General features: G+C 37.7%; 20 protein-coding genes, 3 long non-coding RNA genes and 1 other non-coding gene across 91 annotated transcripts in view; 12 read left to right on the top strand and 12 right to left on the bottom strand.

Moving 5' to 3' along the window:
- Positions 1–30679: 30679 nt before the first annotated feature.
- vtg3 (vitellogenin 3, phosvitinless) lies at positions 30680–41121 on the bottom strand. Of its 3 annotated transcripts, none has more exons than XM_077716797.1 (28): positions 41003–41121; positions 40889–40909; positions 40652–40803; positions 39976–40227; positions 39737–39898; positions 39430–39578; positions 39196–39346; positions 38637–38794; positions 37990–38155; positions 37786–37911; positions 37268–37486; positions 36873–37090; positions 36669–36766; positions 36484–36608; positions 36299–36394; positions 36086–36205; positions 35803–35992; positions 35617–35704; positions 35353–35538; positions 34337–34478; positions 34094–34262; positions 33928–34010; positions 33779–33844; positions 33449–33655; positions 32643–32788; positions 32426–32564; positions 32201–32330; positions 30680–31168 (listed from the first exon to the last, which is right to left on the bottom strand). In XM_077716797.1, exons 1-27 carry the CDS (start codon positions 41040–41042, stop codon positions 32241–32243), a joined length of 3759 nt encoding a protein of 1252 aa, XP_077572923.1. In that variant the 5' UTR covers positions 41043–41121; the 3' UTR covers positions 30680–31168; positions 32201–32240. The 3 variants fall into 3 exon arrangements, with proteins under 3 accessions (XP_077572923.1, XP_077572924.1, XP_077572922.1); XM_077716798.1 differs by having other exon boundaries at positions 30680–31147; positions 32205–32330; XM_077716796.1 differs by lacking the exon at positions 30680–31168 and having other exon boundaries at positions 32180–32330.
- A 1744-nt stretch (positions 41122–42865) lies between these two features.
- On the bottom strand, positions 42866–52397 carry adgrl4 (adhesion G protein-coupled receptor L4). Its single transcript, XM_077716799.1, has 16 exons — positions 52216–52397; positions 51874–52023; positions 50085–50234; positions 49214–49363; positions 48928–48998; positions 48227–48406; positions 47922–48105; positions 47748–47861; positions 47250–47449; positions 46495–46674; positions 46082–46285; positions 44927–45147; positions 44468–44534; positions 44288–44379; positions 44042–44210; positions 42866–43683 (listed from the first exon to the last, which is right to left on the bottom strand). The coding sequence occupies exons 1-16, from the start codon at positions 52259–52261 to the stop codon at positions 43621–43623; spliced, it is 2241 nt and encodes a 746-aa protein (XP_077572925.1). The 5' UTR covers positions 52262–52397; the 3' UTR covers positions 42866–43620.
- On the top strand, positions 42982–206303 carry adgrl2a (adhesion G protein-coupled receptor L2a). Of its 36 annotated transcripts, XM_077716758.1 has the most exons (33): positions 42982–43316; positions 58491–58613; positions 101381–101450; positions 102623–102732; positions 106508–106594; positions 109360–109584; positions 109724–109763; positions 113565–113656; positions 149488–149657; positions 161728–161941; positions 165830–165939; positions 167371–167430; positions 172697–173497; positions 181754–182053; positions 182462–182565; positions 182843–183028; positions 184187–184225; positions 186574–186757; positions 187318–187440; positions 187552–187751; positions 188407–188580; positions 189227–189433; positions 189936–190156; positions 190693–190759; positions 195156–195247; positions 196302–196346; positions 196528–196554; positions 197412–197580; positions 197691–197819; positions 198719–198815; positions 200171–200299; positions 202047–202064; positions 204201–206303. In XM_077716758.1, the coding sequence occupies exons 9-33, from the start codon at positions 149597–149599 to the stop codon at positions 205088–205090; spliced, it is 4647 nt and encodes a 1548-aa protein (XP_077572884.1). In that variant the 5' UTR covers positions 42982–43316; positions 58491–58613; positions 101381–101450; positions 102623–102732; positions 106508–106594; positions 109360–109584; positions 109724–109763; positions 113565–113656; positions 149488–149596; the 3' UTR covers positions 205091–206303. The 36 variants fall into 36 exon arrangements, with proteins under 36 accessions (XP_077572884.1, XP_077572885.1, XP_077572904.1 ...); XM_077716759.1 differs by lacking the exons at positions 42982–43316; positions 58491–58613 and adding an exon at positions 83845–83881; XM_077716778.1 differs by lacking the exons at positions 42982–43316; positions 58491–58613; positions 101381–101450; ... (3 more) ...; positions 109724–109763; positions 113565–113656 and adding exons at positions 131937–132601; positions 203610–203648 and having other exon boundaries at positions 204201–204220; positions 204292–204416.
- A 512-nt stretch (positions 206304–206815) lies between these two features.
- Positions 206816–316622, top strand: LOC144196528 (uncharacterized). Of its 5 annotated transcripts, XM_077716802.1 has the most exons (9): positions 206816–206907; positions 212563–212608; positions 221156–221325; positions 267872–268026; positions 269338–269402; positions 277003–277097; positions 310088–310215; positions 312194–312344; positions 316493–316622. In XM_077716802.1, exons 6-9 carry the CDS (start codon positions 277070–277072, stop codon positions 316564–316566), a joined length of 381 nt encoding a protein of 126 aa, XP_077572928.1. In that variant the 5' UTR covers positions 206816–206907; positions 212563–212608; positions 221156–221325; positions 267872–268026; positions 269338–269402; positions 277003–277069; the 3' UTR covers positions 316567–316622. The 5 variants fall into 5 exon arrangements, with proteins under 5 accessions (XP_077572928.1, XP_077572926.1, XP_077572931.1 ...); XM_077716800.1 differs by lacking the exons at positions 206816–206907; positions 212563–212608 and adding an exon at positions 220609–220774; XM_077716805.1 differs by lacking the exons at positions 206816–206907; positions 212563–212608; positions 316493–316622 and adding exons at positions 220609–220774; positions 313803–315612.
- On the bottom strand, positions 265461–269294 carry LOC144196530 (uncharacterized). The gene is made up of 3 exons (XR_013326344.1): positions 269043–269294; positions 266315–266524; positions 265461–266160 (listed from the first exon to the last, which is right to left on the bottom strand). It is a non-coding gene; the product is annotated as an uncharacterized LOC144196530 (long non-coding RNA).
- Positions 289939–304841, bottom strand: LOC144196529 (uncharacterized). Of its 3 annotated transcripts, XR_013326342.1 has the most exons (7): positions 304666–304841; positions 298045–298200; positions 293792–293959; positions 292229–292303; positions 292052–292140; positions 291286–291478; positions 289939–290017 (listed from the first exon to the last, which is right to left on the bottom strand). It is a non-coding gene; the product is annotated as an uncharacterized LOC144196529 (long non-coding RNA). The 3 variants fall into 3 exon arrangements; XR_013326341.1 differs by lacking the exon at positions 289939–290017 and having other exon boundaries at positions 291242–291478; XR_013326343.1 differs by lacking the exon at positions 289939–290017 and having other exon boundaries at positions 291242–291478; positions 292255–292303.
- Positions 316623–316686: 64 nt separating the features above from the next.
- On the top strand, positions 316687–318194 carry LOC144197015 (uncharacterized). Of its 2 annotated transcripts, XR_013326456.1 has the most exons (6): positions 316687–316757; positions 316837–316938; positions 317580–317629; positions 317716–317919; positions 317984–318025; positions 318104–318194. It is a non-coding gene; the product is annotated as an uncharacterized LOC144197015 (long non-coding RNA). The 2 variants fall into 2 exon arrangements; XR_013326455.1 differs by lacking the exon at positions 316687–316757 and having other exon boundaries at positions 316776–316938.
- A 38-nt stretch (positions 318195–318232) lies between these two features.
- Positions 318233–374627, bottom strand: ttll7 (tubulin tyrosine ligase-like family, member 7). Of its 12 annotated transcripts, XM_077717299.1 has the most exons (34): positions 374511–374627; positions 374201–374420; positions 373097–373286; positions 369345–369527; positions 368783–368914; positions 366774–366895; positions 365367–365434; positions 364883–365041; positions 362195–362411; positions 360279–360443; positions 359032–359190; positions 350097–350191; positions 348763–348910; positions 347672–347745; positions 345771–345906; positions 344425–344511; positions 342170–342392; positions 340046–340341; positions 339499–339633; positions 337538–337618; positions 336206–336366; positions 333716–333889; positions 332269–332375; positions 329127–329212; positions 328532–328948; positions 328410–328458; positions 327862–327964; positions 325990–326064; positions 325444–325510; positions 324608–324687; positions 320121–321669; positions 319841–320042; positions 318853–318906; positions 318233–318774 (listed from the first exon to the last, which is right to left on the bottom strand). In XM_077717299.1, the coding sequence occupies exons 4-24, from the start codon at positions 369367–369369 to the stop codon at positions 329130–329132; spliced, it is 2847 nt and encodes a 948-aa protein (XP_077573425.1). In that variant the 5' UTR covers positions 369370–369527; positions 373097–373286; positions 374201–374420; positions 374511–374627; the 3' UTR covers positions 318233–318774; positions 318853–318906; positions 319841–320042; positions 320121–321669; positions 324608–324687; positions 325444–325510; positions 325990–326064; positions 327862–327964; positions 328410–328458; positions 328532–328948; positions 329127–329129. The 12 variants fall into 12 exon arrangements, with proteins under 12 accessions (XP_077573425.1, XP_077573428.1, XP_077573424.1 ...); XM_077717302.1 differs by adding an exon at positions 368988–369044 and having other exon boundaries at positions 327862–328948; XM_077717298.1 differs by having other exon boundaries at positions 325990–326067; positions 328410–328948.
- Positions 374628–374997: 370 nt separating this feature from the next.
- Positions 374998–383988, top strand: prkacba (protein kinase, cAMP-dependent, catalytic, beta a). 5 transcript variants are annotated; one of them, XM_077717308.1, is made up of 11 exons: positions 374998–375355; positions 378333–378395; positions 381173–381234; positions 381437–381565; positions 381727–381825; positions 381948–382030; positions 382320–382446; positions 382581–382676; positions 382897–383019; positions 383121–383285; positions 383369–383988. In XM_077717308.1, exons 1-11 carry the CDS (start codon positions 375310–375312, stop codon positions 383492–383494), a joined length of 1119 nt encoding a protein of 372 aa, XP_077573434.1. In that variant the 5' UTR covers positions 374998–375309; the 3' UTR covers positions 383495–383988. The 5 variants fall into 5 exon arrangements, with proteins under 5 accessions (XP_077573434.1, XP_077573436.1, XP_077573435.1 ...); XM_077717310.1 differs by lacking the exon at positions 378333–378395 and adding an exon at positions 380439–380471 and having other exon boundaries at positions 374999–375355; XM_077717309.1 differs by having other exon boundaries at positions 374999–375355; positions 378357–378395.
- Positions 383989–384955: 967 nt separating this feature from the next.
- Positions 384956–390901, top strand: samd13 (sterile alpha motif domain containing 13). The gene is made up of 5 exons (XM_077717314.1): positions 384956–388355; positions 388799–388910; positions 389106–389148; positions 389802–389913; positions 390005–390901. The coding sequence occupies exons 1-5, from the start codon at positions 388290–388292 to the stop codon at positions 390146–390148; spliced, it is 477 nt and encodes a 158-aa protein (XP_077573440.1). The 5' UTR covers positions 384956–388289; the 3' UTR covers positions 390149–390901.
- Positions 390842–393505, bottom strand: uox (urate oxidase). 2 transcript variants are annotated; one of them, XM_077717313.1, is made up of 8 exons: positions 393348–393505; positions 392815–393027; positions 392365–392481; positions 391945–392023; positions 391675–391861; positions 391301–391424; positions 391139–391222; positions 390842–391057 (listed from the first exon to the last, which is right to left on the bottom strand). In XM_077717313.1, exons 1-8 carry the CDS (start codon positions 393366–393368, stop codon positions 390986–390988), a joined length of 897 nt encoding a protein of 298 aa, XP_077573439.1. In that variant the 5' UTR covers positions 393369–393505; the 3' UTR covers positions 390842–390985. The 2 variants fall into 2 exon arrangements, with proteins under 2 accessions (XP_077573439.1, XP_077573438.1); XM_077717312.1 differs by lacking the exon at positions 393348–393505 and having other exon boundaries at positions 392815–393285.
- A 707-nt stretch (positions 393506–394212) lies between these two features.
- trnal-cag (transfer RNA leucine (anticodon CAG)) lies at positions 394213–394295 on the bottom strand. Its single transcript has one exon. It is a non-coding gene; the product is annotated as a tRNA-Leu (tRNA).
- On the top strand, positions 394265–397534 carry rpf1 (ribosome production factor 1 homolog). Its single transcript, XM_077717305.1, has 9 exons — positions 394265–394900; positions 395104–395160; positions 395238–395318; positions 395390–395485; positions 395555–395708; positions 395933–396015; positions 396398–396579; positions 396663–396789; positions 397146–397534. The coding sequence occupies exons 1-9, from the start codon at positions 394391–394393 to the stop codon at positions 397185–397187; spliced, it is 1332 nt and encodes a 443-aa protein (XP_077573431.1). The 5' UTR covers positions 394265–394390; the 3' UTR covers positions 397188–397534.
- A 55-nt stretch (positions 397535–397589) lies between these two features.
- LOC144196830 (guanine nucleotide-binding protein G(I)/G(S)/G(O) subunit gamma-5) lies at positions 397590–398737 on the bottom strand. Its single transcript, XM_077717315.1, has 3 exons — positions 398546–398737; positions 398273–398418; positions 397590–398175 (listed from the first exon to the last, which is right to left on the bottom strand). The coding sequence occupies exons 1-2, from the start codon at positions 398624–398626 to the stop codon at positions 398293–398295; spliced, it is 207 nt and encodes a 68-aa protein (XP_077573441.1). The 5' UTR covers positions 398627–398737; the 3' UTR covers positions 397590–398175; positions 398273–398292.
- On the top strand, positions 398312–403555 carry spata1 (spermatogenesis associated 1). Its single transcript, XM_077717304.1, has 13 exons — positions 398312–398981; positions 399188–399351; positions 399434–399540; positions 400003–400120; positions 400216–400269; positions 400372–400666; positions 401301–401442; positions 401523–401583; positions 401667–401784; positions 401863–401988; positions 402468–402643; positions 402793–402891; positions 402980–403555. The coding sequence occupies exons 2-13, from the start codon at positions 399304–399306 to the stop codon at positions 403139–403141; spliced, it is 1506 nt and encodes a 501-aa protein (XP_077573430.1). The 5' UTR covers positions 398312–398981; positions 399188–399303; the 3' UTR covers positions 403142–403555.
- A 58-nt stretch (positions 403556–403613) lies between these two features.
- ctbs (chitobiase, di-N-acetyl-) lies at positions 403614–406901 on the bottom strand. The gene is made up of 7 exons (XM_077717181.1): positions 406578–406901; positions 405793–405931; positions 405422–405630; positions 405188–405359; positions 405011–405108; positions 404770–404931; positions 403614–404046 (listed from the first exon to the last, which is right to left on the bottom strand). Exons 1-7 carry the CDS (start codon positions 406692–406694, stop codon positions 403849–403851), a joined length of 1095 nt encoding a protein of 364 aa, XP_077573307.1. The 5' UTR covers positions 406695–406901; the 3' UTR covers positions 403614–403848.
- A 178-nt stretch (positions 406902–407079) lies between these two features.
- Positions 407080–414562, top strand: mcoln2 (mucolipin TRP cation channel 2). The gene is made up of 14 exons (XM_077716979.1): positions 407080–407450; positions 407854–408007; positions 408828–409001; positions 409175–409331; positions 409461–409539; positions 409606–409702; positions 410163–410262; positions 410526–410638; positions 410710–410859; positions 411495–411596; positions 411672–411794; positions 412254–412460; positions 412754–412887; positions 414143–414562. Exons 1-14 carry the CDS (start codon positions 407407–407409, stop codon positions 414177–414179), a joined length of 1671 nt encoding a protein of 556 aa, XP_077573105.1. The 5' UTR covers positions 407080–407406; the 3' UTR covers positions 414180–414562.
- Positions 414563–417217: 2655 nt separating this feature from the next.
- lpar3 (lysophosphatidic acid receptor 3) lies at positions 417218–425415 on the top strand. The gene is made up of 3 exons (XM_077717726.1): positions 417218–417623; positions 418911–419656; positions 422258–425415. Exons 2-3 carry the CDS (start codon positions 418915–418917, stop codon positions 422584–422586), a joined length of 1071 nt encoding a protein of 356 aa, XP_077573852.1. The 5' UTR covers positions 417218–417623; positions 418911–418914; the 3' UTR covers positions 422587–425415.
- Positions 425416–426609: 1194 nt separating this feature from the next.
- Positions 426610–433213, top strand: LOC144196674 (atrial natriuretic peptide receptor 2-like). Its single transcript, XM_077717045.1, has 21 exons — positions 426610–426748; positions 427175–427298; positions 427450–427554; positions 427668–427770; positions 427944–428089; positions 428169–428241; positions 428402–428546; positions 428909–428995; positions 429064–429207; positions 429673–429794; positions 429863–430007; positions 430507–430555; positions 430649–430756; positions 430901–431020; positions 431077–431197; positions 431390–431477; positions 431556–431695; positions 431881–432033; positions 432127–432225; positions 432456–432547; positions 432819–433213. Exons 1-21 carry the CDS (start codon positions 426624–426626, stop codon positions 432927–432929), a joined length of 2400 nt encoding a protein of 799 aa, XP_077573171.1. The 5' UTR covers positions 426610–426623; the 3' UTR covers positions 432930–433213.
- A 351-nt stretch (positions 433214–433564) lies between these two features.
- Positions 433565–438825, top strand: LOC144197194 (afadin- and alpha-actinin-binding protein-like). Its single transcript, XM_077717842.1, has 14 exons — positions 433565–433651; positions 434637–434746; positions 434935–435086; positions 435274–435507; positions 435675–435785; positions 435885–436020; positions 436095–436170; positions 436239–436419; positions 436746–436893; positions 437010–437134; positions 437201–437374; positions 437470–437587; positions 438270–438402; positions 438486–438825. The coding sequence occupies exons 2-14, from the start codon at positions 434728–434730 to the stop codon at positions 438613–438615; spliced, it is 1737 nt and encodes a 578-aa protein (XP_077573968.1). The 5' UTR covers positions 433565–433651; positions 434637–434727; the 3' UTR covers positions 438616–438825.
- A 491-nt stretch (positions 438826–439316) lies between these two features.
- On the bottom strand, positions 439317–447489 carry LOC144196907 (vitellogenin-1-like). The gene is made up of 34 exons (XM_077717416.1): positions 447389–447489; positions 447139–447156; positions 446819–446970; positions 446482–446733; positions 446254–446415; positions 446022–446170; positions 445789–445939; positions 445543–445700; positions 445305–445470; positions 445103–445228; positions 444800–445018; positions 444441–444658; positions 444262–444359; positions 444074–444198; positions 443898–443999; positions 443699–443818; positions 443344–443530; positions 443161–443254; positions 442898–443083; positions 442690–442828; positions 442404–442614; positions 441880–442322; positions 441762–441803; positions 441622–441690; positions 441323–441529; positions 441091–441233; positions 440884–441019; positions 440684–440807; positions 440418–440598; positions 440247–440341; positions 440067–440161; positions 439818–439983; positions 439566–439727; positions 439317–439486 (listed from the first exon to the last, which is right to left on the bottom strand). Exons 1-34 carry the CDS (start codon positions 447426–447428, stop codon positions 439386–439388), a joined length of 5037 nt encoding a protein of 1678 aa, XP_077573542.1. The 5' UTR covers positions 447429–447489; the 3' UTR covers positions 439317–439385.
- Positions 447490–450364: 2875 nt separating this feature from the next.
- vtg2 (vitellogenin 2) lies at positions 450365–458536 on the bottom strand. Its single transcript, XM_077717415.1, has 34 exons — positions 458406–458536; positions 458271–458291; positions 458039–458190; positions 457693–457944; positions 457459–457620; positions 457242–457390; positions 456949–457099; positions 456712–456869; positions 456465–456630; positions 456256–456381; positions 455956–456174; positions 455654–455871; positions 455457–455554; positions 455252–455376; positions 455042–455143; positions 454826–454945; positions 454551–454737; positions 454378–454471; positions 454096–454281; positions 453865–454012; positions 453579–453783; positions 452990–453501; positions 452860–452904; positions 452708–452776; positions 452426–452632; positions 452208–452350; positions 452001–452139; positions 451787–451913; positions 451489–451672; positions 451315–451409; positions 451141–451235; positions 450907–451072; positions 450644–450805; positions 450365–450559 (listed from the first exon to the last, which is right to left on the bottom strand). Exons 1-34 carry the CDS (start codon positions 458443–458445, stop codon positions 450447–450449), a joined length of 5136 nt encoding a protein of 1711 aa, XP_077573541.1. The 5' UTR covers positions 458446–458536; the 3' UTR covers positions 450365–450446.
- A 1974-nt stretch (positions 458537–460510) lies between these two features.
- On the bottom strand, positions 460511–463460 carry LOC144196908 (sphingosine 1-phosphate receptor 4-like). The gene is made up of 2 exons (XM_077717418.1): positions 462817–463460; positions 460511–462001 (listed from the first exon to the last, which is right to left on the bottom strand). Exons 1-2 carry the CDS (start codon positions 462890–462892, stop codon positions 460701–460703), a joined length of 1377 nt encoding a protein of 458 aa, XP_077573544.1. The 5' UTR covers positions 462893–463460; the 3' UTR covers positions 460511–460700.
- Positions 463461–464863: 1403 nt separating this feature from the next.
- Positions 464864–488196, top strand: part of LOC144196404 (myosin IXB) — a 36626-nt gene continuing 13293 nt past the window's right edge. For 3 of the 8 annotated variants that reach the window (XM_077716556.1, XM_077716552.1, XM_077716548.1), the window contains exons 1-17: positions 464867–465509; positions 476460–476683; positions 476764–476983; positions 477266–477775; positions 483218–483312; positions 484744–484806; positions 485250–485349; positions 485432–485532; positions 485822–485951; positions 486039–486128; positions 486223–486339; positions 486424–486558; positions 486651–486772; positions 486894–487035; positions 487102–487297; positions 487752–487827; positions 488159–488196. The exon at positions 488159–488196 is cut by the window's right edge and continues 55 nt beyond it. In XM_077716556.1, coding sequence (XP_077572682.1) covers positions 476523–476683; positions 476764–476983; positions 477266–477775; positions 483218–483312; positions 484744–484806; positions 485250–485349; positions 485432–485532; positions 485822–485951; positions 486039–486128; positions 486223–486339; positions 486424–486558; positions 486651–486772; positions 486894–487035; positions 487102–487297; positions 487752–487827; positions 488159–488196 — 2296 coding nt within the window. In that variant the 5' untranslated portion in view covers positions 464867–465509; positions 476460–476522. Of the gene's footprint in view, positions 465510–465611; positions 465685–476459; positions 476684–476763; positions 476984–477265; positions 477776–483217; positions 483313–484743; positions 484807–485249; positions 485350–485431; positions 485533–485821; positions 485952–486038; positions 486129–486222; positions 486340–486423; positions 486559–486650; positions 486773–486893; positions 487036–487101; positions 487298–487751; positions 487828–488158 lie in introns of all 8 variants that reach the window. The other 5 variants (XM_077716553.1, XM_077716551.1, XM_077716549.1 and 2 more) reach the window with 4 other exon arrangements.

The raw sequence follows: 488196 nt of genomic DNA, 5'->3' as shown, positions 1-488196 counted from the left end.
TTAATTATCCTAATGAGACGATGCAAATATGGAACTTCAGGAAGGTTTATCACAGTCTTTTTCATTAAAAGGGCCAGTTAAAGATTTCTTGGTATACATATTTATAATAATATGCTTCCATAGTAAAGAAATTGACAAACAAATTATACTTGACTTTCTTAGGAAATTTAGGATAGTTTTATTTAAACATGCTTGTGCACATGTCCTTGATTCTTTTCTTTTTTTTTCATTTCACGCTCACACCCACATACTTAGTGAATGACCCCCAACATATGTTAAGGTGTTGCAAAAAATTCTATGATTCATGTTTTTTATAAGAAGAAAAAATAGTTTCAGTCACTGTATTATTTTATTTTACTTCAGCACACACACATTTTTCAAATGAATATTAGATTGCCTGGGTCAAAATTGCAATATTATAATAATACAAAGAGCTTGGAAAAATAAAAAGGAATGTGTATAGTATTTGAATCTATTGAGCAATGGTCACTTCTATGTTATTTTTTTTCCCTGGAAAAAATCCTCCATGCATATAAAAAAACTATAAATATACAGTATGTTTGATATTATTCCAGAAAAGTAATTTATATACTAGCTCAATCATCATTCAGGACTGACACCTGGATTTCTTGTTTTGAAAGCTCATGTCAGACTTCATTGATATTTTGATTGGTATTTGCATTTGTGACACCTTTCTGTTGCGATTAAAATTCAGTATTTACTAGTTGTTGTTGGTTGTCCACTTGCTGGAGTACTTCATTTACTGGGCGAAAATCCAGTCACGTTTAACCATATAACTTGGTGTGTGGTTGTTTAAAAAGATAAAAATAGAGCCAAATGTATTAACACACACACATCCATTAATTCATACAATACATTTAACCCGTGATGCACAGTATATCTCACTTCTCACTCACAGTACTTGGTGCACCCTCCCTCATGCCAAAGGTCAAGTGAGTAAGGGTCAAGCACACCTGTGACCCCACAATATAAAATGCATGGTGGGCGGTGGATAGCACGTTACAATTAATTATGCAAATGTGAAAGGCAGTTGACAAAATAACACAACACTGTGTCTGAACCTGATACTGAACAAATAACTGATGGCACATACACAATGTAAACACTCCACAGTATTATAAAATACACACATTATATCTTTTTCAAACATTCCATCCGGTGTTGGATTGATTTATGAAGGTATTTATGTGTGCCCAAGTGAAATCCCCCCCTACGCACATATGCATACAGAGACGCATACACACACACACACACACACACACACACACACACACACACACACACACACACACACACACACACACACACACACACACACACACACACACAGACACCAGGGACTTAGTAAAGTTTGTTTTAGAGCAGTACTCCATGCATTATGCTCCTGTAAGCCTTTCGACTTAGTTAACATAATTCCTTACAGGCTGAACAAGCGTAACCATGGGAATGACATACATTTCTCAGATATGACATGTTGGAGTCAATCCCAAGAGTTATCACAGACAGAACACTATTTTGTGCGCAACAAGATGTGCCAAAACGAAATTACTATGATGTGTAAAAGTGAACAATCAATCAAGTTACAGTCAAGAAATGTTAGGTATTTTCTCATGACATAATTTCACACCTTAATATTCTACTGATATAATTTCTTCATTTGTTCATTCTTGAGTAAACGCATTTCTTCTTTCACACACAAATGCATATTTTATTTGTTTTATTGATTGCATAAATGTTCCCTGGCCATTTCCCTTGTTTAGAATTCTACCAATTTTTATATTATTATAACTAATATTCTAATTACTATATTAGCGTTACCATCATATTGAAATTGCATTTCACTGACCACATAACGAAAGTTACTACTTTTAAGCAACACTATTATGGGCAGTTGCAATGAAAGTGGAGTTGGTGTACTTTGCCTCAATTTTCATAGTACTAACTACATTTGGCTTCAAATCAAGGAATGAGTTTCTACCACAGAATAGTTGGCTGGAAAGATTCCTTTTCCCATTTGTGGTATTTATTTATCATGGGACAACCATTGTTTATCTTAGTAAGTATTTGCAGGACTACAGTGTCACTCTTATTTGAAAACAGTTTCCCAGAGGTTACAAAGGACAGTCACCAGTGGAGTCAACAAATAGTGTCGAGCAAACAGTTCTGAAAAGAGATGAAAAGTTCAGGCTTTCAAAACATCATTCAAATTTGCTCAATCGAGGCACCTTAAATGGTTTGACAACCAAAATAAGGGATTTAACAAAATATTTCTGCTTTTTAAGACGTGTTTTCCATTGATTTGCTCTTAATAAAATGTCTTTTTTGTTTGTTTGTTCTGCTTTTCATTTAGCCTTTACAAATCATCTCAACGCTTCTCATCATGCCTGAAAGCTACACTGTAATTATGGGGACTCTTGTAGTAGTACTCAAGTGTTCCGTTGTGACTACTGGGGTAATCAGTCAGACTATAATTAACTGGCTCCCAATGACAGCAATAAACGTCCAATTTATTTCACATGGGAAGGTAGGTAGGGAATATCCACCCCCAGTTCAAATTAATTCAACGACTACTAGACATAGACTAATTTCAACTTTGCCCAAAAGCTGGTTCTGTGGTGTGCATTACAGATTCAAATTCTTCTAATATTCGTGGGTTTTGTAAACATGTTTACGTTTTGTATGCTCATGGCTTTGAAGAAGAGTTTAACGATGAAGAAACAGTCCACTCTTTTAGTAATGGTGGTGTTCTGTATACACCATATCTAAACAAGATGCTTTTTATTGTGTTGTCCAAAGATATATTTACATTTTGAATGTGACTTTATTAATCCATCCATTTTCTGTGGTGATTAGTCTGTTGGAAATTTTGGGCATCTGAAATTGATCCAAACTGAATTCCAGTATAATGCTGACAACACCCTTGAGTTGTTGCCAGTCAGTCACAGAACATATTTTGACTCTCACCCTCATATGATTATCAAGAGGGCCCTGAACCCATGGCGATTGCACTCAGTCATACCATCAACAATGGCATTGTAATCCACTGTATATTTAGCACAGCTAATTAAGCATTGCCCTGTAAAAGCCATTGTTTTTTTTTCCAAGTACTTAAATGAATGAGCATTTTCCCTCTAATAGTGATTGAGCCTTCTATTATGTTAATGGATGACATCCAGCAGAGAAATGTGCCAGTTGATCATAACAAACACCGCAGCCTGGTTAAATGGATCCCCGCAGCCCCATCTGTGGTGGGATTATTGGAATATATGTAAAGAGCATTGATATCTCTTTCAAACGGTCAATTATTATCATACATGCACCTGGATGTTTCATCTATAACCGCTTAAGCACTGAATCTGATTGGAGATAATATTACATTCAATGTATAGCTTTCTCACCCTTTATCCTAATTCTATTCCTCAAAAACTAAACTAAAGAAAAAATATAATAGATGATTGATCATAAACAGTGAATATTGTGAATATTGGCTCATTACCTCTGTAACACTGAGACTGGACCATTTTGGGTAGGGGGTGCTTGAGCCTATCCCAACTGCCTTTGGGCACGAGGTAGGGGGACACCCTGAATTGGTGGCCAGCCAATCGCAGGGCACAAGTAGACAAATAACCATTCATGCTCACACTCATACCTAGGGGCAATTCAGAGAGTCCAATCAGCCTTACCATGCATGTCTTTTGATTGTGGTAGGAAACCGGAGTACTAGGAGAAAACCCACGCAAGCCCAGGGAGGACATGCAACCGCCACACAGGTGGACCGATCTGGATTTGAACCCAGGAACCCCACTGTGAGGCCGACACAGTAGCCACTCAGGCGCCGGTATGCCCTTATATCATATACTAAACATTAAAATGAGGAAAGTGCTGATGCACGAGACAGATCCATTGCAACTCAATTACAAGAAACTTTTTTAGCTATTTGTCTCTGCATAGCAGAAAACCAATGATATATAAAAAAGGAAGGATTCCAGCAGGAAGCACATGAGTCAATGAAAAAAGAGAAGTCAAGACTCCTTGACTTTATTGTGTGAGACGGAATACAAAATTGAAACTGAGACATAGGAGATTGTAAGTCTCGAAGTACAATTCTACCATACAGGTTTGAACCTAAGGCCGAATTACCATCAAACCTTGTTGTTTGATTGGAAATATTTCATTCAAGACAATGTTTGGATCAAACAGCAGAATACATAGCTATCCAACTGTACTATTCTTAATGTGCTCAATCTACTTGGCTCTCAGTTTGGCCACACATACATTTATAGAGAGTTGGCAGTGTTTGTGTTGGAGCAATATCATTTGAATCTTATTCCCAAAGAGTATTTGATAATATTTTGATAACATTTATCAATATAAAAAAATAATAATATTAATAACTATCAAAATATAAAAACACCATTAGTACTAAAATGCTTTAAATTAAGCGTTGATAAAACAGACATTTCACCACCTATAAGATCGAGTGAAATCTTATAAATTATTTCTTCATTTTCATCACACATATTTCACTACTATAGCTTCTTATTTCTAGGGTTGAATCATAAACAATTGTGATATCATTTTTTTTAACGTGCCACCCTTTATAACTGTGTGGAGGCACGGGAATTTAGAGGAAACGTATGACTCACACAGCGGTATGCAAGGCAATAGTCTGACAGCAACTGACTGTGACAAGTGTCCTTAAATACTGAGTGCTCCTAATGCACAGCAGGTGCATTGCCTGAGCCCGCACATTCAGCTAACCCAAGTGCAGGAACACAAAGGGAAAAAAAAGGACAAAACTGAGAGTAAGACACACATTGACATGTTACACAATACATAAATACGACCACACTCCAAAATCATTACAGTGACAAAACTACCATGCATGGCATGTAAGCTGATCGCAGTTGACTTAACAGCAATGTTTTTGGTTGAGCTCGTTTGTATTTGTCACCTCGCATCAAGTCAATATTTGTCACTACGTTTTGAAAAGATATGTGATAGGTGTGTGTATCTTTTCCACATACAAACAAAAATCCTGGTTTGACAGTGGACTGAGTCATTTGCTAGATCAAGCTTGCTATATTTTTTCTGATAATCAAAGCCTTACACTAGAGGCAGCAAGGTGTGAAAGGTTTCTGGAGCCATGAAAAGGGCTTTACTAATGGACCGTTTACATGCAGACGCTGCGTCTCTGCATATTGGCCTCGTGCTCTGACGGCAACAGTGAAATCAGAGTGCTTTCCGATTGCGGATCTTGCAATGCAAATCATATACACAAAACGACAGCAATATTGGGCATGCACAGTCGTAACTAATGATGCCTCCATAATCCTAAATAAAATCCATAATTTGGTCAAATTTTCTCAGATGATTTTAAATTTTTGATGTGAACATATTCTATGTCTAGAGCATTTCCATGTAAATGGACCCGAATTTTGTAGAGAACATGGATAATTTATTGTCATTCCTTAACTACAGTTTCACCCAAAGCACAAAGAAATATAATTTAGACTCAGCATGAAGAACATTGTAAGCCCCTTCGTCTGGAACAAATTTAGTCTCCTGACAAGTATGAACTGTGTTGAAAAAGGACGGATGGCATTCTCGATAAAAGAGAACCTTTAAGAGCCTTTTTTTGGGGCTCTTTTTAAAGCAAGGAGTTGCAGACTTCCATAACATTTCTACTTGACAAAGAAATACTCCCACACAGACTCACATAGACACGGGGTTGAAATACATAGACAGGGTTTGAGAAGCCAATTGGGAACATCTGGGTCACATAAGGGAAGGATCACCGGAAAGAAACAGCAGGTGAAACACATTCTCAATCACAAGGACAGGACACACAAGGGAAAACACGCCCAACCACCAAACCCCAACAAACCATGACAATGGTAGGTTGGTTACACCATTTAAATTGTCCCTTGGTGTGAGCGTGAATGGTTGTCTTTCTCCTTGTGTCCTACGACTGGGTGACAACCAATTTAGTGTCCCCCGTTTACGGGTCACAGCAGGCCGGGAAATGATCAAGCACCCCTGCAACCCTTGTTAGGATAAGCGGTACTGAAAATGAATTCATGAAAATCTGAAGTAGTCTATGTCAATAATCTTGTCACACAGTGAATGCGGTGTTTTTTTTTTAAACAATTTGAACCAAAATAGTCAAAGTACAATTTACATAAATAAAACATACCAAAGATCCCCATGACCGAGCAATAAAGGTCACCATTTCAAAATTAATCCTGCTTTTCAAGGGATGCTGACCCGACTTCTTCGGAAATACGAAACAAGAAAACATAATACCTTTGGCTTTCATAAGAAATTCCATTATGTTCCAATTCCACAATCCCCGCTTGTCCAAGTTAGACTAATGTATTACATTTCTCAACCTTTACTAGCTGTCGAGGCCTAGATACACATTTATATCATAGATGCAGTGAACAAAACGCAGTTTGAATGAACTTGATGTATGTAGCCCTACGGCAGTGATTTAAAGCCTTTTCTTCTTCGTCTCAACTGCACCGCCCATGTGGGACCAAATCTACAGCGTGCATAAGTTATTATAGATTTGTACTTCCAAAGAGGACCTACAACATTGTATCCACAGAGGAGGGTTCAAAAAGCTCACATGAGTCATTAACTATATCAAGCAACATCTTGGGCTCCCAAGAGGAGCTGTGAGCACAGCTCTTCTACGATGTAGTTGAAGTGAAATGAAAAAGTGAAGAAACAAGGTCAAAACTTCATGTTATCTATCACAAATCCAGAATCATGATAGCAAGTGCCAAGACATAACTGACCACTATTGGATATTGTTTAGTTCCTTTTTCTTTTTAATTGCTTAGATGTGGAGCAGCTGTCTCGAACAGTTGAGTGGCCAGTTGGCAGAAGGCTGAGTGTTCGGCCGTGCAGCGAGTTTGCTTCAGGCTACATGATAATGAGGCTCTGGGAGATGACACTGGATGATATTGTTGATGAAACCTTCATAAAAGAAAATATCTCGTTAAGAACTTTTGTCAGAAATGTTACAAAAGGCTAAAACAGTGTTCATTTCAGATTGTTTGAATATAATTAGAAGATAACTACCATATTTTCTAGCATATACGCCATATCTGTAACAATAGAAAAGGAAGACTGAATCAAGGGTACAGCTTTTACGCGCACAAATTAAACTTGACATGTACGAAACTGCAAGGTCAAAAAGACGAAACGCCATAACAACAATGCAGCCAATACGGTCATTTATTTCAAAATAGAGAAAGGATAAACAGATACAACTTTAAACAACATTTATTTGGAAAAAAATGTACTTTGCATAAAACTTGAAAAACTAAATTACTTGTGCCTGCCATTGCTCGTTCAGGGCGCTGCCATCTTACCGTAGTTAAACGTGTTCTGACTGGCTAGATGAGATACGTGTGTTCGTTGTGTTTACCATGTCGACACATCCCAATAGTTGTTAAGGCTGATCGAAGGTCTTTCATCCCAATGTATAATCATCAAGCATACACACAGTTTTTCCTTGTTTTGATATTCTATTTCTGCCTCCACCACACTTCAAGTATAACATCTGGGTCTTTATATGCCTATTTTCCAAAATAATGGTCTCTCTCCCCTGAGGTGATAGAGGGAGATTGTTGTGAAAGCCGGTAAACTTCAAACGATTAGATCTATCAGGGCACTGTGAAGTTAAAGCCATCAGTCATGCGATCGCAAATATGCACACATTCAAAACAAGACAACAATGACGGATGAGGCAGAACATTCACTTGCTATGGTGACACAATTTCGAAGTTACTTTAGACAATTTAGAAGATGATGAAAAAGTCAGACTGCAATCCATAGGAGTAGCTAATAAAATCACTTCAAAATGGGCCAATTCTGAGTCGAATTTCAAGCTATTAACTGAAAACATGCATATATATATATATACATACACAGCATATTTGCAGCAGATCAAATTACTTGAGTATTTAAAACTTCCCAATTCGTACGAGGAATTATGCTGTGGATGGAAAACAAAAATGACTTTAACCACGATTATGTTCATGGATGCAGTGAACAAGACTGAAAGGCTTTTACAACCATATGTTCTTCCTCTCTGTGGGGGTTCTGGGTCTTCTAAGTCTACATTGATGGAAATGCCTCTTCTCTGAGCATCTGAATGTAATACAGCCATGCTCAATGTCAGAGTAAGTTTTCTTATTTCTGAATAGGAGTCAGCACTCTGAGCTTTTCTTTTATTCATTTTACATTGTGGTACATTACAATCCACATCCCTTCTATACTTCAACTGCCATAGTCCCTTTTGAGGCTTTTTTCTCTTTGTTTACTGTAATGAACAAGATATACCTTTTTGCATAAATTGTCTGAATTCCTTTTGTATGTAAAGTGTAGAGTATTCCATTGAACACTACAGGTTGTTGTTGTTTTTCTAACAATAACCCTGCCACAGGCAGTGCAACAGTGCCAGTTTGATTTCTTTGATTGCTTGAGTTCCCATTTCAACCCTGTGTCAGACAAACAGTGTTTGTTGCATCTAGTAAATGTTTGCCAACATTTTCAGTTGTTTTTGCAACAAAACCACTCTGCAATGTCCAACTAACACATTGTGAAGTGAGTCAAGTTGTATTTTGGGTTAAACACAATATTAATACTTTCATGCTTTTGTTCAGACTTATGGTAGGCGGTTTTAAATGGTAAAACAAACTGTTATGTGGTTGGAACATAAATTATTTTTTCAGAATCACATAGTTGTCTTGTCCATATTTTCTTCTTTCTTTATGTGGAAAACTTACATTAGTTAAGAGACAGTCTGACAAGCAAGCCTGAAGAGAAACTATAAATAGTTTTGCTTTTATTCCTGCTGCGGCCATCATAATTTTAGTCATTGTTTTTTGAAGTATGGTCATTACAATCTCTCTCATTTAAAGGGCACCTAGACAAGACATGTTGGGCTATAGTTTCCCCTCTGTTGATGATTTTCACAGTCCATTATGTAAATGCAAGTTTTCCATCATAGTATCCACCTTGAGGCCAATCTCTAGTCTTCTGTGTCTTATTGCAAAACTGTTCCAAATTCATGAGTGACCCACGTGGGGCCAACACAATGAATCAAAAGTGCCAAATGTAGTTTGAGTCATGTTCACCCTCTGTGTATTTCGAACTACATTTCGCACTTTTTATTGATTTCTTTAAAGACAGTGATAAAAAAGCACTTTGTCAATGTAACTATTTTTAACCAAAAGTGTGGTTTAGTAAAAAAAGGAGAAAATAGTCAAGGCTTCATCAGATACCCTGAAGAAAGACTTATGCAATAACCCATGTCTTATTGATTTCTGGTCTACATAGTTTTCAAATGCATGTCAATAAACAATACAGTACGCTTTCCATAGAATAGTTGCCACCAGTTATATTCAATAGGAGGGAATAGGTTTTGGTGGTATAACATTAAAACATATTCTGTTCAATCTTGTCGGTTGGCTTTCTTTGTGAGTGAATCTTTTGTGTTGATCCTGGAGAAAGGATAAATACTGCAAACATTTGCAGCATTATAGTTGTTTTGTCGTTTATTTTTTTTTTGTAAGTGATGTTGGCTAGAAGTCATCTCCTTGTATATGTTTCTTGACAGTTTTCTTTTAAAAAAATGTTTTTTTTATAGTTGAACTCCACGTGGTTCCGATGGAAATTGGACTACTGTTGGTCAGAAAAGGATGGGAGGACGGTGTGTTCATAAGAAGCGGGAGAAGAGGCAGCTGAAAGTAAGGATTTTTTATACTGGAACAATGACAGGAAATGGTAGCGAGCAGGTTGATATTATGTGGAGGAGGAAAGTAGATCTACTGTGTGTCCAGGAGACATTGCAGAAAAGTAGAAAAGCTAGAAGGTTAGGAGCATATGTATACATGTATGTATGTAAAAAAAATACATATATATGTGTGTGTATGTATGTATTTAAAAAGACGTCATTGTGTGCTGGATTATCTTTGTCCCTCTACAAAAAAGAAAGACTAAAGATCCCTGGTATGGCTTCCGCCTTTTATGTCTTTCACAATGCAGAATGTCGACTTTAACAAATGGCATTGATGGGAATGAAAAAGTGTTCCTCGGTTAGCAAAATATGACCTTCACAGCAAATACTGGAAGTTAATTTTACATCTCATTGAGAGTTGATTTTGAGCTGTGTGGCTCCCCTGCAGCTGTCCTGAAAAAGTGAAATCTGCATAGCGGAGTTTAATCTGGTTGACCTTTTGCCACGAAAAATAGATTACCTACTGCACTCCATGAACACTCACCTGCCTTACCAAATGTATTACCATTAGCATACCAAAAAGTACATCAGGCTACTTGTCAATCATCAGAGTCTTTGCTATTCTCGTACCTTGTCAAACTTGAAAAATATATTATTGGTCACAATTTTTACAAATGCCAAATATAAAAACCCAAATGCTTTATTGGGGGTTGGACAATCATCACACACTAATAGCAGCATGTGATGAGAAACTTCAGTAGATGTTAATATTAACTGTGAGTGGATTTAGTCTTTCTTATCAATATTGCAATACACATTGTTAGAGGACAATGTTGGCAAAAGAAGGAAAGAAGACTAATCACATATGTTTCCATTTATTTGAAAATAAAATGTTAATTCAAAATACAAAAGGGTCAGAGTCAAATATCTTATGAGGACAGTTTGACCCTGGAATAGATTTTTTTTTAAAATACAATAATACCCAAGAGCTGCATTGATTAGAAATACCAACAAATCAGTGGTCAGCTGAATTGTTTTTGACTGCAATTTGCTTTATTGGCAGCCTGACCTTCAGTTGGCCAAAAGCTAACAGAGATACTACATCAAGAGAATATATTGTCCAGACAATTGCCTTTAAATGCATAGGTCGACAAGATCAGTCGTTCCAGTTTTATATTTCATATACCTGCAAAATAGGTCTTAGAGAAACTGCATTGAACCATTTGGGTTCATTTGAGTCTCTGGGCTATTTTATTGAAAACTTGAATTGATAAAAGCACCAGCGAATATGACAACCAACTCAAAAGAGCCATACGATTTTAGTACTGTATCACTCAGTCCTCTGGCTACAAATGTACTTTTCTTGATGGTTTGACTCCGTCAAAGCTCAAGTTATAATTATTATTTATATATTTTCCCCTTAGTTGACAGTTCCAGCAAGCTTTGGCAGGATGATGAGGGTAGAGGTGAACATGTCAGTGAGGGATGAAATGCTTCATATCTCCAGAGGGAGATCCCTCCGCTAAGGCTCACCACTCAAGGAGAAATAACACAGCAGTGTACATGGATTTGTGAAGCAAACTGTGTGAAACACTAATATATTTGACTGGGTGGTATAAGCTTGAGGAAGCAAGTGGGAGAAGACTGACAAAATGTGTTTCAGTGTTAAATAATGCTGTTAGCTTTTGACAGTGATTGAGAAGGAACACTAAAGTGTGGTCACTGATTGTGGACGTGGATTAATCCACCACAAGTGTGATTGAAGTGTCATGTGTGATGATAGTTTTGTACACTGCTTACCAAGGTTTGAAAATGAATGTCAAGCTCCATTAGGGAATACAATGAGATCTAATGAGCTTGGAAACCATTTGAAATCATGGAGCCTGTTGAGGGGTCTATCAGGTGCTGTTTTAATCATATACTAGAGTGATGTCTTCCTCTCTCTAGAAGTGGAAGGTCCAGAATTTCTGAGTTTTAGTTGTTGTATAAAGATGTTCCAATGCATGTCTACTGTTATTTTGTTTGGAATTATGCATTTGTAGATGAGAAGTCAAATTAATCAATCGGGCTCCAAACCTTTGACTGAGGTCGTTATGGCCAATGACACACAACTAAGAATTAACCCAACATGTTTTTTATACACTTCATCTTTTGTCATGAAAAAAAATCAATGAAAAGTTGAAGTTAATATTTCAAAAACTGGGCCAACATAAATAATCAGTCAATCAATAATAATAAACAGCTCACTCTGCCAAGAAATGGTCCCGGTCGTACCTCATTCAAAGCTGGAGCCTCGTAACAGATCTTTTAATCACCTGCTTTGTTAAGTCATTATTGGAACTCTGATTCTGGATGAAATCCTTTAATCTCCGTTTCCTCTTGAGACGTGTTGCTTGGGGTCAATAAAGAATTGGCTCAGGTCACTTATAGTAAAATGCACCTTTGTGTAGTAAAGCTATCTGTGAAATGTCCAATGTTTCATTTTGTAAATTTGGTTAATGGAAAAAAACAGTGGCAGTAAGTACGGTATTTTTTTTTTATTTAATGACTAATGCCTTCCATTAATATTCACAGGCTGCGGCTCTTCTACGGATACTCCAGTTTCCTCCCACATTCCAAAATCAAGTGAGTTAGGCTGTTTCAACACTCCAAATTGTCTATAGATCTGAGTATGTGTGTGATTGCTAGTCTCCATTCCTCTGCAATTGGCTGGCGACCAATTCAGAGTGTACCCTCCAAGTGCACAATCCGTTAAAACTGAAATTATCTCGGGCACTCTCGTGACCCCTATGAGGATAACTGTCTGAGGTAATGAATAAATGCAGGTTTAAAACAGATAATTCGAATGGCTTGTGAGCATGTTAAAAGTCCTTTTTCTGTAAATCTACCCTTTTGGTAAAACAAACACACTTTCTAGTATAATAACGTAGAGGCAATTCATTATTGGCCAACTGCTCGGTCTTAAACAACTGCTGTTAATTAGGGTGCTAAAATAGTATTTTGCTTGTAAATTGTAAAGTAGTAAAGTGTTTCATTAGGTAAGATTTTATATTACAACATGGCTATGTATTATAAGGATGTTTTGTTTAATGTTGTGTCAAGATTTTACTGTCTGAGATCACATGTAATGACAACCCACTTCCTAACATCACTTACTTTGAAACAATCTATACTGCATCAGTATTTTATGTCGCTGGGAGCAATTATATTTCTCATTCAACCTCTTCAATGTTTAATTGGACACGTTTTTCCAAAACATACAAATCTACACAGTTTGTGAATCAATATCTTTTACAATATCTTATTTAAATCAAATAGGGTGTCGTTATATTACAAGAGAATTGGGATATTTAACATCTCCCCCGACAATTTGGGGGCCAGGATTCTTTTCTTGTATACGCATTCATAGAATCAATCCTACATGCTGAGATAGATTCTACCTGTAATAAGGAACACAAAGTATTTGGAGAAAATGAACCGTGATTTCCATTGAAAAATACAAAGGTTTAGGAAAAAGTACCTCTATATATTTTTTTCAAATTCAGTTTGGGAACATTTTATATGATTTATAAGCAAGATACAATAGGTGCAATTAACTTTATCTCTATTATTCACTATGTTCTTATCTACAGCTCCAAAAGCTACAGTTCAGTAAAAAAAAATGGGATTGGGGTTGTGTGTGCTAATTCAGAATCTTCCTGCCAGTCACCACAAACATATTGCACAGCTGTGTCCCCCTACCTAGAGTGACCTAGATCTTGGTTCTCACCAACTGCTGTGCTAACCTCAGTGTCACATATTAATGCATTTAAGGCATTAAATACAATCATTTTGTATATCTAACATTGATACAAATGCATGTATATAATTAGAATACATGTATATTTTCTCCACTAGTCCAAATCCAGAAATGTTATTTCTATAATTCATATTCAAAAGCATGAGCTGTAAAGGAAAATTATATTAGTATTATATTACCAGCAAACAGTATATCAGAGATTAAAGAGTTGAAAATGAGAGTGCAAAGCTAACAATACACATGGTAATAATTGGCACAGAACTCAGTCACAATTTTTATCAGCGGGTTATTTTTAATATACATTTAGTCTCCAAATTACTTTGAATAGATAATTATTTTAATCAGCTGCGGAACCAACACTGAGCACTGTGCTGAATTAAATTTGTTGCAGAATGTTTCCTTTTATTTTTCTATCATTTCTTTTTTGCATTTTGTAATCTTGGTGCTATTGTTAGATACTTTTGCTTTCAATCACTAAACAGCATAATAACTTGTAAGAAGAAAGTACTCATGCACAAGAAGGTATTTTTTTATTGTATTGGTAAGTGCATATACAATACTTTCAAATGCATACTCCCACTCATTACACATTCCCTTAAAACTTTCTAATAAATAAATAATAAGTCCAATGATATAGTAGTGAAATGCCTGAAGACAGAGGGAGGCTGGGGAATCAATAAAAAGTCAAGGCACAATGATGGATTTCCTAAAAAGTGGAACACTTCACTGCTGACTCTCCTGAGAGAAAGAAAGACTGACATGTGAAATCAAACACTCCATTTGTAGCGCGCAGAGGCTCTGAACAAAAGCTTTACACTTCTCCCCTTTTTCTAAATCAGTAGACCCTTATGATTAATTTCACACGTGACCGCAATTTACTTACTTGCTGCGAAATGAAAAATTGTAGCTATTTCCTGGTTGAGGTGTGTGTATGTGTGTTCTTTCACTAGCTTTCATCATGGGTTATGTATTCGGGGCAGCTCAGACCAATGTTGTCGTGTAAACCTCCAAGTGGGTATAATCTATCCTCACAGTATGATCCAAAGCGTTGGTATTTTTTTACTGTGCTGTGATTTGACAGTAGAGAGAAAAGTGACTGTGTAGACGCACAAATGGGGACTAGAACACAGTCGTGTAGCCTTTGAACTCTCGCATAACTCACATTTTGATATATATATATATATATATATATTTTTATGACAAATGTCATACCTATATATATATATATATATATATATATATATATATATATATATATATATATATATATATATATATATATATATATATATATATATATATATATATATATATATATATATATATATATATATATATATATATATAGATATATATATATATATATATATATATATAGGTATGACATTTGTCATAAAAAGGAAAAATATTTCAAAAGCTGACTCAATATCATTGTTAAAGTTTTATAGTTTGAGTCAGTACATTTTGAGTAAAATCCATGAATGTGAAACTCAGAGGGAACGGAATGAGACAGAAATTGTACATTAATCTACATTAAATAACAGGGCGAGATAAATCACACCTAATGAATAGATGTCTTGAGGAATGAAATATAATAGCAGGTCTCAGGAAGCCTAGTTGCATTAGAGGTGGGAGACATTTGTCATGTTCAATGACAATACAGAAACCGTAACTGGATTTTGCATTATCTCCTCCATTGTTCCCCGTATTTGCTACCTTGTTGTGAGGAAACAGTGCATTCACAGACTCTGCTAATGATATGTGCCCCTCTAGCGGCCTTACCGTCCATCGAATGCTGTTATTTGTCACACACACACACACACACACACACACCAAACCAGTCAACCAACTGAGGCGAACGTTCGGTCAGGGAGGAGAAGATGGAGTATGTGACTCCACCCTTTCTGTCTCAGGGTGACAAGGCTTCTCCCACCAAACCTTCACATTCTCCTAATGAGGTGATAAAGTGAAGGAATGAAGCATGAAAGGAGTCGTGCTGCCAAGGCCAGTGTGTTCCCCCGACACCACTCGCCACCCCACAACCTTTTTGCTGCTCTATATTTTCAGAGCGAGAACAGTAGAGAGAAATCTCAGGAGAATGAAGCAATTTCAGCTATGTTTCTGCAACACATTTATCAGTCATGGGTGGCGTGCAGGCGGCCCAGGTGCTTGTTACGATTAAAGGCTGAGGAACAGGAGTTAGTGAAGATTTGTGAAATCATTGCCGCCATCCTACACTTCTGTCATTGTTAACTCCGTTTAGTGCTAAAATTGACAAATTATTGAGCTTCACACTCCCCACAAAAGGGTATTGTTCTTCCAACCTGATGAGTCTGTTTAAAAAGACAAAATAGAAATATGAAGCAAAAGCCTCTTTCATTTCAACGGCCCAACCAAGTAAATGGCCCAGTTTTGGAATGTTCTTTGTCATGTGTAGAAACCCATTTAAGCAAAAGAATTGAGTAATCATGTAATACAATAAAGGCAGAGAAGGAGAAAAGCTGATTTATGAAGCGAAATTAAATTCAGATGGGTTATTTAAGGAAATTTGCAATCCCAAAATACCTTCCACCATTATATTCTACTGATTGGCTCCACAGCCCAATAAGTTATTAGTTTCATAAAATATATCTTACCGAGAGGGACCATTTTAAAATGAATACATTTTGTCGTATGCATATTCAAGTTTAAATTGCAGTACCTCAGAATGAAACAATTTACAAAAGCAGAATTTTAATGCAGATAATGCCCAGTACAAAAAAGTATTTTATTTTTAATATCAAAAGTTACATCTTTATATATGACAGACTCCAAAAGTAAAGACTTTTCTAGCATTTACACGTATTGTGTGTGAATGAAGAAAGGCAGAAACTTATTTGTAGATGGTGAGCCTTGCTAAGTATTTCCAATTGGCATGGAAGTCGGACAAAAGACTTGAAACATTTGATGAATGGATGATAAGATATTATTTTTCTAGAAGTTTTTCTTGTTGATGTTTGTTCAATTCCAAAAACACAGAATGAGATGCTGTTATCTTTGTGCAAGCACAATCATAGTCTTGGTGGTTTTTCCCTTGGCAAATGATAGGATGAGAGAAAAATAATAAGGGTTAAATACTAATAGCTGTGGTCTGCCCAAATTATTGAGTCCTAACAAGGTTCAATCTTAACTATTCAATTTTTCAGCAATTAGAATATTTAGTCGGAGGGAAACCAGCATTCCATGAGTCACAGTTTTCTGTGATGACAAAAAGTAGTCAAACAATCGTCCTGACTGACAAACAGGTAAGCAGTCCAACATAAAAACAAAAATGAAAACTGTGTTTTGAATTGAAATGGGTTGCCCAGAGAGTCAGACATAGCCCAGATGTGTAGTTATTTCATGCCATTGTATTCTACTAGTCCTCCTGCTATGCTGGTACAATTTCAGAAGAAAACGACATTCATTATAAGCACACAGTGAGTGATTTGATCTATGGAGCACAGTGGTTAAACTGCTTACACATTGAGGCTCCACATACTGTACGGTATCATTTTTATTGAACCATAAAAAGATAAGAGTGATAGTCAAGGTATAAGCAGGTTTGTAAGAGTGAGATGTGCTCTCGAAAATGAGAGCAAGAGTGGGGATATTTTGAGAGGTTCATCTTTCCTCCAATCACTTGAAAGTATCCAGCGCACAACTTCCATTGATCATTTTGATGATGATGAGTCATAGCTTTGCTACCCCTCATATATGCAGAAAGTTATGCTAAGCAAACTTCCGCTGTATGCTCCAAACACACTAACATCAATACAGGTTGAAAGAGAGGATGTCTGAAGACCAAATGGTTTAAATGGCTTTTTTTATGGCTTGTCACTCCAAACAAAGGTTGCAGGTAGAGGGTTTTTGCAATGATACAATATATGAAAACAGGAAGAAAGCTGAAACATTGGATGTCATTGTTGTGTTATCATTTGTGTTGAAATTCAATTATCGAGGACCTTTCTCTCTTTTTTTTTTTAACCTAAACCGATGGATGATAATCTATGGCTTGTTTCTTTCAATTGGGCCTACTGCTTCAACCATTGGGCGCCTCGCATTGGCACCTCTCATGTTCGCGACATTACCTTGTTCGCATTCCATTGAATAATGGCAGTTTCGCAGAAATTAAATGGCACCAATACTGAGCAATGCTTTAATCATATTTTTTTCTTTTCATGAAAGTCCCTTGCACATGGTCTTATACAGGTTGATCAGAAATATCGTCACAATGTTATTAAAACAGTTAAGATAATAATTGTACTTTAAAACTGTTGAAGTTATGGGTGCACTGGTTTTAGCACATTGTGAAGAAAAAGGCTGTTATGTGACAGTGCAGGGAAAAAAATGCTATCTTGAAATGGTGTTACATAAGACAAGGTGAAAGGCCAAGTGGCAACATGTCGAACTCCAATGCGGCATCACAATCCGATCATAAATTGATGGATATTTTGGATCTTTCCAGGAAAGTGAAGATAAGAGAGGTGCTGTAGAGGAGGAAGCTTTTCAGCAAGAGTTTGGGGTCGAAGCGTATCGATTTGAAGCGGCGTATGACTGATGATGAGGAAAACCGATCATTTTTCTTGGAAGGAGATGAGGAGCAAAATGCACTACGCCTACAAGAGCACTGCTGGTAGGTGTTACGAATACGATATAGAAAAAACAGTACCCTTTTTTTTTAGCCCTGATTAAAAGGATTGAAATGCATTATGTCAATGTATGACTGTCAAGTGAAGTACGTGATAACAATAATAGACGCCAATAGCCAGAGCTGAGTGTGGAGGCAGTCATCACCTCCGCTCTCGGCAGTACACACGATGAGGCTATAATTTGAGTGAATGTGAAGTACTACAGGCCATTGTACTGATATATTTATATCTGACTATAGTTTTTTTGCTTACCTCACATTTCTTGGCGGCAGTTCAGAGTTGGTTTTGGTGAAGGGTATGGGCCACTGTTTGTAAAACTGCACATGCTGCAAAATGGTGTAGATGTGACAAATGTTGCCTTTACAACTGGCACCCCAAAGAAGGTCCAGCAGTAGTTGCAGTTGTAGTAGTAGCCGATAAGTTTTGCAATTATAGCTAGTGTCCCAAAAATGATTTATATATATATATATATATATATATATATATATATATATATATATATATATATATATATATATATATATATATATATATATATATATATATATATATATATATATATATATATATATATATATATATATATATATATATATATATATATATATATATATATATATATATATTTATTGAAAGTATCTAAACCATATGAACTTAGGATTTAAAGTCAAGTGGGTTCCTTGTTCTCGAATCAGCAACAACTATGCCTTCTATACTTTCTTTTGCCATCACCTTGCCATAAAAATGTGATAAAATTATGTCATGACCTGTAAAAATAGGATGCCTTCAAGGCATCTGCAGGGTGTGTTTGAATAGGGAATAAATAAGCTTCAAATGGAAGATGACATTCAGACCGCATTGGAAGTGCTTAGGCCAAACAGCAGGCCCTGAAGCAGGACGGCCGGCACCAGAACTCAATTGGTATTCCTGCCTGAGAAGCATCTCAGATGGCCAGACCTCATAAATAATATGATAATGTCATATTTCCATTGTGCTGCTGAGGTTAGCTGTATGGCAGGGGGAAACAAAGCACCAAGCTATGAGTGTGACCTAAAGTGAGCAGAGGGGATTGGGCCGAACCAGGAGGCAGGGTATGTGTGCTCGCCACTAGTCAAAAGCTTGGCGAGCTGAGGAGTGTTGACTCGTTAAATCAAACTGTGTTAGGCTTGACAAGCTCAACATTGGCATTATACGCCTGGCTCAAGGGGAACAGGGCCAGGCAGGAAATGCACAGTTTTAAGGATCTCTGGGAGAATGGGTCTCATTTATGCAGAAAGAAAATCTAGCTTTGGTTGGGGTAAATAAATGGCAAATCCAGGCAATATCCTAAGTTCAGCATCTGTTCTGGGACACTGATCTAATTTGTCCCAATTTGAAACAATTCTTACTTAAGGATGTAATGGAATCAGACATAGGACCAACATGACACCATTGTAAAACCTTCATTAACTGTGTGGGGAATAATGATTACATGTGATATTTTAATGGGCCAATACAAATTTCAATTCAAATAACAATAAAGGGTAGATTAACTTGATGGGTGGTCAGACAGGTTTTGAGGGAACTGGCAATTCATTGGCTCCCATGTAATTTGAATCCTGCTGATGTGTAACATCAAGACACATTTTTATCCCCCCCTGGAACACCACAATGCTTTGATAAAAAATCTTCAATTCGCTCTAAAAGTTATTCATTAATCTCCAAAAATAATTGAGACAAAACAAAAGTAAAAGAAATATAATTACAAGTAAATGCATGAGAGAGACTCCCAATTCATCACTTTAGAATCAAATCACTGTTATGTGTAAGAGTTTACAAATGAACGACAATTAATTCTTTTTTAAATCAGCGAATATTGTTTTTCTTGAATTCCTGATGATATATTGCTTTATAGGAAGCAGAGAAAATGTGAATTGGGCTACATTTAAGTTCATTTAAGCCTGTGTGGGTGACCAGTCTGCCTTTTGCCTGAAGACAGCTGGGTTAGGCTCCAGCAACCCCCGCAACCCATTCGAGGACATGCGCTATGTAAAATGAATGAATGACTGGCTCAGTATTGATGCCTTAGAAATAATGCTCAGCACTGTCCTCACTTCTTCCTTCCTACATAACCAGAATTATCATAATCAAAGGCTGACTTATTGCACGGGTGTTCATCACAGCCACCAAGCTTTAAAAGCTACATTCATTTACACTCATTTATAGATTAATCATCCAGTACCACATTAAAGGAAGCAGCACGACAAGAAAAGCACGAAGAGCACTGCTGGTGTTTAGTCATTTATTAAGCTTTATTAACATATGCAAGCTGCCAAAGTAAATAATGGCAGTAATAGCTATGTGAACTGTATAGCTTTTGATGTTGAAAAAATTTAAATGTTTTTTCAATCAAACTGATGACGTGTGTCACCTTAAGTGTCACTGTAATTAAAAGAAAGACATCCATAATAACATGCATTTACATAACCCTTGCATTTATCCTCTGTATGCCCACACATTAGCCTGGATGTTTATTGAAAGGCATCTATGATTGCACTCCTAAGTGCACCCCTAATTAAGGCTTGATTTACAATGCAATTGAAATCACCATATTTCAATTTTGGGTATATTTGAGCCCGGATAACATCTGTATTTATTTCAGTTATTTTATTTTTCCTTTGATTTTTCTTGTACATAACCATGACATCAATGCAAATTAAGCCAAATGCAAGCATATACTAATTGTATTAAACTCAAATTGTTGTGCAAACACAATCTCAAAAGGTTGTCCATCACCTTGTTCCCTGCGGTTGACATGCCAACAATTGACGGTAGTATGGTGTCTATAGTTGGCTGAGATAGACTCCAGCACTCACGCAGGCCTGGGGGGAACATACAAACTTCCAATTGGAACCCTTGTCAAAAGGCAAGACCTGCCCTATTTGAATGATTGAAAATAGCAGTACATAAAATGTGTAATGAGTTATATGGTATTTCCATATCTTGTTCCTCGTGTTCATTTTACCTTTGAATACCTGCCACAGTTGCAAAACCCTGTCATACAGCAATTACCAATACAAATGAATCTCTTTGGCAAAATCCTCACAGGATTCATATATTTAACGTCTTTAATGTCCCCACTTTGTGACACTGTAGAGGAAATCGTAATGATTGCCAAAGTACCTGAGAGAATTTGATGTGGCTGTGGAGCATGACAAGGCTTTGCTGTGCTGAATTCACTCAGCATTGGTCACGTCGCTGGGCGCTATACTCTCAATCCAGGTCACTGCCGGGTGCACTTGACTTGAACGGACTGCAACATCCTCACTGGAGTAAGACGGAAGAAAAGCCTTGTAAAACCTGGGAAGAATTGGTGTAGGAGAACACACAAAGGAAAAAAAAATGTGTGACTGACAAACCTAAGAAAGCAGGACATTGCACTGAAACAGACTTTTACCCTCTGGTTGAGAGCCAAAGTTACAGCAAGTCCTTCTATGCTCACACACATGGTTGGTCATCCATACACAGAAGTCATTGGTATAGTGGACAATTGTTACTTTTTCTTTATTTGTAAATCATATTGGGATGTGTAATTTCTAATTTTGGAACAAGTAGTTCAAGTAGTAACAAGTAGTATCACACATAGCATTTGTCACACATAGTATTTATATTTGCATATTACTTTAGGATTTCTTGTTATTCAGAAGTACTATTTTTTCTTGTTATTATGTCTTTAAAATTTAAAGTCAGATTTTTAGACAATCATAGGGAAGATCGATCATTTCAGAGATGACCAGGAGACATTAATAGACACCTTACAATGAGGGGAAGTGACAAATATATTTGCTAAAGAAGATGGTTCTTCACCAGGAGCTGTATCCTAGTGTACTTGGCTGGATTAGAAGAAATATTATTGAAACTATCTTCTAAACATTGAAAAAGAATCGGGTAGGCTTTGTAGCTTCTGACATTTACACTACATGACATGAGATGTAGTTTTTCTCATCTTTGGTGTGGAGGTGAAGAATCTAAGTCATGAAAGTAATGCATATTGAAATCAACCCTTCACACTTCATTGTGATTACTTGGGTATTACTGCATAATAAGTTGACCTTAAATTGACATCTTTAACAAGTTTTGATAGTGTATTGCCATTAAGTAAGAAGAAACACCATGACCTCCGACTCCCATTTAGGGTCTGTGATAAAAGAACACTAGCCAGAAGACACTCTCGTGTTGTGTTAGAGCTAGTGTTTCTGGTGACATTTACACTTTACAATTACCTACAGAACTTCACAATGACAGGATGACTCGGATCCAGTTTTAACACATTCACTTGTTTTGCCACAGTGTGGTAAACATAATAGAGCAATGTGAAGGCCAAACAATCCTCAATGGCCTTTATGAAAATTGTTGCACAATTGTTCTGCTGAGGCAATATTCCACTCCAACTAAGGTGAAGCTGCATCTGATGACTCTCCATGGAGACCCCAACACTTGACCCCCAAAACAAGTCGACTTTAAACGACAAAAAGAGGAGATAGATTCTGCAAGGGCAAAATAGCACCTATACGCGTTGTCATCATTATACTTTGGAAATGTAACAATACAAACACACCAAATGTCCAAACACTTATGTTAATTGAATTTATTCATCAGTATTTCACAATGATTTGGATCTTACTCATTATATATTTAGAACAACATGGTGAAATACTTTTTTCAGTCTGTCATTCTGTGTAAACCCACAAACAGTTGTCGATGCCTGGCAGTGAAACTCTGAAATGGGGTGAAATAATCAAATTCCTCCAGCCCCTTTAAGCAATTCACATTATGAAATCAGCTCATATCTTATAAGTTGGACAGAAAAATGTCCATGTTGCATCATAAAGGAAAAGAATCAGATCAAAGCAAGAGACTCTTTGATATCAGCCTGAGGTTTGTAGTTTAGAACTCACATTTTGAATAGTTGTCGATTTGCACAGTTTGAAAAGAAAACGTAAAATGTTTTATTATTATTATTTTTTTTACATCGCCCCCATCCATTAAAGACAGGCGAGTTGAACAGGAGTGCAAAGGTTAAGGCAACCCAAGATGCCCTTGGTTAAAATGTGCATTTTTCGAACCAAACGTGAGATCTAAATGGAATTTCTCCTTTGGCTTAAGCGCTTTATCTTTTTCCTGCCTGACAAATTAATATTTAAACAAATTGTGAAGTCTCTCTTTATCAACGAGCTTCCAGAAAGAGGTCAGCTCCTTAAGAAAACATGTTTCCAATTCATATATAAAGTTATTTTACTGTGAGGATTTTTTTTTTCTAGATTAGAAGATATAAATATGATCAAAATCTGTTTAGAAACCCCAGTGCATTCATATATTTCATCAAACGTATTGAGGATTTTTTCAGCCTTATTTTTCCTTTGTGCAGTCAATAATAAGTCATTAAAGAATAAAACGTGCATACAGCTACTCATTAGACATGAGACACAGCTGGGCTAGCCTTTGAACTGTTTCAAGCAAAAGATTTCACATGTGGCTGAGAAACCTATTTCAAAATTAATTGTATTTGCTTAGTTTCTTATGAAAATCTTGTAGAATTCCATACAAAATTAATGAGCGGAACGAGTTCATTGCATCATGTCAGCCATGTCAGTAGATTGTGGCGCTACAGGGTTCACGAATAAAGAGTGTTCCCTCATTTATCTGGGAAAATACCAGAATAATATATTTTTGTTCCTTGTGTCACTTTGTTTTGTAAGATATCTGAATAATTTTAGTATGTGGGCATGTTTTTGGCTGACTTCATTTAGTCAAACAAGTTGGATTTAAGATATTTCTTGATAGAATAGATCTGAAGATAACCAGGCTTGGGTGTCTTCAGTAAAAATAATTTCTATCCCTCTCCTACCTAAAAAAAAATAACTATTTAAAAACAATGGTAAATGATTCATTTGGGTAAAGGCAAAATCTTAAAATCTGGAAAAACCACCCCAAAATATTTAATATACAATAACATTCTTGCCTTTCAAACTTTTCTTACCAACTTTGGTTCAAAAGATTGACTTCAATTTGGAAAAAAAAATGCCACACATGGTTTTGAATTCAGCCTATGCAATTGGTTTCATATCAGTATTTTTGGCAACACACTTGTTCATAGCTAACTAGAAATGTAAGTAGAGTAACAGTGGTATTTTGATTAGCTGTCTAGGATGTATGATAATTCTGAGTCAAAATTTGCATTCCACATGTTTTAGTCAATGTATGGTGCCATTCCTTTATTTGGTTGAGAAATGGTTACGATTGTGGGATCACATTATTTACTTAATAAGTTCAAATTTATTATATATGCTACACCGATGAATACATGTAATGTTTCTGTAAGAAGCCAAGACAAAGTTCCCCTTCTAAGTTTACCCAGCACGTGCTTCACAGACTCCTCTTTTGAAAACCTCCCTTTGTTCGGTCTTTAGTTCCATTGAGATAAGGTCAGCAACAGTACAGACTTGTAGCTTCAAGGTAAATTGGTGGTTAGATGAAATGAAATGAAATATAGAAATTCATTCCCACATTGAATATAAGTTCAACTAATACCTAATTTCTTGATTCAAAGACATGCATTGGTCTCTTGTTCATTTCCAGCTGTAGGATGTGATTGAATATGAAAGGCTTATCAGAAAAGTGGATGGATAAGGTTTCCGTGACACTCATAATCCAACAATAACTCATGATTCACCAACTTCACGAGGTCTGTGACATTACTTAATTGACATTTGTTATCGGTCTAGAATGTACTGGTCCAAGTTCGCCAAGTCGGATGAGAAAGTGTCTAAAAATCTTTGACCGCAAGTCTACACTCACATTTGCCTGAGGCAACTTTTTAGATCTTTACCCACAAAGAGCACCTCTATGCCACAAGCATTCAGCTTCGCGCATGAGCTCAAGTGGAGATCTCTTAAACTTTCCCTTTTAATTTCCTTTGTGTGTGATCTCTTGTTGTGTCATTTATGACACTCAGTTTTAAAGTGACCTAGGGAGACGGCTCAAATTTGACTCCTTGCATTTGGAAAAATAAACTTGATCTTGGCCCAAATGAAGCCTCATGAACTACTGGTTCAATGCTTCAGTTTGAGCAGGGTCCATTAATACATGCTAAGTATCAAATAAACCATACATTGAGTTTCCAAAAGAAATGTCTGTGTCAGACTGTATTTGAAGAGTGCCAACCACAGCAGGCATGGCACAGAATTGCTTCTTTTCTGCAACTTTAATCATGCTGCGTCACTTGGAAGAGACCTGACAGCAAATATGCCAAGAATATATATATCCAAATCTGCCAAGCCAGTCTAAAAATGTTTGGCATGCATGTTCTTAATTAGTGAACGCGAAGGTGGTGACTTGTGTTAATTAAGGATGTCATGTTCTTTTTAATACAGTTTCCAAAGATGTTGGCTCATTGTCATGTGACATATAGCCATTTGAAAAAGTTGGGAAACAAAGATACAAACAGGAATATTTCTATAATTTTTTAAATGACAATTTACTTTTTTTCTAATGCAGAAAGACAAAGCAAATACATGATTCTTATAATCCTACCTAACCAGGGCCAATTTGACTGTAAGTACAGTAGTGACTCTCAGCACTTTGTTAATAAAACAGGCAAACTTCCAATTGCCTTTGTGTATTCTAAGAGATACCAGTTCTTCCTTCTCATGAGAGCAAAGTAGCACTCCCATCTTTTGAGGTGGTAAGACTGCTGAGATAAGACACCGGCTTTCCACGACGCTTCATCAGGGAGGTTCACACTGTGAGGGGGGGTTGGTTGCTAAGCAACGGGAAACAGATTTAGGCCCACAGAATCACTTTCGATAAGAAAGTTTCCTTGTCTCTCTCTTGCAGCAAACATTGGAAGTAACAAAGACTGCTCATTATGAACCAATTGTCTATTAACAATCAATGTTTTAACAGGGGTCATGAGAAGTAACACAATCTTAGTACAAAGGGATGGTATAGAAAGGCTCCAGTCAAACTTATTTGACTGGAAGTGCAGTATCATCTGATCTTGCGTGGTGTACACCTTCAATCAACTTGTAATATGTATATTTTTTATTTAATACTAATAATATGAAGTTATTATTCCCAAAACCTGCCTGTTCCTGCAAATGTTGAACAGTTATGTTCCTTTTGGGAATTGTAAAAGTAATAATAAAACAGAGCTTTCACAAAGAAAGGCTACTGCAACTTTATCCTTTTCCCTGAAAAAAAGGGAGAAAAATGCTACATTTAGTAGTAAAAATAGGTTGCCTAATATTAATTATATTAATATTTCATGGCAAGTAAGAAAAGCCTACCTGAACCCATTCCAACACTGATAAGCCTTCACAAAATTACTGCCGCAATATATAAACGCATTGTTGACCTTACTCTGCCACCTTACAAGAGGTAGAAAAAAAAGTGTTAAATACTATCACTTGATGAAAATCAGCTAAAAGCTCAGGTCGGAAACCAAAAAAAAGATAAATTATTAAATAAATGACAGATTTACTGGCCACTGCCTTACGGGCAAAATGTAAACATTTATGGGCAGAGAACAGCACACTATAGTGGTTTGAAATTATTATTTCTTTAGTTTAGGGTAAAAACAATGTTGCCTTTGTTTTTGATCTACAGAATTTATTTCTCTTTACATGCATTGGTTTTCCATGCCTTCTTAGTGCATAATACATCCAATTAGTTGGATTGAAGGTGCTAAACATCTAGGCAACTAGGCCAGGTCTTTTACCACCTATTCACCTTTTTCTCAAAGGGTTAGGGTGTAGTCTCTAACACACCACCAAATCTATTTTTTTCCAAGCTGTTTGCTTTTGTTCTCTCCCTGTATTACCAAGTTCCATTTTCCAGGCATAGTAATTACCAACACAGATCAACTAAAAAGTCTTCAAATGTTTGTTTCAATATCAATCTAGTTGTGTTTGCATGGGCAAATATGGGTATTGGTTTAAAGTATGGCTATACAGTCGTTCATTTAGTCAAGGTTCATTTCAAGTCAACAAGATTCAAGGTTATAGGATTTGTATATTAGAGGAGTTTTCTGCTTCTTTCCACAGAACTCCTTTACTCATACTTAATGGTGCTTCTCTATTACTTTCAAGCACTGCATTAGGCGAAAAACCTTCACTCTACTAAAGTGTAGTGTGTCCTCTTCCCTGCGGCTCGCAGTTGTCTTTTCCATCCATCTCAAGCACACTTGTGCCTGAGTGACGATCAAACTTTAAAGCCTTTTTTTTTTTTTTTACATTGAAATGGGCAAAAGCGTACAAGCATTGCCCACAGTGACATTCAGAATGATTGTGTTTCTGTTGGTGTCAGCAGGCAATATGAGAGAAGTCTACTGAATGTACTGCCTCAGCCGTATGCTGTTTGGATCAACTTAAAAAGCCAGTATATCAGAGTCAGCGAAAAGGCTCTGAATACATGGCATACTAAAATGATGGATCCCAATATTACACAGGGTACTATTTATATAAAAAAAGATCCTTTTGGGTGAAATGTAATGTTCTAACTTGATCAAAATTTAAGAATACATTAACAATCTGGGCAATATATTCAAGTATTGTCACAAATCTCCAAATATGACAACACCCCTGGTTCAGATAAGAGCCATAGTCAGTGGACAGAGTAAAAATCTGTCTTTGTATCAAAAAGAGAAAAAAAATTAAAGTAAAAAGGCATCATCTGTGGTGGTCTTGTGTTGATGCCATTAGTTTCGTAGTTCATATCATGGAATTCCTTTTTTAATGCACAAAGTGAGAGCAGATATCATTGAGAGGCATCATTTTCTTTCAGTTAACGGTTTGCTCTCAAGCCTGCTAGGACATGCAGTTCATGTAAACAGTGATACATTTTCACAGTCTCATAACCAGTGTGAATATCACCAAGATGTGGTTTATTTAACACATTACTTACGCAATGCAAATTCTGGGTGAGACCTACAAGCCACCAGTCATGCAGTTAATCTCTAATTACCCTGCAACCTGCTTGCTTGTCTTTAGTATATAGATTTGTGTGTTTCTTGTGTACATACGTCTTTTAAAACTACATATTTTCATGACTTGGTTTCTGACATCCTGCTGAGGTCAAGACCAAAAAGCATAGACAAACTCTCCAAACCTCTTGAAATGCATTTGTCAATTTGTGTTGATATGTATTATTATCTTTTAGTTTATTTTTCCTGGAAATTTCAGTGTTTTTAGAGAGTTTTGTTGCTGTGTGTTCTCTCGTGTTGTGCTAAGTTAAGTGTGTGTCAAAAACATCAGTAGCCACTCTCAGAGCGTGCAATCTTGATAAACGGGGCAGTTGCCATGGTTACTGAATTTCACAGGCTGGAAGGTTCAGCGGTCCTCTTTTGAGGGTGATACTGAATCTTTAAGACTACACATGAAGAGTTGCCATATTCTCGGCAAGAAACGCTCAAGTGACTTTGCCGGATTTTCAAAGAGCCCTTTGATTTGTCATTCCGTTTCTCCTGGAAGAAGACGGAAAGTTTGTTCTTTTTATTTGTTGCCGTTTTATATAATAATTTGATGATGGAATAATAGATCATTATGGAAAACAAGAACATTGTCAGTTTACCCTTCTTTTAGTTCTTTAAAAAGTAAATGATGACAAATCATTCAATAGAAATAAAGTTTCCCAAAACATTTTTCACACAAGGGATTGGCATTCCCTAAACTGTTGTATAACATTGGGGGTAGAAATGGTGCTCTAACATACTGAACACACTGTGGGAGGTTTTACAACATCATCAGTCAGCGTCATGACACTCATTTTGTTGTGGGGTTTGTGAATTTCTGGGTCAAGTGTAACAGAATCATTCCAATGATCCGAGCAAGGCGGCATCCATTTTTCACATGCAGTAAAAATGGGGGGTGTACACAAGGGGTATACAAGAGTCTAAAAAAACAAGTCTTACATCACTAGTAGGAGGTAGAGTGCCTCCTCATGGCCAGGAGATTGCACATACATTATTTGTGTGACTACAAATCAAAGAACTAGATAGTGTTGGGAATATATGTGAACCATAGATTGACTGATTTGAGAATCAAGCATGAATACAGTTAATTTTTAGATTGAAGATTTATTATAAATGTTATAAATTGCGAACATTTTATTGTATTTGTTTGCATTTTTTAATTAGAATACCTTGAAATGTTTGTCAATTGGAGTTTATATTAATTAAAATGGGCTTTTATGGAGAACCATGGAGTAATAGGGTGTACTGTAGTGTTAGTTATATATAGAAAATGGATGAATAGATGTAAATTAAAAGCCTCTTTCAAGGAAGAACATGCCAAATGTGTAATTGCGATGTGGCATATATTTTAGGAGTACTCCAATCATTGGAAATATTCCATACATATAAATAATGAATATATCCATTAATACAAGTGTTCCAAATACAGTATCTTTCTTGTTTGTATTTAAAGTGGAGTTCTGTCATTTTTTGAATAAGGTATTGTGTTATTGTATTGACTATTTAATGGAATTTAACAACATTACCTAAAAAATAGACAATCAATTTGTTGTTTCATTTTCAAGGTTTTTGTAGTACTACTAGGAAGTATTACTATAGTAAAGATTTCTTATCTGGCTGTCAAAATATGTGTAAGAAGTTCATTTTCACAGGTTTTAACGGTGTGATATCAGGTTAAATTAAGCAGCTGCACGGATGATGTCACATTTTGCAGTCCTGGGAGGTGAAAATCAACTGACGTTCTCATCACATCAACAGAGGCAATTATATGAGCTCATGATGATTTTCATGGTCCAACGCAAAATGGATCATTCCGTGTCACATTTATCTACCAAGTGTTGTTTTTCAGTTTATGTTGTGTCCTCTCTTAACACACTACAGAGTTGATGCTGCACAGTTCCCAAAGAAAACTAAACTACAGACTAAATGCCAAGCATATTTTCAAGTCGAGTGAATACTGTCCTCTAGTGCTCAACATAGGTACACCTAGGTTCTTACTTTTAGTGCAATGCTCTTTGTTTTAAGGATTTACATGATTACCATAATACATTTGGTTGATAGGGTTTCCCATCTTACACATCACATACAGACAACATTAAAGGGATCCCTATTAAGATGATTAAATAAACTTAATTCTCAGCCTTCTTGTATGGAGTTGCGTGTTCTTGCTGTGCCTACATGGATTTTCTTTGGGTACTCCGATTTCCTTCCACATACTCAAAACATATTGTCAGTGCATGTGAGCACAAATGGTGGTTTTGCTATTGTGCCTGTTATTGGCTTGCAACCAGTCCAGGAGTTAGCCCGCCTCCTCCCCATCATCAGCAGGGAATGATGTCCCCCACTGGATTAGGTTGTTAAAATAATAAAGAAAATATTGTGTATAAGTATTGGAATTTGGGTTGACATTTTGGCTCAGTGTGATATTGCCTTAGTCCAAAAGAAAGGCTTTATTGACATGATCAGCAGGTTACCTTAAGTAGACATCTGATACATAACCAATTGATTTCTGATTGCAATCCGATAGTATCAAATTCCGGACATGGTTATCTCTATCCTGCCTCTGAGTGAGCAAATGGTTTAGGGGGAAAACATATACAATATCTACTGTGCAACTTCCTGCTTTTAATGACCTAAGCCTTCTCATTGCACAAAGAATAAAATAGGAAGACTAGAGTCCAGTATATCTGCAGATATTTTGTTGTTGTCAGCTCCCGCCTGATGGCTGTATAGCCTACCTAATGAGGCTCATCGCCATCTCTCGACTAACAGCAAAGTAGGTGGGAAGTGTTGATAGCTCCTCCTCTAAATGACCTGATCGGTCATTCACGGTCATGTTTTCTTACCAGCTGAGTTCACTTAACATTTGGTTGTATAGCACAAGGTCATCTTGTGCAGGGACAGCGAGAGGGGGGCTTCAACATGATTTGGACACAACACATTTGAATTCAGACATTCAGGCGCCTCTTGACAGTCCACAGCATATTAGAGATTTAAATGAATCATAATGATGCCATTAGAATTGTGTTCATTTCACAAGCAATGTCTACTCTATGCAGTTTAACACCATCTGGCTAAATCAGTGCAGGCAGTAGATGTGGTGCCATACGTTTTCAGGACAGCCAGTTTCAAAGTAGACACTAATTATACAAGCAATGACACATACTATTTGTAGTCACGGCTAGTTGATGTGTACTCCTCTTGTGGTAGTGGAAAACACCCGTGAATCTGTATATTTTACGCTTCAGATATTTCAGCATCAAGCGCATGGAATCGGAATTATATGTTTATGAATTATGCAAAGCAATCATTGGAATATCCTTCAATATGTCATGAGAAAAGTAAGACGGTGTGATACATTTTTAATTGTTGTTGGTCATTTTTATGGCACTCTTTTGTTGTGGTTTTCACCTTGAAGTTGAATATCATTTTACAGTCCTCAAAGTTATATTATTCTATTGATTAGATACTTTTGGCTATGCATTTTGTCTATTTAGATTGTACTGCACCTTTGACATAAATTACAGACCTCTTACATGAGTTTGAGTAGATGTTTTACCCTATTTTACAGTGTAAAATACACAAATTAAACACTGAATTGTGAAGTGCCCCATCTCATATAACATTAACAGTGCTGAGATAATGGATATTATTTCTACTTGTATATAGCATGCCAAAGCATGACTTTTTATTCTCTATTTTTGAGTTTTTATTAAAATGGTAATATATATTCTCTGCAAGAAATATATGTTGACTTTTCTTTCTCAAGGCTCTCATCAGGAAACATCAAATACATCATTGTAGTTCATTTAGTCAGTGACTCACTTGTTTATTTCTTAGTGGTAATATATATTCTCTGCAAGAAATATATGTTGACTTTTCTTTCTCAAGGCTCTCATCAGGAAACATCAAATACATCATTGTAGTTCATTTAGTCAGTGACTCACTTGTTTATTTCTTAGTTTCTTTTTTGTATATTCAAGGGCTCTACATTGTTGTGTTTCTGGCATTCAATTGCAACTCTTGAAGACTGCCACGTGGCAGAGGAACTGGGATGGATTGGCGGTAGACTGTATACTAAAGAAAATACAGAGAAAAAATACAATTGTATCAATAATTCACAACTTTAGAATAGCTAAGCTTTGCTGTAGTCTGAATATTTCCAAGCACACCTCTGGCAATTGAATCCTCACGTCGAGGCTGTCTGGAGAAGAGACAACAATTGAAGCAGCAACTTCCTGTATTGGATTCTTTTCCAGTTGCTGGTTAAAGCCAAGTAGAAACGCCATGCCTGGGATGTAGGTCTTAATACTGGAAGGGGAAAATATCATATTTTTCAAACTGGTCAGTTACAAGAAACTAAATTTAGTGAGTGAAATGTGCTCTCACCCTCTGAAAAACTCTGCCATTGTCTCAGGGATTTTGTCCCAGTGGACTTTAGCCCTAAGCGTTGGCTTGGAACCAGGCAGACGTACAGTATCGGCTCTCAATGACATGTCAAAGGACTGACATTCAGCTCCCCATCTAAGGTGTGCCTGGAACAAATATAGGACATCAGCCAAGTTTGACTCATGACACTTGGCTGTGGTGCCAGCATGTCATTTCCTAAATACCAACACAAAACACATTAGCAACTGTAACCCCAGTGCAATACTAATCCATCATTTGAAATGTGATAATTATTAATGGACTTCTACAATGCTTACATCCCTACAAAACCACTACTCCCACCCTCTGATTGGTAGCAGTTCAGGTGGAGTTTCACAGTACCTGCATGCAAAACTAACTTTGTAGCAGCAGCCAATAGTTCTATCAACAAAACAAAAAACATAAAACTATAACATGTACTAACTTTGTCTCACTCTGCTGCTACTGTCTCTCTAAAATTAATTTCGCATAGAGCACGATACATATTCTTAATGCAATATGCTGGATAAAGAATCCAATCGTATTGTGTATATTTTTTTCAGTCTCGCTGCCATTTTTAAGAATACAGACTACATGACTGTATGATAAGTGTGGGTCTGAATGATTGCGGTCCATATGTGTACCCATTCGTCGACCAGTAACCAGTCCCCACAATCTCAAAAAAAGAATGTCAGCTGGGATATCATTCAGCCCCAAGCATTATCAGTAGTAAGACGAATGGATAGATGGTAGAAGACAACTACCATGTTTTGTGTTTTGAGGTATACCTTTGCTTCTGCACGGGCCTGCTGCTCTAAGTCCATACACATTTTCCAGTTGGTATTGTCTCCCACCTGGGACACAATGATTTGGGTGTTTTTAAGGCTGGAGGTGGGTGTGTAGAACACAGCTGTTTCATAACCTTCCGGCTTGAGGTTCCCACTCAAGGCAAGAGCTCGGATGTTGAAAATAGCTTCAGGTGTTGAGTTGGAGGCCTGTGATACCAAACATGTTGTCAATGTTTCATTCTAACTAGAAGGATCACATTGATCAATTAATTCTGCTGGATAAGACTTTGGGACACAGTATTATTTCAGTGTTTTTTTTTCTCCATTTACCATTCCAGGAGGGCTCACATTAACATCTGTTTCAGTTGATTCTGAATCTGAGAATATTTGCCCTTCCTGTAAACAACCAAGTGGTATTATAGTTATAACAGCTGGAATCTAAAACAACGGGCTGTAAAGTTGCCTGTATAGTGCAGGACCTTTGAGAGCCTTATCGTCGGGTATTGGGTCGAGCCAGCATTGACCTCAAATCGGATCTTGTCAACAGCTTTGGTTCCCTGGACTTGAACAAGCATACTCAATTAAATATATTGGAACATAGTTTTTAGTGCAATACTGTTTGTTGTGTTTCAGTTTTGAGCTTACCAGGGACTACTTTAAGTGCTACATTGCTGTATCCCAGGAGATAGTACAACGGGTACTCTTCATGGTAATATGTTCGTCTCAACTCGGATTCAACACAGAAAACTGCTCCGTAAATGTTTTTCTCGGAACACATTTTAGACATTGGATGCCAGTTATTGGGCCTCTGTATCTGTTTAAGAACAATGATTTTAGTCTTTCATAAATGTTGTTTTTAAGTGATTCTCCCAAGTAAGTTGATTATACCTCTTCATCAAATTCAATCTTCACAACTGTGGGACCCTTGCGGACAATTTCATTATTAGAGTCGATAGCTTTGGGCATCATTGGGGTCATTTTAGGTAAAGTTGGGGCTCCAATGTTCCTCGAAATTGCATATACATCAGAGCTAATGTTTGGAAAAAGAATAAGAAAAATGTTAGCTCTTTGTCTACCACAAATGTATTATACTGTTAGCAGCACAAATTGCTTGAATACAACTACGATATTAGTACAGAATAAAATAATTATCTTAAGTCATTCGAGAAGCAACATTCAAACTGGAAATTATGGCAATGTGAATTCTGGCTTTTGATTGTGTGCAAAATCACTTGGTTTTACTCAGTGAAAATGATATCCACCAAATTCTGGCTAATTATGGCTTTTATACCCACCATACTTGCACTTCGTTTTAAACAGAACAACTCAGATGTTTGAAATCAAACAGGTTTGACTGAGCCAAGTCATTTGCTACCAGCAAATGTGGCACTCTGTGAGTGCCAGAATCGGCCTGCATGCAACCCAATGTGTACACACACTTTGCTCTGCTCAATTGTTACAAAACAATCCATTAATTAGTCTGTACCACAAATTCCACCATGCAAGTTATTTATCTAATTAGCTTTTTGATACCACTTTGGAGCAGTTAGTAACAATTGTTGCTCTCTTCGCAAAATATATTTTCACTGCCGGCATCGATCCAACTTTTGTTCCATTTATCCCCACAATGGTCGAAGGGGTGCTGTATCTGATCCCAGCTGACTATGGATGGTGGCTGTATGATTGGGGGTGCAAATGGTTATTTGTCTCTCTGTGTGCCCTACGGCTGACTGGCAACCAGTATAGGGTGTTTAATCAGCTGAGGTAGTCTTTGGCAAACCATAACCCTTAAGCTCAATACAGGGATCTCAAATGGTGGGGTTCAAAAGACTATGAATATTTGCATCAAATATATGTATTTTTCTCTCTTTTATGATCTTTGACCCTACATCCACAAATCTTACCTTACTGCGATGAGTTCAATTTCATTTTTGCTCAAAGGGAAGTCAAGTTGAAATTTCCTTTCTTTGATGTTAACCCTAGTGTTTAACTTCCATGGAACAGAATATGGTATTTTGCTTTTAAACTCAACACCACTCTGGAAAAGTTCAGTGTTGATACCATAGGACAACCAAAGATCCTTTGTGCAACTGTTAAAAAAAAGCAAAAAAATGTAATTCAATAAATAAAATAGTTGTAACTTTTGATAATCAGGATTTAATATTTACCCAACAAAGCCATCAGTGTCCAGTGAAATTTCTGAGTTCAAGAGTTGTCCAAGGCTATCAGTTACTGGTGGATTTAAAGACGTCTTTGCTAAAAATAACACAAAAATATGATTATAAAAGATAAACAATGCATTCAAATGTATTCACCATGTTAGGTTTAAAAACCAACAAAAAAAATGTTGTCACCATTCACAGTGATGTCACTAAGAGCGTGATAATATTTGCTGATCTCGATTGGTAGGCCAAGAGTGGAAGCCTGGAAGTAGCGGGTCTCAAAGATTAAGAAAGACTTTGTCCAATGCCATGAAATTCCTTTCTGTAAATTCTGAATGATTGTCCACACAGAGCTGCCTTTCCCTGTCAAAGGACCTACAGCCTGCAAGTACAATAATTTGTTAGTACACTTTACTGTGGAATGATTAAAGTGGAATCTTCTTTGCTTGCACTTTATGATGCTTTATGCACTCACATTGATGATATTGCGAATGAACTCTTTGTTGATATCAGCAAACAACCACTCTTGTCCAGAAGCACGAGAATAGAAATTAAGAAGTGGTTTAGCACTGTTTTGAGATTCCCAGTTTAGAAACTAAACAAATAAATGAATCAGACACAATAATGCTGGTTAGCGACATACTATACGTTGACACATTCCAATTAAAAGTCAAAATTAAGCACCAACCTGACGATAAAAAGTCTGGAAGTCACTAATATCTCCTTTCAATTGAGAGGCGATTGCGCCAATGATATCCTTGATTCCATCAGCACGTACCCCCACCTTGGAAAGAGAAACAACAAATCAACATCAATGACTGAGGATGGTTGTCTTGAATGATGTATGCATGATTATACTCTAATATAATTTACCTCCATGAGTTGCAAAATCCTACCAATAAAATACAACTTTCCTTTCATCATAATTTCAGTAGGAATCATTTCTGTTGCATTTCTCAGCATGAAGAATTCTCCAGCCATGCCGAGGCGTAAATCATCTGAAAAATAGTTATACAGAATCTTAAATGTGACAATTATATTGTTCAACTTCAACATACCATCAAACCAATCCAAGCGCATAGCCTTGCTGAAGCGATAGGTGAGGCGACCAAATTTTGGAGCCAGGATTTTCACTGCTACGTTGCAAGCAGTGGATCTTTTGAGACACCACCCAGAAAAACACAAACAAAAACAAAAAAACAACATACACAATTGATTCACAGTATGATAAATTCATAATTAGAATTTGTCGGTATACCCACAGATATTGATTGTCGGGAGTTCTGGATTTGGCCATGCTTCTCAAGTAGGTGTACACAAAGCTAACTACATGGAGGTCCTTTTCCTCCTGCAGGTGTGCAGTTACTGTTGAAACTAGCGCCATCGGTGGTTTTGTGTCGAATAAGATCATGATGGCCAACATGCGCAAATCAGCAGGAAGGTCCTTTTGCAGATAAAGACTCATGGCGATGTCTTGCACCTGAAGATTTCAATATCACAGCATAGCTCTTGTGTTAGTTTTTACCAAAAGCCTACACTGACAAAAGTAACTGATTTTACACATAAAAGCTTATTTTTCCAAAAATGTAATGTCTACTTTGGGAATATTACCTACTGATATTCAAGAACTAAGGGAATCGGTACTCTGTGTTCTTACACTGTGTGGGTCTCGTGCAGCGATGAGTCTCAGGGATTGGACAGCGGCACTCAGCACACGAGGAGGAAGCACCACTGGGTTGGCCGACACTCCAGGGAGGAAGCGCATTATGGTTTTTATGCTGCTTGGGTGACCCGCATTGCCAAGAGCTTTTAGGGCCAGAACTATGTCGTCCTCATTGTTGTTCTTTAGACTGTCCATAGCAAAGTCCAGAAGTGGCTGGGTAAAGAAATGAAATGATTTAGTCTTGACAATAGTTTTGTATCTTCTTCTTTCATCTTCTGCATGTGTTCAGTACTGTAGTGATTCAAAATAGTTCAATGTTAAACATTGCAGCAGTCGTGGCAGCCTGCAACAAAGTAAGGGAAGTGAACCACTATAACCTCGGGAGGCCGCTCTAATTATATATTGGTGAGAGTTTTTAAGATATATGTTTAATATAATTGGTCTGACTGGAGGTAAATGTTGAGTTTTATCCAAAACCAAAGCAAAATGCATCTTTTGGATCGTTTCAATACCTGAACAGCTGACACAGGACAAGGTGTGTAGTAGGCGCAATGCTTGTACACCAGTGAGCCGTAAGAAAGGGCCACAGTATGCCACACAAATTTGTTTGATCTACTGTATGGCAGGTTAAGGAACATCTGGGAAGAAAATGCAAAGGCAATGTTATATTTTGGCTGGGTTCAAACATTGTTTTCCTCTTTTTTCTCCATCCTCACTTTAGCCATTTCAATCAGTTCCGTAGTTGGCTCTAGATGGTTGAAGCCCAGCAACAGCGTTTGGAATGCCTCGAATGCACTTAGGTCTCCATTCTGGAATCTTGTTTGCAAGAATTTAAGGATCCTGGCATCATTGACTTCCACAATCGTGTCCAAAAACCAACGTCTAATAAGGGCAAAATCAGATGAAATTGGTTAAGTAGTTCTAATCTTTTCCATCAAAGATTATCCTTATGCCTAATTTAATTAATTAATTTAAAAGATTGCCATGAGATAAAGGTCAGAGGTTTTCTTTAATCAAATATAATGGGTCAACGACTTCTTTGGTTTTAATAAAAAATTAAAAAAAACGACTTTTTATATTAACCTTTCTGCAGTCAAAGCCAGCATGATAATGAATATTTAATCAGGCAAATGTCAGGCGGAGGACATTCTCAACTGAATGAAAATGTACCATTCAGTAATTACTCAATCTGTTGATGTGGATAAGATTTGACTAAATGTGCATTAACCCCAAGCACTTCAGGTGCTGTCAGAGCGAACTGATTAATCGCAACACTTTGTCATGTTGATGTCCCATATAACATACCGGTGGAATTCTCAAGTAAAATAGGTTTCTCAGTGGCTGTGACTTTCAGATACTGCACCTGTATTCGTCATTGGCACCAAGCTGCTTCCACATAACTTCTAAGTCTTCATAAGGCACCAGTCGAAGGAGTTGATACAATTTCATTACTTCCTCAGTTGATGCGCTCGCAATTTGGTACTTATTGGCGTCAGCCAAATGTTTGATCATCTCAACAGCCTGAGGAAAGAAGATTGGTGTGTTGTGGTCATTTGGACGTTTAACCCTATACGTCTACCTTTTACTATATGGCAGCCATTAATGCTGTTAGATGTCAACAAACAGAGTGTATTTAACTTTTTTTTTAATCTGATCTGGAGTCCCCATACTGATAAATATAGGCCACACTTGCATAACAAATGTTAATAATATGGCCTTAATACCCTCACTTGTATGCCAAATGTTAACATTAGTGTGTAAATAACCCTAAATGTGATGCTCGCTTGACCAATAAAGGGTTGAGGATATTCATTTTTTTTTGTAAAGTGAAATGAAATGTTTAACTTTTTTCCACTCAGATTATTTGTATTTCCATTTCATATGTATTGATATTTAATTCGCTTTAACCGTATGATGATTACCTTTGCTACTGGGTCATCCACGTTCTGCATGACAATGGGAATACCTGCTCCTGCTTCGACAAACTTGTAAACAATGTTCCCTCTGTTTTTCAAGGACCCAGAATTAACAGCAGAAGGTGTTTCTCTCACATCCAACAATACTATCTCCTTCCTTTGGGATCAAGAGTTTCAAATTATTAGGATTGCCAGGTGGTTCACAGTAACCAAAAAAAATTACATCTAGTAATATCTTACGTTGCTTTCAATTTGAAGCTTCCTCCCTTCACATTGAAAGGACTGAAATGTTGTTGCTCCAAGCCATGAGCCCTTGAAATAAGTCCTCCTTCAACACTTGGTTTAATAGTGTACACATATCTCATAGTTGAAACGATAGAATCTCCTCTCTGGAATGGTAGACACCGCACATTATAAGATGTTTCATTAAAATTCAGCAGTCCAATCCCAAAAATAGCCAAATATGCTACATTATGAATTTTGATTATTTTCCCTACAATGTTATATTCCAATAAAATATTTGCTCCATAATGTCAAACAAATATACCTTCTTGGAAATGTCATCAAGCACTGCAGTGGCCATTCCACTGTAGCGTTCTGCCTTCTCTCTGCAATTTGTGACATCCACAACTTGAGTGATGGTCATGTCGTTTGTTGCCTTGTTTTTCTCAATGGCATAGTTACTCTGACACATGCCATGAATACCAGCCTGTAAATAAAGCATATTTTTCAGTCACACTTAATAAGACAGATGGACATTGACCATAAAAATGATTGTTTTCTCACCTCCTCAAGCTCATAGAATGTCTGTGTGGTCTTGACAGTGATATGGAAGAAGCTGAGTATACCCCTAATGATGTTCACAACAGTATCCGATACCTCAGCTGAGGCGTGGATGTTGCCTACATGGCCGGCGGTAAAGTCAAACATGAAGGGTTTGACGAGCTGGCCCGCAATACGCTGGGTGACTTTTGGCGCAGCCATGAAACTGTGTTTCCCTGGGAAGCCATTAAATTCTTCAAAGGCCAAATCGGAAACCTTTAAAGCAGAGAAGAACAAACCTTAATACTACTGAGAGCTTTACACTAGCATGAAGAGGAATATTTTTAAAAATAATTTGACAGATGAAAACACATTGTAGTCAATAGACAGTTACAAACTGGTGGGTTATTGACATCATAAAACTGCTTTTGTCAAACTGACTGCAGTGCTGCTATAACAGCAATTCACTGAAACATAACATGATTCAATATAAAACTTTTTTAGAGGCGAAAAAAAATAAAGGTGCTCATTTTGCTGAATTTTCAATTGTCTTTTAAGAGCAATATAAAACGCTTCCCTTAATTTGGATAATAAAAGAAGCAGAGCATGATTTAAAGAGAACCTTTTACATATATTGTTTTGTCACAACCAACTTTATTGTTCTTTAGATTATTGTCATAGTTTTTTTTTTTTGTGTTACCTGAAGAAGGAAGGTCTCCGCAGACACACCAACAATCTTAACCTTGCATGTTATTTTGGCCCCAGATTCAGCCATGTTTGGCATGCCCAGTCCAAAATTGGCCAGACCTTCATATTTGTACTCGTAGGTTTTCTTGGGGTTGAGGCTCAAATCTGGAATGAGTTTTCAAAAGTATACAATGAAAACAATACTCGACTAAGACCTATTCAGTCGTACATCATTTGTTGAAAAACTCACCATATCGGAGACTTTGACATGCTACAAAAAATAATATTAAAACAGTTAACATGAGAACATCATATGAATACTAAATATATATTTGTAATATTTTTTTAATTAAAGACAACTTACTGGCTAAAGCCACAAGGCAGCAGAGGACAAGCCCTCTCATGGTCAAAGTAGTCAGGAGTAAACATTTCACATCAGCCCCTTAAATAGCTGAGTGTGTTTGATTAGGACCCCTGTTGACCCTTTTAGAGCAGGTCATGTGCGCTTTTAAGGCAGTCAACATCAATGCAAAGTCAACACTGATTTGACTGCAACACAGTCACACTGACATTGTCAGAATGACACGAAAGAGACAGATTATCATTAACAACTGCATCCGTATGATAAAAAGCTGCTCTTAGACAAAAATACAACATACTGATATATACTTTAGCAATATTTTAAGGTCGTGTAAAATTGGTCTGCACATTAGTGATTACATTCTATAGGACTCCACTTCAATTGCACTGAAAATAAGTATAGCATTTAACTATCGACAAAAAAATAAAAACAAAAGATGCACGTCCAATGGTAGTACTTTTTATGTAACTCTCTAATGACGAACAAAATGCCCCTGGCCACAAAATAATCAAGGTGGCTATAAAAACAGTCTGCACATCCTTCTGTCAATGTCAATTATTGTGATGTAAATAGACACCAAAATACATATTTTCTACCTTTAATATTATCCCGTACATTCATATAAAAAGAAACAAAAAGCATACATTTCTACCTTGAATAGGATTCATAACCTCCATAACTAAACTACAAAAAATAAACTGAAATATTTTGAAGGGAGAAGAGAAAAAAAACACGCACACAAACAGACAATAAGCATTTTGTATCAATATGTACACCCGCAATTGGATACTTTGCCCTTCCACTGTGCCATACATGCAAATATGTGCTTTTATTTCAGCACTTAGTCAAAACAGTGCTGGGGTTAGAAGTCTATTTTTCCAATGTGGCAATGTTTACTCACTCACTGGATCCCCTCACAAAAAATAAATAAAAAATATACCCATACTTTGCCCATTCCAGATCACCCCGCAGATGTTTGTTGGGAAAAAATGAAACTGCTTTCAACAACATTGGGTTGGCTTATGAAGATATAATTCTTGATTAAGGGATTTTTGCTTGATAGTTTATGCTGTTTATAAGATGGGTTGCGTAAATTGAACTATTTCTTATTACATTTTCTTCATATATGGCTTATTCATGTCATTTATAATTCATGACTAAATCATTAAAACACAAACAGAACTCTAGAAATGGTCTTGATAATGACTTTGGCTTATTTGTGCAAAATAACACATCCAAGATATTGAATTATTTGTCACTGAAATGCCGATATAATTGACTTTAAAAGTAATATCAATGTGGATCACATACACAATTGTGATCACCCAAGTACAGTTACTCAGGAAGGTACTGCCATCTAGCGAGGCAAGCTGGACAATATTGAAGGATATTGTACAATAATTTTCACTTTTCTGCAGATAAATTGTCATATCATATCATTCCATTCCCCTGCTAATAAAATATTCTCACAATTTTATTAAATTACTGCAGAATACTGTTTTCAGATGATATAATGAGTCATGATTCTTGATATATATATATATATATATATATATATATATATATATATATATATATATATATATATATATATATATATATATATATATATATATATATATATATATATATATATATATATATATATATATATATATATATATATATATATATATATATATATATATATATATATATATATATATATATATATATATATATATATATATATATATATATATCTGTTATTATATTTAATTATAATGTATTTTTAGTTTTTAATGAGCCCTGATGAATTGGACTGTTTTTTTTTAATAGAGAATAAAAAATAAGAGAAACATGAAATGAGGCAAAGAGGCACTTTATATACAAAATATGATAAGAAGCAATGGAAAAAAACAGTTGACAGGGACCCCATGTGGCTCGAGATATATGGGATAGGATCCAGCACCCCCCACTGAAAATTGATTGGTTGGGTGTTTAACTCCTCCCATATCACACCTGAATCAAATGATCAATCAACAAACCAGGAAGCTGTCCAGAAGCCTGATGTGGACACTGATTATTGGATTCGTGTGTGTTGGAGGAAGGAGACATGCAAAACAAGTGTCGTTGAAGATCGGAGTTCGTGACCCCTGATCAAGGGGTAGAACTAAAAAGTTTTTCTTATTTATATTGAGGTGCGCTGTTGGTACTAGTAATTGTATTGATATTTTAGTCCACTGGAGAGCGCTATTGCTCGCAATTTTCCCATGAAGCGCATCCAAGGTGCGTTAAGTTTCCCAAGCAAGCAGCAAGTTTGGACTAAGAAAATAGAGTAAGTTTTTGCTAAATTCATTTTGATAATTAATTTAACATTTTGAAACAATTGTAAGTGCATTTCTGTTGTCTTAAGTAGAGTACAAACGTCATTAAATTAAAGAAAACAAATCAAACCAAAGGTAAGTGTATGTTGAGTACAGGGTTACTCCAGAAAATATTGTTGAATTGTTGTTTGCATGTATCAGAACAGAAATATTAACAGGAACGATGAAGTATGAGATGTTAACACTACTGTTCACATTTACTTGAAATCTGTGTTATAGGACAGAATATTATTCACTTTGATCTAGTGCATAACTTCATCTGAAGCATTCAAAACAACATGGCACATTTTTAAAAAGTCTGTAGTATTCCTCTTGAACCTAGAAAAAAAGAGAAAGCTTTACTATTTTGCTGACATCTGTTATCATAATACACTGTAAAATTACATAGTGATGAGCATACTTAACCACAATGTGATGTTATTATTCTTAGTATAAGTCTCATAGTATAAGCAAATTATGCTATTATATATAAGTATTTGAAGTATTTACAAAGTTCTTCATTATGACTACTACTTCACTCACATGCCACTACCAATTGTTTAATTTAAAACAGTGAAATTATATTTAAACAGTCAGGTTAACTTGATCTGAGCTGTTTTCCCCAATAGGAAACAATGAGGGCAGAGTATTTAGGGTTTAAATTCTTGTTGCATGTGACAAAAAAATGAATGCATACCTTCCTGGAGAGCAGACAGAGAAATATGAAGATAAACATGCCCTGAAAGGCATTGGTAATGGTGAACAGATATGCTGTCAACGTGCTTTCGTAGAGGATGTGCAGCACCCCGAAGGTCCAAGTGGCACCCAATACAAAGAGCAACGCTATGGCTCCACGGGCGCATGACCTGACAGAGCAAAAACCAAAACTGATTGCTATTTGACACATTAGAACAAAAGCCTAGCAAATAACTGTTAATCTAACCTGATATTCTCATAGTGGCTTATGTCAGGTTTCTTCACCACCGTGTGCCGGTAAACTCTATAGATGATCACAACAAAGGCCAGCAGATTCACCTGAGTGGAGATGAAAACAATCACATCCCAATTCATGTCCATTCTAGTTGGTATACATACTTTCTTGCTGCTGACTTAATTAAGTTACCAGAATGATCAAACAGGCAGGTCCAATAAAGCTCCATATGAAGTGATTCTCTGTGCTCAGCCAACACCTGAAATACAAAACAAGACATCCCACTTAGCAACCTTGATTAATTGAATTTTGCCTGCCTTTTATCATCGGCTGTTAGTTTCTATCTCTCCTGATCTAAATCAATAGTGGTTTGTTTGGGTCAGCACTCAACCAACCACACAAATGCAAATATACTTTCGTCCTCTATATTTTCAAAGTCAATTTGGAAATCATAAACAACGAACATGCATTTATTTTTCAGGACTGTACTGTAATAATGTCTTTTTTTTTACTTTATGGCCTAAGAAGCCACCTGTTTTTTTCCAGGATTCTGTCATTTGAGTTGTAGTTAAGGGCTTGGCGTAAAGCTTTTTATTCACACTTTCTTCTACTGTGAGTCATCAAATAAAATAAGAAAATATACATGCTCACATTTTATCAGTGCCATAATACTTGGAACCGAGCGTAGCTGAGATGGCCACGACGACTGCTGGGCTTCCATAACCAAAGATGTAAAAGTTACGGTGCAGAAAGCCTTTGTTGTAGATGACGCCAACCACTATTAAGTACAGATGGATGCCCTCGATGCACATCCAGGCAAACGCCGCTAGAAAGAAATAGTGCAGCAGCCCCGCAATAACAGAGCAAAAGATCTGACAGGAAACAAAAAGAGAGAGTGTGAAAGAGGGAGAGAGGAAAAAGAGAATATTACATCTGAAAGGCCATTTGAGCAACCTGAAAAATGTTGATATTCATGTTAGTACCGCTCATTCTGGGCACCACAACCAAAGAACCATAAAACTTGAATTACATTGCTTTATAATGAGACAATAAAAATGAAGGATACAAATGTTTAAAGCAATAAGGTGAATTTCATATCTGCAAAAGATTGTTTGCTCACAGTGTAGAATATGAGACTCAATTTTGAATGGCATGGTAAAATATCACTAAAAGGAAAACAACTTCATAGTTCTTATAGCAAACGAGCTACATGTGCAATATCAACATGTTTATTGTGCATCCTTTCCTTTTCGGTAGTGTGTCACTATGTCTCACTTAGAAACAATGCGTCGGATTGGTGTAAACATGTGACAGGACACAACAAATAACACCAATCGAAACAAATACTAGTAGCATTTTAACTGAACTGAGTAAATGCAGTTCTTCTTCATAGTAAAAAAATGTAAGAATTATGTCTTAAACCTAGTCTGGTATATACATTTCAGCTAAAAAATTTAACTGAGTACCAGTGTAAATATAATTCTGTAATCATTGAGCCCTGGGAAAAAAATAAAAGCCAACAAGGCACTTTTTTTTGTGTTGTGAACATTGAAACAAATTTGAGACTATGCAATTATTGAGGTTTGACTCTACGTACTGTATTTTAAAGCAACAATTCCCGATTTAGTGAATGATACTTTCCGAATTCATTTGCCTGATATGGAAGTGTGTATAGTATTTTTTTCCTTGTTTTTCTTCTCACATGAGCATAGTTACCTGTGAGATGGTGAATTTGTCTTTGGTTAAACATATGGATATTGGAGAGGAAGAATAATGTTCATGGCCATCCTGGCTCTCTTTAATTACCTTATGGTTGCTCATGTTGATCCCCACCAGAAATATGAACTCGGCCATAAATAGACTGCAGCACAGATTCTTGTGAATGGTAGTCCTGGTGCTCTGGATCTCACTGAAGAACCAGAAGGTGAAGATGCACATGGACAGACAGATGAGAGAGATGATCATCCCCAGCTGGGTGATGCGGGTCAGGACTGTTTGGTGGTTGATGAACTGACAAGCAAAGAGAAATTAATGATATTTATTTACAGTTTAATATTTATTTTTACTTTTAAAAAAATAGCAGCAGATTCAGAAGTGAATACACCTTTTATCAAAACTGAAACGACTAAAAATGAACAACTGTGGATCATTTTTGGTCGTGTATTCTTAAAGGTATGTTTGGGGTGCTGTAAGAAATAAAAGTAATATACACTACTTACATTGGCTCTCCCCGAGGACATGAGGATTGCAAAATGTGTGAGGTGGTTGCAAGTGCATGTGGTCGTATTAGTGTCGACGTGGATGGTCTTGCAACCTTGTGTGGACCAGTGACCCTGCAGAGTGTCGGTTGTGTACTCCCAGAAGGCGCACTTGGTAAATTCAGCTTCAGTGTCGATTGGCTTTGAAGTAGATGGAAGCAGAAACTTAAGTAAGATAGATATTTGAATTAAATGTGGATGACAATTCATATTACATTCTAGCAGAGGGTGGCCAAAAAGTATTATTCCAAAAGTATTACAAGTGTGTATAATGTGTAGCATTATCTTAAAGGGTCAAAGGCTATAAAAATTAGATTGTTTATGGTTATAAAAATAACTAAAGCTCTCATGTAACAAATACCCCTAAATGCATATGCTAATAATTGTTTACCCTGATTTATAAAAGTGTGACTTTCGATAGTAAACACAAAATTGCCTGTTTCTTTTTTTTCATCAACTATGAAAACATACGTTATTACGAACACAGCAATATCAGATGGATGCAAATCTCATAGTTGATATAATTATTGCTGTTTTGGTTCTAGTATGTCAAACAGAATAATACTGTAAAGCTATGGTTTTAGTAAACCATTGCACAAAGTGCTTACTGCTGCAAAATGACGGGATATTAAGGGGAACTCCCCCAAAAGGTCCTGCACTGCAAATTTGCAGCAGTAGCAAATTGAGTGAAAGACAGCATGTCCATACATTTTTACCTCAAGGTGTGTCAGAGTAAAGATGACATGGTCAAGCTGGTAGACGTCAGCAGGTTTGACGGCAGCTGCCACCACTTGGGAGTTGACAGTCATTTTCGCCATTTCTGCATAGCGCAAGTAGTCTGTGTCACCTGGGTCGATGTTTGACTTCAGGATGTCTCCCATGCTGTCATATCGCACAAATACCACTGACACGCTTTCTGATGGACAAAATAAGTTCAGAGAATGAATTAGAAATGTCACATCTAAAGTCCTTGCTTACTGACATTGAGTGTCAAGTGTTGTAATAATTAATTTAGCACAAATGACTGGAAACAGAATGTTTATCTTGAATTACTGGAACATGAATGTATACATTGCGCCTGGAGAAGAGTCTATGGCCCAAGGACCTTTGACCATTGATTCAGTTTCAACATTCAATACAGTTGCAGACATGTAAATTATTATATAACAATGCTTAACCATCAATTGCTATCATTTGATTGAGGTTACACTTACCATTACTATCATCCGCTTGTCTCGTTTTTGGCGTTAACGTCATGCGATTGCCTCCCATGGTGCACGACAATGTGGCTTCTTTGTGACTGGCATCAAAAGTGAACGATCTCATTTCTATGAAAAAGGATTAGTATATAAAAGGGAAACTCTGCAAAGGATAAATGATCACTTTACCCATTTGTGTCGTTTTAAGTTGAAGCTCATTTGGAGTTCCGAGTGTGTTGGCTAAAATGAGAGCACTCTCTTCAACAGCATGTAGTAGCTTTGTAACTGTTTGTCCCCGGCGAGCATCTTTAATCTTGCTCCATGCCACTAGTTCATCTTTCTCCACCAAATTGCTCACAGATTTAACTAATTTCTGTTGACAAGAGCAAGCTTTTCTTATACTTTAGTTCTTCAATGAATCATGCCTTGGTTTGACAGGTGTATCATGGTCACAACAGTGAATGAGAGGAAGAAAACAAGTAAGTTAGGATTACTATGAGAGTTGAGTGGGCAACAGCCGGTGCGACTGCCTGGTCCTTTTCTCCTGTGGCCAGCAATGACATGGAGCGGCTCAAGGCCTCGACGAATGCAATCACTTCCACTGAGGTCAGATCCCCAGACGACTGCTGAGCAATTTTGTTCAGTAAGCTTAGGGGCTCAGTCAGGTTATTCAACTAAAAGGGCAACAAAATAGAAGATATAATTGTATTTGGCGAGAAAATTCATTTTGACTGGTGAAATACACACAAAAAAAAGCTTTGGATATTTTTTATTGAAGGCAGCCTGAGTGGTTATATCGTTGTCGTCACAGTTCTCGGGGTCGAGGGTTCGATCCCAGGTGAGTTCTACTTTGCATGTTCCCCCTGGGATTTAATTGGTTTTCTTTGGGTACCCTGATTTTCTCCTACATTCCAAAAAACCTGAAGGGTAGGCTGGTTGAACACTCTAAATTGCCACTAGGGATGAGTTTGAGCGTGAATTGTTGTCTGTCTCCTTGTACCCTGAGATTGACTGGCCACCAATTCAGAGTGTCACCCGGCTAGTGTCTGAAGTCAGCTAGGATGTGCTCCAGCACCCCCGTGACCCTTTTTGAGTTCCACGTGTCAGTGGACCTTCTATTGTTCCATATTTGTCTTTGTTTTCATGGATAAATGTATAATCAATTCTATTGAATTCCATTAGAAGAGCTACTTACATTTTCAAGTGTTTTGTTGACAGTCTGTGTGATGCACCCATTGTTGTTGTGGCAATATTTTAGAGGATGATCTGGAAAACAACAATGCAGTCATTACCCTCTCTAATAACTGTCTTTTTACATTTAACATTAATCTTGTGAATTTTATGCGACATCATCTCTTTCGGAAGTTTTTTTTTTACTGTGGGTGCACCAGCAACATTTGCAAGCAAAAAAGTATGCACCAAATTGGCAATATGAGCAAATATAGGGAAGGTGCTTGTATTTTCTTCCATCCCTCACTGACCTTTACATCTTCCACCTCGCTCTGGATGAAAGTGCTTTGTGCCAGAAGTTGGGATGTAATCACGCTGACAGGTGCAATAGAAAGATCCATTGATATTATGGCAGTGTGAGTTCGAACCGCAGGCCTGTCCTCCCTCACATTCATCAATGTCTGAAAAATGCACACAAAGAGCGTACTTTCAGTTTAAAGCAAATGCAATGTGATTAAAGGAGATCATGCAAATTAGAGAGGGCCAAGTATAAGGGTTTGTAATGAAAAATAATAAAATTCCCATTTAACTTATAGCGTAATTTCATTTGACATAACGTTAGGAATGCTGACTTTTATGCGGGGTACATGTCCCCATAGTGTGTATGTGTGTGGGCAGCGAAGTACAGAGGAATTGTTGTACATTTGCACTGTTTTTCATGGTGAATATTGAGCCACAGTTCTCGAGTGAAATCTTAGATCAGCAGATGGGGATGAGGCAAAGCGCCTGGGGAAGAAGTACCTCCAATGTGTTTATCCACCATAGTTCAGTGAAAGACAAAACAGTTTACACATTCACACACAATTCCAGCAGCTAAACATCTAACAGCTGTTCAGTCCACATGCTTTCACACCTAATGAGAAGGTAAATCTGTAATTCGCAAAAACATGACCATTATGACAAACAGGAAATCATTTATCAAAACATCAGCCAAGATTCTGAAAGCTACATTTTCTGGATGTATTGTTCAGTGGGCTTTGTCTTTAGTCGTTGAATTTAAATGATATTTTTAAGTCAATGTATTTGGGTTTAAATCCAGGTCGGTACACTTGTATGGAGTTTACATGTTCGCTCTGCGCCTGTGTGGGTTATCTCCGGGTACTCTGGTTTACAGCAGCCTACCTATGCACTGTGTGCCATCATTTGTCTGAAAATTAGCCTGTCCAGATGATGTGTATCCAGGCAAACATGTGCAGTAGTAGCTGCCTACTGTATTTGTGCAGTTGGCCTTTTTGCCACAGATATTTGTCACATTTTGACATTCGTTGTCATCTGGGGAAAGAAAAAAAAACATTGTAGTTATCTGGGAAAACATTGTTGCATAATTTGGCAGTTATCGATTTAGACTGAAAAAAGCTGATATCAGCCAGAAGACAACAGAAAACATACATTTTTGGATTCAAGAAAATAAACCGCATATTTTTCATTCATATGCAATGGCTTTTTAAACATTGGGAATTTTCCATTCACAGGCACCAGCGTTCAAGTTTGAAAATTGGCCTATTCCTTTTCGCAGAGCAAAATCATCACATTCTCTGCACATGATGAAAATCGTGAAATTTCCGCTTTCTGTCAAACCACGGAAACTGTAGACTTCTTAATTTTCTACTGACCCCCCCCAAAAAATTCTATTTATGTAGATTCTGTCTGTGTCATGTTGGAATTTACTGGAAGGGTCCAAGTAATTATAGTGTTGTTTTCCTGTTTCTATGCATGACAAATATTGTGCCTTTCCTCTCATCTTTACTTTGTGTACAAAGGTTATCCAACAGGGGATATCCTGCCTTCTCATGAGGTGACTAGGATTCAGAAGGGAAATAGCTTGCACCATGCACAGGATGCTTAAGCAGTGACTCTTACACGTGTGTCACTTTTGCATTCACACTTTCATGTTTTATCAAAGTACACTCCTCCACACATGCACAACATTTTAGGCTCACATTAAAGAAAGAGAGAAAGAATGGCAAGCTAGATTGATTGTAAAATTACATTTAGAGACTTTATTAAACCCTGTTCATCCCAACATTATCTGTCAATGTTTATCTGGTGTAAAGTTAAATTTACAATGCTGTTAAAAACAAGTAGGCCTCCATTTAATGTGTTGTATTAACAGTGTTCTACAATGAGTATATCTCACAAAATTAGAATATCGGAAGAGGGAGTCAATATTTTTGTTAAACATTTTAGAAAGCGAAACTTATTTTTTATTCAAAACACATTGGCTTACAGATAATGCAAAACTAGAATATAATAAGATAAAAAAGTAAAATAAGTAATAATAATAATAAAAGTTAAGCCCTGCTTCAATGTGTCCACTTAGAGCAGGGGTGACACTTATTTTAATTATTTCAGTGCCAATATAAAGTATTATGATTACAAAATTACATCAAAGTATTACTGATTGATTTTGGGGGCAATGACACGGAATAAACTCAGACATGTGGTTGAACATTTTAAATACACATGCTATTTGATGAAGCTATTTTATGCGATTTGCACATCTCATATCGTATATTCTTACTTTGACTGACTTCTCTCAGTGGTATCTTCAAATGAGCAAATCCAATGCAACCCATGTTGTTTTTACTAACAAAAAAGTGTATATTTTGTGCATGTGTGCAAGGAATCCAGAGATATTTCTGGAAAAACTGACAAATAGGACAGTTTTGTAAATTCCCAAGTCTATGGCTCTGGTAAGTGTACTTTCATTTTCTTACTCTCCATAAAAATGAACTTATGGTGCAGTACAACCTAAAAGGTTAGGAGCCTGTGTAAGGCCATCATAATGATGACAATGTGACTGTTTTCTTTGCAAAATGTGCAAAGATCAATATTACAAACATGCTCTCTTTCAACATTAGAACCAATCAGTAACTCTACTATGCCAATATGTCTGGGGAGTAATATTTACCATTGCAAAAAGTTGTACCGTCTCCGGTATATCCGTGGTCACAAAAGCAAGCCTCATTCGAGCCATTCAAAGCCTTGCATCTTGCCAGCTTGTGGCAAGATTTACAAATGTCAGAAAATCGGCAGGGGTCCATCAAACTGCAAAGCCATGCTGCAGAGGCAAAAGAAAAAAGAAAGTATATACCTGCATTTGAAAATATTCTACAGCATAGATGTATTTGATGAATACCTAGCTGAGTTTTTTTGTTGTCATTACAGTGTTGTTACATACAATATTTGTCTGCAATATATATGTATGTACAGTCCATGAGTACAGCATATAAAGTTTGTTTAATTCACATACCTGTCAAAAGTACTAGTTTCATTGGTGACCAAAGCGACGTCTCCATAATTGCACTGGTTCTGATTTTGGCTTTTAGCCGACTGTCTGGTGTGGGCTGGCTTCTGACGTGGTCCACTTCCTTACATCACTTTTCCTGTTTCTCTAAACCTGGCCCTTCCTGTCTTGATATTTAATCTACTCCTTGCAAAACAAACAAAAACACACTAGTAAAGCCCCACTGTAACCTAACTCTTCCCAAAAATTACTTCATTTGATTAAACCTACCATATATAATGTTTTGTAGCATTTACGTAGGTCGTTTAAGTATTCTTGTGGTTCATCGTGCCCTTTGGAAAACCTCTAGTATTTCCATTGTTCTCATTGTCCAATGAGCTTTTAGTAAGCTGACCAGTATTCGGACTCTAGCTGGAATGAAGGATGACCTCCTCCCTTCCGCAGCTAACTTGCATAACTTGATTGTTGCCAATGTCAAGGCCTGTGGAATTTAGTGTCTTGTCACCTGCTGTCCTAATCATTCCAAATAACAAATGTATTGATAAATGTCATGTTTTTCTATACCCACATTTACAATACATACTGTACTTACTTTGCTCTCCAAGTATCGTTCTCAAACCATCATTTAAATGTAAATATTAATTTAACTATGGTAAACTATAAAAAAATGTCATACTTAGAAATTACGAATACAATCCAAACGAGTAAATAAACAGCATTTTTTAAATTTATTTGAAAGACAACCCCCCCCCCCCAACCTAAGATATCAACACATTTCTATACTTCCAAGCTATAAATATTAATGTTCCAAATAGTTTTTTCCCAAAACTTAGTTAGGAAATAGATGGCATGAAATAGGAATTCTATAAAGACAAGTAGCCATTCAGGTGTCACTGAGGTCTTTTTATACCCGATTTTTTTTTCTTTTTCTCACCAACCTCTTCATTGATAAATGCTCTCCTTTGGAGAACTTCTTTGTTGACGTTATTGCAATCTGTGAAGGCGGTTTGAATTGCTCAGGCAAGGCGTAAAGTTGTTTTGAATGCTACAGTTTGATTTGCTCAGCATTATTGTTCTGGGAAAGAGCTCAGTGAAAAACGAATGTTAATGGGATGATTTGAATTCATTCCGAAATCGTAAGGGGGAAGAAAAATAGGATCTTGACTCGGACACATCTGGACTTATAGGACCCTTCCACTCATCTATTCCTTTGTTTTGTGGGTGCATACATTGAATGAGACTCCTCAGGGGTTCTTAATTTTCTTCATAGTTTCTATTGTTAATGGAAAAAAAGAAGATTCACTGGGATTTGCTTTAGAGAATTAGGCTTCCCTTCTTTTGATATGGAAATTCTGACTCTGAAGACTTGCCCATAGATTTGACCTGTGAGATTTTGTGAACCTATTTAGACAACATTTGAGAATTGGAGTGAAATGTTTACTGTATAATCAGTTTTGATACTTGGCACACGTGAGATCCACCTTATGGTCTGCCTGATGGGAGCACTGTTTACTGGGCCACAGATGGCCACAACTCTCACTCGTAAACTGGAAGCACTTTTTTATTGCAATACACAAGAGAGGAAATGCGAACTTACTACTGTGTGCTGCTATGCGACTGGGATAGTCATGCACAAGTCTCTTCATTTGTTTATAATTTTATATATATATATATATATATATATATATATATATATATATATATATATATATATATATATATACATATATATATATATATATATATATATATATATATATATATATATATATATATATATATATATATATATATATATATATATATATATATATATATATATATATATATATATATATATATATATATATATATATATATATATATATATATATATATATATATATATATATATTTTATTTTTTTTTTTAAATTAAAAAATGTGTGAATTAATATTTGAAAAGCACGTCATGACAATGCTACTTTGTACTTATGTATTGGTTTGTCTTCAGTTTAAATGTTTAGCAATTTGATCCTTACATAAGAACTCCTATTCCTGCTATTGTGATTTCAAAATAATGATTTTTGATGAAGTTAAAAACTGCATTGATGTATAAAGTATGATGTGTTCTAACCTTTGGTGAGATTGATTTATGCAAACTTAAAGGTGAAGCCACCAGCACTGTGTATGCCACCTCTCCATGAGGCCAATTCTGAATTTATAAAATTTCCAGAAGCTTGATAATGTAATTTGGAGTGGCCTTTTATAGGTTAGGTCACCTGCAGTGCGCCTTGCAAATTGAATAAAGAACTGTAATAGAAAAAGGATGTCAGGTGGGCTCCCTGCTTATAAAATCATTAACAGCAGTATGTCTTTTCTAATAGAGGAGCTCATTCATTCTGAGGATAAAATATTGTGAAAGTATAGGGAGAAACCTCCTTTACTTTTCGTTTAGCACTCGCCTCAGAACAATCCCAGCACAGGTTAAAAGTCATGTGTACATCAGCAGTGGGGTCTAATATGTTGAGTTGTATAATCCCTGACTTCACTTCGACTTAAATTTTGTTCAAAATACATTTTTAGTATTACCATATTAGTGCATCGTGTAAGGTACAGTGCTTTAAGGTAGTGGTCCCCAAACACCGGTCATTGGACCGTTACCGGTCCGCGAACCACCTAGTGCCGGTCCGACAGAGAAATAAATATTAACATTATCAATCTCGCACTCCTACTTGAAATGAGAAAAGTTGTTATAATAACAATAAATGGTTTCTAATATGCTTGGGACTTGGTTTTTGGCCGTTGTGGATGTCGTCTGTGTAGCATACAGCCTTTATGCGGATAGACAGTACGGAAGATAAATGAACGAAGTAATGATTGCTAGAGAATTTTAATATACAATGTAATTCTGTATCCTATATCTGATTTTATATGTAGTAATACAGTTACTAGTTGTTCTTGTGATATGTAAATTTGAAGCCCAACTCCTCTCGTTATTCATGAACTGATAACTGATGAAAATTTGGTAGATTTATGGGACGGGACGGTATATGTTGATCTTCTTTATTTATTTATTTATTTTATTTATTTATATCTGGGCTTATTAATTGCTGACTTATTGTGCCTGCAAGCTCAAAGTTAGCCAGGAGAGGGCAGTTCAGTCAAACAAATGTTACCTGTTAGTTACAAGTGACTAAATTTTGGGCTGCCTTCAGCCTGTAATAGCACCCATGTATTTTTTTTTTATGGCCCAGTATTTATATATTTAATGTCACATTTCAAAATGCAAAAGACAGATACTATATACATCTAACAATTGAAATGTATATGCCGTTTTAGAAAACAAATCTGGAAAGGCCTTGTTTTGGTAGAATTGCTTACAAATTTGATTTAGGAGCAGAAGTGTTCCAATAATTGATTATTTTACACTTGATTGTGTTTTTATGTTTGATTTTTACGAATATTTCTCGGCGCCCGCCCCCAACGAAGATCAAATTGTCCAAGCTCAGTGGAATAATTTGTAATCCCCTTAAATCTTGTTTAAAGCAAGTATGGATTCTTTGAGACACAGGAGGTGGTATGAGGACAAATAGTACACCCCCTCCTTTGGTCCCATGCTGATGGCTTTGTTTGGGTCATATCGTAATAATACTGCAGCTAGGTCAAATGCTGGCGCTCCTTCCACAGAACTCCCAGCGTTCTCAGCAGGACTTGGGCCATGTACAGCAGGAGGTAGAAAACCCTGTCTAATCCTTTCAATGGTTTTACAAATATCCACATTTCCTCACTGATTAATGCAGCAGGATTTTTTACAGCAGTGTTATGGAATGTTTTTCCATCAGCCTCGTAATTTATTTTTGCTGCCATTGTGATGGAGAACACTATAAAATATTGTCTCATGATAGTTGTTACTTGTGATTTCATTCAATAGACAAATTTGGATTAGCTCTGTGACTTATTATAGGCCAGTGGCATAACCATTTTGGACAAAGCAGTTCTGCACTGATGATAAAACACTTTAGCACTTTTTTTGTTTGTCAACTATTGTATTCTAGTGTCCCTGTAATGTATTGGCTATAGTAAAAAAAAATACTTGTGTTATTTACTGCATCCAGACAATGAAACATTATGAATACATAATGCCAAGGGTAATTTTCTCCATGTCTATTCATTCAAAAAAGGAGAAATGTTTTACACGCTGTCACCTGCTTATTATGTTGTCTAGTGCAGGGAGCCTTCAATTCCCAGTGTGTATTCTTTACGTTCCTGTTCATTAGGCCATTGCATCTACTCTATGCTTGTACACGCTATGCATTAATTACTATGATATGCCTCTTTTATTTAAATGTTGTTTTTTTAATGATTTTCATGTGTATCTAAACATATCGTTCTTTCCATGCTGATGAGCTGCTATCAAGGCAAACACACATTATAGATCTAGATCTCTACATACAAATGTCCTTTCATAATTAGTGCTTTGACTAATCCTAACAGGTTTCATTTTAATATTATTTACTTTTTTACGTTGAGACTTGGTTACAAACAAAAACACAGCAACAAAATAATACTTTTTATCCATTCTTACTTTTAAAAAAATGTCATAGTGAAAGGTTTTTTCCTCCTTGTGCGAAGAGAATTGTCTTCACTTTGACCTTTTCAGAAGAAAGCTTTGTCTGCCTTTTTTTGACCCTCTTTCAGCAGTGTCAGGGACTGTCCTCGAGCGGTCATCCAATCTGCCCTGCTGACATGGAAGAGAGCTTTTACTGGCCTCTCAAAGAGGGAACCACAAACCACTGACAGTTGCCCTTAATGTGGCTTCCTTTTTCACAGTGGGGGATAAAAAACAACCCTTTTATCATGGTTTACGCCAAAATATAGTAACTAACATACCTGGTGGTACCTCTACATACAAAAAAATTAGGTTACGTAAGGCTTCGATGGAAACGAATTGTTCCAGTATATGAAAATAATAACTCAATTTTAAGTTGGTAAAATATGTTTACTCGACTAGCACTTGCAATTCCAGCCTAGTGGAAAATGTCTTTGCATTTCTCATTCATTTAATTGATTACTAAATCAAATTTGGATCTTTTTCTGTTTCTTTTTGCATACTTTATACAAAAATGCTATGCCTTCATCATTTATTTATTTGGTAATCAGTTTTTTTTTTCACTCTTTAAAGTATAAACATTTTTAAAATTTGATTATTATTTAGAAAGTAGCAGAATGATTTTAATACTATTGAAGGGTGATTTGGGGAACCTTTCCTTATTTACTTTTGCTGATTTGTCATTTCCAACTATTGCAAAGTAGTTGCCAGAATAGTTGAATTTATGAGATTATCAATGTATTATTAAGAAAAAAAAGAAACTTCAGTTTTTGCTATCTCTTTTTTTTCACCTCTTATATACATTACAATAAAAACTACAAATGGTCAAAATGCATATCATCGGTTATTTCTGAAAATCTAATTTTATCATTTATTTTTTTATCTTTCAGTAATAGGACTGAACAATTAAAGGGGCAACTCTATAAAATAAAATAAGACAATGAATGAAATATGGTCAACTGCCATTTATGCAAAACTTGTGAGCACAAAGCCTATTTGTCATTAATATAATCCTGCCCTGAAATTTCAATATAGCATCTGTTTATTTTGATGTTATATTTCAATGAAGGACTCTTAAAAATACAAATTAGAACAGAACAATCTTGTTGTCCTATGGCTCCACTCCTTTTAGATTATAAATTTACTAAAATGATGCTCTCCCTAAGAATTCCTTCATAAACACAAGCTAAAAGTAACCAGCATTTAAACATCTCCTTTACACCAAACACTGTCTTTTGTGAATTGGCAAAAACAGATGGACAGTAATCTACTTGCTCACTAAGGAGTCTTTTCACTCAAAGGTCATTCAGAATAGGAGAGGAAGAGAAGATATACCTAGTTGCTTTTTGAAAGACTAAATGTTGCACGGAAATAGACCACTGGGAGACTCAAATGACTCAAAGGACTATATCAGCATGCATTTGTGGTTGATGTTATTTATTTATTAATTTGAGGCCTGTCTACTGACACATCTGAGTGGTCTAATTGCTGCGAATTGACACCGGTTACTCTCCATAATGGGATCTTGGGAGTCTTTCCTGACCGCATTCATTCAGCTGCCCCTTGCTGCATCTTAACTGCCCTTAAAATGTCTGATTGCAACACAGGAACTGAGTGAGCAATGCGGGTGGAGACAGGATTATCAGTCTTTGTTGTTTGACCGTCTATTATTCTGACCTCTATTCACATTAGGCCCCAAAGAGTGTTACTCGAGGACGCATGGCCAACTCGCCCATCTACGCCGAACAACAAGTGAACCAGAAGACTCGCCCCACTTTACGGTTCCAACAGTAGGGGAAAATCACACCAGTACAGGTAAGGCTATTTAAACTTTATTCCAAGAGATAAATTGGACCAAGAAAGTTTTTCCACTTTCATGTTTGGCTTCTACAAATCGCAAGGATTTGCATTTGCATTCACAGTTTAGACCATTTTGGAACAGGTTTTTAATTAATCTTTTTTGGTTGTAATGCCCAGCATTGTTCCTATTTCTTTTACTTTGGTTGTGGCGTGATAGTGTTGATGGAGGCAGTTTTTTAATTATTTTTTTTTTTTATACATATACGCAAACTAGTGGGTGGCTGCCATCTTGAAAAATCATGCAGAAAATGCTGGTGATTTAACAAACGTTGGTTGTTTTTGCATAAAAACATTGCATAATCATGCACATTTTCATTATTTTTATTTGGAATGTTTATTACAATTATTGTATATCTTGTCATTGGATTCTAAATGCTGAACACCAATGGAAAATATAGTTTGTTGAAATTATTTTGAGATTGGTCAGTAAAGGAAATAAATTGTGAAACTTTGATTAGCATGATTGTTTAGATTAATTTCCCAATCAACATTTTTATTTTTATTATGGATGTTCAATCTGTTATTGCAAGACCATAATAAATAGTAATATTTATGGGCTTGACTGTTTGTGCACCTTGGAACTAAAATATGCATAAGAGTTCTTTCCTTCCTTGAATATTTTAAAACTGATACCGAGTTTTAATAATAAAGTGAGTTGGAATGAATGCTTTACTAAATCTAGCAATAGGAAACATCTATGCTCCAAATATGAACTGTAAATTTAAATTCTGTTGGTTCGCAGTAAATAAAAACAAGCCACAAGTACATTTTTGTGCTCCTGAAAAATAGTCATTTTTAATTTTCAAATAATTAATAATAATAATTAGTACCAATTTTTAAAAAATCATATTTCTTCTTGAAAAACTTACCAAATTTAATATTTATTGCTATTTGGTTGATTAGCAAATATCACATTTTAATGTGAAAATGTTTCATTTGACTCCTTGCCATAATTAGAATATTTGCAAAGATACAGTCAACGTGTTTGATAAATGGAACATCCTCCACTTTACTGCAGTTCGAATTAAACATGTAAAAGTTGTCATGCTGACAAACAGACTGCAGCCTCACTTATCCTCTCTCTGCCCACTACATTAGATGGAGATGATTGCAGTCTTGAAATCAATGAAACCACTAACCTCCCTGATAATATTCCCTCTAGGGGTGCACTTGCAAATGTAGCCCAGCCTCACTTTATCTATCAACTGTAACCCATACTGTAACTGTGAATACTTGTGGTCTTTGTATATTGGAAGCTATACTATGATGATGATTTGACACCCCCCCCCCCATAATCTTTAAACCAATTCATTGTCACGTCCAAATTATTAGGTGTTTAGTGTTTTTTCAGTTTTTGTTGTTGTTATGAGAGTGCCTTCCTTCAAGGTCAAGCAAACCCTCAGAAGAATCATTGTTTTAATAGTGTCTGCTGACCCTGAATATCAGAGTTTTTATTGTGGGTCGATGAATGTCTTGTTTATGAATTCACCAAGCTGAAGTTTAGTTCACTGAACATACCAGACGCAGGCATGTCTTTTGCTTATGAGGTTTCTGGTGGATAGCAATGCTCTAAAACCTAATTTTGCACTTTTCTTTCCTAAGAGATTAGTGGTGCATTCTTCCTACATGACCTCTAGGGCTAAAAAGGTACTATGTGAGTGTTTTGTGATAAAGCAGACAATGCTGTGGCAAACCTGTCTTTTTGATGCCACGCTCATCCACTTTTTGCCTCTTTTGTTGAAGGCATTATGGAGCTACCAAATACACCATCATCAGTAACCGCAGTTCTTGACTGCTTCTGTTACTCCTTATCAGCATGTGACTTTGGTGCTAATATCATTAAGTCCTAATTGTTTTTTTAAAGTCTTTTCAGCAACAAACAGTCATAATATTCCCCTTTGAATACAGAAATTAATTATATTTGGCATTCTGAACACCAAAGTGTTTTTATTCTCTTAGTGTGACTATAAAACAAACCCAATAGTTTAAAATTGCGACCATTATGGTATTTAAATGATTTCGTTTTGTTTTTACCTATAAGTTGGTTATAGATCATTTTCACACGTTTGCTTAAAAAAATTAATTAGTTCTATAGATTTCATGCCCTGAAATATTCACTTTATCTGAATTATTCTGCTCATTTTTATTCATAAAATCAAATGTAAGGTACCATAGATAGTTCTCTTGTTCCTAACAGTTTCTCCATTCATAAAATCAAATGTAAGGTACCCATAGATATGTATTTGGTTCTTATTAACAGTTTCTCCCCGATATTGTCAAGAGGATCAAACATTACAATTAAGCAGTTGGCTACGAAATGTCTGTACGGCACATGCTTGAACAAGAAGAGGATCGCCTTAGGTCAGCTCATGCAATGGGTTGCAACTCCCTTTGGAAAGTCATTTGGTGCTATCAGTCAGCACAAGTCGTATCCCCCAAAGGAAATATTGTCTATTTATTCTTCAAGATGCTTTCAAAAAAGATTTTTTTGCAATTTTGAATATTTTAGCACTGGCATGTGTAGAACTCTGAAGGTTAAATGAAGAATAGTTTCATTATTATTCAAATGAGTATTATAAATGAGTTTTTTAGTATTTAAATCTGGTCTTTAGTGTGATTAATATACATTATTAAAATGTGAAAAATATGGGGAAATAAATAGCACCCTGTTCTGTTATTTGGATTTTTTTTTTGCAACAATACGGGTAATGCTACTCCAAACAATATGTCTATGCTGTAGGTATGTAATGCATCTATATAGTATTTTTGCTTCTTAATTTAATGGTACTATGTTCAAAGATTATGAGCATATTTTTTGGTGTGCATTTCTCAGCATTTTTTCAACCAATAATGCAATATTTTAAACAAACGAGACAAATTTCATGAGGAATATTAGCATCATGTGTGATTTCCAATATATAAAACATGAATATTTTCCCCCATTACCATTTCTGGTAGCCTACTTCGATTGTTGCAAAAGGTATTCTGCATTTTATCATTAACCCAAACACCTGACAAACAGACTGCCAAGTGATCTATATGCAGTCTTCATTATGGGGCTTGCAGTGGCTTTACAGAAAGAGAACCGGACTGGTGTTAATAACCATATAATTCAAGTTGTCAGCCCCTTTAACACGGTGCAGTTTGAAGCCAAAGCTGTCTATCGCATGCAGTGCTTTACCTTTTTCAAAGTATCTTTTTATGTGATGCTAACTCCTTGACCACTTGGATTCCAGCGCCATGCTTGGTATTTTCATTATATTGCAATTTAAAGATTTCCTCCACTTTGAGAGCAGCTGAAAAGGATACTATCTGCGCTGCTGTTAGCTAAATTGAGCAAGCGGTCAGGACCTGAACTCAGACTATCAGTGATAGAGCCTTTCTTCAAAAGAGACCATTACAATATGGCTGGCCACAAAGATGAGCATTGGAAGTATGGCATTATAAACTTAGCTGATCATATCCAAGAGTGCTGCTTCATAATTTGCTACTGGGGCCTCGGGCAAAATCTGTTTGTGGATAGATACAAGCCCAAATGTGTGCACAACCAAGATAACAACCTGGAAAAGTAAGTGACCAAAATGTGTATGTGTGCATTTGTGTGCATGGTGGTGGTGGTGGGATCCAATGATATTTATTTGACGTTCCCTCATATAACGTGTCAAATATTGCAATCATTAATAAGGGGAGCAATTGCCCGGCATTGATGGGCATGTACATAGGCTATTCAAAATATGGCATTCTTAATGTTTTGCCAATTGAAAAGTGTAATTTTATTCTGTTGTAACAGTCGATGTATTTTTCCAATATTTATTGTACAGCAGGAAGAAACTATGAAAACCATGAAAGGGAAAGAAACTAGCATAATACATTTTCAAGCTAATAAAACAACCCATTAATTGTAAGGAAGTGTTATATGCAATAACTGCATTTATTAAGTTTTTTTATAGAGAAATGTAATGAACACATATCTTGATCTATGAGCTATTAAGTGAAAGGAACAATGGTAGTCCAAGACTTAATTAGAATAGATTTCATGATGTCACTTTTCTTATTTTGTATAAACTTTTACATCATATAGTGCGTGTGCAATTATCTTAATGAACTGTCATCCTTTTACGTATGGGGAATTCATTGATGTTTTTCCATTGTCAATTAAACACAACCCCCAGGCCACGGACCAGTAACAGGCCTTGGGCATTAGCAATCTGGGCTGCAAAGCCCCCTCAGGAAAAGAAGAGACAATTTATTTTACTAAAATATTACTGTCTCTTAATTGTTATGCATAACATTTTTTCCTACAACTTTGACCAACAATGAAATGTAACAATCATTGAATACTGTAATACATTTTTTTTCTTGGACACAATGGCATAATATGCATGTCATTATTAACATGGTTACAAATGATTGTTCACAATTCCAAAACAGAATATTTTTGTATATTTTTTTTATATGGATGGATAACGTTGGCTGCCTGTCCTCCTCTTATGGTGTGGGATTCTTTTTGTCATTTCTGACTTTTTTTTTTACAAATATCTGGTCCCGAAAACTTCTTTGTGAAGCAAACTGTCTCAAAGTTGTTGTTGTGGGTGTGTACACTATAATTTTTGTAGGCTGAAAGCCTGCCAAGGGAACAATCGAATAGTTGGTATTCTTGCCTTTTGGTATCTGACTTTATGGTCCTCACATTTAGCCTTTCAAGTCACCATTCATTTTGTTTTATTGGATAGATTAGGTATATTAAAATTGAATTGAAATTTGAATGGTATGTCCTTGGAATACACAGCGATTCACAAGCATAATTTTGATTTTTTTTTTTTAGGGGAACTATCTATTTGTCTGTAGATACCCGGAGAAAACCCACATCTCACGTGTGTATAATATATAGATGTAGAGAGAGAAGGATATTTATAAATTAAATGTATTAAAATATGATAGCTTTTGCATTCCCTAACAATTGAAAAGCTTGATTAACAGTAGATGGCACTAAGTGATCATCTTGTTAGGTCACTTTTCAGCAAGTACCTTGAATCCAATAATTATGGCTTGCTGAGGATAAAAAGAATGTTAATGATAATCTATTATTTCTTATAAAACATGAATTTTAAAAATTCTAATTTGGGAACTAAAGGGTTTTGCAATTCCCCGATTTTAGATTCTCTGAGAGCAATAATTCTAGTTTTTTATTATATTTGTGAAATTTATTGAACCTGAGGGTTCATCATTTATGTTACTGTGGATGCGGAGAGGAAGCTGCTATTGTTTACAACCACCGTAAAATACAGTTGCTGTCAACGGATGTTGTCATTTCCCGGAAGAAATGCCCCTTGATGTCTTTTATTCTTCTTGAGTTAACTGTTTTTTTAGCCTTGTTGATCTATTTGTTTTTCTTTAAGATGCCTGTTGGTCTCTAAATGGCCGGTGCAAAGGAACAACGGTCATCCTGTTTTTTGGTTTGCTTGTTGTTGTCTCTCTGGTACATTGTCTTAAGACATCTTTTGGCTTCATGGTTGGGTACCTTGTCTGAACGAGGACACCCAAATATGTGATGAAGGACTTTGGAATTAATCATTTTTTTCTGGCCAGCACTCTAGTAAATATTTTATAAGTCTATTCCACTCTATTTATCTTGCTTTGTGACAATCAAGCCATTGGAAAACAGTTTTCAATCAATTATTCACACCTACTCAACAAGATCATTAAAATTGATGAGACCAATGCTTGAATGACAAGACACCTAGTAATAAAGGAAAAAATTGTGTTGAACATTCTGTTTTCCCAAATTAAGGCTGTGGACACTACACGGACTCTGAAGATTTACTGAGGACAAAGTGTTTGATTATTAGATTGCTGAATTATAGTACCATGTGAGCAACTGATCTATTATACTGAGTAAAAAGTACAAAAATTGTACACTCTTGACCAAATATACGTGCATTGTTGGCATGTTCACCTAATACTTCTGAGATCGAGGGTTCAATCCCCAGCGGGTTCCAACCATATCCACAAAACTTGCTTGGTAGGCTGATTGAACACTAAATTGCCATCATTAAGGAGTGTGTGTGAATGTTTTTTCCACTTTGTGTCCACCTTCTACTGCCTACAATTGTCTAGAATAGGCTCCAGTACCTATGTTAAAATAAGACAAACAAAAGGGGAGAGAGAGAGAGTGAATAAATACACATATTTTATTCATATTCAGAGTACAGGTTATATAAATACAACAAATACTACTAAAAAATAGCATGAATTGAGATGGTGCCTTTTAACATTTTTTTTAAAAGATCTTTGGCAAGAAATGTGATATTTAATTGTAATATTTCTAGAATGTGACATTTGACAGGCATAAAATAATAAATACTTTTAATGAATATTATTACCCGCCTGTTGTAGTGGTGTGACATATTAGACCATAATATAACATTTGTTTTGCAATATTTATTTAATGATAAATTTAAATAGCTTAAATTACACCTGCTCATGCTTTAAAATAGAATATTATTATTATTAAAACCCCCAAAGCACAGATGTTCCTCGTTTGAGATATTGCTAATATTTATGTGTCCGCGTTTTTTAATTTAAAATCATCGTCTAATTCCTTTTTTAAAAAGATTGAGTTCTAGTGCTTTAACCTTATCCTTGATTATGCTCTGCAGCCATGTGAGTATGTCTGTTTTAATTTGGGATTGGTATTCAAAATGTTTAGTGATGAGAGCTCACTGACATTAAAAGAGTTGGTTTTGAAGCACTTTATGTTAATTTTTGGTATCATTTTTTACAACAGGCCAAATGCTGTAAATGGGTTAAGCACGGTGATCATAGTCTATCTCGTCCTTACTCTTGAGACCCTACCAACAGCATTACTGCTGGTTTCACTCAAGTGTACTTTAATCTTAATGTATTCAACGTTTTTTTATCAATAAATTCTGCATATTCTCACCTAAAATATTGATTGGTGAATAAAATGAATACATAATCACTTCTTATTCATCTTCATATAGTATGTACTACTGGGCCCTTCAATGTCTCTGAGGTTTATAAGCTTAGACCTCGTTTTATAGCGAAACTTGATGCAAAATCATTAAATGTCATGGTTGAATTCAACCCAATTTTGTGTAATTACATTTAAATGCTTTTGTGTTTAAAGAATCTTTTGTTCTTGTTTCTTTTTCAACTTTTTTTTTTGTTGGTTGTTGATGAACTTTTGACTTTATCGCCAACTTCTAATGATCAAGAACAGTTTTACGCTTACAGCCGTAAAATCTCTTTGGCCATTTGCTCAGTCAATGTTGCAAGAGATAATGACATGTTGAAAATAAATGAGCCCAATCATAATCATGCCTAATCTGCCATTGCAGCTCGTCCTGTGAAAAGCATTTATCATTTTGTAATCCAATGGGATATTTTATTTGCAGCCCCTCAGGATTATTTAGCAAGTTGAGTGGGGACACTCTAAAAATCACCTGCCATGATATACTGATCACTAATTGCTAATTATCACATTCTCTGATGGCTTGAACAAAGCTCCATTGGCATATTATATTAGTGTTCATGACTGATTATATGAAGGCTTCTGATAAAAATGTAATTTTATTCACAGGACATACATTGTACCCAACCTCGAAGCGTAACAATTCAGTTTTATTCACCCGATACAAATATACCCTTTAGCTATAATCATCACAATATGTATACAGCTCCAGATACAGTCATTGTACATGGACTCTGCAAACAAAGCTTCCAAAGGGCTTTTTTCAGATGTGCCATTTTGTACCCTTAATTGAATTTAAACGGTTGTTTCCTCGGAGGGCCATAAAGTCTCTAAAGCAAGCCATAACATCAAGAGTCTTTAAAACAGTCAAGGAAACATAACAACAAATCTCAGCACTGCTCAACTGTAAGACATAATTGTTATTGTCACTTCAAAACTCTTGCACAAAGCAATTCAGCATTGGAAGAAGACATGGCCAAAGCAAATCTAGGGGATGAACACCGCTCCTTTGTCTTCCTGCAATTACTGAATAGTCTACTGCCTTCTCTTGATTGAACAGAATTTCAATGCTTGCAGAACAATAACAGCTACTTATATTGGCTTTGACATACAGCTCCACAACCATTAGTGATCATACTTAGAGCTATCTACACAGCTGAGCAGACAATGCCCACATTGAATTGCCCTTCCCTCCTCGATTTGCATGAGAACCCTGCCAAATTACTTCCGAGAGATGTGGACACAACAGTTTTACTTTTTTCATCGCCCAAGAATGACACAATCATTAATAATAACTCAAAACCTGCTATCAATTTCCACCTGCTTGCAGCCCTTTACACATTACAGGTTCATGTAAAGTCATTTATTCATGTTCAGAACGTACTAGCATGAATCAATAAGATCCGTGTGGGAACGAGAGATACATCTTTGTTACAAACTATCTGTCAGTTGATTTTGCCAACTTTGGTAGGATGAATTTACAGTATTTAGGGGAATTTATTTATATAGAATACCTTGAGGTGTGAGGAAAAATCTGAGATGCATATGGCAAAATATGGGATTAATTTTAAAGAATCCTCTTAAACCTGACATAATTTAGTTGGTCTGGACATTGTGGTTGAAAATGAGATGGTAACTTATTTCTATTGAAGCATAACAGAGGTTGCTCATGTATTAACTCAAAGGCTGACATTGACGTCAATAGACAATCCAAAGATGCTTTGGAACTCAACAGTTTTTACATTAACCACAATTGGTTGGGTTGGTGGTCGAGGTCTTTCTCCAACGGCGCGAAATGAAAATGTAGAAATGGTAATTTTCCCTCTGTTGGAAGCCTCAAATGGAGTAATTGAGTAGCGGTAGTGTGTGCTCCAAGAATTGGCGTGATTTGCTTGACATGACGTGGGTTTAGCTAACCTCAACCACGCCCATGTCTTGCATGCATCAGACAGATATATGCCTTGAGTGCACTTGTCATCTTGGTGGACTGTTGAATAAAGAAGACTGACATTCTGTAATAATATGGCAGTTTTTTCCATGTCGCTGAACTACACAAGAATGTACTTCGATTGTTCGCAAGAGTTGCCATAGCAAATACACAAGTTCCTCATGTTTCAAGATAGTTGTTGTTTGCATGATGTTTTTAACAGTTGTAATTGTATTTTTTTCTTTAACCACTCAGTTCTTATATTCCAAAACCTTCTGCCTTTTTCAGTTGCTCATTTTTGACATTCCAATTATCTGTGAATCAACCATTAAAGTCTATTAACATTTAGCACATCTTATAGATCATTTCACTCTGTAGCTGTATTTATAATGGTGGAAGATTTTCTGGCTATTTTCCATTAGTACTTCTCTCTCCCAACAACATTGAGGAGCATACACTTAATGTATATTGTATATTCTCAGAAAGGTTAAAATATGGCAAGACCAGTTGTTTTATACTATCCTCTATTTCTGTGTTTTAGAAAAAAATATGTTATTTGTAATTTAGATTTGTTTCATTAGTTCTACCAGTACTTTTAAGCATATAAGAATATATGGAATTGCATTGAATTAATTTCACTTACAGATATTGAAGAATTCAATTGTCTGCAATAATTCAAATCATTTAATTGTGAACAAGAAACAATGCATCGCAAACAACATTCTCACAGTCTTATGAAACTTTTATGGCCTGATGCAAATAGAGATTCAGGGTGGCGTAAAAACACTCCTAGGTATTACTGTATCTATTTACATAATCAAATTTGCAATAAAAGAATGTCTTCTGCTTTACATTATGGGGGGGAAAAAATCATCCTAGTATAGGCAATCTCTCTCGGGCCTCTGGGTGTCGTCATTATGTGGTGTTTTTTCTCTCTTTTTGTTATACTGTCATTTGCCATGTACCATCTCTGATGATGAGGCAAGCTGGACATGACAATTTCTATATACACTCTGCAGTTGGACACGGCTAGAGAACAGTATAAAAATGTACCGACACGCTGGGGATTGTAAACAAGACGGCAAAACCAACCATTGCAAAGTTCAAATTTCGCATAACTCTCAACTCAACCCCTGAGGCCTTCTCCTCAAGATCACCGCCACCAAGCGCCAATGTGATAACTACTTGAGCATTAGCTGGAGCAGGGCTTATGGAGCCTGGCCAGAAAGAGATGGAATATAAGATGGAAGCGGGAGAATGTGTTTGTGTGTGTGCGCAGAGTGGGTGGCGTTGCCGAGAAGTTTCAAAATATAATGTCAGAGTAGCTAAAAGAGAACATCCTTTAATCATCCCACCCAAATGTAATGTTATTATTTTAATATTTCAAGTTGTTCGCGGTTAATCATACACAATTGAATGCACATGTGGCAAAGAAGAAAGATGCCAAAGTAATAAGTGTGTGCAAACTGTTTCCAATGAAGTACGTGGGAGTGCAGTGGAAAAAAATCAAATGTAGTCATGTATTTATACCCACATTTTGCAAAAAAACAAAACAACTAAATAGTTTACCGCAATCTAATTAAATTATGTACAATTAAAGTACATGTTTGACTATTAAAAAAGGGGCTATTGGGTTTTTCCGCTAATATCAAAACCTTGTATGAAATAGTTCAGATTTTCCTCAACACTTGTAATTTGGTGCCCTAATCTGGATAGTTTTAGCAAGTGGGGGAGTGAGGGTACCCCAGTGGGAAGCAGCATGGTTCCTTTCACCTTTGTATATCTCAGGCTTGCCATTTCAATAAATGTACCTTACTGTACAAGTCTTGCAACATTGCTAAATGTCATGTCATTCTCTTCACTGTGGGGAGAATAACAAGTTTGATGGTTGTCATGGAACCTGGAGCATGACAGTTTGCCATGAATTAAATAAAGAAACATTTTTAAAAAATAATTTAAAAATTGTGAAATAAGTAGAATATGATCCCTTTTGTGATATATATCCAAATGTTTTAGTGTTATGCTACTTGCCAATTGGGTAAAAAAAATGGTCTCATGTCCTGGTAAAAGCCAAGAAATAAAATTGAATCAAGAGGAGTTTTGAAAATGGTCAGTCTTTTTTTTTTTATTGTTAAAGTGGAAAACCACTTTAACAATAAGAGTGCTTGTTACGTGCTGGTGCTCAGGATGTGTTGGTCTTTTTCACACGCTTCACAATCAGTATTTTGCTTTCCTTTAGCAAATGAGCCGAACTGAAGCCATGGGTCCCCATAATAATCAGCGTATCATTACATTAGTAGTAGGCAGGCTGGGATGTGAATGTGCAGGGGGTCCAGAAATGTACTTTATCTTTATATGCTGCATGACACACATCAATAAAAAATAGTTATTTAGCTGAAGCCAGTGGCGTTAGTGTTTCTGACACAAAAGTTAACACACCACAGCGAAGAGAAAAAAAGGGGTGAACTACACTTCGCTCAAGTCAAGTGCTCTCACGTCAACATTATGGGGCCTCCTTTGTTTGCGGGCAGGTCAAATCCAGTGACTGTAGCTGTAGGCAAATGTGAGCATGTACATGCATGTCAAAAGTTGGTCAAAAGTAACTGACTCAATTTTCTCCAAGGGTGGAGAAAAGAAGCCACTATATACCAAGAATTACATTTTTTAATGTGACTTCCATCAAACAGTACGTCAATACAATGGCCATGGTGACAAAAAGAAAAGTGCAGCATACCTGAGCCAGTACTCGCAGCCAGCTATGGTGCGGAATTTATCACTAAAATCTACTCACACATACAGCTGCCATGTATACATATTCAAGATTTTCACATATATTTTTGTGATCTACAAATAGATCTGTGATTTGTGTGTAAACGGAAGAACACACAGCAAGCTGGATAAAGTTGAGTAGAGTTGTCAGTATCCCGGGCTCCATATGTACAGCACGTCGGTGCAGGTAATTGTTACCGTTAACAGATGCGGTCAGATATTTGGAGACACTTTACTATCCCCTTAAGTGACGGAACTGCACTTAGCATTGTCGTCATGATGTCCACGCGAGTGTACTGGGTGAGGGTCGTCACAATAGAAATGTCAGGCTTGGTGTGGCACCGGTGTGGCTTCTTTTCTATACTCCTTGGAGAAAATGTATGACAGTTGATGAAGTAGGGTAAGAAAGAGTCTCGAAACCTTTGAACACGAGTGTACACGTTTACATTTGCCTGCGGCGACTCATTTAATTTCAACCATAAAGAAAAGAGAACCTTTTGATGCCGACGTGATGGGCATTCAATGTAGCAAATGAGTTTAAGTAAAGATATTTTTCCCCTTTTTTATTCCTTGGCCTATCGTTGTGGCACACAAATCACGAATGCGTGAATTCTAATTGTCACAATAACCAGGGTGTTGTAGTATTTGGTCTTTAACTGGGCCTTGTCTGGTCCAGCAGTGAGTTGGTGTTCATTAAACATCAGTTTTTACTCCCCTGGGCCAGTGATTGTTTAACCGAAACAGAAATAACTGGTTCTGAGCCAAACATGAGCCTGGAACAAGCATTAATGCTATAGAAAAGGGACCACTGAAGCAGTTTGTCTAAAGCTGAAGGCCGAAGACCGAAAACGCTCTATCCCCAATGAGTATAAGAAAAGAGATGATCCTAAATTGTGAGGTAAATTATTCTGTAAAAAAAAAAACACTTAAATAAATTATTTTGTGTCCTTTTACCCCCAAACTGCAGTTTAATTATCATAAATGACACATTTTGAGCAATCACTTCTGAGGAGTGTGGTCATTTTTCAGCCCGTTGAGATGTTTGTCTGCACCTTAGAGCCTGAGGACATTTAGCTTTTATGCAAAGATTCTACGACATGCTTGCAGGCAGGGTGAAATAAAGGTTATAGAAGCTCTTCAATATTTTACAGACGTACCCCTCCCTTGCTACAATTAGATAGATTACCTGTTAGCCATGCGTATGTGTGCAGAGATGTTTTTAAACGGCTGTATCCTCCAGGCAATGGAAAAGCAAGTCACAAAGAATTTCACGCTATCCAAGCATCATCGAACATGCCCCCCTTTCTTAAAAAAATAACCTTCCTCATGTTGAATAGTGATAAATGTTTTAGAGGTTTGGAGTGAAAAGTGGTTGTTAAAAATTTAAAGGCCTTGTGGCAGTTCGATGTTGAGACTTTATTCACTTGTGAGCAACTCGGATGTTGCCATTCAAAAATCGTCACACTTTTTTTTTGTACTACATGGTATGTACAGTTACACTAAGTGTAAGGAAATTGAGTCAAGAGCAACATGTTTTTGTAAAAGAAAACAAAACAAAAAAAATCCCCATTTTTATCACAGAGGGGGAAGCAATTCCAAAATGGAATACATTCATTCATTCATTTATTTATATTTGATTCCACTTTATTAAAACACAGCTGGGAAAAGGTTGTAGTGGTTCAGTTTCGACATTTAAATATTAATTTAAATATTTATTAATAAGGAAAATGACTGAATAATAAAAAAATTAAACATAAAATATTCATATGCTCTTTTTTAAGTTTTGATGATTACTGATTTCTCCAAAATGGCAGTTGAAATACACATTAAATTTTGTTTTTTTTGTCCTTTTTAAATTTTGGCATCATTAAAAGTTTGCCTCAAATCACCAACTGTGTTGCACAAACAGAATGATCTTAATACCAGAGAATAACTTCAATTAGATGGTTTCAGTAGTCCTGGCATTAGTCTGTTTATCCCCAGCCATAGATGGATGTAAGTAATCAGCTTGTATTGCTTGATTTGCATAAACAACATAAAATAAGCATATTGTTCTCATATAGTGCTGGAGTAATTAATCGTTTTCCACCTTCCTAATATAATCATTGTTGTGTTAGCCTATATATATGCCAAATACAGCAGGGATGACTTTTTCCCTGTGGATAGTAGGACCATCTGTGTTGTGTATTTATACAGATGAGTTCTTCAGTTATCCCATGCTTCTAAAGCCAATTTTATTCAATTGTTGAGGTTGCGTTTTCACTTTAAGGTGATCATCCATTATCAGAGACCCCTTTTTGATAATGATTTTAGTCTATTTTGGTCTTTTTGGAGGAAGGAATACATTTAACATTAACACAGTTAAAATGTATAGTTAAACATATTGGTATATATATATTCTATCAATAAATACGGAGTGTAATGAATATGATCTGTTGGTTTTTGGCATTTGCATCTCTGGTATTTGCATATTGATGCACCTTCTCGAGGAATGGAGGTGTTAAACACAATGTGCTAAATCATTGAACAAAACATTGCAGTAATCTAGATATAGTCATGTCTAGTGGTTAAGTACAGTGAAACGAACTGTTGAGTGAATTGTTCGCATTCTTAATGCAGTTGAAAACAAATACTTAAAGGGGCTTTTCTTTTTATTTTTTTTACTCTTTTGAAAGTCAAAACACTTTAAATAACTGTTTGGACATCTGAAGTAATCTCTTGATGAAGCCCTGTTGCCTCTTTTGGAATAAGAACAAATACACACACACAAACAGAAATCAGATAATTAATTAGGTGATGCTCTGATCTTAGACACTCACAGATCTTGAGTTTGCATGAGCCCTATTATTAAGGAGTACGAATGACAGAAATTACAATGCAATATTTTATCTTCTCGAAGAAAAAGCAAGCCTACCGGAATTAGCAAGACTATACTGTACTGTACCAAAAACACACCCCATCCCCACACTATCAGTATGAAAAGTATTAAAAAAAGAGGCTCTGGAATCGCAAGTGTGATGGGAATATATTGCTGAAGGATTGAGCATATCCAAGTCTACTATCCTAACATTTTAACTACTTAGTCATTCCTTTTTGTCCAACACTAAGGAAGATTGGACTGCATAAAGATGATCTGATTCAAAGAAAGTGAACGGAATATGCAATGTCACTGCCAACCTATCTGGAGATTATGCTTTTTTAATCAGACTTTCCTATCATAATGTCCACAGGCCTTTAGTTGTTCATTTGCAACATTAGAGAGAGCTGCAAAATGGCTGGTCCAGTGAATGCATACTCTCTCCCAATTCTAGCCACGGGTTTTCCGTATATGGCTCATCTTTGATTGACCCAATTAAAGGAGTCCACTGGGTGGTGCTTGCTGCTTATTAGTGGTCCACATTGGCTTAATCATTGGCTTTGGATGGTGACTGATGTGTGGAGCAACCCGGATGAAGTCTTCCACAAAGAACCTTTCAAGTGCAAATGAAACAACCGGTTGGACTTTCCAGCTGCTCCAATATTTACCCAAAATAACTGCTTTATTAAATGGGGGAAGGTACTTTTCTTTTGGCATTGATATTATAGTCAAATTTCAAAATACTGTAGGTATTCTTGTAAATGTGTACACCAAATCAACCTCAGAGATGCAGTCGAGTTTATCTGGCCAGTAGTATAGTTTGAAAGTCATCTTCTGCTGCTTCTTGAAATCATGTGCCCTGAAAAATGCAACTTTTCAAGATTGGTCATCTAGACTTCAATTTTGCAGTGTGTACAGAAGTAAAATGTTAAAATGGACGCATTTTACAAAGCCGTCACCCTATGTTCTCATCTTACCTTCTTCGATATTATATGCATTTGAGAGTCGTTGGCCCATTGAGAAATTCTGACTGATTTTCATCAGTATTGTTGCATATTAGTGCATTATGTATGTTCTGTTTATTATGTCATCATAATTCAAAGTTTATGAGATAATTTACAGTATAGTGGGATCTGAATGAGGTGAGTGGCAGCACAATCTGCTGGCGATGCAGGTGAAGTCCCATGTGTGAAGGATGGAGAGGAAAAGTTAATTTGCGAAGAGACTAGCCTGCCAAAATGATGAAGAGTTCTCTTTTGTTGATTTTACCGCAAGTGTCTCCCAGTCAGGTGGTATAAAAGAGCAGAGTTTACAGTGATATCTAGGAGATCTAGTAGTGTGTTCTAGAAGTGTGTGTTTGTATGTGTTTGTGGGGGGGTGCTTGTGTTTAGAAATATTATATTTGCAGAAGTAATTGTTTATCTTTTTGACACTTGTCTTTGGGCTCACCCTATTTCAATAAATGTAAATAGATTATAGTTTCATCCAGGAATAGGGCTGGGCTCTTGTACTCCTCTACTGTACCTAACCTAGATCAGCCTATCATGCATTTCTTTGGAATGCGGGAGGAAACCGGAGTAACCATTTGAACCCAAGTCCCCCACTGTGAGGCCGACACGCTAACCACTAATCCACTATTTATTTTTATTCAATATAAGTATATGCTCACGTTTTCTAATTACACGGTCTCTTCATTCCTTAAAGATAATGTTTTTCCAAATCTGCGTTATAGCTTACAAGGATCTGATTACTAGCTCCACACTGCAGTGGCACCTGTGTCGCACATGGTGATGGGCATTTGGAGAGAAGGATGTAAATATTTCACACCTGGAGAATTGTAGACAGGTGTTTGCTTTAACAAACGTGGACCTAAGCACATCCCCTTAAGTGAGATGCAGTCAGGAACACATCAGGATCCCCATCTGTCGAAAAGAGATGGAGGCTGCCCCTGAGGAAGTCACACAGGTAAGGCACAGTAAAACCAATAATAGTGCTCCCCTGTGCATGTATAATGTGCTGTCAAACTTTATGATGGTGCAACGGCCTGATGGCTTCTCAGTCAAATGTCTAAAGTTGTAAGTCGTAACTTCATGAGCAAATGAATGCGGGTTGCACCGACTTCTGATCCACAAACATGTTCTGCAGGGAATTTGTTAAAATATATTTTCATAATTTCTTTATTTTAATTTTTTTAGATTCAATTTTAATGCCAAATTCCTTCTCATTAAATAAGTTTACACATCTGGGGAAAACATTGAATTGTGAATTGAAAAGTTGGATTCACGTCTTTTACAGATAACTTATTAGGTTATTAAAAAATGAAATAACAGGGAAATATTATACATATATTCACCTTTGTTTTTATGTAGTAAATGTTTTGTTCAGTGTTATTGTATTTCACTCATTTTTTTGTTTGTTTTAAACTTTTTCCAAGTACCTATTGCACTTGTTGAAAAAGGAACACATACAACAGAAATAGACTATTCAGTATGCTCAAAATAGTATACGGTATACATTTTGAGGTACATTTGACTCCCTGACATAGCTGACAAATTATAAAAACAAAATAACTCGTGTATAAATATTTTTTTTAATATACAGTATGTAGTAAATCTGCAATGTAAATAAATGTGACATTAAGCAGCTCAGGAAATGACTGAATGAATAATATAGTCTACACCAGATTTTAGGAAAATAAGAAGGTAACATTTTGCTTTATTTGTTACCTATAATCCTGTCTGTCAGCAGTGTGACGGCCTCGCACAGTTGTCACAAGCACTCTGTCTTGTGTGTCCCCTCGGACTGCATTACTGTCAGCATGCACTCTGCTCTCCTCATTGTGTGTAATTGTTGCTTTGTCTCTCGTGCCCTGACACACACCTCACTGCATGCAACTTCCGCAGTCTCAACGTTTCTCCACCAGCAAATCTCGCGCTGTCCCTTGCACCGCTGAACCTTCCTTGTCTCACACCTAAAGGGATTGCTGTCAAGTTGAAAAGGCTGAGCTCGCTATGCCTGACAACTTGCGTATTTGTACCAACGTTGCAATGCAAATGTTGTGATATTGTTTCACTACTTGGCGGTTGACCCCCACTAATGGTCCATTAAAAGTGAGGCATTGTAGCGAAACGCAAACAAAGTCTTTCGGGAACCCCGCCTACAAGGGACATCTTCCATACTTGTCCTTTTTCTTAGCTATGTGCCATTGTATGCTACACAAACCCATTTTCTGCTTAATTCGCCCCCTGCTACATGATCCTACAAAGAAACTAAAGGGGGATGACACAAGACCCATCCCCACTCTCACACTAGAAACTTTCAATCCTTGTCCTCAGTCTTATTTCATTGTTAGAATGAAACATGGAAAGACTCCCTTTGTTTTTGACTAACTCATTTGGATTAACCACTGTATTAACAGTCAGAATTTAGAGCAGATTCAATTGTTTAATGCTCTGAATCTATTAATATACATTTGAACAAAATGTACAAGCTTAAGTCGACCAATGTGAATACTAGTCAATTATGTTTTTTTTTCCTGGTTTCTTTGAAACATTTGTGTCATTTGGGCATCACATCCACATTCCCGCTACATCAGGGATTGGCCTGTCTTGTGACATAGTATATAGTTTACCCTGGTACCTGTCACCACCTCAGCTTTGAGACACTCCATGTCAGCAATCACTGTCTCCAGTCACATGCCTAAAATAAAATTTCGACAGTAGCTCTTTGAGCCTCTCAATTCTTTTCATGGTTATGCGCAGGCAGAGCTGTCATAAAACCCTTACGATCTGGATTGCTGGAAACAATCATTTGCAAAGATTTTAAAGATTTTTGGTCCTATTTATAGATCTACATTGTTATTTCAGATTGTTGTATATTGCTAACAGCAGTATAGTATGGTCACTTATTGATTTAAGGAAAGGAAATTCCTATATATTTTTACACATTTTGTGTTCTTTGCATTTTTAACCAGTTTCTGTTTTTCCACTTTTAAATCTGAACTCATTTGATGTGATTTATTTTCACCATATTTGCTGCTAATTAAATTTCAATACTGTGAAAAGGAAACAAAGCTAGATTTCAAGGACAAGGCACACCTTTCATATAAATAAATACCTTGGAGACTTCTGTTCTGTTTTAGCAGTGTTTTTAATAGTATATAGAGTGAAGTACATCCATGTTTCAGCACTTTTTAATTAATTGTGAGGACTATGATGTTTGCATACTTTATGGAGGCAGCCTCTAAATAGGTGCAGAGGAGAGAAACCATATGGTGTTGTCTGACATGAAGAAATTAGGCCACCAATACTGTCTTTGATTGTCATCAACCTCCCCACCTGCTTTGCTTCTGCAACAGCTAAACTACTATAGAAACTAATGTGTCCTCGCAGTTTGCCTTGTTCTGTTTTTAAAGGACAATTTCCTAAAAAGACAAATGATTCAGACACGAGCCCGCATTCCATTAAAAATAAACAAAAATCCAATAGAGTGCTTTGGATTTAACGCCTGCAGTAATCAATGAATGGATGTCTTTGACTGTTTTCTGACTATTTGTGATCCTGGTGGCCCAAGAAGGGATTCATTTATTCATTTTCATTTGGAAAATATAGATTTTTAGGATTTAGGATAACACTTGAATTGCACCATCCACTCTGCATGGCTCTCATCAAAATTTTATGGAAGCATAAATCTATGAAAGGGGACTGATTCCCACCATTGTCGATCTATGCTGATAGTATCCCACTGGGGAAACTCAAGCAAAATATCAGTGGAGATACTTCAGATATTCTTTGTTGGGCTAGAAAAGTTTTAGTAATATCAATCGTCTTTTTACTCGGTGGTAATACACATCTGAGTTTTTTTTAAACATGTTTTCTTTAACATGGTACTTCACATCTTATTGGAATTGGCATTTTAGTCTTTCATATTGAAATTGTAAAATATTTTGAGACAACCTATTTTTTCTAATGAATACAAACTTCATGAAGAGAGCCTGGGGGTAGGAAGAATACGGCACGTGGGCAGGAGTGCGCCAAGGTCTAAGTGGAGGTTAAATAAAGCTACTCCGGTCCAGTAAGATTATCTGGCATTGCTTCAGCAAGTTCAGGAGTTTTGTCTCATGTCAAAAGTAAACAGGTTTAAGCATGATGATACAGATGGTTTGCTTGGCCCCAACGATATCCGCTTTCATTCTGTCCTTGACATTGTTGTTGTTGCTGTAAATGTCGTGCCAAAACCGACATTGTGAGTCATCTTACTTTCAAAACGCATTGCAACTTGCCATTCTCTGAAGTGTGCTTCCGTCACCGTGCCCGGTGTCATTTCCCTTTGCTCTTTCCTCAGAGGAAGACTCGCAGGACACATTTTGTTTGCACAATAAACATTGACTTGAATCCACTGCATTGTGACTTGTCAGTGAGAAAACATATGGCGGGGCTACGGCTCACACTATCAGTCAGCGGGCAGTTACTTAGGTCACATTACAGGCTGCCGGCTTCCACTCAGAATAGACACATTTAAAGCGGACCTCAATGCCGAAAGAGTAACCTCCAGGGACAGACAACACGCGCTTCCAGAAGCACTTAATTTTTTTTCTGTGTCTGAATTAATATTTCATTGCTTAAGCTCTAGACTCAGCAAAGACTCTATTGGTTCACTCATTTCTGTTGGGGAGAAGTGTCACATCCGTTTGGCGACGAATCACAGGCTGCACCCCATTGCTTTCTTTGTGGCTTTGTTACGATGATACAGATCGTTCGTTAGACTGTCTTCTACCCTGTCATTTTAGAATGTGCTCATGCTTAGGAAAAAAAAACAACAAGACACATAGCACGAAGAAGCTTTTGTGTCCCCTTTCAACTTGTTCTTAACATATTGCTGCCATTATTTCTTGAGATGATTTAGTTTTTAATGACTTTATCTTGACTTTGCCTTTATATGAATAGGTGGCCAACAAATATGTTTTATTTTTCGTCAAAACCAGTCCTGTAAAAATGACCAAAATCTACAGTTGAGACAAAAGTGTTGTTCCATTGGGTAACAGGACCTAAATGCTCTCTTTGCATCTGTCAACAAGTGCACTCGTCCTTTTATTGACCTTAAAATACACTATAATCTGGCTTTTTCTGAGGTTTGCAAGGTTTTTACACGCTGTAGTCCAACAGAGTCAGATGATGAATTAAAGATTGAAGAGTGCTCTTAGAATCAGTTTATTGCTCTGGAGATCTTCACATGTGGTATTAGTGTGAATTTTGCTTTGCTATTTGGTCTTTTAGTACAAGAGGGCTACATAAGGTTAAAATACTAGCAAAGTGTTTGGCAGTCAGGGTTATTTTATTTATTTATTTATTTATTTATTTTTGGCACATCAGAGAGCATCTGGTTGTTTAGGAAATATGTGAGAAATGTAACCCAAAGGATTGGAATGGGTAGCGTACATTACTCTTAATGTTTTAATTTTTTTTTTGCTATAATTCTGAAAGTCATGAGTGCTTAATTTGCAACTTGTTAGTCCATTTTGTGCCTGGTCTAGTCTCATTTTGACTTGAAATTCGGAAAAGAACATGAAATGCATCATTTCAGCATTTATGGAGAACTAGCATGCATTTTATTACCTAAGCAACTTGACGTACTCGTGTAGAGGCCAATTAATTTATATCACTGGTGGATTAGAACATTAAACCACAGAGCTTTTCCTTTTTCCTAAAATGAGTACAAAAAAAAAACCTTAGGGACTAAGATGGGCAATGTGTCATGACATAATTATGAAATTTTGACAATGCCATAAGAAGAGTTAAAATAATGTGTTACCACTTGTTTATAGTATTAGTTTATATTATTTTGGTATTTTAAAACGATGTGTAATGGCTGTATTGTAAAATGAAATTAAGAACTATTTACTCGTATGGATTGTCAACTATGAGCACATAATAAAATATTTACTTCAAGAATTGAAGAGAGGTAGAGAATTTCCATAATCCTTATTATGATAGGCACCACGTAGAACCCTGTCCCATCTATACCTGTTCATTGAAATATAATAGAGAGAAATCAAGTTAGATTTGTGTTTAAAATTAGAAAGATATTTTAATTTAAAACATATCTTAAAAGATTTAATATTAGGTGCCAGAGATTTTCAATTTTTTTTTTCAAGAAGGTTACTACTGTAAGTCAGAAAATGCAGTTGTACAAAATAATTTATTTACTATAACAAATGTATACCCGGGTATTATTTTAATGTATTTCATGTGTAATGTGTTGAATTTTTATTTATTTATTTTTTTTTTTATAAGCATACCAGGCAAACGAATGCACTTTTTAAAATTTGCCATCGGTAACATGTTTCAAATGCAGTATATATAAACAAAAATAGTAATATGAAATAAAAAAAACATTTTTGGGGCATATGATACTATTTATTATAAAATTTCTTTGTATAATACCAATGCCAACTGAAGTTTTATATTCTATCAACTAGTCAAATAATTAGATTTCATATTTTCTTCATTCTGAAATACTCCTTAGGCATAATGTTTCTTTTTCTGTTTTGCCTTTTTCCCATGTGACTTCTTAAAATACTGAAAATAATTCTGGGTTACTGGGGAAAACGGGAGCTCAATGAAGTTGTCTTGGAAGACGTTACTGGTGCAAGCCGGTTTCCACGGAATGGATGACATTCTTACCCACTGATTGGCTGGCATAGCCTTGGAAAAACCAATAGAATTCCTTGAATTTGTGTGTGGTGCCTACACACACACACACACACACACACACACACACACATACACACACACACACACACACACATACACCAGCGCGCACAAACACGAATCAGGTGAAGAAGTATCATCCTCCATTGCACAATGACAGAAATATTTCCCTGAGTTTTATTGTCAGCTGCTGCCGGTTTGCAATTTTTAGAGATTATGACCTACAGTAATTGGCAACAATGGCACCAGGCCTCCACAGTATTCTTCTTTAACGGCAGATTAATCCAATAACCCACGGGACCCTGCAGTTGGATTTGGCTTTACAGTAAGTGTGCAGTGCTTATGATGTGCCATGTGAAGCAATGGAGGTACATTCTGTATGGAGAGTAAGGCCTCGATGACAATCAGGCATTCTTTCAGAGGCTTGATGAAAGCTTTGGCCTCTCACAGCGAAATGTGATAGGGTTAGGATTACATCAAGAAAATGAAGAGCCTTACCAAAGTGTGTCCAAGGATAAAGGAGAATATTTTGTATTTGAACGACTGCTATTGCAATTCATTGAAATCAATATTGAACATTTTGATTCATTGCAATATACTGCAGGTATGAATAATTGCTGTCAGTTTTGGATCACAGGGAGGGCTTCTTTTTTTACTTATTTATTTTTGGCTTCACTCGATGAACGCTTCATGTCTGCTCGTCATTCCTTCCTGAACCTCAGTGCATACTGCAGTGGCGTGGTGTCTAAGATCCTGTACACATCTTTTGTATTCATTCATTCATCCTAAAACCTCCACTTCACTTCATCATAATTGAGCTGTGAACTGGACTGCCTTGCAACCTTAAACACTGTACCCATCCCTTTAGTTGACCGTGTGCGAGACCAGGAGGTTCCTACTATGAGAAGGCCTGACCTTTCTTTTGTGGTGCAATCAAATGGGGTTGCCTTGGTCCTTGGCTCTGAATAATTAATTCCTCCCCTCAGTCGGGGAGTTTGCTAAACAGTGGGGTCCTCGGCAGTTCACTTTTTCTGCACGACTGCCACCGCACCCTTGGGGAGGCACAAACGTACACTTCAGTCAGTCTTGAGATATGCCTTTCAGTGAAAAGGGGGGATATCCGAAGGATCCTCTTTGCTTTTAGATTTATAGAGAGGCGAGACAAAGGGAGACAGCGAGTAAACGTTGTCATTTTTGTTGCTTTTAATGTTGCTTATGACGACAAGCCTGATCTTCTGTAGTTGATAGGAGGCCAAACGAAGCTTTTTCTCGTTAAAATGTAGGTGAACATACAGTAAGGTTCACTGAAAATCAGTGAGTTGATACTACTTTTGACAGCTGTCTATGGAAGGTCAATTTAACACTAGTGTGCTGATGAAGCATTCAATCTTCCAACGCAAACCATTTTTACTCTTAACACCAATCCCCAAAGACGGGAGTCCTCACGCACCGCCCTTCTACGAGATTTGCCTCGTAACAGTGTCATAACCCCGCCCACCACCAGCCTCGCTGTAGTGTACAGTGTATGCGCTCAACTATCGGTTGTAGGAGAAGAATTCATAAAAACTGTTAGATTTCTTGACCAATTGTCCACCTGCACGGTCCTCAGTTTGAAGAACACTTGGATTTCAATATGAATAATGGCGTAGAATTGCAAGTGATGGCAGGGAAAAAAGAAGGGGGAAAAGATGGTTTATAAGGTTTATATTTACACGTAACTGTCTGTGTATTGTAAGAAATGAATAATAGCACAGTATTCTGTACCATGATTTTATCATGAATACGTGGAGAAAGTATAAATATGTTTTCTCTTCAAAATCATACAAATGTTAAATAAACCCTCACAATGTTTCACTAGTAAATTTATTGTATCTACGTTGATGAAATGTCATGTTTCACAGCATACATTTCACATCTCAGTTTAGTGTATGTAAATTTGAAAAGCACAAAAGGAATACATTTATGAATAAGACAAAATTTGACAGTTTACAATAAATTATATTAGTTAACTTATAAGTTAATGCATTTTAATCTTGCATGAAAGCTATTATTTAGGTAATATCACAGAAAAACTCTTCAACGAAAAACTTCAAATGAAAAATACATAATGCATTTCAGATTTATCTATAACTCTGAGATTTTATTCATTGACTTTTTATAGTTTTAATGAAGAAATCAAGTTTAAGCAATTTGTCTAACATGTAATTGTACCGCTTAAATGAACAAATCAACTCAATAATTGTGTTTTTTTTATGAATACATAAATACAGGGAAATAAAAACACACTTTAGGTGTTGCAAAGGAAATAAATAATAAAAGGAGATACTTGCATAAGTTAAAGTAATATACGGTCGGTAATAAACATGGTGAGAGACCTAAGAACTGGGCACACATTCACTTTAATGAAGACATATTAGCCCATTGAAATGTTATTGCTCCTGTAGGGAGAGGATTGTATTTTTTCTTCTCATGTGTATTTTTTACTTTCTTTTTTCCCCCTCTAGTCAGGAAAATGTGAAATTGTACTGTTCTCAGAAGTGGGTATGGGTCTGATCTCATCTCTTTGGCATGAAGGGGGAGCTGTGGCTCCTCTCCACTGGCCAAGGTTACAGCTACACTGCACCTCCCACATTTTCTCACACTTTTCTGGCTGCGCTGTGCCACATTGATTAAATGTATCTGTTGAGGGCTACAATAATCAATGCAAATTCCCCAGTAGTGCAGCCAACAAATAAGACATGTCTGATTCATCAAGCGGACATTGCTATAAAGACCACACTCTCTCCTTTGTCCAATTTTTCCCCTCTCTCTCCCTCTTTATTTTGGTTTAGCTATTGGCCTCTTCTTTTTGTGTGTATGTACTCTGTACACCTTTTTAGTATCTGTAAACTCACTTTAGTCTGACTTGGCGGATGGAGCTTATGCCCATATGTAGTTGAGGAACCAAAGGTTAGCCATAAAATGAAGGTAGGTGGGAATATATTTATTTGACAATTCAGCTTTGATCTTTTATGGCTTTTAGAAAATCATATTTGATTTTACATTTGTTTTTCAAATTTGCTATGCCCAAAACTAGAAGTATTAACCCCTAGAAATATATCAAGAATTTCCCGATCATAGTGTTCATGCATAGAGAGAGTATTGGTTTCTTAAAAACTATAAGGAAAAGTAAGTCAACATGTTGAGCAGTACGGAAGTCTCACCTGACACCTAACCTAACATTTTGTTTTGCTCTGACTTGAACCCCGGTCAAACGCTGTGGTCACTAACAAGGGCAGAGTGGAGTCTGTGTATGTAAATTCACTACATGTGTGAGAGAAATAAGGACGGGGCTATTTGGAAATTCCTGTGTGATGAAAGGAAAAGAATATCCCCCCAAAAATGATTAATGTGGTGTTCAGGTACACAGAAGATTGAGTGATCCTGTCATCACACCATATGGTACCAATTTATTCCGGCAAGCATAAGGCAAACTCTGTGGAGGAGCTCTCACAAGTCTTCTTGACCCCCCTACCTCACCTAAAAAAAAAAATTAAAAAAAACAATTGCACAAAGACCTAGTTAATAAATTGTTATTAGTACAATTTCATTTTAATTCATTGGGGAGGTAGTTTCATAATTGCTCTGGACATATTTATGTAAAATGCAATTCCTTCATTTCCATTATTTGTGTTAGCTTACTGCTAGATTCTATTTATATATTTAATGACCATAATATTCCGTAATATTATTCACAACAATGTACTTTTTTAAAAAAAATGTGAATGTTACCCTATTTAAAGTTTGCAAACCATTCACATTTTCTATAATTTTAACTCCATCTGAATTAGAGTTATAGTTTTAGTGTCAGTACTGTATGGTAATATTTTTTTTAATGTAGTGTGCTGTATAGTATTCATGTATCATTATTATTATTATTATTTTGCCTATAAAACACATTGCACAACTTCACGACAGTCATACGCTTGTGACGTATTCTATCACCAGGCAACATACGTGCATGAATTTAGATTTGTTTTTTGGGGGGGTAATGGGGGGTGTGCATCATGTCACATGACTTGTATATTTCCCTCTAACGCTGCTACAACGTGACTTTCAACTGTTTCTAATCTCCCAACTGGAGTCACAACCAGAAATGAGAGTTTTTGAAAAATGCAGATGGCCATTGGCTGAGGGCAAGCAAGTTAGAGAACTAGACTCCCAACCACTTTTCGTTTTCACTGCCGTATTATTTGTCGCCTCACCCCTGCAGGCCACGCTGACAGCAACTGATAAACCTCTTTATGGGCTGAACCGAATTGGCTCCTATTATCCAAGGTTTGGAGCTGCTCAATGTTGGAAATAAAAGACCTTATCCACTGCCCGTCTGTCCACCTGTCAGTTACTGCCCACCTTTTGAGATTCCTTGAAGCTAGACTCCTATTTGGCCTTGTAATAGCTGCATAATATAGCTTGTGGGCGCTTTTCACTTTTTGGCGGCAGTATATATTTGGCAAAATTCTTCATTTGACAAGTGGCCTAATAGCTGCATCTTTGCCATGATGAATGCATTGCACTCATCAATGCCTGACAATAAATGGTGGTTACTGCTAGTCTGTCATGTGGGTGTATGTTTGGGTGAGCCGAACGCTAAACAGTGGATTTGTTTTGAGAGGAATGGCTCCAGATTTGCTGTTTGACTTGTAATTACGGATGTTAAACCTTGTAAATCGTTTTTTTAAGACAGTTGTGTGGCTTTTGGCTCCATAAATGGTCTGGCTGTGATAGCAAATTGTAACAGTTTGGTTCAGAAGTTCAGGGAGTCCATTTCATATTAAATGATTTTATTTAAACAACAAATGAAGTCTCTATGACACATCCCATATCTAGTGTTGAGTGAATAAAGTTCAGTTCATTTTTTAATGGGTTTGTGTGTCCATAATCCACCGATCCCTGTATGTTCTGATTTCTTTAATCTGGGAAATTTAAATACCTCATCATGATTGGGAAAATGCATTGCAATTTACATGTTATTTAGTAGCGCTACAAATATCATGATGGAAGGCTATTGCCAGATAAAACTGGATTTCCCTCCAAAAAAGCATGATAATAATCATATCTCTGTATTACACCTTGAGAGTGGCAGAGTGTATCATTTTTGGAAGTTTTTCTGGCACTTGACTGACATCTACAAAACATCTTGAATATTTCTCCCTGGTCATCTGGAGTGACTTAGTCATTGAGTCAGTGATACTCTATATATTTTTTTTCAAATGCCGTGTTTGAATACTTTTTGAAGTATATTGAACAGAGTGACGCTTTAATTTAATTATAGGATTTTTTTCTTCTTTTCTAAACAATATAGCTAACTGGAAATTCAGTGTGGAGCTCCCCCTTACAGATAAAGATGGTTTGGTATCTGAGCAAATACGTAAAATAAATAAAATATTTGCAATTCTTTGACATGATAAACAACATGTAATCACATTCAATGTACTATTTTTGAAGAGATGCTTTCTCTGTGACATTTGTATGTGCTAATCGGTTTCATATACTATGTCTTCTTTAATTTGCTTCACTTTGCCACATATTTAGCACACCATCACGGTGAGAATTTCTGCGCTCACTCATGCCAGAAAACAAGATTGCGACCACATTGTCACATTTTGACGCAATCTGGCATTTTCAGTTTGTGAACCCCTTCTAAATATACTGCATGCTTTTAATGTGTAAATAATATTTCACTTTGGCAACTAAAAATAAATCTTTTTTTTTTCTTTCAGGCAGACATGCTTGCTAAGTTTTAAAGATTGCATTTTCATTACATAACATCTGGGAGAGAAAAATCCAAACATAAATCCCAATTGTAATTCTTTGACAAATAACGGTACCCTCCAGCCAAGTGTTGAATGACTCTGTTTGCATGCAAGTATGAAACAAATAGAGTCAAAGATGCATTTCTCATTTTGGACTATGTTAAGCAAGTTAACCAGGCCATCTGTTTTGTGCCTGTGAGCTAAGGCTGATCAGTGTCGTTGCAGAATGAGTGTCACAAAATTACATCTATTTCTCCCAAATGTCAAAAGAATTCAAACCCCTTTTTGAATTGTTTTGGTATTCAATCATCGAATTGGGTAAAGGAATTAAGTGAATGCAAATACAGAGACTTCAGGGTATATAATCTAGAGGACTTGTCTTCATGTAGAAGAAATTAAAAAATGTGCAAAGTAATGGTCACCCTTGGTGGAAAGTTGTACATTTACATTAGCAGAAAAAGTACATTTTATGACTTAAAGGCCATGAAGAAAATAGCAATTGTACAACAAATGTTGACGCCATTATATCAATTTGCCACACTTCTGTAATTCCATTTGCATTACAACTCAAGGTAGCAGTAATTGTAAAATGTCTTAATTCTCTTATTAGCATTTATATGGGCAAACTAACAAAGATATTGCACATTGGTCACAATGTAAGCACAACAGCTGACCCATTGATTAAGTACTTAGAGCTTAAAATACATCAATAAAAACAATTCCGAGAAGTTTGACACTGCTCATTCTTGCCATTTAATTTATTTCAATTCAATTTAACTGCAGTGTTCCATTCTCAAGTACCAAAGCAACATTCAAAGTGCTTGGTGACTTCCTATTTTGGACTAATAATCCAGAAAACAGATTTCCCTTTCAGACCAGTAAGTTAAGCATCAATTGATAGTTAAAGGAAGACATTAGCATGAGTCGGTGCTTAATGACATTGTTTAATGGTGTGTTCACTTTGTTAATATGGCTGACAACACAGATGCATTACGCTCAGGAACTTTGTTGTACGCTGCTGTGAGTTCCGTACAAAAATTGACTTTCAGGGCTAAGTTTAAACATGTTCTGAAAGTTATTTGCAAAAGTCTGTCCGTCTCTAAATGACTTCTTGCCTGGAGGCATATTTACAAGATGTCAGGAAAAACTGATGGCTGGATCTATCCCAAAACAAAATAACCAAACTGGGAGGGCTATAATGAATCAATTATTTAAAATTTTATTTTAATCAATGCAAAATTAGCACTACACCGCATGAAACATTTTTTCATACACACTTTCAAAGATATGCAATGAGTGCACTTGACAGCTTACTTTTCGAACGACTACAGCGTAGTCAAGACTTTTTATTATTGCATTGCAATAAGTTTGTCATTGACTGCAGTGCTTTCTGTTGTACATACATATTAGTTTGTCAACAATACCAAAATGTTGGGTCTCTTTATTATTTCTTTTTAAATTGTCATTCAGAAAAATATTTTAACTTGATTAAATGTTAAACATGTCTTACGTCAGAAGTAAACTAAGATTTAAAATGCTCATATCAATATTGTTCAAGTAATGCTGTACCCTAAATCTTTTCACGATTATATAGAGTGTCTGAAAAGTATTAATATTTTTTCTACAATATTAATACTTCATGTCGCTGTAATAACAATGCTTCAATATGTTTTTATTATTCAGTTAATGAAAATAAACAAAGGCATTTTGTTCCTGCCGAACATTTGCTGTCTGTAAAGGATGTACGTAATCAACTCGACTGTACGAACATTTATCTTCAATGTGTTCCTTTTCTTAGATACCCTTTTAAATCCATTCAGAGCAATTTAGAAAGCCTGGTTCACTCAACCTTGAAAATGTATCAATAATTCAAAGACATCATCCTCTCATGATTGAGGGGGGGTTATAATATTGCATGCACATTGTCACATGTGACGATAGCTGTCACCTGCGGAATCATGCATGGAGACACAAGGCTAATAAATGCACAGACCAAGGGAGTAGATTGTCACACTTTTCCCTGCTAGAACTGATGTCCTTAGTGGGAACGGTGACTTTGAAATCCTCGTCACATACTAGTTTGTAGTTGGATGGCTCTTAAACGGATTTTGATGTGTGCCCTGTATTAATTAAAAATATAGGGCCTTCTAATACATTTTCAACACAGTTTTTTTTCAGCATATACTTTGCACATCGTTCTGTTTTCAGAGTTATGTTTTGTTAAGTGTCCTATTCTACCCAAGAAGCAGTTCTTTTTTTGATGGCCATATATGTGATCCATTAATTTATTTTTGATTGAATGTGAATTTCTTGTTGACTGATTATGTGCACAAATTTAAAACCTTATCAAATTATGCATACACATATTTTAGGGACACATGTTTAAAAAATAAATTACACACCTTTTACCTCAATGCAATACATACTTGAAAAAATATTCAAACACATTATTATAATTGAATCTGGCAATTTGTTAAAATGTTGTGTTGATATACTTAACACCATTTTGACACTGGCTGTCTTTTTGTTGTGGTCATTCAATTAACTAAATATTTGATCACCACTGAGTGACCCTTTCATAATCGAAATATTGACAGAAACCTTGTTACGTGCAGTTATGTAAACATCACTAATGCTTTTCCAGAACTGTAATAGTAATATTTCAGATTTTGGAAAAAATAATATAACACTGTAACTCAGATAACTGGCCATCTGAAGTAAAAATGGCTATCAGGATACTCCCTGTAAAATGATCATTATTCTACATGATCCATGGCAAAACACACAGTGAAACACATTTGGAGTAAAGATGAAATCCACCATCTCATGAGTGTTTTGAAATACCTGAAAATGTTCTTTCTAAGAATGTAAGAATGCTCACAATCATCAGGAATATGTAAGTCATTGAGAAAGACTGGATTTCATAAACACTTCAACTAGTCTCTTTCTTCCTTGAAAGAATGTGAATGTAAAGCACAAACGGTTTGCATTCTGAGGAAAATAAGGTAATTTGTTTGAGGGAAGAACTCTTTTAACACTGACTGTTGTGTTGAGTGATTGTTGCGTGGGCTCTTCATAATCTAATCTATTTAGCGAGAAGGATTGTGGTATCTAGACAACCATTAAGTGTGTTTTTTTTTCTAGTGGCTGAAGAGAAGTGGAACAAACACTTTGCTTTTAAGTTTGACTATGTCTTTGTCTATCCACTGTGGATGACATTGTACAGGAAGTCAAAGATATATTGCGAGAGCTGATGCTTCCCTACAAATTAGTAGCAAATTGGAACTACGTAATGTATAGGCTGACATTCCTAATTAAAATTAATTACAATCTCATGGTCACAATCTTGGTTGACATATTTGATAAATGATGAGTGAATATGTTTAGATGTCAATTAATCAATTCCATTGATATTAAAACTATCATGCAAGACTTCCACTCAAAATGCAAATAGTTGAGCATGACATATATTAGAGGGCTAAAGATTTTGGACAGGATTTGACCTTGCGTGTACTGATTGTCACTTTGGTTGGAAATTTATGAATTTTATACAAAATGTACTGGCTTGCCCAGTGGATGACTTGAAAGCACACCCGCGCCTTACAGAGACGAAATTTAGCGAGGAGTGTGTAAAACTGACTTGTATTTGTATTCAAGTTAACTTCCAATTTTCAAACAGCTAGATTTGAATGTAGGTTGGCTTATTTAACTACCATGGGTTTGCTTTTTGATCAAACAGTCATGGCTTACGGTGAAATTGCTGCTTGAGACTTATTTATTTTGGCTCTCTAACAGCTATGCAGCTTGCATAGTATGTTATGGTAAGTTTTTACTCGCGTTCCAAAATTACACATGCCAGGTTTGCCTTATTTGTTTTCTTCATGGGTTTTTGTAGCGTATTTTTTTTCACTGTGGATTCTCAAGGCTCCATAGTATAAAAAAAATGTATAAACGAGCACATGAGTTTTTCTTCATTGTCGTTTGCAAAATAGATTTTTCAGCTACGGTTCAGCTTTTATAGACAGTTAAATCGGCCAAATATTTGTTGTGATGGTCATCTGCAATGGTATTTAGGTATTCCACTATCCAAACCAGATTAAGGGCAAACTATAGTAAATCTTCAGTGTCAAAAATGTAGTTACCAGTAAATGCAACACAAGTGAAGTCAAATCTTTATTCATTCATTTATCTTCCATACCACTTATCCACACAAGGGTCACGTGGGTGCTGGAGCCTATCCCAGAAAACAATGGGCCCCAGGGAGTGGACACCCTGAATTGGTGGGCAGCCAATAGCAGGGAACAAGGAGACACCAGACCATCCATGCAAACACTCATACCAAGGGGCAATTTAGAGTGTTCAACCAGCCTACCATGCATCTTTTTGGAATGCTCTATCTATCTTTATTACCGGGCTTTACGTAAAGAATACAGCTATACATTATAAAGTCCACAAGAAAATGAATCCTTAGCAGTAGGTTATTTCAAATACAAACAGTCATTCTCTAGGTAAAGGTAAATGCAATGCTTGGTAAAGCAAATTATGCTACTATTTGATATATCTAGACATTTAAATTTAAAAAAAAGCCCAGAATCTAGACCAATAAATCATTTAACCTTTTAATGCATTTCATAAATAATCTGCTCGAGAGTGCAATTAGTCCAGGTGTTTACATATATATATCTACCATTAGGCTGCATAGTTAGATCATAGTTGAATGAATACACTTTAAGATATTAAATTGGGCCCCGAGTAGCAGGAAAAAGATGAGTTACAGTTGGGCAGGTATGAGACGCAACATGTCTCCCTATTCATCTTCCTTCCCTGGTTAAGTTCCCCATATGTAGAGCATCTTTAAGGTGGGTTGTGAATGCTTAGAGAGTTAGGCACTGAATGTTAATATTATACATTCATCCTTGAGTAAGGGACTTGGTCTGCAATTGCTGTTAAAACAATAGTCAACTATAAAGTGCTCATGTGATGACAGCGCTATCCTCTGAGACCAGTCTGGTTATCCTGTCCCTCCTCCAACCCTGGATGATAGACAGCAGCCTTACAAAACTGTTCAAATATCCCACTTTCCATACTTGACAAACACTTGATAACAAGTTATAACTTGGTCATAGTTGTATTTTCCTAATGCCTTTTAGGTTATTGACTATGAATTGAATCCACAACAAATTTGTATTCTGGGAAAAAGAGTTCATCTGTTTGAGTGTAGAACTCTATTCCCTAACCTTGAAAATTGTGTTGAGGGATTGTGGCATAGGTACTCTGGTATTTATTCAGTTTAGTTAGAAGGGGTTAGATGACATGTGGACTGCACTTAAATTTTTTTTTAGTCCCTTAAAATCACAGGAAGTCTTTTTTTAAACATTTGGGAAGCTGTAGTTCTCCTTAGAGTTTCTTATTCTCATTGTATCTCTCATACTAGTTGAGGTACACATATGATAAAAAATTATAGGCCTCACTCATATTTTAAGAGGAAGAACATGAACAATTGGTGGGTAACCAAATGCTTATTTTCGCTACTTGTTAATAGTCAGAAATCTTATTTGATGTTTTCTGCAGTCATTTAATTGCCTGCCAGTGGTCCAGGAAAATAACATATGTATATCAAATGTCAAATGTGGTTCATAAGACTGGCTCAGGTATGCTGGGTGATTGGCATCTAGTGAAGATCTCATTAAGAAAAGCCTGATCCAACACTGCTCCATGCTCCATCAGATTGCTACCATTGGAATGTGGCTTTACAGTAGATCAACTTTAATTAGAAATGTTTTGAAGTTAGACTGGACATTATCTTGAGAGCAGAGTCTATTTTCAAAGCTGAATAAGATATGCAAGGTTGATAATTGTCATGGAAGACATTGTTGCTAAGCCTGTCTTCAACTTTACAGGCAATGGGAAATTATTGGCTTTCCAAATGCTTTGCCATAAGAAGATGATGGAGTGTTTGCCACACTAACAAGAAGCCACAATAGAAATGTTGCAAACTATAAATCTCATCAGTCTTTCACATTTAAAAGATTAATCAAAATAATTCATGCATTTCAAATGTGTCATGTTCCAGACAAAACATGTATTTAAAGTTTTACGGTTTTGTTTTCTCAGACAGTTTTTGCACTGACTTCTGATAATAATCATCATAATGTGTGCTTCATATCTTTCTCCATTCATACATCCTGTACTAGTTGTCAGCCACTCACAGGGCACAATTAAACAAACCATCCATTAATGCATACACTCGTATCTAGGGGCTGGCATTTAGTGTTCAATCAGCCTAAAGAAATTTGGTAACGTGCATGCTCTTTTCTGACAATTGCAAATAACAACATTACATATTCATTAATCTATATATTTATCCTGCTGCTATGAAGAATGAATAGACTTCTTATTGGCCAAAATGTATACTTGAATGCCCATGAAGTGTTTTTATTGGAATCAAGATTGAATTTTCACAATGTGATATAAAAAATATTGCTATGGCTGCAAATGATTTGTAGATCATTCACTCAGTATAAAATACTATTTTTCTTACTCTGTATGCTCCCTTATTTCCAACACACTGCCTTTAGCATAATTTGGGGGCCAAGAGTACAATCGTAGGTCTGTGCCAGGGTTTGACCTTTCATTGATTTACATCTGATAGTGTGCGGAAACCCCGTTGGCCGTGTGGCTTGGTGTCTTCAGCTGTGGTCTCTTTAATTACTACACGAACAATGGGTCAGTTGTCTCCATGCATCTCAGAGCGTAACATCTCTCCAACACGGAGCAGGACGGGGAAAGCAGCTGTCACCAAGGGTTTCGTTCACTCGATCCTGATTTGGCGTGTTTACTAGTGTGACAGTGGACGAGGATTCAGCAATTTGGGGGGAATTTGTAATGCATTTAACTTATATAGTAAATTACTTTGGTCCTCATATGAAGCACTGCTTTCGAGGTTGTTCTGATTTATGTTCAATCCCATTTATGTGCTACTTATACATTAATATGTCCATTTTCCGTACTATTTCACACTGAGGAAACTCTGAATTAGTACCCAGAACACAGTTGGCCCGCAGGTTGTAGTTAGGACATAGTATATGTGTCACTAGGTCTCTCGTAATGTAAAAGATCATTTTCAGATGAATATTGGCTAAATGTATAGTTTGGTTAGATTTGAGCCATTTTTATAGAGTATCCAGCTGTGGTGTGAATATGCATTTCCTTGGGGAGTCAAACTGGCCCACTTTTGAAATGCATAAAAATACAAGCTTCAAATAATCTTTTAGCTGGTTTACACCCATATGTGAATTTTACATTGCGCTGCCAAATTGAACAGAACAAAGTAGTGTCAAACTGTCTCCCCTGCAGTGTTGAAATAATAACCCTGTTTTTATTTCCCCCAGTCGTATACTGTTACTTTTTCCCATCGCCTTAGTATTTTCAGTCAATGAAGAGATGTTCCTCAGCGGGTGTGGAACTACTGCACATTGTGAAACACGGACATGTCATGATTCTTATTAATGAACCTCCCTGCCAATTTTCTGACTAGTGATTTGAATTCCAATTGAAATTTTAAACTACATGTGATTACCTATTATTTTCTAAATGCTTGAATGAGAAATGGGAGGATATATGAGACTGGTGTGAATATGTGACAGGTATAAATATCTTTTAAAATCAAAAGTTTGCAAACATTTTTGTTCCAAAATCTACTTTTCAAGAATTGAATCTCCCCACAATCTACTTTTTTTCCTGCACCACTGACCAAGCTCAGCAGTTGTGTTTATCAATTAATGAGCAAATATAATATAATATTCCTTGGAAAACCTATTTTTCCTAAATGCATTATTTTACTTGTTTTTCTCTCATACAGGGGAAGAGAATACTTCAAAATTTGACCCATTTAAAAAAATATAGTACACTGTTTTAAGACTAGTATGATTGTCCAAAACCAAAAAGTGTTGTTAATGTAAATCATGTATCATTTACTGTGCTATATATGTTTTAATTGGGCACAGTGAACAGTCATGGGGGATGTGTCGGATGGTTATTTTTAGTAGAAATCAATTAGTAGGAGTGGTAGTCGCAATGGACACCTTGACAACATTTTCTGCCTTTCTCTAGACTTCCCTTCTCATTTGTGACTCCTTGTCCATCATTGTGGTAGCTATAATTAGGTTTCCTGAGGTCTGTTGTAACACAGTTCTCTTTTCACTGATTTGAATTAATATACATCTATGTATAAGCAAATGTAGGTTGTTTTTTTTAAGCATTCCATATGTGTAGTGTGTTCCTCTAAATTATTGGACACTAATTATGAGGCGATTCCGAGCAGGTAAACCAAAAGATCCGCACTGGAAAGATTGAAAATAGCAAAATAATGTCAATGGTTTCAGGCTGCAAATTGAATGAAAACCTTAATCATCCCTGACACCTTAAATAATCCTATCCTCATGAATGCTATTATTTAGGTAAAAAAAAGTCATGTTCTTGGGGTTTAATTCTGAGGTGGTTTTCCTAAGTCAATAATTTAGTTGATAAATCTATCAAATGTATACATTATTTTACATTTTGGCATCCTGTTTTTTTATTTCACCTAGTAGCTTGCTTTAAAACTGAAAATCTTTCAAAAAGGGTATTGATATACATAATTAAGCATTCATTACTGTCTACCAATAGAGATATCTGAAATTATTGGACATGTGATCGTTGCAATATTAACATAATATTAAAGGCTTTTCATAACAGAGTTGATAGATATCTTGAAAAACAACTTAATAGAGACACTTTTAGGGAGGGTAGATATTTAATCACTAAGTGCAGCTTCATTATGACATCTATTCTCCAAGACTAAAAGTTGTTCCCCTCTAGTGTGATAAGATGGTGTGACGAAGGCGACATATTCCAAAGAACCATTAGTGTTCTCTTCTTCAATTTTGACACTGAATTCTGGGTATCTGCCATCCCTTATTATATTAAGATAAAAAAAACACATTTTATCTTTATTACAGGGCCATAATCTCTCATGGCAGCTAATCATGTTACAAGTTCTTTGGGTCACTTCATCTTATCTCAGTGCATTCATATTGTCTTTGTGTCTGTAATTCCATAATATTTACAACTTGGGATCACTGAATGGTTCATTATACAATGCTACCCCTTGCCAAGGGTTCTCATTTAAGAGAACCCAACCATGTTCCCTCAGTGCTGCTTAGCTAGGCTGTGATTAATGTCTTCATGGTCTGGTCAAAGTGTCGATATCTTCACCAGCTGGGCCCATCTGTCATGTTTTTCCTGTGACACCCCTGAACGCAACTCTCGTCCTATAAGGGAGGCCATCCATCAAAGTGGTAAACAGAGACATCTCCCATTAGTGGCCCTGAGCACTCCTTATCATATACCATAACAGACAAGTAATCATCTAGTATTATGTAGCGCCACAGGCTAATGTAAAATATTAACAAAAATCCAGCACTACAGCTGCTGATTGGATGGAGCATCTGTGCAAAATATAAAGCATAGTTACAATTATCAAGGCAGCAGATTGGTTATGGAATGGAAGTCGTTACAGTGACACGCTGATTTGCAAACTGTTTTTTTTCATTAAGACTATTTTGCTTGCACTCAAAAGAATGTTTTTCAATGGATACTTGATGATTGGAATTGTGTGTGGAATAATTTTATTACACTCCTTGTTTTCCTTCATGAGAATCTGTCACTTTGAATAGGGATGTGTGTATACTCATAGTCATTGATAAAGAAATTGTTCAATACTAAAATATTTACTTTTATGCCATTTTGAAAGCCTCCTCTGTAAAAATACATGACCAAAATTCCAAATATGTTCATACCATATTTATTGCTTTTTCAAACTGCACAAAGTGCTCAATAGTACAGAATCATGTCCGTGCAGTACATCAGCCAAACAAAGAGGTTTGTTGCAATGCCAAGGTGTTCCCTGTGGGGGACAGTACGTTCAGGCACAGTACTCTTTCTTTACATGTGTAAAACACTATTCCGGAGCCATCACCATTGCTACTCAGTTAAAAACTGAAGGGTAGAGACCAAATTAACATTTACCAGGGATCAACCAACTCATTCTCTCTCCTCTGGGTCACCTCTGAAACCTTGCCTTAGATAATGCTGACAATGTAGTGGTTGGAATAAATTCACAATGAAAGTGAAGGTGTAGCTCGTTTCCTGGCATGTTGCGGCATTTTAGAGATCGACAAAGCTAAAATATGTTTAACTACGCAGCTTTTGCTGTGGTGCTATTCATATGACAAAAGAAAGTGAAACATTCAATACTTTTTGATTTGTCTTTGTTTGATAAAGATCCGAAGGATAACATTTAGAGTCCAAGAACAAACATAGAAAAAGGACACAAAAGACATACACAAAAAATATCATGTATTGTACATGTTCTCAATTATTTACATATAGAGCACAGTTAACCACAAGGCATTTAAAAGAAAGCCTTTATTAGGTAAAAGAGAGAAAAAAAATAAGGAGAGGTTTCCAGGAATTGAAGGAGATAGTGTTTCTCTCCCTCTTTGAAACCCAAGCATGATCTGGCACACATTTCGAAGGAAAGGCTAATTGCTTCAGCACCTCTGTGCAAAAATCCAGTCACTTGTGAAACCATAATGGGAAACAGAATTCCTCTATGTAATACACATCATTTCGACCTCCTCAGTTAGATCTTTGTCCTCTGTTTTCTGTGTTGAAATCAGACATTGCATTTATAACAGTCAGAGTGCATCATATAAATTGAAGAATGACCGAAAGGACAGTTAAAAGTAGATAGATTTGTTTTCTTTGGCGTAAACAAATACCCTATGTCGTCCCCAGACCAACACAGTGGGTAATTGGCTGCTATAACTCAACTGAACGCTTTGCCCTGAGCTACACATAATACTTCCTGCACTTAACTAAATCCATTTTTCAACCCTCAGAAGAGTTATGACACACTAATGCATTATTGTACAAATGTCAGACCAAGTTAAACCTTTACCAAACATAAAATGAAGGAAAGTCTAATTTAAGAGAAAGTTCATTGTTTAAGCAAATCATCGAAAAATATATTCGCATTTCTAGTAGATTATGTATCAAATATGCCTTCCCTTTATTTAGTCACAATTAAATAAATAAGGTATATCCAACCGTGAAGAACTGTGTTGATTGTGAAATCTTCAGGGCCTTTTTCACACACTAGGGCAGTAACATTAAACATTAAAAATGCTGGTTATACACCTACTTTAAGTGGTTTTGATTTACACATTTACACATATGATAAAAGGGAGTGTGTAATTAAGACGGCTTAAATATGACCTTGACTCACAAGGCTTCTTCGAGTGGCTGGTGAGGAACAAGATTTACATTAATGGATAGAAAAGTATACCCTTGAAATGTCATAGTGGGCTTATGACCTGTCTCATTCCATAAATATTACAAAAACATGATTAATTATAATTATTTATCAAAAGACTACCATGAATTATAGAACCTTTCACCTCTACATCTTGCCATACCTTTTATGCTCATTCCTATTTCATTTTCAGAAGTTTTAATATACATTATATTGGTCTTGCAAAATTAATTATTTATTCATTAAACCATCAAAGCGATTGCTGCTGGTTGTTCTATTAAAGATGAACAACAGAGTGAGAGCTGCACTTCATTTGATGCAGGTTAGATATTTCTATATACCTTTTTATTGGCAACGTAAAACAGAGCAATGTCAATAGTTCTGTTTTAACTTTTAATATCATTAATTATTTTCACTTTTCCTTGTGCTTCCATAGATACGCTTACATTTTTTACCCACAATATTTGCATTAGCTCTCTCAGCTAGGAGATGTGTACCAAATTTGATTAGGTTTGTATCTCACACAAATTAGGGGGATGGGGTGAACAAGTTTAATTTTTCATTTCTCTTTCTAATTAATAAGTACTGTTGTGCTTAATGTACATACAGTGAACCTTTCCATTTTCTATAGTGATGACAAGAAGTAAAATGCAAAAAAGACAATGTAATTAAAAGCAGTTTTGAAGAAATATATGATTGAAAATGACAATTTAACATCACATTATGGTGTAGTGCTTCACTCGCCTGACTATTGTGCGAGCAAGAATAGGATCGATTTCCACTCGGTGGTGGTGTGATAGTTGATTGCCTCTGTGTGCCCTACGATTGACTGGTGCCCAGTCTAGGCTGTAGTCCGAATCCCTTCATCACTGCTTATCCTTGTTGGGGTGTTGTCGCCTATACAAGCTGACCTTGGGCAAATGGTGGACTACAAAGTGGTTGCCGGACGAAAGTGGTTGCCCGTCAGTCAGTCATAAGGCACGGGGACAGACAACCATTCACACCCAGAATCACGCCACCACTGAGGTGGAATTGATCCCACGCTGAAGTCAGGCGAATGAGTCATGACAACATCAGTGACAAGTTTGCCGTCTATCCCCAAATTTTCTCTATCAGCTTTAGATCAGGGAATATCTGCACATAACCAGTAACCGTTTGATGAATGAAAAAGCAATCCAGATCATACTAAAATAAACTGGAGATATTTTCTACCTGTCGTAGTGTCAATCATTGTCCGAGGGGCTTTTCTCATTAATTCATGCATGAATCAATTAATTATTTAATTCATTAATGTATTCATTCATTCACTCAATTGCATTCCCTATCCTAAACTGAATTTCTATTGATGTAAAATGTAGTGGTGGAAAGGTTTATTAGCTGTCTTACTTTAATCAACTTCCCAAAAATTCAAAACTTTTTGTTTTCTGTTCAATATGCCTCATTAAATCGATATCATTTGTGCTACTTTGAATTCATTGAACTTGTAATGATGCTCGTCGAACTACCAACGCCTGCATGTTTCACTCTATATCTCAGTAGTGAAGCGGTAGACAGGTTGTCCATGTTCCTACTGTGAGGCAACGGTACATAAAGCACACTCCAGGTGAAAGCACACAAGGCCACGCTCCATTAGATTACTCCTTGTGCTATTCCCGTGATGGCATTCTCAATTAAAAGGCCGTTGGATCTTTCATTTGAAACACAGATTTTACGGCCCTCATAAAATGTACTTCTTTGTTAGCTCTTGTAAAACACGGTCGGGGCATACAGTATATTAGGAATATATGCTGTAATTGACACTACTTGGGAAATGCTTTATGGCTTCAAATTGTACCACTGTTTTCTCCCACTCCACTCTCCACCTTGTCTTTGGTTATCTTCTTGTTAGCTACCTGCATTATCTCCCAAGACAATGACCTGTTCTGCTCATGCAGATGATTTGGTCATAGCAGTAGTGCCAAATGAGTTGGCTGCCAATTAGGGAGGTATTCCACTTGCATTACAGGGCAAACTCCCTCCAGTAACTACACCCTGTTGTGATTCACCTTTATAAGTAGGCTCCAAAAGATTCTGCTATGCACAGTAATATTATAATGTAGTTTTGCAATTCTGCACTCTGAGGAGACAGAGTAGTCTAAGTCTGGAAATGCACCACATACTCCTGTAGGATGTGACACTAAAGCCTGTGATTTAAAGATACTGTAATGTAAAATTGATGATTTTTTTCTATTAACAGTGGTACCTTTACTTATGAATGCTTCTACGTGGGAAATATTTAGGTTATAAAAAGGTCTGATAGGAAACTAAGATCTAAAATATGGAAAAAACGACCAAGTTATGAAACCAAAGAGCCCCTGAATCATAAATACACTACCTTTATGCGTTATTTTATTTTAAACAAAGAATGAAAACAATAACAATGTTGCGTCTCGCAGATAATCTTTTAAAATGAGTAAATCTCAGCTTACTCATTGGTTAATCATTTTCAAATGACTCTCCCAAAATATGTTCTGTTTCTTTAGTTTGGAATAATATAAATTGAAATATTACAATCATTTAATGAATAATTGAAGTGCAAATCCTACATGATCTGTCTTTTAACGCAGAAAAAAATAAATCAATGATTTTTGCTTTAACCGTCAGGATAGCTGCAGGATATAATGCTTCTTTTACTCCATTTAAGTGGTTTATTACAGACACACAAGAGTGACTGGTTAATAATTATGCACATGCATAATTATTAACTAGTCGCTCTTGTTCCCTTAAGAGATCGGCTGCATTAATTGAATGATACAACTCGGTGGTCTAAAATGAAATAATAATGAAAAATAATTTACATGATTTCAAAAGATCCAAAATATTTTTTTCCTAAATCTAAATGTACAAGGCAATGCACGGGTGAACTATCCTTTCAATCACCCTGTTTGGTTCTCCTACCACTCAAAGGGAAAGCAGTCAGAAGAGGCTTACGGGTGTAAATCTCTCGGCTCTACCTCTATGATTGCCCAGGCCACAGTGGGATAACGATTAGGAAAAAAAAGAAAAAAAACTAATCACGGCGGATGTCATTAGCATATTACCAATAACAGCATGCAAATGGAAGAAAAAAAGGAAGTGCTTTATAATACTGGTTAAAGTAGGAATTAATGTCACGTATAGATGCGCACAGCTGCTTGACAAACAGAGACATTCACTTCCAAACATAAGTCAAGGAAGTGTTTCAAATTTATGCTTTTTTTCTCCACATTTTTGTCCGTGAGTGACTTGCTTATTACTTGATACTAATATCGCATTCCCTCTCTTTCTTTTGATCAGCTTTTGCAGCTGGGCTACCCTGCCTCACTTGGATGCAGCAACAAAGCATGAAGTGGCCACTCAAATATGGGTAAGTATTGCCTGGATGGGAAGAAATTACGCAAATTCTTTTAACTTTTCAAACAAACATAATACAGTCAATGTTGCATGTCGATATGAATCACTTAGATGAAGTGAAGATTTTTTGGGATGATTTTGCTCTAATTCTGATAAAGACGTCTTTTCAAAATCACACGGCTGTGTCATGTCACTTGGCAGCTGTGTTTCATTGCAGTTGAATGAACATATTAGGCCTTTGAAGGTAAAATCTTTCAAGGTGAAACTCATTGATATTTCAATAGCTGATCAACACATATTTTTGCTCAATAATCTTGTTTCATTGGCTTTTGAAACCATCCCCTCCGAGACCAAAACGGTTTGAATCTTAATTCATATAAACAAAAAGAAACCTGCAATAATTTAAGGTAGAAAGATTAGAGGAAATATTCCAAAACACAACCCTCATTGAATATAACCGTTCAGAAGAGCATATGAAGAAATGGAAATATAATTACAGAAACAAATAACACTAAATTTAGTAAGTATTGGGATTGAGTCTTTACAGTCATGCTTCAGGAAATTTAAAATTTTAGGTTTCCACGTTTAAAAGACATTTAACAGGCACAACATTAAATACATATTTTAAATCACTTGAGCAAGAAATGTTTGCAAATCCTTAAAAAAAAAAAATGCTTAGCTTTGATTGAACATTTAAGAGCCATATTGGCTCATGTAGTAAAAATATTTTATTTAATTCACTGAATTAGAAAAAAAGCTTTTACTAAAATGCAATTTCTTATTGCACCCCCGCAATCTGCTTCCATTATAATGTTCTAATTATTACCCATCAGATAAAGATAAAGAAATGCCAACTTTATTGATAATGTTTCAACTGTTATATAGTATTGCGATCATAAGGAAACATCAACAACCAGTTGGTTTATTTGGTAAAAAATAAAATAATCACAATGCACACATTCTGGCTTAGCTCCTATTGGTTGTTTGAGACAGATTGTCTCAATTTTTCAACTTGTCAAAGCTCTTTGTTGAAGGTAAACCCGCAAAATCTGTCTTGCTGCTTATAAACTACCATTATTCCCCTCAACAAGGCTGCGCTCATTAATAATGCTTCTGTCAGATGCCCATTCTCCTCTGTGAAAATAGAAAATATCATTAATTACAGTTTCTGTCACCCTCTGACAGCTTCTGCAATTGTTCCAGTCCCTGAGTTCTGTTTCATTGTGTCCACACCTAGTGACCACCTATTCTTTACTGTCTCAATGGAGATGTCCGGCATGTGAGAGGAACAATAGGTCAGTGAGATCTCGCCACACATTGCAAAGCTTATGTCCCAGTAACACATTAGTCATCGAGAGAGCAATCGAGTCTAGTGTGAAACTCAAAATGCAGATTTATCACTCTCAAGCAGATATTAAAGTGTCTTGATCGAAATTGGGTTGGCACATTCTATATAGATTCGGTTGCTTTATTCCATTCTTCCATTCTTTATTTCTTTTATGCAAAAGTTAAACGTACAGGAGCCTATCTATGACAAAATGTAACTAAAATAATAAACTTAATTTGCTTTATATTACACTACATTATACTCTTTCATCACCACCACTATCTCTTCACAATTATCAATTAATAATCACATTTAATTTGCATTCCACATAATGAAAAAACATTAATAAAGCTTGGTCCTTCTTTGATACACCATTTTGTCACAATATAATATGTAACTTGACAGTCAAGGGAAATAATCAAGGTAAAAAGTCTAAAACAGTGGTTCTTTTTATAGCAAGTACCCCAACACCTACAAAAGTACTTGGATCTCCAAATTCCACTTTAATGACCAACATAACATTTCAGAAGGTGTAAAGAATAGTTGTTTTTAAATCGATAGATTTATTTCTCTGCTTCCCTACTACTAATGTAACCACAGGCCATTGATTTGAAATAGTTTCCAAAAATATGCACTGTGCACGCATGATGGTAATCCAATACACATCAACCACATAGAATGGATTGAAGAGTAAACACAATGTAATGTGAGAGAGGAATGTATTTTCAAAAACAAAAGTCCATGAATAGGGTAATAATTATTAAATAATAAAAAAAAAATATTAAAAACAACAACTATAGCTCTGGTAAGTGTGAAATTTCACACGCGGTGGCAAACAATCTTTAACCAGTTAAAATTACAACTTCAGGCTTTGAAAAAGGCATGTGTTCTTTTAATGACAAATTTGTTAATTTTATTTTATGACATTAATCTTGTTGTGTATATAATCTTAGTATATTTTTTGCAATGTCTAACAAAGCACAAAATCGTCTTTTTTATGCATGGGGAATTATTTGTCTCACACAAAGAAAGCGTATAGAAATTGAATATCAGATATTACATATGAGCATAACACAAGGCTAAATCTAAATCAGTCTCAGAAGAGAAGGGAGAAAAAAAAACAGATGCTTCTAACCGTAGATCTAAATATGCTTTTTATTATTCATGTGCAGTCCAGGAAACGGGCAAATAATTCATTTTATTATGTGTGGCTGTGATAAACCATATTTATGGACAAGCTGTCAAGATTGCATTCGGTCTCTTCAGTTATTGCTACTATCTTCTCCTGTATGCAGTATACTGTCACACACTGGATTATATGACACAATCGCATAATACACTTCGGTTTGAGTTTCCCAAGACGGATAAGCTTTGAAATATATGATAGCAGACCCCATACAGGCATGCCATTAAACAAGGGCAAGTGAGTGTACACTATAATGTATCATCCTCCAAAGCTCTTGTTTTACTAGTAACCACCAGTACCAAAGACGTATGGCTTCAGTCACAAGTGTTTCTTTTAACTTTGCATGGTGCTGTCACAGTGAGGGAGCATAGGTCTCATAACAGTTGTGGCCCAACCAAGAAAAATGGAAAGCCAAGTAGAACTGAAAAAATGTGGTTTATCTTTTTGCTTTTTTAAAGTGGATGTGAAAAAGCTTGTTTTATATTATGCTTAGATCATTTGCTCTTTACCACATAAGATATGAGTCATACATTCTTCTAGAAGTCCTTCACAATGACTGTCGGAATTTTCAAACTGATGTAATAAGCACATGGAGGTGGCGAAACCCATTCTGTGAATTTAAGTTGGACAAAATGCACAGTTGGTTTAAATATGTATTTTCAAGTGACCTAAATTTAGACACTCATTATGGTATCTAGTTGCAAATGGTGCTTATCTATCTTTCAGTAACAGGACGCTGTGTTTGGACCATCTATGCAGGAACTGCTGACACAGGGGGATTTAGTTCTTATTGCATATCATTACATGAATGAAATATGTGTGTGATTAAATGCACAAGTTGGAAATCTGAGTTGCCATTTTAGCTTGGTTAGAGTGAAGTAAAAAAGATGAGGTCTGTAGTTTTCCCCTTCGATATCATCTTAATGCATTATTTCATTAGCGGTATTGTGAAAAACTATTGTGGATTCATAATCATATTATTAAATGTAAAAATATCCTGTTTACAGCAGCAGCTGCTGTAGCTTTTTTTTCATTTACATCGAAAAGCATTGACTTGTTTTTTTCCTCCCAAATTTCAATTATAATTCTAGTATTACAATTTATCTGTGGTATTAAAACCTGAATAGTCCCTATATCTGAATAAAAAAACAGAAGATACTCCCATCTCTGAAGGCTGTCTCCCTCCCTTCTTTTCTATTCCTTCAGCCTATCATCCATGTATTGTCTGCTTTGTAATCCGCAGTCTTGAGGCTCCCGAGGTATTTGTGTTCATTTCAAACACAATGGCCATTTCCTTCAAAGACCTGCAGTGCTTCCAAAATCATTTATTGCCTCTTATGACCTGTGTATCTCTCCAGGGGGCCCTTCACAGTGTTAGGGGAATGCAAAAGAGCCTTAACAGACCTGTATCTTTTGCCATACCTGGGATGGATTCTTGCACTCTAAGAAGCTCCCAAAGGATCATTTGTATATATTTGTTTTCAAAAGGCCATCTGGGCTCAGCATTGTTTGTGGTGGAAGAGTGGGTAAACTCTTATTTCACCCCATCAATTAGTCAGTAGTTCCTGATTCCCACAAGTAATATACCACGATGTGATATGCTCCTATGAACTGAAAGACGTCAATTTGTTTTATGAGGAGGTCAAAAACACAAGATGTATGCTTTAATTACTTGTGCATAATTAGTATCAGACCAGTAATAGATTAACCGACACATTTTGGTAATAACATAATTCATTACTATAAAAAAAAAAAATACAGTGTTGAAAATGCCCCATAATTGTAAAGTCTTCATTATTTGTAGAAGCAAAATTTGATGGAACATTTGTTTTTTATATACATAATGAGAAAAAAAAACAAATAATATATTCAACCTAACCTAATAATCTATTATTCGAACATAAATGTCCTATTGATGTAGACTACCGTTAAGATTTGCTTCAAGACCTTAAAAGACCCTAGGGAAATGTAAACTTTACCCACTGAAAGATAGCCCCAAATTTTTCCACTTTGTCTTTTGTACTTTTTCAATTCTTCACCTAGAAATCCCACTGTTCGTTAACAACCAGGTTGAGGAATTCTCAGAAACATTTCAAAGTTAATAGGAGCCACGAAGGTCTGTGTTTCATGTAAGCATGTCATCCAATTATCCATTACGCATTCTTTTTCTGTGTCAGGCAGTGCAGAATAGATGAATCCTCCTCTAGAGGAGATAAATTGTGTGGGTGTAGGTTGTATTTATATGCGCAGACAAGGTGCCGTGTGAAGGCCGAGCGCTGCAGATTGTAAGAACGATTCGCGTTGTGATGCCACTACAGAGAAAATGACTCATAATCCCTTAAGAGCTGCCACATATGTCTGCACTGTAAGTCCATTTGTGATACCACAACATGACCTTTGGTTTCAGACCCATCTGTTTTGCTTCAAATATTTACGTAACTGAGTACTTTAAATTTGGAGCGCAGTTTTGCAGTGTGCCTCCTACAAATGGTGAATTACACACAAAAAATGCTATCAAGCAGGGAAATAGTTATTGTCCTTTTTTGCTTGCTTTTAGAGCTAAAACTGGCAAGATGGAAGAACTTTTTACATGGAAACAACACATGTCAGGAAAAACCTACTCCAATTTCTGCAACATATACCAGTAAGAGGCATATTTCATGGTTAAAAATCTAGGATGAATGGTGTGTGAAAGTCACACTACTGCTAATGACCCTGATTATAACAATTGGAGTGAATATACTGTACAGGTGCCAATTAATAAAAGTAAGTAAGCCTCTACATGGATTTTTTTTCAAAGGAAACCACAGACATTATTACCCTTTGTGAGAAATTTTGTAAAATTGTTGTTTATATTTTCTACAACCACATAATTATTATTTACATTGAAAATAATTGCTGTTTGGATGCTTTGAAGATAGTACAGACAAAAAAATGTATTTGATAAATCTTTTATTGTTGAAGTCATAGGAAAACACTCATTGTTGTGAGGAGTACCTTGGAAGAAAGGCACGCATGTTTTATGGCTCTCATTTAAACAAAATTTGGGGGGGATTAAGTGCTGTAACTCTCAATGCACTCCAAGTATTGAAACCTCCCCTGTTTTGAATTTATTTATGTATTTATGCCCCTGGGCATGTACAGTTCATAGATGTTTTTCAGTTTCCTCTCCTTTCCGATATCTATTTTTATGGTGTTTTATTTGAGTACAGTATATTAAGTTATTTTGGAGGTATAAAGATTTCGAGTTAAGTTAAAGTAGAATCAATGTCATTCATATGAATCTACTGCCATTTTGTTTTTGGGTTCTAAGTGCCTAATGCCAGTTTAGGCTTCCCACTAGTGCATTCTACTACTTTTGAATTCTTATGTCCTTTGCCATATACAGTATATAGTGTGTTGTGTTTATTCCTTGGTAGCAGAATTCATATGAAATGACATGGGCTCAAGTATGTAGTTGAAGTTATTTTTTATCTGGCTCATCATTTTGAAACAAAAAGATTTAAGTGCACAACAGTGGCGACATTCGAAACTGTGCATTGAGAAAGCACAGACATATCCAAATCTTAAACAAAGCTTCCTTTGACAGTCTGTTAAAATCAAGCTTTTGCTGTTGGTTCAGTTGACGGTTGTCATTATTCATACTTGTACACTAATGGAAAGTTATTCATCATTGCCAAATAGCCATGTGTTCATCATGAGCTACCACTTGTTCGACCTTGTAAGTAAATCTGTACCACAGACCCGTTGGGTATTATGAACTTTTGGTCCCACGTTATTTTTTTGGGGAGTCCAAGTCAAAGTTTGTGAACAAAATAAACCGACCTATAACAAAAACTGCCAAAATCAAACCACAAGAGCTTCTGCCTGTTACTCACAAATGCAGCACTCACTTGACCTCAGCTTGTGTTCATGTTTTCAGCACATATTCTCAAAGAAATTGTGTATATTCGGAAGCCAATCATCAAAACTAGTTTACTGTCTTGTTAAATAAGTCTCACAGAATCCAAATAATGATAGTGTAAAACGTAGTATGGAGTTTGATCCTGATTGGCTGGTTTGTTTTAGGTCAGGAAATGACTGCCCTCAAACCCTGGAGAAATTTGATCTTAGAAGGGGGTTCTGCAGCTTGCTACAATTATGTTAGAGGTCCTTTTACATCATTGTTAACTCTCCTTCACTCCCAATCAGGAGTGTCACGGAAAAGGAACAAGGCACTTAGCAAAACCTTTATCATCCCATCAGCACTACTGCATACAACAGGAAGACATTCAGATATGTTTACACATGAACTCCGTTTTTTTGTCCCATTCTACGATTCGGTAGATGTTTCACCGTCAAATATTCATTCATTCATTTTCTGCTGCTTATCCTCACAAAAGTCGCAAGGGGTGAAAGAGCCTATCCCAGCTGACCTTGTGCACCAGACGGGAGGGGACACCCTGAATTGGTGGCCAGCCAATCGCAGGGCATGGGGAGACGGACAATCATTCATGCTCTAGTCTTAAACAGGTATCTGACAGCCAGTCTAAGATGGATTTCAGATTTCAAATTCAGAAAAGAAAATATTTGAAGTCTTATATGTATCAAAACATTAGGGTAAATGAACATTAATAATAGAATTATGCATCCATTTAAAATATTGCTGTCTAATAAATCCATTCATTCCCTTTCCCAATGGATCACAGTATTTTGACAAGGTTAGTGCTTGAGCTTTTAGATGTTAAACTCACATATACCTTATTAATCTAATTTATGTACCATGTACGTCTTCTTAGGGATGGGATAGCTAATTATCTCTACAAGATAAATTATATTGTAGTGCTTTATTAATGTGTCAAACTACTGCCAGGGAAAACCAATATATACGACACTGGGGATTGTATCGAATGAATGTGAAATATTTCAATATTTTAATGAAGTGGTGTCAATGCAAACCACATGTGCCCTTATTTAAATTATGCACATGCTATTTTTACAGAGGTATTATACAGAGGATGTATAAGTGATGGTAGCTGGCATAGGGTTTACAACCGAGGAGCTTCTTTGCCGTGTTTTGGGTCCTTCTTGGTATGAAAAGTAGCAGCGTTGCATACAGATAAGCTTTACAGCATCCTTTTTATGATGATGATATTGCTCACTAGGTAGAGATAATTAGCACCTTGGGGCCCTGGCGTAACTAATGTAGATTTTTCAAGATGTCTAATTCCATGACAGGGAATAGAAGTTCAGCATTATAGGGGTGGAAGAGCAATGGGTCAGGACATCAAAGTATTGGGCTTGATTTATCTCGTCTCTCATTTGAAGATAATAGAAAATCAAACGTCATTATTGGTACATTGAACCATAAAAGACAAATGTGTTACTGCTCACACTCTGTTTACTTCAGTGTTTTATGTGATCCCCTAGGAGGAGTTTGGCCTGTTGCAGGTTGGCTGTAAATCCTACATTTATCCACGCTTTCAATCGCAGAGGGGGGGTTTGCTGTCGGCCTGAAGATGGACTATGTCTCAGGTCTGGGTAGAGACCTCAGTGACAAGCCCCACTGAGGACTAAATGGGCCGTCATGTCTGATGAATGGTCAACCTCCCCCACAAAACAGAGTTCTCCGAAGGAGACAGCAGCAAAAGTTAGGTTAGTAGTACAAGGCAAGTAATGGGATGTTAAAATTAAAACATGTACACACTGTAGAACGTCATACACTTGCTGAATGAATGCAAAGTTATTACAATAAGAGTATTTTGTAATTTTTATTATCTGATCTGTTTGGCAGGGGACACCTTGACTCTCCACTAGTTGCCAGTCAATGGCAGGTAATACATTATGGTTTACATTTCATGACCAACAATAATGTTTAGAAATAACTCCTCAAAAACCTGCTCATTATTTTAGGGTTTTTTTTAAGAAGAGGTTACTACATTGTTTCACCAATACTATAATTTCATACCTCTCAAGTGAGGGTGAATTGGATCTTGCCACACACTATCTTCATAATGTTGTGATAACCAGTTTAAGTGGATTTCATTTTTATCTACAAAATGTAATATATTATATGAATATTATATTTACTTGACTAAGGATTGATATTTTAAAGCTACAATAATAAATTAGCCTCAGATAATGTGAAAACCCAATAATGAATTTCAACAGTGCATTTGTTCAAATGCTGACAGCATTCTGTGCATGTTTTGAACATCTCTCTTCTAAAGTACTATAGCATTTTTTTCAACAAAAGCTTTTAAGCAGTTAGTGAGCCTCCCATTTGACAGCTAATTGTGAAATGCAAATCCAATGCTGTCAGTACAAAAAAAAAGGTGACCCTAAATGTATCCTTCAATGGCTACACATTGAGTCAAAAGAAACAAAATTGTCCTTCAGAACCTGTTATTATTTAAGGAAAGCTATTGCAATGCACACTGCACAGTGATCCCGGCGCAGCGGTTGAATTTGCTGTACACTCCACTGCAAAATGAGACTAGTCAAGTCCTAATGTAACCAGCAAAAGCTGGATAAAAATCTATACAAACTCAATTATGAATCAATTTGAGTTTGTGTCAGACAGTCTGGTGCCAACAGAGTGGATTTTTTATTAACTTATGGTCTGGAAAGAATGAAACACTTTTCATTTGTGTACTTCACTATGTTGCTTCATGATTCAGGGGAAGGGTGTTCAAAGTTGGGCTCACATGGAGGGTTGGCTTGACATTGTCGATTAGAACAAAAAAAAACTTTTTTCCCCATCTTTTGACTCATGATTTGACAGCAAAATGATGCTAATATAAGAGGAAGGTCTGTTTGTTGTGCATCAGTAGTTCATTGATCATTCAGATAAAAATCCCTTCCATTTCTGATCAATGGGAGTTTAAGTTCAGATGGCTTTTACAGAACATCATTTTGTCCTTCCTATTAAATTAGGTCACTGGCTTGAATATGCATGATTCATTATGACAGGTTTCTGTCTGTCAGTCTCAACCTACAGTATGTTAATTCTGGGATTTGCACGGGGGCCTATATTTCAATGTCTTTACTACCTCCAAAATTTGATAATTAAATAACTGCTTATAACTTTTTAGGGTCGACAATCATCTTTTAAAATTAGAAAATGTCAACTTAACCATTGAAAACGGTTTTAGAACAATTTCCACAAAAACATGATTCATTAATTCATACTTGAAATGAAAACCCTACATTACATTCCTTTCAGCAAGTTTGTAATTGCTTGATGTTGCCTTTAATTTTTTTGTTTTTGAAATCATAGAAGCCATATCTGTGATAGCTCACGAGTTTACTGATGTTGAATTGGGCAGCCAGGTGGCCAATGGGCTTCCACAAAATATTATAGTAAAGACTGTTGGTCCTGCTAAAAATGGATGATATCCAGATGTCAACCAAATAATGATTAGTATTGCATTTTTATGGTATTGTAATGTCTATAGATAAAGCATCTGGACTCACAAACACACAGTTCCCATTGGTTCAATTAAAAATTGCCCTACAGTTGTTTGTTGTGTTTTTTCCTCTAACTCATACACATTCTTCTTGGCAGGAATGCCTGGATTGTCCCATAAGGTCAATAAACCACAACCAAGAAATGACAGTATTTCCCCCTAGACATTTATACCCAGAGTGTGATCGCCTCTCATTAGTAAGAAAGTGGGTCACAGAGGATGTAGTAGTTATCAGTTGTTGGATAAGAAATGGAAGTTTGTCCCAGCCCCATCTTGGGAAGTAAAACAACCCTCAAAGTACGATTTTACACCGCCACCACCTTCTGCCAAAAGCAGCAAATTAGAAATGGTATAGAATGGTTTTCATGCCCATTTCTAACAAGCTGACAATTTGTGATTTCCGCCAAACCTTAGCTGGATATGCAGAAGTCAACAATAAAGTTTAATGGCACTGTGCAGTAAAAATATAAATGACATATTTCAGTGAATAGATTACCCCACTGATCTAAATTAACCTCATTTTAATTCAGGAAGTATGTTTATGTTTCGGCGGATGTTTGATTCCACCAATGAATTGGGTTGTTTTGGGACTAAACCACTGTAAAATGTACTTGTGTTGAATGGGTAACTCTGTAGCTGACCTTGTTGGCCCCGTTATTGTCACAAGTGCACTAGTAAAAAGATAAATTATTGGTATTTCAATTGCTTGTAGAGTTGCATTGAATTGTAGAAGTAAGATATTTATCATTCAGTGTGAATGGAGTGCAAGATCTTTTGATATCAGGCTCTCCGGTGCTTTGGCTTCGGTTTGAATTTGTGCGGTAAAATCTCATGTCCTTGCGAGTACCATCCTTCTCTGACCTAATTTCAATTTTGTATTCCAGCACATAATCGTTTTCAATTGAGTTATTTGTCCTCTATCGGATCTTTTCCTCTGTGTTACATCATTAGTTTTAAGAACTCTTATCCATAACCTTATATTTTTTTATAATTTCAATAGTAATGGATCTGTTTATGATAAATTATTTTTGAATATTCTTTGACAACAGTGTATCAGTTAATTTGTAAAAAAAATTACGATATCTGGACTTCAAACAAGTGAATTGTACTCGCAGTATGAAGCAGTGGTGAAATGTACAGTCCAATTGTTTTTCTTTATTTTGTCTTTGCTTTTCCTTTTATTTTAGGGGAGGGGAGTGTTGCCTTTAACATTTATTTTTATGCCCCAATATGCTCAAAATCACACACTGTTGACGTATCTTGAAGATCATTATCCACCGAGATTGACTTTCTCTAGCTTAACATGCCCAGGGGAGTCTCATCACCCTCGCTGTAATAGACAAGAACAAAAGGAAGAGTGAGTGAAAGGCATGAATTCCACTGAGCTACAACAAAGACCTCACTCAAATCTTTAACACCCCCTCCTCACACTGTCTATAACAGCCATTAAACCTGCGTGCCACAAAGATACTTCATCCTCCTCAACTGACGTGCGCCGTACAGACAAATATTGATCATATTATGTTTACAGCAATCATTAATTGACAGAACTTTGTTTCATTATAAGTCTTCCCTCACATACACATGCATTTATATACATTCACAGTTGTTTACATGTCTACATGTAGCCTACACACATTATTAGAAAACAGATTATAAACTTTCAGGTCCTTCTATACCTTCAGAAAAGGACAAGGAAGTCAGAAAAAAAAGTATTGTACATAAAACCAGAGATGCATTTAACATTTTTAAAAGTTTATAACATTATATCGTTTAAAGAAAACAAAACAAAAAACACCAGATCCTGATTGACAGATTAATCTTTCTTAGTTTACCACACCATTATTTTACATAACTTCTAAATATGGATTTTGCATCAAAAATACAAATACAAAAGGTTTTTGTTTTTGGTTTGTCATTTGGAAATACAATGACATGTTCTACACAAGTTTTAAATGTTACTGAATGTTGTCAAAACATTCAGTTTTATTTCTATGCAAGAATTCACTATTAAAAAAAGGTAACTATTTTAAAAGCATTAGGCAATTTGATAATATTGAGCTTTATTTTGTATGCATCGCTGTTAAATGCCACTTGGAAAAAGGGTCAGAAAATCTGAAAATTCTCATTGCCTACTACTAAAATAAGATTTTTGACATTTGGCAGCTCTGCGATCTTGAGAAGGTCACGGGAACCTACAGATACCACCCGAGAAGAGAGAGAAAGGGACAACACTTGAATAAACTCCACAATGTGAGGTGAGAAGGATGATTGGTCCATTGATGTACTTAAGATTGCTGTCATTATAATTGTTTTTGTTTATTCTTAGATTTAAAAAAAACTCTCACAAATACATTTGGTGCACTTTCAGTTTGTTTTCCTAAAGTGTAATTCACTTACCAAAATGCTGCAACAGGTGTGCTTTGTCAAAGCGGAATCACCCTGTGGGTGAATGGCATCAGTCCAAGTTGTTAATCTTTTGCCCAAGGCTCTAGACATATTTTTAAAGACAAATGCATCCTCGCCAAATTGTGTTTAATAATTTGGAAGAAAAATTCTGATATTCTGAAATTGAATCCAACTCAGCAGGCCAAATTCAATTTCAAAAGCCACTCGTCATAACATAAGGTAAACAACCACTTTTGAAAGACGAGTAAACTCAATGTGAATAGCACAATTTCAAACAAACACATACAGCCAACTTTTGTATATAAAGTCATAATTCCTGATTAAATTGGGTGGTAATCATGCCAGTGTTGGGTGCAGGTTCTTTCATTTATCTTTTGTCTAACTTCTCTTCGTAAGGGTCATGGGGTCCTGGAGCTAAACTATTCCATCTCATGTTTGTATATGTTTTTCACATCAGACAACCTAGTGAATGGCAACTATATCGACACGAATCTGAAGCCTTCCTTCCCGCCACCCTGGCTTGAAATTCAAATAATTACATCTCGTTTTCCATGGTCGATCAGCACCAAATAAAAACAACTTCGCACTATCAGACAAACTTGACGGTGGCGCCGCACTTGGATGACTTGATTTTTTTAAAATCATTGTTTCAATGTCGCCACGTCATAAGATATTTTAACTTCATTGTCAGCCTCTGAAAGTTAAAATCACAAAAAAATAACACAACTCATTGATGCTGCCAATTTGTGATAAATGAAATGTCACTTTTCCCCAGTCTTGCCTTCTCTACATGTTTTGGCTGCCCATTTTAGTGTGTGCGTTTATTGGGAAAAACAAGCTTAATGTACGCAGAAATTGAATCGGGCTTTGCCACACACATTGGATTTTGCTTTTCTTTGTTTGACCATTTTCTTTGCTGCAAATACTTCTGAAAATGATGAATGACTCAAATGTAAAATACCACCTGTTGCTTCGGCATCTATTTCCAATTCCATCTGATGTAGGCAAACACACAGTGTTTATGGTGTTTTTGCAAGTTAGTTGAAAGGCTTAAATTATTTCTTTTCTCCGCATTTTTGTCCTATTGTTGCGTTTGGATTCATTCATTCACTTCTACATAACCTTCTACCTCTTGTGACATGGATGCTAATGTTTTCCTTTCCAGGCCAAATCCAAAATTTAAAGATTTATCTCTTAAATGAGAACCTGTGGTAAACAAGCTAATCTGTTTGGCATTGCTCACAGTCATGACTGAGTAAAACATGACAACGCTAAGCTCCAGAGTCACCCTATCTCTTTCTGGCAAAAGTCCTTTCTCTGCTTTCCTTGGGGGCTTCTTCATTGTTAATCCTACCGATCACATTCTATGTGCTTTTCTTTTGCCCTGGCCAAGTGTCTGGGCATACTTTTGTCTTGTCTCGCCGTCCGAGAGTTCATTATACGATTGGCGACCAGCTAATGCAATAACATGCATCACGTGTCCCTATTGACCATAGGAGCAGAACGCGGCTCTGCTTCTTTTCCTCTTTTCCCTCTGTCTTGTGGAGCCAGCCTGCCACCTCTACAGAGATGACAGGTTTTATCCAAGGTCTTTAACCACTTATCTTGCAAAAACTCACAAATTACTCAAATGATGATAAAACAGAAAACCTTATGGAGCACATATCTATGGTTAGATCTTGTCTATTCTGGATTAACTTCTCATCGTTTGTGATTAATGTGCGACAACAAAGCACGCTATAGTAAACAGTCAGGAAGGCTTTACATGGTTTTTCTCTTACCAGTTCAGGGTGTCCCCCACCTGGTGCCCATCGTTGGCTGGCATGGGCTCCAGCACCCCCTCCGACACTCGTGAGGATATTAAATGAATGAATGTTTGTGAAACGTGTATTATTTTTCTCCTAAATTTTGATAATAATCATTCTCTATTGCCGAACCACCACTGTCTGAAAGTGAAAGAGCCTGTAAATCTTCCAAAATACAGCCTGTCTGAAAAAATATATATTGTGGATAGATAGTGGGCCATATGATATGGTATTTTTGCAGGGTTGATGTGTGAAAGAGGCTTTGACATGGAAATGGCTTCCATAGCAGCAGTGTTGCCTACTGTGTATGAATGTCTGTGAATGGGTAAGTGTTAGTCTGTATACAGAGCTTTTGATGCACTGTAATGATATAGAAAGGAGCCGAATAAGTCCTCTCCATTTACCATCTAAGCCAGGGGTCTACAACTTTGGTCCTCAAGGGTTCCTATCCAGTCTGTTTTCAAATAATTAGCTCATTATCAAGCTTCTGGACAACTTGCCGATGAGTTGATCATTTAATTTAGGTGTGTTGGTGGATAACAGACTGGTTAGGGGCCCTCGACAACATATATTTGAGCAAAGCAGTTGAAAAGCACTTTTATACATTCATTAAACTCTTCTTTGGGCTGCACCTTCATGACATTGACCTGAATGGCCAAGTCATGCATTTCAGAAAGAGCTGCAGACGATCTATCAAATTGCACAGACTCAAATCTAAACAATTTAAGTTCTATATGAATGTCCAAAACATTACAAATTTAATATCTGGGCAATCACATTTTCCCTTTTGATATCTTTGGAGATGCATATGGTTCAATACCACATTTATATTCATTTCAAGCCACAAGTCAAGTAAGAGGCATTATCGTTGGCCTTGTGGGTTTTCAAATGAAATGCTTTTGCAGCATTCTCATCAGTCAGCATAATTAGCAAAATGCTAATTTCTAATTTCAAAGGTTCTAGCCATCAATGATGATGATATATCCCATAATTACATACACACACACACTCTCTCTCTCACACACACACTCACACACACACACACACACACACACACACACACGTGAATGCTTACATAAAAATCATTGAGACAAATTAATAAAATGAAAACAATAACTACAAACTTTGCTGAGAAAATACTTCTATTTTATGTGGATATTGTAGCATATTTCCATGGTGTAAGGCAAAAAACAACAACAGAAGTATACTCATGTTCATCAAGTCTGCATTGTCTTACCAATAGAAATACACATCTCCTTGGTTCAATATCCCTCCTTGTAGCACAGCATGAAATTGAATCCAACTCAGCAGGCCAAATTCAATTTCAAAAGCCACTCGTCATAACATAAGGTAAACAACCACTTTTGAAAGACGAGTAAACTCAATGTGAATAGCACAATTTCAAACAAACACATACAGCCAACTTTTGTATATAAAGTCATAATTCCTGATTAAATTGGGTGGTAATCATGCCAGTGTTGGGTGCAGGTTCTTTCATTTATCTTTTGTCTAACTTCTCTTCGTAAGGGTCACTGGGTCCTGGAGCTAAACTATTCCATCTCATGTTTATATATGTTTTTCACATCAGACAACCTAGTGAATGGCGACTATAACGACACAAATCTGAAGCCCACCTTCCCGCCACCCTGGCTTGAAATTCAAATAATTACATCTCGTTTTCCATGGTCGATCAGCACCAAATAAAAACAACTTCGCACTATCAGACAAACTTGACGGTGGCGCCGCACTTGGATGACTTGATTTTTTTTTTAATCATTGTTTCAATGTCGCCACGTCATAAGATATTTTAGCTTCATTGTCGGCCTCTGGAAGTTAAAATCACAAAAAATAACACAACTCATTGATGCTGCCAATTTGTTATAAATGAAATGTCACTTTTCCCCAGGGTCCTTTTTGCTGGAGGTAATTTAGAGACTGCAAGCCAGGATGTGTCAGAATGTTAAAGAAGGCTGTGGGCTAATAAGTTTTGGGCTGCAAGACACAATACAATGGTGGATGAGGATCCGATCTCATATATTTAAAGCATTGAGTCTTTCAGTTCTCCATACCTCTACCACTGCGTACTGTGTTGATGAGCCAAAGACAACTTTGAATTGTAATTTAACTGTTTGAGATGAGCCGAGAGAACCATTTGATTTAACTTCTCCTTTGGAAGAAGAATGCATGCCATTATATATGTGTGTGCCCATATTTGATATGTCATATCATGGCAAACTCACAGACAAATTCTCATTTTTCAAGTATTGATTTTCCATGTTGCCAGGAAGAGCCCTAAGTCATTAAATAAACTTCCATAGAACAGAAGGTGGACAGCAGATGAAGAATTTTGTGGAAAGGTAAATGTTTCCGGAAGCGGGTGAAATACCGCAAGGCACTCAGATGGCCCAACAGAACTACCTGAGACTCCAGCCTGTATGAAACAGGAGTGCTTTGTTGACAAGCCATCACAAGGAGTCTCCGACAAGGGCTTTCAGCAAACTCCTGTCTACTTTGTCTATCCCCTCCCCTCTAGAGCCTCCCCCTGACACACCCGCTTAAACCTTACACCACAATGTATGTCAGCACTGTCATTAGCGTAATTGCTGATCACGTACACAATTGTCTCCGCCAGATGTGTTAGGCATACATCCATCCTCAAGTAACTTCTCTTTATGATGATTGATTGAAGTTGAGCCTTTTCTTTTGGCTACGGAACAACATTCGCCCACGTTTTCCTTTTTCAGGTGTGAATGTCTAAATGTTTATGGCCTCCACACCAAGTCTTTTGTAAGTTTTTTCCTGTCATACTATGTTGCGGTCTCTGGATGAAAACTGACAATTTGATTCTGAGGTATGCTGACGGATATGAAGACAGTGTGTCACGGACAGGTAGCAGTGAAAAATTGTCCTTGTTATTCTTGTCGACAGTCATGCGTTCGGAATTCAAAGCAGTGAAAGTCCTTCTGGATTACTTTTCCATTTTCAGTGAAATATACCTTTTTTCTGACAGTCTCTCATGCTTAGTGACAGAGAAGTATTTTAGGCCTCAGAATTAGATCCAGCTTTACACATACTGAGCTTCAGTGCAAGAACGGTATCATCATTTCTGTCTAACAAAGCTTATACTGTTCTTTCCAATAGACACGAGTGACAAGTTCACAATGGTTTTCTTTTCAATGCAATTTTAGAGGCGTGGTGAAGCTACAATTAGTTTGCTTGATAAAGCTCTATGTCAAGAACTGTCTTAGGTCACAAATGTAACACTTCATAGCCTCTTTGATATCATCATGCAAAATAATATTCACTCAAATTTTTAAATTGTTTAATTGGACTATTTGTGAGCTCTCTTATTAGAGCTCTCACCTTATCCCAGTTGTGGTCGTGTCAATTTTCCCTAAATTATCACAATTATAGCCAATTATTTGATTACATTAGGTTTGGTAAGGACTCTTAAAAGTTAAACATTTTTCATTAGTTCTTGGGCAGAATCTCCATGTCTATTTATTTGGAATTTTCTTAAATTCTAAGAATATAAAACTCAATTACCATGCCATTCCTGATTGAAGCATCTTTGATGAGATGGTGTTAGGGAAGAACGATTGAAAGTCAAACTAAATTATTTCTTAGGCCAAATCTGCATAACCAAAGAGTTTGAATTCCCTCAAATTTGTAGTACTATATAAAAATAAGTAAAAGCATTCCTTTTTTCATTTCATACAAGTCTCAGGTTTATAGAAAAGAATAATAATAGTGGAAGAAATGAGGACAAAATGCAACATGTGTGTGTGTGTGTGTGTGTGTGTGTGTGTGTGTGTGTGTGTGTGTGTGTGTGTGTGTGTGTGTGTTTAATGAGGGTAGAGATGACAATGGGCATGAACAGTGGTCCATCAGCATCAGGTGATGAGTTCATTCGTACTCACTACTCAGAGCCCCTGAAGCCATGATCGTAATACTTTACATTACACAGTATACTTTCATTCACTTCCCTTTAATGGGCTGCAATCAAGATTTTCCATCAATGAAAGAAAGACTGCTATGCTTGTTGGATTTACATGCAATTTTGCCAATATGAGAACTGGCGGTGAACTTTGAAAAGCCTTTGCGCAGATATATATAATAACTTCAGAGGTCATGTCAAAGGGTCACAAAAATCATTTGCACCTTATCCTGCATCCTAACTGCTTTATGCAGTTGGTACTTGAACAGATTGACACGTGCCTTAATGCTCATATTTATGCATGTTCACTGATAGCACATGCTCCCACAGTGACTGACTTTGTGCATTGTAATATGCTCAAGACCCTGTATAAGGATTAACAGCTCATTTCAGTGGCTGCGCAGTTGGCCCTCACAAGGGTCTCAAGGGAGAAAGACAGCTGTGCTGGGGGGGTTGTTTAGTGAGACCGTACTTGCATGTGTATGTTCAAGAGGGATGAGGTTCCATGGCATATATTTATCTGACACCACAGGGCATATTCCAGTTTAACCATTACACAGCACCGGACATAACACAAGCAGCTGACTTGCTTCTCTTGTATATGATATCCCTGTTTGAATAAACTACATGGTGAAGAGGATTCAGAACAAGTATGTGACTTGGACATTCTTTTGGGGGATCTCATGGGACCCAGATTTCATTTTAAGGAACATTTAAACTTAGGGTGAAACACTCGGTCATCCAGAAGGGGTGTAGGGTCCAAATGCTGCTCCCGCGTATCGACAGGAGTCAGATGTCGTGGCTCAGGAATCTGATTAGGATGGTGTAGTGCTCTGGGCATGTCCCAACAGAAGTAGGCCAGCGTCACATCAGGACATGCGAGAGAGACTATCTCCTGGGAACCACTGGATTCCAAATGATTTGAAAACAATATCAAAAATGTTAGTTTTTTTCATTTTAACAGAGAGCTTGTTTTGGCCCGAAAACTTTAAAATGAATGGTGAGAATTGGGTGTAAAATCATATTAATTTAAAATTAGATATACGAAGACAGTCTGTTGCATAGACAGCCGGGGCACTAGATGTGGAACAAGGCCGACAGTGAAACAGGTGCGGGGTCATAAGCCACGGTGTCTATAACGTTGGGTGCAGGGAGTGAGAGGTGAAAACAAGGTTCTGAGACAAAGAGATCAGTACACTGTAATCAAAAATCGCGAAAAAACAGTACCAACAGTAAAACGAGCGAGCCGATCCTGCAACTCACATGTCCAGCCGTGGGCCTGACAGTTCTCTGCTTTCACAAGCCCTCAATCTCTTTGATGATTACTTGTAAAACAATTAAGTTTAATAACATTGTGCCCGGTGGCCCACTGACCGAGTGGATAGCGCGTCAGACTCACAGTTCTGGGGTTGTGTGTTTGATTCCAGGTGCGTTCTCACTGTGTGAAGTTTGCATGGTCTGCTGGGGCTTGCGTGGATTTTCTTCAGGTACTCCGGGTTCTTCACACATCCCATAAACATGAAAATGAGTCTAGTTAAACACTAACTTGTCCCAATCAATGAGTTTATTCGTGAATGGTTGTCCATCTCCATGTGCCCTACGATTGGCTGGCCACTGATTCAGGGTGACCCCGCTTGACTTAAGTAAAAAGCTTTATGTAAATGTCTGGCAAAGTAGTAAATCATTATGAAAAACAACCACAAACTAGAATTCCAGCTTTTAAAAGTGAAATTCTAAATAATACAATTACTACTTTAATGTTTATCATTAGTAATTTTATATTTTCTTGCTTGTGCTGTCGAGGACAGGAATTTACATGAGAATTATGACTGGTGGGAAGTCTGGACTCCAATGCACAGTTGGGCATCTCCCTAATCCAATCTAGTCGCATGGTGCTAGCAATGCTGTAACACTGTTGCAGCAGTAGGGGACTGTATTATGAGGAGAGTAAGAGTATTATTATATTTTAATAGCCAAACCATTCAAACACGCTCTCTTTCTGTGATGCCACACAGTATGAGATCAAGTGGCATTGTGATTTCACACTTAGTATTTTATCGCTTGTCATATTGAATTAAGAGATGATGAAACTGTAATGAAATATTGCTTAACAAGTTGTTAAAGTTGAACTGAATTTGGCAAGTGTCAGATAGTTTCCTTCAACATGGAATAAAATGTTTTTTTTCTGGGAAATTCTTTTAAAAGAACACAGCAACGTAATAACAAACTATTTTGTAGAAGTTATTTTTGTACTCAACTTGGAGGAAAATGACACATTTTCAATACTACCCTGTCTATACTATCTCGTTAATTCGGACAAATACCCAATCATTATCCACAATATTGATTGTTGATTTTTAAACTATTTTTCTTTCATACTATTATACAAAGGCTACAGCAGAACCCTTGCTTCGTTGTTCTCAGTGCAACGGCTGTGATTTAATGAGTCCATTTCAAAGTGCTCAGCCTTTGCTCAAGTCTGAGCTGCTTCCATTGGTGCCTTCTCATTGACCACATGACCAATGCAGCCGAGGTATTCACTGGGTCTTAATCGTAAGACACACAAGAATGCAATGGTTGCTGAGCCTTTGCCACATTGTGGCCTTTCTTGAAAAGCTTGTGAACTTAATTCCAACAGCTTATGTTTACCATGACAAACCAGTGACCTGAGGGTTCATGCTCCTAATTTAGGGAGAACCACCCACACACAAATGTTAACTTTCTCATGGCAACTCAATCATTTGCCAATTTATTCAACTGTTTTTTTCCCCAAACTATTAGAAATTGGTGCTCCTTTTAGAAAGGCTGATAAAGTACAGGAAGTATAGATAGTTTTGTGTGCATAGCGAAATTCCAAAAGCCACAGGGAGTTGTTACTCCAGCTAAGGTAAAACATAATAAAATAAGGTGGCTTGTGTCTGCATTGAGTTATAATTGCTATCCACTTCCTGAATTATTTAATCAAGTTTTATTCAGTATTTATGAATAAATACTGATACAAAAATGGACTAAAACATTATCACGTTCCCAATGTCGCATCTTCGAAACAGAAGTAGCTAGGATGCTGTAACCACAATGAATAAGACATGTACAAGTACGTAGTTGTTTGACTCATTCTCTTTCCTTTGCAGACTTGACAGTGAGAATACTAGTGACGATAGGCAGCTATGACATTACTAGTACATCACGGGCGTCCTTTTGGAACCATGTAAAGCATTCCATTTCCTACAGAGAGTAGATTTCAAATTGAAGATTTGTTTTCATCAAATGATTTATTCACACAGACGCTCTAAGATTAAAATATTGTAACAACGCTAAGAAGAAGTATAATAACGTGACCGGAATTTTCAAAGTAGTGATCTACATTCAGTCAAGTGGTACAGCTTCATTTCTTCAAGTTTGTACCTAAGGAATCAGTCTCTGTCACAGTGTGACACATATGCATACAAATTGATGTGCTTGTGTGTTAGGGCCCATACAAACAAGGCTGTATTACATGCCAGACAGAATTATGATGTTAAACAGCCAGGAGTCACACCCCCTTAACCCCAGGAAGAAAACAGCATGGAACTGTCACTTCAGTCAAGCGTCATTATCGCTGCAGGTTTGAGTTCTTATTGAAGGCTGATAACTTTATGATTTCATTCACTTCAACTGTGAAGTAATTATAAGGGGGTGGCATTGAGACCCCATAATGAAAAGGTAATATTCATGCATCTATCGTATGATGTTATGCAAAAGTACAAAAATATGTGTGCAGTAAGGACACACAAGAGCATAACTTAAATCATAAATTTCAGCAATTGTTCATCTTTCACTAATCTCATCGGAAATGTGTCACTAGGTTTCTATTAAAAGATGACCACAAAAAATATCACAAATGTTTTATTTAAAAAAAATACAGTATTTATTTTAGTGTCCTCTCATTGTGGAGTCTAACTCTGTCCATCCATTTTTTTCATGTACAATAAATCATGCTATTTAGTAAAATATAAAAATACTTAAAAACATGGACACAACATATGCTAAAGTCCCTTCATTTTTACAATTTGGGCCACAAAGTCAAAGTAAAGTCAGATTTTGTGGCTTCCTATGCCCTCTCAAAATAATGAAGTACCAGGGCATTTCTCCACGAATTTGACAAATACAGAGTAAGAGACATAATATTAAAACACTTCTTCATCAAGAGATAAAAATTTACGTTTCCCATGCCTGAAGGCAGTCAATTATATGACAAGTAGGTACATCTAATGAACAATGCAAGACTAGTGAAAATTTAATCAAAAGGCAGTGGCATGGTCCCAGTGCAGATGGAAAATGATTAACACAGTTAATCAAACATCCTGGCATTAGGTTAAACACGGCCAGCCTTTGCCATCATCAGCAATATGGATGTTTGCTGTGCACTTCTCCATTTGCTTTTTGCCTTTGGAACATTTTCAGTATTTATCATGTTGACTCGGTTTATTCTTTAGCTTTCAGATAGGTATTTTTTATTTTGTTAACCGTAACATCACTCACAAATGTTTTGCTTTTGGGAACAAATGCTGACACATTTGAATGAGCAAATATCTCCACAATTATTAAACACTATTGCAGCCAGCCGGTCAAAGCATGAGTGTGCAGGCACAGTAACAAAAAAAAAACCAAGAGATTCTTCTTAGAATCCACATTATTCTCAGAAAAACGACAAATTGCTTGTGTATTTTTATGTCGTTTCCAGTGGTTGAATGTTATTCTTATTAATCCGGATATTATTTAGACATGCATAGATTTATGCAAGACAATTTTAATGTGTCATCCTGAATGATACTTTCAGTGGGGTTCGCTTCAGTTCTATATTCTGAGATGGTGAATCAAAGACACCAAACTAGTCCAACTGCGGTATCAAGCGGTATCAAACGGTATCAAAACAAAGTGAAAAACTATAATTAGCTTTGGAAGGCTCAAAGAGAACCACACAGGATTTTGTTTTTTGAGAAAGTGCTTGGTAAATGTACCAGTGTTACTAAAATAATTTAAACACATGTACGCTTAATGATAATGTGTTTGTCGAGTATACAATATACTGAATAATTCATCAATCTCAGTGAGCTGGGCAAAATCAGATACTTTGGATGTGATGACACTGCAAGAGTAGTTTGTAAAATAAGTCTTTTAGAATTTGATATTAAATAATGCAGTGATGCAGATTTGTTGTTGAAGTGATGTACACAGGTGTACGTGTTATGTTCTCATTCTTCAACTCTCAAAGCAACTTCTATGCCGTTCGCAATTTACAACGCAACAGTAATTAGCCATGATTACAAAGTATCTCTTGAGAAATTGGGACAGAACAATTTAGTCCTTTGTCCTCAGAAATGAAGAGATGCCCTTCTTTACATGTCGATTTCCACCGTTGGAATCATTTGCTCTCTTCAAGAAGACACAACTAATCAAGCAAACGATTTGATTGTGTTCTTTTGGAATAATTAAGTTCAATAATTAGGGTGACTCATTCCAGACTTTTAACTTAAAGTGAAAATAATTTAACTTGTCCATCTGTGCACATTTTAGAAGCACACATGTATTTATTTTGCAAAACCTTTGGCAAAACTTGGTAGACTTGGTTATTTTCTTAAGCATCTGTAGCTTGTATCATTTATTTCTAAACCCTTTGGGATCTGCCTGTTTGGAACAGTAATGTTTTATGGAAATAAGCTATATGTACTCAAAAGTTATAATTGTGTTCCTTTATACTTGAACAAAGCGGGACCTTTTAATTTGGTCAAATTAATCGGAATCCCAAATTGAAGGCAGGAATGTCTGTCCACATTGATGAATGCATAAGTAAGATTTTGCCTCAATTAAATTTTAGGCAATTATTCTGGAAGATTATTGACCTCTAAAGGGACTTCTGAGGTCACAAATTGTCCTCTGTCTTTGCAGTCCAGTATTCATCTTCATTAGGGAGAACAATTGAAGTTGTTTCCTTCCCAAATGAGAGAGTATTAACGTAGACAGATTATCCCCTGCACAGTTCAGTAAGAAAGTTGATTTGGAATATGGTCAGCACAGGTGAAATTAGTTTTTTTTTTGCACAATAGACCAGTCAGACAATTTTACCCAGCTTCTTTAGAACTGTATGTAATGAAGTCAATGGATTTTTTTCAGATTATCTCGCAAAATAATGTCAAAGGTCTTGAAAAGCCCACAGTTTCATGCAAAATAAAGGATTTAGAAATAACCCAATTTAGGGGTAAAAACAAGAAACCTCATGAGAGGAACACAGATGGAGGGATTCATCCACATGATCTGGCAGAAATGGATGCTGAGTGCCCAACATTGAATAATGTGATGCTGTACTACAATATTATTTTAAAAAGCACAAGAGTCCATTTAATGGAATAAAATGCCGTGGGCATGTATATAACTCGAAGTGGGAAAAAAAATCCTATACAGGCAGCAAAGTTGCAGTTCACCAATAAATTTGTGAGTTACCCATGCATAATGTAAATGTGGCAGAATGTTGTCTCTATACATTTATTGCCCCAATCAAAGAGAAAAAGAACAGAGCAAACTTGAGCAGCATCCATATAGACTTTCAGTAAGACAGCATTACCAGATCCTGTTAATATAGTTTACTACAATAGTCACTGAAATAAAACATACAGGGAGAGATTTTTCCACCCTTTTAAATTTGATTTTATATTATCCCTCTAAAACTGTACATGGCTTAATATCTCCATTGGCAATCAAGGAGATTTTGTATAATGCCCACCCATAGTCATTGGTCATAGGTAAAATATGAACTCCTTTTCCCACACAAGTTGATTAAAGTGAGGTCATGAATAGAGAACCAATGAGGTCATTTGTCCATCTGTCAATCTGATGTCATCTGTGACTAATTAACCAGTGTGTCAGAGGCATGATTTCTTTGAGTATTACTAATTTTGTTAGCAAAAAGTAGATTGTGTTTGGGTAAGCAGCATTTCCCCAGATTCCTCAGGTGGTAGTCATTTTTGTTGTGAGTTTTTCTTTATTTATTTTAGTGCATCCGATTGCTACATTACTGTTGTTGGCCTGACATTGCAGTCTTACAAATACTGCAAGTCGTGTGGTAACAATTGGATACTGATCCTCAAATCTGGAGATAATTGAATAGTAACAGCCTGGCAAAAAAAAAAAATCTGGTTTATTATTTCAGATTTTTTTTCTAAAGACTTGCAAGAGGATAAAACCTTGCAGATGTTCTCATTTGTTGGCCAATGTTTTATAATTCCTGATTATGATACATGAGCTTGATGAATTATAATCATGATAGCTCCATTTTTTTTCTTCTTCACAGAACGCTTGTCTTTTTTCCTCTCCCAAGTCTTACACTTGTGACTAAATGGGAGTCTCGCTCAATCATTTTAAAACACACTGAGAAGAGAACAGCATTTACTGTGAAAATGCTACATCTTTTGAAAAATATGTCAATTTTTCCTCCAGACAGACTTATTGGACGGCAAAATGAAGCAAATTGGAACTGCTGGCCTCTGTTGAACTATATTACTAGAGACTATATATCATTTTTTTATAGGTCACAAGCGAAGCACATCTGTTTCCACTTGCCTAAGTTTCCATACAAAACATTTGAATGGACATTCTTCATGTACATCCTTTGGCCTCCTGCTCTTATTTAAAACAACATGTGCCCCATTCACCAGGCCACCTGAGAAAAAGCAAAAAAAAGTCTGATTTCTACTGAAACGTTCTCAACTTGTTTGATTAAAGAAGGTAGAAGGTGTAGGATGTTTACGCCGCAACACAATGATTTGTTTATGCACTGCACTCTCTTAGCAGTTAGGTTTTCTGACAGTTGTGTAATCCAGAGCCCAACACAGCCATGCTGAAACTGGCTTTTTCGCTCAAATTTGATCTTAAGGCTTCTCCTGTGTTTGACTTCTTTTTAATTACTTCCTGTCTGCTGGGTCAATTATAAGTCCTGGATTCTTTTAAGGTGAAGCACAGCATTTCGAACAGACTGGGTGATTAAATAACTTAAATATGAGCACAATCATGAGATCATCTATTGATGGTTGATTTGATGATCTACTCTACACCTATTTTAAGAAAAAAAAATGGCAATAGTTCGGCAAAGGTTGATTACTACCCTATGCCACCGTTCTTGACTCTATTTTAATTAGACTAGTAGAAAAGGCAAATAAGTGTTTATTGATTGCTTGACCTAGACTGAAGTATTTTAAGCCTTTGTTTTTCCTATCATCGATTTCAGTCGCATAGGTGGCATGCCTTGGTCATTTAATTAAAAGAGGGTATTTAACAAACATGTTTAAACGCTCAAGACAGTCTTCCATTGATACATTTACATTTAAATTAACCATAAAAGCAACGAGTTTGTCACTATAATTTGGACATAGTTGGACAATTTGGGTTCATGAGAAATTTGAATGCCTTAAGGTTGTTTAATTCAGAATTCAAAAAAAATAATAATAGGCCTGTCAAGATATACCAAACTTATGCGTTCACAATGGTCAATGACCCTAAAACTAGAATTTATTTTAATTTTAATTAAGTAACCTATCTGGGATCAACTGTTTGACCTCAAATTTCCAAGATATGGAATACTAATATTAAAGGTTTAATCTAATTCCAAATAAACTTGAACAACTGTCATTTTAACTTTGTAAAACATATGAAGTTTAATAAAAGTTAAGTTTAATTTTACATTTTACAGTTTTTTTCTCAAAAACACCAACTAACTCACTACGTAAATAATAAATAAACCTGAAGAGACCAATTGCTAACCCAAAGAAAGCCCAGGTCAAGCAGTGCAAAACAGGGCAAGTCCTTGTGGAGGTAGAGAAGTAAGGTCAAGTCTTCAAGTGGCATGGTTGCCCATGGCTACATAAATATTAAACAACTCGCCTGTGTCGTGAGACAGGCCTTCTTTTGATTGAAAGTCTGCTATTAGAGTTGGATATCCAAGGAGACCACTTCAAAAACCTTGACCAATTTGAACCGTGACTACCAGGAGAAATGATGTGGAGGTATTGTGGAGAACTATCCTTTGGGAGATCCAGCTGCTCTTTATCATGCAAAAAGAAAGAGTTAAAACAATTCAAGCATGCATTTTTTTTTTTAAAAAGACAACATTGGCATTGGATTATTTGTATATATTGTAATTACTTAAAATTAATGTCTAACTAGTGAACACTATTTTTACTTATCAGATGACTTTCTTACATTGGGTTGAACCAAAGTCATTCTAAAGGGTGGGATTTGCGGTGTGGTCTGAATTTGTTGACTGGGATTTCTCATGCACCGGCCAGTTGCTATTGACTGGTACACCACATATTGTTAAATTTGTAATCATATATTGCTGTTGATAAAATTTACTAATCTGATTCAAGTCAAATGCTGTGAAATATTAAGGCAAGAGAAGGATTGCATGTTTTGCCTGGGCACTACTGTATAGGTCTGTTGAGGTGTCGCACAGAGTCACTAATCCCCACCGCCACACACACAAAGTCGTAGCGGCATGTTTGACTGAATGATGGTCGGTGAAGTGGGACATTGACTGACTGAGACTAACATCAGATTATTCTTGCCTTTCTCTTATTCAGTGATTCCAATATATTTTATGCCCACTCTGCAATATTTTTTAGGTTGGTTGTGACATGTCAGTACTGCATCGAATTCGAGCTTCTTTTTAGCTGAGTATCCCAATAGCTCTGCTTGTAAATTTTCACCGTACCTCGATTTGGAGAATACTACAACCTTTCAAATCCTTGCAACCCATACACATTCATTGACTAACATTATGCAAACAAATGACCTTTTCAGTAGTATTCATAGTGTATGTATGTTACTACTGGTTAACTTATTTTTTTTCCAAGGAAGCCAAAGGCCAAAAACTTGCAGTTATGTGAAGCCCGGCCACTTGTGTGCTTTGGAAAATTCAACTGACTATTGTGACAGACTTTATATATTCATATTTGCTGCTGTATATATTTTTTTTCTTGCACACATCCTTTGATGCAAATCGGTTTGCTCTATTTTTGAATAAACTTTTGTATGAACATATAAATATGTGGGTCAAGGTCGCGCATAGACTGAATAAGTAATATTAAAGGTCATCCAATTTAAATGAGTTAGTGGGCAAACGAAGCTTGCTGCTTACAAGAAGCTTTGTTAATTGTGCTCTGAAACCTTAAACCAAAACCTTTGCCAGTCACCAGCAACAGAGCTCTAATTTAAAAAGGGTCAGTCACAGTCCTGTGACTGGTCATGTGTGCCTGAGATGTCAATCATGTGCAAATATTTTAGGAAGGAACCAATAAGCATTGTTCCTGTTACAATTCAAGGTTGAGAGCCAGGTTTTGAGCCACATGAGAAATTGGATGGTATGTTAGTCCACTGGGGCTGGCTGCGGCCAGTCCAAAATCACCCACCATTATCTCTACATGAGGGGAGGGGGAAAAAGAGAAGAAAAAGGAAAGGGAAAAGAAACAGTAGTAGTAGTATTTTTTTGGTGAGAATACTGGAGCTTGTCCTTCATCTGTTTGCTTTGAATTTTGTACTCAGGCAAGTGGAAAACAGAGTTATGATCAAAATTTGCTAACATTCCTTCATTCCTCAGTTACAAAAAAGTATATACAGTTGAAATGTTTTTACTCAGCGTGCAAAATGAGCTTAAATGAAAAATTACCATATTGGGCCGGTCAATTTCCTTAGATTTTCCTATATAAGGTCTTCAGGTTGACACATCTAAACCAAAAGGCAAGAAAATTAAAGTTGTGAGGGGTGGTCCCAGGACTTTTAATATTTTATCATTTTCAATTACATTTTTAGAGGTTTGTGAAATACCTCAGAAACCCGCTGTTCATAGTTTTATGCAAAAACCTTCGGTTGACGTGACTCATGCAAAACAAAAGGACAATTACACTAGATTTGACAATGATTAGAAAAAAGTATCATCAGGCAAGTTCCTGGTTTTGTTTTCACTTTCCGTTGTTTGATGTTGAGTTATCTTTTCAAAGGAATTGTTAAATTCCCACTGTTGTCAATTTTGACAGACTAGTATGCATACAAAATTACATTTTAACAAAGCCATGAAGACACCATGTGTTTTTAGTCTCTTCTTATAAATAAACATTTTATTCAGCTATGGATGCTTGCCACTAGGTTACCTTTTATTACATCTGTTTTCTCTTTTTTGTCCGACCCCCACCCAAAAAATGGCATGTATTATTATGTAAAATTATGCTTATAAAAACAAAAGCCAGCCCCTTGCCTCCATTCACCTTCACCTGGTGAGCATGACTCAACTTCACATTTCCCCACCGTAGCTGAAAGACAGTTTTTATTGAAGCCAGGTGTTTAGCCAAGTCCTGCCTCATATTTCAGGACAGGATTGCTCAGCCATTACAATGCATAAGTCCTTGTGCAATGCATAAATAGACTTAATTCCTGATTTAGTTTTATCTAAGTGAAGGGCAGTTTAACTCAACTACTGTCTAAGTTAGGGGTGACCAGTCTGTTTTCCATATCTCCCTTTACCAACACACCTGAATCTTGGAGCTTGTTGATGAGTTGATCGTTTGATTCAATCAAAACAGAAAAAGAAATATTCTTGTGTTGAAACCTTATCGTGATGAACTTGTTTTCTTTCAATGCCCAGGGTTTTAGTTATGTTTTTATTTTTTTCAGTCAAAGTAATTTTCCTATCTTAGTAAATTAGTTTATGTTATCAACTTGGTTTATGTTATACATTAAATGAATACATATAATACATTTTCTGGCCTGTGTGTATACAAAACATTGAACCATAGTTTATATTAAACAGTGCTATCCTTGAGTTTTTATTTCTTTATTTATTTTTATTTGGGGCATCATGTCGGATGAGTGGTTAGCACGTCGGCCTCACAGTTCTGGGGTTGAGGAGTTGATCCTTGGTTCGGACCTCCCTGTTTGGAGTTTGCATTTTCCTCCCAGGGCTTGTGTGGGTTTTCTCCAGGTACTATGGTTTCCCGCTGCATCCCAAAAATATGCAGTGTAGGCTGGTTGGACACTCTAAATTCCCCCTAAGTATGAGTGTGAGCATGAATGGTTGTCTATCTCCTCGTACCCTGCGATTGGCTGGCCACCAATTCACAGTGTCCCCCGCCTTGTGCCCGAAGTCAGCTGGGATAGGCTCCAGCACCCCCTACAAGCCCCTGTTTAGCAGTTCAGAAATTGAATGAATGAATATTATTATTTTGCTCTTGTGCCTTTCCCCCAAAATGTACTACTATATCAGTGGGGACCAAATACTTGTTCTCATTGGTTGACGAGACAGGACTGCCCACAAGTAGTACATCATTGTTTGCACTATAGCAAAGAACACATCTCAATGCACATAAAGAGCCTATAAATGGCGTATTGATAACATCCTCGCTATGAATTGATTAGAATTTCCTCCGAGTACATGAAAAAAGATGGCAGGGTAAAAAATAAAATAAACCCCCCTGCTGTTTCCCCGTCTGTCACCCAGTCCGTAACCAACAGATTCCAGTCCAGGCTTTTGTCCCGCCTCTGCCCTCAGTAGGTGTCCGCACACGGCAGCTTGCTCCCGGCCGAAGCACTGGCTTGGCTGGCTACACTTACTGGAAGTCTGCCGCTCATCGATTCTTCGTCTACCCAAGTGAGCGTGCTTCATTTCGCCTTCCAAACTTCTCGCCTACGGACGGAGCACAAGCTGTGTAAGATCCAAGCAAGCCCCCGCTTTCACTTTTATTTGTTTTCCTGACACAAGAGGGGGACTAAATGCCGTCCACGAGGTGCCGGCAAATGTGTTGATGTTCCCGGACAAAGCGGCTTTTGGCTATGGAAGTGCGCCCCTGGAAAAGAGACACGGCCGGGTTAAGATTGAGAGGCGGACCCGTCGCTGATTGAGAATCAGCCCGAGATCCATGAATAAGGGCATGACATAGACCCGAAGATCCTCCCAGGACTCACCATCATATTTTATCAGACTTTTTGTTATCATTTTTGCTTTTTGATTTTCCCCATACCACCACTGCAAGGTAAGTTTATTTGCCTTCTTCAAAACAAATCTTGTTATATTTCAATCCGGGAAACTTTTCCGACTTTACATTGCATTTTTAATCAAAAGAAGCTTTTTTTTTGCATGGCAAGTTGTCAATTAACTGATTAAAAAGTCGCCGTGACAAGGAGATTGCGATCCGAAATCTCCAAAATACTGACAAATTCTGGAGCAACAGATGTGCGGCCCCGTAGTTTTATCATCGGGTTTCCAATATGAAAATACATATTTTTTATGTCTAATAGTCCGGTTATGTGTAATTATGCCATTTTTTTACATACACATCGATTTCATCCTTGGAATGAATGAGATATTTCTCGTCAAACTTTGACCTAAAAAATGATTTTTGAGTACTTTCAAGGGCTAATCCTCAATAATTGGACCGAGGCTACCTATTTATTCACAGACATGCGAGGGAAAAGTGGAATAAAATTAGCCTTGCAGTGTCATAATGACTTTAAACACTCGTGGTTTAGTTAATGGAGGCGAAATGAGGCAAAGGGAGAAATTAATGTCACTGTTTAAGTCTAAGGATCATGCTAGGATGATTTACTTAAGTGACACAGTCAAGGACGGGTATGTGTTTAGGAGACGGACGGACGGACGCGCACGTACGCCGCACCGGGTCGGTGATGCATGGCTCCCCCTGAAGCACAGCCGCACTCCTTGGTCATCCATCACTGGATTATTGGTCAAATTTAGCTTTGCAATGGGAACCATCTAAACTGCAGTTGAACACAATGCTGCGATGACCGAAATAGATTTAGGTCCTTTCTAAGTGATGTACAAGTCTCTTTCTCAGCTTTGAGAAGAATAATGTGGCTTTTGGTGCCTTTAATAGGCATATTGGGGTCATTCGAGATGATTCTTTATTATAAAACAATTCAGTTGGTGAGTAGTAACAAAATATGTAAAGTATTAAAAAAAATTCAAAGTGCCATTTTTTTGCGTACGAGTTGTTCCTACGGATCGTCTTGTTTTTTGAAGAAATTCCACTTAGTTTGAATGAATTCATTATTATAGACTTCTAGAAGAGTGATTCTCAATTTTGGAGTTGATGTTGGCTGTAATGTTCTCTCGTCTCAACTCATTGTATTTTGATGTATGTGCAAGCTTTTTTAGACAATTGTACATTGTCTCGCTGATAATAAGATACTCCGCCCTTCAAAAAGAAGGGTCAATTTATAAAGATAAATAATATATTTTTTATTTTTAGACTGTTTAAAAATATATATAATCTATTTGGATTGTCCTTCATTTGTAAAAGCAAATATATGAGAGCATTGTTTTAATCATGTTCGAGTGCAATTGCCTGGTTCTGTAGAAGTCGTCACCTCCTTTCTCCAATTTTATGTCGAGCCATGGATCAATATCGGCCAGAATCACGTCTCCAAAGGGTTTGAGACAGTCGCAAGTGTTTCACATCCATTTTCTCAACATTTTTTTTTCCACCCTCAATTTCACACTCCTTCCAGTATGTATGAAAGAGGAGGGTGTGAGTGAGAGCTCCTCAGAAATTTGTGACATTATGGGCTGTTGCACCCTGGCCATCCTGCACTTGCTTTCTTCAACAATAGACAATCGCACCGGAGACTGTCTTCTTTTGACGAATTCTACACTTGAAGAGACCGTTATTTGGTTTTTCGCTTGATAACCAGTCACGCATTTGCACTTAGGCTTTATTAAGGTCATTTGTTATTGATTTAATATTGAATAGCTTAGATAGACGGGTGGCAGAGGCAATATTTGCCTGCCAATGTGAATGAGCTGTTTTTCTTTATCAGGGATTTAAAGGTTAGTTTGCCACAAGCGTCATATTACAGGCATGCAGAACCTTAAATGGCCATTGATCAAACGTGATCTGCCCTTTATTGTCTCCCCTCGTACTCGACAATCTTATGAGAAGATTCTATGCTGTTTTTAATTGAGGAGCGGAGTCAAACAAAATATATTTCGGGAGTGGACTCATTTTGATTTACAACCTGTCGGTGATTTTGGCATATAAATTGCGGGCTTATGTTTTTTTTCTTAACCACCTACATGGAGTCATGCTGAGCAGATAACTGCTTGCCATTAAAAGGACTAAACAAGGCTGTAAAGAACGGCATGGATTGAAGGCGTGTAGTTTTTCTATGCCAAGTACTCTCCCTTCTTGTGACTAATTTTATTTTACGATAGCTAATCAGTAAAAGACTGGGCACTACTGCGCACAACACTACTAACCTTCGACACCATCAAACATTTGTACCCTTGGTCGGGGGGGGGTTGATGTGTGGGTTATAGCTGAAGAAATTTCCTGCTTGCCAGAGTAATTTCATAGATGTACGCGACGTGAACGAGATGGTTGCTTGCAAAGACTCCATTTCAACACGATGATGAGAAGCAACATGGCGGCCTTCCTAAGCTCTGAGCACTATGTATTCCCCTTTTGCGAAATGTTACTGCAAAGTGCAGTACACTTCACTCTTAAACGGACCCACTCTGTGGTTTTTTTAGTCATTTTATGACTTACTGCACACATGTTTGGCTTCCACATGGCTGTGCACAATTTTAAACTTAACATTGGTCACATCCAACATGTCGAAAAGAAGAACATATGGGCTAAATGGAAAGATGAAGGAAAATTTGCTATATTTTCATCAAAATAATATTTGAAATCAGAGTCGTCCCAATGTTGGATGGTGGAATTAATATGAAACATATAATTGCAATTAAGGAAATGTGTGACTCATTTTAAAATCACATCTTTAAAGACCAATGAAGACAAAAAAAACCTACAGGCAATTCTTGTGGTATACGTGCTCAAGACGTGCGCTTATCTATGCACAGCTGCAGCACTGTTTGGGAAAAATATTCAATTTGTGCATGTCAGAGGAGATGGAGGCTGTGAGCAAACATCAGTTATTGCGGCTCTGCTATAGCAGCCGTAAGCAGGGCGTGCATTGGGAGAAAGGGGGGATCTGCACACGTCTGCCAGGGGAAGGGAGTCATGTCTCCGCTGGATTATAGGAGAGCGAAGCACTTAAAAGCCCCTCTGCCGACAGGACACGGGCTGTTATTCAGTGATGGTGTGGCTAAACATGGTATGGCAATAGATCTGGTCTTGACTATTGTGACTCGTTGCTACTGAGAGAAGTTTGACTTGGGTACATTTTGCGTTGAACAACAAAAAAAGTGTTGTTATTTAGTTTATTCAGTCATGTCCGGTAGTACTTTTAATGTGCGGAAATTAGTTTTGCGAAGATAATTATGTGATTCAAATGCAGAAAGATACATTTTCTTATTTGGCCTATATAAAGAGTTTGTGCCAAAAACAAAACGCAGTAATGTTGAAGTCATTACGTAGTATTTTAACATGTTCACTTTTTTATCCTATTGTATAATCTTTAGTATGCATTTTTAAACAATTCACCACCACAGGACAGAACAAAATATAGACAACAGTATTTCTATCATTTTTTCCACTGATACACAATCAATTAACTGTACAGTACATTAGTTTCAGTGATATATTGCATAAAATGAAACGTGGTATTAGAACATCTAAACAATAGGTCCATTATATATTTATGAACAATACACAATGTCTAATTTATTAAAAATAAATCCTGTCTAATGGATTAGGTCTGCTAAGTTGCTACTAGTCATGCATTGTGTACTTGGCTGTGTTTTGAGCTTTGTTCTCACACTGTAGTTAGTTGCCAAGTCAGATGGAGTGGAGCGTCTGGCCTGGGACTTTCAGAGGAATATCACAATATCACAAGCCTGTTAAGTTGCTAAAAACTAAGCTAATCAACAAAATAATTATCTGTTCAACTGCTTCCATGCCAGAGACATAAAAAACAGTGGAGGGATGGAAGAAAAACAATCAAATTACATGATAATAATTGCTCATGCTGACAGAAGGTGTTTTTTTGTGTGTGTACGTGAGAAAAGAGGGCGCTTGAAGCTCCTCACTCACAAAATTGAAAAAAAAAGTGTGTACATTTTGACAATGAGCAAACGTCCATCATCGCCTCTAATGAGCTTCTTATGTGAGTTTTTTTTTTGGCATTAAAACAGAGAGAACAGTATTAGTCGATTAATTTCCTGCAGTGAATCATGGAACCCGCTGCTTTTATCTTCCTACTGCGCTCCATGTGTGGGCCACCAAAAAAGGTTTATGTCTGCACTCACAAGTTTGGCCTGCCTTGCGTCGTCGCCCTTCTACCTCCTGCCTACCCTCTTTCACTTTGGGCATAGATAATGTCTAAAGATATGAATTAACCGCCTTCTTAGAGCCTCTTTCCAGTAATTGAGGAAGCAGACACAGTAAAACCGTCATCATATATCTGATATGTTTTTTCTGGGTACTTTGACACACTGCTGGGGATCTTCTTTCCAAAAAGAAATAAAAGTACTATTTTTAATTTTCTGGTTATGCTTTGAATTTTGTGCATGATTGAGATCTGGCAGGGGGTAAAATGTAGCCTCAGGATGTGGAGCACAGGTTGCACTAATTGTAAATAGGATGATTGAGAAGAAATGTTTTTGACAGGAAGATTCCCCCTAAAAATACTGGATGCAATTACACTTCTTTATTAACCACACTTAACGCCCATCCATTTTCTTAACTTATATTCATTTGATTAGATGAATTTAATTATGTTCTTGCATCTTAAATAAAAAAATGTTCATGTTTTATTCTGATCATCTTTCGGAGCGTTTGTTTTTACTTATCTATTAAAATATTACAAAACAATACTTATATGATCAAACCTGCCAGTATAATCCTCCTGGTTCTATAGTAATACTTCAGTTTTATTGTGCTTTGTTGTCTTGAGATAAGTTTTTGTGATTGTGTGATTGTGTTTCTGTAGCAGCACAACATTTTCATGCGCCTATGTGTTACATTGAAGTTTCCACTCGGTACAGTCTTATAAACACAGTGCAAAATGGCCTGTGGAGGAGTCTTTCCTGACAGCGATGCATTGTTTGAGGCAGCCAATAAAGGCGCGCGCTGAGTAGCTACATCTGTGAACCTCATCTTGACTACAGTGTAGGCCGAGCAACAACACGGCAACTGTCACAGCTGCACCTGCTGCTGTGGCTTGTGCATAGCCTTTCGTTCTCTACCCGCTAGACGCCAACGCCGCTTCGTCCTTTTGTGCCGTGACCAACCATAAGCCCATGGCCTTTACTTGGTTCAGCAAGGAGGGGAACCTCTTGGAAACAAAGGAGGGAGAAAAATGGCTGGTAGAAAACTAGAATTGAAATTGATGTCCCCAGGGGGATGCATGTAGTTCTGCGGGAGTGCAAAAATCTCTGCCTGTAAAACAAAATTGGTGTTCAAGAGACCTGGTTTAATATAAACTGACCAGTCTGGAGAATAATAGTAAAGCTAGTTGTCTCTCCATGTTACTATTGTAAATTTAGACTGCCTGAGATACTCTGGATGTACACACACACCATAACACTCTCGTACACATTTACGCGCTGACTTTTTTACGAGCAGAAACTGATTTTTAAATATACTACTTTCAGAATATGCTCAACTGCTATAAAGTCCACCTCATTTGGCAACTGGCAAATTTTATATTTTATCCAAGTTATTTTTATACTCTTATTTTTATGATTTTTCTTTTCATGACTTTCACCTCTGTCTGAAATGATTGATTATCTATCACATTACCAAGTAAATTATTCTGTTGTCTAGTGTTTACTATTAAAATGCAATGTCATCCCAGTGGTTCAGAGAGAGATTGTTCCGGTGTCTTAAGTGTAATGAGCTGTTGAGATTGTGTGTTACTTATACTTTAGAATGTTGTACTAAAAGTCATGGCAGTTACTCAAATATTGGGTTTCATTGACTTTGCAGAACTTAAGTTTACATATTTGTGGCCTTGTGTATTTAATGTTAAATTTGCCTTTTCCAAACAAAGGTACGGTATAAATCGTGTCTACTCATGCATTGTCTAATAAGAGCAGAACTAGGCTAATGACATTCAGTAGGCGTCTGAGAAGCAATGTTGCGCTGTGAGCTGATGTGTGACAATAGCGTGGACTCACACATTGGTGGGGGCTTTGAGACTTGACTCCCCATTTTCAGGTTTGCTTATACAGCTGTGCCAGGCTCGCTGGCATTGACGGCTGATTGTTGGCTTCAGCTCCTCCACCTACGCTGTGGGGGTGCTCAAGTAATAAGCATCCTTAAAATCGGTGATAAGTAACACTTCACTTCCGAATCAGCAATGAATTGATGGAGATGTCAAATGATTCATGTATTAATCATGAACATTGGAAAGGAGCATATTGACACCTCCGATCTTTTTAGCATGTGCAGAGGAAAAATAGCTTGCTGGTAGGCTGGGTGGCCCAATAATTCTGCTCACTACTGTGGCTCACATTGGCTCAGGTCTGTATTTACTAGGTTGATGTGTTTGTTTTTCAGACTAATTTCTAAAATGATGCATATGCAAACAGTTGAGTTCACATCTGGTTTGTTTGCCGATTTAGGAAGACAAAATAATCTGTTTTCCATCATTTTTACTAAGTGACTTGGAGGTACTTCCATATTGAAACAATTTGAATGCAATATTTTTGATATGTTCAAGGCTTAGATCCAAGAATGACACATTAAAATATTCATATTTTTACATGAAATGTTTACGGTTTAAGGCAAAACTGTATTTTACTGCAACGGTATCCTGAAGATGAAGCATTTCTCTTTCTTTCAATTTGTTGGAAAATGTGTCTTGATAAAGTCTTTAGCTTCTCCTTCCATGAATTTGTAATTGTCAAAAAAAGTAATTTGAACTTTAGGGGAATCTTTTATGTGGCTGTAAAAAGTGATTACATATCCCAAAATTAGCCAGTGAAGTACCACCCTCGCATCTAAAGATCAATGACTTTACAATTTTTATGAAGTCAATTTATGATTATACAGATATTACTGTTTCTTGTATTTTTAAAAGGCATTCTTACTTAAAGATATTAACAATCAATCAGTGCAACATTAATTTTTTTGTTGTGTTTTGCATGACTTTTTTTTTAAATATAAAGGGAGGTCACTAAAACTTAAAAGCCTTGTTTTATTGTTGATGGCTTCCTCCAAAAGGCCAGCATTGGTGCCAAGGAGGAAATGGCAGATTGAGTCAGACATTCTAAAAAATGTTGGGAAGGAAGTAAACAAGGAAGCCTTTCAAAGCTCAGAATTGTTATATTTTTAAATGTTATTATGACCGCACTTCACTTTTACAAGCAATGGGTATCACAACTAAATTTAACAATAAGAATCTAATCTCCCAACTTGCATGTGGCACTTGCTGCACCTTTATAGTATTATGTCCAATACTCAGAGATTTGCACACTTTTTACTTCTTGTCATCTTTTCATGCTGCATCCGAGCGAAGTACATCATTTTTCCAAGAACTTGAACAGTGGTTCCGTACTGTGATCAGAGGAGTTCCATATCAGCTGATGAAAAAATGCTGAAAAAGCACCATAAGGAGATCAATCAAGTAGGATTTGAAAAGGAAAAGACTTAGTTTTTTTTTTCATTGCGAAGTGGAACCGAAATTTGAAGCGTCGCTCATCAGCTCGAGCTGATTACAGTAGAAGCTGGTGAAGTGAACTGAGGATGCGGCTCCTGTAGCCATTTCCATCACAAGTAGGTCTGGGCCGCCCGGGGGTAGACAAAGATATGTGTCTCAGTTGTGGCCGAGACCTGCCTACAGGATGTGAAAGTTTTCACTTATTTTGCGTGATAACATCTCCCTCACAGTGGAGGTGAGCCATTTTCTGTTTAGCAAAATCCACCTAGGCTGAAGCATTGGACCTTATGCTCTGTAAATAATGATTTGAGAAGAAAATTACATTGCAACGCCTCCACACATTTTGCACAGAATCTTATTTTCTCACCTGAAGCGGTCCGAGTTTCCTATGCATATTGCAGTTGGAGACATAATGTAACAAAGGGCCTATAGACATTCTGTATTGTGCTATTACTGACAGACTCCCACTGCTGCATGCATCCTTCCAACTTGAATGAAAGTTTTTGCCTGGATACAAATGTCTAATGAAGCTTTGGGTAACATAGCAGATGTACAGTAAGTATAATGTGCAGCAATGGTTCCAAACTGAAGAGATAATTAATGGTTTAGATATTTTTGGATGGGGGCCCAAGAAAGATGATGGTGATGGAGAATTTATTCTAGCTGCCTGTCTTTTGAAGTTGTAATGTGTTAGATTAAAAAAAAACACATCATTGTATGTTAAAGGGCACTCCAGTGGAAGCCAACATCAATAAATAATTTAATTGGGTCAAAGAAGAGTGTTGTTTAACAGTCATTCCTTCCTGTGACAAGATACAATTCTTCAAACAATGCTGCTTTTTTTTGCTTAATATGTGTTGTACAAGTATGCATGACCGTAGAACTGTAGTTTACAATACATGACCTCGCTAAATGAAAAACGGGAAAACTTCCTATTTAATTGGCTAGCCAATGGGTGAAGGCTTCAGTGCAGTGAGTGCCGCATGTTATTAATATGAAATTCCAACATGTAGAACATAAGACCTTGTTATCGTATTCACTTTATATTCCAAGTAAGTTGTCTTTTGCTGTCATGCTTTTGCATGACATACTTCTGTCGCAATCTCACTTAGTGGATCAACTAACCACAGTTACCTAGATTCACATCTGAACTTTATACACATTCTCAAGCCACGATTCAAAACATGCGACCTGAAATTGTTCTTTATTTCTGACTTTGCTTTGGGAGTTACAATCCCTTTTGTATTCAAAGTGGGAGAAGATAATTCTCTTCAGTGATTTTTTTGTTTTTTGCATGCGGTTTGGTGGTGTCCTGTTGCTCCTCAAGTATTCTTCTCTGAAGGAAAAATATACCTTACTATCCTTCTTTCTTTTACTTATCATTGGAATGCAAACACATATTAAACACACAAGGTATAAAACAAGCGATTGCTGTATCTGCTGCCCAGCTGTGGATGATAAGGCAGGCCATGAATAGAAAATGTCTTTCAATTATTCTTGAACAAATGCCGAACGGGGATATCTATTTTTTCTCCTTTCAAAAAAACACAAAAAGTGTTACTTTTATTTTTTTTATTGAAGTTGCCGTCATTTAGCTTTATTCCACCAAGTAATGCAAAGCAACTATACTTTCATCATCTCAGAAAATATACACAACTTTTCTACTTTTCTTTTTCTACACGTTGACGGCTGCGGCACCAAACCACAACGATTGTGTTGCAGATTGGTCTTGTGCTCTCACGGTGACTGTGAAAATGGAAAGCAAAAAGCCAAGCTTTTGATTCTGGGCTTCAAAGTGGAACAATTCGGTTGCTGGGCTTGCTCCACTGCCGTGTAAATGATAAACGCAGCAGGACTCTCTTGCTCCGATAACATCACCAGAAGTCGCGCATCATTTTGGCCTTGCACAGTTGCTCCTTCCTTTTCTCCCTCCTGCATTTGGACTCCTTGTTTTTATTTTATAACATAAGCTACGTTGCCAGCAGAGAAACATTTAATATAAGGCGGAAACACTACAGTAGTTTTGATTACGCGAGCTGCAAAACTTTATGGAAACACCCTGCTGTCATCGCTGGGTATATTCACTTGGCTTAACCAGCTCGACATGTGCATGGTTGGCGCTCCTTGCTCGCTTAGCCGCACTGCTCGGTTGTGGTGTGGCTTGGACTAACACTCATCTCCCGGGGTTTTCTCCTGCCCTGTTTGAGCTTCCTTTTTTTGCCACAGTTGCACTCCCTGAATTCCACATCCTGTTGTTTGTCCCCTATTAAAAGCCGACAGTAAGCGCTGAGACAATGTTCGTTGAAAAGTTTTGAATATATTTAGTATTTAATGGGTCCTTTTAGGAGTCTCAAGAACCGGAAAAAAATATACATATATTATATATATTACTGTTTTGATTGCTGTAGTATCCTTACGATTATGCTGTATGTTTATTAAATAAGCAAGTTTGTACGTCTTATTTATCTTTAATTCTACTCTTAAATTATGGCAAAAAAGTAGCACTGTATTTACATTTTGTGCAATACTAGACAGCAACTTGGATGTTGAAGCGCCCCATCATGGGGAATTGTTACATTGAATTTCTATGTTTTGAAGGTTTGTGTAATGCATGTAAAAATTCTAAATATCTATTTTTTCAAATAGAAAACCACCAAGCTCTATTTATCATTTGGCTCCTAGAAATGTTGAAAAACAACGTTGGTTTTATGGGCTGGCCACTTAAGCAGAGGATTATGTTTTCAGATAAGTGTGTGTATTGGCTGTGACGTTATAAAACTGCACTGCCTCCGACTGCACAGCATGAATACTACATCACTTTATTGCGGGATGGCAGTGTCGTCTGAACAGAAATTGTTGTCATGTGCATGGGGCGATACCCTACTAATGCAATCAAAATACATTAATAGCACTTCTCCTTTTTTGAATTGCTGTGAATAAATTTAAATGTATAGTTGTAGTACCTATGTATAGTTTTCAGGGGCCAAAATAAGCCAAATACAGCCTCATGATTTAACAAGCCCCTTTACCAGTCATGGGCTGTGATTTAGGGCTGTCAGGTGATAGAATTTGGGAAGGCGACACCAAGCTCGTGTGAGTGTTTGTTCATGCTCATATTGCCTGACAAGACACAGACAGTGTTTTAGGTTCTCAAGCTCCATTGTTTCAGATGATTGTGATAGAAAATTGATACAATGGTGGTATGGCATGCACTGTAACAAGCTAAAATTAAGTTGAAAAAATATTCATGACTATAATGGTGTGATGAATTTGTCTATCATTTTTATATTTTTGTAATTTACATTTCTCTTAAAAGTACTTTTTTTTTTTAGGTACATACATGGTGAATCCCATTTCGTCAGAAGTACATAGCAGTCCAAATCAGGTTTTCAGGCTTTGTTCCATTTTGGAAAAGTAATGTGGCACCTATTATCTATTGGCCATTTGTCTTTCATTTAGACTACTGAAGGTTAAAAGCATCAATTAGGCACCAAGTCACAGTCAGCCGCCACATTATGGCCAAAGCCTTTAATCTCAAAAGCTTTGGCATGTTTCAAGAAAAAAAAATGGGACACACAAATTACTGGTTTACAGCCTATTTGCAATTTATTATTGTGTGTGGGTTTTTTTTAAGATGGTGTGATTTTTTTATGATGCGGAGGCAACTAAGAAGTTAACATGGATTCTCAGTGTTCACTATTTTAACAATAGCACTGAGAAATTGCCTTTTTTCACTTGTGGTTGAACAGCACCATCATCTCATTTACCTTACTCGTGTTTGTGTCACGCTCCTCTTTAAAATTGATAATCTTCCTTGATACTACTTGGCAATCACAGTACATTATTAATGATGCGGCCCTTAATAGAAAGACAGTGCAGTGTTTTTAACCACGCAGCTGCTCATTTTCAAAGAGGGAAGAGGTTAGAGGGTCATGCAAGCTGCTTATTTGTGCATGTCCATGTATATACAGCAGCATTATTATTGTACTCTAAAATGCATCCAAAAAACGTTGCTTGTTTTGACAGACCAACATGGACTTAGAAATAAATAATCACACAAGGCTGTGTAATATTCAGTGAGGATGGATACATGTTTTTTTTGTAGGCTACATTTATGCTTCTACAGTTCCCGGTGGCCCTTGCAGCACATTCAGTATGGGATTTTGAAATAGCTTTTTTTTCCTGTGTATTGAAGTTTTTCATGGTCAGTTATGGGATCCATAAAGAGTCATGAGTTAACGGACTTGAATCACACTGCCGCTCAATAAATGTTGAAAAAAAGTTAACAATTAATCTAGCCTGTACAAAACGTAGAAAAGCTTTTTATTTTTTTTTAAATAGTAACTGCACAGTGAACTTACAGTGCATGCCGATTCTTTGCTCTCTCTCTTAAAATGCACACTTTCGACAATAGGTTTATAAATTAATTTTTCAAGGCTGGCATTTTAGGGAAATTAATACATGGCTTAGATTGAATAGAGTTGGAGCAGCAAGTTTGAAATGCCGGGGAATACACATGATTCAGATCCTTTTATGGGCCACTCCCAGGTTAGGCTCTGCATAACCCTTTCTAGTTAAGTTCCACGAGTCGATCTTCCTGTTTTTGTACATTGGTAATGCCACACTAAAAATTCCTTGGCAGGGGTTACATTTGCTAAAGACATTCTTTAATAGACCTACTGGATCATTGTTATCTCAACAGAGCTGAAAATAGTTTTGTGCTATCAGTAAGTTAAACATTACATTCTGAAATTCCTTTCCATATAATCCACTTCAGGTGCCAGTAAAACACCAACATTACAACTCAAATCTATTCTATTCTAATCTATTTCTCCACTTTGTTACTGCATCGAATCATTTACCAATAATCCTTTTGGACAGACAGGTGTAGAAATCTAGCAGCTCTAATAGGATTTTCGGTGCATTGCTGAAGTGATTATATGGCGAAAGATGTCATATTGAAGCAGAGAGCAGCACTGCTGTATCACAGCCCACAAATCTTCCCATTTAACTTATATTTGCTGTTAGTTTCTCCATGAAACCCTATCTAAACTATGTTATGCTTTTCATTGTATATTTGTTCTAGTTTTGGCTCTATCAATGCACCAAATAAGTTGTGTTGTTCCAACCTATGGTTCATGATTGATTTATTTATTAGTGTTATGTCCTGATTAGTAGGGAACAGTGCTTGCTCATAGACGAATTAAGTGACTAAAGTTATAAATGATGAATGCATCATAAAAGCAGTGAGCCTTACGAGCACCATGCTGATGTCATAGTCTTTGTCATTAAATTCTTTAGGCGTATGAAAGTGAAACTTATTTCACAAAACAAGTATCAGAAAGAAAGACATGTCCATGTGTTGATCATGTACTTTTTTCCCATACAGTAGGAAAGCTTGGGCTCCATTGTTTCTTTTATCTTTTATATTTCTAGTTGAGTATCTTCTTTTATGGAGTCCCACCCTAAACCCCCTCTATTTTTTTTTAAACAAGTACCCCCACAGCCCTCCTTTCACCCCACTCTCTGTGCTGATCTGTCTTGTTGCACTATGTCTAAGTTTGACCTGATATTCCCCCTCGCGTGATCTCTGGTCATGGCCGTTGTTTGGGGTGGGGGCAATATCGTTGGGTGTATGTCACTCCATGGCTGCTCTCAATCATTCCCTCAGCAGAAGGGGTCATTGACTGATTTCTCCCTGCCCCATATTAGGCTCAGTGGGAATCCAGACCCATCTGATCACCAGTCAGATCTCGTTCCCCATAGTGTGAATTTTCCAGATTTCCGCTTTCAAATTGTAAATCTCGAGCCATAACAAAGCCCAAACACAATCCCTTCTCGAAGGAAGTATTTTCCTTTGGCGGATTCTCTGAGTATTTGCCATCTTAGCTCTTTCTGACTCAGTCCCCAGGTACTTTAGCCTCTTTGAGATCTAACATGAGAAGGGGGTCGTACAGTATGCATGAATTCCTGCTTGAACATGTCGTTGGGGAGAAATAATAGAAACAACTTCCTTATTCAACATGTGTTTGTCTCTTTACTCTGATTTACATTTGTGTGAAAGTCCAAGCTTGTATTTCCCCCCTTGTTTGCATCTCTTTGATCTTCACTGACAATTAACATCCCAACTCTTTCTCGGGGTTTGTTGAAAGCTGAGGGACTAATTCAAGGGTCAACCAAGACTTGCAAGCTGTCAATCTTTTTATTGTAATGCCATTCCCCTCCCCCAGTGAAGGGGTTTTATTCTCAGACACCCCACACCCCCTTCACTCTCCCAGACCTCGTTTAACAGAAAATCCCAACTCTTCCTCTATTCTCTTGTTGCCCTCTAACTGCCCAAGAGGGGCAACCAAAAGCTTTGTCTTGGAGAAGCCATGCATTCTTTCACATCTGCCTTTTGTTTTGAGACCGTTGCCTCCCACCGCCCTAATTCAAATTTCAAACTGCTCCTTTGAAACAGCCTTCCCCCTCTATTTTAATCACCCCTTTCTTTTAGCTATTAATCCTCAATTTTACAAAACAACTGATGTGTCTCAAATAATTTTGTCATACACTGTACATCCCCTGATTAATTTATTCTTTTCAGGATAATTTAACACCTGCTAGTAACATTTATACATACATACTAGACACAACAAAAAAAACAAAATGTATTGATTTAAAAAACTGGCAATCAGGGGATTCAATTGGGTCTTGTGAGTGAAGTTGCTCTGCTTCTAATGCCCTTCATCATCTGTCTGTCCTGAAATTGTAGATACAAACACCTGTTCTTAGATCATGGTGGTGTGGAGGTGGCTCAGTGTGTCACGACTGGCGGTGTCTCTCTTTAAAGGCATGAGGAGAGAAGAGCAACCTCCAACTGAGAGGGGAGACTTAGGCGCTTAATGAGGAGAATGGCAGTCAGACAGTGTCCCTGTGGCCTGTGTCTTTGCTGTCTGTGCATATTGAATATTCACAGCATGAGACAAAATACATTAAGTACAAGTAACTGTAATAATCATTTTTGAACAGCCTTTATATGTACGAGGGATATACTTCATACTTCACTGTTCTGTCGTAAATCCTGTAAGAGCTATCTGTTTTTCATTTTAAGACACAAAAGGTATTTTGATTTGATCATCTTCACTACCGCGCATCCTCGTAAGGGTAGTGAGGGTTGCTGGAGCAACCTCGCTAACTTCCGGCGAAAGGCAGATTACACCCTAGACTAGTCGCATGTCCGCCATAGGGCATCCAGAGAGATTGACAACCATCGGCATTCACAATCATACCGCCACCCGTGGGAATTGAGCCGGCCCGCACCGAAGTCAGCCAAATGAACCTCTTCATCACCAGGCAGCTCATGCCAGAAGATGATTAAAGAAAAAAGTAATTTGGCTTGCATATCTGTTGATTTACAGGCAGAATACCGGATCAGCTTTTTTTTAGAAACTGTTTATGTGCTGTGTACAGCTGTTTGGATTAAAATAAATACAGCAAAGCATCCATGCGGTGAATTCATAAGGTTTTGTTGAGGTGAGGCAATTTGATTTGACAGAAGATTTACAAGTGTCTCCCCTGATAACTCCTGATGAGTTTAAGGTTTAGCTTTTAATTCAGCTCATTAGTCTCAACCAAGCCACATAAATCTCTTTATTTTCCATTTAAAACAAGAACAGCACAGCACTCATTTGACATGCATGTGTTTGTATAAGTATATTATGTATATTTATGTGTATATGTATATATAAATATATATATACACAAAAATATATAGAATATATGTTTATCCCAGAATTACACAAACCGTGATGTCATGTCTCTTACACCCACTAACCTTATTTTAATGGATTTGAAATTAGAGGTCACACATGAAGCATACTGTCATACTAAATAGGGTGATTATGGCAGGCTTAATTACAACTTCGTTGCCTAATGCGTGCATCCTGCATGTTTTTATCCCCATAATGTTCTACGTTATCTGAGAACTTGCAAACACAAAATAGATCAGAGGCACTGCTGTCAGTGGATTTTCTCTAGTGAGAGAAGCAGTGTTTTACACCTCAGGCTGCCACGACAAGTAGAATGCCCCAGTTGTTTTTGGAAGCTAACATTGAGAGAAAGGTTGCAGACTCCTAAAGAATGACATGGCTGTTTTTGATTGGGCTAAAAAAAGATGAATGGGACAGTTTTCTAATGGGCTTCTGTGTGCCCCCTTTGCCTGAGTGATGCCATATCCCTTGGTAAATTCGCTAATGGTTCATGGAACCAAGAGAACGGAGTTGAACCCGACCGTGTAAACATCGGACAAAAGGGAGCCGTTAGTAGTGTGAAACGCATGCCTGAACACAGGTACGCCTTAGGTTTCACCCACCACAGCCCCACAAGTATATCCATGACTTAGGAGGAGGCTATTTGCTTTTGTAGTGAAAGAGGCAAAAACAAACATTCAATGTCCTATTATTGGGACAGGTATGGATGAGGTTGGGAGACAAGAATCCTGCTCAGGATAGATGGGGGGAAAGGGCAGGGATACAGAGATAAGTTTGTGGTCAGTCACAACAAAGCATGTTGACCAATTGCTCCCAAGTGTTTGTTTGTCGGTATCACTGGGAGACAAAGACAACTTATGTTTAAGTTGCCTTTGTCACCCAGATTATCCATTGCAGGCATGTGAGCAAAACTAGTCACATATATGTACTATATTGCTAATTTGGTGCTGTAATTTTGGACATTAGTGTGCTTCTTTGGACTTCATATGTAACGTCGCTCTTTCACCAGGCTTACGTTTGAAATGCGATAAATGAGGAGGAAACAAAATAAGGAACTGCACGTTCAGTTCCTAGGATGAGCACATGTATGTCATTGACAACCTTCTGTCCACCTTGTATATATTCTTGAACACAATTCATAAAAAAAATAATAATCAGGTTTCGATACATAAAACTTGTAAGAAGACCATTTGTGCCTATTATATACCTACTAAAATGATCACTTATTTCAATCTTTCTATTTGCTCCATATTACATGTTTTAAAATATAAATATGGTCGAACATAGTAACCACTTTTTAAATCAGTTTACCTTTTTTCAAATTGTACTGCCTGTGTCAAATGTTGGCCCCCAAATAAATGGAACAACCATCACACACACACGCACACACACACACATATAATATAGTTTTGGTAAGGTGTAGAATCTCCCATCTGTTTGAACATTGGTTACACCCAGTTCCTGGAGATGCTCAGCTTCACCCCCCACACACACAGACACAAACAAATTTTGGAGATGCCTTGTGACAAGTGACTTTTTCTGTTGTTGAATTGACGTTCTTTCTACATGTCCTTCATTTACAGGTGAGAGGATCCACAATGACTATTTCTAACAGCATTTGGATTGGACTTTTTTAGAAGCCTTTTGTCATCACATAAAAAAACCTGTCAGAGACCACCAACACTTGGCGACATGTGGAAACTACACACCTTCTGCTGGCTTGTCACGCTGGCCCAATTCCACTCCACGGAGGGTAAGTGCCCGTGAAAATCTTTGGTCATATAAAAGCAGACTGTTTTGTTTTCATACCACCATTTTACAGCATCCCATGAATGAGGGTTTCGGCTTGCTGACAGTTAGTCACTCTTTGGGGGATTTTTCTTATACTATAGACTTATTTAGAAATTCTCGAGTGAGCACTGAAAATAACGCTCACGCGGCTCCTCCAAGGTCCCACAGTGCATGTCTAAGTAATGTGGCTCTGAGGACCATAGGATTAGGCGGATGGGGATGATCAGGAGCGCTTTCATTAGTCTGGATATCTCAGACAAATTGTGATTTGCCAAAGATTTTCTGCTTGAGAGCGCCAATTGTTCCCAGTGGCATTGGGGCTAGATACATTTAGAAATTTAGGGCGAAAGTGTTCAGTTCTGTGCCCAGTGCTTTCATATTTTGCGCTTTCAAAAACACTTATTTTTCTTTTTATCATGGCGTGCTTTAGCTGTGATTAATTAACCTCAGCGGTGTCTTTGTGGTCAGATCTATATTTCTACACTGCATATTAAAAACACTTATACATATTCTTTAATCACTGAAATACTGGTGTACCAATTAATGATTCGTTTTAAAATTGGCTTCTGTTTTTGGTACACTTTATCACTGGAACTATTTCCTTGTCTGTTTTTGAAAGCCAACTGCTGAAACTATTTGCCAGTCTTGTATTGATTTCAAAAAGTGTTCTACATATTATCAATGAATATTTAGGGTTATTTTGCAGTACGTCCCATACATGATTTTCTTGTTGCTGTGTCACCTGGCTTAGAATTTTACAGTCACAAAATTAACTGATGAGTATGGCTCTTTTCTCTCATAATGGTTTTAGCAAACTTTGAGAAGCAGCATTTCAGCATCATTGAACAATTAGTTTTGAACTTTTTTTCACTTCTGCGTGCTGCAACTTTGTACGTGAAAAGTTTGGCCCTTAAAACAAAATGATGAGGAAACCCCAGTCTTGTTGACCTTCGGACTGAAGTCAGCTAGTCTAGATTCTATGCCGCAATACGATGAATTGTAATAAAATGGATGGGTGAAATGAGTAGAGCAGGAAAATGTATGATGTACTTTATTTAATGGCAATATACCCAGGAGATGCAAAGAGCATTTCCAACAGTTTAAAGCTGTTAAAATTCCATCCTGATTAACCTTTTCAATATTCCTCCCATCCAGATCCACTTAATAACACACATTCTTTTGTCGGATTTTAAAGGTGTGGACTGTTCAATGTACTAACAGCCAAAACAATAAGAACTAACTAAGCAAAACTAATAAATAATGCACACCTAAGTTTTGTCATTGATACCATTTGTCATTTATGTCCGTTTGCATTTCGTACCCCCTCACGTCAGTCCCATTTCCCGTCACAGCTGCGGGGATCAGCCTCCGAAACAGTTCATTACAAACAATATCCCCAAGTCCGCACACTTCATTAAACTACGTCTATGCCTAATATCTTTTTAATGCATGTTTTATAATTGAATTAAATGGCCTAGTGAAATGTTCTAAGTAGTTTAAAGTTTGTATTTGGAAGGAAGACCTCCACAAACAGCATTATTCCTTTTTCTGAATAGCTTTCTGTTATTATATAGAGTCACTTTATAATGTATGTTTCATGCACATCCGGCGATGTCTCTTGGACTGTGGTCACGGAATATGTGCCTTTTATCTATATTTGCACAGCTGGCTCACTGTCATCCCTTGGCTTTCATCCCTAAATGTTTTGTTTTTTCCCTCGCCACTTTACCTATAAAAGAAATATAGACACAAACACAAACATACAAATATATATATATATATATATATATATATATATATATATATATATATATATATATATATATATATATATATATATATATATATATATATATATATATATATATATATATATATATATATATATATATATATATATATATATATATATATATATATATATATATATATATATATATATATATATATATATATATATATATATATATATATATATATATATATATATATATATATATATATATATATATATATATATATATATATATATATATATATATATATATATATATATATATATATATATCAATAATTGTTTTTTTTATATGGCATGTTTTCATTCTTTTATGATGAGGCTTTTGTCATTTAGGAATGTCACCTGTGGGGTATGTAAACTGTGTGTCGTAATATATAAAAGGTTGTTACAAGGAACAAACTGTAAGAAAGTGTTCCTCCCCTCCCCAGCTCTTTTTTTCTTGTCACAGCTTGACTTGTTTGAAGTTCTTGAAATATCTCAAGGGCATGGAAGGAGGGCACCTTTAAAACTCCTCTTTTTGGATCATATGAACGAAAAGAGAAGAGGCTTTAGACCTTAATCTCAAAGTGAAAGGAGTGAAATAGACAATCAGGGTGTTCCGAAATGTAATTACTGGAAGTAAAAGCTCAGGGTTTTATACGAGCCAGTACCTGTAAGAGCACCATCTTGCACCACCTATTGCTGTTGTACCATTTTCAATGCTATAATCTTTATAATCTTTCCACTAGGGACCTTCTTCAGAACAGCCAGGCTTATCTTTAAAAAACAAAAGCATAATGTTATCTTTCAAGCAAGTGTGACATCCATTCAGTCATTCATTCATTTTCGACACTGCTTATCCTTGTCAAGATCGCGGGGTGCTGGAGCCTATCCCAGCTGACTTCGGGTGGCAGCACCATAGAGTGGTGAATATGTTCCGTCATTACATTTACATTACACTATTTGGAGCAATTTCAACATCATTAAGCTCTACACGTAGTACTCAAATCTGTTGTAGCTTGTACTCATTTTTAAACACCATGATGTAATTTACAAATTTTCCATTGGATTAGTGCTAACAGATTTTTGAAAAAACGGGTGTAAAACAGACTTTTAAATATTATGCTTGTTCAATTAGATTGTTTTTGTTTGTTTTTTTCTCCTGTGGATTTAGTCAACAAATTACGTTATTTTTGTCTCCCTTCCTCTTGCTTGTTGTCATTCGGGTTGTCCGTGGCCGACTGTTGAATATGGATCCCCATGGAGCCAAGTGGGCTTGGGGGCCTTGTGTACCAAGACCCACCATGCTGTCATGTCTCTTTCATCACCAGCCAAGCTTGGAGATAAGGAGACAATAAGCAGTGGCAAGGTGTAGCCACAGCCCCTGGGTCTCCACCCTGCCGAGCACTTCAAATCCTCATTAGGATTTTCAGAAAAGGAAGGAGGGATTTTGTTGGATTAGTGCTTTGTCACAGCTGGCCTCAGGTTAGTGTTTGTTATGCAGAGTGCTGACATGCTCCCACCCAACCCCAGCACAAACCTTCTTTTACCTGGGCATTGAGGAGGTTAATACATTTATTTTTCCCCAAGAAGCAGAAATTTGCTTTATTTTGTCTGCAACAAATTGATGTTTCTTTTTAAACCCGGTGTATTTGTCAGTCGTTGTTCGATCGTTTCTCATGTCAACTTCTGTTCACGTATAGCTTACTTTCCTCCTTGCTACTGCATCACTCTTTCACCGTGCCTCACGATAAGGGTATTCTTTGTGCAATTATGATATAACTCCTTTCTATAAATAAGAGCTACTTTCCCGACGAAAAACATGTTATTTTTTTAAGAATGTCTTAAGAAGTTTTATATTTCTTTTGAAGGGGAAATATGAATTCTGATGAGGTTCCGTACTACAAGGTAATCATGGAGATAATGATGATACAAGTGTACACATATAACTGTACCGGAAAGTTTTCTTTCAGCACAGTCAAACAACATTTTATGAATATTAGCCCTGTTTTTTTATGAGAACCCATCTGAACCTAAGCTAAGCTTGTATTTTATACGGGCTAGTGTTCATGGATGTTTTTATTGCAGATGAAAGACATTTTGATCTCAAGATGAAAAAGTGCAATCAATTTCGTAGTTTCTTTTAAACATTAAAATAATACACTAAAAGATGCATATTTTGTTGATTTGTAACTTTTTCTTTGGAATAAAAAGCAGGATGTTGTATGCATTTACATCTGTCTATATGCATTGCTTTCCTTGATCCTGTTTTAGAGTGAATATATATATTCCGATAAGGATAACTGTAAATGCAGGATGGTGGAACTGGGGTTGTAAATATAAAGGATTTAAATCCAGGCCGGTGGAAGGCTGTGTTCCCATTTAAGAAGCTTGTTAAGTAGTTTTGCTGGCACATAATGATATAAATGGGCAAATATAAAACCTTTATTCACTCAGGGAAAAGTGAACCTTTCTTTAGAGGAATATATATTTTTTTGAATATGTGGGAAATGATGAACTCTTCTGAATATTCTAAGATTCAATTTCAATGCCAGTTTCAAAGTAGTAGTTCAATAGACAAGGTCTTGCAGTAATGTAGCTTAATTCATCATACTTTCTTTAGGCAGCAAACGAAGGTGAAAGCACATCTGCTGGTTGCAGCGAAACATGGCTTTTACTTTTCCTGAGTCAAAATAATCAAGAAAATACTAATAATCTGAATCTTGAATTAAATGATGAATGAGGCGGCTCAGTGACGCAAGTGGTTCGTGCATCGTCCTCACAGCTCTGGGGCCCTGGGTTCAAATCCAGGTAATGTCCACCTGTGTGGAGTTTGCATGTCCTCCCTGGGCCTGTGTGGGTTTCCTCTGGGTACTCTGGTTTTGTCCCACATTCCAAAAACATGCATGGTAGGCTGATTGGACACTCTAAATTGCCCATAGGTATGGGTGTGAGTATGCATGGTTGTCCGTCTCATTGTGCCCTGTGATTGGCTGCCCACCGATTCAGGGTGTCCCCCGCCTAATGAGATTCAGAAAATGAGATGAGATGAGTCATAATAAATGAAAAATATAAAACTTGACATTTGTATTCGTTTACTACCTTTGGTCCTAAACATTTTTTTCAACCATCCCCTTTTTAAAAGGCACCACTTAGAGTTCATGAATTTCAGGTTTGCATTCTGTCAGCTTTAACTTGTCAGACCAGTCCATTTGTCCTGTGACAGATCACTATGTCTTGACCCTGTGTGACTCAGCAGTTGACCTTGTGAGTCATTATGACCTCTAAGTGTGTCCATATGTCAAGAGCTTGGCTATCTTTTATTAAGCCCCTAAAGTAAATGACTGCCTGAAAAAAAGAAACACTCCCAAAGGTTTCCCCATGTGGAAACATTACAAATCAATACCAATAGGGTAAGCCATTTTTAATTAACTGGGATGACTATCCATACAAATACTGACTCAGCTTGGTGGACTTGTTATGCCTTGCTGTTGCTTAATTTATAATCGCCTGGTTTACATACTAGTTTAAACGTTCAGAATTTGTTTGAAAGTTGGAAAAAAAAGTACAAGTCTTACGAGTTATCTCATAAATCAATACTGGAAGTATCAAGGTTTTCTTGCCGTGACTGTGTGATGGAAGGAAAGAGCTCATTCATTAATTTTCTGAACTGCTCATCCTCACAAGCGTTGTGAGGTGTGCTGGAGTATCTTCCAGCTATCCATTGGCAACAGGCAGGGAATAACCTGAATTGGTGGCCAGCCAGTGGTGGTTTTACCTAGAAGCCAATATAAAGCTGTTGTGTACGAAACTAAGAAAATTAAATCAGGTGGGATAACATTTTTGTCCTCACTAGCCCCTTTTCAACTCAGCTGGTGTTGGTGTAGTGAAGTATTCAGCAGACTTCAATGGCAGGTGGGGGTCAGACGAAACACTAGCTGCATAATGTGACACAAATGCATAGGCATGACAGTGTCGTCTCAGAAAAGGAAACAAGCACTGTGGTCCTACTTGAAGAAGCGCTCTGGGGGAATGCAAACCAAGCAGATAGACCTATCTCATTTGTGTGTGCTGCCACATGTGACCTACTGGGAAATGTTTCCTTATTGAATCAGCAAGCATCAAATGCTTCATTGGAGCAGAGCGCGAACCAAGCCATACCCATGTATATGAAACAATTAAATAAAAAAAATGATGATGGAAATAGTAGCATTAAAATGACAAACAAACCCCAAATGCCGGTTTGAAAGGTCTTTCAAAAAATACTCATGCACATAGACTTACTTAATATAATATTAAATATTGTTACCAGGATCAAAGTTTCACTAAGTGACCTGATTATTTGATTAACTGCTGAAAATCAGTTCTGTTAAAAAGTAATACTTGTATCATGTCATCACTAAACCTACAAACTAAAAAAGCTAAAATACACTGCTGAACTATATTCCCTCTGATATTGTTGATTGTCTTCTTGGCCATTTGTATGACCTAAAACGAAATTACCATTTGAGGCCCTCCACCCAAAAAAGAATAATGAAAAAGAAAATAAATTTTACACACACATAGGCTGGCCTCAGGGCTATCTGATATTAGATAGTATGATGACAGTTTGTACTCGTGTCAGTGCAGCCAGCTGACATGTGCTGATGATGGTAAGTCAATAATGCATTATGAAAAAAGTGATAATTTATGACTTTGATGAACCCCATTGAGCTTAATTAGGCCTAACGGTTCATTTACATGTAAGCGTGTTGGATGTTTCCAAAGGATACACAGCACAATGCATTCCTTTCAGAAACAAAACTTAAGGAACGTAATGTCCTGTTTGATTAATAAAATACATCAAAAATATTTTTAAGCAGTGGAAGACAACACACAACATAAAATCTCTTGTTTGTAGCACTTACATATGATCATTTAATACTGAACATTAAGGTCGGCTTTACCACATACCATTTACTATGTATTATTTTGGGCTTATATCTTGGATGTAAGGTGGAAACGGCTGTTAGAAATCGTACATAGCATGGTCCATTTCTTGTGAAAAAACAGTACAAATGTCTCCTCGCATAGAAATGACAAGATCTCTTTAACGTTAGTATATCTACAGTAAATTAAAATATCTCTTGATACCCCCTGCTGTTGCTATGGAAGTAGCAGAGATGTAAATGAACTTGAGGGAGTTTGATGGTGTGGAATACAAATGAGGTTCAAACACTTGTTTACTGCTGCTCTTTGCTTATCTTCGACTACTACAATCACCATGGTTTTACATTTCTGTCATTTGCAAATGCATTGTCCATTATCCTATACAATAACTGATATTGAAATTACATATAATATGATTCAGAACACACAAAAAGTCTCATAACCCTGCACTAGAGTTAAAGCATTGGTGAAATAAAAATAAAATTAATTTACTACACTTTAAACCAGAGGTGTGCAATTATTCCACAAAGATGCAGCGTGATGTACATGATGTAGTTTAAATGTAATCAGTAGTATTTTGCAGCTAGTTTTATCTCACTGTAATCCTTAAGGCTATCTTAACTTTGCAGGGTATAATTTCCAATTTTAGTTAGTTGCAGTACCTTGGTGTAGGTGGTCATAGTGCACAGACATTTGCGACTCAGTGTGACGAAAACAAGTTACTGAAGTCACACACGTACGTACTGTTAGAAGTGTGACGCGTTATACCTGGCAATGTTTACAGAAGTAAACACACTCCCTTCAGGAGGTATTGGCTCTCATGCTTTTGTGGTAAATTTTGAGGTTTTTATGCTATCAGAGCGGCATCACTAAAGCCTCGTCAGACTGGCAGACAAAATCCAGATTAGAACTGGATGGCTCTTTTATCGTCTGTGAGTCACAAAACACAGAAATCAGATTTTTGAGAGATTTATTGAAACCACATACGGGAGGTAGTTTCATGTGAGATATAGACATGATGCATCTCAGTCTGAGAAGCCAAAATATGTATTGACTTCCTGTGACATCACTTTACTTTGGATGACATTTTTGTTGGCACAGCAACCTGCCATTCAACAATGTGGCCTAAGTCTCAACAGACCCAGATCAGATTTGAACACTGGCTACAGACTGTGTGAACTGTCAGCCCTAAAAGTCAGTTTTGAAGGGGAATCTGGTTTGAATCAGAGTCTGAACACAATCTTAAGTGCTCAGTGCCATCATTGTCTTTCTGTTTCTAATCATAGCTCATAAGAACAAATGTGTAACATTTCTATACCAATATGTACATTGACTGAGATGAGATAAGCAGTAGACACAACTGTGTGTGTGTTTGTGGATATGTTATAATAATTGATTCATTTTTCCTCACCATTGGGTGGACCTCACTTCTAAAGTTGTAAAACACTTGTAGATTATAGAGTCAGCTCTGCCAAAAGACTCTTAACGTTAAAGTTCCCTTGGGGGGCTTCCTTTATTTTGGAGGACTCAAGCTGTGTTTCCTGAATCTCTCCACTAATGCTGTGGGCCACAATATCGCTACCCACCACAAATCCTACCCTTGCAAGAGACCTTGTCGGATTGTCAAATAATAGTAGGTCAAGAAAGCTGCTGCCTCTAAAATGCAGCCTTTTGGTCCTTTCCAGATTGGTAGCCAAAGATGTACATTAACTCTAGATGACAAGCATCTAGAGTGCTGGTGTCACAGTCGCCACAGAAAAATTATCTGGTTTCCCATCAAAATAGCCTGGAGACCTTTGTGTTCTGGTCACACAGATGCCAGGGGTAAGAGGTTTGAATGAGCCTTTTGATCAGTCTTATCCCCTGGACTCTGTCTGGAAGCATGGGTTACTCAAGTTACAAAGGGTCATTTTAATAAGAAAAACTTCACTTTGTCTAAGACAGTTCCAATGAAAAGCTGAATAGGTGCAAACATTCCAATATTTTTGCTTGTTTTATTGTGTTTGTTGACTTTTACCAAGTAAACAGAATATAGTTAGTAAATAGTTTAAGGAAAATAAATGTGGTTTGTCTTATTTTTTTTTAATTTCCATTAACACTTTAACTAAGCTGAAGGTTACCATGTTTGTTTTCACTTTGTCAACCCCCTTCATGTGAATACATTATTTACTTATATTACATTCTTAAGTTCATTTTCAGATGGTTAAGGTTTCAGGGTCCAAAATACTCTAGTCATACAAATTAATGGTAAAGATTCACTCACATTTGTAACATCCTTAAATGCACAACTTTTCAAAGAGGAATTAGCTCTTAACTGCTTCATATACTTTTTTGGGTCAGTGTGCTCTGATAATGACTTGTTCTGTTCATGGTATCAGTTTTTTACCGGGCTGATGAAGACCCTAATGACTCCATATTCCAATGAAATAGGGAGGTACTTTTCTCATTACCCCTGCTCTAGTGAAATTCATGTCCTACCAGATGGTCACTTTCCAATTGATTGGGCTCATCTGGGGTAAAAAAAAAAAAATCATTATTATATCATTGCACTAAATAGACTATGCATAATAGATTCTTCTTACATATGGAATACTCCCACAGTTCCTAAACTGCAGATTTGGTATTGACATAATGTCATTGTAAAGGTTATACACGGTTATAAATGTCAGCATAAGAAACTTTAAATAGAGGCTCCTCAATGGTCTAATAAAGTGCTATAACCCATGGAAATAGAGTTCCTTTGCACAAATTGGAGTCAATTACCACCATGTTTTTACCCCCGTATGAGCAATAAGCAGATGTTTAAAGGTTGAATTATCACAGTTTAAGATTCCATAATAGTCCATAGTAATCAGAACATAGCAAAACTCACCAAGGCCAAATCTTAATTTGGAAACATTCTCTTGACCTCCAAAATAATTTAGAATTTTATTTTTTTTATTTCCATTAGTGTCCCCACCATCCCATGGTTGTCATTTGCTCATTTTAGCAGTTAATCAATGCCAACTCGTAAAGGAGGTACAGTATTTATTTTCCAATATTGATACAGTATCTTCAAAGTACTCATCTTGTCATCGTATGGCATATTTGCCTGATCAATAACAACATCTTTTGGATACTAATGCACTGAGGCCGCTGAGGAATAAGGCAAATTTCAGGGTCATACGATTTCATGCAATGTCTGGATTTTTACTCAATAATCAAGCATTTTACAGGGTCTGTCATCAGCATATATTCCTATTCATGAAATACATGACTGAGAGCCATAGGGTGTTCATACTTCCATGTGTCTGTTTTAGGCACAATGACTTCATCAATTTAAAAAAAAACAAGAGTTTTCAAAGGGTCTTTTTGCTGATTTAAGGCAATCGCTTCACACTGAGTAAAATTGGGTTCCAAGTTAGCGCTTAAACTCAAAGGCTCTTACACATGATACAAACCCTGATTAGTTGGACTGAATAAAGACTAAGAGAAGTTGAATTAGGTTCAGAAAGTCCAATGCTCAATCACTGATCACAAATGCACTGTTAGCACAGTTATTTCTCTTTAAAAATGGATAACACATTTCTGTTAAAATAAACCATCTTACGGTTTCAACTATAGATTTCTTTATCTGTTGGCATGATTTTACAATACCTCATTTTTGTTCATAAAATTTGAGAGTGACTGATGTTAAAGTGCTTTTACACATTGCACTATTTTCGTTTAACCGCGCTGAAATAGTCAAGTTTGGCTGTGTAATGTCTACTGGTTTAATTTTCAATCCCCTCACAAGAGGTTTGTCACGATCCAGCAGATTAAACTGATAAGATTGTTTAGGACCTCAATTGTTTTTTTGCGACTCCACCAAGAGGCTTACAAAAATGATTTTTTCTTAAACGTGTGAATGTGTCATTGCTATTGATGCACATTACACAAAATATTTTTTAGAAGGAGCCGGAATAGGAAGGAAAAATCCTTCCTTAAAAAGGTCCCCTTATAAAGTCTTATAGCGAGGTTAGTTTGGCTGTGACAGATGCCCCACTCCATACAATCTTTTGTTTGCTCTAACCTGTACACTACACTGAGCACCTTTTAGAAGAATGCCTTCACCTGATTAAGGAAACAAATGGAGGATCAGGCTACATAATGTGACTTTTATCTTCCTTTAGAAAATACCACAACAGCAATTTAGGGTGAGGGCCTTAATTCTGCATCGTAATCCCCTCCCATTGTAACATAGCATTTAATCAAGCAAGGGTAATTGTATTTTCACTTAATTGATGGAGTTTCCAATAGGGTAAAATAAACGGAGCCATTCCAAGCGGTTTTAGTAAACATGTAGTCAGTAGTTAAGGCAACTGCGGTCAGGAAAAGTGCTTTGTAAACACAAGCAAGTACACATATGGATTTGTCTCATTTGTACAGGTGCCAATGAAATACGGCAAAACAAGTGCATGTAACCCAGCCATGAAGACCTCATTAGAGAGCTTGCAGCTCTGGAATACAGCTAGCACACTGCCATTTAAAGGACAAAAAAAGGCAACAGATGCTCAAAAAATGGGATATTATGATTCAGTGCAGCTTGTGGTTTAGAACAGAGAAGCAGCTGGCAATTTGGTTAAGCTTTATATCGCTGTGCTGTAATACTTGATGATATGGTAAAGCATGAGTTACCAAAATGTTCTGTATTTGATACTGCTTGCTTCTTTATATTCACTTTCAGCTGGTGTTTTTATGACATGATCTGGATTTTGATTTATTTTTCAAGTTTCTGCCCAAACAGTTTCATCCAACTACTATTTGTACTGCTTTTCCTTGAACAAAAGTGTTTTAATTGCATCCACTTAAAGTTGATTTCTTTAGATTTAAAAAAAATCCATTAATTGATTTCTTTGAAGAAAAAAAATCACATTGCTTTTCTTTTGTAGTAAAATACAAAATAGAAATCATGGCTAAATAACACTCACTGTACTTTGTGCTGAGGGGAAATGCCTTGGATGTATTTTTTCATTGTTTACATTTAAACCTATACATTTATTGATGATTATAAAAGCATCCAGCATGCGGACAATATACAAAAATCTGTCTTATATCATGTCATCATATTCTAATATTGTAAATCATTTGTTCAGTGTTTATTGCAAAAATGCACTGTGTAAGAATCCATGGTATTAATATGTTTCCTTAGTAGACTCCTCGCAACCTTTGTAAGAATAAGCTGTATGGAAAATGATATTGTTGCCTTAGTTCGCATCCATCTTTTCCATCCAGTCTGATGTTATTTTCTGTTTGAGCCTGCTTCACATAGATTCCGACTGATAAAGCTCTACTTGTACTCCCCCAGGATTCAGTCGGGCTGCCCTGCCATTTGGTTTAGTGCGGAGAGAGCTGTCTTGTGAGGGCTACCCCATCGATCTGCGCTGTCCAGGAAGTGATGTCATAACGATCGAAAGTGCCAACTATGGGCGAACAGACGATAAGATTTGCGATGCCGACCCTTTCCAGATGGAGAATATCAACTGCTATCTTCCAGAAGCATACAAGATCATGTCACAGAGGTAAATCATACAGTCTGTATTTGAAGTTTCAGTGTACAGTACTTTGCTTGCCCAGAGCAATAGGATCTGGAATCCTGTCAGGTGTTTCTTTTTTGTGAGTTTACCCTTTTCAGTTACCTTTTTTCTCTCACCATTGGAAGAAATTCTTTAACATGGCTGCTTGATCGATTCCATCAAAAATAGACAAGCTCGATGGAACTGAGGAGTGGGGATAAAAATGGGCAGCACCATCCTGGCAGCATAAATAAAAAACATATTATATATGTATGTGTACACACACACATATATATATATAATATTTATTATACTATATTATATTTATATATATGCATTTTAGGCAGTGGCCTTTTGTAATTTTCTTTTTTTTAAATGGTGTAGCGAGCATGCCTGGACAAATCTTTAAAAGTTTTGAGCCCAATTCTGTTAACCCAATCAACTGCATTTGGGATACTCCGCAAGACATATTTTGCTCAAATGTTTAGCAGACTATTTTATTATTTCCCCATAAGTGTTTAGACACGTTTTACATTTTGTGGATGTCAATACAATTTAGTGTGGAAGCGTGCATTTACTCTAGCATTGACATGCAAGTCCTGTAGGATTACAATACCACTTGTAAATGTGAGCCATTGAAGATGAGATGTCATGTTGAAAGGCTGTCAACGGCAAAATGCATTGGGTAGACTGACATGAATGTCACTGAGAGACTGGATTGTACGAGATCGTCAGCAATTTTTGTAAGCCGGCTTGGGAAATGAAGAAGACACAAAACTGTGAAATAAACAGTCACGTTCATGTACAGAATAGACCAATTGTGAAGTTAACTTTGATAAAGTAGGATTGCTGACTCACAATGTCTCGTTTCAAAGGGTGCAGCCTATATGCATACATGTTCCATAAGAAAAAGAAAAAGGAATATAAGTCACAATATCACAGTTAAGAATGTTTGCTACCCGACAATATGAAACATTGATTTCACATGCAATCTAAGTGTGCGGCAGAAAAATGGTGGCCATCTGGATATCTCCGCTAATCTGTCCACTTTCCAAACTGATGTGTTTTGGAAATGAGAAGAATTGGAATGAGGCTTGGTCATGTTTGATAAATCCTGGTGGTGCTCATATCAGTTGGGCATATTACATTCATGAGCACAATGATTTAATGAAAATCGCTCTAGGACTGCTGTGGCTCGATTAGAACATTCACCTGGAAGCAATTAGTGCACTCAGGTGGCTGTTAATCTGGACACTTCCCAAAGAGAAATTGCATGAAGGTATCGTTTGAAATAATTAATATGGTAATAGAACTTTATGCAAAAACAATCCTTTCGTTAAAAATCTACTTATTATTATTATTATGACGATACAGTCATTATTATTGGTTTTGGCAGTAATATTTATTTATTCATTGTTACATTTTTACATTTACAACATTGTTTATGCAATGAGTCCCAAATGGCCTCTTGGGATATTATGACAAAAATGTCATTATTATTCATAGTTATATTTGATGGATTTAAATTAGAAGGAGCGGGGTATAGTAGCTACCCTATATACTAGCATTTTCTGTGCCAGACCAATCACACCTTGACATGAATCCCAAAGACCATTGTTGACTTAATCATGTAAGAGATCTATTTTGTTCCAAAACATAAAAGCTCTCCACATACACAATGGCTTCGATTACAGTTAGATGTAAGATATCCAATTACATCTATCCTATTAAATCCAATCCAATTATGCCTCTTTTTGAATTTAACATGGCAGTTGAGAAGGTTAAGTTGTAGAATTGTGGCATCAGGAGTGCTCTATTAAATTTTCATCAAACTTTTGTTAAGCCCGGGTTTGCTCACTAAAAGAGATGAATAATATACAGATTACAGCAAAATTTGCACTGTTTCCCGTGACCACAACTGCCTCTTTTCCCCACCAAAATAGTACAATGACTGTGGGATCTTTTCCACCCTAAGATGTGCAATATGGCTCAGTGCGTATTCAACCAGCTCAGTCCGTGTCCTCAAGGCTTGTCGTATGTTGAGGGTGTTTCTCACTGTCAAGCTGCTTTTATGTTTGAAAAGTGGCTCAAAGACATTCAGCATTAACCAATTTTTGTCTCTTGTTACCACCTAAAAAATATTTGGCAATGTTAGTCCATTGTTGGGCCAAAATTCAATAATCAATTTAATGTACAAAAAAAACCCAAAGAAACAAAGGTACCCATCACTATTCAAAAATATATTTGACACTGTTCACCAGTTAACTTGCATTGCGAGCAAATCTCTTGTGTGAGCTGTCGGTAAACACCGGCTTCCTGTCGGAATTACACACAACGTTCAAGTTTTGATGCACTCTATTACAGACTGTCAAGTTTGGTTTCATGCATTCTTTATTTTTTTACATATGTATTCATTATTTTATTTTATTTTACAGCCAAATAGGCGTATCTGCACCGTGACTGCAATAGCAAATGTTTTGACACTTCAAACAAAATACCGCTGGTGCCCAAGGCCTGTCACACTTCCCATTCCATCCTTTGCCTTATATCAATCCTATGTTTTCCACAGTTGCCATTACCCCTGGGGTAATTGTTTAAATTTAGCCTAAACATAAAATAAATAGATAAATAAATAGGTAAAATCAGCAAAAAAATAAAATAACTACATAAAATGCTAAACTATATACACCGACACCCAAGATAAAAAGGCTTGCAGCTTTCGTTTCTTTCTTTATCTTTACTCTTAATTAACAATTACATCTTGACTTGAAACAAGAATGATGAAATAAATAAATAAATGAATGAATTACCTTTCATTTGTTGTTTTATTGTTGTATTATTAATCAGTATATAGCGAAAAAAAATCATAGAACAAATAGTGTAGATGTATTTAATTAGAGTGCACTCAAATATTGAACTTTTTATGCCAGGAATTTCAATTACATCCACAAAATGGACCAAAAACTATGCATAGAAGTCATTAAGCTTGTTCGATTGGTCTCAGGAGAACCCTGAAGTTTCACAGATGAGTCTTGGCTCCAATAGAACAGGAAGGCTGGGTCCTTAGCTCCAAAATGAGGACAATGCGTCAGAACACTATCACTACTTCTGTCAATATTGTTTCACATTAAATAGGGAGGATTTTTCATTTTTTCTCTCTCTCTTCTACTGCTGATGTCCTGTTGTTTAAAACATCTGTCTCTGGAACATTGTCATGGCTCATTAGTGTCACCATTTTTATTTTTAGTATCATTCTGTTTCATAAGCCAAGTGTGAACTAGGTAGTATTCATTTTCCTTCTCCCATTGGAACGGGCAAGATAAATACTGTAATTTGTATGGCAAAGCTGGGAGGATTGTGGAAGTGGCAATAAAATGTTGTGTCGTTCAATATAGTATGTGCCTGCAGATTCATGCTGCATTACTGGCCCTGTAAAATGGAAGTCAATGTGAAACAATTTGACACACCAACAAAAATTGTTATTTTATTAGGCCTTCACAATTTTAATCAATTTTAAGAAAAATAAAATTTATGTGATTATCATGTTGCCCTGACAGTTCTGAGTTTGAGGGTTCGATACCAGGTCAGTTCTCACTCTATGGTGTATGCCTGTTATCCACAGGCTTGCGTCGGTTTTGTCCAGGTACTCCGGTCGGTTTCCTCCCACATCTGAAAAACTTGCAGAGTAGGTTGGTTGAGCACTCTAAATTGCGGGATTGTGAGCACTTCCGTCCAAAAAAATTAACTGGAATAGGCTCCAGCACCGCCTGCGTTCCTCTGCAGTTATATATAAGTGTGTATGCGCGTGTGTTATTTACTGTAAGTGATTGCAGTACTCCATTTGAGATATGCGAACTCACCTTTTCTTCATTGTTTGTCTGCTTTTCTTCACAGGTGCAACAATCGGACCCAGTGTATCGTGATTACAGGTTCTGACGTCTTCCCAGACCCTTGTCCTGGAACCTACAAGTATCTGGAGGTCCAGTATGAGTGTGTGCCCTACAGTAAGTATAACCCAGCTCTCACCCAATGTTCATACATTGTAAAGTCACCCTTCAAATCTCCACACCACTGTGCACCCGTCTTTAGTTCATTTCTCGGCATCATGGCACATCACCTTCCCATTTCCAGCTCTAACCTTGTCCCTATTGTCTGTTTTCTTTGTCCGCAAGACCTCTGAGTACCCTTTTCCTCTCCCTCTTCTTCCATCTATGTCATGCCATGAACCTTTCATGATCTATGACCTGTAAAACATTTTGGTTCTGCTCTGCACTTGCTTGTATTATTAATGTACTCACCATGTTTTCAGTGATCCAATGACCTGGGTTTTGAGTTAGTAGAGCAGAGAGGACGTGGAAGAAATCATGCTGACTTTCCACAATGGCAAGCTTTTCATTATTGTTGCATGGAGAAATATGGCAGGCAAAAGCACCGCTCAACTCCATAGCTAAATGTATGTCAATTAAGCAGATGCAGAGGGATTCAAACAAATGTTTCATGATGTAAGACAACATAATAGCTGCACTTAAGTCACCAAGATAATCTTTTCTCTGAGGAGAGATTGTCAGCATTTTGTCTTCTGCCAAGGTGTAAAATAATCATTGCCATTCAGCTCTTAACCAAAGTTCAGACTGGCCTTAACATTGAAAATACACTTTTGTCATCGAATCCGCCAGGTTCTTTTGCAATCTATGAATACTATTCTGCCAAATTACCTTCACAACGTGATTAAAGGGAGAGTTACATAAATTGGCAAGATTTGCTCATCAAGTGCAATAGGATTTATTTCAGTAGAAAATGATGGAATGATGAGATTTCCCCCAAAATTCAGCTTGGTATAAAATGACTAAATAAATCCGGTGACCCCCATGAGTATAAGCAGTATGATAAATAAATCAATAAGTGAACAACTAAAGAAATTCAGGCAACTCTATACAATCTCCCTGTCATACATGTTCACCAATGTTTATTTGTATTACCTGTCCACGCTGCCCATTTGTCTGCATTCAGATTTCAGTATTCGACATCATTAAACATCTTAAAGGTCAACTTCTCCAAGACTTGATGGGACTGTTGTTAAAAAAAAACAGTATCCAGAAATGAGTATCCTGCTTGAGGTTTTAAAATCACCTCAACATCTTTTGGTTACCCACCTCATTATTATGTATGGATTATTTGTCTTACTGTGCCACCTTAGGCATTGACAGAAATATTAGCCTCGAGACACACTGTTGTCCACCCACAGTTGACTTAAACCGCCTTTCTTTTTCAAGGATACAAACAAGACTTCTACAATGATGGATGTATAACAAGAAAACTAGCGTACATTAAAATATATAGCAACATTTGAACGGGGTTGGCATGGGGGGAAACATTTATATCTGAGGAGTTTCAGTCTGTGCATGTCTGCAGCACCATGTTTTTGCCTCTCAAAGGTCCGTGCCCGACCAGAATAGGAGCAAGAACACAGAATGTGTCCTATCGCAACTGTCTTGGTAAGTGTTTAGTGTACTCCAAGTGTGACCACTCTAAACCAATCCATCCTCACAATCCCAGTTTATCCTACTCAAGTCCCACAAATGTTTTGTAAAATGTGAATTGTTTTGTGACTCTCCCTGAACCAATCCCCTGTTTACTAATTAATGTACAGACACACATGAGATACACCTATATATCTGGCTTTGCGTGAATACAGGTCTTGCAATCTCACTAATTCTACTGATGAGATTGTTATTGATAAAAACAGGTTTTGACAACTGATTTGTCCGTTATAGACGGCGAGATATTTTAAAAGTACAATGTATTTTTTTGTTGGGATGCTCTATAACCCTGTCACCATATGAAATAAGTTAATTAATCACACAGTTTAAAAAGAAAAAAAAGAAGTTGTTAATTTTCCCAAACTATGATTTATGCTTCGTGCACTCAACACGTGGTGATTAAAAATGCATCCATTAATTGCATTTGAGACTCCAGTTCCTTTTACAGATATTTATTGGTCATCACTATCCCGTAAAACTAAAGTACAGACCTATACAAAATAAAAAGAAAGAACAGTATCTTCCTTAGTAATGGTACATTGAGGCCAATGGTGAAAGACTGTAATATTGTACTATACACTTTTGCTTTAAATTGACCTGCAGTCTTCTCCAAAATGCACTCTTATTTAACCGACACTAAATATTGCGGTGGTCACCTGATATTGCAGTGGTCTTCTGCCTGACTTTGGTGTGGGAGTAAGTTTGATTCCCACTTGTTGGTGGTGTAACTGTGCTCATGAGTAGTTGTCCATTTCATTGTGCCCTGCAATTGGCTTGCAACCAACTTTTATATCACACCACTACATAGTGTTTCACTTGGCCCGAGCAAAGGCGTTTTCTGCTTCTAAAATAGAAACAAAGAAAAAAGAACCCAACATTAAAAAAGGTACAGTAACTTAAAGCAGTGTGAAACTATTTTATTTGCTTCTTTATACCTGTCTTCGAGTATAACAGTGTTTGTGTTGAGCAGTAGCATTGCCTGCTTATGTGCATAAACATCAGAATATTTGTGGTTAAACTCAAACGTTTAGACTTCAGCCTACAGCCAATACACAGTCAAGGGGGAACTTAATTTGCCATTTACCTAACTTTGCTTCGCAGCCAAAATTACGTCCGGCACAAAGGAGCTTTGGGAGCATTTTTTTACCTCAATTTTCTTCCAAAATGTCAGCCCCGAGGAGTTTTTCATTGATGATAGTAATTACTACTGCTTTAAAAAAATGTCTTTTATTTACTTTAAAAACACTAATACATTATTTTCTGTTCAATTTTTTGGACCCACTGCTTTTTTTAAATGAAGTCTGTTTGTGTTAGATTAGGAACAGACAATCAAAGTATTGTTTGCCGAAATTACACTCTGAAATACTGATCTAACTATGCATGCATCTTATAGCATACGCTTCTCTAATTTTGGCAGACAAGGCAGACCCATGCCAAATATTAAGATTTGTGATTAAAACATTACAGTGGCTCAAAGACTTAGATTCCACTGGATTTGCTGGGGGATACAAGACTTGAGAAGTTGATTTACAAGACAACATATTAAATCCCCATTAAGCTGATCAACAGCGGGCTTTCAGACAGTGTCCTCATTTTGACTGTAGAACCAACAGTCCCTCAAAAGCTTTTACCAATGAACTTTTAGCCTACACAATGTCATAAATGTTTGCTTTTTGGCTTTGCGGGCAGCTGAATGTAAGACACTCTTGAATTGAAAATGTGCATGATCACACAAGCAATTTATGGATTTTTCACTTAATATATGTGCATGTAGCTGTTGTAATTTCATCATTTTGACCTTTTTGATCTAGATTTGATCACGTGGGTCCTCATTAGAATCCTTATCTTCCAGCCAGGGAAACATTTGCCTTCGTGCATATCTATTTCATCTGACACCGAATTTTTCTCTCATTACATTAATACTTGAGTCAAACAAATATATATATTTTTAGCAGAAGAGAACTATGCATGCTATTTTGATTTAGAAAGACCGGCACTACTATAGACACTTGTTATGCTCAGTTGTTATAACACTTTTATTGTAACATGCTAAACAGCTACTGCACTTTAAAAATACTAATGTTAAATATTAAAAATTAAATAAATTTGGGGGGGTTGTATTCCTGTCTTACATTGATTGATATGTACTAATACTCTAGTTTACATTTGTCATCTGAATTCATACTAATGGAAGTTATTTCTTGTGATGCTTCTTTGGAGAAATAACCTTCTTGGTCTTTCAGTAGCCAGTGGAAACGGTACACAATTCAGGGCTTTATGACACGGGAGGACCTTGTGTTTCATTGTTACTTTACTTAAAGTAACTGACCGTCTTCCTTTCCCCTGTTCAATCTGCAGGAAATCTCCTTGGCTACAGGATTCCCCCTTCCATCTGCGGATTTCTGATCAAACTTTTTCTTTTTTCCCCCCTTATTAGTATGTTTCAGATTTACAATGTCAGGTCTCCTGTCATTGATCTACTTTGCTTTTTCAGATAACTCTACGTTCCATTCTAGTTTGATCTGATTTAAGAGGGTTCCTACAATTTAAACTTTTTGGTCGACTTTCACTGTTGGTTTTACAGATTGCTGTTCGACAGATCCTTGCTAAATTATTTTTCCCAACTATAAATACAAAACTTCATGTCAAATTGTTGAACACCAATACCCACTTGACCTAATATGAACTGTCTGGCTTAAAATTGTTCTAATGAACCCATAATGGCACATAATGCTTGCCTTCTATGATAATAATATATTGGATTCTTTTGATTTTTAATGCTACATCCCAGTATACTGTTGAGTTCATCATTGGGGATTTGATTTTTTCAGCAACACTGAAAAGTGATGATTGTTTTTTTGTTTTTGTCTCTACCCTCTAATTTGATAGCAGTCATGTAGTGCATTTACCTTAAATAATAATTACTCTGTGGTTAGTGTTACAACAGGCATTACAATTCACAGGGCATTAAGCTAAAAAAAATAGAACAAAACAAAACAGCTCTGCATGTTTTTGCTTAAGTGTATAGCGAGTGACATTAAACCCTTCATACCACTTTATACTTGACCAATCAGATTAGTTGCCAATGTTTGTGATCTTGAACTTGAAATGAACCATGCCATAAACATATTTTATTGTCACAGTTTATAATAATCAGCAACTTTCATTCTTTACAAAATCCCCTTTAATAGCCAGTTGGTAAATTTTCCATTCAGAAAAGATGCTTGAAATATATTATTAACTGCTATCAAGTCGTGAGAATGAGGGAAATAATGTATTACATAAATGTGGCATCATTTGTCCTTAACTGACCATAAAACTAGATTGTACTAAATGTTTACCTTTTCATATTCTAATCATGTCAGTTAGTTAATTTAACTATTTTCCTTCAACAGGACCATGATGATATCAACGTTTTCAAACTTACTCTAATTAGGAAAACCCATTGTTATCCATGTGTCAGCTGCGTCTTTGTGTGTAACCGTAGTGATGGAAGTTAATACATATTAATCTTCTTTTTCTTCCCCCTTCCATCCTTTAATTCTCTCTTCCAATGCTTAAAATAGAAGTGGAGCAAAAAGGTAAATAACAGACACAATCTGAACTGAAGCTACTTTGTATTGTGGCATCGAGTTGTAAACTTTTCTGGGTGGCCCCATACAACCCTCTTGTGGACTACAGTGAAACCTCTAAACTTTTTAAAGTAATAAAAGTAAGAGTGACTATAAAGAAAAGATAGTACACACACAGTTAAATTATGTAACTGGTGGCATAATGGCTTCACTCCATAAAGGTATTTCTTCCTCATTTTGCCTGGGTGCCTTTGCAACTCAGCACAATTTGCCTGGCTTCCAAATTGTTTTCCATAGCATGCCTTGCTTACAGTGAAGCTATTGCTTTCTTCCGTCCTTCTCTTTCTCCAAAGCTTCTTTCTGGCTCACTTATCTTCCATTTTTCCTCACCTGACTACATAGTGCTCATACTGTATTCTGTTGATCCCCATGTCTAAGAGCCTCATGAGACCCATTACTGAGTTTATAATTTTTAATTTATTTTAATGTGATATATCGTGTAGGCTATGTTTTACGTAAGCTTTAAACGTCGCCTTTATCAGTGCACTACTTCCTGATACAGTGATTACTCTGACAACCACATTTGGTAGCGAGCATGAAAGATTCAATTAAATCCATTTGGCACCTTTAATTAAAAAGTGATACTTTGACAAATAATGCAGGTTTTGCAAGTTGCGCTCGTCTTTGAATAATTTACCCACTTAACTGTAGGTTGTGAATGTTTTGAACTTCTTGTTGCCATGGCAATGTTTCCAGTTTTCTTTTTCCTGTTACAAATCATTGAGCACTAAAATACATATATTAGTCATTCATATCAGTGGCAGCGACATGAAATCAGTAACTTACCTTCCTCATTAAAAAAAGAAGTGTAGGGAACTTTATGTTATTAAAAACTCTTGCTAAAAAATTTTGCAGTGCACGTTTGTGTGTATTTGATTCAATGATACACAAATATTTATTTAAAAAAAGCTTTTTGTGACAAACATTTTCATGTAATTAAACTGTGATTAATTACTATTCATTTATTTAAGAATATTTTAATTATTATTTTTTTCTTTTATGTGTCCCATCCCTTGACATACCCACATAGCTTTTTCTAATGATTGTGACATTTCCGCCACTTGCTAATGACATCCCTCTACGGTCTTTACTGAAGAAGAGTTGAGGTGCATTTAGGCACACACACAAACACACTGTACATATGTTTCTTGAATTTGATGACTCTTCCTCTTTCATAACCTTTCACGTCTATTGCGAATTGACTTTAATTGGGCTTTGTATATTTGTAATTGCAGGACTGTTTTTATTCTGTTACATTTCATTTATGTTTCCTTCATTTTGTGTTTTTCCTCTTTCACCAAACAGCAAATTTAAAACCTCTTTTTTTGTTTCAGACTATTGAAAATATATATACATATTATGTTTGATGACTTCTCTATTTTCTTATTCCTTGTTGTGCACAAAACTAGAATCCTTATTCTGCTTGCAGACATCTGTGTTAACTTAGCATTATTTTAATGTGCCTGTCCTCATTCTGTTTTTTGACCAGTCATTAGATAAAAATGTTATTTCTTTTCATATATTTTGAGTGGTGCTTTTGATACCAGATTAACATACATTTCTCTTATTCTACTTTCTTCTATTACTAGTTTTTCTTTGTCCTGGGACTCTGAAAGCTGTTGGGGAACCCTCCTTTCAGTTTGAAGCAGAGCAACAAGCTGGCGCCTGGTGCAAAGATCCACTACAAGCTGCTGACAAAATCTACTTCATGCCTTGGACTCCTTATAGAACAGACACTCTGATTGAATATTCCTCCCTGGATGACTTCCAAAATGCCCGCCAGACAATTACATACAAGTTGCCCCACAGGGTGGATGGGACTGGATTTGTGGTTTATGATGGTGCGGTGTTTTTCAACAAAGAGCGTACCCGCAACATAGTCAAGTTTGACCTGCGAACTCGAATCAAAAGTGGAGAAGCCATCATCAACAATGCAAATTACCATGATACATCACCTTATAAATGGGGTGGTAAAACAGATATTGACCTGGCTGTGGATGAGAATGGATTGTGGGTTATCTATGCGACAGAACAGAACAACGGCATGATAGTAATGAGCCAGTTGAACCCCTACACACTACGTTTTGAGGCTACGTGGGAAACGGCCTATGATAAACGCTCTGCCTCCAATGCCTTCATGGCTTGCGGAGTACTCTATGTGGTCCGCTCCACCTACGAAGACAACGAAAGTGAAGTCAGCAAGAGCATGATTGATTACATCTACAACACGAAGCAAAACCGTGGCCAATATGTTGATATCCACTTTCCCAACCAGTACCAGTACATTGCATCTGTGGATTATAATCCGCGAGATAACCAACTGTACGTGTGGAATAATTTTTACATCCTGAGATATAACCTGCTGTTCGGCCCACCTGATCCAGTTTATGGTAAGTTTTTAATCCACTAGTTTTGATGTTACGGCACCTTAACATCTTCATCTTGTTAAATGCACTAAAAAATATATCTGATGAGCATGCATGTGTCATAAAAGTGTAGGATCCAAGGGTGTGTAGTCTCTGTGGTGAAAAACATCTTGAAGCAAACTTTCATATCTTAGTAAATCAGTATCTTGGGGATTTAGGGAGGTTTTCTGTGTGAGGGTTGCCCAAGTTGTTCCAAAAGCCCAGGGGACCACTGCTAGTGCTTTTTTTTCTTTTATTTGAGATACTCTCAGTCCTGGTTACATACATGCCCAGACAGGTGCCAAATCTGGCCCTGCGGCAAGGTTAGATCATTCCCAGTTTGATGCTGAAAATCTTAGTCTGATTATAGTACTGGCCATCAAATACATGCATTCACTGTGAAAAAAGTCAGGGTTTACGGATGTCTATACTAGAAAAAATAATATATCACCCACCAATATTAATTCAAACATTTTCTTCTAAATGAGGCATGGACCTGAGAAGTTGACCTGCAATATCTGTACTCTATAATAACACAGTGTGTACAATAATAAATATAATCAGTTAGGAGTCAGTGGGTTCACACACATTTTCCAAATAAATACAATTTGTTTAGAAATTAATTGGTATTAATTACAGTACAGAATTTTGGAGAACTTTTGTCTGTTTTGTGTTTGCTATGAGGTCCTCCCATCTTGAAAAAAATATATATTTGCTTGGAGTTGCTGCTGACTAATGTGTGTAGAGCATCAGTCGATGAGCGCAGGGGAGAATAGCCTGAAATGATCATCAAGATGTCAGTAAACTTGTCCTCCCACATGGCTGATGTTGACACATAAATGATGGGCACTTTGCTTTGCCCGTCTCCAGATAGCCTACTTGCGATATCTTCATGCTCGGCTCATTGACTTTCCCACAATCACTGTGTTCGAGCTGAACATGTTTTGAGCTACAATATGATTTATATAAAAAAATAAAAGAATGCAATAATATTTTGAATTTGCTGAAGCTACAAATCGCTGATGGCAATGCTTAAGCATCTAATTGTGCAGAAATATATTTTATGTGGCCAATAATAAACAATGATAATGTTGAAGCTGCAGACAAATGATCAAACGCATGTTTTAATCAAAGGACACATGCACTGTTGAGTATGTTACAGCTCCTAGTGATAAATTCAGCAATCAACAAAGAATATATACTCTTAAACTCCTTACCCCTCTCCACATTTGTCAAGTTGCAAAAACACGTCACGTTACTTTTCGTCTTGGAATTCATTCGCTACAAAATGATGTTAAGACTCTGCATGGCAGACAGTTGGATTGTTGTCAAGTCTAATACCGCTACTCATGTTGAGGCTAGATCATCTTTTGTAGGATTATAGGGGAGTGGATGGGGTCACATCCAACAAGCATCTCCACTGGAAGTGGACATAAAATGAGTCAGTAAGTCCCTTGCCTGGCTTTGACCAGACACATTATAATCCACTCCTTCACTCATGGCTCTTTGCCTTTGTTTCTTTTTTTATACAGGAACTAAAAAAATAATGTATTCTTTCATGTTTGTTCTTTTTAGCAAAATCATTAATTTGACTAAATTGTTTCCTTCTCAAATAAATGTGATAATAAACCAATTCTATGGGGACTTCAGACATGGCAAGCTCTGAAATGTCGTTTTAAACTGTTGAATAAGCATTTAAATGAATATTAGAATTACTTATGTATTTATTTGTATTAGTGTAGCTGGACTGAATTTTGAATTACTGCCTTACACTGTAAAACCCTGGGCAATTTAGCATGGACATATTCACTATATTCTATTGGAAATCACACAAAAAAATGATGACTGTCTAAACTGCAACTTATTTCAATGTTCGCACCCCTCATTTGAGAGGGTATATCCACATTGGCAATTGGTAGGCTTTTTTTTTTTTGACACAATTCCTAAAGTCAGATCTAAAGCCCTCATCAAACTGTTTAAATCATTCCAGATGAGCATCGCAGACTAAATGACAGGATTTAAGTAAATCCTTCGCTGCGCCTTTGGGAAACTTCAGAAAGAAGGCCATCACGCATGTCTTGTTTATTTATTTTTTTATGTTAAGTTCAATACATGATTTTTGTTAACTGCAGTACATTATTGCACTTAATCTGTTTCTGAGAACTTGTTTTCCATGGTTGCAATAATCTTAGTTTTCATTCCAGTGTGCATTTTTCATATCCATATATATATACATACATATATATACATATATACATATATATACATATATACATATATACATATATATACATATATACATATATATACATATACATATATATACATATACATATATATACATATACACATACATATATATACATATACACATACATATATATATATACATATTACACACATGCACAAACTGTATAGCAGAAGGCATTTTGAAATGCCCTTTATGTGAACAAATGCAGAAGTCTTGTTGAAGGTTTCTAAATTGCCACCTGGTCTTTACACATCGCATGATGGGTAGAATTTCATCTCAGCTTACTAGAGATAACTAAAACTGTGAAGTACAAGCTAACCCTAGCAATGGAAAGGAATGACAATGTACAAAGGTCAGCTTTTACTGCCCCCTGTCACTTGTTTTTCCCATGTACCTTTTTTTATCTGCTCTCATACTTGAATTGCCTGCATCATAAGTCATCACGCAAAGTTGTGGTATGTGGGGAAAGTTAACTGAAGTAATAAAATCCTTCGTTGTGGATTTAAAGTTCTGCTCACAGCTTTGTGATGTAATGCTATGGGAAAGCAACTTAATGTCTGTTAAATTCATCTTAAATTCAGGGACTGAGACACATCACCTGTTTTTTGCACGTAACATCATAAGACATATAGGCCAGTTGTCGTCTGCCCAAACGCTTCCTATTTTACCACACTTTTGCTCAACTACACTTCAAGAGGGTTTCCTAAATTCTGAAGTGACATGTATTCAAGGGCTTAAAACTGAGGCTGAATGATAAAAACCTTGGGTCAAGATTTACACGCAAGTGTTGTTTTACATGAATGAGCAAGCATAAAGGGCATGATTATAGTTCCACTGAGCTTTACAGCCAACAGGATCTGCAGTCTTTGGTTTGATTACTGTCTGAGTAGTAAAATACTCATTTTGGTCAGCCTTATTTTTTACTTTTCTGATTGCAAAATGTGTGTGGAAGGCATGCGGGCATGGGTGCATCAGCATTTGAGCGTGTGTATAGTCTTCCCAAAAATAGACTTCCCCTTGTCTGCCAAGCATTAAATATCAGTTTGCTTGGCACATTTGGAGTTAATACTTGAAATTTGAGGCACTTACAGTCCAAAGAAAAGCTGCGGGAGGGGTCGGGCAAGCAGTACTCTGGCAGCTGTTATGTCTGCTATGTCTGTTCTTTTTATTTTGATGTCAAGGTGTTGATTACTTTGTAATATATAAATCTCCTCAAAAATTCACATTTGATGTATGGGAAATAATAAAGACAGCAATAACTGACATATAGCTACTAGGTTCTATTCCGTGAGATGTGAACATGGAGTATATATTTTTGCCCCATTTCTAATGCAGATGATTCTGGCGGAAATTATTAGTTGGATCTTATTTTTTCTTTTTTTTTTTGTCCTTATGCTTTTTCATATGTTGTGCTGATACACAAGCAATCAAATGAGGTTTTTCCCACTTTCCATCCGCAGATGCACAGAGAGTGAAAGACATGTAATCCAATTTCCTTTGGGTATTATCGCTGTTATTGGCAGATATCTGAATACATCACCAACATAGTGTTTTGATTTACAGCTCTGCTTTCTAGTGAAGAACAATTCCATAAGTCTAGAGTATAATTAAAGAACAAACTGAAATGTAAGGGTGAGATATAGTTGCAACAATAAGAAGAAAAGATTTGCAACTGTATCACTGATCATAACCCAAAAGCTACTGAGTTCTTTATTATACGCTTTCTCAATTCTCAGTAAAAGACCAAGCAAGGCTTCTTTACTAACGCATCACCAGACTAGTCAGGATTGCTGTTATATTCACTTTTAATATTAATGGTATCTCCCCTATTACTAGGCTTTTATCACCAAAGAGCCTTAGAAAAAATTACATAAGTATAATTCCCAAAAAATGGCCAGCCCTCTTTCAGACATTTCTCACGTTAAATCACCTGGCGATTACTCTCATGAAAGTGGAGAAATGTATGCAGGTTTATGCTGTGTAATAATGATAAAATGTGTATCCTATTGTGCCATGACTGGAAACTGAAAAAGCAACACTTTTTGACCGTCGTCTCAAAGTGGATTAGGGGAGATTTAGATTATCCTACTGAGCTTTAAACTCTTGTTTGGGGTGTATTTTTTATTTTCCCCTTGCTTTTAGGGACTTACTGGCTCTAATACAATAAGTGTATGACATTAAATTAATTCATTCATTTTCTGAACCCTCACAAGGGTCACGGGGGGTGCTAGAGCTTATCCCATCTAATTTTTGGGCCTAAGGTGAGGAGGTCAATATCCTTTTATTTAATTATTTTTTAATAGGGGATATATTTTCACATGAAATTCTGATTAATATGTAGCCATATGTATTATTCAACGACAATATATTCAATTTGTAATCTGTAATAATTGATTATTGTCAGAAATATATTGTCTGCCACAGACACCAGTTGTTTGCATTTAGCAAGCTTGATTTATGATTTAATCATTTCAAACTAAAGTTTTTTTTTTTTTTTACCTGGCCCATTGCATCATCTCAGTGAGGAAATCCTGGATCTATTAAGTTGTCACAAATGTTTATGTTCTTTAAAAATACAGCATACACTATAACAAGGTTCTGTCAGGCCTTTCGGTTACACTTTATTGGAATGTTTCTTATGGCTATGTAACAAGATTCTCATAATCATGTCATAAATATGAATGAATTATGACAAATGAACTTGTTACACAGGTCATTGAGTGTCATGTGCGCAATAATTTCACTTTTGATGCAAAGTTGGCATTGTTTCAAATGTCTTTAGGTTTAGAATAAGGCTTAAAGTTAAGGGTATTTTATTTCTTCATCAATGTGATATATAATGTTAGTTAATTTGCTACAACTCCAGAGGCAAATGCATAGTTTGTTAAATCCACTTGCATTGAATCAGTGAAGAGATAACACACGATATATGTGATTTTTGTCCATTGTGAGATCAATGCACAATGGATTTTTTAAAATATTGGAGCTACCTTTTAGGTTATCAAAAAAATTGAATGCTGTGGTGTTCAATTTTTCAACCAATTTTATGAAGACTGGCTTTACAGAGGGAGAGCCCTCTTAGATATTGTTGTTGTTGTCTGTGTATGTGACACTGATAATGTCAGTAATGAGATGTACGTGCACATCTTTGTGTCTGCTCTCTAGTACACTAAGTACATTCAACATTGAAGTTATTGTCCTCACTTTCCTCTTTTGCGTTCCCGTCTCATTGTCTGACATTAGTTGTTTACCTTAATTAGGTATTTCACACCACTTAATAACACAGCTGTACTCGAGTGCAACATGTTAGTGTGGAAATGCAGAAATATGTTAAAAAGTGCCTTGATCTAGATATTAACAGTGCTTTGGAGAATATTGTTGCATGCAATCCATTTATAACTGGTAAGAAGAAGAATATCTTGGGCATAATGCAGCACCACGTACATTGTGATTAAGGATCTTGTCCTTCTTATGACACAAAGCTCAAAATCCGTTTGTTGGCAGACTTACTGACTACACAAGTGACAAAAAAACTTGCCCATTCGATTTCAGTGAAAAAGAAGCAATTATATTACATTTGGATTAAATCATTATTTATTTTATTTAATTAAATTAAACTCAGCTATTGCACAGAGATAACAAAATTATTAGCTGTTGTCTGGATTGCAGACAGGCAGTGAACTCAGTCTACACCAATATCGATGATCAGTGGCTTCATCGTTGATGCATAAATCTTTGTAGGCAGTACACACTGCATTCACTTAAGCCTCTTTCTCATACAGGAAAGTTGATTTGCATTATGATCTCCCTAAAGGATTCATTTAGTAGTTTAATTAATACTCGTTGCAAAAAGTTTTTCATTCAGTTGGACATTTCATTTTTGGGATTCGCTTGTCCTTGCACAGCTGCCAGAGTGGTCAGTTTTTTGGTTGATGTTTTTTTAATTTATTTATTTTCCAATAAAATCCTTAATCATGTCGCCTAACCCTGGATGACAGTTTCTTTCAAAGACAACACATTTTATTCTGCCCATTACCTTGAATTGATCAAATGGACCGTTGTGGTTGTCTTCACATTTTGCCTTAGGCTGGTCCTAACTACCAACTCATGAAGCATGAGCTGCTTGCTAGATGTGGCCTTTAATGTGCTATGTTCTGCTTTTCCACAAGGCACTACGTATAGTTAATGAATGCTGCTAAGGGAACTGAACTCAGTGTACATGGATGTGTCATTGTATAATAATAACAGTTTGTTGCATTGTCTGCGTCAATCGCAAAAACAAATGGGGAGAATGTGAATTACGTATATTTTATGATGTAATAGGATTGGATGTCTTAAATAGCTTCTCAGTTGAATGAAATATGCTGACAAGAGATAGTTGTAAATTGACATGCCAGAAGAATGTACTTGGATTACGGTGAATGTCGCGTTGATCTACTGCCATGAATCACCAGATCATTATCTTGAAAAACTCTGCCAAACTGCAGACTGTTTCATTTTATTTTTATAGGCATTCCCCACACATGAAGGGCTGTATGATTCGTAGATTAAAGCCAACAAGCACATCTGATATAGTGCGTGTTTTAAAGTATATCAGCCTAAAAATGACTGTACGTAGGTCAATAGAATTTAATGTTGTTTAATAAGGTTAAGACTGCCTTGAAGGATGACATTGATATTAGGGTTTGTGCCTAAAGGTTGGATAAGAGGGTTTGCATGCTTCAGTCACTCAAATTATCTAGTGGAGAACAATATAGAAATGTGGGTGTTTTCTGTCTCTCTTCCAATCCAGTTTGAAGCCAGAGGCTGCCTTCTCCTTCCCCAACCGTACCAAATTTGATCAGGTTTATATTTATGACCAGAACATGCTCCATCCCCTACTCTTATCCCTTAGCTTTTCGTGTCCTGCTCCGTCCTACCTTTACTGGCTCGCTGTCAGGTTGTCTCATCGATGTTTTCACCACAGGGGTTTACGCCGCTTCAAGCAGCCAGGCTCAGTTGGCGTGCTGCAGCAGTGACTCTCGCCGTACGCTCCACAGGCAGCCTAATGGAGAAAATCAAAGTACTCAAATAGGATTAGATATGCCGTGCACATTGCATCCCAATTAAGGGCCCTGCCAGTGATAAAAGATGCCCCTTTTTCAACCGTACCTCCAAATATCTTGACATTTTTGTTTCGTAGTTAATTTATATGTAATGGGGCTATCATTTGTTCAGTGTCATTGTTTAAGTATTTCTAGTTACAGCTTAGCCGAGTGCTTATCATAGTTAGTCATGTTCAATGTAAGGAGTGTTGTGTCACATTTTCTCCTTTCTTGGGACTGAAACATATGTTTTTTGTTTGCGTGTGACATTGCTTGAGTCACTGCACACCTCCCTTATCAGAATTAAAGTTGCAGAAAAGGGTGTTGAGGTAGCTCGGCAACACACATTTTTTGTTGCTCCAGTGAAATTTAATCATCCATCCCTCACAATATACCAAGCAGAAATGACTGTGAGCCAGGGGAAAAAAATACTATAATTATTGTCTTGTTCACTGCAGACGGAGTGTCATATATAAGCTGTCGTCAACGGGAAGGCAAATACGCTTGTTGAACAAAGCACTTAGCTGCAATTCACACACCGGAATGGTTGGATGTATAAGCATTCGAGTGTTGAACATGGCGAGGAAAGGAGAAAAAAGTAACAAATGTTACCTTTGGGTCGACCCATTAACTTTTAAGCAGCACACAAGGGTGGGCATCTGCCCACTAGAAGGTCCAGTGTTGACTAGCTGCTAAAATTTTACCACTATAGTTGATATATTCCACATTAAGGACTGCGGGGGTGCCACAATAATGAGTTGACCTTAAAGCGCACCAGCACAGCATAACATGTTTTCTAGTTTGATTAATTAATGTGAATCATGCTTTCTAAGTTTTCAATTTAAATCGGTTTCAGTAAGATATACATTGTGTAATCTTATACAATCTCATCTGGTGTTATTGCAGGTCCATTTTTATCTCAGGCCACCGTGTCCCCTCAGCCTCTGAGAACTACAACCACCACCACAACAACCACAGTGCACCGGGGAGTGGCCAACAACACCACGACCACCACAGGGCCCAGAGAGGGCAGCAAGGGAGCTGCCAGGCCCCCTCCTGTGATTTTGCAGACTGTTTCCCCTCCGCCCCTTGAGTCATTCCCTTTGCCCGAGCGCTACTGTGAGGCCACCGAGAGAAGGGAGATCATGTGGCCTCAGACCCAGCGGGGCATGCTGGTAGAGCGACCTTGTCCCAAAGGAACACGAGGTAAACAGGGCCCATCTCATCTCATGAGCCTGCCAGCATTTTGAGCCCCTTGAGAGCACAGCCAAGTTTTCTAGATGTGTCTGATATGTCAATGTTCCATGTCCCCCAATGTGTAGAAGCCTAATGAGTGTGTACGGACTTAGTGAAGACAGTTTCTAATAGAGTGCCTTTTACCGTTGCCATGGCCAAACATAATTAAGCAATCAGTAATGGGTCTGTTGCAGGCTCAGCTGTTTGTGCATAGAACTCATGTACTCTCTTTGGATTGAGTGTGAAATTCTTTTTTTGGCCGCCTTACTAATTAGGACAGAAACTATACTAATTATGAACAAAAATTGACATGGTTTAGGGTTTAAAGAACTACATAGCTTTGTTTGATTGTGCTTTTGCCCTTGTTTTTCCTTAAAGGCACAGCATCTTATTTATGTGTCCGTTCCACTGGGGCCTGGCACCCTAAGGGCCCTGATCTCAGCAACTGTACCTCTCACTGGGTTAACCAGGTAGCCCAGAAGGTGAGTGTGAAATGTTTATGTTTGTCTTGGCAGTGAGCACTATTACTTCAAAAATAAAATGAGAAGCTAGGTATGCAAAATAGGCAGCTGATTTTACGTCAATTATCTAACACCAACATTTTCATGACAGCGGTGTATTGTATCTATCATAAACAGCCGTCCAGTAAAATACCCTATTTGCACTCTACTGCAGGTGGAAGTAGTTAGGAACAAGGTTGTTAATAGCTCCATGTCTCTATGCATGCTTGTAAACAACGCTAATGCTCCCTCCCTGCAGATCCGTAGTGGTGAAAATGCAGCAAACCTCGCTAACGAGTTATCAAAGCACACGAAAAGTCCCATCTACGCAGGAGACGTCAGCTCTTCTGTGCGCCTCATGGAACAGCTGGTAGACATCCTGGATGCACAGCTGCAGGAACTCAGACCTAGTGAGAAGGACTCTGCAGGACGAAGCTTCAATAAGGTATGTTAAAAAGCCTGTTAAAAGAAAAAGAACCAAGTGGATCCCTCAAAACTCACTACAACATTTTACTAACTTTTTTTTTACTAATCTGGCACCTGGTAAGAGATCAATTTGCAGCTCGGTCATTTTTGCTCGACTCAGCAGCATCTTTAAGTTAAATTTGAAAATAAATGTTGCTGATCCTCAAAACGTCCTGCACTTTCTTTTTTATTTATTTCTTTTTCAACTTTGAACACTGATGCGGTCAGGGAACAATTGCATTTCAGTTATATTGACATTTTCTGTAGACTCTATTTACTTCATAAAACCTTAGTAGTAAGCTATTTTTCGGTACATTTTTTCCAATATCCGTTTTTAGACATGCTGCTGAGCTGGGAAACTACCTGCACTTTTAAAACAGTGTGTGTAAAAGGTTTCTTGTCTTAGATACAGAGGCAAAAAATAACATTACATTTGCAAAACTGATAAGCTTTTTAAGCAATACTTGCTTTAAGGCATTTTGATGAAGTGTTGGAGTTTGTATTACCTACACTTTTGATACTAGCATTTTCCTGTTCAAAAGAACATCTTCTCAAAATGTCAACCTTCTTGACTACTAATATTGATATCTCTCCTAGAATAAAAGCATGCTTCAAATATTTATGGTCATGATCACAGTTTTACTTTGTAATATTAATGTATAATGTATTTCATATTATAAAATCCACCAAAAGAGTAAAGAAAAAGGCAGATCCGACTGGAGATTAGATATAAATGTTATGTCTTGCATAATGGTAGTTTGACCTTCAAGGATTTCTAGGCTTTAGAGGCATGTTTTGTACCACACTCTAATTCATGTAACTCATGACAGAATTTCTGAGATACTGCTACATATGGGTGTCAAGATTCTGCTACATATGGGTGTCAATCTGCCTCCTTTGTTTTTAATGTCTAATGTATAAGAAATAACAATATTACAGACTCATACAGTTTATGCATTGATCAACATCATCCAAATGCCTCATTATTCATTGACATTCAGTTAAGAATGTAGAAGTCATTCATGAGATGGGTTGTGTATCCATTTTGCCAGGCTTACTTATAGACTTCAAATCATTTGTCTTTCTCTGTCTTATCTCTTCTTTTTCTTGTTGAATTAAAACAAACAAACAAAAAAAGCTTCAAAAACGAGAAAGGACATGCAGGGCATACATGAAGGTACTGGAGCAATGCTCTTGCCCCCGAAACCCCATGCTTGCTGCCGCCTCCTCCTTTATGCCTGTGCTATAAAATCAGCTCACAATCTACAGCATGAACCTTTTTGTTTGTTATATTTTATCTTATGTTTAACCAATAAGCATTTGTTCTTCCCTATGTTGGTTTTAATTTACTTCCATACACACAACTACCTCTACATTCAAGTCAAATGTACACAATGTAATCATTTCCAACTGCAAAGTTTGCACCGTCTCATACATTTTCCTATTAAGGGTTTATCTAAATTCTGGCCCAAGATTGCACATCGGGAGTCTTAAAATCCAGTCCGCTATATTTTGTCCTTAAATTACACTTGTTCGTGTTGCTTTGGTCATTTTTCAGGGTTATTGCAATAACATTATTTGAAAACTAATCCCACAATACATATACATTTTTTTAAAGGACAACCATCACCTGACATTATCATATGCATAGTCACAACTTGAGCTTGTATTTCACATAACAGGTTTCAGGTCATAGGAGTAATTGTTTTGTCTAAATGGGTGCAATTTGTTCCACCTGGGTAATCAGGATGCTTAGGCCAAACTTATTTTTTTCCATGAATCCCGTCAGGTTGTGTTTATGCATCAGAGTGTTTTGTCCAAATATATCACTCCACCACAAGGGACGTCACCGTCCTCTGCCTGCCACCAAAGTCAACACCTTCCTCCATGCAGATCTGTCTTTTGGGACGATATTAAAACAGATTGAGCAAAGTCACAAGCCACCCTTGTGTATGGGGAAGGACTAAATGCATGATGAAAGGACAAATACCTCCCAATATGTTCCAAAGTATTTGTCACAGTGTTAGAACCATAACCCTAAAGGCACCAAATATTGTGTAGATACTACATGTCTTCCCTCACCTCCTAGAACTCTGTCCAGTCTTCTGTGAATAATTTTAGGGACTCTGAGGTGTTTTGTCTTTTCATCTTATACAATATTTCTGAGGGTGAAGGTGTTAAATGGGGTTGATAACATGAACCATTACTTGTTTCATTCAAACTTACCGTATTTTCTGCATTATAAGGCGCAACTAAAATACTTCAATTTCCTCAAAAGCCAGCAGTGTATTTTATAATCTGGTGCGCCTTACTTACATTTTTGATCAATATTGTTTAATTGTTAGATGAAATTCCCTTAAGGACAGCTCCATCTAGTTGATGTATAACTTCTAACCACTACTAATACAGCTGCGTCCACTAGACGTATAACACAATCTCCTTATACTACTACCATCACTATCTCTACGACCACCACTACTACTACTGTGTCTTATAATCCGATTTGCCTTATATATGAAACTGATTTTAAGGCCATGGCCATTCATCAAATGTGCACCTTATTATCTGGTGTACCTTATAGTGCGGGAAAATACGGTAGTTTTACCAAAGCCATGGAAACAAACGTTTATGGACCTCACATTTTGCAGTCGGGCACAATGAGTGACAAACTCCCTTACTATTGCCATCAATGTTTGGATATGTCCAAAATATCTTCGTAAGATGAATAATTACTTCAACTTGCTCAACCACTTATTGATTACATAATAAATGAAGAGGATATCTAAATTAATTTGTCAATACCATGTCCTTATACTTACTGACAGGGCTACGGAAGTTCTGGCATGTGGAGTGATTACTCAGCTTTATCTGATACCTGCCATATTTGATGCACACACCACTTTAGATGCCCTCGCCATGGACTGCATCATCTACATTATCCAACACTGGCATTGATTACTTGATTAGACATATTGATCTAGTGATGGAGAAACTTCATTTAAATGCACATTATGGTATAGTTCAGCCCCCAATTTTAGCGGGAGGTGGGTCTAGATAGAGCATAAACTTTAAGATCAGGAAGTAGACTGTTTCTATAAACAAGCCAACTTTTCCAATTGCAGTAGAGTGAATTGAATAAAGCTCTTGAATTGTCATCATGGATTCGAATTAATATGTCACTATTGTGCCAGACCTGATCGCTCTCTACTGTTTGACGAGAGGATACCCTGATGAGACATTCTTGAAAAAGAAACAGAATCTGCCTGACCTTGTATTCCATAATTTTAGTTTGCCACTCTCTTTTCATCATGCCATGCCTATTACAACCTGCATAGTTATTGAGGGCTGGTAAATATATGTAATTTACTGTCTGATCATGTTATGTTCTTTAATTTGTTGCTTTTGCTCAGCTTTTTATTCATCAGCGTCTGCATGCTCCCTTTCACATGTGCTTCATTATGTTGATGTTTCCCTAACTCGGTGTAGTTGGTTTTGGTCTTCACTTTGTCCTATGGTTTGTCACAGGCCATTGTGGACACGGTAAACAATCTGCTTCGACCAGAAGCTTTAAAGTCCTGGCAGGACATGAACAGCACGGAGCAGACGCATGCCGCCACCATGTTACTGGACACCTTGGAGGAAGGCGCCTTTGTCCTAGCCGACAACCTAATGGAGCCCACCATCGTCAAAGTTCCTGCAGACAATATAAGTGAGTTGGAAATAGTAAATTGACAGGCGTTCTAGATTGACGTCAGCTCCACTTAAAATAGTGTGATTAAATGAAATACTTGTTATGAAGGTGGCATAAATAGTAGACTGTTTTCAGAAGCGTCTCAATATCAGAAAACAGCACAAAGATGTTAACTGACAAAATGAAGAATATCAGTTGAAGAAGCTAGATTCTGTGATTATATATGCCTAATTCATAAATAGAGCTTGTAACTTTATAGATTAATGAATATTGTTTAACCACAGCCTCGTTCTCTGCCCCACATTGTGGCAATTGTCGTAATTAAAGTGCACACACGGCTTCATTTTTTAGTGTAATTTTTCATTGCTTCGTTAAGGAGGAGTATTACAAAGATATATAGATACAGTTTTAATGTAGGTTTGCAGTATTACAACTGCAGGGCTATCAAAGAAAGTGTTACATCAATATCCATATCTCTGTGAAGCCTTATAGTCACATAGCTAATTAAACACCTTGTTATGACTGGTGTTTTTTGTTTTCTTCTGTTGACGGCCGTCTTCCGATTCCTCCCCTGACAGTCCTGGATGTCTACGTACTCAGCACAGATGGTCAAGTACAAGATTTTAAATTCCCACAATCCAACAAAGGGGGTATCTCCATTCAGCTTTCAGCTAATACTGTCAAGCTAAACAGTCGCAATGGTAAGGTCTTTGAAAGGGTAAAAATCATTGCTTAAAAAAAAATGACAAGAAAGAAGAAATTTCCTCACACAGTAAGATTCAATTTGTCCTGTTCTGTTTTCATCAATTTAGGTGTTGCCAAGCTGGTGTTTGTTCTCTACAAGAACCTAGGCCAATTCCTCAGTACAGAAAACTCTACCATTAAGATGGCCAATGATGCGTATGGGCGGAATGTGTCCGTCAACTCTGACATCATCGCTGCCTCAATAAACAAAGAATCCAGCCGAGTCTTCATCAATGACCCAGTGGTTTTTACGCTGCAGCACATAGATGTGAGTAATGGGGCATGCCCCCCCCCCCCCCCCCACACACACACACACCCTGTAAAATTTAGTTACACAGCAGACAGAAAGATGAATTTCGATTCTAAATGTCTGACTAGGTCAGTCTCCAGTTTATTTAAGTCACTGAACATCAAATTAAAGCAGTCTATGGATCCTAAGTGAATTCTTAATGAAAACTAATTCTTTAATCAACATTGGGATATAAATGATATCCATTTTCTTTTATTGTGGGTGGAAATTACCTCCAAGATTAGCTGTACAATCTAGGATGAAATTACTGCAGGACCAATTATCTCTCTTCTTTTAAAGTTGTCACTGAGTTCCCAGAGGGCCAAGCAGGATTCCATTCTTTATCAGAGAAATTATGCAATTCCAAAGACATGGCGTCAAACAATTATGTGCTACCGTTATTAAAGCCTCATATATCCAAGAATCCTCAGCTTGATTTGCTAAGCATGTGCTAAATGAGATACAACATATGAATGGCTTCATAAGAGCTGTGAAGTGAGAAATCCTCATCCGTATCAGTGCGGAAAAATACTTTGTACAAGCAGGGGGTAAATGGCCTTTGTGTTGTTCATCTACTTCAATTTCAGTCAGTCAATTATTGGGACACTTTAGCATATATCTTGTTATCTTGCAGATGGAGCACTACTTCAACTCCAATTGCTCCTTCTGGAATTATTCCGAGAGGAGTATGATGGGACACTGGTCCACGCAAGGCTGCAAGCTGCTTGAGTCTAATAAAACACACACCTCCTGCTCCTGCAGTCACCTAACTAACTTTGCCATTCTTATGGCCCACCGAAAAATCCCGGTATGGAATTTTTACATTCTGTGACATTCAGTATGTTTGAATTTTTTCCTCAAATCAAAACATGTACATTCTCTGAATGTATCTGAATCTGCCTGGGTATCACATCTGAATACATCTTAACCCGAGAAGAAAAAATGTTTATTTTTATCGATATGTATGAGTGCCATTGGTCTGTCTCAATATTCAATTTTTATTATTATTATTTGTGATGTAAGATGGCTGTTTTAACTTAATGACCTAAGGGAATGTAGTTAATTTATTTCTACTGTATAAATTTAGTCCAAATGATACTGGATGCAAAAAGTGAAGTTAGTACGTAATCAGCTTTGACCCTTGAAAGGTCCAAAAGTTAAAACACTTAAGTATGAATTGCTGAGCCAGGAGATATTCAAATACTTTCAACAGCAGTCATAATAACACCCTCCATTAAATGCTTTCAGTGTAAAAGTGTTCTGTAATTACCCTATCATTGTGCAAGGCTATGGTTTGACCACTCATGAAAGGTAAAACCTTATATAGAAGGTTGTTGTATATTTACAGAAATATTTTATAAGAAAACTTCAAACGTTGTAAACATGAAATGCAAACAACACATCTTGTTGTTTAAAATATCTTTTAACTTATGTTTTTTACATCTTTCTTATAGGTCAACAGATCACATGAGCTGCTATTGACTATCATCACCCGTGTGGGGATCGTTGTTTCGCTTGTCTGTCTAAGCATGAGCATCTTCACGTTCTGCTTCTTCCGAGGCCTACAGAGTGATCGCAATACCATTCACAAAAACCTCTGCATCAATCTCTTTCTCGCAGAGTTGATATTCCTAATTGGTATTGATATGACAGAGTCCAGGGTAAGGATGAGGGTGTGTTTCTTAATGCTTTACTTTGCATTTGTTTGCTTCCATGTTATCGCCTCACAAATCCCAAAAGAAATCAAAAGACTTCAGGGTTAAATGGATGAGACTTTACGTTTTGTTTGTTCCAAAGCTTCTCATCTGATCCATAACATGTCATGAATAAGACAGCACCGTTATTGTTGTAGAGAACTAACAAGCTGTGCTTAACCCCTGTTTTTTTGGGTTGTTTTTCATTTAAAGCCGCCATGGTTTCACTTCTTTCATGTTTTGTTTTCTCACCTAATACACTCTTTCGTTATATGTTTCCAGATAAAATGAATGTGTTTTCCCCCAATTGTAATCTCACTTTTGGACTATTCAATTTTCTTAAAAATGCTGATATCTATTTATTTCATCTTCATCTTTCACTCATTCAATGTGAACTCTAATTTAAAAGAGAATGTATTTTTTGGATCAGTTGCATATATTTTTAATATGAATATTTGTTTTTACTCAGATTGGCTGTGCTATCATTGCTGGGATCCTTCACTTCTTCTTCTTGGCTTCCTTCTCATGGATGTGTTTAGAAGGAGTCCAGCTATACCTCATGCTCGTTGAGGTCTTTGAAAGTGAATACTCGCGGAAAAAGTACTACTACGTCTCTGGTTACCTCTTTCCCCTCATCGTAGTGGGGGTGTCTGCAGCAATCGACTACAGAAGCTATGGAACAGAAAAATCGTAAGGAAATCATTTGGACTTATTTTATGGCACAAAAAAATGAAATATCTGTTTTTACTTAACCAATTATGCAAATTCCCAGTTGGCAGCAACAAACTACCTGAGCTGAGCTATTCAAATTTTCATGCCATTTGAAAGTGTCTGACTGACTCAACACTTTGGTTTGAAAAGGGGAGGGGTTTACAGTGGCTATAATAATGCATTTCTGCTTAAAGACCTTCATGTGACTTCTTGTTTGTAAATGCCCTATGCAGGGAAAAAGCTAAACATTTTATGCAGATTAATGACCATATCATTACTAAGACCATGAAGTGGGCCTACTGAGGGTTTTTTTTCTGCACAAATGGTCAATCTCTAAATGGGTTTTGCATCAATATTGATAAAAATATAATTAAGTAATTTCAACCACAAAAAAATCAGTCACATTAATTGATTGTTGATGATGGAAACACAATCAGATAACCATCATATGACAATATGCAATCTATTGCTCTTCCTCAAACTAAAGTATGTTTTTCTGTCTTTGCCTCTTTCAGGTGTTGGCTAAGTGTGGATAATCATTTCATCTGGAGTTTCATAGGACCTGTCACCTTTATCATCATGGTAAGCTTAAAGTTGTATTTTCTCTGAAGAATAAGGCTGACAGAGTGAGTCGGTGAGATGAAGGAGATGCAGGGAAAGAGATTAAGGTAGAAGTGAGAAAAAATAATCAGCAGGATTTCCTATGCTCCGAACCTCCTTGTGCCTCATTTTTGGAGTCATCCTACAATAATCTCTCAGCAGCTGACACAGATAAGGGTCGTATAGTTTGTTTGTGCCTTTACACAGTGGAGAGGAAAGGTTACAGATGTGAGTTGTTGTTTTACAGTGAAGCGCTATGATGCGTGCATTCAAGTAAAATGGCACGTTAAGATTTTATAACTGCTGTGTTCTTCCTCTGCGCCGGACTCCTTGTGCGTTGTGTGTCAACTGTAAATAGTAAATGACAGCATCAGTGAAAGCCATCTCATTGTTTGGTCAAGGACCATTTAGGGTGAAGGACATGTAGCATATGTCCCATTGAGCCATACAATTATTTGCTGGTCATGACATTATTATCTCTCACTACGGCTACTACAGGCCAGAATGTCCGTTGCTACCTCTATGGAAGGGGTGGGGATAGAAAAGGTGAAAAATATCCATCATCCTTACTTTAGCTCACCATGTTTTTGCTTGCCCTCATGTACACTTAGAGAGACAAGACAAGGCAGCTCTGCAAGATCTGTCTGCCGTATCGAGCTGAGGGCTTGTTCAGCACTGCGTTTATTATCAAGCACCATGTTTGGTGCTGTATCTACAGTTGCGGTGACTTCTTGTTGAAAATTAAACTGGCATTGATAAATGTTTCACCGAGAGAGTGGAAGGGGGCATCCATGTCAAATACAAGGAAGCCTGTGGGTTTGAAAGCAGAGATATTCCACAGTTGTGTGTCTCTTGTGAAGCAGATTAACATCTGTATCTCAATTTTCTAAAGCCCAAATACTAAAATGCATACAAGTGCAACAATAAAAAAACAATATCATTCACATCAAAGCTTGTGTTGGCAGGTACAGCATGTACTAATACACATTTTTGAATAACTGGCATGTTTCCCTCATGTTTTTCATTTTAGTTTTTTATTTTGTTATTTATAAGTGTATACCGGTAATTGCAAAACAGTACTTCTACAAGCTTATTTGCTTCTTTGTCTTAGCAAGCACTCTGACAGCCACCCTGGCACATTATTTTCTTCTTTAAATCGGACCTTCATTGTTTTTCAATCACATGTTGCTTCTGTAATGATTTGCATGAACAATGCAGTAGAAATGTTGATCAGGATCCCAGTGGTGATGACCGTGGAGATAGAATCATGACCCTGCGAGTTGCTAATGTATTGGAGCGAAGCTAAAGTGTGACATAAATTAGGTTTTGCGGAACTCGCTCCTCTGATTCGGTGCAACAAATGACTCAAGAAGACAAAGTACTGTGGGAAGGCTGATCCCCGGGGATTACGCAGAACGAAGGTTTGCCTTCACCACCAGTGACCTCGGGCTTTTCGACAAATTGCCTTTGTCCTTGTCAACGAAGGAGAACAGAAGCGGCCCAAGCGCAGGAAGAAAATGAGATAAAACAGCGTTTTGTGGCTATCATTTGAATCCAAACCATGTTTCATTGATCCGTACCCCCACTCTCCTTTCAAATATTTTATCTCTATTGCCTTCTTCCCGTTATTATAGCTCTATATGGCCGATGTATAGCACATCTGTATTTCATTTTTTTGTCTGTAATTTCAATGCCAACGTCATTGAAATTTTTACTGCTAGAAAAACTGTAAATATTGAGCTATTCATATCATACAATGAATGATTGAACAATTTTAATTAAGTACCATTTTCAATAAATATATGCTCATGAGCAGCACATTAAACAACATTATATTAACTTAGGTTTGCATTAATTGTAGAAATGATTAGCAACTAGTTGCCAGCGTTTTAAAACTGGCGTGAAGTAGTTTAGGTTTCTACTATTAAACATAGAAATACATATAAGGACTGTACAAAAGGGCAGCCTGGCGGCTGAGTCGTTAGTGTCTCAGCCTCACATTGGGAGGTTCAAATCCAGGTCGGTCCACCTGTGTGGAGTTTGCCTGTTCTCCTCGGTCCTGTGAGGGTTTACTCCAGGTACTCCAGTTCTCTCCCACATTCCAAAGACATGCATGGTAGGCTGATTGGACACTCTAAATTGCCCCTAGCTATGAGTGTTAGCGTGAATGGTTGTTTGTCTCCTTTTGCCCTGCGATTGGAAGGCCACCAATTCAGGGTGTCCCCCGCCTCTGGCCAGAAGTCAGTTGGGATAGGCTCCAGCAGCCCGCCACGACCCTTGTAAGGATAAAGTGGTACAGAAAATGAGATGAGACTGTATAAGAATTCCGATTTAATTACATATTTACTGTTTGAATTATCTAGCATTTGAACATTGGTGGCATTTAAATCAGATAACTCTTCAGAACGATACACCATTGTTAAAATTCATTTGAAATCATAAAAATAGCAACTTTATTTTTGATTGAGTAACGAAACCCCAGCAGATTCTTGTGTTTTTTGTTGGTTAAAATGAACATTTACCAAAGAATTTACGACTTCAATTCCGAATGTGGAAAAAGATTTAGAGGTTGCCTTTCGGGATACATACCAGTATTGCATCTAATATTTTTCCTGCCACCCTTATACAGAATAGCCGAATCAAACATAAGATGGTGGTAGGCACTTAGATCATTGACCTGTCTCTGTGCACTGGGGGTATTAGCTCTCTGAAAGGGCTACATGGAAGTAATGAGTATTTGCTTGTGGTAGTTGGGGATAAGCCATTAGTATGCTTGAGCTCGCATGAACACAAGGCCTTTTGGATCATGACACGTCGCAAGCAGTTCTTATCATGTGGACAGCTCCATCTGCACCTTTAATATTTTATTCCAAGCAGTTCATTTGGAGTTCATTGTGTACACACGCAGGCCACAACTACAAATGTGGAGGGGGAAGCTTTCTCCTAGTGTCCCAGTGTGGAAAGGTTGCTTCTGCATGACTTGCAGTGAGAATTCCCAGACAGGAAAGGCAGAGTAAAGGATGGAGGACGAAGAAGGACCCCACCCCCCTAGGGAAGCATTTTGGTGGGGGTAGGGAACATGTGCCATGCAGCTAGGCTACTTTAAAGCTCTGTGTCATTTTACTGTCTCATTGGATCCATGTCACCACTCCAGGCGGTGTGGAAAGGGGCTTTTGAAAAGTCCTGCTGTTGGTTGAACATGATGGAAATAATGCCAGATACCTGCAAAACAAAACATAGATTCATTTTCATTGGTGATATAAACCAAGACACTCAATTCAGAGCTTTCTCTCAGCCATCTCTCCCTTATACAGCCTGTGGTATTGTGTTTCACACTATGAGTTGATTGCATGAGGGGTGATGTATCGATCACGGGCAGTCTTTTCATAAAACGCGCACACACACATGCAATCTGTTTAGGAATGAGTGGCCATGGTCTGAGTGATACCCACAAAGGTCCTTTATTTTGTTCCCCCCCACTAGGCAATGCATGCATCTCAATTTTCTCTTGCCAAGGCTCGATATGCTGCAGATAAACTTAAAGTCTGGCTACATGCGTTGTCTTTGATAGGCACGTGCACTCCAATTCATCTTTTTTTCTGATCGTTTTTATTTTTCATTTATTTTATTTTATTTTTTAAGCCTCGTCTACTCGTTTGAGTGCTAGAACACGCTGCGTCAGGGTCTACTTTGTTCCAGAATAAATATTTTTTGAAGTGAATTTATTTGAAGTAGATCCTTGCTGTCGGTCCATCCAGGCTTTGTGTCTCTAAATCATAGTATTGATTTTCAAGGTAGCAGGAAAAAAAACCTCTCTGAACTCTCAGCATGTCTGATTCCTTTCTTTATTTTATTTTTTTTTATTCCCAGTCTACTATATGCCACTGATTCCCTTAACGTTTAATATACTAAAATGCTACCCAATCCATCCCATCCTCATCGCTCTTATTTGTTTCTTCCCCCAAGAGCAAGCAATGGAAATATGTACCATACTCTCTTAAGCCTTTTGTAGCTGGTTATAAAGTTTCAGTATGTGCATGAAATGATGATGTTGTTTGTAAAACACAAACATTTCTTATTACTGCTTCTCCTTTATGTTCCCCACTGAATTTCTCAGACAGACGAGCCTGTTTTTCCCCTTGTCTCTGATGGATTCTAATGCTTTCTCATGCTTTTTAATGATATAGAATGACACTAAATTTGGCGCCAGCTGGCCCATCTTCTCTGGAGTGATGGATGTTTATTGGATTAGTGTGTGGATATGCAGAATTGTCTCCCTCCTTTTCAATTTTGATATAGAATCGACGTTAGATGTATATATCTCCCGCACTTTCAATCATTTTTTTGCACTAATACTGCTTTTTCTCTGATTTGACAGCTCAATTTAATATTCCTGGTCATCACCATGTATAAGATGGTGAAACACTCAACCACCCTGAAACCTGACTCGAGCAGGCTGGAGAATATCAAGTAAGTAAACTTGTCCAGTGCAAAGTAGCAAAATCTACTTTTCTGCTACTTTTCTACTACAGTGCTCACTCATGTTTAATTTTAATTGTGTTTTTTCTCTCGCTGAAATTCTGATTAATCTCTTATTTCCATTTCTTTGTAATCAGTTCTTTAAAGTGGCAAACTGATATCACTAGAAAACATAAATGCAGTGGTACCATTAATCACGTAATTGCAGAGTAAGAGTCAAGCCTCCATTTTATAAAATTCAGTTTTGTTGCAATATTAAAAACAAAAAACTGTCCTTGTCATATTTAAACGTTCATTAAAATCTCTCTTTCTAAAATCTTTCACCAAACAAATTCAGAAATGTCAAAATAAACATTTACATTCCAGGAGAAAAATAACTAAATAAAACTTAAGAAATCCAGAAGAGACGCACAACAAATCTCAAGGAACAGACATGTTCTGCTCTGAAAAGTGTGGGGAGGGAGCAGCCAAGTTACCATAAAAAATCTTTCTCCATTTTTTTTTAAATCCCAGGTTCTAATCAACTGAAAAAAATGTGTGTATTTCACACAACCGCAACAGATTGTCAGTAATTGTTTGTTTGTTGTATACATTTGAAAACAGCATTTACTGGCTTCTAATAAGGGGTTAGAATTAGATGGTACTAGTTCAACCAATGCATCGCCAGTCTCGCTAATTTCAGTGTGATTTCATTATTTACTTTTTCTCAAAAATTGTATACCGCATAATAACTCTGCGGTGAAAGTGCAATCAAGAAGAAGCAGACAGCAAAATGTCTTTTTTTTATGTGCCCGGATGTATTCAAGCACTTCCACTCTCATACTAAGTGAACTGTAATTTGCACCTTTTTGCTGGGAACCATTCATTTCAAAGTTTTTATTCCTGCATGGATATCTAGTATGTTACAAGCGCTATTGAATATTCTGTGTTTTATGTTCACACCACAGTTTGTAGCTTCAGTGTCTTTCCATGTAAAAGCAAATTTAACATGGAGCCTCTCCTTTCTCTTCTGTCACTCTCTTCTCTGTGGGGCAATCCATGCCAGTAATTACCACGTTTGTGATGGTTACTATAATACCGATTTGCCTGGGTAAGCTTTGACTTTCCAACTTGGCTAATTTTATACACACACATATTTAAATGTGACAACACATGGCCAAACATAGTTTAAGAATTCTCCAATAGAATTATCAGCATCCAAATGTAAGCTTTAAATACTTAAGCCTCACTGTAATCTAATTGTGTCTCTCTTTTCCTGCCTCTCACGCTAGCTATGAAGATAATAAACAGTTTATCAAGTAAGGATGCATTGACCAGAACTCCTCAATTCCTCCTTAATTCTATTTCCTCTCCTACCAATTTATTTTTACTGTTTCCAGTTGTTTCTGGGTCATCCGTCCTCCCGGGAAGCAACCTTTAAGTCAATCATCGTAGTGTTTGTCCTTGTGAATAATTCCTCTCACTGTGTGCATCATGTTGATGTTGTACTACCTCACACCAGGTGGTATTTGTCCTCTCCCTTGAACTCTTTCCTCATCTGTCGGTAGTTACTTGTAAATATTATGCGCACATTTGGAGTTAGATGCGACACCTGTGGGTATTGATTTCTACTTCACTAGTTTTCGAAAAAGTTAAAATGAGAATTTTAATTGCTGCCTGTTTGTGTTTGTTGTAATTGGTGCCAATATTTTGATCCGTATAATATTGTATAATAAATAATCCACCTTGCCAATTCAATTTTAGTTAACTCCTAACTTTAACATATTGATAATTTATTTAGTTATTTGTTTTATTTAAAAGCCTTGATGCATTTTGATTAAACCACGTACGTTTTGGTGCAGATCTGAAAAATTAAAAGCATTGTGCTGGAACGAAAATAACAATGGAATGAAAAGGTCTTTCCTAAGACAAAAGATGTTGGGTGCCTTGAGCAAATGTTACCGCATAACTGTTTTTTGTTGTTGTCAATTTCATTCTGTACACAAAGTAAGTATATTAGATTCACATTGATTGCTTTGATCGCAACTGCCCAAACCTTTTCTCAGCCCTTTCTTAGGACTAGTCCCATGTGTTGATTTCTTACAGCATTCATTTTAAGTTATTCATACATAATTCAATGTCTTCTGCTATTCTTTTTTTTGTTGCCATCTTTTAGATCCTGGGTCATGGGCGCCTTTGCTCTTCTATTTTTGCTGGGCCTGACGTGGTCCTTTGGCCTTTTCTTCATCAATGAGGCTTCCATTGTTATGGCGTACCTCTTTACCATATTTAACGCCTTCCAGGGGATGTTTATCTTCATTTTCCACTGCCTTCTACAGAAAAAAGTAAGTTTAATTCCATTTGACAATACCCAGCAGAATTGCTGGCAAACCTTTTGGAGCGCTTCAACATGTCTTAAAGATTTCTTGCCAGTTGCATTTATTTTCTCTCATAGGTCCGCAAGGAATACAGCAAGTGCTTTCGTCACACATACTGCTGTGGAAGGTTGCCAACTGAGAGCTCGCACGGCTCGGCAAAGACTTCAACCACACGGACAAGCGCACGCTACTCTTCTGGTACCCAGGTAGACCGACAAGCTTGCACGAGCAGATTCACAAGCTGCGTCATCTGAGCTCCTTTTATTTTCTGCCAGCTCTCTTTTTCTGCTGCCTAGTTCTTCTCTAACGCCATGTGCATGTGAAATATAACTGCACCTTTTTTCAATATCGCAGCATATTATACTGAGGGTCAGGTGAAATTACATAATCGTTCTAGGTTTTACAAAAAAATCCTATACAAAATAGTTCTTAAAATTAAAGTTCAACAGCAACACTGTCTGTTCTGTGTTGCTGATTGAGTTCAGTTGACTTATGGGTTAAACAATAAATAGTAAAAGCTAAACAAAACTACAATGTAAAAAGATACCTGGATAAAAATACTTGCTAACCCTTTAACCTGGTTGACAGATACATATCAAAGAATGGACAAGAATAGGCCAGTAGAAATGCATGCTCTGACATTTTAGGAACGTAGAGTTAAATGAGGTTGTTCTGTCCCCAAAAATAACAATGCAGGAAAATAAGCAACACATGCAACTTTCAATTTCAGCATTGTATTGGGAAAAAAATGCTGCCTCGCTATTTGAGCCATGGAGCAGATCTGTTCCGATGTGGTTCAGATTCCAATGTTTTACAACAGGGTCTTCTGTAGTCTACTCACCTATTTGGGGAAAAGTAACAATGTCTCTTACTTGCTGTCAAATAGTAAATATGATTAAAGAAGAACATTTTTTTGCACACAACAATAATTATGCCCATATCTACACAGACAGAACTGACGAAATCAAGGCAAGAGATTAGCACTGTTCTCGCCTCAATTGTAGTAATAAAATGTGGGAAGAGGAAGACAATTTAATAACAACATTGAATCTGAGCAACAGAGATTGTTCAAAGTCCTAATGACTGTCTCTTGTTGACCTGACAGAGTCGAATCAGGAGAATGTGGAATGACACCGTAAGAAAGCAATCTGAGTCCTCCTTTATCTCAGGTGACATCAACAGCACCTCCACCCTTAACCAAGGTCAGTTCACACCTCATTACTTTCCACATCTCTACACACACTCTTATGCACACATTTCATCAGCCGGTTTAAAAATACTCCACGCTACTGCAAAAGACAGGACCTAGGAAATCGCAATAAATGTCTGCAGTTTAAAAAAAACAGCTATGCAGTTGGAAAGGGGATAAAATATTATCAGCCTTCCATCTCATCTTTTTGTATTTGTAAAAGATTAGAAAAATCCAAAAGTCCTTAGATATTCTGGCAGGTTCAATTTAAAATAGGGCGAGGATAGACATAAGACATAAAGTAAACATGCCCCGCGCAAACGAAGAATGAGGAAAACTGAATGTTATTTTAAGAAAGCAGCCATTTGTTGCCTTACATCTGAAGTGACCTCTGTTGCTTTCAATAGGGGGGTGGCTGTCATTTATTATTTAGCTTGAGCACAAATATGATGATGAGAAGATGATGTTCAACTCTAGATGACCCAGAATGCTTAAAATGTTTCTTGGCTTTCTGCTGCCTCTTAAATGGCTTTTTGGGCATATTCCTGGCTAGTTAACATCCCACCCAGCTTCGATGCCAATTTTTGCACATCTTTGACTTCACTTTCTTTTCTTATCCATTTTTTTTTTACTTTGTTACAAGGTATTTCATTGCACCTTCAGATCCGAGAGACATGTTTGACTCATACATACACCTCTAACAAAATAGTATTTTTCTCCCCCGAGTGTTGAGTCGTGAAGTTGTTAATGTAAAGGTTCAGTATTGATCAATCCAAAGTGTATAAACCTAGCTACCCTGGAGAGTCGCTAAAATAAACGAGGTCTCTATCTCTTTGAAGCACATCCTGTCATTAAAAGCATCCCTGAAGTCTTCCCAACATGACATATGGCATTTAAGACAGGTGATTAATGGAGAAGCATTCATTCCTCTAAACACATTAGAAGCTATTAGAAACAAAAACAAATGGGCAGCATAATGTGGTCTGGAGGAACATTTTAATTCCAAATAATTATGCAATATATACTTGAAAAGTATCTCATCTGGGTTCTCATTTACTACTGTTTTCTTATTGTGATAACATCTTTTTCATGGAAAACAAAAATGAATATAACAACTCTCTTATTTGCATATCATCATGCATTTGTACAGTCCCGTTAATATTATAACTGGAGTATCTATCCAGGTGAATGACTTGAGTTAATATTGTAATATGTCCATCAGTGGTAGACAAAAACTCATCAAGTCTTTGCTCTACTTACTTTTTTTATAATTGTTTCCACAAACAATGATGCAATGAACATGGTTCTCATTTATTATATTCACTGTTGGCTGAGTGCACCTTCTCCTCTTCTGTCTTTCAACTCCAGGAATGACTGGGAATTATCTACTAACAAATCCTCTTCTTCGACCCCAAGGCTCTAACAACCCTTATAACACCTTATTGGCTGAGACAGTTGTGTGTAACACCCCCACAGCTCCAGTGTTTAACTCTCCAGGTGTGCTTACTTATTCTATCCCTCTTTTTTTCTGTTTAATTCCTCCTCGCTCCAAAGAAACATGCACGTCAATGTTGTGCTAACTAGCTGAACAAAAGGCAGGCTACCCCAGAGTTTGCATCACAATAGTTAGTCTCACTCCCTCTTTGTCTACCATTAATTTCCCAAACTGAACAATTTGTATGGGTTGAGCTGTGAAAGAGTATAAATACTATAAGTGGGCATGGTTGTCCGTCTCATTGTGCCCTGCGATCGGCTGGCCACCGATTCCGGGCGTTGTCCTCCCCCAGAGACAGCTGGGATTGGCTCCAGCACCCCCCTATTGAGTATAAAGCGGTTCAAAAAATGTGATGAGATGAAAACAAAAATATTAGTATGTGAGTTTTGCTTCTCCATGAGGAGCTGCAGAAGGAAAGGCATATAAAGAGCTTGCCGATTAGCTGTAGCCATTTCGCCATTACGTTCAAGTACTACTTATAGAATACACACACAGTGCATTCCCAATGATTTTCTCTCTTTTCAACAGATAGACTGTACATTAGATGACCACTTTGTGTGTCTCGGTCTTTTAAGTCCCATTGCCAGCATTTTTTAACTCTATTCATGTAAATGATTGAATCTTGTCAAAAGGTATTCAATCATAAACAATACTTCAGATCCATAACTATGGAAAGTGTGCAACAAAAACAGGTAGCAGTTTGCCTCAGCATAGTTGATGGGGTTGAAGTCTTTGTTAAGACAGAGTTTTTTTCAGTGTGACGTGTCAGAATACAAAATTTAAAGTAGGTCAGCCTAGTACGTAAATCCCGGAGAACATGATTCCATAGAGATTCCCCCTCAGAGGTTTGAACAGGAGGCTGAATCACCATCACACGGCACAACTGATGAGCCTGACACGGCAGCATTAGCTTTTGCTTCATTTCCATTCCTCCTGAATACTGAATGGTTTATATCTTATATGCCTTTAAACTCGAAACAACAGCAAGCTCAGCAGTTAAAGAAATAATGTCATTGTCAACAACTCTTCATTAGAAAAACTTAATTTTTCACTTGGTCAAAACAGTCTTCAGTCAAAACTGGGATCAGACCATAGAATTCTCCTCTGGTCCACTCCACTTTCTTGTTGTACTCAATTGAGTTGGCTGTCACCGCTCACTCAGACGGAAATTTCGTGTTAGAGCTAATGTCCAATAATATAACACATATACTTTGTATTCATATTCTTACAATAAAAATGGATAGGTTCCTTGAACAAAAAGAAATAAAACGCTGGCCGCCACAATAATGAAAAGACGCAGATGAGACCGTTGCATGCAAAAAAGACTGCCTACTTAAATGTCCCCTTCGGCTACTGGGTCTGGCACCACAGGCGAACAGTGGTAGATTTAAACTCATATTAAACGTGCATGTTTTATCCACTTCTTTAGTTCATTTTACAAACAAGAGTACTGCAGCTCATGGCTAAGTGAAGTCCAATCTAATTACCCCATGACATGACAGTGAGACTTTAAGATACATTTTAACACATAATTATTTATGCCGAAACAACACCGTAGGGTACTGGTACGGCAGCTAATTCATACAAAACCTCTAAGAAATTTACAACCTGAGGACAACAATTCATAAATATATTTAAAAGTTGGTTTATCCCAATCTGGTTTTAACTGTATGTTTTCCCCCACCATGTTGAATCTGAAATGGCATCTTTTGTGATGGTTCTGTATTCTTCCCCTGTGCTTTCCTCTAGTGACCTACAGAGAGACAAGTACGGGAGTCAAACTTAACTTTGCCTATCAAATGTAAATTTCTTTTCAGCATGCTTACTTAAGAAAAAAAAAACTAAAGAAAACAAAACAAACATCCCACCCCTTCCCTGGTCACTGGTTAGGCCATTGCCATTAACACACACTCGATGAGCAAGTGGTTCACAAATGTTACAGCAATGACAATGCAATAGAAGCATTGTCGTTGTTCTCTTGCTTCTATCCAGCTGTGGCTTTCAACAGTGACAAAGTCCAGTAGCACTCACCTGGCAGCATTTTCAGTTCCTTTTTTTTTGGATGTTAAACACCCACCTGTTGTGGCAGCAGCTGATTAATTTAATAGTGTGGGAATGTTTCGGTTTAGCATTCTCCCCAATATATAAAGTAAGCCGTCCTTTTTTTCTTTTCCTTCTTCCTTCCTTCTTTTTTTTTTACAGAATAGTCTTTGCAGTAAACGCACCTCCATTTGTATTGCTGCAATTGTTGACATTTGGTTTAGTGTGAGAATTCACATTGGCCTTTATCTACTCACTCCATCATTGAATAACTAATATTTATCTTTTTTTGGGTGCTGCTTTGCATGACCTCCGTGCTTTGAGGAATTCCTAACATGACTGCGTCTGACCTCTGTAGTGCTTGTGTTATTCCTCAGCTGCTCTGCCAGTGACTGGAGTCTCACTGGGAGCTGTCACTGTGACGAATGCCAAATGCTGGGCTTTTGGCGACCCTTGACCTTAGCCAGCTATGATCGCACAAGCAGCCAAGTTTCAGAGAGAATCTTTACCTAATTGGACAAAAACAACTGAGAAAAGCAATTGAATAGCTATTAGGTTAAACATTGTGTGTGTTCAGAATAATAGTAGGGTTTAAAACAAGCAAGTAATCCTTAAAATAACTCTCAGAACACATTTTTTAAATATGTTAGGAATTATGAATGGTGTACAAACCACAATTCCAATGTACAATCGAAATTAAAATGTCCTTCAAATGCTTTCTAGCGGAAATTGTATTTATTACACTCAGAAACGATAATGTTAAGACTTAATTTGATTTCATTTTTTTAAAGTGATGCCTACAACACATTCTGACAAAATGGAAGAACATGTCTACACAAACTGTATGTAGATTATGGTAGCACAAATTCAGTAGCTCCATGATCTTTAAGATTTACAAAACCAATTTGAAATATGGACTTCCCAGAAAACAGCACACTTTTTTCACTTTACTTCAATTCATTCCAGATAATCCTGGGCCCAGACAAGACGGCAGCAATTGTTGGTGCCGTTTGACAAACATATTTGTTTTGCATGCCACAGATATAACATTTACTTGTAAATGTAGTGGCGATCGAGTGGCTTAAGCTTTTACATATCTTGTTTAATAAATTATTCTGAACACAACTGTTAGTGGAAGTTAATTTCATTTGCTGAACCTTGCTCTTGTTATGCTCCAGTTTAATCCTTATTTATTCATTTTTTTGGGTTGCTCTTTTTAGTGATCTTTTTTTATGTTACAATAAATCATTTTTTATTTCTTTTTTACATCAGCTGCTCTTAGACCAGATAGGCTGAGCAGGCAGACATGAAGTGAGTCTTTTCACCTGCTGTGTGTGGTGATGGTGGAGTGCTGCTTGTGGGCTCCCCGTGTAGTGAGAACAAAGATGGCTGTCTCATATTTACACATGACTACTTTCCCTTTCTTACCATTCCTTCCTGTTTTTGTTCTTTTTCTCTTACCCTGCACATCCTACCTATATTTGGTGTAATGTAGCTTGTCCGTCTGTAGACCTCCACTCTGCCGGGTGTGTTGTGATGGTGGTTACCATTCAGTTGATTCTCTTAATGTTGTTTGGGATCCCTTTTCATTGCTTAGTCTCTTTGTGGCATACTAATACACACAAAGCTGACATTTATCAGTTTTAAAAAAAAAGAGAAAAAAAATGCACACAAAAATTAAAAACTATCCCTCAAAATGCATGCTAAGCATTGCGCAAAACTAACTTATGTATATGGCATGGCTTAGTGTTAATTAGATGCATCCTAAACAGCATTAAATATTCAAATCAAGGTTAATTTGATATGAAGATGTTTGAATAACAGAAAATCATTGTCTTTTCTTTTTTTTTTCTCTCTCTCAAGGGCACTCACTGAACAATGTGGTGAGGGATACAAGCGCAATGGATACACTGCCGCTAAATGGTAACTTTAACAACAGCTACTCACTCCGCAGAGCGGACTTTGGAGACAGTGTACAGGTGGTGGACTGCGGACTCAGTCTAGATGACGCTGCCTTTGAGAAAATGATCATCTCTGAGCTTGTTCACAATAACCTGCGTGCCTCTAACAAAACCCACCAACAGCAACAACAGCAGACCACCAGTTTGCATCACCCTTCCCACCATCCCCACCACCACCACCATCCGCAGCAGCAGCACCAACCGCCGCCATTGCAGTACCATCACCATCCACATCACAAAATGGAGCAGGCCCTACCAAAGGTGAAGATGGTGGGCGGCAATTGCAGCAAAGATGGCGTCATTGTCCCTGACGCTTCTTTGGTGCGCATGGGCCATGCTGTGGGCCTCGGGCTGCATCACCATCCTCAGCTAGAAGCGCCACTCATCCCTCAACGGACTCATTCGCTTCTGTACGCCCCTGAGAAGAAGGTAAGAACCGACGGGGGAACAAACACAATGGTAAGCCAGCTGACACCCACCAACAACGACCAGGAAAGTTTGCAGTCTCCAAACAGGGACTCCTTGTACACTAGCATGCCGAACTTGACGGACTCTCCTTGTCCTGAGAGCAGTCCGATAATTGCGGAGGACTTGTCCCCATCTAAGAAGAGTGAAAATGAGGACATTTATTACAAAAGCATGCCGAATTTAGGAGCTGGCAACCAGCTGCAGGCCTACTATCAGATAGGCAAAGGGACAAGTGATGGTTACATTATTCCCATTACTACAGACGATTGTATACCGGAAGGCGACGTGCGGGAAGGACAGATGCAGCTCGTTACTAGCCTTTAAGTCTATTGCGATGATCACCCAAACCTCGTCCTAACCATTTTCAGCCGTGAAGATTTGGTGGACAAAATAGTGAAGGAAATAGAAAGTCTGTCATTCGAACTAGCCTTTGACCACGCTTTCTCCCCAAACAGGTCAATCTTCCACTCTTTTCAGCCATTGCTATACAGCATTTTGTTAAAAGTGTACATAAAATACAGAGTCAAATTTTCATTTTTAGAGATAAGCCAATTGTGTATTTAAATGTGCTGCTGCTGTCAAAAAGTATAATAACATAAAACATACAAAAGAACAAAAAAATAAACTGAACAACTACTTGATCCTTCAGAAAAGCATTTACAAACATTGTACATACACTTCTCAACGTTCTGTGTTTTTGTTGAGGGTTTTTTTTTGTTTTTGTCTGTTTTTGATTGTGGACAAATGACACTCATGGACAAGGACAGTATCAAGCCTATATCCCACCACAAAGGAATATCCAGTTTATGGTCTTGATCTCCCTTCATCTTCTTGCTGTTTCGATTGTATGACCACTAGCAATCAAGCCCCTAGCCTTACATTTTCTCAACTGTACAATGAACTGTTGTCAAGAATAATGGCTATAAGAATATATATTTTGTTGTATGGCTGTTGTAAAATACAGATTCTTGGCAAATCATTATTATTAAGAAATTGTTTAACTACCAAATTACCGTTTGAAAGATTGTCTAGAGGCTATATATAGTGGTTCCAACTGTTGATTCATTGGTAGTCAGTTTGAACATTTAGGGCTTATGTAAAGAAAGAAATATACACATGAAAAAATACATGGATGTGTCATCACTTTTTCCACCTGTCAACAATATTTATAACTGTCAGGATTTTATTATCACCCGCTCAACTACTATGTTAATTTGATATTCCCTGATTGCAGGTTCATAACATATGCATAAGTACAGTACATATTTTCACTGTAATGGGCAGTTTGAAAACTAAGATTTATTTGGGTTATTGTTAATCATTAATTACTTTCACTGCCTCTGTTCGAACAGTTTATTTATTTTTACTATTTTTTTGTAATGAACGGGAATTATTTCTCAGCACTGGTATACATACTGTACTGTAGGTCAAGGTTTGTGTAATCATATTAGAACGGGCTCTCCACTCTTAAGACTGATGTAAAGTTCAACACGTGTTTGACAAATACAATAAATGTGAGATTTCTTTTTTTTCCAAATGTCATGTTGTTCATTAATGACATTTTTCTATTACAGTAAATGAGATTGCCTTGACTTATTTTGTTATTAATAACTATCCTTTTGTCCCGGGTTATAGGTCCTGAGCATCTTGAAAGATAAATTGGTGAATATATCTATATATGTCAAATGTATTCTCTCAATTATTGTTTTTCTCTTAAATGCCTCCACAGTTTGAAAAGCTTGTTTTACCATTTTTTTCAGAGGCCGAATTTATCCATGTAATTCAAGGATAAGAAACTCAGGTAGGAAAACTGCATTGTAAACAATTCTTTGTGGTTGTAACACTAATAAAGGTTCACTGACTCGGCTTTACAGTATTATATTAAGTATATTTTGAAGTACTTAGCACACAAACTTTTGGCATAGTGAACCAGCACTACACAAATCTTGATTTTGGCTTTCACATTAGCATGTGGGAGGGAGATGGGGGAGTGTAGCTGCATAACTAACAATTGGTCAGTGTTACACTTGGTTGGACTTGTAGAAGTATATTGAACAAGATGTGTGCAATCAAGTCATATATTTGCTCTAATTGTCTGTTGCAGCTGAAGCCCACAGTCCACTGCTATCCATCTTATTCAGGTAATGCAATTTTTTACACAATACTGCAAATAACACCGGTTGAGGGGGAGTGACAACATTTCAATGGGGAGCTGGAAATTGCACTTTTAATCAATTGGCATTGATTAAAATGCTTCAACCTTTAAAAAAAAAAAACATGCACTCTTGTTAGAGGTACACATGACACTGAGTGGGCCACTGTTTTGACTCAACTCCCACTTATGTGACATTTAAAAAGTGGCGCCACTGAAAAATGTGTTTTAGAACTAATCAAACAAGGAGAACAAATCGGGTATTTGATGGATGAGCAATGCTGGGTTTGGTCCATTTGATGATCCCACATGTGTTAGCTGAATTACCGATGGAATGTGATTTCCCTTGTTTAACTCAATTTAGCCTAAAATAGGTGATTTTTTTAAGGGGTTTTGAGAGTGCTTAATATAGGAACATGTGTGCTTTAGGAACATTGAAATATGATAAGGGATTGGATATTTGTCTGTGATGGAAAGTATGGACTTGGCACCCTCTGGCTTTGTGTGGGGCCTTCTCGCTACTCGAGAAATTCGCTAGATTCTCTGCCTCTTGCTCAAGAAGAGACTCGGTCTTTGTCGAACAGGAATTAAAAGTAAGCCAGGAGCTTGTTTGGAGGCGCTGAGGAAACCCAAGTAGGGAATACTGTTAGCAGAAACGGCCTTTTGTTGTAAAATGCAAACATGATTTTGATAAATACAGCGGCAAAAGAAAAATAGTTGTAATTGCTGAATCAACATTAACAAAGAGAATTGAACCTCTGGAGTGCATGATGCAATTTTGTGAAAAGCATTTTGCTTGATAAATATGGTACAGAAAGTGATGATTGCAGGCAAAGTTGCGACAAATAAAACTTTCAAAAAGACAGATATTTTTTTTCATCTCTTCAGTGCGGGATTTATGCTTTCTTTCGTCTCTAAACTACATCCCAACTCCTTTGTTGCTCCAAAAAAAGGAACATACAGAGAAACATTTGCACCCTGGTTAGAGTTAGTAATTTGAAAAAGTCTTGCTGGATCAGGAGTCAATAGTCCCTTCAATTGTATATGCGTCTGTAGAACTCCTGTGATTGGAAAACAGCGGCACTTACAGATGTCATCGGCATTCATGAAAGGGATTGTGTTCTCAAGTTGCACAGTATCTGGCAGCGCAAAAGTAACTTAAGTCAAAGGGGACCCTTTTATTGCTGTCGCTTTTCTTCTCTCAGCCTCTTTTGTCCTGTCCCCAACTTCAAATGTGCAGATTTGCGACCCATGAGCAACTTAGATCCGGTCCCACAGAGGTGAAAAATCCAATTAACCTGCAGCTAGATCTGCCTTCATTATAATCCCTTCCCATAATTATGAAATAACCAGATGCAGGGTTTCAAATGAAAAAGGGATGAGAATAACTGGCCAAAGAAGAGAAAATGAATTGAAGTTTGGTCTTGTGTTATGTGTTCTGAGTTCCAATTTATCCCCAGGAGGAACAGCATATTTTTAAGACAGTTTTTGAAAGTGTGACCTGCAAAGGCAGCAGATTCATGATAAAACATATCCTGATTAAAAACTAACAAAAATAATATGGTTGGATCAAATTGAATGTTATGTCGTAAGACTGAATAAATCCTCCAGAAAAATGAGATTATAAACTGCAGCACAGAGAGCACAATGTAATCATTGTCAGTGTACCACAGATGCTCAAACAAAGCTTTCAAATGATTAAATACTTTGCATTGGGTGAAAAGAGAAAATTTAAGTTTTCAACAGTCATTTGTCTTCAATGCTCAAAGAGAATACATATATAACAGAGAAGTAAGACAAGTTTGGTTCTAAATTACATGAATATAAAAACACCTTGAGCTTCACCAATTGAATTTAATGATGGATGCTGCTGCAACCATTTAGCCTGATTACAAGGAAAACAAAGTTACACTTCCATTTTGGATGACTCACATTTATGTACGTGCTGCCCCCTTTTTTCCTTGATTTGCATAGACCATAAGCACTCAATGTCTTTTGAGTAGGAACTGCACACGCTACTAATGGAATGTAAAATAACGTCAAAAGCCATTTTCAATATGTACAAGAAAATAGTCGTGTCAAATTTGTCATTGAATTACATTGTTATATATTGTACAGTCATGTAGTAGAAATCCTACTTTTAATCACATAATGGTTTTCATGATAAAATGTACCTTAATAGTACAATGTTGGCTTCAAATAATACTTCACAGACTGATTATGTAATTGATTACATGTTGAGCCTTTCCACCTGGAGGTGTAAAACAAATGCTGTTAAAGTTCAATATAAAATACCTACTATAGTAAAAATATAGTATGATAACTGTGCTATTTGAATGTGGAAGATCAACACATTGGCCGAGCTATCCAAATACACTGGGAGCTTTGGCCGCTTCCACCAGGACATGGATGAGATCCATAAAGCAGTCAATGGACTCTGCTCTACGTTTATAATTAATAAGTAGAGGGAAAAGAGTTATAACCTTGAGTGCAGCTGCGCATTGACATAGAATATTGATTCAGAATTTCCTTGCTGGTGGCAAAGGTGTTCTGCGAAGACAAGATAGAAAATATATTATGAATGTCTCTGTTGGACTGTAGTTTCTTATTACCATTCAAAGGAGACATACAAGAGAAAACCTTGTCATGGTGATCCCGGCCAAGTGTTCCCACAGGGTCGACATGACCGTGAGCCAGTTGACAACTCAAGTTTTTTTGTCGTGATCCTTGTCATATCATTTGCACTGGGATGTCATTATCCTGCCTTTTTATTAGTGTGCTGTCATGTAGAGCTAATGCCCAGTTTACTAACAGAAACCATGCAGCATTTTTAGCTTACAGTGGGGCAAATACGTATTTAGTAAACCAAGATTAGAGAGGTCTGTAATTGTCAACATGGGTAAACCTTTACCATCAGAGACAGAATGTGGGAGAAAAAAAATCAAAATCACATACATTGATTTTTAAAGAATTTATTCCCAAGTTAGTGTGGAAAATAAGTATTTGGTCAGCTACAAACAAGCAACATTTATGGCTCTCAAAGGGGTCTAACTCCAATTGAGGTCCTCACTCGTTATCTGTATTAATAGCATCTATTTTAACTCAATATCTGTGTAAAAGACACCTGTCCACAACCTCAGTCTCTCACACTCTAAACTCCACTATGGCCAAGACCAAAGAGTTAAAACGCTTAGTGTAAAGAAATCAACTTTAGGAGCAATTATTAGAAAATGGAAGACATTCAAGACCACTGATAATCTCCCTTGATCTGGGTCTCCATGCAAGATCTCACCCCATGGCCTCAAAATGATAACAAGAACGGTGAGCAAAAAATCCCAGATCTCAACCACAGAGAAAATATGTGGAGGGAGTTGAAGGTCTGTGTTGCCTAAGGACAGCCCCAAAACATCACTGCTCTTCCAATCTGATATCTGACAAAAGACATTCCCGGCTCTTGCAAAAGATGCAAATTCCATTAGATCTCACTACAAATTGGAGAGGGGGTGAGCAACATTATGTTTACTTTAAAATAGGGAATTACAGACAAGCAATTAATGACACCTGAGCTGAGGTTTCATATCACCACCAATCAAAACTAGATTCAAATGATCACACGGTCCAATGTCAGGCATGCTTCCTTTTTTTTTTTTAACCATTCTTAATATGGCAGATGAAATTGCTTTGGCTACATTTGAGATAATTGTAGCATTGGCACCCAGAACTATGAATGGTTCTTATTACATCTTCCAGAAAAAGCCGTGGAAATAGACTTTTTTAATCGCATTGTATTTCAGTGGTGCCTAGTGTAATGGATTATGGTAGCTCACCATGATTGATTAGTTTCACACTTGAAAGTCCACCTCTGCAGATGTTTTCACAGGGATGGGACTTTAATAATGGCAAATGGCAATTGAATGTATAAACTCCTAACTTTGCTGTAGCTTATCGAGTGCTGCCTTAGTTCCTTCCTGCACTTGCAGGGATCAGATGTGTTAAAACAAATCCCTGGGGAATCCCGGCCGACACTGAATGGTAGTTTTGTCTTAGGTGCATCAGGGATTTCAGCTCTAAGCTGAAATCAAACAGGAGCCACATTACAACTCGCTTTGATGCGATCGCTTCCAGCTGTGGCTGGCACATCAGTGATGTACGACTTGTGTGTCTAACTGCAAGGACCTCAGGGTGGCCGTATTTCTGCGATTTTACAAGCTTAGGTCAATGCACATCGAGAGAAACAATAAAATTACATTTAAAAACATGTTTTCCTTTTAAATAGCCATATAACACGAGGGCAGGGAATTAAGTTGAAATGGAGGAAAGTAAACTACTTTGGAGCAAGGCAGTTGCCTATTGTTTAAGCCTTTAAATATTATGACCACCCAAGACCCAACACCATATGTCTAAACGTCGCACATTAAATCTGTAAAGTACAAGTAAAATTGAAGGGAGCCTGAATAGAGGAAGATATTGCTAGTTTGCCATATTGTTGAAGGATTAAGAAAAAAAAGCTATAAAGGTGTCAACAAAGGAAACCAATAAACTACTGAAAATATGCCTCAATTTTCTAAAGTTGTATTTTGAGTTCCCAAATTCAATAAAACACGTAAAAAACAAATTTGGTCTCCGACCTTTCATCTTAAATCTAACTTTTAAAACACAGAATGCTTCTGTTGATAGGGATCATAAACTGCTATACTTTGACCATTGATCTTACATTTATACCATATACAATCTTGTTGTCCAACAATGAGCCTTTTTCAGGGTCAAAATGAATGGCTTTTTACTTTGATATTCATGAGAAAACAACAACCTGGCCCTGCTGCAAGGGATTTTGGTCCAATCTCCTCTCTGATATATTCCAACATAGTGTGTTGCCTTAACTCTGTCATCGTGCAACCTTTTAGATGTCCTAAATGCTGGCACAATATCTGGTATGGGGGTGAAAAAACACCCAGACTGCCACCATTTTTACACGTGTCACCTGGAGAGACATGTCGATTTAGTTGTGCTTCATGCAGTGTGTTATTCCTCCAAGTGCACATTAATTTCCTGTCGGGTTCAACATGTTCGTCACCCTTTGTCAGCCATATTACCACTTTATGCTAGGCTGCTCGAGGACTTTACTGCCACACTAACGGGATTTTTTTCTCATAAACCGCACACCTGTGGTTTTAAAGACTACACCTTGGAAAGGAACTAAAAGAAATCTAAAAAAAAAAACTCTGAGTCAGGGGAGGAGTCATGGCTTGCAAAATATCTGACCATTTGTGATTGATAAGTCAGGGGAGGGACAGGTCATCCAGGACAAAAAAGTGTTGGAACAAAACAAAGCCCCACCTGATTAAAATGGCACTGAAGATTAATCGAACTCTGTGTACATATTTAGTCAGTGGCATTAATCAGAGTCAAAAATCAGCAGTGATTATACCGCATTGACTCGGGACTCCTCGGAACAATTGCCAACATTTGCTAGATTATGAGAGAGGTGCTGGCTGCAAAGAGCTCCAGTAACTCCAAATGTAAACACACAACTGTTGATCTGTGAGTTATTACTTTACTTGTCAATGCTGAAAAAATGTACACATTATTTTACCAAATGTACTTATATATATATAATCAAGAAACTTAATGCATGTGTTTCTAGGATAAGGAGGAAGCCAGGGTACCCACAGAAAATTGGAAGGAAAATGGTGAGAACATGCACACTTCACAGTAGAAGGTCTAAGTCGGGTTTCAAAATGTCTGAATGGGTTTGCATATGTACAGAACACACCACCCGATCAGTGGGCTACCAGTAGATTATTAATTTCAGCCATTATTTTCAATAACTGCTATTGAACAATGTTGAAAACTTGCCAGTCAAGGGAAACAGCAGTGGCTTCTAATGTCTAATAATAATAATAATTGTCACTCAATTGTAATCCAACACCTTTCAAGGCATGTTGCTGTTTGACAACAGGGGAACTAATAAAAAGGTATCACTTTAGCACATCCTGTAATTAAACTCATGAATATATATTGTTTTGTTCAGGGTTTTTTTCTATATCATACATTTTCACCTTTTACAACTCATCAACACCCTCACAAGCAACTCTATTCAATCGAGCCTTACCAGGAGAAAAAGAGCTGACTTATCTGTTCACAGCACCCCCACATTGGACTGCACAGACTCACTTCAAATTGAAGTGTGGTCAATCTTTTGATCAACATTCTATGGATTTACTCAGTTCTTTTTCTTCTTTTTAATCATGGTTATTTGACTTAACATTAGACTCACAACCAGTTAAAATCCTTCCCATTTATTACAATGTGAGACATAGTTAAGATAAGCACTAATTGGGGTCAATTATTGAGGGCTAAATTCCTCAGTCTTTACAATAACAAATAGAAGGACAAGACCTATTGGTTAAATATCCAGAGCAGAATTGCCCAAGTTTTGTTTGATGATCCTAATTCATCCATTTAAATAGTAAAATAGGGGTCAATTGTTAAATATAATATTCTCTTGGTTAGAATGGTAGGTTTGGTTTAGGGAAGCAAATGGTCAGGCTAATGCAGAAATGGAATGTCATTGCATTTCACCTTCATTAGTCAGACTCACCACGGGTTCTCACCTGATCTTAGTTAGTTAGGTGGCCATTGCAGCTGTTGTCTTGCATAATGACAAAGTGCAGTAAATGGTAAAAGGCACAGGGTGACTGCTGCTTTGCCAGGGATTGGCTTTTGTGTAATATCAGTCTCCAGCACTTGTTTATCTTCCAGCCATCTCCTCACTGTAGCAGAGGGAAGAAACGTAACCAATCTAAAAGTCTACATTTGTTACAGGAACTTTTGTATAAGAGCCCTATTTTAGAGATTGTAGTTTATTTCTACAGCATTAACTGTTCATCCGATTTAGATCAAAATGTATTGTTGTAATAATAATAATTATCAGAAAACAGGTGTTAAATCATTCAAGTGAATATGGTTTTGTCAAGAAACTTTTTGTTACGTCCATGGATAGTTTTTATGGCAGTCGTTTATCGCTGCAGCTGCTGTTTTCCATGTCAGTTGTTTTAAAGTGTGAAGATTTCCTTTAACTGGAAACTGTGACAGTGGAATGATTCATAATCCCTGTGAATAATCTGTGAAATACACAATTTCCTTCTGCTCAAATCTGTTCAATGAATGACATACACTCCCTTGTTTGAGATTATCCACAGTATAGACCCCCTAACCTTAACCCATGACTGCATGACATGATTGTTTGAGTTCTAAAAACTGGCCACAACCCGAATCGGCTTCTTCACGTCACATTTGTGCTTCTCTCATTGGTTCTTTTTGATTTAGTTTGTGCTGGTTTGCCCCACCTCAAGTATCAGTTTTCAAATACAGCCCAAACCACAGAATACCAGACTCTATCTAGTACGTGGCCAAAGTCAAGAGGGCTTGACAGGCTAATGGTTCGTATTTCGTGTGGGTTTTTCTATACCCTAATGAGCTCATTCAGTGTTTGGCGGTGAACTGGCGTGAATTGTCGATATCTCAAGCGCTCCGCACGTTAACACAATGAATCCAATCCAGTGGGTGATGTATGCATGCTGTTTGTGGCGCGTCAAGAGGCACAGATACAGCACGTAAGTGTTCCAAATCTTGTGCAACTCAGGGGTCACACAACTCGCAGCATTAATAGGGTATAGTTGAACACTTTGGCAGAAGTGTTATGATAGATTGTGGTGTATAGATATTGTTAAAACAGCAGTATTTTGTTTTTGGCATCTCAAGCAAAATGGGATACAGGATACAATCACAGTTAGTGAATTTCTTGTGCAATTTGTTGGATCACAACTAATTAAGAGTGAGTTTTAATCAAGATGTATGAATCACATGCCAAAGGAAGTCCTAACATCAAAATTCCAAGGGATTGACTTAAACTCATTTTTTTGGAAATAACATGAGAATAATTGTATACCTGTCCTCATTGTCATGTCTCTTCTTCTTTTTTCAGTGATTGACACTGTTTTTGATTTATTTTATTTAGGTTCATCTGGAGCTTTGACGACATGAAATATACAATTTCTTGATTTCGGCAAATAAATAAAAAGATTGGAGTCTATAACACATTTGCCCCAGGGTTATATCAAATGTGCCCTTTTTCCAGTACTCCATATTTGAAGACAATTCCTAGATCCAGCAGACCTGCTCCCCTCTGAGGCCTGCCCTAGATGAAACAAAGCATACACCTCAATAGGTCTCCATAGGACTGGCCGCTCTCAGGCTGACGCTCAGAAGATTGACAAGTGAGCATTATTTTTCGCTGAAAAGTGGCAGGCAGTCCCTTATGTGATATAGAGGCATGTCAAAGGCTGCTCTCCGGCTATCTCTTTGGATGTAACAACTCTGCTCTTCAAGTGTGCCTTTGAGCATTTAAATGATCAGAATGTGCATTGAGGCCATCTGCCCCCATGCTGTCAAATTTGAACGGATATGTTTCAGCAAGTAAAAAGATGGACATGAACAATACACCTACTGGGCTGACCCATACACGAAAACAAGCATTTCCCCAAAAATCCAGCATTGCTTTTTGAGACAATCCCTTGTCAGTATTTCCTCCATTTGAGCTGGGCATTAAAATGGGAAAAGGTATTCCTCAGCGCACATACAGTCAGTCAAAGACCTAGACAAAACTTTTTGTTTTATGAGAAACTAAAGGATAGTCAGCTTGGCTCTTTAGGTATTTATTTGTTTTTACTCATTGATGAAATTATATCAAGATTATATTTGATAAAATAGGAATCCATATCTAATGAATGATTCCTTTCAGTCAATACTTAGTTTTGAGTGATTTCACACAAGACCAAAATGGGTCGCAGGGGCCTTTCCCAGCTAACTAGGGGCACCAGGTAGGGGGACACTGAGGATAGGTGGCCAGCCAATCGCAGGATACAAGGAGACAAACCATCATTCATGCTCGCACTCAAACCTAGAAGCAATTTAGAGTGTTAACCAGCCTACATTGCATGTTTTGGGGTGTCAGGGGTCCCCGGAGTACCCGGGGAGAACCCAAACAAGCCCAGTAAGAACATGCAAACTCCACACGGTGAGGAATTGTGTGCTATTATTTGTGGCACTACGTATATGTTCACTTTCTGGTTGCTATAGCAGGTGTCATAATTTAGTATAAGGCATTTTCAAGTGGTAGTAATAGTGTATGTATATTAGATGCAGCACTGCCGGGAACTGCTGGGTTTACTATATATTTTTTTGTCTAAGAAGTTTAGGAATACTATTAATAAACTTGGTCTGTGAACCATTAAAGTCCTGTTTTGTGTCAAGTCAGACAGAGAAACAGAAAATGTCTGTTTTGGGAGGAAATACCAAGAGAAAAGTTGATATGCCCACTAGCCACAGTCCAGCTCTGGTCACACTGGATATCATAAATCATCTAGGTGATTTAAACACATGCAGCTTTTATGACAGTCCACCCCTCCCCCTTCCTGTCCAATGAATTATTATAATACATTCATGAAATCTGGAACATGTTTCCGTTTTGGACTCACTAATGTTTAATAAATTTAAACCTGACCCAAAATGTAAAAGTGTATTTTAATACCATGTTAATGCCATGCCATGTTTATTTATTTTCATTTTTCTTTCTGGTATGGTTAAAATCCTTTTTTTTTCCCCAAAATGCGTCTTAGTATACTTGAAAAATTTCGATGAGGAGGTTTCCTACTAACTGAATGTGGGACAGCAGTGCCACAGTCAAATTTTCTCAAAGAGTGTTCATCCTGTCACCTGGTCAGGATGTTTAAAAAAATGTCATGAAGCAAAATCCCCACACAGAGATGAGAAGGTTTTCTTGGTCAGCAGAATATGTTTGCCTAAGCTGCAAGATGTCAGGAACTGCCTTCCTTGGTCTTTCAAATGCGCTGGAAAAATTGACTTGTTGCTCACAAATAGATTCATCTCCTCGGGAAAATCCAATATCCCCAGGAAATCTCTGGGAATCATCTTTTTCTCAGCACGTTCCATGTTCTGAGGTGACTCTGGAGTCCTGAAGCGGGATACATAAGCATTATGATGGCTATGATACACAACATTGACATTCTGAAAATGGCCTACTCCTTGGATTTTCACAGGAGTGAAAATTGGACAAATCAAATATACTGTATCATGACAGTCATCTAAATCCTACGAGCCCTTTTCAAATTATTTAGAAATGAGATGCACCACTAACTTTCAGTTGAAGTGTCTCCACATTTCATGCTGTTGACTTTGACCCTGCTGCAAGTGTCTTGTGGGACAGATTGAGTTTCCTCCAGTGGAAAATTTGAATTTTGAAGTTGACCTGACATCTTGTGTAATGTTTGTTAAGTTAATTCCACCCTCGATAATACAATTCTTGTTTGCTGGAATAGAATAAATAGGGAATACAATTCTCTTGTAAATGAAGAAAAGAAGAAGAAAATGTAGGTTCAACATTCTCTTGGCAAAAACTGAATTTAGAGGAAGATAGAACTAAGAATCCCAACATATTTCCAAGTATTCTTTCAATCGCTGGATTGCACACATACCTCACAAACAAATCAAGACCTGACATGATGAGACTAATCTCCTAGTTCTCTTTAAATCAGATGAGATGTGATCTAGAATGAAAGTCAAAAGCCTCTAGATTAGTTTACTTGTTGGATTTTCTTTTTCATATACCAAATAAAGGAAATATATTACCCAAGGCAACATAAGTAGTATTTTCCATCCTCCAAAAATCGTTTTTACATCAATTTAGATTTTTCTGATAAAATGCTAGGTGTCCCGACCCGCATAATCTATCCATCCATTTTCAACACGGATTTTCTTCTCAGGATCATGATTTGCCTTTAGCCTATCCCAGCTGACCTTGAGCAAATGACTAACTTTATCCTAAATTTGTTGCCAAGAGTTCTAGGGCATACACTCTGGCAGACATGCATTCACACCCAAAATCATACTGCCATTGATTTTATGGTGTGTTTTTAGGAAATATTTTGCAGTGAAGCTTTAACACATTTTCTCGGAATTTAACCAGACCCTCTATGCCTTATTGAAAAGGTTTATGGCTAAAATTCTGATTTGTTACATTAGTGTTTTTTTGTTTTTAAGTAAGCCAAAGAATATCAGAATCCTCTAATACTACCAGGAAGTACCAGTTTGTATATACACAATGTAGAAACAAAGTTGACTTAAGAAATCCGATAAAAAAATACATACCACATTGAGAAAATTAATTTGAAAAGTTTCACAGCCCCAAATCCATAAAAAAATGTTTTGCCAGGCATTATTAGACACTTCCAAAGCTGCTGATTTTCCTTGTTATAAGAAGATCAAAGACATCGAACTCATTAACCATGTGCTCGAGTCTACTTTACCTGGATGAAAGGCTGGATGATTAAGGCATTACCCTTGTTTTATGCCAACAGGGAAAGGCTATGCAGTGCATTGTGAAAATATTGGGTTTCCAAATTTACTGGTCAAATGTAAACTTCAACACAGAAGACAGTACACTAACAGTAACGTGTTCAATACCGTGATACAAAGTGTATGTACGTACATACTATAACATAGTATATACATAATCAGTGTTGAGATTTACTTTGCCATGCATGTTAAAACTTGAAAACTGTATTTCATCACAAAGCAACAAAGAAATGTTACCCTCAAAAATGGAAATGTTCCTGTAGTGTTTTTCCCATCTGTTGACTGTTGGCAGCAATAACATTTCTGACTGTTGGCAGACAAAAAAGGTTTTTATACCAAAGCTAAGCCATTGTGCTTTCAAATGTGATGAAATTTAAGTCACTTTTGAAAAATGGTAACCTAATTTATCTGACTCAGATTTCTGAAGCCTCACTGACTTTAATCAAACAAAATGTGTATTTTCCACTGAATTAGAGTTCTGGAGAACGTCTTAACAATGAAATCACAGTGGTATGGCTAACGTTCCACTTTCCAGCATAAACTGCCAGAATCATTTGTGGCACAGTCATACCATCTGATCATAATGACTCTGGAGTAAGACTCCCTTTACTGATTGTTAGAAAATATCTGCAACACAATCTTCCCTTGTCCTTTTTTTCCAAAGGTTTTCCATAATTCACTAGACACTTACATTAGGGTGAATTATATTTGTGTTTTTGCAAAAATGATTACGGGTAGGGGCGGCCCAGGGTATGAGTGATTAGCACGTCAGCCTCACAGTGGGAAACTTGAGTTCAAATCCAGGTCAGTCCACTTGTGAGTAGTTTGCATGTTCCCCTGGGCCTCTGTGGGTTTCCTCTGGGTACTCCGCTTTCCTTCCACATTCCAAAGGCTTGCAATGTAGGCTAATTAGACACTAATGTGGGCATGAATGGTTGTTTGTCTCCTTGTGCCCTGCCATTGGCTGGCCACCAATTCAGGATGTCTCCTGCCTCTGGCCCGAAGTCAGCTGGGATAGGCTCCAGCACCCCCTGCGACACTAATGTGGATAAAGCAGTTCAGAAAATGAGATGAGATGAAATTAGGGGTAGAAACACTACATGCACTAGTGGATTTCCTATTATGGAAATGCATTAATATTTTCAACATATTGAAATTTAAAAAATATATATTTTATTATAGACCAGAAGATGTCAAAGTCCGTGACATTTTTAGACTGTCACAATTAACCAAGCTGTTATACAGGACAGTGTGTATGCTTGCCAACTTAGCTTAAGAAGACATGCAGAGAAAGAAAAAATATTGCATAGTCACATGCTGTGCTGTGACCAAAAGACATTATGCATAATATTAGGGGAGGAGGAGCACATTAGAAGGTTCTCGGTCTTTACCATCTGTATCGCGCTTCTTGAGTGTGGCACGACGTTTCATAAAAAGCAACAAAGAGAAGAAGAATAGACAGCAATTTACATCAGTGTGTCTTTTTCTCCCGGTGGGTTTGCATGTGTAGCATCAATCAATGCACAGTAGGAAAATATTACACAGTTAACACATGCAGAGGCAAAGGAACAAATATGCTCAGTATAAATTCAACTGGTTGCTAATGGACCCATGTTTTTTCAGCTCTTTAACAGTTTATTATTCTCTTTGATACTCCCTGTTTCCTCTCCATTTCACATGTACAGTTAGATATTTTGTCTCTGTGTGGCATGTCAAAGTCATAGATCCATGTTCTTTTGCCACTTACACAAAAGGCAAACACAGTGGGGTAGTGTGTTGCTGATTGTCGGCAAAGACCATTTATCATCTGTCAAGTTTTTGTCATCTGAAGTGTAAATAGAGCATTTGAATTATGGTTGTTTCTGTCTACAAGTGGGAATCTCATATGAAAACCTGCATGGGCTTTTGACAAAATCATTTTTACAGAATCAGTTTATCATAGCCATGATAAACAATGTCTATAATGCATGAGCGGAAAAATAGCATGGCTATTTGGATGCAGACCAATTTGGATTGAATATACCTTTAGGAGATAAATTGTAAGCATAGAAGTTATGATTTTCAGGGGATGGCCAAAAACCTGACATGATCATTATTGCTTAATTTCTCAATTATTCCCATGAGCATTCTGTGTTAGGGTTGGTTGGTTTTGTTATGCCTTTTTTTTCCCTGGGTGTCCTGTCCAAGTGATTGCCCATTGTGTTTAACTGTTGTTTCTCCGCCCCTGGTGTATTTCCTGCTTGTTCCCTCTTGGGTTATCCAGGTGTTCTTAATTGTCTCGTTATCACTGTCAATTTGAAACTGTTTTGTTTGTTAGTTCTGGATTGTTTGCTTCATGCCATGTTGCTTTGTTACCGTCCATGTTCCATGGTTGAGATTTTATTTACTGTGATCCCATTTCTCCACGTCCTCTCCGTCAGGTTTGAGTTTATTATTTGACACAAAGGTTTTGTTATTTTCTAGAGATCCTGCCTCAGTTATTAAAGTTGTGTTTGAGCATTCCATGCTGACGTTGCATTCTGATTCTGTAATTAGAATTGTTGTTTTTTTAAGACCGAGATGACAATTTGTTTTATTACATTGGCAGAATGTCTTTATTTAGCTGACATCCATATAACCAGGCTGCATTCAATTACCATTCAATGCCAATGTGAATGTGACAGTCCAAATGTTGTTTATAACTGGCAACAATTGCACATTATTTTCAGCTTTTCATGAAAAGTCGGATAGGTTGTTCACACAACCCTTTTTTTAAGTTGGCTTCCCTTTCATTCATCTGTTGTTCTGTGCATCCTTATTAGGGTTGCGGGGGTTGCCGGAGACTATCCCTGCTGACTTCGGGTGAAAGGCAGACTACACCCTCGACTGGTCGCCAATCAGCCGTATTAAACAGAGAGACAAATGGTCGTCCACACTCCCAATCATCCCGCCACCACAGAATCAAGCCCACACCTGCCCTCACTGAAGTCTGGTAAGTCAACTGCTAAATCAGCCACCTTGGCATCACTTATATCGTGGTATTCTGCTTTCAAGCTAAGCTTTCATCCATTATTTTGTATAGTTTAAAACTGCTTATACTATAAAGTCTTAAATGGGGTAGATGATAAAGAATAGGAATTTGCAGTTGTCAAATGTATTAATGCCTTATGTCAAGTAAACAAAGGCCACTCTACTATGAACATATTTGTATGAATGAAGAACGTTATCATGATCTGATGATCTGATCTTAAATTATGAAATCCATTAGGGTCACCATTGTGATGCTTGTCACTCAACTCAAAATGTAAAGTGTATAGTTCTGCAGAGTGACAGGAAATTCTATGTTAGAAACACACTAGTCTCTTAGAAGAAACTACATTCACTCTGGCAATCAATACATAGCTACAAGAACATTTTTCTTCCCTTTTCAAATTTACACATGTTATAATTGCAGGCTACTTATGTAATTCTAAATGTAGAGCACTGAACTTTTCAGTTATGCTGAATATTTTTGCGGCATCCCCAAATAAGGTCACGTACTAAAGGAATTAAACTATGTTATGGACTGCATTATTCATGAATCTTTTTTTTTTAATTGATTGAATCAAACTATCCATGTTAAGGCTCCTGGAACGCCAAACCAGAAACACACTGGCACGATGGTACTAATGATTTGTGAAAGCCTTTACTCAAAAGAGACATGACTGATGAAGTCGATTGCAGCGGGCTAATTAGACCTCAGCAGACAAATATGTTTTATCTTATGCATCATTCCTTGATGCCAAAAGAAGGTGCTCAAACACTGTCTCATATGAAAGTAGTAAATAGAGCTGTGTTACTTCTTCTGTTGTCATAGAAATAATATTGTAGTGGTATAAATGGTGACTGAGATCTTTGCACGTGAGCAAGTTATGAATGGTCTGGTTTAAAATGAATGTAGTACATTTCATGTTTTTACAGATTTCTATAGACAGTCAAGTGTATATTTAGGGCAGTGTGAGTGAGGCAGAAGTTAGCCCATCGCCCTGATACTTCTGGGGTTGAGGGTTTGATCCCTGGTGGGTCCTCTATGTGAAGTTTGCATGTTCTCCCTAGGCTTGTATAGGTTTTCTCCGGGATACTCCAGTCCCCCTCTCATCCCAAAACATGCTTGTAAGCGGGTTGCACACTCTAAATTGCCCCTAGGTATGAGTGTGAGCATGAAATGTTGCCTGTTTCCTCATGCCTTGCTATTGGGGTGCCTGGAGTTAGTTGGGATAGGCTCCAGCACCCCCACAACCCTTGTGGGTTTGTTTTGTTAACTTCTGCTTATGTCATCACAAAGGAAAACGGAAGATAAACAAGTTATTAAGCAGAGGTCAAAAAGGATTTACATGACGAAAGTCCTGTTTGGTTTACAAGTTCGTTGTGGGATGTCAACCACCAACCGGGGAAGTCGGTTGCCTGATTGCTTATTTTTGAGCTTACATTTGTCAGTGCATGGTTAGCTTTTATATATAGGAACCAAAGCACGGATGGAGTGGTTATGTGGATACCCATCGTGCAATCAAAGGGGTTTCATCAGACTCCTCTCTGTAAACATTGGCATCCGTCGGTAAACCACACAGTGATCAAGACGACGCCATGGTTTCTTTTTGCCGACTTTCAACTTCTGCCAATGTTTTCAAAATGATCAAGAGAAACATGTTGTATTCTTTTCCTATCTTTATATATTTATCAGTCAATCACTGAAATTGTCCCACAACACTATGATGATCAATTTCATTTTTTGATGTAAAATACTTTAGGAGTAATTTGGATTTATTCAGTGACAGTTCTGCATCTGAGTGGCTTGTCTGAGAACATGAGTATCGGCGTTTTCCTTTTTTTTCCCCTGAAGCAGCGAGCTCTGGATAATCCTGGCTCATAATCCACCTTGAAATATTAATGCTGTATTTAAAACCCAGACGAAATATATCTCGTCAATAAATACTGAGCTGCTTAGTAGTGTGTATCTAGGGTTTGGTTCCATGACTCGTTTCACGACCTCCTCTGATTCCAATTTATCAAAATCCATCCAAAATTCATAATATATAATAAATTTTATTCAGGGGACTCTAGATCCCATTGCTTAAGATGTGCACAAAGATCAAGGCTGACCTCTTCTCTTTTTCAGAAAACACTTATGAGCACAAAAAGTAAACATACAATCATGTGGTTTGTGACCATAGAAGTTCATTAATTTTTTTACCTTGTTATAAAACATAACTGCATAAATTTCATTTTTAATTCTCACCCTAATTAATTACTTAATTCAACTATTATTATTATGTTGTGTGTTTGAGACGCATGTTTAAGTGGAATTGCCAATCATTTGGACTCTGGGGTCTTTTTAAGATGCCTGGGACAGTTGTTCCGTATATCACACTATCACTTTTATTGTACTATTGAATATGCCTACTTATGGTTCTTCTCTTCAGGACATGGATAAGTAAAAAGACAATCGATACTGCATTGCTGAAGCAATGAATAAAGAGGTGGAGCAGTGGGAAGCTAGTGTTTTTTCACTCTAGAAAAATGTCCCTGAAAAGTGATCATCACTTTGATAAAAACCAATAAACCACAGTATGTGATCAGTTTTCCTTTGTGTAGGAACCACTTTCATATTACAGTGGATTATTTACGATCTGCTGAGACGACCCACTATAAGAATATCTTTGCGGAGAATGAACTAAGACATGAAATATAAATTGAAATTGATGGCCTTTTGTAGAATTTTAGTGGAGTATAATTTTTGTGTGGCTCAGTTCTGTATCAATTTATTTTGACTCAATTAAAAGCAAATTATGCCAACATTTTATGATTTAACAAAAATATTCAACAATTATTTAGTAAGATACTTTACAAACATTTTTTTTCTGCTGATATATTTAATTGTAATGCCCAATCGGTGTAATTTCACGGCATTAACTGGGCCTGCATAACTTATGTTCATGAGCCTAATGCCTTAAACCATTTCAGACCAATACCTCTCTTGGGAGTGCTCACAAGCAGTAGAGTTGACTGATGACTGGCTCCCACAGAACCCACACACACGCAGGTTTTGTGTAAACAGATTTGGTCTATGAACACAGCAGAGATAAAATGCTGGCCACTAATTGTATCTTCTACAAACAAAAATTCAAAATCGAGACAAGCAAGTTAGTTCAAGAGGGGACTGAAGTTAATGTAAAAAAAATACTTTACTTAAATTAGTTTCATTTTAATACTCACTATTAGCAATTCACATTTAGGTACATATTCTTTTATTTGCCCAAATGCTTGCTAATTTGCTGTTTTTATAAACCCCAAAGCCTCATCCCAAAGGCACAGTCACCATTTGAGTGTCCATTATTCATGAACATTCTGCATGTGTTTAGTCTGCTTCTCTATTTGGCATAAAACAACAGAAATGAGGCAACATGGTTTATGAATTTCCCCTGAAAGGCCATCTTCATAAATTATTTCCAAATATATTTCAATATGTTTGAAATTATGTGTTGAAAACATGCAACAACTGAGAACAATTAGGCGTCAAATTGTTAAATTATAGCAATAAACCAATGTCATCTCCTTAACATAGATTTTGTGGGCAGGACCACATGAGGTATTGGCTAAAATCAGCAAAAACTCAAGTTGCTGGCCTTTCACTCTAACAATACTGTACATGTACTGAGCAGTGTCAGTGACTATTTGGCACAGTTGCAACTTTTGTGCCACATCTGTGGTTGCGAGCCACAACAGGGCACAGGAGGAGGAAAAAAAATATAATTGAGCCCTATCTGAGAAGCTTCTGAAAGCAGCTGCTGGACCAGCCATGCATCGTGCAGTACTGGGCCACACAGGGCGTACCAGTTGGCTACAATTCACTTTATGGCCCACTGAATTTCAACAGAGGCAGCAATTGCCGAGGTCCATAGCTGATGGGGCCTGGCTACCAAATAGACTGCCTCTTTTGGCCTGAAAACTAAACATTTCATCCAAGGAGTCAGGGAGGGTGAGGCATAACGGGGTTTGACAGTTAGGCTTCAGCTTTAACAGGCATACACACCCATAGGCCCACAAACATGTTTTTCCTTTACATACTGTAATTTTATAAACTGTAATGTGTTTGATAAAAATATTTTTAGTTGCTTTGCCCTGTTATTTAGGGTTCATCATAAGCATCCATTTGTTCAGGTTGTATAGTTATAGTCCTGTTCAGGCTATGCCAGTTGACTTTGACTTAGATAATCAATGGTATGGTAAGGATCTCTGATCAAATTCATGTAATCACTGACGGAACTGGATCATTGACTATCCACAAGTCGGGTGAATAAACCCCTACACTGTCAACAACTCCACTGTTATGAGTTAATAAATACATTCCTTGCAGCCATTAAGAATTTCAATAGGCATCTAAACTCCAGGCATCCATTTGACTACCTTGCATTTTTTTATTGGCCATCATTAATTCAAGCCATTATGTCCATTATACTAGTTGATAACAATCAAACTTGTTGGCTCCACACAAAGTGGAATATACGCCTCAATAAGTTGTGTTGTCCATTAATAGGTGTAGGTATAGGACTTCGGCAATGCCCTATTCCTGTACACGCATATTTAAAAAGTGTTTGTCGATTTCATTGGGACATCCATGAGATGTTGGTTACAGATTGCATACATTATTGTTAACTTTGCATTCACCATTTTAACCCCACCATAAAAATGTAGAGCTCACTAGCTTTTGCAATTCATAATGAATTCATAACATGGTCGTAGCCAGTTGTAGCCTGGGGCTTTCAAGGTTTGTAAGACTTTGGTAGGATGTGTTACACAGTATTGTGTGTCCTTGAATGCCCACAAGGGCAATATACTGCTTTTCAGAGTTTATATAGATACAAATGGGAGAGAAAAAAAAACAAAAGCAAAACAATTACCTTCTCTCCAGAAAGTTGTTGCAATTGTTTTTGAGTGACAAGGTTGGCAATTCTCACTATATTATTATTATTACCTTTCCGAACAAAACAAGAGTGCTAGAGCAAGACGTGTTGAAGTGTAGGATGGAATGTGTTGTACATAAAGCTAATAATAGGCCTACTTAATGGCATCAGCTGCCATCCAAGAGGCAGGGAAAAAAATGGTTTATATTATCATTACGCAATGTGGAATGTTATTGGGTTTATGAAATTCAAATATGCATGCTTTCTATTGAATAATCTCTCTACTGGAGCCAAGTAATTGTGTTTATCTACGCATAACAATTCCACAGTTTTATTATTATTTTTCGACAAATATTAGCCATTAAATCTGTTACTAAGGAAACAGGACGGAAATTGTGACATTCATTGTCAACAACAATACACTTTAATTGGAACTTTTGTTTCAATTTTACTGACATTGCTGCGTATAAACACTTATTTTGACCCTGTTTTTAACAGTCGTTATTCTTAGTAAGCCGGAATCCTCTTTATTTATTCATTCATTCATTTGTTTGCTTCATTTTTTTTTTCATCCAGCAAATATAATAATAACAATCATGCATGTAACTGTAGGGACAACAACAAAGTATAAACACGGGTAGTGGGGGTGCTTGAGCCTATTACTAAATAGCTAATTTACCAAGGAGACTCTGTAAGGCAGGAATACTCCAACTAAACATTAGAATAGGAATCAGAAGGAGATGAAATAATATGGTTTGATTGGGGAGGGTGAGTGTGCAAGCAATATTATTGATGTACAATGAGGAACACATATTAAGACTAAAGACCTTTGAGAATTAATGTGTTGTTAAGCTAATTTTCACTCTGTCTTTGTTAGTGCAGACACAAACATTTAGACCACAGCTTGTCTAATGATGCCTATTTGTACATGTACATCAGTCGAGTGGTGTATGCAACCGCTGCGGCAGGTGAAGTAACACGGACACTTAGGTAGAATATTTTTGGGTATTGTTTTTTTTTTTTTTTTTTTTTTGTCATGGCCTCACAGCTCTCTTGATTCCAGAAAGCCACATACTTGTTTTTTTGTTTTTGATGCTTGCATAGTCACTGTCCTTAATTCATTTCCAAGGTTGGCAGTTAGAAATCAGATTGTAGGTAATTAGGAATTTGGATTGCATGAGTGACGACGTGTTTGAGGAGCATGTCCATCACCCCAAAATGGCAAATGATCTTTCGTTTTCATGAGCTGAATTTGTTTAAACTAAGCAAACAATAGTTCATTGTCAAGGGGGATTACAAGTACAAAAGCCATGATGCAATTACCCTCAAGCATATTAGCGTGACTCTTTACAAAAGGTGAAATACGACGCATTACCCAAAAGTGTTAAAAATCCTAAAAGAAACAAGTAGGAGAGGGAACGATGAAGTTTTGTGGTTTGAAACTTTTCTGCTACGTTTTTGCTTAAATGGCTCATGCTGAGTGCAAATTATTCAATGGATTGTTAATTTTCTTTCTAATTCCTTTTGTCCTCGGGCAGAGAATGGCCTTACATGCGTGTCTTCTTCCACTTATGCTCTCTCCCTTTCCATTTATGTCTCTCTTCCAAAAACTCTATCGCTCGCTGTGCACGTATCCAGATAATTAAAAAAAAGTAAACAGTTTGATTAAACAAGTAAATTGTACTAATCTTCATTTGCAATAATTAGAATAAGCGATGTTTCTTTAAGAACATTTACTGTGATAAATGGTTTATCTGCAACTTGGAGTGACTGACGCACAGATAAGTACTAGTTCTGTTCTTGGAGTCTGTTTAATAATCTTGACCCAGATGGCCCTACGCGGCCATTTGGTGAGGATCAGCCTCAACAAACATTGGATATGCACAATATGTGTATGCTTACTGTGCTGGCTTGGCCTTGCCTTACGACTAAGATCTTATAGTGGTATCATGTGCTGCTTGGTGACAGCTGGTAAAATGGGCTCAACAGGGACAAAACACAACTTTTGTTATGTGACAGACGATATTGCAAAAATGGGACAATTTCTTATGTTCTTTTGTTGGAATTGTTTTAGTTGAAGAAGCTACCTGAGATTATTTCCATTTTTTAAACAGATGTATTCAAATTTTATGGGCTAGTTTGATTGTGTTTAAGGCCTGCTAAATGTTAAATTATATCACTTAACATGGCAAAAATACCAAAACACCAGATATAGTGTAAAACGGTTTTATAAACAGTTAAAAATGCATTCAAATGTTAAAAAACATTAAATTTTTAAACAACTCAACCACACAAAGGGTGCTGGAGCCTATCCCAGCCAACTACAGGCAGTGTCGATTAAACGGCATAAAGAGATAAGTCCAAATATTATTGAATAGACACCATAAAAGCACTGTTCTGAAATATATAGGCAAATAACCGATTACGGCAGGTATATATATAATATGAGTGGTAGGTAACGAGAAAAGAAGAGGAAGACTACAACGAGGTGGTGCCTAACAGGACCTGATTAAATACAGTCTTTGTTATGTAATTAGCTCTAAGTGAAGAAGGCCCCACTACAGCAGGGGTGGAGAGCATCTGGCCTGAGGTTGTCTAATTGCCTCTTCACATTTTTTCTCATTTGTCTCATCCGTTGAGCATTCGGTGTGATGGCACAGATATTTTACTGCTGGGTACTGCAGAGATGATTACCAATATCAGTTTCTCTACTGGGGAGGCCCGGTGGACGAGTGGTTAGCATGTCCGCATCACGGTTCTGGGGTTGAGAGTTTGATCCCGAGTGGGTCTTCACTGTGTGGAGTCTGCATGTTTTCCACGGGGTTACGTGGATTTTCTCTGGGTAGTCCGGTCCCCCCCCCCTTTTTGCAACAATTTATTTAATGTCCCAATGTACGTACCAATCTAAGTCAGATTTAGGCAGAGGTCTGCACTCCATTTTCTGCCATCAATTATTTTTCCAGGCACTTAAGTGTGTGTGGGTGTGCACATGCATGTCAATTTGTGTCCTTAGAGAAGTGCAGGTAGCCTGCACAGCTTTACTTGTGCAGCTGTTGCTCGTTGAGAGAAGGCCTCTAATGTAGTGATGATTTGCAGACCCTTGTCGAAATTATTCCTCTGAATCTTAGTATTGTCAGTGCTCATTAATTTCAGTATTTTGCATTTGCATTACCCTTATGCCAGCAGCTGACGACAAACACTCATGCACTGTGCACCTGCCTGGCAGGATTTGTCCAGACACCTGCATCCCGTCCTCTCCCATTGGTCTTCCCACATCAACTCATCTTTTCTCATTTCTGTCCAGCACAGCTTCTAACACTCATGTGAGACACATTTTCCTGACCAAAATCCTGGTAAAATCATATTCACCTTGTTTCTTTTGCTGATACGTATTTAAAAAATAAGTTGTTTTTCTATGTAGAATAATAGGGTCATAGTCATTCTAATAAATTAGATGGATGGACATAATAATAGGGTAAGAATTTAAAATTGAGGAAGACAAGAAATAGAAAGGGGAGCTGTTGTCAATGGCTTGGTTGACTCATAAACAACTGCATTCCAATATCTGAAATGTCCTTAAAATAAACAAGCGTAAGTGTGCATATGAATCCGTTTTCCTGGTATGTGTTGATGTAAATCATCAGAAAATATCAACTCTGTGGAAGCATCTTTGTGTGTGGATGCGCTCAGAAATGCACTATATAATGGAAAAGTATCAAATGCACCTGACTATTTGTCATGTTTCTGCCAGAATTACATCTTTTTTCAGCATCAAAGGTGGTGCCAGAAGACTTTCTTTCAACAAACAAGTGACCTGACAGCCATTGTGCAAACTGAGAGCTGCTGTGCAACCCAAAAGTTGGGTGCCCGAAAGGTTGATTCTCTCTGAATTGAGAGTGTGATTTACCCTGAGCGGCGCCTTTTGAATTATGGTTGTATTTGAAAGGAAGGGCGATGCTGTCAAATCCATCCCTACCATGATAAATAGCCATTTACTGTGGCATGGCAGCGGGATGGAGCAAGTGCACATGCTGAGACATTAACAATGTCTTTTTGCGAGCTTCTGTTCAGACAGGCGTTGTACTAAAACACAGCCTAGGCCACATGCATCGTTTTCTCACAATCGCTGATTGCCATTAAGTTTGACATAGTATTATCCTGGCATTGATGCCTAGTGGTGCCTGTAAGTCACAAAATTGTGGTATGAACAGCAAGTCTCAGCAGTCCAACAAAAGTTAGGCCATACATCTCAAAAGTGTGCCTTAACTTTGTACCTAGGTTGCATATTGTGTTTGTTTTTATGTGGCAAGATCATGAGGATTTTTTAAAGAAAATGAATGTGAAAAAAAAAAGAATTGTGACAAATAAATTCAAACTAAAAAATAACTTAAGTTGATTCCCGCAGCACTTTACAATTCTGAATATAAGTTATTTTAATACAATCAAGGATTTTCTTTTTCACACAATCCTACTGGAGTAATGTTATCCTTATTCTAGCATATTGTGAAATTCCCCACTTCCAGTTGATTAACTAGAAGCCATTTCCCTGCACACCACAGCTGCAGGAATGAGCTGCGTGTTCTATCTGCATTCTCTAATTTGATGAATGTGCTGCATTTAATTATACATGGGTCAAACACCACATATACCTTTGCTAATTAGTTTAATCAGCCAATGCTGCAGTAGGATCTTTGAATAGACAGTACATACACAAGAATGTATTAATGAAACGGGAAAATACCAGTCTAGGTTAACCATATATCATTTGAGCCTGCAGTAGTTAAGCACATTTTGTTCTGTTCTGCCAAATGTTTCTAGCTTCATTTTTCTTTCATTTAAATAACTGCCATCGCTCAATAATGCCAAAGTTTGTTTTTTTATGATTGGCAGGTGCTAGAACATGTACTAATACACTATTAGTAAGACAAGATGGAAAAAAATGGAAACATTGGATTCAATGACTTAAGTATTCTGTCTTTGCCGATGGTGTAGTTGTTAATTCGCCTAACTTTGTTGAGGGTAACGCAGGATTAATTCCTGCGATGTGGTGTGATGGCGTGCAAATACTTGTCTGTGTGTGTGTGTGCCCTAGGACTGACTGGCGACCAGTTTAGGGTGTAGTCCGAAGTCAGCTAGGTTAGGCTGCAGCACTCCGTGACCGTGACTGGGTTAGTAGTATTGAAAATGAATTCTACACGTGTATACACTGTATTTGCATGTTCTCTGTGTTTACTTACCTTGAAGGTCCTTCAATCCAGATGTAGGAATTCATCAGATGCTGTTTGAAATCACGCGTCTTTGAGTTATTAGGCATTTTTCATCGCACTTTTGCCAAACTCTGCAATGTGCTCTTTTCCATGGCAAATATTGCTAAGTAATGTCTGCCGAGTCTCCCGTGGGAAGCAAAGAGTTCTGTAGACAAATGGATGGGAAGGGAATATTCAAATGCACGCCGTGCAGGTTAGACTTGTGCTTAGACACCTTTTGTTTCAGACAGCTGCTTCTTGCACTACTGGAGCACATATGGCAGCGACACACAATTTGTGGAGAACAGCGTGTACACAAAATTGCTGACATGTGTCTGTTTCTGTGTATGTATGTGTGTGACTACATTTTCATTTTGCCTTGTATGCAATGTAAGATTTTACCAGCAGAATGCACAGGAGTTAGACAATAACTTTCAAGACCTGAACAATGTCAAAAGGCCTCTCGCCTCCAAACAAAAAAATTGTGTTGGCTGGAATTACCTTTCTTTCATGAATAAATGTAGACATTACTTGCCAAATAAGCAGGGAGAGGTCAGAGAGACCATTCCGTTAGCATTAAATGAAACAATAGTGTCAATTTCCAGCTTTAATTTTGGAGGTTTCTGTGATAGTCTTTATCCAACGTGTAGGACTCGCAAACTTTTAGGCTGATAGACCCGGTTTTAACACCAAAACACAACAACACATCATGCATAGTTTCACACACAAAAACGACACTAAATGATAGTAGGTTGCAACTAGCAATCTATGATTAATAGTTTTTATTAAAAACCCTTTCTTCATTGTAAATCAATGAAAGAAATCTACAAAAAAACTCTTTGTTCAAATGTTTCCACACTTATACAAAGATTCCGGCCTTCAACTCTTTCTGTTGTTGCTGTATATTGCTTTGTTTGCACTTCATAGCAATAATTTTCAGGTCAAATAAGGAATAACGATACCACTATATGGCTAGAAGAACTGTAATTGTTTGAGCCACAACTTCATTTTATGAAGAGGAAGGTGAAAAGTGCACCACTCAGCAGGATGCAAACAGCAGTAGACCTGTGGGCGAGTGTAATGTCATATGACAGCTGTGGATATATGAGCAATATACGGTTGGCATCTACGGTACATATAAGGTTTACCATGAATTTTCATCTCCTCTCCTCCTTCTTCTATTTGAGAAATGGCCTGATTCATGGACACATCATTGGGCTGTTAGTCTGTCTCCTGTGAATGGCCTTTTAGAATGCCAAAGGTGTGCACATTTGCTTTAAATCAAGTCAGTAGTCAAGGCAACTATTTCAGCAGAAAATAAGTTGTCTCCTTTGGGGGACCCATTGTTCATAATATATCCAAAAGCAACAGAATGAAGGCAGAGGGTGAGGGATAGCTGCAGCTGCGCACTCAATTTTACTGCCATACTTGAATTGCAAATTGGCCTTTCTATGAGGGTGCTTACATTACAATCGGACAGAATCATAGTTTTAGCCTCGCAGCATATAAACACAGGGGTCAAACGTTCAGTCTGGACTGTATTCCAATGCTCATTCGTGACACATTTGAGTTGGATATTCACAACTCTGTCCCATTCAGCTCCAGGCCAGTTGGCATGTTAGTGATGAATGTCAGTGGAACAGTGTCCCTTCTGAAATGTACAGAAAATGGCACTATTATAGACAATACGAATAGTAACAATTGTGAGAATTTGTCAGAATATCTTTTTATTAGTTGTTGTGAGCCAAAAAAGTTGTTTTTTGTTTTTGAACCTGTTTTTAGTTTGTTTTTGTTCACACACTTGTTAGGTAAGCAATAGAAATTCCCCAATCTTTTCTTGTAAAGAAATAAACTCATCTGTTTAAAGATGAATACTTCAATTGAATACTGGCCTAAAAGGATTAGAAAAGTATTGCACTTGTTTTACATATTGTCACCCCTTTATTGGAAAGTGTGTTTTGCAAATATTCTTACAGTTATAGTGCACTGAGGGTAAAATCACTGAAATGTTATGCATGAATTAAACACAAAAGGGAGACAATGGTGTTAGAGTAATTATGACGTTCATCTCAAAATTCTGAGATCGAGGGTTTTATGCAAGGGTTTCGAACTAATTCCATAAAGGGCTCAGAGGATCCTGGTTTTTGTTCCAACTAGTAGAGCGAAAACAGTTTACCCAATGAATTTTCTGCTGAAACAAGCAGGACCTAACTGCCATCAATTGATTACACTTGCAGATCAGATTTTTTGGAAAGGGGTCCTCCTCTTTGGTTAGAAGGAAAACTTGCACCCATTTGCTGATATTAATGCTGCTTTTGAGAAACCAAATGTAAGCTATTTTTTGGGATATTATAGTGTAACATCTCCAGCATAATTATACATGATCTGGGGTGACAACACATTTTATTAACATGAGTATCCACTGTGAGTGCTTTATGGGCAAGGAGACCTGGACTGGCACACACATAGAATAGTGTTTGTTGAAAAACCTGCTTGTTAGTTCTGCTGCCTTTTGACTTCTCCAACATTCTGTCAGAGCAGACAAAGAGATTTGCACCAGACATGGTTTGTTTTGCCATCTTTGGAAGAAAGATGTGTTTGATAAAAGTATTACCCCGGCAGCTGAGCAAACTGTGCACTGCAATTCTCACAAACAACTTGAGTATTTTTTTACGGCTACTACGCTGAGCCTAATAAGATAAAATGCTATTACTGAAGGCAGGCGAGAATGCTTGCAATCATTCCCTTCTCTTTCTGTGCAAAGCCTTCGTATCTTAAATCATGTTTTGCGTTTCTTGCCGTCCGTGCCTGAAAGAGCTATTGATTTCTAGGATGTTCTCTTACACCTAGCTTATGACATTATTAGAAAGATGTAACTTTCTCAATGATGAAAAGCCACATTCTTAAGTCTTTTATGGAAAGGATGCTTAAGGATTTCCTTTTAATATGTTGGATTCTTTCAACATCGTTACAACATCATAACATCGGACTTCTTGATGCATATTTTCCCTTACTAACCGATGCATCGGGCTGCACACATCTTCTACCTGCTGCTGTTCAGAGATGTCATTTACTCATCTGACCTCATAATACCTCTAAGCTGTGTCAAGGTTCAGCAGTACTTGGTGACAGAGATGGACTGAGCTGTTAATCTCCATAAACTGATCTCCTCAGACACACTCACTCTGTCACCGATACCCCGAAGCAGCAACCACCTCTTCCCTCGAGAGCAGTGACAGGTGAAAGAACTGGATAAGTCTTATATCTTGATATCTCCTCAGTCCATCAGCATGACGATGGGCAAGCATTACTGAATTCTGTCAAGGTCGTTTTTACAATTGCTCACTGAGAACGTTGCTGTCATTATTTAGGAATAAAAAGTTAGGCCAAATCACCTGGGTTTCAGTGTTGATGGGGCACATAGAGAAGAAGTTTGTGTGTGATATCTTCTACATTGGTCACTGCTCTCCAACACATATAGTGGTTAGCACTTCGGCCTCGCCATTCTGAGATTGAGGGTTCATTTCCAGGACCTTCCTGGAGTTTGCATGTTCTCCCCAGGGTAGGGTGGGTTTTCTCCAGATACTCTGGTTTCCTCCCTCATCCCAAAAACATTTTAACACGCTAAATTGTCCTGTGAGTTTTTGTCCGTCCCCTTGTACCATGCAATTGGCTTGCCACCAATTCAGGGTGTTCCACGCCTGGTCCCTGAAGTCAGTGGGGATTAGCTACAGCACCCCCTGTGACATTTGTGAGGATAAGTAGTAAAGTAAATTAATAGTACATGTCATCGTTAAGTTTGATTGCAAACAGGGTAGCAAACCTAGTTAACGTACCCCAGTGAGCTGTGGCACTTAGAACTGTTCTCGTAATTTGCTGATTGTTGCAGGCGGGTAAGGCATCCATTGTAAATGCAGAATCAAAACAAAAGTAACTTTAAGTAACCATTAAGAACCATGTTAGCATTCTACCAGACATATATAATTATAAAACGTTTATACTTCTAATCATTTTCGTTATGGTGCAACACAACTTTGTGTCACCTTGCCTGTCAGGAAAGAATGTGAGAATGCGTCTTCTAGGAAAATGCATATTGACAGGAAATGTTGTCCTTAGCAGTGCTAATCTGTATGGATTTTCACTTTTTTTTCCACTAATGAATACAATATGCTCCAGTGCAACACTGTTGTTTATTATATGCAGTTTGTTGTTTTTGCCGCCTGGTGGCTTGAGGCAAACAGCATAAATCACATGACATACAGCTTAACTACCCAGAATGGTGAGACAGAGATATATATTCATCTTAAATAAAATAAGGACATTTCATAACTTTAAGGCAATGAAGCCTTACTTTTTTTATATTTGAAAAAAATGACTTGTATTAAGAAAAATCCTATCATTATATGCAGATACCTATCACATTTAATTAAATTGATTTTAAACACTACTACGACTGTATACCACAGTATTGCCTATGGTATGTTCCACTGTCTGTATACTTTTTTTTATACAGATTTGTATTAATCAAAATGTAACAATCTTGCAGTTTGGCTATTATGTTTCTGTTGGTACTCTCTTGCCATGTTCTAATGTAAAGTATTACACTTTAGTTCCTATTGTAAATTGCAAGGACAGCGGTCGTATAATGGTGTACTGAGTAGGTGGAATCAAAGATGAAAGTATGAATGATGAATCAAAGTGTTAGTAGTGGAACACTTAAACTTTGAGGAGACTGATCAACATAATGTTTGAGAGAAAAATAGCTCTGATTGAACATCGAGTGTTGTCGTCTACTTTCAAACTCAATTCAAGGTTTTCACATAACAGCACTGCAGTATATTTTTCAACTTTAACTAAATGAAGTCATGATTGAGAGAGTTTGTAGATATAGAAAAAAACACACCGGTTTTGAAAAAAGAAAATACAGTATTGTATGAATATTTGTCTGACTCGCATCTACATTCAAAACTGATAGAGCGAAACATATATCTGCGCCTTATGCATATATTTAAATATGCTGGAAAATGTAAATGTAATGTAAATTAAGCTCAACAGTGGAAGGAGGAAGCCTTGGGATCATAATCTTCCATCCGCAAGGACCTAACTGCTGCAACGCAGCCTTTTCAAACAAATCAGTACACATATAGAATATAATTCTTGCAAGGAATGATAATCACGTGTAATATTGTTTCTGTCCATACTCTTGTCAATCTATGGCATTAACAAATCTAATTATTGAAGCTAGTATTATATAATTATCTTATCAAGATTAGATTTTGTAGAAAATGCAGTCCAGCTGTAGATTTTGGTTCAGTAAATGACATCAGAATTACTACAAACCTCGAACAAAAATAAATAAGACTATCATAAATATTTTAATGGTTCAGTTTACATAATATTTGTAACACAGTTTGTATATGATGTTAGTTTGCTCTGTTGTCCTGGAGACTAATAATAACCAGTTTATTGTACTTTTATTAATCCATTACATCACATAGACCATGGGAGAAGTCTTCTTTGAACTTAATAATTTAAAAAAAAATATATATATGGTCATAGCAGACAAGGAAGGAAGAAAAGACATCAAGAGGGCAAAAATGCTCCTGGCTCAAGTCCCGCCTCTTATAAACTAATAAATTAAGGGCACCTCCTTTTTACGACTTTGGGAAAGGAATTAAAGTATAAATTCCTCCCTTTTAACTTTCGATTTGTTCTCTCATTAAGACAGAACTGAAATTGCACCACCTGCTGCTTGGAGCTCTCTGAGCAATTGTTCTTGTACAGTGTTGCACTTTTTCAAGCCAAGTGTGTAATCAAAATCTGAAGTGTTGTAATTAGATACGATGGTGTTGCCTATTCCTGTGTGGATAGCTGCCGAACCGGGTCTGAAGTCAATATATTTTTGTCTCCATTGAACAAGGGTGAGCAGTCTAGTGCATTTTATTTTGCACCACCACTAACTAACTGGTTTACGCTGTCACCTGAGGAGATATTTTTCAGATATTTTTTTTCTTTTAATTCGATAGACTGGGCCACAACAACAAAAATAAATCAAATTGCTGCAAGACACAATTTTATTCCCAGTTTAAATCTCCCACTGTTGGCCATTAAGAGCTGGAAGATTGCCTTTTTTGTACACAGCACCCTGTGCAAACCGCTAAAAATAATAATTTGTATTGCATGATTACAGGATTCTAAAATATATTTTAATAAAACATTTAAAAACACAGAACCCATGAAAAAAAATGTTCCTCTCAAGACTATCCATTGCACTACGCTTGGTGTAATAATTTTACGTACTTGCCTTTTTAAAATTGACAATTATTTATTTTTTAAAGAATTCATTAGCTTTGTAAAGTATATCACAGTCCCCATTCTGAAATATAATACCGTACAAGGTTAAGCAAGGATGTGTGTGGATTGGCATATAAAGTCAATACAAATGAGATAGTCAAAACAATAACCGCTTCATTTTGCAAGATACTATCAGTCTTGGAAAATATGCCACATGTTTTAAATCGATGCCAATATTCACAGAATAACACACTGTATTATCTAACAATGGGCAGTATGTTGCAGATCAGCTTCCTGATTTTGCGTCGCAAATTTTAAGTACGCTAATCTATAACAGGGACCACCAACTCCCGTCCTCCTGGGTACCTATTCAGTCTGTTTTCAATGTCTCCCCCATTCAACTCTCCTGAATCATACCATCAGCAAGTTGTCCAGAAACCTGATAACAGGCCAGATTATTTGATTCCGATGTGTTGGAGGAGGGAGACATGAAAAAAAGATTAGATAGGTTCCTTCAAGAACTAGAGTTGGTGACCCCTGATCTATAGTATCATTACTCAGTTTAGTGATGAAACCTTGATTATATTAAGTTTGAAAAATGTAGATGCTTGAAAAGGGAGAAAACTTTATAATTTTTGTCTTCGGTCTGTAGTCGGTCTCATACTAAAATATGTGCGTATGTTATAGCTTCTGTTAGACTTAATTATGCACAAGCAGGCCTTCTGAGCCTGTGGAATGTTTTTAATTAATGTGTTAGAGGAGAATTGTTATGATTTTCTTAAGTGAGGGGGAAGTCATGAGTAATGAACAATTGAATGAACAGACCAAATGTGTACGCAGCCTATTTCATACTAATTAAGATCAAATTGGCCTGTGTGATCTGTTTTATATTTGAGATTTCATATCCCTTTCTACATTTCAATATTTCTTTAACTTGCTCTTATCACCACCTGGTCAACCTTGTTCTCATTTCAGGGTGAACTGCTGAGAGATAAAATAGTGATGTCAGTGCCAGTCAGATTTCAGCGCTGTCTCAATTTTTTTTTTATGCATTGCCAAGTGTCTACAAAAGAAGAAAAGTGGGCCTATCTATATAATGATAGAAATCTATACAATTATAACAAAAAGGCCTTGTCCACAGTCAGAATCAAATTATCAATGCTTAAAAACTAAAACTTCACTTAAAACTAAACCACCCTTACTACTCAACATATCTTATATAAATTTTTTTTACCCATATTACTTGATGTCATTACACAGCAGAAGCATCCACATGAGGCAAATACCATAGAGCCTTTGAATCATTCCTTTGTTCATTACAATATTGAAAATACAACAATGCCAAGCCATCATACTTAGTATATTATACTATGATTTGCCATAATTTGTAGGTCTGGTTGTCTCTGCGTTTGGATGTTGTCCACCTTTATTTGTACACTAGGAATCACACAGTCAACAAACTTGGTGGATGGTGTATCATGGCAGGGCAAGAACAAGGATGTCATTATTTTAAATGATTAAGAAATTGTTTAAAATAATATAAATCCACACAAACAACTGTTTTAGACACCTGGCACCACCATCACTTAGGGAAACAAATGGTCTCCAGTGATTGAGTAGATTGAAAGACTTTGTTTAATGGTGTATAAGCGATTGGTAGAGAAAAGACCAGAATTTTGTTCAAATTGCGAAGGAAAATCAAAATAGAATCTATGCGCGATACATTTCATGATGGGAATTGTCAGTCCCGCTAAAAATTGTGTCAGTGCTTCTGAGATATGTATGCCAATCAAGTTAGTTAACACACAGGCATCTGTCCTGCCTAAATTATTTGTGTGACCCTAATTGTTTCAACTGAAGAGCCGAAACTGAGCCCATGGGGTGTATGTGCGCCAGCATATATTGTATTATAATTCATTTTTCAACAGCTCTTTTGAAGATACAGATTGACGGAGTTATGAGATTTGCTGCTAGTTAACGTCATTTTCACTTGCGGTGAATACGATTTTCATTTGCTTTGATGCTGGGAGAAATGTCTCTTTATTTTTGCAAATGCTTTCAGTTTGAACTATTGTCGTATTTATTTGCGAAAAAGTGAAGGATTCTGGAATGTGGATCTAAATATCCTTGTTTTAAATGATGACCAAATCATTTGTTTAAATACATCCACTGTTTGTAGTGAGGAAAGGATGTCAGTCCAATTCCAGATATTTTAAGCAGGCACGTACTTAGGTGGTCTGATCAGGTGATTGCCAATCAGACAGTGTTGATGCAATGGCCTGGTGAACCTTTACTGAGTGTTGAACTAATGCTGGATTCCTTGGATCATAGGCACACCAAAACACCACAGACAGATTTTAAATGACTCCCAAACATTCTGCAAATGGACTTAATTTCTGAAATGAACCGTTCACTAGCAAGAGTAAAAGAAGTGAACATGTAGTAAACAAAGGCATACATTAAATGACCATTCCATTTGCTTCATTTAGAAACACACACACCTCACCCCACCCACATACACACGCACACACACACAGCATTGCACACATTGCAGATTTCTGTAAAAAGGGTCAACGCCGGGAACAGAATTAGATGCAGATGCCATCTGTTCGGCACGTTCCTCTGGCATCTGACACGCGTCTCTGCCGCTCATGATCCCAGTGTCTGATGGAGATTCGGCATGCACAAGAATGTTTTCCACATGCCCGCTGTGTCTTAATTCAGATGTGTGAACAGAGTTAGAGAAGTGGTTAAGCAAGAATCTCTTTTCACATTTTATCCTATGTGGCCTCTCTGTATCGAAAAGACATCACAGTTTAAATTAACAGCTTCTTAACTCGCCTGGAAAATGTAATGTGACAAAGCAAACAGCTGACAATTAAGGGCATTGTTAATGTTAATTTAACAATGGTTCCTGGACCACTGCGGCAATGTGATAATGAAGACCTTCCATTTAATGAGGAGAAACGCATGATGATGAACAGAGACAATGGAGGTTGTTAGTCAATAGCTTCCAATTACCATCCTGAATCTTTAACTGGAATATGGCCTTTCACCTCAATTCTATAGATTATATACACGATTGGTCATTTTGTAAATTGACAATTACAAATGTAAATTGACAATTACAAATGTAAATTGACAATTACAAATGTAAATAGACGTTGGATAAGTGGTTCAGGAGTTAATATGGAAATAAAGCAGATGGACTGCTAAATTATAATGTATTTTTACATGAACAAATACTTTGGTCCATTTGTGAACTTGTCTCTATCACGAGTTATGTTTAAAATTTATAATAAAATAAAAATAGACACTGATACACAGCCACAAATTTATATCAAATACAAAATAACGGTTAATCATTTTCAGAGACTAACGCTCTGAAGGACCAGATGCTGAAATCTCTGGCCATCTATCTTTCAGAAGTAATGTCGAACAAAACATGAGATAAAATTACTTTCATGTCCTTAAAGACTTAAGGAGGAACATATTGATTTACAGTCAAAGAAACTTCTGAAGGCACTAAAAATAGTACTAAATGAGATCCACATTCTTGTGGCTGGCTAATGATTGGAAGCTTCATCCGAGCACTTCAAGCTGAAGAGGCGAAGTCAGCTGTCATTCTTTGTGGACTCTTAACAATGACAGTATAAGCAATACAAATGGGTTCCCTCTTCTAACAAGACATAAACCCGAGTATCACACAGAGCTTTTAATCGTCTGTAACACGCTCTGTGGGAAGATAAAGTCAGATAACAAGAAAAGTCTTGAAGCTGAAAGAATGTCTTGCAGCGCGTCGCACCATGAATTCAGTGCAAATATTTTGACCTTCAGCTAAATGAATTTCCACAATTTAAAACACCCTAAACAGTGTTACATCCCTCGTTATGTATACTTTAATGAGACTAAGAGAATCTTTATTTAAAATAGTTTCATATTGTGATAATAGCGTTATATATATCACATACAGTATACATAGAAATGAACTGAGATTCTACACAGTTAGAATTGTTCAAATGTCAGTGCAATTCAAAGAAAAAAAATTCAATATGTTGGTAAACTTAAACATTGCTGTGTAGGTTTTATGCCTTTTGCATAAAACCTACACAGCAATGTTTAAGTTTACCAACATATTGAATACATACAAGGCAATGTAAGGGCGCCACCATTTCAAGTTCACTTTCTGCCAACGTCTGCTCCTTACTTTGTTTTCCGCTCCGTACTGAAAATAAATTAATGGTCTCCTGCAACACTCAGCACTCAGTCTGTGAGTGGCACCCCATTGATTTCAAGGTGTACTCTTTGGCATACATGGCTCTCTTACTAACCCTTTAAGGTGCAGGAAGTGTGCTCAGACGCTTCACCGCAAGCATGAAACTCAGTGTGGATAAATATTTCAACACTTGGACTTTGCTTATTGATTAGGGCAGTAATTTCCACACATGTCACCCTTGGGAGATAGGCACTAATGATGCTGGGTCCACCGAGTCCAGCTAATCCTCTCTCACAAATATGGCTAGTCAAATGTTACATTAAAGACATTAACTTTTGTCAGAAGGGTTTTTATTTTATCACAGTCAAAGTTTGGTATCACCGAAAGAATAACTTTTTCATTGGATTTTGCAACTGCATGTTTTTGCCGAGTTTTATGGCTTATGTGCAACTTTAAAGTGAAATCTATGGCATTTCGGATAGGTATATTTTTATTACATGTTTAGAAATTGTTTAAAAGATTCAACAAATCTTTAATTAATATTATTATTTAAATAACTGTAATCTAGCACTATTGCAAATACATTATGATTTTAAATTAGTCAAACACAGTGTGCTGTTTCCAATGATTAATATTTAGTTACTAGGTATTTTTCAAATGTATTTTCATCCATAAGACAGTGCTTTGGTGTACTGCATTTGTTCCTTGTCGTTTAACATTGTTGTATCCATTAATTTATTTGTATTTGACTTATTGTTTTACTAATGGATATAATGAATGATAACACAGGTTAATTTGATATATAAATTAACCACAACCAGAATTCAAACAGACAGCCCACTAGATATTTAGGCACATTGTCAAATTTGGGGAAAAATAAAGGATTGCAAATGTTCTTTATAGTGTAATAAATTTGCCAATTAAAATGTTAGATATATTCTTTTTTAATTGTGGTGGGAGTCATTTATGTTTTTTAGTAATAGAAGTGGTACCTCAATGCCATGTACAGTTTGCTTATATTTATATTTTTAAAACTACATTCCCGGTCAATATCGCAAAACCTACATTATTTCAGTTTATTGACACAGATATTCAATAATAGATATTCACAGAAATTCAAACTTTGGTCAGTTTATCAATGATCAAGACCAAAAGTGAATTTAATATTATTAGTATATTCAAAAATAATTTATTTTTTGGAGCTCATAAGAATTTTCATTTCTTTTTTTCCCCCCATCCTTTTTCCCAGTAAAAACCATTTGAATCACAGCAGATGTCTGTGGTCTCTGTGGTCTTGTTTGTGGTGATTTCTTGTTCCCCTTTCCTAAACGATATACGAGGACAAATGGACACGGTGGAATTTATTCTCCTCATTCTGCAACGTTAGCCCTTAGACTGCAGCAGGTCATTTCTAGCGAATCCTATTGTCTCTGAGCCCGCGGCATTGACGGCACTGATGCGTTTGCCTCTAGCATTTTGATGGTTTGTCACTTTTCTTGCCTCTGGCAGGAGGAAGCACTTGAAATCCCAGCTGTTTGTATGTAGTGAATACCTTCTCTAAAAGCAAAATCGTATTGGATTTTGTGTGTCCCCCATGGGCTCCATAAAGAGTAAAATATCTCATGAAGACACAAGCCACATGCTGCGAACTAGTGGTTTAATATATGTTGTTGTGTCTCATATTCTCTGGGGTGACAAGGTGATGAGAGCTTGTTTCCCACCTGTGGGGCAGCAGTATCAATTTGTGCTCACTCTCAGGCAAGTCAGGCAGCGGGGGTGCTGAGAAAGGGAGCACCGATGTACTAATTACCTCTCCGTTAATGTGTGAGCTGACTTCCTCCCGTTCATCTTGGCCGGGCGCCCCACACCATCAGCATAATGAGAACATAACTTTTTACTCTGAATACCTAAATATCTTCTTAAGTGATCGATAAGGCACATCACCATAAATCACATTGCAGATTGCCTGATATTATTCCAAAAGTCAATACCGCGTACCACCAATAGACTTTGGAGAGCGACTAATGGTGAGATATGGCTGCCTTTGGGGAGATATGAGGGCTCTTCATGCATATGTATGCCGCAAAGTCTCTAACCCCCGAGCATGAGTGCGATGGTGGCTGACTCGGCAGGCACTCTTGGGCCCGTTGCGTGGCATCGGGCCCAGCTATAAAGAGCCGGGTAACCAGTGCCTGGTGGTGAGCTTGGCTACGGAAATGCACCATTAATTCTCGACGCAATTAAGGTCGTGTCGGGGAGACGAAAAAAAATAGCCTCCCTGTTCAACTGACACCAAATATTCTGTCTCAAAGTTGGCCTCACTCAAACTGATCAAATATTACAATAATGACAGTAAATGCTAAATCTAATAGAACAAGATTTCAAAGGTGGGCATTAAAATAAATGTTTGTTTTAAATTCAATTGTACACTACACTTGACATTGTGAAATGACGTATATCATGATGAGGACTATATACTATATAAATACCAGTATGAACTGTCTGTTGGAATATTTTTTAAAATAATTGCTTTGTTGGCATTAAACATGTAGTGCTACAATAGCTATTTGATTTTATTTTTTACTGTCAGTTTAATGTCACTTGAAAGAGGAACTTTTAGAGGTGGCATGCATTGCACTGTATTAATACTATTATTATTATTATTATTATTATTATTATTATTATTATTATTATTATTATTATTATTATTATTATTATTATTATTATTATTTAATTGGACAACAGAAGCATGGGCTAATTTGAAGAAGTAGATGGCCGCTGCAACTATATTATAAGATAAAGAGAGCAGGTGGGCAAGCCCTAAAGGAAAGCGTGTGTGTACTGGAGTAGCTCTTGGCTACAGACACACTCATTCAAATTTAAGAATAGTGGCTGCTCATGTCAGATTTTTATGTTAATGTTTTTTATCCCCAATTCATAAATGAAATTACTTGGCTCTTGATAGCAATCCCTGTTGTAAATGTTATCCATTTGGACTCATTTGTATTCACAAAAGTAAAATACCACTACGGTACTTCTGTTGAAAATTGTGAACGAAGAGGGAGTATGAGCATTTTTTTACAGAAATGAGTGACATGAGTCGAGAAAAACTAATAAAAAAATATAACATCACTTAAAACAAAAACACATACAATGAGGCAGTACTAAAACTACCGGGCTGATGCATGGTAAAAAGGGTCCAAACTGTTTTTTCATAAGAGAAGCTATATCTCCAAAAATGAACAGATCGTTATCATATGCCTTGACGAAACCGGTATCCTCCGAACACACCCTATTCTTTCTGTTATGTGCTATCACATTATCAAGGGAGAGAGAAATGAGACAAGAACACTGTGATCTTTATTGTCTTCACAGTAGGGCAGGTTTTATTACTGTAATAAAAGAAAATATTTAGTTCCAAGTGATCTTTTTCTGTCCAATTCGTTTACTTTTTATTCTTAGTCTCTTTATTTATTTATTTTTATCTTCTCGATGCACTTGATTCAACTTTTGCAATTGTTACTTGGTCATTAGACTCAAACGGGAACCTTCCCACTGCAGCTTTTCACCACGTTGACTAACATAAAAATGGGGCATGTATTTGTACTGGCTAATAGAATTCTGATAATTTTATTTCCCTCATCAAGTCTTCCCATTCTGTTTTTTGCTTTTAGACTGATATAAGCATTTTAATGTTTCATGGGAAAATATATCATTCACATCATCTTAAAATGTCATTCTATACGGTAGAAACCTACGTTGCTTGAAATAAAATGAAAACAAAATCTTATTAATTTACCAGCTTTTATTATATTATTTAAAATTGCTAAATAATATAATGAATGCTGGTAAATTAATATAAGATTTTTGTTGTTATTGTTGTTGTATTTCGTAGCCCAGGAATCACATCACTTTGTATTTAATTGATCAGGTTGTAGTTATATAAACAATGCAATTGCAGTGCTTGTATATTTTACTGCTTTTCTATTATACATTTTAAGAAAGGAAATTAATTTTAGAAAAAACAAAGCACTATGTGGGCTGTGAGTGTGTTTTGAAGCCCTTAGTATGCACATTGAATTGCATTGGACTTGGGAATACAGCTGTACAGGCACCGACCGGCATACACATTTGCAAGCTAGCATTTAAAATCTCAAATGAATCGTTTCCACCCCTTGATTGGACACCTGTCTTCCCCAGTGTTTTGCCAGACGTCGTCAAATTGCTGCTAATGATTGGTAAAAAAAAATCCAGCCAATCGCACAGATTGACAAAAAGACTCTGTAACCGAAAATTATTTGTGTCAGCTCTGCCACTGAGAAGGTGACGGCTGCGTAAATTAGTGTCTGTATAGATAATACTTTTGATCCTGATTAGCGTAGGGGAAGCGTCAGCATTTTTGGGAGGAATGCTGACATCAAGCAGAACATCCTCTCGGTGTACTCGAGAAGTTTTTGTGGATGTAAGACAACAACTTAACGAGTGCTTGAGTGTGTGTGTGTTACTTAAATGTGCATTGTGTAGGTAGGCTCTGTGGCATTTGTGCATGTTTGTGTGGACATTCATAAATGTGGGTTACCCGATGGTCTCTAAGGAAAGGTGCTGAATAACAGGCCCATTCTGACAGGCCGGGACGCTGAGAGCTGTCAGCCCCCCTCGCACGGCCGAGGATGAGGTGTGGAGAAAAAAAAATTAGTGTGGGAGGAAGGATGGTTGTTGTGTTTGGACAAATAGGAGACCGGCGTCGAGATTCTCCTCCAGTGGGAAGAAACAGTCCAAATCTCTGGACAGTTACCAGGGCGCTACCTTGCAAAGATTTCCTGTCAGATGATGTCTATAAGAGGAGTAGGCTCATCGATAGCTGAGCGTTGAAAAGTGCAATCAAGGATTTGGGAGGGGGAAGCGTATATGAGTGTGTGTGTGGGTGTGGGTGTGTGTGGGTGTAAGTGTGTGTATGTGTGTGTGTTTGGACAAAAAACACCTGGTTAAACTGTAGTTCTGGAAGACAACAAAATGATTAAGGTCATCTCTTTTTGCACGTCTATGTGCTGTCATGCTTAGTATTTAATAAAGTCAGCAAAAGGAGAAGAAAGATGAAGCAATTCAAAGAAGGAAAGACATGTCTAGGATTTCTGTGATAAGATGTGACTTTATTTGTATTGAACTTGGGGTTTTAGGCAGAATACTTTCCATTTCAGTCGTTTTCAATATGGATTCATAAGACATATATGCAAAGGAAAAATTTAAACAGAGCAGCAGAAAATGTCCAAGTCCGGTTGTATATAAATTATAAATTGGCACGGGCAGATCTAAAGATAAAACATCCCATCGTTGTACATTTTTTAAGGGCGTTCATTTAATGGGGACTTTCTGCTACAGCTATTAATGTGGCTGAGAGAATAATGGCCACTGCTTTGTATCAATGAAATATGTTCACATTTTATTATTACAAATGTAAGATTAATAATTTTAGTCAGAAGTGCATGCATGTACAATCTCTTCCTGCAATAATAATAATAATAATTATAATAACAATAATTGGGTTTAGGTTCCCTCTACACACAAATCAAGTTTTATTTTAATTTAAGTTATGCAAATGTTAAAGTCTCAAATATCATATATAGCACAAATTATTGCTGGTGATGGCCTATAGTGACACTTGCATTTTAATTGACATAATAGTACTTTGAACATAAATGACTGTAAAAAGCCACAAATTCAAAGTAGTAAAGAATGATTGTATCAATTGCTTAAATTCAAATGTCAACATTACCATACATTGCCAATTAGGGATTTTACCTCCAGTTTTATAATGTGGAATTATTGCAAGGTAAATGGTTCACTTTTAGATTTGTAATAGAGTACAAATATCACTGCAATATTGTTAAATGAGATAAAAAGTGTATCAGTGAGATCAAATTGAATTTATTTTGAGTGGGTGTAGTCAGTCATTTGTCATCTTCCCGCCAAGTCTGCACGGACAAATGCGTTTCATCTAATTACCCACGGTTGCACCAGAACATGTGTTTCTGTGTATGCGAATAGACCACATTTGGTTGCTCTGGCATATTGTGTTCATTGGCAGTAGGAGGAAACTTGCAGATCACATAAAACTTGATTAATTTGCAGAGGAGTTAATCTGATTTGGAGATTAAGTTGTAGAGACTCCATTTTGACAGTGTACTTTCACCCTTGACCTCAACAGATTTACTCCTTAAGTATGAGTGATGCTTCAACATCTTACAGTGGTTTAAGTCATCTTGTGATTGAAATATTTGATTTAAAATGCAAACCAAAATATTTTATTTTATATTGCTATGGGAAATTGTGATAAATTGGAAATTAAGTTTTTAAATAGAGCATTTTCAGACTTGACCCTTGACACAAATGAGCACAATTGCAAAAAGATAAATATAAGTTGAACTTAAAATGACATATTTTCAAGGGTCTCCATTTTAAAACTAACAACAATCAACACACTAACTGGCATTTTTGAATGCCTGCAATTTCGGCACTATAGTTAGGTAATCCTCACTCTGTAAAATCTGAAATCTGTCTCTTACTATCAAATTATTTAAGGAGGTTAATTCAATTTACCCTGGCTTGCCTGTGGATATGTTTATTTGGGGCTCATTGTTAGACTTCAGGCTTTGGCGCACTCTCACCTCTCTGGTAAGTGTGAGGATGTAGTGTAGACTTCCTCAGCACCGCCATCATTTTCCTCCCACGGTATCTCTCTTTAATAAGTGCACGGAAATGAAAGAGGGCTTGATGCATTATGAATTTATTTCTACATATCATGTTCAAGCCCCAGTTCCCATTTCATCAGTTTTACAAGCGCATCATGGCGGAGTCTAAATTTTTTTTTATGCACCAAATCTCTTGTGTCAAATCCATTCTGTTTCAAGTTCCCACAAAGGCACAATGGACAGGGGGCTTGGCTAAGATGTCTTGTCAAAACACTAACACCCCCATTTCTCCAACTAAACTTTATTGCAATGCAGTGATCCCTCGCTATAATGTGGTTTACTTTTCATGGTTTCACTACTTCAGGGATTTGCATTGTGTTCTGCATTCTGATTGGCTAAAATGTCACGACGCTTCACCTCTAACTGTGCGTCAATAATGTTGCAGGTTAATATGTACGTGTACGTAAAATAGCTTTCGTACGTACAAATTATCTTGCAATGTTGAGTTTTTCTAAAACCTATAATGTCTAAAAATCTCATTAGACCGACTAAAGCACTTGTGGCAGAGCCCCTCTTTTTGGAATGTACCCCCCTGTGAAAAACAAGGGTATACTGTATACTTTTTTGTAGAAAATATGATGAATTATTTTATAATCGGATTAAATAACAGGATCTAATGACCGAAATTAGAAGCTGTAATTATTCTTGATCTGCAACAGTGTTTGTGCCAAAATGCTTACGTTATTAATTTCAAAGAATATAAGTAGATTACTGATTCTAAATGCATGCACGCACATGAATATTAACCATTGGAAAATTGAGTTAATATTTTATAACAAAAACATTTATAGAAAGATGACAAAAATTACACAGAGTTAAACTGAGTTCTGAGATTAGATGTTCTGACCACCCACTTGTTATGAATGTGTGTGTAGATGGTTGTTCGTCTCCTGGTGCCCCACGATTGGCTGGAAAATTTAGTCTGAGCATTGTTGGGTGGGATAGGCTCCAGCACCCCCTGTTACTCTTGTAAGCGGTACTGAAAATGAATGCATGTGTGATAAATGTGTTTTTTGAGCACTTTTTTAAGTAGTAAAACACAATTATGATCAACTAGAAATCTTATGTAGGGGCAGCGTCAATCTGGATGGAAAAAAAATATGGTGCCGACATGAGCTGTTGCATTGATGTTGAGTTATGGAGAAATGTCTAAAAAGCATCATCCAGGTGTGTTGCTGACTTTTCAACAATGTAAGCCTCCTCTTTAATGTGGGACACCACTGTTTCTCCACAAAAGCTATGCAAGACAGTGACAAGGAATGTCTGCTGCCATGTCTTCTTGTAACGCACTACAATGTTATCATCCAGCCACAGTTTTTCCTAACATTTGAAGAAAATCACAGTCCGATCTTTGACAGCATGCTGGGCTATGAGGCAGCTGTTAGGAGTCTCACCACCTGGTAAGTGCTTTGAAGAACACTTTGAGGATTAAATTATTCATTTAGGATGGCTACATTTTTCAAGCTTGCTTGAATCCATGGACAGGATTTTACATGCTGCCCTTCAGCTCTTTCCAAAGATATATTTTTCTTCATAGCCTCTCTTCACGTCATCTAAAGTTGATAGTAATTGTTTTGTAGACCACACCAGTAAATTTTAATGGAATATTTCCCAGTTTTAAACACAATAATATTAGGGCTATGCAAACCGCTCTTATCTAAACAGCTAATTCTATGCAGCGTGGAAAGTGAAGCGAGAGTAGATCAATAGATTCTCAGTGCGATAAAGGTGCTTGTGAAATGTAATGAAATATATTCATTGCCATTTGCCTCATGTCTGCTAGCGGAGCCAGCTTTTGGTATTCAAAAAAAAAAAGAAGCGTGTTCAACATGCAGCTCAAAAGCCTTCACTAAAATAGCAGTAAGATCCTCTGCTTGAAAGAGAGTGAAAAATGGAAAAGTCTATTTAACTTCAGCTTTGGAGATAAAGTACACTACAGGTTTGTGACTTTAAATAAAAATTTAAAAAAGCAATTTAGATTTTATTAAAAATATGGGTGATTGACAGGAAATTAAAGTGGGCCTGAACTGGACTGGCTGTCAGGCAGATCTGAGGGATGGAAAACTATTATTCTGATGCTGAATATGTTTGCTTGTTTCAAAGTCTCCCCTCCACTGATTTTTAATTTCCTTGACAGACGTATTTGCCTACGACCACAATTGTACATTTTACAATATGCAGAGTATGTAACTGAGTATATATTTCACAAAATGTACTTCCCTCAGTTCACACTTTAAAGTGTTGTACTGCTTTGGGCTTGAGCAGGCAGATTCCATTTTTACTATTCAAAATATCTCCTGTCATTCCTTCTAAATGCAGCTCCATTCTGCATATCATCTTGTAAATTCTAACTTGGTTCAAAAGTGTCTACCAAATAACCAAATTGGTGTAACAAGGAGGAAATTCCATTTCACACCCAAGCACAATTATACCATCTACCAAAATACAGCCCAGTGAAGTCAATTATTATTCATAAACATCATACAATTGACATTGTTTCTATTATGGGACTCTGCCAATATGCTGTTGTTCTTAGTCAGAATCACATTCATGTGACATGAGGCTGTTACAAGATATGAAAATAGTTATATTTATAGTATGTTTTAAAACAAATTAAAAATACATGTAGATCGCACATCATAATCGAGTCCACCATCTGTGCAAAGACTTTAATCAACATCTCATTTATTGCAAGAATAGTTTTTCAACAGAACTGAGTTTTAATACAAAGCTTGCTTGCTTGACTTGATTGGTGAAACTTTTGTTGTTAGTAGAACTTAGAGGAGAACATCGGTTGGTGCAAAAGTGAATACACCCCTAACACAACTTGTTCAATGTAGTATTTTATGTGATATCCATGAATTATTTGAGTTATTGAATGAGCAAGTTTCTTTTTTCAGTCTTAAATAATGCTCCTCAACTTTGCAACGCCTGACAGTAGTTTAGCCATTTTCTCCCAAAAGATTGATCTTGGTTTCATCACACAACAGAATAGTACCAGTAGCGTTGGCGTGTAAGCATGGGCCCATGCAAATACCAGTCTGGCTTTTTTGTGCATTGTCTTTATTAGAGGCTTACAGGATTACATGCTACTCCTCTGCTGTGTATAGCAAATATCGTGCAATGGGAAATGATCACCCAAGTTTTGCTTTCAAGTTTCTGAGCCAACTGCTAAAAACTTGCAACGCATTTTTTTTTAATCTGGTGGCCTGGATGGCCAACAGGGACGACAATATTTCCATCTCTTTCAAATGTATGCGCCGCTTTTGCAACATAGGTTTGACTAACGAGAAGAGCTTTACTGATTTCTTTGAAGCCCTCTCGCTTTCAGTCTAAAGACATTATTTTCTTCCCAAGATATTGAGTCATTTCTCATCCATGTGGCGCCATTAGGTGTGTTGTGTTTCCTAATTAGTCAACACCACTTTTATAGTCGGCTGTCTTCCCGATACTTGTGTTGTAATTATCTGTGATTGAAATCTTGTTTGGTGATTTTTGTGTACTTTTTCTCCAAATGCTTTCATAGGGGTCTAATCATTTATGCCCGCTGATAATTGCACACTTGTTAAAACAATTTCTTTTTTGAAAGTGCACATTAACTAATCTTGCTACGAATCATTGGCCTTCAAATGTGGTGTTATTTTGCAAAGTAGTTTGCTGATTAAAATGTTTCTGAAAGGAAAACCGACATTTTCTAAACTATCAGTTGAGTCATACTGAAATATCATGTTCAGTGTATTTGAAAAACATGGTATAATGTATTCTTTTAATAACCACATAGGATGAAAAGGCTTTATTTTTCTTCACCATTTCTATATTCAAAGAAAAGGAAGTAACATGCATCAAGATTTTAATTTAGCTGATGACCAGTGATGCAAAAGACCACTACCCACTGCTGTTAATTTTCAACAGACCCTAGATTTATCATACTCTCTCGAATCCAGCTCTAGGCTACTTTAGTTTGGCACAGAGTAATTATGTGGTATATTTAGACATATTGACCGATTCCAGAAACAAAATGAGCAGAGGAAGATAGAGTCCCAGCATGCCAAGATGTAATGCAACTGTCAAAAAAACAAAAGAAACATATGCTATGGTTCAGTTGACTTACTATAAGCTGAAATGCTCCTGGGAGTCGTGGACAGGTCTCCACTTGGGCTAATTATGTCAGACTGTCATAAATGGCTCAGAGTCGGTGTGCAGCTCTTAGTTGATCTAAGTGAATCGTGAGTTTAGTGTGACGGTTTATCTGCCAACAACTCTACCAGTGTTAGAGGAAAGCGGAAGGCACAATAAATTTACATAGCCTTGCAAATTTTCCAGTTTGGCAGGAAATACTTAATTCTACTTGTCATATCTGTAGAGAGTATGGACAAATAAGTATTTGTTTCCATCAATGTGGAACCAGTCTGTGAAACAAACTTTTTTGTTTCAATGTGACTGCAAAATTGTTGTTTGTCGCATCTAGAGGTAATGGTTTGTCTTTTATAATGTTGTATACCTCAGATTTCCATTTTTCATGCACTATGAAATATGATGGGGTGGCAATACTTTCTATATCACTTGCCTGGTACAATAAATGACGATAATCAGTGTAGGTCTGTACCACTGAGTAGAACTTAATTTCATGGGCTATTATCTACTCAGAATGTAATTAATTTTGACAGATGTGACAAGGATTTGACGAGGGCACCATTGATTTCAAATGATGCCACTGATGTCAAAAAGTATTTCTCCCAATAACACATTTTGTGTTTCCCTGACTATAGTACTTACATGAACCCATTGGAAATATTACTAAAGTACAGACTGTCATTAATTACCACATCCAACATTACAAGTCAAATCCTTTTGGCTAAAGACCACCACAATGGGTGAGAAAATATATCATTTGCAGCAATTTGGATGTGAAATACCCCAAATTCAATTTAATAGCACATTAACAGTATACGTGGGTTATTTCATTCAATGCCTTCTGTAGTAGTGTTTAGAACTAAAAAAAACAATCAAATAAATTATTCATGGGGCTTATTATTATGGGGCCTATTGATAGGTTGATATTAAACTTAATTTTTAGCAGAGTTATCGGCTACAAAGTTATTTACCCCTTGTGCTAACTTTTCTTTAAACGAATACATGAAGTCAACTGCTCTGTGAGGTAGTTAAATCCTTGTGTATTTTTTTTCTTTTGGTTGCAGTGTGACAATAAAATCTCCTAACAAGCAGAGTAATAATGTGATCTGGGAGTTGTTTCACCAAACCAACAAAATGTAGAAGAACTGTGTTATCAGTATAATTGACACAATTTTAGCTCCATTTTTCAGTGTAGTGTACAGCCACAGAAATTAAATAGGACAAACATTTCCTACTTTCTTTTTAGCATTTCAATGAGGTTTTTTTTCTGTTCACAGAAAAATCAATTAATTCATAAAAAAAAGAGTCAGCTCAGTGTTAACTTACCAAAAGACTCTTAATTACTTATTCATGCCATTTTCTGCACAGTTATCTCTGGGCTGCTCTTAAATCAGTCTGTAAACTGGCTCAGATTAGTTGACGGAGAGGGATTTTGCTGTGGATTGCAATGCTCAGCCACGATGATTCATGATGCACTTGTAACCAGACCTGAAATATAATATATAATATTGTGTATGTGTGTGTAAGAACTTTTTGGGGAGGTGGGGGGTCTTGTGCACCAAGAACAGACGCTTCACCTTTAAAAGAAAATTTAAAATAAGGCAGGGAGAGACATGGGGAACAAAGTAAAGAGATACAAGACTTAGTGTTACATTTGTGTGCCTCATACACCCCATGACTCCAATAAACAGTTTACTTTATTGTACGCAGCACGCAACCAGGTCATTACTGACAACACTACTCGAAATACTGCTTGCTACCTAAAATATTTTAACTATTGGTAGGTTAACAAACATCGCAAAGCAAACTAAATGAAGTAAAACATGTTTGCATGTTGATTGAAGGCAAATCAGGGAAAACCTAGTTCTATAGCGCAATTCAATGATGTGAGTCAGAAGTCCCTCCGGGGTATGTCGATGGCACAGCTGATTGCTTCAATTGCAAACTCGACAGACAAACCATCTGCTACGATGACAAATTTTCGTAGCAGGCTGGGTTGAAATATTAACTGCGGAGATAAGTCGATTTTTAAGGTCCTCTCCATTCATCTTGCCTCTTCAGGACAAATGTTCAAGGCATTCCTCATTGTGATGTTGTTTAAAAACTTGTGTAGTGTGCTTAAGCTTGGCTCCAAAGATTGAGTCCTAAATACACACGTGTTTAATAATGATCACTCATGAAAAATAAGAAGTAAGCATGGCCTCAAGGCACTGTAGGCTTCTCGCATGACATTAGACTCGAGTGTTTGGCTCAATGAAGCATGCACACATTCAAAGGAGACTGTCAAAACTACTAGACAAACTGTGACTACTTGTTGCTATACTTCAAGTGATCACGCATAGCAATTTTGGGCAAATACATTTAGTCTTGAGGTATACTTTAAGGCATCCACCTATGTAGACTGGATTTTAATGTGAGTTCATGAATTCCAATCTTTTAGTCTTTCAGTGTACATGCATAGGCAATTCACAAAGGAGGGGTTCTGCTCTCCATCCAAACAGGTTGGTGAAGCTTTTTGCTATCTCAAAGAAAGGAGGCCTGATGGGAGGTCAGCCCCAAGCTGTTGACAGTGCTCACTGCTTGCGGGCAGTTCTGTGCAGAAGCTCATTATCACAAGCGCTCCTTGGATGAGAGTGGGCTTCTTTGGGAAACAGCTGTAGGTGCTAAGGGTGCAAAGGCAGGAGGAAAGAGTAGATAAAGTGGGACTTCCTTTATGGTCCACTGCAGTGAAGCTCAAGGGCCAGTTACACTATTATGGTCTGCTATTGTGTCGGACAATATGTTCTCTAGAAAGTTTAACCATTATTTGTTACAGTGTGTACAGGATAGTATCTTTGGCTTCAATTTTTCCAACATTTTGCAAAGTTGACCAATTTATTATTTTCTGATAATGGAGAAAAAAAGAAAACACTTACTAAAATGTTATTTAATTTTATTTAGGATTATCAAAAGTTTTTGTCACAAGCTAAAGTGGTTAAAGTTGAATATGCATTTTTGTTCTCGGTGTATAAATTCTAATGTCAACTTATTTTTAGTATAAGATTTTGTTAAAATGGCAATTTCTTTACATCAGCGCTAGGAGTAATATAATATGAAATTTGAGATAAGGGATGCATGCAGTGGGAAAAGAATCACAAATTGTGAAAGCCTTTTGTCTATTATTTTTTGGAAGCCTGTTGAAATGTACAGTTAAAATCTACATCTCGTTTTAGGTTTCATGTCTGTCACACTCTATCAGTGACCGGGGCTAATGAGATGCTGCATTCAAGCTGAGGTTCAAGCTGGAAACGTACTGTTAGAATCTAGGGAATTCCAAAAATCTAGCATCTGGTGCACAACAGAAGAGTCTCTGTGGCATAGCGGTCATTAACTTCTGGGACTTACTGAGATATGATACCCTGTTGAGAAAGGGTTCTGCGCTGATGAGAGTGCTTTTTGCAACTTCACCAATCTTGTGCCCAGCGGAAGCAATCCATGTCAGCAAATGAGCTGGGAATGTCTTTCTGTTAATATACGAATGTATGTGCTGGGTATTATATGAAGACAGGTGATCTTATTTATGCTGTCATAATATTAAGTGTATCTCTTTATGCTTACAGATGGAATTTAGTCCATTTCACAGCATTCACATTTTTCATGGGCCCTGAGAAGGCAAAAGTCTATCATTACTCACTATAGACCATGAATTCCAAACTTTCTCTTTTGCTGAACCTTGTTTGGCAGTGCTCCACTGCAGAGTAAACAGTGATCAAAATAATCAATTGTGGTCCATGCTAGGTCTGGTGGTTAATTCTAAAATATTTGTTCCGGGCAAATTATATCGATCTGAAATGTCAAGGTCCATCCCTGAATCTAACTAGTGATCAAATAGCTTGGAACTTTTTTATAGCCAGTATTTGGACACTGTTGGGGTGCAGCCCACATCCGCATTCGCCTTGTGACTCAAAACAGAGATTGAGCAAATAAAATGTCTCAAAAGAAGCATTGCGGGCCAGAAAATACTCAGCCTTGTTTGAGATTTGATAGTCGAGTTGCTCAGTCATTGAACTACTGCTGCTAATCAATAGGGATCTTTAATAGCAATTTCCAGGCCTCCCGTTGCTTATTGATTTCAGTCTGCAAACATTTCACTTTGATCATTTTGACATGAGTCCTAGGGCACACTTCCTGTGGTTTTTACTCACCACAAGCTTGCAATTGATCTTCAGAGTGCAACCTAGTGGTGACCTCCACTACACCCATTGACTAGTCTTGGACAGATACAGGATCATGAGACCTTCCTATTATCCCATCTGTTTTCACTGTAACATTATTGGACATTTATACCCAGACACCAAAAGGATACCCTCAATAGTGTCTAGCTTTTCCAGGTCCACCAAAATACATGTGGACTCAATTGACAATCTTCCATGTAATCTTTAGCTTTCTTGTGCAAATAAATTAGTTTTTTTCTAGTTTTGTTTAAGATCACTGGGAGGTTTTGGCATATTCACAGGCTCCTCTTGTACAATAAAGGTTATTTTATGCTCAGTTTTAGATATGCATATTAAGATAAAGCTTTTTAGTTATTTGTGTTTATCAATGTTGTGGAAAATGATAGGTACTGGCCAAATTCAGGATGCGTGAGAGTCGCAATTATAATTCAAAAATGGCAGATACAAATTAAAATTTGTACAAGGCTCCATTCAGACTGCAGTTATCCATGTCCATATATACACATCCCAAGTAATTTTCTACTGACTATTTGGAATAATAATTCAGATTCTAGTGTTTACTGAGCATTTGAAAAAGCCTACATTTAAACAACTGCTAGCCAGCACAATAGTGACAGCATGAATGTCAACATAAAAAAAGTGAAATAGCCTGATCACGTCTTCGCACTAACACACAAGGAGGCACTCATAAAAAGATTTTCTTGTCACTCAGATATATAGGTAGGTATCCTTACCGTAACAAAAATGATTCCTCGGGGAAAAAGAAATCTATTTGTGACTGTCTGACAAGAGATGAAGATTTTCTCATTGTACATTTATTCTTACAAAAGTACCAAGAAAACTACTGCTGAGTTTGGTGATTATGAAAAGTTTCTTCAGCTATAGTATTCCTTCAGTGGGTATGTGAGCCATTCACCTCACAATAGGATTCGCTTTGGAAAAAAAAAAAGGATTTGTTCTCCGAACTGAGTCATCTGTTGAGTGTTTATGTCTCCCCGTGAGATAAGTTTGCTTCTTTAGGGACACTAGACACATTTCAAAGCAGAGAATTGAGAAGAATTCAAGTACGTTTTTGAAAAGGTGCTATAAACAGAGTGACCTTTCAAAAACTGTTATCACTATTTTTTTTAAACAACTTGGGAGGCTCCTTTCAAACCCACTTTTATTCATACCAAATTGTGTAGCTTATGCCAAAGAACTATGAAGATGTGCATCAGTGTGTCATTATTGTACATAACCTTGGGCAGTGAATGACATGTGAGCATAAAAGTCATTTGTTACAGTAAGTTTAACTGTTCAATCAGCAGTTAGTCATCTTCAATAATTAGAGTTTGCTATGTTATCAACGCTTTTCAGAGGAACATGTCCATACAAATCCAGCATTGCCTTCCCGAAACCTATTTTATAGTACTGTTATAGAGTAGTGCAAAAGTAGATGGCAGAATTGATTGGATTCGCAACAAGCCGAGTGCCGGTTCCCTGGAAGAGGAAATAACTCTTAAACTATGTAAAGTGTAAAGACACAAGACTTTATAATCTTACTTTGAACAATCACTTCTCTAGTCAATCAGCTGTCGCTGCCATATTTCATTTAATTTTGCATTTATTTATATAACAATCACAGCACAACCAAATGTAGAGTTATGGAATATCATCATGTGATATATTGTTGCAATAAGTTCTAATCAGGAGAAAATCACTTTCAATTAGGTCCTGTTAGAAAATTTGACACACATCATTTCATCCTCATCTAATTCGGCATCAGATTATGTTTAATGTGCATGGTTTCAAGGAGTGAATGTGACAGCTTTAAGTTCTTAATGCATTTAGAGTGATTCCTGGTCACACTGTGTTTAGGATAGAGCAAAAAGCACCCTGCTTTGCTGTCCTCATCAAAGCTGAATGACCTAAGACAAAAAAGTTGTAATACAAATCTTGATTTAATTATTAATTTAAACAAAATAGTTCTGAGGATAACCTCGGGAATATGTCTTTGATAATGTACTTAACATAAATAAAGCTGTGCTGACATTGGCACATGTTTAGCAGCATTAAGTATGATGAATAATCTCTCTAATGCTATTAACACTATGGAAAAATATACCCACCCATTTCATATATCGTTCATCCTCTCTAGGGTGACAGATGAGCTGTAGTCTGTCTTAAATTAACCCAAGTGTAAAGGTTGCTCCTGGTCTGATTTCTCAATCTGCTGGTCTCATACTGACATCCGATCAGTAACATTCATACAGTTTAAACAAGTGTTAAATTGATTTATGAATCATGGATTTCAGAATATATACATACGGGATATATTTAATTATATTATTAAACATATGTAGCAATAATATTTTACTGTGCATTGCTATGACGCAGAGAGTATGTAATAGAATGTCTATGACATCTAATTTTATTACCATGCTACCAACAACACCTGTCATAAAACTAAATACGACACTTCCAGGGTTAGCTTTCTTCAAACACATTGACATCATCTAATGTAAAATAAATGTCTTTGTAGTGTAAATCTTTGGCCACAAGCTATAGACATATTAGTCTGGCACTGCAAAAGAAGACTGCAAAAGGCTGTTTTTCTATCCTTGCAAAAATTCTAATTACGGCGCTCCTGAACCAAGACCTTATTAGCATTATACTCATTTAACCCTGCATAAGAAAACACACTGATACGACAAGTGAGACTTAATCATTGTGCCTGGATGCTGTATCACTCACCAAGATTGTCATAAACACGGAGGCAGTAAGACTTTATTATAAAACATTAATTTGGAACATTAAAGCAATAGAAAACACTATTTGTTTCAACACTGATCAACAGCTTAACATCTGGGCTTCATATTGCAAGCAATGAGATGTTAATGTCTACCCAGCATCCACCAGTAGCAACATTCCATGTGTCACAGAATATTAGGGCACAATTAATGAATAAAATATCCTCCTTGTGTTAAATATTAAGCAACTTAGGGACTGAAGACAAAATGAGAAGTTACACAAGGTCTGATGATTATTAACATTGCTGTGACATTAGCACGCCTGGGTTGGAAGAAGTGTGTCTTGTGGAGTGTTATTTGCAACTTTATGAGTACAGTGATGAACCATGTCATTAGCCTCTCAATTAGTAGTAATTAATGTAGAACATTTATGATGCTTTTGATTAATTGTTGGGACAACTGTAGTCAGCTGTTTAAAGATGAAACTCAATTCAAAGCTCATCTAGCAAACCAGTGTAACAATGAATTGTTTAATGCAGTAATTCATACCACAAATGGTAGCCTATGTAGGATTGCATCTTTATCCTCTAAACCACAGTAATTAATATTATATATTATTTAGAAAGAGAGATGACAAAATTGAGCTTTTAGAAAAATAATATAATAAAGTTGCCATGATGGAGGAAACCTACAAACAACAAATGGTACCAACATTCACACCTCTAAAATTTCTATGATGATAGCTTTTGGCTGATAGTAATAGGTGAAAAAGAGGTGTGAACGCCACAACACATTTGAACTGGAACTGTCCTTAAAAGCATCATCACAAAATGGTATTCTACTTAATGACTTTCGTTGAATTACCTCAAAAGTGCCATCCAATCATTTTCTGTACCACTTATCCTGTTGAGAGGGTTACAAAGAGCTGAGCCCACCCCTTCTACTTCACACCATCTGAATGTAGGGGGGGGAAACAGACGATAGTTTGAAGTGGGCTCTAATGTTAAAATTTTACTTAATTCTCAGTTAACTTTTAGATGCTCTTGAGTATGTAGAAAAGAAATAAGTGGAATCCAAGCAAATTTCTCGAGCCATTTAGTATTAATTATTTTTCAGTTTTTTACTAATGTTATTCAAAGCAAAATACATTTTCGGAATACTTTCTTATGCATGCTATCACCTTTTGGAGTGTCATATTGGATCTATAATTTTCATTCATTTTATCCTCACGAGGATTTCAGGGCACTGAAGCTGACCCCAGTACCCCATCGGTGTTTTTGCGAATAGTAATTATTTTCTTGATGGATGCTTTAACTGGATCATTCACTGATCCAACTACATTTCTCAAACATGACCAATTAAGGCATTGCAATTCTCCACTTTTTTAAACTACTGAGCAGACAAATTTGAGCAAATTTGATGCATCATGTATTCTTCTGAGCAGCTGTTCTTGGTGTTGTATGTGTTCTTAGGAGTTTGCAGCCCCCATCCTTTCATCTTGAACACGTTATTAAGTGGACTCACCCAAAGGATTTCTCAATTTCAACTACATAACTTTACAAAGGAAACAAAACCATGCTCCCTTCTTATATCAGAGTAAGGAGCTACACTTTTTCAGTAGTTTTAACCTCCTTCGAAGGATATGAAATGGATATGGGGTGGTGGTGGTTGGGGCTCAATGAATTCTCAGCTAACAATTTCTTATCCATAAAAGTACCCCTGCTTTTAAGCCACCCGGATGAATCCCAATGGCTTTTTAAAACGAGAGGGGGAAAAAATAACCAGGAATAATTTGTCGCTCCAGTCTGGCTATACGATGGGGTTCCTGTATTTGTCAATGTCAGCTGTGTAGAATGAGGATAGGAGAGAGTGGGAGAAACAATGGGGGGAGGGGATGTGCGAAGAAAACGCTGAAGTATGTGATTAAGAATAATGAGTAAAAAATTGCATAAAGCCTTCTCCCAAATCACATATCAACTCCACGGTTGGCATTATCCCTGAAGCATCTCATCAGTCCTGGACCAAGTCCCTGTCGCTTTTAGAAGGACATGCGCACACACATCTACACACACACACACCCACACATACATACATACACACACACACACACACACATAGATGTAGCAGTCCATTAGCAGTAAATACGAGCCAACATCCAGTTTTTCCCTCCTTCGGGTCTCCCTGCTCACTCCCAAGACATTCATCAGTCTCTCACTTCATCCACACTGTCTGAAGGAAACAAAAGGATTTCAAGTCAATTTTCATATAAACACAGAGACCCATCATCCGTGGTAGATTCTTAACAATGGCAGGCCTGCCCGTTATCTTCTAACCACTGTTTGGAGATGCATGAGTAGTGGAATATTCAATGCTTAGCAATTAGATGAATGTATTTGTTTATTTTACTTTTGACTTTGTTACCTCTCTCAATAATACAACATGGAAATATTATGCGGGTCTAACACAATCCTCATATTTACTTTAAACATAGTTTTCACTGAACATCCGGGATAGTTTCAAGTGATTCCAGCATTTTACTTCGTTAAATTTTTATTTTTTCCACATTCTTACTTGTGATTTTTTTTTTACATTGACATTATTTTGTCCCCATTTATATCTTGTGTCTAGTCCATGCTGCTGTCTGTGAAAACAATATCCACTCAGAAACTACTATTTTAGACCTATTTTTTTAGACTAAAATGCATATCCTCAAATGACCAACCTATAGATTTTCTTCTCTGTCTTCTTCCCTCACTATCAAATAGATTGAAATCAATAACATTATGTTTTTTAAAAAGTGAGACTTCTTTAAAAATGGGGTTGGTGCATGTCAGTGTGTTTCGGAAGACAAATAGTCATGGCTGCAATCCCTAACCAAGCAGCAGCCCGCCACACAAAGGCCTGTCTGGGGAACCTAGACTCTCAGTTGTGTCTTACATGAGCAGTCCGGTAAAATTAGTTGGTGATTGATGCTACGCCAGGGGAAATGCCGTGATAATTTTTCACTCCCTGACTAACTTCTTAGTAAATACTATATTCAAATAGAAAAGCAAACATTAAGATTGTAGTCCCTGAACAATATATTGTAGCTAAAGAGTAGTGAAAGTCAAGGGTTGCCAGTTGCCCTTATCTCTATTGCTCCCAACAGGCCAACCTTGTCAATGTATCTAGCTTCAAGCCATTGTTTATTCTGTCTCTCATATTTAGAACACAATCATAAAAACTGGCTCTGGGGAGAGGTTGCTTTTCAATTTAATATTTGATCCAAAAGCGAAAATCTATATTTAATTTCATCCATTTATTTTATCTATATAGAAGAAATTAGTATTGTTGTATTACTACGTTTAATGTAACTGGTGTGTTGTTGAACTCTATTATTTGCTTTCACCAACAGAAAAACATATTTGAAAATGAACAACATTCTCTAATGGCAACGTATATCAGCACATAATTTTGAAATGTGTTGAATGAAAATTCATAAAATATTTGTAGAGAAAAAAAAACATCACTTGAGAATACATGGTCACATTTAAAGTAAATGTGTTGCTAAAACTGTAACAGTTAATTGTTACTTTTGCATTATTTTTAACACATTTTTAAGGCATTATCTGCATACATAATTTTCAAAATTATTATTGATATTAATAACAATTGTTATTCTAAAATTCAATTTTTTTCTTTTAAATTTGTAATGAAAATCTACTGCTATACATTAAGTCAGCATCAGTTACAAACACATCCGCTTTTATCAGTATTCTGCACTGGTCCAGTGCTGTATGTATTTATTAAAGTGAATTATCTGTGATAATCATTCTAATGGAGGTTTGGCTGATGTTAGCTGCTTCCTGCTGGGTGCTAATGTCTAATTACACCAAAGCCCATCACGATGGGGAAGGGTGCCCTGCAGCTCTTAAACTGCAAGTTCTTCTATGCCGCTCCATCCTTGTCTAATCACACGGCTGCCTGTCACACGCATATCATGGCCAATGACGAATAAAATGTAGCTGATCAAAGCAGGCAGAAAGAACAGGATCAAAAAGAATGTGAGATGTGCGAAGGGGGGGGAGAACATTCCAGGGAGATCATGTTATTTTTCCCAAGATGACCTTGATACCCTCAAGGTACTCTTTCCTGCTTCTGTGTGTTGATCATCCATATATGTATGTGCACATACATTGGGTTTTAAGAGTAGAGGGTGGTCCCAAGCCAATTCCATAAGATTTTTGGAGATGGATTCATACAAACATATCCAGGCACTGTGGGACTAAAGAAAAAAAATCTGTTTCCTCCACAGAGAGGCAAACCTTAGCTTAGAAGCCTGAGCAAGCAGCACCCACATTGATCAGCCATTCACATTTATATGTTGTGTCATTCACCGTTAAATTTGATCTATAATTACCATCTACGGTCTTGCACGAATAATGTATGTTTAGCACTCATAATAATATCCACATTTGTCATCTTAACCAAATAATAATGTCCCACTGTTTGCATCTATGCATGTGGTCAAAATGCCATAATTAAGATTATTTAAAATAACCATTTTAGAGTAAGGAAAAATGGCGCTGCAGGAGTCAAGAATATTTAATAATTCTAATTCAGCTCTGAAAGCTAGATTGTATGTTTACACTGAATAAATTCATTCTCACAAGAGTCATGGGGGGTGCTGGATCCTAACTCAACTAACTAAAGGCAGGGAACACAGTGAATCGATGGCTTGCCAATTGGCAGGGCATAAACTTAATAGAAACTTTATTATTCTATTATTAATTTATAAAAATATTTGTTTATTTTATTTGTTGAAATATTGAAAATCAATCTCAATACATTATACAATAATACGGAAATCATATCCACTTTTTGTATCAATTTTGATCTGCTTTTCTTTTGTCTGCGGATCTTTTTACCCAAGTCAAAATTCACCCCCTCAAGGTAAATCATTACAGGAGCTTTGGTAGAGTGATTTCATGGCAGCGGATCGGAAAATGGCCCTTTGTTTCAACCGCATTTCCATCGAGAAAATGCTGATGGTTGCCAATAAGAAATGTGGCACGGTCGACGGGAATGTTACTCTGCCACTCGTCCTTCACTGACGCTTGATATGGTACATGCACAACCGTGCATAATGCACTAATGGTGCTTTCTCCTAAGTGTCAGAGAAGCTGCAGGTAAAGTGTTTTCTTTTCAGACAACTTTGATGCTGCACCGCCAGTGCACATTATTTTCGCTGACGCCAGTATCCTTGACAACAATACAATAGCAGTGCATAAATTGAATATCTTTGCTGGCGAGCCTCGCAAAGTTATTAAAGAAACAGTTGCTTTTTGAGAGTAAAGTGCCATGAGTGAGATGAGTATATTCCCAAGATTTTTTTTTAAACTGACAACTGTCAATATATAAATGTTTTTCAATTGTTTTCTATAATTTAAAGATTATAAGGATTACCTATTGGACAGGAACAAACATTACAAAAACAGGCTGATTAAAAAAAAGTATTGTTTTCTGGCGGTTGTTAGTAACAATAACAAATTGAATTGAAGAATGCTGAATTCAAGTTGTATTTAAACAATAGTTATACAAATCATACAGTTCAAAATTTCCACTTTCAAACATGAATAAAACATTGGATAAATTTCAAATATAAATTAAATTTTAGGGAGCTGGTGATAAAGTCTTCAAATATGAGACAAAAAACTATAAAAATATATTGTGATGTAATCTTTTTTTTTTATCAAATATCACTGTTAGGATATTATGCAGCAAAATGATTCATTGCATGACACTGATATCACAATGTAATGTTGGAGAAAAAATTTAACCTATTTTATAAGATCTATTTCTGTGTAATAATAGTCTTAACATCTTTAGTTTTGCCAAAATGTAACTTTTGAAATTCCTTAAACACCGACATAAAGTAGCATCAGTATTTCGAGTTAATTGTTATTTTTCATTTAGACTCATCTTTAAGAGCTTTAGCAATAGTTTCTCCAACGTAATTTGTTCTTAAGGGGCTAGAAAAGAATGCCATTGATGTGATAATTAAATGTTTTAAACATGGCCACAGGCATTTCCTTGCTCCATGAACGAAAAAGCACTCTGGGTGGCCACAAAATCAGCAAATTAGAAAGAGTATTTATTTATTCTGGGCTCCCCCTCCTCCTGTGAGTCCACAGCAGCAAAACTCCAATGGTGTGATGTTTCTCAATAGTTTCCACTCTGTGGTTCTCGGTGCAAATGACTCATCCCGAACAGCTAATCGCTTGTAACTTGGATGGAATGAGTGGACAAAGTCACACTTGCTTGCTCTTTACAGAAAAAGAAAATAACCATGACTGATTCCTTTGCCTGGAGAAAAGGTGATTCGCTTCAAACTGATTGGATTTTCAACACATTGCTGGTTAATTTAAGATGAACTTTCTTTGGCTAAATACAAAGATTAAAAGTTGAGTTTTTGTCTACCTCGCTCTGCAGTCAGAGATGCTTTGGTAACATCGGCGGCCATCAGTTTCGCGTCTGCCAAGTATTGCATGTCGCCAACTTGCTCCCAGTGACATCCCACTGTTCGGAGCATTGATTGGCAGGTCATGCAGCTAGTTCGAGCAGGAAATCAATAGCAGAGGACCTCCAGACCGTAGAGGGTGATTCTTGGAGGAACCGGCCCGCTGGACACTGCCAATCAGCAAGCACAAAATGTAAAGCCAGCCAGCCATGAACTCCCCCTATCTATCACCAGGCAGAAGCATCAGCTTGGATAGACGAATTTGTTTAGCCAGAACTTTCAAGAGAATGAGACGTGGAGAGAAGTTTTGGAGAGATGAATTTGCATTTCTTATGTTCATTCATATGCTAAAACTTCAGGGAGATCCAGAACCTTTGGGATTTGACTCTTTATCTTAACATGCACTAGTATCAGGTCTAACAGTCTAAGCATGACAGAGCAAGCTTATTAGCATCAAGTCAGTCATCTTCGACCAGTGAAAGACGCAGAAAGATACAAATGGAATATACACAGCTTTATTCACCCTCGAGCCTACTTAAAATATGGCCTGGGGGACCCTCGAGGCTGTGTGGGGTTGTTTTTGCCTTGTCCTTCTTGGTGGGATGTTTCCTACTTTTTATAGTGTATATGGTGTTTGCAAGCATTGAAATACTAAGGTGACACTAGTCACAATAAATCCTCAACATAGGTGGAAATGAAACCTCAAAACACTGAAGGACTAACTGATTTCATTTTGACCTGAAAAAGCATTCTCCCAAAGACAAAGCAGTTAATTAATATATCACAAAAGTCTATGTATTCGCAACTCTAATTCACTGACTTCGCGTGGTACTGCCTACACTGGGACAAAAGGATGATTTGAAAAAGTTTGTGCATGTTGGTTTCCTTGTTAAATCTCTGGTGTGCCCTGCTGCTACAATTTTGCATTATTAGCAGGGCTCAGCTTTGTTGGTCAAATGAAGGTCTGGAAAAGTGAACCAAATTGTATTGCATGGCATAAATGTGGCTTCAGAATTAGGGTCATTACCATACAGTTATATAATGTAACCATCTAGTTACCCCACCCACAAACTACTTGTCCCAGAGGAAACAAAATAATAGGCTACTCGGATCTAGCAGATGATACAGTGACAACTATTTTAATAAAAAATGTTAGTTCTCAATAATCACAATTCTTAATTTAAAAAAAAACTTTTTTTTAGTAAATTAAATATTCTTACCATACATTCCATGATTATTTGAATTATATATCAACATAGTTGGAACTTTTCCTTTTATTTTTTTTAATTTTAATTTGTTTTGTCCAATTAGTTGTGCAAATCTTCTATTGTTTGTTTCTTTTTCCTTCTGTTTTTTTTTTTATTTTTAATAGTTTTTTTACGTGACATGGATTGCAGGTGAAACACAATCTTTGACTTCTTGCATATATTTACACATGCATGTTAAATAATATGCACTTTCTAATTATAATAAACAAAAAAGCACCATATTTTATTCTTCCTTTGCATGTATAACAGGGGTCACCAACTCCACTATCCGCTTTTTCCATCTCTCCCTCCACTACCACACCTGCAACAAATGATCAACTCATCAGCATGCTGCCAAGAAAAAACAATCCTGATCATTTGATCCAGGTTTGTTGGAGGAAACACTGAAGTTGGTGACCTCTGATGTATGTATAATTGTTGTAATAAGTCTATGTGTACATTGTTTTAGAACGCAGACATGATTTAGTGCTACATTTTATCTAGCATTTGAACATGGCATTGTGATAAGGGGGAAACAAAACACCCACACATGGCAACCAAATGTAATATGATCACATTTCTAATATGAGGTTGGCATACCGAGTGAAGCAACATGGAAGCAGGTAATGGCATATTCTGTCAGAAGCCTAAAATAAATGTAGCACATCAAGACAAAGCCAAACAACTTTCCTAATGCATGCACACATCAATGCACAAACAATGCCATACATATAATTAGAATCACTTCAACACCTATCTGCTGTCACTGACAATGGCTTTGTTTCATCACTTTAAAATGCGCAGTTATCTGGGCATGTTGCACTTTACATTTCAAAAATGGGCCTTGGTTAAATGGACTGGAATGTATGTCTTATTTGCAGCTCTCACTTTATCTTCCTATGCTTGGTGGTTATTTATGTGATGAGCAACATTTGAAAGAGTCAATTAATGTGGTTGATTTGGCCAGTTGGAAGACACAATGGTTACATTTCCCTCAAGTGCTGATTTGATGTTGACACATTGCAATGTTTTGCTACCCTCATTGTCCTCCCTCAAGCTGAAATTCAGTTTACACTCTGCTGCATAATTTTATGAACACACCAAAGTGTATATTAAGTCTCCATTTGTGCAAAAAAATATCCATCTTAATTTTAGAGTACTCAGCTATTCTGTATTCGGATGACATTTAAATAATAGTGCATCACAGAGATACACCATTGTACATTTATGTTGACTTATGACAGTTTAAAGGCCGCATATACTATTTTAACCTCAGTTAAATTTATTTATCATCATCTACAGTCATTATGTGCAACTTAGTATGTTCCTAAAGCCTGAAGGATTCAACACCGGTCCACCTTTTCTGTTTTGACAGCTCTTTTTGTTAAATGGGTTTGCTTTTTCTCATGCCATTTCCTTGCTGACTGATGGATATACTTACATGTTGGACCTATCCGGTACTGTAATTCACCATGAAAAGATTGACATACCACAGTTTAGCTATTGTTGTGATAGCTTGGGGTTGCCCCAGCAACGTGGCAACGTATCATCTTATAGCAGAGGTCTCAAACCAATTCCACAAAGGGCCGCAGCGGGTGTGGGTTTTCATTCCAACAGATTTAGCACAGACTGTTTAACCAATGAGGTTTCATCTGAAACAAGCAGCTTCTGACTCTAATCAAATGATCACAGTTGTAAGACACCAGATTGATGAAAATGTATTCTTTTTCTTTCAGATTGAATGAAAACCTGCACCCCCTGCGGCCTTTTGTGGAATTGGTTTCAGCCTGCATATATTAAGGTAAATACCAGAAGTTTGAATCTTTTACCTCAATTGTGCATATTTACCATATATATAATTTCATGTATGCACAATATATAGCAATTTTAGGTATTTTAGTAATTTCTTGGTGATTTTATTTAATGAAATGTCCCAAGGATATTTTATATAAGTCAAAAGTAAAGGAGTGAGGATTGGAGTTGGTGACCCCTAGGCTGAAAGGTCAGTCAGGGTTTGATGACTTTAACTGGCCACTGGCTCTGTTTTTCAATAATTTTGAACCTTAAATATACTTTAACTTGTTGAAATTTGGACAGTTTGGTCCATCATACCTATTCCTCTGTCGTGTAAAGTTTACATGGCAAAATTTTGTTGTCATTTTGCAGAATCAGTAAAATCTGAAGACATTGTGTATTTGATGTTACAATCTCCAAATAAATGTAACACGTACTGATAAAAAAACATCTTGAATCAGACTGTTGGTAAATAGTTTGCTAACTTAATTGGTCATGTTTATTAATAAGGAAATCTGAAAGCATTGATTTTGATGTCACAAGCCTCTTACTGTTTGATAGCTGGCGCTCACGCTGTTTCCTGTGAGCGGAACTCTTGCTGTGTAGCAGTGATTGCAACATATCCTTCTGATTATTGTCACTGTTATTCGACACATTCTGATTGGACTTGTGTCGGATGCAGGGTTGTGCAAGCTTCATGGGAATATGCAAAGTGCTTTGGCAAATAAACCATCCTGAACACAATGGAGCTGCCGCAGCTTTTGTGGGTATAATTTGAAACAAATGCTGGTTTGGTCTCAAAGGCAGTGGAAAACACATTAGCGATAGAAATGCCAGCATGTCTTTTCTCCCCAAGATAACGCTCTTGGAGCATTGTGGTTAAACCACAGAAGGTTTGCTATTTAACTTTTCTTGATACAGTAGCTCGCTTTGCTAAGGACTTAAAAATAGCCCTGTATCCGAATAATGAGTCAATAAATACTTCATAAGAATACTTGCTCGCAATTCCTTAACAAAAAATTGCATATACTTGGATTTCCTAAATCTATTTGCTTCACATGTTACCTACTCTTTCATTCAAAGCTGCTATTCAGCTGTATTTTTAGGAATAAGTTCATTTCAGGGACTATGCAAAATCATCCTTGTCTCCCTCTCAAAGTTATTCCACCACTGCCGGAAATTCTTTGAGGATTACATGCTCACTGATGCTTCACGTTACACAAAGGCTTTAGTGGATATTTTCATTTGTGCGTGTTTTCATTTTTTCAGGACAAACCGGGGATTTCCTCCCATTGAGCTCTAATTTGACATTTATACATACAAAAGGCAAAAGGGATGTTGTGCTAGTTGTTTACATTATCGGGATCTGACAGCTGGATACTCTCTGTTCCATCATTACAATGACATCATCACGGACAGGTTCAGAACAATAAATCCTCATCTCATTTAACCTAAATACAAGGCTGATATTACAATCTGAAAGCAATTTAAGCCATTATCTTGAAGAAATCGACTTCCCCATCTACTACACGGTGACCCTCGCATGAAACCGTAGGCCTATTTGTTAATAACGTTAGGGAGTTGTCTTACAATAATGCAAACAAAAACAGGATGTGTGTTGAGTAGTGGATTGTTTAAATGCTCATCTAGCAGGAGGAAACATTTACAGGGATCTCGGCAAGGTTAATTGGCAGAGTTACGCTCAATGCTGTAAGCTATGTAATTACCTAGGTCCTTACTTTGCTAAGCTGTCTTTAGGAGTGGGTGTGCTGGTAGGATCACTGTTAGCATTATTCAAAAATGCATTTATTTTGAAGAAATGGTCCCTCTAGAGTTTGCAATATAATGATAACATTAACAGTTAATTGGCGCTTGAAATATCCCAGCTCACTCACAGTTTTATAATGAGAAGGCTTCAAAATACAAAAGTCTGAGGTACAGAGTTAAATGTTTCTCACTAACAATTCAAGTGGAATATACCAACTGATCTATATTTGACCTTTTTTTATTGCATACAGGGTTATTATATTTTTAATAATTCAAAAAATAAGATGAAACATTTAAAACCACATCTGAAAAAGTAATCTCACATAGAAACAGACATGATCTATGTTATTTAAACCATGTATATTACCAAACAAATTAAGACCCCAGTCCACTCCACTATGGTTATTGTTCTTAAAAAAAAATCATTGTTTCTTGCAACAATGTTTGTAATGGAATGCATTCGTGGCTCCAAGAGAAAAATATAGATTTTCCTAAGTAGCCATTCTATTAGAATGCACCAACATTTTGTGCTGCAACAAAGAATTGTCTGCTGATATGAAATAGTGCTGGTGCTTAGTCAATCTGTTGTTGATCTCTATACTGGAATAACAGACAAATGTCTCATCCAATTAGTTTTTTATCTTAAAAATCTATCATTTTCTTCATTCACTTGATATAAACGCCTCACATTTTTTCCCATGCAGCTTCATGTTTCTAACTTTCTGGAACTTTTAAGAAACATTCATCTGTTTGGATGAGGTCATTTTTATTTGTCTTTTATATGTCTGACTCCCAACAATGCAATTTGATGTAATATATTTGCACAGGCTTTTAGCTCCGTGAATGAGGAGTGTTTCCGTGCTAAACACACTTTGAGCTCTCTAGTAAAGATCCATCACTCACCGACCTGCTTCTGACATTAACTTTTTTGTCAATGCCAATGTCTCCAGTATGTCTGAAGCCTGAAAGTTTGGAGAGCTATTTTTTTATTTGCATGCTTTTAAATCCCCCAATCCAAGTAATGGACCAAGCAATTAATGCAACCGCAAGGCCAAAAGTGGTGATTCGTCATATACTGCTGATGCATAATCATTATATGGAACGTGACGCTTTTAAATTTGATTGGTTGATGATCATATTTCTATATAGTCCTGCCTGGAATCTCAACTTCTGAATATTTCGTATTAGGCCAGAATCAAGAGAAAAAATGTCCACTATATATGACATAATTATTTTCTATGGTCTGTGAATCAATTTTACTGTGACTCAAAACACAGGTGAATGAAAAAAAAAAAAGAAAACATACTTATCCTCCGCCTCTGTCAGTCATAGTGGGTAATTCCCAGCAGACCCATGCCTCGCGTACAGAAAATGCATCTTCTGTTGTTCCTGCTTGTCGTTTTTTTTTTTTTTTTTTTTTTGACAGTATAAGCCTGCGCGCAGGTCATTTATCATAGCTCTAATTTTAACTCCCAGAACTCTCTACCTCCTGTCTACTCTTGCCCTTAATGCGAAGCCATTTCAATAGCTATGAAGCCCCTAGGCTGACAACAATGAGATTAGTATGAATGTATTACCCCCTTGGGTGCCATAGCCTGTAATAAGTTTCACATTAATCGTATCCATTGGGGAAAATTTGTTTAGGACTTAATTACCATCATTTAAATTGTTGTGCATTATCAGAGATTTAAACTCAAAATTTTACTGAGTTTTATTTTACAACTTTCTTTTTGGCTCTTTTTGAAATGCTCTTAACTGTAAATACTGTACTTTGGCTTCAATTCATCTTTTTTTTCATTGTTCCTCCCTCATCCAAGATAAACTGAAAACTTGCTTACTTGTTTTATAATTTTTTATTTATTTTTTCGTTGCCTTTTATGGTTTTGAAGGTGGATTTTACTATTGCCTGATTTCAGTACAGCTAGCATTCACATTCTAAAAAATTATTAAAATATGATGACGATTATAACGTATTATCACATTAAATCATAGATTTTACTAATGAGGTTTGGTTTGACAGCTAAATCATTTGGTTTTTAAAGGCAATGAAGTATACAAATTGATCAACAGCATTGTGACTAAGAGAGCATGAATCTAGTTAATTACACCTTGGAGATCTGCACTACAAAATGTTTATATTTGCTGATAGTATTTAACCTTTGAGAAGCCCTGCAACATATGGCTCTTCACGTCACAAAGCAGCCCGCTAAACTGTCAGCTGTAACCTTTTCACAGCATCTTCCCTGTCACAAACATCATGGAGGGCAATGGAGTTGTTCTTTTCTCTTTTTTTGATGGCCTAGATAATGATTTATTAACAATGTGAGGTTGAAACTTCATTTTTTTTGTAATTAGTTGTTTGGCAGTATTTGCATTGTAGACATTGTTCAAATATAAACAAAAAAATACAAATATTGGTTTTAATTGCTGGTCATTTGGGAAAGTATCACTGGCTTTTCTGTGCAATATATTGGGAGTGAAGTCAAGTCTATAAAGCAATGTGTAATCAGCCATGAATCTAACGCTTCACCCGCAACTTCAGTACAGTTACGGTCTATAACTAAATGATACACTTGGTTGCTTTTGCTGAGCTTCCCGTTCCGCCCTGTCTTTGTTTATCAGAGGCATTATTTCCTCTGCTTCTTTTTTAAGGTGTGGATGTGTCTCGTCAGAACAAATTAAGCTTCTGAAAAAAAAATTCTGCCAAAGCCCTTCCTCATAATACATTTCCTGCCACTGGATGTCCTGTTTCTGTTTCAATAAATCAAAATGTCATTGTGGGATTAGTTTAAATTTGGTTCCTCAACCTTGATTTTCTTAATTTCCATTGTGGATCATGCTCAATGTAGTAGATAATAGCTTAGGAAGAATGTGAGAATAGAAGTCTTTCCCAGCTCACTAACCAGTGTACAATGTATGTCACAGTATCCATAAAGACATTATCAGTGACACGTAAGCCCATTTTTGCCAGATTTTGTTTTAACGTGCATTTTTCTTATCATGTGTACCACTATGACACCTTCTTTGCTCTATTAACGTCGCCTAAAATACAGTCTCTGTTTGAAATGACAAATTAGCTTGGCTTCAATAGTTCAGAGATGGTTACAGACAATTACGGCTTTTTTTTTCTCCAAAAAAGGGAAAATCCTACTACTATATCCATTAGTTTTAAAGACTCATTACAATGAAACATTGGTTTAACTTCTCAGATTAAGAAAGAAAGAAAAAAACAGGGCGGTAGCAATTTCACGAAAATAAAGTCTACACATCTTGCCATACAAGATTAATTCCCATGTCCCAGTGCATTTCCCAGCAGACCTTTCCTTTCAGTAAGCAAGCGCAGGGGTCAAAAAGGTGGCTGGCTATAGTAGAGAAGAAGAAAAATATAATAAAAATATCTTAATATACCTCCCTACCTTAGATGTCCTTTTCAAGTAACCTTTATGGAACACCAAAGCAGGTATTTAAAAAGGTCTATCAATTACTGAACAGTATGTACATTTTTTCTATATATATATAGTGTGTCATAAATGTGATTTGTGAGGTCGTCAATTTTCACTACAATACCATAATTACTTTTTCAGTCATAATGACTCTGCTGTTTTTACTTTGCTAATTGAGCTTCCCTTGCGGCGAAAAGGAAAATTAATACTCTGTATAAATCAATACAAAATGTTTTCATTTATCATTACAAATTGAGGGAAACTGAAAAGAGGAAGCTATCACAGAAGTCACTAGCTAAAGAATTTATTTATATGTATCTGTCTGACTATAATTGTCGAACCTAAGATTAATGTTTAAATTAAAGTGGTTTATTTATCTGAAGCTAAAAAATGACAAACATTGTATTACATTACTATGCTGTGTACATCTACTGACAACAAACCATTAGTGAATACATCAAATTAATAAACATCCAAAACATTGTTTACAGCCCTAGTGTCAATGTATTAAGTGGGGCACTTGCATACAAATTATGGAAGCACCGCACAAGTAAATTTTCACCTAACACAACTAGTCGTTCTTGGAATATGGTGCATTTTTATGTGCATCAATGTCCTATAGCGTCCAGGCTTTCTAGAAGAGACAGAGGGGTTTTGAACCAAGGCCAGAAGTCTCACAGTAACTCAGTGAAAGTGCTTCAGGAAGGCGTGTTGCTGTGCAAGTCAACAGTCTTCTACGGGAAGATAAGCAAGAGAGCAAACAAAGCTCTATTATTGGAGAGGCCTGCGTAAATATGTCAGCATGGAAATGTGTGAGGCTTGGCCTTTTAATGGTAGACAACTTGAAAGGTGTGTGCTCTCCTTTTCCTACCACTGGTCTCCACAAGAAGATGTCTGGAATACTGTATAATGAGGGCTGATTAGCGTGCTCCCAGATAATTACAGCGTGTGCATCACCCTTAGTATGGTAAATTGCATACATTACGGAATGCATCCTACATTTAACTACATGATTTATTCATAATACATTAGTTCATGTATAATAGGGATGGTTGTATCGAGACAAATACTCATGTTGTCAAACATCGGGAATGTATCTTTCTCAAATGGGAGTGTGCCGATATCTAAATCTTATTCAAACTTGAAGTACGTTTTTCAATCAACGCTTGATCATGTTCTTGCAAATGTATTGTGAATTAAAAATGCCCGATATTAATGATGTACATATTCAGCTATTCGTTAAATGAACAACTTTTTGAAATCGCCTGAGGTCAAGTCGGTTGGACACAGCAGGTGTATGCATTTTCTGTCCTTTTTATGACACCTCCTTCAACTTCAGTCATTATGCTTAGCCTTGTTCCTTCATTTCATTTGATGTTTGTATTGTGGCGCCAGTGCCTTGTTATAAATCCTGCACAAGACTTTGTATTACTTTGTTGTAGGATAATGTTTCATCCTTGTAGTCCAGACAAAAGTCACACTCCCCTATTACAGTCGGTGGCATATCGTATCACATTCTTGCAGTCTCTGTGAAAGAAAATGTGCTAATGAGTGAATTCCCACAGATGGACGGCTCATTGTTAAAATGCTTAAGCGAAGCCTTGTGGCATTTGCACGAGGGCTGCTTATTTAAATCGGAGTAAATAATTGTTTGCTGGTCTTTTCGCCTCCCCCTGATTTACTCATCAAATCTTTCCGTTAATGAGTGAAACCTATAACAACTAAAAGAACAGAACAATGGTCCTGATTGACTTTGACACATTGACTACGCTAAGCCTTTGATCCAACAACTCGTTTGTGCTTACAACGATGTCACGCTGCGGCATGCAGGACTTCAGATTTGTCCCCTTGTTTACTTCCTTTCAATTTAATGATGTCGTCGTGCCAGGGAAATATTTTGCTTCTTTTCCCACTTTTATTCATCTTTTTCCTATTCTTTATTTTTGAACAAAGCCAACGCACAATAAATTTGTTGTATTGAAGCAAAAGCAGAGAAGCCAGTTGGATTTATTTATGGATTTTCCATGCCTTGTTTTGTCCAGTCTTAGCTATGGGCACTCTGTCCTCCAGTGACTTCATTTCTTGCTCCTTAAAATTGATGACATACCCTAGGCTTTCTAATAGGAGGAGTATGTTTACTCCACTTGTGACCTTTTCACGTGGTTCAGTATATAGTATGACATACCAGTACATACTACATGTTTCTACTATATCCATCCTGCAGTATATTTCATTTGTTTTTTTGTTTTTTTGCCCCCCAAAGATAGCCCTACTATCTTATCAATGTCCTTCAACAGATGGGGAGAAAGGAGTGTCTTTTGGAATTATGATGTTAGCTGCTGACAGTTGCAATTAAATTTAAAAGTAACATGCTGTTTCTTTTCTGTCAAAATAAAGGGCATTGGTGCAAGGCTTTACCTGAAAATGGCTGGAAGCAAGAGTGGTCCACAAAACTTCATTCAGCATGGATATTGGAGCTGAGCAGAGTTCTGGTAAGCTGGCTGCTAATTTCTTTTCTTTTCTACCAGAATAGAACTTGTAGGCACTTTTGTGTGATCGCGTTATCTTTATAGATAAGGGAAGAAAAGTAGTGAAGGATTTCTTCTGATTTGTGTTGTGAAAACACTTATTTTTTGGCTTGATGGAAATGTGGTGGTTTCTGGGATATTTCAAGTTGCATTTTATGCTTCAGATAACTGTGATGGGTTTCACTCGACAACCATACATTTTTGTAGTGATAGAGTTGGAGTTGTTTGTGGGAAAATGCAAACATAAAATTGCTGCAAGTGAGGTCAGCACAAGTTGCCACAGTCTGCTAGAATGGCCAGATGCACAGAAATGGAAAGTGGAAATTAGTTTTATCGGATAGCGTAGCTTCAGTTATGATATATACTACTTACAGAATATATTAAATTAACGATGTAGCAATTTATTCCATTTGGCACAAAGAATGTGATGTGTGAATGGAAAGTGAAAAATATACATCTCCTTTTAATACTGTGTTTTGGTACTACTGTGTTTCACATAACTTTAAACAGTGGGAAAAACCATATATTATTATCTGTCTTTGTGGTTTGGAAGGAATAATGGATGTGTGTATGGTTATTATAATTTGGGGTGTTAGATGGTTTCATTGAGGCCATTGTAACATGACGTTAAAAGGTAAGGCGCTCTAGACTTTTGCAAAGTACTGTATATTGGACTGTTGTCACTGTTTTTCCTCTGAATTATAGTAAAACATGTACATTTGGCACCCAATTGGTGTCACTTTTCTGCTTTCTCCCTCTTGTACACTTTGTTCACACTATCTCACAGTCTAGAATGACTGCAAACTCATCTGACACTCAGAATGAGATTTAATGTAAAAGTGTAATAGAAATTTTGAAGAGAGTGTGCCCTGCTGTCTAAATGAATTCCCATCAGATTTTAGTGTTTTTTGGAGAGTATTGTTATGGGTTGTTGAGGCACCAGTGCTTTTTCTCTTGAGAGTGGCTTCCAACATATTGGCTTGTCTTCTTTGGTGATGATGGAGCCAACATTTTATGGGAGTTGTGTTTCGAGTGAAACTGAGTGCAAAGTGGGAAGTGGAGGGTTCTTGGGGTCAAAATTATGGGCTATTTTATTCTCTGCTGCCAATATCACGTTTGATAGGAACATTTGGCACCTCATGTTATCATTGAGAGCAAAATGGGGTTTCAATGTCAAAGCACGACTGTGAATCCCAAATCCCTGCTGTCAATAAAAACTGTTTATTGCTTATATACTATTATATATACACAGCAAAGTGGAGAATAATAAGACTTGATGTGTGCTCTTAAGTACTCTTTGAAATTTAAAAGGCAAATCTTTTCAATTCTTATAAAAATATGATATCTCTATTTAAAGAGATGTGCAACACAATTTCTCAGGCCAATGTAATTAATAACTATTCATCCCTATCGAATTACATCAATGATTTCCAGTTATTTATTAAACTATAATTTGTGCGCCCTTCCAAATGGTCATTGTTATGTATTGTAGTGACAAATCAATGGCAGTTTGCTTACAAATTAATAATGCTCCAGCAAAACTATTCAGTAATTCTCGCCATTTCCTAATCTCATTAAAATAGTCCGTTTGTAGATTATCTTTGCATTAGTTTTTTGATGTTCATTACCAAGTAAAAATATCACACCATGTTCTAAGGGACTGTGGACTTTTGCTCTAATAAGATTGGATAAAAACACCAAAAAGGCAAACGAGTTTATTGTTTATATGAATTGGATGCACACTTAGCATGAACAAATTACTGATTTGGGTTCTGTTTTAGTTTTGCAGAAAGTTGTTTTTTTTTACTCTACTATATTTAGTCTTTGCATTTGAAACTTATAGCAAGAAGTTAATTGGTTGAACTATCTTTTAATTAGATTTCTATTGTTTTCACTGTGACTCAAATTATGACGAGATAGAAAAGAGTTTTAGGGGGGAAACATATTTTGCTAACAATGTTGTGGATATATTGGGCAAACATGAGGTCTTTAACAGGATCAATATGGCCAACTCTTCAGACTCTAGTACAATTGTTATGAACACATAATCACATTTTAAGAGAGTTATTATTTTGTGGGAGCATTTTTGTTTCACATGTCTCTAGTAAACTCACTTTGGTTGTCCTAGCTGAACTAATTTTCTGTTACGATGGGTTCAGAGATCACCAAGTCCAGTCCTCAAGGGCACCTACCCAGCCTGTTTCAATGTCTTCACCCCTCCAACATACCTGAATCCAATGATCAACTCCTCAGCAAACTGTCCAGAAACCTGATAATGACCCTGATTATTTGATTCTGGTGTGTTGGAGAAGTAAAAATAGAAAAAAGACTGGATAGGTGCCCTCAAAGTCCAGAGTTGGTGACCCCTGAGTTAGTTATTTCTCAGAAATGTTCTCATTTGCAGCCATTACCTGTCTGTGTCATATGCTGTATTTCTACAGTTATATAAATAGCTACTGAACGAGTTAAACCCAGGTGGCCCGGTGGATGAGTGGTAAGCGCATCGGCCTCACTCTTCTGGGATCCAGGGTTTGATCCCAAGGCGCCCAACAATGTGTAGAGTTTACATGTTCTGTTTAGTTTAGTTTAGATCAATCTGTAAATGGAGGAGACACATGATGGCCTCCAGCGTACCCAGATATCTGGCAATTAATAGTGAAAAGGTATGCCATTCTTATGCTGAAAAAAAAATGAAAATAGAAAACAAATTGGGGGGTTATAAATTAACCAACAGCTATATCACAGTTCTTAACCTGGACTAAACAAATCTCAAAGTGCAATGAGAGATGAGGTAGAAGACTTGCATTTGTGCAGCAGGGGAAAAGAGACTCAGAACGGGTTCTGCCTTGTTGATCCAATATGACATTGATAGACAGCAGCTGAAGGAAAGCTGCTAACCATGTTTGGCATGGTGGTTTTGAAAAGACGTACGTGACTGCCGATCCAAAGTTGACTGAGCACGGATTCTGTTCGGAAATCGCCCCAAGTGGTTGTGCTGAAGAGATGCGAGAATCAAAACTACCACATGCAGTATAACTCCCTCCCATGACTTTCCATCTTTTCTGCTTGTGTTATTCTCGACTTGAATTACCCATAAATACAGCTGCTATTTTTACATACGGGTATAAACTTTGTGGAGTTAGGACTCGCATTCTTACCCCAGGATAGCAAAATGTGCAATCTTTGGCACAAAGTGCAGCATTGTTTTTTTTTCTCAGTTGAATATGCTCATGCAACTTTTATGTATAGAAAAAGCTGTTCCATAGATTTTAAACAGTACTAATGAATTCTGATGGAAATACTATATTACAATTTACTTTATGAGTTGAATAACTACATTGAAAAGGTTTCCTTTCTACTTCCACTCTCGCAGTTTAAAATGAGTACGATTTCATGTTTAATCAAAAGTCGTTGACTATGGGTTATATCTTTGGATAACTCTGCCTGCAGTACTTTGTATTCTCTAGGGAATTTTTCAATGCAATTGGTTGATCGATTTTTTTTTAACCGACACGTATATGTCACGTTAAATAAAAAAAAGATAGATCTTAAAAGCTGTGAAAACTAATGCGCTCTCATTTTTGCCACACTAATTTTTTAAAGAATAATTATTTGAAGAACAAATGTCCCCAAAGGCTGCAATTAATGATAATCTTATTACACTTGATGGCCCCCAAGTGATCTGGCTCTCATGGCTTTGCCCGAGCTTCTCATGGTGTTACTTAGTTAACACTCATTTAAAATAAAGAAGAAAAATAGTGTATAGGCTCGTGTGGAAGTTGGGTAAGACTTTTTTTTCAAGACACACATTGAGCCTTAATGTAATCCCTCCCAGTGGTTTTATCACTTGACATTTGGCAAGTGTTTTAAGTCATTATCGACACCACGGATGGCACACAGGTGAGGGGGTATAAATATAACATATAGACTAGGGGTGGGTCTACTCACTAATGAGTCTGTCAAAACTGAAGTCTCAAGAGAACAGAGCTCTTCCACACTGGCTTACAAGGGCTGTCAATGCTTAAAGAAAGGAGGGAATTCAACAACCTTATTTTTTCTTTCTCTTTTTTTTTCTTTTGCTTGCGCTTGAGACCAGGGCCACTCACAACTTTTAATTAAAACATTCCCCTGAGCATGGACACCCTAAGCAAGCAATACAAAATAATGTAGAACAAATGCACTGCATGTATTTGATTGATTTAGTAATGTGTAGTCAGGGAGATAGGGAAGACAGAGCTTCACCTGCGAGTCACAGTTAGGGGGCAAAAAACAACTGAAATTGATTTTTTTTTTGCATTTTAGTTATCTGGATTCGTGTTAATTATAAAAGCCAAATTGTCAAAGATTTTATCATTAAAGCTGATAAATTCCTTGTTCAATTTCACACAAACCAGACTAAGTATAACAGCTATTTAGCTGTCCTCGGATCTATCTACACACTGATATGCAGAAGAGAGGCAACTACCTAGTCATCTGGCCAGCTGAGATCACAATAATATATCCACTCTTAACACGTACTATCATGCCAACCCATTGTGGACCACTCCTATCCATTGGAGATCTCTTTTTTTAGTCTTTTCAAAATTTTGCCTTCACTTTCCACCTCGTTGCTTCCTGGATGCTTGAAGAGGATTTACTATTTGCACTGATAAATCCTGCTAAATTAAGAATGAGACATTTTCTTGGAAAGGGGAATGTGGTTGTGGTACGTTGTACCCTTGCCAAAGTGTGTTAGGGCGATTTCTTAGCTCGCTATGAGACAGTGTGTGTGTGTGTGTGTGTGTGTGTGTGTGTGTGGGTTAAAATGTGTTCCAACTGTTTGGCACTCTTGCACACTCGTTGATTGAGGCGCAGCTGCACAGCAATTCTAATATTGAGTCATGATGGCCATTCAATATGTTCCTCAAATTAATTCTACAATTTTCCTAATTTTGATAGTTATTTATTTATATGCAAGGTGGCTGTGTTTAATTAGTATCCTTTGGAGTGCCTGCACTTATTTTTTTCCCCCACATAATGTAGGGATAATTAATAGAACATTCGTAGTGTCCGAATATTTTTGGTCAGTTAATTGTGATCTTTTTCTTGTTGGGGAAAAAAAATGGAAAATTGTTTTATTTGCAACTTGATAACAAACCAAGCCAATAGCCAGCAGTACAAAGTTATTATTTAAATTCATATTATCCTAATCTTTTGCACACAGTAGTTTTAGGTTAACAGACTGCTATGGTAATGGCGTCGGTTTGCATACAGACAAAATATGGGGGACAATGAGAAAAGTCAAACATGATATCTACGTGCTTTTGCATTAAAGGCCACATGAATCCATGTGTGTTTGTAATCCCATATTAATGACCGAATCCACATCAATTATTTTGTGATGTCACAAACAAGTCTGATCACTTTGGTAAAGGTAAAGTTCAGCATTAAGCTTGCATGCTTTCACCACCTGCTCCCAGCTACCTCCGGACGCCAAAAAATGGTTGTCTGGGGACGCTGAAGCAGCAAAATGAAATCTGTTTTTTGTGTTTACAAAAAAAAAAAAAAAAATCCTGAACATTACATGCATGGATCTCATTTGCATCAGTCTCCAAGCACCTGCAGGATGTCTTTATATTGGAACCTTTTTAATATGACCACAGAGAAAGGAAAACACCTGTAAGTGTGATCATCTGGTCGCAATAAACAGCTGCTTTCAAAAGCAACTCAGCAATTAGTGTTATAATGTAAGTGTCTGGGGGAGATGGGACACATGATTAGGTACTTTTTTTCTTTTTAAACTTATCTTTGCTGTCCAAAATGCATCGGCATGAAATACAACTAAAAAGAATAGCAAACACAGGAAAACCAATGATTATTTTTAAAGTTCTTCGCGAGAATACTTTGTAAAAACTTTTTTTAAAGTATGTTTATGACCAAAAATGTAATGGATAAGTATTTTAGGCCAAAGAAAACTTTATGATAACAAAAGGAATGTCAAGAAAGTCTTGTAACTGAGTTTGTGATGTCTCTTTTTGAAAGTATATTATTTATTATTTAGTTTACCCTGCCTATTGGATGCTGTTTCTTTCTCTCATTGTGCAGCTCAACCAAAACAAAGCTCTTTTCAGCTCTGCTGATGTGAGTTAACTAAAACTAAAATAATTCTATGCTGGCATGTGTGTCAGATTTTCTTTGCAAGTGTATAATATGTGACCACCAGTCAGTTTTTTTCCCCCAGTAGTAACAACAAGCATGGGATCTGATGTCTGGGTCCCTTGCCCCCATAATTGATGAGTCCAATATTTACTCTGTTACCTGAGTGTTGTAAACATTTATTATTATTCCTACCCTGTCGGCTGAGCGCAAGAGAAGAATAGTCCGGCCTGCAGAGAGTAGCTGTCATTTTGACAAATGACACAAATGAATAAAACCTCATAATTACTAGAAGAAAAAAAAGTACATTCCCTACCTTTATCCTGGGTTAATATGCATTTTAATTTTTTTGTCAGGATTATTGAATTTCATGCCGCCTTCACTACCCAGCCAGTGTGTAATACAATATAGACAGAGGCAAGTTCTCAAATATCAAATTTAATTTGCTATTCCCCTTGGAGGCTACATAATCAAGTTGGGACATTATTGTGTTTTTATTGACATTAGCATTGTTATTATTCTGAACTTTGTAAGTATCAGTTACCTGAGGTTGCCTGGCTGCTTTTTCAGGAAAATATTTACTGTATTTTGTCATCATACAATCTAAATAATATCTCATTACCAGAAGATACTGTCTCTGGATGTGATGATGCAGTATAATTTTAATGTAGACCACCTCCCATTTCTAAATTATAGACTTCCTGGAGTTTTTATGTGTGTTTTATTGTGACACCTCAAGCAAGTGACAAAGCAACCTGCTGTATGCTACACGAGCCTCGAAATAGGATATCAATGAGACACATCCGATGTGCTATTAAACGGAAAGGCACTGCGGCTTGGCCTGGGCTTTTAGATCTTCTTGTAGTGAGTGTAATTGGATGAAGTCTTCCATAATGTGCATGTGTTTTCAAATCAGCACGTTGTGGTTCACGAGTCGCAGGAATAAGGTGGAGGCAGTGAGGAGAAGTGTAAAAGCTCTCAGCCAAATCAGCTATTGCTGAGATGGAGGGATAAGGGGTAGAATTATGGCAAGAAGGTGTGGGGGTGGCGGTCAGGTCATCTTATAAAAACAGACGGCTGTAATGTACAGTAGGCTTTGCTTAGACAAGATGACTGCTGTGTGCCATTAAGTGCAGAAAAAGGGAGACTGCAGAGAATTTCTTTGTTGGAGAAAAGGAGATCGTTTTTAATTAACAGGCTAATGTTACTGCGCATGACGTATTTTTAAAAAAGAAAAAAATTGGGGCACCTGACCATTACAGATAATGAAGTCTGGGATTTACGTTCAACAAGATTTTAGAGAGTACTTGTGGGATATATTTAACCTATTTTAGACTTGAAATACAACTTTGCTAAGCTTCTGTTGTTGTTGTTTCCCAGTATTACTAGATGAGTTTTGCTTTGTACATAGGAATACGGTCACAAAAGAATGCAAATGCTGTTTTTTCATTGGTCAAGTAAATTACTCATTGTCACCTTATTGTATCTTATCAGGAAACAGTTCTATATTCTGAAAATAATCATTTTCTTTCTATGACCCCTGTGGGGATAAGCGTTTCAGAAAATGCTGAATTAATTGATGAATGATTTGTTTTATACTCTTAACATGGAACTATCTTCTGCAATAATTTGTTTGTGTCCTTTGGCAATGGTGGTGGGTTGCTGAGGCCTACTGTAACCAGAAACATGTATTTTAGTCATGAAAACCCACACGGTACTCAATGTTTGATAAGCAGTAACATCTAGAACACACCAACACCATTCACCTGCACATGGGATTTTATATCACACCAAAAAAATAGTTACTGAACCACACACATTCTGCCATTTTTACATCTGTTTCACTTCATTCTATTTTCATGAATCATAAAATCAAAAATACCATTGTAAACAGCAACAGCTGTTTTTGTTTTGTTCATTTAAAGTGGGAAGTCAACCAAATGGAGGGAAGTAGACTGTGTGCAGTAGAAAATTGCCAATAGTGGATATGCTTTAATTGCATTATCCGTCATGGTACAAACAATATGTGATAAAACTCCCAGACAACCTGATTCCATTTGAGAATCTACCCTCTAAAGTACTTTGGCAATAGCCACAATCCTACATACAAGTATTGTATATTATGTCAGACATTTGTCCTGAAGGAAGGCAGTTTATCATGTCCATTCGTCCTGCCGTCATGTTAATTAGCAGAGAAAAGATGGGAGTGAAGTTACCAAAACTTTGCACCTGGCACACTTGAGAACACGGACAGAATGATACAATTACAAAAACTAATGTTGCATGTTTTACAAGGGAGTCCTCTGTAGGCACTGCCTTCACACCAACTACTGTACTCACAGTAGTAAGTAATACATGTGTGTTTGAAGTTTGTGCATTTACCTTGGTTATCAGAGTACATTTTAAAAGGAGAGAGGAAACAGACTTGTAATGTACACTCATCTAAAAAAGCTTTGGCAGCAATGAGAATTTTCCCAACAAGGGATGGCATAAGGAACAAAAAGGAAATCGAAATCGCTCAGCGGCAGACAACATTTATCTTCTCAAGTGACTTGTCTCTCTTTGCGGATGTTTGAAAGTGAGCAAAACTCAAACAATCTCGCTCACAGGAGGTGTTTTTTTTCTATTTAAACCTTTTAGGACCCATAGTGGCATATCTAAGGGTTGTACAGATCTCTTTATAAAGCATGCTCCAGAGGCATTTTAAGAATATTTACCCTCAAAGTCTCTTTTATAACTTTTAAAACTTTTTTTTTTAATCCACTGATAAATTGAAGTATTATGGGGAATTGGAGTTTGATGGGTTTTTTTGGTGGGTCAGTAATTACACAGGCTCGTAACACTAGGAGGGCAAACCTGTCAAATGAAAATAGGTGCTAAAGGAGGTGATACATTTTTGTAAGATCAACTACGCATATGCAAAAGATTTTGTGGAATATAATGGAGATACTGTTTTAAACCTTGCATTGCAAGAGGGAAAACTACCTTGAAAACTAGATGGTCAATGGTCCCAAAGCGCAAAAACCTCACCTCACCAAGAGTTATTTCTACAGCATTTTTATTCTTGTATTCTGCTTCACCTTGGTTTGAGTTTTAATATGGTAGACTGATTTGTTTTCCACTTTTAAAACATATTTTTCCTGTGGCATTACCCTTACCATATTAGCATCTCACGCCCTCGTGAGGGTGTTTTAAAAGTCACAGATTGCTTAGTTGAGATGTGACGAGGCAGCGTGACGGCCCCCAGCTGGACCAAGTTCTGCAAGGGTGGTCTCGGTGACATTACGGCAAGCGGCGCGTGACAAACCACCGGCACACCAGTTGTGACCCGCGAAATAATCTCCGACAGATGAGGACAAGGGCCATGTTGGCTCGCACTCTCACCCGTTGCCCTTTTGGCTCGTCCTCTGCAACCGCAATAGAGTGAGCTTGAAGTAGGTGTCAGAACAACGTGCATCCGGCAAAAAAAAAGGAGCATTGCTTTCTGGCAGGTGATGACAAGTAAATGACAGGGGAGGGAAAAAATTAAACACATCACCCTGATGTTTTACCTCTCACGCTGTCAATTAGTCTCAATCAACTGCGTCGTTCCTGTTTAGGGATGTTATGACAATCTTGCTCTGTCTTCCGAATCTGTCAAGACATGATAAACCTACACTATATGTTATTTCAACACTTCTGTCAGCTGTCAGCTATGGGAGCTTCTCCTAATTGTGTTGACAAGCTGGACAAAATGGGCACTGAGGCATTTGATCGAGATTTTGGACGAAACAAATGAAATGTTTGACTTGTTCGTGACGTACGTTTGTTTTTTTTCGCCACAAAGTTGATCTAAAATTTTAATTTTCTCAAAGGTTATTGGAAAAAACTTGGTTATATTTCACAAAGGTGAAGTTCAGCTTATCTATGGAGCGAGTGGGCCACAAGGTATTTTTAACTGGAGTCTCGGCAGGCTTCCTTGGCTAAAAGGGACTTAAGTGAAGTGGGAAGCAACACTGTCAATCTCAGCCTTCCTCTGAGAGTCAATTAGGAGATAAACAGGGCGACGTGTCTTTAGAGATGCGGGAGACGGCAGATAGGCTGTTCCGCTGATGTCCTGGGGCAAGGTAAACGGGCAGTATAGCACTGCTGACAAGGATGTGCACCCGAGAGGAGCTTGTATGTGTTTGTATGTCTGCATACATCGACGGTGTGCTAAACACGGCATATTTTGCTGGTCTGTGTGTGAGTGAGTGTGTGCTGTGAGCTGAATGTCACCCTCATTCGTTCCAAGAGTAGTCAATCTGGAAATGAAAGCTGCTGAAATTGATTTCATGTTGCTCTCAATGCATTTATTTAAATTCAACACTGTGTTTCCTACTTATGGGTATGGGAAATGATCCTGTGTTTTAAAGGCATGGTAATTTACTGAAGGTAATGGGTTTTATGATTATATTTTTTTTTATTCAAACTTCCAGCAAGGCTTTTTTTTATTCCATTTTTCTATATTATTTAAAGGTTCAGCCAACTTATCAGATGTAGACTTTATCATTTAGCCCACCATGTAACTATATTTTATCATTATATATAAAATGTATTCATAAAACGAAGTTTTTACTCAGTGGCCTTGCAAAACGGGGAGAGAAGTCGTAATTTTCTTTTGTGATTGTTGGGAATTTTATGAAATTGTAGGTTAAATAAAATAACCTATTTAGACAAAGCTGCATTAAATAAAAGTATAAAAGGTGGGAAGACAAATGGTAGATTTAAGACCACATGTGGTTTTGCCTCAGGCTTTACAGCGATTGCGTGCACATTTATTTAAAATAAATAAAAGAGACTTTTTCTACATTGTGATGCCGTGTGATGTCAGGATTTCCAGCACAGCAGGAGTGGCTCCTATTTCTTTATGTTAAATAGTGCGAACGTACATTACGCTAAATCCATAAAGAATCAATTTCTCAATGAACCTTGGCTATGTTTATGGTGTTTGACCTAGTATTTAGCATTAGCATCTGTAAAAGATGTCACTTTTTCAAGTCATTATCTTCAGTAAAAAAAGATCCTTTGTGCTTTGCCTATGGAGTGTGAAATGCGATCGGCGTATGAGTGACACTGTCAGCCCATTTTCCCCACCTTGTCTTTCAAGGGTTGGCTGTCAAGCCTGGCCAGGGCCGTTGGGGTCATTGTGTGTGGATGGAGAGATGTCTTGAGCGAAAAACCCTCCGTGCTAACAGCTGTCAGATCCGGCCGAGCGGAGGACACAAGAGTAGTTCCAAGCCAAAGACACCAGAGTGATGGGGCCGGGCTTCCAAGGGGTGGGCGAGGGATGCGCTGTCGGCCGAGCTCAGCGCATTTGATGGGTGGCCACACCGAGCTTCTTACCAGGGGTCCCAGCACCCTGGCAGCTTTTTTGTTTAGCACGTTGCTCTTGGCTTTTCTCCCCCTTCTAATGCAGATTCCACGCACGGCAGTGCAGAGCACACAGCCCCGGCAGAGGCCGGGGACGCCGCCTTTGTTGACATGTCAGTCGCCAACGCAGCGTCTCAGCACGCTTCACCAGCGGCCATGACAGGGGATGCAGAGCCCATGAAGGGGGATTAGTGCTGCACCTATTGTCTGAGGAGCCGAGCAGTGTTGGATTTGCCGACAAGGCTATTCAAATACTGTATTTCTATTCTTTGGCACTTGACAGGGACGCTCAGTGGCCCCACTCTTGTATCAAAATGTGTAAATGTCATGCCCCCAGTATAGGCCCTTATTATCTCAGTTGACATGACAAGCAAAGGTAGGATGGTGGATTCTGTTTTTGCTGTCTGCTGCCTGACCTGTAGGTTAGGCTCTTTTTTTTTTAATGGGTTTGGCAGGAGCTTGTTCTTGTGTACAAATTATTCTTGAGTCTGTTGGAGCTGAAAGGAGAGCATTTTGACCTAGACTTAACCTTCGCAGGTTTTTGCTCGGATTTGATGTTATGAATACTAAATTAAATGGGTTTCCTTTCAGGATTGGTTCTTGACTTTTGTTTTACGGCCAACATTTTACAATTTAGATTTGCACTGACCTTGCATGCTTCAATATAGCTCTGTAAAAAAGGAAGAAACAAAAACAAATATAATATTTTAAATGTATCCACTATGACCATGAATGGGAATTTTCTCAGTAATTGTGCAAAAAGTAAGAAATTAGTTGGATATTTAGAATTTTTACCGCATACTTTTTTAGTTTGCTGTTTGTTATGTTGTGTGACTCAAGACATTTCACGTACGAGAAAATCTTGGTGTCCAGCTCGCTACCAACGTGTAAATAAATAACTAGATTTTTCAAACATTATTAGCCAGTGAAAGGGAAATCTTGTGGTTTGAATCCTCCTTCGTTTTCCCCTGCTGCGATATCAGGGAAAGGTGGGCAATTGGGTCATGGTTAGCTCAAAGTGTGTGCAGTGTAGCTTTGACTGGCCGTGATCCCTGTCAGACATCAATAACGAGGAGCTTTCCGTTCCCATGAGCTGGAAATAATGGCCATCATAAAGACCTTTATTGACTCTTGTGACTCTCCCTTTCAATCAAGATATTGTGTAGTTGATTAGGTATATTTTTTTCGTTAAGTACTGCATATTCTACATTGAAAATGTTATTTATACATACAGTATATTTATTTGACATGGATGAGTGCTTCACCTGCCTGATTGCTATGTAGACCGCATGGATTTTCTCAACTCAATGAAGTTGGGAGTGTGAATGTGGCATCCGCCTTTCACCCAAAGTAAACCCCTGATATATAGAGAAAAAGCAGTATTGATACCATGGTTTAAACATTTCCATGTATCGACAATTACAATCTATATATCACTCCTCCCTTCCTCATGCTTTGATCATTGCAAATTTGTTATTTCCTTTTTTTTTGTTAAGTTTTGTTTTATGACATGTTGACAAAACAATAGGTTTTGAAATGTTAAGTGAAAACCAAACAATTTTAACTATAATCATTAAATTAAGAGAGCCATACAATTGATACACTTAAAATAATGCTGAAACATTGTATTTTTAAAAATGTAGTTATGTATTTTATTAGGGAATAAGAGCCTGCATGAAGAAATTATCCTTGTTTGTCCAGAATAATGACGACTTCTCATGAACTATTTTAGTGTGTAGAAAATATTTCAACAGCATTTGTCCGAATTAAAACATGATTAACTAAAAATCAAAGGCTAAACAAAATCAAGTGTTTTTCTGTGTTCAATGGAGATAATATCAGTGCTGCTGGGGGAAAAATTTACAAGTCCCACTTTGTTTAGATCATTTCCAATTGGCTGGATCACCACATTCATTCCGAATCAGGTCCATAATTAAAGGGGAACCAACCCAAGAATTATCAATCAGCTAATTTGCAGAATGCTACACAACAACAACCCAGTTCTGATTGAAGCCACTGGCTGTGTGTGCAAGTGTGTCTACAGCCAAGTGAAACCAGAAGGTTTTGTGCAACAAAATACATTGCGTATATATTTATTAATTTTATTGCAGCTCATACTTTAAATTACTTTACACTGATCTAATGGCAGTGCGGCGGCTGTCCAATTATAAAAACCTGTTTTCAGCTATGCAATAAATAAATATCACTAGTAGTTTTCCATTATATTACATGTTGTAGTGTTCCTATGTGCCGAAATATAATAGGGACATTGGAATAGAACTTATGCTTTGAAATTGTTATTTTTATTTTAGAAATTCATTTGGGGAAAGTAAGCATTTATTTTATTTTAAACCATTTTTTTCCTAAATTATTTTATGCGAATTCTCTTGACATTCTCAGTGTTTAGAATCTAGGGTTAGATTTATTATTACTACAACTTTTACTGACAAAAATACATACTACTTAATATCTAATAATGGCAAATAATATTTTTATGTCAGTTTAGTAGTGTTTTTATTGTGCTTTTCAAAGTAATAACACTTTAGGGAAACAAAAAAACAAAATCAGCTGTTTTATCTAAATTTTGAAAATCACAATACTATATGAATATATTTGAGGACTCAACGCCATGCATATTTTTTTTCCTCCCGGCCTTGTCCCACTGAGCAGCTGGTATTTTTGTGGATTCTCCGAGCATGTAATGTAGATTGCACAGTAGTGGACAGCTGAGCTTGGCGCAACTTGATGTTCCTGGGAATTGCATCCAAGCAGGGATGCAACATGAATGCGGATTGAGTCTGGACCGGCCTATTTTTGTGCTGGCAACAGAGTATGAAATGTAGAGAAATTATCGTGTTAGTATACAGCTGCTTCTGTGTTTGCGCCTCCTTATTTTTGATAGTCAAAATTGGAGCGCTGGATTTTTTTTACAATAAAATTGAATAATCAATCATTCTCGACACCAACTATCGTCTCACAGTTCATATTGAACTATGCGTATTTTTAAGGTTTCGCATACACAAATATCCAAATATTATTATTCAATTGTGCACTCTAAAAAGTAAAACTGGAGAAAAGTTTTGCTTACTTATTGTTTGAAATCAGAACGACTCAAACTCTCCAGATTTTCAGCACCACTTGTTATAGGGAGTATTGGTAACTCACATTACCAAGTTAGTTATTAAAGCAATGAGTTGTGATCATTTGAATGATGAAGTTTTGGGGAAAACTTATCTTTAAGCACAACTTGAAATTTTAAGTTGTGCTAACTATACATTTTTCCTGCAAAATAGTGCACTAGCAACAGCTTAGTTAACCAGAATGTGTAGCTCACTTGCTTATACATTGAATTGTTATCAAGGAGGCCCAATTTAATATTCTACCAGGTTTACCTTTTAAAAACGTTGGTGATTTTCCCAGAATGCAGCCTGGATAGTGAGAGGCAGGGCCCAGTGTTCTCCTAACAAATTGCAGTCTCTTTCTGTTTTGTATGGCAAATTAAGAAAAATAATAATTATAATAATTGAAAGAAGGGAAGCTCAGATGGAGCTATGGCACACTGGGCTCACCTTAAATGTTTGTGCCAGCTTCATACCTGAAATTGCCTTCTTGTTTTGACTTTGGTGAGTTCAGTCTTCTTTGCACTGTGAGAACACACACAGAGACGTACATGATTGAAGAAATGTGGTAAATATGAAGTATGTGCTTGAATCGTCCCGAATCCTTTTGCAAGTTTAAGATATAGAGGTAAATTCATGCCTTCTCTTCTTTGTTTTTATCCATTTTTGCTGGCTTGCTGTGACTGATTCTACCCACTTTCTCTAAGATTTGTTTGACTTTCTTTCTCTGTGCTCATTGTAGGAAGAACATACAAAAACAGGGGAAAATTGAGTTAAGCATTAGAATCAGTCATTATTTTCTCTTGGATTACAATCTTCAGTGTCTCATGTTACATTTGGGCTGGAATTGAGCTGTACTGAGTGATGGTTGAATTGAACCTGTTGATTGGGAGGCTGTGGTTCAACACAGGATCCTGTGTATCAAAGAAATGCCTTAAATAATAATGAAAACATTATAGTAGATTGAAGAAAATTCCGAAAGCAAAATCACGTCTAATAATTTGACTGATGCAAAAAAGGACATCGGGAAACTGCCGGTCTCATCCTGTGGGAAGGTGATGGAAAACAACTTGTAATTATTTTCGCCCCTGCAATCATTTCACTGCACACTAAAAAAAAATGAAAACGTAAGCTACAACTTGATGTCTTCAATGGGGTACTACTACTCTGCTTTTAATCCAGAGCAAGATGTTTTTGGTACTTTACGTTCACTCTGTGCGAAGCTTCTATTAAAATGTTGTCATGTTTTACTTTGCTGCCTTATGCGCTCTGCATTTTTTATTTTTTATCGCCACGTAGGGGAAATTTTATTTTTCTTTTGGACTTTTGGAGCTGTTTCAGTTTAATATTCATGGGTAAATCTACTAGAAAAAAGTAACAATTATTAATTAGTGAAGGTTTCAGTTTTTTTCACTCATTCATGATGGGATTTTTTTGGTACTAATACATATTTCAACATAAATTGGGAGACTAATTCAGGTTTACAGTACATAAAGCCATATCCCTGACAAAGTGGATCCCAGTAACAAACAAAACAAAGTAAGCTGTGAGATCCAAGAGACTGATTAAAGAATTTTACTCCCAAAAACCTCAAAAAACTGCCATTTTTGCACTAATGAGAACCATATCCATTACTTTTTTTTGAACAGAAAATAAAGTTATGGTGAAAACATAATATTGATATTTAGCAAACAAGAAGTACAGACTTTTATTCCTTCTTTTTATCAATACACATGCTGTTTGTAAACATTGCTGAACGAAAGAGGGACACAGGGATGTACTGAAAATATCAAATGTTTCTGCTCAGAATGTTGAAATTGTAATCTTGGGATCACAGGATGCATAACATTACTCAAGATTGTCCCAAACCAATTTTTCCATAACTAAACTGCAGTGTTATATCGTACGAGTATTTATCTATTGGTGAGTAACTTGTAGTACATTCTGATCGCATGGGGGGCTAATGCAGAAGAATACATCATGCAAAATGAAAAGCAAATATAAAATACGTACATATAAATGGGAAGCTTTTGTAGCAAACTGCCAAATCGCAGGTGCCTCTTTGAAGAGTCTAAAATTCTAGTCATCGTCAGTTGATAGAAGAGTAATGCTGGGATTCTTCAATTTGTAGACTGTGCAGGGAATGTCTCCTCAGCATGGGCTACAATTCTACAATGAGCCCTGCAGAGATCAAATAGAACATGCATTACGTTTCTTCCACGTATTCTCCAACAACTGCAAGTCACCTTTACCTAAATTCAAATTTATTTCATTTTTTTTTGCCAGGGGAATAGACTCAGACCTTTAAATATGCTTAAATAATAGCAACTCCCAGGCTGATTTTATCTCCAGAAAGTTTAGAGGTATTACAATTTAGTGTGCTGTAAAAGGAATTGCGAGAAAACAATCTGGTCTCAATCCAATTGAACAGAATATTTTCTCCTCTTAATACACTTGGTAAACATGTTGCTGTAGCACCTACAAATAGTGTTAGATCAGTTTGTTATGAGTGCTGTTTCACTCATTAGTGTTGAGTCCCAGACTTCTTGGTTACTTTTTTGTGGCCAATCAGGGAACAGTGCATATTTCCACATGCTTGGTTTGGCGCTATTTTAGTTTGATAGCATTTTTAGCAGAGGAAAAACTGATCTTGTGGTAAAAGAGTTGGCTAACCCAGTAACGGTTATGTCTGGGAGAAAATCATGAAATTCAGTCCATGAGTAAATCCTGCATTTGCCAGATGCAAACTATAGTTTTAAATCCTTAGCTCTTAAATAGAATATGTGAATTGCGCCTATACAAAATGCAAACTATAGCCCAGTATATTTTAATTAAAACTGTCTTTGTTGTATTTTTACCTTCCTCCTCGACATATTTCTCAATTAATGGCCCCTTTGTGCCACTCAGACGCAGCACTGAATCTAAAAAAGATGGCAGAAGTGTCCTCTAACAAATGTGGATTGTCTTTTCAGGTCGCTTGTGTTGCTTTAATCACCAGACTGGTTCATACTTTTCACCAAGTAACATTGCTGCATGTCTCCAGTGATCTGGTTGGGGTAACTAATTAAAAAAAATAACACATAACAATATTATGAGCTGACCTAACGCTTCTCTGGGCGGTGATGAGTGAGGGCAAAGTTATTATTCTTTTGAACTCCTGCAGTGTAGGGGGAAGTAGGCACACATTCAAAAGCAGCATGACGTTGGCTGTTTGTTTCTTTTGTACTTTTTAATTCCTGGCCTGCTGATTTATAGCTTGATAACCTCATCTAATTCTCTTTTTTTCTACCACATTGGGAATAATTTAAATATACTCAAAAGGCAGACAATGTTTTTTTCCAAATCTACTTCCCTATTGTATTCCTTTTATTTCAGCCAAGGCTTTTTAAATCCACAAAGATGTGAAATATTTTACATAGTGAGGCACTTTTGACACATTTCATTTCAATTCAAATCCTTTGAAAGAAGGAGAGACCGAAAAAGAACAGAAAAACTGTCTCCTAAATGGGAAGTCTCATTTAGACTGCAGTGCAGTGTTGAAAAAAAAATGATAAAATATGTCTGAGACCCAAACACAGACATGGTCTCTTCTTTTTATTCAACACATTTCACGGTCTTGCCTCAGATTTTAACTGATTTGTCAGAATTTTGCACTTTTTGACTAAATCCTGAGGGAGATGGATTTTTTCTTTAATTCAATGTATTCTATGTGTGCCTTTTGCAGCTATTGCTGGTGCTAGTGTCCACCATCCTCTCTTGTTCACCATTTTTTTGTTTGTTTACATGTCAAGTTTGAATTCGGCAGCTCATTCATATAATTTAAATGTCCTTGAAGCAGTTTGCTCCAAATATTTGATTTTTTTTTTTATTTCTGATGCTCTTGTGTGGTATGTCAAGGTGTGAATGAGAATCTGACAGCATTCTGTTCCTATTGTTCATTTTGAAAGAAAATGGGCCAAAGTACTCAGCTTGTTGATGGAGCTATAGCCCAATTTATTTATCCAAGTGTCAGTTATACAGATAAATATGTGGGCCTGCATTTTGGAGAAGTTACAGCCTGTCAACATAGAACATGCACATTTGATCAGAATGCAATCCAGCAACCCTCAGCTTTCATCTGATGGAAGGAGAATGGATGCTCGTGTTGGGGCTTATTTCACAAATTGGGTTAGTCCTTATAATGGCCGCTCAGATGCCTGATAACATGGAGGTGTTTTACTGAAGGATGTAGAGGCTTTTTATTGTTTGGACTGGAGTTCTGAGATATAAGCAGGACTCTGTTTTGGTGTAACTGACCACTTAACTGTTTGAGACAAGGTTTGCATTGAATTTATTGATTGGTAATCTTGAAACTTGATGTTTTTGAGCTTTTGCTTTTCATAACTTGAAATACTTTCATATCGTAGAACAAGTTTTTCTCGTTGACTCTTTTTGTAACCTGATTATTATATTTTTTGGTTTTTGGGATTTTTTTTACTAGGAAATTGAGGCTTATAGTATTTTGCCATAAAAGTTACAATTAGCATTCGTCCCACGAAATGCAAGCACCTGCTGAAGGAGCAACAAGCTAACTTTAACAACAGGTTTCATGGCGTTACTCCATCATAAGAAACTCCCACATCAAAGTAAAACACTTTTGTCTCGTGTTTGCAGAGCTCTCACTGGAAATGTATAATTAACTGTTTTTTTCACGTTTTGGGTTTAGTAGTTGAGCTGGGTTTTCCCCTATTGGTCACATTTTAGACTAAACAAGTTCCTTGGAAACATGCACATAGATATACACTTCTGTTGTACACATTAGAAAAATCAAAACAAGTGGCAATATTACTTATTTTGTGTCACAAGGTTTTCTGTGCCATTTAAATATTATATTCTTTGGACCCTAAAAACTTGAGCAATTGGGACAACTTTGAAATCCCACGCAGGCCTGGGGAAAACATGCAAACTTCATTTAGTGAAGAGCCACCTGGCATCAAACCCTTGTTCCATTTTTAGGCTGCCTGATGCTGTAGTGGTTTACTTAACTGACTTCGGATTGGACAAGGGCGGGGTGTATTCCCACTGGTGGCGGTATGATTGTGAGTGGGAAATATTGTGTGTCTCTACGTGTGCCCCGCGGCTGACTGACAGTGTATTCTGCCTTTCTTCCGAAGTCAGCTGGGATAGGCTCCAGCAACCCTTACGAGGATGTGCGGTATGGAAGAAGAATGAATGAATGTTACATATTTCAGCCTCATCATATTCGGTTTTGGACTAGAATTTAAATTTTGCTACAACCCTAATCCTTTTGCTCAATCAAATGTTCAAGAGGCAATAACTGATTGGCTGCCTTTGGAAGAGGCTAAACGTCTACTTTATATGAACTGGTAAGGATAACATACAATAAAAATGAATTGCATTTTCAGAAATGGGATAATCATGTAGAATTGTGGCACTTGTGTTCCTGTAACAACACCCTTATAGCTTCTATTTTGTTAACTTGACTATGACCAATAGCATACAGAGGAATGCCTTGTTGGGAGTTTGACATTCATCAAATGTAAACTTAAATCCACATACGTGTTTTCCCAAGTGTGTTAAGGAGCTTGCATGATCTTCTCACCTTCATTTTTCAAGAGTGACCAGGTCACTACAAAAGCCCTGAGGGCCTAGGCACACACATGGCATGATCCGTTGTGATCCCTCTGAAAAACTAAACTCCATCTTGCAAATACACACACACATTCACACTTGACGAGAACATCTGGTCTCCAGGATAACTCATGAATGTGGACCTTTTGTACGGGAAGCCTACTGGTGTTAATGCTTGCTTGGGCATTCCTCTTTTCCCATGATGCAAATGGTGAGAGAATGCAAAACAGAGGCAGAAATCATTTCTGTGCAGAGGTAACTTAATCCATTCAGCGGGAGCTGTGTGTGTGTTTGAATAATTGGCTGAAGGAGGTATGCTTAACGAAGGTCTTTGGGGTCAGGGGAGGTTGGCCATAAGCACCCTGGCTTTTACGTGCCAAGTTTGGCTTCCTTTCAAAAGTGTAAAGAGGTCATAGCAATTTCCCCAAGTCAGGAGTGGGTCGGGATCCCACTTCCCTTCTGCATCAGTCAATAAAAGAGTAGGAGGAAAGTGTCAGGTATGGTCCTTGTAGAATCATCGGCAGAACATCAAGACAAGTAGGGAAAGTTTATCGTTGTTTGGCTTGATGTTATGCACAGAGAACAAAAGTTAAGACTTTATTTTTCACGGTGGAACAATTCATGTTGGTATTTACTTTATAATTGGTGAGCCATTTCCTTCAAGGTGTCATTAGCCTTCCTGGCAACTGCCACAGTCCTGCAAGGCTTTCCATCAGGTTGCTCTTTAAAGTCAGCGCAACACCTCAGCTCATTTGGCTCCCATCAGTGAACAGAGATGCTTCTCTCTGGACCTGAAAGTAATATATTTAGAAATACATTTAGAGTCAAACACTCGTAGAAAACCACATATTCATGCTTGTAAACTCTTGCTGCAGAGTGTATTAGTACTTTGATATTTCTCTGAACCAATTATTGGGATGTTCCTTTAGTACTTGCAACTCTTTGCATGTTCCATTTCAATTGGGGAGTAATAAATAAATGCATAAATAAAATAAAGAACTGAGCTGGATTTTTTTGATCACGAAGACTCTTCTGATCATTGGGAATGTCTTTTGACCATGACATCTGATGGAAAATGTGACTTGGAAGTGCATACTGAAGCCATCTGTATTTAACCTTAATCAGAAATACTTTAAATCATGGCATGACTCCAATTTAACATGAGTGTTATGTTTATTCAGAACTCAGTCATTTCCCCTGTTTTAAAGGAGGTATGCAAAGATTATCTCACTCAGTAGTATACTGTAAATTCTTTTGTATGGATTACAAAAATGTGTCTTGTAGAATCTGGGGAAGTTTTTTTTTTCTTCTTTCTAGCATTCACACTAAATTCCTAAGGCAACTTCCATTTTTTTTTTTTTTACCCCACATAGTAGTCGGCTCCATGAGGGACTGCACATGTTCTGAACTTCTGGCCCAAGGCAGCTCAGTCAATACTTTTAACTTGAGCCACTGCCACCCTGCATGAGATCGTAGTGAAGGCTAATCGAAGATGAAGCACAGAGTTCACTACTGAATTCTAACCTATGCGCCGGTCCCTTTTTATTTACTTTTTTTTTTTAAAAGGCTGTACTGAAAAAAATATTACACCACAAATCTTCTGCTTAACCATCCTATTTATGGCAGGTGGTGAACACAACTCAAATATGAAAGATGTAACACTCCTAAAATATATACTTATATGCTAGGAGTCTTATGTAACACAACTGAGTGACACTTTGATTGTGAAATAAGCAGTAACAATAGACATAAAAGAGTGTCAGCATGTTGTTTCCTCCAATAGTCCATATTGCACATTTCAGTGAACGCATGATTAAGTTCACCAGCGAAGGAAAGCACCACAGCAAACAAGCCTCCAGTGTTGTAATTGAGCCTTTGATAGGGAAAGCCGTCTTCCTGTGCACTGCTAAGCAGTTAGCACATGATTTTATGAGAGCCACGCTCATTTACGAGCACAATCAGTTGGAAGCCAATGCCCCACAGGATGCCAGTGTGAGAGCCCCTCTCCGTCCTACGCTGATGGACTGTCGGTTCAATGGCATTATTGAAGCTCTACTGCCTGTCCAGGGAGTAATACATTGATAACAAAATCAGCTCATAAAGACAGGCTGCTGTGGAAAAGGTCATTCCCGTTGCTTTGCCTGTGCATTATCTTCCAAGCCGACCGCCTCCCGCCACATCCTTTTCTTTCTGTCACCCTCTCAAAAATGTTCCATCTCCCTGGCTTAGGGTGACGAAAGGCTGCCCTCGGTGTGTAAGGAAGCTGGAATGTCATGTTTAAACTGGAGTTAGAGGTGTGTTGACAGGCCAGACAGAGGGAACAGATGGCAGCGTGACATGCCCAAGGACATCTGGCCTGCCGCTGTCTGAAGCGCTGCATTTAAAAAACACAAGGTTTTTCTTTAATGCCTCCACCACTTTTTAATTCTTGCTGATTCTTTCGGTCGCTTTTGCGCTGTTTCACCGACGCCTCTTCATCACACTTAGGCTTTGTTCTTGCTCTTTTCTCTTTTAATTTTACTTCTACATCGGCAGTTAGTTATCCGATGCCGCGAGGCAACTCTACAACTACTAGACAGGAGCTTAAATTTGGACAGGTGGGTTTATTATTTACATATAGCTTTCAACTACCTTTTTTGTAAAACAGAAATGTTAAATGCTTGACGATAATTCCACAGACTCGCATTGGTTTTGCTTTCAAATCCTTTGTATTACAACAATAATAATGAAATTTGGTTTTTAAAGAACCCTACTGTGTTTGGGCTTTGACTTGGCCTTTTAGCATGAATAGATTTGACTGTATATTCTGTTTCAATGAACACTTTTGATCATTTTTGGGTGGCAAAAAAAATCATATATTTTTCCTCTCCTTGTTTTTTGTGCTGAAGAGTCCATTTTACTTCGTATTTTGTTCTTATTTGCACAGATTACAGGCAGTTATCTATAATATGTCTCTTGCTTCATTGGATGTAGGCTTTGATATTGTTCTAAGATGTGTGTCATCACATTACACATTACAATGCCATGCTATTTGGTTAATCAGCTATGACTATAGTAATAAACAATTCCTCACCTGGAGTTAATAATACCAGTCACCACATCAGCAATTGTTACCAAAAGTTTAAACTGTAGCCAACAATAGAGGGAGAGTTCCCTTCCTAATGTTTCCTTCCCTTGTCATGTTATGTCAGAGTCATTAATTGTTTTGTGGAGTCCTGCAAAGTCTCGTATAAAGAACCCAGCTGACTTTTAATTACCTGTAGAGTAGACCATCTCTGCAAGGCTCTGGATTACAAATCCCAACCGAGCCGGAACAATATGCATGCCATGTCAAATCACACAGCAACATTGTCTGGGAGCTAATTTTCAACAGAAGCATTAAGTCGAGAGAGAAAATGGTTGCCTTAAAGGTTGTTTTAAGGCCTGACTGACATCAAACACTCGAGCCAAGAATCATAAGTCAGAAGTACTCGCCTAGTCACAAAAAAGCCAGTGTCATTACACAATGTTTTTTTCATTTTTTTAAATTTTCTTTCTCAAATAAGAAAACTACCAAACGTGGCAAACTCTTCTATAGTTTTTTTCATTTCTTAGATCCAGGGCAGAGGTCAAATACTCCATGCACTGATGACCACCAACCCATTGCAGGGCACGTTTAGACAACCAGAATTTCCCACACAAACTCACATTTTTACCATCTTTAATGAACTCAACATAAGCTTGTCAAGTTTTTGGATCATTGAAGAAAAACCTGTACGCAGGGAGAATCACACTGACTGTTGTACATTTGCATACATCAGCGTACATGACAACAGCATCCCTGAGGTGATACTAGTACGAAAACCTCACAAACTCACTATGACATCCCCCTGAAACCCCCCCTCCTTCCACAAAATACACACGCAATCACCCACACTGCCTTTGTTGTGTTCATTAGCATGTTTTTATTTGTCAACACCGGCGCTGTGTTTGTCATTGCTGTTGCTCGGGCTCTGTGATTATGCCTGTTGTTGTTTTTTTTTTTCCTGGCAGAGGGTGGTCTGAATATTAACGAGTTCGCAATGTGTAGCCTGATTAGTACAGAACGCGGCATCGATGGCGTTTCTCTATCCGCCACCATGTCGTGGTAAAATTGTAATGAGTGAGAGAGGGAGCATGACAGAGGGCAGCAGGGAGGAAAACACTCTCAAATCTTCTCATCTACAAAGGTTATTTTCTGAATAGTAAGTCTTTCAGCATAAAACCACGTTTTTCCCTGAATAGAAATATACGCCTAACCACAAACACTGAGCATATGGATGTATTTATGCCCCTCCTCCCTTCTCCCATAGTTCAATATGTAATGTTGAGACTTAAAAAGCTGCGCTTCAACTCTACCGCTTTACATAAAAAGGGCTTTTTTTACGTCTGCAAGAATAAAATTACGGGTAAACAGGAGTATTATTTGCCGCACTTGCTTTGTACAAAGCTTGTTCCCATTCAATATGTCCTATGCTTCCATTCAACAAAGAATGAATTGTCGGTTAAATAAGAAAGGGGGGAGAGTTGCTCACTGGGGAACGATGATTGGAAGTCAAAGTTGGAGTCTGGATTGACGCCTGGGTGAAAAATCGTAGTTTGTGAACAACTCTGGAGTTGTTTCTCCAGTCATTCATCATGGGCCCCTGGAGGAGCAAACCGGCAAAGGGCCTGCCTGCTTGGTGTCGCTGCCCCTGAATGAAAGCCAGAACTGATGTTCCCGAACAATAGCAGCCCCCAAAGTGACGGCATTTTGTTGCTGGGGGTCGAGTGTGAGGGAGGGCGGAACGTATTTTTGAAAGTATAGTGACACCTAAAGGCTTGCTCCAAGACCCTCTACCACCATGATTGTGCCCCTTCAGTGTCAAAGGCAGGGTTAAAGAAAAAAGTGGATTTTTCGCTTACAGTACACTTGATAGTTCGAAACAGTTGTTGGGGGCTTCATATTTACCATTTTTACTAGAACTGGATGGTGTTTTTCATGGTCTAAACTCAAATTTTAATTGGATTTAAAGTGTAGGAAGCCTTTTTTTCTGAGAACATTGATTAAAGTAGAATTTTAGTTATGGCAATGTTGATTTTAATTAACTACTGGAAGACTTCTGAAGGTAATACTAAAAGTGATCTTAACAGAGCTTTGGACTGCACATAACTGTACTTATTGTATTTTGGTGCACCCCGAAATTGTTGGACATTACTTTTCTTTTTTTCCTCTCGTACTGTAGGTTAACCTCCTCCAGTAACAAATTAACTGCAAGTATTACAAAATGAAATGTAAAAATGTTTTTTTACAGTAGCTTATATGTTTACTATATTTTACTGAACAGATAAAGACATTTCTTTAAAGTAAGAAACTTAATTTGAAAGACACTTTCAAATGCTTTCTGTACTCAATAGAATTAACTAAGCAATATCTACAAAATATGTCATTCCATTCCACCCAATAATGGAAGCACAAGTTAAAGTAACATTTTAAAAACAAAAATATTATTGAACAATGCAAAGATTTTATACATTCTTAATTATTAGTGCTTTTTGAAAAAAGCAATAATCACATTATTTCATAAATCTTATTTGCTTCTTTCCTTTTTTTTTAAACATTATCACTTCCCTTTATCCGTCTTTTTGATTTCTTTGCATTTACAAAATTTAATCCGTTCAGACCTTCAATTTCAATGCCAAGCAAAATATTAAATCTTTAACTCATTTTTACTTTGCTTACAGATCAGATCAAAGAAGTCTATATTTTCTGTCATATTTTCAATATAATTTTATATAATTTTCCGTAAACTGATGTACATCCTTCCAGAAATTATATTCATTTTCCATGCGTATTGTAAGGCTTTGTTCTCTACGAACAAATGACTTAAGAGAACAACAACAAGCTTGTGGAAGCAGGTTTTTTTTCCCCCTAACTGCTTTAGCCAGAAATATCCCCTCGTAATCTCTTAATACAAACAGCTCAAGATCATGTGTTTTCTCTCTAGAATTATTTCTGCTTTCACTCCGAACTTGTGACATTTGTATTAGTAGTGTACAGCGTTATACACACACCCCCATTGTAGCTAGAAGCCCCTCCCTGGGCCGCTCTCTGATCTCCAATTGTCTCCTGTGTGCACTTTTCTCAACGTAAAGTCCATTTTTTAATATGGCAGCACACCCAAAGCTCCCAGAGTAACAATAAACTTTACTTTCAACTGTCAGCAGGTCTTAATCACCAGGATTACTGCTGCATTAAATGTTGGATTCCTTGTAATATTCTTGCCGTTCCCAAAAATAAAAGGGGGGGAGCTAAATAGTCACAGAGAGATAAATATCGCCCAGCCCTCAACAGAAATATCTCATTTTCAACACTTGCAAATACGACTGACTGTGTTCCATGAATGTGGTCAATAACAATGAAGTTCTTTATCAAGGCATCTTAAATTGTGTGTGAGAGAGAAAATGTGCAGATATATTATTTGCTGTCCCGTCTGGCAACATCTCTGGGGCTCGGCAAAAGAATCTAATGGAGTTTAAGAGGCCTGCAAATGCCACATTGCAATCTCTGTGGGGTGAAAATGATTTAGTAGCACTTGATTTAAACCAAAAAAAGAAAGGCAATACTAAAAAATAATCCCATTTTATTATTATTTTTAGCACTCTGGTTTACTTTTAAGAAGTTGCAATTTTAAAATAGAATGAATGAATAAATATACTGTTTGCGAATATACTATATAGCGTATGCTGTCTTAGGCTGTTCATATTCTACTTTTTTTATTTTATTTGAAAATGTATGTGTTATAAGATTCGCTAGCCACAGCAAAATTGGTACACCTTAAGAAAATATTATTATTTGTGGTTGGACTTTACGGTATTTAGATATGTTAATACATAGAAAGCATTTTGGATGAATTTAACTTCAGTTGTTGCACTATTTAATACTATTCTTCCTGTTTTACTATTTTCAAGGAATATTTATTTATAATTTGTACAATAAGGCGTAGAACTCTTTCTCCTTATACTGTATATTGTGTAAACATTTGAAAACATATACCGTAAACTGCAGTTACTCTACTACACAGTTAAAATGAAGAAATGTTATTACAGTAATTGCATTGAAGAGTGCTGCTAATATTTTGGCGTACATACATAAATACATTTCAATTTCTTCACTGTCAATTTATTGTTACCTGCACAATGCAGACATTGGAGCCAATTTGACAAAATTCAGTACCATACATAAATTCAAACCCTACCCAAAAATTTTGCATCAAGTAGAGTGCAGCGTGCCGTCTCTCTCGGCTTCTCAATCCACGCTCTGCTGCGTCCGAAATGTTTTACCATAGCTTAGTTGGGCCCGCTTGATTCGGTGGCATGCACCCTATTGGCCCTTCGGAGTGCTTTGAGACCGACCGGTAGTGGATTAGAAGCCTCTGTGCATCGTGGCTGTAATGCTTGTGTCACGTTGTGAGAACAGTGGGTAAGAAAACGGGGAGCGTTAAACAATTCAAGCGTCTCCTAGGGGAGGGGAGATTGGTTGGGTCAGCCAGCAAGTCTTCATGCATTTTCATCAAAGCTGCTATAATTCTGAGGGAATGGGAGGCAGGTGAATGCATCTCTGGCTGTACCAAAAGAGAAGCCGCCATCTAATACTACAGCCTCCATTGCGGTGTCGCAGCCTCATTTGGAGCACCTTAAAACATATTTGAATGGATGAATAAAAGCTCCTACGATGACATTGCATGCTCTGTGTTTCCATAGTGGAACCATATGAGGATTTTTTTTAGTGGGCCCTGAAACATTTGTCGTCTTTTTTTTCATTCAAATCTTGCCAAGTAAATCCAATATAATCAGACAGGGCCACTCACAACACCCGGTGTCTATTTGCTGATTAAATTGCCATGAATATTTGTATTAGAACAACATGGAGACATGATGGCAGTCTTTATTGTAAATTTCATGGGCGTTTGGGTGTGGAGTTGGACTTGGACCGTAAGAGCTGCAGAAGCATATGTGAAACTAAAAGACAAGATGAAATTGATTAGTGAACTGTGAAAACCAGGAAGCAGTGGGCACTATCTTTTTTTTTTAATTACGTTACATTCATATCTTATAATCTAATGCGATGAAAAATTAAATACTTAAAAATAGCCAAATACAATTGCACCAGATCAACATGTTAAATTACATTGTTTACACTAGTTCATGTTTATTTCAATTTTATGCACTGTAATTTGAATACTATGAGATGCTACCTTTTCTCTCAGTTCTGAACCATGCGGCTTATAGTCCAGTGCATCTTATTTAATGAATTTTTGCTTGCTGGATTGCTTTAATGTCTTCTTGGGTAAATATTCCATAATACACTGCTTATATATTCCAATGGAAATTCTAAGTCAATAAATAGTTTCTTTGTAAAATTTAGTAAATGCGGCTTATTGGCTGCTGTGACTTAATAGTCCAAAAATGACAGTGATGATATTTTTACAGTTGATTATTACAAGTTAATGAAGAACAACTAGAATCAAAAGTATTTTTAAACTACCAGTATCTAAAAACTTGTAAGTAGACGAGCATAAAACGAATAGCTGATTGTAATCTTTTCAATTGAACAAAATGACAATCTCATTGCAAAACAACTGTTATCTATTCTGTGTTTTGTTTTTTTCCTCAACGTTTTACTATTATATACATGTTGATATTATTGTTATTTTGTTTGTTTTTTTCTCTTTTTTCACAGCACAGTTTGCACATTTATAACACATTACCAAACCATGTATTTTAGTGCTTATTGAAAAGTTACCATTACGACACCAGTGATAGTTGTAGAAACCGTTAAACACGACTCTCATAGTGGGAGGGGAAGCGTGCACCCCAAAAGTGGGGCAAGCTAGCAGCCAATCAAGTCGGATTAGAAAGATGCAGGCTTCCTATCAGCATGGTTCTTGGGGTCTTGCTGACGAATCCCTCCAAATTGTTCTCCCCTCCCTACTTATCTCCATGCTGGTCCAGTGTTGCATGGCTGCCTTAGCGGTGTTACTCACACAATCTGTACCCTCCCTTGAGGAACTATGGCCGACTCCTGAAAGAAAGCCTCTGGTGGCAGCTATATATAGGGGATGCCATACTACAAGTACATTTGCATCTGGAGTTTAAAACAGAGAAATGAGAGGGATACGTCAAGGATGTCATTTCATTTTTATTCCATTTTTTTAATTAATCTTTTCTCCTATAACAGATGTCATTTTGATCCAGGACCAAAAAAGGGTAGAAGTCGTGACTCTGTTTGTGGTCTCTACGTTTATGATTCTAGGCCTAATGGAAAAGTACCCAATGGGGAAATAGTTTTACCCAAATTGGATCAATTTTGTTGCTATTTTTTGTCCTATTAAAACAGAGCTAGAACCTTGAATCATAAAGATTCAATTGGTGCATTTGTCGCTCTTTCAATAGAATCAGTGCATATACAGAGAGTAAACGATGCCGATTAGGAGATGAAGGTGAAAGTGCGAGGGGAGACCGCGGCTTAACACAAGGATGTGTGATTCAGGTTTGATTTCTTGCAAAGAAAATTGCAAAGAGGAAAACATCAGCGCGCACCCTTTGAAGAGGCATCTGTTTGTGATGTGTGAAGTTCGCACAGCAAGCTTGTTCAGACCCACGGAGGAGTGCACTTTTTCCAGTGCTTACTCAGTGTGAATGGCTGCTAGAGTGCAGAAAAAAGGCCTCTAAGATGTCATCACATGCCTATATCTAGCCATGAACATGCCACCATTCAGAGCTGTGTGGACTCAATAGGCAACTTAACCAAGACATTTGCAAAGCTTTTAGATGTACCCTTGTTAGAATTGAGGTTTAGTGAATACATATAAATATTTATAAATATATATAAATATCTGTATATATATATATGTGTGTTTTTATGTGTGTATATATGTGTGTGTATTTGTGTGTGTGTATATATATATATATATATATATATATATATATATATATATATATATATATATATATATATATATATATATATATATATATATATATATATATATATATATATATATATATATATATATATATATATATATATATATATATATATATATATATATATATATATATATATATATATATATATATATATATATATATATATATATATATATATATACACATACATACACATATATAATGTATATATGAGACAAGCTACAGATATAAATATGTTAATGTCTTTTTACCGCCTCATTCGCCGCAAGGCCATGGATAAACTAGTGTGGTGGAGTGTGGTTGGAAGGGGCTTAAAGGGTTGGCAGTGAAGGGAGAGAAGCTGGGTGGGGTAGGAATGGGAATGGGAATGGGAGGGAGGATGGGCTCGAAGGAGGCGATGGGGGGAGTTGGGGGTATACATTATTAACTACGACTTCATCACATGCTCCCAGTTTCTTAGGGACTTATTATTCCGAGGCATTTTAATGAATAACAACAGGCAGAGGAATGGTCTGATGAAGTAAGTGCACACCACCACCAGTTGGCTGTCTCCAGTACTGCGCTACATGCAGGGACACAAAGGCAAGGGGGGAGGGCAAGAACCTTCAAAAGTGTCCCTGGCATTAGCATCTGGCAATGTCCCTGCCTGACACCATGCATATAGATTGGGATTTGCTTTGTCAAGGTTACCTGCCAAGTGAACAGCTGACGGTTTGATACCTTGAACTGTAGATGGGTGGGGACACACTTTTGGTTTCCTATCGGTGGAGTGACGTGTTTTCATTAAAAACAATTCTGTAGTTGTATGTCTTATCGGATCATTTTTATGTTTTTCCTATACATCTCTTTTGGAAGCAGGGAAGCAATGTTCACACAAAAATGATTCAAATCTTTTAAATAATACAGATTTCTATCCTGCAATCCTATGATTAGACAATCATTAGTCACATTTTTTAGAGGAGTAGAGTTTTACTTCATTTTTCTGAAGGCTGGGAATCATTTTTCTCAATTTATTTAGCGACAAAGAGACAAGTTAGGTAAATAATCTGATAAAGTCAATTAAAACTGAACCCTGAAATCTTTGCTTTGGAGATATTTTTGTTATGGAATGTCACAATGTTACTATTTTTTGTAGTGTCCATAGTTGGAAGCAGAGGAATCGTAATATTTAATCAGAAAAAAAACAGAGCAGAAAAAACTTTAAAATTGGAAAATAGATACTATATCTAATTACATATTGGCATGTAAAGACGAAGGGAAAAATAATTAATTCTGCAACAATGTATGAGTTACTGTGGGGTGCTTATATTAATATTTTAGCAAATATAATTTGGCCACAATCAGGACATTTGAAATTACAAAGGAGCAATTTATCCGGCCAGATTAAAAAAAAAAAGAAGGAAAAAAGCCAGTTGCAATGTTTTCCCTCAAGTACGCCTTCTCCTTTTTCTCTTTGAATCGGTTTTAGCATTTTCTTGTTTGTGATGTCAAGCCTGATTAGAAACTGTGGCCATGCCAGACATTAGTGAAAGGTGATGTCTTGTCAAAAGTGTTACAGCAGACTTTGTGCAATGCCAGAAAAAAAAAATCTTGACAGTCCCTCTTCCACAAATGACCACAGTCTAGCCTGGTCCTCGTCAACTTTATTTTGTAACCCAAAGCTCATGTGCAGCTGCCTTTTCAGCCCTTTGATTTCCCCCGTTTCTCCTCAAGTAGGAGGCCAACTGGCGCTGACTGGCTCTTAAGGCTGCTCCTTGTCCTTTCTGATGTGTGACAGCTCAACTGTTTCTGTGTACGGTCAGAAGCGCCAGCAGCTCAACAAGGAGCGAACTGGCGGGGATTGCACCACCTGAACTTCATAGGCACGGATAACCTTGTTTATTACACGGGGTCAGAGGTGACGCATTTCCTAATAGCCGCAGACTGACTACAGGCTGGCGGATAAGAGAAGGTGGCGTCAGACAAACGGCTGTCGCTCTTGTTTCCCCTCCAAATGAAGAACAAGAAGACACATTTCACTTGAGTTGGTCTTTCAGCCTTTGAGGAGTTGGGAAGCAGCACACCTGTAACATGTCACTCAAGGCTTGTCATCACCGACCTCAGCCATTCATCATGTCTGTGAAATCATTAATCTCATCTCTGGTCAAGGGCAACTAGCTACAGATGGGCTCCAGCGCTGTTTTGTTCCACTTGATTCGTTAGGTCTTCGTTGCCAAAGAGCTCACATTTGAGATGACATGTTAAAGCCTGTAGTCACTCTTGTAAAACTTTTCTGTCTGCTCCCAGGGTTGTCTTAAAAAGCAGTGACACTGAGATGTATCAGTGGATGCTGCAGGTGATGAAAAGCATGATGAGTTTGCACGCTGCTTCCAGCCTCAATCATCTATCATGGTGTCATATGAGACCTGACTGAAGGATCTCACACAGGAATCAGCGGGTTTTAGTGTGAGCTGCCGTGCCGCTAATCCCCCCGCAAGACTTTGCTTTATTACCTCCCTCAGTTCAATAATGTTGCTAAGACTCGGAGATGCTGTGGTTTGTCATGCTTTGGCTTCTCAGTCAACTTTCAAATCAGGGGGACAACAATATTGGATTTTTAGGGTTAAAGTCTTGTTTCTTGTATTTTGCCAGTTAAATCCCAAGGAACTATTATGTTAAAGTACTTTTTTTATGTATTGCTCTCCTCAGGCTTGCAGGTGTTTTCTCCAGATTCCTTGGTCTCTTCCTGCATACCAAAAACATGGAGGATAGGCTGTTTGAATCCTTCCACTCATTGGCACAACCTGTATTTGTTCGTGGGCGGCAGTGGATTTTTGGTAAGTTATGAGTACTCCATGAAAGTGTCAACTCTTAACTGTTTAGAGCAGGGGTGTCAAACTCCCTTTGGTCTGCGGGCCGAATACATCTTAATTTGAAATCAAGCGGACCAGTAAACTCATTGCAAAAATACATAGAACTAACAATAAGCCCACTTTTTTCCTTTGTATTAGTCATTAATACTAATAATTAGTGCAAAGAATGAGTAAATTATCAAAATGTTTATTAACAGAATTTTCCTTTTACATTATGAACAATATATTATGAATAAGAGAATAACATAAGAACATAAATAAATGTCAATTCATGTCTTCTGCGCGTACTAGAACACTATACAATACAAGAACTACACATTTTAAAGAAAATTCATTATTTTTTTTATACAATGCAGCTTTCTTCCCCGGGCCGTATCAAACCACCCGACGGGCCGGATCCGGCCCGCGGGCCGTCTGTTTGACACCACTGGTTTAGAGCAACACATTGCTTTTTGTTTTAAATCCATCACTTTATATTAGGACAGAAGTTATTGCATGGAACAATTCTACGTTATACTCTATTAAATGCCCCTTGAATGATCCAATGGCAACAAGACTACCTGTTGCGTCACCATTTCACACCTGTTCACTGCAACAACAACAAGAAAATCATGCTATGAACACTCCCATGAATGAATGTGTGCACAGAAGCGTTTTTTTTTCTCCACAAAACAAGAGATGATAGTTTTGTCAACACTTTTCTCGCACACATGATGGATGTGATCAGATGTGTAAACATAGAGCTTGTGTCTTCCCCTCGAGCATAAAATAAAACAAAGGTGACACAAACATCATGAGTTACTACAGTGAGACAATCTGTGATAAGAACAGAACGTTTCACATGGGTAATTTTTTTTGCTTGGGACAGATTCCCAGTGTCAGAAGCATTATATATATTTTTTCCGTCATATACTGTAATTTAATTTGACTCCATTTGATTTAATGTTATTTTTTGCCACTTTTCTATCTAGTCAGTCTGTATGTAGTCCATTAATCTGAAACATTTGAACTGTAGAACTGTTCTTATATGAAACAAAAACACAAATTCAATTCAATGCAATGCAAAGAAAGCAGAAAAAAATGTTTTGTCGTTGAGATGATCCCATTGACACATAAATCAAACTATTCTTAATCAACAAACCATTTTACGCCAAACAGTTTCACAAATTCTGTCAGTTGGCATGCAAACTTTCGCACGCACCCCCGCACACAGCATGAACAAAAAGTCCTGATTTTGGGTTCAACAGTTCACACGGCCACCTTGTGAACCAGCGTTCTACCCCCCCTTACTCCCCATCAGTGATGCCTCGACCCTCCTGAGCAAAGGGAGGACTTAAATGAAATAATAAATATGCACGCTATGACTCCCACTTGCACACCCGAACACTTTGACCCCTCTCAGGACCTGTTTAACTCAGCAGGAAGAGCCAGTTGGAGGTATGGTGCGAGTGGATGTTAAGGAGAAGGTCTATACGCCGCTCAGGTGACCCAGAAAATTCCTGGAAGAAGCGGGGATCATTAAACTGCATCAAGGGGCTAATTGAGTGGGGGTGAAAGACATTAATATAAAAAAAAGAGGACTCTCTACTAAGCTGAAGTGAGCCAGACTGAGCCTATGAGCTGGCAGAGGAGGCGGGAAAAGCAAAATGCTGATCATTTGCTAAAAAACAAAAATAAAAAATGTAAAAAAAGCAGATGGATGGGCCACAAAATTGGAAAAGCAAGCGAGAACTGTATTTTAATAAACTTAAGTCATGTAGATCCACTCGTATTTTGTAATCCACACTTTTTTACTCATGGAGTGCAAGAAAGAGCTTGAGTGTTAGTCCTCTCAAATCTTGTTACATTATCACTCTTTCACCTAGTTCTTGTATATTATGTCAAACAAGTGATAGATATCTTCTGCTTTTTGATCCTCCAATGTCTCCTTGACCCTAAACAGGGCGCCAAAGGAGTGACGTCTGTTGGTCCAGATGCTGCGGCCTGTGAAAACACGGCGTGGGAGAGCCCCCGCTCTCTCTGGGCTGAAGTTCAGTGCTATTATAACATTGGTGGATGGGTCCAGCCGCTGAGGGTCTACAGCTGTGGCACATGTGAGTTGGAAAGTGAGAGTAGAAGAGCTTGAAGCAAGCTTGATAAATTGAAGGATTAAAGGTCATTGTTGAGACTCCGTTGGGTCTATTTGTATACCCTTTTATACATACTGTAAATGTATCGACTGCCTACGTGTGTGTGTGCAGATTTGGATGAAAACTAAGGGTTAATGATGTTGAAAATATGCCTGTTATTACAGCAGAAAATACACTCCAACTTAAAAGTGAGAATGTAGCATGATTCTAATTGTTTGGTTACATTTCTTGCCTAGTGATTCATGCCTATAGTTAACTTATGTTTTTTTTTCTTTTTTTCTGACCTCCGAAAGCTTGTTATGTTGAATTTTTTTTCTTCCGGCTATACGTAGTTATCCAAAAACCTGTAAATGTTACATTAACAGTTACACTTTATATCTATCTATATCGAATTATTCGGTTGGTGCGATTTATAGTCCGTAAAATACAGTAAAGTAAAAAAAATTGCAATTCTCTACTATGCATGACAGATAAGACAAATGGCAAGGGCCTTTTATCAGGAAAACTAATGCTAGTATGAATAATATTCCTTATGGGGAAATGAGAGCTAAGGATGTAATGGAATATCATTATTCATGAGGTCTTGGCACAGTAAAAAGGGGCTATATCAAGGCCAGTTTACCTGCCATTGTCTTGCTCCGCACTAAGGGAAGGCAAGAGAACTTGGCTGACATGGCTCTTGGCAAATGCAAGCAAGGTCTATGCATCATTTCCTACAACTTAAAATGGCTGTACAGGTGCCATAATAGCCTCCTTATTTTTAACGGCATCACCAAGCATTGGAGGGGTTTGCAAAGACAACCATTCTCCTCAATGTCACAAAACTTTAATACTCACAATTAATTTGAAGCAGTTTCTGTTTCAAAACAAGAAATATTTTTGAAAATGAAGTTTGTATAATAGAGGAGAGTGAGAAAGGAATACTAGGATGAAAATAAAGTGGCTTATTTGTATTACTTATATCTACATGTACATATGGTATTTTCCTCTTAATTCATCCCTCTCATTTTCTGCAGAAAATAAAAGGAAAACTGGACTAATCTGGACCTGCATCAACTGCATGATGGACATAGGTTTAATAATCCCATAAAAAATATTGAGTATCATAACAGCCAAACATGCACACTATAAATCATACATAAGATACTTCAACATTCAAATGTTCTCTATTGATTGTTCTATGGCACACTTGGTGCCCCAAAAGCTTCATATATATCAGATTATTAGTTTTACTAGCATCACGGTAGGTATTAAACTTAGTTTATTATTGACAAAAGTTTCCTGGAAGGAAGAAGCGTAGTGTCTCAGGCTCTGAGGCAGCATTAGAACCATTTGTCATGTAAAAGTGATGGAGAAAAAATATATTTTGCTCTAACAAGCGGAGTGTTTCAAACCACTTATTTCTGTATGTCCCTCCCACAGTGTGTGTTTCTTCGCTTGACTGACAGTGTCAACCAACACACCACTGCACAAAATGACACCTGGCAGACGTCTTCCAGCTGGCGTCAAAATCATAATCCTGTCACCTTGAGGGGAATGGATGCAGTGAGAACGTTGCCATAGTAGCAGCTAACATTTGGAATGCTGGACCAGCAGTTTTTTTTTTTTTTTTTTTTTTTTTTTACTTTACCAACATCTATTTGTGAATCACTCTGGGATTTAGGTGTTTTGCAACATAGACATATGTATTATTCCCAAATGCAATATGAGAATTTATGAACATAACACAGAGCCAAGTTGCAGTTTTAAAAAATATATATATATAAAATAAAAAAACTGTCGGAAAGATAAACGAAATGGTCGCATCACCAGCCAAAGCAGTAGCAAAAAAAGACAAGGTTTAATATAAATGATCGTCAGGTGAAAAATGGTTGCTCAGGGAATCTAAATGGGAACATTTTTTGTATCTTCCTATTTATCATAACAGAGAAAATAATGTTTAAACACAGAAAATGACAGAGCTGATAGGCACTGCCATTTTTGGGATGGATGTAATGTCAGTTATACCTCGGCTCTTTTGTGCTGGAGGTAATTTACCGACAGTCAGCCGGGATGTGAGAGAACACCAGAGAATGCTGCAGGCTTATCAGTTTTAGGCTGCGAGGGCTAAATAAAATAAGGGATTCCTAACTCAGTGCGAGCGATGAGTTTGCAGCAAAAGCTAAGATGACTATTGGTTGCAGTGTTTTAACTGGCAAAATAATCTGTATGCCAGTAAGAAAAATATGCCAAATCATTTAATACGTATTCAAATGATTTTTTTTCACTGTACATGATAGACATATGTCAATTTTCACATTACTGTTAGCACACAGGATATAAATTATGATAGGAGTAATGGTAAAATAGGCTCACACTCTTCAAATTTACTAGAACTAGTCTGCGGTTGCTTTGTTTCTCTTTTTTATGGCTGTTTTGCATTCTGGTTTGGGTGAATTTGAACAGTGTCATCCTTAAACGAGCTGTCTTTTCTCCCCCTCATCCTTTTTCCTTTCTCAATTTTTTTTTATTTCAATCTGGCTGTGTTTAACAAGTCCACATCCACAGTGAAACATTTTGACTATTGCATTTACCCTTTGTCCTGTTCGTACTAGGTTTATGATAAGAGAACATAGACATATCAATATTATGCAAAATAGCCTGTTAAATTGTGGTTGTAAGTGACACACTATGTGAAAAAATAAGCATTTGTTTGTCTAAAACAGGGGTGTCAAACTCCCTTTGGTCTGCGGGCCGAATACAGCTTAATTTGAGATCAAGCAGGCCGCACCAGTAAACTCATTGCAAAATTACACAGAACTAACAATAATCCCACTTTTTTCCTTTGTATTAGTCACTAATACTAATAATTAGTGCAAAGAATGAGTACATTATCAAAATGTTTATTAACAGAATTTTCCTTTTATATTGTGGATAATATATTATGAACATAAAAACATAAATAAATGTCAATTCATGGTGTCTGCACGTACTAAAACACCGTGCCACCTAGCGGATAATACTGGAACTGCAAGTTTTAAAGAAAATTCTTTTTTTTTTTTATACAATGCAGCTTTCTTCTCCGGGCCGTACCAAACCACCAGACGGGCCGGATCCGGCCCGCGGGCCGTATGTTTGACACCCCTGGTCTAAAACAATCCTCTCATTTGCTCATAGTACTTTTTACTTCTATCTTTACTTTGGTATTACTTTGTACAACTGTTAATTATTTTATAAACTTGATCATGGTACAGATATGTTTTACCTTTTTTTTTAAGCGAGTCATTTGTGTATATTTTTCACTATCCTCTAAAACTCCACAAGACACTATTGATATTGTTATCTGGTGAAGGCAAGATTATTTATTGGACATTAAGAGAAAACTCTCAATGCTTTTTATTACTAACTTTTTTTCTGTACTTTTTCATATGGAATGTCTTGCTTTTACTTTTAAATCTATTCACAAGGACAAAAGGAGATGATCAAGAAATGCATTGGGGTTGGTTAGCCCTCATTGCTTGCATTTGAAAAAGAACTATTCATGTTCAAACCCACTTTCCTCTTTTCCTATGTTTGTGTTTTCATCCTATGGGGATTTATCTACAAGGACAACAAAATAATCATGTCAAATTCTAAATATTTCTTCTCCACCTTGAAAACAATTGTCATCCAATAATGAGTGTTTTATTATAGAATATTTGCCAAGCACACTTTCTCTTGCAAGGACTCTTAACTGAGTTGAATGAGAATTTTCAGCGAGTTTAATCCTCCATGGTCAAGTATCTCCTTCCACTTGTACTCATAGAGTAGAAGTAGTATCTACTTTCTTCTCTACAGTTAATGTTTTGCATTATTTTAGTACAATCCTACACATGCTATTATTTTCAAACTTTTGCTTTCATTTTACCATGAAGGTCAAAAATAATCAATAATCAATACAACCCTTAATAACCCTAAAATGGTTATTAAGGGTTGTATTGATTCAGATGGATATATCAAAATGTTTGCTAACTATTTGGAAATACTGAAGTCGTACATGTAAAATGCACAATAATTCCTACATTGTTTTCATGATAACGTGTATTAGTACATATTATTATGAAAACTATTTTGTGTGTGTATTCTTTTAATAGGCGTGGCCGAGGTCGGAGTTCAAATCAGCCGCCATTCTTCAAAATGGCGCATGAGCTTGGAGCCAGTCCGCTAGTGTACTGCAGAGCACCTCAGAAGTGACTATTTACCGAAGAAACTCCTGATAAACTTCGAACAGGGCGATGTCTTCGGTACGTTGTCATTTTGGTGAATTTCGAAGCCCCAGTTCTACTTTTAAGAGTGCATTTTGACGGGAGTATCATTCGTTGGCATGATGTGGCAACACGTGGATGCAGACCTCAAAATGTTTGCAAACGATTTGGCTACATCGTGTTACCTTTAACTCTTTATGTTTAACATGAAATCGTTTCTTTGTGTGTTTCAGTTCCTCAACGAGCACAGACTGCTGGGAATCATCGAGAATGTGGCGAAAACGACCAAGAAAGCAGCTTGTTGACGACGCCATAACTAGCTGTTTGTCAGCAAAGTGAGTCGTTTTTTGAAATACTAGTTTCTATTTTCTCTTTCCGTGTAATAGTTAAATGTCAGTGTTTAAGGCTTTGCCCAATTAGCTTGTTTTTCCATTATGATACATTCAAATTTTGAATCTAAACACTAACTGATCTGGTGTTCTTAATAGCAAGAACCTGTGTGGATAATTCACACACACAAGTGCCTCTTATAGAATATATACCAGTGGTTCTTAACCTTTTTGGCCCTACCGAACTCTATTTTAGTGTGAATGTTTTTTAACCCCAAATTCAACATGTACAAATTCCTTGCAGTACTGATTGACCAAGAAATGGTCAAGTGAGGCAAGTTATCGTGAATAGACATGTTTTGACCTCCTTGTTAGAGGCTCCACCGAACCCAGGTTAAGAATCACTGATGTATATATATACCCTTATTCTGGGCTTGAACTTGTCATATTTTGTATTATGTGACAAAACTTTAGACATTCATTCAGCAATAGTGCATGGGTCATTTTTACTCTAGTTTAAACATGGTAAAATAACCATTTATCTCTGGTATGAAAAAAATGGAAGCACTTATGACTTGTTGGGGTATATATATTTAAAAAAAATGAATTGAAATACTCATTCTAAAGGATCATGCTGTGTTGTGTAGGTGTTTCAAGCCATGGAGACGAAGACTGTCAAATTGACGAGAAGAACGAGGTAAAACACAAATGTTTCTGGTTGTATATTTTATTTTAATGCCATGTGTACTTAACCTACTAATTTTGTATCTTACTTCTCTTCAGGGTCTAACCAACATCCCCTCCCTGGTACTTGCGGTTAAAGAGCAGGGGCTCCTGTCCATTTTCTTATATCCTACCACGTCTGAATCAACTCATCAGCAAGCTGTCCAGGAGTCTGTTCATTTGATTTTGGAAGAAGGATGTTTGTGTAATAGACTGCCGTGGATCCAAAGGAGACTGAGCCACAGCTAAAACTTCATCAGAAGGGTATGTCTAATGATTATTTTTTTCCCCTTTCTCCTGTGGTATTAATGTTGCTTGACTTTTGCAGTGGGAAAGAGGTCTTCTGACCACAAGGAAAACATTATTTATGGTAAGTTACCTTTTGATAGAAAACTTAACTTAGGTATTTTTTAAAATTGTATCCCTGACTCTGTTTTTTCCCTTTCAGAATTCCACATCTATTTGCTGTTGGACGATTAAAGAAGAACTTTTCAAAAGCCTTACATTTTTGTGGAATAAATAAAAACTCTAAAATGTGATACATGTCTTCATTATTAACATAGAACAACAAAGCAAATTATGTCATGTTTTTTATTAACAGTTGCACACAGGAGTTTACATCATAAAGCACATTTTTTATTAAAAAACACTTATAAAAAAAAATTAGCAAAATAACAAAAATTTTTTTAAACACTTAGTCATTTTTTTTAATAAAAAAACATACTTTAGAACAAATTAAGCAAAATGATTTAAAAAAAAAAAATTAAACACTTAGTCATTTTTTTATTGAAAAATTTACTTAAAAAATAAATTTTACACTTAGAATAAAAACACAGAAAAATTAAAGGAAAAAAAAAGACCATTAGGTCTTGGGGTCTTTTTTTCTCCAAGTGTTTTAAAAAAATCAATTGGCACTCAAATCTCCTTTATTGTTGACTTCAAATTAAAAAAAAAAATGTAAAAGCCCCCACTCTATAGAAGAGGGGAGAAAAAAAAAGTTACAACCTCACCACAATAAATTAACCTCTCAAAAGACTCAGCAAAGCGCAGATATGCAAGGAATGATCTTCAAGTGGGCAACCTGTCGATGAAGTTCACCTCCAGAGTCTGGACATGGGCCTGATACATGCAAAAAAAAAAGAAGCAAAAGTTATACAACAGATAGGCTTAGGTGGATTTTTTTGGATCTAATTTTACCTTGAGCTGGCCCTGTAATCTCAATGGTGTACTGAGCTGCATGTTGATGCTAAACTGGGAAAAAGCAAAAGTCATCATATATATAAACAGGAGATTCAATAATACGCTTTTCTTAAAAACTAATTTTTCAAGGGTGTAGATGAGCCCAAAGCAGGAATTTAATTTGTCGGGAGAGGTGATTTAAGATAAGGTCATCTTTTGTCCCGAAATCTAAGATTGAATAACCATTTACATATTTTATATGATAATATAGTTGTTTAAATGCCTGCTCAGCATCGAGGTGGCAGTGTTTTTGCTATCGTTTGAAAGCAAAGCACCACATTGACTACAATTAGTTAAGGCAACGCAAGTTTCGTGAGCATATTCAACAATACATTTGGAGCTTTGTCAAAACTCACCACTACCGGTGCACCTTTCGCCTATCTTCATTATCCAAAATTCCAAATTATTTACTTCAGGCTAGGGTTAAAGACCTTACATCTACAAGCGTGTGTATTTTGGGCACGCAGGAAGAGCTGCCTCTTGCATGCTAAAGAGAGAAAACTAGATTTAACTATACTATTTGGGAGTTGGCAAACAATTATTACAGATAAGAAACCTTGCAAGCAAAACGAGTGATATTATTGATGACAGACGCACGACTAATCACCCGTTTTAGAGTGAGCATTTGCTCAGTAAACTGTCCGGTGATGTCTCGACTTTGTTTGATTAAATTAAAACTCTTTCTACACTACTCAATAACGGAGAGAAAGCGGACAATAGTTTTAGAATCAACTGTGATGCGTCGTCGTGACGGTAATGCTAGTTAGCGAGTTAGCTAGTCAGATGCGGCACACAGAAGGTGGGGAAAAGCTTAAATCGTCGACGGTGTTTTTAACCTGGCATTAAACTAAGAGATTTATTGGCGTTTTAGCTCAATTTAGTCCTAAAAAATCTCCTGGTAGCGTGATAAAAATGCCCCAGGCCAGCAAATAGCACTACACCTTACCTCGTGTGTGCTAACCCAGCAGTCAAAGGGCGAGCGACTGCGGATGTGCATCATTTACGCATTTCCGTCGACAATGGTCATAACCACGCCCATATTATCCCGCCATATTGAATGTGTAAAAGACGGTGGTTTGCTTACCGCATTCCACCATGTTTGTTTTGAAGATGACGTAGTATAGTCGTCATTTTTCTTGGTCATGATGCTATTGAAACAGTAGGCGTTAATACACCAATTTTCACCAAATATTGAGTAACATTTCTGCTTAGTATTTTCAACTCACCTTTATTTCAGGCCATGTGACTCCATTAAAATGTAATATTTGAAACAAAGAATGCTTCATTGTCTCATCTCATTTTCTGAAGTGCTTTATCCTCTTTAGGCTCGCGGGGGGTGCTGGAGCATATCCCATCTGAATGTCTTTCTTAAATTCAATTGTGCTAGTGTAAAAAAAAGGTACATTGTCAATACATAAAATAAAATAGATGATACTTGCATCCCACGGTGAAGTTTAATGTAAAATTGGTGTTTTAGAATCAAAGTGTTGTGAGACATCATTTTCCACATGAAGAATTAACTGCAAATATTCCCCATGGGAACTTTCCAAATTAACTTTGACTTCTAAGTTTATGTAAAGATCAGGTTATGAAGTTAGCCATTACAAGATTATGGCATGGTTTTGTCCTACCCCGTCCCCTCACTGTGTGACGTAGCAGTTGGCATCAGATTCAAGGAGAAAACAATACAAGTTTCCAAATGCAAATACATCCAAGACTGAGAGGCCAATTATGTCTCATCTCAAAGTATGCAAGAATGCCCGTCTAATTATGGAGGACCCTACGTATTCAGAAGACTGAAAAGATGCAGCTCCTTGAAAACAATTTGCTCTCTTTGAGTACCTGGAGTAATTAACTACAGTCTTCGTATTGAGAGAAAGTTTGATTTTTCTTTTTTTAAGTCATCCACTTGTATGATGCGAGCAACTTTGATGCATCACCTCGATTTCAAAAGTGTTTTCAGTCGCTACAAGATGAGTTGAACTGTTGCTAAAGGAAACTTTGAGGGACCTTGAGTGGCTCATCTTCTTATTGGCGTGCCTTCAAAATGTCAATCTCAAAAACATCAACCTTCTTTAGACATAATGGCAGCAAGATAACAGCAATGTTTACTTAAGTGTTTTCATGCTTTACCGCATGGCCAATAAAACACAAACATCGATTTGCCTATACACACAATGTCCTCAGCAAACATTCTCTAAAGAAAATACAAAAAAAGTGTCTTTAAACTTTAAAGAACATCACGTTCATGGTCTTACTTAAAGCTGCCACGTGGATAAAATGCTGGTAACATTAAAACAGAGTTTACAAGAGATATAGCATATGCTGCAATTCCATTTTTATCAGTTTAAACCACATCTTCAGGCTAGAGGAAGAACCTTTACACATACATATTGCCTTTTTGTTTTTCAACTAAGCCTGGACATCCAAAGCAGAAAGGTCATCTACACTACTGACCTGTGTCCGCCTTATTGTTGGTGGGTAATGGTCGGGGCAAAATGGAGCTCGGGAGCCATAACAAAGACAGTCAGATAGCCAATTTGGAGTCAGGAAGGAAAAGAAGGGATTGCGGTCATACTGGAGGAAAAAAAAATGCTTGCAGCTTTGAGAGGTTCATGGGGTCAGCGTGTTTAAATTCCTCCTGTTTTTTGACAAGGAATGAGGTCATAACTTCAAGATGACTGGCTCCAGAGACGATGTTGAGGGTTTTTTTTCCCAGCCTGTCTTTAACCTTCTCCGTGTTAGAACCAGACCTGATCGGCCACAACTTGCTTTCTGCAAATCATCACAGTTAAAGTGAAAATTGGAGATGAATTTGTGTCCGACATTTTGGCATGAAAACATCCAAGAAAGCAAAGTAAAAAGAGCATAATACTATGATTCTTCTGTAGTTTACTACATCAGTCTTTACCAAACTACTAACTATACCCATTTTGTATCAGAACTAATGAAAAAAAAACATCAATGTTTTTCTACAGGAATATAGATGTAAAGAAGTTAAAATGTTGAAAGTTTTCATTTTTTTGGCTTGTCATTTCAACTTAACATGACAATTAATTTCAAAACGCAACATCATGTTCTAAATAAGTTTCATACTTTGAACTTTGTCACAACTTTCAAGCATGTTGAATAATAAAAAAATAAAAACGTGAGTATAATAGTTCATTTGCTCTTGAATTTTTTATTTCCTTGCAAGAATTATCAATTGAAAAAAGGAAACTATTTCAAAAGCATTAGAAAACTAAATAGATTGAGCTTTATTTTTATACACATTGCTGGTGAATGCCAGTAGGAAAAATCTGAAAGTTATTTTTACCCACTCTGGAATACATTTTTTGACTTTTGGCAGCTTTGGTTGAGGTAAAACCTTACAGGGCCTAACCCTGAGAGAGTGCCTTTTCCTTCGCTGTGCTGAATATTTATTCGATGCTGCGGGGGTCTCTTGCGGTGTTGTTGGTATGTGGCAGTGATGTGTGCATTTGTTTTCCCCCAAATATCCAGTGATGTCTGGTAGGGTATTATTATTAATAATCCTATTCAGTTATATGAAAGGATTTCTCATGAGACATAAGAAGCAGTTAATAACAATATAAGAAATAGGGTTTTTTTGTTGTCATTTACCAGCCTTCATCTTCAAATAATCACATGCACAGCATTCCTAGGGAATCACAATGTCCTATTACAGTTATTCTTAGAACAGGTATGCAGGCCACTCATGTTGTCCTTGGGGTCTAGTATGTGCGGTAAAATAAGATCCAGCATATCCACAAAACCTAATAAGTGTCCTTAAGATGATCCATATTTCCCTGGCATTTAATTGTGTATAATCATAATCCTATGTCATTTTCATCATTGATATTCCAGAGAGTCCTAAAATTAAATTCCAATAGTACTATATTAACCATTTGGTGTCTTGAAAGCCATAGATAGACAATGGTGGATAACACTGTTTGAATTGCAGTGTGGTTTCCTGAAATAAAATTGATATGCGATGATCTGACCGCAAAAAAGTTGGAATCCCTTCCAGACATTCCATGAGCCACAAAGAAATAAAGACAATTGGTATAGAACTGAAAAAAATAAATGCAGTGCAGTTTATCATAACAATCCATTACTTTCTTGGAAATGTGTCTTGCTACAAGTGGTGCGATGATGAACAATTTTGCATGGTTTTCTTAAGGATCTTATGGAAAACGGTGCTGCAAACGCAGTGCAATGTTTACATTCCAATAATAGTTTGCGAAAAGTACCAACTCTGCCTGCTAGAGGTGTGAAAAGATCTATGTATTAAATACAGATCAGTGAATCCACCATAAATTTACATAGAACTATGAATACGTTTGATTCCTGAATCACCCTCATGGATGAGATTCATAAACAGGAATACATTACGAGTTTTACATTATTTTGTGTATGAGAGCCAGCTCTAGTCTTTTTGCCAATAATCTTTGTGACTTGACAAGGAGAAAAAAATGCATCTTCTTAACAATACTATTATATTGTATTTCAGAGTTATCATACAACACAGTATGATATTTAGTGGTTGACTTACAGGCAAAATGAGTCACTGACTTTTCCTCCTGTCTCAGGCCGCCCGGAGGAGATTTATTGATAATAACCCAGTCTGCAAGGTTCAATGAATCCCCTAGAGCTCTCACACCAAACGGATGAAGAGACCCTGGACACCTTTTTTTTTTCTAAACCCGGTAGCTCACTCCTCAAAGAAGAAACGCTATGTACACAAAGACACACACACCTCAATTATTCTCATTGTGAGTCCTTTTCACTCGTTGTAAGAGCAATGATCACAGGGTAAATCGATGGCCAGTCAGGTTTTCTCCCATCATGTGTTGATCTTACTTGTGCAGATAGAGGTGGGCTCTCTATCTGCACCAGCAATGCTCGCAGTTGGAAGTAAAAGTGACTTCCTTTCCTTCAGTCCCTCACATTAATAGCGTTATTACTCGGCTTCAGATGTCACGAGCTTGCGAACACACATGTAGACATACTCTGTGAATGATGACAGTATGCAGAGCTGTGCTGTGTTGGGAGTCTTTGAGTGTCAAAACCAAAGTCGTTGTAAGTAATGCAGTTAAGTCTGATGCATGAAAGTTGTTGTAGTTTGCTGAACTGGTGGCACGGTGAAAAGTGATTAACACATGCATCGCACATTTCTGAGATCAAGGTTTTAATCCTCTGGCCTTCCTGTGGCGTTTATATGAGCTCCCATTGCCTGTGTGAATTTTCCTGCCACCTTCCAAAAATATGCATGGACGGATTGAAAACTCAAGTGTGACTTTGTGCATGAAAGTATTTTCTCTATGTGACTGCAATTGGCTGTCAAATGGTTCTAGTAGTTGGCTAGGATATGCTCCTGCACCCCCCTAAGACCCTATGTGAGGATAAGCAGTTCAGAAGATCAATGAATGAATGTAATTTGCTGAACTATGAACTGTCATGTACAATTAATCAAACCAAGTGTATTGTTATTGTAATATAATAGTCACAGTAGGGTTGCCATCTTCCAGGAAGAAAAATTAAGGACATTTTGTTAGAAGAGCTGGTCAGGCCAATAACCATCAATCTTTGGTTGTTTTGCACATTTGCACTTTTGAGTTACATAAGCACACAGGGAAAAACAATGGTGTTGACATGCTGACTCATATAAAATGCAAATCCAGTCCAGTTATTAACACATAGGACGACACATCACCTGTTACATAGCCAGTGTTTTTCCACTCCCTGCTCCACTTCCATCCCGAAACGCCATCTCAACAGCCCAATTCAGCTCACCTGCCGACACACCATCGAAGCATCATCAACCCAGCATGTATACTTTGCCACATTGTTCTGTGCACTATGCCAGCATTTCATTAGCCTGCTCACACGGTGTCAACTTTACTCAGTAAATCCCTAGGCTGCTTAATTAAGGATCTCTGTTACCACTAAAGAATTCCATCACTTGGAAAAAGTTATTTTTACCTCCCTTGCTGTGTGTATTAAGGACACTGACAGACAATTATCATTTTCTGTTTTCTATCTCTGCAATATGCATCTTGGGCATTTAAGGGTTAAATATGTAAAGTTGTAGCTAGTAGTATAATATTATTATTTCTGAGGGTAGTCTAGAATTTGGAATATTATTTTTTAAAGTAATGGAGCCTAACTGCTTGCCTATCTATCTGCCACCATGGAAATAAATTGTCACAATTCACCATTTGCACTGTCGTGACAAGAAATTATGTGCTTGAACATTGGGCGTCATAGGCTCACATTGAACAAATAATTATGTTCTGTTAGAAGGCGAGCGGACCGGTGGATTGAGTGGTTAGCACGTTGGCCTCACAGCACTGGGGTTGTGGGTTCAAATCCAGGTCGATCCACCTGTGTGGAATTTGTATGTTCACCAGTGTGAATTTACTTCAGGTACTCTGCTTTTCTCCCACATTCCAAAAACATGCATGGTAGGCTAATTGGACACTCTAAATTGCCCCAAGGTATGAGTTTGAGAGTGAATGGTCTTTTGTGTCCTCGTGCTCGGCTGGTCACCTGTTCATGGTGTCTCCCGTTTCTGGTCCGAAGTCAGCTGGGATAGGCTCCAGCACCCACCGCGACCCTAGTGAGGATGAAGCAGTTCAGAAAATGAATGAATGAATGATAAAAGGAAAAATGATTAAAAGAATGAAGTGCTGGTAATTCACACTCTAATAGCAATCCAGAGCGGTTATAATACCTAAGACTTATTTAAGTCCATTGCCCCGTAAACCAATGTACTGCATCTACTTTCAATATGTAGACAAACATACAATATCTTCAAGCCTCATCTTTTATTATTATACTAAAAAAAATGATGAATAGTGAACTCATTGTCGGCTGGCATACCACAATGCTTGTTTTGTATGCTTTTGTCCACATATGGATGTATATTAAACATCCCTTCTGTAATTATGGCTGGATCTTATAAATATTTAAATTGAATATTAACACCCAAACAAAAACGGCATTGACTTGAATATTTTACATAAATCCTTGCATCCATTTACTGGGATCGTTTGAATGCATATGGTGGCAAACACACGCATGGTAAATAAATACCTGAGCTTCTGACTGGGAGAGTCTTGTGTGTGAGTGTTTCTGCGTAGGTGTACGTGTCAGGGTGAGGCAGGAAGCCTGCTGAGAGAAAGGATGTTGTAAAACAAGCAACCCATATAATTGTACTACAGCAGTTGTCACTCAACGTGTCCCTTACCAATGCAAGCATGGCACAGATATGTCAATGCAACAAAGCGGTCAGTTATGTGAAGTCTTGGAAAAAGACTAACTGGAAAAGCATTCAGTGCAGCACAGTTTCTATCAAGGATAAATTCAATGAAACAATTGTAACTTTTAAGCACGAAACTATTTTTCGCCCTGCGATTGGTTGGCCAACAAAAAACTTTGTATTGTTTTGGATGTACAGTGCGTTCGTTGGGGAAAATATATGTTTCTTCAGGTCAGGCTATTTGTGAGTTCCAGAATATTTTCCAACATACCTATTGTCAAGTTATCATTGTTAACAAGCTATAGGAATGTGGCTTTGTATAAGTGTATACAGGCACACTGTATCATTGCAGTATATGTCATCGTACACAGAATGAAAACAGAGCAGACAGAATGTGGACTGACTAACAAGACAGGATACAATAAGGTTTTGATAAGAAAGGTCAGTTTAGAAGGCAATATAAGTACCACTAGCTTTCAGTCTAAAGCTTCTCTCAAAGGAGGGAAAAGAATGGCAGACATGCTTGTACAAATAGGAAAAAAAGACAGCGGTCATTTCATTTATATCAAAAATGACTGATAGAAAATTTGGGATTCTGGCAAAATATGAGTTTGACAGGAAAGAGTCTGAAATGCCTGGTTTCTTATCTTATCTCAAATTGATACCACTCACACCGTTCTCAAACCGGAAAGGTCGGCTTCGGTCCTTAAAACTTCATTACGAGCATCTTGATTAAAAATTACAACAACAACAAAAGTAATTGGAAAATAAGTCGGGATAAAGAAAAATTAAATTGACAAATGTAGGTAAAGGAAGGGTTTTCAGATAGAGAGTGAGATTTGGAAAGGTCACCGCAGAACAGCGTAGCCCCGTTGCTGGGGGACATTTTCTGGACAGCATGACTGGCTCACAGAGACAGATTGTCAGTTTCTACTCTGCATAGGTCAGGGCCAAGGTGGGGCTATAGAACTTTAAGGTCCTGACCTCCACCTCTTCTGCTGACATGACAAGGGAAATGGAGAACGGAGGGTCAGAAGGAACCTAATGTGTTGCTGCCATGCAGGCATGTGCTCATAGAAAAATATACAAAGTGAAGGTGTTTTTTTTTTCTTAGCTGTGTGCCTGTTGTGAGTACAACATGACTGTAGCAACCTTAGTTATTTCAGAAGTCTGTTGTAGGTGTGAATTCTTAAAACATTTATTACCTATCACATTCATCTGTGGTTTTAAATCTGATCTGGGCCCGAATTTTCAGCAAATGCCTTTGGTCTAACCTCTCAAGTCTCCGAATTTGAAATTGATTGTGTTGAACTGGAGTAAATTATGCAGAGAGAAATATTTATTTAGCATTTTGCAACGCTTAGTTTCAATGTATTGATCAACCTCAGCTAACCTCTCGGAGGTGAAAAAACCTTGAGTCAATTTCTTTGTCTAAACCATTTATTGCTCATAACATTAAAAATCCCTTTCCGTCAATGAAAAGATGGTGTCATTAAAATAATGGAATTAAGCAAATTTGGCATTGTAAATTGATGTTCATGTGTTAAGATTATCAGTGGTTTCAAACAACATTGCTGCTCTAGTTTTTGGCACACCAAATTAGTCTTGACATTATAACATTTGATGCTCCTGAATGTTTTCACACTTGTTTTCAGTTCTACTTCACATTCATTCACAAGTCCTACGGTGGTTGGCGAAATACTAACCTTAACCCCAATGAAGTAGATGAGCTTTTTACTGGAACAACCACGCTATCTGGGTTTGCGCCAAGAGTCCTCCTAATCATTCAATGTGCTTCACACGAACAGTCTAAATGTGACAGTAAAAGCGCATACTTGATGATTTTCATCTGTACTCACAAGTGACATTTTAAAGGAAAGTGTCCGAGCAACCAAATAGAACTTCAAGTATAGTCCCAAACCCAGCTGTGGAAATAAAAATAAAAAATTCACATGCAAACCCTTAACAATTCTCTCTGCAAAGGGCATATTTGGAAATGAGAGGTCTGAAATCCATTTGACTCATCGTGCTCTCTTACACTCTAAACATTGTTCAAAATGTTTCCACTTAAAATCCCTGTTGGGTAGGATGTGAACAGAAATGTTGACTGGATATGTCCCTTTGTGTAAACTGGATGATAATAATAAGTCACTATAAACATAAATACTCTGATAAAAGTTACAAAATGAGTTCATATTTCTTGTGAAATCAGAAATAAAACATTTCAAATAGCTTGCAGAAAGTTATATGTTACCATTCCATAGCTGGATTCTGCATCAGCATTAACTGCATTCATGGAAAACCTGACAAAATAAAGAAGTTGATAAATAAATAAAGTCATTGCATTGTTATATTATACTTTCCTTTTTACAGTACCATGAGTTCCAGGTTTAAAACAAGTTGTTAAAAAGAGCAATTACAATGTGAGCGGAGGGACGAGTCCACTGTCTTCTGTTTCTAGAGGATGAAGGCAAAGTTAAGGGCGTTCTGGAGCTCGGCCAACATTAATCAGAACATTGTCCATTACAAAACCTCTTGTTGGTCTGTTTTAGGGTAACACCCCATAGTTGAGTCTCAATGGGGTGAACGAAATTTAAGAGTCTTTCGGGTAAGACTCAGGTGACAGACTGAGGTCAAAAAGCCAAAGTCTTTGAAACCGACATTCCCACGGTGACCTCAGAAGTGTCCCATCCTGGCAGAAAAAAAGGCTGCATAAGAGTGGCCATGGTGATTCGACCAAAGCTGGACTAAGGCCACTTCATGATGAACTGGGAGGTCACTGGGAGGAGATACCTAGACAGATGGAGGGAAGGATGAACATAATGAGAGGATTAGAGATCAGGGTAGTCATGCTTTAGAGGTCAGAAAGCTCTTTTATATTAGTGTGCTTGTGTGTATTTAAAATAATAACGAAAAGGCAATTTCAACTTGAATTCTTAACTCTTAAGATTTATGAACGGAAAATCCTTACCCATCATTCCGTGGTAAAGACTTTTCTATGACACCTTCCACCGAGACAGAGCAGTGAGGCAGCTCCTGCTAACAGCGTTCCAGTACCTGGGAATGAGACCAGTGTCAGGTTGAGATAAGAGTCATGAGGACCTGAACTTTCTTGCCACCCTCTTCAGTTACTGGAAATGAGGCAGATATGGTTGTCAAAGCAATGTCAGATGGGATGATGAAATCCTGGCTATGGTTCGCTGAAACTTATTCAAAATGTCAGGGTAGTCAGACAACATGAGACAGTGGCAAGGGGGAATTCTTCCAGACTGATCATTTGAAAGAATACCTCACATTTGATATCACACTATCTATACCATACCTGCAACAAACAACCTAAAAAATCTTATATAGTTAATAAAGTTAACGAGATAATCCCTGATGGAAAAAGTTGATGAGTTTGTCTAATCAAAGAAGAAACAATGAAGACTGTACAGTGAAGAAAATATCTTCTTTTAAGATGGTGCAGAGATGGAACACACAGTTTTGACAGGTCTCTTTCTTTGGAAAAAGAAAGCTTTGAGACAAATTAGCCACGAACCTCTTCAAGTGTCGACCGAGGGAGCAAAAAAAAGGAAGGAGTGATGCTGCTGGTGTTCACTGCTGCCTCAAACCCAAGAGAATCAGGATATATTCAAATGAACTTCACTTATTCCAATGAGTGTCCTTGAAACAGCTTTGAGTGAGCCATCGGTATCCTTACACCATATCCTCCACTATGACTGGACTGCACACACAGTTCAGTTCTTCAAACGAAATGAAAGTATTTTGTCAGTTTTTGTGAACTGTCTGTTCTCAGTTACTGGAATTTTGGAATGTAAGCAAGGCATGTAAATCACTGTCAGATATATATATGTTTCTAAGTCAATATTTAAAACACATTGAGGGTTAATGTGTGCTGAGTGTTCCTCTGCTCTTCTCCTATGCACTTTGAGCCTATTCTGCCCTTGGAAAGAATCGCTCTGGTGGTAATCATGCATATCTGACATCCGTGCAGGACCCTGCCACTGCTGGGTACATTTAATTGGAGTCTTATTTGCCGTCTTACAGGTCCGTCCTCACTTTGATCACAAAGAAGATCTCGGTAACAACGTGGTGCTGTCATGAAAGCCAGGGGGAGACTTGTTCATGCACTTCTGGTTTCATCTATCAACTGAGACAGAACTCTACTCTCCAGCCCTATTTTTCATATTGCCATTTAAACAGCCATACCTGACAGGCCTTCCATGCCACTCCACACAACTGCCATACTTTATTAAGAGGCCCAACAAACGGATTTACCCATAGGAAGGATAAGAGGGTGGGGGGCTTCTATGATAGCTGACGCAATCATAAACCAAATGGTCCAAAGCAGTTTGAAGGTTATCTACGGCCGAAACCCCAATTAACCCTAATTACTTCTCAAATGGATGAAGGTTCATGGAATCTAAAAGTTTTGTTGCGTCTTGGGGAAGAGACATACCATTTTCGGATTAACAAGTATGTCATTAGTGGATCTATTTAGACAGTTCGTATCATCTGCCTACACGAAGCTGAAGGACTTTTTCTGAGACTCACAAGCCTGTTGACACGTTTGGTTAGAATACTCCGCAGGGAAGGATGCTTGAATGACAAGGCAAGAACAGACAACCTGTAGACTCCAGTAATAGAATCACTTCACTGTCGTCCTATCGTTGGTTTGATTCTTGGTTTGTCCTTTCTTAGGTGTGGGTGTTTGTGACTTTGTGAGCCTGTGGATGTATATATGATAATTTGTAGATACCTAACATATTCTCTCGCTTGGATTTTAAAGTGAATTAGTCTTTTAATGGGGTCTATAATAAGAGATCTTCTTATCCGCTTCAAGTGCATGAGTTGAAAGTATGTCCAAAGGGCAATATTTACACTACTGGTCTCTTTCAGGTTGTTAGTTCTGATTTAGATTAGTATGCCTATTTAAACTGTTCCAAAACTTTTATTCCTTAATATGTTTGAATTACTTCTTAAACTGATTTGAATGAGACAAGTTTTATCCTGCAATTTGTTGTTGGAAACCATGCTCAGCGATTCTGCTAAAAGGTCTTGTTTTTGGTGAAGCATGAAAATAGTAAATTAATTCCATTATAATTTTCTCCAATTGATTTTTTTTAGCCTTTTAGTGTTTTGTTGACCCATAGTGTAAATTAATTTTGCCAATTTGGAGCAATAAATAAATGAATTTTAAATAGTATACAACCATTTATTTATAGTTCCAAGTTGGTGGTAAGGCACTTTCTGGTTCCAGCATGACTATGTTCCAGTACACCTATCAAGATCCATGAAGAATCCCAATTGACTGGTTAAATACACAAATTATGGCAGAAATTGTAATCCAGGCCCACTCTCAGAGCCAACATATATTACCCACCTTTCTCAAAAAAGGACAACAAACTCACAGATGCACACAAAATATAAAGTGGAAAAAATGATAGCTGCAAATGAGCTGAAATGTGATTAGTTTTCATTCCGAACAAAATGGCCAGGCAATATTCCATCTTCTTTTTGGAATTAAATATATAATTATTATTTCTTTACAGTATAATTATTAACTAATAAACAGTATACAAAAGACAATCAAAATATAGGGTGGTCGCATACATTAAATTTCAGAGAGGGTTTACCTGGCAAGTGAATGTTTGGCAGGACTACCGGCAGTCGAAAATCAGCCAAGTGATGCAAAAACTCCTTATTAATATTTTTTGGTTTGGTGCAAAGTGATGCCTAATTTATATAAAATGCACTCAAGCAAAAATGTATTGAATGAAAATCTCAGTTTTAGCATGTGGCAACAGGGTGACGCAAATAAAGCCAGGCTTTATACGTAGGTTGCAGCATTGACAAACTCCAAACACTCTCAATATGCCTTCTTCTCCTTCCTGTCAAAAACGGTGTATATATACAATTTAGAATTGAATCTCAAATCCGAATGAGCCATCACTTCAAATCAAGAGAGAGGAAGGAGAGGAAACCATTCTCGACTGTTGGTGCGCAAGGCCCGGGCATTCATTCCAGCAGTGACAAGCAGAAGCCAGTAATCAAGGGACGGTGCTAGAGTATGAGGGTTAGGGTTTAGCACAACTAAACCAAGCAGAGACCTGCATCAGGGGGCGAAGAGACGGCGGAAGAAGAGGAAGAGGAAGCAGCAACGACAGCAGCAGGAGTGGAGCCATGGGTAGAGGTTGGTCCAGCGGCAAATGGTACGCTTTTTTCACAAGATATATATAGACAGAAGAATTCAGGAGAGACAGGCACATGCATGCTTGAATAAAGTCTCCAGGTTATAGCTATAGCCAATCATAGATACAACACTCATTCTTGTCATGCTTGCAAGAGTTATGAAATTCAAGTGTTAACTATTAAGAATGTGTCTTCTTCCATCTTCCATTCTTACATTAAACAAATATGAGAACAAAACTGAGGCTGATCCTTGAGCATTCAAATACTCTGTGGTTGTACGATCTGCAGTATGAACCCAAGGCTTGCACAGTTCTGGGGCTTTTACACTGTAGGTGATAAGTGATAGCCTGTTAAAATATGCTCGAGAGTTATAAATCATGTAAAACGAGGCCTCGGGAAAAGAGGAGCTCTGTCTCTCATAAGGTCATTTGCTACACAGGCTCATCTGGGCTCTAATTGAATTAAGTAGGCCTCAGGGGAGCCAGGGCTAACCTGAGCACTAATCTGTGGGCCGTTTTTTCCCATTAACAACACACTCACCCTCCCCTCTCTCTGCTTTCTCCTGGGTGCTGGCCCAAAGAATATACGCTTCAAAAGTTCACTCACTAAACTTGAGCGGCTGCTTTCCTGCAGGTATCAACCTAAAAGAGGATGATTTTTGGTGGCCTTCATTATATCCTCATTGGGTTTTTGTGATGGAAGTAATGGCTCTGAGGCTCTTTTAAGGAGGCGTGCTTCCTGGGAAATTAAAATGTTTAACATTTTCTTGACCGCATTAAGACTCTATCACTCTGAACCTATTGCAGAGAGCAATATGCACACATTTAAAGTCAGGTACTGTACTTCTGGTTCTGGATACGGTTAGATTTCACTTAATTCAAGAGGAAGAGCAAACATGTTGTCCATGTTAGGTAAATGATATTGAAAATTAAATGCATTTTTTTTAGCACTCTATTATGATAAAGTGGTATGTTTGGTAGCAATGTCAAATGAAGAAATGCTGAAATATTTCAAATCTAAGGCATCGTTTTTGCCCCAAAATTGATAAGTGCTTGACTGTTACGCAAGAGGACATTCTGACTGATTGTCTTGCGTCTTTTAAATCCATGTGGACCGGGCAAAGAAACTAAAGAAACTCTTAATCCATGTCTGTAGAATTAAGGCTCAAAGATTTGTGTCAAGATTTTGGAATCCGGAGAAAAACTTGACTTTAATCCCAGCCAAATCAAATGTATCCTTTACTACTATACGGCTACGCAGATGGGAAGCTTACTATACAGTACATAAGAAACCCTTTAAACAAACAAAGAAACTTTTTATAAGATGATTGGACTTTACAAGAAGTCTTTTTTTTCCACTTCTCACCTGGTGTCATCCCATTCTGGGCTGAGTCCAGTCAAAGAGCCTCGGGATTCAGAGACAAACTTGTAGACAACTAATAAACAGTCTCGGCACAGCTGCACCAGCCTGCGGCAGCATTGCATCTCCTGAGGCGAAACCACCTCACTGGTTTTCCTGAAGCTCGTCTCCCAAGATGAACTAAAGGGCAAACAATAAACAAAGTTTACACACTAACATTTAAGATTTCTTAAAAAATGACTTTTCTTTACAACAAACTTTCAGTTTCGAATAAGGTTAGTGATAATATACAAAAAGTATCTTCAAATGGTGGACCTTGCAATGAGTCCAAACCAGATCAAGCTCTTATGTGGACCCATGGTCAATTCCTATTTAAAATGATGTGCAATGCTATACAGTTATTTAGGCAAAATTCCACAATAAGCGTGGACTGTTTTAAGAGTTTGTGTATATATGCTGTTTAATATTCCTCTATATATTTGAAAATTAGCTTTTGTTATATACGTAGTGTCATGTCTGTTTTAACAATTTGAACATTCACGTTTCTTCTGTCTTGCAGATGTACAGAAAGAGACCGTTGCACAAAGAGGAAGGGTGAAACCAATCCAAGTACAGTTAACACCTTTTTAAACCCCGGACATACCACTGACTGAGATCAAGCTTCAACATTGGAGCTACACAACCCTGGGTGGTATGTTTGATGTCTACCCTCTTCCACTCATTGGGGGGGCTGCGAGCTAACTTCTCTGAAAGGCTTCAAAACGGTTCCATTCCCCAACTCCTAAACGTTTTCAAAGTCTGCTAAATTCATCGCCCACAATGCAGCTGGGATGTTTGATTGTTGCTAAGTCCCTTAGATAAAGTATCAAACAAGCGCCAGAGAGGAGCAAGGTGGAGGAGTTGCTCTTGGATTGGGATCAGACTTTTGCAGTGCTCTTCTTTACTGTGGCTGCGTGACACCAGGACCCCCTGGTGTGTCCATCCATGTTGGGGCGGTAACCCGCTGTTAGGAGATGTTACATGGACAATATACAAGCAAGCTAGTTGGATCAAGCAGAGCCTGCTGTGATCACACAAAAGCTCCACAAGGCGCAGCTGCTGATGGTAGTAGCAGAAGCTAAAATAATCCTTGTGGGCCGCTGAGCCAAAAAACTGTCTTCAACCATTTTTTCTATTATGTCTTACACCCAATGACAACATTAACTATATGAATTTGCTTGCTATTTGCTTTTTTTAAATTATGCCTTCAATGGCACTTGTTGTCTAAAAGTGGTTAACAACTTTTATTTGACTTTTCAATTAAAAGTATTTCATATGCCAAGTATTTTTGTAGTTCCATTAAGTTTCCATTGTTATGACAACATTGTCATCTGAATGCAAAGCATTGCAAAATTCAAAGAGTAAATCATTTTCTGATTTTTGTCACGCGTAAACTACAACTCTGCTATGTATATCTGTATCTTGTGTTCCCATTTCACACACAAGGTACATTAAACTGTTTGTTGTTCTTGCAGTGATTCATGTTGCAAACTGTGGTAAAAAAAGTAGATTCAAGGAAAATGTTTCAATAGATCATCAAAGTCTCTGATAACAAGTTAAAGCAGAGGCAGTAACGATCCATCAATTATTTTCTTTCAGTGCCAAATAGTGATTTTTTTCTTCCTCTTTTACCTGTGAAAGTGTCCTGAACAGCAACCAAGATTGGTGACATTAATTTGCACTCTGTCTCCACAGAGTTGCATGTTTGTTTCATTGCCAAAAAGTTTGAAGGAACCTGCAGGAGGATGTGATTAGGTTTGTCAATCCCGGTCTGCCAGTTTGTGTTGTTTCCATGAACAAACTATATATACATCGAATTACTGCTGCAGTCAGAAAGACTCAAGCATTGATGAATAATGCGACAGTGGTATTAACATACTTTCCTGACAGTTTGGCAGAGAAATAATTGGCTTGCTGTAGCACTTGTTTAGGAATACTCTTAAAACTGCTTACCTAAACAGTAGGATATCATCTAGGATCTTTAACAATTGAGATGAAATTGTATCAATTCCCTTTCCATTTCCAGCACTCCATTCTTATCACTTGTCTTGTCATACATTCCAGTTTCCACTCCATGTTTTTGTGCAGTCAGATTATAGTTTCTGTTTTTTTCCAATTACATTTCATGGGCAATTTAAAATGTTATACTCCGCATGTTTATGGGATATGGGAAGAAACCGGTGCACCCGGAATAAACCCACGCAAGCCAGAGGATAACATGCAAACTGCACAGAGTGAGAAAGCTGGGATCGAACCGTCAACCTCAGAACTGCCAGACTATTGTAATTGTTCAAACCTTTCAAGACATGCTAAGGAAGGCCAGAACATTTTGAGAAAAAGCTCACTTGTTCAAAGTATGGAACATTTGCACTCACAACACAAAGCATAAAGTCATCCAAGCAACAGCTCATAGCTCAAAGATATTGCTGTATTGACATCTCTTAGTACAGTACTTACCCAGAATTAGAGAAGCAGTTCCAGAGGCCCTGGCCATGACTCCAGAGTAGTCTTTTAAAGACACGGTTGAACATACGGTACAGGTGGAGGCTTTCCAAATCTGGCTCTTTCCAAATTCGCTGTAATGCTAAGCGCACGTTGTTCCTCACAATGTCCAAAACCTGTCAGAGTATAAAAGCAATAGGCAAAAATGAGACAGACAGAGGAGTAATCTGTACTTTTCTGTGCATATCTATCTACTTAAGAATGATTGAATAGCTGATGCAGCCACTTGTTCAACATGTACAGCTGTTCAACACATGGGTTGCACTATAGGGCTTTCTTTATGTTGCATCTTTAATTAACCATCTTGGCATAAATGTTCACTCTTGCTCACACAACATATGCCAACGAGTATAGGGAGGCATCATGATTGTGCACTTTGTGTGTAGTCTGTGGAGGTAAAAAGCGCCAGTGGTGAACATTGGTTTTAGAACTAATTGCTGCAACCACGTCAGTGTTTTGACAGAATATGTCAAAATGTGCGGGCACTTGGACCAGCCTTCCATCTTCTCTTCAAGCAACACCTTTTCTTTTCCACCCACTGTCTTACTTTTTTATAGTCTCCAATCACAGAGCTGTGCAGTGGCTTTTTGGACTTTTGATTCCTTGCTCCTCATTACTGACATGCCTGACAGATTGTACGCGTGTGCATGTGTAGTATTTGCGTCACGATGAGACAAGATTTGCCTTCACCAACAGGCGAGCCAGACTTGCATAGATGCTGTCAGACAAACTGATAGATGAGTACACACACTAACACAGACATGTTTTGGTATGGTAATCAGATGGCAGGAGCTGTGGGCGCTTCATTCCTGACCTCTGCCTGGTTCTTATTAGGCTGCTCCACTCCAAATCAAACATCAGCGTCACCGCAAAGGCAAGCCCAATGGGGGGAGAACGTGCCGGCTAAGAGATGGCATCATTAGGGGCACGCTTACTGGATGTCATTTCAAATGTTGCCCTGTCTTGTTGTTTGTTTACATCCTCTTTCATTTTTGATAGCTGTAACGGTGAGGTAATGAGCTTGATTTTGAATGTGTTCAAATCCTCAAATGAATGTTTGGTCTGACAAATATTAAAAAAAATTAAAGCTATTAATCGCCAGTATGTTTAGGGGATACAAGAGTTTTGGACCTTTGACTATTACATTTTTGTAATATTACATTTGATCAATATAATTAATAATGTTAGCTTGATTTTAAAACACAGCTGTGGGATGTCCATTGCATTCTTTACATAGGAAAATGTACAAAATGTAACAATATGCATGATTATATGATAGCTGCTTACCTTACGTTGTTTAGTCGAGTCCAACTTTACAAGCCAATAGCTGGCTACCTTTGGTTTATGGTATTTCCAGTTATCAAGGATCTGTGGATGAAATACATTTTTTTTAAAAATTAACCATAAAAATATCCATACATTTTTAAGTCGTACAACAAAAAGGATTTCCTTACATGAGTTTAGCTCAATATAAAGTATGCATAACATATTTAGAACTCATTTCAATGTTGAGATCTTAATTAAAGAAAGGGGGGAGCATTAAAGCACCTAGAAAATATAATTATTTTTAAATCTGTGTAGAAAAAGTAGTCACCAATTAAAAAATGTACAAAAAAATAAAAACATTAAAATCTGCAATACCATAAAATGATGATAATGTTTGGCTGAAGCTAATGTTGCCATTATGTTAAAAAAAAAAAATCTACATCCAATGATGGAAAAGAATCTATTCAAATTTCACTTTTAAATGCATATTACAACAATTCCTAGAAAGTGGATTAAAATTTAACATACTCAACTTGCTTGCTCCATGTTTCTTCTCAGTGAAAATGTGTGCTCATTTGTTACAACTTTATAATTTATTGTTTTTATATAAAGATTACCATCAATTAAAGCACATAAAAATCCTTTCACCTTTCAGGGGTTGCAAATACAACTAAATGTAATTTAAGGGCATGAAGGCCAATTAGTTCAGCATGCAAATATCGAGGCACTATGCTCTCCACTTGAAACCACAGCAAAAATCAAATGAAGTCTAGAGCCTTCAGCGTGGGTGCTCATCTCCCTTTTTTCTGCTGCCCTCATTAAGGATTGTTAACATTAAGGATGTGATGTTAATTGACTGACATCCTTATAGCACAAATGTGTGTTTACGTGTACACGTGCAGCTATTCTTACGGAAACAAAGCAGACCCTGTAGTTTGACGCTAATGAGCAAGACAGATAGAATTGAGGTCTTTTTTTTATTAGTATTTCCCATTTCAATTTGACTAGTTGACCACAGTGTTTTGCTGCTACTTTGTAAGTCAGAGTTAAAGAGGGTCCAGAGTCCGTCTGTCTTTTGAGCACCGTGGGGACTCTGGTGCTGAGCAGACAGCTGGTTCTGAGGACAGCCATGGCTTTTATAAGGGCCCGAGTCAGAAAATTAGACAGATGGGTGCTTTCATCGAACTCCCAGGCACATTCATTTGACTGAGGTGTTGTTGCTACTCATAGAAATTCAAGGTGAAATTTTGCCTTGAATATGTAACAAAAAGATTGTGTTAACACATTATTGTGTCTAGACTGCCAATGCTTCTATGCCTTTATTATTTATGGCCTCCAACATCTGAATAAAATTATGATCACAAGAAAAGTGTAGAAATGAGAAAAACTCTCTTTTTTTTCTCTTAGAAAGTTTGTGAAAGCAGTATGATGTCCTGTGAAAGGCAATGGAAGCCTAGCCAAGAAAAATGATGTGCTCTTGTGCAAGAATGGCCTAAACTCTAATTAGGCTACATTATTGACCGGATCTAGCCACAGAAGGGTCTCTGGGAGGAAAAGTGCATCACAAATTCTTCATTGGTTATTCCAGCATACTTCAAATAAAACCAGTGATCCCAAAACAATTATACCAGTTTAAACAATCCTCTTAAAACATTCATTTTCCATAAAGCTTATCCTCACAGGGTTCACCAAATTCTGGAGCCTGATACAACATTATTGGTAACAAACCAATTTGTTCATTCATTTTTAGCACCACTTATCCTCACAAGGTTCACAGGGGGAGCTGGAGCCTATCCCAGCTAACTACGAAGCACCAGGCAGGCGACACCCTAAATTGGTGGCCAGCCAATCACAAGGTGCCAACTACTACTTTTCCACTTAACAACATGGGACAAACATTTCTCCTGCCTCTTCTTTTTGACATGAGTGCCCATGACAGTTCTACAATAAAAAAAAAACACATGCTGAGGTGGTCCACTCACCTCATCGAGGACTATCTCGGCCTCCTCCTCCGTTTTACCAGGAAATCTGATCCTTATCGCCATGAGCGCAGTCAGAGTCTGACGCACAAGCTCTTCCTCTTGTTCTTTACTTCTCAGGTTAATAAGTGGATCAACCTAAACACATGTTCATGAAGATTTTAGTTGCCAAGTGGGGTTTCTTATATAAGGTGACAGCTTACATGATGGTTTGTAATAGCATTTTACATGACAATCCATGCAGTTAGAAGTTATCTTTTTAGTGATTACATTTGTTATGTTTTAACATGTCAACATTAAACCCAATTTAACGCTTTAAATTTTCCCAACATAGTTGTATATCTTTCACAAGTGTTAACATTACATGTTACAAGATGAGATAAAATTAACTTTGTAAAATATCATTCTAATATGCACAAAGGTTATAAGTAGGAAAATGGAAGAGCCAGGCGCAAAAAAAACAGATTGCCATCATGTTGGAAGATGCAGAATGACAAAAATAAAGTTCGCAGAGAGGAAATAAAGTGTGACTGTGCACGTGTGATCTTACAAGGGTGGAGTGGATGGTGCCCAGGCTGTTGCTATGAGGAACCCGATGGGCAGAGCCACTGCGGCTTAGAGAATGAGAGCGTAGTGTTGCAGAGCTCGGCCGGACAAGGGCCGTGATGACGGGAACGTTGGAAGAGGACCTTGTGGACAGACCTCGCACTTCACCGGGTGATAAGAGTGAAGCAATGGAGCGAGGGCAGGAGATGGACCGTCTGATTGGGCTGGATAGATTCAGAGAAGCCGAAGGTGCTGGGCTGGTTTTGATTTGCTTGACTACTGGTTTCCAATGCATCCGACCTGTGTACGTAAAAACAGTGCCTTTAAGTTGTTGTAGCAACAAGGTTTACAAATAATATGGACAATTGACATTTCCATTCATTTATTTTCCATTCTGCATATCCTCACAAGGATCGCTGGGGTCCTGTGAGCTTCCCCAGCGAACCTTGAGCTCACACTCATCCGTAGGGACAATTAACAGTGTTTAACCACATGACCCTGCATGATTTTGGGTTATGGGAGGAAACCACATGTATTTTTATTCATTTTTACTCTATATACATTTATTGAGTGTGCAGCACATGAGAGTATGTAAATCCAAGTAAGACTGCTCAAGTATTTGTGCTTTAGATGCCAAATGAGGGCATTATAGGGCTTACTCATTCAACCCTTTGATGGCTTGTTGTGGAGTGCGTCTTGGCAAGTTGAAGCCTTTCTCTGTACAACAACCATTTACATGGTCATTCAAACTTCAAATATTTTACAGCTTTGTCTGCTATTTTGTTACAAACATAATAAACTCGTGCAAGAATCCACTTCCCCTAATACTCAGTAACTTGAGTGTTTTTCTTCTCTCTTACAAGGTTGAAACGACGACTGTGATGAAAAGTGCAGCATGTAGTGGAAATTCAAGGAAATTTCACAACACATTTCAGCATGTATATAATGTTTGTTTCTCATAATAAAACATGTAGCATATCAGCTACTTTTTTCTCTTCAACTTCATTTTCTTCTTTCACTTCTTTCACTCTTTTTAAACTATATAAATATCTTCCAGTATTTTTCATCTGCATGCAACACCGGGAAACATTTATCTTGCCAGAGATCCATTTCAGAGACAACTTTTAAATTTTCTGAGTAATCAGAGAAAACCAACTCAAAAACACTGGGGGTAAATTCCACACACTGCAACCAAGAAATTTCCTAACCTAAACTAACCTAAACACCACACAGGAAAGTCGATCCCTGTGATCAACGGTGCGCCACTCTGTAACTTTAATTTAATTTTTTTCTCTAAATATTTAGCATATCACTAATGACCAGGGCAGGGTGAGATATGCACGGTGCATGCATTCCATTCTCTCAGTTGGATCTTTGTTTTGGGCCCCGAGTAGGCTTTCATTAGCACTCCTGACTGTTGAAGGCTTTCATCAGTAGTGGTCACTCTGTCAATGACATGGCTGGGGTCTACTGTCTGGCCTATGGTGGTCATTAAAGCATTCGTCATGGTTTCTGTAACAAAGTGTTTTTTTACGAGGAGGTGCTGTTAGGCCAACCCCCAACATGGAGGGCCAGCTGCTACTTTTTTGTCTGGCCTCTATTCTAAAACCTGCTTAGAGTATGAGCCTACTCTAGTATAGCTTTCAAAGCCATGTAGGCACGCAAGCTTGTTATGACAAGGTAATATGTGTTGGAGTATTAAGCAAGGTTGTAATTTAGTTTTACACCTCTTCCTGCCACCATCAAAAAATACATTCATTCTATCCCAGCTAACTACAGGTAAGAGGCGGCAGTCAACCAGAATCATTGGCCAGCCAATCGCAGGTACAAGGAGACGGACAACCATTCATGCTCACATTCATACCTAGGGGCAATTTAGAGTGTTCAAACAGCCAATGCTGCATTTTTGGGGATATGGGAGGAAAGTGGAGTACCTGGAGAAAACCCAAGCAAGAATGTGCAAGCTCCACACAGTGAGGACCAACTTTGCATCGAACCCTCAACCCCAGAACTCTGAGGCAGACAAGCGAACCACTCGGCCGTACTCATAAAACACAACTTGTGTTTTGGCAAAACTTGCATGTTATATAAATATATATTTTTAAAAACATACTTCAGTTCTACACACCTGAGCGCTCCGCCAAGTTTTTGTCTTTGCTCCCTAGGTCATACGAAACTTTCTTCTCCCTCTTTTCTCCACCTGTACTTCCCCCTTCTACTTTCCTCTCTTCCTCTTCTTCGTCTGAGGATAGGCAAGAGTTTTCTGCACTGCTGCAGCTGGTGAAGTTAGTTAAGTATTCTGGACGTTGACGTCGTGATGTCTGGCTGCACTCTGGCATGGTGGTCAATGGCTGGCAAGGATCAAAACAATATAGAGATGTTAGTTGCACAAAAAAACCTATACATATACATTCTCTATGAGTATTTATATATAACACAGTTATGTACATAAACGGGTTAAAATACATTTAAATTATATTCAAATAAGTACCATCCTTAAAATTTGATTACAAAAGCGCGCATACATCTGTTATGCTACAATCAATATGTCAGCACTGCCAAACCAAGCAAACTAATGTGTAGGAAGTGATCAGGCTTATGCAGTCACTGCAGGCTAGTTGTGTGGGTGATTGATGGAGGAGGATGGAGACGGTAAGAGATTAAGCTTGTAAGGAGACAATAAAGAGGAAGATAAGACCATCAGGTTAATAGAGGGAGAAATTAAGAGGAGGGCCCACCGAGAGTTGAATTAAGTATAACCGGACTTCATTTAAAACACCTGACACTATTTAGCATCTTCATCTACATCAGAGAAAGAATAAGATATACTTTTATGTGCCACTAATGTGTTTCTTCTTTCACATAATTATTATTTACATAACCATGGATGCCATTTTATCAGTGAAAATGCACATGATGTCATTTTTTGAGCCATTTTAGCATTTTTATGCTTTGTCCTAATTCTCATTAACATGCAGCTGACAAACACTTTGCTCTGAATAGCCATCAGTGGAGTGGTTGTGTCAATAGGAAGCTTGTGGGCAGTGGCAATGTGACCAGGACACATCATTGGTATGCTGATTACAATTGTTCTTCAATGACACCAAGCTTCAGTATTTCATAGTGATATAAAAATATAGATATTCACTTATTTAACACTCCCACGTTGCAGAGAGGTGTATTTCAATCAGGAGAGGAACATTTGCAAGAACTTTGTGATTCCAAAATGCTTAGATATTCTTTTTTCAAAGTCAATAAAACAATCATTCACTTGACATCAACACACTCCACCGTGAATCAAGGTTGAGCCTCATCTTCACATAGCAAAGGAGAAAAAAGTTTTTGGAGTGCCAGGCAAGGAATTTGACTTTTAGCAGCGTGCCAAGTGCCTCTTGGCCAACTACACAACAAAGCGATGGTAGGTGAAGATTAGAGAAAAGAAAGGCTCAATCAAGGACTATGCAAGGAGGCAAAGTGGCTATATAAGTTGTTACATTGTATAGGTCATTAAATAAAGAGAAGAAATTAACTATGAAGAATTAAGGAATGGTGGTGAAGTTAAATAGAAAATATAAGAAAGCAAGTGGACAACTGAGTGAAATTTCGTACAGTATACTTTCTGTATATTTGGCTTCTTTCTTGCCCCAAATCCTTAATCTAAAATATCTGAAATAATTTGTTCAGCTAATTTGTCACTCTCTATTCTAGCATTTGGTCAACTTTTTTTACCAGATGGTGTGTGAGCCCGACGCCCCCATTGAGTAAATTCAGCTTTTTCTTTCCCTTGCTCTGAATGTTTCTCTCAACAGATTCAGCACCAACAAAAGTGACACCATCCAAATGAACTTGGACAACAGATATTGTGTCTAAACAAGTCCTTATTCTAGCTAATGCATCACTGAACAGCCCTGTCGAGTGAGTGTTCCAGCCAATTTAACCTTCAAGTGAGGGATGGATGGAGATGTACAAGAAGAAACGGAATTGGGTGGGGGCGTATGATGAAGAGAGGCGAGCGAAGCAAGGTGATGGAGGGAGTAATGTGGTGTCTCGGGAAATCTTGAGGAGGAAGTGTAGGTGCTGGTGGCAGTGAAAAAGAGCGATAGGAAGATAGTGCGGTGGGAAAAGGAGGCAGTCTGACAGCTGTCCCCTTGAGGCACTCGGGTCCTTTCTTTGGGCCTCTCTGATACTTTTCCCTTGAGCCTAACACACTCTTCTGAATCACATCCCATGTGCACTCTGTGGACATTAGATCCATGCACCTGTCTACCAAGCACCCTCCCAAATTCCCCATCGTTGTACTTTTACGAGGGGTCCCCGGGGGCAACTGGCCTCTATTCTTCCCCATTCTTTCCCAGTTTCCTGCTCTCTATCTGGCTAAAGCACCTTAGGGCCACGCTGCCTGGAGGATTTGCCCATCAGCTTTTCATCGTCCAGTTCACATTGCTCAAGCAGATCCAAGATGTCCTCCTCCTAAACTCCAACACACAGAATAAATAAACATCAGATATCTAATCAACATATCTTATTTCAAACAGAAGAAAATCCAAAGACATGCATAACATATGCACTGCCTGGCAGGGGGGAAAAAGGTCCTGGCTGGACATTTGATACTTACTGGCACTGCAGATAGAGGCTAAATTTAGCAAAGGCAGATCACAAACATCAAAACAGAGTCCTCAAAATGGGGTAGCGGCCACAGGCAGAGTTTAAGTGCGACTAAAAATTCTCTTTTCCGGGCATTTATCTTTTTTCAAGGATCATCGCAGAACATCTATAGCTGGATTTTATCTTCACCAGCACAAGGGACTAAGATGGAAATTAGCCTTTGGCTATAAACGTACATATATTTACATATAGATGTTCATTAATATGAATTGCCCCTTTATTAAATAAAATACTCGATTGCAGAAAATTGAAAATTATCATTTGCCTCATTATCAGGTATGACCAGTCTTGGCTTTAAAATGCTACAAATCACATCTCCCACAAACCGTCCCTTACTAAAGGACAGAACTGTTTTCAAGTTGTGACACCATTAACTGACTGCAGAGCATCATTTGTTCTTCTCAGCTTCATCTTTTTCACACTTCAACAAGATCACATCTTTGTCTGCTAACTAAATGTGTGTCCTGTGCTTACTTTTGACTGATTGGTATAAAAAAAAAAGAATGTTAGCTCGTCTGTCTTCAAATGCAATAAAGTTTGAAAAGACAAAATGCGACAAGCAAGAGGTGGATATTTCAAGAAAGCCTGCAATAGTTGCACATGACAGCTTTGTCAAGTCCTTTCAGATTGCTTTGTGTGTTGTCATTGCAAATGTAAAAAAAACACCATTTTACCACCCACTTTTACCATTAACCATTGGTTATCAACATGAAGCCTTGCCACCAACACACAAAGACAAAACAGAGAAGATGAGGAAACAAGGAAAATAGAATTGTGAATCATGTCTCCCTGATTTGAAAAGCTTGCATATGGGCATATTATATATTATCAACAGTTTTAAACAAGACTCTGATTTTTTTTACAGCAAAAACAAAGCACTTGCTCACAATTCCGCAATACTGGGAAGTTATTTTTTTCCAGCACGTTAATAGAAATACAAACTGTTGTTTTTGTTCATATTTGCATGGGGATTCTAAGAAAATTGCGGTGTAGATAGGTGTGTATGTAGGTGTACAAGCATATATGCACACATTTGACAGTAAGACAGTTTTCAAGATACATGCCTTCATTTGTTTCAGAGGATTATTCATTTCCTTCTGAAGCGAGGCAGCTCGCCCAGCGAGGAAAGTCTGAAAGGCGGAAGAGAGCAGGCTTTCATACTTCTCCAACAGCAGCTTGTCTTCTGGAGGGTAAATACGTCTGTTGGCCACAGAAATATATACAAAGAGAAAAGAAGAGCACGCATGGTGAGGGAGAAGTGCAGCAAAAAGCAAAAAAAAGAACGGTCATCCATCTAAGAAAGAAAGGTAAAATCTGAATGAGAACATCCTATGAAAGAGAAAGAACTGTTCTAATGAGAGCTGTGGAAAAAAGGGAAACAGCAAAGGAGAAAGGACAAGTGGTGACAGGAGGAGCTCGACAAGGTTTAAATTTTTTTTTTAAATCAGCTGATATAGATGGGCATGAACTGAACAGGCTGAAGAAATGTGAATAGCACGATAAAGTACAAAAGTGGCCATCTTGAGATAAGAAAATGTATAAACATACCGTATTATCTGGACTATTAGACACATTTTTATTCGTAGTTTGGATGGGCCTGCGACTTATATGTATTTTATTATATTCACTATGAACCCCAACAGTTTATGTTGTGCTTTTAGGCTGTACTTATCCAAAAACACATTGTTACAATAACATGTGCCTATTTTGTCTGTGCAAAATGAAATTTATACTGCAGTGGGACTTATATATTTTTTTCCTCTTCATTGTGCATTCTTAGGCTAGTAAGAATTTGACCAGTTGGTAAATATATTGGATTACAGGCCAAATATGGAGAAATAAAATAGAAAATTTGAGGATTTATTATTTCCAAGCATTGATTTGAGAAATGAATCATCTCTAGGATATACCTACCAGATAGCAATATCTATTTTTGCAAATGAACTCATTTACATAAATGCTCATCCACTATGGCAGATGGTAGAACTAACCTCTTTATCCACCAATTTCCAACAATACACGAAAACATTCCCTAAAAGGCCCAGATTACACACTGAGTAAGTACATTTACGCTTATTTTTTGCAGTGTGAAAGCGTAATTACTAGATGGCTCAGGGCCAAACATCTGACCGACTACATACCCACGTAATCTTTAGCAGCACAGCACTAGACTGTTCTTGTGTAAACATACCCTTATTGTGTGGTCTAACTGGCTGCAGACTGGCCTTTGAGGCAATGTTTGCTCTACAAAGGGCTTTAGATCAAATAGATGAATATGAAGTAGAATGCAATAAATTTAAAGGATCAAAATATTGGGCAACAATTAATTGCTGTGAAACCAAGTTTACTAGAACAAACGTTTTCAAAGGAGCTATGTGATTCCAGTTTACTTGAAGATAATATTGTGTCTCCAATTATAATCATGCTTGGAAGTTGAAGATTTCGGGTCAGTGAATGCCTTCTTCATTGAAATCAATGCAATCTCTCACTCAAGTCAAGTGAAAACGTTGCTGAAAGAACAGTCTGGGTGTAAAAAAATAAAAATAAACGGGCAAAAATGCTTTACAAGGACCAAGTTGTACGTGGATATGATCTTGAATATGGTGGTGGCAGTCTTTCTTTCAAGGTCTCAAATAGTTACCAAGGAATAAAATACAACCAGGGGAGAGAATGGCATGCAGAAGGAAGATAAATCCAATGTACTGAGCCCTTTTTGTGTTGCAAAGGACTGAATCTTGCTTTAAATTCAATCACTTCCTTTTCTAATTTACATAATGTAATATTGACTTGTGCAAATGTAGTTGACTTGGTGTGTGTAAATGCCCATGACCTTTTCTGTGCCAGGGTGCACAACAAAGAAATCAGATATCGCATCTTATTTGTTGAATAAATCAATGCATAATTGTAAGTAGAGCAGAAAGTATTATGAGTGAAGCTCATGTAAAGGAAGTTCTTGTTTCCTTACCTATAGTTGCCCAGATTTTGTTTTTCATGTGCTTCTCTACAGATTTGCTTGCGGACCTGTGCGAGGTGTTCTTTCTAGGAATGGAAAAAACAATAAGAAATATTAGCTCAGTTGATATTGTGCTTCTTATAATAAGTCACCTACATTCAAGTATTAGGATTCTTAATTGTTTAGAGTGACAATGTGCACAAGTGTGTGTGTGTTTGTGTGTGTGTGTGGTGGGGCAATTCCATCACCAGGCCCAGAAATATGTTTAAAAAAATACATTTTAACCTATTTTCAATTTCATAAATATTATTACGATGCATTTAAATGAAAAAAAACATACTTAAATTGAACATAAATATTACCATCATAAAAATCATAAATAAATAATAAATAAAGAGGGGAAAGGTTTCAGAAACACTCAACAATACTCAGCAAATGTCAGGAATAGTGATAAAATCCAGCATTTTTTTAATATATTTTATTTATATTATGAGTCTGGTGAAGTTGTTTTTTGTTTTTGTTTTTTTTGCAGAAGAAATATGGCTTATGTTTTGAGAATAGCCTGATATGTGTGAGCGTTAAGAACCCTGACATATTTTGATTCAAAGAGAAACCAATCAGTGAGAGAACTAAGTGGCATGTACATTCACTAGCTCAACACCTTAAAATGCCCTTTAAACATCGTGTTGCTTTTTAAAAATAAGATACGCTTTTGTACGACACGCGGCTTACTGCTGTACTTCATTCAAATGCAAATTAAAGAGCATGGAAGGCATAAAGTAAAAGTAGCTATAGATGAGAAAATCTCCATAACTGAAAAATAATTAAATGGTGTCTCCTTGTCTCGGAAAGAATGAGCTTTCGGCAGCAACAAAAAAATGTGATTTTTAATTGTGCAAAGCTCAAGGGTATAATGACTACTTGTGCATTGCAAAGTCTTTGATTAATGTCACTGATGAAAATCTGCAGTTACATCTTAACATAAATACTTTTGAATATCTTTTTATACTTGCTGGACACCCATTGCTTAGCAGATGTAGTACATTAGTCTGTGGGCACCTAAATGGTTAGATGCAATAATAGTAACTTAGTTAGTAACTTACAAGTTCTTCTCGCCTTCGCTCCAAGGTGTGGCGCTGTCTTTCCCAGTCCGAGGAGGTAGCCGCAAGCTTTTTTACAGAACCATGCCCGTAGAGTCGCCTCTGTGCCTCGGCCTTTTGCTGTGCTAGGTTGCGTTTTTTGTCACTTGCCCTTTATAACCACAAACAAACATAAACTTAATAATATTTTGTTCCGAAAAAAAACACGTGCAGACAACAAGTGTAGACAATCCATTGAACAAAATAAAAATCAACTAGGAAACATGTTTTTTATATTTTCATTAGATTTTATAATAGCAACTAATTTGAGTAAATGTGTTCTTTGGTCAGGCAATGACCAATTTTCGTCATAGATACCAGCAAATTAAGGAATTTTAACCTTTTACACTCACAAACAAGCAATAATTTTTATTTTTTTTAAATAGCAATGACTCGGATCAAATATGTACAAACAATACCGCTAAAAGAAGATAGAATTATAGGAGGTTATTGCTTTTCTTGAAAAAGAGGAATTCCTTGAATTCCTTTAGGTCAATTGCTAGCCCTTTTAATTGGGTATTGAGTACAGTTGGGGTGGGAACAGAGGTATATCAATGTTCATGCCCAGTCAGCTTTGAATTGATCGCACATGAATACAGTTGGTGTCACGAGCAGAATTGCGGATCGCAAGGCCTCTCTTTGGGGTGCATTTATTTCCAGGACGTGAACATGTCTTTTAAAGAGTCCTCTCACTGCCACCTTTTGATTCTCTCTGTATTTAATTTGTCAAGAAATAATTAGAAGAATCTGTCTTGAATGAATATGAACTGTGCCAAATTCAGCCATCAGATAATTCAGGTTCATTATGGCCAAAGGCAAATATAGTACTGAAATATATTTGAGTCTAATAAGTGGAAATTTAATAGGTCCACATTAGTTATATTTTCTTTGATTGCCAAAATTCAAGCTGTTTCTCTCTGTGTGAAAATACCTTGGCAACAAGTGTAATTCCCTTGGACACTTTGGAGAAGTATCATACTAGATTTTTTTGGGGGTCTCAAATGAGTTCACCAAAAAATTATAATAATAATAAAAATAAAGTCTATTTGTATTATTTACTTCCCTAAAGTACTGGTATCTACAATAAAAAATTGTAGTACAGCATCATATGCACAGTACCAGTAATTTGCATTTATTATGTTTTTTTTTGTTTGTTTTCAAAGTTGTAAAGAGCTAAATATCAAATAAAGCTATTTGCTAAATGAAATAGTCTCCCAGTCCCCTCAGGTAATATTGAAATTTGGTTTGTACATAAAGCATAAAAGGCCCCTGTGTTGAAATGTGTCAGAGATAACTACCTAATGTTGAGTAGCTTTAAAGCGTTGAGCAAAACGCCTCTCTTTATGTCAAAATCAATCTTCTGGTCCGTCCCATAGCTTGGAGCTCGATTGATCTGTAAGAGAAAGAAGGAGTCTGTTTTTCCCACTGAGCCTACTTTTTTTCTTCCAGGTCATTGAAATTATCACGTATTGTTTTTATGTTAAGGCAGACATTCACCAATTACAAAGATAATTGGAAAAAAGAATGAAAAGATAAAATGACAAACAAGAGATAGTTACAATTGTTTGTACATTATTGTTAAAAACAGAATACGGCAGACAATACCAAAATAAAATAAAAGCTATAAATACTACCTGCAGCTAAGCAATGCAACGGACAGTCTTCATAATCAATACTGCTGCATGAGCCCAATAACAAAATAGATTGTATTCATCAAATCCATCCAAAAGATTTCTCTCAGAGTCAATCAAGCAAGTCAACCACAAGATAGAATAGGCCAGTGATGTTGCGGCATGCTGTGTAAAATTATCCAATTTTGCCTGATCTGCTAGTAATGTGTAGTGACAGGCAAGAAAAAGTAGAGGGCAAAAAGTACAATAAAACTTTGTATGCACCGGTTGTGATTTACAGTATTATCATTATTTTCATATATTCATGTACTGAATTTTGAGGATGAACAATGACTTTTTTTCCGCTATTTCGTTTTTTCGCTATCCCTATTCATACTACCACAGTCAAATGAATATGAAGGTCAGAATTTTCGATTTACATAAGCATACCCGCACCAATAAAAGCATACAAAAAATAGATTTACATTGGTTTTGCTCTATAGAAAACAATGAAAAATATTGATTGCAGTTTGTCAGAGCCATGTTTGTTCCTAGCGTACATACTTATAAAAAGGGAGAAAAGCATGTTCCTTTTTCTTTTGAAGCACTTTCTAATGTGACAGGCAGAATGGAAAGCAACAAGGCCTTACAGTTCTTATAGGTAAAAGGCAGACTGGCTATGATTCCAGAGACAGTTGTCTCGTTACTTGTCTTCAATTCTCATCTAGATTTGAGGTGTCAAGCTGTCAAGACAGACTGGCAAGGCAGCACTTGCCCGCACTTTTCCTTGCTCTCTAAGTCTACTCTCACCCTGGTTAGTTTCTCCAACCTCTTTTTTTTCTGTCTTTCAGCCTATTTTCTGCCCACTGTCTTCTTCTCTGTATTCATGCATTTCCATTCCCTGGTATAGGAAATCTGGCCAGTCTGGTCCTAATGAACCCCTGCTGACTCCCAAAGCCCCCACTCTGATTTCCTTAAGTGACTCTGGCAGGATCTTAGAGGAGCCCTTGGTTGCTTTAAGACGCATTCAATAAAAATGTCAGATGAAAAGATTAGAAGCTTCTTTTACTCTGGCTTTGATTCCCTTTAACATCAGCATGGCACCAATGTAACCCAAATATCACTTAGTCAAACAGCAGCATAAGTATGAGGCAAAAATGTATCATGCCAGTAACTTTTCACAGGACAGCTTTCTCCTCTTATGAACACCCAATTATGCATGCAGGGTTCAAAGGCCGACCTGAAAATGGGTAACTTTCTCTATATTGTATAATTATTTGTCATTTGGCACATGGTGATCAGTGATCTGAGGAATTGTTGCTTTCATTGTAGTTTACATAAATACTGTTTTATATACATGTGTGTGTGTCCAAAACCAAATTCCAACAGAATTTGGATATCAAAACAATATGAACATCTGAAAACAATAATTTGGATATATTTTTTCATATCACACAATCATTTCTCCACTGTTATGTTTGACTCAGACTACATGAGTTCAAACCAATTTTGGTCCAACAGACACAATATGTTTAGAGAGACATGGACTGTTGTGGTCAATGTCTTGGAGTGGGTGAGCCCTGTGCCTTATGTTGTGTGACATATTCCGGTCTGCCGAACTGGCATCTAAGATATCTCATGACCACATCATGGGATGGCTGGTGTGTCATAATTTCTGCTTGTCATGCCACAGCAGAGCATGAAACGTCCTGCGTGTTCTAACCATACGTTCCTGAATATTGGCTGAATATTTCATGATCAGCACACTTTTGGACTCTTGCTGTCATTTTTTCTTACTTTTCTGGGTGTATGGATGCCAGCAGTGTTTGACTTTATTCCTATTCCCGTTATACACAGTTGAAGTGTCGAAGAGCAGTGATATAATTTAGCGAACAGCTGTCACCGCTCGTTTATGTCAGGCAAGGGAGCTTTAAAAAGTTGTTGTCGACATAGAACCTGAAGCGCTCATTATAAGAGCAGGATATTTCTCACAAACTATGACACCTAATAATAAAGGTATCGCACGTGTATGTGTACGTATTGTGCATGCACACATCAGGATGTCATGGTTCAAATGAGACATCGTTCAGGCCTGGTTCGCACCTATGTCTCACAGCTCTGTCCTTACTGTGTGGAGTTTGCTTATTTCTTCAAAGTTTTATGTTTAGTGTTCATTATATTTGTGTCTAAGGCTTTTAACAGCATGGTTTAAAAAAAAAAAAAAGAGTTGCTTTCATTTCCTAATCAAATCACCATCCTAAGTCTGGAGAAGTCATCATACAAGTGCAAGGTCACCTCTTGATTAATAAGTGGAACAAAATTCCTCCCACATATTATTGTAAGCAGTGTAAAAACAACCACTATTTTGACAAGGCTCCCTTTCTGCCACATACACTATAGGGTCTACTCCTACCATATCTGAGTTTGTTGCAAAGCAAATGTGGAAGGAACGAGAGAGCAAGAGACGAATTGAGCAAATGGGAAACCACGCTAAAGATAGACATTGACTGAAAGACAGACAGACTATAACAGTGGGTGAAAGGTCTACACAACCCTGTGCAAATACCAGGTTGTTCAATGTGAACACTGTCTAGGTTCTTTGAATGAATTAACCAATATGTGAAGGTTGTCAGTAAATAACGTTGTATCATATGTAGCAACTGGTTGAATAGAAAGAAAAAAAATCTAACCAGTACAGGGCTTATATACCCATATGCATCACAAAAACTAAATTAGTGAGTTTATGCAAATCATTGACCTATCCAAGTCAGTATACTGTCTATACTTGCATATCATACACAACAGTGCTTTTCAACCACTGTGTTATGCATTGGTATGCCATGGAAAATCAACCACTTTCACTTACTTAACTGATTTAAAAATGTTTTGTGAAAATGAATCCATAAATGTTCCGTTGCCGAGTGTCTGTGCCCTCAGGTTGACAATCATGTTTTTTCCTGTTTGTAAATGGAAACAAATACTTAATCATTTTTGTTTAGTGATGCATCAGTTAGAGGTAACAGTGGCATTAAGGCTATTTACTGAAACTATAACAGTGACAGTGATAACAAGGATTTTGAAATACAAAAAAATGCAAGCTCAGAAATGGAGAAATGTATGACTCAGATGAAGGAGCAGTTATGAGTGGCGATCAAAAGAAATCAAAGGTTTTTTCCCCGCAGAAAGCATCTGATTGGATTGGATAACATTATTCATCCTGTATTCGGGAAATTTCCCATGATGCAACATACCAAAAACTTTCTTTCATAGAGTGTAAAGAAAAACTGGACATTGTGCAATTAAACCTAACTAAACACACAATGATCCTTCCTCTAATACAACATGCCCAGGTGTTACACTGAGTGAGTAAAAACGTCATTATAAAGTTTGGGAGGATTTTGTCTTTGTTTGGTTCCCATTCAAAATCCAACTTTAATTTTTAATATATAGACTAAAAAAATCATATGTACATTTTTTACTGGTGGTGTGCCTTGGGATGTTTTGTAATAATAAAATAAAGTGTGGCATGGCTCCAAAGAGGTTCAAAATTGCTGACGTAAACTACAGCACAGCCTAAAGGTTATATGCAACAGTAACTGTGTTTTCAAACGGTTCATGATTCCTTCCACCTAGACTGAGACCCCACGATCAGCTAAAGAAACATGGCCTCAAAGCATGGTACTGCCTTCTATATTTCTGCCCACATAACACATTTTCTCTCGTGTTTGGTTGAATTTGTTAGGGTCTTACAGTAGTCCGTGTTAGCACATTAAGACAGTCAGTCAAGACTTGTGCAAGAGAGAAGAAAATACAGGAAATGTCTACTCTAACGCAATAACTATTTAAGGTGAAACTGTGACACTAATTAGCACAAATTTGAATGGTATTGGTTAATAATAAACACAGCCAGATTTTCTTGACTTGTGCACCTCATTGGTCACATTATTGGTGTCAAATGTTTGGATTCACCTTGGTCTCTTACATTTTTTATTTTACAAAAACCTGTCATTATATATATATACATACATATACATATATGTGTGTGTGTGTGTGTGTGTGTGTGTGTGTGTGTGTGTGTGTGTGTGTGTGTGTGTGTGTGTGTGTGTGTGTGTGTGTGTGTGTGTGTGTGTGTGTGTGTGTGTGTGTGTGTACCATGAAATACCTGCACACAGTCACACTGTCAGTGGCAGTGCTACACATGATGATAAATGACTAAATTCTAAGGTGTGTTTTCAAGTGCTCCATATATGACTCATATGCAGCCCTAATTTGATACTTATTCTATGAAATAGTCATCTTAAGGGATAATGAATGTGGATGGATGTAGGCAGTCTCATACATCATTCTAATTATTTCTTAATAAACCTTTTTTTAGAGTCCAATATGACTTGTAGATATCTACTGCCACCTACAGCTAAGAGAGAAAAAACAACTCATAGTCAGGGCCAAAATTAATGAGCATTTAAATGAGAATGAATCCAGCTAAGTGCAGCAAAGGCAGAACTATAATTAAAACCAGAAAGAGGTAATAAAAAACAAAAATAAAGAATATAAAACTGTATGTGTCCACTATCAATACAAACCCTTGCAGTTCAATGAAGTAAATGAGGACAACTTACAACGCATACTGTAGGTTTCAAGTAAATCACAATCACCACGAACACAGGATAATAAAGGCTATTGGAGGGGTTAGAAAAGATCTTAAAGGCTGCCACAGCTCTAAATCATCCATCCAAAGGTTCAATGCTATGCTTACGGCTGTTCTTCAGATTTACAGCTGTAGGAACATAAACCTTTTCCCCACAGAAGATTAACTGCGTAGACCAAAGAAACTTTGATTCACATGGTTACAAAAGTAAGACACTGTGTTTATTCTCTACAGGAAATTAAGTATTATGCATCAGTTATTTTTCATTTGCGGTGTGTGTTTGTATTTGTTGGGAGCTGAAAGAGAATTAAAAAAAAACCTTGTGTGGTTTTCTTTGTGTATGTGGGTATTGCGGCATCTGTTTACACTTGCCATTGCAAATTAGTCCCCACAAACACACACACACACACACACACACACACACACACACACACACACATTTACACTCAAAAGTAAAGGAAGTCTGGATTATGTTGGCTCTGAGGGATGGACAGTTAAACCAAACTCATCTTGAAGCAATCGGGTGTAGCGTACTAAAAAAGAGGAAAGTTGCAGGAAAGAAAGGAGAGAAGGGTTGAGGTATCACCGCCCTTAGGGAAGCAGTCCAGCTGCAGTCTGTCGGTCTGTTGTCGTTATGCCAATTCACACACAACCGAACACAAACACACACTCACACTGAGACACAAACATCCCATGCCATGGTTGACCTAACCATGCCCGCCTCATTAGTTGCCAATCACTCTGCACAACCCTTCTCGAGCAGCAGGGAGGATAGAAAATGGGAAGGAATGGATGGAGAGATGTAATCACAACTATCAATAATCACACTGCCTGCACTGCAGTGTGTACTGGCATCTCTGGGGTTCTAGTGGCTATAATGAGGCTGGACCTCAATCTATTTGTCTTTTGTGGAGGTTCGTGGACACCTTGTGGAACCTTGCAGAAATGATAAATTGCAGTATATCCTGTGTTTATTCACCGTCTGGATAGCGTTTTGTCAGACCTCTCCAAAAATAAATCCCTAACTTCAACAGACAATGTTTCACATAACGGAGCTCATAGATGATCATATTTGTACCCAGAATTTCAAAGTGCCTTTCATTCTCAAATGTCTTTTCAATTCTTGTATGCATGTACGAGTTTGGTTTGAAAGTGCTTCTTTAAGATGAGCTGCAACAGACACTGTGATCTAAGAGCTCTTTGTGACCTTCTGCATCAGTTGTAGAAATGGGCATAAAGTGAGAGTCATTCCGCAAAAACGTTTGCTAGGTTAACCACTACGCTACCAATTTACAGAAAAGCCTCTCAATCTTCCTTTTCAAATGGTGACCTCAATTCAAGGGCTGTAACACCTGACTGTGATTTTTTTCCCTGTGCAAATGCTTGGCAAGAGTGGTTTGGTTGTAAAAACAAGGAAAATAACACATTGTTGTATTTATTCATTTGCATCTTTTCAAGGCAAACTATTCCCCAGAAAATACTTTTTAAGTGGTTCCACAGACCTCTCAAACGCTTCTGCTTTCTATCTGTCTTAAATTGGAGGATGCGAGAGGAGACATGTTCCTTTTTCAATCATCAACCTTCTACACACACTCAGAAAATGACCTGACTTAAGGGCCAATGCTACCTACCGAAAGGGCTAATATAATTTGACAGCATTTTCTGTTTGATACGATCTAGCTTTCAGGTATCCACCTGGTTTTGAGTTTATACAGGTTGAAGTTCCATTTCCTGGCTGCAAGTATGCATGCCTAACAACCAACTTTGACATTTGAAGGAGTAAGAGAGAATGACGGTGTCGGAACAGCAGGTTGAGTAAAGCAGCAAGAACGAGCGATATGGATAATTCACAATGACACCAACAGTGAAACCTGAGAGGTAACATCCACAAATTCAAAACAAACCTGTGAAGACTCGATTGTGTTTGAAATCCTGGCATAACTCTTACCACATTAGATTGAAAGACAAGTTGAAAATTAAAACTAGTAAAACCCTTGGAAATAGATTTAATTAACCTGAAACTGTAGCAACGTAATCTCTCAATAAATTAAATTCTAGCTCGAGGGCTTGCCATAGGGCGCAGTTTGTAGAAAGCCTGTCCTTGCAGCGTGTACTGTCCCTATTGAGTATCAATTCACATCAACAGGCTACAGATATAATGAAGTTATTTTCAGACTTGACAGCCTGTAGAGGAAACGTTTAAGAAAGGCTCTTGATTCCCACAACTGTCCCCTGACTAATCATTTGGAGTTTTGGCAATAAATGACTGTTGCTGTAAATGTTGCATGAAAGAGAAGAGGGTGGATGTGTGAAGGATGTTAATTGATGAACATTATAGAGTGCTGTTCATTGCACAGGGGGGATCATTACTGCTGGAGTGGAACACAGCGTTCAAGATTCTGTACTATATACCTTACATGCACTCACACACACAATGAGCAGACTGTCACTACTTGTGCAGATAATGTGTCATGTTATAATACAGATCAATCAGAAACAAACAAGTAACTCAGTTAAAGCTAATAAACTACAAATAGAAGTCCTTTTCAATGAAGAATCTCACTGAAAACACAATCAAGAACTATAAGTAATACAGTTAAAGTTAATATTACGGATGTAATATCAGATATTACATCACTAAATATTCTAGGCAATAAAGCAGTCATGTTTTTAACAACTAGATAATGATTAGTAAAAGTCTTTAAAGAGGAAGACATTGATTGGACTGTGTCGCAATTGTATGCAGATTTAACAGTCTCTCGTAAAAAATATGTGCGTCGCCATAATAGTGTTTCAAAATTACTTTTGACATAAAATTAAATTATAAATATACTTAATGCTTACCCTTAAAATATTACGACTTGCAATTAAGACTTAATTCTGTCTATATTCCTGCAGTATTTTTCCAGTCTGGCTTCTGTAAGGAGGCTGCTTGGTACAATCATGTACTCATCTGTACATTAATTACATTTTTAGATGGTGTGCAGGCGGAGAACCAAACAAAAATACCCCTTGCTGTGACCATACTTTGGTCAATTATGAGAGGGGGCAAGGGTTGCAAGTAGGCAAGTGTGGGGTTGCTGTCAGTTTTAGTTTAAGGATTTGAGTCTGGCTGTAACTGAATGGTTGACAAGAACATGGTCAGCCAAAAATCCTGGAATGGATTCTAAAATGAAGCCCTAAAGCAACAGGTAACATTTAAAAGACTGACTGACTGACATGGAATTTGTTTTTTTTGTGATTCTATCCTATACTTTGTGTGAGGGGGTGCACATGCTTGTGTGTAGTGATTTACTGTATGCACAGAAGGTCTTGATTATATTACTTAACATAGAGTTTGTACAAATGTATGTGTATGTGAGTGCATGCAAGTCATTTTATCTTGGCCTCACTTAAGCTTTCTTTGAGTGTATACACGCACACACTATATATATAAATATATAAATACATTAAAAAAATAATATATATATATATGTGTCTGTGTGTGTGTGTGTGTGTGTATATATGTATGTATATATGTACATATATATACACGTATTAACTACATGGGTTTATCCCAATGTTGCTATGCCCTAGGGACAAAGTGTACAAGCAAATCAGTCTGTTTATGCCTTCTGTCGGTGTGAGGCACCATCGCCCACTCTCTGCTTGATAGAACAGTGCTTCACTTCAGAAGCCGCTGACATTTTGGTAGTGAGTGGACAGGTGAGACACCACAGACTGCAGTTCTTCTCTTTTTGAAACAGACATCATCAAAAAACTGTTTCAAACACAGTGGAGTGACTCCTTTTTACTATCCATCCATTTATATAGTACTTGTACTCATTTGCTTCCGCACAGCTTTGATTAATGTTAGTAATAAGGGTTTAAAATTACAATACCTTGAAATGTCAGTATCTTAAGGAGCTAAAACCCTGTTAATTTCTTTCAAATATGTGAACGTATCAGATTTAGACAGAAAAGAAAAAAATGTACCTCCAGCAACCATGGTTTTAGTTTGCGATCCAAGATTATGTCAAAGCCCAGGACCTCAAAGCAGACACTGTCGCTCCCTGGTGGCTGGCCAGGCCTACACATGCGGTAAGCATGGAGTACGTGAGGCTCAGCTACTATTAATGTCTTTACAACCAGCTCCTGACAAGACATAAAAAGAGAGACAAACAGATGGAATGAAAATCCCTCCTCAAAATGAGAATAATATAGGCAACAGAAGAGCTCTGTTGTGTACAGTTGTAAGTCATTTGTTGCAAATAGGGATTTTTTTAGAATTGAAGACGGAATCGGGAACTCAGATTTTGAATCCACAGACTACCCAGTAAAGACACCTGCTCCCATTACCACCCTTGATGCCTTAAGAGTGCATTTGTATTCTGGTGTGTCATGGCCTAAACATTATCCCATCCTGAGACCATGTTTTGTTAGAAGGTTCAGAGTTGTTTCATATGTTTGTTTCTCAATGGCAAAATTGTCATAGCTTGATTCAATCCACTTGTTTTTCTATGTGCACTATTGCAAAACTTGACATACAAAGACTTGTGATGGAGTTGAAAGATGTGAATTACATTTATAAACATATTACTGCTACCAAAATACTCTCGAGTTTTCTGTTTGCACTCGTTCCAGAAAGAGTACAAAAAGCATGGTATGTGGGTTGTATGCATCAAAGTGTAAATATAAAGATGAAAAGCAAAGGACGGCAGGCAAAGGGCAATAAAAGAGTGCAGCTTGAGATAAAATAGCAGGGAGTGTAAGAGCAAGAGAGGTAGAGTACATATGGCTGAATCAGGGGGTGACACAGGGTGGTACAGGGATCTGAAGACACAACATGAAGGTCACATTCTTTTTTTTTTCTATTTTCTATTTGTGTAATATTACTTTACATTACAAATAAAATAATACTAAAATAAAACCAAATATAATATTATTACTTGGGCCTAGAGCATTACCAATAAAAAGGCTGTGCAGATATGGTACAAATAAAAGAATAAAGATGATTAATGTAAACAAAAGGTGTTTAGATGTGCTGGGATGGTATTTCAACTGAGTTTTTTCTAGTCGGTTAAAAAAAAATTAAAGCTGACTGTATAACTTTCATAACATCTTGCTTAGATATAGGTGGTCTACTTTTTGTTGATTCCAGATCTAAGCAAGCATGTGGTGTTTGCCTTTGCAGGTTATCTGGTGTGAATGTGTAATTGTGTGTTAGTTGGCTAACCACTTACAGAAACGTCACCCCAGAACTTGGCCACATCGTAGTCATTACTGCGGAGGAATTCAGTGAACCAGCTGACGGATCTTTTGCTGCCTTTGTCTACAGTCTCATCACGTTCAAAGTTCTCATTGTGTTTGTTGACTGAATAGTTGGTAAGATGCATGTAGAGCTGGTTCTGAGGACAAATAGATTTGCATATGTTAGTAAAATTGTACACAATGTGCAGTCATGATGTTTTTAGAGAAAATTGAAAACGGTAGAAGGCTAAAAGTGTTTGTAGCTCAGTGAGGCAGGCACACTTTTAACAAAAACTGTCAAAATTATTGGATAGATTGGGACTAATGACTCCTCATATGTTTCAGGTTGTTACGATGAGTCAGTTTGTGGTTGCAAACTAGACTTAATTTTATCCGGGGACGTCATTTCCTCCTCGGATAGCTTATTATCTCAAATATGAAATGGATGCCATATTTGACTTGCATTGCACTGATGGGGAATCATAATTAATTTCTGAGTCAAGATTCCCTACCCAAAGATGCACTATACCTTTAAATAACATAATTGGGATGGGTATGAGAGTTACATTCATCAGTTTAATTATCATGAAAAATCATGAGGATGAAGTGGTCTAACTTCAAGGTTATATAAGATGGATTGCAATTAAAATTGAACACTAGTTACACTACAACATAAACTTACAATCGAGCAAAGTTACAGTCAAAAACTAATTTTCCGTATGGACTGATCAAACCACATAAGCTTACTGCTTCTTATTCAGACTACCTGATTACCTAGCATAATAGATATTGGGAGGTTGGATGTAGGTAGACAGTCTAACAACCTCCTGAACTGCATTGGGTACGACTATACAGTCGACACCCCATAATTGTAATAAATAATACAGGGAATACATTTTCCATGGCAATGGACAAAGTAAAAAACACATTAAAAGCTGCTTTACATTTATTTAATTATTAGAATAAAGAAAAAAATCCCCAGAGCTGTTGCAAATAACCAAAGTGCTTGGTTCAAGACTTGCTGTTTTTCAAAAGTGCACTAAGAGAGCTGCTACTGTGAGTTCATGCTCTACACAGTAAATAAAACTGAATCTAATGTGTGATAAGAGCAATAGTGCTCCAGAGTTTCCACAGAACACAGCTGTGATGCATCCCGGAGTGTCTGCCTATTAGAAGCCTTGTTGGACCCCTCTCTTTATAATGTATCCATGTCCTTAGCTACAAGGTAATAACACTGTGACTGCAGGCCACTCTACCTCCTGATGGCTGTCTGGCAGCCACTCTCTATGGAATTGAACATCCATCTTCATGGTCTGCTTGATTCTATCATGTTTCAGAGACTTGTTAAGACAATGTTCACCATGCATTATGTTTGATAGAAGTATAAGGGCTATGTTTGTGCACCTGCACATTACAAAAGACTTTGCTGCTGCGGAATCTCAAGGTAAATAGGAAGAGCTCAATATTACAAGTGTGTGGCACTAAGCTGTCTGCACTTTAGATATTCACAACCTATAAGTGTCTGTGTCGAGTCACATCCGCGGCTTATACAACTTCATTACATTGAGTTACACCTACCTTTAGCATTGTGGATCAAATTTAGTGGCGGATATGTTTATACATCCTGTTGTAGGTAATTATAGTCAATTGTAGCCTCACCTGAACTTCACATTAAATTGATTGTGTAACTATCTACAGCTCATCACACTGGCCCTCTGCATAGATAATGCTGGACTCTATGAATTTGAATATATGTAAAAGTAAGAGCCTCAAACTAAGTCCAATTGCCGTATTTTCCGGACTACAAGTCGCAAGAATATACTGAAAGTCAGCCAGTGTTATAAATTGAACGATATTGGACACTATAGGTTATGTGTGTGTGTGTGTTTGTGTGAGCAAGTGAACTCACCAGATTGGCTTCAGTGGGTGAATGGTACTTTTCTGTCCCCATGCGTACCAGGCCATCATTGTAAAGGAAAATACGAAGTGGATCACAAGAAGTGACAAGGATGTAGATGCGCAGATCAAATTTGTAGCCCTCCATCAAGAAAGGTTTGTCCAAGTACTCCTGAACAATAAAGTGCTCCTGGGCTGGCAGCTTGTCGCAGTTACGGATAAGTGAGATCCTGGATAGACAGAAGCCTTTATTAATCCTCTGTGGGGGGAAATTGGAGTGTCGTCAGCAGCATAATAAAATATGGCATAGTTAAGATGGAAAGATAATTAGAAAAATGATTGATGGTGGCATAGAAGTGATGATGAACACTGACTGATATTGGCACTGTCTTATATATGTTATATAAAAAAGGAGATAAAACGTATATATACACATTTTACAGCACAGTATTTCATTTCATATTACTGATAGTTAAGCATATAAAGCTCAAATGCAATGTTTAGCTTTGACAGTTTTGTTCAAGTTTAGCCCTTATGTTTGTGTTATACTTCTTGTTGAACAAACCAATTAATAAATGTTTTCCAGGTAGACAAAATGCCCTGTATAAGTAGTTTTTTTTTATCCATGACTTTCTATATACACATTGAAGTTGTCAAAAGTTGTAAAGAGATAGTAAGCATGGTTCCTAAATGTTATTCATAGTACCTCCTTACTGCTGCAGAACCCTTCACAAAAATATGCTTAAAATAAGTACCCTTGCCATGATTTATAGCAAGTTTAAGACTGACTGATGACTTATTTGGCACAGAACTCCAATAAGCCTTCTGCTTCTCTGATTACTCGGCCTTCTAAATAAAAGTCAATGTTTAAAAAAAATACACAGGTAGAACACAAATGCTGGTACTGTGTGAGCATCTGGAGAAGATTTTAATTAGATGAAGAAAACCTCATCAAAAGGCCATTTCTACATTTCATCCCTTCTAATTGAATTTGCTGCGGTCTCATGTCACTGGCAATGATTTCATATAGTACACAGACATAGAGCCAGTTGTTATATGCATTCATTCATATAAGTGAGTGTGCATGGAATGTGGGTATGGGAAGGGGCATGTGCTTCTGCCCATGCCTTGTGTATATATGTGAGCTGGTGGTTTGAATGATCCTAGCAAAAATCCTTTTAGCACCTAACACTAACCTTTAGTTGATTAAAAGTCATGTCCAATCAACAACATGGAATATGTTCAATGTAGTAGTGTACTGTGTGAATGCAGTCGGGTTAATTTTATGCTTTATTTCATGAAAATCAACATGTGAGAACCAAGTTTTCAAGTTATTTTCAAGTCATAATGTCTTGATTTTTTTTTTTTACCACAAACTTATAAATCACACCACATTAAAGTCTGCTCTGACCAAGACTCCTGCATTAAAGAGCAGCGCTTCACCTGCCTACTTATCGGCACTTTTGAGCAGAACCAAACAGGGACAGGTTGATAGGAGCCTAAGAAATAATGAGAGTGGCCCTATATTGAAGCCGGCATCCTGATTGATGACGACAAGGTTAACACTGTTAGTTAGTTAAGGAGGAATAGCTGAAAAGAAGATGGCATGATTGATGAGTCAGGGGTACCACATAATCATAGCCTACTCTCCCCTGCCTATTTAATTCAGCACCGGAGGCTCTCTCTCCTTTTTAAGTTTTGCACCCGCTATGATTTTGTTGGCTTTATAACTTCACACACAAACAATAACTTCATTTCGTGGGGCATGCGCAAAATAAATTACAGGGGAAGATATAACCTAATTTCCTGGTGTGGCATAACATGCAAAAAAAAAAATAGAGACTAATCTTGTGAGCTTTTTGTTGTTGAAAGATTGAGCTAAGATCAGCATCTTTAATATTACAAATGTATTGCAGTAATTCAGATTTAGCTGCATTTTATTCTTTAATAAACAAGATCTTAGTGCAACATTAACTATATGTTATGTGCATATTATAAAAGAAATAATTCAATTGGATAAAATAAAAAAAGGAAAAGAATTGCAGAGAGTGGTGAGCACACTTGGCTATTTGCGCTTCAATATCCCCATCTATTGGTCCCAATAATGAATGCAAGTACTGTATGTATTATATGCTACACACAAAACCTTAGCAAAGAGGCTCGACATATACTATCCTTTAATCGCTGGGTAAACATGAAAAATGCATTCCTTCTGCAGTCTGGCCATTTAATAAGAAACTCTATTGAGTTTCCTCATAGCACCATCCTGGTCCAAATTCCAGTCTGCTTAGTGTGTGCTGATGGTACTTCATAAATGAATCCAATATTCATATGCACACATCTTCCAGGGATGAGCTTCAGTAACTGCCTGGGACGTGTGTGTGTGTGTATTTTGCATATGGGTGTGTCATCTAGCCATGATAAGCTCTGATTTATGGTGATTTTTGACCAGAGGACAAAGAGACTAACAATGAGATTTAGCACATCCTTTCAGCCCACGCGATCAATTCGAGCTAGGCCATTAGCTATTTCCATGCCAAGATCAAACAACCCTGTGTCTTTTTGTGCTTCTTCATTATTTTCTTCCCTTTAAAAAATATCTGCAGGTCTTGTCTGCCTTTATGTTGAAAACATTCTTTTTTTTGCCTCACGGTCTCACAAATGGTGTGTTTTATTATTAGTATCTTTGCCCTTGACCTACCCGTGGCCCATGGCTCCATTGGCTGGTTTGACAATAAATGTCTTCTGCTTGCGTTTCCTCCTCAGCTCCTTGACGTAATTTTGAAACTGTGTGTACTCAGCAGGGAAGATCCAGGTTTTTGGTACAAAGCTGTACTCTTGAGACTGGCATTTGATCATTCTGGAGAGACAAAAAAAAATCCCTTTTGTTACAACTGAACCTCAAATGTTGAATACCCCTGGAGCATAAATATTACAAGATTAAGAATGTCTTTTTCCCTTTTCTATTTAAACAGTGGCTAAATACTCTTCGCTTTTGTTCATATGTCATTTTCCTTCCAAAGAATTTAGGATGACCACATTATTTTTCCTACATTCTTTCCTGTGAGAACATATTGAATGAATTGGAGGTCAACCAGCTTCTGTGAACCTGCAACGTTCCACAACAATGTTTCCAGTGTATTGCGTTTTGGAAGGGAAAGGTTTGTATCCAGGGAGAAACTTACTTTGACATGTTCCTGGCTAAGCAGTCTTTGCGGCAAATTTCACCCATACCAGGAAAATGGTTAATTCTCTGCAGAGAGACAGACAGGCATTATAACAATGTTAGAGCATTACAGTCTGCAATTCCACCCCAACCCTTCCAGAAAATGAGCATATTTGAGGCACCAGCAAAAAGTGAGCTCACAATGTTCTGACATTTATGCCCAATTACGAACTTAAAACAAAAAGGTGATGCTGAGACCTTTTGCAACCCTTAGTATTTAGTTTACAATGTTTTTCAGACCTTAAAAGGTTGGGGAGGGAAGAGGCAAGAAAAAAAAAAGATCAATCTCGACTCTGAGGACCAAGGTAATTGGTTCTGCATCGTAAGCTCCTGCAGTGACAGCTGAATGAATTGCTTTTAAATGCACTAAAAGTTTGGATGGAGGATAAGAAAAATCTTTGTGTTTTCTTTTTTGTGTGTGTGTGTGTGTTCTTTAAGCAAATGAGCCTGAACGGGAACGTTAATTGGGCTGGTATGAACTTAAACTTAACAGGAAACTCACATAGTATTTTGCTTGAAGGGGGGGAAAAGCAGAAGGAAAAAAAACAAGAATACACCGTGTAAAAAGGATATGGGATTATTATCCCAACGAGACAGCTATAATTTAGGCATTTGGAAGAAATTGCTCAATTATGCCAATTCTGCAGCAGAACAGTTTGCGAGAGAAAATCCAAATCAATTGCTATGGGATTTCAACTTTTTGCAGTAAAATGATAACATTAAAAACTAAACGGGAGACACAAGTAATAAAAAATTAAAGCATGAGTACTGTGGGATGCATCAGATACATAAACACTGCTGCTGAGTAATATGTTGCAGTTTGTCTAAGAAACTTTTGCTGTACACAGTATATAGGGGATTGCCTATTTCAGTCAATGGATCGTTAATGGCCCATCTAAACAAATCAAGAATGGTCTGATGCTAGGTTGCCTTAATGGATAGGGGTGGTTCGACTTCGTTAAAATAATTCAACTAAATACTGAAGCTTGTTTTCCCTTAATTTTCAGCTAGTGGAAAATAAAAAAGCCTACATTGGTAAGAATGAATGTGAGTCAGTCTTCAAGTTGAATGTTTTTGTCTATGATATAAGGAGGGGTAGATTTTTTAAATTATTGCTCTTTTTAAATAACATCTGTGGTTTCATTTGAAAGTGAAAAAATAAGTTCCCTTCAAAACTCAACTACAATGAATTGTAAGGACAGTTTAATAGCTCTGAATATGTACTGAAGGAAAAGTATGACAAAAAATGTTGGCACACAATATTTTACAACTATAAAAAAACTATAAATCCAAAGTTTTTTCATCATTGTCTTTAGCCTAGCGCCATTATGTGCAGAGTTGACAGGATAGCCATGCAGAGTCGTACCTGATAATTCCTGAGCTCAGCAATTTTCTCATGCTGTACAGCTGAATCATTCCAGATGAGATTAGCAGTCTCGTCATCATCTCGCGTCTTCAGAAAGCCCACCTCGTTCATGACTATACGAACTATTGGGGAAAAAAACTTATATTAGAATGGAACATAAAAGGCAAAGAAAGCATTTGATAAAACTTCCATTTCAAGAGCATTTAGGAAGACAACTTTTATTTAAATTGACTGAATGTTTCCTGTGTCACAATTCAAAAGATGAAATTATACCCGTAAAATTACCTATTTGTGAAATATGAAAAGTGCCAATATAGTAATGATTCCCAACAAATATGTGCCAAATTGCACCCTACAGTATGAGACATGGGTTGTGAGCCCATTTGGACATTAATCCAGCAACTGTTCATTATTCAGTGAGTAATTAAAGATTATTTTGCCCAAACAAAATGGTATTTTAACTAGTTTCTTTAAAATCAAGTCAAACCGGATGCCGATTGGCATCAGAATAGCACTTTGTTGGGTTTATTCTGTATTACTATTATACATATATGTGTAGTAATTCATTTCTTTGTCAAATCATTAAAATTCTTTATATTGTTCGGCTCGAGGTCATAAACTGCCGCCTAGTCCACTCTCACATGGACTTCTCCAAGGATTGTTGACGCTACATCTCACCCAGTACTTTTGAAGATCTCCTCCCTTAAGGTTTCTTATCCGTGATCCAATCTATTTAATTGAATGTCAATATTTGAATAAGATGTCTGCCTGCAGTTATTGATAATTACAAACAAGGGTAATTATTAATGAACCTATCACACTTGTAAAGGAAAACCAAGTTTTTCGATGTGACTTCATCAATCCATTCATGCTCTTGGATGCTAAGTGCATTTCAATAATTTGAACAGGCGGGATTTACATTGCAGCATTCTTGATCTAACAGTTATCATTAAATTCCACAAGGGCCACGTTATAATCAATATTCTGTCAGCCAGCTCATTGAACAGATGTCTTACCACCACCTCTTTGCCAGTATGACCAAAATACAAAAGCATCGTTGATCTTTTTACCTATTCCATTCCAAAAATTCTTCACATAGAGTAACTGGATAATGGCGCCTCTATTAAGCTTTCAGTGTTACTTTACTCTACCCTCAAAAGGGCCAGTATGAGGGTCTCATCACAGCAAGCAAAATGATTCACAGCTTGATTTTCATCTACATGCTGGATCCAGACAGCCCCTGATTTTTGCTGCACCGCTGCTGACTCCTTAGTTTCAAAGGTTGTAGTTCACCCCTGAGAGCTCTGACGCCATGCAATATAACCAGCATCTTCTGAGTGCTTACTATGCTTTTTCTGCCTGTCTGAAGAAAACACAAACTGCCACGTTAGATTGCTCCAGTAAAGATTTTTCTTTTTGCAAGGGGTTGTCTCCACACAGGCAGTTTCACCAGACTGAAACTCAATTAGCTTTAGTTAAAAAGGTAAATGTCACAATTCCAGCAGGCTGAACAGCAGTAGGTAATTTTCAGTGAGTCTACCTTTCACCATTGTACATTCAAATTGGCTGGATTGCCTTGCTTAACATTTTAAGGACAATTACGGTTTTTGCCAGTCTTGTTAAGGACTAACTGAATTGATACCAATTAAATGAGTGAAATAATGGATTCCTCCTTATTGTCCACCATCAGTGCTTGGATATGCCAACAATGAAATATATCCCAAGAATTTCTTTACAGCCCGTCATTCAAACCACCCAAAAATCTAAAATTGTAATGAAAACAGATACAAGGGAGGAGATTTCCCTGACAAGTATTTTGGGGGGGAATATTTTACATTGTATATAATACCAATAGAAGTTTCCTTTAAAGAAGACCATTAAAATAGGTTTTCACTTCACTTTTTAACAAAGGACACATTTTTGGTGCAAAAGTTACATTAGTTTGGTCTGAATATTATCACAAACACTATTGTTTTGACGTTCATACTGTTAGAACTCCATCTACATACCAATTTCATATTTGGTGCCAGCAACATTGGCGCTGATGATACCCTTCTTCTTTTTGGTGTGCATCTTTCTTTTTCCATGACCCTGGTAGGTGCCTACAGATGGCAAGCTCACGGGGGATGCTCCTCGATCCTCTGAAGGTGGAGACAGCACGAATGAGTGCAAGCCAACATGACATCACGCAAGGTGCACAACATTGAAAAGCACCTCATTTCAGCAGAAAGCTTTCGAAGCTGTCGAAGAACTTTTGGTATGCGTGTTGCACTATGAGGAGTAGAAATTAGGGTTTAGGAGATGGCAAATGCTACTATCCAAGTATGGAAGCGTCAAATCAAAGGTTTGGAAATAATTTGGATTTTTCTAAGAGGCATGGAAAGCTAGACTCAAGCAGTCATGTCCAAAGAATGAAGCTTGACATCAAACTGCTTTCACCATGGTGCATAGTATCATGGTGGTTCATTTGCCCTTCTCTTGAATGCGTTATCTCCTCTATGTGGTTCTGATTCTACGCATCAAAGAACAACAGGTGTTTGGGGGCATGTTTCTTTCATCAGTGAGACTCACCTCCATCATTAAGAGGTGAGGGCATCTCCGGTGTTGGGGGTGTGATCGGGGTGATGCCAAACTTGCTGCCAAATAAGGCACCTTCCCAGGACACTCTTACACCAGGGAGATGTCACTGTCTTTTGATCCGTAGACAGGATGCTTCAAAACGACTCCGCAGATCATCTGAGCGTGTCCCAGGTGCTTTTCAACAGAATGAAGAACAAAATAGGTTAGCGTAGCAGTGATGAAAAAAAAAAAACGCAGTTGTGGGGATGGTAGAAACGCTTGAAAAACTGCACAGATCAAACTTATTTACAACCCTAAGTGGAAAAGACAGTGAATGGGGGTGTACACATATATGGATACTGGATTTTGCAGTTATGGACATTTGGTGTATTACACACTATAATCATTTGAAGTAAAAGACCACCAACACTTAAGTATTGACTACCTTTCAAAGGTTAAATATATATTTGATGGCTATATATTTTCAAAGACATTTTGAAAACCATCTGTTAGGCAAAAAAAATCCTTAAATCAACTGCAGGTTTGGCATAATAAAACTGAAACAATCTAGCCAGTCAAAGCCAGTCATTGCCTAAATGCTTAATCATGAACTCGGGGGAGAACCGAAACTGTTTTGTAAAATGGATGGGAATTTATGCAAAATTCCATTTAATTCAAAAGATTTCAACTTATTTTCTATAAAGACTATATTTTCTACAATTTCCAATAATATATCAGTGTTTCCCTTTTCATTTCTAGTTATTTCCTAAACTATCACATGGCCTGAAATGGCTAAAACTAAATTACAATAACTTCCAGTTTATTTACAAGTACTGTATATCGACACAGTCCCTTAAATCTTAATGTGTTTCCAATTGGCTTCTACAATTTCATTATATTACGGTATGTACTGCAAAATAATAAGAAAAAAAAACATTTAAAGCTGTGTGCCATCATCTCAGCATAATGGTATCCCAGAAAACTCTAATGCGAATGTTTTTCTCAAGTTAATTTCACTATATGGCAAAGAGGTCATCTCATTCAAGCAGATGGCACTTTCACAGTAGTTTGTAAAAAGGATGCTTCAGGCTGTGAACAATGAGAAGAATAACACACGTCTGCATGCCAAATTCTGTTATATTCCTTGGCTATGGCCAGTGAGTGGGCTGACAATTTTTTTTTCAGTTATGAACCATTGTTAAGATGTTCTGTCACCTAATTTTTGTGCTGGCACAGAAAGCATTGTGACTCATGCTCAACCTCATCTCATTTTCTAAACCGCTTTATCCTCATTAGGGTCGCGGGGGCTGCTGGAGCCAATCTCAGCTGTCTCCGGGGCAAGGGACACCCTGAATCAGGGGCCATCTGATCGCAGGGCACTAAGAGACGGACAACCATGCACACTCATACCCATAACTAGGGGCAATTTTAGAGTGTCCAATCAGCCTACCATGCATGTTGGAGAAAACCAGAGTGCCCAGAGGAAAGCCATGCATGCCCCAGGGAGGATATGAAAACTTCACACAGGTGGACGTGACCTGGATTTGAACCCAGGACCCCAGAGCTGAGAGTGATTTGTCTGAAAATTCATTCACAGAACAACAGTGCTCTCTAGTGGTGAGACTATGCCTATTATGACTGTCTTCTCTTACTACATACAGTACACAGACGGCTCTATTTACTTTACATACAAAATGTAAATTGCATGCATACTCACACGACACCCCCAAAGATTTAAAGTGTTCAACCAGCCTAACATGCATCTTTGTGGTAGGAAACTGGAGTACCAAGAGAGAACATGCAAACTTCACACTGGGAGGACCCACCTAGGATCAAACCTCTGGATTCCAGTTCTGGTTTGAAAAAGTCTTCTAACTTTGGTAGTTTAACCATTTCATAAACATAGAGTATACCAACATTTGCATATTATAATATCCTAAGCTTCCAAACATCAAATTACCTATATTTTTTAAATGGGTGAAAACTTAAGGCAATTTAATTTGGTCCCTAGAGATTTCTTTAGCTCCTGTTCATCTATCATTTGTGGTATTTTGTTGCACTAGATTATTTGCATTGACATTTCACATAGCTTTGATACTCTGTTGTGGTGTTTTGCCCATTAAAATTATTCATTCATTTTCTGAACCACTTTATCCTCACAAGGGTCTGGGGGGGGGGGGGTGCTGGAGCCTATCCCAGCTGACTTCTGGCACAAGGCGGGAGACAACCATTCATGCTCACACTCATACCTGGGGGCAATTTTGAGTGCCCAACCAGCCTACCACGCATATTTTTTGAATGTGGGAGGAAACCAGAGTACCCAGAGAAAACCTATACAGGCCCGGGGAGAACATGCAAACTCCACACAGATGGAGTGACCTGGATTCAAACCCAGGACCCCAAAACGGTGAGGCCGGCGTACTAACCACTCAACAGCTGGGCCAACCCATAAGAAAGAGATAACACAAAATAAATATAGCATTAATAGAAAAAACACTTTGAGTAGTTTGGCTGGTAACGTAGAAATAACATCCGCACTACTACAAGATATTGCATATCTGAGTTGGTGCAGTAGCTAAATTATCACACGAGAGGAAGCTAGAGTGCCACAAATATATACTACTTGTGGTGGATAGAAGCCTTGTGGATTTGGAGCTCATTGCACATCCATTGATTCAAACACATAGACGCTTTATTGATGCGAGCTATCGCCTCATGCTGCCATAAGCATCCCTCTCTCTGTTCGCCATGACAAATCCATTACAAATACATGTTTGTCTAGTAGAGTGTTGTACTGCTGAGCTCTCAGCTTTTAATGAGACGTGAATACAAGTGTTTACTGTAGTATTTATCCGCAGCGTGAGGTTTCATCAAGATTTGACAAATTGTTAAAATATGATCACTTTTGGCTATTCTTATCATTACAAGCAGAGCTATGAAACGATAACAAGAAATTCTACAGAGAGTTAGAAAGAAAAAGCTGAACTAAAGCAGTGGGGTTTTTAAGCAGTGTTGTAAAAGTCTATTCAAGAATGAACAGGAATCCCCCAAGGGTATTGTTTTATGTCTTTCACAGCTCACAACATGCATTTTAGTAGTGAGTTTTCAAACAGGACAAACAAACAAAAAGGCTCGGGGAAATACCACTTAGCTTTGTGTTATGCAGCTAACATTCTCCGGTATTCCCTCGTTCACTTGACCTTATTGCGTGCAATGAATAGCTATTAAAAAAAAACTAGAGAATAGAACATAGAGAAAGCATACCCCTGGGCTTAATGAGGAGAGAATAGATGATGAACTACATTTAATATTTTTTTATGTCTTTATCATAACAGAAAAACTGTTTTTATTTGACCATAGTTAATCTGGATCAGGTTATTTTATTACCATCATTTTTTGTCAAATACAAACAAATCAGAGGTCAACCATATTGTACAATAACGTTAACAGCCTGATTAGAACTGGAAATTGTGCAATATGAATTGTATTAACACTAAGTATGTCATTGGACACCAACAAATTATATTTTTTCAATTAAAAACATTATCTGCATACCCAGGCCCGGAGTAGAACATGCAAACTCCACTCAGATGGACCGACCTGGATTTGAACCCAGGTTCCCCACCCACTAACCACTCAACCGACGGGCTGCCGCCACACCTCTATATCAAATTAATTATTTATGGGACTTTACACTAAATCGAGGTTGGGCAAACAATACTTAGTAATTAAGTAGCCACCTTTTGGTGTAGAGGTGCACTCACCTGACTTTGGTACAGGCAGGCGTGGGCTCAATTCCCACTGGTGATGGTATGATTGGGGATGCGGATGGTCGTTTGTCTCTGTGTATGCTCTACGGCTGACTGGCGACCAGTCTAGGGTGTAGTCTGCCTTTTGCCCGACGACAGCTGGGTTAGGCTCCAGCAACCCCCGCAACACTTTTGAAGATGGGTGCTATGGAAGATGAATGGATGAATATTAAGAAAGTGAACAATGCATTCAAACCATGACATCAATACGAAAAACATCTTAAAAATATTCATATGTAATCAAGGTCCCTTCACAATAAAACATGTCAGTACAATTCTGATAAAATTGATGAACTGTAATACCTGGATAATTACTAAAGTATATTCTCCATATAATAACTACTTTTATTCCCTTATGCATATACGCGAATAAAAGCAATACTCTTTATATTAAAAACAATTACTAAATAGAATATTCAGAGATAGATATATGGAAATCTATTGTAGAGCATTGCAGCACAAGGATGGAGAGATTTGGGATTAGACTCACAGTGCATGTGTCCTAGTTTATACACGTGCACTGCATCCTCCGAATTTTCAAATTAAGGTGTCAGGGGTTTAGCATCCTGCTAATCGTACAGGTCACTTTAATGGTCCTTGCTAAGCAAGGTGCAGGCTAAGCTAGCAAGCGCACTGGTGGGTTTTGTCCCTGTCATAGCAAATACAGAAGGCCATGCCCTTTCTTTAGTGTTTCTCATTTATTTTCAAATACATCTGACTTTTAAACAGATCTGCATCCCACTAAATGAATGTCACACTCATAAGGCAGATGTATAACGGGATAAAGTATTGTACTTGTTAGCGTGCTTTATACAGCAGTCGAGCAATTTGACAGGTTGACGTCCGGTTGGGGGTTCTTATTGTAAGAAATAATCAGGCACTTCTGCAATCAAACAGCATAGCTAAAAATGAAGCATCACTGTGTTTTCATTTTGCGACAGTGCAGTAATAACATTAATGATGTGCGTCCGTCCGGCGATGAAGAAGAGAAAATGAAGAAGAAGAATTAGATTGGTTTTATATTCTTAGGGAAGGATGAGGGGCGAAGTAGATCGTTACCTTATAAATTCCAGTCACTGGTAGCGCAGCTCCTTAGCTTGTTTGCGTCTGTGCAAAGGTGCAGGCAACCCAACCATTACCATGACGATTTTCCAGAACGCATCAGTTTGGGTGTGTTGTACAGATAAACACACACGCACAAACTAGCTGACGTGCACAGAGAAAATAAACAGATCTGCGTCCGGAAGTCCCGTTGTGTGCAATGAGCGCTGATGCCAACCTATGGACGATACCACTCGCGGTGAAAATGCGGGTAAAGCTCCCTGAATGGCTAAAAAAAAAATCAGTCTTCCCCGGAAAGTAGACATACCTTCATTAATATTCATCTCAATTGTTAAGAGATAGTAGGAATGACCGGGGATTGAACCCTCGAGCCCGAGAACTGTGAGGCGGACGCGCAAACCACTTCCACCAAGCTGCACAAACCAATATATATACATGCAAACCGGCAATGAAACCTGCAGGAATAAAACTTCTTATGTTTATACAGTGTAGTTTTTATTGATATGTAGTTTTGACTCATTTCTGTAATTTGCACAGTAAACGTCATAGTCATAAAATCAAGATAGTTATGGATATGATGCATTTTTACCAAATAAAGATAGACAACCCGCCGGACATGATACAAGTCAGACTGTTTATTGGGTTAATTTCCAGAATATTAAATATCCAGCCTCGTATCCGACTTTTGGGTGCATGTTTATGAAAAATCGGTCAGAAATGACAGTAACCTGAAGGCATCATTTCACCTTTCGGCAAGTAGGCTCACACGGCTATTATTCCCACACGACGTAAACGCATCATAAAACGACAGAAGGCAGAGGTGATAAGTCTCGATCATGTTTTCATTCCAGCGAAGGCGTTCTTGAATGCAAATTGACACTTTGTCTCTAAGTCATCAGCCTTTCGCAGGACACATCGTTCCTCTGTTGACAAGAGGGGAAATTGATGTTGTCGTAGGCTGCTTGAAATCTCTGAGCCATCTAACGGAGGAGGAGGAGAAGGAGGAGGAGGAGGAGGAGGGGCTGCTAGCTCGCTAGCCAGCCACACCGCCACTGCCGCCACCATCGTCGCCCAGAGCCAGCTGTGCATCGCCCTGTCTTTCCGCGATGGGCAACGCCGCTACTGCCAAGAAAGGCAATGAGCAAGAAAGCGGTAAGATAATATGAAATAAATGTTACATTTTGCGCTTAGGCGATGTATGGCACGCACTATGATCAGCTGTAATGTTGCGTGTGCGGTGAGCAGCCTTCAGCAGTTTGTTGTTAGCTGATGCTGCACTGCTCTTATCATTACAGCACAGTGCAGGGCAGAATATCGTTTTTTTATATAGCATTCACATGTTTATCTACCAGATAGTGAAGTCGTCTGCAAATGTTTTTTTATAGCATGAACATTTTGGATATACCGATTTATCTCTTCTTTCTAATCTTACATCCTCTACGCAGCCATTGGTAGCGCAATCATCTTAAGTATTAACTGCTATATATATATAAATATATATATATACCCATATCCATCAATGTGTCCATAAAAATACACTAGCAACATTTTGATTCTAAGCACATTATAATGTTACAGGAAGTATGTAGGCCTACAGTATGCAAGGGGTCATCATTTTTTTGGAAACTGATACAATTAGGTAGATACTTCTGAAATAACGATTTGCTGAAAATAAGGGTATTAATTATTAAGAATATTTTCTATGTACACGTGTAGTGTAGTGGCCTACAATACTGCCTTTCATTCCAACAGTGCTGCTTCCACTCCTGATCAGTGCCCAATACCCAGCCGCCGCTGGTTCTAAGGCCGGATAAAAAATGGGTGGGTTTTGTCAGGAAAACTGTGCCAAACAAAGTACTGTAATGAGAGTCTCGCTATGGCAACCCCTGACAGGGAAAAGCCAAAAGTCATTTGTAATTTTATTTATCCACATGAAGAATCATGATCATGTTGTTAATTTCTTTCAGTATTTATACACATTTTACAAGGGTACATACAAAGAATATATTTACATGTGCAGCACTGTATTTCTGTACATTTTGGATCGCTCACTTCAACAACATTCCGAGGAAATCAGACTGTCTAATCATCTGGCCTTAGGGGGCTACTTTTGTGGTTGGGGCCTTTTCTCTCATTTTACTAATTTCATGTAAAGTCTGGCCCTTTTTATCCCTCTTTCAATGTTCTTGCTGGGTTACTTTAATCTAATCTTTGGGAGGTGTCCAGCTACCATTCTTGTTACCAAACACAAGAAAAGAGTTGTTTAAAAAATAGAGCTGACATTCTATGTTAGAAGAAAACACAAGTATGTTAGACCTATTTAAAAAAAAATACATATGTACATATATGTGCCTCGGCGGATGAGAGGTTAGCATGTCTGCCTCACTGTTCCGAAGTCGAGGGTTCGTTCCCACGTTGGTCCTCACTGTGTGGACTTTGCATGTTCTGGATCCACCAAGCTTCCCCATGAGTCCAAAGCACTCAACACATAATCACAATTCACATTCTGTAGTGAAAAATCTTTATAGGAGTTGCATCTGTTGAAACAAAGTGCCTGGCACTCACATATAAACTTTCGCAAAAGGCGATCAGTGTTGTTTTTGTGTGTATTTACCAAACTAATCCACAGAACTGGTTCACGCCTGTAGTCTACACAGAAAGCACGGATCTTAAACTGCTTTCTGACTGCAAGTAATCCAAGGAGTTTCATTGGCTTCATTTTGAAAAACATCAATAGGTCCTGTTCGGTGCCTGTAGCTGTTGTGTATTATGATATAATGGTCCTGTTATGTAAACAATGCACTATGTTTACATTAAGATTTCGAGCAACAGTCTCTATGAGGATTTGGCAAAAAAAAATCGGAAAATTATGGTCTGTCTGCATGCAAGTGTGTCTAAATTATTATCTATCATGTTAAATTAGATTAAATTTAATTGCATTTAATGTTTTCTTCGAAAAAGTAATGACTTATACCACAACAAAGTTAGGGTAAAGTCAGAAAAGTACATATGACTATTCACTGTTGGCTTTGATTTACCAGACAAGCAACACTATTTCATAACAGCATTAATTTGTTTCAGTTGGGCTTTGGGGATTGACAAAGTGTAAACCCTTGAGCCTTCCACTGCTGTTGTATACATTTGCACACTTTGGATGCCATACTGATCTGCTAAGGGGGAAATTGTGCCCCTGTGATTATTACCATAACAGTGATTGATGAAAGTAGCTTCTCTACAGAAAAAGTATTCAATGTTGAAAACGACCACACTAAACGCACCACTGCTCAACACTGTCCATAAGGGTAAGGTGTTCAACTCTCAACAAGTAGGGATGAGGGTTGTGGGTTCAACCTACTTATGGGGAATTTCCTACAGCAGGTCTGACAACAACACTGATTTCTTATTATACATTATGATGGTTGGGCGATTTAACAAAATGTAATCGTAGTTATGATATGCCTTTCATACAGTCATAAAGAGTTATAATCCACAAATTAGGATTTATAAATCTCTCCAAAACCATGGAACTCATCCTGGGCTTTAGACAGAACATGGCCGTTCCGCTCTGCCGATCTTGACTTGAACAAATTATTAGTTTCTTACTTATTTATTGATTTTTTTATTTATCGTTTTTTTGTTGTTGTTATTTGTGCACTTTGTGGTGAAAGAATTAAAGCTTATTACACATGTGTTATGACAATAAAAGCATTCAACTCAATTTTCAAATGGCTTGGTGTGTATGGAAGTTAAAGCCTTGTAAAACCAGCAGTGATCGCACTTCTTGAGTGCAATTTTACAGATAAAACTTTCTCAAAAAGTATAGTGTTGATTTCTTTCAAGCTTTTTATTGTAATTCCAGTTCAAGTTTACATTAAATAGGCTAAACTTATTTTGAGGATTTGCTTCTAAACTCATGAAATCTGTTTGAAGATAAGTGCTGATAAATTGAGTGCTGAATCTCTGAGTAATTGGGAGAAACTCTTTTGGTCTGGATTTTTGTCAGGATTTGTTTTAGGCGGGTTTAAAATCTGACTTTCTCTCATCAATATCCATACACATCTACTGTATAATCTTTCTTAAACAAGTACAAAAATAATATTTGAAGACATGGGGGTTCTATGCTTTGAAGATGATTTATGTATATTCTTTATAGACTGGCCGGACCAAAAGAAAAATCACCACCAGAAAAAAGGTATTAAACTATTATTTTGTTGGACCGAGCGATGGGCGCATATTGGTAAGAAGAGAGGCAAATGAAGTAAGGCCTGGTGCCTACTGCATAGGCCTGTGGTGGCTTTGTTTGTTCTGGGTTTTCTGCAGTCAATCAGGTCTGGGGTCAGCAACAGTATGTTCTCACAATTAGGTCCGAATATACTGATTAACCAGAGTAATCCACCAATAGCTTTTTTTTCTTTTCTAACACCATGTGCATAATCCAAGATGGCAATGCCAGAATTAATCGGACTCAGATTTTGAAAGACGGGTTCAGGGTGCATTCGACATCATTAACACGCATGGAATAAGAACCCCCGCCCACACTGTCCAGATCTTAACCCCAATGCAGGAGCATCCTTGCCACTGACTACCTCCTTATAGTCTCAGGCGTGGACATTAGGAACTGCACACCAAATAGTAAACACACAACAAGACAACATTTGGAAATGTATGTGGAGATATATACAGTTTGCAAGGTAAAAAGAACTTTGGTGAATCTTCCTTAATCTGGAAACATAACTGCTTTCATCGATCATCATTATAAAATACTGTAGATCTGTACAGACAGACTGACTCACTTACTGGCTATCAAACAAGACTTTTTATTTGAGTCACTGGACAAAATTGTATTAAAATTTGTATTCCAAATACAGTGCAGTGGACACGGTGAAAGTAGCATAAAAAAACATGCAAAAGGACAGCCACTGAATTTGAATTGGAGTGTTTCAACAGGAAGCTTAACCTTATGTGGTTAGCCAAGTGTTGCAGAGTACTTGACTACATACAGGAAGCTGCTTTTTCTCAGTTGGTCCCTTTATTGAAAACTGTATTTTGTCTGCGCAATTTTGTTCTTGTTAAAACATAGAATAAAAAATATATATATCATCATGGCCCACGGAAAGGATCAGTCGTTCGCTAGCCGCTTTTTTCACAAATGTCGGAAAAGCAGCCAAGAACAAAGAGGACAAGAAAATGAAGTCCCTCACATCTCGGAGTTCAGCATTATGTGGAATAAATTCTGTAAGTTTTCTCCAGCCAACAAATTTCTTCCAACATTTCAAGACCTGATGGGATAGGACGGACTTTCTTGGCTTTCTGATGAGAAAAATCTAAGTACTATATAGACGGCATAATGAAGAAAAGACTTGCATAATTGACTCACAATATTAGATGAGGTTAACAAATAGTACATGTCTGTGAATATAGTTATTTTGTTAGTTTCCATGTGTAACCGTTTATGATCAAATATCGCGTTTTGTATGAAAACTAGAAGTTTGTAAAAGAAAACAACAACAGAAAAACAAGGTTTAAAAAAATAGACGTATAAAGAATCGTCATGAGGGATGCTCACCAATAGCAATGAGGATCTGCAGCAGCTACCATCCTTTCAATGCAATTGCATTTGTAGATGTGGAGTCCCTCAATAATTGCTTCTGTCCTTCTTGTTCCCTCTTTAGCTTTCAAAATAGTCCACAGACTTTGCTTTAAATGCAGTGTCTCTTAGTGCCAAAGTAGTTTCATAGGCTTCTTTATCTCATTGGAGAACATATGATTTGAAGGAAGTTTGTGCATAGGCATCACCCATTGTGAAAAATCCATATTTTAAGTCTAATCATCCCTGTTGTAGCGTTGTTGTTTTTTCTAGAAATGGGAATTTCTGTCTCCTCTTCAAAATCAACACCATAATTTTTGAGAAAGTTTTATCTTTTCCCCTTTGCAATGTATCTTTTCAAAGATATTTAGTCTAATTACCATAATTTTTGGACTATAAACATTATTAATGCAATTTTTCTGTTGTGTGTCTTTTGGTTACTCTAAATGTGTTCTACACAACTGATGATCTTTCTGATGTTTTCCAATGGTAATCTGATAAAACCTGACCTAATCTATCTGAGCTTGGAAACCCCCTCTTGGCAGTAACATTCAGTTTTAATGTAGAAATAATAAAACAGAAATTGATCCCACATTACCTAATATCCTTAGGACAGTTTGGGTTTTTAAATATAATTTGTCTTCCCAGAAGCATTTGAGGAAATTAGTCCTTTCATGTCAGGTGATAAGATTTATACACTGTGTATGCCGTCTTCTCTCATATACTGTATGCCATTCTGTTTGGTCTTACATTAAATCACAAATGCCGCTGTTTCAAATACTTCATAAATCTTTCTTCTTCTCTTTTTCTTCATCACTTCCATCCATGTGGCTCAATGTTCCTGACAATCCCTTGACGATCTTGTAGAGACTTTTGGTATGCTCACTTTTCTCTGAGACATCCTTAGTCACAGAGTACATACTTGGTTCAACTTATACCAGTTGATAACATACACTCTGTTACACATTGGCAACCCTTAAGTGACTCTGTGACACTGGATTTCTCATGTCTGATGTGACCTTTCACAACGTTTTTTTTGAAATGCCTGCACCGTTGTCTCTGTTACGCTCTGCATTTTGTCCTCCCTTGTCCATTGTTATATTATTACTAACTCTCGGCTCTTTTCCAAAGAGATGCAGAAAAGCTTCCATTTAAATTTGGCCAATCTTGTCAAGACCAAAGCTATTTGCATCACTTCAATTTTCTATGTTTTTTTTTTGTTCCGGAGCTTTATCCCGCAATTTTCTTTCGTAGTCATTCCTACTTGGTACCTGCAATTTGCCTGACCTTAACCTGTCATTTACCCTGAATGTTGTTTGCTCTTAACCCACTGCAACAGGCATTTAATGTGAACATGTATTTATTTATTTTCTGTCTTTTAGTGAAAGAGTTCTTAGCTAAAGCCAAAGAAGATTTTTTAAGAAAGTGGGAGTGTCCACCTCAGGTAATATATTGTTTTATCAGATTTACATTCTCTTGCATCAGCAGTCTTTAAAGATAGCCTGAATGATCTGAAATGAAAGTTACTTCCTCTTGTGCAAATACTCTATGTGAAATCACACTGCAAAATCAGTACATATCTGTTTATATGTGACACAAATTAAAATTGGAGCACTCATCAGATTCCACTAACTTGCCTTCCTCAGAGCACAACGTGTCTGGATGACTTTGATAGGTTCAAAACTCTGGGAACTGGCTCATTTGGTCGAGTATTGCTGGTCAAGCATAAAGGAACAAACCAATTCCACGCCATGAAAGTTTTGGACAAACAAAAAGTAAGTGAATTGATCAAGCCAACACCCCACTTTTTAATGGAACTTGGTGCTTTCTTTTTTTACATTTTAAAGCTGACTCTTGATTGCAATGTTTTCTTAAACATTGGTAAAGAGGATGATAAAGACAATACAGTTTGTGATGTTGCATCTTGGTCTTCCAGGTAGTAAAATTGAAACAGATAGAACATACGCTGAATGAAAAGAGAATACTTCAGGCTGTCTCCTTCCCTTTCCTCGTCAGATTGGAGTACGCTTTCAAGGTCGGTGCTGACCTCTGTATACTGTCTTTATATTTAGCCTTAATGCATGAGCCAGTGTTGATGCTACAGATCGTGCACAAAAAGTTCTGCCACTAAGTTTCCTTTCTTTCTTGGTTCAATAGGACAACTCAAACCTCTACATGGTAATGGAATATGTGCCAGGTGGAGAAATGTTTTCACACCTCAGACGCATTGGAAGGTTTAGGTACGTGCCACAAGTGTGACTATCTGCTATCAGTTTGGTGGTTTCCAGGTTGCATTTTTCTGGATAAAGACTGTATGATATGGAAATAATATCAATATTTTTGTTCACAAATTGAACAAAACAACTATTTACCTACTTACTACTATTTTAGGGGATTGTTAGTTGACAGAACTCACAATTTGGGAAGTACCCCAGATTAAGGATCAGTGTTTGGTAAAATATTGTCGGTTATAGTCATTCTAAAAAGACTCAGCTAGTAGTCTGTGAATTTTTTTTTGTTTTCTTTCAGTGAAAACCATGCAAGATTTTATGCAGCTCAGATAGTGCTCACCTTTGAGTACCTCCACTCCTTAGACCTCATCTACAGAGACCTGAAGCCTGAAAACCTGCTTATTGATCAACATGGTTACATTCAGGTACGCTCTATAAGGGCTAAATGTACAAATGAAAACAGCTGACAATGTGTCTGGAAATTTCAATATTGAATTTGGAGGACCATTATGCATGCTTGATATGGATTTTGTTGCATTTCTGTCTTTCCACCACCTAGGTTACAGACTTTGGCTTTGCAAAAAGAGTGAAAGGAAGAACCTGGACTTTGTGTGGGACGCCTGAGTACTTGGCACCAGAGATCATCCTCAGCAAGGTGAAATAAATATGCAGTTTGATGATTGTGACAACTAACAAGGTCTCAATTTTATAGGCTTAGGCATAAGTTGCTTTATATTCCAATCATAACAATATACTATTGACTGACTCCCCCAATTTTGAAGAGTCCACTTTTTTTTTTACAATCAGACAGAAGAAAAACTGGAGAAAGAAATGAACCATCTTCACTGTATGCATGTGTTTGCCTTATCTTGAAGGGCTACAACAAAGCTGTGGACTGGTGGGCACTCGGTGTTCTCATCTATGAGATGGCTGCTGGTTATCCTCCATTTTTTGCTGATCAGCCCATTCAGATCTATGAGAAGATTGTGTCTGGCAAGGTGCTACGATTGAATTTAAACCTAATCAACTGGCCTTTGTTGTGGAGTAATGAAATGATCTGTTTTACATTTATAAGTGCCCTCTCTCTTTTTTCATGTAGGTACGATTTCCCTCGCACTTCAGCTCTGATCTGAAGGATCTACTGAGAAATCTGCTTCAGGTGGACTTGACAAAAAGATTTGGAAATCTTAAAAATGGTGTTAATGACATCAAAAATCACAAGTGGTTCTCCACAACAGACTGGATTGCCATATATGAGAGAAAGGTAAGAGCCATGATCGATACAATTTTTATGATAAAGTATGGATGTTATAATGCATTGTTAGTTAACGTGTACTTTTTCTTTAGGTTGAAGCCCCCTTCTTACCCAAGTGCAGAGGACCTGGAGACACAAGCAACTTTGACGACTACGAAGAGGAGGACATTCGTGTCTCACAAACGGAAAAATGTGCAAAGGAGTTTGCTGAATTCTAGTCAGTAAAAGACAGTCCCATCAGGATTTGCGTATTCGGAATATTTGCACTCTCCTAGGGGGGGATAAGGTGGAACTGTGACTGACGTGTCCAAAACAAATGCTCTATTCTTTTGTTACACACGGATGAATGAGGCTTTATGCCATGCTCTTATGTGCTGTTGAGCACACAAACCCGCACACAGGTACATTATGCAGACATGCCCTTGTGTTGTAACATAAGAATATAAGACCACCTTAATGGCGATAACCCCGATTTGTGGTAAAATTTCTTTCAGTCTCTCAAATTCATTTAGAATTGTTCTTTTTGGAGATGACATCCACTTGAAATGTATTCACGAGAGGTGATTCATGGTAGCATCTGATATTCCTTGTGTTTTTTCATTCTTTTTGGGCACTGTCTTTCAGCGTCTTGCTGGCTTGCATAGAAAGTTTGTGGGAAATGTCTTGCTTTTTGTTTTAATTTCAAATTGCTTTAGTTCCAACAGAGTTGAGTCGACACATATTTTTTCACGTGCAGCTACAAATTATTAGACCTGCCAATATTTTATTCAAATGTACTAAGTACTAAATTAATATATAAATGTATATTTCAGACATATATGACAGAAGTACACATTATTTAGGATTCGTGGGGATATTAAATCTAATCTAATCAATTTGTAACCTTGATAATGGTCTGTTGCCTTGCCGTTATTTTCAGAGGGAACAGCCAGGAAGTAAAAACAAGAGCACCTCTGCAGTACTTGCCATGTTAGGTTGAAAAACTCCAACAAGAATGGACAAGGCCCAAAAGTTGTATGTCTATATTCTCCTATATACAGGCCACCAAATTCCGAAAAAATGGTCAACAACAACCTTGTATCAAAAGAAAATTGACTTATTATATGCCCGTAAGATTTAGACAAGCTGTATAATCATGATGTTTTTATTTAATTTATATTTTTGATCCAAAATCACGCTTGTGGCTCGTCTAATTGACCCTTCCAGGCATTAGTTCATAAGCGTTGTTGCCCCCCTGTCAAACAATTGAAATGAGAAAATTGCAATAGTTTCAATGCTTTGTGGACATTGAATGTTCATGCTTTAAAAAAAAAAAAGAAAGGAAGAAAGACACTCGCAACAATTCAATGTGCTTCCCATATCGTCTGTGCCTTTATCTATACGCAACACTCCAAAAAGAGACATAGGTGCGTATATACAATATTCACAAAAAGATAGATATATTTGATTTTGTTGTTGCTGCTGTTTTGCAGGAGAACTTAATTTCACCTCTAAACTTTTCAATGTATCTCTGTCCAACTGTTAGTACTTCCTGCACAACTTGATGTTCTCTAAAAATGTACCGATCAGCTTCTTGCAAGAAAACAAGCTGTGTAAAAAGTCCTGAAATATGGAACAATTGAGGGGTGGGCAATTGTCAATTCAAAGTTAGTATGTCAAATTAACCTCGCTCATTTACTTTTTTATTTTTATTGCAATTACACCTGAGAGCCAAATATGCTAAACTTTGGGTGTACTGTATGTACACTCACACAATCAATGACTTTAGCATGCTGTTTATCAATTTTGCACAGGCACGTAGCGAGGTAAATCTTTTCGGAACGGTCTGTTTCAATTTTGTGTGATCACAGTCCGAATTGTTGGGAAATCAGTTGAATCTCGTATGACCAGTCTGTTGCTGCCAATTTGTTCCTTGCATACTGCATGAGTAAAGGCGGCCAATGAGAAAGCAAAATTTAAGCTTCTCACAATGTGTGCCCAGTTACGTTTTTGCATGTGTTACATTGAATTTACACCACTGCAGTCTCATGAGACATCATTTTTAACCCTCTGAGGCTCAAATTCATTTTTACTAACAGATAAAATGCTACTTCTGGGGAATAGATTAATTAGGTGATTAGTATTTAGTTGTTGCATTTCTGCAACACCTGCCTGGAGAGGGTTAATGACTGAGACTGTACACTGCAATGGATTTTTTGTTTTTTTTGGATGGCATTTAAACCAGAGTAAGAATGGTGACTGTGAGTTAACGGCTCAACGTAGCACTTTTTGTAAGAACAATTCAAGCATTGAAGAGCTACCATATACAGTATTATGCTGTTTTTTGTAGCTTTGACCATTATACAGAAGCACATTTATAGCCACAGAACGTGTCCATTTTGGGCTAGAAATTCATTTTACATATAAGTATTGTAGATGATATCATTGAGCATGTTAGTATTTATTTTGGCACTGCAATTTACCAAAAAATAGGTTTTAACTTGCTCTTTAAGCTTTAGAAAGATGGACTTGGTTTTTGACAGGCCAATAGCTAACATCAAGGTACGTGCCTGTGTTTTGGTCAGTTTGTTATCTTTTAACATTCCCAACTTTATCAACTATATAAGCAAATGAGTGTGTATTTTTTTTAATAATCTTTTTTTTTTTTTTTTTTGGCCAAATCGTGTTTGAGGGTGCAAGAAAAACTGAATTCCTTATTAATTTCACGCAAGATAGATAAGCAAGTATGAATTGAAATTCTGCCCTTGATAATATTGTATTGCATATTTTGTAGCATTGTTACACCCAAATCTAGTCATTGGAGATGAGATCTTTTGTACGTACCTCAGACCTGATGTAATATTTAATGAATGAAATTGAATTGCATATTTAAAGCTTGTGATACCTTTTTGAGGTTGGGGTGAAAATGATGGAGATTTCTTTCCTGCAAATCCACAAATATTTCAAATGCTGTGTAGCAGAATTTTCTGAATGTTGCTTTATTCATTGGTTTCGAATGACAAACGTCTTTGAGCAGCACATTCAAAAAAAAACAAAATTCACTGCCATTTTCACTTGACTGTTTTTGTTATGTTATATCTGACAGTTTTTTTCCCAAATATGTATTAGTTAATTTTGTACAACAGTGTTGCGTTCTTATGCCCTGAAGCTGTTCCTATCATTTTAATATATTTTATTAATTGTTCTTTTTAGCTCTGAATGTATTTATCATTTTTATTGTTCTGGCAATTTCATGCATAATCACATGACAGCAAATATTAATAATTAGCAACAAATTTGTAGCAGCCAACCAGACATTCAGATCCTTCCTAATGCAGTAATAATGCTTAGTATTTGCATGAAGGTGTACACTGTGATCAAAAGTTATTTTATTTTCATTTATTTATTTTTATTTTTTTGCTAATTACAAATACAGAGGACATGTTTATGAAAATGCGTAACTGCAGTCGTAGACAAAGTTTTGGTGCAAGAACTCACATTTTGTGTTTCATTAATGTAGCCACGGTATAAAGCCGCAATTAAGAATATTCATGTAACTACAGTATAGAGATAATGCTAATCACAAACAGAAAAATAATTCAAATAAATACAAGCTAGTTGGATGCAATGTTCTGAATATTGAAACGTTTTCCATTGTCAATTGTTCTTGTTAAGATATTCTTCAAAAAGCTATATACAGCTCTCATGCTGACAAATTAAGATTTTTGTTTGTTTGTGTCATCCTGTTGCTGTAGTGAAATTCTTGTCTCTGCTTAGCTCCCACAAAAATGACATAAAAAGTATTTCGTTGAACTTTCATGCAGTACTATATGTCTAAGAGTTAATAATGGAAATTATTTAAGAGGTTTGACTTTACTTTGCTCAAGAAAATAGAAAGTTTTCATGCAAGTCCAACACTCAAGATTGGGGAAATTTGATTGTATGTGTTTATATTTAACACCTTGTTTTAAAAAAAAATAGCAACTGTCAGCATCATTCTCCTATTATAGTATTTATAATTGTATTGGGCCCTGTGGAGGACACAAAAACTATACAGAATTTTATAAAAGTCAGCGAGCCATGTTTTTTTTTCACTTTTCATGAGATTGTCTTTTGCTTTTGTTATCTTTATTGAAAGGAATGGCATTGTTTAATTTGATTTAATCTTCAATTCCATACGTTCATTTCTTTCTCATTTAAGACTTGCATTGACACTGCAGAACTCAATGCACACCAATAAAAAAAAATCATAATCCTTTATTTAAATTAAGTAACTTTTGAGTGCTTTTCAATCAGTTTGGCCTTTTTTCCCATTTGATACAGAAAGGGTCCATTAATAATTATTGTGGCTCCATGATATTTACCTAAGGGCATCATATTCTAATGAACATTTTATCCATCAGCATGTTTCAATCCAAACTGCCTGTGTGTCAATCCCACCACAAAATATTTTTGTGTGAAAATCATAGATCTCTCAGTGTCATGAAGAACCTGTGTGTAATGATGTTTGTCATAATTATGTAATGTAAACAATGGCACTTTCCCCCCCAAGCCTCGACACTCCTGAATAAACAAGTCACTTTTGGTTCTCTCTGACTTTCCTGCAAAAAAAAAAAAAAAAATCCATCAGAACCTTGTTGGATTGTTGTGTTTTCATACTGGTTTTGCTGGTACAAAAACCAGCACGTTAGATTTCTTAGCACGATTTTTTTTTAGTTTGTGAAAAATTTCTTCAGATTTTATGTGATATGATATGATTATATGCTACGTTCATATCATCTACCTTTGTTTTAGTAAGGGAAATTTAAATTGCTGTAAATTTGATGAAATAGAAATTCTCAATAATCATGTTTAATTAAAAAAAAAACTTAATTATAAATAATACAATGTTTCAATTTCCAATTAAAGTGGATGCAATGAAATACCCTCTTGGTACAAATCAACTACATTTCCCATGATTCTCTGGTGACGCGGGGATGGGAAGCGATGACGTTAATGTGCTAGTTGGCTTTGATTAATTTTTGATTTTATCAAATGAGTATCTTCCATTTTTTTAATGGTAAAACACTTCGGGAAGTCGGGAACTTTTTGTCGTCATACGTAAGTTGTTGAATTTGAACGATGCGTTCTTGAGAAAAAAGATTCATTCAAAATGTGTTCGATTTTGTATTAGCAAAACCAACTAACTCTCCATGTTAGCTTGATAAATACCTAAAGGGTATTATATATTCGCTTTCTATTTATTGTGTGTTTTACTATTTGTGTTCGTTGAATTTTGCCATTCAATTTAGTTGGCACCATTTCATTTACGCCAGGGTTTATGTTGGCGCTGTTTTGTTTTTGTTTGTTTTTTATTTCAACTATGATTTTGTAATGTGAGTTTAGACGCGTTGTTTTTCACAATGCATCTTTTGTTCCGTTGATTGTTACTGAGATAATAAAAGCCATCATTCCTGATCCATTTTCTCGTGGACGTTTTCTATCCGTCTTTACTTTGACATTTCTCCTCTTAACACTTGTTTCCTGTCATTTTCCTCCGCCAGAAACGCGTAGTCGTTGCAAGACTAATAAAAGAAGGATGTTTCACTGCCCGACACTTCATTAAGATCGCCAAGAAAAACAATCAAATGAAAATTAATTGCAACTTTACTGACTGTAAGTAGAAAACATTCTTTTTCCATCAGTTTGCCAAGAAGTACTTATCCATCAGCATGTATGTAATTGCATAATAATAGCTAAATGATTTTTGTTGGATGTGCTTTTTTTGTGATAACCAACTGTGTGATTATTATTCGAGATGCATGCAAATGTGTTGATATGAGATAATGGATCTCAATTGTTTTATTTCAGCCGCCATGGAAGACAAGGCAAATGGTTCTGTTGACACCAAAAGGTAGACTCACAATATACAAAGATTTAGAGGGATGGGCAGTGTAACCAAAAACTGTAATCAAAGAATGCTCTTTCAAAGAATAATGTGACTGAAGCTCAACTGAAAAGTTATCTTCAAAATAACTACCTGTCTATAAGTATTAACTAGGGCTTAAATACACTATTCAATTACTGAATAACCTGTAAATAATTCCCCGGTCATGTCTATGCAAATCTAAAATTGTCTTTATCAAAGAGATGTGTTGTCTCATGTTAAACGACTCCTAAAAGGTTTTCATTTTTCAGAAAGAAAGAATATTCTTAATAAATATATGAATTATCTCATAAAGCTAATATTGGTACATTCTGATACGAAATCGTCTTCACAACATCAGAAAATTATGCAAAAAAAAAAAAGGAAATAGGCATTTTTTGTACACATGTTCATCAATATGTATTGTCCTATTATTAAATAAATAAAACTCATATTGTAGGTTAAATTTTTCGGAAACATAAATCCTCCCGGCATCCGGAAGCCAAGGGCTTAAAAAGACATATCGATAATCACTTTTCTGTTTGGTGACATAATGTGTACCAAACTAAACAATGACCAGTGGAAACAAAGAAGAGAGTTGTTTCAGGAGGATCAAATAATGAAGGGTATAATCTCTCCAGCCCTGTGGAGAATGGCCAGCTTCCAGATCCAGCCAACTGGACGGTCGCTGATGTGGTCAATTACTTTAAAGCTACAGGGTTCGAGGAGCAAGCCACAGCATTCCAAGATCAGGTCAGACTTCCCACCCAGCCCGCTGATTACTTTAAGACCAACACGGCAATTTGCATGACAAGAGCAATAAAATCTTTCCACTTCTCGACAGGAAATCGACGGCAAGTCACTGCTCCTGATGACACGTAATGACGTGTTAACGGGCCTGTCGATAAAGCTGGGCCCAGCTCTGAAGATCTATGAGTATCACGTGAAGCCACTGCAAACCCAGCACCTAAAGAGTAACGCTTGTTAGCACGTCATCAGGCTTTTGCTATTCCACGCCTCAGTGACAATCAACACCTTTCAACCAGCTGTCCCTTGACAGAGACTTCTCTGACGGCATGGCACCTTAAAAACAGATCAGTTTGAACATCTTTTTAGAAATATGGACTCCCAAAAATGGTCCACATATGGGGTCTAATGAGCTGTTTACCTTTTCAGCTCTTTTTATTTCTGCTGCTTGGGATTTTTGTATTTTATTTTGTATTTCTTTGTCTGTTATTTAAAGCAGATATTGTTCAAGGTGTTATTGCGGAAGTGATTCGTTTGTATGAATTGTGTTTATATTTGTGTTTTTCTGTTGGACACAAACCAGTGATGGTTTTAAAAATGGTATTTGTATATAAGATTATATATGATGGAACACTTTGATATGGCAGAAAGTACTAATTTGGTACTGTTTCATTTGCCCTAAAAAAAAAAAAAAAAAGTCATGTGTATACTACACATTGCACAACTGAGTCCATGCCTTGCCACTTGGCTGGAAAAAGCAAGTGTTATGGGATTTCCAGACACCTGAAGCTAAACTCAAGGTCCTGCTTGGTTCTGTGAAAATGGAAAATGTGTGTTTAATTATGATGTCTACTACCTGTGGTGCTTCAATTTAGTTGCAAAGACGACTAATCAGGTGTATGTCCGTGTGGTAATAATTGATCTTGTGCAACACTGGAGTTTTAATATTTTAAAGACATGCAATAAATGGTGCTCTTTTCTCACCAAAGAACAACACGTTTATGGGTTGTTGCTCCTATAATTCATATGATATACAGACATCAGCAATGTCAGTAAAATTACATATTTGTGCTTGTCTTCATAGCTTGGCTTGCTTCCTCCGCAAAGTTCCAGTGATGTTTCCCGATGGGTTGTCAAGGGGAAGAAGAATCTGTGATGGTAGACAAAAAATACATAAAAACAATTGCCTCAACATGTAATATCACAATTAAATATGTAGGCTATAACTTACTTCATCCTTGTTCTCAATTTCAAATTTTGTCATGTCAATGGTGCAGTAGTGGTTGTTGGGCATGATGACCTCAATTTCATCCACCTGTAAATCAGTACACCCAAGATTAACTTTTTTCTCTTCATATCTTGATAAGTGTCCTATAATTATAATTTGTCTTACCTCAGGAACGCGAGCTAGGACTAGGACCTGTGTATCATAAAGAGTCTTCTGCACCGAGGGTGAGTACTCTCCATGTTCAAATGGTCCTGCAAACTTCTCGATAATCATATCTTTGATGCCTTTCCTATTAAAACAGTGTTCATTTTAGAATCTTAAATACTGGGGCAGTTCATCTAAAATTTAAATCAGGGATGGGGAACCTGTGGCTTGGGAGCCTTAGGTGGCTCTTATTATGGGGACTCGCAGGGAATAACAGTATAAAATATGAATTGTTTATGGCTTTCTCGTTCAAAAATGTTCCCAACCCCTGATTTTAATTGCTACCAAATGCACAATTTATGTTGCGACATGGACTAATCATATCATGTATTTACCATACGGCATCAAAATTGATATCTTTAACTTTGTTGTAGCGCCATCTGGCATACACAGTGGTACACAGACACCTGTCTGTGGCCTCTTCCAGCGTAGTAAAGCGATCTTTGAGAAAACCCACAAAACCAGACTGAGTGGTTTTCAGCACTTTCATGTCCTTGAGTCCACCGTGGACCACTGGGATGCCTGAGTGAGTAACAGTGAGACAGTGAATAAACAGAGTAACATCCTCAAAAATGGCAACTCCAAAAGAAATTTGATTGAACTACCATTGCGGTGTTGTTCCACATCACAGAAGCGAATGTTTTCGGGGCTGTAGATAAAAGCATGGGCATGTTCCACCCCGTCCTGGAAGAAAACAAACTTTACAAGTAGTGGTAGCACATTGATGAGTTTAAATTTTAGATTGTGGATATCAGCTTTTATTTTTAATTTCACATAAATGCCTGTTAATGATTGAAGCTACATGAAAGTTTGAAAATTGTGAAATAGTAATTGTGCCGAAACCATACTTATGGTATTGTGTCAGTTAGCTCAAATGATTTGTAAGCCATTTTTGGTTACTATGCATATTTTTTTTAAATTCTTATTCAACATTTCCTATAATGCTCTGGATCATGATCAACACTGATTCAATTTTTTTTTCACAAACACAAACTCGCCAATCTCAGTATTTTTTCTTCCTTTACCTTCTCCAACCTTCTCCAGGGTGCCTCCTCAATGAATACACTAACTCTCCCCACATGGTCGAAAGAGGTCAGGAAATGGTGACAAATAGCCAATGAAAACACCTCGATGGTCTTCACCTATGCACCAAGCACACTGTGAGGTATATACACAAATTGTGGAATTTACAATTTACCACTAAGAACCTTTAAGGACTAATATAATTTCAACAGAATCAGCATTATGAATGCCCATTATAGTTTTTTGCCATGCACCATTAAACATTCAGAGTTCAGGAGTTTCTTTAATACAAAAACGGAATGATGGTTCATGAAATTAAAAAAAATAAGGTAAAATAAATCAAAGGGTTCTAAAATAGTGAGTCGGATAAGACGTGTAGGGAGAGATACTTTACTTGGATGTTGTACCCCATTACTGTCTGTGGATTGGGGTGGTCGAATGGTGCAACCTACCCCCTTGAGTTTGGCCAATGCATGGACGGTATTCTTGATGGTGTCAGTAGAGATGATGTCCGAGTTATCTCCAGTCAAATAATCCTTGTGGGATTTAAGAGTGAGCTGCACGTCGGCCTTGATCTCTGTGATGTCGTGGTGGCCACCTTGTCTTCTGATGCACAACACCTTCACCGTCTTCTTCCCATAGGCCGTTTGTACAAATTCAACATTCTGCCACACGTGAACAAAATCTTTCATGCCTTTGTTCAAGTGCTAATGATCAACCTTATTTTTCTTCCTAGAGATTATGTAATGATATAATGATATTGAATTTTGGCTTTGCTGATTCATATTTTAAAAGAAGAGCTTTTCATATATATATGTACTGGCTCTCTGGAACGTCTTGTCACCTTGTTGAATTGGTTTCACACCCCTGAATTAGAGTAAGTTAGGTTTCATACAAAACAATGTGAAGATTGTTAGTTTAGCAGAACAATGCAAGTCGGCAGTTCTTGTGTGATAGTAATAGCTCCTATTTACTAAATTTTTACCTCAGTAGAAGCGGCCGCCATTCGTTTCTTCTCTCTGAAGCTTCAGGAATGTTTGCTTGCAGCATTGTGAGGTTGCTTGACAGGTAAAGGAGGTTTTACGGAAAGGGACGTTCTTCCATTGCCCCTGGCCATGGGATGACTCAATTATTAAATTGAAAGAGTGAGTTTTCTTTATATAGAGAAACGGCACCTTATGGAGAAAAAGTGGCATCTTATAGAAGGAAAATGGTGTTTCTATAAGTTGACCGCCATGTTTCTCCACACTCTCATATATGAATCATTGCATAAAAAGTAAATTAAGAGAAACTCCCAAAAAAGATAAACAAGATTCCTAGAAAGGGCAAATGTGTTTTTACTTCATTGCAATGAGAAACATTGTAACATTGTAAGCCAAACCCCTATCATGGGACTGTGTCACATTACTTCCCTTTTTTGTATTTGTAGCCGTGCAGTAAACACTTTCAAAATCACATCACCAGCCATAGGTTAAGGGGAGATTTAAAGTCATGTTTGGCTCACTTAGCTATAGATACCAACAGGTCTCAATGGCCTCAGCTTTAAGTACTTTTGTGCTGTGGACCCTCACGGGTTGTGACGCTGGCATTTCGTGCCCCTTGCCCCTTGCCCCTTGCCCCTTGCCCCTTGCCCCTTGCCCCTTGCCCCTTGCCCCTTGCCCCTTGCCCCTTGCCCCTTGCCCCTTGCCCCTTGCCCCTTGCCCCTTGCCCCTTGCCCCTTGCCCCTTGCCCCTTGCCCCTTGCCCCTTGCCCCTTGCCCCTTGCCCCTTGCCCCTTGCCCCTTGCCCCTTGCCCCTTGCCCCTTGCCCCGGGGTTGCCCAAGGTTGACAAGGTATCCAATGTCACCTTATTGTCAGAAGCGGGATTCGAACCAGCGCCCCTAGCGGTGACTGCGACCTGAACGCAGCGCCTTAGACCGCTCGGCCATTCTGACTCTCTAACATTCGCATTAACTCTATAATATCAAGACTGAGGCGACGTTCATAATAAATGTTAATATTGTGGTCTACATAGTTTATTATGTGAGATATGAATATTGGACAGTACTGGAACAGAACCACGTACCTATCTTACTGTTTCAGCACGAACGGAGTTTTGTACCGGACCACACGTGTTGACAAGCGAACCATTTCCTGTGGTCCTGAACAGTTAACACCCGCCGGGCCGCTAGGGTTTCCACGTGTTTACCAAGTATGTAAATCAATTAACCCGGATGTGAACACGTCACTGGAAACGGAAGCAGCAGGAAATAAACACGTGAAGTACGTTTTGCCTCTCGCCAAGATGGACATTACAGAGGTTCCCGTTACTCAGAAGAGTAAAAAGAAGAAAAGTCCAAATAAGGGTGAGCAGTCGAAAGACGCGCAGCAGCCGAAAGACGCGCAGCAGCCAGACAAGATGGAAATTGGTAATGTAGAGGTGAAAGAAGAGCAGACAGAGCAGGCCGTTGTCTTCCCACCGACGTTCAGCGTGTCTGAAATCAAGAATAAGCAGCGAAGACACGACATGTTTATGAAACTCAAACAAGAAAAAAGAAAGGTAAACTCCTTAACTCGACTTCTTCGTTTGATGTAAGTAGAAGTTAAAAAAATCCACCCTACATTCTTAATATATTGTAATAATGAGGAAATGGTGAGGGACTAACACTAAACATAAAGAAAAATGCTAATCACTTTAATAAGATCCATGTTGTTTTTCTCTTTGCATTGTCAGTTGGAATTATTCCTTTCTTTATATTTCAGATAAAATTGGAAAAGAAGAAACAGAAAAAAAGGCAGGCAAAAATTTTGGGTGACAAGGTGAGTGTCTTCTTGTTTTGCTATTTTTCAAGAATCATTTTTAGCATGTGTTCAGTGCTATTTTATCTTTTCTTAAGGCACCACCTAAAGCCATCCCCAAGACAATAGAAAATCAGCGAGTCTACGATGAGACAACAGTTGACCCCGAAGATGAAGAGGTGCTGTCATGCTTCTTTAGTAATCAAATGTAGTGTTTGATTCATCCTTGACTTTTTGCATCCCATCTAAGATTGCATTTGATGAAGCCACCGATGAATTTTCCGCCTACTTCAACGGGCTGACAAACCCCAAAGTGCTCATCACAACGTCAGACAGACCTCGAGGGGTGAGTGGGCATTTTTCTTTGTGTCAATGCTACTTTTGTTTTTCAACTGTTATTCTGCCTCTCTTGTAGAGGACAGTGAAGTTTTGCAAGCAGCTGGCTACAGTGATTCCAAATGCTCACGTCTACTACAGAAGAGGATTGGCCCTCAAGAAGGTCATTCCCCAGTGTGTCGCCAGGGACTTCACTTACCTTATGGTCATCAATGAGGACCGCAAAGAGCCAAGTATCCTTTTCTGCATTCATGTGGAAGACTTGCCCTAACTATGTAGGAACGGCTGTGCGAAAATGTAATAAATTAGAGCACAGTAAAATAAATAAGAAAAATTTAATGTATTTTTATTTTCAAAATTAGTTTATATTTCACCTGTTTGATGAAAGATGAAAATCCACCGAGTGCATATAAAAAAATGCAAGTTTTTTTCAAGATTCCTTGACTACAACTCTAAGATGGTTTGGTTCTTTGTCACCTGCCTGAGGGGCCCACTGCACACTTCAAGGTCAGCAGTGTTCGACTACGGAAGGAGATGAAGGCAAGTTGATGGTCCAACTGCTAATGTAATTAGCAGACCAGATTCCAAAAAGTTAGACACTTCAGTGTAAATTATAATAGTGTGGAAGCACCAAATTTCAAGATTTTATTTTAAAATTGATTATAGATATAAAGATTACACTGAAAGGCCAGTTATGACTAATTTGTTTGTAAAATTGCTAAGGCAAATCTAGTTGGCAATATATTTTGACATGCATCTTCAAGACTTGGAACCTTAAGTTTTCTGTGTTTGCTGATATATACCTTTTTTATGTCATGTTGACGGGTACTACTGAAGCCAATTTAGTGAGGCGGAAATAGTGCCCATGCTTGAAACCGTTGGTGAAAGTTCACCACACCGTTAAGCTGTTTTGTGTTCACAGAGAGTAGGTTCGGGGCCAACAGAGCACTATCCAGAAGTGATCCTGAACAACTTCGTCACGCGTTTGGGACACAGCATCGGCCGGCTGTTTGCTGCTCTTTTTCCTCAAAATCCCCAGTTTGTAGGTCGGCAGGTGGCCACCTTCCACAATCAGAGAGACTTCATATTTTTCCGATTTCACAGGTGACTTTCTCATATAAGAAACGGCGGGCCCCCCTTGTTCTGAATTTGAAGCCGCTCATTCTGTGATTGTTGTTTCTAAATAGATACATCTTCAAGAATGAGAAGAAGGTTGGAATTCAAGAGATAGGGCCTCGTTTCACTCTTAAGCTTCGCAGTCTTCAGAAAGGCACCTTCGATTCCAAGTATGGCGAGTACGAATGGGTCCTCAAGGTGAGATTAGATGCATGTCATCTTATTAAAGTAGGGCTACCCATTACATAGGCCACCAAACAACTATTGGTAGATCCCCAAGATACTATTGGTGCATCACATGACAATAACATTCTGCCAATTTCCTTTGCTAGGTTCTTATGAATTTGGCATGTCCACAGTAAATTGTGGTAGATAGATAAGTAGATCTTGGCTTTTTACATTACAAATAGAACTGATCCTTTCTATTATTTACAATGAAAAACAGTCCAATCTAAATCCCCCAAAAATTGGATGTGACCTAAAATTCAGACATGTTTTACATGAGTGGCTCCTCTGAGCTTTATGATTGCTAATACATAACCCTCTTTCTCTAGCGCCATGCAATGGACGCCTGTAGGCGGAAATTCCAGCTGTGAAGGCAAAATATTCCTCCTGGCATTATGCATGGACAGATGCTTATCCCACAGTTGTTGGTGGTTACCTTCAAAATGACTTGTGCTTTTCATGTATGTTGAAACCAATAACCAAATGAAGAGAGCAATTACAGGTTTGTTTACTCACCCAATACAGAAAACATTTTGTTTTTGCATGCGTTCATTTAACATACTGTAAGATGTAAGTCATAACTTCATATGTTCAGCCCCATTCAACACTCTTTCATAGAATGCTAACCCACAATTGTGAATATCATGAAATGATGTATTAGAAGTATTTGTTTTAGTGTTTTACAACCCTATGAAAAATCAAGATTATTAGAGCTATCTGTTTTGGATTCTCGGATGTGTGTTGTGCATTAAAAAATTGATGTACTTTTCAGAGAAACATGAATATTTATTCTTGAAGAGTCAGACACTACAATTCTTAAGCAACATGGCAGGCAGGGGTCTTCTGGTTAGTTTGTTTAGTGGTCTGCGTTGACATTGTTGTCAAATCAGCAGAATAATTAGTCACAAGGCACAGATGTAGCTTAATAAGCAATAGTTAACATTTTTCCTTTTAAATTTGTCTTTTCAATCTTTATCCACAAAAAAATTACCATAAGAAGGGGAAATTTTATGACCTAAAAATATTTTCCCGACATTTTATTACTACAATTATGACATTGTGGATTGAAATATTGGTTGTTACACAGCACATTTGCCTTACCAAATGCAATTTTTCATCATTTTCAGCTTTTCATCATTGGTTCTGATTTAAATGATTTTGTCAACATAAACCAAGGCCCCCCTATATAAGCTTTGTTTAAATCATACAGGAAAATGTCATGTAAGCACCTGAAAATCTTTGCAAACAGAACGTTACAAAAATCATTAAAAAAACCAACTTAAATTATAGTTGCATTGTTCCCTAACACTCCTGAGGTGCTTCCAGTCCATCCAGTTGAGTCACCACACACTTGAAAACCTGTGGAAGGATTGAAATCGTGAATATGTACAGGGATTATGACGTTATTTCATAATCATTACCAATTAATTCAAATATAAGGCAAATTAGGACTTACTAGGGGCCAAGGCGTCCCTACTATAGGAAGGAACACACTTTCTGCGGTCTGAAGGGATTGTTGCTGGTTGACATTCCAGTCAGAAGCGGGTCATGCTGGGCGTTATGAAGACAAAACTGCTGTAGGTCAGCAGCAGCCATGGAAACCTGATGATAGCCAATGATGGATATTTAGTCGACTAGGCTGATACAACAGGATTGATAAAAAAATCGCGTTTAGACCAAGGGAAGCCACAAAGAGAGAAACGCCCTAACATACAGGCGTAGTTTTTACCTTTACTCGGTTTATTCCAGCTTCAAACCGGAGCTGCTGGACGATTTTCTTCATCGCTACGATGTTCGATGACCCTGACATTTTTGTTTACTAGTCGGTCGATTTTAGTTTAGGGAAAAGCAAAAAAAATCCTAAAAGTTAAGTTCCAGCAACTTGTTGACAAGCAGGCGATGGTGTACTTCCGGTTTTGGGGATGGGCGCCCTCTAGTGGTCGCTTATATGTCTTTGAATTATGTTTTTTTTTCAGGATGGAAACGTTTCTTTCTGTAGGAATTACACAACTTTCAGTCATTTAAACGCCATATTTGCCATAGCTGGTCCTCCGGTTATTTCCCACATTCCAAAAGCATGAATAGGAGGCTGGCTGAATACTAAATTGATAATAATTGTCCTGGATAGGCACCAGCACCCCCTGCGACCCTTGTGAGGATAAGAGGTATACAGACCATCAATGCATTTTCAAAACTGATGAAAAAGAAACTGAAAACATTGTATGAGAGCTTGACATACTTTGTAACCAGTGTTTCTAAAATATTCTCCATTTTTATCTGAAATTATGGCCTTTAATTTCAAATTTTCCTTATGCCAAAATCTCTCTTTTTTCCCTTTCACCCAAAAATTGGTACTGCTGCCCCAATGGAGTGGGAGTCCTGGAAGCCCCCTTCTGCAACCAGAGCAACCAATGCTGGCACTCCCATAAAAAAAAGGAAACGCCATGATTCTATGTGAGTGAACCACTAAGATACACAACTGGACTGATGACGATGGAGTTATCATGTGTGGATAAGAGACCTATCAGTTGCAAGGTATGTTCACAATGCATGAAAAATGAATGATGATTTTGTGCACTCCAATGCAACTATTTCAATGTTTGTTGTGTGTATTCAGTTTGTGGAGCTCCATGTTCTCTACGTGCCGAATGACCAGTGGAATGTGAAGCTGAACAAAGTTCCCGCAGAAGCCACAGAGAGCTTTGTTTCTGCAGGCTTCATCAGGTCACACTTGTTAATTGTTTATTAATACTGTTCAATATTGGATATTGTAAATGGGGTTTAAATATGCAATCTCATTAGATGCACAGAGCATCATCTTGTTTTTTTCTTTATTATGAAGCTATAGTCAAATAAAAATAGATTAACTTGACGTAGGGTGAGTGGTAAGCGCATCGGCCTCACAGTTCTGGGGTTGAGGAGTCGATCCCAGGTCCGGACCTCCCTGTTTGGAGTTTGCATTTTCCTCCCAGGGCTTGTGTGGGTTTTTCCAGGTACTCCACTTTCCTCCCAGATCCTAAAATATGCAGGGTAGGTTAGTTTGAGGCTTTAAATTGACCATAGGTATGAGTTTTAGCGTGGATCTCCTATTTCCCTGCAATTGCCTGGATATCAGAACTAAGATTAATTATTTTTTTCTGGGTGTTTCTTGTTGTAACCCTATGGTATGTTTGATGGTTTGTTTAGGGTTTACCCTGAGGTCACCTTAAAAGCTATGAGGAATGACCTGAGAGAGCTCCTGGGGACAGACCGAAGCGTGGATAAATTTGCTTTCTTGAAATGTGTGGGCCGCAGTTTGGTTCTGGTATGGCTTGGCCATCTGACATCATCAAATACGCGACCATACGTGAGAATTTGTTTGATGCGTATGTACTTGTGCTTATGTCTGCTCGGTGGCAGGTCAAAAGCAAGCAGGAAAAAGATGTCAAAGCAAAAACATTTGCTCCACCCTATGTAAGTGAAATATGATTTATATTCTTCTTTTTTCTTGCAAAAAGAGGTGGTCAGGCAGACAAATTATTATTTCTTCAATCTACTTTTGTCCTGCACTACCAGGCTGCCCAGCCAGAGCTGTACTTGCTGCTCACAGAGGAGAATGAAAGCAGCCTTTTCTCCCATTCGCTCAGCCCGGACACCAGGAGCATCTCCCCGGCGGACCCCTCGGCCTACTACCCCCACAAGACATTGGTTTCACCAGCTGAAACGAAAGAGCCCGTGAAGTTCCCCCAAATTCCCCAGTCTTCCCATCAGCTTTTTCCCACCTCTAGATTGGAGGATGAAGAGGATGAGGAAGAGGATGATGACGAGGAAGAAGAGGAGGAGTACGAGAATGGGAAACGAGCGAATGAAAGTTTGTTATTTTTGCTACTTTAAATTTCATGAATTTAGTTTTTATTAACATAATATTCATTTATCAATGTATTCATAGTCATAAAATCACCTAAAACTTGATAAAATCATACTTACTAATATTGATTTTTTCAAATGATCATAAATTGTCAAAAGGTATGGAATATTTATACGCATATAATAATTTGGGGTAACAATTGGTTAAAGGCAATTTAACCTTAAAAACGCTTTCCATTGTAGTGACCACTTTTATGCGCTTACATTTATATCAGCTGCCTTATTTCACAAAATCTGTTGGGTTTTTTTAAAAACAAAATATATGTAATTTTGATCAAATCAACCCATGATATCCTAGCAAACACTAAATAACACTAAGTTAAAAATAAATATATTTCCCTGATGACAAAAGATAGTCAAATATTTGATAATCAGTCAAATATTTGATAATCAGTCAAATATTTGATAATCAGTCAAATATTTGATAATCAGTCAAATATTTGATAATCAGTCAAATATTTGATAATCAGTCTTTCTTGGTGGATTGCTGAATAAGGAATACATTTGTACTTCATTTTCTACCCTCCTAATACATATATGGAAGATGTTAAAAATCTTTGCCGTACACTTTGTTTAAGGCAACTTGTTTCCGGTGAAAGAGCATCCCAGAGAGGAAGAAACAACCTTCAGAAAGAAAAAACATTACCAACAAGTATGCAGAATTGCCAAATGTCCACCGGGGGCTGTAGATTTAATGGAGGACACTGATTTTGACAGACAGTGAGTTGAACTCAAATATCACCCTATAAATGCTCTGTGCTTTTAATCTCAAACCTGATGTTTTGCTCTTCTCTCTACAGTCTTGGGAAATTACGAGATGTGCACACATTTCAGTCTTTTGGGAATAAAACAACAAGTGGGGTAATGTTTTTAAACAGGAGGTTCTGTGCGTACAAATGTGTGTGAAAACTATTGTTTTGCCAATGTTTTGTTTTGTCGTCAAGGTGATGGAAAGCCCAGTTGCGTTATCTCCACCCATCCGCTGCACTTCACCCCCTCCTGGCCTCGATCTGACTATGACGACCCACAAAGCCACCGTTTCCACTCTCATCCCGACTAACAGTCAGTTACCAAATAAAGGAAAATGGTCCATGGATTGGATACGAGGTCCCACTATGAAATATCGTTTGTTTATTATAGGGGAAGAACTACTTGAAGAAATTAAGCTGGTGAAGGAAGAAAGGAAACAATTAGAATGGAAGAGACAAGAGTTGGTCAGGAAAGGGAAAGATTTGTTGGCCCAGAATAGACACCGCAGAAACCAAGGTAGTGATAAAATGCAGATCACTAGAGCGGGAACATAGAGTCAGTCTATTCATCCTATTATAGACCATGGTCTCAAATTAGGTCCTTCGGGAATACTTTTCAAATATTTTAATTATTTGTGAATGATAAGTTAATTTATCAAATAATTTATATACATTAAAATACATTATTGTTCTGAATTCACATGATTTGATACAATTTTATGAGTAAAAGTGTGCACAAATGTAAAAATTGACAGATTTATATTAAAATCTACTATTCATGCAGTATGTTGTAATAGTACAGTAAGTACATTAATTGTCATGTTTTCATTTATAGATCTACTTTCAGCATTCCTGTCAAGACTATTTAAAATACTGTTTGTTGTTTTGGCAATTGTTTCTAAAATATTTTGTACAGATGAGCATGCTTAAATGTGCTTACTGTATATACTGACCGTATATACTAAAAATAAATTAACTTCTGCTTTGTTTTTCCAGCCCGTGATAGCTGGAAAAAAAAGTATTTTGATACCAAGAAGGCCACCGCACCCTTGGAAGAAGCTCTAAGAAACGTGTGTCAAGAACTGGAGACATTTTATAACAAACTTCTGCTACAGCTCCACGCCCGAGATAACAAAGGCAATCAGCAAAAGCAAGGAAGGACCTCAGAGAAGGTACGCCCAATATCTTGAGTCTAATATGTGTAATATACAGTCGCATATTCAATTGGCATGTGTCAAAAATAACAAACTATATTTGGATTTTGTAACTTCGCACGTTACGTCAATTCATTTTTACGCTCACTTTGTAATATTTGGTTTAGAACGCGCTGATCATTCAGATCCTGACAGAAACTCACAATATCGACAACCTGAAGAGGAAGGTCGAGGACGCCAAGATGAAGCTAGTGACGGAGATAAAGGTCCATCCCAAAGTCAAATTAACTCCCCAAGAGAAACAACGGAAGTCATTTACTGAATCTGATATCTTTCCGACAATCTCTGTTGCAGCTTAGGAAACAGGCGGCCAGCGAATTGGGCGCACTGAAAGCCGAGATAGCACAGAAGAAGAGTCACTTATACCAACATGGGCCTGTGGCATCTCTCAGCTTTGTCAGCAGACACGAGACAAAGCACAAGTCCAAAACAACTCCAAGTAGCACAAATGGCTAAGGTTTTGTTTTAAAATGGTATGGTATTCTTTTTTTATTAAAATACTTATTTTTACTTACCCACAATGTTACCACTGGCCCATCAGCTCTGTTTGTGTGAAGCAAAGTTGTAAACATTGGCTACTAATGTCTCATTCTTCAAGTCTTTAGTTTGAGGAAAAAAATAAGTAATTTGAATACTCCTTATGAGAGTGTCTTAAGAAACCTGTCATGAATATTAATGAATCATTATAATACAAGTCAGTTGGGAATTTATCACTAGATTTAAGGTTGAAAATGTTTCAAATTGATTAGGGTTTAGGAAGTTTTTTATGGTCAGGAACCTTAATGTCTTCTGTCCAAGGCAATCATTCAGATTCATGACAGGTGTCATATTGTCTTATGACACTTTCATAAGAAGCCTTCAAATAAATAGTTATTAGAAATCTACACACAACTTTAGTGCATTAAAAAAATCCATCAGACAAACCAGATTTAGCATGACTAGCATAGTCAGATATTTATTGGCAATAATCAAGTTAAAATATGACAAACCAAGAGCAGCATTTATTCATAGTTTGGTGTATTCAAAGCAGAAAACTAAAAAAAGTGATGCAAATTCTGAAGTGAATGTATGTTTCTATGACCTGCCAATGTGTTAGGGCCACGGGGGAATGTTAACTTAGACTCAAGAATTCAGCTGCAGTAAATGTCTGGAGCCTGTAAATTTTAAGCCAGATCACAACCAAAGAGAGCGTTCCACATTATTGTAGTCTGCTGCTTAGCAACCGGATCGTCGCTGTAGTTTAAAATGTTGCCATTCCACATTCCCACTCCTCGCAAAGCTTTGGATTTGACAAAATCTGTCTTTTGGCAAATACTCTCTGCATCATCATACCAAACTTGATGAATCTGTCCATTTGGCTCCTGATGGTGAAAAAGTGGGGTAGAAAATTGGTTATGGTATTCAAGTGGTTGCAGCTTTGATATCTCTGAAATAATATCTTGAATAATAATCATTTTCATGCAATGATAAAAGGGAAATTTGAGAATGAAATCAGTTCTGAAAAGTGAATCTTAAACCTGTTCATTATTTACAATATTGAGTCTTTCCCATGCATTTTGCTCTGCCCAATCGCAGCCAGCTGGCCCCAGTACACCCATGACCCAAATGACAATGACCTGTTGCTATGCTGCCTTCTACAGGTCAGTAGTGGGACTACAATAGACTACTTCTAGTTGGGGGCTGCCCAGAGGGAGGTCTCAAGCTCTCGCTTACTTTGTTCTTCCTGGGATGACACTAACTAAAATGGCTACTCCTTTGTCCAATGAATCACAATTTGGTAAGTATATGCTAAGCATGTATTCACATGGATCCTAGTCGCCAAATTTTTTTTACTGTATTTTTTTCTTCCCATGGCTGACTAAATACAGTCATTCATTTCCAAATGAAAATTGCCTCGTCATTATTCATTGACAGGTCACAGTGACATTTATAAAGTATATTCTAGGAATGTACTGTATACCCATTGATACTATGAGCCAATTTTTATATCTCCTAGCTGATTGATTACATTATTTATGGTTTTAGAACTATGGGTTAAGATGTTAAAACATATTTAAGTTCGTTAAAGAAGAGCTAATACATACCTCGTAATTGAAGTAGGGCGCCAGTTGCTCGCTGTCCCACAGGCGACCTGTTAAAGAGTCGTTGACTTGCTTCATGATCCAACTGTAAGATCGCTGTTTTCCAGCAGCATCACTGCATGGAGCACCGCGAAATGGCACTTTGGCAATAGAACAGATGCCATCCTGGCGGTCATACAATTGTATTTATACAGTCTGCAAACCAATGATGGTGTGGAGGCATTCCTATATATTAATATCCTACCTGTGTGAGGTTGAGACAAGGGTAGTCGTAGCCATACCACGGCACACCCATCACTAACTTCTTCGGAGCGATCTTTAAATTCAAATACTCCTCATAAGCTGATTAGAAAGAGACGGAGAGCAGACTGAATGTCAATGATTGGTTAGTTCATCCCTGGCACTCAAGTAGACCACGTACCGTTAAGAGTTTGATTGACAGGTGCATTAGCCATGGCAATGCAATTGCCAAGTATTTGACTCTGTTCATCGTAAGACATCACAAAGAGCAAATCGCAGGAGGCGGCGATGCTCACATAGTCATAACAGCGTTTGTCGATGCATTTGGGAGACCAGGCGACATCGAAGGACACCTGAAAATGAGGGTTGGTTTGAACAGGGTGGCTTTAGGTGTGTTTTGTTGTGACATGGTTACCTGAGAACCGGGAATCTCCCTGTGGAAAGTCTCAGTCGTCTCTTTGACCAAATCTGTTAGCGCAAAGTACTCAGGCGAGTCTTTTTCCACTGCTTGTTCAATGTCGATGTTAATCCCATCCATGAACTGATTTTTGGCAAGGTTGACTTTTTCTGTTATCCAATGCGTCCTGTTGTATTGGTCCACAATGTCAGTGAGGTGAACGTCACCTTGTATAAAAGACAAACAAGATTGGCAAAGAACAAGACTGCCTATTTCAGTTCAAAGGCTCATGAAGCCTCCATTGAACATTTTTGTTAATGTAAATTTACATCAGTAGGTTAAAAAAAAACAATGCTTTTGTGTTAATGAGGGTAGTTGGAAAACAATACCTTTGAGTACAACCCGTGCTCCTTTAGAATGAGCATGACACATAAGCTCTGGGTCGTATTTTCCAAAGGTGGCCACTGTGGTCACCATACTCCAGTTGTACGACTTCCATGTCTTCCCGCCCACGTCGAACACAAACACCTGAGTGCAAAAACAACACAAATAACTCTAATCTTATTTTTAATTCCATCCAAATTAATCTTAACATCTAATCCAAATTCAATTAAGTTTCAACTTGAGTTCTGCATCTAGGAGAACCAAATCAAGACTTATTTTGCAGTAAAACTCTGCTGTTATGGACTTTAGTCACTTTTGTACCCACTTACGTGACCACTAATTCATGTTGACTATTTAATTATGTTGACCACTAATTTATGTTGTTGCCTACTTATTATGTTGACTATTTTTATTTATTTATAATATTTATTGATTATTTATTTATTTGTTGTTGATATTATTTGTGCACTTCTTATTTATATTGTTGGCTACTTGTTATGTCACTACTTAAGTATTTATTGATTATTTATGTATTGATTATTCTTTTTTGTGTTGTTTGTTTATTTGTTGTGACAATACACATCCGTTATGTAGTTTTTCACTGGGAGTAATTAAAATTAAGTCCCTTCAACAAATTCCAATATAAATATTTGATTAGAAACTAAAACCTGACAATATAATTAATAGTAACGGAAACTACAGGAGGGTAATAACGGTATTAGTAGATAATCCCAGTTATGCTGTTATAAATAAACTTGTTTTAGGAGTGTTTGATGGTCAGCAAAGTTACCTCGAAATTTCTTTCATCGCGTATCTGATGGCATAAATCGGATCTCTCGCATGGACAGGAGACGGCACAAGATTTAGACATTAACGACGTTAAAAATATAAATAAAAAGGGGAACATTTTAAATCCGGATTTCCGACGGCTACAGAAGAAAATCAGGCTTTACGGTGGCTGATTTTAGACAAACATAAATTAAAGACCTTGACGGACAATGGCAAAATGTTTTAAATCATATGACATGCTTTGAAATGACTTGATAGACTATTCAATGTGTGTTTTACTATCTTTTGTATTAATAATTAATTTATTTTAGTGACAGCTCCGCTGTTGCAACCATTGTTAGGTCAATGAGTGGAACTCAAGATATCATATATACAAAGATAGATGTCCAATGTACGCTGTGAAGGGTACTGTAAACAGTAAAGGCGTGTATTTTGTGCTGAGAAAAAAATATATCTATAAATCACTTGTACGACAGCAAATTACATGTGAGACGCGCTAGAATTTCTCCCACAGCGCCACCCTGTGGTCTTCATGGGTGACACCCCTCTTAGGTGGAAATGAAACTGAACAAGTTTAGCATAGTTGCAGTTAGTTCATAAAGTGAAACACGTCAGTTCAGCTCATTTTTTCACCGTATTTAATGTTTTACCCGACCACAAAAATTATGGATCTGTCCTCAAGACCTTTTGCTTGACACCCATGCGTCGCCTGCTGATTTGTGCTGATTGGCACGGTTGTAATCCAGGCACTTTTGTGGCGAGCGCATCTGGTGGCTGTCACGGTTGATGGCCACGCGTGGTCATTGACAACCGTGGACTATCCATCCACCATGGAACTATTAACTCGTTATCTTGATAGGAGCAATTCCGTGAGGTAAGTTTTATTTCAAAGGTGCTTTGGGTCTTGCAATGACCATATATTGTCGTTGGATGTGCAACTTTCACTCCTGCTTTAATATTAAAACGTGACATGTGTTGTGTTTTAGATCAAATATCATTTAAAGGAAAAACATATTTCTTATCAATCCAAAGGCAACGATTGTGCACTTACTTCCAAATGTTTCGCAACCGAGAAATAAACATGAAATGTAAATATTGAACTTCCTGAAACAAGTTGGGTGACAGTTATGAAAGTAACTATTGTATGGTGGTCATTTCAGTGCACTTCTTATCCTCAACTAATAGTGTAAAATGTTTGACCAGTTTAGAAAAAAATATATATATAATGTGTGTAAATAAATATAGATAATAGATTTTTTAAAATTATTATTCCACAGTTCAACCACAACTCAGGACCAAATCAAGGAGGAAAACCTGAGGGATGATCTGAAGTTCTACTTTATGAGTCCATGTGAGAAATACAGAGCTAGAAGACACATTCCCTGGAAACTGTGTGTGCAAATCCTCAAGATAGTCATGATCACCACACAAGTATGTTTCCAAATATCAGGGCTGGTTTTTTTAAACCCATCAATTGCATTTGTTGTTGAGGTTTTGTGTTAAGTTCCCTTTTTTCTTTTCACGTGATTGTAGAAGTAAGTGAGCCCGACTTGCATACATGAAGTTTGGTTGATTTGCTATTGACAGTTTAATCAGGGGTTGGGATCCTTTTTTTTGGCAGAGAGAGCCATAAACAATTCATATTTTCTAATGTTATTTCTTGAGAGCCATTCCCAGATTTGAATGGTAAAACTACATTAAAAAGTGTGATTTTTTTATGGTGTGATTTCACCACTTTTAAAGTACAAAAAGTCTGAATTATTTTGACAACAATGTTATGCGGTTGCTAATAAATCAGTATCAGGGATATCATAATAAAAAACAAATTATGATTGAAGAGGTGGTCATAGTGTCACAGTCTCCATATTTTATCTCACAGGTTAGTGGAGAGCCATATGCACTCTTTGAAAGAGCCACATGTGGCTTCCGAGCCACAAGTTCCCTACCCCTGGTTTATATTGTTGCAACATGTAAAGGAAAGCCTGAGAACCCCCCCCCCCCACCCCCCCTCTTAGGTGGAAATGAAACTGAACAAGTCTAAACTTGTTCAGTTTCATTTCCATAGTTGCAGTTAGTTCATAAAGTGAAACACGTCAGTTCAGCTCATTTTTTCCACCGTATTTAATGTTTTACCCGACCACAAAAATTATGGATCTGTCCTCAAGACCTTTTGCTTGACACCCATGCGTTAGATACTGATTTTCACTAGAAGTGTGACAACAATGTTTAGATGCACATTTGTTACTTTTAGCTCGTCCTCTTTGGCCTCAACAACCAGCTGGTGGTTTCCTACAAAGAAGAAAATGCCATGGCCTTGAAAAACTTGTTCCTGAAGGACTACAGTGGTGTGGACGAGGACGATTACTGCGTTGCGGTGTACTCTCAACAAGCTGTCTATGACAGCTTGTTTTATGTGTTGGATCAGGCAAGTTCACACACTTGTCACCATTGAAATCATTTTTACGAGTCAATGATTACATATTGAAGATATATAGGCAATTTGGTATAGCCAGCATAGACAATGATGTCCGCGTGCCCGTGTTTGTATGTAATTTGGCCTGGATCAGTGAATTCTTGTGATGCTGCTGGTATTTACAGTTTAGCCAGCTAAACCGGCTCGCTGTGGGTCCCATCAGTTACGCTGAGGATGAAGATAGTGGCTTGTTGCCTCTGGTTATCTGCAAAAAACTCTACAGGAGGGGCAATGTCGCACCTTCGGATGAGCTTTATGACATAGATGCGCAATTGGAAACAGGTGAGCTTTCCATCCAGAACACAAAACCTAAACAACTGATATCATGTGCATTAAAACTAAGTTTCATATTCTGCTACAATTTTGTTTTGGAATAAAGAATCGGGTTATTCATTTTTGTTCTGCCTCTAGTTTGCTTATCTCTTGACCCAAAGGCCTCCCATCAATGGAAAACCCAGAATGCATCTTTTTTTGACTTGGCCTTTTACAGGTATTCGATTGATCTTCACATTTACTCACCTAAATATCTGAAAATAATTTTGTGTCTCATTAACAGGTTGGTGGACGTGAAAATAAACTTTAACTTAAAAGGAATCAACCTCCAAACAGTGCGGTCACGGGAGTTACCGGATTGTTACTCGTTTTCTGTCATGGTATGGAATTCAGAGCAATTCTCTTCCCTAATTAGTTTACAAAACCAACAAAAATAAACAAAGTGGAAGCTGAATATTATAAAATAATTGAAAAAAAACATCCTTCTTATGTTCTACCATTTCTTTATGCTAATATACTGTAATATAGGACAACAGCAGAACTAAAAGAAGTGTTTGAACACAACAAAGCTGTCAATGTTGGGTTCAGGCAAAATATGTCTATAATCAGGATCATTTCATGTGCTTCAACTTTGCCATAACACTAGGAAGGATGGGTTGTAAAAACAAAATGGATGGATGTCCTCCAATGATTAACTTTTTATCATATGACAGTTATAATGCTTATGTAAATATGTTACATGAAGCAGTATCTGCAGTGTTCAAACTCAACAATGCAAAACCGTGCTGAATCTCCATACTTACAATGTATTAATAAACAGTTTTCATGTGTGCTCACCAGATAACATTTGACAACCAGTGTCACAGTGGAAAGGTGAAATTATTCCTGGACATTGATGCACAGAGCAGTGCTTGCCGAGGCTGGAAAATATCTGGAACAGGTATTTGAACAATGCTGCTTGCCGTTTTGTTAATGTTTTTATGTGTCTACTGCATTAATTAACAAAATACTTAAAGTTCAATATCACACAACTCTCATTGCATGTACATATTGGAGTATTTTTTTTTTAAATATTTTGCGGCAGAAATGCCAATTTGGGACCTTGTTATGATGACAGGCAGTTTTCTTTGGTTATCAGTAACAACAGGTGGTCCATTTACGCGTAAGATTAATGTTCTCTTCTGCAATTTTGTTATCGTTCAGCTCAGAAGAATACTCACTATCTTCTGGTGTTTGACGGCTTTGTGATAGTGGTTTGCCTGACGTCAGCTCTGCTATGCACCCGCTCCATAGTACTAGCCGTCAAATTAATGCAGGTCAGTCTTTTTCAAGCCAGTGTCATTTCCCCCTAAACATGCTGAAAACACTCATTTATTTGGGCTTCTAGAGATTCTCCAGATTTCTCTATGAAAATTACAACCGAAAAGTATGTGAAGATGACCAGGGAGAGTTCCTAAATGGCTGGTATGTGCTGGTCATTGTCAGTGACCTCTTGACCATAGTTGGCTCAATACTGAAGATGGAAATTCAAGCAAAGGTAAAATAGTATACCAATACATTATGCTTTGAAAAATGATGTATAAATTCCAAACCAAAGAGTTATTTACATCATATTTTAATTGCTTTCGGATCTTAAAAAGACTCGGTGTTCTCTTTTATTGACCTAAAGCAGGTATGTGTAAGATTACTGGCCAAAAAATGGTACAGCAACCAGGCTTAAAATACTATTCAAGTGTACAACAACCCCTTCTGCTTTGGGTGGCCCGATAAGCGCTTCAAAATGGAGAACCAAGTTGCATTATCATACCAATGTTGCTGAATACCAAACTACACATTAGTGATAGCGATGGGGGTGTAAACAAGACACGTATACATTTAGCTTTGTAGAACATCAATTGCATTTTTACTGTATAGAAACAAAGTGGACTACAGCTGGAACACATGGGAATAGTATATAGAAGATATTGTTAAAATATTTATTTTCAACCCAAATGCCTTTCCACTAGATTATTTTGGACACTTAATTCCAAATTATTCTATTATTTCTGGCTACATATTGATGTGGCCTCATATTATTATCATATCTAGTCTAGAGATGTTGTCTTAATTGTCCTGAATATAATTTTTGATTTGTCTTAATCTGCTCATTTTCCCTTTTTTTCTTACCCACAGAGTTTGACCAGTTATGACGTATGCAGCATATTTCTGGGTACATCAACGTTATTGGTGTGGGTTGGTGTGATCCGCTATCTAGGCTACTTTCAAAAATACAATGTAAGTGTGTTTGTGTGTGTTTGTCTAACCCTAACCCATACACACAGTTTAACATGGTTGCATTGCTATCTTTAGGTGCTTATTTTGACCATGAAAGCAGCCTTTCCAAAGGTGTTGCGTTTTTGCTGCTGTGCTGGAATGATCTATCTTGGTTACACCTTCTGTGGCTGGATAGTGCTGGGCCCGTATCATGAGAAGGTAACTACCTAGTTTTTATTTGGAGCAGGAAAATGAACTGTTATAAATTCCACTCTTCACGTGGGCAGCAGCAGCATGGAAAGGTTATAAAACCCTGGGTACAGTGCACTCAGAAAAACTTTCATGCAATAGTATATCTTGTAAAATGCTGACACTAGATGTCAGTATTCTCTTGTGTACCTATTCTTTAGTAGGCCAACTCCATTTAGTATAAGAAATCTCACTAAACCTGTTTCTCAAACATACAAGAGAAAGCAATGAAAGTGAAGTACTGTACTCAATTATGAGTCAGTTTACATGCACTGAAAGCACTAAACACCGTTTTGCAACAGGACTAAAATGGTTTAAATTGACTGCAGTCATTTTTTCAATCCCTCTGGGAGAAGAAATGTTTTTGCAATTCCACAAGAATGGTGATTACTTGTGTTTATAAATGTTTGCCCCTTCTATCTCTCCTAGTTTGAAGGCCTGAGCCTTGTGGCGGAGTGTCTGTTTTCCTTGTTGAATGGTGATGACATGTTCACCACTTTTGCCCAGCTGAAGGACAAAAACACATTGGTTTGGCTCTTTAGTCGGGCCTACCTCTACTCTTTCATTTCACTCTTCATTTACATGGTGCTGTCGCTCTTCATTGCGCTCATCACTGACGCCTACGAGACCATCAAGGTACTACTCTTGTGCTTGTAATATAAATTACAGTAATCCCTCAAATATCGCGGCTTCAACTTTGGCGGTTTCACTACATCGGATTTATTTTCTGGGGGATTTTTGTTTTATTTTTAAATAGGGGTGAACTTATTTCACGTTTTTTCATTTATCACGACCATCTCTGGTCTACATTAACTGCGATAATCGAGGGATTACTGTGTATATATACATATAAATATTACCAGACCATCAACAATCCCCCTCCCTGTTATTGTGTATGCCTGTTATTAGACGTTACCTTTTACTTTCAGAATTACCAAAAGGATGGATTCCCACTGACAGATCTGCAAAAGTTCCTTAGGGATCAGAAAGATTTTGCAACTTCAGAGGAGAGCAAAAAGACAGACCTCTACACCCAGTATTCGGTGTTCTGCTGTTGTGAAAAGTACGTAATGTACACACTGCATTTGTGTCACTATTCTCACACACATGAACTCGACGCCAAACTGCAGTGAACAGATGGCTTTTCATTGCATTTGTATTTAAATGTTGCTTCCCTGCAAAGCGAGGGAAGTCAAAGTAAATAAGTCATGTTTATCTAAGTAGAGATCAGTACAAATTGCTCATTTCTTTTCAATGAGATAATCCCTATCACCAGTGAGCATCTGAGTGCAGCGAAGTTGCCTCATCTCTGAGGTTTGGCATGGGCTCTTATTTCTGACAACTTAGAAATTGGTAGCTGGATACACCCAGAAATGGCTGATTAGAGGGTGTACACTGGGAATGTCCACCACCTCAGATTCACAGCCATGGATGGGTCTGTGACTTTATGATAAATGCACTCTAATCGGCACCCTGTTGCAACTACAGCTTTAGAGCTACGGAAATGAAAGCCCAGTGGTTAGCTGGGCGGAAGATATGACTTGACATTGCACTTTGGCATTCAACTTTGTAGCTTCTTCCACAGCCTTACACTTTATCCTCCTTACTGCTTTTACTACTGTCATTTTTTCAATTAGATGGTTTGTCCTTACAAAGACCTGGAGAATACCATGTTGGAAACTAAGTGAGCATGTATGCAATGCTGTGTGTGCATACCGTACATACAAAAAGCATTTGGATACACAAAGACAGACATTTTGCATATATGGGATAAATACTGTGGTTGATAAACGATAGTTGCCCATTTACCTTTTTTACAAACAGCTGCAAATCTCTGTGCAACAAAGGAAAGTTTAGTTTGGATTTTAATTTCGATTGTAGGCCCTTGAATAGAATTTTGGCAGAATTTGATGTATCGGCTTGTATCCTACTGTTTGTAGGCCCTTATCCGGAAAACTGCTGATGCTTTTTTAATTTCATCTTTAAGATAGAAAGCTCAAATTAGTATAAAATATAAAAAGCCCTTCATAGATATACCAAAAGTAAAGGAGGAAGCTGGGAAGTAACATGAAAACACTAAACAGGAAGACCAGAGTAGGGATACGAAACTTCAGAAATGTGAGGTGAATGTGCTTGTACTTCACAAAATAATTCTTACTATTACAACTACAAATACATAACATATTTTTTAGGCCCTCTGTTGTATAGAAGTCACAAAATGTGGGCATCAATTAACAAAGATTAAAAAACTGTTTATGACAACATTGGTGGACTGTTTTAACCATCTATTTTTTTTTCAATGGTTCTAATCCTAACAGATTCTCTGAAAGTGATGACATCGCACTCATCAGCTGACATACGTTGCCCCTCCAGATTGAATCAATCTGGGAAGAAAGTGACGCAAAAAGAACTTCACACGTCTGACCCAAAGCCACAACGAGTCTTTATCAGAGTCCTTGCTTGTGTACTGCTGTCTGTCCAGAAAGACATTATGAGCTTCCCTATATTGAGCACAACTGAAACATAAACTTATCCAGTAAGTCTTGATGTCAAGATTTGTTTTTTTAGCTGTGTTTATTGGTAATTTGGGTGACAGTGTTAGCATTGACTGGTGGAGTGGTTGCACAAAGGTTTGAATGTGACCACATTTCAGTGCTTTGTAGCTTTGAGCAATTATGATGGTCCATTTTTTGTGCTTAAATTGAGATCAACCAAAGTAAAGAAAAGCTTACCTGTTACATCTCTGTGCGTCTTTGTTCCAAAATAAGCCTATCTTGTCGAATGCCCCATTTTACGTGTAACCTGATGAAAAACACAAATGCCCCCCTAATTAAACTGAAGCAGAATACTGTCATTATACTTTAATGGCATTTTTAATTGTCTCAGGCAAACCTTATTAAGGCATTTTAATTTTTAGTCATTTTTTTCATTACAGCCATTCAGCACACGGATGATCTCTTACAGCACAGATGTCAGGTGTCACAACACCCTTATTAGGGAATCACAACCCTTGACGACAATAGTCTAGCATGTATTCAGAAATTCCTTTAAACAGGATGTGAAAGCGTCATCAGTTATCACTAAACTGGTACTAGTTTTGTCATCCAAGCCACCCCCACAAAGTGCAATGTGCCGACTTCCACTGTATTTATTGTAGTGTATTTCAGTATATTTACTAAAGGAATAAACATAGGATGTTACCGCATTTGGCTCAGTCTTGTAGATCCATACAGTTGTACTGCACTGTTTCTAGATGTTATCACTCTATACACAAATATGCATTTAGGAAGGCCTGATACTTTGCCCAACAATCCTCTCACCTTCCATTAAATTATACTAATCATTTTTTTTTAACAGGCAGGGCTCATCGTTTAACCAGTATTGATTTTTTAAAAAATGGATTACTCTCTTATTGACCCGTTTTTCAATTTACTTTAATGTGTTCTTTGCTCTTAGTCAATTTCAAACCACTTTCTTTCTACAACATCATCACTAAAAAGTTTATAAATGGTGGTTTATTGTCTCTTAGTTGTTTTATGAGCGCAATGCACACGTCTGAATAATTTAACACTGGATGTAACCAGATTTGATTTGAGTGCTTTTAATGTGGAAGAAGCATTGTATTGCTCTCTTTCAATAAGCAAGCCTTATCTGGAATTTTACAGTAATTGTCTCCATTTCACAAATGAGACTTTATGTGACTCACCTCCTGTTTGCTATTGTTACAGTCAATCCTAGTTTCCCCACAAATGGGTCTTTAAAGTGTTGTAAAGTTGGCATTCTTAAACATGACCCTGAGTCTAAATACCACATTTTTTTCTGCATCTCTGCTCATCCAATGAGGCAATTCCCATCAGCGACAACATTAAAATATTCGCTGAGATCTTTTAGGACACACCCAGTGATGGCTCATTAGAAGCGATACTGTGGCGGTGCCCAACCACAAACCCACCCCTTCCCCCTTTTAGTGCTTTTTCAAATTATACATCCTCATCTGTCGGAATAGCATGAATCTTACATGCTATTCTATCCTAGTACAAAATGTTTTCTCTGTATAACAGTATAAGTGCAATTATGGTTATCATTTGGCCAATGTATATAATCAGGTTTAATATTGCAAACTAATCTAAAACATATGAAATGAATCTCCTTCAAGATTATGATGAGGCTTTTTGGAGAAAGCGACTCTCTAAAGATCGTCATCATGTTTCTCAATGGGAAATCATTTGCAAAATGTCATTTTAACGAGGTTCATTCCCACTAACCTCAAGAAAATGAAATTATCAGGTTTGCTAAATGGCTTTCCTGTAATTTGGTAACTTGATAAGACAATGTTCCAATTTCAAAATTGGAACCCAGAAAATACACATTAGTGAGTCGTTGGCTCATCCTCCTCACTGTTCCTTTGTGGAGTTTATATCATTTTCCCATGCCTGTATGGGTTTTCTCTGGGTAGTCTAACACCTTTTATTGGTTGACAGTCAATTGCAGGGAACAAGGAGACAAACTACCATTCATGTTCATACTTAGTGTCAATTTAGTGTTCAACCAGCCTGGCGTGCATTATTTGGGACGTGAGAGGAAAACTGGAGTACCCAGGGAAAACCCACGCAGGCCCAGGACAAACATGCAAACTCAGAACTGTGGGGGAGATTTGCCTAGAAACAACATGCATATTAAAAAAAAGTGTTTTAATCTTGTTTTCATTTCCCTTTTATGTCCACGTCTAAATTTGCAGGCACATACACAGCGTTTTAGCACTTCAGCATCTGCCGTGTTGCCACTGGATCGTCTTTGGACAGCTGCAACATTTTTACCATCCTTTCAATCAAAAAGTAAGATTGTCCATCTCTGCCTCTTTTGGACATTGGAAAGTTACAGTGAGGCAGTAAATTTAGACAGGTAGGAGGCATTATTCCCAATATTAATATGATACTATTGAATTAGACACCTGTTGTCAAAAATGGGCGCATTTTATTAATCTATGGGTGCATTTTATGAAACTGTGGACACAGATTAGCAAATATGAAACAGATTCAGTCACTCGTAGATTCAGATTAGACAGTGTGGGTGCATAGTAGCAAATTGTGGCCACAGATTAGCAAACTCTGGGTACATAATCACAAATTCTGGGTACTGATTAGTCATTTGTAATTTCAGATTACACAATCATACTGCAATCTTATCATGCAGTTCATTTACAGTATGGGTACATAGTAGATAATTGTGGGCATGGATTAGCAAATTGGATGCATAATAGAAAATTGTGGGTACGGATTAGTAAACTGTGGGTACATAATCGCAAATTGTGGATACAAAAAAACTCTAACTGTGGGTATTTAGGATTAAAGTGGGTGGCAAATCAACATCCAGCGTGAGTAACATGACGGAATGAATTGTGTTAATTGACTTCAAATGAAACAAACATTCATTCTTCACTTCTGTTGTAACATTTTGGAGTTTTCATTTTAAAAAAACACAATCAAATCTGTTTGCGCGCACACTCGCTTTGTCATTAATTGCACCGCGGAGGAATTTGATCAAGATGCTGGCGGACTGATTTGACATCCACGCCCATCTCGGCGTCATCGCGTGGAAAGGAACAAACAAACTGGGAGTTTTTCCTCCTCTTCGTTCGCTTTACTTCGTTGCACTCCTCCACTTGATTGCCGCTGTCGCCTCCCTCCGTCCACGGCTGCGTGGGCGCTCGGCTGGAGGGACCGCAGGGGCGAAATGCACGCTTACTCGGCGGGGAACCTGCGCACTTTTTCGGTGTCGTGACGCGGCCACTTACCTGAGGTGAGCTTCCCTGTCTGATTTCAAACATTTGGGTTTGACACACTTTTGTCGCTGTTTAAAAATCCGATCCTCTCTAATCACAGAAAAGAAACCGAGTTTGAACAGGTTGTAAAGTTTGGAGGAACTTGCTTGGACAAAATTGTACTTTAGACTCTCGTCTACATTTTGCAAGTCTCATAATAATCTATGATCGTCCATCATCGGATGTACAATTATTTGACATATTTCTATATCGAAGGCTTGGCATGGCGTGAAAAAAGAAAAATTAACTCCCAAAAAGTGGTGAATTGCCATCACTAAAAAGTAAAGACAAATATGTTGTATAGTTTTTTTTTCTGAATAGGGATTTAAAAAGTATATCCTAATATCCTATAATGTCCTCCATATTCATCTGACAAGTGACTATAAAGTAAAAATATACATCATAAATGTGGCCTACATGACACAAAATGTGATTTTCATCTATGTGAATGCCAGGTGCCAATTATAATAATATTCCTTTTTTATCATGGTGGACGAGTGGTAAGTGTGCCGGCCTCACAGTTCTGGGGTTCTGGGTTCAAATCCTGGTCAGTCCACCTGTGTGGAGTTTGCATGTTCTTCCTCGGCCTACAATACAAAAAATTACAAGTATAGAAATTTTTGAAAATGGACTTATTATGAGAAAAATATGGTGGGGTGGCATGCAAATCGGAGAGACTGTAATTGATTGCGTGGGTGTGAGCTGTGGCAAGCCCCTGCCTGAGAGTACATCTAATTACTTGTTTTGTTTATGCCATCATACTGTTCCTCTGGCTCTTCATATTTGTTTGAATTGTGCATTGGGAATTGCGCATGTTTTCTACATGCAAGTTCAATACAGTAAGTAAGAAAAACGGTTCAGTAATGACCCACCATCCAACACGCTTTTATTAGGAGTGGTTGTTCAGCAATGTTTTTCCCAAAAACTATAGTGAGCAAAAATCTGAGATTTGAGGTGTTGGTAAATCAACTTGTCTACTGCAGTTTCAAGTATTTTGACCTTCTAGGTATACAGTGTATGTTTTAGACTGTCACCAGGTATGTGATAATCACCACGCTTACACTTTGTAATATTTAATGTATTCAAATTGTGCTATCAAAAACTAAATATTGAATAATATTTAGCTGTGAACTCAAAAATATTTTAAGCAGATGAACTTTCATTTAAATTAAACTTTAATCATGTTATTTTTATATTTATCTGCTGGAATGAAAAAAAATCACTGCACAATTGAAAACAAAGTGTTTTTTTTTGTTTGTTTGTAGAAAAATGGCTGTGTCAAACCTCAGCTGCCATTACGACAAACCCATGAGCTTCTTCTACAACAACAGCGGCGCAGACGACAAATGGGACACGACCCAGCTCATTCTGGTCCAAGTGGTTGGCTCACTCTTTTGCTGTTTCATCCTACTCTCCAACGTCATGGTCATCGCAGCTGTCATTACCAACAAGAGATTCCATTATCCCTTCTACTATCTCCTGTCCAACCTGGCCGCCTCGGACTTCCTGGCGGGAATAGCGTACGTTTACCTCATGTTCAACACAGGAGAGGTCTCGCGCAAACTGACAGTGAAAGGATACTTTATCCGCCAAGGTCTTCTGGACATTAGCCTCTCCGCCTCACTGGCTAACTTGCTTGTCATTGCGCTCGAGCGTTACATCTCCATCATGAACTTTAAAGTCCACAGCAACCTGACCAAGAGGAGGGTGACTCTGCTCATTGTGCTGGTGTGGGGGATCTCCATTTTCATGGGTGCTGTACCCAGTCTAGGCTGGAACTGTATCTGCAACTTGAATGACTGCTCGCAGCTTGCCCCCATTTTTAGCAGGGGCTACCTGATCTTCTGGTCAGTGTCTAACCTTGTCGTGTTCCTAGTCATGGTTGCCATTTACATGAGGATCTACGCCTATGTCAAGAAGAAGACGTCGATGCTCAACCCGCACACCAGTGGTTCTATGAACCGCAAAAGGACGCCCATCAAACTCATCAAAACAGTCATGGTGGTACTTGGTAAGTAAGGTTTTTTTCCTCTTCTTCTAATGACTCATATCGCTCTTCTATGGCTATCGTCAGAGTTATTGAATTGTCTCAGAGTCCAGGAAATAAGTCATGGCGGAATAACTTGCACATAACAAAGACTCCTATTGTTTTGCGCAACTAAAGTATGACTTTTTTCCCTTTGTTGTGCCACATATGCATTGTATGTGGGGGACTTTTTTTTAGGAGGTGGAGAAAACAGGGTAAAAACAATGCATTTAGGATTTTGGTAGACATGATGACTGTCAACAAACTCAAGCAAAGTCATACTAGGCAGTCCTTTTCCTTGAAATGCCTTATCTCGTCAGCATTCTTAGTCAAAGATGAGCCAGTCAGATAAATTGATCTTACCATTTGTTGAGTGGTTGTAACACACTCTTCCCCCACTAAGGTTAAAGTACTACCACTTTTTTGTGATTGTATTTATAATAGAGAACACACAGGCTGAAATCAGACCAGTTGCAATGATTGCCTTGCATGCTATGAATAAATTAACTGATTTAATACATTCATTCATTTTCCAAACCATAATATTCTCACCAAGGGTGTTTGGAGCCTACCCCAGCTAACGATTGACAGGTTGCCTGAACTGGCATTTCTGAACAAATCAATTTTCCGACTCAAAATGGCACCTACGAGAAAATTTTAAATGTACAATCAGCCCACTACGTATGTTCTCGGGAGGAAGCCCATGTACACAGAAAAAAACCCATTGTCAACTTCATTGTCACATTATGGTAAGGAGAAAAAGTGTTCATAATAAGTAAGTATAACAGCATAAGTAGCACAGAGAAAATATCTCCTATCCTTGCTACTCTGTGTATATATAATATGGCAATAGAAACAACTTTTTTCCAACAATAAGGAACTTATCTTAACTTTTAAGCATGTTTTGTTTTGTTTCTCCACTCCTCTACTTAAAAAAAATAAAAAGCACGTCTGGGTAGATATCATAAATCATTGCTCTTAATCTACACGTGATATGTTTGCCCATCCAGATGGTTTGATAACTATACTGTATGTGTACATGACTTGTTCCAAACTGTTGTGTAATTAGGGCTACTCCTCTGGATATGTGATGGGCTGTTCGCTAAACACACACAATTCAATGAGTGTCCCCTCCTCCAGCCAAAGGAAAACAGGAAAACATAAGAGAAACATACTCTCTCCACATAGCCACACACCCGTATGATCTTGTAGTATAAAGCTTACATATTGGCTAACAGATCTTATTCGTATAGTATTTGAATTTTGTGAGATTCAGGGTCAAATGCACTACTTAATGTTTTAGTTCAAACAAGGTGATTCTGTGTCCGGGTTCAAGGACATGGTTTATGACAGGCGTTGTTAGACTGTTAACTCTTGCTCTAGTTTTCTGCCTCTAACTGGAAACTGGATAAACCAGTTCTGAGGCGTGCTTTTGGGGTCTAGCGATTGTGTAAATTTGGTATATGCCGTCATGTGAGTGTGTACAGTTTGCGTAAACAAAGTCCCTCCACAACTGAGAGAAGTAGAAAATGGTAATTTAGTTCATTTATTCTGAAAACAGAAGTTGGGATCCTGTTGCTTTTCATATTCATCTTTTTATATAACTTGGAGGCTAGTTTGGCTGACTGTAGTTATTGAAATTTAATATTATCAAGACAAAATAGATGTATCTATGAATGTTGGTGCCTGCTTTTATAATCCACACATTAATTCACAATACAACATTTTCTCTTAAGGTAGTGTTTGCACCCCACTATTCCTACAAATGCCCTTATTTTTACAACTGGTAACTATAAAATCCAATATAGCATAATGTATGAATATTATATATTGCTCTAAATGACATGAGTGGAAAACATGGCATGTTAAATTCTTTTATCTTTAGACATGTAGAAGGTTAAGAAGACACATTAGCTGTGAAGGCAAGTTGAAGCTTGTGCTTTCATTCAAAGCCAAAAAATCTTTTAAGCGGCTCTTCTCTGTGCCCAGACATGTTGAAATAGTAGATTTACACTGCATGGTTCAAGTGGCCCAACTTTGATACATTGGTCTTATTGTTCAATCCCCAGTGGCACAATTGTCTAATATAATATGACATTTTTAATTTTAAAAGAGCAAGTTTCCAGAATGGCTACAAAAATCCAATATTAAATGTTTACAAGAAAATGCTATTGCTCCAAAATTTGCACGGGGAATCTTTGCTCTACCGTAAATCGCTTCCTGTGGATTTTCTTAATCCATTTAAATTAATTTAATTATTAATTATATTACAATACCTCCAATACACAGCAGTGTTAAAAGTCAAAACCCAATAATTACCCATATAAGTAGATAATTGTATATCTTTATGATTGCGCAAAATATATATGATACCGTTTTTTACAATGGATGGGTTGCAGGGTGGCGTGATGCATTTAACATTTGTGATTTACAGTTTTAAAAATGAATAAATAAATAAGATTTGCCATCTGAGAAAACATTAGGTGGCATAAAAAGCAAAGCTGTGCTTAGCAAATAGTTGACTGTAATTGTTGCTAATCTAGACAAAATACTGTCATGTTTGCATAATGCAATTTGTTGTTGTAGGAGCCTTTGTGATCTGTTGGACTCCCGGCCTGGTGGTTCTACTGCTGGACGGTCTCAACTGCACCAGCTGCAAAGTCATGAAACTGAAGCGATGGCTTCTTCTACTGGCAGTACTGAACTCTGTCATGAACCCTTGCATTTACTCCTACAAGGACGAAGAAATGTGGGCCACTTTCAAGAACCTCATGCGATGCATCGGAAACGGTACTCGGCGACAGCGTTCCACCAAGGCCAATGCCCGGCCGCTCAGCTCCACCCCGGAAATGGGCAACAGCCAGCCTCCGTCCGAGGAGATGAAAAATAGCGATCATGAGATCCTTCAGACCTGAGAGTGAGATTTAATCTGAACTTCGAAGACTCTCCGTTCACATGAAGATAATACAATCGATTGGAGTCGACTGTTTTTTTTTAATCTTCAAAAAGAAATGTTGTTTGGAGAGGAGTGCCTGCACAGGCCTGCTGTGGCAGTCGAAAGACGCAATTTTAAGGACACTGACAAGATAAAATTCCTTGATGACGGACCACTATGAATGCACTTGTTTACACTTGTGTCAGAATTTCAGCAGTTTGGGAAATGATCTCCAACGGCAGATTTCAATCCTCCTCCTCCTCTTCTTGGTTATTTATGACTGAAAAACAAACAGTAGAAATGAGACCATGCTCATTTTCTTTTTCTTTGTCATTCCAAGGGTAGTTTGGCAATAGGAAATAACATCACATTGTAAGGAGTGTATATCTTTTTGAGGAATAATATCCTTAAACTACTACTGCAGTTCTGCAAGTCATTCATTTTCTGAAACACTTATCCACACAAAGGTTGTGGGAGTGATGGAGCCAATCCCAGCTATGTAGTTAGGGTTCTTCAAACAGAAGTAATGTACATTAGAGCTTCTGGGAATTAAGTCATTTTGCTGCATTTTCACATCCACTTCTGTACTATTCAGTCCAACCTCGTGGTGACAAAAAACTACAAACCCACCTAAGAATGGACACCTTTTAAAACCGGTACCGCTACCATTGACTGTCAAGCACATATTTGTTCCCTTCTGTCATACACAAAGGTATTTAATCATTTGTCAGTCCAGTAAGGTGTTTTCCCAAATCGTCACAACTGCTTCTGCCATAGGATGTATGATAGCTAACCACTTCACCATCCTCATTGTTTTTGTCTCTATTTGCAGTCTTTGCCTGCGAGCCAAAGATAATAGTCCCTCATAAACTTATCACCGCTGATTGAGACAAACTTGTTCTCCCTGTAGCATTTCCCCACATCCGCTGCAGCTCCCTTTAATGGCTGCTGCAGCTCTGTCGAAACAAAGGCCAGTGGCTTGTAAAGAAAAGAAAAAAAAGATGTCGTAACACACTGGATTCCTGCTGGAGGTTTGTCACACAATACCGTAGTTTACCTGCAGGAAGCCAGGAGGATATGACTGACGTAGACTACATTGCTCCTTCCCAGACATTTGTGCTATAAATAACTGATTGGTCTGACAAACACGCTTGCACATTGGCAAGTTCAACCTTCCTCGTGGCCTTGGTAAAGCTGTTGATTATTTTCGGAAATACCCACGTTTTAAAACTATGTGGCATGCAAAACTGTCTTTTAGAATTCAAATAGTGTGTGTTTAAAAAAAAAAAGGCAATCTTAAGAACACCTCTGACCAATCTTTGTACGTTTTCTTGAAGTTGGAACTTTATGTGAGAGTAAAATGGAAAATGGCATTCATGCCAAATTCACACTTTTAGAAATTCTGGTGTAATATAGGATGAATGGAAACTAATTTCTATCCTGGAAATGTTTTATGGGAACAAGTTAATGTTGGACTTTAACCTGTTTTACGGGTCTTTTCCCCTCCGTGTTCTTACACTTGCCTTTTTACCGTAATGAGTCAATAATAACTATTTGAATATTTAGATTATATATACCTGCATGAAAAAAAAACGCATCCAAGGCCTTGATATAAATATCAAAAAGAACAAAAGCAACCATGGCGTTAACTGAGCATGTTCTGGGATGAAGCATCATTAGCTTGTTGCGCAAAACTTTTTACTGCCTGCCTTCATATATCATAAGTTGAGTAATTGTTGGTATAAGAACAAAACATTGATGCCATAAATCTAAAGTAATCATATCTTCATGACCATGAAGTGTTGCACGTTTATAGTGTTGTGATTAATAAAACATATTCAAGACACTTTTTTTTTTAAACTGAAACACCAAAAACTCAAAATATATGAGATATGATTGGCAAAACTGTGATATAAATGACAAAATAACAAGATTCGACAAACCCAAGTTACAAGACAAACATGTTTTGATGAAGTTCAATAGATTCCTTTCCATCAGCTCTGCGTCTTAAAGATATTTTAGATCCTTAAGTCAATTTGTGTGACTTTTTCGTTCGGGGAAATACTATATTTTCAGAGGGAGTAACGTGAACCACCTCTGAAGTTGGATCAGGGTTCAAACAAATGTCCCAAAGCCTGTTGTAAACCTGTTCATCAAACTTTTGAGTTTTTTTTATGCAATGTGCTTTCCAGAGAGTGATGGCTATAAAAGCCTCCAAGCTGAACATTTGTCCAGCAGCAAAGTGTTTTTCTTCAAACGGTATTGTTTACTGGGTGAAGTCAGGTTACGGTTCAAACCTCGTTAAATTTGAGTGCTTGTCTGTTCATCCTCGGTTTCCAGTACTGCTGTCTGTGCCACTTGCATTTTTGCAAAGCATCAAAGTGTTTTGGTGGAAAGCCTTTTTATTGCCACTGTCCTGTAATTTAGCATTTTCTGCAAGGAAAAAAAAAAGGAATTCTGACCATTTTCTGGAACACTGACTTTTCATTTACTTTTAATCTCAAGCCAAATGGTGTTTTGGGTAAAACAACAAAAATGGAAAAGACTGCATGTACAGTAAAAAGCTGGTCAAATGATTGAAGTTATAATGTATGTATACATTTTAAGAATGGCCCTCGATTAAAAAAAACAAAAACAAATGGATTACTAATTCCAAACAGCAGAAACACAGTCTAGACATTTTAAGAATTATCTGAAGTTGCCTTTTGAAGACTTTTCTTCCTCTGTAACTGTCAGATATTTGAATGGGAAAAAGACCGATGCCGGCATTCCAGATCACATAAATAAATCTTCACGGCTTCGCAGACTATTGCGGTGTTACATTCGGATCACAACCTCAACCCTCCCTTAAGCTGTTCTTCTGTAATGGCACAGTTCTTCAGTAGTCTGGAGCTGAAGACAACAGTAGCAGAGTAGAGCCCCTCGACTCCGTTGCTGGTAAACGCCGACAGCTCTTCCATTTTATCCCCGGCACTTTTGGCTGAATGGTTCCAAAAAAAGATCAAATCAAATCAAAAGAGCAAATCATCATTGAATCGTCCTCTTCTTATAGCGAACAAAGGATCCTCATCCTTTTTTATTTTTTCTCCCCACTCAAAGATCAAATTCTTCTTCTTTTGGAACACTACCAGAAATCTGCACATTTAAGATATTAATAGACACGTCCATATTAAAAAAAAAAGTCCCTGCCTCTGATTGTAAAAAAAACATTGTAGTGCCGTCCTTCCTTAAATCCAATTAAATCAAGATTGATGTATTACCTCATATAGTAATGGGAAAAAACCTTCCAATTAAAATGAAATGTCAGTTCTACTTAGATATGATTGTTATTGACAACCTAATAGAAGCCACACACAAACATACTTCATATTTCAAGTGTCTAACTGAACGTTGATTGAAGAGCCACTTCTTCTGATTGGACAATTGAGGACGCGTAAGTGATGGGTGGAAGTGAAGAAGGTCACGTACATGTGAGGTCAATCCTTCAGTCAGCCATCTGATGATCCCAAAACACTGCACACTTTGTTATGGCTCTCTGGACCGCGGTATCGTTCTTCCTAGCGTGCTTTTTGGTGAGTCTTCACTTTGCAGAATTTCTAGAATTACATCATCTGTGTTTTTTCATTGTTGTGTGAATTGGAGCAAAGTTGTGACTAGTCCATCTTGTAATCTGTTCTTCGAACTCTGTGACCCTGAACTAAATGAGTTTAATTTGTTTGTGCAGAGCATTCATTGTTGGCACGATTTGGACAACACGGAGTACGACTGCTGGCCTGCCAACAATCCAAATGATTTCAACATGATTACTTGTGGTGGTATGTCTAATTAGCTGTGAGCTTTTTTCTTTCTATTTGTGTTGTTACAGTAAAATATATCCGCATTGGTCATTTTTGAAAGCAGTCACGTCTTGGTCACTGTGTCAAGTTACTATTCATGTATTAAATCATTGTAAAATATATTCTTTTGGAATAATTCTGATAGACACTGTCATTTGCATGTGTTTCTGAAGGTCTGGAAATGGCTTGGGTGCAGCGCCCTCCGGAGAAAGTCACCAATGGGGAAGAATTCAACGTTTCGTACACTGTCACAGCCTCAGATTCTTTCTATGAGTATGCGGTCCGCAACAAGATTTTCCAGTTCAGGTGAGGGACTTTCATTAAGTTTGGGAATCTTGAATGTCTGCTGTCTGCTGATTGTTGCCACGCACGTGCACAGACAAACCGCAAAGGTCATACATTTTGGCATTTTACTCAAATGAGCAGTTAAAATACTGTTACTCAATCTAATAATTTGACTTCAATGTAGTAAGTACCATAGTAGGCCATGTTTATTTAAGATGTCAACTACTGTAATTTACAAAATGAAACTTTAACTTTGTTTGTTGTGTTAAACAATTGAACAAATCCCATTTTATGGATTTACAAGACCACAAATTGTTTTGTCAATTCAAATCGTGTTCTTTGCAGGAAATGGAATATTGAATTTTATCATAAATTATATTCTATTATTCCCAGATTGTGTTGCACATTCTAATGACTGGTACACTCTTTTTTTTTTTTTGCATCCAGCAATGCTGCGGAGGCAAAAAGGTTTTGTGATGATCACGATTGTCCATCTAACTGGAACAATGCCAACGAACTCAATTGTTGCGTGTACCATGCCAACATCCACTCCTGTCCCTTAGGCCTTATGGTATAAGTTCTTTTTTTTACTTTTTGCACTTTCATTCCCAATAACAATTGCCAAAATTGTCTCTCAGGCTGCAGAAATACACCAAAAAATATAATCCACTTTATTTGAAAATGTTCAATCACTCTAGTTTAAGAAATCCATTATTCAACAGAAACAAGGTGGCATCTGTGGCCCATGGATTCCCGACGATGGCAAAATAGTGACCCATACGGTCTCCAAAGCAGGCAAGATGAGCCAGAAATATTGGACGTCAAAAGTGCGTATACATGTTTTTTCTTGAGGCTGATAGCTTGAACAATCTTGACCTTCTTGAATCAGAAGTTTTTTTATGGTAGAATAAATGATGAAAAGGACATCTTTTCTTTGTAGGTGGTGCTGATCCATGTGGGGGTCACTTCAGTTATTGCCCATGTTAAAATAGGACAAATGCATGCGGCATTGGAATCCAAAGTTCTTGTTGTCAGTGCTCAAGGTCAGTCTGCGTTGTCAAAATAATGCGAGAAAAGAAAGATACTGTACACAATACTATAAACTCAATAAACTAGCAAGGACACAAATAATCAGTCTGACGAGCAATTTGCAGTACTATTCAAGCTACCTAGAGCTGATCTATGTCTCTGAAATATGGAAATTCTAATGTTGCAGTGTGTGGGGACGAAGTGTGCGAGTTGGAAGAGAATTGCCTCAATTGCCCTGCTGACTGCGGTATCTGTCCCATGTCCATGGCCATCAAGGTCTCCATAGGCCTGCCCGTGGCACTTTTCAGCGCCGGATTCATCCTAACAATGGTGGTAAGTAAATGTGAGCATGAGAGAGAGATCCGACTAAATTTACAAAAAAATAGAACTAAGTACATTGTCTTCCCTGCAGTGGCTTCAATACCAGAAACAAAAGATGTTTTGGGACGAAAGCTGGATCATTGACTACAAGAGTATAATATTTGGTATGGTGAAAATGTGTTTGGAAGAAATATGTATGGGTTGACTGTAAAGTGCTTAAAGTATGCATGATATTTTTTCAGCACAGTATGACAGTTGACTAGTTTGAGTTTATAAGTAAAAGCTAATCAGTTCAACCCTTGTGTATACATACTACATCTGCAGGTAAAGTGATTGGGACAGACTTTGGCAGCACTAACAGCCCCCAGCAAGTCAAGAGCAATTCAAATGTCAGTCAATTGACTGACATCACCATGTGCACCGGCGTCAATACCTTCTTCAAACAAGGTTTCATCCAACCTGGCAACTAGTAAGGAAGCAAGGATTGCATGTTTACTCCCGTCTGTTCATTTTCTGACAGCCAGAGTTTATCTTAGCTGATTTTAGGGCAAAAGCATTACTTCTTTGCCATTTTACACTTTGTAATTGACATTGCTTTGATCCCAATTGCTGTAAAGGTGTTTTTTTAAAGGAAATCTGTCTTTCTAATTCTAAAATCATGGACATAAATACGGTGATTTATAGACTTAAGTGTGACTGCAATTTACCAGCAACCTTAATGAGGACAAACAATTTAAAAACTTGATGGACAGCTGTACACATTTATTAGTTGGAGTTGTTGTCTTGACAAATGACTAATTATCTCAAATTTTCCCTATCATATCCTTTTAGTGATGGCAGGACAGTTGCAGTGAAACACCTGCAAAAGAAACACTTTGCTCTCTCTAAAAACATCAGGAAGGAGGTGAAAGAGGTCAGGTGAGGCAGAACAGGTGACACTTTCATACATTTCATTGTTACCTGACAATATGTTTCTTCCCGGTTAGACAACTGGACCATCCAAATCTTTGCAAGTTCATCGGGGGCTCAATAGAGGTTCCCTATGTTAGCATTATAACAGAACACTGCCCTAAAGGAAGCCTGTCTGATGTTCTACTCAATGATGAGATCCCAATCAACTGGGGATTTAGGTAAGGACACACACATACACTATTATGTCTCCTCTTACCAAAAAAAATAAATCATTACATTGACTTGAATTGATTACTTTTATTGTTATTATACAAGTATAATGAGATTTAAAGCATCACCACAAAATGCATAAATCGCAACAACAAGCACACAAACAAATAAATAACAACAATGAATAACTGAATAATCAATAAGTAAGTCATAATGACATAATCAACATATAAGTCGTCAACAACAAGCACACAAATTAATAAATAATCCAATGAATAACTCAATAATCAATAAATAAGTCATAATTAATAATGTAATCAACATATAAGTCGTCAACAAGCCAATAAACAAATAAAGTATAACAATGAATAACTCAATAATTAATAGATTCAATATACTAACCATAAAATTCACTCCGACCGTGTCAATGTATCTCTTTAAAATAAAAATAGTATTTATCTGCAACTCTACAGACTGTCATTTGCCACTGACGTTGCCCGTGGGATGTCCTACCTTCACCAACACAAGATGTTTCATGGTCGACTTCACTCCAGAAACTGTGTTATTGATGATCGCTGGGTTTGCAAGATCTCAGGTCAAAAACAGCAATGAGCAAAATACAAAGTGAAGTTTAATAATCCATTCCATTTTCCTCCCGTATAGATTATGGCCTGACATTCTACAGAAAGGAGGACTTTGACGAGGTCAGCAACGCATTCACTTGTGGCGACATAAACCGTGTCTACTGTGCTCCGGAGGTCCTTCTGGGAACCAGCCCACCCGTGACACAAGCGGCGGATATCTACAGGTTTGAATTTATAATATATACAAAGTTGAAGGTAATTACAGGACAGGCCGGTGGGTGAGTGGTGGCCACACATTTCTGAGATCGAGGGATCGATCCCAGGTTCGATATTCCTGTGTGGAGTTTGCATGTTTTCTCTGGGCTTACATGGGTTTTCTTTGGGTATTCCGGGTTCCTCCCATATCCTCCCAGGGTAGATGGATTGAACACTAAATCCCCCTAGGTATGAGTGTGAGGGGGAATTGTCGTCCATCATTTGCCCTGCGATAGGGTGGCCACCAATTCAAGGTGTCCCCTGCCTGGTGCTCATACATAGTTAGCTGGGACAGGCTCTAGCACCCCCCTACAACCCATGGGAGGATAAGAGGTATAGAAAAAGAATGAATGAAAAACTCAGGCAGGAGCCACATAAAGACCTTGTGAAGTAAAGTCAGATTTGTTCCTGTATACAATCTATGGTTCCTAAAAACGTGGGAAAACGGAGCTGTCCTTGTCCTTTCAGTTACGCCATGATCTTGGTGGAGATAGCTACTCGCTCTGACCTCATCTCAGTGAGTATGATGGCTGCTTCTTAAATCTGGATTACGACCTGTGGTTCTTCTTTGATCATGGCTTTGTAATGAGCAGTTCTCCTGGTTATACAGGACAAGGCGGAGGGAGTGAGGATGGATGTCACCTGGCGCCCTCCTCTGCCTGAACTCAAACCTGGAAAAAACGACGTCGACTGCCCAAGTCAAGAAGACTACTGTGAGGTATTTTTTTTGTCTGCTTTTCGAGTGAATATCGCAGGAACCAAATTCAAACACATTCAACTGAGCAACTTACTGTTTGCTGCAGTCTGTAGCAAGATGGCCACTTACAGTTCTGTACGTATTGTATGGTGTAAATCATGACAGCTTATCAAGAAGTGTTGGTCTCACAACCTCACCACGAGGCCCGCATTTGAGCAGGTCAAGAAGATGCTTGACAAGATGAACCCACATAAAGTTAGCCCCGTAGACATGATGATGAATCTGGTAAGCATCCTTTTAAAATGTTGCTTGTAGCTACAAAAATGCATGAATGTGGAAATATGACTAAAAAGGTTTATTCGCTGCAGATGGAGAAGTACAGTAAACATTTGGAGAGCATCGTGGCTGAACGAACACAGGACCTTCTTCAAGAAAAACAGAAGACTGATCTCTTGTTATACAGTAAGTGTTCCTGTTAATTAAAGATGGAAGCGATTCTGCATAAAACACAGATCACAACACGTCAGTGAATTAAATTCAATGGGTGGAGACCCAACATTTGCTTGTACTGCATTCCATTAGTGTGTGTACAAAATACAACTTCCTCACTCTAATCCTGAAAAGTTCTATTTCCATCATCTATTACATCTAAAGGTATGTTACCAAAGCCAGTTGCCGATGATCTTCGCCAAGGTCGAACTGCGGAAGCCCAGACCTTTTCCAACGCCACCGTCTACTTCAGGTTTGTTGGCATGAGTCAATGGACTGGAATACTAGAAGCATGTTAGTTAATCCGTGTACGTTTGCCTTCTCGTGGTAGTGATATTGTGGGCTTCACTCAGCTGTCAGGGGCCAGCACACCGCACCAAGTTGTGGACTTTCTGAACCAGCTTTACACCACTTTTGACGATATCATTGACAATTATGGTGTCTACAAAGTGGAAACCATTGGCGATGCTTGTAAGTAATGAATAATCATTCATACCGCATATCCTCGAGGGGTGGTGGGCTGGAGATTCTTTGGCTGCAGCCATTTGAGTCAATAACGTGAAAAAAGTCGGAATTAGAGAAAACCGCAAAACAATGTCTTACTGTATTTTCCCGTACCTTCTTTTCCTTTCTATCAAAATGGCTGGCTGGTACAGATATGGTTGTCTCAGGGGTCCCACAAGAAAACGGCATCAATCACGCTGGGGAGATTGCCAGCATGGCCTTAGATCTGGTCAATGTTTGCCACACATTTAAGATCCCCCACAAGCCTAATACACAGCTGAAGATTCGTGCAGGAATCCATTCAGGTACTTTTAACATTTCCGCATTTCCCTCTTAACAACCATTTTATGCCAAATTTAAATCTACTTGGTGAAGAGTGTAGTGATTTGTGCCATCAGGGCCTGTCGTGGCTGGTGTGGTTGGAACGAAAATGCCTCGTTACTGCTTATTTGGAGATACCGTCAACACGGCATCACGGATGGAATCAACGAGTGAAGGTAATTAAGGTTGAGAAAAATGAGCGCTTACTTTTGATTGGAATAGCAGTATATTTTAACCATGCAAAACTAAAAAATCATATTAAACTCTTCTGAATGTATAGAGAAACTATACATAACTTAGCACAAACTATTGTTACTCTATCTTTACGAATTCAACCAATCTTCTGTTTGATAAATAATTGTTTTATTTTAATGATTTTGTGTGTGTGTGTTGGCTTTTTTCAAAGCATTGAAGATCCAAGTAAGTGGGGCCACAGCTGACTTGCTTCACACTTTGGGAGGTTACATTCTAACGTGCAGAGGAATGCTAAATGTTAAGGTAAATCCAGCAATTTAAAATCCCTAAAAAATACTCACCTTTTTAACTGGTCAGACATGTGCTGTTGTTAAGTAAGGTCTATTTACAAGACTTTATTTTAGCCACTGGAATCAAATGCTAAGATCTGATGACAATATTAACCTGTCCAAATGGTTATTAATGTACCGTAATCCCTTTAAATTCCAAAGTGTGCCAGTGAGCTACTGGGCTACAGTAAAGAGCAAAGTGCTCTTTTTCTTCAATTCCGACTGTTTTGTTTTGCTTCCAACAGGGGAAAGGTGAGATGGAAACATGGTGGCTGGAGGCCAAACGAAACGAGTCCACAGACCCGTTGCTTTGCTCATCGGAGTCTGCAGGCGGCCCTGTGCCAGTTAGTGACTGAAGCTGGCCAATATGTTGCAAACATCTTCATAAGTGGCTTATCCCGTTATGTGTTAGATTTATCGTCAGTCTCAAAGGCACATTCTACTCATACAAAAACATCATATTTTAATTTCTTGTCTTAAATAACAGTTTCAGTTCTCTGTGAGTGCGTTTCAAAATTTCAAATTGTGCCCTTTGACTTATTTCATCATGATGAAACATTATATATAACGTATTTTTAAAAATATTTATGTATTTTCATGTATTTAAAGTGTAATGTTTAACTACAAAATTTAATGTCGACATGGTGTGCTGACTTCTTGATACGTAGTTGTTGTATATCAGGACCCTGGATAGCGACACTTGGTTTACAATGGTCAAAAAGTAAAACGTCTATAACTATGTTGTTCATTTCATTTTTGAATATTAATCGCATAGATTGGATCTCATACAAACCTGTATACAATATTGTTATTATGACTTCATTAGTCTTAGGATGTCCATCAGCGAAAGATTTGTCATATTCAGATTGCCCTATTGTGTTTGTGCATATTTCTGAATGGAGAATACTTTAAAAGGCATTTATAGCCAGAGCCAATCAGATAATTTGTTGTTACTACTCTCGGCCATAGCAACCAATCCGCGTGCTTCTCGTAAGTATGTTCTATTTTGTGGATACCAGCCTGGTGAGCGACCAGGTGACAATGAATTACTAAGGAAGAGAACATTGGCGGTTTGTAAGTATGTTATCCATCTTTCATCTTTTTTTCTGCATTTTAAACACGAAATCTAAACTTAATTTCGGCAGGAGGGGGTAGCAAATCTGGGGCGAGACCACCACCTGTTTCCCCCTTTTTTTGCACTGCTTACAACTTATAAATACGCAAGTGATGATGATCGCATCAAGATGTTATGTTACCTCATGTTTATTACCTCATATTTTAAAGTACATCATGATCATGACACGTACACGTTCACTCCCAATTAATCATCAAACTTGTTGCCTTCATCGTAAATCGGAATGATTTCACTATTGGAAATTCTAGTAAACGGCCATTTAACTGATAAGGTAAAATTAAAAGTTGCTCTTCGTAGTTATGATGGCATGTAATCATGTTTTTTCCCTTGGGATCAATTAATATTGCAAAATGTCACGTAAAAGCATTGCAATTATTTGATTCATGATCCTCTTTTTGCTTAAAATAACCGCTGAAAAACAGAATACTGAGATAACGTGCTATATTTAATGAATGGGAATTATTGAGTGTGTTGCAAAGAGGATAAATCTGCACCCTGCCTGTCTGGGATTATCTTGATCAACTAATCCTAAAAGCATTTAGATAAAATGCTGTTTACAACTCGTGAGCTGTTAAGAAAAACACCTGTAGTAACACTCCTCTCTGTAAATAACAATAATATCGAGAAAAATGATTCATAGTTCCCAAAAATATTTGAATAACATTCATTTATCCCATTAAAATGGGATTATTCTATCTTCTGCAGATCTGTGAAACACAGTATGATGGTCTGTATTAACATGTGCATTTAACATTTTCCCACTGTTTCAAGCCAAAAAGGCATTAAAGGTATTATAATTGGGCAGTCGGGGGAAAAAATGAGTGCTTTCTTCCCTCTGTCACCTTCACCCTGTTTTTGTGTTCTTATGCATGGTCTTGTAATCCGGACTACACTGTGCTGCCACTGCTAATCTGAAAATCTATTTCAGGAGCTGACTGCATTGGAGCATACTGGAACACCATATGTGAGCAAATGTATGTGTAGTGGATGTTTAAAATTTCACAAAGTCCACTTTAACCATGCCAGAATCTTCATTAGGTGAGTTCAAGGTGAAAACATTGTAATGACACATTAAAAACAGTCCTCACTATTTGGAGAATTTGCTATGAAAAAGAGAAAATAATGGTTTCATTTTAAAAGTGCACTGATTACTTTCTGAAAAATGCTTACCTTTTAATTTTTGTCATTTTTGCTGCGCCTAATTACAAAAAAAAACTCTTCCTCAGATGTCAAGGACGTTTGCAGCAGTTCTGTCAAATGTCCAACACCCTCTCAAACGGGCCACATGAACCATTCACCACTCCACATTAACTCCTACATGCTCACAAACTTCTGCACTGAGGACAACGTGGAAGAATGTGTGGAACAAATCAACCAGGTTGGTGACTAAAAACCACAATTTGGACAAAAAGACAGAATCCAGTAGTCTTCTCATTGTAGCTAATAACCAAATGTCGTAATATTCTTTACATTAACCAGTCCACCTTTTGCAATTTTGTAAGAATAACTACAGACAATTTACTTTTATTACCTTACAGTGTTAAAATCATTCATTTTTTTTACAGGAATTGTTATCACTGGGTCTTTCTCCGGTTTGGACGAAGCTCGATGGCAATTCACAGGTTTGGATGCAGTCAGGTAGCAACTTGGATGGGAATATCATCTCTGTGCTCAACGTCATGTACGAACTACTACAACTGCACCGCAAGGGCTCCCAAACCCTGGAGAACTTGGAGCAAGAGCATCTGAAGTCTACCAAAAATGTGGACTCCCTGCAGCTTACCAGGACACGGCTAAAGGTTGTTTCTCCGCCCATTTGTGTGTTAGGTGTGTAGACAAAGTAAAAAAATAGCTAGGAGGATTTTTGTTCTCTCAGTTCATACGTACTGTGCTGTAGTGGATCATGATGGAATTTGCAAAATAGTTCATTTTGTGGTAAACTCTGGATTCCATGTTCTTTATACAGGAGCAGCTCGAAATTGCCAAAAGAGAGAACACTGGACTTTTTGAACGGGAAAGGCAGCATCAGCTGAAAGTCAAAAGCTTGCAGAACTCTCTGAAAAATGAAAAGGAAGAGGTGATTTAACACTGACTAATATCTGTTTATAAAACTATCTATATCTGTCTATCTATGGGCGCACTTTACAATATAGAAGTAACAACACTTTTGTTCCAGATTCACAAGATGCAGAACATTATCTCTAGCCGAGCCAGCCAGTACAATCACGAGATGAAGAGGAAAGAGCGAGAGTTTAACAAACTGAAGGAGAACCTGAATCAGCTCCTGGGTGATAAAAAGGAGAAGAGACTTGGTTAGATCCCCTATCTTACACCATCATTGTCCAACTAACCGAATGTATCAAAACTAACCTTTTTCTGAATTTAGCCATCGACATAGCAAACAAACTAGGAAGAGCAGATGGGAAAAGAAGCCTGTGGAAGACTGAGAAGACAGAAGCAAAGTAATTCATATTCGGAACACAAAACAAACCAAAAGCTTGTTTGTGATTAATTTTGTGCTTGAACGCAGGCACGAGGGGGAGATGTACAAAACTCTGCTCACGGACTACGAGAGCACGCAGAGGGAGCTACTGCTGGAAAATGCAGAGTTGAGAAAAGTTTTGAAACAGATGAAAAAAGACATGGTGGTCATTCTCAGTTCCAGAAAGTCAATTGCCAAAGGAGACAAACAGGACAACGGTGCCATAGAAGTAGGTGGAATGCAAATAGCACACTCGCTGTCATCATGCACAACCAATCCAGGCCTAATTCAGTATTCATGGCAATTAATATCCAAGCGAATTAGAACTGGGAAAGTTAGCAATGATCATTTACTGGCGGCCAATGGGTTAGGCACATACCACAGAATATTTTATTTTTATATATACCGTTTATACTGCCAGTTTGTTTTGTGTTGATGCTCAGTTGTGTTTACATTGTGTTTAGCAAGTGCCTCATTACATGAACATACTTGAAGTTGTGGGAATGATGCAATAAATTAAAATATGCTTATTTATTTATCTTTCTGTTCATCCAGATTGAATCTAATGAAGAGGAAGAAGTGCTCGATCCTGCTAAGGAGACCTCGGAACTGTTTAGTGTTCACACTCGAGAGAAGCTGACTAATAGTGTTCGACGGCAGTGGAGAAGACTAAAAAATCACGTTGAAAAGCTGGACCACCGAGGTAGTCCCACTCCTCTTTATTAAATTATTTTGGGGGGAACTATATTCACATGAAGAATTACGATAGGACCTTGTACTATGAATTCTAAAAATAGAACTGTACTTGCTTGCCATTAGTTTCGACAGATGAAAGTGAAGACGCCGAGCCCATTTCCCGAGGAAAATCAAAAGAAATGGGCAAACTAAAGCTCGAGGTGCGGCAATGTCAAGACTACATTTTGAAACAACAACACCTCCTGCAGGTTCGAAACAATATTGTATGTAAATGTGTGTTGGAAGATTAACAAATAGATGAATGAATGCAACAGAAGCTAAGTTCTCAGTGTGAGGAGGAGGAGACTTCCGCCGGGCTGGGCGACTCCCACATTTCCAGAGAAAAGGATCGTCTCCGGGACGAGTGGAAGATCCTGGAGGAACAGAGGAAGAACTTTGAGAGGGAGAGGAGGAACTTTACCGAGGCAGCAATTCGACTGAGCCAAGAGGTGAGTGTAATGGATAACCCAGAAAGCAGCATGGTGGACCAAGTTGATGCTGACACTACTAGTGTAATGACATTTTCTTTATCTTTTGCTCCCAGAGAAAAACTTTTGAGGAAGATCGCGCCATGTGGCTCAAACACCAGTTTTCAAATTTGAGCCCTTTTGCCGGCTCCAAGAAACCAAAGAGGTCAAAGTCACAATGCACCCTTCAAATATGTGAGTGTCTTATTTCTCTTTTTCCATCTAGAGCTACCAAACATTAATATAACACTTTTTTTCATTGGGCTGGGTATGAAATTAATAAAAATCTGTCAGGTTATTTTCTGGTTGGTTAAGCACACGTGGGCATCGTAAATAGACAATGGCAACAATTAGAACATTTTAATTGTATAAATGTTCAACTTTATATTAAGCTGTGATGTAACTAATGTGTTCCTTTTAATTTTTTTGAGAGCAGAGGAAATGTTACAGTTTGATATTTAATTTTCACTAGCACGAATGCGAATGCGACATTTTAGGAAATCCAATGTATTATTTTGGGGGAAAAATTTCATCCAAATATTTAAAACATTTATTCATCCTGGCCATGGGAAGCTGGGATGGGATCCAGCACCCCCACAAGAGAATAATCCATACAGAAGAATGTATTTATATTTGGTCAGGTGACAAATATTTCACAGTTCAAAATACAGCCAATGTAAAGTTTTGTATTTTACTCAAAAGGCATCTTGGCCTCAGAAGCTTCATGCATCTGCAGAATTTCCAAAAATGGAACTTCATGCAGTTTTATTAAGTACCTTTTCATTCAAGATTGATTCTCAGGCTCAATTTTCTTAGAGGGGTTCAAAAAGAAACTTTTTAGTGAGAAAGAATCAATATGATTCCTTCATCTTTGCAGCAACTGAAAGCAAGCCCAGTAGAGCATCACTTCCAGAAAAGCCCTTGGCCTCTCCCACCCCGGCAAGCACACCAAGCCTATCACCCTCTTCATCTGACCGCCTCCACAAATTAAACCTTATCTGTGAAAGCGGGTACATATTTCTATACCCTTCTCTACATTCTGATCCTTGTGTTCATGTTGGAATGGCCCTAAATGGCTGTCTGTGACTTTCAGCTCGACCAAAGCAAATCGGAGTGAAGATGCGGGAGATGCCAGCTTTTTGGTGGAACAGCACAATTGTTGGATAAGCGGGGACGACCACAGCAGCTTTAAGCTCGGTCGGGACAAGAACGGGTCACTTTAAACAGTTGATGGTTCAAGATCAATGTCCATGCATTGAAGTGCAGACCAAATACTTTCAGACTTCCAGGATTGTCGTAATATTGGTTGCCTATCTGTGGAATTTGACTTGTTTTCTATGGAGATATACAAGGAATTGCATTTCATATCTTCATGTTTACCTATTCTATAAAGGTTCTCACTCCCAAGGAGGTTTGCAATACAAAAAGGAGAATGTTTCGTTTCAACATGTGGGTTTGAGACTATTGAATGGTTGATAATGTAGTAGTATTGATAATGTAGTAGTATTTCCATAGTGAATTATAGAATTAATTGATTTGTTTTAAGTTTCACCTACTGCAAATTAAGGATTAAACCCATTAGACTTGTGGATATGAAAGGTTTCTTTTGTTATATGTGCCGGCTGAGGCTTGCTTTTGACACTCAAAATAAATGTTTAAAATCTACTGCAGCATGTTTAAAATGCTTTGATGTGCGATTTATTATCCTTTCTTGGAAAGGGTAAATAGCCATTAAAGTAAGAAGGTGTCATTTTAATTGGAGGATGGCCCTTTTGGGATGGTAAAGCCAATAACCAGAATGCTTTGAATCCCCTTGAATGCTTTGAGACCAGAATGCTTTGAGGCCCCTTTAGTTGATTTTTTTTCCTGGACAGTTTCCCTCCTAGATGTTTGCAGTTAAATAAACACTAATACACTGTTAGGGTCGTTTTGAGATGCAGTTTATTTAATGTTTCATTCAAAACGTTGAGACAAAGTGACAGGGTAAATGATCTTAAGCACACTGAGAATTGCAGCTGCAAGCAAGATGGGCTTGGGTGGTTTCCCTCACATCCACACTGAAGTTGTAGAAGTCTTTGGGAATCACGGTGTCGTCTGAACATATGCAAAAAAAGGGGGTTACGTGAGAAACTGATTATGTTCTCAACCAGGAGTGGTTTGTTCAGGCACTCACCGCTGGCACGGCAGTGGAAACCAACGGTGACGGCGGTGGTCTTCACTGGGAGACAGCCGGGCAGACAGCGGAGCACTGGCTCAACAGAGAAACATTTGGAGTCCTGTCCTTGGACGTTCATCTTCTTCTCCAATGGCACAGACTCGAGCTTCACACGACACTCTAAAAGAATAATGGTGAAAGTCAGTTCTTGCATTGTATTTGTTTTGGGGTTAATGCAAATTGCTTTTAGCTAGATGTTATTCATCTGACCTGTGTTGTCCCGGCAGCTTTCAGCAGGCAAAACCCAAGAGTGAGCAAAGCTGATGGGGCTCTTGGTCACACGTCCGTTGGAGGTACGGAATTCCTGTCTGACCTCACCGTCAGCCTTTCCACAGAGTCCACAGGTTTGTCCTTTAATCCAGTCAGCAACTTTGATCTGCATGGAAACATAGAATCAATCATTCAATCTAAATAGGGTCAAATAGATAGATAGTGATCACGATGTAAAAATGAACTTACCTTCCAGGAAGTGATGTCATAGTAGACCTCATGAAGTCCCAGGGTTGGTGCGTAGACAGAGATACCATTTTGGGTTTGTTTGATCTCGATTTTAACTGGGGAAATAACATTTCTTAGTGAGGACATTTCAAAGTATTCTGCGTAACGGCACTGTTACAATTTTAAGAAATAATGAGTAACCTGTTGGGTGGCGATATGGCAGATTGCTGGGGAGAATCTCCCTTCCGTTCACCTTCACAACTACATCAGAGCCCCTCGTGGATAGGTCGATGTCACTGAGAAAGTCAATGTAATTCATATTTTTTTGCAACACAATAACTCATAGCACTACTTATTCATCCTGTAACTCACATTTCAGCCACTTTAACGTTGAGATGGTTGTGCACATTATCCTCTTTCCTCAACAAGACCATGAATTTCATCTCCTCACTGCAGTCCTGAGCCAAAACTTGGTAGCAGTTTTGGGGGATCTCGTTCTGGTACTTCCTGTTGTTGAACGTGACCAATTGGTCTTTGGTGTAGCTACATTCAGCTGAACGTTAGACAAGAGGAAGATGAGTTAATAACATGGAAATGTCATGCACGTCATAAGTGTTCCTTTAAGAGCTGCGTTCAACCTGCGCCGGCCTTAGAGATGAAATAACGGATTTTGTCAGCCACTTCTTCAAAGGGTGTCAGTCCTGTGATCGCATCCAGAGGCAGGGCAAGGGGGATGCGCAAAGCCAGTTTGTAGATACTGCGCTGTAAACGGAGTAGGAGAATTGTTAGGAATCGGAGCTTAAGAGAAATCAATGCAAATCCAATGTATTATTCATACTGTTGGTGTCTTGAAAATCAAATCCAATGTCCTCTCAGATGTGGCAGCCACTGTGAATGAGACCTGATTGGCGCTGTTGACGGCCTTTCCTCGGATGAAGCGGTCGAGCACGTAAGTGGGAATGTAATCGTAAGCCCTGGAAGAGAAGATTTTGTTGAGCAAAATATGTTCAACGGCTTTTTGTAAGTGGAAAATTAGTTTGCATACTTCTGTGCGTAACGTCTGACTTCAGATGGGAGTCGAGTCCAGGCCATTCTAAGGCGAGCTGCTGGGCTTTGTCCAAGGAGACCAGTCTCAGCTGTGATGTTCATGTCATACTGTCTGCAGGCCTGTCCCCATGCAATTTTGGCCTTTTGAGGAATAAAGGTTTGCATGTAGTTATTGATAAAGGCATTATCTACCATTGAAAATGGATAATGCAAGACAAGGGTCTTCTTACTGTAACTTTGTGCTTGCTGAGCAAAACACCATCAGCACAGAGCCTCCAGTTGTTTTCGCTAGCCAGAACAGCCAGGACCAATTGGACGCGAGCATTAGCCTTGTCTGCGTAGCCAGTGATTTGGTATCCCTGGAGTTTGCTGTCAGTCCTCACAGCTTGGAGGATGACAGTGAATGCAGGAGTAGTTTGGGCAGCAAGGAGTTGGTTCTTGTTGGGAGAGAAACAGAAAAGTGGAAGTATTTAGCCTGATGGTGGAGGTAGGAAGGCTCAAAACAAAGGTTATTATATAACCGATATACCTTGCTGTAGATGGCCTCAAAACTGGAACCGCTGCTTCTGCTCTTGTGAGATGATGAGGTAGGTTGAGACTGTAAAAACACATTTTCTTAGAATTCAAATGCACCGCTGTTGATTGGTATAGACACAAGAGTATACATACCTTCTTGTGGTTCCTCTCAAAGGTGCGCGCATAGTTAATTCTCTGTGAAGAAGAAGGAAACATTAGTGAGATTGCCCAATCAAATTAAAAAAAAAAAGTGGGTCTTAGCGAGCCTTACCTTTGAGACGGGACGGCTGGAACGAGAAGAACGAGAGCTAGCGCTGAAGAGGGACTCCAAACTAGATGCAGAGCTGCTTTGGGCCAGTCCGCTGTGCCTGCTGCTGCGTCTGCTGCTGCTGCTGCGTTTGCTGCTGCGTTTGCTGCTGCTGCTGCTACTGCTGCTGCTGCGTTTTCTGCCGCTCACGCTGTGGCTGCGACTGCTGCTGCTGCTGCTGCGGCGGCTGCTGCTAGACGAGGATGAGGATGAGGATGAAGATGAGGATGAGGATGACTTGCTTGAAGAGGATGAGGTGCCGTTGAGAAGTCTCTTGAGCTTCATCAACACTGGTCTTCCTTCAAGGATTTCTTCTTCATCCAGAGTGATCTTTTTGATGATCTTGTCCAAAGCCTTGGGTCCAACTTGAACCAACATCTCCAGTCTTTCAATGGATTCTTCTTCATCTGCAATTACATTAGATTAGACAGTGGTTTTGGGTGATTTGTTCAAAGTGGACTGGATACTTTGAGAATTGTATGACATACTTCGCTTCAGTGACAAAGAGACAGAGTGACTTCCAAGCATTTTGTACAGAGGAATGTCTCTGACAAAAGCAGCGTTGTCTGTGGCCACCCTGAAACAGCCTTTTAGTCCAGAGCCATAGGCTTGGAAACAGTATTTTTTGGAAAATGCTCTGCTCCTGATGGGTTGGAAATCTGCTGGCATATCATCCTGAACGATCTCTGAAGAAATGGGCTATTAAAAGGAAAAAGAGGTCAATCTATGTCTTGTAGTACATGTGTGTTTTCTGCCTTATATTTGAAAGCTCACCAGACTGACAGAACTGGAAGAACTTCTTGAAACAAGCATCTGCTTTGAAGATGGCTTCAGGAATTTTGTAGGGACGAGAGGGGTGATTTTGGGATTAGGAATGTCTTCAATGTTTCTCACCAACGCAACGCTCACAACCCTACAAAAGGATCAAATTCTAGGTTATGTTACCCCTCTCAAACTGAAAACATTGAATGTTAGATCATACTCAATAGCTGTGACGTTTTCAGGTGCAGAAACGGGCAGAGCCGAAATCTTAAAGAGACCCTCATTGATGTCAACTCTTGCTTTAATGGAGGCTGGGACAACAGCGTTGAGCTTGGCTTTGGAGAACAGGGCAGCCTGGATAACGGCAGTGTTAACTCCCATCACGGCAAACATGTTCACAGCGACACTAGAATGAGAAGATGTGGTTAAAATATTAAAATTCAAAGGATGATGTTTGACTTTACGGTTAGACTTTTTAAACACCTTGGTTTAATCTCAGCCACAAGCTCCATGTTGGTCTTCAAGAGATGGCGGAACTGGATGGGTTCTGGCAGAGCTGGTGTCATGGTTGCCTTGACTAGCAGAGAGTACAATCATTTTTACGCATGTCAGAATATAAAATGCATCTACATTTCTGGCTACTGTTGTTTGGATGGCAGTGCTAACCTTTAACGGCCGCAGTAGTCACAGCAGCAGTGTAAAGGCCAAGCTCCATTGGGAATCCACTAGCCGTTGGCAAGATGCGTCTTACTTCATTAGCCAGGACTGGCTTAGCAATATGGAATGTGGCTCCAGCCACCAGTGCTTTGATAGCATCTCTACCGAGGTCTTGAATGGTTGAAAGACTGGCCATCTAAGGGGAAATAATGCAAAGACATTGTGAAATGGTATCACAGTTTAGATTTCTACCAAAGCTGCCCACCCCTTAATTACTGTTAAGTGTGTTACAAGCTTGTAACATGGTACTACCACAGATTGCAAAAGGTCAATTTATGTTGATCCTTGACATATTTTACTCTACCGCAGTGGCTTGCTTGATCAACTCAGGGGTGATGTCGCCGAAAGCAACTTCTTGTCCTAAGATCTTGAAATAGATGGAAGCCAGAGGTTTGCTGTTGGGCATGGCCCTCCATTCAGACAGCTGAAACAACAACGAAAGAAAAAAAATAACCCTATTAGAACCGTCACATGTTGAGATCATGATTTCTGAATGACCTTACAGCTTTAATGACACGCCTCATCTTGGTTATCCTGTTCACGTCATCAGCGAGTACATCACTTTTCATCAAAGCCTCCTGAAGTCCCTCAGTTCTCACTCCAACCTAGCAAATGATTGACAATGTCAGGCAGACATTTTCCACTATTTATCCAAAGTTAAGGGACTTTAAAATGTTACCTCCAAGACATCGGCAGCAGCTCCAGCAATGTAGGCACTAGTCTTAGCCACAACGGTTCTTGGGAAAATGGTAGCAGCATCATTGATGTAGAAAGTACTGGCAGCAGCACCAAGCATCAAAGAACCTAAACAGAAACATTAGTTAATGACAATAAGGACAATGTCGGAATGGAAAATAATGCTCTTACTGCTGTATACGTCCATCTGAACAGCTCTGCTAAAGCGGAGGCTCAGTCTTTCCAATTTGCGGCTCAAGATTTTGACTGCAACGTTGCAAGCAGCGGCACTGCAATTAAATATTGCTAAAAATTAATTTCAGGATGATAGATTTGACCATAAACATTGTGAGTCTTGAGCGGGACTTTACATGGAAGCATGGGTCGGGACGGTGCTTCTGGTCAGGGACTTCATGTGAGAGTAGGTGAAGCTGGCCACCTGCAAGTTCTCCTCCATCTTCACAAGGTTGGCAAGACTGGTAATTAAGCCCACTGGTGGCCGTGTCTCGAAGATAACGATGCACGCTAGCATGCGAAGCTCAGGGTGAAGAGCCTTGTCCATATAGAGCTGAAGAGCCAGTTCCTGAACCTAATTTAAGGAAGAAATTCTTAGTCAAGACGTGTTATCTTTTGGATAATAACAATGCCACTTTAAAATTTCATTTCAGCCTGGAAGTATTCAACGGTTTGTGAAAGATTAGCTCACTGTCTGCACAGAATTGCAAATTACCATTCTTGGTTCCTTCTTGGCAATGTTCCTCAAAGCCATGATTGCCTCAGCGTGAACTCTGGTGGGCAGGCTTCTGGCTGGTGTGCCATGAATGGGAAGGACCTTTGTGATGGGCTTAATGCTCATGGGATGGCCAGCGTTACTCAGAACCTTCAAAACGGAAATGATCTGACGTGTGTCGCTCTTGGTGATTGCTTCCGCGAGAAGGGTGTGGATAGGCTGTTGGAGAGAGGGATAGTATTGAAATGCCTTAAAAATGGAAAACTAAACACAAAGGTAGTGCTTTGCTTCAGGACTTTTTACCTTAATGATTTCAACGGGGCAGACGGCCTTATCGACACAGTACTTTGAAATCATTGTACCATAGCCGAGCAGGACAATCTCAGACAGAACTGGGTTTTTCTTGACTTTGCTGCTTGCTGACAAGCTCTAAAAAAGACACATCGTCAAATGTTTTATCTTCAATCAACTTCAAAAGTTCTTTATGGGAAGTAGCTTTACTCACTTCAATCATCTGAATGGTCTCAGTGCTGGCTGTCACGGTGTAAAGGGTTGCAAGGAAAGCTTGAGGAATCTCCAGATTGGTGAGCTCATCAGACTCGTATTTCTGAATGATGAATTTCAGAACAACAGGGGTTCCAGCGGAGGGAATTGCGTCCAAGATCCATTGCCTGAGAGTGGAAGAGGGTCATTTAAACTTTGAATCTTTTTTTTCAACTCCGAAATGTTGATGGAAATGTTACCTGTAGGCGGGTTTAGACTTGTACTGACTCCAGAGCATTTGCACATCTTCCAATTTGGCCATACGGATGAGTTGGACGAGCTCCAAAAATTTAAGAGGGGCATCCTCATGGACTCGCTCCACATTGTGGGTGATCAGATGGTTTAGAATCTCAACAACCTGCAAAGAAATAAAAGTGTATATTGATGGAAATGCCCCCTTCCTCTTCTGGACATCGGTGACCTCCCAAATAATTCGAACTAGATACCTGAGACTGAATGTTGGTGATCTTCACCAGCTGAATAGGTGCTTGCAGCAATTCAGTGGAGAATTCATACTTGACAGATCCACGTGGACGATACTCAGCCCGCACTGGTTTCAAGGGGCTATTCTGGACTTCGACGAAAACAAAACGTTGCCTAGGAAGTAATAAGAAAAAGAGGATTTAACTTTTTGATCACCTCTTGAATTTGACCTAGCTCTTATTCTCCATTTTCATACTTGGTTTCCATTTGAGCAGCTCCATTCATCTCGGAGAAAGGTGTGAACTCAATGAGCTCATTGACGGATGCTTCCAAGATCATGATACCGTTGGGGACTGTCTTCAGAACGTAGTTGTAAGCAGTTGCACCTTTCAGGTTCTTAGAATCCTGGAAAATCAACAGTAACGTTAGCCTGCCGCTATCTCTCCTTCCATTATTCAATTCCATGCAAAGAGTCATCATGGAATTACCCGCTGACACTTGGGACATGTCTCAGTATAGGCCAACCCGATGTCCTTCATGATCCTTTCCTGACAATGGTTCAGATCTCTGGTCTTTGTCAGGAGGATACGTTCAGCCTTCTCATCTTCAGTGATGGCGTAGAAGGTCTTGCACACACCCTGAGCTCCAGCCTTAAGAGAAAAGGGAATGTTTTCAGAATTTGTGGCGATGGAGCCGTATGCAAAACATTTGTTTACCTCCTGCATCTCATAGACATTCTGTGTCTTCTTCACGTTGAGCTGCAGGACATTCAGGATACCTCTATAGATGTTCAGCACCAGGACTGGGACTCCCTCAGGTGCGAACATTTTTCCGACAACACCATTGGAGTACTCAAACTTGATGGGGATCATCAGCTGAGACGCCAGGACCGAAGTCAACTTGGGGGCCGGGGTGAAAGTATCCTTGGGCCAAACATCGCTGTACTCGAAGAACTCTGGTTCTTCCAGCTAGAATGTCATGGGGGAGACTTTGTTAATCATGGTTCTTTTCTCACTTAGGTCTTGCATGACTACCTAGATGGAGCTACTTCACCTTCAGCATGAACACACTTGGTTCAACGGCGCTGATGAGAACTTTGCTTCTCACTTTGAGTCCAGCTCTCGCCAACCCTTCCTCCGGTAGACCGCCCAGGAGCAGTGTCTCATATTTGTACACGTAAGTCTTACCAACGGTAAATTCGGGGGCTTGAAAAGCAAAATTGTCAATCACAACGTGAACAGATTACCAATGAAAATACGTTTATGCAAAACAGGACAAAATGAACTTTTCTGTGTTAAAAAAACACCAACTAATTATTCTAAGACATGCACAATCAATGTTTTTTTTTTATAAAAGTCTATATTTAAACTTACCGAATTGATGTTGACAGGCTAAAAGGAATAAAAAAGGACTGGCATTACTAATAACATCAGAATTTAAAAAAGAATAATTTTGCAGGCTATACTTTCAAATGAAAAAAAAAACTAATAGTAGTTACTTTGTCAAAGTTAGCAGTTTTAGCAACATTCAAAAACAACTCTATAGTAAAATATTAGCTGATAAAATGTGAATAGTAGAAAAAAGACGGATAAAATCTTCAAAGTCAATGAGAGAAAGACTTACCCGCAAGGGCCAGAGTCAGGGCAAGCACAACCACTCTCATGGCTGGTGGGTCGTACCTTTCAGCACTAGGAACCCAGCTTTTATAGGAAAAAACTGGACTGCCCAGTTATTTACTTGGTCAAAGTCAAGCATCATTTGTAAATACTTGCTCTTTCTTGATTCTGAGCCAGTAAAAAAAATACTTGCAATAATGTGTATACATTAGTTAAAAGGATTTATGCCATTGCCTGATTATTAGTGATGAGTTTTTCAATAAGTAGCTTTTTCATTATTTTTAATGGAAATTATATTATAAGTTGTGTAAGAGCTAAAGACTGAATGTATTTCTGTATTTGCATTGAATAATTACCCTCGTTCAGTGTATTATAATGCTCGAGAGTTATGTAGAAGTGAACATGATCTTTTACAGTCAGTATATTAATAATTTTTGTCACGCAAATGATTTTTTCCCCGAAAAAATGATACATTTAATTGCACATTAGAGTCATTTATGACAGAGTCAATGCATGAATAACATTTGAATTTATTTGATGCCATGAAGTTTGTTTCTGTATTACAATTGGAATATATAAATGTAAAAGATGTTCACTTCTACATCTCTTGGGCATTATAATACATTGAAAGAGGGTAATTACTTAAAAAAATATCAAGGCAAATACAGAAATGCATTCAGTCTTTAGCTCTTACATAACTTATAATATAATTTCCATTAAAAAATAATGAAAAAGCTATTTATTGAAAAAATCATGACTAGTATTCATTATTTAGTTTTACTACAACACAGATGTATTTGTAATTATATTTGTTAGATTTAATGAATTTAAACAGATTTGAGACAATATCCAAAATCAGTTTCAAAGTTCGCACAAATAGGGCACAATGACCATGGATGTTTGCTCACTTTATTTGATGTGGTCAGTGTGACCATGACATTTTAATAGCGGTAATTTATCAAAGACAAGGTATAGATAACTGAAAGAGAAAAAAAGGAATGAATAAAAAAATTGGAGGTACGTGAATCAACAGATTGCCTCTTATTCCCTTTCTTCATAAATTAAACTTTAGTGGAGTACAGTCATGTTTGATTCAATCCAAACTTCTCCTTAAAATGTTAATGACAGCACAAGGAAAAAGGATAGTAAGATTAAGCATGCATAGAAAGACAAACAAAACTAAGGCAATATTTCCAAATACATTTTAAGTGATCCGGTCATGTCAATCTGGAAAGGTTGAATTGAAGCAAGTGGACAAGAGTCCAGTCACGTCAATTCAACCCTTGCAAAACATGTTAACACAATCACTAGAGAAGAATATTTGCAAAAATATAAACACTGGGAAATTGGCATCCTGATTTCAAATTTGCAAAAAATGCAGGAAAAATATTATTTAACAAATAAAAGCCTTACTATACATGCTCAACTTTTGGGGGGAAAACGCCGCCTTAATATAAACAAAGTTTATTTTTAAAGACAAAAACCCTTGTTCAACATGCTTTTACTTTTTTTTTTAAACAACCAACCTTACATTAGCTTTCATCGAACAGATAAAAGCCTTGGTATTTATTTTTTTGAATGAAAAAATAACCTTTTTATATGTGACTTAAAAAAGCCTTACGCATTGCCATTTTCTAAAATAGCAAATACAAGCATTATTATGCATGGTCTTTTAATGTGTAAAAAGTTCCTAATATATGTAATCTTTTCCACCAAAAAAGGCCATTCTATATATGGTCATTGTTTAAGAAAAAAAAAGCCTTATTAGAGTTAAAAAAGGCAGGGGCTACTTTTTAAATAGGAAAAATAGCCTTACTATACATGGTCTACTTTTTTAAATGAAAATAGCTTTACTATACATGGTCTATTCTACAAAATGAAAAATAGCCTAGTATAAGTATTTTTAACAAATAAAAGACTTCCTATAGGTGGTCTTTTTTAAAAATACATACATGGTCATTGGGTTGGATTGGATAACTTTATTCATCCCGTATTCGGGAAATTTCATTGTCACAATAGAAAGAGGGTGAGAATGCAGATACAGGAAAGTATAGTTACACAAAGTTACACAATACAGTTGCACAGGCCGCAGAACAACAAAGAAAAATGTTTTAAGAGTAAAAAAGGCATGGTCTACTTTTAAATTGAAAAATAGCATTACTATACATGGTTTACTTTTTCAAATCAAACCAGACTAACTAGGTCTATTTTGCAAAATGAAAAATAGCCTTTCTATAGTCTTTAAAAAACGTTTTTAACGAATAAAAAACTAACTGTAGATAGTTTTTTATGAGAAAAAAAATAATACATTTATTCATTCATTCATCATCTGCACCACTTGGTTACTGGAGTTATCTGTCTCCTTGTGCACTGCAAATGGTTGGCCACCAATTCAGAGTGACCCCCACCTTGTGCCAATAGTTGACCTTGGTAGTCTCCAGCACCCCTTGCCTCCTTTGTGAGGATTAGCGGTGGGGAATATGAAAGAGAAAAAAGCCTTACTATATATACATAATCGGCCTAAAATATATTGTATGTGTCCCTATTTCAGCCACATATTCATCATTTTGAAAAGACATTTCACTTCCCTGGAAAATATTTTAAGTATGATGAAAATTTAACATAATGAATGTCTTTGGAGAATCAAATTTTACCCAATCAACTGTATTGAGATTTATATTCTTGTTAAAAAAGCTGTTGGCAGTCCATTAACCATTTCAGGGACAGTGGTTAGTACAGTGGACAGCTCCTCAAAAGTTGGCACTTGAACTCTTTATTTTAGCAAATGACTAATTATTATTATTGTTGGACCATACAGTTTAATGAACTAAAATACAGTAATTCCTCGAATATCGCGGATATTATAGACCAGACATGACTGTCGAAAAACTGTAAAGTAGGATCACCCCTTATTATGACCGTATTAAATGACATTTGTAATCATAAAAAGCACCCGACAAACTCCACACTTCCCACAGGTCTATGGTTTAAATTTACACTTTATTGTGATTGGCAGTCATTGCATGAATGGAAATGGGAGAAGTGGTCACATGAAGGTTTGAAGTTTAAGCGCACTGAGCAGTGCAACGGCAGGCAACGTGGGCTTCGGTTGTTTCCCTCAGGTCCACGCTCTTGTCGAAGATGCTGCTCATTCCTGCAGCACGGTTCAGTTGGGTGTCTGCAAAAAAGGGAACAGGCGGTCAACAGTGAAGGTGACTGAGAAGTGTAGCCCAGCATCTTGTCAACTTTTGTCAGGACTTACCAGCAGGCAGGCAGTGGAAGCCAACTGAGACGGTGGTGGATCTCAGAGGCATGCAGCCCGGCAGACAACGCAGCACCGGTTCAACAGAGAAGCATTTGGACTCTTCGCCGTGGAGAATGATCTGTTTCTCCAGCTTCACGGACTCCAGCTTCATGTAACACTCTGGAAGAAGTTTGGACCAAGTTGTTTGAGATGGAAAAGACTACACCTCTAGGGTATGAGAGGTTTTACTACAAGCTCCAGAAGGTTCCCAAAGGTTTTACCTGTGGAATCTCGGCAGCTCTGGGCGGGCAGCACCCAGGAATGAGCGAAGCTGACGGCGCTCTTGCTCAATCGTGTGTTGGGTGTGCGATATTCCTGTCTGACTTCCCCATCACCTTTTCCGCAAAGGCCACAGGTCTGTCCTCTCATCCAGTCCACCACTCGAACCTAGACCAAAGCTTTGTGTTAGAAGAGGTGCCAAATGGGAACGTTGCACTTGATCTTGAACCAACTACCTTCTGGACACTGATGTCATAGTACACCTCCTGAAGACCGTGTTTGGGAGCGTGAAGGGAGACGCCCTCACCGCTCTGTCTGATCTGAATGTCAGCTAAAACGAAACAGCAAGTTGTTCATTAAGGTTTGACTTGAGCTTACATTCAATGAGTTTAGGGGGAAGAAAAGCAAACCTGTTGGATGGCGGTATGGCAGCTTGTTAACGGGGATTTCCACATTGTCAACCTTCACGGTGGGAACATTGTCCTTCATGTACATCTCGACATCACTGATGAACCCCCCCAATAGAGACAAATCAGTAGTGAGTACAATTCTGCAGTTTTCCCCATTGATGAACATTTCCTTACATGTCTGCAATCTTCACAACGAGTGCGTTTTGCTCTCTGTCTTGGTCTCTCTTCAGCATGACAATGAATTTAGCCTCATTGGTGCAGTCGCGGGCCAAAATCTGGGGGCAGGAGTGAGGCATCTCTGCCTTGAACGTCCTGTTGTTGAATGTGCTCACTGTATCCCTGGCAACTCTGCATTCAGCTAAAAAAGGGCAGGAAAATCATCATTTTGATGAATATTTAATATTAAAACTCAAATCCCAGAAAGCAGGGTTGCGCACTAATGTCCAATGAGAGTGACTACGCCTTTTTTTACCTGCATAAGCCTTGCTGACCATGTAAGAGATGGTGTCCACCCAGCTATCATATGCTTTCAACTCTGATGCAGTATCTCCAACTGGCAGGGAAATTGGAAGAGGTACGGCTTCTTTGAAGATGGTGCTCTGTACAGGATAGATTGTAATTTGGGATTTGAGTGTCAGGTATGTTATGCACTGGTACAACGTGACCAAAAAAAGCAGTTTGTTTACCCTTGGTGTCTTAAGGACAACATTCAGGCTTTGTTCCGAAGCAATTGCCACTGTCAGTTTGATCTGCTTGGGAGGATTCTTGGCCTTTGCCATGCTAATTCCATTCTCCAGGACAAATCTTACAATGTACTCAGACCACCTGTACATTAGAAAAATCAGAGTAGGGTTAAGGTTAGGAGCTCTCAACATCTGATGATGAATAATTACCTCTGTGTGTAGTATTTCATGTTGCTTGGCAGTTTGTCCCAGGTCAGTTTCAAACGAAGTGCTGGTTCTTGACCAACAAGACCAGTTTCAGCAGCGATCTCAGTCATGTATTGCTTGCAGGCAATACCCCAGGCAATCTTGGCCTAAAGATGTTTGAGTGACACACTTAGTCCTGGTTTGATTGTGAAAATCTACTACTGTATCAATTGTACTGTTACCATCAGCTTGTGGTCGCTCAGCTTCACGCCATCAGCACAAATTCTCCAGTTGTTTTTCTCCGCCAGGTTGGCAAAAATGATTTGCACTCTGGAAGTGGCTTTGTCAAAGTAAGCTGCAATCTGGTAGCCTTGTTCCTTATGGTCGGCTCTCACGGCACGGATGAGGATGGTCACAGTGGGAGGGACGGCAGTGGCAAGGTATCTAGCCTTTAAAAAGAAAATATTTTGAGGATGATTTTTTTCTAACTGAATGCATGTGATTGTTTTTGGTGTGGCACTCACCTTATTGTAGATGTCCTCGAAACTCTGAGCGCTGCTGTGGCTGCTGCGGCGAGTTGCAGATACGGCATGCTGTAAACAAGACAAATGTAGATTGAAGTGACTCAGGCAAAGTATAATTTGATACACAACTTTTCTGGTTGCAACAAGAATACCTGGTGGATGTGGGTCTTGGTGAAATTCATGTCATACAGTTCTTGCTGTAAAAGTAAGAAGCTCTTATTATTATTTACTATTATTTTTCAAAAATATGGGTATTGCCATTTTTAGTAGTTTTTTCCACACCTTTGACCTAGCGCTGGAAGAAGAGCTGCTGCTGCTGCTGCTGCTCCTTGATGAGCTAGAAGATTTTCTGGATTTGCTGCTGGATGATTTGCTTGAATGGGAACTGGAACTGCTCTTTGAGGATTTGCTGGAATGAATGCTAGAACTGCTGCTGCTGGAGGATTTCCTGGCGGGTTTTTGGAACTTGGATGGCGTGTCAGTCGGGTCAGTACTTAGCACCATTTTGCTTGTTTTGCGAGAGGAACTTGAAGAGCTCTTGGATGAGCGAGAAGAGCTTGAGCTGCTAGAGCTTGAGCTGCTAGAGCGAGAGCTGGATGAACTGGAGCGGCTAGAGCTGGAAGAGGTCCGGTTCTTCATACCAGGAACAAGGATTTTCTTCAGCTTCATCAGGACATTCTTGTCCTCAAGAATAGTGTCATCTTGGCTGGGGTCAATGACTTTGAGGATCTTTTCTGATGCCTTCTCTCCAACCTGAATCTCAATTTCAATCTTCTCGATTTCTGGTCCAGAAGCTGGAACCAAAGAGAGAAACAACTTTGTAAGCAAGCAAAGTGTGATTTATACAAGTAACTACATCATTTCCACTTGCCTGGCTTAACCTCGACAACAACGGAATGTTTTCCAATGACGGCATACAGAGGAACATCCCGCACGATGGAGGCACTGCGAGATTCAACCACAGCGCAGGCCTTGACTCCAAAGGTTTCAGTTTGGCCGCAAAACTTTTTCTCAAAGGCCTTAAGGAGTTTGTTCATTTTGCTCGGTAGAACGGAGACAAGTTCAGATGACACTGACTGCAAAAGCATGACCGAAAGAACTACAATACTTTACAAGAACATATTTGACCATAGTGGACCATGAGGACACAAACTCACCTTGTGACCACTCATAGAAGATGTCATCCTGGAACTTCTGGATGAGCTCTTCTTTGAGGACTGTGGGGCATAGTCGGCCGGAATCAGTGGTGTTACCTTAGCAGCTGCAAGATCTTCCACATTTCGGGAAACAGCATATGTATCCACGCTGTTGGTATGCAAGAAAATTGAATATCAGGACTTGTCAAGATATTTGATGTTGGTTGAATATCCAAGAGAAATTGTACATACAGTGCAGTCGCAATCTTATTGATTCCTGGGACAGGCAGGAGCTCAAACTTGAAGTTGCCCTTGACCATGTCAAGTCTTGCTTCCATCTTTGCTGGCAGAACAGTTTGAACTCTGGCTCTTGACACTACAACGGCCTGGGCCAATGCGGTGTTCACACCCATCACCGCATAGGTGTACGTGGAAACACTGCAAGATAGAGAAATGTTTCAATTACTGCTGCAGGGTGGGATGGGGAGGATTTGTTTAAATAAAGAGAGGTTTTTTATAATTGTACAAGTTTACCTTGGGGTGAATGCTGCCCTCATGCTGATGTCAGATTTAAGAAGTTGAGAAGGAGTTAATTTCTGAGGTGGAGGTGGTGACACAGTTGCTTGGACTATTAAAAAGGGACAAGGTTAACCATTAGGATTTTGTTTTCCATCATTGAGTGATGTTTAAATAGAGGTCGAGCGTACGTTCAACGGCCGCATTTATCACAGATGAAGTATAGAAACTGAGTTCCATAGGTAGACCAACAACAGTCGGCCAGATGCGACGAACTTCAGCGCCCAGCATTGGCAGAGCATAGGCAAATTTCACGCCAGCCAGGAGCTGATCCAAAGCCTTCCTTCCGTAAGACTGAACTTGTGGAATATTGAAAACCTATTGGAAAAAAATATAAGACTTTAGGATGTATTTTGAGAACATTTAGGGGTTTTTAAAATGACATGCAATGTTGGAGGACACATACCGCCATCAACTGGTCAACCACTGCTTTGTCAATATCGGCAAAGGCAATTTCCTGTCCAAAGAGCTTAACATGTGCCGAGGCCAGGGGCTTCCTTGAAGCCTCAGCCCTCCATTCAGAAAGCTAAGGTTGGGATGGAGAGAAAAGTGTGAATATAATGCATTGCGATTTCTCAGAGGGCAACAGTTTATGCTATAGGCAAAAATAACTTGAACTTACAGCCTTCATGACTCTCTTCATTTTAGTAAGCCTATCTGAGTCATCTGAAAGATTTGGTACTTTGAGGAGGGCTTCCTGGATTCCCTCAGTCCTCACTCCAACCTGATAGGGTGAATAATATTTCAATATTGGGTAATTGTATCGAAAATTTAAAAAAATCTTAATTGTTAGAGCGGTCAATCTTATTGTCAAATATGGGTTTCATTGTACCTCAATGACATCAGTGTAAACTCCAGCAAAGTATGCGCGGGCTTTAGCCATGACGGTTCTTGGGAAAACAGTTGCGGCCTCATTCACATAGAAGGCACTGGCGGCAGCACCGACCATCCAGGGGCCTGCAAAAATCAAAATTGAAGCCATCAACTCCCTAAGTCTGAAAAGCTCTGAAGATATTAACATTCGGGCAAAACCTTACTGTAGTAGCCATCAACCATCAGCGCTCTGCTGAAGCGATAGCTCAGTCTGTTAAGTTTGGGGCTGAGAATCCTCACAGCGACATTGCAGGCTGCAGCACTGTAAATAGGATACAATTTTAAAACAAAACCAACTTTAGTTTTGACGTCGATTTTGTAAGAACTCGGAAAGGTCTTTTAAGTTTTCGATGGTGCTTACACGTGGACGAAGTCAGGAGTAGTGGATCTTGTCATTGCCTTCATGTAAGAGTAGACCAGGCTGGAGACCTGAAGATTTGGTTCCCTCAAGAGTGCGTTGGCAAGGGTAGTCACTAAACCCATGGGCAGTTTGGTCTCAAAGAGCACAATGGCAGAAACCATACGGAGCTCTGGGTCAAGAGCTTTATCCATGAACAACTGAATAGCAACTTCCTGGACCTAATGCACAAAAGCATAGACATGATAAATGACACATAGCTCTCAAGCTTTTTAGTTGACAGTAGTTAGAGCATCGATCCATACCATTTTTGGCTCTCTCTTTGCAATGTTCCTGAGTGCCAAAACGCCTTCAATGTGAACCCGGAGTGGCAGATTAGCAGCAGCATTGCCAAAGATGGGCAGAACCTTCAAGATTGGCTTGAGGCTGCTAGGATGTCCTGCATTACCAAGAACTTTAAGAAGGGGGATGATTTCATCAACATTACCCTTGGAAATAGACTGGGCAATCAGATCGTGGACACCCTGTAGAGACAAAAATAAATATGAAATTAATAAATGTAACAGTTTCAGTTGCAGAAAAGCAAATGAACCAAATGATCATACCCTGATAAGGTCCACTGGACAAGTTGGGTTCTCTGTACAGTATTTCGAAACCAGGGAACCATAGCCAAGCCCCGCAATTTCGTTCAACACTGGGGTTTCCAAGACTTTCTGGTTCTCGGCTATGTCCTGAATCAAGATGGATTCAGCAAAAGACGTTACAAAAACTTACTCGCAATTATTACCCACAGTGGCAAGTAGAGGTGACTTACCGATATTTGCTTGATGGCTTCCAGGTCAGCAGTCACCATGTGCACGGCTACCATTAGAGTCCGAGACGCTTCGGCTGCAGTCAATTCACCGTTGAGGAAATATTCTTTGATGAACCTCAGTGAAACGTGAGTTCCAATGGCAGGTACTGTATTCAGGATCCATTCTCTAGATTGGGGGGGTAAAAGGTTAAATTTTGCTTTTTTTCCTACTTGGTTGTACTTTTGAATCCCACTGGCAACTACCTACCTGTATGCTGAACGTGATTTGAACTGTGACCAGAGGGCCTTGATGGTTTCATATTTGGCAGTACGCAACAGCTGAATGAGTTCGATAAATTTCAGAGGTGCATCTTCATGGACTTGAGCAACATTGTTGGCCACCAGGTGGTTTATAATCTCGACAATCTATTAATATAAAAAAGTGGATTGAGTGGCATGAAGTTTAAAGTGTAACCATTTTTTGAGAGAATATTTGGTCCAGTACCTGAGCCTCAGCATTGGTGATCCTTAGAAGCTGGATAGGAGTCTGAAGCAGCTCGCTTCCAAATTCATACTGCAGGTTTCCGCGGTGGACGTAATCAGTTTTGCTGAGCTCGACGGGTGTTTTCAGGATCTCTACGAATTTCAGGGATTGCCTGGGAAGCAGAACCCTTTCTTTGACAAACTGTCCATTTTACATACCTTATTTTTCATTTGAAGTATTGAATTGAGAGCTTTTATTGCCATTACACGAGTATAATGAGATATAATATACTTGTGTCTGTATAATATACATACTTGGACTCCATCTGGGCAGCACCATTGAGGATATTGATGGGTGAGAACTGAACCAGCTCAGTGGTGTAAGCTTCCAGGATCAGAGCACCTGTGGCTGAGGGCTTCATGACATAGTTGAATCCTGCTGTTCCCCTTATGGCTTTGCTTCTCTACATGAATAGAATAAAAGATGTAGTTACTGTGTAATATGAGAGCATGGATGATCCCCTGGACTTACATCTTGACACTCATGGCATCTTTCTGTGTATGCCATGCCTATATCCTTGACAAGGCTCTCCTGGCAATGGTTCAGGTCCTTGGTCTTGGTCAAAAGGATGCGGTCAGCCTTTGTATCCTCACTGATGACATAGTTGGTCTTGCACACACCCTGTACGCCAGCCTAATCCACCAAATTCAAAATATCCAGGTGAGCTCAAGTTAGAGGTCGTAGAAAAGAAAATGACAGGTGTACCTCCTGGAGATCATAGACGTTCATCGTCTTCTTGATGTTCATCTGGAAGATGTTGAGGATTCCCCTGACGATATTCAGCACAGGCGTAGAGATGCCAGCTGGAGCAAACACTTTGCCTACGATACCGTTGGCGTATTCAAATTTCAGTGGTGTCTTTAGCTGAGCTGCCAGAGCGGAGGTGAGCTTAGTGGCTGGAACAAAGGCATCTTTGGGCCAGATGCCGCTGTACTCAAAGAGCTCTGGTTCCAGTAGCTGCAAGCAAAAGAGACCCAGTTGTCGCAAAGCCTCGTGTCATGACTTGAATGGAATTCAAATGTGACTGTATTGATGCCAGAGTGGTTTCTACCTTCAGTACTAAGGTGTTGGGAGTTGATGGACTGATCAGCACTTTGCTTCTTATTTTGAAGCCAGCACGAGCCAAACCTTCCTCTGGAAGTCCCCCCATAAGAATTGCTTCATATTTGTAGGAGTACGTCTTTCCAACTTCAAATTCTGGAGCTACAACAAAATATAGGCAATGGTTTTAGAATTGAGTATCACAAAATACATTTCCCCAAATTTACTAAGGATTTACGTACCTATTTTGACCTGGTGGCCAGCTGGAATAAATAGTGATAATAGAGTCAGTATAAATTATATTAGTGCAAAATATCTACTCTTAAATTTCTTTTTTTTTAAATTAAAAAGTTGAAATAGTACAAATAAAGACATACCAACAAAGGCCACAGCCAAGGCTAGCACGAGCACCCTCATGGTGATGGATGTGACACACTGATGAGTGATGCCCCCTTATATAGGAACTTTTTCCTTTGTAGACAAGCCCCCCCAAAAAAGTATGATTAACTAGGCATCTATCTGTCAATGGTGTTATCTTGCCCTGACCAAGCGCTTAGACAAACAAATAAGACAAATAAAATATGTCACAAATGAAAGGGAGTCAACACAACCTGACTTGCCTTTTGAACTTCTCAACAGTCCCACCTGCATCTTCTTTAAAACATCAATTCTAATGATATTTTATTCTCTTGTTTCCTGTTTTCGTGTGCATTTATTTATTTATACAAACAAACATCCAAAACACTATGATATTTTGAATAATGCTTTTAGGTACTGAAGTTGTATCCAAAGTGGACAGCTATTTAAATATTGACACGTAAAAACATTATGCCTTTATATATTAAAAGACTGATTTAGGTCATTTAAAAAAACTAAATACTTTTTTATTTACATATATTATCTTTTATAGAACAAGTTACTATCTTTGATCATTAAAAAAAATTACATTTCATTGCAAATTAATATAATTAACACCTAACGCCACCAATGCCAGCCATTGAGTTGAATGAGTGCCCTGCAAAGGTAAAAAGATAAATTAATACAATAATTAATAATTTGGGGGGGGGGGGGGTGAGGAGTGTGCTGTCCAATTGAGATAATGATCAATGTTAGCCACACCTATCATTGTGTCAGTTTAGTTATAATTCAAACCATAATAATTATTAAATACCGACACGTAACACTCTAACAGAACTTTATATTTTATGTAAACATGTTAATATCGGTCATAATATCATGCTTAGCTGTATTCCCATCACTATGTGTGAATTAGGAGTCACATCTGATTTGCCCATGACTACTTGTATAACAAAAATAATAAATCTTAAAAAAAAAAAATGAATTCAAGTGCTTTTAAAAAATAAGCAAACAACTGCTACTGATGGATTTCACTGTTGGGATAAAATGTCATTACGTCCTGAACTCAAATATTGTCCCAAACTACCACAATGACCTTATAGCTTTTCACTGCCAAAAATCCAATGTGACTTTTCTGCTAAATAGAAAAACTTTACCTAACACTTGTTTACTACAAATATCATAATATTTTCTCTTGTTGCCATACTTGGGATTAAAATGCTTTATTGTAAAATTTGGAAATATGAAATATTTGTTTTGGTTTGAATGTGAGCAAACTATTAAGTTGTATACTCTTTAGTAAGGCGGCACGGCGGATGAGTGGTTAGTGTGTCGGTCTCAAAGTTTTAGAGGCTTGGGTTCAAATCCAGGTTGGTCGACCTGTATGAAAATGTAACCTACTCTTAATGACATCTGTCACAGTCACAATCTGTCACAATTTCCTATCTGACATAACTACATTTTTAAGCATATTTCTGTTGGGATCCGCTGATTTATATTATCATGGGAAAATCATACAATCAGATGCCACAGCTTTAGCTGTACTTTTGCAATCCAATGCGCTCAATGCAATAACATAGGCAATAAATCTCTCTTCTGATATATATATGGAGCTTTTTTTTCTTCACATGGATGCCAACAAAGACACCTTGGAAGGAATATTTAAAACTTGACTTTGTCAAGCTGATGTTGGTGGGATTTTTTATATTCATGAATCATTTGGAGTCTTATGGAGCCTGTCAAAGTTTCAATGACATATAGCCCTTCAGATGAATGGAAAAAGTTGAATACTAGTGGAAAATTTATTAACAAAAAAATAAAACATCATCACTGAATATCCCATAATAAAAAATGCATACAATATACTTATTTTCTTACATTAAAAGGGTATAAAGGTATATTTATTCTGCTTTCATGTGGAATATTTATTAACATTCAACTAAAAAACTTCACTAAATATCCCGGAATTTAAAAATTGCTTACAATACACCCATTTTCTTGCATTATAAGGGTATAAAAGATATATTTATTCTCATTTCACGTAAATTATTTTTAACATTCAACAAAAAAAAAACATCACTAAAAATCCCAGAGTAAAATAAAATGCACATAAGTATGCACAGCAATTTTTTTACACATTTTTTTTACAAACTTACATTATAAAAATATATTCATTCTCTTTTCTAATGAGCCATTAGTGGAAATATACATGGTTTACCTGCTTCAAATTGTTATGACTAGGAAGCAGTTATACAATTTGTGTGTATGGGATGCCTTTCAGGTCCTGTTTGCATGGGAGGGGTCCGCATTGTGGTCTAACCGCTCGAAAGCGAGAGGCAGCTGATGGTGGAGCTCAGCCTGCATTTTTTCGAAGCCTGGCGGGCCTTCGTGGATGTCAGCGGCGGTGGCGGGGAGGCGGCGACGATGGGATTCCTGGCCTTCTTATAACTACTCCTCAGGCTGTCTTGTTTGCTCTCCGAGGTGCTACTAGTGTCCTTGGAAGACCACCCTTCCGGGCAACAAAGACCCCCCATCAGGCAGGAGCCACACAGGAGGCGGGCCATCGCTCTCCTCATTTCGCCGCTGCCCAGGGCGTAGATAACGGGATTGAGAGCCGAGTTCATCACGGCCAATGAGATGAAGATGTCGGCGCTGAAGAGCGCTGCGCACCGCCGGGATGCGCAGAAGAAGTCCAGCAGTAGCAGAAGGAAAAGCGGACCCCAGCAGAGTAAGAAGACCCCCACGATGATAATCAGCGTCTTCAGAAGAGCCAAGGATCGCTGGCGGCAGCGTGGCAATTGCGTGCTTTTGTGCACGTGGATGTAGATGGCGCCGTAGAGCGCGCCGATGGCCACCAGGATGGCCATGAAGAGGAGAAGGGAGAACAAGATGTAGTTTTTGGAGTAGAGCGGGAGAAGGGTGGAGCATCTGTCCAGACTGCACATGCAGTTCCAGCCCAGCAAGGGGAGAAAGCCGATGACCAGTGCCAAAGCCCAGCAGAGGGCCACCAACCCGTAAATATGGAAGTAGGCGCCCCGAGCCGACTTCTGAGGCGGAGGCCTTGTGATCGTCATGTAGCGCTCCACGGCGATTAGCAGTAAACTAAAAATGGAAGCAGCCAAGGCCACAAAGAGCGTGCCCTCGCGGAAAAGCCAAAGCGCCGGGCTCAGGCGGAAAGTCCGACCGCCTGACATGCAGATGTTGAGTAGGTAGGCGGCGCCGGTCAGCAGGTCGCTCAGTGTGATGTTACCGATGCAGACGTAGACCCATCGCCAACTGCGACGGATGCGGGAAATCACGGCCACCAAGACCAGGGAGTTCTCTAAAATGATGAGGACACTGATGCAGAGGAAGATGATGGCGCTGGCGTTGATGTGGTTCGGGGAGTTGGACACGGTCCGGTTCTTCAGACGACCCGTGTGGTTGTAATGGCGGAGGATCACCTGGCTGATGTCAGAGATGGCTGAAATGGATGTGTTGATAGGGAAAGTGGAAAGGTGATACAAGTGAGGGCATGAAGATGAGGAGGTCAGGGAAGAGAGAAAATCCATGTCCAGAACTAGGTTGGGGTGATTGTGCGAGAATGAATGGCACACTTTTGTCCCACTTGAATCCCCTGATAAGATGGAGAAAAAAGTATGAGTGCAAATAAAAAGTGGAACTGATACTTAGGTTTTTCTTATAGAAAATGATGTACTTTTAAACACTTTTACCAAGCATGCTTATTATCATTTAAACCGTGGATTAATAATTCAGCAGTTCTTTAAAAAGCACTACTATGAACTCAAAGTGTGGGTCAAATCCGCCTTGCGCTTCCTCAATGGCACTTTGCCAATTTAAAAGTCATCATTTAAATGCCTCCCCTCATGTGGTGAACACAGCATGGACCAAAAACACATGCAGAGGGCATTTAAATCGCAACAGGGTGCTCTTGAACTATTTCTCGTAAAGCAAGTGGCAGGCACAGCAAAAGTCTGAATACGACGTCTATCGGAAATCGACCTTTGTTATGCAAAATCCATTTCTCAAATGCAGTCTCGGCATCAACAACTTTATTCATTCTCCAGAAACGAGACAAAACGACATCGCTCTGGACAAATATGAGTGAATCATTTTAAAAACCCAGCTCTTTGCAATGTGCATGAAACTGAATTGCGAAATTTTTGTATAACTTTATCACTTTATTCATCCCATATTCGGGAAATTTTATTGTCACAGTAGCAAGAGGGTGAGGATGCAGAAATAGGAAAGGCATTTTAGACATAGATAGATTAGTCATTTAATTAATAGATACATGAATAAATAGATAAATAAATTAGCGTGTTGCCGCAATGAGGGTGCAGCAGTCTATTGCTGAAAGAGCTTTGGAGGGTTTCTTTGGCAATTTGTCGTAATTATATTAATCAATAACCGAATAATGACCTGACTTACCGTGGCTGGCAGTGGTTAGGATGCTGAAGTCATGAGAAAGTGCTCTTGTCGCTGACTCTTGATTTCTGTAACCCATTTTTTTATAGGGAAGTAACCCCTAGTAAGTTAACACCCATCGCACGTGTGCGATATGCAAGAAAGATTGCCACCGTGTTGTCACATTTCTTGCACCACATCATAAAAGTGCTTGAAGTGAATCGGAAGCATTTCATCTGTTAGGAGGGCATTCAAACTGTCACTTTTGTGCACCGTTTTTGTGTCCTACATTGTGATTAACATGAGTTCCCACAGGATCTTTCACTATGACTATTGTCCATGTTATCCAATAAAAGGCTTCTTTCAAAATGTGCACAGGGCCATTTAAAGATGACTCAAAGCTTTTGAAAAGGAGTGGAAAGCATCACATTTGCTCTTACGAGACAACGGCAGAGAACGTCAACATCGGGGCTCGAACTAGAATGCTTTTCTTCCCCAATAATTCTCAGAATGTAGAAAAACAGGAAGCCCCCATAAGAGGGTAACGGTGCCCCTCCCTGCTGATTCAAGTGACAAAATGTACCACACAATCTTAAGCCATGTGTTGCAAACTTGACTATGACAAAGTGTTTTATGGGCAGCAAATTGCACCAATGTTGGTGTCATGTTTTTTTTTATTTATTCTATTTTTATGATATATATATGTGTGTGTGTGTGTGTGTGTGTGTGTGTGTATACTGATTAATTCTCTTTGAATTGTGCAGTCTGGTTAAAATAAAACCATTATTTATTAATTTTTTGAACAGCTTATGCTCACAAAGGGGGTGCTGGAGCCTATCCCAGCTAACTACAAGGCACCAGTTGGGAGACATCTTGAATCGCATGGCACAAGGAGACAAACAACCAATGGAGAGTGCTCAATTAGGTATGCCCTGCAGGTTTTTGGGATGGAGGAGAAAATTGGAGTACCCAGAAAACCCACGCAAGCCCGGGGAAAAATGCAAACTCCATACAGGTCAACTGACCTTGATTTGAACCCACAGCGGTGAGGCCCATGCACTAACCATTAGGCCGAGCCGCCTTAAAAAACTTGACAAAATATTAGAGAATATACTATTAAAGTTATAATAGTGCTGAGAGATGGCATGCAACTTTACATATATAAAAAAAATATGTTTTTTTTTTCAAGTAACTGAAACTCAAGGCGTGAACAACACCTAGTTGGCAGTTGTAAACGCCCTCATTCTCAACATGTAATTTCAAACAGCAGTAACCACATCAGACATGTTTACTTTCAACAGTGTTTTAAATGTGCCAACCATTCTCATAATGCTGATACATACAAATACTTTTTGGTACCAAATAATACTCATATTTAAAAAAAAAAGGAGGATCCAGAGTTAGGGATTGTAAAGATGGCCCAATATTTTTGTATTTTGTCCTTTTCCCTCCCATAGGAGTTTACAGTATCCATATTAATGTATTTATTTATCAAGTTTAGCACAGATCTTTAAATCAGGGATAAATGTAGAAGATTATAGTTAGTTGGAAAATAAGTTACTGTTTGGAGAAGAGCAACAAAGGATCTAACAAATTAAAATAAATGTATCTATGTGAGAAAGTCAACATCTTGCGGTCAAAAGCAGCATTACATTATTTTGCCCTGTTAGAATTTAAAATGAACATACAATCAAATAACTAATATATTTTGTATTATTATCATCATTGTTTTAAATAAATAAACACTAGGATGTCCCCGATTATTATTATATAATTATAAATAAATGCATTAACAAATTCAATGCTCATGAAAACTAAATAAATAAAACTAATAGACTGGGAAGAGGGGCTGTTTCAGTGCCATTGACGTCAATGGACGTCCAATCCATTTTGACTGGATGGGGTGAGTAATTGAACGTTTATTGGAATGAATGGATTTAGTGAATCTAGTGCCATGTAAAAGGTAAAATAAAAAAAATCCTAATTCGTGCATGAAATGGTTGATTTGGGTATCAAAGACATCAAGCAAGTGTCCGTCACTTCCCGTAAATACAAGCCGTCATGTACCTTTTAATCGTGCATTGGCGCTATCTATGTATATATAATTGGTGCCATTGTGGCAGTGTTAGTGAGCCGTACCACCACTGTAAATACTGTAGGGGGGTCTGTTGTCCTAAAGCTGTTCATTTCAATGCAACAGCGCTCCCTCATTGAACGCGTCACCTTTTTTTTCTTGAACTTTTTTTCCTCCCCTTGGTGGTTTCTCACAGCCTAGCTGCTGTTATTAAGGCAGTAAAGAAAGGAAGTGGCAACGGGCTAGCTTGGTTAGCCAATCAGTAAGCTGTCCATCACCCTGCGACAAATGTACTTTTGAACATTTTCAAGCCCGGAATGTAGAAGACGCCTGTCCTTTGTGTCGCCGAGGCATACGAGGAAGCCACTTTTTTGTCCACTCGTGTTATTGTGTTATATTTGCCAGTTTCCGCGCCGGTTTCAAGCTCGTGTTCGTATCTTTGTCCGTATCCGGCGTTAGCCCTCGCAGACTCCGAGGTCAGATTTCAACCAAATTGCCCGACAAAAAAGGACACGGATCTACGAGTGAACTAGCCTTTTTTGTTTTTTGTTTTTTTGTTTTTAATAGTAGTAGTCATCAGTCACTTTAATAGTAAGGAATACTACAGTGACGACTAATACAATGGGAGCAGCTGCAAGAAAAGGTACGTTCACCTTCTATTAATATGTCTGGTTGTGTCACAATGACTAAAGTTTTTAATTTAACATTATCCTACCACACGGTGAATTATTCCTGACTTCCGAAGCATATGGACGTTTACAAACTGGCTCACAGTCAGTGTAGTGACAGAGCAGCTAAAGGAAATGACTCCTATAAAGGTGAGTTAGCTTGGTCTAAAACTGTCATTTTTAAGTGTCTTGTGTTAACATGCTAGTTAGCATCTTTGTAACGTATGCATGAGTTGTCTGTCTCAACTTGTTGCTCAACAACGTTGCTAGACGCTGTAAAAAAATGTGACTCAATGATAGTGTTTCCAAGCCTTGGTGGAACAATGCAACTTTGGGGAAAAATCCATACCAAATGTATACTGTTCAGTAAAACGTTCTATTGCAATGTATGTATTTTTTGACCTGTCACTGTAACCATATTTTTTTCATGCATATATTATAAAAATATTCAGACTGACTTGAATTTTCTATGGCAAACCTTGCATCTCAATATTAATTGTGTTGGTGGTGGTACACAATTTAAACAATGGAAAGAAAGCCGTATTTCAGTTTGTCATTGTTTACTCATTGGAGAAGAATATACTTCTTGGGTGAGAGGCGTGTTACACATGCAACTCGTCACTCAGGAACAACTGTTCATGGTGGCATTTGCAGCTATGGATAAATTAGTCTTCAGTGAAGCTACCATGCATCTTTGTGCCAGGGGAAGAAGCTGGGAAAAACTGCATTGGTACAACATTCAAGACAGGTCCTGGCCCGGCAACTACGATTGTTCATGTCCTCTTATATTTGTGCTCCATGTGGTACAAATTAAAATAATACGGTTCAACTGTTGGCAGATACATTGGCCTAAAAATGTCTGTTACTGAATGAGACCATTTTGTTTAAACTGATTAAAAGTAATTTCCATGGAAATTTGAAATAATTGCCCTTCCTCAGCTTTAGTATGTTTATACTACCTGCCTCTCAAATTCTTCATTTACAGTCAATATTTGACTACTAGAGTCATTCCTGAAGGCTTTTGACTCTAAAAAGTACATCAGGCCAAAACAAATGGTTCCATATTTTGTCGCTGGACCAAGCAAGCACTTTCATGATGACTAATGTCATCATGGTGGAAAAACAAAATCATACCCAGGGACATTACATTTACACACATACCCACGCGCACTTTGCTTTGATAGATCTTTGCCATCTTACTGACTTTTTCCATTGCTTTGATTTAGCCTGGTCTGAAATGATGTTTTCTGAAGTAGCCTTTGCCTCAAGTTGTATTCACATCCAGAACAGCTTCTTTGAATCACTTGAATTTGGTTTGCCAAGCTCACAAAAGAATGGCAAATGGAGATTGTTATAATTAAAGGATTTCCTTAAGAAGGAATGCTTGACATGGACTAATTTACTGGAAAACGCACCTCAAAAACCACCTTTTAAGCAGCACCATGTTTTAAGGGATGTCAGCCAATAGTGCCAGAACACAAGGGTACCATTGAAGTCAGGATCATGATAGCCACAGAAATGAAATTGGGACTGAATATTACTTAAAAGTTTGTTTTTGGGGTGCGAACCATCTCGCTGACAGCTAGAAAAAAGTCTAAATTTTGTCCATATGCATATTTTCTCTATTTTAATTGGCTCTCACAGTCCATTGAACAAATATTGTTATTTTTGTAATATTTTAATTTTAATTTGTCAACAAAATGAGCCATCTGGTCAGTTCTGGCTCCAGAGATGATGGAAGTGCAGAAATGGTGGGGGAGGGGAATGGGTTAGCTTCAGCAAAAGTGCAAAAGTACCGTCTTGCACAGGAAAATATATACTAACATAATTGTGATTTTCAAACCAACCAACATTTCCCTTTATCCCCAATGTGTCAATTGTTTGCTACAATGTGTACATTTTTAATGACATTTTTTATCAACAATATTGCAATATGTTGGAATGAATGCTCAATGAATAAATGTCAAGATTTGCAGAGCTCGCATGTGACCCATTGGTAAGCTTTTCATTAAAAAAAATTGCTGAAATTAAAATTGTGTGAATTTTGATTTGAGTATTATACATCTGCCATTAAAAATATCCCTTTCAATTTAATTGTCAAGTATAGGGGCAAGAGCATAGTTTTTCTTTTTATTGTTGTTTTCAAGCATTTTCATTCTGGAAAGCAAAAACCTACTATTGAAGTTGCGGTCTGATATGTCAACAACATTATCTTATCTCACTTGGTAATGTTTACTTGGAAACATGAAATATTGCCTAGATAAATTTGATGAAAATAGTTCAATGACTGTGTTTAAAATATGCTTATGCACAGTGCATGTGCTGCATCAGCTGTTTGCTAACTTCCACGTTTTGTTTTATTATTATTTTTAAGGTACTAGAAGTACATGTGGAAGTGGTTCTTCCTCTTTTGTAACCAAAGTTTGTTAACACAACATCAAATGAGGTTAAGAAGGCAGGATCGGTGACAAATTGTTTTATTTTCTTCAATTTGGGGACATGGAACCCATTGAAACCAGGATTGTGGAGCAGGTTAGCAGCCGCACTGTGATTTCTAATTAGTCCCTTAACAGCATGCCTTCTAGCTATGTACAGCTGCTGTGCTAGGCTGTGCTGATGTAGGTGACCTCTTGAATGAAATATACTGCGGCCCTATTGATCAGGCAAATGTAAACTACCCAGCTCATCTTATTAGAGGTAACACGAGTCTTACAAATACCAGGCGCTGTTAATGTTTCCATCATTACTGTTTTTAACACTTTTATGGCGGTCTTGGTGCACATGCCTGAACACTATACAGTTTATGCTAAAATATAGTGCAATCATATAACATTCAAGTAGTAATGAGTGTAAATTTTTAACCTGCTTTGCTGTTTGAAGATCTGATACCTTGGGTGTTTTAGCACAGTAGTGTCGGTGTCCCTACTAGCAATATATTTACCAACTTCCTCATATATCACAATCAATGTGTATGATGTGATGCACTTTATTGTTGGAATTGTATAATTTTCTTTTAGTTTGGGTGCATATCTTTTCAGGTGAGGGATAAGTGGACAGTAATTGTCTAACAGAAACTGCATAAAGATTATTTTTACCACATAAAGGGGAAGAACTTGGCAGACTATCTATGGCGTGTTTAGACCTGCTTTTTATGCTCAAGAAAGATATTTGGATGACAGCAATTCAAACTGCGTTTCTGCACTCGGATTATCTTGTTAGATCTCAAGTTGCTTTTGAGTTGATCAGTAGTATCGACTACTAAAATCCCATCTGCTGATGATTACGCCATTCAGTCAGACACATCAGAGTTGATTTTAAAAATTAGGTTGTTTATTGAGTTGACTCGGTGATAAAACTGTTCAGTAAATGAACACAGGCTAGTAGAGGAATGGAAAGATGGAGGTCAGGGTAGAGAAATGTGCCACCAGTGTGTTCCACGCTCCGCCTTGACTCGGTAGAGGAAAGGGAATTTGACTTTGCAGAAAACTGGGAAATGAGCTGTGTAGTCGTGGGTTGCTATGACGTCTTCTTCTTTACACACTGTAGCAAACCGTGAGCAAAAAAGAAGAAAATAACAAGGAGTTGATGGAGGTATTGAGAGGGAGAGATTGGCGAGGCTGTAAAGTCATCAATTCCTCAAACTCCTTGGTAACTTGGCACTGTCAATGTGGCCAACCAAATTTATGGGCTTTATAAATAGACTCGGCTCTAATGATAGGGTGTACGTGAGGGAAAGACCAACTGTTTCAGGATGGCCTACTTAAAGCTCCCCATTCGTCATTCGCTTGAACACATATCAGGTCAAGATGCTCGCTATCAAAGGCATGATTGCGATCCCACTGATCTCCCAATAGTGGTTTGTTTAGATGATTACAGGCACACAATCCAAGCAGATTTTGAACCAGAATTACAAAATATAATAAAACAGTACTGCAAAGTGAAGTGCGAAGTGGTGAGTCTGTGGAATGTAACTTAATATAACCATTTTCTGACAGCCACATTTCTGAGTTATTCAAATCTTTGGCAAAGACACACATGGTTGCTTCTGTAATGTGCTCTTAACATGCTTTGCAGTTAAATGCAAGAGATGTGATGTGATGGAAGTTATTGCCAAAATGGAAATTTTCTCTTTCCATTATGGTTTGGAAATGACTCTATTCTATTTGTTGAATTTTGCAGTATTTTGGATGATTTAGAATTATTCAAACAGGAAAAGATTGTTATGGCAACCAGAGTTCGGAATGTTCACAAGCGTCTCACTGTCCAATGTCTATGGTGTAAGCACAGAGTGACTAACCTATTAATTTATGTATTTAAAAAAATTAATATAAATCTGTTTTTCAGTCTGCATTTCACATTACATGTGCCAATTCATGTGGACTTGCATTGTTTATTGCTTTGTAAAAGTACACGCACTTACTTTTCTCTAGTATCATTTATTTTTTTCTTGTATCTTTTATTAAAAAGTAATTCACAGTGAGTAAATTGTGACCACCCCCTTCCTCAAGCTATGCTCTTGTCCACAATATCTGGATGTCGTGCCTACTAGGCACCCACAATCGAAACACAAGTCTCATCAAGATCCCTCATTCGAAACTATCCTCAGTGCAATTTGAACTTTACCACTCATTGGAAAACGTGGCTTATTTTGCAAAGAGTGGAAACATTTCTGTGATGATAGTTGTGGTGAGAGCTATTCCCTCCCCCTCCACCAACTCTACTGTCAATGATCCTGCCCCTGGACTCCGGATTATGAAAGAAGAGGCAGACAGAGACCACCCTCAGGCTAGGATTGCTCTTACCCTGCACGAATGTTGTGGCCTGATGGCCACTGTTTAATTGTCACGCTTACGACTACATGGAGCTGAAGTTCCAATGACAATACAAAATAAAACATCTGTGATTTGTAGCTTAAACTGCACCTACAATGTTCTCTGGAGGAAAGAAAAAGACTGCCATGTAACCTGACTTTAGAGTAGAACCTGGTTTGCATTAAATTTCTGGAAGAGTCAATGGAGGGTGATGTAGTCTATTGTTTTTAAGGACCAATTGTTAGACAGGGTTGTCAAAATTTGAAATATCTCACTTTTCGTTCTGAATGCCTGACAAGCTGTTGAGGGTGACTGAACCAAAAAACAGAAGACCACAGATGGGTGAAGTATAGGTGAGAGCAGCAGAGGTCTGAAGTGATAGAAGAATTGCAGTTCCTGAACTGTGGACTGGACTTTGCTCTGTTTGTCTTTTCTCTTTTCACCATGTCGTCTCAGGTCACTGATGAATAGCTGATTTGTCAGAAACCCTTCAGGAACTCTGGGTTAGGTGAAAGAGGAGTGCAAGTCCTGAGGTGTGTGTGTGGGAGGCAACAAAAGGTTGATTGATACCTTGTCGCAGACACCTCATTTTATTGAAAGATCTGTTGTCTGTCTGAAACCACAAACATGAAAGCCAATTGTGTTTGCTTGAGGAACCAGTTTGAGATAGATGCTCACCATAACATTCAGATTCACTGTTAATTGTAATTGACGTGTCAATCATTTATTCATTTTCCGAACTGCACAGGGACACTAAGCTCAATTTTGTGTTGTTTTTACTCTGCATGGAGCATATTTGTCTCATTGTGTCATTCTGTGATCATTGGACAGTAAAATTGTTCAGTTTGGAAAAGTAGTCTTTGTAATATTTAGTTGTGTGACTTTCCATTTACTCAAGAATGAAGACCACTGATAAAATCAACCAATCTTTGTGTAATCAGTTTTTCTGTCTATGAGTTGTTGCAGACTTTGTATTGTTTGCTGTAAATCCTTTTCATTCAAGCCTGTGTACTCCTGTAGCCATGCTGGAAGCACAATGGATGCATGTGTCGGAAGTGTTTTTAGCACAAGAGTAGCCTCCATGAGTGAGTGAGTACAATAATCCCCTTCCTTTTCCGCTTTTCCCGAGGTCTGCCTGCAGGTGCCCTTCGTCTGTAAAAAAAAAAAAATATATATATATATATGGAATCCTGTTTGTGAATGGGATTTATCATATTGGCCCAAAAGGAAGTGGTGGGACTCTAACAGGTACCACAATGGCTTTATTCTTCAAATATTACTTAGTATTTTTGGTGAGATGATTGTATCCAAGCATTGGTGTTTTGTTATTGTTGTATAAAATTAAAATAAAACAATTATGCTCCAACATAATTAAATTTAAGGCCATACTTTGCTCGCCTTAGTGTAACCTGACATCTGGACTAAGTTAGAGGTAATGTTCCAAAGGCTCTGTGGTATTGAGCAAAAAGGGGGGTGCTATTGAAGGCAGTGGAAAAGACAAATGAGAAGGGGAATCTGTGTTGGAAAGTGCTATACCATTAAAGATAAAGGGAAAAACTGATGCATACTGCAAAGCAAAGGTTGTTCAGGGCTTTCCCATTCGTAGCTGACAAGGTTAGTGACCTGCTCTGAAATATATAGAAAGTGGAAGTTCATAAAGCTGTGACTCAAACTCATTTTTGATTGCCCAAAGGTCAAAACAACGACTCGACACGGGGCTGAGTAAAACCCATGGGATGTACATTGTGGAATGTAGAATGCGCTAGTATTTCTAGTAGTTAACTTTTGTTGTTTTCATCCGTGATAAGGAGGTCAAAACCTCCCCCCATGGGACCTTGGATGGCAGCCAGCTTTAGTTTGTCAATACATGACTCAGACGCATGACATTGGGAATGGCAGATCAATGCAATCCCTGAGATAACTGTGTTTTCATTGATTAGCACTGTGCATTGCTGTAATGGCAATTCAGCTGGACGGGCAACTATTTTTTTTGAAACCATGTAATAAGTTCTTTTAGAAATTTCCAAGTAATCATTTTCACATAGAAATGTTAAAATAATTCATTGATGGTCACTGGAAACTGTGACCTCTGACTTTTTATCTGCAGCTGGTGGAGGTAGGATAAGTGCAAATGATTTAATTAGCATGGTCATTAAATGTGTGTACTTTGTTGCACTGTTTTAGCCTAATTTGGGATAGAGGACAATATTAGCTTGGTGTCCCACTAGGCTTATAAATAGCTACAGACACACAGCACTTCATATCCTTTTTTTGTAATGTCTGCTTAGTTAACTGGTGCACTAGCTACTGTAATTGCACACTGACATTCCTATTGTGTACCTGACATAACTACTGTTATTCTTCCTCTATTGTAGTTTGTACACCAGATAATATAATTTTTTTAACAGAAGCATGTTGTCACTATTCACTGAATATGCTCATATCAACAAGTCAATGGCTCCTTTCTTGTCGTCTTTGAATGCAGGGAGCAGATGTTCTCATCTCTTTTTCACGGTGCAAAGAATATGGGGAGCACACTGTGCCCTTTACCCTTCACAAATGTTTTCACTGTGTTCTGTATCTGCATTTGTGATTTTGTTGTTTTTTTTTAACCCAGTTGGGGTCTGCTAGTTAATTCCCAGCTAGAGGTATCGTTTTGATTCGACAAAGGACTGTTTTTTGAATAGACCACAAGTCTAGTGGGAAAGCACTGATCCATTCACGGCCATTTTGGGTGCATCTGCACTGCATCAACCCCGCGGCTGATTAGTGCCACTCAGCAGAGAGAGGAGCATTCTCTCACTATCGCCAGACCTTAGTGTGTTTTTGAATCCCCAAGAGTGGACAAACGTAAAGACCAGATGCCGCAGGGGATATATGCACACACTCAACCGAAACACACTAACACACACACACACACACACACACACACACACACACACATTAAGTCTTGACTTCCTTTGCTTCCATCTCGCTGTTTGCCCAACGGACAATGCCGCATTGGCATAGGGCCAAACCTTCTCCATTAGGTTACGTTAGGGAGAGTTCTAGTCTTGATGGATACTTGAGTGGCCCAGCTCCACTTTCCCCAGGGAGTTAAAATGAGCTTTTGGTTGCACAGAGTAACAACGGGTCTGTCTGGATCCCTAGACTATCGGATATTGGAAATGCAGGGTAGAATCAAACGGTTATATCCAACTCGAGTGGATTTGTCGTAAGGATTAATTGCTTGGTGTTGGACAGTAGTTGGTTTGTTGTCAGTCAAATTGATTTTTGTTGTTGCAGGAGAAAACATAATGGTTTGTTGTCCATTATAATGTCCAATGTTGTTTTCGTCTTAAATTTTGCCTCCCAAACCAAACAATGCATTCTGATCACTTTTGTGGTTTTAGGTCTTCACCATGACGCTCTTCATCTCCAATTATTGGTCTAGGTTTTCCCCTCATCATTCCACAGAGGGCTGCATAGTTCACTTGCCTTTTTAGGCTGCCTAATGAGGTCTTTAAACCGTGTGTTCTTCCAAGGTACCTGATTGGATATGCTCAGAGCCTGCACTGGGAATTTCAGTAATGATATAAGATTAATTTAATCATGATTATGACTAAAACTTTATTATTGTTTCAGCCCTAGTCAAATCTCCCAGTGTAATTTAATAAACCTTACATGCGGTGAGTAGTATGTTGTCGTTCAACAGAATCTGAGAGTGCGTTTATAACTTTCTTCTGTGAGAAAATATTCCTCAAAATTAGATGCAGTTTTGTTGCCCTCTGTTACTAACTTCTAACTATGTAGTTTTAAATCTGCAGTCTTGGTAGTATTTGAGTTTTTAACAAAGAGCACTTTTGCTACTATCATAATGACTATGACCAAGATAGGTGCTTGGCTCTGCACTGACTCATGACATTTATTCCTCAATGGAATTCAGGGAGTCACTGTTTCTTCCTGCACATGCACACCAACTGCTGACATCATAACTTGCTTCATCACACTGACCTTATCCTGAATTCAAATTATGAGTCAACCAGGCTGGGCAGTAGAGGTGGTGAGAAAGAAGAGAAGGACTGTTCCATTCACTGACTGTCTGTGGCACTGGGTCATTTACTTCCTGCCACATCACACAGTCAGCTGACACTGTCTCAGGCCTCACTACTTGCTGTTTGTATTATCACAATCGTGCCAGAAGGGGAAAACTACAATGATAATAAAACACACAAGGCTTGATCACAATGGCAGGCACAAAACTCGTGACATTAATCCTCCTTGTCTGCAGCCAGTTTTTGCATATTTTTTTTGAAAGCTCTGGTGGAAATGGGGTAAGCGCTATTTAGCTTTTGACACTTTTGCCAATGAGTCAATCCAATAGGTTTTATTTCCAAATATGGGCTCATTTTTTCTGTATGCTTTCAGACAAGAATGAGGATTGACCAGAAAATTCTACTTAAATCCCAAGAATCCATAAGTGAAATCTGGTTGCTACTTTTACATTTGTTTAATGCAAAAGACCTTAAGCAATGTTTGTAAGTGACCAATTGATTAAGTAGCTGGACATGGTTTTGGTGGGCACACCCCTTAAATATGTCTGGTGTAAGAAGCTTTTTCGAGGTTAAAGCCCTGTCCTGCCCACAGTAAGCGGCTGAAGAGTCCCTGTCTGAGCTGTAGTCCAGCACTTTGGTGTATTTCCCTATCCCATCATAAGCAGCTAAAGGGCCAGGCTAAGCCCACCCCAAGCAGACAACGCTGGGGTCTTATCTGTGGAATGCTGGGTATCCTCTCTGAAGATCTCCTTTGCAGGGAGGAAGCTGTATTATCTCAAAGCCCCATGTTTCGCCATTCAATTGTCCCACCGGGTTTTGTCTTTTTTATCTCTTGAAAATGTATCCTTTTTGTTCCATCTTTCTGACTTTTGTGATAATTCCAGCATTCCGAAGTACCAGTGAAAGTGAGGTATGATGCTTGGCAGCAATCAGCAAGATGGTGGTTGTTATCACTGATCCAAGCAATTCAGTTTTTTGTTAGGCTTGTGTATTTTCAAAATAGTCAGCTTACAAATGATACCATTTGCTGGACATTGAATTTTGTAGTTTCAGCTTTGGAACTTTGGGTTGCCCTTTCTGGGTTTTAATCGAGTGAGCAGCTCAGAGCTTGAAGTGACATATTTAAACCAGCTAAACCTCATGATGCAGGATAATGCTTATTCTGCCTCTTGTGGTTTCTGCAGTTTTGTGAACCTTATTATTTTAAAAGCGCTCACATGCAAATGTGGCCTGAGGAAAATGCAAACTGTAAAGTTTTATTTTGGGTCTAATCCTCACAGTAATCGATTAGGCTCTGTGATGATGTGTGTCCGATACCAAAACATCACTACTTGTTGAAAAAGTGATCTCAAAATACCAGCCTTATTTAATCATTTTAATCATTATTAAGATTCAAACACCACAACAGAGCAAAAAATATTGATGGGTTGGAAAGAGCCAAAACTCAGAACATATGCTTAGCCTATCAAAAATGTTTTTAGATGCACTAGCTGGTTTCTGATCATAAGTTTATTGCCCCTAGAGTAAGATTCTATTTGCTGTATTTTCAGTTGGGTGATATCTTGGTCGCCATTACATGTCGTGTTTTTCAAGTTGACAAAATAAACAAGTCTTTCCTTGAATGAGAAAAGTGATAAACTATCAGTCCTCGTGCTTCGAGGATAGCTCTCCGGTTTCCAAGGCAGCATAGTCGGCCTGCCATACCGCGCAAGACTGTGATTTAAAACCGCTTCCTGTTTCCCCAAGGGTGGCTTACAGTTTACCAAGCATTCATTATTAACACAGGGTCATGCTACTCGATACATCACTAGACCTGACCCAGCTGCTGTAGTGATAAATTTGCTTCTCTCTTGTATGGATCTTGAACTATATCCTGGTGACAAATGGCCACATGACAGCCATGTACCAAAGCATTTTTTGCTGTGTGGTAAAGGTTTTAATTGGGTCATTTTTTTTTAAACTACGTCTGCTAGTGTGTTATATATATATATGCACAGTCGGATGTGACTTTGATGTGGAATTAAAAAGACCTCGTGGGAATTTTTTTCCCCCAATTCAAACATGATTTATTTTCTGCCAGGTGCTTTGTGGTGAGAAAGGGACAGTGGCTGCGGCATGCTGAAGCAACACCCTCTGACTCAGGATGAGTGTCAGAGATGGCGGTGCCGCCGTAGCATCGAGTTTAGGCGGAGTAAGGGGGGGAGCCGGTCTGCCGACGAGCGCCAACGATCACAACGGACGCTCGTACCTGCTCCAGATTTATCCACGACTCGCTTCTGAGTCAACCACCTGCTGTAATCTAAGGTGTGTGGCTCACCTTGTTAAAAAAAAATGAGCAATCCTTCTGTTGTACCCCACTAATCCCTCCCCCCACTATTGTTCAGAGTGCAGAAAGATGCCACCGCAGCTTCTGTGATCTCGGATGCTGCAGTGGCACTGGGGCTGGACCCCAGCGGCCTGTATGTACTGGCAGAGGTTAAAGAATGCGGTGGGGAAGAGTGGGTGCTGGAGGCCGGAGATCTTCCGGTGCAAAGGTTCTTGCTATGGCCACGGAAAGCCCAGGAGCAGCACCCACGGAGCCTTGGATTTTACTTCTTACTGCAGGTAACTCATCCTCACGTTGTGTATTGTTCATGCTCTCTTGACAAAATTTGACTTCTGCAATGTTTCAATACTATAATTTCAGTTAATTTCTTGGGAATTTCCAGTTTGCACAGCAACTACAAATAAACGAATGAGCCCAAGATATTTCTCAATAAAACTTGACTGACAAGTTATTGTGCCAACCTTTTTAATTAGATCTCCTTCTTATCCGTATTCTTTTTTGGCAACTATTTTGTGAATGGCATCCAAATGAAATACCTTCAATTTCTATTCTTGTACCAGGAGAGGAACAACGACGGCTCTATTCATTATGTCCACCTACCCACCCTGTCCAAAGAGCAGGAGGCCCAACGACTTGCTGCTAGGGGTTTCCTTCCACCTCCTCAGGATGACTTTGCGGACCTTTGCAACCTCCCCAAACTCAACGAGGACAGTATCCTAAATAACCTGCGAACACGCTTCTACAAGAAAAAGATCTACACTTACGCAAGCAGTATACTCATTGCCATCAATCCCTTCAAGTTTTTGCCAATCTACAACCCGAAGTATGTCAAACTGTATGAAAACCACCAGTTGGGCAAACTGGAGCCGCACATCTTTGCTATTGCCGACGTGGCTTATTATGCCATGCTCAGGAAGAAAGTCAACCAATGTATTGTCATCTCTGGAGAGAGTGGCTCGGGCAAGACGCAAAGTACCAACTTTCTCATTCACTGTTTGACCGCACTCAGCCAGAAGGGCTATGCCAGTGGTGTAGAGAGGACTATACTTGGTGCAGGACCAGTCTTGGAGGTAAGAGAATACTGTCAATGAATGCAACACACTAGCTCTGTAATTTCTCTTAGCGTATTTGCTCCTTTGGCTTGCATTAGGCGCTAATGTATCACTTAAAAAGGGTAGGTAGAGAAAAGAACGAGACAAGCCAAATCTCCTCGCCTGTTTGTCTCATCAACTATAAGGAATTCTTACATCACAGATATCTATTCATAAAACTGGCTTTAATTATATGCCTCGATTATATCATCAATGATAGTGCCTCCAAGTAAGTCATATCTCTTTAGAAGGTAAAAATATAAACAGGAATAACATGACACACTTTGGTTTAAAAAATTTCAATGGTGGATCGACCTTTACTTCCATGGTTATGGAGGATTGTAAATTCCCATGAAAGAGAAGGGAGGAAATGTATTTTCAGGCTGCAGCACTCGGCTGGATGGATATATGATCATTGGTGCGTGGTATTAAACGCTTTACCATAAAGACGATGGTCTCCCCAGCAAAAAATAGAAACGTTGAAATGTTTCTTGGTTAACCCCTCACGTGTCCAAGTCCTCTCTTGGAATCAAAAGAACAACTTTGCTGACTAAATTTATTCCAGAAAAAGACAGTTGTAGACATCTGTCTATGGTTTAAAAATAAAGAACTGCCAATGTATGCCCTAGTTTTGTTTTTTAGTTTAGTTTATGTCACTTGGCCATGGAATTTATGCGCTTCATTTTGTTTATTTTCCCCCTCCCTCTAATAAGAAGCAGAGACCGTCACTTTTAATGGTGGAAGAATTTGAAATAAGTATCCGCAGTTCCATCCTACCCACAAAGTATTCATATTTTAGACCTGCTGTGATTAAACTTTGCTGCATTGTGCGGCCCTTATAAAATTATGTTTTACTTTTATTGAGACTGTACGTTTGAATAACTTCCATCTGTTCAGATTCCTATAAGCTCAGAGACCTGGAAATGTATTTTAGATGAATGGGAGTAGCTAAGAAAAGGAAAAAAGACAAATTATTGTGTAGCTGGAAACACATGGCCCTCAGAATCCCCAATCCCTCTTCTAAATATCCATATTTAATTCAGTCCTTGATTTCGGTGGCATTATTTTCAGTATCGTGGTTCTCTGAAAGTAAATGTCTGCATATTGTCCGTTTTTTATTGCGCAGTAACAGCACTAAAATTATTATTTTTTTAATCCCATGTGTGCAATGTACATTTGCAAAACTGCTGAATGAGAACAACAGCTCTGATTTTTAACATTAGGTTAAAGGGAGGGTGCTGCTGTAGAATAGGAGAAAATAAGTCAATATACATTGTGGGGCGCTACAGTCACTTAAAAGCATGTGTCAGCCAGCCATCCATCATCAGCCACATGACTTTTGCCCCTTGACCCTCTTGACTCAGCACTCAAAAGGCACTCGCAAAAGTGCTGCGACTTTAAGATGCAGCTGAGAAAGTGTAGCTTTGGTCTCATACTGTGTAATATGTGTCAGTCTGATGTAGAAATTTCCCCTCCATCAGCAGAGTTCTGGTCTCATTGGCAAATGCACACAGCCCCTGTTCATTCCCAGATTGCAGTTTGTGTCAGTCTTGTCCAGAGCTGTGGTTGCACAGGGAGACAACAAGACGGGATTGGGCTTTGTTGGGCTCATCATTTCAAGAGCCATCCAGATTGTCAATTGTCTTGGATCGGGAACAATTGCGGCAACATGACATCAAAGATGGCATTTTGTTCAGAACTAACATGCCATGCAAAATAGATTTGTTTTATGTGGGGGGATATAAGGACATCCACTTAGACACCACCTGGGAGCTTTTGTAGCTAACTAATAGCACAGCGAGCCTGAATCTAAATCTAAAGTCTCTTTACAGAGGAAGCAATAACTCCTGAAAGTATGCTCCCTGCAGTTTCACTCCACACTCGTGGTGCTTCCTTCTTTTGACAAATTGGAATTGAGATTTAAAGTGAGTGAAGGTTTCTTTCAAAAGGTTTACTTGTACGAAGGAAACTCTTCCAACATTCATAAAGATTATACACTTTTTGCACTGCATACTGACAGAATTAAAGCGTGTGTCTAGCCTGTGGCTATAGGGGAGCTCTTCAAACTTGGGTTACATTTTGCAGAGGTGAGATCACTATTTGTGCTGCTGGACTGAATGGCCTCGACCTGAAACCACTTTAATAAACAGCCGTCCTACTTTTTGCGGTATGCGCTACTTTCTTTCTATCACAGTTTCCATTGTCGATTGCCGCCGTTTGGGGCCTATGGCATCAACATAGTGCATTTGCTTTTTGTCCTCAGGAAAATGAACCAGAAAGTCAGTTTAAATTTTAGTCATTTTTGAAAAAGTCTGTAAATGTCTAAATGTCCCACATAAGCAGACGCAGCAACGGGCTAAGATCGTTATCGTAAGTCTGGGCTAAATTAGAATGACTACTGCACTCATCTGTTGCGCATTGGACAATCAGAACAAGAAGTTGCTTTTTATAAGGGGGGACTGTAATTGTTCAGAATTTATTTTTATATTACAATGTCCTATTGAGCATTACAACTGCCCTAAAAGGTCATTAGTTAATCACAATGTGGGTCTTTTTTACTTCTTCTTGAAAGACCATTCCAAGCTCCTGACCAATTTTTGATGAGCAAAATACACCAGCGCAGGCTTTGATTCTGTAAAACTGCCATTTGTTGCAGAATTTAAAGAACATTTGGAGCTTTTTTACCTTCACTGCTTTACAGTGAGTGATGTTGATAACACATTGTATCCTCACACCCTACTTGTATGGTCTTCTGTAATAACCAATGACTCACATACCCAACGAGTACCCTGTGTGTACATTTTGAACTGGTCTGACTCGTTGATCCTCTTGTTTTGTGTGCATCCATTTCCCCCTTGTGTAAGTACACTAAGGGCCTGCTTCTTCTCACAGAAATCGTGGTTACTTACATGACCAGTCAGCTGCTCTGAAGATTAAACAGTCAACAGTCAGCATTGTATATTTAGCCATGCTTTATAAGCAGCCTAAAATACGTTTGTGACACAGGGAGTTCCTGTCATTTGGGACATTTTTAACAGGAAGAGGCTACGACATCGGAAGTAACAGCAGTGGTTTGCCTTAGTTTTTGCCAAGACTTATGGGGTGGGGAGAGACCAGAGGTGCATTGTATGGTTCAGGAAGTGCAGAGAAGCTGGCCATTCTGTCTGCTGATCCATTGTTTATCTCTGTGTTACTGTATATGTCATGGTGGCACCTTATTAGTATGTTCTAGCTGGATAGGTGCTATTGAGTACTAGAATTGGGGGAAAACTTTTTATTCAGCTGCTAAATCTCATTCCCAGACCAATCAATGGAGTGATAAAATGGCACAATGAGTCTATGACTATTCAGAATTGAGATGAAGGCTATTGAAGACAAAACCAGGAATGAGCATATTTTGCCATGAAACCTCACCATTGTTTGGCGAATGGAGGAAACTGTGACTGTGACATAGACAATGCCGAGCCCCCTATGAATGTATCCAGCCTGTTTAGAGGTGTGAGTGTCGTGACCTTGGCAGCATTCGTGGAGCTATTTAAATCAAGCTTGACCGCCGACGCCACATTTGAGAAGATGCCACACTGAGCCTACAAATGGGAAGCCGCAGTATCTCGGTATCTGGCATTTTCTAAAGGGCATATTAGATCGATGTGTAATGATTTTACAAAGATTATCATCTGCCAGGTTTGTTATTCAACGGGAAGAATTTATAGGGGATACTGTTTGTGAGCAAACTCTTAAGATTGAATTCCAAGAACTTTGTGTTTGGCTCACCGAGAATGCACGACTTAATTCTGGTCACGCTCAAGTGGAAATGTACTAGATAGCTGGAGGTGAAGTATCTGACTTCAAGAAAGAATTCTCTTAAATAACCTCAACGTCATGAAAAACTTTCGTATGCATCCGAACAATTAGCAGTTCCCCCAATCTGGCCGTCTCCACCTTTTTCCGTTCCATAAACTCTCGAACCCTCATTTTTTTTTTAGAGTGCACATGTCACCACATCTCTTGACAGACTAGATTTCGAAAACCTGTCACTTCCTCATACCTGCCGTGCCTTTGAGCCAATCGCGTTCCCTTCTCTCGGACATGTTTGCCTACTGAGATGATGCTGTGACATGTTTAGTATTCAATCCATGGTGCAGAGGCCTCTATTTTGCTGAGCTTTCCCAGGGTTTTGTGCACAGAGCTGCAAGTTTGCTGGAGCGATTCAATAGGAACAGCTCTGAGATGCAATGAGAAACAAGATAAAAGACTCTGTGGTTCTTAAGTGAAATTTAGATATAAGTATAATGCGATCACAGTATCAAGAAGAGTGACAGATCCCATCCAATTCATTCCTTGGTCTTATTCGGATATAATCAAGAACTGTTCATGGCATCAGTTCCATGCATTTATTTCATCTGGTTGCACTTCCAAGAAGCGTATCCTCACTGGGCCCCATTCTGAAGAAATCCAATAGTGGGCCAATGTAGGGGGAGGGCATTAGTATCAAAAATAATGCAGCAATAAGTAAACAAAGCCCAGAGTTGAAACTAGTCTTACATTTATTGGATAGAGTCAAAGATTGTCCTGAAAATGACTGAAAGTTAGATTACAGGAACAGAAATGGGTTGCCAATTTACCCTTTGGACTCTTACTAATTCACCACTGTAACAAATTCAGCCTGCCTGTGCTTCGGCGCATACAATGTGGTTCCTGTTTAACATGCACAGAGTCGACTTCCCCTGCGGTGGCCTTTTGTTGTACGTGTGTGTGTAGTTGTAACCATGCGAGCATCATTAAGTTAAAAAAAAAAGGAAAGAGAAACAGAAGGGGGGGGCTAGTCTGTTGCCATATCAATGTGAAAAACGAGGGGCCCTCAATGAGGTCTGGTGGCTCGGTCATCTCTGCTCGTGGCTGACGTCTGGTCGGTTGGTTGCTTCTTCAGACTGACTGTTAGACTTTCATTTATCATCACAGATCTATTCTTACACTTTTATACACACCACTCGCTTATGTACATCCACAGACCGAAGAGCAAAATTAGTGATAGGATTTTTAGGGGGGCAGATGGAGAATCGGGGGACAATGAGTTGCAGATGCTTGGCCCCAGTGACACACACTTGCACATGCACACACACCACCGTGAACATGATACCACCCACATCAGTGGTCTCAGCTGCTGTTTAAAAACAAGATGTAACCCCTGCACTATAGGGTTTCTCTGGTGTCACAGTGATTTAATGTCACCAACTTCACTCTTTGGAGATTAATTTGCAGATTGCTCGTTCAAAGGAATTCTTTCGCTATGATTATATTTTTGTCCATTCAAGTACTTGACCGTTAAAATGATCTATGGGCAGTTTATTATTGCCAAAATTATGTTACTCTCTTGAAAAAAAAAAACCTCTGTTTTCTCCCCTCTGTTATTTCCTTCAGGCCTTTGGAAACGCAAAGACAGCCCATAATAACAACTCCAGCCGTTTTGGTAAATTCATCCAGGTCAATTACCTTGAGACCGGAGTGGTTAGAGGGTAAGTCATTTCCAACACGCAACTTGTTAATTATCGCCCAAGGTATGTAAATGGCTGTTTTTACCATGTCGAGTCTATTCCTGTAGCTTGTCATTTACATGTTTTCTGTACTTCTTTAGACCAATTGCTTCCTCTTCGCATGGTCATGTGATTGTGTAGACGTAAACTTTTAGCTACCATCATCTTTTTCTAAGCTACCAAACACGTCACTTCCTCATCTGCAGACATCTGCTCCATCATGTCTTAAAATAAACAGAAGTACAATTCAAGTATGAAAAAAAGCTTCAGGGAACATTCAATATGCCAAACATGTTCAAAGACTTATTGAAAAATATGAATAGTGTTTAATCATCCTGATTAAAAACACTGCATTTCACACTTAACTTCCATTCTTCATGCAGAACATCTTTTGTAGAACAGAATTTTAATCAGAAGTATTATCTGACTAAAGATTTCTATGGCTATACAGCAAGGAGCCCATTGCATGTTATTTTTGTTGAATACAAACTACTCCAGCATCAATAAACAGCAACTGAGATTGTATTTACCATACAACCATCCACATTTTTAAACTGAACAGAAATTCAAATGTAAATCCAGGAAGGTATTTTTCATTTATAGCACCAAGTCTCATCACTCTGTAATGATTTGTCCTTGAATACAATTGGATTGGGGATGCAATCCAATCAGGATCCTCTTAATCAAAAGAAAATGGTATACAGGAGCTCTACCACGGCAGATGTTCAGCCTTCTGCTTCCTCTCTGTGATACAAAAAAGGATCCGGTTATGGAACAGAGGCAGCCCACCGTCTATTTCTTCATCACCATTGGCCATTCAAACAATCCTTAGAAAAGATCGTCTTACACTCAGCCCGAGCAAGACTCCACCTACCTTCAGATATATCCAAATTAGACTATTTATCCATTCCTCTAATGCGAACTCTCTGCCCCTATTTTTATTTTGCTCGGCATGAGTTGTTTAGCCCTGCGATTGGAAGGAAAAAAAACAAGCTTAGCTTATATAGTCTGATTCAGACACTTTTATAACCCTGGCTTTGTAGAGTAGGTAAATACGACTCATTTTAAAATGGCTTGTCACATGACTGCACTCACTTAGCTCTTGTCTCACTCATTTTCTCCCTGCAATAAAATAAATGGAAGCCAGTATTTGTCTGTTGTGTGTGTGTGTGTGTCTTTCATCCGACCCAGTGCTTTGTTCACCCTGTGATTGTGTAAAACCATCTGCCCTCGCTTCTCCCCCTATTGCTTACTAGTCCACTTTCCCCACATGACCTGCATACACACACACACACACAGACACAATCAGGCACACAAACAAGCACGCAATGACCTTTAGTGTTAAGTGATTCATTTGCATTGTTTTTCTTCTTCCTCGCAGCCCTTTCATGCTTTCTCTCTCTCTTCTTGCAGTGCCGTGGTGGAGAAATATCTCCTGGAGAAGTCTCGCCTGGTCTCCAGAGAGAAGAATGAAAGGTGAGGACACACAGGGTCTCAGCCCCCCCCCCCCCCCCCCCCCCCCCCCCCCCCCCCACTACCATCACTCCCTCCGTCTGGCCTGCGCCGCCTCTTTGTAAACATAGGAAGCTTCCCCGAGAATCCTCTGGGAGTTCCATAACATTGGACCTCAGCCATATAATTAAGGGAACAATATGTAAAATTGGTTGCCAAAAATGGTACTGGAACCATGATCAAAATAGACAAACTCCACATTGCCTCACCTTCAGTACATTCCAGTATTTTTCTCAACGAGATTAGCCTACTACTGGCAAATGACATTTCATTGGTAATACATTGACAGCATCCACAAATATGAATTTATTCCTCCATCTATTTGACGAGTCCACATCTGTACATGAGTAAATATAACTTAGTATCAGGCAAATAATGTATTTAATCAACTAATGATGGTGTCTTAGGAACTATCACGTGTTTTACTACCTGTTGCTGGGAGCTTCTGAGGAGGAAAGAAAAGAATTTAAGTTGTTGCCACCTGAAGACTATTTCTACCTAGAGCAGGTAAGAAGAAGCAAATTTGATCGCAACATTTCTATTGCATTATAACTTGGGGTCGAACTATTAACGTTTTTCAATTATCCAGCAAAACTTTAAGATAGAAGATGAGGAGGACCTGCATCATGACTTTGAAAGACTACAGCAGGCTATGGAGATGGTTGGCTTCCTTCCCGCGACCAAGAAGCAGTAAGTGAATTTGTAATCAACGCTGATTTAATCTTGAAAGACCTGTTATTCAAGAATAAAGTTAATTCCTCCTGACATTCTACACAAATAGTAGGAATCAAGTTTCCTTTCTACTTGATTGTATTTTGTCAAACAAAGAATCTCAACACCTTTTCAAAACAAAACAAAAAAACTACCAGCAACTCACTAAAAGATTATAATTGTGTGGAGCCATTGTGTATTTTTTATAACAATATTTTCACTTCCATTAAAAGTTGAAGCACAAAGTTTTTTTTTTTTTCCCCCCTAGAATTTTTTCTGTACTTTCGGCCATTTTGTACCTCGGCAACGTCACCTACCAAAAGAAGTCGAATGGCCGAGATGAGGGCTTGGAGGTGGGGCCACCAGAAGTCTTGGCCACTCTGTCTGACCTGTTGAAGGTAGGAGTAACCTTATGTATATTTTACTTAGCTGGACCATGTTTAGTCAGCTGTGGGCATTGCCTTAAGCACGGTGGTCTCTCTCAGGTGAAAGAGGAGCTGCTGGTGGAGGCACTGACCAAGAGGAAAACGGTGACAGTCAATGACAAGTTGATTCTGCCCTATAGCCACTCTGAGGTATTTGGTCCAATCACCATCCCAATGCGCTCATCCTTGTGTTTGGGATTTAGAGCTCAAGCCACAACAAACCACTTGTCTGATTTGTCCTTAGGCAATCACAGCCAGAGACTCCATGGCAAAATCTTTATACAGCGCCTTATTTGACTGGATTGTCCTTCGCATTAATCACGCACTTCTTAACAAGAGAGACATGGAAGAATCCGTTCCAGTAAGAAATAAAACATGCTCCTATTTATTCCCCAAAAATAGGGGGTTTACACTTTTTCGACCATGTATGCTATCTGTCCTGTAGCGCTTGTCAATCGGTGTTCTGGATATATTTGGCTTTGAGGATTTCGAGACCAACAGCTTTGAACAATTTTGCATCAACTATGCAAATGAGCAGCTGCAGTATTATTTCAATAATCATATATTCAATCTGGAGCAGGTGAGGGACCTGTTTTCTCCATGTTTACACTTTTTTTAATATATGTAGTTGTCTAAATGTGAACGGTTATACGGGGTTGTTGTGACTTGCAGGAGGAGTACCAAGCAGAGGGAATCACGTGGCACAACATTGACTACATTGACAATGTGGGCTGCATTCATCTCATCAGCAAGAAGCCCACCGGCTTGCTTTACCTGCTGGATGAGGAGAGCAAGTAAGAGACCATACATAGTATTTGTTCTGTTCGTTAGAGTTAAACACGAGAGATACAACTTCCTCTTACTCATTTTACTTGTCCCTCATCACCTCATTATTTTTCCCTGCCTACTATCTAGCTTCCCTCATGCCACAGATGAGACGCTATTAGCCAAATTCAAACAGCAGCACCAGGGGAATAATTATTTTATGTCCACACCAGTCATGGAGCCGGCTTTTGTCATTCAACATTTTGCTGGCAAAGTTAAATATCAAATTAAGGTAAGAGGGATGAAGCACATAGTCATTCGGCGGCGATATTTAATGGCAAACATTTGACCTCTGCAGGATTTCCGGGAAAAAAACACTGATCATATGCGTCCGGACATTGTGGCGTTATTGCGGAGCAGTGACCGAGCGTACGTGCGTCAGCTCATCGGCATGGATCCAGTGGCCATGTTTCGATGGGGAATCTTACGCGCCACCATCAGAGGCATGGCTGCCTTCAACGAGGCCGGGCGTTCATGGGCGGCCAAGACTGCAGGTACATAAGCAGCAGTGGTGCTATCAAGCAGCTTTTGTAGTGGTAGCATTTTTCAACTTTGGGTGAATTGATTTCATTTTTTTATTGTTGTGGGACAAATTTCTTCTTTTTTTTTTTTTTTTTTTTTTTTTACATTTGAGCAGCTTAAACCCAAAGCTTTAGAGTTCTGCAGTTTCTTTGCTCTGAAATAAGCTTTTCAGGCCAGCACATGAAGAGAATATTAAGGCCAGAAACGTGAGGCTTTAGCTCATTGCTGACATTTTTCTCGACCTGTGCAATCCTTTGCACTATTCTGGTGCTTGCAAATGTAGCGCCTGACGTAGGAGCTTTTTAAAGTGGCTTAACAAGATTAAATTAAGTTTAAAAAAAAATGGTACAATCACGTGGCTGACATACAACCCTGCTTTTCTCCAAAATATATGTTGATATTGTTTTTTCTTTTTGTACCCCCCAGGTGTTGTACGTCCAATCTCCAGAACTCCTTTGGGGGAGATTCAACGGGCCAATGCTCCCATAGAGCGAATGTACAAGTAAGGGCAGATGTTCAGATGAATTTCAAACTGAATAGGATCATATCAGGTTTTTTTGTTAGGGTCGAACTGGTTTTTCTAACCAGCCAAGTGACTGGCAGTGTGTGCATCTTGCTCTTTTTTTTTCTTTTTTTTTACCTTTTCAAGTTAAACTTACCCCTGTAAAAATCAAATAGTTTTGGCCGTCCAATGCTGTGCGTTGAATAGCAATTTGCTGTCTGGTACTGGATGGGCTGAAGAGAGACAATTCTCACAAATCCGCACTTTTCCTTTTCCTCTTGACACTTTTGGTGACCACAGTGTGTGTGGCTCTCTCCTCTCCCCTCCGCAGAAGAGCGTCTATGCTCGATTTCTACTTTGATCACTCAG

The sequence above is a fragment of the Stigmatopora nigra genome, chromosome 5, assembly GCF_051989575.1.
Source record: "Stigmatopora nigra isolate UIUO_SnigA chromosome 5, RoL_Snig_1.1, whole genome shotgun sequence".
In the NCBI taxonomy this organism is placed as follows: domain Eukaryota; kingdom Metazoa; phylum Chordata; class Actinopteri; order Syngnathiformes; family Syngnathidae; genus Stigmatopora; species Stigmatopora nigra.
Note: the sequence above shows the minus strand (reverse complement) of the source record. Positions and strands in the feature narration are given on the sequence as shown.

Bases quoted from the DNA above. Each gene is read 5' to 3' on its own strand.
- vtg3 (XM_077716797.1), bottom strand. From the start codon at position 41,042: ATGAGAGGGCTTGTCCTCTGCTGCCTTGTGGCTTTAGCCA. The intron at 37,912-37,989 runs GTGAGGATGGAG...TTTTCTTCCCAG, and splicing joins AACTGATTGAAATGGCTAAA to ATGTTCCTTAACCTGCCATA. The intron at 35,539-35,616 runs GTAAATATTAAA...TTTTTTTAACAG, and splicing joins GACACTGATGGCTTTGTTGG to TTGCACAAAGGATCTTTGGT.
- adgrl4 (XM_077716799.1), bottom strand. From the start codon at position 52,261: ATGGAGACGTCGCTTTGGTCACCAATGAAACTAGTACTTTTGACAG. The intron at 45,148-46,081 runs GTAATTAAAGAG...GTTTCCTGTCAG, and splicing joins TCAACATGAGCAACCATAAG to ATCTTTTGCTCTGTTATTGC. The intron at 44,211-44,287 runs GTTAGATTAACA...TTGCTCTGTCAG, and splicing joins AGCCACTATGAGAATATCAG to GTCATGCGCCCGTGGAGCCA.
- adgrl2a (XM_077716758.1), top strand. From the start codon at position 149,597: ATGTGGAAACTACACACCTTCTGCTGGCTTGTCACGCTGGCCCAATTC. The intron at 149,658-161,727 runs GTAAGTGCCCGT...GTACTCCCCCAG, and splicing joins CCAATTCCACTCCACGGAGG to GATTCAGTCGGGCTGCCCTG. The intron at 167,431-172,696 runs GTAAGTGTTTAG...TTCTATTACTAG, and splicing joins GTCCTATCGCAACTGTCTTG to TTTTTCTTTGTCCTGGGACT.
- LOC144196528 (XM_077716802.1), top strand. From the start codon at position 277,070: ATGGATATTGGAGCTGAGCAGAGTTCTG. The intron at 277,098-310,087 runs GTAAGCTGGCTG...TGCTCTCCTCAG, and splicing joins TGGAGCTGAGCAGAGTTCTG to GCTTGCAGGTGTTTTCTCCA. The intron at 312,345-316,492 runs GTGAGTTGGAAA...TTCTTTTAATAG, and splicing joins GGTCTACAGCTGTGGCACAT to GCGTGGCCGAGGTCGGAGTT.
- ttll7 (XM_077717293.1), bottom strand. From the start codon at position 369,369: ATGCCCTCACCTCTTAATGATGGAG. The intron at 366,896-368,782 runs GTATGTAGATGG...TTTCCCCAATAG, and splicing joins TGGCACCAAATATGAAATTG to TTCGTATAGTCATGAACGAG. The intron at 339,634-340,045 runs GTAAGATCACAC...ACATGTGTTTAG, and splicing joins GCACCATCCACTCCACCCTT to GTTGATCCACTTATTAACCT.
- prkacba (XM_077717307.1), top strand. From the start codon at position 379,306: ATGGCCCACGGAAAGGATCAGTCGTTCGCTAGCCGCTTTTTTCACAAA. The intron at 379,439-381,172 runs GTAAGTTTTCTC...TCTGTCTTTTAG, and splicing joins CATTATGTGGAATAAATTCT to TGAAAGAGTTCTTAGCTAAA. The intron at 382,447-382,580 runs GTACGCTCTATA...TCCACCACCTAG, and splicing joins ATCAACATGGTTACATTCAG to GTTACAGACTTTGGCTTTGC.
- samd13 (XM_077717314.1), top strand. From the start codon at position 388,290: ATGAGTATCTTCCATTTTTTTAATGGTAAAACACTTCGGGAAGTCGGG. The intron at 388,356-388,798 runs GTAAGTTGTTGA...TTCCTCCGCCAG, and splicing joins GGAACTTTTTGTCGTCATAC to AAACGCGTAGTCGTTGCAAG. The intron at 389,914-390,004 runs GTCAGACTTCCC...ACTTCTCGACAG, and splicing joins CCACAGCATTCCAAGATCAG to GAAATCGACGGCAAGTCACT.
- uox (XM_077717312.1), bottom strand. From the start codon at position 393,054: ATGAAAGATTTTGTTCACGTGTGGCAGAATGTTGAATTTGTACAAACG. The intron at 391,425-391,674 runs GTAAATACATGA...CTGTTTTAATAG, and splicing joins ATCAATTTTGATGCCGTATG to GAAAGGCATCAAAGATATGA. The intron at 391,058-391,138 runs GTAAGTTATAGC...CTACCATCACAG, and splicing joins AAATTGAGAACAAGGATGAA to ATTCTTCTTCCCCTTGACAA.
- rpf1 (XM_077717305.1), top strand. From the start codon at position 394,391: ATGAATATTGGACAGTACTGGAACAGAACCACGTACCTATCTTACTGT. The intron at 395,161-395,237 runs GTGAGTGTCTTC...TCTTTTCTTAAG, and splicing joins CAAAAATTTTGGGTGACAAG to GCACCACCTAAAGCCATCCC. The intron at 396,580-396,662 runs GTGACTTTCTCA...GTTTCTAAATAG, and splicing joins ATATTTTTCCGATTTCACAG to ATACATCTTCAAGAATGAGA.
- LOC144196830 (XM_077717315.1), bottom strand. From the start codon at position 398,626: ATGTCAGGGTCATCGAACATCGTAGCGATGAAGAAAATCGTCCAGCAG. The intron at 398,419-398,545 runs GTAAAAACTACG...GGCTATCATCAG, and splicing joins CTGGAATAAACCGAGTAAAG to GTTTCCATGGCTGCTGCTGA.
- spata1 (XM_077717304.1), top strand. From the start codon at position 399,304: ATGACGATGGAGTTATCATGTGTGGATAAGAGACCTATCAGTTGCAAG. The intron at 400,667-401,300 runs GTTTGTTATTTT...ACTTTGTTTAAG, and splicing joins TGGGAAACGAGCGAATGAAA to GCAACTTGTTTCCGGTGAAA. The intron at 401,584-401,666 runs GTAATGTTTTTA...TTTGTCGTCAAG, and splicing joins GGAATAAAACAACAAGTGGG to GTGATGGAAAGCCCAGTTGC.
- ctbs (XM_077717181.1), bottom strand. From the start codon at position 406,694: ATGTTCCCCTTTTTATTTATATTTTTAACGTCGTTAATGTCTAAATCT. The intron at 405,109-405,187 runs GTACGTGGTCTA...CTTTCTAATCAG, and splicing joins TGTCAATCAAACTCTTAACG to CTTATGAGGAGTATTTGAAT. The intron at 404,047-404,769 runs GTATGTATTAGC...TTTCACCATCAG, and splicing joins CGCCCTACTTCAATTACGAG to GAGCCAAATGGACAGATTCA.
- mcoln2 (XM_077716979.1), top strand. From the start codon at position 407,407: ATGGAACTATTAACTCGTTATCTTGATAGGAGCAATTCCGTGAG. The intron at 411,597-411,671 runs GTAAGTGTGTTT...TGCTATCTTTAG, and splicing joins GCTACTTTCAAAAATACAAT to GTGCTTATTTTGACCATGAA. The intron at 411,795-412,253 runs GTAACTACCTAG...TATCTCTCCTAG, and splicing joins TGGGCCCGTATCATGAGAAG to TTTGAAGGCCTGAGCCTTGT.
- lpar3 (XM_077717726.1), top strand. From the start codon at position 418,915: ATGGCTGTGTCAAACCTCAGCTGCCATTACGACAAACCCATGAGCTTC. The intron at 419,657-422,257 runs GTAAGTAAGGTT...TTGTTGTTGTAG, and splicing joins AACAGTCATGGTGGTACTTG to GAGCCTTTGTGATCTGTTGG.
- LOC144196674 (XM_077717045.1), top strand. From the start codon at position 426,624: ATGGCTTGGGTGCAGCGCCCTCCGGAGAAAGTCACCAATGGGGAAGAA. The intron at 427,555-427,667 runs GTGCGTATACAT...TTTTCTTTGTAG, and splicing joins AGAAATATTGGACGTCAAAA to GTGGTGCTGATCCATGTGGG. The intron at 430,008-430,506 runs GTTTGAATTTAT...TTGTCCTTTCAG, and splicing joins CAAGCGGCGGATATCTACAG to TTACGCCATGATCTTGGTGG.
- LOC144197194 (XM_077717842.1), top strand. The intron at 436,021-436,094 runs GTTAGATCCCCT...TTCTGAATTTAG, and splicing joins TAAAAAGGAGAAGAGACTTG to CCATCGACATAGCAAACAAA. The intron at 437,375-437,469 runs GTGAGTGTAATG...TTTTGCTCCCAG, and splicing joins CAATTCGACTGAGCCAAGAG to AGAAAAACTTTTGAGGAAGA.
- LOC144196907 (XM_077717416.1), bottom strand. From the start codon at position 447,428: ATGAGAGTGGTTGTGCTTGCCCTGACTCTGGCCCTTGCGG. The intron at 445,701-445,788 runs GTATCTAGTTCG...ATTTCTTTGCAG, and splicing joins TCACCAACATTCAGTCTCAG to GTTGTTGAGATTCTAAACCA. The intron at 441,234-441,322 runs GTAAGAAGACCC...ATTCCTCAAAAG, and splicing joins TCAGCAAGCACAAAGTTACA to GCCAAAATTGCATGGGGACA.
- vtg2 (XM_077717415.1), bottom strand. From the start codon at position 458,445: ATGAGGGTGCTCGTGCTAGCCTTGGCTGTGGCCTTTGTTG. The intron at 456,382-456,464 runs GTAAGTCACCTC...ATCTTGATTCAG, and splicing joins AAGCCATCAAGCAAATATCG to GACATAGCCGAGAACCAGAA. The intron at 454,738-454,825 runs GTATGTGTCCTC...TTTTTCCAATAG, and splicing joins TGGTTGACCAGTTGATGGCG to GTTTTCAATATTCCACAAGT.
- LOC144196908 (XM_077717418.1), bottom strand. From the start codon at position 462,892: ATGGGTTACAGAAATCAAGAGTCAGCGACAAGAGCACTTTCTCATGAC. The intron at 462,002-462,816 runs GTAAGTCAGGTC...CCATCTTATCAG, and splicing joins CCTAACCACTGCCAGCCACG to GGGATTCAAGTGGGACAAAA.